The sequence below is a fragment of the Mus caroli genome, unplaced genomic scaffold (genome assembly GCF_978045245.1).
Source record: "Mus caroli unplaced genomic scaffold, Mus_caroli_1 scaffold_3, whole genome shotgun sequence".
NCBI lineage: Eukaryota > Metazoa > Chordata > Mammalia > Rodentia > Muridae > Mus > Mus caroli.
Window position 1 is genome coordinate 4661517 of NW_028227258.1, and position 491170 is coordinate 5152686.

At 40.7% G+C, this 491170-nt stretch overlaps 4 protein-coding genes, 1 long non-coding RNA gene and 1 pseudogene across 6 annotated transcripts; 2 read left to right on the forward strand and 4 right to left on the reverse strand.

Annotated features, from left to right (window-relative positions):
* Positions 1–64183: 64183 nt before the first annotated feature.
* Positions 64184–65871, reverse strand: LOC147005425 (phosphoglycerate kinase 1 pseudogene; annotated as a pseudogene).
* Positions 65872–73834: 7963 nt separating this feature from the next.
* Positions 73835–160208, reverse strand: Lrriq3 (leucine rich repeats and IQ motif containing 3). Of its 2 annotated transcripts, XM_021158005.2 has the most exons (8): positions 159982–160208; positions 153623–153871; positions 151252–151575; positions 137726–137859; positions 124715–124877; positions 103054–103183; positions 79656–80382; positions 73838–74443 (listed from the first exon to the last, which is right to left on the reverse strand). In XM_021158005.2, the coding sequence occupies exons 2-8, from the start codon at positions 153869–153871 to the stop codon at positions 74266–74268; spliced, it is 1905 nt and encodes a 634-aa protein (XP_021013664.1). In that variant the 5' UTR covers positions 159982–160208; the 3' UTR covers positions 73838–74265. The 2 variants fall into 2 exon arrangements, with proteins under 2 accessions (XP_085691497.1, XP_021013664.1); XM_085835371.1 differs by lacking the exon at positions 159982–160208 and having other exon boundaries at positions 73835–74443.
* Positions 160209–160291: 83 nt separating this feature from the next.
* Positions 160292–471827, forward strand: Tnni3k (TNNI3 interacting kinase). The gene is given in 27 exon segments (XM_085835372.1): positions 160292–160364; positions 162090–162257; positions 163477–163569; positions 198595–198703; positions 212641–212726; positions 213739–213836; positions 220585–220695; positions 273255–273353; positions 282524–282662; positions 290076–290220; positions 290294–290398; positions 294403–294497; positions 295092–295241; positions 311361–311447; positions 311968–312024; positions 312942–313034; positions 313128–313185; positions 313282–313476; positions 314205–314309; positions 371668–371720; positions 372018–372070; positions 374800–374932; positions 391220–391329; positions 426196–426255; positions 430846–431015; positions 465368–465447; positions 471375–471827. Coding segments are annotated over 27 exon segments (2787 nt in total). The 5' UTR covers positions 160292–160306; the 3' UTR covers positions 471452–471827.
* Positions 163479–168779, forward strand: Fpgt (fucose-1-phosphate guanylyltransferase). Its single transcript, XM_021157701.2, has 2 exons — positions 163479–163569; positions 165637–168779. Exon 2 carries the CDS (start codon positions 165720–165722, stop codon positions 167088–167090), a length of 1371 nt encoding a protein of 456 aa, XP_021013360.2. The 5' UTR covers positions 163479–163569; positions 165637–165719; the 3' UTR covers positions 167091–168779.
* Positions 395892–407306, reverse strand: Lrrc53 (leucine rich repeat containing 53). Its single transcript, XM_029475142.1, is given in 7 exon segments — positions 395892–397993; positions 400774–401289; positions 403264–403420; positions 403422–403492; positions 403875–404450; positions 406781–406894; positions 407258–407306. Coding segments are annotated over 7 exon segments (3585 nt in total).
* Positions 471828–474869: 3042 nt separating the features above from the next.
* On the reverse strand, positions 474870–485246 carry LOC110291717 (uncharacterized). Its single transcript, XR_002377600.2, has 3 exons — positions 485185–485246; positions 481904–482010; positions 474870–475304 (listed from the first exon to the last, which is right to left on the reverse strand). It is a non-coding gene; the product is annotated as an uncharacterized LOC110291717 (long non-coding RNA).
* Between the last annotated feature and the right edge of the window lie 5924 nt (positions 485247–491170).

The following is a 491170-nucleotide window of genomic DNA, read 5'->3' on the forward strand; positions in this document are numbered from 1 at the left end:
CACTGGGACATCGGGCCTTCACAATGCCAAGGGCCTCTCCTCTCATTGATGTCCCACAAGGCCATCCTCTGCTACATATGTGGCTGAAGCCTTGAATCCCTCCTTGTGTATTCTTTGATTGGGGGTTTAGTCCCTGGGAACTCTGGGGTTACTGGATTATTCATATTGTTGTTCCTCCTATGGGGCTTTAAAACCATTCAGCTACTTGGGTCATTTCTCTAACTCCTCCATTAGAGACACTGTGAAACAGTACAATAGATGGCTGTGAGACTCCACTTCTATATTTGTCAGGCAATGGCAGACCCTCTCAGGAAACAGCTATATCAGGCTCCTGTCAGCAAGCACTTATTGGCATCTACAATAGTGTCTGGGTTTGATGGATACCCAGGTGGGACAGTCACTGTTTGACCATTTCTTCAGTTCCTGCTCCAAATTTTGTCTCTGTATCTCTACCCATTGAGTATTTTGATGCACCTTCTAAGAAGGACCAAAGTATCCACAATGTGGTCTTACTTCTTCTTGAGCTTCATGTGGTCTGTAAATTGTATCTTGGGTATGTTGAGCTTCTGGGCTAATATCCACTTATCAGTGAATACACATCATGTGTGTTCTTTTGTGATTGGGTTACATCACTCAGGATATTTTCTAATTCCATCCATTTGCCTAAGAACTTCATGAATTCATTGTTTTTAATAGCTGAGTAGTACTCCATTGTGTAAATGTACCACATTTTCTGTATTCATTTCTTATTTGAAGAACATCTGAATTCTTTCCAGATTCTGTCTATTATAAATAAGGCTGCTATGAACATAGTAGAGCATGTGTCCTTATTATATGTTGGAGCATCTTCTGGGTAAATGCCCACGAGTGGAATGGCTGGGTCCTCAGGTAATACAATCTCCAATTTTCTGAGGAACCGCCAGTCTGATTTCCAGAGTGGTTGTCCCAGCTTCAATCACACCAGCAATAGAGGAGTGTTCCTCTTTCTCCACATCCTCACCAGCATCTGCTGTCACCTGAGTTTTTGATCTTAGCCATTCTGAATGGTGTGAGGTATAATCTTGGGCTTGTTTTGATTTGCATTCCCTGGATGACTAAGGATGTTGAACATTTCTTTACGTGCTTCTCAGCCATTCTGTATTCCTCATTTGACAATTCTTTGTTTACCTCTGTACCCCATTTTTAATAGGGTTATTTGGTTCTCTGGATTTTCACTTCTTGAGTTCTTTATATGTATTAGATACTAACTAGGCCCCTATCAGATGTAGGGCTGGTAAAGATCTTTTACCAATCTGTTGGTTACAGTTTGGTCCTTTGCCATACAGAAGCTTTGCAATTTTATGAGGTCCCATTTGTCCACTGATTCTTGATCTTATAGCACAAGCTATTGCTGTTCTGTTCAGGAATTTTCCCCCTTTAACCATGTACTCAAAGCTCTTCCCAAATTTCTTTTCTATTAGTTTTAATAATAGTTTTTTAATTTAATAAAAATTCTTTTCTATTAGTTTCAGTGTATCTGGTTTTATGTGGAGTTCCTTGATCCACTTAGACTTGAGCTTTGTACAAGGAGAAAAGAATGGGTCAATTATCATCCTTCTACATGCTAACTGCCAATTGAGCCAACACCATTTGTTGAAAATGCTGTCCTCTTTCCCCTGGAAGGTTTTAGTCCTTTGTCAAAGATCAAGTGAGCATAGCTGTGTGGGTTCATTTCTGGGTCTTCAGTTCTATTCCACTGATCTACCTGTCTGTCACTGTACCAGTACCATGAAGTTTTTATCACAATTGCTCTTTAGTATAGCTTAACATCAGCGATGGTGTATCTACCAGAGGTTCTTTTATTGTTGAGAATAGTTTTTGCTGTCATAAGTCATTTGTTATTCCAGAGCTATGAGTTTTCCTCTTAGGACTTCTTTCATTTTGTCCCATAAGTTTGGATATGTTGTTGCTTCATTTTCACCATACTCTAACAAGTCTTTCATTTCTTTTTTATTTCTTCCTTGATCAAGTTAGATGTGATCAAGGAGTAGAGTGTTGTTCAGCTTCCACGTGTATGTGGGCTTTCCATTATTTATGTTGTTATTGAAGATCAGCCTTAGTCCTTGGTGATTGGATAGGATGCATGGGATTGTAGAAAGATTTTTGTATCTGTTGAGGCCTGCTTTGTGACTGATTATATGGTTAATTTTGGAGAAGGTACCTTGGGGTGCTGAGAAAAATGTATATCCTTTTGTTTAAGGATAAAATGTTTTATAGATATCAGTTAAATACATTTGTTTCATAACTTCACTGTGTCTCGGTTTAGTTGCTGTTTCCAGGATCTGTCCATTGATGAGAGTTGGGTGTTGAAGTCTCCCACTATTATTGTGTGCAGTGAAATGTATATTTTGAGCTTTACTAAAGTTTCTTTAATGAATGTGGATTCCCTTGCATTTGGAGCATAGATGTTCAAAATTTAGAGTTCATATTGGTATAGTTTACCTGTGATGGTTATGAAGTGTCCCTCTTTATCTTTTTTGAAAACTTATGGTGAAAGTCTATTTTATTCAATATTAGAATGGCTACTCCAGCTTTTTTCTTGGGACCATTTGCTTACAAATATGTTTTCCAGCCTTTTACTCTGAGGTAGTGTCTGTCTTTGTCACTGAGGTGAGTTTCCTGTATGCAACAAAATGTTGGATCCTGTTTATGTAGCCAGTCTGTTAGTCTTGTTGGGGAATTGAGTCCATTGATATTAAGAAATATTAAGAAAAATTTATTTTTGCTTCCTGCTTTTTGGCATTAGATTTGGGGAAAGATATTCTGTAAATTTGGTTTTGTCATGAAATACCTTCGTCTCTGAATCTATGATAATTGAGAATTTTGCTGGGTATAGTAGCCTGGGCTGGCATTTGTGCTCTCTCGGGGTCTGTATGAGATCTGCCCTGGATCTCCTGGCTTTCATAGTCTCTGGGGAGAATTCAGGTATAATTCTGATAGGTCTGCTCTTCTGATAGGTCTGAGATGTTACTTGACCTTGTTCCTTACTGCTTTTAACATTCTTTGTTTTGTGCATTTGGTATTTTTATTATGATGTAATTAGAGGAATTTCTTTTCTATTCCAAATAATTTGGAGTTCTGTAGGCTTCTTGTATGTTCATGGGCATCTCTTTCTTTAGCTTGGGGAAGTTTTCTTCTATAATTTTGTTGAAGATATTTACTGGCTCTTTAAGTTGGAAATCTTCCTTCTCATCTATACCTTTTATCCTTAGGTTTGGTCTTCTTATTGTGTCCTAGATATCCTGGATATTTGGGTTAGTGTCTTTTTGCATTTCACATTTTCTGTGATTATTGTGTCAGTGTTTTCTATGGTATCTTCTGCACCTGAGATTCTTTCTCTGTCTTTTTTTTTTTAATATTTTTTTAGTACGTACTTTCCTCAATTACATTTCCAATGCTATCCCAAAAGTCCCCCATATCCTCCCCTCCACTCCCCTAACCACCCATTCCCACTTTTTGGCCCTGGCATTCCCCTGTACTGGGGCATATAAAGTTTGCAATTCTAATGGGCCTCTCTTTCCAGTGATGGCCAACTAGGCCATCTTTTGATACATATGCAACTAGAGTCAAGAGCTCCGGGGTACTGGTTAGTTCATAATGTTGTTGCACCTACAGGGTTGCAGATCTCTTTAGCTCCTTGGATACTTTCTCTAGCTCCTCCATTGGGGGCCCTGTGATCCATCCAATAGCTGACTGTAAGCATCCACTTATGTGTTTGCTAGGCCCTGGCCTAGTCTCACAAGAGACAGCTATATCAGGGTCCTTTCAGCAAATGTTTGCTAGTGTATGCAATGGTGTCATTGTTTGGAAGCTCATTATGGGATGGATCCCTGGATATGGCAGTCTCTAGATGGTCCATCATTTTGTCTCAGCTCCAAACTTTGTCTCTGTAACTCCTTCCATGGGTGATTGTTTCCAATTCTAAGAAGGGGCAAAGTGTCCCACTTTGGTCTTCGTTCTTCTTGAGTTTCATGTGTTTGACAAATCATCTCTTATATCTCCGGTATACTAAGTTTCTGGGCTAATGTCCACTTATCAGTGAGTAAATATCATTTGAGTTCTTTTGTGATTGTGTTACCTCACTCAGGAAAATGCCCTTCAGGTCCAATCATTTGCCTAGGAATTTCATAAATTCATTCTTTTTAATAGATGAGTAGTACTCCATTGTGTAAATGTACCACATTTTTTGTATCCATTCCTCTGTTGAGGGACATCTGGATTCTTTCCAGCTTCTGGCTATTATAAATAGCTACTATGAACATAGTGGAGCATGTGTCCTTCTTACTGGTTGGGACATCTTCTGGATATATGCCCAGGAGAGGTATTGCTGGATCCTCCAGTAGTACAATGTCCAATTTTCTAAGGAACCACCAGACTGATTTCCAGAGTGGTTGTACAAGCTTGCAATTCCACCAACAATGAAGGAGTGTTCCTCTTTCTCCACATTCTCCCCAGCATCTGCTGTCATCTGAATTTTTGATCTTAGCCATTCTGACTGGTGTGAGATGGAATCTCAGTGTTGTTTTGATTTGCATTTCTCTATTGATTAAGGATGCTGAGCATTTTTTTCAGGTGCTTCTCAGCCATTCAGTATTCCTCAGGTGAGAATTCTTTGTTTAGCTCTGAGCCCCATTTTTAATGGGGTTATTTGAATTTCTGGAGTCCACCTTCTTGAGTTCTTTATATATATCTGATTTAGGATAGGTAAAAATCCCTTCCCAATCTGTTGGTGGCCTTTTTGTCTTATTGATGGTGTCTTTTGCCTTGCAGAAGCTTTGCAGTTTCATGAGGTCCCATTTGTCAATTCTCGTTCTTACAGCACAAGCCATTGCTGTTCTATTCAGGAATTTTTCACCTGTGCCCATATCTTTGAGGCTTTTCCCCACTTTCTCCTCTATAAGTTTCAGTGTCTCTGGTTTATGTGGAGTTCCTTGATCCACTTAGATTTACTTTAGTGCAAGGAGATAGGAATGGATCAATTTGCATTCTTCTAAATGATAACCACCAGTTTGGCCAGCACCATTTGTTGAAAACGCTTTCTTTCTTCCACTAGATTGTTTTAGCTCCCTTGTCAAATATCAAGTGACCAAAGGTGTGTGGGTTCATTTCTGGGTCTTCAATTCTATTCCATTGGTCTACTTGTCTGTCACTATACCAGTACCATGCAGTTTTTATCACAATTGCTCTGTAGTAAAGCTTTAGGTCAGGCATGGTGATTACACCAGAGGTTCTTTTATCCTTGAGAAGAGTTTTTGCTATCCTAGGTTTTTTGTTATTCCAGGTCAATTTGCAGATTGCTCTTTTCTAATTCGTTGAAGAATTGATTTGGAATTTTGACGGGGATTGCATTGAATCTGTAGATTGCTTTTGGCAAGATGGCCATTTTTACAATGTTGATCCTGTCGATCCATTAGCATGGGAGATCTTTCCATATTCTGAGATCCTCTTTAATTTCTTTCTTTAGAGACTTGAAGTTTTTATCATACAGATCTTTCACTTCCTTAGTTAGAGTCACACCAAGCTATTTTATATTATTTGTGACTATTGAGAAGGGTGTTGTTTCCCTAATTTCTTTCTCAGGCTGTTTATTCTTTGTGTAGAGAAAGGCCATTGACTTGTTTGAGTTAATTTCATATCCAGCTACTTCACTGAAGCTGTTTATCAGGTCTAGGTGTTCTCTGGTAGAATTTTTAGGGTCACTTATATATTCTAGCATATCATCTGCAAAAAAGTGATATTTTGACATCATCTTTTCCAAATTGTATCCCCTTGATCTCCTTTTGTTGTCGAATTGCTCTGGCTAGGACTTCAAGTACTATGTTGAATAGGTAGGGAGAAAGTGGTCAGCCTTGTCTAGTCCCTGATTTTAGTGGAATTGCTTCCAGCTTCTCACCATTTACTTTGATGTTGGCTACTGGTTTGCTGTAGATTGCTTTTATCATGTTTAGGTATGGGTCTTCAATTCCTGATCTTTCCAAGACTTTTATCATGAATGCGTGTTGGGTCTTGTTGAATGCTTTTTTCTCATCTAAGGAGATGATCATGTGGTTTTTGTCTATGAGTTTGTTTATATAATGGATTGCGTTGATGGATTTCCATATATTAAACCATCCCTTCATCCCTGGAATAAAACTTACTTGATCAGGATGGATAATTGCTTTAATGTGTTCTTGGATTCGGTTAGCGAGAATTTTATTGAGTACTTTTGCATCGATATTCATAAGGGAAATTGGTCTGAAGTACTCTTTCTTTGTTGGGTCTTTCTGTGGTTTAGATATCAGAGTTATTGTGGCTTCATAGAATGAGTTGGGTAGAGTACCTTCTACTTCTATTTTGTGGAATTAGTTTTTGCAGAACTGGAATTAGATATTCTTTGAAGGTCTGATAGAATTCTGCACTAAATCCATCTGGCCCTGGGCTTTTTTTGGCTGGGAGACTATTAATGACTGCTTCTATTTCTTTAGGGGCTATGGGACTGTTTAGATCGTTAACTTGATTCTGATTTAACTTTTGTACCTGGTATCTCTCTAGAAATTTGTCCATTTCTTCCAGGTTTTCTGGTTTTGTTTAGTATAGCCTTTTATAGAAGGATCTGATGGTGTTTTGGATTTCTTCAGGATCTGTTATTATGTCTACCTTTTCATTTCTGATTTTGTTAATTAGGATGCTGTTCCCGTGCCCTCTAGTGAGTCTAGCTAAGGGTTTATCTATCTTGTTGGTTTTCTCAAACAACCAACTCCTCATTTGGTTAATTCTTTGAATAGTTCTCCTTGTTTCCACTTAGTTGATTTCACCCTGAGTTTGATTATTTCCTGCCGTCTACTCCTCTTGGGTGAATTTTCTTCCTTTTTTTCTAGAGCATTTAGATGTGTTGTCAAGCTGCTAGTGTGTGCTCTCTCTAGTTTCTTTTTGGAGGCACTCAGAGCTATGAGTTTCCCTCTTAGAAATGCTTTCATTGTGTCCCATAGGTTTTGGTATATTGTGGTTTCATATTCATTAAACTCTAAAAAGTCTTTAATTTCTTTCTTTATTCCTTCCTTGACCAAGGTATCATTGAGATGAGTGTTGTTCAGTTTCCACGTGAATGTTGGCTTTCCATTATTTATGTTGTTATTGAAGATCAGCCTCAGTTCATGGTGGTCTGATAGGATGCATGGGACAATTTCAGTATTTTTGTATCTGTTGAGGCCTGTTTTGTGACCAATTATATGGTCAATTTTGGAGAAGGTCCCGTGAGGTGCTGAGAAGAAGGTATATCCTTTTGTTTTCGGATAAAATGTTCTGTAGATATCTGTTAAGTCCATTTGTTTCATAACTTCTGTTAGTTTCACTGTGTCCCTGTTTAGTTTCTGTTTCCATGATCTGTCCATTGATGAAAGTGGTGTGTTGAAGTCTCTCACTATTATTGTATGAGGTGCAATGTGTGCTTTGAGCTTTACTAAAGTTTCTTTAATGAATGTGGCTGCTTTTGCATTGGAGCATAGATATTCAGAATTGGGAGTTCCTCTTGGAGGATTTTACCTTTGGTGAGTATGAAGTGTCCCTCCTTGTCTTTTTTTTTGATAACTTTTCGTTGGAAGTCGATTTTATTCGATATTAGAATGACTACTCCAGCTTGTTTCTTCAGACCATTTGCTTAGAAATTTGTTTTCTAGCCTTTCACTCTGAGTTAGTGTCTGTCTTTTTCCCTGAGATGGGTTTCCTGTAAGCAGCAGAATGTTGGGTCCTGTTTGTGTAGCCAGTCTGTTAGTCTATGTCTTTTTATTGGGGAATTGAGTCCATTGATATTAAGAGGTATTAAGGAAAAATAATTGTTGCTTCCTTTTATTTTTGTTGTTAGAGTTGGCATTCTGTTCTTGTGGCTGTCTTCTTTTTGGTTTGTTGAGGGATTACTTTCTTGCTTTTTCTAAGACGTGGTTTCCGTCCTTGTATTGTTTTTTTTTTTTGTTTGTTTTGTTTTTTTTTTTTTTTTTTTTCTGTTATTATCCTTTGAAGGGCTGGTTTCATGGAAAGATAATGTGTGAATTTGGTTTTGTCGTGGAATACTTTGGTTTCTCCATCTATGGTAATTGAGAGTTTGGCCGGGTAGAGTAGCCTGGGTTGGCATTTGTGTTCTCTTAGTGTCTGTATAACATCTGTCTTCTATGTCTTGATTTCTGTTTGTTATCCTTGCATCTATGGCTCCTGACTGCTTTTCTAGGTTTTCTATTTCCAGAGTTGTCTCCCTTTGTGGTTTCTTTATTGTTTCTACGTTTGTATATCCTGTATTATTTTGTTCAATTCTTTCACCTGTTTGGATGTGTTCTCCTGTATTTCTTTAAGGGAGTTATTTATGTCCTTCTTATAGTCCTCCATCATCATGATTAGACCTAACTCTAGATCCATATCTTGCTTTTCTGCTGTGATGGTGTATCCAGGAATTGCTATGGTAGGAGAGTTGGGTTCTAATGATGCTAAGTAGCCTCGGTTTCTGTTGCTTCTGTTCTTATGCTTGCATCCTGCCATATGGTTATCTCAAGTGCTCTCTGATCTTGATATATCTGATTGGAGCCTGTCTTTTCAGCAATCCCAGTTGTGTCAGAACTTCTCAAAGTCTAGCTTTCTTTTTGATCCTGTAATTCTGGGATCCTCTGATGCTGAGATTCTGGGTGTGTCATAGTTCTTGGCAGTCAAGCTTCCTCTTAGACCCTGAAATCCTGGAGTGACAAAACTCCTGGGATCCTGCCATGCTAAGATCCTAGGTATGTTAGAGTGCCTGGAAGTGGCACCTCCTCTTGGGACGATGGGCTTTGTCCACTGAGTTCAAAAGCAAGGTAGACCAGTGCTGGAAGGAACCCGAGCCACTGGTTATGCTGGGTTCCTGTGTCTGTGCTACAGCTGGCCCCAGGACCAGATGATGTGTTCCACTCACCAGTGATTCTAAGATCCTGGGCATGCTAGGATATCTGTTGGGAAGAGATTCCTCTGGGGACCATGAGACTGTCCACCAAGTTCGGGCCCTAGGTGCCCGGCACTCTGTCTCAGATATATTTGAAACTCTGTGCTGCATGTAGGATATTATGTCATAAGAATTTTGTGTGATTTTTAATCTCACAACTTTTTAAAAGATAAATTTCCACATTTAATTAGTAAGAAAAGTATTCAGACACTTGACTAATCTGCCAAGTTTATGGACTGAATGGGTCACATCCAGGTTTTTTATACACAAGATCCTGAGATCTTAACTGCTGGACTAATTCCTTCAGAGGAGTGGATGTGCTTTAAAGGGTTCACTTGAATTCACCACAGAGAAACAAAAGAAAAGCTGAAGATTGTGTAGGGTGAGTTTTCTCTTTGGGTTTAATTACAGATTATTTACATTTTAAATAAGCTACAGGGTCTGTGGAGGAAATACCTCAGTACATGGTGGATAGTAGAAGGAGAGCAAGAAAACACAACATGACAGTGTATACATAAAACTGAGGGAATGTTTGATACTTGGACTGTCATTAAGGCCAATCTTAAAACTTGAGGAGATTGACAGTTAAAAGCCCAAGTAAGAGGGCCAGAGAATTGGTTCAGTAGTCAAAGGTCTGTACTGTGCCTGGGAAGGACCTATTCTCAGTTTCTAACACCCATTTTGGAGAGCTTATAACTGCTGGTAGACTGTCCAGCCCTACTCACATGTGTATACACACACACTGAGAGAGAGAGAGAACTAAATAAAAGTAAATTCTAATCAATAGCTATGTAGCAAAGTTGTTGCTGAAATGTAAGCCACTTAACCTGTAATAATAAGCATCTCATACCCCATTTGGAGGCTGATGAAAGACCATGTGCTTTTCCAAGGCTTATGAAATAACAGGGCTCTGGTGTGTCTGGCCTGAGTTCAGACCCTCTGACTTCTACTTTCATTGTTTTTCTGCTTTCTTTCTTGAGCATGTTGTTGTTGTAGCTCTGACCTCTATAAAATCTAAGGGTCTTGAATTGTTTTCCATTCTACAACACAAAATAAAATATCTCCCAAAGGCTTTTGGTACATGATAAGAGTTATGTCATCATACTACAGAGAAAGCATATTTGAATTATGGAAAAGTTGATTCTTGTACTTTAAAGCTTGGGTAGTCTGTAGCCTGTATAAGCAGACTGAGTAGTCCTGAACCACCACACCTACAGGGGAAATGCTGTGACCTTTATGAGTCACTAGTCTCAACATCATTGCCCATTGACTACACAGCCTTGTAAAGACATCTTATTTATTACACAATTGATTCACTGTGCTCACAGTCAACTATAACTAATGACTGAATTAAAGTTGTCTATGTCATGTCACAGTCTCTTGTGCTTCCAGCACCGTACCACACTCAAGCAAACAAAAACCCTGGGGAAATCTGAACTAACAGCACTGCAGCAACGCCTTCATTCACACTGTGAGGGCAGAAACACAAGGCTACACATCCGTTTATTCAGAGGCTGGCTTCTGCTGCCCAGTGCTGGTTGCAGTCTTTAGAGTCAGTGTTTGCATGTATTTTGGGGGAAACAGAACTGGATCTATCTTATAGCTGATATGTTCCATAACAAATATCCATCTATTCACTCATGATTCAAACTTGTGTGGTAATTATCCAAAGGCAATGTTACTGAGGTGCACAATCCATATCTTTACATGTTTTATTACTTATCAGATAATGCAAAATACATATTTCAACATAAATGTCAATCTAATTATGGCAAAAAGCATAAGCATTGTAAGAGTACATTCATGAGTATATCATTACTCCCAAACAGAATATATTAATTTAAATCATGTTAGACAAAACAAAGGAGACTGGAGAAATAGATACACAAAAATATAATTCAAAATAATAACTTTCTATTGACACAGCTCACAACATAGCTCAATTTTGTTTTTTATCTTTAGTACTCCTAACAACCCTGAATTTATCAACAAGATCCTGGTATATTCCCATTTTTTAGTGATCTTACTTGAGCTGATGGAAACTATCCAAGTTCACACTTACTCCAATGCACTAAGTACAGACCCACTTTAAGAGCTAAGATATACAGTTCAATTGCTGAACTTTCTCAGCTTGCTATGAAACTTTGAATTCCTTGATAATTTTTGCAAAGGAAACACCTGCCTACTCATACATTCTACTCATGAACACACCCGAGTGAATCCATAGGCATTGTCAAATATTCCAGCAGAAGAGCTCCCATCAAAAAGATACTTTGACTGAAGGACATTTGTTTATGCAATAAATACTAAAGGTAAAATAATTCAACCACAACCAAGAACATATCAGATCTATCACTTCAGGTTCATATTATTTCTGAGCAAAAATATTCTCCTTCATATTTCATATGTTTGCATGGTATTCCAACAATGACCCCAAGGTGGAGGGTACCTGAATTCTCAAAACTATGTGAAATTAAATATATTATGCCTCATGAAATCTGTGCATTTGTGAGTAACTAGAAGAATTGGTCCCCCATCCAAGCAGAAGCAAAACCTGCCTTGGATGAACATAAACTCATTCACTAGGCTACACAGGATTAAGTGACTGGATTCTTTATCCTTTTGAGGGAAATAAGTGGCCCAGCTATTTAGTTCATATTTGTCTGTTCTTCTGTCATCCTATTTGATGTGTAATTTCAGCTAAAGAGTGATCCCTATCCTCTGAGGCAGACATACAAGTGTGCCTTTCCAGTGGATTGTGTCAGAGGACCCATAAAATAGATAGATAAAAAGAAAATTAGAGTCTGCACACTTGATTATCTGAAAGACAGAAGAAGAATGTCTATCACTCTGGCTGCGAAAGGGCAGTCCTTGGAGCCTGAAGTACACTATACAAGGACTCTGCATGAGTGGGCTAAAACCCAAGAATGCAAGAATGGTTTTGTCACATAAAGATACTCAACCAGGACAAGAATGGGCAGACATCTATCCCATAGCCCAGAGGGCAAAATCTGCTTCTGGAATAGGGAATGGTTCATAGTTTCTAATGCAATGAAAAATATGGTCCCCTCATAAGTTATGGACTTAAAGACTCTCTATTGAAGTGTACACACTACCTCCCTCAAAGGTGCAGGGTGAGCTATTCTTGACCTAGAAGTAACAGCAAAAGTATTTATCATATTTTATCAAGTGTTAGATGTTACTCAACAAAAACTGACAAAAGCTTTTACCTCTTAACTTCACTGCTCAGGAGGGAACTCAGTTCTTCTAAATCTTACCGTAAACATTCTAAGTCAGATGCCATTACACAATAATCCTCTTAAATACCTTTTATATTGAGGTCCCTATAGACTAACATTTTTCACTTTTCAGGGAAACATCACAGCAACACTCTGTGGAGTGTCTCACTTTTCCTCAATTTCCCATTTCCCATTCTCTTGACATTCTCCCTAAAGCTTGCTTCTTCCACTGTGCACACTCCAACAGGAATCCACATCATTAATTCTCATGGACTTGGATCTTGAGTGTCTGGTACTTCATGACACTTGCTTAAAGCAAACTGGCCTGAGAGAGGCCCTGTCATACTCATCATCTCTACAGCAATAGTAGTAACCATTGCCTCTATTTACCCTTCTGCCTCAACTCGGTCATGTGTGTTCTAACTTCAGGAATGTGATACTCTTCACCATGTATGAGCAACACAACCTGTGGCAGTGAACCAAGAACCAGTCATATGCTAGAAGATGTGCTAGATCATTATGATCAACTGATACTCACATTTCCTAAACCTGTTCTTGTCATTGTGTCATTAATGCATTTTAATTTTTAATAGAAAATCAGGGTTAGAAAATGAACTGAAAATCAGAAAATGATTTCATACAGCAAGTGTTCTGCCTTTTCATTTCTACTGCTTGAACCACAGTATCTCCGACTCTGCTAATTAAATGTGTATAATTATCCAGTCACACATAAGGGTGGAATTTACCTTGTGAATATCAAACATTGAAAAAGTCAACCTTTCAAACCCAAAGAAGAATATGAAATGGATTGCAGGGGAAATATTTATCTGATTTAAGAGAGTGATTTCAGTTCTCAGAAACGTTTTTTCCACATAGAAGTAATCAATAGTATAATTGTAATTCACTAACTTAAGCAATGTAAAACTGGTTCCTTAATGGATTATCATGTAATTCTTTGTTATCCTAGATTGGGTTACCTGGAAGCAATTAACTTTATTCTTAAAGGTGTAATTTTAATTATTTTAAGCTATCTTTCCATGTATTTCAAATATCCTCATTATTTTTGCCTGAAATCTACACAAATAACAGTATTTCATTTGGCAATAATTTGTTCATTCAATGAACACTTGTTAAACACTACTGCTTTTAAAACCTGTTCCACATGAAATCAATAGAGCAAAGAGCAGCAGCTGTTACCCATCACCTCAGGCAGCTTATACCCAGTCACCTCCACTGGGACACAGAGTGTAAATGGACAGGGAAACTCAGCAGTGAGGGTGAGGGTATTTAAGGCCTAGAGTATTTAAACTCATTTTTTTCTGAAAAAAATACCCCCCAAAAACTCTAAGAAAGACATAATATTAAAGATGATACTGTCATTCAAAATGTACGAAGAGAACTCTACACAGAGACAATAGAGGCCCAGAGCACTAGGCAGTGAACTGAGAAGAGAGGGCAATGAGACTGTGAGTTCAAAAACAATGAGGATTGGATCATGCAGAGACATATAGACTAAGAATCTGGGTTGCATTCTGAGAGTGGCTGAGTGTGACTGAAGGTTTTCTAAGCGAATAAGGAGCAGTAGGATGAAGAGCAGCGGGTGCTTTCAAGTGGATACATCATTTCAATGATCTATTACTCTGAAGAAACATGGTAACTGTCTTAAAACAGAACACATTTAATTGGGGTTGACTTACACTTTCAGAGGCTTAGTACATTATTATTCTAGTGGGAAGTATGGCAGCATATAGGCAGACTTGGTGCTGGAGATGTAGCTTAATAGTTCTATATCTGATCCACAAGCCACAGGAAGAGAGACACTCTGGGCCTGGTTTGGCTCAAACCTCCCCCCGCCCCCCACCCAGTGACATACTCCCATGAACAATGTCATAACTCCTAAACTTTCAAATAGCGCCACTCTCTGGTGACCAAGTAGTCAGATCTCTGAGCCTGTAGGGGGTATTCTCTTCACATGGGGTGAAGCATCAAAATCATACTAACTCTTGAATCAGCAAGCACAAGACTCATGCAAGCTCAAGCCAGACAAAAATCTCAGCATGGACAGAAGGGTGCTCATGAAGTCCTACCTCTAGCAGAGGAGCTACTGGCTATTGAAAGCTTCTGGGAAAGAAAATTTCTTTAAGAATGTAAACCTTGGCCCATACCTAAACATGATAAAAGCAATCTACAGCAAACAAGTAGCCAACATCAAAGTAAATGGTGAGAAGCTGGAAGCAATTCCACTAAAATCAGGGACTAGTCAAGGCTGCCCATTTTCTCCCTACCTATTCAACTTTGTACTTGAAGTCCTAGCCAGAGCAATTCAACAACAAAAGGAGATCAAGGGGATACAAATTGGAAAGGAAGAAGTCAAAATATCACTTTTTGCAGATGATATGATAGTATATATAAGTGACCCTAAAAATTCCACCAGAGAATTCCTAAGCCTGATAAACAGCTTCAGTGAAGTATCTGGATATAAAATTAAATCAAACAAGTCAAAGGCCTTCCTGTACACAAAGGATAAACAGGCAGAGGAAGAAATTAGGGAAATAACACCCTTCTCAATAGTCACAAACAATATAAAATACCTTGGCTTGACTCTAACTAAGGAGGTGAAAGATCTGTATGATAAGAACATCAAGTCTCTGAAGAAAGAAATTAAAGAAGAACTCAGAAAATGGAAAAATCTCCCATGCTCATGGATCGACAGGATCAATATAGTAAAAATAGCTATTTTGCCAAAAGCAATCTACAGATTCAATGCAATCCCCATCAAAATACCAACTCAATTCTTCAATGAATTAGAAAGGACAATCTGCAAATTCATCTGGAACAACAAAAAACCTAGGATAGCAAAAACTCTTCTCAAGGATAAAAGAACCTCTGGTGGAATCACCATGCCTGACATAAAGCTGTACTACAGAGCAATTGTGATAAAAACTGCATAGTACTGGTAAAGCGACAGACAAGTAGACCAATGGAATAGAATTGAAGACCCAGAAATGAACCCACACACCTATGGTCACTTAATCTTTGACAAGGGAACAAAAACCATCCAGTGGAAAAAAGACAGTATCTTCAACAAATGGTGCTGGCACAACTGGCGATTATCATGCAGAAGATTGCAAATTGATCCATTCCTATCTCTTTGTACTAAGGTCAAATCTAAGTGGATTAAGGAACTCCACAAAAAACCAGAAACACTGAAACATACTGAAATGAAAGTAGGGAAAACCCTCGAAGATATGGGTACAGGTGAAAAATTCCTGAATAGAACAGCAATGGCTTGTGCTGTAAGATCGAGAATCCACAAATGGGACCTAATAAAATTGCAAAGCTTCTGCAAGGCAAAAGACACAGTCAATAAGAGAAAAAGGCCACCAACAGATTGGGAAAAGATCTTTACCTATCCTAAATCAGATAGGGGACTAATATCCAATATATATAAAGAACTCAAGAAAGTAGACTCTAGAAAATCAAATAACCCCATTAAAAAATGGAGCTCAGAGCTAAACAAAGAATTCTCACCTGAGGAATACTGAATGTCTGAGAAGCACCTGAAAAAATGTTAATCATCCTTAATCATCAGGGAAATGCAAATCAAAACAACCCTGAGATTCCACCTCACACCAATCATAATGGCTAAGATCAAAAATTCAGGTGACAGCAGGTGCTGGAGAGCATGTGGAGAAGGAGGAACACTACTCCATTGTTGGTGGGATTGCAAGCTTGTACAACCACTCTGGAAATCAGCCTGGCGGTTCCTTAGAAAATTGGACATAATACTACGGGAGGATCCCGCAATACCTCTCCTTGGCATATACCCAGACGATGCTCCAACCGGTAAGAAGGACACATGCTCCACTATGTTCATAACAGCCTTTTTTATAATAGCCAGAAGCTGGAAAGAACCCAGATGCCCCTCAACAGAGGAATGGATACAGAAAATGTCATATATTTACACAATGGAGTACTACTCAGCTATTAAAGAGAATGAATTTATGAAATTCCTAGGCAAATGGATGGACCTGGAGGGCATCATCCTGAGTGAGGTAACCCAATCACAAAAGAACTCAAACAATATGTACTAACTGATAAGTGGTTATTAGCCCAGAAATTTAGAATACCCAAGATATAAGATACAATTTGCTAAACGCGTGAAACTCAAGAAGAACAAAGACCAAAGTGTGGACACTTTGCCCCTTCTTAGAATTGGGAATGAAACACCCATGGAAGGAGTTACAGAGACAAAGTTTAGAGCTGAGACGAAAAGATGGACCATCTAGAAACTGCCATATCCGGGGATCCATCCCATAATCAGCTTCCAAACGCTGACACCATTGCATACACTAGCAAGATTTTGCTAAAAGGACCCAGATATGGCTGTCTCTTGTGAGACTATACAGGGGCCTGGCAAACACAGAAGTGGATGCTCACAGTCAGCTATTGGATGGATCACAGGGCCCCCAATGGAGGAGCTAGTGAAAGTACTCAAGGAGCTGAAGGGATCTACAATCCTATAGGTGGAACAACAATATGAACTAACCAATACCCCCTCCCCCTGGAGCTTGTGTCTCTAGCTGCATATGTATCAAAAGATGGCCTACTAGGCCATCAGTGGAAAGAGAAGCCCATTGGTCGTGCAAACTTTATATGCCCCAATACAGGGGAACACCAGGGCCAAAAAGTGGGAGTGGGTGGGTAGGGGAGTAGGTGGGGGAGCGTCTGGGGGACTTTTGGGATAGCATTGCAAATGTAATTGAAATAAATACCCAATAAAAAATATGAAAATTTTAAAATATGAAAATATTTAAAAAAAAAAAAGAATGTAAGCCCTGGTGGGTCAATTGTTTTGCTGTGGAAGGCACATATGTATCAGCGGCACAAAATGAATTTGAAAAATTAAATAAGAAAAAAATAGAAAGCTAGATGAATAGGAAAGGGAGTAGTTATACTGGGAGATCTGAGGGAGAGTATTAAATATGCTGAGAAAAATTTCTATAAAATTCTCAAACACCCGATAAAAATGATAAACAAGTTTCAGAGACATCAAAGACAGAAAATTTAAAAAAAATAATTAATCAGGAAATATTATAACTAAAATATTTAGTATCATAGAAGCCAGAAGAAAAATGTTCAGAGAGAGTAATCTACTTTCCCAAATGTTAAAATCTACAAAAAATGAAGAAATAGTGATGGACATGGACTTTGGCAAAATGCCAGCTCTTGTACATCCTGCTGTGAATAGTCTCAGATGTTTCATGCCTCCCCAGATTAATAAACCAAGGACACACACAAATTCACCCTGAGTGTAGACTTGGTCTTCTTGGTGTTGCTTTAGTATCATATATAAGCTTCAAAGTTTACTGAATAGAAAGTCACCAGAAGTTTATCCAGAATTCACACCAACTCCTGTCTCTGTCCAAGGACAAAGGAAGGTTTGAACAAGGAAGGTGAAATCTGAGAGACCTTTGCAGACAGTCCTTGCCCACGTTCAGTAATGACTCAGCATTTATGTTTCTACAGACAGCAAGGTGATGCCCCCACAGGATCAACATGAGACTGGTCTTTGCATCTGTGACTTCTCAGAATCCAACTGTACATGACTTTATTCCCCACCAATTCTGCATTTCACTGACTTCAGCTGTGTGCAGAACCTCCATCCAATTCCTGCTCTACTCACAGTCAGCAGACACACCATAGTTTAAGGCCTCAGTCCCACAATAGTGCTCCTCTATCACATCTGGGCTTTCCAAAGTCCTGCAACCATAAATTCAAATTAGAAAGTTCACCCAGCCCCTTCCTATTTGGATGATTCTTTAGAACAAGTATTAGAACTTACTTAGTAAAACACTTTGTCCAGGATTGTCACTTTAATATAAAGGATACAAGTCAGAAATGGCTTATTAGAGTGAAAGATAAGGAGAGAAATGAAGGAAGATGTGCTCTTCTGGTCTGTCTAGAAACCACTCTGCCATTTTTCCAACCCTGGAAGTCATCATACCCTACTCTTAATAATAAATAGAGGTTACGTTATATAAGACAACCAGTGAAGTCATGAGTGGTTTAATTCACTCTGGACCTCTCTCTCATCTAAGAAAGGATAGGCCTAACACTGTAACTCTTCAGTCCCATGATGATTAACTAGAAATGAATCCCCATAAAGCTACTGGAGCACCAGCCCTCACCAAAAGGAGTCACTTGTAGGCAGTAAATTACAAAGGTTTTAGAGACTGTATGTCAGGACCTGAGGGGAAAAGTCAATACCTAGCATGGCACAAGATGCTGAAGTCTTTCTCTGCTTGTTTGCTAGGCAGTGTCCAGATGTTAAAGCAGAGAACCATCTTGAGTTTGGTTTTGTAATAAATATGGGATACTTCTAGTACCCTAAAACTAACCAGACCAGATACTGTTTAGACTCTAAGAACAGATGAGATCAGATTGCTATGGGTACTTTGCTTGTAGATTACATATGGAATGCCTATAAGAGTGAGGAGTTATTGAAACAGCTGGTTTGGGACCATGGATAAAATCCATTGGCAGTCAATTAGTTATTTATTCTTTTTTTATTATTAGGTATTTTATTTCATTTACATTTCCAATGCTATACCAAAAGTCCCCCACACACTCCCACACCCACTCCCTCACCCACCCACTCCCACCACTTGGCCCTGGCATTCCCCTGTACTGAGACATATAAGGTCTACACAACCAGTGGGACTCACTTTCCACTGATGGCTAACCAGGCCATCTTCTGATACATATGCAGCTAGAGACACGAGATGGGGGGGGGGGGTGCTGGTTAGTTCATATTGTTGTTCCACCTATAGGGTTTCAGATCCCCCCAGCTCCCTGGGTACTTCCTCCAGCTCCTCCATTGGGGAGCCTTTGATCCATCCAATAGCGGACTGTGAGCATCCACTTCTGTGTTTGCTAGGCCCCAGTATAGTGTCACAAGAGACAGCTATATCAGGGTCCTTTCAGTGAAATCTTGGTAGTATATGCAATGGTGTCAGCGTTTGGAAGCTGATTATGGGATGGATCCCCGAGTATGGCAGACTCTAGATGGTCTATCCTTTCGTCTCAGCTCCAAACTCTGTCTCTGTAGCTCCATCCATGGGTGCCTTGCTCCCAATTCCAAGAAGGGGCAAAGTATCCACACTTTGGTCTTCGTTCTTCCCGAGCTTTATGTGTTTCACAAATTGTATCTTATATCTTGGGTATTCTAAGTTTCTGGGATAATATCCACTTATCAGTGAGTACATATCATGTGAGTTCTTTTGTGATTGAGTTACCTCACTCAGGATGATGCCCTCCAGATCCATACATTTGCCTAGAAATTTCATAAATTCATTCTCTTTAATAGCTGAGTAGTATCCCATTGTGTAAATGTACCACATTTTTTGTATCCATTTCTCTGTTGAGGGGCATCTGGGTTCTTTGAAGCTTCTGGATATTATAAATAAGGCTGTTATGAACATAGGGGAGCATGTGTCCTTCTTGCCAGTTGGAGCATCTTCTGGATATATGCTCAGGAGAGGTATTGCGGGATCCTCCCGTAGTACTATGTCCAATTTTTTGAGGAACCACCAGACTGAATTTTTAGGTGTGTCAATTTTAGGTGTGTTGTCAAGCTGCTAATGTGCTCTCTCTAGTTTCTTTTTGGAGACACTCAGAGCTCTGAGTTTTCCTCTTATAAATGCTTTCATTGTGTGCCATAACTTTGGGTATGTTGTGACTTAATTTTCATTAAACTCTAAAAAGTCCTTAATTTCTTTCTTTATTCCTTCCTTGACCAAGGTATCATTGAGAAGAGTGTTGTTCAGTTTCCATGTGAATGTTGGCTTTCTATTATTTATGTTGTTATTGAAGATCAGCCTTAGTCCATAGTGATCTGATAGGATGAATTGGACAATTTCAATAATTTTTTATCTGTTGAGGCCTGGTTTGTGACAAATTATATGGTCAACTTTGGAGAAGGTTCCATGAGGTTCTGAGAAGAAGGTATATCCTTTTGTTTCAGGATAAAATGTTCTGTAGATATCTGTTAAATCCATTTGTTTCATAACTTCTGTTAGTTTCACTGTGTCCCTGTTTAGTTTCTGTTTCCACGATCTGTCCATTAATGAAAGTGGTGTGTTGAAGTCTCCCACTATTTTTGTGTGAGGTGCAATGTGTGCTTTGAGCTTTATTAAAGTTTCTTTCATGAATGTGGCTGTCCTTGTATTTGGAGCATAGATATTCAGAATTGAGAGTTCCTCTTGGAAGATTTTACCTTTGATGAGTATGAAGTTCCCTTCCTTGTCTTTTTTGATGACTTTGGGTTGGAAGTCGATTTTATTAGATATTAGAATGGCTACTCCAGCTTGTTTCTTCAGACCATTTGCTTGGAAAATTGTTTTCCAGCCTTTCACTCTGAGGTAGTGTCTGTCTTTTTCCCTAAGATGGGTTTCCTGTAAGCAGCATAATGTTGGGTCCTGTTTGTGTAGCCATTCTGATAGTCTATGTCTTTTTATTGGGGAGTTGAGTCCATTGATATTAAGAGATATTAAGGAAAAGTAATTGTTGCTTCCTATTATTTTTTTGTTAAAGTTGGCATTCTGTTCTTGTGGCTGTCTTTTTTTAGGTTTGTTGAAGGATTACTTTCTTGCTTTTACTAGGATGTCGTTTCCATCCTTGTATTGTTTTTTTTCCTGTTATTATCCTTTGAAGGGCTTCATTCCTGGAACGATGATGTGTGGATTTGGTTTTGTCGTGGAATACTTTGGTTTCTCCGTCTATGGCAATTGAAAGTTTGGCTGGGTATAGTTGCCTGGGCTGGCATTTGTGTTCTCTTAGTGTCTGTAAAACATCTGTTCAGGTTCTTCTGGCTTTCATGGTCTCTGGTGAAAAGTCTGGTGTAATTCTGATAGGCCTGCCTTTATATGTTACTTTACCTTTCTCCCTTACTGCTTTTAATATTCTATCTTTATTTAGTGCCTTTGTTGTTCTGATTATTATGTGTCGGGAGGAATTTCTTTTCTGGTCCATTCTATTTGGAGTTCTTTTAACTTCTTGTATGTTCATGGACATCTCTTTCTTTAGGTTTGGGAAGTTTTCTTCTATAACTTTGTTGAAGATATTTGCTGGTCCTTTAAATTGAAAATCTTCATTCTCATCTACTCTTATTATCAGTAGGTTTGGTCTTCTCACTGTGTCCTGGATTTCCTGGATGTTTTGAGTTTGGATCTTTTTGCATTTTGCATTTTCTTTTATTGTTGTGCCCATGTTCTTTATGGAATCTTCTGCACCTGAGATTCTCTCTTCCATCTCTTGTATTCTATTGCTGATGCTCGCATCTATGGTTCCAGATTTCTTTCCTAGGATTTCTATCTCCAGCGTTGCCTCACTTTGGGTTTTCTTTATTGTGTCCACTTCACTTTTTAGGTATAGTATGGTTTTGTTCATTTCCATCACCTGTTTGGATGTGTTTTCCTGTTTTTCTTTGAGGATTTGTAACTCTTTAACAGTGTTCTCCTGTATTTCTTTAATTGGGCTATTAAAGTCCTTCTTGATGTCCTCTACCATCATCATGAAATATGCCTTTAAATCCAGGTCTGTGTTGGGGTATTCAGGACTGGCTGAGGTGGGAGTACTGGGTTCTGATGATGGTGAGTGGTCTTGGTTTCTGTAAGTAAGATTTTTTTGTCTGCCTTTTGCCATCTGGTAATCTCTGGAGTCAGTTGTTATAGTTGTCTCTTGTTCCTTTTGTGATTCTGTTACCTTCTCCCAGCAGACCTGGGAGACTAGCTCTCTCCTGAGTTTCAGTGTTCAGAGTACTCTATGCAGGTAGGCTCTCTCCTCTTGCAGGGAAAGTGCACAGATATCTGTTGTTTGGACTTGCCTTCTGGCAGAAGATGAAGGCCCAAAACAGGGCCTCTCCCAGAAGCTGTTACCTTCTGTTGTCCACACTCTCACCTGTACAGACTATTCTTGGCAGGATCTGGGAACAAAGATGGCTTCCGCAGATGCTCCCGCAAAGCCCTCCCCGGGCAGGGTGGACACCTCTTCTCTGGAAGGGAAGGTGCCCAGATGTCTGGTCCCAGAAAAAGGGGTCTGCCACAGAAGCTCTGTGGCTCCTGCCTGTCCCAGAAGCTGTTAGCTTCTGTAGTCCACACTCTCACCTGTGCATGCTAGTATTGGCGGGAACCGGAAACGAAGATGGCTCTAGTTATTTATTCTATGAAAATGTCATATATAGAAGCCAATAAAAATAAACACTTAACCACTTATGGTCTCAGCACTCCAGTAGCTAAGGCAGGAAAATTTTCAAGAATTCAAGGCAAGCCTTGATTAGAAATTAAGACCTTTGTCTCTGTAACTCCTTCCATGGGTGATTGTTTCCAATTCTAAGAAGGGGCAAAGTGTCCACACTTTGGTCTTCGTTCTTCTTACAGGGGAACGCCAGGGCCAAAAAATGGGAATGGATGGGTAGGGAAGTGGGGGGGAGGGTGTGGGGGACTTTGGGGATAGCATTGGAAATGTAATTGAGGAAAATACGTAATAAAAAATATTAAAAAAAAAAACAAAAGAAAAAGGAAATTAAGACCTCGATTCAAACCAAAACAAACAAAAACCTAAGCACTATTCCATTAATGTTGTAAGTATGTAAACAGAGCAAATCCCCAGCCCTGTTGGTAGAGTATGGATCACAATGAAGGAGAGCAGGAGACCGTCAGCACATGTTACTTTCAAAGGCACCTGTAGAAAAAGAAATTAAAAAGAGCAAGTAATTAGACTACATGCCAGGATGTTAGAAGGCAGGGTGAAGTTACTTTAAAGACACATAGAAGGAAGCTACAAACAAATTCTATGGCTCTATTTTTGCTCTTCCTCAACACATGGATCTGTACACAGACTTATGGGAAGAATTGGGGTTATAATAAGGAAAGCCAAAAGGTAATTAGGAAAACAGAGGCATGGGTTGTTTGGTTATCTCATGAGCATGTCTTCCTGAATTTTGACAACTGTTCCTTGTGTAGTGGTCACAACAAAACAGATGAAAGATCATTCGATTTTCTGACTTCCACAAAGACTAATGGCTTACAAGAAGTTATTTTTAAAAATCATGTAAACGATATATTGTCTGCTAATCAATATGTGGAAATCAATGATCCCATGATGTCTCATGAAATTTGAGGGATGTAAGCTCCTCTGAGTTCTTTAAATGAGAAAGTTTGAATTACACGGATCAATAGACAACGATCCACACTGCCCTTTCTGGCAGGCAGTCTGGCTGGGCAGGAGGAAACATTCAAGAAAGAATGAGGTTCTGCATGTACTGGGTGGAATCACTTCCCCCTTTCAAGCCCAAAAAATGCTTAGCACATCTATCTGTTGGGACATGTCTCCTATTTGACTTGAAGTCAATTTTGGATTTGACTTTTGGCTGTTACCACACAGCCTGCCCTTTTGTAACAAGAATGTACCCCCGAATTACTCTTTGTCTGCCCAATAGCCAGGAAATATACATATTCAATTATATAAATATCAAATCCATTTAGCATTTCTGATGTTTCAGTTTTAACGGATAATCTTTGTGAATTGTTCAAAATTCAGAATAATAAACACATTGCACATTAATAGCCCGTAACTTTCCCTTCAGCCATTGCCTCCATACATTCCCTACACAAAGCCTTGTATTTAGCTGCTTTCTTGGCTATTCTGTCAGCAATTCTGCATGGAAACATATACAAATAACTGTCTCTAAACTCTTATTTCCTCCAGAAATTAAACAAAGATAAATAGTTTATGTGCTATTCTAATCCTGGCTTTCCCCCATCATTTTAAATGTGTCATTCTAGAACAGGTTCCAAAGAGAAACTTCCTATATCCTACAGTGTTATGGAGTACTCCATTGTATGATTATGTCTCTGTCACTGCAAGCTGCTGGTGTCAATAATTGTGTATTCTGGAACTGAAGAGCTATCTCAGTGCTATAGTGTTTCTCAGCCTCCATCTAGCCTGAGGTATACCCTCAGACTGCCTGATAATAACAATCATAATATTGTTCTTTGAGGTAGTTGGATAGCTATGATGAGCTCCAAGTCCTTTTCTTTATAGAAATTCCTGGCTTCTGTGTAAGGGATAAGACTCCACTCTTGTGGAATGCTACTCCTCTCCTTATATTACTTCATATGGCACAATTGGCCCAAACAAAAGAATTATGCTCTTAAAAGTCACTGGGTCATACCTGTCAAAAAAAAAAAAAAACATTCTAACAGGAGAAGGTCTTCCATGACAATTTTGGAAGATGAAAAGGATCATGAATGAGTTTTAATTGCTGGAAGCTCAGAGCCTTCAGGAAAATAGACACTTCAGATTATAACTACAAGAAAAAAAAAAAAACAAACACTATCATCAACCAGAAGGAGCTTAGCTGAGGACCTCAGACATTAGATGATAACACAGCCTAGCTGATATGCAGATTTCAGTCTTTGACATTCCAGCAGATGATAAAGTAGTGTCAGGACAGCCAACAGAAATCAGCATCAGTGGCACAATCCAGAAGAAACCACCAGGCCTCCCTCAAAGGGGCATAAGTCAGCAGGAGCAATCAGGACCAGTCAGGATCCCAGGAGAAGTTCTCTGCCATGCTCTCTTAAGGAAGTGAAGACCAGAAAATATAAAGACTTGAGACCAACGAAGCATTACAAAGCTAGCTATACAAGTATTTCATCACTATCCATTGAGTCCTATTTATAGCCTCTCCAAATATCAGTTGTCCTTCCACAGGTGTTGTCTCAGCAAACAATACTTGAGGCATCCTCATCACCTGAGTTCATGACATAACCAAAAACTTGCACTTTACTGGCATGTGTTTCCTGTATGTGTGTATGTGAGGAGTAAGCAGTAGAGGACAGAGGTCAAGAGAGAAAGTTCTTTCCCATCCCTGCTTGCACCAGCTCCACTTTCTAGATAGATCACTCACTTAGTTTGTCTTGCCTTGTGAGCTAGCTACTCCCCTTTTTTTTTTTTTTTTTAATAAGGACACATTACTTTCACTGTCTCCTTTCTAACTTTCCAGAAATGGGCGATTAGTACTTTTGAGTTATGAAAATGTGTGTAGGTGCCCTTTGGTGTCCAGAACAGGGTGCCAGATCCCCTGGGATCTGAATCTCCACAAAAGGTTTTGAGAAAGTGAACTCGGGTATTTTGCAGGAATAATTTGTGATTTGCCTGCTGAGCTATCTCAGCAGCCCTGTTCCCTTTCCATCTATACTTAACTCTAGTTAAGTAAGCTGTATGTTCATTGCTTCCAAGTAAGACTATAAAATCTTTCTAACTCTCGTTTCTTATAACTTAAATATCTCAAACTAAACTTTCCCAGACTCAGATATATTACAACTCTTAAATAATATGCTCAATTTAAAAATACAGAAAGCAATGTTTCTCAAATGGAAAGAAAAAGTAAAGACCTAATCATTGGACAAAAACAAAACAAACTTCAAAGTGTGGATGGTCAAGCTAGTTCAACATAAAAAAAGAAAGAGAAGATAGAAATGATTTTATGAGTCCTTGAGAACTCAATAAGTTTGACTTCTGAAGTAAACATTTGTTGAAATTAATTAAGATATTATATTATTTTTACAAAGAAAATAAACAAAAATTGCTGTGTGTTCTCTGAATGTTCTCTGTGAGTCTGAGAACAGAGAAGTCCGAGGGGTTAGCTTAGTAAGTGAGATTGGTTTATGGTACAGTGCAAGACTAAGAGTAAGCTTCCTATTCACACCTGGAAAATGGTAGGTGATTGTAGTACAAATCAAAAGGAACCTTGTGGTAGCTGTGGTTCCCTGAACAAGATCTGTACATGATCAAGTCAGAGAACATCCCAGCTTGGCTTGTGTAATATCTTAGGAAGCACCAACCTTAACTGAAAGATATTGCAGATTAAAGGTAGGTAAAGAATGTAGAGTCAGCTTTTGGGGGAGTGTCATCTTCCCAGAGGTTATGTTCTAGCATATGATCCTACACATAAACATACACATAAACAGCTGCATTTGAACTCAGTGGGTTAGAAACAAAATTAAAAAATCAAAAGCAAAAGGTCAGAGGATATGAAGCTAGGAGGGGTACATGAAGAGGTCTAGGAGAAGTTAGAAAGGATGAATATAATCAAAATATAATGCGTATGCATATTTTATTCCCAAAGCTAGATTAGTAAAATTTTAAAAAATTTGAAAAAAATATACTCTAAGAAAAAACAGCATTCTGTCCTAATGGTATACTAAACTGTCAGACTTATCTTGGTCCACAATTATGTCACTAAAAAGAGCAGCTGAGAAACTGATAGGAAAAAGTGAGCTTGTAGAGGCCTGCAGTCAAGAAAAACAAAGCTCACTGACAATGTCTAATCAAGCTAGACATAGCATCGCCATCACCAATTCGTGTCTTCCCTTTACTTGCTTCATGAGAAATATCCACTCCTCACAATTGTATTAATCTTGACCACAGTGTGGGCATTGTTCTGAAGAAGCCCTCTGTGATGGAACATGCAGGCCATCTCTGGAAGCCCTTCACCTTTCTACACTCCAGCTGGTAACATTTCCCTTCACTATAGATGCTTCTAATGGCTTAGAGTTTCTCTGAAATGTTAAATGATACAATTTTCTTAGGTGATATTTTTAAATTTTTCAAAATCGCTTTATAAAATGAACCCCAGGGAATCATAAGTTCATAGGGTCCAACCTAAGATGATTTAAATAGAACAGAGTCCCAAGGCAATTGAGAGAGAAATGATGGCTGAGAGACCTCCACCCTGTTGGAAGCAGCTGAATATGGGATCTCATAGTCTTACTTGGAAGAACATAAACAAAAGGACTATACATATTTCTCTTGGGTCTTTTAAAGCTAAGTAATTGTATGCTTTATTCTAACATCAAGATGAAGCTGCTAATTTTCTCTTGTTTTCAAAAAGTAGAAAATAACCTTTCTTTTGGTAGTTTACAGCCAGATGTATTTATTTGTTCCAAAGAGAATGAGTCATAAGAAGATGCCTAAAAGAGGACACAGAGAGTCACCCAAGCCTTGGGGAAAATCCCTGTGCCCCCCTACATTGCTTCATGTGTCTGAGCTTGTCTCCTTGTCTGAGATGTGAGGAAGCAAGTGTCCTCCACAGTTTCTGAAGATCGCATGAGGCATACATGCAATGCATATAGTTCTTAGACCAGTGCAGGGCCCCTCCAGGTTCTTCTTACTCCCTCCACAGACTCTCCAGCTCTATCATGTGACAACCAGAAAGGGAAAGACAGCACTTGAAGAGTCTCACATTGTCCAATAGCTGTTCATTCCCATCCCTACCTGTCTGAAATTGCAGAAGGATGGGCTAGTATCCTAGCAGAATTCCTTCCAGGTAAGCCTCTTTGTAGAGAAGTATATTAACTTTGTCATTGAACATGGCTTCCTCTGGCATATGTCCAGAACACAACAAGCGGCACTCTTATCTCAAGACATAGTGCCTTTCCCACATTACTGGGATAATCCAGTTTCCTGAACCTATATGATTAGGACCAGAACTTCCTGATGTCTTTGGCCTGGGGATCACTCACAGCTGTTTGCAGCCACTGTCAGTCTCAGTCCAAACTATGTCACAATAGACATTGCTGCTTCAGATTGTAAAATAAAACAAAGGCTAAGTATTCATAAAAAATAAAGTTTTAGTCAGCTCATTTACGAAGGCTTGGAAATTCAAGATAGCTTGGGACCTACCGGGCAAGACCCCTCTCCCTGGTACAAGCATCCTTCAGATCCCAAGGCTATACAAGGCATAAATGACAGCACTGAGCACTCCATCTTAGGCTTCTCTTCGTTCTTAGGAACCCACAGTCCCACAGGGTTACAATCTTACTAACATCTAATTTCCCTGTTTGTGTTATTCATAAATTCTTAGAAAATAAGTCAACAGCTTCCAATTTATAACACATATATTGTAAAAACTCATTCAATACTTTTAAAAACTATGAAACTAATACAGGAACAATTTGCTCTCTAGCAATTTTGACATTCAGTGAAATGACTTTAGTCATTTGCTGTGACTTTAGTACCTAGTCTGAATTGACACAAAATCCTAGGGTTACCTTTCAATTTTATGAAAGGTAATCTATGTGTATAGATAGCCAAGAGGTTATTGTGCATGCTTCCTGCCTTTAGAAATTGAGACTAATCACATGATGTCATCAGTCTTGATATCTCTAAGTCAAAGCAGGCAGGCATCCTTCTGAGAGTGCTTCACACTTCGAGGTTGAGATCATATCATTCTGTCTCTGTCTTTTCATGAGATAATTATTGAAAACTCATAAGTCACGTCTATGATATAGAATCTTCTGCACAAATGAATACCTGTTCCTCCTGAGAAACTAGTGAAAAACCCTTGGATTTTCAGAGCCCCCCTTTCCTGGTAGTCATGATCCTACTTTAGACTCTTTTTTTTTCATTATTATTCTTTTTCTCTATTAGATATTTTCTTCATTTGCATTCCAAATGCTATCCCCTTTCCTAGTTTCCTCTCGAAAAGTCCCCCATACCCTCCCCACACACTGCTCACCCACTCCTGCTTCCTGGCCCCGGCATTGCCCTGTACTGGGGCATATGATCTTCGCAAGACTAAAGGCCTCTCCACCCATTGATGGTCTACTAGACCATCCTCTGCTACATATGCAGCTAGAAACACAGCTCTGAGGGGTACTAGTTAGTTCATATTGTTGTTCCTCCTGTAGGGTTGCAGACACCTTTAGCTCCATAGGTACTTTCTCTAGCTTCCTCATTGGGGACCCTGTGTTCCATCAAATAGATGACTGTGAGCATCCACTTCTGTATTTGCCAGGCACTGGCATAGCCTCACAAGAGACAGCTATATCAGGGTATTGTCAGCAAAATCTTTCTGGCATATACAATAGTGTCTGGGTTTGGTAGTTGTTTATGGGACTCAAGAAGCAGGAAGACCAAAGTGTGGATACTTCTTTCCTAATTTAGACTCTTTTATGGCCTGGATAAGCTGAGAATTTTCAAAATCACACCAAGCTAATACCATTTCACTTAGTGGTTGGTCTTTCAGATTTCCATGTCCCCTAGATATGGAGCAAAGATTTCTCTTTGGTTATTATTTACTTGAAGGAAAGAATTCAGTCAAATGATACAGACACGAGAGCAGAATTTATTTCAAGAGGCAAATCAAATGGAAGTCATCAAGCAGAATGGAGCGGTACTTCCTGAAAATGGGGAGAACACAAGTGGGTTCTGCTTTTTGGATACTTTAGAAGTCAGTGTTTTTAAATAAGTGCTTATGGGATTAGTAGAATACTAACTAGACTAAGAACACTCCTTCCTTTTACATCATGTTGGATGGCATCTTCCACTTGAAACACATCTTCTCAGCAATTCTCTTGACAAGCCCGCAGTGTAGTCTGGAGGGGAGAATTTTACAAGCCACAATACAAATCATGCTATAATGTAGAGATTACAGACCTTGTTTTAGAGCTCATGTGTGATAGCTGGGACACTGACTCAGCTTCTGATACATAAGAAACAGCTAAAGTGAGGTTCAAGAATATCAAAACTCAAAGCAGCATTCTGTGTTAGGAGACACAGAAACCATTATGACTACAGTTCCCTTGATCAAGATTTTTCCCAGATCTACTGAGCTGGATTGGCCAACGTGTATAAATGTACCTATTAATCTAGGATATAGTGATTGCCCAAGTTCATAAACATTTAGTTCTCAGGGATTTGTGATGAGCATTGTACCTAAATTGTAAGAGTCTAGAAGGGCAGAAGGGCATGACTGTAGCATACAAGCATCTGACACGGAAGAAGGGATGAGTGGTCTCTAACCAGACATGGGATGAGAGGACAGGAAAGAAAAGGAAGAGGAGAGAGAAACAGAGAGACAGAGAAACAGATTGAACAAGGATTAAAAAGTACAAATTTTATAAGTATATTCTGTACTTCCCTCGTGGCCATCCTCAGCTAGTTTAAGCTTGTAGCACAGAGCATGATATCAGAGAGGGAAATCATGGTCAGGAGATGCATCTCACATCACAGCAGGGAGACAAATCTGATTATCCCATTGTCTTAGTCAGGATTTCTATTCCTGCACAAACATCATGACCAAGAAGCAAGTTGGGGAGGAAAGGGTTTATTCAGCTTACACTTCCATACTGCTGTTCATCACAAAGGAAGTCAGGACTGGAACTCAAGTAGGTCAGGAAGCAGGAGCTGATGCAGAGGCCATGGAGGAATGTTCCTTACTGGCTTGATTCCCCCGGCTTGCTCAGCCTGCTCTCTTTATAGAACCAAGATTACCAGCCCAGAGATGGTCCCACTCACAAGGGACCTTTTCCCCTTGATCACTAATTGAGAAAATGCCTTACAGTTGGATCTCATGGAGGCATTTCCTCAACTGAAGTTCCTTTTTCTGTGATAACTCCAGCTGTGTCAAGTTGACACAAAACTAGCCAGTACACCCATGTTGAGTTAATGTGAAGGGTTAGAAGGACAAGGAGTCAGATGCACCTCTAGCAAGGTGGCCACTACTAATTACCTCCTCAAATCAATAGATTCACTCTTGGTTAGCTTAGACCAAATGCTTCTCAATGATCAGACCCATTGATTGGACCAAGCCTTTCACTCTAGAACACTTTGGAGGTAGATTTCATATGTACACATGACATCTTATCACAGTAGTCATATGTGTTTATCTCTGTACTTCCTTTTAAAATTCTTATTGATGAACACTTATGAGCTTTTATGAAGAGCAACTAATAGCCCTTGGACACTTACCAGTTTTTTTTAGCATCTTTAATGAATGAACATTTGACAACAATTGATCTCTCTTTTCCTTCTTTCTTTTTTCTTTCCTTATTTCTATCTTCCTTCCTTCACTTCTTTCTTTTTCTCTCTCTCTCTCTCTCTTTCTTTCTCTCTTTCTTTCTTTAATCCTTCCCTCCTTTCTCTCTTTCTTTCTTTCTTCCTTTCTTTAAACCTTCCCATGTTTGTTTGTTTCTTTCTTCCTTCCTTTCTTTCTTTCTTTCTTTCTTTCTTTCTTTCTTTCTTTCTTTAATCCTTCCCATGTTTCTTTCTTTCTTTTTCTTTCTTTCTTTCTTTCTTTCTTTCTTTCTTTCTTTCTTTCTTTCTTTCTTCTTTTTTCTCTCTCATCTTTCTTTCTTTCTTTCTTCCTTTCTTCCTTTCTTCCTTCCTTTCTTTCTTTCTTCCTTTCTTTCTTTCTTTCTTTCTTTCTTTCTTTCTTTCTTTCTTTCTTTCTTTCTAGATAGCAATTGGTACTTTGTTTGGTGACTTTGATACTCCTGAGCACTCAAGTTAGTTTTTTTTCACAACCCCTTCTGGTAACTGGGACTACATCTGCCTTTTATTCAACACCTTACTGTTTTATTATTTTTTTTCCAATCACTAAAGTATCTTGCTGATTTCTAAATAATTTGAGTTGGGAAAAGTTCTTTTAATTATTTTAATATGGTTTAAGGTACTGTCCTAATTAATGTTTATAATTTGTTTCATTTAGTTTAAATACTTTAAAATATATGTTATAAAATGAAAATCATCTTTTTTTCTTTCTTTTTTTCCTATTTGTATCTTACCAGTATTGGCAAAGCCTTATGTCTGTATCTTAATTTTGTATGTTACACTGAGAACTGTCTTCAATTGTTTGTTAAATTCTGGGGCTATTTATATAAATTATGACATTTCATATAAATTATGAATACTAAATGTCTTCTTTTATCAGGAACTGTCAGGGACACCTCAAATTCTATGATGTAACTGGTGGTGGATCATGAGATCACATCCTTCTCAACAGTGATTGAAGCCTCCTTCCAGGAGGTATCTGAGAACTGAGTCCTCTCCCTAAAATGTGACAATCTTTCTGTTTGTATACTGCAATCCTTTGGAAGACTAATAAGTGTGAGCAAGGCATGGTGTCACATGTGTTTATTTCCAGAACTCAGAAGGCACAAAGAGTTGAATCTCTATGAGACCCATTGGCCTACATAGAAAGATCCATGACAACTGAGCTACATAGTAAGACCATGTCCAACAACAAGAACAACAGCAACAACAACAACAACAACAACAGCAACAGCAGCAGCAGGAGCAGCAACATGACAACTTACTTCTCTTTCATGAACAGGTTTCATGCCATTGAGTGTGACATTTTCCTATCAGAAGTCTACAACCCAAACCAGATCTGTACCTTCTTTACTTTCTTCTACAGAAAGTAGAAGAAAGTACTGTTACTTTCTTTAACAGTAAAGAACAGATGTTCTTTACTGTTCTCTACTAGGAGTCCACTGGACATACTATCCGCATATGAACATTCATCATAAGTTCTATCTCCATACAGCCCAACCTAAGACCCTTTGCAGTTTTGTAAATATTGCCCACTCAATATAATATGCATTAAATACTTTTGTAAATGTTGATTATACCATAATGCTGTGGTAAGGGATTTTAAATTTATTTTATCATGCTAAAAGATTCTAATTAGAACTTTATTTTAATTCCATTAAACCTACAAGTTTAGACAGACACATTTAAGAATATCCAGCCTTCTCATGCAGAAATATGGTCCTCAGCTTCATTTACTCAAGCCATATTTTATGTCCCTCAGTAAAATAGCTCATGCATTCCTTATTAAAGCTATCACTGCATGTTTCACATTGGGTGTTACTGTGGTGGTATTTTTAAATTATTACTATTGTCTATTCTCTGGTTTTCAGTTTTTTTCCCTGTGGAAGTGATAGACATTTGACTTTATGAATGATTACAAGGGTGCAATTAGTAAGAGCACTATATTTTCAGGTGTGTAGATGAATATTTTTTTTTTTAGCATCTCAAGAATTAGTAATTAAAAGTGAACATAGAACAGATGGAAATGCAACCAAGATCAACGCACAAGAATGCTTGAGTCTCTCTTCAAATGGAAAACGTAAAGGAAAAGGAAAGATGGTACTGCATGGATCATGAGATGAACAGGCATGGAAACTCTCTTCTGATGTCTAAAACGAAACAAAGGTCAAGAAGTTAGATGGTACGATAAAAGGTGAGGTAAAGGGGACCCTGCGGGTCCGGTGTTTCTTTGATGTTAACTAACTGGACATTGTTATATACAATAGCAAGTTTCTGAAAGCCAGTGTTTCCACCAATAACTTTATAGCACTTAATTTTATTGTACTTAATCTTAGGATCATGAAATCATAAATTGTTAGATATTTTTCTCATGTTTTCCTTATTTAAAAGATAAAATTGTTAAGCTCTAACTAGGATTTTCTGACATTTCATTTTCAACTAAAGGCATCAGAAATCTGGGTTATTTTATAGCATGTCTTTCACTTATGTCATGTCAAGTCAGTGATCTATATGCTTTTGTTTAGATGCTCAGAGACATCTGATAGACAATGAGTAGTCACTTAGTCATTGCATCTCTAGGTTGATTCCAATGCCCATGTGTAACTTGCCCCTACTTCTACTATTTGTATTAGACATAGCATAAAGTATAGCAATGAATTTCCCTTGTGTCTACTTTGATTTCACATTAACACAGTTCTCTGAGCCTGTATCCAATTCAGTAAATGTATTGGTGACTGATGTACAAAATTTTATTATGATATCATGTGTTTGTGTGTATGAGTGTATGTGTGTTATTGTTTTTTTTTAATTTGTTTTTTGTTTTTGTTTTGTGGGTTTTTTGTTTTTTTTTCTTTTTTCTTTCTTTCTTTCCTTTTTTTTTTTTTTTTTTGGACAGGATTCTCTGATCTATAGCTCAGAGTAGCCTCTAACTTACTCTCCAATAGTAGATGACCTTGAGTTTCTAATCTTGCTGTGCCTACTACAGGTTAATGTCATCAGGTCCTGATTTAATCCAGACCAGGAAAGCAGGCATAAATTTTAGGTAAGCTAGCCAAGTCCTCTATAAATTACCTGATGTGGGAGAGTTCAGCCCATTGCAGATCATGCCACCTGATATCACTTATTCTTGAGTTGTATAATAAAGCAGGCTGAGCAACATATGTGGACCCATGACCTCTGTTTCAGTTTCTGCCTCCATATTCCTGCCTTGAATTCCTGGTCTGAAGTCTTCAGATGATGGACTGTGATACAGACATGTAAGTGAAATAAACAACACTTTACCATGTGGCTTTGGACTTGCTGTTTTATTACAGCCCTAGATACCCCAACTAGGTCAGTGGCCATTAAGATAAGCTGGCAAATTCTAGAACCAGGCACTTTTGCCCTCTCTACAATTTCAAACCCAAGGGACATACTCAGGAGTTTTGATTAGACAAAAAAAAAAAAAAAAAAAAAAGATCACCCTTCTACTTTAAGCATTTTTTCCTCATTTGATGTCTCCAGCTATCCTGGGCTGATTCTGTTGTCTGCTCTGTGTTTCAAAGTACACTCTACATTCTCATCTAAGATAACTGTTCTCATTTTAACATGTTTATTTCTGCTTTTCTACCTCTCAGTGTATCTTGCGAATGATGGTGGAAGCTGAGGTTGTGTTCTTCTTTGTCTTACAGTATTTGGTTGTAGTAAGTATTCAAACTACAATGAAGTGAGAGAGGGAAGTGAGAAGTGTTACAAATTACTGACAATGCAAGTAGAAAAATTCATAATGTGGGACTCTGGGCCTAGTATTGTCTACAATCATTATATTACTTAGTTTCCAAGCAGTTGTTAATTCCTAAATTGAAGACCTGACTTCTGAACAATTTAATGAATTTTTCAAGATGAAAATGATAATGTTAGATGTGTCTTGTTTTCAGCCTGCAAAGGCTGGATTTCACTGAAGCATCATGCTTCAAAATGTACATGCTAAAACCAGACTGTTGGTGAAGAAGAGAAACCAATTAGGCACCATAGTGCATAGCAGAAAAAGATAGTATAATGTTGGGAGAATGGCTGGTGCCCGCACATACCAAGTCCTGCTTGACTGCCCCTTCCTTCCTCTGAGCCCCTTCCTTCCTCTCCATGAAACCACAGGCCCTTTACAAGCAGTAGATTGATAGATCATTTTGTTGTGAGATCAGATCTTAACAGTTTCCGTTTCCCACTGTTTAAATCCACAAGGCTTTTATTTTATTGTCATATTAAATTAGCCAGTTCTGCATCATGCTTCTAGGGAGCTAGAAAAATTCACCTTAATAAACTTTCATACACATCTGTGCATCTGAAATGTAGCAGTTTATAACACTTTCATCTCTAATTTCCAGGAACCGGAAACAACCTAAATGTCTATCAACTGAAGAATGGAAAAGGAAAATGTGGTAGATCTACACAGTGGATTACTACTCAACTATTAAAAGCAGAGATATCATGAATTTTGGAAGCAAATGGATGGAACTTGAAAGTATCATCTTGAGTGAGGTACATAGACCCCAAAGGACATGTATCATATGTACTCACTTATAAGAGGATATTAGCCATAAAATACAGGATACTCATACTCGATTCCACAGACCCAAAGAAGGTAAAGAAAACAGATACAAGTGAGCAAGCTTGAATTTAACTTAGAAGAGGGGAAATAAAATAGTCATAGGAGGTAGATGGAGGGAGGGAAATGGATGGAAGAGAGAATGAGGAAGAGATTGGGATGGAGTTCAGGATCAGGTGTGGAGAGAAACAGGGAAGACTGCCAGAAGGCCATGAGAATAAATAGAAATCTAAAACTAGAGGAGGTGGGGGGATGGAGGCATGTGAAGGATATTCCAGAGACTTGGCTTAGTCCCTTAAGAATCAATATGGATGACCTTAGCTGAAATGGGGATTTAGAACCTGAAGAGGCCACCTCCTATAGACAGACAGAAACCCCAGTGATGCAACAGGGATAACAACCCACCCACAACATTTTTCACTGTGGATTAATATTATCTACAAGAAATGCAGGGACAGAGGACAGAACAGAGACTGGGAGTATGAACAAGCAATAACCAACCCAACTTGAGATCCGTTCCATGGGCAAGTGTCAATCCCTGAAACTATTAATGATACTCTGTTGTGCTTGCAGACAGGAGATCAGCATGGCCTTCCTCTGAGAATCTCCACCCAGCAGCTGACTCAAACAGATACAGAGACTCATAGCCAGACATTGGATGGAGTTGAAGAGTTGGGGCAAGGATTAAGGACCATGAAGGATAACAATTCCATAGGAAGCCCAACAGAGTCTATTAACCTGGACCTTTGTAGGCTCTCAGAGACTGAAGCACCAACAAAAGAGCATTCATGGGCTGGACCTACCCATCCCCCACTTGCCCATATGTAGCAGATGTGCAGTTCCATCTTCATATGGATACTGAAAACTGAAATGGAAGCTATCCCTAAAGCTGTTGTCTGTCAGTGGGATATGTTCCTCTAGCTTGGTTGCCTTGTCTTACCTCAGTGGGAGAAGCACCTAGCCCTATGGGATTTGATGTGCAAGGATGGGGGTGGCGAATACCCAGTGGGGACCTCCACTCTCTCAGAGTGTAGAGTATGGGGGAGGGACTCTTGGAAAGGGGAACTGGACTGAGAGGGGGATATTGATCAGAATTTAAATTGAATAAGTAAAAAAAAAAAAAGAAAAAGAACTAAACAAATAGGGAAAAACAAAGAGAAAAATAAAGTAGTTAAGGAAGAAAGAAAAGAGAGAGAGAGAGAGAGAGAGAGAGAGAGAGAGAGAGAGAGAGAGAAATATATTTTGGCCAAACCAGCAGTGAAACATTAGGAAAATCTTCTCCTAACTCAGATATAGTTTAATCTGTATATACACTTTACTCTAATTCATTTTATATTCATTGAATAAATGCAGCAATGATGACAAAACTTAATTGTCTACTTTTGGCATTGTTACCTAGACAGTGTTAAACCATAGCCCTACAAAAATAACATGCCTTCATCTTTGTCTCTGGAAAAATTATAACAAAGAATAATACCCCAAAGTGAGTTGCTTAACATTCAGGATGCTCTTTCATTCCCCATGCTTTGTGTATGAACAGCTAGCCATTCTATCTGTCTCCTTTGAGCACTGAGAACAATATGTATCAGACAAAGTCTGATTACTTCTTTTCCTTTTAGGCCTCTTTGAACCATATTTAATGTGAGCCAGTGTGCTGCCTGGAACAGCATCCCAGAGAGCTGAATGGTCTCAGGGAAGATGCTGACTCATCTCAGGAATATGCTGACTCATCTCAGGGAAGATGCTGACTCACTATGCAGACTTTAGTCTTGCTTCTCTACCCATGGCATTTTAGCCATGCTGACCCTTTCTGTTAAGTCTCTAGATGCAACAAGGGTTCTGTTCTACCATTATAGCATTCCACTTATTCCACAAAAGCTATTGTATGTTCTGTTCCTAAGCCCATACTTTTTATTTGATAAGTTAAGAGATAAAAGAATAATCTGATTCGAAGAGAAGTCAAAGCATACTTACTTTTTTAGTAGAAAAGTGACCCTCCTCCCCCACATAATCTACCCATGTGAATTAAACATTTAGTATAGGCCTGGCTTACATTTCTTCTATTTGATCTCATTGACCATTTTTCTGATTCAATGAAATGAAAATATTTAGTAACATTCAAGTTAAATAAAGGGAGATGTTTAGAAGTGCTATCAAACAAAAGAAGGTCTAAGGTTTTGTCTGGGGATTTGGGGAACACTTCATGTTCCTGATTGTTGGGGAATATTATAATGCCGCCCATTCTTCCCATAAGATTGAATATGTAGTGCCATCTACTGGTAGGTATGACAAATTCAAAGGAAAACCAATGGCTTTCTCCTACTCCGTATTTGTTGGGAGGATGGTCTCCTCCAGGAACAGACCTTCAACAAATGTCATCCTTTCATCTTATATTTTCACACACACAAAAAAAAATGTTTCTAGTTAGCAAAATACTATCAAGTGTTTCAGGGTTAAATATCTGTATAAATCTGACTATTGTATAGTGTTAACTTAATTGTACAATTTAGTGTTTAACAGAATTTCAACACACACACACACACACAAGTAGTCTGTCCACAACAGGTACAGGGTCTTCTGGGAATTGGGGGGAAAGATACACCTGGGTGTCTCTTCCCAGGTCCACTAATAAAGCATCTAGTCTTCACTAGATCCCTAGTAGCAAGAATTTCCATTGCAAAGGACTGCTTAGCACAGTGAAATGAAACAGATGAGAAGAAATAAAAACTGAAACTAATGTGCATGAAAAATGAAACAAAGGAATGGGAGTTCTCATGATTGTCCTGGTTCCAGAATTATTTATCAGTTTTCAATCCTCAAATGGACTTCACTCTGCAATTAAAACATTTCAAATCACTGTAAGATAAATTTAAGCAGTTATGAAACAAATTATATTCCCATTTAAAAAAAAAGACAATTAGGAACAATACCCTCTAGCTATATGTTAATATTATACTTTTGTGCACATTGGAATTCATTTTTCTGTTTGACATCAGTGATGGGGCTTTCCAAAAGATTAATGACTTAGACAGTCACAACAGCCGCCTCTCTCAAGAGCCTACAGAGACAGGATGGGGAGGCAAGGCACACTGAGGAGATGAAGTAGAGACTGGTCAGCAGGGGAATCAAGCCTCATGCCCCTGTGAATGCACACACACATGCACATAATACTAATACAATGCCTTCAAGTATACAAATGTACACAATGTGTGCATATAGCTTGTGAAATCACATGCACACATGTGTTGAAGTTAAGTCCCAGCCTCATATTCCCAGAAATAAGACTCAGACTCAAAGTTATATTTACATATACCTTGCTCACATAGCTAAGTTCTGTTGTGACAAAAACATAACAAAAGATACCCATTTATTTTAACCTACATGTGCTACTAATCGTCCAGCTCCTCACCTCTTTGCAGACTCCTCTCCCTGCCTCTTCTCTCCCAGAACATCTTACCCCTATTTCCTGCCTAAAACATAGGCCATAGACATTTTAATTGACAGGTGAGGCATTCATACAATACAAAAGATAATATCTCTATACACATGAATGCACAAAATTTATATATATGCATATATTAAGCTTGTGAATACACATGAATACATACAGCTTCATACATATATGAACATAGCATATGCACATACATGTATTCACATAAATATACATGCACACATGTGCACGCTGTGAATGCACACACATGTATGCAGCATGTTACACACATGTATGAAAAGAAATGCATGTCCATGTGAACATACATGTAAAAACACACTCATACCACTTTGATAATGATCCTTCAATGTACAGTTAATAGGACACAGAAGACAGAATTTAATGTTTTTTCCCATCCTCCACAGGTTCTGGGATTCTGAAATCACATCTACAGGAAGACAGCTCTTTGCCTTAAGCAATTTCCTTTCATGTGCCAGATGCCTCTACCCTGAAAAGGAATGTAAATAGATGTGTGTGTGTGTGTGTGTGTGTGTGTGTGTGTGTATGTGTGTGTGTGGTGTGTATGTGTGGTGTGTGTGTGTGTGTGTGGTGTGTGTGTGTTTGTGTGTATGTGTGGTGTATATGTGTGGTATATGTGTGTGTGGTGTGTATGTGTGTGTGGTGTGTATGTGTGTGTGGTGTGTATGTGTGGTGTGTGTGGTGTGTGTGTGTTTGTGTGTGTGTGTGTGGTGTGTATGTGGTGTGTGTGTATGTGTGTGTGTGTGTGGTGTGTATGTGTGGTGTGTGTGTGTGTGTGGTGTGTGTGTGTGTGTGTGGTGTATATGTGTGGTATATGTGTGTGTGGTGTGTATGTGTGTGTGGTGTGTATGTGTGGTGTGTGTGTGGTGTGTGTGTGTTTGTGTGTGTGTGTGTGTGTGCACACGCGCACGCATGCATGTGCACTGCAGGACAAAGAACATAGTCCCCCTCTCATACACTGTGCTTGAGCTTTTCCCTGCATCCTTTGTCCAGCTGTCACTGTGGAGCTTTACATGCACCACAGCAGTGTCAGGGTGCACATTTTCCGGTTACTAGGTGCTAATTAGATAGAGAAATGACACTCACTAATAGTAAATGAAGTTGCTTGTATCTTCTTTTTTGTTTGTTTTTGTTTGTTTGTTTGTTTGTTTTTCGAGACAGGGTTTCTCTGTATAGTCCTGGCTGTCCTGGAACTCACTCTGTAGAGCAGGCTGGTCTGGAACTCAGAAGTCCGCCTGCCTCTGCCTCCCAAGTGCTGGGATTAAAGGTGTATGCCACCACTATCTTCTATAGCAATATTACTTATTTCTGTTCTGGATCAGTCAATTGGTGAAAATACATTGAGAGTCTGCACCTTAATGAGGAATTCATATTTCTTGTATTTCAGTGGTGTGTTTCTTATATTTTAAGGCAATTGTACTAAGTTATAATATTTATGGTAAAAATCAGGAAAACTGATATTTGGTACTTAGATTATTATTCTCTTAATTCTTAATAACAATTCTTGATATTGTGTATGTAATTTGATACTACCCTAGATAGGCTAAACTTTACAGGTGAAGGCTGAGGGTTTATTTAGCCACACCCTCTTCTGACCAGGTAGCAAGAAAGGTAAAGTGCTCCTCAGTCACCATGCTCTTCTCCTGGGAAGGCTGGAGAGAAGTGTGGTGTTTACAGTTCTTAGGACAACAGCAAAGGTGTACAAATTACAGGGGCTTGTGGGAAGGGGGATGTACCGAGAGTTAAAGTCTGGGAGGGTTTCAAGCTCTTATCATTTGTGGATTAAATAATCTAGATATTCAGTGAGAGTCATCCCCAAAATAATAGACATGTCATCAGGTGAAAACTCAAAGCCATAATGGCACATAACAACTTTTCAGTCACTGGAAGTTGCAGAAATGCACAGAAAACAATGCCTGGGACGTTGCTTGTGAGACAATGTGAAGTCTCTTATATTTCTGCTGGGGGATTGAAACTGTTGTATTAAGTCCTGGCAAATGTCATCGATATATACATAATCTGGATGTATGTAGACAGTATTTACAACCCACATTCTGCCTTGGCCTATTTAACAAAACAATGCACAGGACAACTCATGTCAGTTTTATTCAAATAGCACAAAAATAGAATTCCAACTCACTGAAGATCTCAAATGGAATCCACAGCTGATGGTATGAGCCTTTGACTTTAGCTACTCAGAAGACTTGGGTACCCCAAGTTCACTCCTGCCTAGAGCAGAGGGAATTGATTCTAGGATGAACAATCTAGTGAGACTCAGTATCAATTTTTAAATTAAAAGTTGCGAGACATGATAGCTCTATAGTAAGTTGCTGGCCTAGCACATGGATTCAACCACTAGGACAGGATTTTTTTTAAATGTTCAAATGTGTATTATTATAAAAATAAAAAAATATTGGAGTTGGGCTAGAATATTAAACCTTAATATTATAATTAATATAAAAATTCAACTTACGACAGAGAAATCTATGGTGAAAAAAGTCAATTTAGTTCTTGTCCATGCAAGAAAACACTAAATGAAGGCGGTTGGGGGAGTTTCATGGAGCACGGTCACCTCAGTCTGTACTCTGGCTAAATGGAAGTCAACATTCATAGGAAACACATACTCATAAAAGGGTATTAAATTGTGGGTTTAAGATACATGCACTTCCTTCCACGCTACATGTCATGGTTCAATAAAGTAATTAAGCCATAAGGATCCAGGAAGATAATTGCTCTCAGGGCAGCCTCACCTTCTTTAGGTCAGAAGCAGAATTAGAACAACTAGATGAGGCTTTTGGAGTAAGGATGCTGGGGCGATAGGACTTATCACAGATGTCAATATGGTTTAACAATAGCCTCTTGGTGATTACATCATGAAAGACACTTGAGAACAGAGATAATGGGTGCAGCGAGGAACCTTATTCAATGTAGGAGTCTTCAGAAAGGAACTCTAGAGAGCCATCAACTCAATACTCTGCTTTAGCAACCAGAATCCATTCAGCTCAGTTTCAAATATGCTTGATTCACATACACTGTGCAAACAATGAACAAGAACAGGCTGCATACTAACCGTAGATCCACCACATGCATAGGAAGGTGATGTGTCTGAGAAGCACCTGCCTCTCTTCCAGTTCTCTTTCTAGCAATCCCCCATGTGTTAAGTTGGATTGGCTTTCCGAAACCACCACAATCACATAGTGCTACACGTGGAATGACTTAGAAACAGGCAGGTTTTATGTTCTAATTGTCAAAGCTAGAAATCAAAACTCTAGTATGGGCATATCCATCCTCTGAAAGCTCAGACAAAGGTCTGCTCCAGGCCTCTCTCCTAGCTTCCTTTGATCCTTAGTTTGAGGTGACATAATTCCACAGGGAGGGTAACTATTTTTTTTAAGGACAGGATCATACTGAATTAGGACTCATTGTCTTTATAGACTACAATGAGTCTGTTTCCAACAGGGTCCTTTCTATTCACAAAAGTCTGGGCAGCAGGACTCCAGTATCACTGGCATCTTGTAATTTGATATAAGACACCAGATCCCCATGTCCTTACTACTGATATTGTATATTGTCCTTTTCACTTATCTGGACAAAATGCTCAACAATAATTTCCCTTTCTTAGGATTAAAAGAGGCTGGCAGTCATTTCAAGGATTACACAAAGTTTCTAGCAAATTCTCCCTCCTAATGTTAAGGATCTCAGGACTCTATATGTAAAGGCATTCTGTCACTGCAGATGAAGAAACCCTTTAAAAGGACACTCTTCACTTAGACATGGAGATGTGGAAATGGGAACACTAACTGCCATCAAGTACAGACCTCCATTATGGTCACAGCTATTGCCTACATTCCAGTCTTACCACCTTGTGCCTAGATCATTGAACAATTTCCTCCTAATGGGATTCCTGCCTCTACTCTTACCTCCTACAAATGCATTTTCCAGGATGCTCTACATCACCAGATTCCCCTTCAACAATGCTGTATCAGCTCAGAATGACCCTTGGAATAATGTCCCCATATTTTGGTAATGTCTTTCTAAATGCACCTTATTCTCTCTCTGGCCTTGTGGAAGTTTCCATGTCTTTGCTTCTGCTTAGAATTTTCTTTCAGAGTCATCCCAGAGTTGAGTCTTTAATTAGCCTTTGCATATTCTCTATGGGCTAGATTAGGTGTGAATTTCCACCTCCGTGGAGATCTGCTAAAGGACACAGTATTTAACTTTTCTTGTTACTTTTAGGGTTCTCTTGTTAGAGAAACACTCTTATATTTCCCTTGCTCCTCTCTAAATACCTGTAGGCACATTATGTATTCACCCACTGGGTTTTCAATACCTAGTGATATTCCTTACCTTCACATCATATTCAATAAAGACTTTATAATAGACAAACTGGTAAAATAACCAAAATACTCAGGAAAAAGATCCACTATTTGCTACCAGGATATTTTCCTATATACAGCTATACCCACACTGATTTTAGTGAATAGGATTCACTACTATTATATAATGGAATATTAAGGTAAAGTTTTAAAATAAATGTATGGTGAAACTGCATTAAGTTTCATCCAAATCTGGCTAGGCATTAACAAATCTTATATGTCAAAAGCTGATCCAAATGTCTCCATTAGGGCTTTGACTTTGAGTGCAGAAATGGGAGTCACAAAATAGAATGTGTGAACTATCATAGGCACTGTGAGATATTAAAATGCAGAAATGAAGCTCTTATTCACAAAACAGCACTGTTAAAACACACACACACACACACACACACACATGTATATAGTGAGACAGATTTGTTTTATTTTGTTTTATTCTTGAAAGCTAACTAGTATACTGGAGCCTGGGCATGAGCAGTTTCAGGATCTCTGTTGTAAAAGACAGAAAAGAAAGATCCTTTAATATAAAACATTTTCCTCTTCCCTTTAAAATGTTTTCTACATTCTAAGTTTGGATATGTATGTGTGTGTGTGTGTGTGTGTGTGTGTGTGTGTGTGTGTGTAAGCACATGCACTCTCATGCATGCATGCACATATGTATTCATAAAGTTACTAATTTGGCATAGTTTTACAAATAAAGTACCAATATTAAAGTAAATATTATGACCTAATATTTTGCTCCTCGTGGCTGTAAGCTCTGACACCTATCACATTCATGTACACTCAAGGTGTGAAGCACTCAAGGTGCTTCATGTAGGCCATTGACCTGAGCTCATTCTCTACTCTCCTAGCTCTGCAGAACATAGAGGAAGAAGTTGGAGACTTGGATTCTAGCTTATCTTATTAATTACTGATTACAAGAGTGTCTCTTAAGGACAGGCCACTTGAGCTTCAAGTCAAAAAGTAAGAGAGAAGAAAACATTTTCCTCTCAGAGTCACTCAGCTTTCTAGGGGGAAATATTACTTCCCATGCTCTCAGGGCACAGGGAGGAAAAGACCCCTTTCTTCCATTCTTTGGTATGAAATAATTAGTGTAGCACAGTTCTATGTTCTAATCAATCTGTATATAAATTTCACTAGATTCTGAAATAATTTTTTATGTATTTCCTCCTAAAGTGAAAGATAAGACAATCAGAAAATCCCTCCTTACATTTCAGTATTTATTTTAGATGTGGGATAACTTCTGATACAATGCATGAAAACAATTGAGTGATTCTCTTATCTATATTACCAACATCATAATTGAACCTGAGCTTGCTATTATGAAAATTCAGGAGATTTATCTGGACTCACTCTCATAGACGTATGCTAAGTTCATTATCAGTTACCTGAGAGCAGTCTAAAGTATAGTAAACAAACTCAGTTTAGAAACCACTTCCTGGTCCAGATTTCATCTACCAAACATATCAACTTAAGTATTAATGAGCCAAAAGTCACTAATGATACTAATCATCAATAATACTAACTATTAATACTTAAATGGAAATAAAGACTTTGAAAAATGACTTAGCCGCACTCGCAGGTCATAAAATATATTTTCATGAAGCAGGCAGGGTTTGAAGGTTGGACCACATTATGTTATTGAGTAAAATCTAATGATATTTTGTCCTTTCTTGGTATAAGCTATACATGCATAAAAATATAACATACTTTTAAGAATATTACGGTGTAAACAAGTAATAAAAAATATACTTTATGGAGCTGTGGAATTGTCAAGGAGCCATCTAGGAGAGGCTAAGACTAGCAGATGACTTTCCTGAGATGTCCACCATTTTGCATAGACTGTAATGAATTAGCTCTGGTGGCAATGCCCTAAGAAAATAATTCATTGATTCTTGCTATTGATATGCATTTCCTGTCATTATTAAATTAATATAACAATCCCTGGGTATTAGCCCACACTACTGTAGTGGTGCATTATAGACAAATAGACGAAGTCTTAATTCCTAATGATGATTCCATAAGATTTCCTAAATTTATACTAGTAATTTTAAGCCCTTTATAATAAGGGCTGAAATTAGAACAGTCTCTGATATGAAAACTGCAATGAGAACGCTACCAGTTTTTACATGTCACTAGTTAATTGGACTAGATAGAAAGCAGGTATTGATACAGATTTACAAGTTTTGAATACATTCCTTTCGGCTGTAAAACAATTAACTAAAGGTCATAAATTGGGAATGAATAGTTTATTGTAGTTCAAGGATAGGAGATGAAATATTGACTGAACTTATCTATATGAAACTTCAATGTTAACTTAGATCAAAGAATTATAGTTTTAAACTCCCATGAACCTGTGCAGATAGTGATATAGAAAGAGTGTCTACTTGGATAAGAAGTGTTAATGGAAATACATGTAAACACCTCTGTTCTATCTTCTTGTTCAATTTGTGATTCGAATTTATGCTTGAAATTGTTATAAACTTTTGGAATATCGTGCGATCTATTCTCCCAAAAAGGTGCCAAAAAACTAGGAAAGATGGCTTTAAGGAGGCAGGAGAATAGGATACAGAGATGAGATGAACAGATGAGGAGGGACAAAGAGGAGAGTGGAATTAAGTAGATGCAGAAGGTAGGAGAGAGGAGAACAGGGTAGAACCAAAATAAAGGCAGAAGAGACAGCAGAGATAACAAATTATGACCATGGTAAAGGATAAAAGAGACAAGATTAAGAGAGAAGGAGCTACAGAGAGAGCAGAATGCAGCAGGCAGGCTTTTGTACAATGAGATAGGTTTTTAAAGTTCATTTAGCAATAAAAGCATAGATGCTTTTCCTTTCTCTAGCAGTGAAGGTTGAAGCTTATCCAGAGTGAGAGAGTTCTTTCTGTGTTGTGGTTTCTCTATGAAGCTTGCTCATGAGGGCATTTACTTCACCCACCAAAAACATATGCATATGTAAGTATAGGGGTGTGAATGTTTGTGTGTGTGTGTGTGTAAGTAGCCAGGTATGGCAAGAATGTATGAATGTATGTATAAATACACATGTATGAATGAATGTATGTGTGTTTATACATATTTGCTTGGGTAAAAGTTTTTCCTTTTAGGACCGTGATTCTCTTCTCCTGGTTCAATAAATGTTAATTTCTCCAAACCTCCCTCCCACCTGGCCAGCCTGAGGCGAAGCTTCTGGGCAATAGAGAAAGGAGCCTTAGCAATAAATTCTCCACTGAATTCCCCGCTGCTATGTAGCATATGTTAATTGCCAGGAAATTATACAGTGAGTTTATAAAGTAGTAAGAGCTAAGTTTTCCAGCACAGAGAATTGTGAAGTGAGAGTTATGTTTTCTAGCACTTATCAAGCAGAGAATTATAAAGTAAGCAAGAGTTACGATTTTTAGTGCTAATCAAACACAGATACTTATAAATAATAGAGAGGTAAAGAGTTAAGTCCTCAGTGCTTAATGAAGCACAGAACTGTGGAGACCCGTGCCGCGAGCAATCGCCATTATAAGATGGCGGCTGGCCTCCACTGTGCCTAACTAGTAAACAAGCCTTGTACGCAGGTGCGAGAGTGAACTCACGCCTAGTCACTGCCCATCTCTGGGCGTAGTAATGGGGTGATGGGCGAGCCATGAATCAGGAGCTGACACGCCACATCAGGTGCTGAAACGCCATGGCCAAGGGCTATATAAGCAACGCCATTTTCTGGGGTCGGGGTCTTCCTTCCTGAAGAAGCAATAAAGCTTTTTGCTGCAGAAGATTCCAGTTGTCCAAGTGTGTTCTTGCCAGCGAGAATGATAGCTCGGGACACAGAACAGTAATAGATAAGATCTCCCAGCTTTTAATAAAGCACAGAACAGTGATAGTAAATAAAGAGTTAAGTTTTCAGTACTTAGTGAAGCATAGAGCAGTAGTAGGGTTAACAAACTAAAGAGACAGTATTTAATAAAGCACAGAGAGATAAAGATTTGTAAGGTAAAAATTAAGCACAGAGAGATAAAGAGAAAAGAACCCACAGAGAGTTTCAGAGAAAAGAATCCAGAAGTTGTCAGCCATAGAATAAGCCAGAGAGTGTTAAGTCTCCAGAAGCAACCAGCTAGTAGCATCCATCATAGTTAGAGAATTAAAGTAAAGAAACATCAATCTTTTGATCAGTGTGAATCTTACATGTGTGTCCACTTCAGATCCTTCCCCTAGTGCTAGGCAGGACCCTGGAATGGAATAAGAATTTACTTCATGTAACTGAAGAAGGAAAACATTGACCATGCATTTTCAGACATTTATGAAAGATTTCCTAAGTGGCTAAGGGTGCAGGGGAAGCTGGGGGTCAGTTAGAAGCTGTCCTTGTTGGTTTCAGGAATCCTCAGGGAAAATAGATTCCTAGTGATTACAGTTAATTAGTTAATTAACACTGAAAAGTCTATGCGAAAATAAAATTTTCATGAAAACAAAAACAAAAGCCAACAGTATTAGAAGCCCTATGTTCTGGGAATGTACAGTTTAAAGGTCACTGTTGGTCATTCAACACAACAAGCCCATACTAGTCATGTGTTAAGTGCAAAGCATCATCAAACTGTATAAACATCATACATATTGGATCTAACTGCACAGTGTTAATACCACTGAACAAGATTAAATGTCGTTACCCAAATTATTTGGTCAAATTAGGCAAGTGTTATTTTCTGTCAGACAGGACTATCATTAAACATGGGAGAATGCAGAGTTTATGTAGAAGAAAAAAACCTGCAAAAGTAGGGGTTGTTATGTGTTGGGGACTTGGCTAAATATCTCAAAATGATTTGGCAAATTATCTAATCTTGTCAGGGTGCATACAAGTTATTAGTCACCATATTCCATATGGTGGGAGCATGTCAAATCCCAGAACCAGGTTGAATCATGGCGAACTTGAATTTTACATCAAACAGTAATGAACTTGTACTGACCACATAACAAAATGGCTTTTATCCTTAAGATAAGTCAGGCTGGTCCATTACTCCCACCTTGTCTTATGTGTCCAGTTCAAACCCTTGATAGGATGCTGTCATTTATGTCTGTTGTGTGGAATGATAATGCCAGTGGAGGACAGTATCTTAGCTTTTTTTTTATGTGATGGGACACAATATTTGTATCATGTTTAAGGTCTCTGTAATTACATCTGATGGTTAGTATAGAAAGAATATTTTTTTTCTAAAGCCATCCTTTTGTTTTACATAGAGCAGGTTACTTATCACATTGTAGAACTCTTTTAGGTAATGAATCTACCTGTTGGTATTTCTTGGTCTATTGAGTTTTTTAAAGTCCATTTTGACAATCACAGAGCTTAGTATGCCAATAAGCTGTGTCCATATGTGTGTGTGTATGTGTGTGTGTGTGTGTGTGTGTGTGTATACGTGCATGTGAATGTTTGGATAGGGGTGGAGGTGTATAGGACTGAGAGAGAGGAGGGGGAAGGACAGGGAGTTTCTGTGGTTCTAACATTCCAGCCTTTGTTGATGGTAACTATTTGCTGATGAAATCAGGCTGCCATTTGCCATTTTTAGACCCCTGGAAGGATGGAATGATAGACAAAGACTGGAAGGGGATTAGGGCAGTGGGATATTCATCAGAAACATCTGGTTTGCTGACCCACCTGATGAGACAGTGAGCAATCACATCTGTTAGATTGGTTCACATTAGTTTTCAACAAGTTCAGGGCTTTTGGGTTTTGTAGGACTAGTTGGGGCTGGCACGGTATACATTACCTTAAGATCAGTTTGTAGTTTACAGCTGATCTCTGGCTGGTGTCCAGTTCCACCAGCCAAGTGGAACTTGGCCAAGCCAGATATAGACTAGGGACAGAACGTAAGAAAATAAAGGAAACTATTTTATTTGGAGCTTCTAGGCCCACTGTCCTAGTAACTGTGGCAGGGAAGGTGTCCCAAGGCCAGAGGGAAAATAGATCCCACCTTCAGGAATAGGCAGGTATGGAAGCTTGGGCAATTGGTTACCCAGTTTACTTATCTGGAGTCCTTTTGATCTGTGAGAGATGAATTCAAGTCTTACAACTCCCTCAATTTCCTGAAGCTTACATGAATTATTTTAGTTTACAAAAACAGTTAAAAGATGTTGATACATTAGCATTGCCATTGCTTGCAATCTGTGCTGAAATCCTCATTATAGAAAAGGAGCTAGCAGGTGTCTCTAAGACAGCTGGAGGAGACTTACGGTTTTGAGTCTTAGCAAAAGCTATGGCTTTGGCCTAAAATCATGAATATTTTTTTTATCCAAAGGCTAAAATTGGACAGGGATTCTTTTTAGCACTATAAGAAGCCCCCTCAAGTCTATATTTGGAGGACAATCAAAGGCAATGTAAAATCTTGAGCTTGTGAGTGACAGTAGCACTCAGTGCTTTATTAGCATCTCAGAACTCTACTCATCAATGCTAAAGCTTCGAAATGTTGAAATCTTAGTATAACAGAAGAAGAGAGTAACCTGTATTTATATGTTCAAGTATTTTCTTAAAACTTTATAATACATTTAAATTTTTATATCCTCAGGCCTTTATAACTGTATTTACATTAGAGTATTTTCTTACACAATTAGAACTTAGATAAATTTTAAACGTTTTTATTTAAGTGTTTACTATGAGACATGGGCAGTTGATTCCTGAGAGCAGTCCTTGCAAGTCAGGTTCCTTTAAATACTAGAAGTTACATCTGAGATATGTTTATCCTTTAACATGAAGCCTGTTAGTAAAGCAAACCTATTTGTGAGTTTCCTTTCTCACCAGGAGACCCAAGAGCTTTAGGAAGAGCAGGCCTTATGAAAAGAATTCACCAGGCAGCTGCCATTATACTGATAAAGCTGTGTTAGCCATCAATGCCATCGGAGATCTGAGAAGGATAAATTTTAGCAGAACATATACTCCAAATAGACAGACTTGTTACCTAGATGGTTAACCTGGGCTATAGCAGTAGCTCCTTTTGGGGGCAGAGGTCAGCCTTCATTTGTCACACAGAACAGCTCTGAGCACAGGCTATGAGCTGCCAGATTCAGAAAGTCTAAGAGATTTTGCTGTAGAGAAGGAACCCTGAGAAAAATGACCACACTGAGGCAAAATTTGGAAGTTAACCCTACAGCATCTATAGTTGGGGCAGAGCCTTGGCAGAAGGCAAAGGCATAGGGCAGGTCCTCTCAGTGGTTAGTGTCACCACAATCCAGGTCTGTGCCTCATCTGTCTTATTTGGAAGGCTGCCTCCAGGAGTTGCATCTCTGTCAATCACAGGAAAGTTTTTCCATTAAACTTTTTAAATGCCATATTCAGCAGATCTCTCAAAAGTTTTGAGAGCCAGCTATTAAGTACTTTTATAGATGAATTTAAATAGTTGCTGCTTTATTTGCTTTAAACTTAACTCTGAACACATACATAGGCTAAACAAACCTTTCCCCTGTAAATATATTACGTTTGAAACTGTGACTATCAACCCACAAGTCTGTTTTATTTTTTTTTAATTTTATTGGTTATTTTAGTTATTTACATTTCAAATGTTATCCCACTTCCCAGTTTCCCCTCCACAAGCCCCCTATCCTTATCCTTCCTCCCCTGCCTCTATGAGGGTGATCCCCCATCTGCCCACTCACTCCTACCTCAGGGACCTAGTGTTCCCCTATCCTGGGTCATCAAGCCTCCACATGACCAAGGGGCTCCCCTACCAATGATGGCAGATAAGGCAATCCTTTGCTACATATCCGGCTGGAACCATGGGTACACCTTGTGCACTCTTTGGTTGGTGGTTTAGTCCCTGGGAACTTTGGGGGATCTGGTTGGTTGGTATTGTTCTTCCTATGAGGTTGCAAGTCTTAATTATTATTTTTTTAAACAGTTACAAAACACTAGTAGCTTTTTAAGATTAGGGTTTAAACTTAGTTCTAAACTGAATACCATTTTTATTAGAGCTTAGAAACACTGACATTGTAGTTGGGGTTTAGACTGGGTGTGCTGTAGGTCCTGTAGAATTTAACAGGAAACACAGCAGCCACTGATCCTCCACCTTCATCCAGAAGCAGGAGCCACTCCTTAGCATTTGCATAGTTTGCTGCCAATAACCAGCATAGCAAAGACTTTGCATAGCAAAGTCTCTGGACTTTAATATTATCACACAGTTCTGCAGAGACAGCACCAGGCTTCTGCACATCACCAGACTCAGCATCCTTGTTTCGAGGAAATGCAGACTTAAAGATGCCAAGTTTACTCTGAATTCCCTGTGGCACGAGCACTTTGAAACCTTCATATCTCTCTCAGTTTGTTTTATTTTGTCGTTTATCCACCATCTTCCTACTATTTTGCTTTGGACCTCTTTTTAGCCATTTTCATCTAGACCTTTAGTTTAGCAGTCTGCTTCCATGAGGACTTGGCTCTTCTGGTGATGAAAATCACATGCATATTTATAGATATCAAAGGCTACCTAGAAATCATTTCATGTAACATTCTAGCAGTGCCTGTCATCAAAACGTCTCCTTTTTGCATGAAAATAGCAAACAGGAAGTGATCCATGATTCAGGGGGAGAAACTTGCTAAGGCAAAGTGGCAGACTTCAGATGGCACTGTGTTTTACCAAAAATGGCAACATCTTAAGTTTTTGTGTGTATAGATGTGAACACACACACACACACACTTTATGTATATATGCTTTATATAAGATATATATGTATATGTGTGAATATGTATAATATATGTGGTGGTCCTTGTTAGTGACTGTCAGGTTGACTTCAAAATCTGTAGCCCCAAGGCAAGAGGTAACCTGGGCTGTGTTTGTTTGTTTGTCATTAGACTGCTTCTTCTTATCTCCTCTTACCTGGCCTTGCTTTTAGTTAGGGGAAGATCTAACAGCACTAGAAAAACTTTGTTCTGACCTTAAAACAAAATGGCTTTGCCTCTAAGATGAAGTCAAGCTGGTTTATCAATAACTCTATGCTTTTTGATAGTGATATCACAGAATTAAAATACATCACTCTTTTCAAAATACCTATTACATGAAGTGAGAAGTTTCTACCTGATAAGTTTAGGAACAACAAAAAAAAAATCAATTGCAATCAAAACACTTACTTGATAACTTGATTTAAACTTGTCTGATGACAAGGCAATATTCTAAGTGTTTTCCCAGGAGTACGCAAAGATCACAAAGTCTTAATATACCAGTCTCCATACTGGTCACCTAACACCCATCTTTATAATTCATCTTCAGAAACTAGATCCTAAAATAATATGGTTTAAAAAAATGTCCTGAGGCACCCTGGAGAGGTTAGGGACTCAGATGATGATACAGATACTAATCCTATTCTAAGAGTGTGAAGCCTGGAATTTTCTCTTCCTAGCAGCCTCCATTTTATCTTTTGATTCAATAGGTTAAATTAAAATCACCTTTTGTACTTCACTTAGAATGGAATCATGAGAACATGCCAGCTTTATTTGCTGGTCATTACATAGTTAGAAATCCTGAGCATCATAAATCTGATCACTGCACAATTGATGACACTTCAATTATTAGATCATAAAAGCATTTTCTGTGATTTGGTCAAGCTTTTATATAAACACTTTCTTTTCAGAAGCAATATTGAGCCTTTGTAAGTAAAGGCTATGGCCATCCCCCTTATCATAACAATAACATTGACTATTGCATGCTTGTTGACATGCCCATCATGCATGATGTCTTTGCTTTTCCAAAGAGCCTACAAGAAATGTAACCGTCAAACCACAGTGAGGACGCTCAGTCAACTAACAGCTTTCAAACTATTTTTTAAATTTAATTTTATTATTTTTCTATTTTACTTATTCACTTTACATCCCACTCACTGAACCCCCCTCCTGGTCAACCCCTCCCACATACTTTCCCCTTCCCTTTCTCCTCTGGGCCAGTGGGGGCCCCTTGGTATCAGCCCCACCATGGTACTTCAAGTTTCTAAGAGACTAGGCACTTCCTCTCACTCTGAGGCTAGACAAGGCAGCCCAGCTAGTAGAATATATCACACTTATAGGCAACAGCTTTTGAGATATATCTCCCCAATCCCCTGCCCAAATTAAAAAGTACAGAACACCCAGGATTCAAGAATACAAACCACAGAACTCAAGAAGGTTAACAAGCTAAAAGGCCCAATTGAGAATGCTTCAATCCCACTTGGGAGAAAAGGGAGGGAGGGACCTGGAGGAGAGGGGAAGATGGTAGAATGACCAGGTACTAGGGGGAACCTCAGTGAGAAAAAATTCCCCTAATCCTTGAGAGACTTGATGCCCCAGAGAGTGAGGAGGTCTGATGAGGTGGAGATGGGGATGGGGAGGGGGGTGAGGAGGAATGGGATGAGGAGGGCAGATTGGGAGGGGGATAACGACTGGACTATAAATGAACAATTAAAGAATAATAATAATTTTAAAAATGAAAAAAAAAAAAACTCTCCCAACCAAACCAAAAGGCCCAGGGCCATATGTTTTTGGTGAAGAATTCTAGTGGACTTTCCAAGAAGACCTAATTCCAATACTCTTCAAACTATTCTACAAAATAAAAACAGAATGAACACTGCCAAACTCATTCTATGAGGTCACAGTGACGCTGAAACATAAACTACACAAAGACTCAACATAAAAAGAGAACTTCATACTGATTTCTCTTATGAACAGTGATACAAAAATACTCAATAAAATACTCACTATCCGAATCCAGGAAAACATCAAAGAATTCATCCATCAAGAACAAGTGGGCTTCATTCAAGGGATACAGGGATGATTCAATATACGAAAATCTGTTAATGTAATCCAACAAACTGTAATATCAACAAACTGAAAGAAAAAAAATCACATGATTACCTCATTAGATGCTGATAAGCCTTTGATAAAATCCAAAATCTATTTTAAAGTGAGTGTATTTCCACACTCAAGTATAGTACAGAAAAGTTGGCAGAAAATGCCTGATTTGTGGATATGATCATATCTAATATGCTGCTCTCTGGGAGTGAATAGAAGTTAATCTTCAAAGCATTAAAGAAAAGCTTTCAATTAAAATATGAGTAGCCAAGTTCAGGGGTTGGAGGAAAGAGTTTTGTCAAAGAGGAAGGAGTCGAATGTTGTTTTCTGGATTATCGCCTTCAAAGCTAGAGTTAAACCTCATCTCTGCTCCTTCCACCACTGTGCACTTGCCATGAATGTCCTGTGAGTGCTAAGATCTGCACATGCTCTTTGATTTTGTGTTGCAGTAGATTTTAAAGTGGGAAAATATTAAATGCCAACTTAAGAATCATTTCAAAGCCTCTTTATAAGTGGGTCCATGCATATTTGATAACATACTGGAAAGTTAGGATAATTTCTTTTCTCATTTCATCTGATTAAATGGACTTATTTTATTGTGATGTTTATCACTTTCATTATAATGCTGAATCTTATTTATCAGTTGCCTTAGAATGAGAGATGCCTGGGAAATCAGGAAACTCTGCCCTGCATGTACCTGTATGTCATTTCCATTAGATTGTAAGGATTATGACATAATCAAAGATTTGATCCACCAAAAGATTCCAATTTAAATAAACTCTTGAGAGGTGATGGTACTATAGAACTTAAGACCTAGGGCAGGTCATTGGGAACAAGCATTTGAAAACCATTTTTTTTCCTCTGGGCTCTCTGTGGTTCCTGGTCTTGTTGCATTGAGAGTTTTACACAAGAAGGCTTGCCTCTGCGAAAACCCACTGTAGTAAATTTAGAAGACCTCAAATTGAGTTTTGTCAAATCTTGAACTAAAATAAATCTGTTTCTCTGAGGTATTTTGGCTTCTTAGCATAAAAATGACTAATGTATTCTATTTCCTCTTTTAAGAATTACTGGTCTCCCAGGTTAATGAAGATGTCCTGAGATTTAAATTAACCACACAGTTCATGACACAGATTGGACAAACAATCATAAAAATTATCCCAAATTTACTCAATGAAGAAACAAAGTGATATTCCATGGATGCTACAAGACACTATAATAGTGAAGGATATATTTGGTTTTTCTTATGATTAGCAGCTTAAAGTTCCTACCATTTTCTTTCCTTACTTCTGTGGCTTTCAAACTACTTGAATTTACCTATAGAAAATACTTTGTGCATCATGAAACTCACTGTATTGCCGGTTTCCATTTCCAATGCCCTCACATTTAGAAATGGGTGTTCTGTGGACACTCAGCTAGTTACACAAAGCACTCAAAACAAACATGACTCCCCTGGACAGGGAAGAAAACAACTCATGCCAAACAAATCCTTACCTAAGTCATATAGAGTTACTTTTCACAGTCAAATTGCTGAGGCTTTTAGCTTTAAAAAAAAAAAGTATCTCTATGACCTTCTGAGATAAAAATGTCCATGTGTATGTTTTTAACCTCAAGAAGAACAAGGTCATCTAAAAAATATCTGTGTGATAATTTCTAACCCAATATTTAGCTAAGGTTAAGTGGGAACAATACAAATTATTTTTATGGTATTTAACTCCTACCTCTTCACACTAAAGTTCATACACCTTACTTCATGTTATGTGCTTCTTTATGTCTTCTTTATACTTGACCAAGTCCTTTATAATACAGAAAATATTTTCTTCTCTATTTGTTTCTAATTCCTACCTGGCAATACTTGCTAATGATCCCATTAATCACCCTTCAATTGTATGTGCTATCTCAGGTGGCCCTCTGCATCTTTGGAAGGAAAGGCAATAGATACTATTCTGTAGCCCTCGATAATGATGGAGTATGCTAATGAATTCTGTGTGACACGTACTCTCAGAAGCATGTGGTGTACTAGAGAAACACATTATAAATGTCCAAGGTCAAATGCCAAACTTAATTTTCATAGTAAAGAATCTGTTCACAGGTGCTCACTGTAATGCTGTTGCTGACATTAGGAAAACCACTTTAGTCTGCACAAGGAAAGCAGTGGTTTCACAGGATGCCTATTGGCCAGTACAGGAGGCTTACATTGGTCTCACGTACTTTCAGATTTACTCTGGATCTAGTTTTACTTCTGTTGCTCTAATAAAATACCTTTACAACAACAATTAAATTAACGAAAAGTTACAGGACATCACTTCTGGGAAGTCATATCACATCCACAGTCAAAAGTAGAGAAAAATGAGTGTATACATGCTCACCTGCTTGCCTGCTTCTGCTCAACTGGATAGATAAATAGATTAGATAGATAGATAGATAGATAGATAGATAGATAGATAGATAGATAGATAGATAGATAGATAGATAGAGAGATAGATGATAGAAGATAGATAGATAGATGATAGATAGATAGATAGATAGATAGATAGATAGATAGATAGATAGATAGATAGATAGATAGATAGATGATAGATAGATAGAGATATGATATGATATGATATGATATGATATGATATGATGTCAACAGTGAGCTGTGTATTCCCACATCTGTTAACAAAGACAATCCTCCACAGATGTGCCTATGATCCGACCCAATATAGACAATCCTTCCTTGGAACTATCTCCCAAGATGGTTCTAGGTTGTTTTGACAATTGAGGTGAATCATCATACTTACAGGTTCTACATTAGGTAAGTGATTTTTAGAAAACTGTGTGGCAAATGGAAAGATATACTATCAATGGAGAGAACACAAAATATTTTTACTTCGAAGTCTTATGGTTTTTCCATGTCCTTTGCACACACTAAAGCTTCTTTAGTTCGCAGCCTACCTCTCCCTTTCTGTCTACTCTCCATCTATTCCATGACTTCAGCAAATGAATACTATCTGCTAGTTTTTCCCTGACATGTATGCCATGTGTACATGTGTACACCCACATGTGAAGATCTAGATGCTCTCTGCTAGTTTTTCTCTGACATATGAGTCTTGTGTACATGTGTATACCCACATGTAAAGATATGGCACAACCTTGGATGTTGTCTCTCTGGCAACATCCACATATTCATTATAGGCGTGGAACTTACCAGCTTGGCCATTTGGCCAGCAAAACTCAAGAAAAGTCTGTGTCCCATCTCCCAGTGCTGAGATTTCAAGTAGTGCCACCACAAACAAAATCTATTTAGCAGAATGTTAGGAACTAAACTCAGGTCTTGTACTGCCACAGCAAGAAATTGATCAACTGAGCGAACTCCACTATCTCTGCACTATTGTAAAAGCAAAAATAGCCTCAAATTTCTCCCAAACAGGCATATAGCTTTCTGAGATGCACCCTGACACCTCTGCTCTCCTGCATGGCTGTAGTATTCAGAAACAGGATTTTCTTTGACCTTTAGGCATTTTTTCTATCAAATTCTCACACACTCTATAAATCATAAATTTTAATAGCAAAACTCCCTTATTCCAAAAACCTCTTACCAATCAGAGAATGATTTACCTATCTCCTCTTACTTGTATAATTGCAGCTGATTTTTAATAAACAATTCAAAAGAGAAGAACCAAGTGCTCAGTGTGTCCAGGCATCTCTTCCAGACCAGTGGCCTGCTACTTTCATTTCTATGACTTCCTCTTAATATCACGAAGTCTGGCAGAATGATGGCTCGTGTTTCTTCTTTTTCTCAGATGGCTTTTGGTATCTGAGCAGGTCACTGTGTGGTTCCATATAAATTTCAGAATCCTTTTGCTGATTCTTCCAAAAGAAATATTGATGTTTGAATCGAGGTTTTATTGAACTTAGGTAGGGTAGACGTTTTAACAATATCGATTAATCAAATCGACAAGCAAGAGTTGTCTTTCTGTTCTGTTTTGTTTTCCTTTCACTCTGTTGCTGCTGTATATCATGGTGCATGCAAGTCACAAGAAAAGTCTCCTAAAGCAGGCATGGAAGCATGCACTGCAGTTTTTAAAATGTATGAATGTGGGAATAAACTATATACTTTTAGATGATGGCAAAGGAGCAGTGGGATCTAGGATTCTACCTCAACAACTACTGTGGATGATAGGACCCTGCAGAGCCAGGGGAGAGTGGCACACTGCATTGATTAAACATGAGAGGTATGGACCCCACTTCTAACTAGATACAACAATTCTAGGAGTTACTTGGAATATGTTGTGGGTTTGCATCAACTGCCATTTATCATTTCATGGGCATGTTTAATCTGACCACTTTTCTTTCTAATTTATTTCATAGGAAAAAGAAGAGCTGGTGCCTTATAATGCTTTGACTTCTATTGCTTATATACAGAGGGGCTCAGAAAGTATTCATTTCCTTCTTAAAAAATGGGTGGGCTGATTGCAATGGATTAACTTAATACTTATTGAGAAAAGTGGGATAGTGGTCACTTAGGAAGGCCTTGCAGAAATTTTATAGGTAAGAATAAAAATGAAGATGCAGAGTGCATACATGAAAATCCTATGTCCTATTCATCCTATCATGTCCTGTTCAACCCATCATCAGATGTGTAGCAGTCTAGAGACTACTATTTACATCCTAGCACAATCTTACATCTTATTCAACCTTTGTTTTAACCCAACCTGCTTTCACAACACGTAGTAGGTATTGGGCAAATGTATTTCTTAATAATGTTTTCCAGGAAAGTCAGAAATTTTCAGCTTACAAAACAAGTTTGGCTGTGGTGTGCATATTGGAAACCATCTACATGAGACAAAGATGGGCTTTGCCATTTTACTGTCCAACAATCACGAGATTGTGTTTGCTGTTCTTGTGATATATTTGTAGCTGGATCCTCTCCCTTTATATACGAGCAGTTCTGTCTCCATCTGCCAGTCATGCCATATGGAGGAGAAGCAGAGATACAAAGAAATTAATGAACCAAAAGTATATAAGAAAATCAAATCTGTTGAGATGCCCTTTCCAAAGAACGATCGTTTCATACTGTGTAAGTATGAACATTCTGGAGACGAGGGAGGGGAAGAGAGGGAGGGGAAAGGAAAGAAGAAAGAAAGGGGGGGAAGGAAGGTAAGAGGGAGGGAGGGAGGGAAGGAAGGAAGGAAGGAAGGAAGGAAGGAAGGAAGGAAGGAAGGAAGGAAGGAAGGAAGGAAGGAAGGAAGGAAGGCAGGCAAGGCTGATGGTTAGGAGATAAAATTGTTAATGATTTGTAATTCATCCATTTCAGAAAACACACAGCATCAACTTCTTAGTGTCCATGGTAACACTATGATAGAAGGACATTACCTCTTTCTGACGACTAGGATAAAATTAACCACACTGGGGATTGTGTAGAACATTAGTAGAAATAGAATCCCAAGGCTCTTATCTCCTAATGATGGGCTTGGGCATCATAGAAATAAGGTGATCTCTCTCTTCAAAGAAAAGGTAATCTGGAGAACAAAGGCTGTCACTTGTCATTTACAAGGAGAAGAGAAAGGAAAACTCAGGAGAGTAATACTTCTCATTCTGGCAAGACTGTGGAACAACACAAAATGGATAGGAGCAGATATCAACCACTTAAAGTTAAACAACAGCAGTTTCTCTGTGTTTTCACCAAACAAGCTATTTTATACAATCCAACATTACCAAGAAATTGATAGAAATACCTTCACTTAAAATGTTAATAATTTGTAAGATTGTATCAGTACTGATATTATAAATACATATACATATAGTAGGAAAATATGCTTGAAAAACTAAGAAAAACAGTTGCTTTTAAAATCTTTTATTTATATTTTTCCAATTTTTATTAGATATTTTCTTAATTTACATTTAAAATGCTATCCCTAAAGTCCCCTATAACCTCCCCGACACCTGCTCCCAAACCCACCCACTCCCACTTCTTGGCCCTGGTGTTCCCCTGTACTGGGGCATATAAAGTTTGCAAGAACAAGGGGCCTCTCTTCCCAAGGTTAGCCAACTAGGCCATCTTCTGCTACATATGCAGCGAGAGACACAAGCTCTGGGGGTACTAGTTAGTTCATATTGTTGTTCCACCTATAGGGTTGTAGACCCCTTCAGCTCCTTGGGTACTTTCTCTAGCTCCTCCATTGGGGGCCCTGTGTTCCATCCAATAAACAATTCAATGTAAGCATCCACTTCTGTATTTGCCAGGCACTGGCATAGCCTCAGAAGAGACAGCTGTATCAGGGGTTAGGATTCTTATGTCACCAAAAACAAGTATTAGTAAAAAATCATGGAGACCCTTTCATTAGAATTTGATATATAAATTTTATGTGCTTGAAGTCACAAATTAATTTTTAGTTCCTATTTGTTCAATGTTCATATTCAGCACCTTTCTCAAAACAGATATGTGGATCTGTAATTGTCACATAAGTGTTGCCTGGTCTCAACCTGAGTTTTAATTCATTCAATTTCTCAAGCTCAATATTTATTTGTTGGATAAAAAAAAAATCAAAGTTCAAAGAAGAGTTAGATTAGGTTCCTCAATTTGGATTCTCTGAACGTCTGCAAAGACCTGCTATGATAGTACTTTATTTATGAGGATCTAGTAAGTTGAATTTGAGAAAGGACCAGAGAGCAAGATGCTGATCTGCGTTGCACTGCAGGCCTCTTGCTTGATGCTTCAGGAGTCACTGTCCTGGTTTCTGTCTCTAATAAGAGTGGGAATCGCCGTGATCATTTTTTGCATCGTTTAGTTATTTGACCAAGAGATATTCCAAAGTTCGGGTTATGCCTAAACCACTATACAGCTGACATTGATCTTCAATTGTTGTCTGTACATATGAAACATTTGAAATTGTTCCCTTTGCATGATTAGTCAAAGAGAATGTTTGAGTATCTCTGAACCAGGGGTATATTTGCTTACTCTTGCACCCCCTAGGACAGTTTTCACAGACCTTCCGTGTTAGGTAAAGAAACACTGTGGAAGTTCTGGCTGAAGAGCTTAAGCACACTGAGAGTATGTCACTTAAGTGTCAAATCATTGAAAGGCCATTTGATTTTCTCCACTCTCCCTTCTTGCCTTCTGCCATAGCAGTACTGTAGGCCATGTAGGACAGACACTGAAACCACTAAACAGTCATACTGAAAGTAGAATATGAATTAAAATTGGCTATCATAAAGAAAAGAAATAGCAATAGATGATAATAAGATTGTGAACTAGGTAGCCTCTATAGAAATCAGAATTAAAGTGTAGCCGGTATATGCTACTGTGTCAGGTCTTCTTTCTTTCATTCTTCTCCATCCTTTATCTAACCTTTCAACCCCGTAACATTAGACAGGGTAGAAAAATGGATAAAAAGAAAAGGGCACATTATCATTAGACTTCTACTGATTAGGGGTGTTGAGTTTCTTGAAGCAAGTTTGATCTTCACTGTCAGGATATCTAGTTTTTACTTCTTTGTGCATACTACATTAAAAAAAATGCAATTAGCAAGAACCAGCAGCAACCAACCAACAACCAACAACCCATCCCACCTCCCATAGCCATAGCATTACATACCCTTTGGAAAGTCCCCAGAGTTCCCAACACTGCACAAGCACAGAAACTATCAGGTACTGGCAAAATTATGTCCCTGCAAGAGCAAGAGACAAATCATAGTCAGCTTCTGTAAACAATCGGACACAGCTTCATATCCTGTATCAGGGACTAAAATGAAAACATATTCTTATAATTTTTTGTGTTTTTAAAGAAACTAAAATGCCAAAATTATCGCTACATAAAGGTGTATTAATGAAAGTTGGACATAGCATTATGATGTGCCCCAGACCAAAACATATATATGTCATACCCAAGATATATGGCCATTTATAGAGAGAAATTAAATCACAGAATCTGCAACAAAACCAGTGCAACTGGAAATTATTATAAAATAAGTTTATCTCTGAAAGCAATATTTTAATGCTAAAATTGTGAAGATTATATCTACTCCTAGATATATGGTGATGGACAAAAAAATCTTACTATGTTCTAATGCATCTCCCTCCTTTATTCTGTTCTGTGTTCCCAGATATCACAATATTTTGATTCTGTTTCTTCCTTCAGATAATTATATCTCATTTATATATGTTCCTTAAGATATCTTTCTTCCCCCCTCTTTTTATCCCCATCTCTCTCTTTCTCCTTTTATGTAAGTGTGTGTGTGTGTGTTAGATATCTGGGAACACAGAAGACAGTAAGAGAGGGGACTGTATTAGAACAAAGTAAGATTTTCCTCCATCAGTATATATGTATACACACACACACACACACACACACACATATATATATATATATATATATATATATATATATATATATACACATACATATGCATTATATATGAAAACTCTACAATGAAATCCATTACTTTGTAAACTGACCTAAAATTTTAATTAACAAAAAATTAGTGCAGCATATTATACTTATATTTGAGCATTACTTAACCTATTTCAGACTGCTAACCACATATGAAATTGAAAGTATGGCAGAAGTGGTGATGTGAAGCCAGTGATAGTAGTATGTTACCAGAGATATTTCTTTATCTCTGGGGTTGATAAATACCTCAGCAGGTAAAGATTATTGAGGCCAAGCATCATGACGTAAGTTTCTTACCTGGAACACAGAGAGAACTGACTTCTACAAGTTGTCTTCTGACCTTCACACTCTTGCTAGAAAATGCACATCCACAAATAAGTAAACAAAGTTTTAAAAAGGTTAAATTATTTTATCATTTCTATAACTGCAATGCTTAGTTTTATTTGTCAGCCTGATCCAAAAAAAAAAAAAATGGAAAGAGAGTCTCAATGAGAAATTGTTTGCATTTGATTTGTTTGTGTACCTATCTCAGGAGGATGGTTGTAATTAATATGAGAAAATGTGACCACTGTGGGCATCACCATTCCCTAATAAGAAAGTACTAAACTGCATAAATGTACAATAATCCATCTGAGTGCAAGCACAGAAACAGGTGAACATCCATGCACTGATTACTTTCTGCCTTTCTCTGCAGAAATGCTGTGACTAGTGTTCTTAGATATTTTTCTTTGATCACAACCCCAATTATGGACCGTAATCTGGAATTATAACCTAGTAAAACGCTTTCTCTTCTAAATTGCTTTAGTCAGATAATTTTGCCACAGCAACAGAAATTAAACTACAATATTAGAGAGCACTGGTCATTTCAGAGACATTGCTCATCATTTGATTGTAGCCCTGTAGTCTTGCCTAGTCAGTGACTGCTTCTCTCCATGAGAAACACAGAAGATACCTCAGCCCTTCCTGTTCTCCTCTTTAGTAGACCCTAGGTCTTCTGTTTAAACGGACATATTAGTAATGAATATGATAAGTGTGAAGCTTTAGCAGCTCTCACCTTTATGGGCCCCTTCGTTGGACTTGTACCTAACTTTACTTTTGTATTTCTATGTATTTTTCCTGAAGAAGGGAATCTTCAGGAATTGAAGAAGTTCCGAATCCTTTTTCAGTCTTGGCTAGCTCAAGCTGTTCTCCTGGGGTGTATTCTTGTTCCATTTTTATCAGTTGTTTGTCTTGCTCTGCAAATATCAAATAGCCCCTCTCCCAGCATGGAGAGTAGGCCTCTATGTTATAATACATGAGAGATGATGCTTGTGCCTGAGAGATTACATCATTCCTTTTCCTATCATCAGTCCAATTTTGCCTGTGTGTATTTATATAAATATAAAGCACCTACCAGTACCTCAATACTCCTTTCCACATAGGGAATGCACATTTCAGACAGGTGTCTTAGTCACTGTTCTATTGCTCTGATGGAACATCATGACCAAGGCAACTCTTTTTTTTTTTTTTCCATTTCAGTGGACATCTTTATTGTTTAATAGATCATCAACTTCTGCAGACTTACAGCTGGGATTTCATCAGATTGCCATGCTGAGTCATGAACAGTGAGTGACGAAGCTAACCAGAGGCTACATATGTCAGAGAGAGAGCTCAGCCTTTAAAGCTCACTTCCTTTCTCAGGCAGAATATAAATAGACGCCCTCTACAATGCACAATGGTTTTAGTCACTAAGGAATTTAAATGGGATCTTGAAGAACACAGACAAATCCTGATGCAGTAAAGACGAGCTGAGATGCTGTGCAACTGTTTAAGGGTTCCTGGTGCCGCATCTCAGCCACTAGCTGAATCTTGCGCTAACACCAAAAGGAGATGCGGAAAACACTAGGTTGACTTAGGGGCTGTGCACAGGAACCAAAGGCAGGAAAGAAAATACTAAACATTGCTGAGAGCATCCACCCCAGGAAGGACTTTACCTTCCAGAAGCTCTAGACTGGCACCGCCCCCAGTGCTCACATGGCTGACTTTATCCTCTGTGTTCCATTTGGCACAGCAAGTGGCAGTGTCTCCACCACCTATGATGGTGATGCAACCCCTAGAAGTGGCTTTCACCACCTCATCCATGAGTGACTTGGTTCCCCTGGCAAAGGCTTCCCATTCAAATACCCCAACAGGACCATTCCAAACAATCTGCTTAGCTCGGGCCACGGCCTCGGCATATTTCTTGCTGCTCTCAGTACCACAGTCCAAGCCCATCCAGCCAGCAGGTATACCAGAGGCCAAAGTAGCTTGGCCAGTCTTGGCATTCTCATCAAATTTGTCAGCAGTGACAAAGTCAACAGGCAAGGTAATCTTCACACCATTTTTCTCAGCTTTGGACATGAGACCTTTGACAATCTTGGCTCCTTCATCATACAGAGATGTGCCAATCTCCATGTTGTTGAGCACCTTAAGAAAGTTAAAGGCCATTCCACCACCAATGATCATCTCATTGACTTTGTCTAGCATATTATTGATCAGCTGGATCTTGTCTGCAACTTTAGCTCCTCCCAAGATAGCCAGGAAGGGTCGCTCTGGACTCTCCAAAGCCTTGGCAAAGTAGTTCAGTTCCTTCTTCATCAAAAATCCACCAGCCTTCTGTGGCAGATTCACACCCACCATGGAGCTATGGGCTCGGTGTGCAGTCCCAAAATCATCATTGACATAGACATCTCCTAGTTTGGACAGTGAGGCTCGGAAAGCATCAATTTTGGCCGGCTCAGCTTTAACCTTGTTCCCAGAAGCATCTTTTCCCTTCCCTTCTTCCTCTACATGAAAGCGGAGGTTCTCCAGCAGGATGACAGTCCCAGCAGCTGGGTTGGCACAGGCATTCTCGACTTCTGGGCCCACACAATCCTTCAAGAACAGAACATCCTTGCCCAGCAGAGATTTGAGTTCAGCAGCAACTGGCTCTAAGGAGTACTTGTCAGGCATGGGAACACCATCAGGCCGGCCCAGATGGCTCATAAGGACAACCGACTTGGCTCCATTGTCCAAGCAGAATTTGATGCTTGGAACAGCAGCCTTGATCCTTTGGTTATTTGTTATCTGGTTGTTCTTCATAGGAACGTTGAAGTCCACCCTCATCACGACCCGCTTCCCCTTCACGTCCAGCTTGTCCAAAGTCAGCTTGTTGGAAAGTGACATTTTGGCAACACCGTGAGGTTAAGAGGCCCGGAGATGAGGAAGAGCCAAGGCAACTGTTATAAAGGATTTAAGTGAGGGCTTTCTTATGGTCGATGAGCCTTTAGAGGATATTCTCATGAAAACCACCTCAAACAACATTCATCATAATGGACACATTTATGAGTTATCAGTACAAGATGAAAAGGGTAATGTCCAGAGACACAGACCATCAGTACAGCTCTGCTCATGATGTCTCACACTGTGTTAAGCACATTAGTCACAGCTGTTTAACTTGCATATAAGGGTCTTTGAAGCTACAGCTCTGGGTCTCCTCAAATGGAAGAAAGATGGTACCTGGTTCTCTCTTGGCCAAATCCATCTCTTAGTGGAGAGATGCTGTGGTGCTTTGCCTGATAGCTGGGAAGCAGGGGAAGCAAAGGAGGAGAAACGGGAGAGAGAGAGAGAAAGAGAGAGAGGGAGAGAGAGAGAGAGAGAGAGAGAGAGAGAGAGAGAGAGAGCAGTTAACTGCTGTGCATGCAGGGAGAGTGGGAGTGCCCTTTCCAACATGATGATAAAGTGCTTCATTCCTTACTTAGCTCTCATAATCACTCTTCTTTCTTATCTAAGAAACCACATTTTCACAAGTAAAATTGTAAAAGAAAAGGCAGTTTTTAGGTTTAGATTTCTTTCTTCATATATGTGGGAAAGGAAGAAAGTGGGTGTTTTTTCTTCTATAAATGGGGCTTTTAAGCCAAAAGTTGGTGCTACAGATACATAAATGAAATAGTTCGTTCAAACCAGTGTACTCAGGGGCATTTTCATCTAAAGGTCTTATGGCAAAGAGTGGGTTTTTTGTCTTGGTTTTGCCAATCTAAAGAATATAATCTTCAACCTGTTGTCGATACAGGGAAAAATATTATCATAGAAGAGTAACATTTTGCTATTGAAACTGTTGCAAGGGCTAAGTAGTGTATAGTGTAATTAAGTATAATAATTAAATGTAATTAGAAGTAATCCTCTTTCTTAACTAAAGGCAATTAACACAAATACATAGGAACCATAGTTAACTGGGTGAAAAAAGTATTTAATCAAATTGTAATTCCAAATAAGCACAACACAGAAACAGTAAGAAAATGCAATCAAACCAGCCTCTGTGCTGCCAGACCCAATCAAAGCATACACAAGGATAATAAAACAGAAGCAGAGGACAGTGGAAGCTGCCATTGACAGTCCTAAGTAGACAAATAGGGATCAGTGAGAAACATCAGGAAAGGTATACGAAGGCATGAAACGTGACAAGGAAAGGCTATACAGAGCAGCGAAAACAGACAAACAAACAAAGAACAGGACTGGAGAATAAGGCTAACAAAGAGTTGAAGTTGAACAGGGTATTAGGGATTACCCACAAAATAAGTTCTGAGAGGAAAAGGCAGTTATATCTTGTTGAGTGTTGATTTTGGGGCCATGTGAGACATAAAAGTGCCGTGTTCAATGTGTGAGGTTAGAAATACAACAGCAGGGGCTGCAACGATGTCCAAATAGTAAGTGTGCTCACGATGCACTCATGGGAATGAGAGTTCATGGAAATCATGAGGTGAGGATCTAACATGCTGAAAGTTCAGGACATGCCTGTAACCCCAGGTTTGAGGAGAAGAAAGACAGGCAAATCACAAGGGGTCCGCAGGATTCAGTGAGGAAAGAAACTAAAGGCCAGGTTCAGAGAGAGCCTTCCTGGTTCTGAGACTAGAAGTAGGGTGAAAGAAGATACCCAACATGCAAACCATGTACTGACACACACAGAAAATCAATAGCTTTCGAAAAGAGTTTTCAGAAGCCCAGAAAATATGCTGGTAATGTTTTTATCATGAATGAATGTTGTTTTTTTTTTTTTTTAAATCCTCCTATTCCATGAACCTGGAAACCTAAAGAGCAAAGAGAAGGTCACTGTACAAGGATGAGTGACCAGTATGCTTTTGCACCTATATAACAATGCACCACACACCTTATGGCATGAAAACATGATTTGATTCCTCAGCCTTGGAGACCAAGAAGTCCAAAGGCAAATGCAGCCAGACTATGTGTCTGGTGAAGGCTTATGTCCAGACTTGGATAGCTTATGGCAGTAGTCAACCGTAGAACTACTCTTATAAGAGAGTGTATCTCATTCATGAGATTCTCTCCTTCTTTGTCCATCACCTTTCAAGACTCCAACCTAAACTCCATCACTTTGGAGATTGGCTCTCAGCATGACTTGTGTTTGGGAGTGGGGGTGGAGGGTGTAAAGTGGACTCACATGATATTTCGCTGAGGCAAGACCCATGGGAAGGCACAAGATGTTTTGAGAAAATATAAATAGGACCCAACAGACAGTGACAGGGGCACTTGCACAGCTAGCTTTGCAATACTTCATTGGTCTTGCACATTCATTTCACTGACCTTTACTTCCTTGAGAAAGGCACAGTGAAGAATTCTGGCATCCAGGCTGGTCCTGATCGCTCCCACTGATTCGTTCTGATTTGGTGGAGGCCTGGCATTTTCTGCTGGATCTTGCCACTGCTGCTTAGTATACCCTGACACCACTGAACTGATTCCAGACAGAGGGAAACTGAAATTGCCCCACAGCACTTCTAAACAGGTCGACATCCCCTTGTCCTACTTACCATCTTTTCTCCCCTACCTTTGTATGGTAGGATAGAAGGGGGTCAAAGCATTAGAAAACCCTTGTTCAAAGTAGGTTTTCAAAAATCTAAGCCTTAGCAGCATTCATGGAGAGAACAACTCACATCAATACATGAAGATGGAGGACTGAGAGATAGAGCAGAAGGTAAAAGCACTGCTGTCCTTCCAAAGGACCTGTTCAGTTTTGAGCACAAAGATCAGGCACCCTACAACTATCTCTAATTCCGTTCCATGGGATCTCACACTGTCTTCTGGTAGTAGTGTGAACCAGCCATCACACGGCATATAGTCACACAGCATGTGCATCAATGTAAATAAAATAGATCCTTAAAACTGTAAGAAAATTTAGGACTTTCATAAAGCACAGCATGTGGTGTCCTAGAAACCATAGTTGAAAAGATGTCGTTGTTTCTAGAATGTGACTAATGGTAGGTTTCCCATGCCTTGTGTCTCCTCACCATGCACATATAGGCAACAATACCTGGCCTTAGTGAGTTAAAAAGTAAATAAAAGAATAAAATGAGAAGGGAGGTGATATTGGAACAACGAACAGGGGGAGTTTTTCAAGGAATGGGAAGGGTATATATAATCGAGATGCACTGTATACAAACAAAGAATTTTAAAGAAAAATTTAAAAAATAATTTTTAAAGTAGAATAGGGGACTGGAGAGATAGCTTAGTGGTTAAGAACACTGTTGCTCTAAGATCTGAATTTATTTCTTAATACCCACATAGTATTTTATAACCATCCATAATATTCTAGTTCCAGGACCCATACCCACTTCTGACCTCTACATATACCAGGTATTGAAATGGTGCGCACACAGACACACCCGTAGGCCAAACATACATTCTCATAAATAAATACAAATGAAGAAAAATAATAAACATGAGAAATTTAGTAGCATCATGTGCTTCTAGAAATTCCATATAAATAAGGCAAAGTCACTGGTAACTTTGTTGAAGCTATTTTCAAAACCTGCAGTGCAATATGAGGAGACAGAACTCTGAGTATATGGGATTGATAGACATCATTAGAGAGGAAGTGATTTTAAATAAGATTTGAATGGCTTGAGAATGCATGCATTTAGCAAAGAGATCATAAATAGCTGAAAGAAAAGCTGGGGTAGATAGATGAATTCACCAAAATGAGAAGGTTGATTTGATTATTTCAATGCTCACATTCATCCTAAAGAGGATGCTCTCAGTAAGAAGCAAATAAGGAATATTCTGGTATCGAGACACTGCTTAACGAGGATGGGAATAGGAAGACAGTAATATACATTCCCTAAGCATAAAGGTCTTATAGCCTAACTAAGGTGATTAAGCAAATAGACAGATGTCTAGAATGAAGGATTGGGTAAGATACATGCCATATGGCTGAGTGTTCAATGTTTCATGGCTGACCTTTAATCTAATTTGCCTCTAGATTAGCAGACTTTGATGCATTGCCTGCTATTACCCTCCAATGGAAGGGTCATGGCAGAGAAAATGGTCCATGGTAAGAGACAACACAAAGTTCACTCTGTTGCTCCAGTTGTGCACAGTGGGTGAGTTATTGGCATTGCCAAAACCTCCAGGATAGATACTCTGTGATAGCCACTTGGCAAGTGACAAAAGCAAGCATCCAGTGTGAGCATCAGGGAAACTCTTCCCTCTGTTCATGGATGACTATGTGGTAGCTGGAACTCGAGAAAGTCAAATTATGCTGACTTGACGTGACTGATCTTATAGAACAGAAATCTGTGATGAAATTATTTGATCTCTCTGATTGTTATTATTGTTGTTGTTATGAGATGGTCCACTGCTCAAAATAAGATTTCTTCAGTGGTGTGTCTCAAAACAAGTGACATTCAGGTTAAACAATGGGGACAATCTGAGGCAAAGATAATCTGACAAAGGCCACCTACACACTCCTAATGCTGATAGTCTCTACTCCCTCAGAGAAGTGTCTCTGTCCTATGTCAACATTTTTTTACATGAGTCAAAACATACACATTTGCCTTTCCTAGGGCAATTGATTGTCTTCTTAGTTCCTGAAAGACAGACAATGGAGGCACTGTAGATGCATAGGAATGAATTAACATAATAACTTCAATAGCCTAGGAAAAGAAATGCTCAGTTAACAAATAAGACCACAGGAAGTGAAAGAGCTTCTGTAAATTAAAGCACACCAACATATTTGCAAAGTGGTAGTCTACAAAATGGAGAAAGAAAGATTTTTGACAATTATACATACATGTATAATTATACAATTATATACAGTATACATATAGTTATATACAACATACATGTACATGTGAATTAAACAATTTTATGTATATATATATAAAGAATATTAGTATCTAAAACATATAAACAACTGAAAAAAGCTGCACATCAAGGAAGTTAATAATCCAAATTTAAAATGGTATATAAAACTATGAGTTTTCAAAAGATGAAATTTAATGGCTGAGGAAAAACTTTTTTTCTTTTCAATGTTTTTTATTAGATATTTTCTTTATTTACATTCCAAGTGTTATCCCTTTCCTGGTTTCCCCTCATAAAGCCTACTATACCCTCCTCCCTCCCCTTGCTCACCAACCCACCCACTCCTGATTCCTGGCCCTGGCATAGAACACTGGAGCATAGAACCTTCACAGGACCAAGGGCCTCTCCTTCCATTGATGACCAAGTAGGCCATCCTCTGCTACATATGAGGTTGGAGCCATGAGTCCCACCAACACTTTGGTTGGTGTTTTAGTTCCTGGGAGCTCTGGGGGTACTGGTTAGTTCATATTGTTATTCCTCCTATGGGGCTGCTAATCCCTTCAGCTCCTTGGTTCCTTTCTCTAACTCCTTCATTGGGGACCCTGTGCTCCGTCCAATGGTAGGTAGGCTCCAAGCATACACCTCTGTATTTGTTAGGCACTGGCAGAGCCTTTCAGGAGGCAGCTATATCAGGCTCCTGTCAGTAAGCACTTATTGGCATCCACAAAAGTATTTGTTGATTGTAAATGGGATGGGAAACTTTTTAAAAAAACGTTCAATATCGTTAGGTGTCTGAGAAATGCAAACATGCAAACTAACACTACTTTGAGATTTATTCTTTTAAGAATGTTACCTATATTTTTTAAAGTATTTCATGTGGGCACACACATGTAGTATGGTGTGTATGTGTTTGTGTGTATGTGTGTGTGTGTGTGTATGTGTGAACTCCTAACCATTAAGTAGAGTTGTCTCTGACTCTCTTGTCTGCACTTCTGACCCCATTCCTCTTACTGTGTTATCTAATCCAGCCTTGATTTGATCATTGTGCCTGGTCTTATTGCATCTTGTTATGCTGTGTTATTATCACTAGGAGACCTCCTGCTGTTTTCTGAAGAAAAATTGAGGAACAGTATATCTAGGGGAGATATGGGCATGTACAGGGGAATTAGAAGGCAGACAAATTGAGATTAGGATGTATTGTATGAGAGAAGAATTTTTAAAATTACTTGTTAGTTCCCACCCAAATGTAATTAACAAGTGCCAATTAGTATAATACACTCCAAGCAAATCAGGAGCACAAAGACTTTCCAAGTAGTGGATCAGTGGCCCTTAACTTGTCTTAACAACTGGGCAAATACAGATAAAATCATGAAAGATCCACCCACAGGCACACTGGATAGCACATATCACTTACAACTTAAATGTATGATTGAATCATTGAAAGGGAGGCTGGGATGGAAACTCCAGAAATAAGGAAACAGCACTGGATAAAAGCTAGCCATTCTACTATATTGACTTTTGGATGGCAGAACTGATGGGATAAAATATCTAATAATTAGAAAAGGAAGTCAGTTATCCTCTAAGCTTGTATAACAGGAGGCCACATAAACTGTCACATATGTATGATGCTGGGAGGTACTGGAGGCTCACAGTGGGGGAGTAAAAAAGAATGGTGTAAAACAGAAAGGACTTTAATTTTAATATGTACTTTAAAATCTTTTCAGGCCTCAAATGAAGGACATTATGTTTAAATTTTTGGAAATATGGAAGACATCATTACTAGAGATACGACATAGGACACAGATTTGAGATACTTCAAAATGTGAACAGTGAGGAATAATGAGATCAAACTTAAGGCAGCACATAATGAGAGCACATACATACAGAAAAAGCATTCTGGCCTAGAGAGTAGAATATTCTTTGCCTGTTAGCTAAGAGTTGAGTAGAAGTGGTCAAGAATTTCTTGGCTGTATGTTATGAGATAAAAATTTTAAAATACAGGGTGGGAGAAGAGAAAAATACATAGTCAATATCAATACCAAATGAATAAATTGTTCTTCATACATCCCATGAGTGAGCATTTCTGTGTTTGTTGAGTATGTACAGAGTGCTTACAGACTTAACAAATGCTCCTGTGAGTGGAGCAGCACACTCACCTGTACCTCGATGGACTGGCATTCAGGAAGTGCTCACTATGTCAGAACACCATGCTGTCTGATATACCTTTCTTTCCACGTCTAAATCTTCAAATAGCATGAACTGCTATAGATTACTATTTTGATAAATGTATGAAACATATATATAACATTCAAAAGTGAATGGAAAACAGGAGTGACAGACATTTGATCATTTACCCACTTGCTGTGAAAGAATGATCTGTGTGGCTTTCTGTAGTCTGCTCTCTACAGAATGATTAAAAATACCAAATGAATTGCTTGTTACTCATCTGCTAATTAGCAGGACAGTGGAACTAGTTTTGTGGACTTAAATAGATAGCTAGCATTTTTGGAAAGCAATACTCACATTTGATAACAGTCCAGCATTGAAGCACACTTGAAGAATTGCATTTGTAGAACACTTCATCTTTATAAAATTATAATAGACTGATAAAATCAGAGAGCACCTGAAATACTACTGCTTTTAAAGTCTATGCCTATAGCTGGTAGAAATTAAGAGTTTTGAATGGTACCCCACCCAGTGATGTCACAATGAGTTTATTGAGTTTATTGTCCTAGATGGTGAAAGGATACTAAACAAGATATATTTACTTTTAATGTTTCCTGTTTTTCAAATATTCTACCACTAATGTGAAACACTTAAGTGGAATTTCTGTATAGTTTGTGATTGCCATGATATACTTTCATATATTTTCCTTTTGTTTCTTTTCTTTCTTTCCCATGCTTATATCTCTGCTAAAAGGACAAACACATCAAAAGTAAACACAGTAGTATCTTCAAGGATGATGGTAGAATGTTCTATTTCCATAATATGTCTTTTAATTTTTATTAATATAAGTAGCTGATACAGTGGTGAAGGTTTTATTTTGAAAACAAAACATTTAAAAATTATTTTAATAAGATAAATAGGATATATATTTCAATATATGAACTTTGGTAATTAAAGTTTTCACTGCATATAATATTTTAATAAAGTTTGGCAATAAGGTAAAAAATTACCAGAGAATATTGAAAGTAGCTTTACAACTTGTCATTGTTAGAGCAATGAAAATCTGCAGTCTTTGAAAGAGTTTTCTATGAGGAACTCATACAGCTTTGAGACCCTCTTGGGCACATAGATACATAGTTACCGTTCATGGGTGCAAAATCAACAGGATTTGCATTGTAGTCAGTACCAGAAACATCTGGGGATATCTTCTCTCTGATCCTGAACCTAGCTATCCTAGATCTGTCTTGTGGAGAGCATGTCTTCCCAGTATGACCTTGAGATCCCTTAAGTAAAAATAGTGGTCACAATTTACAACTATCATCAGATGTGATCTGGCATTGCTTCATTTTTCCTCCTTTTGTGAGACTTAGAGGTATAAAATGTCTTAATATATTCAACTTTTGCTTTAGCCTCCTCAAGTCTTTCATGGCCTTTTTGTAAGATGAGTGTATCAATAACAAATTTCTCTTCACAGTGCCTTTTCTGGATTTCTTCCACCCTACAAGGCAAAAAGAAAAGTCAAATAAGATCATTTTAGTTTACAAAAGCCATACAAGCTGGGGTGTATAGATGAAACTGGATGCTTTCTAAACAGACATTCATAAGCAGAAGAAGGACAAAGCTTAGTTCACATAATATTACTACATTGCTAAATAATATTCAATGTATATCATGCTAATATTTATGAGAAGTTTTCATTGCAAAAATCTGAGACTCCTCCAACAATTCTACTTCCATGTCAGACTTCTTGGAACTTAAGAGAAAAAAAGTCCCATTTACGTAGGCTGCTCAGCCAATGATATTTTTGTTACAGCAACTCCACTAGAGGAATACATATTCTAAATTAGAGAGACCTAGATCAGATTACCATACCACACCCAGAGAATGTCCTAACAAGGAAGACACATTATTCATCAATACTCACTCATTCATTCATTCATTCACTCATTGTTAAAGCATAAAAGTATCTCTACATGCTTCAAACTGAAAGGAAAGTAGAAGAATATCATCAGTGAAAGTGCACAGGCATAAGAGAAAGATGCAGTGAGTACTTGCATCAAATACTTAGCTAAAACAAGAAACCAGTTATGGAACGAGACAATGTAAGATAAGAAGTGAAGGAAATGTTAATAATGAAGCCCATAAAATAAGGAGAGAGAGAAAAAATTTTCAATTTTCAAAAGAATTTTCAAACATAAAATAACCCAGAGACTTCAAATATATATACACATTTCCAGGCAAAGAATTATGGACAGATCATTTTGTCTAAACCATTTCAGATACCATGAATGGTTAAAACTGAGGCAGAAAGACCAGTATATCAAAAAGTGTTCTGAGAAGTGACATTATTCTTTCTCTGCTCAGTTCAATTTTGGCAAAATTCCCCAGTCTGATCCATGAAGCACTATATCTCTTCATATGTATAATCAGAAATCTTGACTCAGAGGGTGAATATAAAAATTGAGTAATAAGCTTTCAACTTAATAACTGGATTTTGGATACATTTTTAAAAAATTCTCTCTCCCTCATTTTCTAGTCTTTGAGAACTAGATAGTCTAACTTATAGTGTTCATTGAGTAGAAGACAAAATGAGTTACACATTGTAAATTCTTTGAAGATGCACTGGTCTTCCTTTAATGAGTCCCTTTACTGAATAGTTAATGGAAAACATAAGAAAAAACATCAGATGGAAAGAGGTTACAGTTCTCGTTGGAGACACTCATTCTCAGGGCTTTCACGTGATCACTTCCAGGGAGTTGGATATGAAGAGAACCTGTTAATGGTTCTTGGAGCAAGACAGGTTTGACAGACATTCTTTTGGTGTGTAAAATCCATCTATGAAATTTAAGGGATGCAATTTTGGATGCAGTATTTATGTTTTCTTCGTCATCATGAAGGGGACAATACAGCTTAGAAGTTTAGTATGAAATAATTGAACAGGACAGAATATGCAGCACAAGGGCAGAGCTTCTGACTGGCATAAGCTCTGCTTCAAACTCCAGTGCTGGGGGAAAAAACAAAACAAAACAATACAAAAAACAAAGACATGCGTACCATTGGACAATTACTCAGTTGACATTAGCTACTCTGTTCTCTGTAGGCTTAGAGTTTACAAAACTTACTTTATTTGGGGTTCTTATATGCTTCAAACTCCCTTCTAGCCTACCTACCAGAGTAGAGGAGAAAGAAGGTTAATAGACAAGGGAGTTGTGGATCTGTTTAGTAGTAATTCTTTGGAGCAATTCCACTCTTTGCTGTCAGGATACCAGCAGTCCAGTACAATAGCAAACAAGTCAGTACAAGCTGCTCAGTCCAACAGAAATAGCAAGGCTCTGCCAAATCAGCACAGGCCAGCAGAAGTGGCCAGAATCAGCCAGAATACCACGAGTTCTTTGGCACATTTCTCTATACAAAGTGAGAATTAGCAAAACCAGCAAAGAAGGGAGACCAGTGAAGAGAAGATAAGACCAGTGAAGAAGTAAAGCATTGTACAGCACTGTAATGCAAGACCCTCCTCTGACTGATTGTGGGGTTTTACTTATATTCTATTACTTGCCCCTTCAAGTGTCTGTTTTCAGCAAAACATTACATGCCCTCTCATATGACAGAGTCCAGGAAAACATCATGTGACATCACTAACTTGTTAAAGAAACCGGATGTTTCCAGGTCAGTTCTCAATTTAGAACACAGATAATGCTCATAGATGCTCATGCAGCTGAGTAGAAATCAAAGCAAAACATTCTTTCAACATACACAGAAAAGCAACGCGGAAGTTAAAAGTACCGTGCTGAAATCATCACGTAAAAGGTAAAGGTCACTAGCTATGGGCAAACTTGACTATTTAAAAGAATCAATGAACGATCAATACATGTGAGTCAATTGTACTTGGACATGTCGGGATCCAATAATTGGAAAGGAAAGTCAATTATACTGATCATAAAAGTAAAACCAACAGTTATGGATATTTAAGAAATGCTATAGCATGTCTATAACTAAAATGATGTCTCTGCATTGAAAAGCCAAAGTGATTACTTAGGCCCATTTGTATAACCCAAGATAACCCTTTTAATGTGGATTAACTAACTAAGGATACTTTTACAAGTCCCTTCCACCAGCAGGTACAACAGCATGGCCACTTAGCATTGCCACCTCTCTGAGGACTAGAGCCCGGTCACCATCTTCTATGTTCAATCCTTCTAACAGACTTTTGTATATCAAATACAATGTCGCTGATAATAAAGCAGGCTGAAACTAAAGGGAATTGTACCATGTTCAAGAATTTGAAGATATTACACTTCCAGTTTTTCTCAAACTAAGATACACATTTCATACAATCGCAATTTTCTATACCAGTAACATTCATAGTAGGAAATAACATTGACTTTAAACAAGAAAAGTAGAGTTTTGCCCTGAAGTACAAGACACAGAATCTACACCACCTATAACTTAATGTATATGGTGGTGAGAAGAAGTTTAATCTATAGTAAATAGAATACAGGGAACTTGAGAATGCAGTGGTGCTTGTATCTGAAGCTTTACATTTGATGCTGTCTTGAAGCTGCTTTTGTAGGTTGTAGGAGAAAGAGTGAGCAACTGAAGTTGGGTTTATAACAGCCATAGTGTGATGTCATCTAGCTGGAAAATTAGGTGATGGAGATGGCTGAAATGCCTATAGGCAGGAACTGGCAGTAAAGGACAGTTGGCTTTGTGAAGACAAGCACAGAGAAGGACTATAGAGATACAAGACAGAATGCACAGAACAATCTGAGGAACATGGATCCTACAGTGGACAGGAAATGTACAAGGTAGACATGAGGCAGATGAGTGTTACCACAGAGTTTAAGCATGCATGTACTGAAGGCAAAGGAATAAAAGAGTTGATAGATTTTGGCCACAAATAAATAACAAAAGATTAATTGCTCAGAGACAGAGCAGTCTCTAGTGAATAGAGGTCCTTTATGTGTATATGAGGACAAGTTATTGGAGCCCTAACATGTTCTTGTCCTGTAAACAGGGTAGCTGTCTATATCAATTTGGAGGATATAAATATACAAGATGCTGTTTGGAGTACAGCTTTATAAGTAGGGATAAAAAGACCACAATGGACACTGCAACATGAATGCAGAATGTCCTCTGAGAGCTCAGGTGCTTCAGCATTGGTCCCAACTATGGACCTTTGCTTCATTTGGCTTGTGCATTTGCTTTGGTCATATTGCTCTTTTGTTTTGTGTGTGTGTGTGTGTGTGTGTGTGTGTGTGTGTGTGTGTGTGTGAGAGAGAGAGAGAGAGAGAGAGAGAGTTGGCTAGGGAGGTGGCAAGGTTTGGGGAGGAGCTGGAAGAAGAAATAACCTAATCAAAATATGTTGTATGAAAAGAAATTAAACTTTAAAAACTAGAAAACTATGAAATAGCAAAAATTCAACGGTTAAAAAGTGAAAATGCCTTTGGAGCTAGTTACTATAGGGTGGATAACAATATATGATTTCCCCCCTATGGTGCATTCTTTGCATTATACATGGAGAGTGTAGAGACAACAGGTAGAGGCGCAGAGGAAATGGTCATCTACGTGCCATGTTCGTGAATATACTGATAGAAGCTTCTCACTCCATGGATAACATAAAGTATTGAAATTCTTCCCATAATACAGATGATTATGATTATTTAGCCTCCTTCAAACTGTAGGCATGCCATGCCCTAGCAGAGTGCATATCTTAGGAAAATAAAATACTAAGAGTAAAGTCTGAAGGATAAGTTAATACAAAGTTGGATGTGAAGTGGAAAGCTCTCTATGAGAAGTCCTGTTGTTATGGCAAGAGGTTAAAACTACACTGGAAACTTTAGTGTAAGAGGACTCTGGGCTAAAACAAAATATATTGCCTAAAACATCATTCAGAGATCAAATATCATTCTATGAATAATGGCAAAGAACCCACGTCAGTCAGAATTATATGAGCAGGACTATTAAGGGAAATCGATACAATTCTGTAGACATAGTGCTTGCCTAGCATATAGGAAGTTCTGGCTTCAACCCTAGCACCACATGAACTTGGCATGGTGACACATTCCTGAAATTCCAGCCCTCTTGAGGTGGAGGCAGGAGAGTTAGAAGTGCAAGGTCACTCTCTTCTACACAGAACCTGAAGCCAGCCTGAGCTATTTGTGGCCCTGTCTCAAACAAATGAATAGAATTAGTTAAGATTTCCAGGGTGATAAATGGAAATGAGTTCAGGAAAGCCTGGAGTAGAAATAGAGGTTGGGGTGAGAGGGGTCGTGTGAACTCTCTGGGTGAGAGGGGTGTGAACTCTCTGGGTGAGAGAGGTCATGTGAACTCTTTGAGACTATGCTACTTTAAATCAGAAGAGACAAAGAATAACAAAGATGTCTCTATCCCAGATTTTCTTTAGAAATCCAAAGAGGAGAAGCCCCCAAGCTGTGTAAGAGGGAGCTGGATCATGTTCCCAGCACTGGCCAGAGGTGGGGCAGCAGTGGCTGACTGTGCAACTGTAACTCAGCAGGTTTTCCTGGGTAATGCTAAGAGAGGGGGGAGTTCTTTTGATTCTCAATTCTTGGTAAGGACTCAGCACATAATTGTCACCCTTTAGTTTGCTTGTGTTTTCCAAAGTATGAAGTATCAAGGACAGAACTCAGCGCTGGCTTTATAAATCACTGTAGACCGAGTGAGGGCTTGTTCTGCGTGAGACATGAACTTACCTTAGTTTCTTCATTTCCATCAACAAATCCTGTTTATATTTTTGTTCCTCCCATTTCTCAATAACATCTAAGTGCTTTGCTTTTTTTTCAGACATGTTTTTCTTCAGTCTTTCAACTTGGGTGATTCCTTTGAGCAGAATGGACCTCTCGTTGTTGAGGGAAATAACTAAAGACTGGTCTGCAGCATTTAGTTTTTTTTCAGCTAGAAACATAAATTTCCGCTCTCTAACTTTTTCCAGGTAGGCGAGTCTCTCCCTCCAAATTTGCTGTAAGCCTTTCTGGATTGTCTCATTATCCTTTTCCATTATTTTCCTTGTCATATAAATTTTCTTATTTAACTTTTCTCTAATGTTGACACCAGCTCTTTCCTGGGTAACTTGTGCTGCAACCATGGCTGCAAATTTTCTTGCTTCTTCCTCGTGCTGTTTTTGTTCTGAGTAATATTTATCAACATCATCAAACATGTGGAGCTTCATGCCAGCCCTCTGTGTGGCTAGAAACTCTCTCCTTTTCTTTAGCTTCCATAGAGTCTCTCTTTTAACTGGTGGCCTTTGACGAGTGGCAGGAAACGGCTGTAGGTATTCTGGGAAATAGTCCCATTTCATCTCCTTCAGCATTGCCCCATACTTGAGTGATCTGGAGGAATACAGAGGGATCTTCATGGCAGATATCCTAAACTCAGTGTCCACTTCCTCGTCCTCAGACTCAGCTTTCATCGCCTTCTGACCTGTATCAGAGGAGACAGACAGACAGCATAAGAGCTGACCTTATTTTCACTTCAAATACACTGGAAGCTACATCAAACACATTGTGAGGAGCTTAATAACTTCAAGCACATTTCTCCATGTTCCACCTTCAGATATGAGAAAGAAAACCACCATTACAGCCTTGTTCCATGTAAATGTGCCTCCTATAATTTGCTGTTCCTTGTATCCTTTCTTGTGAGAACTTGACTTGCACAGCCTCACTATTACCATTCTCTTGCATGTGGTACTTAGACATAGTACTTATTACTAAGAAGATGGTCTCAGACATGGTTTTATGTGCTTGAAACATAATTTTATATACTCAGTGATATGTTTCATGCAGTTAGACATCATTTTTATATACTTATACACAGAAATGTATATACAGTTTACTAAAAAGAAAACCATGAGAAAACAGGTCCCGAGTCAGGCAGCACCTATCATCATTGGGCACCCAGAGTGATCTGTTCTGTGCTGTGAGCAGATGAATTCATTACAGTTTATAATTTGCCAATTTGGAGACGGTCTGGAATGGTCAGTGCTCTATTGTTGTTGTTGGCTGCACCATTTTTTTACAATCATTCTCCTGATCAGTTGTTAGTTTCGTGAACTTGCTAAGTTTGTGAGTTGAGGGATCTTGGGCTGGAAACTTTAGAGCAAATATTACAACTTAACAGGGTTCTGTGTTTTCCAACAGTGTTGCAATTAGTTACATTGTGTTTCTAACTACAGTGAAAACTTGTAGCTGCCATCAAAGACACAAAAATAAAAAGACACAAGGTGCAGCTTCTTTGCCACTGCCTATCAGGATAAGCTGGATCTCACTACTACACAAAAACGCACTGTCTCATCTTATTCAAGGCTTTTAGAGAACACATTTCTCCTCTGCTGTCTTCTCATTTCCGTTCTATCCCTTTACACACAAAAGGATAAAACATCCCATCTCATGGTGGAGCTGTGGGACAAAAGAGTCTCTGGTAATTGACCAGCAGCTGCAACACTAATCACACACAAGAGCTGTCCAGTTAGGACTCTGATGAAGCCAGAAATAAATGGAAATCATGCATGGAACCATATCCATTTCTAGGCTATTGGTTAGGACAACAAGTCTGACAAATACAATGGTAATATCCCATTGTTCCCATATGTACTCTTTATAAACCTATTGATGAACAAGAACAAATAGACATAAAATACACTCACAAGTCTCAGGAAAGAAAAGGGTTCCTGCATGAGACTGCCTCCACGGCTTCAGCATGCAGCTCTGTGACTCTATTTAGTGATTTGTTTAATTAGATATTTTCTTTATTTATGTTTCAAATGTTATCCCCTTTCCTGGTTTCCCCTCCCAAAAACCCCCTCTCTGCTCTGCCCTCCCCCTGCTCACCAACCCACCCACTCCTGCTTCCTGGTCCTGGCATTCCTCTATACTGGGGCATAGAGCATTCATAGAACCAAGGGCCTCTCCTCCCATTAATGACCAACTAGGCCATCCTCTGCTACATATGCAGCTGGAGCCACCATATGTTTTCTTTGGTGGGTGGTTCAGTCCCAGGAAACTCTGGGGATGCTGGTTAGTTCATCTTGTTGTTCCTCCTATGGGGCTGCAAACCCCTTCAGCTCCTGTGGTCCTTTCTCTAGCTCTTTCCTTGGGGACCCTATTTGGTGAATTTTAAAATCACTCCTATTGGAGGATTCCTTTAGAGCCTTTAAGTTAAAGTGCTCAAACAGATGGTGGTAGGGTCATAGAAACAAATTTGGCTGTAACAAAGAGCAGGATGCAAAGAGCAACAGATGAGAGGTATATAGAAAAATGACAGGGATTTTAACTAAAGGCCCAAAGAGTATCCTCATGATGAGATCAAGCTATGTGTACTATAAAAAAAATAAATTAAACACAACAATTCAAATGCAATATTTGACAATACAGACACAAATGATCCAAAAGTAAATATGAAAAATGGAAAATGCAAGATAGTGAAATCCCTGTTGGTGATGACAGAGCCACATCCCACTGTCTACTTGAATAGACCAGGAGTTCATCTGTACCTGGGACCCCTCTGCACAAATACACAGCAGTTCTTCTGTACCTGGGACCCCTCTGCACACACACAGCAGTCCTTCTGTACCTGGGACCCCTCTACACACACACAGCAGTCCTTCTGTACCTGGGACCCCTCTGCACACACACAGCAGTCCTTCTGCACCTGGTACCCCTGTGCACACACACACAGCAGTCCTTCTGTACCTGGGACCCCTCTGCACACACACAGCAGTCCTTCTGCACCTGGTACCCCTGTGCACACACACACAGCAGTCCTTCTGTACCTGGGACCCCTCTGCACACACACACAGCAGTCCTTCTGCACCTGGTACCCCTGTGCACACACACACAGCAGTCCTTCTGTACTTGGGACCCCTCAGCACACACACAGCAGTCCTTCTGTACTTGGGACCCCTGTGCACACACACAGCAGTCTGTCTGAACCTGGGACCCCTCTGCACACAAACAGTAGTTCGTCTGTACCCGGGAGCCCTCTGCACACACACAGCAGTTCGTCTGTACCCGGGAACCCTCTGCACACACACAGCAGTTCGTCTGTACCCAGGAACCCTCTGCACACACACAGCAGTTCATCTGTACCCGGGACCCCTCTGCACACACACAGCAGTCCTTCTGTACCCGGGACCCCTCTGCACACACACAGCAGTTCATCTGTACCCGGGACCCCTCTGCACACACACAGCAGTCCTTCTGTACCCGGGACCCCTCTGCACACACACAGCAGTCCTTCTGCACCTGGTACCCCTGTGCACACACACACAGCAGTCCTTCTGTACCTGGGACCCCTCTGCACACACACACAGCAGTCCTTCTGCACCTGGTACCCCTGTGCACACACACACAGCAGTCCTTCTGTACTTGGGACCCCTCAGCACACACACAGCAGTCCTTCTGTACTTGGGACCCCTGTGCACACACACAGCAGTCTGTCTGAACCTGGGACCCCTCTGCACACAAACAGTAGTTCGTCTGTACCCGGGAGCCCTCTGCACACACACAGCAGTTCGTCTGTACCCGGGACCCCTCTGCACACACACAGCAGTTCGTCTGTACCCAGGAACCCTCTGCACACACACAGCAGTTCATCTGTACCCGGGACCCCTCTGCACACACACAGCAGTCCTTCTGTACCCGGGACCCCTCTGCACACACACAGCAGTTCATCTGTACCCGGGACCCCTCTGCACACACACAGCAGTCCTTCTGTACCCGGGACCCCTCTGCACACACACAGCAATTCGTCTGTACCCGGGACCCCTCTGCACACACACAGCAGTTCGTCTGTACCCGGGACCCCTCTGCACACACACAGCAGTCCTTCTGTACCCGGGACTCCTCTGCACACACACAGCAATTCGTCTGTACCCGGGACCCCTCTGCACACACACAGTAGTTCGTCTGTACCCGGGAGCCCTCTGAAGCAACACAGCCTTGCTCCAGAACCCACTCAAAACTTTCCATTAATATTCCTTACCAAAATTCTGTTTGTTTGTTTGTTTTTTCATACCTTTTGTACAAGAGAAAACAACCTTTAGTATTTCTTCATGGGCAGAATGAAGGATGGTGTTAACTTTTAGCTGTGGCTCACATGCCTTGGAAAGAAGCTGCAGTATAAAGAGCTCTCACTATACATACAAAGACCATATTCACCCATCACCAGCCTTTCATGTTTTGTGCAGAATGCTGTTTCCTCTACTATCCAGACTCTTTTCATTCTTAAATGATTTTTCTTATAGCGTTTCTCTATAATGAATAAGTAAGATTAATCCTTAAAATCTTGTATCAGGGCGAGTGAGGTGGGGGTGGGTGAGTGAGTGAGGAGAAGTGGGGGTGGGGGCGAAGCACCCTCTCAGAGATGAAGGGGAATAGGGTAAAGAACTCTTGGAGGCAGACCAGGAAGGAGGACAACATTTGGAATGTAAATAAATAAAACAATTTTAAATCAATCTTATGATAGTTCCTTCTTCATGTAGTTGGTCTCACGCTACTAATGCCCAAGCACAGGTGATAGAGCAGATACAGCATTGCTTAGGGGGTGCATCTTCTTTGATTCCAACTCCACCCTCGTACTGTATACATAAATAACCTCAGAGCATTGTGTTGCTTCAGCAATGCTCAGAATGGAGAGGCAGATTTGATCCTCAAGAGTAAAGTCACGCCGGGCGTGGTGGCGCACGCCTTTAATCCCAGCACTCGGGAGGCAGAGGCAGGCGGATTTCTGAGTTCGAGGCCAGCCTGGTCTACAAAGTGAGTGCCAGGACAGCCAGGGCTACACAGAGAAACCCTGTCTCGAAAAAACCAAAAAAAAAAAAAAAAAAAAAAAAGAGTAAAGTCACTCGAACAACTTAAAGCCTTGAACATGGAGTCAGGTTGACTAGGTCTAAACCCTACTGCTACCACTGTGAGCTCTAGGAATGTTTTTAATTCACTGGTTTCTGTGCTTGGATACAACAATGTGTAATTTATATAGCTAATTCTTTTATACCTACTCATGTGAATCTCTTGAGTACTTGCTTCTGTTGTGAAAATATGCAAGAGTTCATCCCAATTTTTATTGTGTTGCTTTCTGTCACTGAATTATATGAATCTCTTGTCAATTTTATATATCATCCCTTACCCTATATACAATGCACAAATATTTTATCCCATTCTATAAGGGCTATTTTGTCTTCTTTTTGTTTCCTTATACAGCAAATTATTGATTTTATATAGTCTCGATAATTTAACATTTCTTACCTGTGTTTCAGGTATGTATAAAAATAAAGTATTAGTAAGATGCATGTCAAGAATCATGCCTCCATGTTTACTCCACAAATGATAGTGTTTCAAATAATTAAGTTGCAGATTGTGAAATGTATTAAAGAGTGCTCTTTGAAAAAAAATTAGAGTGCAGATATCCAGCTTTTCTAACATTATTGATGATTAAGCCTGTTTATTCTTTGCTAATTGTTTCAGTATCATTGTCATTTCTTGGCACACACAGCTTTATTTTCTTAGTTTCTTGTCCTCTGACTTGGGTTCGTGTCTGTTTTGGTGACAATAGAGTTTTAAGAGTTGTTATGATTCTAAATACAGTTGTTTTACTTAGAGAAAATTTTTGTTTTATATTAAGAATCCAAAGTCCTCCTGCAAGATATAGAAGACCATAAAGTTTAATCATAACTGAATATTGTATTTAGGAATAGCTTTAACCAAAGGTAACATTACCAGAAGTAATCTCAAGTGTCTGATATTGGCCTTATTGTCCTGCTCCCATTTTCTGATAACTCACATGAGACAAGTTATCTTATGGATTTATGCTGTGACTTTCCCATGTCTCAACTCTGTTAATGGCATTGGGAGTTGCCACTGGACCTCAGTGAAAGCATAATGATGGAGATGACAATCTTTATGTTTAGCACAGGAGATTTTCCATGGACAGGAATACAAGCTGAAGCAGGTGAGAGGTTCCTTTGGTGATTTCCATGATTCCTCTACACTATAGACAAGTCAACAATGGTAATCACCATCATTGTGTACATACAAGTTGAAATCTGTGGAATAGATTGGTGGTAACACACATAGCAGCTTCTCTATGGTCTAGAGTGACTTGATGCCAAATAAAATATTTTGATATCATCACTGTTCAGAAATACACTTTAACAGCAAAATTTCTTCTGAACAACAATATCAGTTTACATGCCAATGTCCAGCTAGAGGACTCTCAGAGTCCTGTGCCTAGACAAAGAAGTATGGGCAGTAAATCTCTGTTGAGAAAGGAAGAATTAGACTCTCTCTGTCTTGAGTTCCCTAATTGTTTATCCAGTACAAAGTGGTCAGCCCTGAAATGATATACATACAAAAAAGAGATGCAGCAGGCAGAGTGTGTGTGTGTGTGTGTGTGTGTGTGTGTGTGTGTGTGTGTGTGTGTGTAATGATAATAAAAGAATCCATCAATTTGAGTGAGAGACAATTGGGAAACACAGAAAATGGGAGGGACTGGAGACAAGGGAAGGTACAAAATTAAGTGATTATATTTTAATTAAAATTACATTGAAGAAAAATATTTTAATAATATTAGATTTCAAATTAATGTTCTATTTTTGAATTAATGTAATGTTAATAAATATACTCCAATGAAAATGGCCTAAAGGTTACCTGTCTCTCTATGTGAAGGGAACAATAGCAGCGGTGGCACAACCTTTGGATATGAAGGGCACTGACGTAAAATAATGTGAACTGTCATGTTATGGTTCAAAGAAGCAGAGGAGAAGATGACATTAGCACATTTTTGTTCTGTGTGTCAGACTCAGCCTGAGTGCAGGGAAATGCCTAGGGATACAATGGTGCACATTTTCTAGACACTACTTGACATGGCTTTTGAAAGAGCCTTTTATCCAGGTTATTGCATTATGAAAAATATGGCTCACATAATTTAATTTAACACTCTTTATTCATATAGTATTTTTTAATTTAGAGAAAAAAAAACTGGCATTTGAAATGCAGACTTAGAAATAATAGCTACTTTGGTGATTTAAATAATAGTCCTAAAACTGCACAAAACCCAGGTATTAGGGTAATTTCTAGCTATTTTGAGACAACACAAGAGGGCAAAATACTACGATGGAAATTAAAGTGCATCCATTGGTGTCCCCAAAACTGTATTTTTCATGTACCATTTTTCCTTTAACATACATGAATAATTTTCCTATCCTTTGGCTATAGCTATAATCTTTAACAAAATGTGATTTTTGACTAAGTAACTAAAATGGGAAACTTCCCTGTGCATAAGTTATGCCTGATTATTGTTGTTTTTGCTGTTGTTGTTGATGATGATGATGACGATGGTGATGATTCTATTGAAACCTCATAAACAAGCACAGATTTGCCCATTAAGCTCTCCTAGGGTAAAATGAGGGCCAAGAAGGGATGCTGTCCCTGCCAAGGAGTCAAGAGGCTCAGGCATCAAGGAAGGAACACTTAAAGCCCTCTAGACCTGAAAATAGGAACCAGACATTATCAAGAACCCTTTTCTAGCTCATCACATTCCTTTACCCCTAAAAAGGCTCATGACTCAAATATGATGGAAAAATGTTCATTTCTTAGGGATTTTTTTTGTTAATAAGAAGCCTAAAGAAGTACCCATAAAACAAAATAATGAACTGTTCTGTAACACTGTTAGGATGGGTAATGGGGAGCATTGAGCTAAGTACTGGCATATTACTCACTCAGATCTGAGAATCTGAAGTCATTCTTTACTTTTAAAGAAGAAATTTAGGCCTAGCTGACAAATTGGCTCCTCCCCCTAGAATCTAAAAAGTGCCTAAAATGCAATGAAGGGTTAGACAGACCTGACCTCCTCCCTCCTGTTGGATATTCAGTCAGAATATGCAAGTAGACTGGCAGCATTTTGAACAGCCTTGGTTTTTGGAGTTTGTGATATCCAGGAGGGTTGTACTCTCTTCTTAAACAAATCCCTTCAAGTAACATTTATAGACACACCTCAGAGGCTCAATGAATCAAGTTAAGTGTTAGAAGCTGGACAGAGCCTTCAAAGAACAAATATATTCACAGTCTCTTAAAATATCTGGGTTTCTTAATTGCTACCTATAATTACCTATTTTTGCTACCTATATTACAGCTAATTATTCTCTTTCTCCTGAGTGATTTATTTCTATTAACTTTCATAGTAATTCAGTCTGTTGTATTCATTGTTCCTTTATTTATTTTTTTTCAAGATGGAGCTTGTATATTTAAATTTATGTGGGCACTTTTACAGTCTTTTGTAGGCTCTGTACCGGCAGGTAGCTGGGAGAAGAAAAGCCCAGACCCACTGTGTATCTCTGGGGCTGAGCAGGATGGTAGGAGTCTGTGACTCGAGAAAAACCACACCAAGCCTAGAGTCTGGTCAAAGCAGGACCTGCCTTTAATGTGGCAGCAATTTGCTTATATAGACAGGACAAGGAGGTGGGATAGAAGTATGGGGTGAGATGATGTTTGGGGTGGTGTGAGATGACAAGAGGTGTGGGGTGATCTCACAGGGTCTATAAGAAATTGATACATCAGCTGTAGCTAGGCAGAGGCAGTCTCATTCAGGTCAATAGGTCATGCTGAGTCATTCTAAAGCAAATGACAGGTCTCAAAAATAGAGCCAGGTGCAGGTTTCCAAATAGGGCCCAAAAGTCTTTGTTTTCAGGTCTCAATTTCAGTGGTCTACTAATGTAAATGACACAAACTTCCTTCCTGTGGTAGCCCCTCAAAATGCCATTTAATCTCACTGAAGAACTGAACAGTATCTAGCTTCCTAAGATTATTTTGATTGCATATACTAATTTTCATGTGCACCTTAAAGTCCATATATTAGCAGGTGCATGTATAATTTGTACACAGGTTACAACCATGACATTCCTACTCAACTTTTTCTAGTTCCTACTTCTTGTATTTTCTGTAAATTAGCTTTTCTTCTTATTTGAGAATTGTTTTGTTTTATTAGATTATACCTATCTCTAACCCAAAACTATCTTCTGTGAACTGTTTATGTGAAACTTAGATAACAAATATCCACATACAAATGCATGAAAAAGTATATGAAAAATTGAAATTTTTTTAAAAATTGAAATTTTTGTGTTTCAGGTGTATTTTTAACAAAGGAGGTGAGTGATCTCTTAATACATGGATTGTTTCTTGTCTCAAGAATTTTCTCAGGCTGGAGAGATGGCTTACTGCTCTTCCAGAGGTCCTGAGTTCAATTCCCAGCAACCACAGAGTGGCTCTCCACCATCTGTAATTGTGATCAGATGCCCTCTACTGATGTGTCTGAAGACAGAGACAGTGTACATACGTACATGAAATAAATAAATAAATAAATAAATAAATAAATAAATAAATCTTTTAAAAAAAAAGATTTTTTTCTTTTTTAAAAAAGAAACTTCTCTTGAAGCAGGGAAGACAGGTATATGTGAAAGTTCAAATAAGAATCAGTGCCCTGAGGAAGATGAGTACTGAATGTTAAAGGAGTCTATTGGGTGGACAAGGAAGATATTTTAAGGAAAACTGACTTAAGACATAAGAATAAGAAGGAAAAAGAGAACAACCAGGGCAGGCTGGGTTGAATATTCCAGAAGAAATGACAAACTATATGTGATGGTTTGTGTATCCTTGGACCAGAGAGTGGCACCATCTGAAGGTGTGGCCTTGTTGGAATAGGTGTGACCTGGTTAGAATGGGTGTGTCACTGTGGGTGTGGGCATAAGATCCTCACCCTAGTTGCCTGGAAGTCAGTCTTCTACTAGCAGTCTTTGGATGAAGACATAGAACTCTCAGCTCCTCCTGCGCCATGCCTGCCTGGATACTGCCATGCTCCCACCTTGATGATAATGGACTGAACTTCTGAACCTATAAGCCAGACCCAATTAAATCTTGTTTTTAAAAGACTTGCCTTGGTCATGGTGTCTGTTCACAGCAGTAAAACTCTAACTAAGACACTATACAAAGGTCAGGAGGCAGGGCATTGCTAAACACACCCCAGTGAGCAAAACGTAACTGCTTGTAGTTGTAACCAGAGAGATGAAGTAAGGTCAGATGCTGTGTAGCATTGTAGGTCACAGCAAAGGGTGAGCTGTGCAGCTTTGTAAGCATAGGAGATGTGTGGTATGTGGCATTTTACTATGAAGATAATAGATTTGAACATGGACCACAAGAGTATGAGAGGGTGACTGGATAAGAGACCAAATGGTTCCATCCATCTGGGATGATACACAATAACGCTACAGAATGATACAAAACACATGGAATGCTTCATATGAAATGCCAGAGAGATTGCTGTTGGATTACATAACATCAGAAAAAAATAAGTTATCAAAAATTACTAATAGTAGGTAGACTGCATAAATCGGTGGGCAGTGATAATGTTGGGAAAGGAAAACCTGCAGAAAAAAATGTACTTGGTAAACCACATTAAAAATGTGGACCACGTGGCTGTTCTCACCGTGTACAGTATCTGTACATAAGCATATGCACAGGAGTTCTACCAATTCAAAATCACAACCAAAGCCATTTCCTCAGTGCGTATTTAAAGTTGCTATTAATACAATTTCAAAGTGTTCTCTTCTTACAATAAGTGGGTCTCCTTGAGCCAACATAAATCATTTCTATATAGAGAATTATCAACAAAACATGAAGTCAGGAGGTAGCAGCCCACTAGAAGAGACCAGCTGGCCTACAAGCTTCAGACCACAGAGGAATCGTCAATGAGACATTCCCAACACCAGAAACAAAACATTAAACCCTCTGGGTACTGACAACATCAAACAGAGGCTGAAGCACAAGCCATTCTTTCTCAGTTTCCACAGGCTATTTCTGGAATAGTGTTGCACATGATTTTACTTTGCAATAGAGCATTTACAAAAACTCATTCCTAAGTCAACTGTTATATTTCAGCTATAGCTGTACTAACACCAGGGCCAAGAAGTGGGAGTGAGGGGGGAGGGGAGTGGGGGGGGGGGGCATGGGGGACTTTTGGGATCGCATTTGAAATGTAAAATACGAAAATATCTAATTTTTTTTTAAAAAAAGAAAAAAAGAGAATCAAACAACTGGATACTACTGTACCTAGTTTTTTTTGTTGTTTGTTTGTTTGTTTGTTTTGTCATCTCACTAGTTTTTGGGTCACTGGAGCCCCGGGATAAAGAATTCTGTGTCATTTGCCACTGACTGACCTCATTTGATACTTCTGAATGCATTACAGGTTTATGATCCATTTGTGATATGCCAACTGGTCTCACCTTATTTCAAACCAATGTAATTATGACATGACCCTTCACAAAAGGATGTGAAGTGGTTGCTACTATTGGAGAACTCTCCTGACTTCTCAGCACAGAGACATGGCCTTAAACAGTGAGCAGAGTTTATAGCATTACAATAAGGGGAGGGGGGTAAAGAATGAAGTAAGTGAGGATGGGTGAAGGAATAAGATGAAGGAACCAGGCAACCAGGCGTGCCAACTTCTCTCATGTACTGGGTTTCTTTCTGTTCTGTGAAGTGTGAAAATGTAATCAATGGTACTGGCCCACACCTGCCACTTTCTGCTTTGTTTCTTACAGCACAGTGGAGTGTCTGTGTTTCCTTCCTTGTACCCACACTTACAGCTGCTTCCACCACTGTGATTGGCTGCTGTTAGTGGCAAGCATACAGCAGCACCCAAAGCTCACACTCTGTGTGCTTTCAAATGGTTTATATGTGATTTTACTTTGGAGATATCTAATCTATTGTAAAAATTAACTACTGAACTATCACAACACACATGGGAGCCTGAGTTAGAGGTGTGGCAGCTTGATTCTGGTATTAGAAAGTTACACTTGAATTTGATACCTTTGTGGTACTTTTCTGTAAAGATGTATCCTCACTGTCTTGGTGCTCATAAACACACACACACACACACACACACACACACACACACACACATCACATGCATCACTGAGGTCACTATCTATTTCACAGCAGTTTGATAGATGTGGTGACTCTGAATTTGCAGTATTATCCTTTATTTTTTAATTATTTATCAATTACATCCCAATATCAGCCCCCTTCTCCTCCCAGTCTCCCCTCAGACATCCTCTGCCTCAGTCTCCCCCTCAGACATCCTCTCCTTCCCCACCCCTCACCTTTGACTCTAAGAAGGGGGGGGGGCTCCCCTGGATATCACCACACCCTGGCACATCAAGTTACTGTAAGACTAGGCACATCCTCTTCCACTGAGGCCAGACAAGGCAGCCTAGTTAGGAGAACAGGATCCACCAAAAGGCAATAGCTTTATGGACAGCCCCTGCCCCAGTTGTTGGGGGACCTGCATGTATACCTAGCTGCACATCTTCTACAAATGTGTAGGGGACCAAGGTCCAGTCCATGCTTGCTCTTTGGTTGATGGTTCAGTCTCTGGAAGACTCAAAGTGTCCAAGTTATTTGACTCTGCTGGTTATTCTGTGGAGCCCCCGTCCTCTGAAGGTTCCTCAATCCTTCCTGAAACTCTTCCATAAGTCTTCCTGAGCTCCATCTAATGTTTGGCTGAGGGTCTCTACCTCTGTTTCCATCAGCTGCTGGGTGGAGACTCTCAGAGAACAGATTTACTATCTAGAAGCATAGCAGAGCATCATTAATTGTGTTAGGGATTGGTTCTTGTCCATGGGATAGGTCTTAATTTGGGCCAGTTATTGGTTGGCCATTTCCTCCATCTCTGCTCCATCTTTGTTTCTGTACTTCTCATAAGCAGGACACTTTTTGGAACAGAAGTTTTTTAGGTGAAATAGTGTCCTTATTCCTCCACTTAGGGGCCCTGCTTTAGTTTCTTTATACATCAAAGATGTTTTGGGAATGTGGACTTTGTTGCATACTATAAAGGGATTTTAGAATCACTGCTTCTACTTCTAAAAATTTATACTATTCATTAGGCTTTTGGCAGGACTGAGCACATGGCTAGATTGCCATGTACACTTGAAGATGCTTCACGGCCATGTGTAAAAGTCTGAGTTATCATCATCATGTTATCTCTTCTACCTTTGTTTTCCTTATGTTTGCTTTTCACAATTTTGAGGGCATACTTTTAGAATACTTGTCTTTATTTATTGTATATTCCCAAAGTGTTGACATTGACTATCAGTAAATATACCTCTTTATTCCTAGCAACACTTTTTTCAACTTGTTTGGGAGACTACTAATATAGTCACTTGATCCCCAATAACTGTTTTTTACTTAGAATTTCTTCATATCAGGATAGTCACATGGCATATGAAATTCTAAAACTCAAGTGTACTTGGTTTCAAAAACAGATACGGAATGTTTTTAGCCAATCTGGCATCTTTGCCTTTTCAGGCTATCAATTCATGTTAAATTTTATTTCAATGTAAATTTTCTTTCTTTTATGCCTCATATTCTTTTTCCTTATTTTCTTCCCTTATTGCATTTGGTTTATGTTAAGTGAATATTTTATAGCACTATTTTAAGACTTCCAGTGATTTCTAACTTACGTGCCACATATTTGTTATGCTATGATAAAGTGTAATAAATGTTGCCCAAGTCAATTTCATACGCATGTCTACTACATTATTCTAATATGTATAACTTCATTACCCACTTTCCTACAATTACAAATATCATGTATAGTTTTATATATGTCTAAACAAGTTAAAAACCACCCTATGCATTTTATAATGACTACTTTATGTAATAACTTTAGCAAATGCTAAAAGGAAGACCTACACAATTGGAGCTTGCTATGTTAGCTTTATTACTACTAAAGACTCTATTGGTGTTAGTTCACATCTACCTCCCTTCACCTCTTCACTCCAGCAATGCATTACTCTGCCTTCTTCCTCCATGTCTTTTTACTGGAGAATTGAGTCCATTGATGTTGAGAGATATTAGAGACCAATGATGGTTTCTGTTACTTTTGTTGTTAGTGGTGGTAGCAGGTTTGTGGAATTCTCTTCTTTTGAGATTGTTGTGAGATGATTAATTTCTTGGTTTTCCTTGAGTGTAGGTACCCTCCTTGTATTAGAGTTTTCCTTCTAGTATCCTCTGTAGGGCTGAATTAGTAGAAAGATATTGTTTAAATTTGGCTTTGTCATAGAATATTTTGGTTTCTGCATCTATGGTGATTGAGAGTTTTGCTGTGTATAGTAGCCTAGTATGGCATTTGTGTTCTCTTACAGTCTGTATGACATCTGCCCAGGACCTCACATCATGCTTTGTTTGCCTCATTTGTGTGTGTGTGTGTATGTGTGTGTGTGTGTGAGAGAGAGAGAGAGACAGACAGACAGACAGACAGACAGACAGACAGAGAATCACATCTAGCAATGCATAGTCTATTATAAATTTGAACTGTTTTCAGGTTGTTTGTTTGAAATAAAATAATAAACTCATATGTGTTGAAAAAGTAATGCACCACAGCGATAATCCAGTAGCTCACTGTGCTTTCCGGAAGCGATTCACATACTTTAGTAACAATCCATTGACTAGAGCTAAAATGTAAGTTTCTAACCAAATTCCACAAAAGCTGAGACATCCATAAGAAGGAAAATTTTTAAGCATAAACCCATAACCACTTGTTACCAACAACCTATTGTTTCCTTTGTCCAAACATTCGACACACTGATGAAAGAAAACTAAGCATGCAACAGAATTTTAGTTTGTAAGCCTCATCTCCCAATAAGGTATGAATAACATTTTAGTGTAAAGAGATACACCAAAAGTCCTATTCTTCTGTAATTTGTCCCATCTAACCCTCACATATGGTGACTATAAAAAATAAGAACAGGGAAATCTCAGGTACTAGAGGGCAGCACAATAGACTGGGGTGTCTAGCATAAGCTGGGTGTGATTCTCAGATGGGTAAGTGTGACTGCCTCCTGGGCAAGTAGCTCATCAAGCCTTCTCTGAGTCCTGTCTGAGCTTCTGAGGCTTCTGCTTTATCAAACCCCCTAGCTACACCTACATGGGACTTGGGGATGGAGGACTTCAGGTGGAAGCAACAACAGCCTCCTTTCTGTGCTTGTGTATGCTGAAAAATACAAACTCCGGTTTTAAGTCTTGAATTAGAATTAAATTATCTGCTGAAACCATTCCTTGTAACTGTAATACTGATATGTCTTATTCTACCAGTTCTTGATGCATAGGTATTCTACTAGTTCCTGTTGAGGCGTATCTAGTGTTTCAGACCTATGTTCTTCATCATCACCTTACTGCCTTCAAAAATCTCTAGGAAATGAAAAGAAATTACTGAGTTTATCCCAGAACAGTAGGCCAGAAGTCCACACACTCAATTTAAATTCTTATCTTTGCCACTACTTCCAACTGTGCTTGGTGTAGAAGATTTATTACACAATGCTTTAACACTTAAGTGATAGGAAATAGCTTTCCTCAGCGTATAAGGCCTTGAAATCTCCATCCTCAAACTTTACTCCCAAGCCACAGGCTCTCCTATGCTGGTCTTTACTCCATAGAGTGAACGGCCAATACAGTCAAGAAACAAACTTAGTTTTCTGACTTGTTCCTTGCAGCTTAAAAATAGTTGGCATTTCATGTATTACAGGAAAATATTTTACATTCAAAACAAATGCTCGCCCTCTTTCTAGCCAATGGCAGCAGCTTACTCATTTGTATCGACTGACTCTACAGATGTGACTGTATCTCAGAGTTTGTGTATGATGCTAATGTCTCTATTTACCAGAATGATTCATCCCATGTCCCATTTCAGACAAACCCAAAAATTGATATAGCTCAGTACAATGAAGCTGATGTATATTTAAGAACCCACATGGGTCAGGAGGCCTTCACAGTTATCCAAGTGGAACACATGTCCTCTGAGCCTTACAAAGAAACCAATAGAATAATCTCTATTATTGTTTTTCACTCTGAAGGGATGAGCTCCACTTTTGCTCACAGTCCAGAGGAGAGATTGCTCATATAATTTTCATCTAACTTTGCAGGAGGTTGGCAATATGAGCTATGTGGCAATGTTGCTTAGTTACAAAATAATTCCAAATATAGCCAATTTGATTTCTATGTGATTCTATCCCCCTTTGTTGTTGCCAGTAACAGTAATAATGAAGAAATTTGAATTATTATATAGAAGTAAAATGATCGAAACACAGTATTGTTTGTTTTAGTGTTAAACCGAAAAGAAATAAATTGGTTTTATGTGTACCTGCACTCTACTTGTTCACCTGAAGTGGCTTAATTCATATTATTTTAGATCCTAGTGTTCATCATTCAAGCAAACAAGTAAGGAAGAGAGACTATTAAAATCATATCAAAGCAAGCAGGATGAAATTAGGAAGGTATGATAGATGCATTTGTAGGAAAAAAAGATGGAGGCATAAAATGGAAAAAAAAAATCCTTAAAGTCTTCATTTCAGAATCTAAGTAGATATGTAAGAACACAAAGGATATAATGGAGGGAAATAATAGGAGACTGGACTACTGCGATCACAGGCACTTTGTCAAGATGACCTCCAAATAATTAGCCCTATGAACTTATACTCTGAATAGAAAATGTTCTCAGAAATAGCATTTATTCAACAGCTGGTGCTTCCTACCAGAGTTTGACTTCTTTGCAGTTGCCTAGGACAAGCAGCTAGTGCTCAGGAATGAGGAAAAATTTCATTCACCCCCAGTTCTAATGAGGGATTGACGTGTACTGGCATTTCAGACACTTCAGGCCCTGTAATATCAGATGGCTGTGCCCTTTCAGCACCAAGACATGGTCCTAGCATCTAATTTCTAATATTAAACACACTCTTGTGAATAGATTACAACATGCAATGTTCAGTATAATACTAACTTGAATGAAATATGAAATGTTTACCAGCCACAATGAAATACAATACTACCTGCAAATTTTGACTTATAATGACATATCATTTTCAAAATAAAAAAACAAATTATTTGGTTAGAGTACATTAGAATTAAAATTATTAAATTATTATTATGAATCTAAGGTAAGGAAGATAGTTGCAGAAAATCACTAGTACCTAAATACTTTGCAAATACAAGCATCTTGCATATTATTTACAACAAAACTCAGTGGCACTTTGGTCTCAAATATACTGAACTAACTAGTATATTCTGTATATTCAATGATCTATATGAAATGACACAAAGCATATCCTAATTACAGTACCAAGAGGAGTGTGGAGGGAGGTACTCACTTCATATTTTGCAGTATTCCCACAAAACAAGCAGTTTGACAAGCTCTGCACCTTGTTCCTTGATTTAACACTATTGGTTAAATAAACTTGGCTACAACCCATTACTGGAGAGATTAGAGGTAGGTGGATTTGGAGTGACCTGGTTGAGTGAGAGAGACTTGAAGAGGAAGAGCAAGTACAAGAGGAAAGAGGCAGCCAGCATGAGGGGAGCTGAATGATGAGCACATGGCCAGAAGAAACAACAAGTATCTAGGGTACGCCATTAGGGAAGTAGCCAGTCTAGCAGTTAGAAGACTTGATTAGGTGTTATAGCCCCAGTAATTTTCAAAGTCAAATAAAATAACCACAGTCAGAGTCTCATTTATTTGTAAGCTACTAAGGAAAAGGCTTAAATAGGCTATAATACAGGGAAAAGGCAAGTATTGAGAATGGTTTCATGTCTCCCTTTATATTAATTGCAACTTCTCTTCATCAGGGTTCTTAGCTTAGTTATCAGATGAATAAAGTTCATTACTGAGTTAAATTTATTCTTTTTTTTTAAAGATTTTATTTATTTATTATATGTAAGTACACTGTAGCTGACTTCAGACACTCCAGATGAGGGAGTCAGATCTCGTTAAGGATGGTTGTGAGCCACCATGTGGTTGCTGGGATTTGAACTCCGGACCTTCAGAAGAGCAGTCGGGTGCTCTTACCCACTGAGCCATCTCACCAGCCCCGAGTTAAATTTATTCTTATCAAATTTATGCATATATGTATTTTTGTAAGGAAAGTTAAAAATTGTTTAAAAAATTTAAAAACCTCAATATAAAATAAAATAAGAGATCAATACTATGAAGACTTTACCTGAATACATATTATTTATGCACACAAACTGATGAAAGAGTTGAAGGCATAACTTAGTGGTAGAATATACACAAGTAACAAGGCCTTGTTTTCAGTTCCCAGTGTCTCACATGCACAAACAAACCAAAAGCATCACACAAAATAATATAATGAAATCACAGCTTATTTGTTAATATTGGAAATTCTTTTATCTGGAAAAAGTGTATATACATATATTTATATTATATATCTTTGTATGTCTCTATCTGTGAGTGTATCCCCACATATATTCCCACATATATATGTATATATTATTATATATTATATATCATATGTATTGTGTGTGACATGTTTTTATATAGTACACCAATGTAAAATGTAAATTTCTTTCCAAGCACCATACATATTATGTTTGTCAGTGATCGATAGAGGAACAGAACTTATCGAATGAATATAAATTAAGAGAGTAATTAGTAAATGGAGTAATTAGGTTGTCTTATTGTCTGTGTAGACCAACAATAATTTTCTTGTATTGGGAAGATGGAGAACATAGTAGTTAGTAGTTTCTCAGTCCATCAGGCTAGTTGCCTCAGCAGCACCAGTCTAGAATTGAAGACCTGGAGAATTCCTGGGCAACTGTTGGTCTACATTGGAAGCCTGAATGGGCACAAGTACTAATATAAATTAAACACATTGCAGCAACAGTAGAAATAAACTTGTCAGTCAGAATAAAGATATACAGAAAAAAAAAAAAACCAAATAAACAAAGATTTATTCCATAAGGCTGTCTTCCAACTTCAAATAATCTGATTTTAAAAATCCAATGTCTTGTCTTCTGCTTCATTACAGTTCCAATAATACTGACACCTAAAATTAATCCACAAACATATGTTCTCCAAAAGAGTGTCCTTCAATGTGATGTGTGTAGGCATTGTTTTCTACATTTCAATGAAATATTGGCAAATACTGCATTATTAACTTGCTGGACATTATAAAGCAGATGGACCTTACAAATATTTACAGAACATTTCACCAAAAACAAAAGAATATACTTTCAGTTCAGCAATTCACACAACAATTTTTAAAATAGAAGAGATACTCAGACACAAAGCAAGTCTCAACACATATAAGAAAACTGAAATAAGCCCTGAATCCTATGGGACTGAAATAAATTAAAGCTGAATATCAGGAACAACAGAGAGCTTACAAACTCAGGGAAACTAAACTTGCTACTGAATTAAAAATTATCAAAACAACACCTTCTAACTTTGCATCTCTGCTGGAACCACTGGCAAAGTGCCATTCCTGTCCCCCAAACTCCACAATATTCCTAGAAGGTCTGCCCTAACCTAGGTCTCAAAGGAGGTCGGTTCCAGTCTGAGACACACAGGCCAGTTAACACCAGAGATGACAATATGGCAAAAGGCAACCACAAGAACATGAGTAACAGAAGTCAAATTAATTTAGTACCATCAGAACCCAGCTCTCCTACCACAGCCTGAATAACCTATCACACCAGAAGAGAAAGACTCTGACCTAAAATACCATCTCAAAAAGATGATAGAGATCTTTAAGGAGGATATAAAAACTTCCTTTAAAAATACAAGAAAATACAGGCAAACAGGTAGAAGCCCTTAAGGAGAAAACAAATTAATTCCTTGAAGAAATACAGGAAAATACAATCAAACAGATGAAGGAATTGAACAAAACGGTCCAACACCTAAGAAGAGAAATATAAATAATAAAGAATTCACAAATGGAAGCAACCCTAAGATGGAAACCCTAGGAAATAGATCAAAAGGTACAGATGCAAGCATCACCAACAGAATGCAAGATATGGAAGAGAGAATCTCAGATGTAGAAGAGACATAGAAAACATTGACTCAACAGTCAAAGAAAATGCAAAATGCAAAAAGCTCTTTATCATCTGGGCCATTTTGCCAGAGTAGAAAGACAAGATTCAAGTACAAATGTTTCTAGAAACAATTTGGAATGCACATTCAAAAAGATGTCAGAAGATGGAAAGGTATCCCATGCTCATGGATCAGAAGGACTAACATAGTTAAATGGTTATCTTACCAAAATAAATCTACAGATTCAATGCAACTTGATATGGCAAAAACAATTCTCAACAATAAAAGAACTTCTGGAGGAATCACCATCCCTAACCCCAAGCCGTACTCCAGAACAATTGTGATTAAAACCATATGATATTAGTACAAAGACAGACATGCTAATTAATGAGATAGAATTGAAGATCCAGAAATAAACCCATGCACCAATGGTCAGGTGATATTTGAGAAAGAACAAAAACCACACACTGAAAAAAAAAAAAAAAAAAAGAAAGCATGTTGAACAAATGATGCTGGTCTACCTAGAGGTCTGCATGTAGAACAATGCAAATTAGTCCATATTTATCACCTTGCACAAAGCTCAAGTCCAAGTGGATCAAGGACCTCAACAGAAAACCAGATACACTGAATCTAATAGGAGAGAAAGTGGGAAAGAGCATCGAAGGCATTAACACAGGAGAAATTTTTCTGAACAGAACACCAATGGCTCAGGATCTAAGATAAACAATTAACACATGGAACCTCATGAAACTGGACAGCTTCTGTAAGGTAAAAGACAATCTCAATAGGACAAAATGGCAACGTGCAGATTGGGGAAAGATCTTCACTAAACCTACATTAGATAAAGGGTTAATATTCAAAATATATAGAGAACTCAAAAAAAAATAGACTCCAAAGAACAAAATAACCCAATTTAAAAATAGGATACATAAATAAACAGAGAATTTTCAACAGAGGAATCACGAATGGCCAAGAAGCACCTAGAGAAATGGTCAATATCCTTAGTCATCAGATAAATGCAAATCAAAACAATCCTGAGATTCCACCTTACACCACTAAGAATAGGTAAGAAAAAACAAAACAAAACAAAACAAAACAAAACAAAACAAAACCCTCAAGTGACAGCACATGCTGCCTAGGATATGGAGAAAGAACACTCCTCCATTGCTTGTGGGATTGCAACTGGTACCACTACTTTGGAAATCAATCTGGCCATTCCTCAGATTATTGGAAATCGTTCTACCTGGAGATTCAGTTATACCGCTCCTGGCTATATACCCAAAGCATGATCTACCATATGACAAGGACACTTGCTTCACTATGTTTATAGCAGCCTTATTCCTAATAGCCAGAAACTAGAAACAACCCAGACATCCCTCAACAGAAGACTGAATACAGAAAATATGGTTCATTTGTACAATAGAATACTATTTTCAGCTATTAAAAATAAGAACATCATGAATTATGCAGGCAAATGAATGTAACTAGAAAATATCATCCTGAGTTAGGTAACCATCCCCAAAAGGGCATAAATGGTATGTATATATTCACTGATAAATGGATATTAGCCAAACAGCACAGAAAACCCATGCATGACACAACCCATAGACTATAAGAAGTTTAAGAAGAAGGAAAGCCCAATTGAGGATGTTTTGATCCCATGTAGAAGGGGGAACAAAATAATCGTGGGGGCAGAGAGAGAGAGGGACCTGGATAGGAGAGGGGAAGGGGATGGGAAAACAGAGGCAGGATCAGGTATAGGGGAGACAGAAGAGAAGCCCAGATGTCCAGGAGAATGAATCTAAATATGCAGCTTCTAGGGGTGGGGTCTCAGGAACCTCTAGAATGTCCTAGGGACCTGGGATGTGAGAGGATTCCAGGACTCGGTGGGGATATCCTTTGCAGAAATGCCCAAAAAGGGGAGATGAAACCTGAAGAAACCACACCCAGTATATAGACAGGATCCCCAGTGGAGGGATGGGGTCACTAACCCACCTTCAAAACTTTTGACCCACAGTTGTTCCTGTCTAAAAGAAATGCAGGGACAAAAATGGAGCAAAGAGTGAAGGAAAGGCTATCCAGTGACCAGCCCAACTTGGGATCCATATCATGTGTGGGCCCCAAACCCTTACAGTATTACTGATGCTATATTGTGATTGCAGACAGGAGCATAACATGTTTGTTCTCTGAGAGGTTCTACCAGCAGCTGTTTGTGACAGATGGACAGACAGGCAACCACTGAACTGAGATAAGGGACCCCTATGGTTCCCCTATGGGAAAGGACTGAAGGATCTGAAGAGTATGGCCACCACATAGGCATTCCAACAGTGTAACCCAGACACCTGTGAGCTCCCAGAGACTAAGCCACAAACCAAAGAGCATACATGTGCTGCTCTGTGGTCCCTGGCACCTATGGAGCAGAGGACTTCCTTGGCTCAACTCATTAGGAGAGGATATACCTAATCCTGTAGAGATTTGATGCCCCAAGGAAGAGGAATGACAGGAGGAGCATCTTCTCAGAAACAAAGGGGAGGGGGAATGTGGTGAAGAATTCTAGGAGTGAAGATCACAAAGGTGGGGTATCACCATTTGAAATGTAAATAAATAAAATAATAAAAAATTGTCAAGACAAAATGTATGAAAAATAATCAAAGGCTTTTTAGAACAACACACACATACACAAACACAAACAATGGGGTAGTTAAAACAATCTTATATAATAAATGAAACTGCTGGAAGTAACGGTTGTAACTCTAAATATGACAATATATGTTAAATATAAATGTTACAATGAAATATTGTAAAGAAGGAGAATTACTGCCAGGCATAGTGGTGCATGACTTTAATCCCAGCACTCAGGAGGCAGAGGCAGGCAGATTTCTGAGTTTGAGGCCAACCTGGTCTACAGAGTGAGTTCCAGGACAGCCAGGGCTACACAGAGAAACCCTGTCTCAAAAAACCAAAAATAAATAAATAAATATATAAATAAATAAAATAAAATAAAAAGAAGAAGAAGAAGGAGGAGGGAGAGGGGAGGGGGAGAGGGAGGGGGAGGAGGAGGAAGAGGAGGAAGAGGAGGAGGAGGAGGAGGAGGAGAATTACTGAGATAATATAGTAGAAAATTACTCAAACCTCAATGTGTATTTTAGAGTCCAGTGTCTGTAGTTCCAAATCACTGTGCTTGGTTTGTTGTTGCTATTTTTTCCTCTCATATCAAAACATACCAACCTTTATGAATGTGATGTCTTGGTTGTTTTGATTTTCCATCAATATATTTTGTTTTCAATTCATATGAAAGACAGGAAATGTGTTTTCCATACTCAGTAGAATATTTAAAATCAGCAGGAGAATATCTCATCTGTGAAGACAAATAAAGGCATTTGTGGGTCTTGTTTCTTGTTGCTGTGATAAAACACTTTGACAAATGCAATGGAATATAAAAAAAGAGTTTGCCTCTCAACTCCAGGTTACAGTCCACCAATGACCTGTGGGAAGTCAATGCAGCAGGCACTTGAAGCAACTAGTTAGAGTCAAAGGCAAACTGCATAGAATTAATACATAAATGACATGCTGAGTTAACTTTCTCCATTTGTATTATAGCTCAAAATCTTCTTCCTTTGGAATGGCACCACCTACAGTGGGTTTGTTTTCGTACTTCAGCTAGTTAAGATAACCCAAATACACACATTCACAGGCCAAGGTAATCTATAAAATCTCAGTGAAAATCTTCGAAGCTGATTCTAGATTATGTCAAGTTGATAATAAAAACTAACCAAATCAGTGATATCAAATATTTCAGGGTTTCAAGGAGTCTTCTCATATGTAATGCAGTAGTATGACATTTATATTTAAAACTCTGTAAGACAACTAACATTAAGAAAGAATTTATAAGCTCCATTGTTTATTGCTTTGTTAAGCAGCCTGATAAGAACAGTCAATGATAGCAACAGTCAGTGAGAGAAACAATCAGTGATAGGAAAAGTCAGTGATAGGAACAGTCAGTGGTAGGAACAATCAATAGCTGGAACAATGATAGCAACAGTCATAGCAACAGTCAGTGGTAGGAACAGTTAGTGAAAGGAACAGTCAGTGGTAGGAACAATCAATGTTTGGAACAATGATAGCAAAAGTCATAGCAACAGTCAGTGCTAGGAACAGTGGTAGGAACAATCAGTGCTAGGAACAATTAGTGATAAGAACAGTCTGTGATAGAAACAGTGGGTAGTAGAAAAAGATTCAGTGATAAGAACATTCAGTGATAATGAGACAGTGACAGAAACAGTCAGTGATAGCAGTGGTCAGTGGTAGGAACAGTCAGTGGTAGCAACAGTCAGTGGTAGGAACAGTCATTGATAGGAACAGTCAATGCTAAAAACAGTCAGTGATAAGACCAGTCTATGCTAAGATCAGTCAGAAGTAAGAACAGTCAGTGATAGGTATAGTCAGTGATCAGAACAGTCAGTGATAGCAACAGTCAGCAATAGCAACAGTCAGTGATAGCAATAGTCATGTGTAAGAACAGTGAGAGATAGCAACAGTCAGTGATAGGAACACTCAGTGAAAGGACAGACACCAAAGTGGTAAGGACAGACAGAGGTAGGAACAGTCAGTGGTAGTAACAGACAGTTGTAGGACTTGTCAGTAATAGAAACATTCAGTGATAGGTATTGTCAGTGGTAGGAACAGTGAGTAATAGGAGCAATTAGTGAAAGGAACAGTCAGTCGTAGGAACAGTCAGTGATAACAACAATCCATGATGTAAACAGTCAGTGATACCTTGGGAAAATTTTATAAAGGCAGTGGAAAGAAGAGGCCCTATCCATAAATAACAGATGCAACATGTTTTGTCAGAAAGCCTGAGGAAGTTTCTGAGAAAGAAAGGGATGGACACACCATTACCTTACAGAACACTTAATGTGCCGCAGATAGGAAAATAGACTGTAATATAAGGATAGACCTTGGAATGGGGTCAGAATACATTTTAGTATATGTGGGAGCACAATGGAGCACTGATGAGAAAGAAGCTTCCTGGGGAGCAGGTGTAGACTGTGTCCTAATTAGTGAGGTGCTGACACACTCCATTAGCTTCTTCTCTTCACAGATCCAGCAGGCCACCTAGGACCCAGAATCAGGGAAAAGCCTTTGTCATTGCTTCACTCTATCTGCATGGCTTTCCATTCTGGAATATGGCATCCACATTCATCTCACAAAGTTGGAGATCAGAAAATGAGAGGGTACAGACCTTGTTTCTAAATTAATATCCTAAATTCTAAATTAATATCCTAAATTCTAAATTAACCACAAAGGTTAATTTAGAAACTTCCATTAAGATTTCATTGGCTTTCCACTTATTCAGAGGAACATATGAGAACTGGAGCCAGAGGGAAAAGTCCAGGGGTAGGGATAGAGGCATGGCTAGAAAAAAATTGGCATACTGGTAAAAAACAACAACAAAAAAAAACATATTAGTGAATCATTAATATATGAATACTGTGTTTTATAAAATCTGTTACATTTATTTATTGAAGAAATACTGTTTTATCAAAATTGTTACATTTATTTATTATTTATTGTTTACTTGTGTGTGTGTGTGGGGGGGGTAATACATGTATACCATGGTACATATGTAAAAGTCATATATGGAGAGAGTTGGTTTTCTCTTCCACCATATGGGTCACAGAAAATCAAACTCAAGTTGTCATGCTCACTGACCAGCATCTTTTCTTTTAACTTACTGAGCATATGTGCCCAAGCATATATTACATTATCAATTGTCAGAATGGTATGCCTTCTCTGATAAGATACACTATTTTATGAAGGTCTGTGGATTCATTTTCAGATACCTCCGTGTCATTAATTTTAAGTTTGTTATGGAAAACTTACATAGTACTTATAATCCACTGTTGTTTTATGCACTTTACAGATCCTTGCCATCATTTAATACCCAGAACAGATAACAGTTGTGCTCTTTTACTGTGAAAGCCTCATAATTACCTTCACTCAATAGAATAAAGCTGTATCTTTGCCCCAGATCACTCAGGACTCATTCCCTGTTTGGATGGATGGTTCTAACTTCATCTAAACCGTAAGTCAGTTAAGTTTCTGATAAAGATTAGGGTGGAAAAGCCATTATGCTTCTGTTATACTTTGACATTGCCCCTCACCCCAATATTTAGTTTTCTGCCACACATTCTAATCCAGGCAATACAGGCATTGGTAGTTAAATCTGTTTTTTCTGTTGGGTGTGGTAGAGCATGCCTGTAATTGTATAGGTAGAAGTGGGGAGATCAGAACTTCCCTGCACTATGAGGTGAGCTTAAGGAAACACTTAGACTCTCAGTCTTTATACATCTCTATGTGATCTTCTCTGGTTTAGCGTTCTCTTCTGTGTTCTCTGACTGAAGTGTATCTATTTGTCCTCAGCAGTGACGGAACCTTCGGTGCTCATCCGGCTGGTGTTCTGCACTTTCTCCTCCAGTTCTCCGCAGTGACGAGTTTTTGACTTATCATTCTAAGACCATTCATTTTCATTACCTCCATGATGAAAACCACTCCTTTTTGCTAGGAATGCAGATAAACAGGGCACTTTCAGCTCAGGGACTTCCTGTTTCCTAAGACTGACAGCATATACCTTCTTAGTCATAACATCAACATGTAGTAGCAAAACATGGCATGGTTTTAGATAAAGATGCTTCTATTGGGACTTAAATTCAGTTCAATTGAAACAATTAGACCAAAACAATTGTGTAGACTGCTACTTTTCAATTAATTCCATGATGGTAATTTGTAAACACAAATACTTCTTCTATAAATCATCTTCCTGCTAGTGTTCCATATTAATACCCTCTTACATTAACACATATGTGCAACTGACTGCATGCTAGAAATACCACAAAATAGAGGCCAGCAGTGTTAGGGAATCACAGGCCCAGGACACTACATACTATTGCTTAGTTATAAAGAGAAATGATATCAACCATTATTTACAAAGTTTTTTATTTTTTCTTTTACATTCCTTTTTTTTTTTCAATCTGTCTTCTTAGTATCTCTCTCTAAGAGACCAGTTCTATTTTCAGCCTTGGTCAGAGAAGCTCCTTTTTGTTCACTGAGGTATGACTAATGAAGAGATTCACTACTGAATGATATTTTTGTACACTATGTATTCAAATGCTGATGTCTGTTTCTAGAAATCTAGTTGCAGTCCAGATTTGGTATTATTATTATGAAGCATCTCCTGCCAGTATTTTGTAAAACATTGTTTTCTAGCACTTTCTAATTACTCATTAAGGAGATGAACAGACAATAGATGGACAAGAGAGGAAAAAATAGGTCTTTGGTGCAGGGGTTAGGGCGGGGGTCCTTGGGAGATAACCAAGCTGTTGCCATCAGGACATGGATAAAGAAAAAGGGCAGGCCTTAGATAGCAGGTAATGAGCCGCATGGCCGAGAAGTAGGCTAGTCCAGCACTGTCAGGTTAGAATTGCTCAGAATCTGCCCAGCAATTGTACCTAAAGCTTTTAACAAATATAAATATCTCCATGCCATTATTCAGAGCAAAGGCTGGCATACAATGGCCTAACTTTTACAATTCACAACTGGTCAAACTGCGTGTAAGAAAAGACTGTTGAGCACTGAACCATAAACAGAGCATCTATATTACTCTATGAAAGACACAGGGAACATCATGGATGAGGGGTATGAGAAATAGAAGAGCCAGATGTTAGGGCGGAGTGCTATGGAACTGGGTATTTTGAACATGGCAAAGTCACTGAACTCATGAACAACCTCGTCCAATACCTGTAGAAGTTTGGATGCATCACATGCATGGAGATGATGGCTGGTAAGACCCTAACCCTTGCTGGGAGACTCTGCACAGGTAATGAGTGCTGCTGTTGTGGCCACTGACAATCTGCTTATGCTTCATTAAATAGGCTGCACTGATGCTCATTCAGGAAACAATCATTAAATTTAGTGATGACTGGTTGAGAAGAAATAGAGCTTCATTAGAAAACAGGAGGCCTGAAAGAGAGTGACAGGGAGTGCAAAGTGTCCTGAGTCAATAAAAGAGGGCAACAGGGATGGAAAGTGTCCTAAGGCAACACAGAAGCATATAATAGTGCCAAAGAATAACACAAAGAGATCATGTTAAATTCCTTTTGAACATAAAATGGTCCAACTTTTCTTCTAGAAATTATACTTTATCCATTAGAAAATGAGTTTCCTAGCAATCTTGCTTTACTGTAGTTATTAAATTCTATTAGCCAAGAGTAAGAAAACAAAAATTATATTTGTTAGATATTAGAAATATAGTCTCAATTGTAAATTATATGTTTTCACAATATATGTATTTAGACATATAAATCCAAATAAAGAAGGTATAGTTAAGGAGGACATATATAATATATAGGCGACATATATAAAATCACATATAAATATTTACTAAATTATCCAATTTATCCTCCTTCATGATTCACTTGTCTCTCATCATTTAAGATCACTGAGACTTTCCTAAGACAAAAATGCATGAAGAAAAGCTCATGTGTTACACTAAGATAAATCCATAAGAAGATCATCGAATAATCAATTATCCAATAACTAAACTAGTGCTGTCAAAAGCAGAAATGGCTTCCTGTTATATGTAAAAAGAGAAAGAGTGAATGTAAGCCACCCACACACTGATCGTTGAGCTCATGGAGAAGAAAATTTATCAAAATACTGGCGATATATAATAGAGACCTTGTTTTCACCAACACAAAGTATAATCTATATTCAAAGTACTTTTGAATACCAGGCACTTGTACACAGTGACTTTAGAAAATATGTATGGCTATTTGTTCAGGGAATATTATTAGTTGATGTTAAGTTAAATAAATCAGAAATGCATTCATTTAATGGAGCCAGAGCTAACTCTGGCTTAGATGTGAAGGCACCATATCTGGCTGTTTGTGGAAAGACAGTATAATTTGGTAGAGATCTGAGTAACTGAGCTCCCAAGTGGCTAAGAGTAATGATTAGTGGGACAGTATCATCAAGGGTCTGTTCTAATGCTATGAGTTATTTCTCTCTCACCCCAGTGTTTATCAATACTTATATGCAAGCTTTGAATGAAAATATAAAAACCTGTTCATTCCGTTTCTTGATGAACAACTCCACTTAACAGCAACCAGAAATATTGGTTGTTGTTAACAGACTGGTTAACAGTACTATTAAGAGACTGAAGTCTTTGGGATAGTTGTATAGAGGATGTTATATTGCAGTTGGACAAATTAAGTTAAATCGCTATCATTAAATTTAATCAATTAAATTACATTAAATAACTTGAGTACATGGGTGATAAAGACAAAAGCTCCCAGGCATGGTTGGGAAGCACCTGCAGGAGAGTGTGCTAGAATCTCTTCTAGAGTGAGGGAATTGTTCTAACATTCTTTTCCCTACTGAAGCACTCCATCAGATCTTGGAAACACAGTTTCACATGACTACAGATCTCCTAGAGCATCAAATGGAGTCTACCAACTATGCACTCTACAGATGACAGACTAACATAGAGAGAAAGCATACTCTGGGTAACTCAGTTCTGTGCAATTCCAGGCAAAGAAAAAGTAACAGAATAATTCAGGTTTCAAGTTTCTCTGATAGTTTTCACTCTGAAGTTCAAACAAAGCTTAAAATTTCCATGCTAACCTTTCCCTAAAACTCCATGCCTAACCCTGTAGCAAATCTTTGCTCTCTTTTCTCTTGGATACACTATAAATACATCTGTGTATTCCTGCTGTCCTCCTTTGAGCCTAAATCTAGAATCATCCCTTTCCAGTCCAAACCAAACCCTTGTATGTCATTAACAAGATACATTTATATTGATCAAAATACATTTTTGTGTGGTTTTAAATGCCCTGATGGCTGTTTTGGTTGCTAACTTTTTGCTGTGAACTACATAAACTCAGAAAAATATAACCTGTGACCATATCAACAAACTCATCTCATCTCTGGCTGTGGTTCAGTGAACACCTGCCACACTGGATTTCATTTAGCCTCATAAACACATCCCAAACAAAACAAGCTATTACATGGCTCAGGGCATTGTGCACAGGGCTCTATTTCCAGAACTGTGCATGGCTAGCTTCCTATGCTTTAAGCATTCACTAAAAATACTTTCTCCTTAGAAAAACTTCTGTCACAGTCTTATGAGAAGCTCTCTCTGCCCTACCCAGCAGACTCCACTCAGTATTCTATGCACACTGTATCAACCACTTATCACAGTGCTTACTTACTAAACTTTCCACGAAAATCTGGTCCTTAGGAAGGACTTCATTTACAATATTTCCTTGGAGTTGTGAATGGCCCTGAAAGTCAGAACATATCCAAATCTTTTGATAAGTATGCCCTGAGTAGTGATCCAAACAACAAGCCAACGAGCCAACAAACAGCCATGTGAGAGTGGAGAGTTTGTGGAGCTTCAGCTATCACTTCATGTGATAGATAATGGAGCTCCTCCACTCTTAAGGGAGAATCTAATAACCAGAATTAAGCTTTAAAGAAATTATAGTTTATATTTTATATAGCACCTAAAACTTGCAATATTACTGTCACTTATCTTGGAGTTATTTCATACCTCATACTACTGTGTGACTGTGTGAGATTTTCACTCAGCAACTCTTTATAACTACCACACCGTCTTCTAAGCTCTTTCTCCTGTATACCAACTCTGGCATGGAATTTTCTAGAATATCTGCAACTTTACTCATTCCTGATTTTGCCACATCCTTACAATGGATAAATATAAGCCTCTGGAAGGAATTAGTATGTCTTTTCTCAGTCACCACCTTGAACTTCTGGTGGCTACACATCATTATACGTTATACATTATACAGGAAGAGGCAATAAAAAAGAAAATCCTCTCTCATTCGGGACTCAGTTGAGATACTAACAGATGATCTGTAAAAGGCACAGAAAGGGAGCCCACAGTCACACAGCATAAGCAATCGTAGCAAGGAATACAACCTTGTGGTATCACTAAACACCAGACCACTTAACTGAGGATAAACTGAAGTTTTGAGATTTACGAAGTGAATCCATACTTGGTTGCAAAACCATGCTAGACGGTTATGGCAGGCAGGTCTTCCTTTGGAGACAATGATTTACTGTCCTGAAACAGTGACAAGTGGGTTTCAGTGATAGCATGCCTTTCTTCTCTCTTGACCCACATTTAAATACTTTACAGTAAATTCATATTTCTTAGATTCAAGCCACATTTTTAACCTTTTGATTGTTTTTCCAGCCTGTGAATTATTTTGGCTTCTGTTTCCACATTTTATGCAATGGAATCAATGGGTTTCTATTTGACAAGAGATCATAGCATTTGATCTAAGAAGTTCATGGTACAGTCAGTACTCTTTTATATCACCAACATGCTGTACTGGAGTAAAGGAGTTTGTGCTGCAGATCACCCTAGAAACATGTTCAGAGTCACAGTTGATCCACAGTCCTTGGTGTCTTATCTTCTGCTTGGTTTTCTCCTTCATGACTTCCAAATTGGTTTCCAGATCCCAATGTGTGAACCCAGACAAAAGAGCTTTTAGATGCCACTCAAAAGATCTAACTTTTGGACTACCCAAAACATTTAATCAAGTTTATCCTAATGAACACTCTTGGCTCTGTTGTTCAGATTCACACTCTTATTGAAAAAACAGAAAGCTGCACACCAGGGAGCTTGTGTACTGTGGGTAGCAAACACATACATTATCAGGGCTCTCAGAAGCAGTCTGCAAGAATATACATCTGTCCTCAGGGATCTTAATTGCAGGCTGGTATTTGCAGTCAGCTTTCAAGAGTAAGTGCTGATTCCCAGAACTAGACAGAGAGAAGGGGTGTCATTCCAAATACACTTTTAGGAGTAATGACTGTAGTTTGAGATGCTAACCTTTAAATAATGGCAAGTTTAAACATTACTTCATGAACTGCTACTACCTTGCATTTGATGCCAATATTGCTTGGTCTGAAAGAGGATTCAGCCAGACAGTACCCTAAGGCAATGAAGACAATGCACAAAAGGTGACCCATATAAGCACAAGAGGCAAAGTACATATAGGAAGTACATAACTCTTCTGTACAAAATGGAATACAACAAAAATAGCCATGGAAAATGAAGGTGATAGATATGTTTATTGCAAATGTCCAGTTTTAGAGCATATAAAAATTCATTGTAGAAATGACACATTTGCTTGGCTCAAGATTGTTTGTTCTATTTTAGGGTCCATCATAAGCAACACCAGAGGCACTGACAAATCCAGCATTGAGCTCTCTTTTTTGTCATACAGTGAGTGCTTAGCAGTGGAGTTTGGGAACCTAATAACACACTGCAAACTTCCACAAGAGTTTAAACTTTTACTTCACAGTGAGGGAAATGAATGTTTAGGCTAGGCTCCAGTTATGTCAACAACAAGAACACTGCCTACAGCTTCTACAGTTCAGTGTAAACTCCATTCTGTCTGAAGTCACAGTGTAGCTGATACAACTTTCTTTATAAACTCTCCACCTACTCACATCGACAATATGTCAGCCAATCTCCAACGTTGTTTACATAAATATAATATTGTTGTCCAATGAAATGATGCAAAACTATCACTGGAGGGCAGAAGAGATGGGTCAGTAGGCAAAGCATTTACTGACCATGTGTGAGAACCAGAGCCCTTGGAGAGGAGTGTGATAATGTACACCTATGATCCAAGACCTGCCATGCTAAGAGAAAAGACGCAGATGGGGAAAACCCTCACGATGCTTCCTGTCTAGCTAGCCTGGCAAACAAAGCAGTGAACAACAAAGCAACCCTGTCTCAAAACCAGGGTGGGAGTCAAGCATCAACATCTAAGACCAGCACACACCAAGAATCATCAATGAAGGTCTAGCAAGATGGAAGTAAATTAATAAATTCCCCTGGTGGTCAACTGCAAAAAGACAAGATGGTGAAGAGACAGCTCCATGGCTAAGAGTGTGTGTGGATTGCTTTTGTAGGGTGCCCAAGTGTGATTCAAGCACCCACATTAGGTAACTACTCTAGAGATAGGTTACAACGCTACCTCTAAAAGAACTGATGCATTTTCTGTACTCTCAAGTAGCTTCACTTATATGTCCACCCATCACACAAGCACACACTCCCATATAGACAAATAATGAGGGGTGAGTGGATCATGCCACAAGACAGAAGAACTGCTGAGGGTGAGTGATCCTAGGCCCTGAGAACATTAGAATTGAGAATGGAGAAGCAGAGCGATTCCCTGCCAACCTGTACCGGCTCTGGAACACATAACAATATGCCACTCCTCCGTGTTTATATAGTCCGTGTTCACATGGAATAAAGCGAACAAGTGATTTTACCAAGGATCATCTGAGAGTGGCTCTTTTAGTGAGTTATAACACTCGGGGAAGAGTTCCCTCTCCTTAAGCACTCATTGTTGGACCTTGGACCCAATTGGAAGGCAGGACTCATGCCACTGCCAACCATGCCACTGCTGCTGCTGTAGAGGGACCTGGGCTACCTGTCCTGTGCAGGTCACCCAGACCTCCTTGCTTGTCGTTAAGAGCTGTAACACTTTTAGTTTTTCTGGCATGACTGAGATCCATAGAACCTATTCATCACAGGTCCGCGTTATCCATTGGGTGGATAGAGGATGACACACATATGTTCACATATAATTAAAAAAATCAACAACAAAAAAAAAATCCTGACAAACTAAAACAAATAACTACATGTTACCAAGGCTTGATTTTCAGTAAATACAAAAGCAGAGCAAATTAACAGGATTATAAAGACTAAATTACTCATGAAAAGAATCTCATAAATGACCAGGGCCAGATGGCTTCACTGTTGATTTCTATCAACTACTGAAAGAACTATCACCATGGCTTAAGTTATTTCTACATTCAGAGGAGTATGTAATGCATGCAAATGTATTCAAAGGGCCAGCAATACCCAGGCATTAGAAAAGATAGGGAAACAAGTAGAAAATATAAACTATTACCAATATCCTTTGTAGACACATATGCAAAAACTCCGGAAAGATATTAGAAACCTGAATCCAAAAGTACATTAAGATGCAATGGCCAGTCACTATGCAAATAGACAAGCAGGACACAGCACAGCAGGATAAGAGACAGAAAATGGGAACATCTCAACAGATGGAGAAAAATCAGTCTATAAAATTTAACAGGTTTTGTGTTGTTTTTTTTTTTTTAAATGAACCTATCAGACACAGAAAAATCATATCTAAATGTTATGGGGCCACCTATAATAAACCAACTGTTAAGCTTATACAAAATGGCCAGGAAAGGCCAGATCCCTCTAAACTTTGAACTAAGTCAAGGTGTCATACTTCAAAGAAACACGGATGTGCTTGCTGGGGAAATGAGCACAGGAATTGGGCAGGAGGGGTCAAGGCAAATCCAGGTTTCTGCATTGCAGCTGAGACGGAGTGCAACTCTGGGAACAGACTGTTAATACTTTTTTTCTTTTTTACATTGCAAGGTTACATAAAAACAATTTTTTGTCTTAATTTTTTTTATTTTTTTACGTTCCATATTCCATTCCACATCTCCCATCCACTCTTCCACTGTTACACATCCCACACCTCCTGCCCATCCCACCCTATACCCCACCTGACCTCTAAACTCCCTGGGACCTCCAGTCTCTTGAGGGTTAGGTGCATCATCTCTGATTGAACACAGACCTGGAAGTCCTCTACTCTGTGTGTATTGGGGGCCTCATATCAGGTCTGTTTGGTGGTTCAGTGTTTGAGAGATCTCAGGGGTCCAGATTAATTGAGACTGCTGGTCCTCCTACAGGATTGCCCTTCTCAGCTTCTTTCAGCCTTCCCTAATTCAATAACAGGCAGGAGTCAGCTGCTTCTGTCCATTGGTTGGGTGCAAACATCTGCATCTGACTCTTTTAGCTGCTTGTTGGATCTTGAGGAGGGCAGTCATGATAGGTCCCTGTTCGTGAGCGCTTCATAGCCTCAGTAATAGTGTCAGGCCTTGAGACCTCCCCTTGAGCTAGATCCCTCTTTGGACCTGTTGCTGGACATTCTTTTCCTCAGGCTCCTCTCCATTTCCATTCCTGTAATTCTTTCAGACAGGAACAATTTCTAAAAAGTATAGAAAGTATCTTGAACACATTTCTTCTCAAACCCCACTACCCAACCCACTACATTAAGTCCCTTGGTTCCTTATGGTTTGGCTTCCACGTTTAGGTTATCTGTACCTTCATAATTGTAGTATGTCTACAGTTCAGACAGAACCCAGAAATTATAGAAAATATGAAATATGCATCTTTCTGTGAGTGATATAACTTGTGTCTTTAGTTGCATCCATTTTTAGGTAAATGACTTCATTATTTCATCACCTTCAACTAGAAAGAGAAAAACATTCTCTTATTCCTGTGATCCAGGTTGGATCCACATCCTTTCTGCTCTGAATAGTGCTTCGATAAATACAGATGGGCAGACATCTCTGTGATCTATTGACTTTGCATCTTTGGATAAAGGCCCAAGAGGGACAGAGCTGAGTCATGTGTTAGAACTGTTTGTGCTTTGGGGAGTATTCTCCATATAGCCAGCCAGTACATAAAAGCATTACATACAACTAATATTTTGGCAAATGCAAATTTAAACATCAATGAAATGACAACTCACCTCAATACAAATGTCTATGTGTTGTAGACTCAAACAGCTAGTGCTGACCAAGACATGAGAGTAAGGAATATAAGTTAGTGTAAATACTATGCAAGGTAGCATGTACTTTCCTTAATAGGTTTACCAAACCAGGTGTAACAGGGTATTATCCCCCAAGGTTCTCATTCCTACTCATTCACAGTGTCAGATATTCTCCCCACCTCAGATGCTTGTTTGTGTGGCTGCTTGTTTTTGGAGACAGGATCGCTGGATACACATTAGGCTGACTTCCAACTTGGAGTCCCTCATACTATCCTCTCCCTATGTTGGTACTGCAGCTGTGTGTAACCTCACAGGTTTATAAGTAGAAAAAAATGGAAATGGTACCAGTATTTATCAACTAGTGAGTGGATTAGAAATATGTTAGAAATGTTTGAGGACAAAAATTAGCCAATTACCATAATTTGTGACAAGGGTGGAGATAGAGATAATTATGTAGAAGCTGGGTATAGAAAGATAGCTATCTATGACCTCTCTCACTGGCTGACTGTCAAATCCATCTCCTAGCAGCTGAGTAGAACGGTGTCTCCTGGCAGCTGTGTGGAGTGGTGAAGAAGGGGGAATCCATGGATATTGAGCTGTGCTTAGGAGCATTCCTGGTGTGCTGGTGCATTAAGGCAATAATGTACTGCACATATTTTCTCCATAAAGAAGAGGTATAGCTTCCTTGATTCAAGTACTGTATAAGGTATACTAATGGAAACATCATTAAAATGTATTTCAAAAACTTTTAACTACCAATTAAAATAAATTCAATTATTTAAAAGTTAATTTTCAGTTGTCAGTTCATTTGCTTTACAAAAAGCAAATGGCCCTATTTTATGTTTGTCTGCATTACTACACATGTATATTTTACAAATCAAAGACTGAATGTAACAAAGTATTACTTTAGGAACATTCTCAGGCTTTCTTGGGGAAATAGTCTCAGCAAAACCTACACTTAGATGTCAAGTCTGAATACTGCCTTACATAAACTACAAAGCAGCAGGGAACCCAACATTAACATAGTTTCTCCAAGGATAAACTCCACAAATGTGCTTCCTGGAAACACACTGAGGCATAGACACAAGTCGGGCAAAGGAACGCTATGGCACGGGCTTCTTTTCACCAAGAGCACAACACACAGAAACAGCCAATGCCTTCTACCTTAAACCAATAAAAATATGTTGTAAGTAAGTTAGGTAAGGAATGATCCTTTTATTGGTTTTTGTTGTTTGTTTTATTAGAATAGCATGGAAGCTTGAACTTTTACTTTCTGTCTTTTCAAGGTAGTATATTTATGATGATGCATTTCCTTCAGATTAGGACTGGTGGCACTAGCTCTCTTAGATGAAGAGTAACGTCATGACAAATTTAACTCAAGATTCAGTTTGTTAAAATATTTTGTCCTAGATGTACTACTAGATGAAGTTCTCTTTTCCACCTCACACTTATCTTCTATGTACAGCTGACATCCCTAGCGTCCATTCAGAGGCGAGTTCTCATTGCTGTTGTCCAGGGAATGAAGTGCGTGATTCCTTTGTATTGATGAAAGGTGAGAACAGACATCCAGCCCACTTCAGTGAAAATTGACCCATAATTTTGTTTTATCCTGAAGAAAAATACAGTGATAAAGTTTAAAGATGGAAAACATAGAGCTAACCTCATTGGATGTGACAATATCTAGCAAACATTCTACTCAGTCTGGAAGTCAATTGTCAGTGCCTCTGCTTTCCAGAGCTCTTGAATTCTAGTAATCTAGTAATCATTGTTCCCGCGAGGGAGAGAAACCAAAACTGTGAATTTTGACACTTCAACAAAGATCAAGGATATATCAGGAAGAAACTTTGGAACCCTCTCTTCCGGTTGTACTGCTCATGAAGGTTTCTGTGTAATGAAATAGATACATCTTTATTTAATAGTTTAATACATATGCTTACTCATCATGTAGAGGCTACATACCACTTTCCAAACAAAAGCAGCAGTGTGGAGAAATAGTACAAATATTAATGCCATTTCAACGGGTACTTTTCAGAAGGCACTGACCTGCTATGTTTCCAGGTGGTGACCATGGCAAACTGAGCCAGATCACTGCTCCAATAACACATTTCTTATTCCTAATCACAGGGCAAAGGAATCTGATATGAAAACTATCTACCAAAGAATCTGTTGTAGGATACTTACTCTCACAGTAGCATTCAGGATTAATTTTTAGAAATCCACAATGTCTCTGGGCCATGAGGTATATATCAAAACTATATGAATACAGCTTGAATTATGCTTCTGCTTTTAAATGTAACAGTTTTTTAGTAGACTCAGTAGGTTCTATCTAAATATATTTGTATACACACACATAACAAATAAAATCAAATATATTCAGAGAGATTCTGTTTGAAAGTGGGGTAATGGGAGAAATTTGAGGTAGAGTAACCGGTGGTACCCAGAGAAAGGAAGGGGAGGAGGGAACTAAGAGACAAAGTTTGGAGCTAAGACGAAAGGATGGGCCATCCAGAGACTGCCCCACCTGGGGGTACATCCCATAATCAGCCACCAAACTCAGACATTATTACATACGCCAGCAAGATTTTGCTGAAAGGACCCTAATCTATCTGTCTCATGTGAGGCTTTGCCAGTGCCTGGCAAATACAGAAGTGGATGCCCACAGTCATCTATAGGATGGAACACAGGGCCCCCAATGTAGGAGCTAGAGAAAATACCCAAGGAGCTGAAGGGGTCTGCAACCCTATAGGTGGAACAACAATATGAACTAACCAGTACCCCCAGAGCTCATGTCTCCAGCTGCATGTGTAGCAGAAGATGGCCTAGTCAGCCATCATTGGGAAGAGAGGCCCCTTGGTCTAGCAAACTTTAAATGCCCCAGTACAGGGGAATGCCAGGGCCAAGAAGTGGGAGTCAGTGGGTAGGGAAGCGGGGGTGGGGAGGGTATAGGGGACTTTTGGTATAGCATTTGAAATGTAAATGAAGAAAATATCTAATAAATAAATTTTTAAAAATTTACAAAGAAATTTTAAAAATAAAAATTTTATAGTTTGGAGTACATGTTTTTTTAATATCTCTTATAAATATATCAGTGTAGTAGGTAACTGGGTGAACAAAAGAACTGTGTCATAAAATCTGACATACTGTAGCTTAAAATCATAAAGACATTAATTTCAAAGGTATCTTTGAAGGAGATACGGTTTAAATGATTATAAAAGACAAACAAGCGGTAGAAATCTAAACAATGTATTTTTTTAAGCAGACACACGTGTTTCTTTTCACAGTAAAAAAAGCTGTACTAAAGAGGGTGAGTCTTTCTGGGGATCACGTCGGGGGATGAGTGAAAGCTGAAGGATGGAGGGAAGCAGGGAAGGGGGTGTAATCTGGGAGTTCTCACAGAAGCAGACACACAGAAGGAAAGGATATGGTGGTGATGGCTCTGTAGCTCAGAACTTGATTTAAGGGGAAGAAGCATTGTGTGTGTGTGTTTAGTAGAGAGCATGTTTGGTGATCATCATCTAAAACAGTAGACGGGAGCACAATGGAGAGAAGTGGAGAAGGAAGGCACACTGAGGCCTTGTACGTCATGAACAAGAGAGCACAGTCTCAGTGAATAAACAACGGATCTTTAGGGGCAAAGGTCAAATGTCAATCCTAAAAATCTTAACTCTAATGTGAAAACCTTTTACCATGTGGTGGTATGCCTCTCATGAGGGAAACAGGAATGGCAGTAATATGACCTTCCTACATGATGGGGACATAGCTCAGGGTTCAGAGAGTTCATCCTGCATGTATGGAATGTGGTGTTCAATTCCAATCACCGAATGGACTGAGCCTAGTGGTGTTTGTCTGCAATCCCAGAGCTACAGAAGTGAAGGCAGGAGGATCTGAAATTTAAGATCAGCCTTGGCCACATAACAAGTCTGGAGCAAGCCTGGGAAAAGATCTAGTCTCTAGTCATCAACAATAAAACAAAGCCAGTCAAAAGTAATACATACACACCATACATACGTGCATGCATGCATACACACACACACACACACACAGGGTCTTCTTCCCCATGCTTGTGCCCCTCCCACAACCTGCCCTGCCCCCAACTCCAGGACTATGGCCATAGATAAACCCAGACCTAAACCTTAAAGCTCAGTAAGAATTTGCCATTGATAGCAGATAAATGAAAACTGACAACAGTTAGGTTTTAATCTCATTCTGACCCTTCCTTATCCCTTTCTTCCTTGGTAAACTTTCCTAATTTATGAACACAGAGTTTGGGCACATTCAAGAGCTTGCATGGCATATGCTAGCTTCCCATCAGAGCCTGTTCCATGTAAAATGTATATATTAATGAGGTGGATGTGCTTGTTTATTTTTAGACAAAGAATTAAATCTTGGCTGAATATTAGATCCTGCAGGGCTCAGAAAGGTTTTCAGAGCTGATTGATATTTTGATTTCATAGTCACCAGTCCTAAGGGTGCTGCTTCACACAGAAACACTAGATAACGCCAGACATCTCTCTACTTACGGTCATTTCAGCCTGTGTTAGAAACTGTTTTAATTCTAAGTCAAATTTAATTAACAATGTGTTTTTGAAACTCAAGTGGGCAACTCACATAGCATTTTTCTTATCAAACAATCTAATGGTGGTCACTCCAAAACTACTGATTTGATATGTGCTAAGGATTGGAAGATTGAGGACAGAAAAATAGTAAAAGTATTTATGTTCTGTATTCTAAAAGGACGGGAAACCTTCCTGGCACACTGACAATCATATGACATGATAGGCTGGACTCTGAACAAAGGAACCTCAAGCAGCATTCCTCGGCACCCCTCACGCAGTCAGTGGCTTGTACAGTACAAAACTTATGTTGTGCTCAGAACTGAGGCTGCAGTGAAGCATGCCAAAGGAAAAGGCAGGAGGCACCTGAGACATCACAGACACACTGTGGGCTTAATTTTGCATTACTTTGTGCCATTACATACCATTCTATTCATTCTATTCAGGATCTTTTCACTACTGGATAATATCCCATGCCACCTGTCTGTGTTCAGAAAAGGGGCATGGTCCACAGTTTGAGAATTTGGAACCTACATAGCCTCAAGATAGTCTCTTGAGATAGTCTCCCCTGTTGAATGAAGATCAAGGAGTCCAGTCACCAAACCCACAAGTCATAAACTGCTTGCTACATTGAATCTTCCAGGCTCAAGGTCTCCTACATGTGTAATGACTCCATGATGAGGGTATTGCTGCCATGTGTTAAGATATTACTCATGCATGACTAGAAAGACCTAGCAGACATTCCCTCCATAATCCATGGGTTCTGAAATCAACCCCCTTTCTGCTTCTAACCATGCTTTTGAATAGGACATGGCCAGATACAAGAGAGTTACTGAAGCACAGTGAAAACAGGTCACATTATGCAAGCCCAAGCATCAACTGTAATCATTTTATTCAAAGTGAAGGTCCTCTCTGTGTTTCAAACCCATAGGTCCATAGTGACCAACTCCTCAGAGCATACAGCAAACCTAGAAGTGTTTGCTCATCTTATTGGCCCTGGGAAAGGACTCATATTTTATAAATCAGAAGTGTGGTCCATCACACATCAGGGTACATAGCACATTTACTCTGACAGTTCTAAGACCATGGCTACTGGTGCTACCTAGAGCCACCTGTACTTGCCACAATGGACCTAAGGACACTGTCTCTGTATCCCATGCTGGTGATACTGAATCAGTTGCTTCCTCACTTTAACATTAGGGCTGGACTCTCTAGCCTTAAGAAACAGAGGTATAAAGTATGTGCCCTCTGTATAGTCATTCAACCCCCTGAATAGACTGCTTCATTTTACACATCACAGACACTGTTGGTCAAAGATAGTAACTCACACAGAGATGAAGCTTTCATCCATCCGTCTAAATTCCATTCTAGATTCCATCTAAGTGAAATACTCAGTTACTACTAACACTATTCTGAGCATGGAAAAAACGAACAGCACACCACATGGACAACATGTCCTCAGGAAGCTTCCAAACAGCACACGTTCTCTAGACACGGATCTCAATGGGAACAAAATCTGCAAGTATATTTAAAGATAAAATCATTATCTTAATTCACTGAGATGTAACAATGCAGAGAATAAGACAAAACAGATAATTCACTATATGCATGAGAAACACAAACCATTAAACAAGCAATCAGAAATGGCAGAACTAAGCCTGGGGTGGGGGTGGCAGACCTACAACAGAGAACTTCTAGCAAATACCAGAACAAACAGAGTTGATTATACTTAGACAAGACTTCTGAATTAGCTGTGCTAGATGAAAAGGAAAATGTCCGATAGAGATACAGGACACTGCCATGTAAACATTTGCATTGCGGGACTTTGAGAAGGAGAAGTCAGGATGAAATCAGTGGGCACTGAATGAAATTAAGAACCGAACCCTCAGATATCTTCAGTAGGATGTGCATCTCCTAAAACTCCAATGATTTACCATTATGTTTGTATGTATGTACTATGTTTGTAGTATGTAATTCTGAGAATGGGGACTCCTCTCTGTCTCCACACACCATGGAACAAATGTTAGTTACTATAGTAGTAAAAAGAAAACTACATGTCACCAAGAAAATATCCAGATAGCAAGTGAGCATTTATAAGCATGGTGAGCCATGTGTGTCACTCAGGTGAGTCATGTGCGTCACTCAGGGATAATAAAGTAGGGCAGGTGCAGTTTTACATTATTTGCAGATCACCCTTCTGGTTTCAGAACTAGAGAAAATGAAGACAAAGTGATGGGTATTCCACTTTTCTTTTTTTTAAATTTATTTTTACTAGATGTTTTCTTTATTTACAACGCAAATTTTATCCCCTTTCCTCATTTCCCCTCCGAACCCCCCCAACCCATCCCCTCTTCCCCTGCTCACTAACCCACCCACCTCCCACTTCTCTACACTGGGGCATCGAGCCTTCACAAGAACAAGGACCTCTCCTCTCACTGATGTCCCACAAAGCTACCTATGTGGCTGGAGACATGGGTATTCCACGTTTCATGGATTGAGGCTATGCTTCGAATCCTGAGATGGATCACATGACCAGGATGCTCAGCAAGAGAGAAAAACAGCTCTCAGATCTAAGGGTTCTGCTTGTGTGTGTGTTTTGTTTTTCTCCTCAAGGGCTCAGCAGGAAGCTTCTTGCCATCATGTGACTACTCAGCAGGGACTAACAGACTTAACAGACACTGGATCGTCTTAAAGAAGTTGGAGTGGCATGGGGGAGGGTATGGGGGACTTTTGGGATAGCATTGGAAATATAAATGAAGAAAATACCTAATAAATAAATAGATAAATAAATAAATAAACAAACAAATAAATAGAAAGAAGTTGATGCTTTGAGGCAAGAAGGGTGTCCATGAAAACTAGGAGAGAAGATGTTGCCCTCACCCCTGCTGAATCTGACCACTCTCACCCGATAGGTATACTTTTCTTTTCCATCATATTACCTCTGAAATGCCGACTTAAAAAAAAAAATCAAGAGACCATGTCTGCAAATAATGGTGTGATCATCTAAGAATCAATTTTACTTACCTTACTGTTATTTTACAAGGTCAAACCCTCAGTGAGGAACGGCTGTATTAACTAGTACATCTTGTGAATAAATTTTCTCAGTAACCTCTGAGAAAAAACAGAATTGGCTGTGCCAAAGAGTATTTTAAAATAGTCTTACATGTTCCCCCCAAATTCCCTAATATTATTATTCAAATCTCCCCCAAATTAAATCAGAATGGTAAGAGTCTCCTTCAACCTAGCTCTAACTGCCTCATTGTAAACCTGCTTTGTGTTGCCCCATGAGCAACCACAGCCACATCCACAGCAGCAGGTCAGGGGAAAGAAAGCATGGGGAGAGCTGTTCCCACCCTCACCCCTGCATCAGACCCAGGCTCTTAGGCTTTTCTTCTGACTTCTGAGTTCCGGTTCTGTGTGTCACACACTGTCTTTCCACAAACCCTAGATGCTTACTTTGCATTTCCTTCCAGAATGTAATATACACACCCTCTTCTGTCCCGTTCCACTCTTTGGGGTACCAAAAACAGGAACAATTTTAAATCAGTCTGGTCAGAAAATTTTCATCCTAAAGAGGACCAAATTTAGACACCTACTGCTTCATTGAATTACTAAATCCTGAATTGCATTCTGCTTAACCACCTGACTTTTTTTGATGGCATTTACAAAAGTGAATTCCCTGGAACCTGTGTTTGCGGCCTCACTCCTTTTCCCAGTTCCTAACCTATGTTTTCATTTCTTATTGCTTAGATCCTGGCTTCTCAGTTTCACTCTGAAAAAACTTTCATCACTGAATTTGTAATAAGCTAAGTTCCAAGGCAGAACAAACTAACTGGATAGGAAAGTGGTACAATAAAGTATAAAATCTTATGTCAAATTGCCATTTTGGCCACAAAGAGATTGAAGGACAATTCTAAATAGAACAAATAATTCCATATAACTGAAACTAACAAAAGTAATTACCAGTATTTTAAGAAACTGAGATGAGCTTGTATGATGGACTGTGAACAGGAGACTATAAACAATGGCAAAGCATGAGACAATGTACACATTTATTTACTAGGAAAGAATGGGCCTTATGAGTAATGACTAGCAAAATTATTAAAATATGAAAGAAATTTAAAGCATTCTTTATATTTTAGCAAAAAGTCATTAACAGACAGAATTCAGAGAAGTGACACTGATTTTTCAGGAGAAACATGGTTAGGGTAGAGAACAGGGCTCAGCAAAAACCAAGTTAGGTTCTTTCTCTTCACAGTTTCTGTTCTCAAAACAATTTCTGGATTATCCAAAGACTTTAGATAAATGTTACACTGTACATAAAATTAAAATTACTAATCGTTAATAACTTATATATAAAATGTCTTTACATTTCACAACTAGGATGTTTTATGAGACTCTTAACTCATTGTAATTAAACAAGAGGAACACATAGGTTGGCACTGTAACTATTACAGAGTGAGCATGGTGCTAAAGCACCATATAATACTATTCTCTGATATCCACAGATTCTAAAGTAGGATCTTAGTGACATAATGAGAATTATTTAGTGAGACTGAAGATATTGTATTAATATTACATAAATTACAACCCTTCTGTTGTAAATGGTATGTCAAAATAACTAATTATACTTACTTGTTTCCAGTGTGCGACCTTCCCTTTTATGTTACATTCAGGCTTGATAAAGAAGAAATCCTCCAAGTATTTGTCTTCATCACTTCTGCCTATGCAGATCAATTTTGTTTCAAGCACCCTAATCATTTTGCCGTGGTAATGCTTTTTATGTTTAAAATAGGGGCTAAATATAAGGAATGAGAAAACAACTATTAATGGTTTTGTTTTTCATATTGAAAAGGTGAAAACTACTTACAAATTAACTGTATCTTAGCAATCATAGTGAGAGTCCAGTGTACCATTTGGTTTAGCCGATTGTCATTCAAGAACTGAGAATATGCCATCAACATTCAGATATATATATTCCTTGGTGAGAAAACTGAGGAATAAATGAATGACAGCCTAAAAATAGTCCCTCCTGACACCCCACTCAGGGATGTTGATGCCAGTGGAGGGACTGCCAGGTTTGGGTTAGCAACAGGCAGCCCGTGGTGGATTACCACTGGGCAGCCAGTGGTGGGAGGCTATGTCTGCTTATATTATGTTTCCTAAGGAAACATATAGACATAAACCAAGCCAATCTCGTACAAATGAGTTGCTAGGCACCAACAATACCCATCCCATGTGACAAAAAAACAAAACAAAACAAAACAAAAAAACAAAAAAAAAAAAACATCATTTGTTAAGATGATAAATCAACTGGAAAATTTATCCTTAGTAATGCCAGAAGCAAAACAGTCCAAACAATGCAGCATTCCTATGTCATAAATGGGCTCCATTTAATACTCCATTCTTGATTCTACCAATTTTTTAGGTATAAGAAGACCCATAAAGTCAACAAAACTGGGACCATGTGGCTCACTGAGCAGGGCCCACCAACCAGTGAGCATGCAGGAGCTGGAACTAGACCCCCTACACCGTTGTTGCAAGTGTGCAGATTGAACTTCATGTGGGTTCGTTGGATCCCCTTCCTAGACTGCCTGATTGGGCCTCAAAGGGAAAGAATGTGCCTAGCCAGGACTAGATGCCCCAGGGTAGAGTGCTACCAAAGTGGGGGGTGGGGAGTCATAGGGATGTAAAGGGGATAAAAATAAATATAAAAAACAAAAAGATACAATAAAACTTTGAATAGCTCAGGATAGCAGTTGACCTCTCTAGAGGGACAGTTCTGCTTTGCAAAGCTGCTGCATCTTCTTCCACATCTATCCAGCCCATGGTGAAAGGAGTATATGAAACCAAGCAGAACAGAGTAAGCACTTGAGCATGCTAAGCAGCTGCATTCCTTCCTGGGGCTCCATCTTCAAATGCAGCTAGATGAACATGTTTATCCAGGAGAGAAACTTGTGATGTAATCTCTCATGATCAGCCAGTTGTCACACGTTTAAAAAAATGGATATTCATAGAACAGGTATAGTTTTGTATAAGCCCAAAATATTTTGTGAGAAGAGAAATATTTGCATCTCATGAAGCCTATGTTACCTAAATAAAGACAAACAAATAAGTATATTAATAAGGCCGAGGACATCATAGTGAGAGACTGAGAACAGAATTCTGTCCAGAGAAACAAGTCAGGGCACGAGACCAGGCAGAGGCTTCCTGAGAGAGTACCACCCTTGGCCTGTGGAATCACCAAAGGCAAGCCACTAAGTTTGAAAAGCATTCTGCAGCTCTGAGCAGAGGCCATGATGGTTAGTCAACTTCTGGAACAAAGATATACTGGTCCGAAAGAAACCCTGTAACTAGTGAAAATTCAAAGGTAATGAGCTACAAGAATTCTCAAAGGGCACAAGTCAAAAGAAAAGGGCATTTACTTAAGAAAATCCAAGTCTGGAATGTAAGGACAAGTAGTAGTCAAGCCACCACCTGTGTTGTTCCCAAAGCAGTTCCATGAGAGACAAGTCCAACTGAGTGGCAAAGACCTCCAACACTGGCTACCTCTCCCACCAGGATCCACAACAGGGCTTCACACCAAGATGAGAAAGGTTCGGCCCCAAAGAAAGAAAGGCTATATGGGCTAAACCTATCTCAGGAGCATGAGATGCAGAACAAGAAAACACTGACTGACACTCCTCAGAGACACATAGGCTGGTGCTGCCATGCCAGCTGAGGTGGCAGGCAGCGCTCAGGGACCTGATTTGGGAGAAAGCTGTCCTTTCACCTCATGTCCCTTCTCGAGGCAAAGGTTCAAAGGTTTCCCCAGGGATGGTATCCGAGCAGAACATAAAATCACAAAGCTGACTTGATCTTGCAAAGTAACTTGACTGGACAGACTGCAACACTAGCTAAAGCAGTCTAAACAACAACAACAAAAGAGATTCAAGAGATTCAAAAGACGTTCAAGTCCACAGCTGCTGTAGAAAACTGGAAGGCTGTGGCTCTGAGCCACTAAACATAGGCTGGTTGCTGTAGGAAAGAAAAGTGTTCATGGTTCAGGGGAACTATACACTAGCTAAAACAGTCTAAACAACAACAACAAAAAAGATTCAGTAAACAAATCCTGTATGTGGCATAGCACCTTAACATGTTACAGAGTACACTTTAAAATATCCTGATAAGTAAGAAAAGGACATTCTGAAAAGGAGCAGGCAACACAGCCAACTTGGGAAAGAGCCAAGTAACATTAGCATTTCTAGGGGAGTTGGTGTCTGTAGTTATAAGGAGAGTGCTTTTTAAATAGTTTAGTAAGGCGAAATGTGAAAAAAATTCCATTATCAAAAAAGTAAAGTAACAACATGTTACTATAGTGGGTCAAGAATGTATCTGCACTGAGATAAGTGTTATGATAAAGGCTCCCCAAAAAACTAGGGAAGAAGGAACATGCTTCAACATAATGGCTACTGTGTGCCAAGCCAGCAACAGCACCATGCCACATGAGGTGAAAGTCAAACATCTCCAATAAGATGCTTACATATTTTCAATGTATAGTACTATTGCATTTAGGATAAATCTTTAATGAGAATAATCTTAAATCAAAGTGACTTATACATCCTATTAATTGTAATATTGTCACTTCAACCTGCCATGTCATTTACAAACTACTGATATGTCACTAAGAGTGTTCACTACACTGGGTATTAATGAGAAAAGACTTGGTTTCGTAGTCAGTTACTATTTATTCACTCATTCTCCCCAATGGGGCCTTTTGACTGGTAAGGTGAACTTTTTTTCTTTTCATTTAAGCAATGGGGGCCTTAAACTTGATGGATCAATAATATTCTACCTGTGTCTTCCTGACCTGGGTCTAAATTCCTCAGAGTAATAACAACAGCTGCTCACTTGCTAGGACACATACTTTTAGTTTCTAAGGTACTGTATTTAATGCAGAAGAAATATTTGCAGTTATACTTAGCATAAGGACTCTTATGCATTTAAACATTACAGTTGAGGAAAGGTAAATTGATTAATTTTCTGCCAAAATACAAATTGTTGGTATTCTGTCTAGACTCCACCCCCACAATTACCTAGCAGCAGCCAGGTATGCTCCTCAGTTACCTGAAAACAGCCAGGTAAGCCTGGCCCACTATAAAAGGGGCTGCTTGACCCCTCCTCTCTCTTACTCTTGCCTCTCTCTTGCCTCTTACTCCCTTGCTCTCCCTCTGTCCCCATTCCTTTCTTCCCTCTCCTTTCTGCCCTTCTCTGCCTCTACTACCCTCTCAACTCCCCTCCCCATGTCCTTAATAAACTATATTCTATACTTCATGGCTTAAAGCAATTCTCAGGTTCATCTCAGAGGACAGCAACACAGAACAGAAAGCAGCAAAATAATCATACCCCATAGGGGTGGCAATGGTGTCCTGTCCGTGTCAAAGGTCATCTCTTATCACCATTTTAGCATTTATATCAAGGTTGAGCAATTACATTTTCTACAAATCAAGGGAACAAACGAATGTGTACACAGACATGTTAATCTAATCAGATCTCTGACACTATAACCAGTGCTTGAGATAATAAACTTTAAGTTTACTAAGCTAATGCTGCAATATAGATAGGGGCACAATAGGATGCTAAGGAATGATATAAGATGAAGAGGATAATGCATGCATAAGGTGGACAGAGCACCTAAAGTGGGACTCACCAAGAAAACCCACTTAGAAGACAGACTGCTTCTAGCTCACAATGCCAAAGGTTTCTACCCTTCACCAGGGGGCATTGTTGCTTTGGACCATTGTTGACTTGAAGCTGAGCATCATGGTGGGGCAGCATGTTGGGAACAGGTTGCTCACCTTGGTGGGTGGTAAGCAAAGTGCAAGAAAGAATTTAAGTCCTCCCAGCTCTTGTTTTGTGACTGTTTCCTCTGAATTGAGACATTCATTCCTGCAGGGGGAAGATGCACAAGCCAACTTTCCAGAAGTTCATAGAACTCCAGAAATAGAAAGTTGAGAAGGTTAAGACTTACCAGGTTCTACATGGAAGATCCACAAGCACTAAAGAATAGCTGAATAAGAGACATCTCTGGGGTGAATGAAAGTGGTTGTACATCTGGTTCCATACCAGAGCTCCAGGCCCATGGCTTTCATGAGATGTCCCCCAGGCTGGGGTGGGATGTTCTGTGGTGCATATGCTTTTGAGTGTCTCCTTCTCCTGCACCCATACTTCTATAAGTAACCCCAACAGATGCACTATGATGCCAGACTTCAGAGGACTCTTTCATTGCTCTGTCAGTGGTACCTCTCTGCTATGAACAGACAGTTGCTTACAGCTATCCAAAGAACAGCACACAACATACCCCATCATCAGAATACCAACACCAACATCTCCACCACCTCCCCCCGCTGAAGATGGGCTCCCTTCACTCAGCTCCTCCTCTTCAGCTTCTATCATCTACTGTCAGCTGAAGGCAAAGCCTCAACACATGAACCCCTGGAGGACATTCCAGGTGTACTCTAGTAGTGCCCAGTTCTCACTCAAGACGCCAAACCAGCCTGCCTGTGCTGATAACATGACCTACGCTAACCTGAACTGGATTTACACTGTACAGATCAGCCTGAAACCTGTATTAGTGAACATTTTTAACTCTGATGGAAGCAAGACTTTGGGGGATGGATATTCTTATCAATTTTCCTGAAAGCTAAGTCATAAGTCACATAACCTATCTTTTGCAAATTCAATGTCTTCTTCCTGAATTTATGCTTTCTAGAGCAGTGGTTCTCTACCTTTCTGATGCTATGACCCTTTAAGATAGTTCCTCATGTTTTCTACAGTTCCTCATTCATAAAATGGTCTCAGGCAACCCCTGTGAAATGGTCATTAGACACCCCCACACACAAGGAGTCTGTAACTGCATAGTAAGAACTGTTCTATAGAATAATCTAAAACCATAAGAAAAAAGTCTCACTGTCTTCAGGGACTCTAATACTTGTCTGTCTTTTTGGTGTCACTACAATAGAAGGCCTCAACCTGGTTAACTTATGGAGAACAGGGATTTTCCTAATAGTCCTAAAAGCAAGGAAGTCCTACACTAACTGTACCTCTAGGGAGGGCCTTGTTAGAAATACAGCACATAGGATGGGCAAGGCATGTTCTTGCTTTGATGATGATGCAATGCAATAGCACATGCTATATGAGCACAGCATTACAAAGTTACCAGAAGAGGGTACCTCCTCTGATGAGCTGCACACCCCTCTAGGCCTGATGCATCACTTTTAAAGTTCTTCAAAAGCCACAGCTAAGATACAGTCGATGTAGTTAAATTTCTGAATTATATTTGAATTGAATATCGAGGTGTAGGATGCTGCCCTATGCAGATGAAACAAGTATTTGTAAGATACCATCACCCTGGCATAAAATTTTGACTCATGAATATTGATCTTCTAGGATCTATTCAGTGGTAGCAGAAAAAGAAGTTTAAATACATATTTAAGTGTTATATATATATATATATATATATATATATATATACAGAAGATAAAGTATTTAGAACTGCTTAATACTAATAAAAGGTAAGAGGCAGATTTTATCTGATGCATGCATTCTCCAATGCTGTCTACACTTCTCACTGAGTTTTAGAGATAGCTTGGGCAGTCCTAAATCTTTTTTGTCTCAAGCTCCCATGTCATGAGATTACAAATTTGAGGTATACGTTCTTTATGTACTCTTAATCCTTTGTGTGATGAGTAACTGGCAGAACTTTCCTTTCCCATTCTGCACTCTACCTCCTCATTCTATGGCCCACTCCCTTTAGGGTTTGAACCTGATAGTATCCTATATGTAGGTTTTTGCTCTTATTTCCAGGGTTATTGGAGTCCTATTCTATTCCTTGCTTATATCTGTATCCTGAAGTATTTTGAATAATAATTTGTTTTAGAACCATGCATTGATTCATTTTTCCAATGATCCATTTTATATCATGAAACTAATTCATCCTTGTGTTTACTCTGTAGGTACTGTTCAGTAGTTTAGTTGTGAGTCTCAGTTCCTATCTTTCCTAACACAGACTATGTAGTAGATGACAGCCATGCCACGGGTTGCTCAGATCAACTTGTGAGCTCATTGAGAGATACAAAGCTGAGATCCCAACTTTTGTTTCTTTGGAATGTCCATGTTTGCCCCAAGATTTTTCCATGTCAATGACCAAGCCCATGGAAGACAAGGTTGACAGCCTATTTCTGCCTGATACAGGATAACTGTACTGTACAAAGGCAAGCAAGGATCCTCAGATAACATTGTCAACAGTCTTTAGTTAGACTGCCACCTGAACTTCTTTACATCATATGCTGTTTTGTCTGTTTCCTCGCAGGTATCAGATTCATTGAGTGGCAGCCTCTGAATGCATTCCTCTTCCTCACTTTGTATGTGAAATGCATTTCTCCAGGGCCTGTTGAAAAGGCTATCTCACATGTTTGTGCTTCAAAGACAAACCATAAAATGAGTGCAATTAATGTGTTAATTTTAATTTTTTCCAATTCTTAACTACTTATATATCTAAGTATCATTAACTTTTAGATTACAGCTTTGGGCTTGCAAGCTCACATTGTGACATAAGGAAAAAATATTTTATTTGCACATTTCACTTCTGTGGGAATATTTATTTCTCTCATCAAGGTACACTGACTTAGTACACTGTGCTACACAGGTGACTAGAATTGGCATTCCCACGCATTGATGACCTCGGGACATGAGTTTATTATTTAAATTCTGAGTGATAATGAATGCATTTGTTGCTTAATACCGAAGTAAAAAACATCATTTTTGTTATGGGGTGTATTTTGTGTTGGTTTTTGTTTGTGAGTGGTGTTTCTTTTTATTGTTATATTGAGGCATGGAATATTGGTTACCATTCAACTACTGTGTAACCAGGGCTGGCTGTAAATTCCTGATTTTCTTCTCCATACCACTTAAGTGCTTAGATTACAGGCAAGCACCACCATACCTGGCTTTTATGTGGTGCTGGTGATCAAGCCCAGGGTTCTGTGTATGCCAGGCAAGCACTCTACCAACTGAGCTGTATCCTCAGAACAGAGAATCAACTTTTAATTCAGTTTACTGAACTTTAACTTCAAAGGGGTGCTGAATTATATCAGGTAATTTTGCTGAGACACTGAGATGGTCTTCCTGTACTTACTACCTTAGAAACTACTGCATTAGTGAGACCTTAGGTGTTTTGGGCTGGACTAAAGGTCTTAGCTTCAAGCTTGAAGGAATACTCATTTCTGAGCTTGTTCTAAAGGCAGAATACAGTTACTTGTTTAAGACTGAATGCTCCATATTCAGGTTGGCTTTTGTCAGGAGTGATTCCCAGCTAGTGATGACTGCTTGCGCTTTTTGTGGGTACACTTTCCCATAATTCATAGCTAGCAGAAGATAAAGTTATTCTTGAGCTTCAAATTTCCTGATGTGTCCTATCATTACCTAAGGAAAATGCTCTTCAAATCTTCATGTGATTGGGTTGGTACCACTCAGATACACAATCTAAGAGAGAGAGAGAGAGAGAGAGAGAGAGAGAGAGAGAGAGAGAGAGAGAGAGAGAGAGAGAGAGAAAGTTAAGGAAGGGGTGTGGAGGTCACATGTGTCACCTGGGAAGTCTTGGCCTGTGCGAAATAAGGATAAGAAGATGGGACCTTTAAACCGTAGACACAAAAAGTTCAGTTTGCACAGGGATCAGCTGATATTGCGATGGACAGATCAGAAATGGTGTGTCTCCTTCACTATATTTCTATTAAGCTAAGCTTGTATTCCTGGGATGAACTTATATTGCTTATAGGTTGTTTCACCTTGTATGCACTACTGAACCTAATGCTCTATTATCTCAAGGTTTTCGCATCTGCATTCTAGACTGACTGGCCTACAGTTCCCATTCCTATAGGATTATCATGCAATTTTGTGACCATTCAAAGCAACAACAAGCAACATTGTATTCCTTTGCTCTCTAAGCTTTGGAAAATAACATGACTATTAAAGTCATCTAGTCGTGCATCCTCTGTAGTATTTCTAATATATACTGAATGACTTTGATCCTATTTGGTGCTTTTATGCCTTCTTTGATTAATTTGGAAATTGAGGCTTTTTTAAAGCAACTCATATATTTCTCACAAGATAGTGTCAAGAAGTTACAATGTTGTAAGAGCGTATTGTATTTTGTGTCTGCTGTCCTAACCCCTTTATTTATCTGGCCATCTTTTATTTCTTTGCTCTCTGTGCCTTGTTTTTCTTATAGGAGTATTATCAATTTATTGCTCTTTTTAAAATAACCAATTCTATACTATTGATTTTTATATACATCTTCTTATTGTTCATTGTATATTTACATTCCATTTTTTTAGTTTCCTATATCTTCATTACCTCTACTTATATTCTTATTGAATGCAGTTTCTGTTTCCCTTAATTAGAGAGATGCTTAACCTTCAATATATCAGTTTTCTTCTTTCTATACATACAATCAAGCAAACAACACATTAAGTATGATTTTTGTCTTTTCTTTCCATGTATTTTTTAGCAGAACTCATTGGCAGGGGCCAATTCCCTCTCCCCCTTTCACCTTGAGTATCAGAAGCCAAGTTTCCCATCTGTGGGACACAAGCTTTTACTATGCCTTTCTGCTAGAGTACTGCTACGATGAGCTCCTATGGAGGCTGGTTGGCCTCACTGCCATGACATAGTATGAACATGGATCATGTTCTCATGGTTCAAATTGGCTCTAACTTATTTTTCTCACTTCACACAGGACAGGAAGACTCTCCAGTTGTCCTACTGGACCTTTTATCCACATTCTCTTCATGATCACTTTAGGTTAGAGGGGAAATGGTGCTTTGCAAATAAAATCATGGCTGTTTGTAACAGGTGACCTTCCATAGACTGTTGGAGAGGTTTTACCAACTCACATGAGGACTTGGAAAGCAGAATTTCCCTGGACATTGATGGAACACATCACAGACTGAATCTTGGCTGCCTGTCAGTCATTGGGAAGAGCTATAATGGCTGGATCTTTGAGGATCATAAGTGACTATGGCTTTGGAACGCAGATAGAATGTGAAGTAACAGTTATGATATTGGGGTCATTATTATTGTTTGGAGCCACGGATCTCAACTTCTTTGACTATAAACTTCAACAGAAAATAATCAAGATAAAATGTATGCCTCTGCTCATCACAGTTGAGGGAGACTTTATTATATATAAATTAGTAAAGCAAATAATTGATCAAATGCATTATTTGTTCTTTGGAAGCACATCAAGTTGTATCACGCTTTCAAAAATTATAAAGTAATGATTATAGGGTCTCCTAATTTACTCCTACTATCAATACAATATACTGTCTTCTTAACACATTACTATATGTGCATAAATACATTTCATCATATTTACTTGGATGCAGAGCAAGTCTCAAACTTATTAATAATAAAAAACAATGATCTCAACTAAAATCTAATTAACTAAAACCTAGCATTTAAAACGCTCTCTACATATGGCCCTGTCTGTCAATGGAAATTGTGATCACAAAGGACAAACTATAATGGCATAGTCTTTTCTAAATAAGGCAACCTTTAATTTTCTAAAACTGTGTCATTCTGAAACTATACCTGAGTCTTTTACCTGGTTTATACACAAGAAATGTTCAACCACCTGAAATCAGCTATTTGAATTAACCTATAAACTCTGGCTATGCTTAAATATCAGTTTCCTTAAGTGTTAGTCTCATAACTATGAGATAGTTTAAGTATAAAAAGTTATTTTCTGAAAACATAAAATATGAATATGGTGGTTTAAAAAAAAGGGTACCTGTAGGACTCTGGAGCATACATAGGTGAGACAGTTGGAAGAACTCAGACAAATGATGAAGAGAAAGAAAGCAGAAATACACTCCCCGAGGTCCTTAATTGCTGACCACACACTCAATGCAAGAGACAGAGTACAGGGGATTGATCAGAGGAAGGACCCAAGGAAAGAACCAAAGATAAGATGGGAGCCATCATATTGAGGCAGGTCCACAGCAGAAAGGGGGCAGCGAGACCCAAGTCACAAGGCCCTGCAGGACAGACATGGTTTTAGACAGTTCAACATAACAGAGGGAATGGTTTCAGGGCTGGAAGCATAAAGGTTCTCCTTAAGGTTCAGGAAAATGAGTTTTCTCTTAAATGAGCAAAATAAAAGAAAAAAAAAATCCAATGCCATTCAGATCCATACAAAATAAAGGATAAGCAGAAAAATGGAGGATAATTGCATTACTCTCAGCAATGAGAGCAAGACACAGAAAAGCCTAGTTAGAAAAAAGTAAAATAAAGAGCAACCCATTGCTACAAAGTAAACTATAAGATAGCATGAAATTGCACAGGATTCAAAAAAGCAATACTTGCTGAAATTCAGCAAATGTAGAAATGAGGACAGAGTGCAGAAAAGGAATTGGCACTTTAAAGCCCATTCAGACCAAATGTGAAGGGTACGATTGCCAGCAAACACAACAGAAAATGCTCCAGTAAAAAATATACAAAAGTAAAATATTCATAAATCTAATGAGATAAAATCGCTAAGCAAGGAGCCCATATCACGCTGATAAACTGAATAACTCTTATGCAGCATTCTTCATACATGTGTAGGCTCCCTGACGACCCTGTGGAGGATGATGTGTACACTATAATTCTGAGAGTGCTTATGTATTCTGTAGGGTTAAACTGGCGCATGAAATCATTGCAAAGTTGATAATCATAATTCTCCTGGAGAAAGAGAAGGACAGTGCTCAGTGAAGGCAGTGAAGAACCTGAGGTGACAGACTAGCACATGAAGTCATTATGGAAAGAACCATCCATTTTATGCTGAGCCTCCTGACATGGCTTAGGAGCCAGGATCCCCAACTGTCACAAAGCACATCTGCTTCCTATTTTTTACTTTACAAATGTCATTCATTTCTGAAAGGATTGGAGGTCTTTGGGGATATTCCATGACAAGTGTGAAAAGACAACCAGAAGGTACATGGGACTCAGAACATGTGAAACAGAAGAGCGCTGTTCAGACACGGCAGATTTACTGTAGTGCTTCTCTTCATAGCCATCTCTCCTCATGAGCTGCACACTGATTAACATCCATGTGGGGTATAAGTCTCTGCCCATTTGCTAAGATTAAACACAGACTTCCCTTCACCCCACACACCAGGAAAACTTCCACTTGTAAGCATACAATATTCTGGCTTTAGTGTGCATATGGGCTTTCAGGGAAGTGTATGGTACTGGGGCTTTTCAATAGAAAAGAATCATGGGAAATGCAAATATCTTCATGGCTGGAGACATTTCCAGGGACTAACATCCTGGGATGAAGTGCCACTTCTCCTGTGGCTGCTCATTCTACTGCATTTCCTCCTCTGTGTGCTCTCTCCCATAGAAACTCTCCAACAGAGTTTTCTGGTCCCAGATCTCACTATATCTTCATTTATTAATGTGTTCATCAATTCCATGAACATTTTTGAACACTCAATGGTGCAAGGACTGTTTTGTTCTAGATGCACAGAGCAGAAAACAGGCACTGAGTCTGTCTCATGGAGTTTCCAGTCCTGTCTCAATGCAGACAGTAACGATGATGCCTGCAGTGTGATGTGCTGTGTGGGTAAGAACAGAGGCGTGTGATTAAGACATTGCTCCTAGGCAAATTCAGAAGCACTGGAGGATGCGGAGTTGGAGAAAAAACTGATTAGAGCTCCACTCTGAAGAGGGTATCCTGTGTGCTGCAGAAGCAGGAGGGAAGAAGGAATGAGAAAGCCAAGGCACATTTTTTACAGAGCTGGATAATGCAGACAGCTCCAGAGAACAATGGGAAAGGTGTTTTAATGCAGCAGCTAATGAAAAAGTAGCAGCTACTTCTTCTAAGGGCCAGTATGCTATTCATTACCTCAATTCCTACAAGCCTATCCATAAGCACTGCCATTAGCCTGACTCTTTACCATTTTACAGATGAAGAAGTTCTGCCTTGAAGCAGTTAAGTGATGTGCCTAATGGAACAAATCTTTAAAATAGAGACACCACATCAGTTTGACCTGAGCCACAGAACAGTTTGTTTATAGCTGACTCTTTCCCACAAAACTCAAACTCTGCCTTCGCATGCTGGGACTGTGGGCACTTCCAGAATAAAGGAATTTTATCCCATGTCACATCAGTATCAGAAGGTGCCTCAACTCTGAGACCAAAAATATAATCCTAATGACATTATCTAAAGATCCCAATAAAATCTAAATTCCTCTTATATTCTCAAGGTATATATGGCTTCCATTACCATGATGTAGCCATATATAGAAGTGCATACATCTATTCTATCATATAAAGGCATCAAATTCTGATTATGCAAGCATCTATAAATGCAAGCATCTATAAATACAAGCATCAAATACTGATTATGTAACATAATATGGCATTTTCCTTACAATCAAGTTATGCATTGTGTATGTTTGTGTGTGTATGTGTGTGTGTGTGTGTGTGTGTGTGTGTGTGTGTGTGTGTGTGTGTGTGTATTGAGAACACAGGACACAAAAAGTGCAAATTATTAGAGAACTTACCTCTTACCCTTGATATTTTACATCATTTCAACATTCAAATGGTAAATATAAGGAAACATACCTTAAATGTTTCCTAACTATGAAACCACGTATCCATCTTTGGATAATCAACACTGGTGAATTATGAGCCAGAATTTCATTAATTCTTGAAATTATATGTTTGATAGTTTTTATTTCATCTTCATAGGTGGTACCCTGTATGAAGAAATTTTATCAAGTAATTTTTATCTTTCATTAAAGCATTCCCAGAGATATCTAAATAAATTAATAAAACATTCGGGAAACTCTCATCAGCATACTAGTTAAACAGTAAATATACTTTAGTATTGATTAAAATATAAACATTGTTATTTTCAAATAATTTTAATTTTCTGCACAATATGCAAGATACTTGATAGCATCCTCCCCAGTCTGGAAACAGTCCTCAGACTGTCACCTTAGCAATCTTCCTCTCATTGGTATTGGTAAGAACTGGTGCCTCATTAAACTTGAGGGTGGCTTGTTCTGTGTACTGTAAAGAAGGGGCTGCCTGTGCAATTCCTGAAAGTGGCTCAACTTCTCTGAGCTGTGCAGCACAGCTATGCTTTTAGACTAGTTAGAAATATAGTCACTTTTACTAATGTACATTAGAAATAAAATATTTACATTGCTTTACGGCATTGTTGGGTGACACTGTTCCTAAGGAGGTGTGAACAAATGCCTACCCAAACTGGAGAGAAACCTCAAATGTCCAACTGAGGAAACCAATGACTTTACTGGGGCTATTTACAGGGGTGTGGATACGAGCTAACTTACAGAAACAGAGGTAAATCTAAGCAACCTGCATCATCAGCACTACATCCCAGCATGAGTGATAGATTCCAAAAGCTAGAAGCATGAAGCTCGTGTGATGATATTTAGGCAGCTGAACAGATCAGAGCATGTCTTCCAGGTAGCTCTGCTGGTCTGTGTCACTTCAGGCACTGTGACTGGTAGATGCTCCTCGCTGCTGACATAACTTTGGGGAAGGCTAGACTTGTGAATCTGGTGGGTTTCAGGGACTTCCTGAGTTTTATTGTGCTTCCCTTTAAAACACAATGAGCCTTAAGCAGCTCCCAAGAAGAAAACTCTTAGATAATAGACCTAATCCTAAAAGCTATCAGTCCTGAAGCATTCAAAATCCATTTTTCTAAGCTTTATCTTTCTAGAAGCCACTCACCCCAATCAGAAAGCATTGGGGATTTCTGAATTCATTAATGTCATCAGGTTTTTTTTTTTTAATTTGAGCAGTTTACTTTCTTCCAAAACTAGTAAAAATAGATGAAAATAAAAAGCCACTCTTAAGTGATCCATAAATTAGTTCCTACCCCTCCCTCTGAGCCACCACACATGGTCTTGTTGAAGCAGAGATTTCACAGTACCCATCTGAGCACACAGCATTTGTGTGTTCTATGGTTCTCCGACCCCACTGAAGGGCAGCATCACATTGCTTAGCATACAATGTTTATTCTTCATCATCTAGAGATCTCCTCACTGTTCCGTCTCACCTAGAATTACTCTCCAAATAACTACTCTAAGTCTGCCAAAAAGTGTTCTTCTTAACCCCTGTGTAATTGCTATGAATCAAATTTCAAAGTTTTCTACAGATAATCTTAGTACTTGCATGTGGTTGAGCTACTATTTCAAGGTCTTAGTCTTTTGGAGTCAGCTCCTTCTTTTTGATGTCGCTCTGATCATAGTCTCCTTCTGAGACAGCACCATACCATCACTCCTCCATTACACAGAGTCTCGAGCTTTGCCTAACCCCAGAGTCTTAGTTGGGTTTACTATTGAGATCTTATAATACCACCTGCTTACACCCTCATATCAGCTTATCATCGAAGTCAGGCTAAGAATTCAAACAGGACAGGAACCAGGAGGCAGGAGCTGGTGCTGAGGACAAGGAGGAGTGCTGCATGCTGGCTTGTTCCTCCAGGTACTCAATCTGCTTTCTTCTAGAAACCAGGACTCCCTACCTAGGGACAGCCTAATCCACAGTGTACTGGGCCCTCCCACATCAAATGCTAATTATGACTACAGGCTGTTTTTACAGAGCCATTTTCACAACTAAGGCCCCCTCTTATCTAGCGAGTTGACACAAAACTAGCTAGCAAACCCAACAATCACAAAATGGCTCATTGCAGCAAAGCACTCTTTCTCTGCCCACTGCTTTATACAAATTTCCTGGATCCCCCTTGTGTTTACCTTAGACTTGATCCAGATTATCCAAATTCCACAATTTACCTACTGATAACCTGCTGAATTGTTTAGTTCCCCTGATCTATTATAACAAGATGTTTTTGAGCCAAATGTTTTCTTTCTTCGCTCTGTTCATATGAACTTTGGACTACCCTTGATTTCAGTCATGATATAGTCCCTAAGAGTGCTGCTTGAGGGAGTCTCAGAATGGGACATTCTTCCATCCACTGTCAGCCCACTCTTACCTCACCTTCTTATGCTAAACTCTAAATCCAAACCCTCTGTGAACCCCTCAGTCCTTTGCAAAGCATAAAAGGTCACCACCTCCTATGCACCACAACAATCCTCTCTAGGACCGCAACCCCTTTCCAACAAACAGATCTTCTAACCAAATCCCAAATTTGTTTGCAATCAGACAAGCTTTTATCATAATGCAGTTACACTAGTCTGTCTTCACTAACACAGCTGAATAATCCTTCAGTTTACATAGACAGACACTGGTAAATCTCCTGGTTATCAATGACACTTGGGCGTCAAATGGCTGCATCCTTACTAAGTAATCTGTATCTTTGGCCTGCAAGTTTGATTGAAAATTGCCAAACAGTTTTTTCTTGTCCCACTCAATTTTCTCTTTCATCTCACCTGCCTCACTGTCTTTGCCCTGACCCCTGTACTTTTGTAACTCCCTACTGACCTATTTACTTCGTTTAAAGATGTGTGTGAATGTATGGCATGCATGTCTGTGATCATGAATGCATGTTCATGTGTTTGAAGGTCAGAGTAAACATTGGGTGTTGGTCCTCAACTTCAACCTTGTTTTGAGGCTATCTCTTTGCGTTGTTCACTACTGCGTGTACCACACCAGTTGGCACATGAGCTTCCAGGGACTCTGCTGCCTCTGCCTCTCATCTCAACATAGGTGCACAAGGATTGCAGTCATGCACGCACGACTGACAGGCTTTTAGGTTTGTTATGGAGGTTAAAACTCAGGATATCATGTTTTATAAAAAGCACTTTATCCACAAAGTGAGCTCCCCAGCCCTCTCTTCCTTTTTGAAACAAGAGTCTCTGTATAACCCAAGGTAGCCATAAATTTCTCAGCCTCTTACCCCTACCTCCTGAATGCAGAGACTACAGCCATGAGGCACTGGGACCCACTCTATATCTCAATTCTTTCAATGAGCTGAGATGGTATTGTAATCTACTTCTATTATTCTTCTCAGTCTGAACCATGGTTCTTCTACAGACTTCAGACAGCTAAGGGATTCTTTTTATTTATTAATTTTTCACTTCCTTGCTAACTTCTGATGATCATCTTCATTGCTACATCTTTCTGCCTTATATATGCAAATTATCCTCACAACCACACTTCCTGTCAGGAATTACCTCTTAAATTACAGCCTATAAAACGAACTTCCACTTCCACTTCTCCACTTATATATCCAAAGCTGAGCCCATTATCCCCCTTCTTCGGCCAATGCACACTTCATTCTGTGCTGTCTTTAAGGACATTAAAAGCATTCTTCATCGTGTCAATTAAGTTAATATTTCATCCCTTCCCATCCAGGGATTCTAAAGGATCTCTGCTCTAGACTCTCTGCCAATGAATCAAATCAGACTTTATAAGCTAATGAGCAAACTTTGGTAATAACTGTTCTCTTCTACCCTACCACTCTGATGGAAAAATAATAATAATTGAGAACCATTAAACTAGGATGGCTCTGGTACTTTGAATTCCCAAGAGAATAAAGCAAAGTCCATCATAAACAATAAAAATTAACTAGAAACTGCCATCAGAATCAGCCACCTAGCCTCTAACTGGGACCTTCTCACTTCTATCAAAATAGTTTTGTCTTGTTTCCGTAACCACTTCATACAATGGTTCTCTTTCCCCAGACAGCGTGCTGGCTGCCTGCACTCTGATGCTTCTCTGATATGCGAATCAGGAAATGTTTATACAAACTCATTAAATTTTAAATGTGTAAGTCTTTTGTCTTCTTTTATAAAGTCATTTTCTGCAGAACACAGAATGACGCCTCTGGAATGTAAAACTCTTAAATATTTCCCTAGGATTTTACAAGATAAATTCCTGTCTCCTTGTCTTACATTTAATATTTTACTACTGTGTTGTTGACATGCTCAAACATGTCCTCTAACCTCTAACAACACTAAACCACTTTTTGCCACTCCAATTTGTCAACCTCTTTCAACACCTCTGTGTCTACAAATGCCTCCTCCTGTCTCAATTGCTCAGTAACAATGCTGACACTTCTATTTGCCCAGAGATTTCTTACATTACTAAAGGCACCTTCGGTACAAATACTTATGCTTTCCTTTTATTTTTAACCAGAATTGAATGTTTGAATATTTTTTAATTTCATAGACTTTGCTCAGTATTCATGATATTTTCCATCATTTTCCCCTCTTATACCCTTCACTCCCTTCTTCTCATTGCTCTTCCATCTGAGACAGTCTTCCTCTGTAGACCAGACTAGTCTGTACCTCACTATGGAGCCGTGTGATTGGAATTCATAGACTTCCTAGTACTAGCCTCTATGTATAAGCAATCAGAACTAGCTTGTACAGTCTTCCTTCATTGCATTTATTGAGTTTGCATTAATTTCTCTGTACCATTTTGATCTGTGTATAGGTGTCCTAGGTTTTGACTCTATTTTATATTTTCTTTTCTTCCTCAATATTTTCACAAAGTAACCAAGTTACACAGAAGCTTCCCAAAGTCTGTGGACAATTACCTTGCAAAATGTCAACAATAATGTCATGGGGGACTTATCCAAACACCCAAGCCCTTTGATATCTAAGCAAGTGGAATCATTCTTTTTCCAAAGAAAAGCCATGTGTTGCCTCTATTGTTGGAGCTCTGGCTGTATAAATGCTGGATGACTAGAATACTAAGCCCAACTCTTACTGGCTCTTAGACCTGGGCTAAGTAACTTCTCTATCCATTTCTGTGGTACTGCCTCACTGCGCTGTTGGACAAGTGTTTGGAGTAGTACTTCAATCACTGCCACCATCCAAACAAGGTGACCTCCTAAGCAGACTTTTTAAAATTTCTGAACACAGTATTATATTTATCACAGAATTAATAGGAAATGGGGCACTGAGTAAGCAGTTTACTCAGTGAGATCATGTAAGCTCTGAAATGAAAACATTAGCTAAAAAGATGATTATTTAGTCTAATTAAAGGAATTGTAATAAAATCTGGACAAAGAACATATACTTTAAAGCATAAAAATCAAAAATCAATAAGATGCGTGACACAATGATAATCAAGTGTTTTTTCTTAATAGAATGCAGAGCTGTAGAGGTTACTGTTAATGCTGGCATAAAGTATAGAGAAGCGTTTCAAGAGAGAATAACAAGGCTCTGTCATATGACTCAGATGCAATCTACTTTACATGTTGACAATAGGAAAGCTTTAAAAGCTAATTCTAAAAGTGATTGCTATTCAAATGGCATAACATTCTAAGATGGAATCATTTTCAACCAATTTCTTATTCTAAGTAGTTTCTGTAGTTACTTAAAATTTTTATTCTATGTGTGCATCTGGTCTATAAGGTCTGTCATTTCTTTTTCTATTTGTGAGGTTTTTTATGAGAATTTCCTAATATTGCTCATTGCTCCTTGGGATATTTGAAAAAAATAAAACATAATAATATAATCATGTGTTGTTTCAAATAAACTAAAGCCACGCCTATTTTATAATTTTTTGCCTTTGAAAGACAAATTCTGTTTTAATTAGTATATTCAAAACACAAAATGGTGTGAATATATGTGAATTCTCTACATCACAAGAAAGACTTTTGTAGCATGTTAAATTAGTATTTCTAAAGTTCTCTTGGTGACCACTTTGATACTGGAGGGCTCTGCTAAGTTGAGCACTGTAGAATTAGGAAAGAGAACAAAAATAACATCATTCACAGAGGGTACAGAATAAAGAGGAACATGGACTGTGGTGGGCTACAGGAATTTTGTTCTCTATTCATGATTTGCTTTCATACACATAGCTAACACAGCATCCCCAGATGCCCATCTAGGTTGGTACAGACATATCATCACATTGTAAGGGCGAATCAGTTTGTTGAACCATTCCCACACTGAGAATATCTGGTAATTTCCATTAGGGAGGTTGCTGTGGCTTTGAGCGTGGCTTGTCTTTAAGAATCCATGCATTTATGGTTTTGTTCCTAGCATAGCATAGGAGGTGAAGGTTAAGAGCTGGTACCTAGCAGGAAGGATCTTCAAATCTTTGCACTGATCACTGAAGGGACAGAGTAGCTCTAAGCAGATCACTCCAAAGCCTGAGTCTGGCCTTACCCAGGCCTCTCCCCTTTTCATTTTGAGTGTAACCTTCCTGTCTATATGGGTTCCGCCATTTAGCATAACGTGGAGTTCCCATAGCTTCCAGGACTGTGAGTTTAATGTTGCAGGTGTTTTGTTATCATGGTGAACATCTTATACAGAGTCACTGTGAAGAAACTGCACAAAACATTCATTAAGCATTTATTTTTTGCAAAAAACAGAGGAAAATCTCTACCTTCTCCCATGTTTGAGAATGAAAGTACCACTGCAGAAGGAATCAGGGTCTGGTCTAAGAATCTCAACTCTTTTTTTCCTAGACTCACTTTGTAGATCAGGCTGGCCTCAAACTCACAGAGATCCGCCTGCCTCTGCCTCCCAAGTGCTGGGAGTAAAGGTGTGTGCAACTACCACTCAGCTAGTTATCAGTTCTTACTCCTAATAAAAGGCTCATTAAACCTGTCACACCCATCACAGTGGGGACTCTAGAGGCAGGATAATTTTAAAGGACAAGACTATGATTTTCTCAAAGACTGTACTGCTTACATACCTAAAGACTTTTCTCAAATCAGATCATTGAGTTCCTGGCAGACCTAAACCATTGCTCCAGTGGCTGTGATTTCTTTAATGTGCATAAGCTATAAGTCTAGGAAATGCTCATGCTATGATGATTATATAAGCACACAGAGTTTATGAGATATGGACACAGGGATACTTCCTCTTAAATTTCCAAGGATGTCCCAGTCAACCTAGATGAGGCTTGATCTGGAAGAGACTCTGGATTTTGGATTTGGGGTTAATTTTTGAACTATTGAATTGAAATAAATGTATTTTCATATAAAGGCATAATGAAGGGTGGAAGTAAATGTTATGGCTTGAGTATATCTTCCAGATTCCCCGTGCTAGAAACAATTCCCACATTTGTATGTTATTGTCCTGCAAAAGACAACGGTTTGGGCCATAGGTGGATTCTGAGTGCTCTGCATCATGAAGTGGATTAACTGCTTACAGAGGGAGCAGCTTTGTTACAAAGCTAAGCTCTCTTTGCCCCCTCTTGCTCTGTGATGTGCTCTGTCACAAACCTTTAAGGAGTGGATTTTTGTGGTTTTTCTTGGTTCATGTTGAGTGAGTGTAAATTTTACTATAGTTTCATTTTGTAGCTGGCATATAAAAATAACTGAATTTCACATATTTATCGATTATCTTACTAACAAGTTATAAGATATTGTGTGCATTCCTGGTGATGATGTAAGCAAAGTAGATCTCTGTGACCATTTTGCCATAAACCTGTTTCTTTTCTTTGCTATAATACTGACCAGTAGTATTATGTTAATAATAAAAATGGACTTCCTTGGATTCCAAATTAGACCAGCTTTGAAAATTAAAAAACTCTCATCTCTAAAGAACAAAAACTTACAAACAGACAAACAAACAGAGGACAATGCAATTATTACTGGATAACTACATGGATATACTTATATATTCACTGCTCTTTACTTTGAGAATAAAAATAATGGATTTTAAATCCTTATCATTCTTGTCCTTATCATCTGTGAAATGATTAGCTGCCTTCCAAGATATAGCATCTCTTCTTTGCCATTAATAGAAGGTTGATTTCTGTTTAACAAGAAAATGTGTCTACTTAAAAATATTTCTCTTTGGGTGGGGCCTGCACCTCACATGGGCAGCATGGTAGAGCTGTCCCTGGTGGAGGGAGTGCAGGTGAGCCAGGTGAGGCTGAGAGCACAGGAGAGCTAAATAGCTAACCCTGCCTCTTCACTAGCTGGATCAGCTGGGAGAGCTGACCCTGCACCTACCCTGGTCAACACAGCTGGCCTTAATAGTGAAGGCAAGGGTGTGAGAGCAGAGTAAACAGCAGAGCTGCTCCTGTCCCTCATAGGCTGTAGCACTTGAGAAGGAGGACCCTGTGCCTTGAATGGGCAGTACAGTAGAGCTGGCTCTGAAGGCATGGGTGTGTCAATGTGCGTGAGAGCAGGAAAGCTGACCCTGCCTCTGGTCAATGAGGCATTGCGATTCCTAGCCAGAGCAGTGCTACAGAGCTGTGCCTGGTGTTATGTTTAAGGGAGAGCTGGTCTGCTAACAGGCACAGTTACCATTTAAGTCTAGATCCACAGTTCTAATTTGGCCCACCCCCAAATTTCTATCATCTGAGAAAGGTTGACATGAATGAAAAGGCCAGTCCTGCTGATTCAAAGCTGCAGGATCTCAATGACACAAGGCAACAACAGGGAAGAGTCCCGGTGAGGATCCTATATCAAAGATGCCACAGAAGGCAGAGACCTCAAACCAGACCAATGACTCACTGCAATGATCATTTGCAAATGAAGATGTGTGGATACTGTGGGACACATTGAGACATACAACTTCCACAATGAGATGTTCTTATATGCTGTGTGTGTGTGTGTGTGTGTCTATTTGTGGAAGATTTGCAAGAGTGAATAACAGATATGAGGGTACAGGCAGATAAGCAGGACTGGGATGCATGATGTGAATGAAACTCACAAAGAATCAATAAAAAAAATACACTCCTTCCTCTACATGCCCTCTGGCAATGATCACTCCTCCCTCTACATGCCCTCTGGTAATGGTCACTCCTCCCTCTACATCCCCTCTAGCAATGGTCACTCCTCCCTCTACATGCCCTCTGGTAATGGTCACTCCTCCCCCCCCCTACATGCCCTCTGGTAATGGTCACTCCTCCCCCCCCCCACATGCCCTCTGGCAATGGTCACTTCACCCCCTACATGCCCTCTGCTAATGGTCACTCCTCCCCCTACATGCCCTCTGGCAATGGTCACTCCACCCCTTCCATGCCCTCTGGTAAAGGCAGCCCCTGGAGCCCTTACCCTTAGAGCCTGCAGAATTCAATCAGGTAGGAATTTGCAGGAGCTGCTGCTTTCCTAACACCGAGCTGGCAGTCTTAGCAGATCTGAGCTTTTGCATCTCATCCTGTCACTCTTGCTCAGTACATGGCTGGACATAAAGACATTCATTGCACTTCACAGGAAATGGATAATATCAAAAGCCAACAACATGGGAGCTAGAGTAGATAATTCTTTCACTCACTCCATGAGTAACTAGATAGAATCATTTCCCATGCCTGAATTCTTTGTTACATTATAAAAATTAAAATTCTTGGTTAACTGGCTTATTATTGTGGGAAAACAAAATGCAAGCCTAAGAGTGATGTATTGGTTCTTTAGCCAGATAACTTCTGTATTTACATAGACTAGATAGGCAAATGTAAATAGATGATAGACAAATGGGATAGATGGATAGATAATAGATGATTGATACATAAATATATACATACATCATAGACTCATAGATACATAGACAGGATAAATAGGAGATAGGTACATATAACAACATACAGGCAGTTGATAGGCAGACAGATAGATAGATAGTAGATAGATGGCATATCCATGGATGTAGAGATAGATGATGATGGTAATGATGATGATGATAATAGAGAGATATAGGTAGATAGCAAGGTAGGAATGTAGGTAGGTAAGTAGATAGATAGATAGAGATAGAGATAAAATATAAAGATAAATAATTTCAGATTTCTAAAAGTACTTTGATCTCACATAATAAAGAGCCCATTTTATGCCTTCATGATGAAATACTTTGCAATTTACCAAAAGATGAGTTTAGAATTCACTTTGTAGCACAATTAAAGGTAAGTAAGACCTATCTCTTTCATTAGGTTAGGGTAAACACTACTGGATTACTTTCTTTGTCACACACATAGACTCCTTTCCTCTGCACACTCATGCTCTACTCATTTAGAAACTCGTAACTCTTGAACGTAGGTGGATTCCAATAAGGTACATTGTTCCTAGCTTTCATATTACTCTATATTCATTATATAACAATGATATGCTCTGAAATACATATTTATACACTACTCAGTAAACATCTCCACAGATGCATACACAATTTTCCTCGAGTGTATTCTGCCGCCTTTCCATGATCAGCTAGTTATAAAGAACACTGTCTATGGCAGCACTGTCCACTCATGGGCAGAGCTCAGGCCACTGCTTGACATATCTCATTCCACTGGATCCACACAGTTTAGGTCGCCTTCTTCTGCATCTGAAGCTCAGGGCTTGCTCCAGGTGTGCTGTCTTTGAGCACTTTTGTCGCTTCTACAGTTTTTTTTTCCTTTGATGATTCCAGGAAATCTGATTATTATACCTCCATCTTCCCTTCCCATTAGGTCCCTCCTCCCAGTAAGACCCACACTATTCACAACTTTATGTTCTCTTGCTTTACTTTGCATTGCACTGGTTCCAACAGAGTCATCTGTGTGACTATGAAGTTAAGATTTTCCCACAGAGCCTGTGGTGTGTTAGTGAACCCAAGAACTCTCTATCTCTATTGACTGCAATAGTAGTCAATAGGGAGGGGAGACCCTATTAATCTTACCCTGATACATTATTGACTGCAATATGCTTTTTTTCAACTACTGCCATTATTTCTTAAATTTTAATCTTCTCTGTTCAGTCAAAGCATTTCCCTCCATGCATCCTGTTGAATACAATTGAGGCTTGACCTTTTGTCTGTGTAGTTTTGGGGAAGGCATTCTATAGTGGCAATCACACCGCACACTGCCCTTTGATTCCTGACACCTGTAAGCTGGGGGTGGATTCTCAACCTGAAAAAAAAAACTCTTCACACTCATCTGCTTTGCAATACAATCTCAGCACACATTTTTCTATCCTATGGAAATGTTTTAAATGTTATTTTAAAAAATTACTTTTCCCTAAGGCAAGTGATAGTAAGTGCTGTGTGTCTGTTTTCTGCTCACCTTCCAAGATCAATTCTTTCTACCCTCACTAGTTCCAGTGCAGTCTACATACAAAATGAGAATATGCTTCAAGGGCCTCCTGTTACCTCAGGCTTTATTGATCTCCCTGTTGTTCTCAGAGTGTTTAGCTTCAACTATGACTTCTAAGCAAATGGCCCAGAATACTCTCTCCAAATTTCAGCTCTTCATTTCCAAGCATATATGATCTCTCCCAATCAAAATATAAAGCAAAAACAAAATGAGTCAGGGTCAAATTTGTATTTCCATCGAAGGATTACATATAGCCATTTTATTTTATGCCAGTCACTCAGCTTCAACATATTAGAAATCCGTTTCCTTAATTCTCTTCCTACATTCTAGTATTAAAAGACCATTAAATCGCTGTCCTATTGTGTGTGATATGTTGGCTGAAGAACCCTGAAAAATGAAACAGACTTGTATCACAGATCCTAATCCTCACAGTGCTGTTTTCTTCTCTAAAGGCAAAGCCGTTCCATGAGCAGATGCTGAGAATTGAATAGATCTTTTCAGAAAATTCTTCCCATCTATTAGAGTTGAGGAGCCTAACTTTCCAAGCTGTTCATCTTCTTATTTCCTTCCTTTTACCTTCCTTCCCTTTCCCCATCCTTTTTCCCTCTCCAGAAAAGAGTAGCTTTTCTTTAACAAACTTTGGTAATGGCATTGAGGTACAGAACACACAGTACGAGGGATGGTTATATCTGCTGCAGTACACGTGTGGTGCGTCTCACTCTATGAGGTACAGAACACACAGTACGAGGGATGGTTATATCTGCTGCAGTACACGTGTGGTGCGTCTCACTCTATGAGGTACAGAACACACAGTACGAGGGATGGTTATATCTGCTGCAGTACACGTGTGGTGCGTCTCACTCTATAAGAAGCTTAAGCTCCTCATCTCTGCTGTCCCCTCCTGACTTTTCATTACCTTCTGGAAGTAACCTCAGCCATTCTGGCCATCCTCAAAGACATCACAAACACTGCCACCACAGTGCAGAACCTAAGTGATGTTTTACCTTAAGAATGCAGGTAAAGACACTAGGCTTAAATGCTACCTCACTATTTTTTTTTTAACAATTATTACAAAACAGTTACCAAATCCCAAAACTTATTCAACTAACATTGCAAAAACATGTTCATATAATATTTAAGAACTATAGGCAGCTACAACACAACCTTGCAGCTTGGCATTCAGCCTTCTCAGTAATGGTGGCCATATGCCCTCACAGCTTGGTCACTGTCCACATTAATTCCTTTTTTTCCTCAGATTCCCTCTATAAAAGTAGCCATGTAACACATAATTACTCTTGGTCAATGGCAGTTTGCTATGAAGGTCTCACTAAGTCATCAGCTCACTGTGTCCGACTGACAATCTGTATAAGAGAGTTTAGTGGTGTTTTGACAGTGATGGAGTCATTAGTCGTCCAACAAAATACACTTCACTGCTGCTGATATGGGCTCACACTCATGCATACCACATGCAGTGTATAGTTGTGTGGACTCACACTTATGTAGATCACATGCACTGTACAGTTGATGTAGAATGTATACCACATGCACCACTGTAGAGTTAATGTGGATCACACTCATGTATTCCACATTTGAAAACACTTCTCTGCAAAACCATGTTTAGACTTTATCCTGGGATTAATTAATTATATTTTCTAACAGCTGTAGTGTTCAGTCTTCCTTCCTACTCTTATCAGCTATAAACTCAAGTGCTATAATGAGTCCTTATCTTATAAATCTCTCTAATAATGTGTAACCTCAGGTTACAAGTTTTCCTAAGAACTTTTGATATTTCATGTCAAAAATGCTTGGTTATGCCAATATCACTAATTCAATTAAATTTCACATAATTATTTAGCATCCTACCAATAATAATATAAATTATATCTTATGCCATTTCAAAAATAATGAATATTTCCCATAAGAATCAACATATATCAAAATAAATATCTTTCAGCTAAAAATGTATTTAAACACTACTTGATCTTAAGATTGACATGTTTGTGTAAGAAGTATACAAGCTTTTATAAATTACCAGCTATAAAGTCATTGCTAATATTTTCACCAGTTAATATTTTATAAAAGATACAGAGCAAAATTATTAAACAGATTATATATTTAAGTATAGAATTGTGAGCCAAACTTTTATGTCTATGAACTGATTTTGAAGGAAGCACCATTGAGTGGGTTACCTTTATCAATGCCTGGTAAAGGTTAAAGAATAGACTGGGGCTGAACGTTTTAAATCTCTCTGGAAGACGCCAGTTCTGAATGATTTCTTCATCGGATATCACGTGATGGTCCAGAGCTTTTAGAGGCCAGATACTGTTGACAAGAACATGTCTGTAGCCTTTCTTCAGGCTCACTGGGCAGTCAAACATGGTCAGCCCTATGAGGCTTACACAGCCAGACAATACACAGATGTTCTTCAGTTTGGAAAATCCATTGTCATGAAGATAGAGGAGTTTTAGGTTCTTGAGTCCACTCCAAAATTTTTTATCTGGAAGAATCTTTATCTGAAACAGTATTTAAAATATGCATTGTTCATTAAAACTCCATAGAAAAAATGGTAAAACATTTAATATAATCTAAAATCCAGTGTTTTGTAAATTACGTGTGCCTAGTAAGTAACCAAAACCAGAATTTCCAAACCTCCAAAAGATGGCTGCAAACACATGATGGAAAGGGAATAAACTACAATTAGTAGTGTAATAGATGTACGGATGCACGCACACGTATGTGTAGATAGAGATCTTTTAGTGAAAAGTCCTTAGTACAATTCCAAATGAGGCTCTTCACATAAAGTTTAAGAACTCAGACTTATTATTCATATAGACTGTACACTTAAGATGTAAACTATGGGACTGGAGACATGGCTCTGTGATTGGGAATTCCTGCTACTCTTCCAGAAGACCCAGAACACACACTGGCCAATGTACAACTCCCAGTGACTACAGGGAATCCACCACACCTTCCGGCCCCCATGAACACCTGCACTCACATACACAGACACAGACACACAAACATACAGGTTAATAGAGACAAAATAAATCTGTAAAATAACGTTAGAAAAAGTGAAGCACAGTCTAGGAGAAGGCTCTGTGTCAGGAGTGCTCACTGCTGCTACAATACTTGGGCTCAGTTCCCAGAACCCAAGTGTGTGTGTGTGTGTGTGTGTGTGTGTGTGCACGCGCGAGCGGGAGGGGGGAGGGGGGAGGGCACAACCATATAACCTCAGCTACAGAGAATCCACTGGATAATTACACAAGTGACGTGGATACAGAGAGACTCTCTACATCCATAATTTAAGGTGAATCAAATCACAATATATGCACAAGTGCTTTTACATAATTTCATTTAAAACTTTCGGATTACATGTTATGTTTTTCTTCTATGCACCTTATATTGTATGTACTTTTAAGCATCTCTTTATATTTTCAGCAGACAGGAAGTGTGGTGGTTTGTAAGAGAGGCTTTTTGTTTTATTGTGTTTTATTGCTTTGGTCCAGTGTTTCTTCACTGTGATGCTCTATATATGCCCAACCCAGGGAGTGTCACTATTAGAAGGTATGGCCCTGTTGGAGTAGGTGTGGCCTTGTTGGATTAGGTGTGTCACTGTGGATGTGGGCTTTAAGACTGTCCTCCTAGCTGCCTGGAAGCCAATATTCTGCTAGCAGACTTCAAATGAAAATATAGAACTCTCAGCTCCTCCTGTACCATGCCTGGCCAGACCCTGCCATGCTCATTCCTTCATAATAATGGACTAAACCTTGTAACCCATAAGCCAGCCCCAATTAAATATTGTCCTTTTAAGAGTTGCCTTGGTCATAATGTCTGTTCAGAGCAGTAAAATCCTAAGACACTCACTATACTCCCTCTCCTTCCTTTCCTCCCTCTCCTCCATTTTGAAATGCTAATGTATATCCTGTGCCATCATGTGTTGTGATTTTTTTTTTTATTTTGATTTTACAGAAGGATTACAGTTGAGAAATTGCATGAGTCTCAGAAGAGACTTTCAACTTTGGACTGTTCAGCAGGATTGAGACTGTGATTGACTATGGGACTTTTATAGTTGGGTTAGTGATACAGTTACAAGCCAGTGGGGGACAGGGAGTTGAATGTGATGGGTTAACAGCAAATGCCTCTTATAGGCCCATAGGGAGTGGCACTATTACGAATTGTGGCCTTGTTGGAGTAGATTTGGCTTTGTTGAAGTAGGTATGCCACTAAGAAATGGGCGTTAAGGTTTCAGACGCTCAAGTCGTGCCTGGTGTGGCTCACTATCACTTCCTGTTGCCTGATGATCTGAATGTAGAATGCTCAGCTCCCTTCCCAGCACCATGCCTACCCTGCTTCCCGATATGATGATAACTGATTCAACCTCTGAACTGTAAGCCAGCTCCAATTAAAAGTTTTCCTTTATAAAACATGCTCATGGTCATAGTGTCTCTTCACAGCAAAAGAAATCCTCTTATACCTAGAAATAGAAAACTAATAAGGTAGAAAGAGAGTTTAGATTTACAGTGTAAGTTCATTGGCATACAGACAGTAGTTGATGCTTACCTGGTTTCCATGGAGATCAAGTTTGATGAGCTTTTTGCAGCTCTGCAGTGGCTGAATGTCAGTAAGGAAGTTGTTAGAGAAGATGCACACTCTCAGAGAGATGCAGGTCTGTAGGTTCTCCATGGACTTCAGATGAAGGCCATTATACTTCACAAATACAAAATCTTTCTGATCTTCTATTATATTTTCATTATAGTGACTCCATTCCTCATGGCTGGTAAGCTCTTTTGTGATTGTTCCATGAAACATCTAGGAAAGATGGAAATTTATATTTAAGGAGGTAGGGGAAACAGAACTGAAGCCCTGAGGGCCAGCAGAAAGAATGGGAACAGGAAACCTCAGGAGGTAGGAGGTGGCAGGACCCTTTAAAACATACCAGAGAGCAGGGAGGTCAAAGACTCTCAGGCCTTAAAGTGAGGAAGCTTAGATGAAATGCCGTACAGTGGGGAGAGGGAACTTGTAAAGCCCAACTCCAGTAGAAAGAAAGTGCATCAAGTAGAGAGATGGGGTTGTCATCCCACAGTCAAAAATTCTGACGCAGAATTGTTCCTGTCTGAAAGAACTGCAGGAACAAAAATAGAGAAGAGCCTGAGGAAGAGGAGGTTCAGTGACAGGCCCAAATTGGGATCCAGCTCCAGGCCTGAAGGCCTGACACTATTACTGATGCTATGGTGTGCTCACAAAAAGAGGCCTACCATGACTGCCCTCTGAAAGACTCAACAAGAAGCTGAAAAAGTCAGATGCAGATATTTGCACCCAATCAATGAATGGAAGCTGGTGACCCCTGTGGTTGAATTATGGAAAATCTGGAAAAAAGTTGAGGAGGAGGGCAACCCTGTAGGAAGACCAGCAGTCATAACTAACCTGGATCCTCAAGATCTCTCAGACACTGGACCACCAACCAGACAGCATACACCAGCTGAACTGAGGCCCCCAACACATATTCAGCAGATGACTGCTGAGTCTGGACTCAGTCAGAGAAGATGCACCTAACTCTGGAGAGATTTGAGGCCACAGGGAGTGGGGAGCTCTGGTGTGGTGGGAGCATCTTCTTGGAGATGTGGGGAGAGGTGTGGATGTGAAAACAGGAGTGGGATTTAAGAAAGAAAGAAAGAAAGAAAGAAAGAAAGAAAGAAAGAAAGAAAGAAAGAAAGAAAGAAAAGAAGGAAGAAAGGAAGGAAGGAAGAAAGAAATACAGACAGACTCTGAAGGCTGAAAAAGTGGCCCAGAAGTTCACATCACTTGCTCCTGTCCCAGAAGACCAGCACCAACATGGCAGCTCAAACTGCCTGTAACTCCAGCTCCAGGGCGTCTGATACCCTCTTTGTGATCTCTAAGCATAGCCACATGCACATGCCATATACACATGGTCAAAAACATACACAGATACACAAATTTTTAAGATATAAATATTTCAAATGATTGCTTTCAAGTTTTAAAAATCCACCTAAAAATAAAATATATTTTCTAAGATATGGTGATAATTTAAAAATGGGTAAAATAATTTAAATAAAAACAGTATTTAATTTTCTTAAAACTTCTATTCCACTATTTCTTAAATATCTAACACTGAAAAATACCACTGTCCTTGCCAATATATTAATCAGTAAAAGACAAAATATTACTTTCCACCCAACAGAGAACATACAATTTATAAAATAATCATTTCTAGATAAGACATCAAACAAGGGATAAAAAAAAAAGTACAGCTAAGTGTAGCATATACCTCATTGCTCCACTTAAAGTCAATGTTTAATGAAAAGTACTACAAAGAGCTCATAAGTTGATAAAAGTTCAATCTTTGTGGGGAAGGCCTGAAAAGCACAGTCACAGGAGGTACAGGCATAGTGAAGGCCCCCACACAGACTAAAGAAAGGCAGCCATCTTTAAAATCTGCCTTTAATGCTCTACTTGTCCAAAAACTAGTATTAAGGGTTATAAAAACTTTAGAGTTTGAATTTAAAACTTTTATATTCATGTTTATTATGTAATATTTTATGGTACCTTCTATATCCATGAATTTTCCCTCACTATGGGGTAATTGCAGACTTCATAGAAGGTAGTTAAACAATGTCTTTCGGAGAATTCATAAGCATAAATGCTCTCTCTACCTGTTAGAACAACCAGTTTCTATTTACAGCAGATAAACAAAATCTACACAATCCAGATGAAAATAAATGTGAAAATTCAAGGGGACAGATGCTTTAATGTCATGGCCTAACACTATAATCCTCAGACTGTAATGTCACCTAATGAAATATGGTCTCTGATCTATTGTACCAGGGTCACACAGAAAAAGGGACAGGGTCTTTTAATCAGGAAATGTATGGCTATTCTGACAGAGAGTAGCCCAAATTACAAATAAATTACCCTCCCAAATTTAAAGCCACAGACCTAGGACTGACACATCCCGTTCTGTAGACCCTGAAACGCAGGCTGCACCCACACTGTATCTCACTTACTTTAAGCACATGGCTATGGAATCCTCTCCTTGAGTTTTCCTGCCAATGACTTAGGTTTTTTTTCCATTTTCATGTAAAGTTTTGTTTACTTTCGATGATAAGGACTTACAAACAGGCAATTATGGCATGTTTCAGAATAGAAAATATGGCTCATTTGGAGTCAGTACCTGTTCCACAAGGCATTTTAGAGTAAGACTCATACAATAAATGTGTCATTTTACTATGATCGTGTGCTTAATTTTAAATATTTTCATACAATATACTTTGATCATTTCTTCCCTCTACCAACACACTTCCAGTACTCCACCAACTTTATCTTCCCTCAAAACAAACAAACAAACAAACAAAACAACAACAATCACCCAAACAAAGACACTGGTGTAGGAAAACCTGTCCCAGGTGACATTCATTCTCTAGGACACATCTCCTAATCTTCCTAAAAAGTCTCTCAGCCCCTCTATCTTGAGACCAAGCATTCAAATATATGCACCTATGGGAGACATCATCATCCAGGCCATCACACTGCTGGAAGGCACTATGCTTGCTTCCAGAGGAGAGACATTATCAAGATCACATATAGGTATAAACCCTGTGAGCTACAATAGTGGCCTTACTGCAAGGAGCGAACAAGTGTGATAATGGCCCAAATGTTACAGTAGTAACCAATTACTGTAAATCGGATTTAAGGTCCTCTCCATAACTTGAAACCCATACCTGACCCTGTTAAGAAAGCCAAGAACCTGAGACTATATAGGTCATGGGTACTAGGGTAAAACGTAATATTATTAGTCTGCTAAATAAATATAGCAATAAAATGACTCAGAATGATGTATTACTATACCCATAGAAGAGTGCTTCATCCAACCCTCATTAGACAAGCTTCCTCTTGCATTAGATGATAACTAATTCAGGGACCTAAACTTAGACATGTAGCTTGTGAGACACTTTGGAACACTCTGCCATAACTAGCATATCTTTATCTCATCTCTCCTGCAAAGGGTGTTTTCTGTTGTTTTAGGTCAACAGAAGAATTTAGAGGTATAGAATTTAGAGGTTTTTCTTATAATGATTCAACTTCAAAGTTCTCCATTATTAAATTAGTATTATGAAGTAATATGTATTTGTTATAGTGAAGAGCCCAGCAGAGATCTACAGGTTACTACTTCTCACAACAAGGCCCACACTTGTCATTGCTATTATGTGGTCTTCACTCACTATGGATAAACATCAAGGACCCTACTTTTGGATCATATCTGTGCTTTATCTTGTCATGGACGGCTTGTCTTTAAAAACACTATTTTGTGTTTCCATCAGCAACAAGCTGAAAAATTATTCCTTTACATTCTTACTAGTATTTGGTGTATTGGTATTTTAAATCATGGCCTGTCTGGTAGCTATATAGGGGTACCTAAATTTTTGAATTTAAAATTCCTACATATATCTGATGCTGTGTTTTGGTTTTGCCATCTGAGTATGTCCTCCAATGAGGTACTTCCTTCTTTAGCTTTTTTGACCATTTTTTTGGTTGGCTGTTTGCTTACTGTTGAGTTTGAGTGCCTTGTATTATTTTGGATACCAGTGTTTTACTAACTATGTTTTGCAATGCTTTCTCCAAGGCAGTCACATTACTGGTTATCTTCTTAATTCTCCTTTTTAATCCAACACACAAAATCATATTTTTACAAACATGTTTTATAAAACCAACATCCATCCTTATACAGCATCAAGATTCCATCTCTAATTAAAAGTGACATGCTTCACTGCATCATGTATAAATAATATATATAGAGAGATAGATAGGTAGGTAGATAGATAGATGTGTAGTTTTATATAGCCACATCACTGTACATGAAGCTTTCATCTGAAATTATTCATCATTCTGATTATTCCATCTCATTTACTTTAACTTTTAAACAATATAGATATTCAAAGAGCTTTATCTCTCTTCTTTTGTTAAAGTTCATTGGGTTTATTGTATGCTGCCAATATCCTCATGAGTGGGGCCATCTACTAAAGCATGGTTGACTTACCAGAGAGGCCACAGCCTTAAAGAAAATTGACTCAGCCTTTCCAAGCAGCTATGAATGGTCCATAGTCCCTCAGGTAGAAACAGGACTTATATAAGCTTTAACGACTGACCTAGTAAAATCCACTTACTGGTATACTAGTGAAAAGAATTTCATGAGGGGTAACCAACAACTTTCTGATTTGAATTTAAGAATTTAAGTCACCCTCCATAAATAGAGCCCATATCTAGCACCGCTATTAGAATCACAAATGTGTGGCCAGACAGGTCATGAAGCTCTACTGTAGAACCTACTACTACTACTAATCTGCCGAACAGACATAGCATATTAAACTAGCTCCCGCTTATCTATAGCTACACCCATAGTTTAGTGCATCTCTCAACCCTCATCAAAAAGGTTTCTTTCATTTTTTTTTGTTGTTGTTGTTGTTTTGTTTTTGTTTTTGTTTTTTTTGCAATATATGGCAACTAACACAGAGACTAATAACTGGTCAATGTGTAGAGAGTACACTAAGCAATGCTCAATTTCTGAAAAGTATATATATATATATATATATATATATATATATATATACACACACACACACACACACACACAGTGTAGGGATCACTGTCGAAGGGAGGGAGAAAGAGGGTAAGTGCCGGAGGAGGTGGAAACTGTTTTCTGGACACAGCAGGGCAGCTGCACTCATGAACTCACAGCAGCTATAACAGCACTCAAGGCCTGCCTAGCTCAAGACAGCACATTTCAGCATGCAATGGAAAGGTGGGCGTAAAGTACTATACGAGAAATTTAAATTTGGTTAATTTGTTTTCCACTTACGAATGTGTGGTACTCAAATATGTAGGCGTTTTTGACCTTTATTATTCCCTTTGGACCTCAACCTCCTTCTGTAGTTGAAAATAAATTCTCTCTCCATTCTGACAACTCACAAAATTGTCTAGCCAGCCCTGTCTTGATCTCCAGAACCACATACATGATGCACAGACACACAACAATTTCTACTATATTTGCACTTGTTTATTCTACATATCCAATATTATTACAGGTCTCCTCTTATGACTTCACTATGCTTCCCCATACATACCTTTCCTCAGCTCATTTAAATGTCATGTCATCCACTTTCAGCATCTTTTGGTAATTTCTCTCACAATCCACACTTATTTATTGGACAGGTGTTGTTGGTTAAGTGTTTCTATAATCTAAGCAATTTCTCCCCATCTTCCATTATTGCCTTTTAAATTTCCACCAAGTCTTTCCTGTTTGTGTTGCTTTAATAGACTCCAAATAAAGCTCTCTACTTATATTCTTGCCATACCCACCAACATACAGAATTAAATGCCGAGGTCAAGGCTTTAAGTGAAAAACTAAGCTTACTCAGAAACTTAAAAGTTCATAGGGAGCTGCTATGCAGAATTCTGAATTAGATTTTAATGAAGAGAAGCTTCTCAAGTCAAATTGTAGTGGTAAGATTTCTGGGTTTCAGACTGAAATGGCTTCCTCGAATATCGTTCCTCTCAATGTACTATGTGAAAGATTAAAGAGATTAACCTGTAGTACTGGATATAAACTTATGCACTCTACAAGAGAAACACATATAACCACTCTATGAAAGTGTATTAAGACTGACTCTTTCCAATATCTGGCACCTTTGGTTGAATCTCCTTGAAGCAAGTGAACAAACTGAGTGTGCAGTGCTGGCTAAAGGCTCTAGTTCAGTACTGGGCCTGGGAAGTTGGACAAGGGAAGGGTGCAGAGTGGTCTGGCCCACCAGAAAGCATCCCACAGAGCGGAGCCTCTCTCTGGTTCAGGGGCCTGGCCTCCCTGGGAGGCTTCTAACAGGAATAGGAGCTCGGTGCGGGCAGGTCACCTCAGCATCTGGGTGGTGGATCCACTAATGGTGGGCGGGTTGGTCTTCTCGGTCGCACCGCGGGCTGTCAAACGCGGTAAAGCAGGAACCCAGATCCCCGCACAGCCGGACCCCGCTAGGTGCCCGCCCATCTGCCCCACAGATCGTTGCCCGGGAAACGCCGCTTGCGCATGCTCACGCCATCCTAGCTTTCCAAGTCTCAGGTAGCTTCCAGGGCCGCGGTGACGTGGCGAGCACCACCGAGGCGGGGCGGGGCGGGGCGGGGCGGGACGGGGCGGGGTTTCGGAGTGCGCGTGCGTGCTAAGTGTGCTCCCGGAAGTCGGCCATGGCGTCTCTCCGCGAAGCCACCCTGCGGAAACTGCGCAGATTTTCTGAGCTGAGAGGTACCAAGGCGGAACTCAGTTCTCTGCCCCCCTGCACGGAGAGCGCCTTCCCAAGGACCCCGCGCAGCTTCCTGTCCGCTACCCCTTCCTGTCCTCTCCATCCTGGCCAGGCCAGCCAGACTTTTCCCTTCTCCTCCTCTCTGTGCAAACCTAAACTTAGATGTCAGGAAGGAGTAGTAAGAGAATTACCAACGGGAAGTAACACTGGCTTAACTCAGTGGTAGAAGTCCTTTTGCTTAGAGTCTGCAGTCGTCGTTACCTTGTTTCTTTTCTTTTCCCAAGCCCCCTGCTTAACTCCACTTTATTCCAATGTAAACCCCAATACGGAGGAAATCATGACCTTAAATTTGCTAATGTAAGTTTGGGGTACAGCTGTCTGGTAAAATTGATATTTATGAGTGTCTAAAATGTACGGAGTTATATTTGGATACCAGAATGATTGGAACTATTAAATCCTAGCTAACATCTCTGTCTCTCTCCTCTCCTTCCCTTTCCCCTTTCCCCTCCTTTCCTACCTATTCTCCCTTCTTATCTCAGTCCCTCCCTCCCTCCCTCTTTCTCTTTCCCCTCCCTCTCATTCTCTCTCAACTTGTTAAAAACCTTATTAATATTTTTGTTGATTAGAGGGTTCCACTGATTCCTGAAAGTGCAATTTGTCATTTAATGAGTTCATTGAGAAGTTTAGTCCTGGGGTTTGTGTTGTATTCTGATTGCTTATATAAAGTGTAGTTTGATCATCGTAAGTTAATAAAAAATATTAGAAGCTAGGACTGGTGTTGCAAGTCTGTACTGCCATCTACTTGAGAGGCTAAGGCAGTAGGAACGAGGTTCAAGACCTACCTGGATTGCACAGACAAATAGACTGTGATAATACATAGATAGATAGATAGATAGATAATAGGTAGATCGATCGGTCGTTTGGTAGATAGATAGAAAATAAATATGAGTTCAGAGCCAATCTGTCAAGTAGTGGAAGGGTCCATGATTCACTGAAGAATGAGTCACCAAAGAATGATGCCCCAGATTCAAACAGTATGTAAACACAAAAAGTATTCTGCAGAAGTCCAGCCTTCTGGGTCTCCCATTACCAAGATAGAGAGACCCTGAAGTGAACTCGAAGGCCCAATTTCAAGCACATTAGAGGAGTTCTGGGGTAGGTAGGCTTTGCCTTCCTCTATCTCTAGTCAAGTGCAGTAGTGAGAAAGGGGGAAGTATAGAATAGAACTTCAATCTGTAACTGAATGTGAACAATGACTTGCAATAGCTTTGAACCAGCCTGTCTCAACCCTCTCAAACGTAAGATACTAAATTAATTAGATAGATAAATGAAGGATTATGAGCATAGCTCAGTGATAGAGCTGGCATGCATAGGACTCTGTGGTTATTTCCCAGTACCACAAAAGAAAAGGAAAGAAAAAAATGATAAGCAACAATAACAAAAGACCACATTCCTAAACAAAAACATGGAAGGAGTGGATCCTTGAGTTGAAATTTCTCAGCCAGCGACATTAAGGGCCCTGATTCACAAAACTTGCTTTTAGAGGGTAATGTTTGCTTGTTTGTTTTGTTGGTTGGTTGGTTGGTTGGTTGATTGGCTGGTTGTATCCCCTTCTTAGTTTGGAAGATGGTAATGATTATCCTTTGTTAGCCCCTGTTTTGAAATAGGCAAACTTGTAAGTGAGATGACTGATAATATTAAAAGGTTTCTTGCTATTTTTCCAATAGGCAAACCCGTGGCAGCTGGAGAATTCTGGGATGTGGTTGCAATAACAGCAGCTGATGAAAAGCAGGAGCTTGCTTACAAGCAACAGTTGTCAGAGAAGCTGAAGAAAAAGGAATTGCCTCTTGGAGTTCAATACCATGTTTTTCCGGATCCTGCTGGGACCAAAATTGGTACACATTTCATGGGGGTGTTTATAAAGGATTCTGAGAAAAATAATAATTGAAAGATAATTTTTCTTTGTTTATAGTTTATAAACTGTTTATCTCTATACATGGCCTTTAAAAACTTTAAGATCTGAAACTTAACTTTTAAAATGATAAAAGTCCAAATAAAGGTTCTGAGCCCCTGTGACTTACAGAGAAACTTGTCCAGAACATTATTTTAAAGATTTTTTTTTTTTTGCCTCAGTACAATTTATACTGGAATTTGCTGGAAGTTCTCTTAAGATCTTTCCCAACTGAGCAACTGAGTCATTTCATGAAGTAGTTTGATGGAGACAACAAATCAGGAAGCTGATGTATATACTTGGCCTCTGAGGACCAAGTTATGGGAAACAGACAAACAAGGACCACTTACTTACAGTGTCGTAGAATATTTACTTAAACCCTGGAGAATTCAACTTTGTCATCATTGCAAATATGTCAATTACATGTCACCTTTGAGTCCTTAAGGAGAGAACTGCAAAGGATTTCTTCTACTTTTGTATTGTTATTCATTAAAAGAAGGCCAACATTCATCTCTCATTTACTTATTTACTTCCTGTGTTTAGACTGTAAATAGGAAGATTTTATAAAAATGTATCACTAAACCTGTGGCTCATGTGATAAGTAAAGCTGAAGCCTCTTCGTGCCAGGACAAGATACGTGTGCACAGCCCTGGCGTTCCTCTCAGTTTCCACTCCCGGTTTACTCCTCACAGGAAGAAGGTTAGCACCTGTATGATGTCTCTTCTATAGAGGAGAATTAGGTATACAGGATGTTAGCAGTGTTTAAAATATTTTGTACAACCAGGTTCTTACAATAAAAAAAAAAAAAACAAAAAAACCAAAACCCTCCAACTACTGTGTTAACAGGGTTGTGTCATGTGGAAGAAGCCATTGGACAAGTTGTATGTTGGCAAGTGCATATCAATTTACAGTCTCCAGTCTCAGGTCCTGTACCTTATCACTTCTATCATGACATTGAGACATTGTGAGCTTTACTCTCTGTGTTTCCTGATTAGCTGTTTGTTTGCTTAGTTACTGTAACTGATCACTTCTTCTGACAGTAACGTCAATCTGTCTACCTCCTATTGACACGTCTTAATTCACGTCTTCAAAATTGTAACATTACTTATATAAAAATATTCGTAGTTTTATCTGAAACAATATGCTTTTGAATTGTTTTTAAGGAAATGGAGGATCAACACTTTCTTCCCTTCAGTGTTTGGAGAGCCTCTGTGGAGATAAATGGAATTCTTTGAAGGTCCTGTTAATCCACTCTGGTAACTTAATGTCTACTTATTCACATTTGCCCTTGAGCTTTCTACCTTTGACACCATAGAGACTTTGTCCCCCTTGCAAATGATCTCTCTTATATTGTATTTTGTCTTAAAATTCATTGATGGTATTTTACTTGAGAAATAAATACTCATTTTTTTCTTTTGTTATGTGCAGTTTGTAAATAATAGGATTTTCACAAAATTTATTGTTAACATAGATTATTACATCATCAACTTCTATGAATGTTTTATTTCACTTTTGTTTTGCCAATAGAAAATTATTTTTGATAAAATTCATGAAAATGTGACCATTTCTCAGGAACCTTGAGGGGATTTTTGTTGTTGAGGAAAATGGATGATGATGTTGACCCTTTTGTCAAAACTTCTGCCTTGCAGTTACTTCTGCCTTGCAGTTTTGTCTGATTTTTAAGAGCAAAAAAGCTACAATGATTAACAGTTTTAAAAACAAAAGAAAAGGTGACAAAATATGTAAAAGCAAATAGAACATTTCAAATGAGAAAAGTCAGAAAGACAGTGTTAGAAGTTTAAATTAATATATATAATTATATGAACATTTTGGTTTCATAGAAACTTCTGTTGTTTATATTCCAGTGAGCTGAAAATTTTACCAAGGCTTAGCATTAGCCTTGGGACATATAATTGAGAATGGTCATATTTGTAGCTTTAAAGATGCTTTCTAATTCTGTGTTGCATACACAGTAATATGACTCTTTGTACAGATGACATGAACAAAATACATCTAAGTCCTGCTTTCAAGAAAAATTAACAATATAGAACAATTCATTGTCTTATAGAGTAAAAGTTTTTATTATGAGTTTAATAAAACTAATTAGACTTAGAAAATAACTAGCAATACATATAGTGAGCCCTCTGGATCCTGGCATTCCATCCACCTCTGGAGATTCAGGCAACCGTGGACAGAAAGTATTTGAGAGGAAATAAAAATGTCTCTATACTAAATATGTACCTTTTAAAAAAAAATTCCTGGAATATCTCTACATAACTACTGTTTATATAAACATGATATTGTATTAGATGGCATAAATATATTTTCCAGTAAAGCATTGTGGGCTACATGCAAATACCATGCCATTTCAGGGCAGGGAAGTCAGTTCCCTCAGATTTTGGTGTCTACCTGGAGTTGTGTCTCCATGGATGTGAGGAATAGCTGAAGATAATTCTTTTAGTGAAAACTAATATTTTCTGGTCTTTAGAAAAAAGAAACAATGAAAATTATTTTCTCTCAGATCTTGAAAAATATATTTTGTACAAAAGTACTTTAAATGTGTTACTGATTTCATGATGCCCCAGAGGACTTTAGTAAATCCCCAGGTGGAGCTGAAAGATGCCGCTATCAGCATGAAGCATGCTACAGCAGACTTTATCCCAATACACAAGTCTGCATTGCACTATACACCTTTCTCTACACTAAAAGGATTTAAGACAGGTAATGTGTTTGATAGAACATGTTTCAGGAATCAGGACATTATGGGGTTCATTTTGGAAGGGAAAAGCCAATTTAAATGAAAAAGTGGTATAATTTTTAAAAAATATACTGAAGTAAATTTGACTTTACTTTCTCTAAGTATATTTTGTAAGTTGAAGACAATACCTCATGAAATGGATGTATAACAGAGAGGTACATTTTGAAACTGTTAAACCGTTCTAGTCTTTTACACCATTTTCTATGAAGTACATTTCTAATACATAAGTTTAACCATGCTTGGAATGCCTTGTCAGAAATGTACATGAAAAATCAAGTTTTAGATATGGTCATTTTGTTGGTTATACAATTGTTTCTGAACACTGGCTAGCCAGGCTCTGTGTCTTCAAATCATTTCCTGACCTAGAGTCTTTAAAATTGCATTGCAACTTAAGATTGCTATAAGAGAAACACTTTTTGATTTTTTTAAGTCTAGATTTAATAATTCTACTCTGAATTTTGATTAAATACTTAGTATTAAATATCTTCAGATATTATACCTGGTGCTACCAGATTTTGAAAATCTCCTAAAGAACATATTTCTAAATACTTTGCAACTTTTACAGGTGGCTACAGTCAACGCCTTCCCAATGCAAGTGCTTTAGGAAAGATCTTCACAGCCTTACCACTTGGTGAACCCATTTACCAGATGTTGGAGTTAAAACTAGCCATGTACGTGGATTTCCCCTCAAACATGAGGCCTGGAGTCTTGGTCACCTGTGCAGATGATATCGAACTCTACAGTGTTGGGGGCTGTGAGTACATTGCCTTTGACCAGCCTGGCTTTACTGCCTTAGCCCATCCGTCTAGTCTCGCTGTAGGCACTACTCATGGAGTATTTGTCTTGCACTCTGACAGTTCCTTACAACATCGTGACCTTGAGTACAGGCAATGCTACCGTTTCCTCCACAAGCCCACCATTGAAAACATGCACCGCTTTAATGCTGTGCATAGACAAGGAAGCTTTGGTCAACAGGACTTGTCTGGAGGTGACACTGCCTCTCTTCCATTGCACAATGAGTATGTCTACACAGATAGCCTGTTTTACATGGATCACAAATCAGCCAAAACGTTACTTGATTTCTATAAAAGTGAAGGCCCACTGAACTGTGAAATAGATGCCTATGGAGACTTTCTTCAGGCACTGGGGCCTGGAGCAACTGCAGAGTACACCAGGAACACATCTCATGTCACTAAAGAAGAGTCCCAGTTGTTGGACATGAGGCAGAAAATATTCCACCTCCTCAAGGGAACACCACTGAATGTTGTTGTTCTTAATAACTCCAGATTTTATCACATTGGAACACTGCAAGAGTATCTGCTTCATTTCACCTCTGATAGTGCATTAAAGTCAGAGCTGGGCTTACAGTCCATAGCTTTCAGTGTCTCTCCAAGTGTTCCTCAGTGCTCCAGTGGAACAGCCTGTGTCATTCACAGTATAGTGGATTCAGGATGCTGCGTGGCCCCTGGCTCAGTGGTAGAGTATTCTAGATTGGGGCCTGAGGTGTCCATCGGGGAAAACTGCATTATCAGCAGTTCTGTCATAGCAAAAACTGTTGTGCCAGCATATTCTTTTTTGTGTTCTTTAAGTGTGAAGATAAATGGACACTTACAATATTCTACTATGGTGTTTGGCATGCAAGACAACTTGAAGAACAGTGTTAAAACACTGGAAGACATAAAGGCACTTCAGTTCTTTGGAGTCTGTTTTCTGTCTTGTTTAGACATTTGGAATCTTAAAGCTACAGAGAAACTATTCTCTGGAAATAAGATGAATCTGAGCCTGTGGACTGCACGCATTTTCCCTGTCTGTTCGTCTCTGAGTGAGTCGGTTACAGCATCCCTTGGGATGTTAAGCGCTGTAAGGAACCATTCACCATTCAACCTAAGTGACTTTAACCTTCTGTCCATCCAGGAAATGCTTGTCTACAAAGATGTACAAGACATGCTAGCTTATAGGGAACACATTTTCCTAGAAATTAGTTCAAATAAAAATCAATCTGATTTAGAGAAATCTTGAATATATTTTGCCCATGAACAAAATTGCAAATACACACATTTCCTATAGACCTCTGACATTTTTGTTTGTTTTAATAAAGTAATATAATAAAAATTATGTTAATATAACTGTTGTAGCTTGGTAATGAGAATGGTACAACTGACCACTTCTGCTAGAAGTATGTTCCAGGACAAAAGTCAGGAAAGATATGCTGTTTTAGATGTTTACACCATCTTAAAATTTTGCTCTTTGGTAAAGATCCATTTATGGGACACTGTTTCATTCACAAAATAAATACTTCTGTTTTATAGGATGATTTTCTAAACATGCCTTTAAAGCTTTTCTATCTTCTTTTGAAATCTGGACCAATAAAGTTCTAGGTGATATTGAGGATTGTATTACTCAAATTCTCATAGTGAGACAACACGTAACAAAATATTGTTATAAATCCTTAGAAGAAATGTCATTATTTGAGATTTTCTTTCAGGACTTTGTTCTAGTTTTATTTTATGTACATAAATGTGTTACCTGCATGTATGCATGTGCACCACATGCTTGTGGCATCCATAAAGGCTAGAACAGCTGTTCTCAACATGTGGGTTGTGACCTTTTGTGGGCTCAAACAAACCTTTGAGGGATAACCTAAGTCCATTGGAAAACAAAATATTTACATTATGATTCATAACAGTAGGAAAATTAGAGTTAAGTAGCAACAAAAATAATTTTATATTTGGGGTCACTACAGCACGAGTGTATTTAAAGGATGGTAGCATCAGGAAGGTTAAAAACCTCCGGTCTAGAAGAAGGCATTGGGTCTCTTGGAACTAGAGTTACAGATGGTTAGAACCTCCATGTTGCTTCTGTAAGTCAACCTCCTTAGTCCTATGAAAGTGCTATATAATGATGTTTGTGCCTCACTGGTCTTGCCAAAATGATATAAAAGTATGTATGTATGATTTTGTTTTTATACACTAGAACATGTGTTGCCATATCTTATAAACTATGTCTACTGGTGTATTACAGTGGTAGATATGTACACACAGAACTCAGTTGTCTGCTCAGGAGGTGGTAGGCATAGTTGAGAGCCAGTGCTCACTCGCTATGGACCTTACTTAATCTTCTCCTAGTTAATCCTTCTCCAAATCTCTTAACTTGACAGTGGACATTTACCTTGCATCATTGGTGGTAGTGATGCTGTGAACAAACAATTGGCCCAAAGAGAGGAAATTCCAATAGGCAATCTGAAGAACTCCTCAGATCGTAAACGACTGCAAGGAAGTGAAATGGGTGGGATTCCTGGTTATGCCTACCTATTCTGAAATAAACACATTAGTGGAATGTCCTCAGGTTGAACTGTAATAGAGGTACATCATATCATACTTGTGTTTAAAATACCTAAAGTACATTGTAATATCTGCTGTGGCAACTTCTATGTAAGTTTTCATAAAAATATATGATAAACAAGATATCTGTCAAAACTCCTTTATATTATTTATATAAGAATATTTGTCTTTTTGAGGTACTAGACAATAAGGCAAAGTATGTATGATACTATTTGACAATTATTGGTTAAGTTACTGATATTTCAATGGATGTTAAATGTTATTAAATACTCAAGACTAATTTAAAGTCCTATCAACGGTGAGAATTATGATTTCATGTTCCAAGAAAAAAAATATCATTAATAAAGAATACCATCACTTCCCTGTATAGTTGAAATTTTTGTGTTTTTTATAGATCTCTTATAGTTGCATTTAGACAAAAAGTTTTATTGCTCTGTGCATATATACCTAAAGGAACAAATAACATACAATGTACAGATATAATCAAGACATTTCAATATTTTAGAGCCAAGCTCTTACTTTCCTGAAATACTCAGAAATCAACTTATATTTATTGGTGACTTCACAAGTATTGACAAGGCTGCACTGTACGTTTTTTTATTCTTGAGAATTCCATACATGTATACAATGAATATAATCCTACCCATCCATCATCCCCCCAACTTTCCCATATACCCTCAACGTGTGTCCCTCACAGTTTCATGTCTTTTTGTTTTAATAATTTACTAAGTCCAGTTACTGCTTATCCTGTATACATGGCTGAAGGGCCATCCACTGGAACACATCTGTCAGTAGTCATATCCTCAAAAGAAGAATACTTCTCCTTCCTCTAGAAGCTCTTAATTCCAGTTAACTTCCTGAAAAGAAGTGGGTCCTAGATATTGTCTATTTTCTCTGAGAGATTTTGCCTATCTTGATCTTGTGCAAGAAATCCCAAGTGCTGTGAGCACATGAAAGTGACAGCCATGTCATGATTAAAAGACCACATTTCTCTCCCATCGTTATGCTCTTATATTTCCACAGCCTCTTCTTGAATGCTTCTCAGCCTTGGTGGGAAGGAGTTGATATAAATGTCCAGTTTAGGCATGAGTACTTGTCCTTTTGTTCTCAGCACCTTGAACAGGTACGCATCTCCTTCCTGCTTATCAGTATGACAGCAAAACAGTATTACATTCTGGTTTTCCTCCCAATGGTTTATATACATGAAAATTTCTGATTGCGTTATTCTATGTAATAAAAAGGCAAGTTACAACAGTCTGGTTGGAGAGCACCAGTTCTGCTCCTGGAAAAGTTATCTTTTATCTTCATGTGCAAAAAAGAAATAACCAAACTTAGTATGTGGCCAATTTGACAGTAGTTTGGCTGACCACCATTTTGAGCCATGGCAGAATTTAAGGAACGAAATAATAAAATCTGCAGATTCCACACTGCATTGATATTGCAAAATTAGAGGTGGAGGAGGAGGATACTTGTGAAGAATAACTAGCACTATCCATGTGTTGAGCCATGCTGACACCCATGCCTAAAGATGCCAGTCAAAAGGCATCATCATACACGTAGTAGCTAATACTGTTTCCTTTAGGCTGTTTAAGTCAATGGTCTTAACAATGGTCAACGGTTTGGAAGCCACCGTGTGTAATGATCTCTGAGTCATTCAACATGAATATTGCCATTCACAGCACCTTTCCAATTGCAGTAGCCTGCTGCAATCACTCTTTTCATGTCTTTCTTGGCCATGTGTCCTGTGATTATTCTTCAACTGTAATTTGGTGCAGTTCTTAGGCAATCTAATGTCATGTCTTTGGGTTTTTTTTTTTTTTTTGCTTTTGTTTTTGCTTTAAAATAAGCCATGAATTCCAGTTTGTGCTGCTCCTGTGTACATGGTGTTGGGCCATCCACTAGAACACACCCCAGGGGCTGTGCTCTTCTGTACTTTTAGAATCTGTGTTCCTGATCTGCTTTTTGAATCTCCAAACTCTTTCAAAGCTTTCAGAATCTTCACTGCAAGGAATATCTTGTGAATTAGTAGCATATGTACAGGAGAGAGAGAGAGACAGAGAGAGAGAGAGACAGAGACAGAGACAGAGAGAGAGACAGAGAGACAGAGACAGAGAGACAGAGAGACAGAGAGAGAGAATGAGAATTACCCACAGCATCCACTTTAGAATGTATGGGTGGTTCTGGTTAGTTTTAATTTATTCTCTCATCCAGGAAATAGTTAAAGATTTAAATCTTGAGGCATTTTTTTAAAAAATCACAACTATGTTGAATCAACTGCTCATTTTATTTGCTGGTGGAGAATGCAATGCATCTCAGTGAAGTTTTATACAACTGGTTTTCTTCCTATTGCTTGTAGCATTGGGTTTTGGAAATGTAAATTATAGCCACAAATATGGTGTTTTTCAGAGGGGTTTCAAAGTAGTGGTAGTAAAAACTCAGAAGCTACAAAATATGATTATGTTCATTAGTAGCATGATTACAATTTCCAGTGCACTGCCATACTGGTAAAGTCATAAATTACAAATTTTCTAATTGCACATATCTACAACAAACTTTATTATAGTTTAGGAAGAAATTATGATTGGTTAAAGTTGGTCAAACTTCTAATGAACTCAAATCTAGTTCAATGAAGAACTTTTAGCAGAAGCTGCCCTTTGAATAAGGAGGGAGAAAAACAGCTTTAGTGATATTTTTCCTCCCTTTTAACAACTGATGCCCAACACACACACACACACACACAATGCCTTAAGTACAACAAAAGAAGTACCAACTTGTGAAGAGCTATGCAGGCTTCTTCCCCCTCTCTGCACTTGTGCTGTGACATGAGAACAGTTATGCAGGCTTCTTCACCCTCTCTGCACTTGTGCTATGACATGAGAACAGTTATGCAGGCTTCTTCCCCCTGTCTCTGGACTGTGAAATGCTATGCAAGCCTGAGGACTTGAGTTTGATCCTCTGAACCCATGGAGGAAGAAGAGCACTGACCCCCACAAGTTGTTCTCTGACCTCTACACATGATGTAACACCCACATAACTGCAGACACCACACACACACACACACACACACACACACACACACACACTCCCTAATAAATGATCTGTAACAAAATCAGACATGCCATTTCCTCAGGATACATTCATTTGTATATTTTTCCACATTTTGAAGTTGTCTACTAGCTAACATAATATATCTAATATCAAATTTAAGATTTAGATAAGCACTTGTCTGCACTTTCTCGCTGGAAAAAAATCAAATAGAAAAAAATAAATATAAAGCTATATTCTGTGTAATACTAATTTCAACAAGCTTTTCAGTTTATATAAATGACCCAAACATCTACAGAATTGCTCAAGGCAAAAATCCCAGGATTCACCCATGACTACCGTACATTCTTTCAGCTATTTCATATAGTTTTTCAGGCAGTCTATGTTGAAGTCACTACCAAAACCCAGCCTCTTTTCTCTATTACTGAGCTGTGATCATTACCAACTATAATTATACAGTGCTTTTTAGAAATGGTATTATCCCTTCAACACAATAATAATAAACTTATTGAGCTTTTATAATTGCGCATGAAGACAAAGTTATAGAGATTACAAAAGGAAATATTGTAAAACCTGGGCATTGAGGTTTTTTTTTTTTTTGGTTTTTCGAGACAGGGTTTCTCTGTGTAGCCCTGGCTGTCCTGGCACTCACTTTGTAGACCAGGCTGGCCTCGAACTCAGAAATCCACCTGCCTCTGCCTCCCGAGTGCTGGGATTAAAGGCGTGCGTCACCACGCCCAGCTTGAGTTGTTTAAATATTAAGGCCTATGTAAAATGTTAAGGCCTGGGTAACAGTATAAGGAAACTTTCTCATGTTTCTGCTGATACTAGGAAACTTTCTAATGCCAAGATTGATTGCATATTCTGTTATGTTCTGTGCCCTTGGTAACCAATCATGATGATAGAAGTCAGTAGAACTGTTTTTTTATAGTTACTCACAATAAGCTTAGACCCAAACTAACCACCCAACAGCACTTCCTGGACCATTTACGGTATAGCTGCACCTGGGATGGATCCCAACATAAGAGACACCTGCACCAACATAAGAAACTATTTGGAATAGGACTTCCATTTTGAGTAGTGGTCAAGTAAAGTTTAAGTTCCCAAGACCTCCCTGGGAACTGACATCCAACTTGGCAAAAAGAGACATGTATGTGGGTAATTGGCACCCTGGTTGGCAACTTAAGACATGAATGTTAGACAAGTCCTATCCAGGAAGCCAAGTTAGAATATGAATATTAGACAGGGCAAGTCCCCTGTCACAGTTGACCACCCTAACCAATGGGAGCAGGAAAGAGTACAACAGAGAAATGTTCCTCAGGAAGTCCCCTATCCCTAAAGCTTGATTGGTGGAATAACTTGGTTCAGATGTTTGTGGACCTGGCCCTGGTCAATTTGTCCTGGGGCATATGTTCAATAAATTGGTCTTTTTTTTTTTTTACTTTATTGAATAATTTCTTTATTTACATTTCAAATGTAAATTCTCCTTTCCTGATTTCCCCTCTGAAAACTCCTTCCCCCTCTCCCCTCCCCTTCCCCCTGCTCACCAAAGCACCCATTCTTGCTTCCTGGCCCTGGAATTTCTCTACACTGGGGCATCATGCCTTCCCAGGACCAAGGGCCTCTCCTCCCATTGATGTCCAACTAGACCTCCTCTGCTACATATGTAGCTGGAGTCATGAGTCCCACCATGTGTACTCTTTGGTTGGTGATTTAGTCCCTGGGAGCCCTAGGGCGGGGTATTGGTTAGTTCATATTATTGTTCCTCCTATGGGGCTGCAAACCCCTTCAACTTCTTGCATCTTCTCTCTAGATCCTTTATTGGGTACCCTGTGCTCAGTCCCAAGGATAGCTGTGAGCATCCACTTCTATATTTGTCAGGCAATGGCAGAGCCTCTCAGGAAGCAGGTATATGAGGCTCCTGTCAGCAAACACTTGTTGACATCCACAATAGTGTCTGGGTTTGGTGATTGTATATGGAATGGATGGGGCAGTCTCTGGATGGTCATTCCTTCAGTCTCTGCTCCACACTTTGTCTCTGTAACTCCTTCCATGGGTATCTTGTTCCCCCTTCTAAGAAGGATCGAAGTATCCACACTTTGGTCTTCCTGCTTCTTGAGTTTCATGTGATTTGTGAATTGTATCTTGGGTATTCTGAGCTTCTGGGCTATTATCCACTTATCAGTGAATGCATATGATGTGTATTATTTTGTGATTGGGTTACCTCACTCAGGATTATACCCTTCAGATCCATCCATTTGCCTAATAATTTCATAAATTCATTGTTATTAATAGCTGAGTAGTATTCCATTGTGTAAATGTACCACATTTTCTGTATCCATTCCACTGTTGAGGGGCATCTGGTTTCTTTCCAGGTTCTTGCTATTATAAATAAGGCTGCTGTGAACATACTGGAGCATGTGTCCTTATTACATGTTGGAGCATCTTTTGGATATATGCCCAGGAGTAATATAGCTAGATCTGAGGAACCGCCAAGCTGATTTCCAGAGTGGTTGTGCCTGCTTGCAATCCCACCAACAATGGAGGAGTATTCCTCTTTTTCCTCATCCTCACCAGCATCTGCTGTCACCTGAGTTTTTGATTTTAGCAATTCAGACTGGTGTGAGGTGGAATCTCAGGGTTGTTTTGACTTGCATTTCCTTGATGACTAAGGATATTGAACATTTTTTTAGGTGCTCAATAAATTCTTGTCTGACTGAGATTGGTGTTCATGTGGATTGTGAGATAATTTCTAGACCCCAACAGTTAAGGAACAGTACCTTAGACAATACTAAATTCCAGGAATATAGAGGAATTTTAGCACAGCAATATGGATAATCACATACAAAGTCCTTCTAGGCCTGTGTAATTCTGCTAGAATGCAGACATGCCACACACCATTAATCTGTCTGGCTGAAATAGAGACACACCGTTAGTACATACTTTTAGTCCAAAACCATGATGTCTAATTGAGGGATAGACAACCTGATGAATCAGAGAAAAGTTTGACAGAATGAGTCAGAGATAGGATGTGTTCAACTCTCAGGAGAACAGCTACGTAAGAGCAGCAGAGAGAGCTAGTGGAGTTCAGTTGAGTGGAATTCCGTTCAGTTCTGTACACTTAGTATAGTTCAGACAGTTGAGCTCAGTTGAGAGCAGCTGAGTTTGGCACAGTCACTTGAGAGTTGGTTGAGATCAGTTGGGACTCAGTGTAGTGAGTGCAGTGCAGTGGAGTTGAGTTCAGTGCAGGTCAGCAAGAGGCAGTTGAAGCCAGAGAATAAGAAGCTGACAGAAGATTAGAATGAATTGTCTGCCAGTTATTTCGATATCAAGCAGAGAAATTCAGTGAGAAAGTAAGAGAAGCAAGACCTCATCTTGACAAAAGAACCTTTACTGCCTATGTATGTGTGGTGGCCAGCAGTAGCCAACTGCCACTCTGTAACTGCCACTCTGCAAAGGTTTCCCACAGCCTCCCAGATACAAAATGTTACAGCGTGACTTCAGAGAGGCTACAACTTCTGAAATTGGTTCTACAGACCTGCTGCTTTCTACCATGTCTTCTTATCAAAATGGACTTTTAACCTTTGCAATCATAAGTCTCAATGTACTCTTCTATAAATTGTCTGTCATTTTTTGTATTAGTAACAGTAAAGTAATTAACACAGCCCACCCTTACACAACCACAGTTATTCTGAACTTCTCTGAGCTTCCTAGTGCTGTCCTTGATCATCACATAGGCTATCATTATGCATTTGTCTTAACTGCTTGCTTATCCTCCTCCTCTTCTTTCTTCTTTCTTCTTTCTTCTTTCTTCTTTCTTCTTCTTCTTCTTCTTCTTCTTCTTCTTCTTCTTCTTCTTCTTCTTCTTCTTCTTCTTCTTCTTCTTCTTCTTCTTCTCTTTCTTTCTTTCTTCTTCTTTCTTCTTTCTTCTTCTTCTTTCTTCTTCTTCTTTCTTCTTCTTCTTTTCTTCTTCTTCTTCTTCTTTCTTCTTCTTTCTTCTTCTTCTTCTTCTTCTTTCTTCTTCTTTTCTTCTTCTTCTTCTTTCTTCTTCTTCTTCTTCTTCTTCTTCTTCTTTCTTCTTTCTTCTTTCTTCTTATCTTCTTCTTCTTCTTCTTCTTCTTCTTCTTTCTTCTTTCTTCTTATCTTCTTCTTCTTCTTCTTCTTCTTCTTCTTCTTCTTCTTCTTCTTCTTCTTCTTCTTCTTCTTCTTCTTCTTCTTCTTCTTCTTCACATCTAGTATCATTCTCCAGGTGACTCCAGGGTAGGACATACTGCTGAATATATACTAAAGTCATTAGTCATCCACTGAAGTCTCTACAAGTAGATTCCTCCTCACCATGTTTCCTTAGTATCACAGAAATGCAACAACAGTCCCCTGTGTTTGGATTTATATAACCACTATCACCTTAAGACATTTGCTCTTAAATGTACATGCTAACATTTTTCATATCTATATTTATAGGTATCAATATATAAGTCAGTTTTAATATATAATGTTATGAACTATGAATATGAACAATTGTATTTCATTTATTCCCAAGGATTTCATTTATTTCTAGTAATTTCTCACAAGCAGAATGAAGAAGCCAGTTTTATGTTTGTCCTAGATTCTATAAGGAAAATCAATGGTATTTCTAGGAGTAGAATTTGTTGAATTCTAGGATAAAGAATTTTGAGTCTCCTTATGCTATCTTGCATGAAATTCATTATGTAGACCAGACTGACCTTGAAGCTAAAGAGATCTGCCTCCTGCTCTACCATAAGTAATAGAATTAAGGCTGTATGCCATTATGCCTGACTCCTGAAATAACTTGAACATAAGGAATACTCAAGCAATGTGTCTGGAGGGCAATTCTCCAAACTTTTTCTAAGAGGCTCTTGTTTTCTGTAAAGCATAGAAATATATGATCACTACAGGCCAGGATTCCTGCAAAGTTGTGTCTGGAATGTATTTGTCACTACTAGAAAGCAACACAGTTCTTACGGAATTCCCTCAGAATTAACACCACACACACTATTGAGTAGGACCGCCCAAAGAGAAGTGAAGTTGGAAAAACAGTCCTGCTTTGCAGGTCACAGGAGGGAGCTGTGCTACAAGACTGAACCATAGAGTTCAGGATTCATATGGCACACCACTATTAGGAACCATGGGGAAGGGGTACAGTAGTGAGGGAACTCTTTGTAGCTGAGGCTCTCTGGTCAGGGCTCACAGCTGAAGCTCATCTTTCCATAGCACTGCAGTAGCTAAGATCATTTTCACTATAGAATCATAAGGGTGCCATGTCAGTGTCTACCCAGAGCTCATCACCATTCCGCAACTGTTTCATGTGGAGCTACTAAAAGTGCCTGTTCTTACAATAACAGCTGAACAGTGATGACTCACAGTAATCATATAATACTGTCCCCATGATAGTGGACTTGGTCTGCAGTAACAGAGAAGGACTTACACACACTTCAGTAAGTGTGTCAATCACTGACTTAGAGAAGCAATATTTTATAACACTGTCGCAAATCTACACGACAATCCCTAGTTCCAGATTTCATGCCCGCCTAGCTGAAAAAGCTAAAATATTCATAAATTCACATGAAGCCAGATGGCTTCCCACTAAAGATGCAATTTGAATGATCTCTTTACATTATTTATTTGAAGAAGTGCACAAAATACACCATCATCATGGTACAGACTGCTAATAAGTTTGTTGAAGAAAGGAACCAAGGAATAACAGGTGTCCAATGATAACTGTAATTTAAACTGAACCTTGATATCACATGTATCTGCGAATTACAGTAAAATCAGTGTAGTTATTTTTATTAGTCACTGAAATACTCAGAATATAAAAATAAACTGTTTGAGAGAGACAAGATTTTAACTTTTCAATCAGATTTTTTTAATTTTATATAAGTTTCTCATAATTAAAATTAAATTTTATTTTTAAATAGTTTAATTTGGTCTCCAAAATTTCACATGTATAAAAACCCATTATTGTTGGGTTGACCGTTTTGGAGAATGTACTTTTTTTTTTCCGTTGCAGGCTGAAATTACACATGGAATCTGAAGCAAACATGTGATTTCCTCACTGGAGTTAGCTCTGTGGATGTGTTCTAGTAAAGCAGAATGGTCATTTCTGTCTTTAACTCGAAAGTTTTGTTTTTGTGTGTGTGTGCGCACATGTGTGTTTGGTAAGCCGTGAACAATTCCAGGAACATCCATCGTGGACCTCCTGTAAGCCCAGTCTCACCTTTAGCCTGGAGCTCACTAGCTAACACCAGGCTGTCTGGCTAGCAGACCCCAGGGGTTCTGCTGTTTCCACCTTCCCAGTGATGAGAATCTGAGATTATAAAAGGCCTCTGCTTGAAGCTTTTATATATCAGTGCTGGGGATCAGCCTCAGGTGTTTATGCATTTTAGGAGCACATATTACTGCCTGAGCCATCCAGAAGTGCCATATACAGCTTCTGTGGCCCCTTTAGATTTTCCCCACATACATATGCATACATATACATCACATATATACACAACTATTCCATGTACACACACACACACACACCACATCTTAACGTCCCTTTAAACCTTGTGATTATGCTCTTTAAGCTCTCACCCTTTCTTACTCTCCTTTCTAGCCCTGTCCCTTCTCTTCCCCTCTTTCTCTATGTGGCCATGGTCAGCCTCTCTCTTTCTACCTTCTCTCTTTCTCTCTGCCTTTCTACAATAAAGCTCTAAAACCATTAAAAAAAAAAACAAAAACAAAAACAAAAAACCCCCAAAATTAAAAAAACAAACTTGTGATTATCCACCGCTGTGTTATAAACTTCTCTGGAGAGTTCTGTGGTCAAAATTCAGCTTTACTCTGGTTCTGCTACTCATCTTATGGCATCATTTCTCAGATGTCTAGTTGTTCATTCAGGGTCATTGTCCTTGGTGAATCATATTCCAGAAGTTCTATGTGGCCTGAGATACATGAACTGGCTCTCAATTTTTTGTATATGCTTCTGGCTGGAAACTGGAGAGGCATGGCTCCTTGCTAACAACCTTAGACTACTTCAATCCTTATATTCGTGTTCACCCATCAAGTACTTCAAACCTGGGGGAAATCTGTAATGACTGTAATTATACCAATGGTTTTTTAGAACCCTTGATTTACTTTCTCTCTCTTTATCTGTCTCTATACCAAGGCTGCTTGCTCCATAGCACATTTTGATTGAAATAAAGGATAACAGGCTAACTTCTGGGTGATCTCTGCTTGAGACATATTCTTCAGGAGCTCAATTGAATATGTAAAAATTGTCCTCTGAGAATCCACTAACCAAGAGTTTTATGCAATCTCTGATTTCTCAGAATGGAAGTCCTAAATTATTTTTGGGAAACCCCTAGAACAAACACCTAGTCCATATTCTAAAAACATTCCTGAATCCATATTCCACACACATTCCTGATTTTGAGTTTATCCTATAGTGGTTTGTATATCAAACCTGACTGTTTTAGGGTTTGTTTGGTTTTTTTTTTTCTGTGACCAGGATTAGTTTTATAGTTTACATAGTGGGGAAAATTCCATTCTAATTATTTTCAACATCCAGCTATTGTTTTGTTGACTAGTTAGTTATTATGTACCCTACTGATGGAATAATTTTGTTCATAGAGAGTATTTTGAAAACACAGATTGTGTCACTGACTGATAGATTTATAGGAGTATTATGATCATGTAATGCAATGACCTAAAATATTTGAAGGGAATAAATAGAAGGGTCAAGGCTGGAAAGATGGCTTCATGGTTAAGAATGTTGACTGCTCTTCCAGAGGCCCTGAGTTCAATTCCCAGCAACCACTTGGTGGTCCACAACCATCTGTAATGGGATCTGATGCCTTCTTCTGGTGTGTCTGAAGAGAGTGACAGTGAACTCATATATATAAAATAAATAAATCCTAAGGAAAAAGAAAAAGAAAAGGGTCAAAGTAAATCTGTAGTCCCCACGCCCAGGCCATGTAGATTTAAATGTACCACAGATTAGACAGCCCATCTGCCTGATGTCTGGGGATAGAGATAAACCACTTTAAATCTTTTCCAGAGGAAGTCAAAGCAGAATATAAAGACAAAATTTGTGTTCAAAGTATAGGTTTTTTTTTAGTAAAAATGAATTTATACATTTTTTCAAAAGCAAGGTCATATAAAATAGATAAATCAGATAGACACTGATATAGACTCTGACTTCAAAAATCAAATACATTTCACATATTATCTGTCAGTCTTTGATAGACACAGGGATATTTCATCATTCTTCCACATTCTTGATAAGACAGAAAAATAATCCACCAACTGTTGCTAGAAATACACAATAAAGTAAGGGGTAGCAGCGGAATAGTCAGCCAGAATCACTTAGCCAAGGCTGCCTCATTCAGAAGATCCCACAGAACTGACCTAAAGGAAAGATAAAAGTCGATCTCATTTTGTCTTGAGGTGGGAAGATGAAATTGAGAGGGTAGCTTTGGATCACTATAAACTGCATATTGGACTATGTAGAATTGAATGTAGACAGGCTTAGAAAAAATTCACAAAATCATAACAAGCATCGGCTAGATTCTTGAATATTTACTCTGACCTGAAATTTAAATTTCAAACTTTAATTTTCAAAGGTGTATTTTATATTCTCACTTAAGAACGATGTTTAAGAAATGTTTCGTTTAAACGTAGAGATCACCTCTGGTCTTTACAAGAGTTTATCATGCATATGGAGCTAAAGGTTGTAGGGGGAGATTTTTCTATGCAGATGACTCTTTTGATTCGGATATGGAACTGCAGGGCTACTGTTGTGTCCGTCTATGTTTTTGTAGTTAGCTTCTCCACAAAAACTTCTTCTGTCATGACTCTTAGAATTAACATCTCAGTAATCAAAGTATTTAAATGAACTTGTATTTGATAGTGTATCAAATATTAGCTAAAAATAATGAGTGACTTCAAAGTTTTTCAGTGACTATAAATGAAATATAATCCTTCTAGCTAAGCAAGAGGTCCAGCAGAGAAAAGTGTACAAACTGGACAACCATCTAGTTTTGTCACTAGCATCACATGAACTCACTACCACCTGCATGAGCATCACATGAGCTCGCTACCACCCACATGAGCATCACATGAGCTCACTACCTCCCACATGAGCATCACATGAGCTCACTACCACCCACATGAGCATCACATGAGCTCACTACCACCCACATGAGCATCACATGAGCTCACTACCACCCACATGAGCATCACATGAGCTCACTACCATCCACATGAGCATCACATGAGATCACTACCTCCCACATGAGCATCACATGAGCTCGCTACCACCCACATGAGCATCACATGAGCTCACTACCATCCACATGAGCATCATATGAGCTTACTACAGCCCACATGAGCATCACCATGAGCTCGCTACCATCCACATGAGCATCACATGAGCTCACTACCATCCACATGAGCATCATATGAGCTTACTACAGCCCACATGAGCATCTCTGTGAGTTCACTACCATCCACGTGAGACTCCAAGTCAAGAGAAATAAACTTTGACTGGACCAGGTGATACGTTAAGGTGATTCCATCAAAGTCACCCAATGATATTTTTAAAAATGAAAGAAAAAATTTATTCCAAATGTGTAAAAACATGCTGTCTATCACTTATGCTGTCTAGGAACTTCTAATGAGATTGTTTAAAGTAAATCTAAAAACCATGTACAAGAAACCCTGTGACCTAAATCAATATATCATGAACAATATGGTTATTCCTAATAAAAATGTTCTCTACCATGATAATGAGATACCTCAAAAATAATCCTAACAGATTTAAGAAAGAGAACACTTAATTACATTTTCTCCTTTCAAAATTATGATGCCTGTCTTTAAAAACCACTCATCTTCCTCAATGTACCAGAAATTTACATGTAATTTACATGTCCCACATATTCATCAAAAACTGGCTTCTGTTCTCCCAGTCCTTCTCCCCCCATAGCCACAATCTTTTTGGCTCTTATGGGATGGTTTCATGGTTTCTCCTCTTAAAACTTATTACCTTTTATGTTCGTATTTCACCCCATTGCTGCCACTTCATGTATAATTCCTCTGTCATTTGGTATTTATGACTTCGCCTAACGTAGCCTCATCAATTTTTACTCTCAAGAAAAAAAAAAATCCAAGATGAAATTTAAATTGCCTTGGTCCCCTCAGTTTTGTTTAATTTGTTTTACTGTGCACAGCAATAATGGAGATTTTAATGAACATCGTCTTAATAATTTCTCTGAATCCTCTGAAGTGGTATAATGATCTAAATAGTGTCCAAGCTCTCAATTTATCATATGTTCAAGATTAAATGGGTTTTTTTAAATTATTTTTCCTCTAAGATTATTTAAAACTTCAGAAGCAACAAGACATATTTCTGTGATTCTGCTTCTATCACCAGCCCAGCTTAACTCCTCCCCTCTTTAAACGGCACAGCATGCACATTTTTCTCACAAGCCATCACTAACGACTCCAGAGGAAGTTAGATGCTCAACCACACTATGTTCTGCTGAAGCTCTGCTGGCCATGACTGTGCCTTACATCTCTTCTGGGCAAACTGCACAAAGCACCTTCTCGGGAAGTTTGCTTTGTTTATTCTTCATTCGGTTCATTCTGAATACAAAGATTCTAATATGGATGAACAATGTTAGGATCTGAGGGTGCTAGTGACACAGCTCTGCAGGTAAAGGTGCTTGTGATACAAACCTGACAACCCGAGTTTTAACCCTCAGAACACACAAAAATCTGGATTTGAAAAAAGCCAGTGGCTGGCCCCACCCCTCACTGGATACAGCGAGATAGGGAAAGCTAAACCCACATCTCACCCAGGCACCACAGTGGAGCTGGCCCTGGCAGCAGGGCTTTGGGACAGCTGACCCTGCAATTGCTCTGTTGTGGGGTGACACACATGGAGAGGTGATGCCCACCCCTCACACACACCTTTGACAATCAGGAAACCTGCTCACAGAGTCATGAGATTGGGAGACCTACACCTGTCCCTCACCAGCTGCAGCACTCAGGAGAGTAGGCCCTGTACCTCACCTAGACAGCATGGCAGAGGTGACTCTAGTCAAGGGGAAGCAAAAGCCTGTCCCCAGGGCAGAGTGATGGAGAACTTGCTCTACCACTCATCTGGCATGAGGTATCATGGGTACAGGGGTGATTCCTGCACCCTTCACCATATCTAATAGCTGACCCTGAGGTCATGAGATCAGCAGAGCTAGCTATGCCCCTTCACTGGGCTGTAGAACTCAGGAGAGGGGACCCTGCACCTCACCTGGCATACAGTGGAACTGGCCCTCATGGCAAAGTTTCAAGTGAGCTGGTCACAAGGGTGTGAGAATGGGAGAGCTGGCTAAGTCCCTCACAGGATGAAGGACTTGGAGGATTGGGCCCTGAACCTAGAATTGAATTAAGAATAAACAAAGCAAAGTTTCCAAAAAAGGCGGGAAGGAGGGGCATGAAATATGTAGCTTCCATGATGAAGTATTTTCTATGCTATCTTTTGATTGATTGTTTGCTCAGTTGTGTGCTTTTTATGGGGCAAGGGAGGTGTTGCAGCATGAAGGGCAGAAATGAAGGGACTAGGAGATGAGTAGGAATTGGGTATGTGGTATGGAACTCACAAAGAATTAATAAGAAAGTTTAAAAGAAATGAAAAAACGAAAGAAAGAAGCCAGTTGCAAAGCTCATGGTCCAGTTAGTTTGGAGCTCTGATCAGCAAGAATGGACTGTGAGCTAGCCTGGACACATAATACAGCAGCAGTCCTGACTCAAGGCAGTGGGAGATGAAAACTGACTCCTGACATTTGTTCTCTCACTTCCAAGCCAAAGACATGGCATGAAGAGAGGTGCACGCTCACAGGCATACATGCATATGAACACAATAAATAGGTGGTAAGTAGAATGATAATAGTTAAAATTTCAAGTTGCATAAAAGGCCTGTGACAAGCCTTCACCACTAAAGATGCTTGCTAGCAAGGCTGACTGTCTGAGTGTGATTCCCAGGCTCCATATGGTGACGGAGAGAACCAACTCCCAAGGTCATTGTCTTAGAGTTTCATTGTTTTGAAGAAACACCATGACTAAGGCAACTCTTATTAAAAATAAAACATACAAAAAACAATAAACAAACAAACAACAACAAAATCATTTAGCTGGGGCTTGCTTACAGTTTCAGAGGCTTAGTTCGCTATCAGCAAAATGGGAAATGTGGCAGCATCCAGGCAGACATGGTGCTGGAGAAGGATCTAAGAGTTCAACATCTTGATCTGCAGGAAACAGAAGGGCACTGTGTGCCACACTGGGCATAGCTTGAACATAGGATACCTTAAAGCCTGGTCCCACAGTGGCACACTTTCTCCAATAAGGCCACAACTCTTAGTACTGTTCCTTCCTATGGGTCAAACATTCAAACCTATGAGTCTTTGGAGACTATATGTATTCAAACCACAGCATTCCACTCCCTGGCTCCCATAGGCTTGTAGCCATAACGTTATACAAAATATAGTTGGTCCAACCGCAAAAGTCCACATACTTTTTCACAGTCTCAACAAATTTTAAAAGTCCAAAGTTCAGCCTCTTTTGAGATACAAACAATCTGTTAATTGTAACTCCCTATAAAATCAAAATTAAAACCTATTACATACTTACAGTGTATAGTGGCACAGGATATGCATGCATTACTGTTCACGAAGGAAACAGAGTGAGGAAATCGTGGACCAAGCCAAAACTGAAAATCAGCTGGGCAAACTCCAAACTCCGAATCACCATGTCTGATGTCAAAATGTTTGGTGGATCTCCATCTCCTTTCAGCTTTGTAGACTGACCTTGAATTCAGTATGACTTAGTCTCCTGAGTGCTAGGATTAAAGGCCTGTACCACTATTCATGTCCTAAGCTTTTTTTTTTTTTTAAATTCTTTTTCACAAGATGGAAGCTTATCTGGGTAAGATCTTTCTCTGAGGTCACCACTTCCTTAATTCCATTTAATATCTTTAATCTGTTTATCTTCTTGAACTCAAGATTTAGGTCCAATCTACTTCCCTGTGGCCCCTGCAATTTTGAACCATAAATTTTGTATTTTTCCCTTTTTAGCTTCCTCCATTTTATCACAATTATCTTGATAAGAGTGATCCACATGATCCATAGTCTATGCTAGGCTATTTTGATATTTCTTTTGGCAATGCAGCTAGTCTAAATCTCTTCACCTTACCCTCAGGCAGACTCTTTAGACAAGGGCAAAACCACTCACATTCTTTACCAAAATATCACAAGAACTATCTCTAAGCAACATATTAAAATTCTTTTCCTGTGAAACCTCTTGAGCGAGCCCCCCACAGCTGAAATCACCCTAAATGCCATCTTCCATATCCTTGCAAGGAAGGCCCATTATACTCTTTTTTAAACATTGTACTGTTTACCTAATCCAAAGTTCCAAAATCCACATTTCTCTACATGAGAACATTGTTAGAACTATAGCTTCAATACCCCACTCTTGGTACTAATGTCTGTCTTAGTTGGAGAAGGAGCTGAGAGTTTTACATCCTGATCCACAGGCAACAGAAGGGAACTGTGTCCCACACTGGGCACAGCTTGAGCTTAGGAGACCTTAAAACTCATGCCCATAGAAACACACTTCCTCCAACAAAGCCACACCTCCTAATAGTGCTATTCCCTATTCAAACACATGAATCTATGGGGTCATTTCTATTTAAACCACTGCAGTCATCCTTTGACCTCTACATACATGCTGTAGTACACAGATAACATAGCTCATACATACCCACACACATGCAGACATAAAACACATGAGCATACCCACACACAATCAAATTAAATTTTAAAAGAACTCAGGAGGTGGCTCAGTGGTTTTGAGAATATTGCTTTTGCAGAGGACCCAAATTATGTTACAACTACCTAGAACTCCAGCTTCAGGGGGTTCAATACCACCATTCTGCTCACATACCTACATATCAACACACATGTACATCTAACTGTGTTTTTAAAATTATCAAAAGTATGTTATAATTAATCATTAGGGCACATTCATAAAAGAAACTCTACTAAAGCTCAAAGCACACATTACACCCTACACAATAAGAGAAGGAGACTTCAACACCCCACTCTCAACAATGGACAGATTATGGAAACAGAAACTAAACAGAGACAAAGTGGCACTAACAGAAGTCATGAACCAAATGGACCTAATACATATTTATAGAACATTTCATCTTAAAGCAAAAGAATATACGTTCTTCTCAGCACCTCATGGAACCTTCTCCAAAACTGACCGTATAATTAGTAACAAAACAGGTCTAACAGATACAAGAAGATTGAAATAATCCCATGCACCCTATCAGATCACCACGGATTAAGGCTGGTTTTAAATTCCAACAAAAACAATGGAATGCACACATATGCATGGAAGCTGAACAATGTTCTATTCAATGATAACTTGGTCAGGGAAGAAATAAAGAAAAAAATTAAAGACTTTTTAGAATTTAATGAAAATTAAGACATATCATAACAAAACTTATGGGGCACAATGAAAGCAGTGGTAAGAGAAAATAATCATAGCTCTAAGTGCCTCCAAAAAGAAACTGGAGAGAGCTTACACTAGCAGCTTAATAGTATACCTGAAAGCTCTAGAACAAAAAGAAGCAAATACATCAAAGAGGAGTAGACAGTAGATGGCAGGAAATAATCAAAATCAGGGCTGAAATCAACCAAATAGAAACAAAAAGAACTATACAAAGAATCAACAAAACCAGGAGCTGGTTCTTTGTAAAAATCAACAAGATAGATAAACCCTTAGCCAAAGTTATCAAAGGGCACAGAGACAGTATCCAAATTAACAAAATCAGAAATGAAGAGGGAGACATAACAGCAGAATCTGTGGAAATTAAAAAAAATCATCAGTTCCTACTATAAAAAAGTTTATACTCAACAAAATTGGAAAATCTGGATGAAATGGACAATTTCTAGATACACACCAGGTGACAAAGTTAGAACAAGATCAGATAAACCATTTAAACAGTACCATAGCCCCTAAAGAAATAGAGGCAGTAATTAATAATCTCCCAACCAAAAAAATCCCAGGAACAGATGGGTGTAGTGGAGAATTCTATCAGACCTTTAAAGAAGTCTTAATACCAATATTCTTCAAACTATTCCACAAAATGACACAGAAGAAACAATACCCAATTCATTCTATGTAGCCATAATTATGCTTATACCTAAACCACACAAAAACCAAACAAAGAAAGAGAACATCAGACCAATCTCTCTTATGAACATTGATACAAAAATACTCAATAAAATCTGAATACAAGAACACATCAAAATGATCATTCAACATGATCAAGTAGGTTTCATCCCAGGGATGTAGGGATGGTTCAATATACAAAAATCTATCCACATAATCCACTACATAAACAAACTCAAAGAGAAAAACCACATGATCATTGCATTAAATGCTGAAAAAGCACTTGACAAAATTCAGCATCCCTTCATGTTAAAAGTCTTGGAAAGGTCAGGAATTCAAGGCCCATACCTAAACATGGTAAAAGCAATACACAGCAAACCAGTAACCAACATCAAAATAAATGGAGAGAAACTTGATACAATCCTACTAAAATTAGGGACAGACAAGGCTGCCCGCTTTCTCCCTATCTATTCAATATAGTGAAGAACTAAAAATATCACTATTTGCAGATGATATGATTGTACACTTAAGTGATCCCCTGAGGCCTTGTCCAAGGAGTAAAAAGAAAACAAATCATTCCTGAAAGCTTCCCTTTGTGAAGTTGCAGAGACTGGCCATAGTGTATTGTGTCAGGAGTGCATTAACCAGTTCAGACTCTCAGGAAGAAATGAGTTCTATATGTAGTTCAAAGAGAAGTACGCCTCTGAAGGATCCACATATAAGTGCTGTGCTTGTCCAATGGATACTTCAAGAATCATGACCAGTTAGGTTCAGAGAGATAATTTCTTCTGTGGATTCATATGTAAAATAGCAGAATATGGAGAGTGAACTATTTATATAGTCAAGTCCTAGGCTTGTGTTTAGGAGACACTGCCTGTCAGACAGAAAATGTTATAACACAGTTAGCAAGTAGAACCAAGTCAGTCCTGTTCTACAGTCACTGAGTAATGGATGCTGGAACTGTCTTTTCATGTCTTGCTCCTCAGGAAGGTGACATTAAATGTTAAGCTTTGTGCTGTGGGGAGGAGGGAGACACTAAGGCACAGCAGGAGAGATAAGTCATGAAGAACAAAAGGACAATTTGCCCAAAGTTGTTTGTAGCATTGGTCAGGAAACCCAGGAATGGTGAAATACATACTGCATCCTGAAATAGCAGCATGACTTTCCTCAGTAGCAAATATAGTGGAAAGGAACACTCTTAGCATTCCAGAAAGAGATAAGTATGATAGAGGTCCACTCTCTCACTCAGTGCTAACTTGAGTCTTTTCATTAAAAAAAAAGGCTATAGTAACTATGGATTGTCATTTATAATATGCTTTAGAAGAGTAATGTTATAACTAAAACACATGCAAATTTTTCAGAAATTCTGATTAAGCATGTAAATATTTGCTCTATCATGTCTCCTAAGCATTGACTTTAGAGCTGAGAGTCTCGGGAAGTTCTATGTCCATGAACTGTCCTGTTGACTCCCTGAACCAAATTCAGTCACCTGCTAATGGGGTAGTGGTTAAATTGCACCATACCAGTCTGATAAACCAAATTTCTCATTGTTTAATCTCACTCAGGGTTTATGGGAACGTGGATGTAGTATTTCCACCATTAGCTCCTGAGACTAGCTGCACAGGTGATGTATAAAATGGAAGAAGTAAGAAAAGTGAGCATCCTGCTCTGAGGGCACCGAGCCTCTGGGTAAGGCTGATGACATTTCTGCCCTGTCAACTGGAGGGAACAAATGCAAATGGCCTGGTAGTCATGGCTCCCAGCTTTCCATGCAGGAGATTCCCAAGAGGTGGGACAAGGTAGTGGTGGAAGAGACTGCCTCTTCTTGAATGCACTGAGCAGACCATCACTGGGAAACACCCAGCACAGCAACCAATGAAACCACACACTTGCCATTTTCATGATGCTCTCCTGTCTCAGGGCTGGAAACATATGAAAAGGTAGGTATGGGATTCCCACAATCTTAGAACTGCCACAGGTGACTACCCTGAACATTTGAGGACTTAGGACACTTCAGCAGATCTATCAGTCTATGATTCTCCCTAACACTGGTGTCTCATGTTTGAAAGAACATGGGGCAAGTTATTAAATCAGACCCCTGCAAGCCTTCCAAAATGTTCATATAAATGATCTATGCAGTACATAGCATATTAGCTACATGTCCACATATTTCTCAGCAACCATGTTATGTGGAGAATCTTTCTGAGCCTTGAAATGATTTGTTGTTCCTGAATCTTCTTAGTTTTCTTTGAGCTTTGAGGCACAGCCTTGGATGGATAATTGGTAACTGAAAAAAAGAACTCAAAGTAGAATTAATTTACTTTGTTTCTATCTTTTGATTGTTCTAAGAGAGGATCTACAGGCATGGAAATAATTGCCCAAAACAGTGTTAGTCACTTATTGTACTGTAGTTATTATGTTCTTAGCAAGTGAACTTTTAGGAAGGGAAAAGGAAGACTTAAGAGGGGAGAGTTGTGAAATTCATATTATTGTGAAAGAAAGTGCAGTTCCTGGAGAGATTGACCCTGGTTGGAGCCAGGCTTCAGAACCTGTTGGGCATTGGGCTATACACAGTCTGGTCTCCAGTCGAGCTGAGGTCTGAACCACAAGACCCAGTGGTGATAAATCACCTAAATGGGATGGAAGGAGTTCTCTCATGTCTCCTGGAACTCAGGCTCCTGTTGAAGTTACTGCCTCCACAGCCCCCACAGGAGAAGCATGGCTCTTAGTCACATAGACAATGTCCCAAGCTTCTGACCTTCAGGCTAGTCTCCTCCCAAGTTACCTAGGAATAGTAAAGATAGCAGCATACCATAAGAGGGGCTGCTTGGCCCCACCTTGTTCTCCTACTGCTCTTACTCCCCTTACACTTACTCTCCTTTCTCCTCTCCTCTCCTCTCCTCTCCTCTCCTCTCCTCTCCTCTCCTCTCCTCTCCTCTCCTCTCCTCTCCTCTCCTCTCCTCTCCTCTCCTCTCCTCTCCTCTCCTCTCCTCTCCTCTCCTCTCCTTTCCCTCTCTTCCTCCCTCTTACTCTCTCTTTCTTACTCTCTAGCCTTTCCTCTTTCTCTCTCTCTCTCCCACTTTCCTCCTCTTGGCTATGGTTGGTCTCTCTCTCTCTCTCTCTCTCTCTCTCTCTCTCTCTCTCTCTTACCTTCTCTCTTTCTCCCTGCCTTTCTATAATAAAGCTCTAAAACCATAGACTATCTCTGTTCATCAAGGCCCCCTGCACATACTCTCTCGCCTGTGTGGGAACCTCTCTCCCTCAGCCCTCTCTCCCATAACCCCAGGGCTACAGGGTGTCACCCCACATCTGCCTGCCCAGAGCATAGGAGGAACTCTGGCCAAACGCAGGTAATCCTCCCTTCCCCCCACTTCCCCTGCCCCCTTTTAGTTCCCACAAGAACTTGTGCCTTCTCCTCTCTAGTCCTGTGTTCCTGTTGCCAGATGATTAATTGTTGCATCTGCCTGGTATTGTGGGCCATCATAGCTCTCTGGAGGAACATGGGCACAGTGCATGTTTACTAAGTACATGACTCAATGGACTGATAGCTGAGAAGTATGACCCCGGCACAAATAGGACCCTTGCACAGCTGAATTTAAATTCTTCATAAACTTTGCTTCATGTTCATCCACCAAGAAACATGGTGTTCTTCTTGCCTTATGTTAATATGTTCCCCCAGTTATGGAAAAACAATGACTATGTGGAATACAACAGCAACATCTCCACACACTGGTGCCTTGGTGAGGAGATTCTCAGGTCCTCTCTATTTTGAAAATTAATCTATCACCTTAACAATGACTATACATGAAGGCAACTGTAGGTGCAGATACTCTACAGAAAGGATACAATTGGTGAATAAGAGCCATGTGGATTATACATATTTATTATTTTATAATGAAATAAGTCAAATTGTATAAACTAAGTTTGGGTCTCCTAGGTGATGATCAATTTATGGAACTCACTATGTAGACCTGGTTGACCTTGAACTCACAGATATCTTCCTGCCTCTGCCTCCTGAGTACTTGGTGTGGGCCACCACATCTAATACCAATTTCACTTTCAGGTGACTGTGCATCAATTGAGACTAATTCTTACAAACACAGTGTTTGTCAACTGGACATCTTTATGCTTATACAAAATAAAGAGAAAGAAAAGTCACTATAAACGATTAGAAGTTCTTGTTTCTTATCTTTGAGGCAACTGTTGTCTTACCTGCAACCAAATGAACACATCAAGCACCTGGGCCTCTCTGACACTGGAAATAGATTAATAAGCGCTCACACAAGAAAGAATGATCTAGGTTTTTAACTCTAAATTAACTCATATTTTAAATGTTATGGAAAAAGTGTTCCAGTTACACCAGATTTGTTTCATAGAATACATGTTTTTATAATTTCTCTATTGAAACGATAAAGGTAAGAGAAGTGCCAAGGTTAATATTTGTCATTTCATCTTGAAAGCATCCTTTTAAATATGTATGAAGAAAGCAGTATAAAATATAAATAGCAGATGCATAAGAGGAGATCAGGATAAATAAATCATATGAACTCAAAATGAAGGAATTGGGGAAGAATGTAAATGGGCTCATAGGGGTGTTAGAGCTGCTCTGCTTCGTTGCAGACAAATAAGGTGGGGGGCGGGGTGTTAGTGCCAGCAGCACTTGAAGCTCAGTCAAAATGGGAGAGTTGAGAAAATACGACGCTAACTAAACCCGTGTGGAATTTTATGCTGAAAGAACAAGTGAGCGTGAGAGGAAATGCTAGTAATCATACATTGCCTCTTGTTTCCTTGTGTTCTGAACTGTCCATTTCGACTCAGTCTCATTAGCAAAGTGTGTCTTTACATCTTCCTGGTTAATTACATAAGGTGTGTGTGTGTGTGTATGTGTGTGTGTACACGCACGAGCATGCGCACATGTGTGTATATATATGGGTATGCTTCAGTGTATGATTGTGTGTATATGTGTGTATGTGTGTATGTGTATATGAATATGGGTATGTTTGTGTGTATGCATGTATGTCTATATAAGGGTGTGATGGGTGTGTTTCTGTGTGTATGTGTATGTATATGAATGTGCTTATGTCTGAGCATATATGTGTATATGTGTGTATGTATATGGGTGTGTGTATGTGTGTGTGTGTGTATGGGCTTGCTTGCTTGTGTGTTTATGTGTATGGGTGTGCTTATATGTATGTATATGTGGGTATGTATGTATGTATATATATGGGTGTGTTTGTGTGTATGTATGTGTCTATATATGGGTGTGTTTGTATGTGTGTATGTGCATGTGTGTATGTATATGGATGTGCTTCTGTCTGAGTATATATATGTGTATGTATATGGGTGTGTTTGTGTGTATGTGTGTGTATGTGGGTGTGTTTGTGTGTATATATACATTTGTTTAAGTGTGTGTATTTGTATATACATATGGGTATATATGTGTGTGTTTGTGTGTGCATGTGCTTCTCTGTGTGTACAGGGACAGATCCTTGCCTCTGTGCACATGGGGATATCAAAGGACAATCATGTGAGCTGATTCTGGTTCCCCCATATTGTTTCACACAGTGCACTCAGGTCCTCAGACTCTAGAGCAAGCACCTTCACCTGCTGTGCCACCTCTCCTGTCCACAAACTCTAATTCTTGAAGCCAAGTTTATGTGTATCATTTTTCTTAATTTTTAAGATTGGTAAATGTTTTTGATATAGTGGTTTTCTTCTAAGAAAAGTTGAGTCATAATGTAAGTTCATATTTACTCTTTCCCATCATGATTTTCCTCATCCTGAATTCCTGTCTTTGTAGCTCATTTGTTATCACTAACGGACCATTAGTCACGGAGTGTTTGTATGTAATGATTAGCCAGTGTCCGTACTTAGCATGGCTTTTTCATACAGAGTCAATGTGGTGGTGTGTGTATCTTCCCCATTAGTGTCATTAAGGTTCTGCCCCTCCCTCAAGCACTCAGCTGTTCCAAGTTCCCATCTCTCAGTCTTCCTCTTTTCCACAAAAACTTGTTTATCTATAAAGTTGCCTTTTCCAGAATGCCATGGCCTTTGACTGCTGGACTTTGTAGTTGTATTCTTTCACTGAATACTATGCATGTAAATCCCTCCCCCGCCACAGACACACAAACTAGACATGAACTTCCAACCCTAACCTTGAAACTATCTGGAGTTGATATCTGCCTGCAAAGGCAAGATGAGTTTTCTCTACTGTAGTTTCACTGGGTGCAAAAAGCACACTTCAGGGCTGGCCCATGACCACCAGTGGACAGCCGACAGAAAGTGAACTCAGTGGTCTTTTCGCTGATTTGTTTTCTCATAGGTCTTTGTTTAAGCATGTTCTGTCTTAATAATCTTTCACTTGTATACTATGCTTTCTGGTTTTGTGGTCTTACTGGTTCTTGTACTTTCTCTTTGGTGTTTTTTGTTGTTGTTGTTGTTTGCTTTATTTTTCTGTTTACCTGTATGTTTGAGAAAGGGGAGAGGGAGAAGAAGAAGGAGGAGGAGGAGGAGGTCTGGAGTTAGGTGTGTGGGGAGGAGAGAGCAATCTGGGAAAAATTCAGGGATGGGGAACTGATCAGAATATTGCATTAAAAAGTATTAAGTATTAAGGGAAGAGGGGTTTGTTCTGGTCCATGGTTTCAGAGGGCAATGTAGACCACAGGTGGGGGAGGGTTCATGACTGACTATGTGATGGGGCAGCAGCTTGCCCTGCATGTATAGTCTAGAACCAGAAAGGAAGGGGAACTGAGGAAGAGAGGGAGAGAGAGGGAGAGAGAGGGAGAGAGAGAGAGAAAGAGAGAGAGAGAGAGAGAGAGAGAGAGAGAGAGAGAGAGAGAGAATGAGAGAGAGGCTTGTGCTTACTCTGTTTGCTGTCTCCTTTTTAGTCAGTTCAGGATCCTAGCACACAGGGTGATGCCATGCTCATTCAGGATGGGTTCTTCCCTCCTTACTTAAACCTAATTGGAAGCACTGTCATAGACACATCTCCTCCCAGTGATTTTAAATCCTGTCAGATAAACAGAGACAGCTAATAGTCCGCATTAGAATAGCACCTGTCTATTACCGAGTCATGTTCTACTTGATAAATGTACATGTTTATCCACTCATACATGAAATACAAGTAGGATGATACCTAAGTCTTGACCATACAGCCCATTTCTCTGCTTCCCAGGGATGCCACTGTGCATAGCTCTTACATCTGCTTCCGAGGACACTGGATATCGATATGCAGGAGAGTTAAAATAAACTCCTTCCTTCCTTCTGCCTTAAGAAACCAATTTGAAATAGATCAAGAATCTGAAAAGCATTCATTGTGCTAGAGGACACATAGGACCCATTCTTCAATGCACTGTCTAGACAAAGATTTTCTGAATCATACTCCAGTACTTCAGCAAACCACAGCATACAGGATTGCACTAATTTGCAAATGTTATGCCAAAATACATTTAACAGAATAAAAGGATAGCCTACAGAGTAGGAGAAAATGTTTACCATCTGACAGGTTGCTATTCAAGTGTATAAAGAATTCAAAATATTGGCCCCTAAACACAAATAATTCAGTCAATAAAATGGGCAAAGAAATTTTGAACCAACAGTTCTCAAAAGAGCTAGCCAGTGAATAATATGGAGACTGTCCAACATGCTTAGCAGTCAGAATGCAAACAAGACTAACACCCAGATTCCATTTCACACCAGCCAGGATAGCGAGCATCAAGATGATACCAACAAAGGCTGGTTTCAAGGAAAAGGTAATACTTTGCTGCTGTGAGTGAGGACCTCTTTCACCTATTATTACTGGATATTTACCTAAAAGACTCAATTCAGTCAATGACAGAGGATCTGCACACCCATTTTTATGGTGACACTATGCATAAGGGCCAAGCTACAGAACCTGCCTAACTCTGCACGGGCAGGTACATGAACAGAGAAAAATGCCTTATGTGTGAATGGTGGAGTTTTCCCAAGGATAAGTAACGAAGTTGTGTCTTTTGCAGAAACGTAGATTTACCTGGAGAAAATTATATTAAAAAATTAATTCATTCTGAGAAAGAGGGTAATGGGGGAAGTGACCAAAATGTATGACATATTTACCTGAAAACTCAAATTCTTATGAAGCAGATGCTTACGAGTCCATATTATTCCTACTTAGGTAGGAATAATCAACTGCAATGGTCATGGTGTGTGTGTGTGTGTGTGTGTGTGTGTGTGTGTGTGTGTGTGTGCGCACGCGTGTGTGAGCCCTGTCCTTTTGTGCAATAAATTGTGGGGCTCAGAGCTAAACAAAGAATTCTCACCTGAGGAATACCGAATGGCTGAGAAACACCTGAAAAAATGTTCAACATCCTTAATCATCAGAGAAATGCAAATCAAAACAACCCTGAGATTCCACCTCACATCAGTCAGAATGGCTAAGATCAAAAATTCAGGTGACAGCAGATGCTGGCGAGGATGTGGAGAAAGAGGAATACTCCTCCATTGTTGGTGGGATTGCAAGCTTGTACAACCACTCTGGAAATCAGTCTGGTGGTTCCTCAGAAAATTGGACATAGTACTACCGGAGGATCCCGCAATACCTCTCCTGGGCATATATCCAGAAGATGTCCCAACCGGTAAGAAGGACACATGCTCCACTATGTTCATAGCAGCCTTATTTATAATAGCCAGAAGCTGGAAAGAACCCAGATGCCCCTCAACAGAGGAATGGATACAAAACTGTGGTACATTTACACAATGGAGTACTACTCAGCTATTAAAAAGAATGAATTTATGAAATTCCTAGGCAAATGGTTGGACCTGGAGGGCATCATCCTGAATGAGGTAACACAATCACAAAAGAACTCAAATGATATGTACTCACTAATAAGTGGATATTAGCCCACAAACTTAGTATACCTGAGATATAAGAGACAATTTGTAAAACACATGAAACTGAAGAAGAACGAAGACCAAAGTGTGAACACTTTGCCCCTTCTTAGAATTGGAAACAATCACCCATGCAAGGAGTTACAGAGACAGTTTGGAGCTGAGACAAAAGGATGGACCATCTAGACACTGCCATATCCAGGGATCCATCCCATAATTAGCCTCCAAACGATGACACCATTGCATACACTAGCAAGATTTTGCTGAAAGGACCCTGATATAGCTGTCTCTTATGAGACTAGGCCGGGGCCTAGCAAACACAGAAGTGGATGCTCACAGTCAGCTATTGGATGGATCACAGGGCCCCCAATGGAGGAGCTAGAGAAAGTATCCAAGGAGCTATAGAGATCTGCAACCCTGTAGGTGCAACAACATCATGAACTAACCAGTACCCCGGAGCTCTTGTCTCTAGCTGCATATGTATCAAAAGATGGCCTAGTAGGCCATCACTGGAAAGAGAGGCCCATTGGACATGCAAACTTTATATGCCCCAGTACAGGGGAACGCCAGGGCCAAAAAGTGGGAATGGGTGGGTAGGGAAGTGGGGGGGGAGGGTTTGGGGAACTTTTGGGATAACATTGGAAATGTAATTGAGGAAAATACGTAATAAAATAAATTTAAAAAAAGAATTAATAAAATAATAAAACAAGTATCGAAGAAAATAACCACTATTTCTGATAACTACTGACATTATCATTTCCTGTGCACTAATATACTAACTCCCAAATTGTAATACAAATCATATGCACGCATGTTATAGCTCCCTGGAGGATCATTCCTGAGGAAGGCATAGTATGTGGTTTAAGACTGAGAAATACTAATGAAGTCAGTTTCCTGAGCTGGTGAATCAGAGAACAGCTTGTCTGAGGGAAGCGAGGCTCTCAAAACAGAGAGAATTGGGGTTTCACCATGCTTAGAACAAGCTGCATGGGGGTCACACATTACTGGGAACTAGCTGGCATAATCAACGGTGTCTAGCTTTCAAAGGAGAAAACTGAAGAACTACAGATCAAAGTGACCAGAGGACCCTGCACTATATAAACTCTACATATCTGTGACAGGCCTTAATGACAAGAAGAGAGTCCTAACCACTAAGAGTAGACACAGGTACAAAGCCAGGTACTGAGTCCGACTTATTTCATCAGTAGGGCAGCCCTTCCCCCGGGGACCTTTCCTTTAGCTTGCTAAGGCAGGGCATGAGGATTCCTTAACTCACCTAAGCATTTGTTTAAGAAGAGTCATTTGAATATTTGGCCATAGTAAATGTGAAACCAACACCTGCTACATTAAAGCTAAGTGTGACTTTCAAGATTGGAATTTACAGCTCTCATACACAGTAAGATCACCTAGAAGAAATATATAGAAAATAACCAATATATTTCCTATGTTATTTCCATTTACTTTCCATCCCACACTGGGTTCATTTATTTCAGTGCAAATGTGCGTGGAAAAAAAGCAACAGCGTGAAGTAAATGGAAGGTGTGTGGAATAACTCAGGACACAGCACATCAGAAATAACGGCAATCTCAGACGTCAGTGTCGAATGGTTCAGAATCAACTTTGGGCTCCACTCCCTGTTTGGAACTGACATAAAAAAAATCATGATTCTGTTTATTGCCCACGAATGTGTAAGAAAGCAATGTTGAAATGTTTTCCTGATCACTGTTGTTCTTATGATAAATTGGTATTTATAAAGCTCTATGTCTTTTTTCTTGTCTGTGACTTAGGTAGGAATAATCAACTGCAATGGTCATGGTGTGTGTGTGTGTGTGTGTGTGTGTGTGTGTGTGTGTGTGTGTGTGTGTGTGCATGCGTATGTGTGATCCCTAGTCCCTGCAAATACACAAGCAGGTCTCAACGCAGTGCTGGTTGATAGGAATTTCTGTTTCTTCACATGGACAACCTCTACTGTTTCCCAGGTGCCAAAGATGCTGAACACTGGCTGGCTGGCTGGAGTCTCTTTCAGTGGAGCTCAGAATCACCAGTCACTTTCCATGTACACTCACTGAGGAACTGGCCTACCCAGAGGGCATGTGTGGGTGAACAGGCAATCCACTGATGGAAGCCAATAGCACAACTGAAATGCTTGCTGTTTACCTTTCACACAGCTCCCTTAAAACAAACCCAGCCACTACATGATCAGTGCACCTTTGAAGGCACACTCTGCTTTGCTCTCTGACGTCCTTGCATGACATTCCATTCAGCACTTGGCTTATTTTTAGAAATACTATCAACATATTTTCAACTGGTCTGTTTCAGCACTAGAACTTGGAATCCTACATCGTGAAGGGCAGCACAGGAGAAAAGCAGACTTCTTTAAAATGGGGAATTACAAATCCAGACCGACACAGACTTGCTCTGGTAACTCTTCTGATTTTCACCATGTTCCGCTAACATTTCTTGCTTTCTTACATGCAACACAACTCACCACTAAGAGTGGATGTGTTTTAAATCACTGAGATGTGTGCCGATCTGAATGCAGAGAATATTAAGTGTTGAGTTTATTTGAACTTACTCCTTTTCCCTGAAAGAGTTCTAAAGGAAAACAGAGAACTTCTTGTTAAAAAATATTGGTTTAGTCCTTTTGTATAATATGATAGAAAGTTTGAAGAACTATTGAATATAGAAATTTTAGAATTATATCTTAAGTAGCTAGTATTTAAAAGCAAAAAACACTGTCTAGCAATGAAGTTGCTGCAATTAGAATGCAATAAAATCAATAAGATAAGTCAAATATATTCTTTTATGTAAATATATTGTACAATATCAAATGGGTTCTTAATTACTACAATCCCAAAGTGATTGCATTATAAACATAAACATCTGCATTAAACCCACAATCAGTCATTTTAAATTAAGTATTGTAGAATTGAGAATAAAAAACAGGGTTTTGATTACTTGTGTGCTATGATCTCTGTCTACATTTTGCAAAATGCAATTATGAATCAATCCTATTTGTTTTTCTTTTCCAGATGAATGGAAGAAGAAAGTTAGTGAATCGTATACTATTATAATAGAAAGGCTGGAAGATGACCTGCAGATCAAAGAAAATGAATTTCAAGAACTAAGGCACATCTTTGGGTAAAGTCAGAGTTTTTACTTTTTAAAATACATGTCTCCATATTTTGATTTTAGGTATCATGTGTGTGCAAGCATAAAGCCTTAGCAATAAATGGGCTAAGTCTTGGGTATAACCAGACTAAACTTTAGAGTGCCAAGTTGTCTGTTAATATGAATTCATGTGACTCCCAAAATGGAAAGATCACACCTCCCTCACTAAACTATAACCTAGATTCTGTTCTCCCAAAAGTTGAGGGAGAAGAACTTGGAGAATAGACAACTGGACACAAGCTGTCACTATTCCAAGTAACCTACTCTGGAATTAATCACTAAATTATTTAGGCTGTGCCACTAACAAACACTATTGCTTATTTGCCAGGTTTGCTGATACTAGACCTGAGTCTCCTTGAGGAATAAGACAAGTTTTACCAACCCTCTCAGTCTGTAGATATTGGAGGCCTTCTCCAGGAAGGCTGAGTATAATTCCTTTGCTCAGGGAGTGAATATAATTCCCTTCCTCTGTATACATTGAAGGCTGTCTTACAGTGGGACAGAAAATCATTTTACTCTCATTCTTGTAATATGTGTGATATCAGCTTCTGCTTCATTATACAAAGAACAACAACAACAAACAACAAAAACATCCTGGACTGGGACAGCATCACAATCCTGTAAGGCATACAATGTTTAGGCAAGAGGGGCAGGAACCCAATTTGTAGCAAAAACCTCCTAGAGAATTTGAATCTGATGCCGAGAAACTAGGCATGTTTCAATGCAACAACCTTTCCAACTGTCTTAGCTTTACCAGTGTTACGATGAAACTTCACATCCAAGGCATCTTGTGGAGGGAAGGGCTTATCTCACTCATGGTTTCATATCACATTTCATCATTAAAAGCAGTGAGGGCAGAAACTCAAGTAGGGTTAGGAACCTGGAGGCAGGAGCTGGTGCAGATACCAGGGAGGGGTGCTGGTTACAGACTTGCTCAGCCTGCTTTCTTATACAACCCAGGACCACCTTCTCAATGGTAGCACTATCCAAAATGACCTGGGCCCTCCACCCATAAATCTCTCATTAAGAAAAAATGTCATACAGCAGTAGTTCTCAACCTGTAGGTTGCAATTCCTTTGGAGATGGAACTATTCTTTCACAGAGTCAACCTAAGACCATTGGAAAACACAGACATTTACATTATGATTCATAACGGGCACAAAATTGCAGTTATGAAATAGCATGAAAATGGTTTTATGGCTTGGGGTCACCATAACATACAGAGCTGTATTAAAGGGACTCAACATTAGGAAAGTTGAAAACCATTGCCTCACAGGCTTCTCTACAGCACATTCTTACTGAGGCATTTTCTCAACTGAGGCTCCCTCCTCTCCAGTGACTCTAGCTTGTATCAAGTCCACATAAAACAAGCCAGCACACCAACCAAGAAGTTAGACATTGGCCAGTTGTCCATGTCTGTTTCAGCTCTCATTCACATAGTGAACTCCTAACATAAAACATCCTGGATTTTACATAGAAAAAAAAAGGAGTTTAGGCATACCCAAATGCCATGTTCCTCAAAAGTAAGTGCACAAATACAACATGCCTGGAAAACAGTCACCAATTGCCCTTAGTTCATCGGAACTTCACCAACAGAACAACAGGGTTTCTAAGGTCTCCACAAGCAGGCTGGGATAAGAGGCTGCTGGGGCATCACTGACCACACAGTACCACATCATGCTCGGGTGCGAGGAAGCATCTGAAATTCTCTCACTGTGTGACAGGCAATTTGTAATAGCAAATTCATATCCATCTTTTGTTTCATCAGAGAAGGAAGATGGTAAAAGAACTTCGTCAGTCATAAGTCATTCACTCCTTATGGATTCCAATATGTGTACTAACTAAAATGGGATCAAATTGGAAGAATCTTTCACCTTTATGAACTCTAAGAAATCATTTAATTTAGATAAGTAAGTATTTTGATTATAGTAAGGCTAGCCTGCAAAAACAATGTATATCCTGTTTTACTTAACAAATGGACTTGAAGATTTTTCTCATGCTGTATCAATAACCAGCTATTTTTACCACTCCTGTTGTAGATGCTTTAAATAAACAACAACAACAAAAACTTGTCCACCAAGTGATATAATTGTGATCTTTTGACTAATTAGTACTAAACGCGAGACCCAGAGGCAAGTGTATCGCCTCATATATTACATAAAGACAAATTCATCCTAGTTTTGTGGTAGATATTATTAATTTTGGTAAATAGTAACTGAGTAACAAGACATTGCAACCTGTGAGATCCCATGTAGAGCAAATGCTGGAATGTGACTGCCAAGATTTGCCTGACTCACAGACAAAGAGAGCTGCCTCTAGTACTGCTAATATCCAGTGTGTTTCAGGGAGAATCTCACTTACATGAGCAACTTTGCCAGTATATAGACACTTTATGTTTGCTAACTTGGAGGAAAAAAGAAAACCAGATGATTTTTAATGATTAAAAATGAGGTTTAGAGGCAGCCAGTGTGATGACTCAGCAAGTAGAGGTGAATGATTCCAAGCTTGAAGACCAGAGTTCAAGCCAAAAACCCAGATAATGGAAGAAGAAAACCAACTCTTAGTGTTTTCTATGACCTCCAGAATCACAATGTGGTATGTGCACACCTACATAAGCATGTGTGAGTGCGCAGACACACACACACACACACACACACACAAACATACACATGAATGCATAAATAGTAAATAAGTGCAATCTTCAAAAGTAAGATTTAGGTATTGATTATTCACTAATTTTGAAAAGTATTTGAGATAAAAATCCATATTTAATTAAAGGAATCTAGCAGAAACAGATAAAAGCCATGGGAAGTCTAGGAGAAATAAATAGAGAAAGTGACTTAATTAATTGCCTAAGCTGGACAAGGAATTATCTCAGCATAAGGGTTTTGGAGCTACCTACACATGGCTAATGTAGATTTCTGTGCAGTTTGCATGTCCTAGATATGTTTCTTGATATGAGTGGGCCTCATTTGAAATGAGGTAAATGTAATTACCCCACGGTATAGTTGGAAAGTGGTGAAAATTAAACACTAGGTAGAGGATTCAGGGCATCCTGTGTGTGGAATCATTGTGACTGATGTATTACATAAGACATCATTAAAGATGGAGGACTTCATTGTGGAGTAGTAAGAACAAACTTGTAAATTTGTAAAGATTAGATTGCTAAAATAAAATTGTTACTGAGAGAATATTTTCAAAATTTAAAATATATAATGTTATAACAACTTTTTAAAATTTTTTTAGTTATATAATTCATTTACATTCCAAATGTTATCCCCCCTTCCCAGTTTTCCCACCACAAACACCCATCCCCTGCCCCCTCCCCCTGCCTCTATGAGGGTGCTCCCCCACCTGCCCAAGCACTCCTGCCTCAGAACCCTAGCTTTCCCCTACCTTGGATCACTGAGCCTCCCCATGACCAAGGGGCTCCCCTCCCAGTGATGCCTGCTAAGGTAATCCTCTGCTACATATCCACCTGGAGCCATGGGTCCCTCCATGTGTACTCTTGGGTTGGTGATTTAGTTCCTGGGAGCTTTGAGGTGTCTCGTTGGTTGATACTGTTGTTCTTCCTATGGGGTTGGAAACCCCTTCAGCTCCTTCAGTCCTTGTCCTAACTTCTCCATTGGAGTCCCTGCACTCAGTCCAATGTTTGGCTGCATACATCCTCTTCTGTATTGGCCAGGCTCTAACAAAGCCTCTCAGGGGACAACTATACCAGGCTCCTGCCAGTAAGCACTTCTTGCTGTCAGCAATAGTGTCTGGGTTTAGTGTCTATACATGGGATGGATCCCTAGGTAGGGCAGTCTCTAGATGGTCTTTCCTTCAGTCTCTGCTCCATTCTTTGTCCCTGAATTTCATTTTGACAGGAGGAATTCTGGATTAATATTTTTGAGGTGGGTGAGCGGCCCCATCCCTCAACTGGGTGCAGTGCCTATCCACTGGATATGTTTCTCCATAGGTTCTCACTCCCCTTTGTTGGGTATTTGGGCTAATGTCCTTCCTGTTGGATCCAAAGAAATTCTTGGGTCCCTGGCATCTGGGACTTTCTAGTGGCGGCCACCAGTTCCCCATCCCCCACTGCTACACATCTACTTTCAAAGTCCTGACCCTTTGTAATTCTTCCCCATTTTCTCCCTTACTATACTGGCCTCCCTTTTCCTTCCCCCTCCTCTCTTCATCCAAGATCCCTCTCTCCCTCTACTTCCCAGAGATTATTCTCTTCCCCCTATGGAGTAGGACTATGGCATCCACACTCTGGTGTGATCTTCACTCTTCTTGGGTTTCATATGGTCTGTGAGTTGTATCATGAGTATTCCAAGCTTCTTTTTAGCTAATACCCACTAATCAGTGAGTGCATACCATGTGTATTCTTTTGTGACTGGGTCACCTCACTCAGGATGATATTTTCAAGTTCTATCCATTTGCCTGAGAATTTCATGAAGTCATTGTTTTTAATAGCTGAACAACTTCTAATGCTAACAAATTTTTAAATATAGTTTTTGTATATTATGAGTATCAGAAGGCTCTTCAAAATCGATGGTAAATTTCTTGAGAATAACATCCATATCTTTTGAACAGGGTATCCAGTGGCCTTGTGCTGATGGTGAGGACATCTGTTTACAGGACTGTCCTGTTAGTCTGAGGAATAGCATAAGACTGTAGAAAGGATTGGGAAGACATGTTGTCTTGCTTAGCATTGAGCATCTGCTAATGTTCTTGATTCAATGGGTCCATCTCTTATCAGAGGATCACAATTGTAAGGATAACTTCCAAGAATCTACACACAGTGTTCAGATGATGTTGCAATGAGAACCCTTTGCCTAGAGTGAAGTAGGATCCATGATGAATTGGCAGAAATTCAGTATCTGGTGCAGCCCATGGAGTCAGGACAGCCACAGACAATGGAGAATGAGCCCGGAGCTGTCCGATTCTGTTCCTTCAAACAGCTCCATCTGGAAAGTCAATTGTTTTCAGGGCTGAGTTCTGAGAACTTCTCTTTGGATTAAAATGATGGATGGCAGGGGAAAGAAAGGAAGCTGTGCTGAGAATATAAATTGTCTCAACTGGTGACTTATTCAACAAAGTGTTCAGGGTTGTTGGAGAAATCAGATGTGCTATTATAGAAAAATCACCTCTGAGAACCTCAGTGATGGATACATAGTGTCTTCATGCCTCAACCTTAATCGGGGTTAGTGTAACATGGAGTTATGCTGTGACAAACAGCTATACCAGGTGCCTGGGAGTGTGCCTTTCTCTAAGGATGCAGATTGCAGGAATGGGAGGGCCCCTGTCCATAGATGTACAATTAGCACAGTCATGGGCAGAGTTCTTTGTTCAGTCTGTGCTCACTTGTCTGTCTCCTGAAAGATTTGTTTATGACATTATCAGTAGGTGCTGGTCTTATTCATCTAGAGAATGTAAACTATACAACGAGCCACCACCATATCTGCTCACGCACATACTATCCATGGTTTTAACTAGAGTGTAGAAAAGACATAAGGCACCAAAGCTAATTCAGTTTGTGTCTGTGGCCATGAGACTTTGATGTGGGAGATGAAGGGGATGGAAATGGGACATTCTCTCCTCTGATTCAAGTTCAAGTTCACTTATGGCTTTGGACATGTGTTGAAGTCATGAATAGAAGGCAGAAACGAGATGAAAACAGAAGCCAGAAGGATGGAAGGGCAGAGTGGTACATTCATGTACAATGTATTTCCTCTGCTGTCTTCTAATCTCCACAGTTATCAGTTCAATACTGACTTCTTTACAATGCCTTCCATTTATCTGTGGGCCAGACTCCCCTCTTGTCTATGTGATCACTAATTGTGCCTCTCCACCTTGTGTGGGTTTTCTATATTTGTATTTATAAATAACACTAGTATGTAAGCTCTAAGATGATAAACAAACTGCCAAGTCAGTGCTCACCACATACTGGCCATGCCACTAAGGTAAATTTTTCCTCGTAGATTCTATCCTCTGGGGAGTCTGGAGACTTTTATTAAGGCCAGCAAAATAAATGAACTTGCAGAGAGCAGACACTGAATGTTTGGAAGTGCAATCCTAAGCAAAATTCCTGGTTTAACTTAAAATGGGGATACAATCTTTTTAACAAGTTAAATCCTAAATTTCAGCCACAGTTCTCATTTCCCATCAATGTCCAGTCAAATGTTTCTGTTTTTATAAACACAACTAAAATATTTAAGATCTTGAAGCAACCACTCCTCAGGAAAACCTGTTTTCTCTCCTGTCAACTCTTCTAAAGGAGCTGCATGCATCACTTTCCCTGACAACTGGGCATCACTTGTGTGTCCTAATGCCTGGGACTCAATTTATTCTCTAATTCCTTCTTGCATTTTTTATCACCTGCTATGCCCCTCACCAACAATACATTCTAATGAGTTCATAGTGCTTGCTGGGTCCTGGATGAAATTCCTAATTAAGATGAAGTCACACTCATGAATACTTTTCTAATAGTAAATTATTTCCTTAATTATTAAAAGCGGGTCGTTCTGTACCTAAAGGTTACTTTCTGCCTTGAAGCGTAATGAACTCTTTTCTTAGCCTTTAACTTTTAGCCATAACTGTGTGCTGCTACGTGATCCAATTAAACTTCTCGTCCACGACCTCGTTCTCTCAGAGGACATCTGACACAACCACAAGTGGGAAATTATTAAAGTGAAATGTTTGAGAAGTTGGCCAGTATGGTATCCTGATGTACAAACTATTGAACAGAGCAGATAAAAGTTCATTCGTCTTCTCAAAAGCAGAGAAAATGCAAGAAGAGAGGAGAGAAGATGACTGTGCAAAAGATCTGTGGTGGATTGAGTGGAAATGGCCCCCAGAGGCTCAAAGAGAGTGGCACTATTAGGAGGTGTGGCCTCTTTGGAGTAGTTGTGACCTTGTTGGAGGTAGTATGTCACTGAGGATGGGCTTTGACATTTCAAATGCTCAAACCAGGCCCCGTGTCTTTTTCTTCCTGATGCCTGAGAATCCAGATGTAGAACTCTGAGCTACTTCTCCAGCTCCATGTCTGCCTGGATGCTGCCATGCTTCCTGCCATGATAATGAACTAAACATCTGAACTGTAAGGTAGCCCCAATTAAATGCTTTACTTTATAAGAGATGTCATGATTGTGGACTCTCTTCACAGCAATAAAAATCCTAACTAAGACAGAACTGGGGTATGGCTGTAATACCATTTCACTCTTTGGAACATTGGACTAGAAAAGCAATTGGACACCTAAAGTAGGGCTTGGTGGTTGTACTCTAGGAGCTGGGAAGACTCCCAGCTCCAGTGTTGAGGGTGATTTGTACTGTGGGGACCTGGCTCAAGAGGCAACAAAGAAGCAGATTAATATGTAGCCTAGAGATCATTTGGTAAAGAATGTGGCTATACTCTCTTTGTCAAAAACATCTTCCTGAGGTCAAATTGAGAAAGTATAGATTAATGGATTTGGCAGAGGAGATTTTCAGACAGTCTGGTACGGACTCTGTTGCTTGGTTATTAGTGGCCAAGCTTGTGCAGATCAATAATGAAAAGGTGTCAGATGAGCAAGTAAGAAAATGAAGCATACAGATTGAGGGCAAAAGAGGCACCAGGAAGTGCAAACAGATTAAAAAAAAAAAGCATAATGCTAAGTGCAATAAAGGGAGTGTGGACCTCATACCAACACCCCACTAGCTAAACTTCCAACTTGTACAAAGGAATTGATTAAAGAAAAACTTAGGGACATGCATGGTGGTAGATACCTTCAATCCTCAGAAGGCAGATGCTGGCAAATCTCCAAGTTCCAGGCCAGCCTGACATATAGAATGAGTTCAAGAACAGACAAGTTTAGGCAATGAAGGAAATCATTTAAAACAGGAAGATGATGAAAATGAACTTGAACAAGGAGGACATATTCCAGCCTCAGCAGGCACCAGAGCTTTGCAGCACCAGACAAGTGGCTGTATCTTTATAATCAGGATACAAGAAAATAGTTGTGCAATCTTCTTCCAAGACTAAGAAAAGCTGCTGGGGCAGGGCATGTGTCAGGGGTGTCCTTAGAGAGGCCATTGTGTAAAGCTGTCAAAGAGAAACCAGGATTGCCTTGGAGACCCAAAACCCTGGAGATGCCAGAGTCCTGGGATAGCTGCTGAGGAAAGCTGCTAACAGAGAGTGGAACCAACCCAGGAGAAAGAAGTGAGTTGCAGTCAACAAAGGTGAAAGGAGTTAGAGATCTGAACAGTGCTTTGACATCACACATGGAGATGAGGAGTGTGGCCTCTGCCCTGCTGGTTGTCAGTCTCTGCCCTGCTGGTTGTCAGTCTCTGCCCTGCTGTCTGTCTGTCTTGCTTTGGTTTGGAATTTTCTCCCTGAGCTCCCTTCCTCCCTGTTGGAAGGGGAATGCATATCCTGTGCCACTGTATGTGAAGTATGCGAGCCACTTCTTCATTTTCCTTCATAGGGGTTCAGATTTAAGAGAGAGCCATGAGTCTCAGAAGAAACTTTGACATTTGGACCTTTAAACAGTGTAGAGATTATAATAGACTGGATGGGGACTTTTAAAGTTGAACTTAATGCAGTTTTGTATTATGGTATAGACATAAATCTATGGGGCCCAGAGAGTAGAATGTGGTGGTTTGATTGAAAATGGATGCACCCCCTCCAATAGGCTCAATAGGAAGGTTTCAGATGCCCAAGCCAATCCCACTATCACTCACTCTTCCTGTTGGCCAAGAATACAGATGCAGAACTCTAAGTTATCGCTCTAGTACCATGTCTGCTTGCATAGATGCTATGTTTCCTGCCATGACTATAACGAACTAAAACCTGACTGTAAACAATTCCCAATTAAATGTTTCCTTAAAGAATTTCTTCATAGCAATAAGTGCCCTGACTAAGACACTATCTTCTTATTGTGTTTCACATGGCTGGCTATTCCTTCTCATACAGTGCTTTGCAGAGTCTCATGGAGCAGTGAAACAGAAATTACCAACCTGATCATTTCCAACAAGTATCCAATGAATAGCCACAAGCATGTTTGCTGTATAGCTTCTATGTGGGAACCCCATACTTACAATAAGAATTAATTTCACTCACTCCTTTCTCTCACCTCTATTTATGGAAACTGAATTCCCATCTTGAGTGGTCCTTTATTCTGTTTCTCTTATTATCTGTTTTAGAAGTGTTCGTTGATTGTGACTATTTCAGAGAAGGTTGAAGCTGACTCTAAACATAAGCCATTACTGCTGTAGATAACAGGTGGTGGGAAGTAAACATTAGATAATTCAGATAGTAAGCTTGGTGTAACGTTTTGTGGGGTTTCGATGGGTTAGACATTGTAGGCCTCTTACTAGCAGCCGTTAACAGTATGATTTTTGATAAAGCATTGATTTAGGCTAATTTTAACTTCACTACTTAGCTTTGTTTTTGAGAAAGATAGGAAGGAGGATATTAGAGATAGTGTCTTCTGGAAGGAGAAAGAGGGAGGAGGGGAAGAGGAGGAAATAGTGGGAACCTTCGAAGTAACAAGCTATGACAGATAACAAGGTGTGGAGAGGGCAGAGAGCCCTGAGCAGGAGGAGGAGAGGGGAGGGAGAGGAGAAGAAGAAGGGGAGACAGAAAGGGGATGGGGAAGGGGAGTGGGAGTAAGAGAGGGAGAGGCAGAGGGGAGAGGGAGAGAGAGGGAGGTCGCCTCAGTCAATAAGCACAGAACTTGAGAAGCAAACCTGAATCATCATGAATTTGGTTTCCAGTCTCTCTGTTTTAGTCAGTGTTTGTGTTTGTTTTGATTCTGTTTTGTTTATTATTGGCACAAACCCTACCCAAACATTTCAGACAATACTTTGGGTATGTTTGGAAGAATTCATGGCTCCCCAAGGATTCTGAAAAACCTTAAGAGATGTCTTTCACTCTTCCTCAGTAGGGTCATCTTACAAGGCTCAGAATACTTATGTAACAGCTAAATTTCACAACTGGCAGTGGTTCTGAAAGCTGTGAGAGGAGTGTGGCTGGCCCAGAGAGGTTTTCAGGAGGTGCATAGAAGGTGTCTTTCCTCCCACTGACCTCATCGTCTCCCTTGTAATTCCTTGCACTGTGCTTTCTCACTGAAAAAAAAAAAATTCCCTTGAACTCTTTGTACCCAATCACTTTCAAAATTCAATAGCATCATTATCAGCTCACATATGTCTATTTCATGCCAAAATAGACTAAAACTGAGACAGAAAAATTTGTTTGATAAGTCACTGGCATTTGAAAATTACAATTTACCTGAAATAGCCTTGCAACATTTCAAATTTCATATTAAAGTTTAAGCTGACTTTAAGGTTCTCTTGCCAGTAACATTGGCACCCTGTTAAAACTTCTCCTGACTTAAAAACACACAGAAAGAAAGCATCTTAAAGGGTGTTTCTATTGTTGTGATAAACACTGGCCAAAAGGGATTTGGAGAATAAAGAGTTTATTTGCCTTAAATATCCTTGATGGCAGATCAAGACCAAGGTTGGAACTCAAAGCAGGAACCTGGAGGCAGGAACTGAAGCAGAACCCATGGAAGAGTGCTGCTTACTGCTTTGCTCATTCTGGCTTGATCAGCTTGCTTTCTTATATAACTCAAGACCACCTGTACACAAGTGGCACCACCCACATTGTGTTAGGTGCTCCCATATCCATCATTAATCAAGAAAATGCCCTACATCCCTGCCCACAGACAATTTGAGAGAATCATTTCTCAGCTGGCATTTCTTTTCCCAAAATAACTCTTGTATCAGTCTAACAAAAGTATCTAACCAGGACACAATGCAAGTGAAATGGAAGTGTTTAAAATTAGCAAAAGAAGAGACACACAAAGATTCTCAGAAACTATGTAAACTTAACACATTCTGCCTGGGGCTGGCTTCTAAGCAGTATAATGCAGCAAGGTCTTGCCTGAGTCAAGGATATTAGGTCAGACACCAAAGGAAGCTTTAAGTGGCCACTAAAGAAGCTGAATATAACCCAGGATAACAAAGTTCCAACTCTCCCCAGTCATTGAGCTGTATTAGTCACTGGGCCTTGCGGTCTCTTCGGAAGGCATGTCTTAGGAAGGCAGGACTTCAGGTTACAATCTGCTCAAGACTTTACATTGCACAAGTCCTTGCTTTGCAAACAAGGAAGACTGGATTCTCTGTCCTCAAAAAGTATGCAGGAAATGTGTCCAGTTCCTGGTAGAAAGTGTTCCTCTGGGCTGAGAAGACAGGCTTTCTTAAGTATCATTTACCCTGAAAATGACATCATAGGGCATGAATAGTGCTGTTGGGTGGCTGAAGGGGGCCTCTGTTAATGGACAGAACTACATAACTGACATGAACTCCAGGAACAGCAAGGGATGGGATTTCTTTTGACCTAACCACCTGAGCTTAACTTAAGTGAGAATACTGAGAGAAGAGCCAGCTTTGGAGTATGTAGGTAAAAGTTAACTTCCATTTTATATTGTTAAGGTTGTAGATGATCAATAGTCCTGGAAAAATGGCTAGAGGGTATTGTCAGTGCTTACCACCAAGCTTGACACTCTGCCTCCATCCATGGGACCCACAAGCTGTTAAATAGGGACTTGTGGCTTCATGTTGTCCTCTGGCTTCTGTGAGCAAAAGTTCAGGAAGTACTGCACCACTCACTGAAACATCTGCTGACTAGATCCTCAGTGAGATGGAGAAGTTGGAATGTTTTAAGCCCAGAGAAAAATTACTTTGGAGCATCTTTAGTTCCATTAAAAAGCCATTTATTGCCCTCTTCTTTATGTGACCAAACATCTCTGTGATCATTAGGTAAATCTTCTGGGACATAAGAACAGATCTCTAGTGTCCAACCTACCAACCAAGAAAGGAGTAGGAATGTTGTCAGATAGCATCTGAGCAACCCACCTACCACCCCTCCCAGGCATGTCAGCCACCCATCTAATGCTGTGAGCCACGTATCACAACCAGTAATGGTGTAACTCACATATCTAATGCTGTGAGCCACCCATCACCCATGCTGCAACTCCCTCACCTAGTGCTGTATTTTACCACCTACTATTTCTGTCAATGTATTTGAAAAGTGCCTTGAGTTATAGTTTTTCTTCTTTTCCTATCAAACCTTTATTGAATCGCTACCATGTTGTAGCAAGGAATTTGGGGTAAACTAAATCTTGTTTCCAGCTTGTTTTACTCACCTTCAGCTCCAGTGAATTCAATTGACCAGTAGCTTCCACCAATCCAAAAGCTCAGAATATCATCAGACGTAGCTGGCACCTGTGGCAGGTTTCCCCACCTCTCTGTATCCTGCTGTCCCTGCCAAGGTGTTTGTAAATGAAATGACTTGTGGTGTGGTGCTTAGTGCTTAACAGCACACATTGCTCTTACTGAGGAACCAAAATTCACTTTTCAGTTCATCAGTCAGCCTTTGGCCACCTGAAACTACAGGTCCAGGGCATCTGAGCTCTGTTTCTGTGCTCAAGTGTTCATACCCAAACATGGAAACACAAAACGCAAATTTTAAAAAGTAAAACTAAATATCTTATGAAATGATTTGACCTGTGACTTGTTTCGTTGTAAGACTGTGAAAGTTCCCATACGACTTCCACTTTGGAATATGGAATGTAGAGTGACCTGAGCCTTCATCCCCAGCCTGTGCAGGTTCAACTTGGCTCATAATAAACTATCTCTCATTCCCTCTGAGTGAGGACAAAGGTATGTGGTCTGAATGCTTTTCTAGTGTGGGCAGCTAAGCCTGTTTTGTTCAGGGGAAGAATATCCCTATGTCTATGAAAACAGACCACAGGGCTTAGAGTTGCTAATTAAAGCCTTTCTTGGGGCCTCTCAAGGCCCCTGGATTTAGAAGCCTGCTCTTTTTAGCAGCACCCTGGAGAATAGAACTTTTTCTATTTCAAAATTCCAATAGCCTTTGAAGTTCTTAACTGGAAGCCTTGATGCAAATGGCCAGAATTTATTGAGCCTTTCAAGTGTAAGTACTTTAAAGGAGAAAGGGATCCATTCACCCCACACCAGAGACCAGACATCCCTCCAGAGCTGCTGAGATTAGAATAGGCTGGAGACCCCTTGAGGCTGACCTGGAGGCCAAGGACATGATCCCCTTTCTCCTGAATAATGTCCTGGGAGTGCCAAGGACCTGAAGAGGTCAAAAAATTTAGTTCTAACTTCCTGTTGAAAGGCTGCCTGTGGCTCCCAGGGCCCTCTTGTGGGCAAAGGCTTTGATAGAACAAAAGCAAGAAATTCATTAATGCCACCATTCCTCTGCTCACCAGCAGCCATATCTTTGGTGATCTGAGGCAGCTGACCCAGCCAGAGTGCAAGGGATCCTGGCCTCAGGCAGGAATTGTCATACATTTGGGTTACATTCCTTTCTCCACGCTCTTATCAAACACAACACAATGCCCCCTTTCCCTGTATCTCCCAACTTCCCTCCTTCCTCCCCGCCCTCCCTCTTTTCTTCCTTTTGTGAATATCATAATTTGTCTATGAATATAATACAAAGGTTTGAATGTGAATTAAAATAATTTGACCTTTAGTTATTTATTTTCTTTATAAGGGGTTTGGACAAAACCTAGATTATATATTTATTTAATTATATATTATAATGATAACATATTATATATAATATGTATTATGTAATTATATATTATAAAAACTAGATTTTATACTTATTTAAATTATATTGAAAAACAGTGCATGTTCGAATCTTTACTGTAACTTGAGTCATTCAACTATTAATATTATCTTCACCAAATTTTACTTCTCCACATGGAGGATTCAAAAATGCTTCTTCCAGGAGCAAAGACATAGAGCAAAATGAAGTTCTGAATTTATAGAACAGCAACTGCTTCTCAAACAAAGGCAACACAGTAAGAGGTGAATTTCTGATCACCTGCCCCCTGCTTTTTCAGCTCTGAGGAAGCCTTCAGTGAAGTCAGTTTAAATTACCGCACAGAGCGTGGCCTGTCCCTGCTGCACCTCTGCTGCGTCTGTGGCGGTAAGTGCCTGGACCCTGTTCAAGCCAGAGTTATGCCTGTGAGGTAGGGACATGAGATGTTGGTGGCCAGAAGGAAGACCCTATCAGACTCAACTTCTCTTAGGTTTGCTCCTAAGAGTCTGCTCACATTCACAGGAGTGGACCCCGGTAGATCCTTGCTCTGTATCTCTGAATTTCTATTTATTTTATTTTCTTTCTTTTTTTTTTTTTTTCTTGGTTTTTCGAGACAGGGTTTCTCTGTATAGCCCTGGCTATCCTGGATCTCCCTTTGTAGACCAGGCTGGCCTTGAACTCAGAAATCCACCTGCCTCTGCCTCCCGAGTGCTGGGATTAAAGGTGTGTGCCACTATGCCCAGCTCTATTTTCTTTTCTAAACCAAGTAACTCAGTTAGCTTGGATATCAACAAGTGCTTTTTAATACAGTGAGTTGGGAATAGAGTTTAATGGAAGAATCTTGAGAGCACTCCCTGATGTGATCAGACAGTCGATTACCTCTAAGAAACAAGTGTATATAAAGAGAAAAAAAAAATGTTAAACATAGAATCTGACAAGGAAGATTGCTCAAAGTGAACAAGAATTTCATTCTGCTTGTACTTCATTTGATTTCAAAGGGATCCCAACTTATGACAGCTCCCAGCATACAGAAGCAGCTCAATAAAGTTAATGAATTGTCAAATGGGGAGTTGGTATTTATTCACTGATCAAGCTGAGCAAAGCTTTGTGGATGTTACCAATGGGCTAACGCTGCCTCAACTTTCCAGACCTCTCGGAACAGGCTCAGCTTCATAGCCCCTTCTTCCTAATGGGAGCTGGCTGCCCAGCCTCCTCCAGAGCCACCTCATCGGAGTGGGTTTTACTGCTGCTGATCCTCTGTAGGATCCCATGTGGGCTTGAGTAGTGGGCAGACATTGTTCACAAGTCCGAAAGGCATTTATCCTTAAATCAGAGGAAGATAATGAAATACTTTAGATAGCCCCTGCAACGACCAATCAGTCTTCATATTTCTTTCTAGGCAACAAGTCGCATATCCGTGCCCTTATGTTAAAAGGGCTCCGTCCATCCAGACTGACAAGAAACGGCTTTCCGGCTCTGCACTTGGCTGTTTACAAGGTCTGATCTCTTCATTCCTATACATACTTTGTTAGGGTCAAGGACAACATTTGTCCTGATTTTTACTCCACCCCTACCCCACAGAACTGGTATTTAAAAAGATGGGTACTTTGGAATATTTGGTGTTAGAAGTGACTCTCAAGACTGTTATACACATACATTCATATAACATATAAATAATATGATACTCTAACCACAGTGACTTTCCCGCAGCCAACCACTCTGACTGAGTTCAGATGTTGACTGTGCATTATCTCCTTCGTCACTAAAGAAATCCATAAGACTCAAATGTTAGTACATTGAATATTGGCTTATTTTCCATCTCATGTAAGTCTCTGACAGTTTTACTACATCCCTGTATGCAGGCCTGGAAAGAAGCAGCTGTTGACTTGTCAAAGACCCTCTGTACTTGCAGACACCTTACAAGTTTACACTGTGGGGAGAGGGCCACGTTCCCAGTGTGTTATTTTCCTTTCTAGTGATGTGATTAAATATTCCGACAAAAGCAATACAGGGGAGAAAGGGTATTTGGCTCATAAATTCAGGTTACAGTTCACCACTGCAGGGAGATTATGGTGGCAGGAACCTGAAGGAGCTGATTACATTGCCTCCCCAGTCAAGAACAGAAAGCATGCTTGTGCTCAGATCGATTTCAGTATCTCCTTCTGATGACAGGGAATGGTGACACCCACAGTGGGCAGGCAGGTCTTCCCACTCCATTCATCGTGGTCAGGACAGTTCCTAGCACAGACTAACATGGGCAAGCAATTTTCATTGGGACTCCACATGGGACATTTCTACATCATGCTGACTCCACAAGCAAAACTTGCTATCGCTCATGATGCAGATTTTATTTCCCTCGGTTTATCCTGCAGATATCTTACAGCTGCTCTGTGCATCGCCAGCCAGTGCCTGGTCATTGCCAATGGCTTGCTCAGAACCGGCATCTCAGTGTTAAGTTCTCTTTACTATCTGCTACTCATTCTGTGAAACTCAAACACCGGCAGCTTCGGGATACTGTCTGACAAGCATTTACCCTGAAAGGTAGAGGAGGAGGAGTAGTGCAGCTGCAAAAGATAGAGAGGTGCTGCTTGACAGTGGGGGTGCTCTGTGAGACGCTGGACTCCATCTCGGTCTGGAGTTCTTTCCTATCATGACGCCCGTGCTGAGAGTCACTGTGACACCACCACACAGGAGCTTTCTGAATGCTGTGGCGTCATGGTATTTGTGCAGTGCGTTGCACCCACCCCTGTTCATGGAAACTACATCTCCGTCCTTAGAATCTCTGCTCTGTCTCTTGTGTCATCTGCTGTGGAAAGGGCCCTGACTGCCACCTTCTTCAAAACAGTTGAAAGGTAGGTGCTTAGGAAACAAAGTAGACAAACCTCCCTTCACAGCATCCAGAGAAACCCTGGTCCTTGACAGATGTAAAAGCAGGCAAAGTCACCAGTGCCATTTAAACACAAAGCTCCGGTAAAATCCACGTGCTTACCAGGAGCCGACATCAGCTGATTAACACCTGTCTGCAATGAGCTGGGTCAGAGGAAAGTATACATTTAGCCAGCACAGGCAAATGTGCACTCCCACGCAGGTATTTTCAGGCAACAGTTAGAAGAGCACTGCTTCACCCCGTTCCCACATATCTCTGTTTTCCTAATTTTCCTGCTAACATATATTTTAGTTCTTTTTCTCATCGCACGGTTATTAGATAGTTTAAATCAACACAAACTGAACCTCCTTAAGCCCTCTCGAGCTCCCAGATTTTATTGCACTCAATCTTGGATTCCAATTTAAACTTTATATTATCTTTTATTGCAGCATTCCTAGTTTCTGGGTTATTTGTGTGTTTTGCACGTTGCTCTGTGAACTCTCAACATCAGAACTGAGGATTTTCCTTTGAGCCTTCTCCACATAGAATCAAGAAAGGGTCCTGGGTGAATAGCATCCAGAGTCCGGGACTTATCAAGTATTTCATTATCTTGATGTGGCTCGGCCTCAGGAGTGCCAGCAGCGGCCCAGAAGCTAAACTAGGGGTGCTCATCTGTGAACTCTCAAGACTTTCTGGCGACCTCTACATGTTCAAAAAACCCCACCTGATCTTTCCCTCTGCCCCCCAGTTTTCTCATCTCCAAAGCAGAGTTGGGGAGTGGGGTGGGGGGTGGGGTGAAATGTAGGCGTAGCTCCCTACTTCTGAGCATGCATGCCCAGGGTGCTGAGGCTTATCCCTAGTGTCCCTTCCTCCCGTAAAAGAAAAGCTGGAGTAAACATAATTATCTGCTTTGTTAGGTGACTTGGGAGATTTTAGTAGCAAAATAACTATTACAAGGACAATGCTAATAAAATTAACCACTATTGTGCAATTTAATTTAAAAAAACAATTTTTAGACATTTGTATATCATCTATTTTACACAGAAAATAAAATAAAATGGGTCTGTCATTTGGTTCGTAACAGTAAAAGGGTTGAGAATTACATCAAAAGTCTTAGTTTATACATAGATTTCTGCTCACGCTTTATTAAGAGTAAAATTCTCTTATGCAAGTATTTGCTCACACACGCATTGAGCGAAACAACCAGTTGATACCATAGAAAATATGCTCTTTGGAAATACATCCATATGCAAATATTTGACAAATTGACTTCAGATATGGCTTGATTGCAAATTTGACTTGCAAAACACTTAGGATAAGGGAAAGCAGCAGTGTGCCCCTGCTCTCTCCTCCTACTGGCAACTGGAAGTATGACATGGAGACAGATCCTGTCTCACAAAGAAACACAAACAAAGCCATTAAGCCTTTGTCATTTTGTAAGCTTGGATTCCTTGAAACTTGGTCGTTTTGTTTGTTTGTTTGTTTGTTTGTTTGTTTGTTTGTTTAAAAGCATTACTTTGGCTCGGTTAGCTGAATTGGGAGTCTTTGTGTGCAAAGCTCTAAAAGGGAACTGAAGCTTGTTCCCTGAATCCTTCTCTAGAGTTCTGCCTATCCAGTCTTCATATTTCAAGACTGTATGCTTCTAAAATGATATTCGGATGTTGGAGGGGAACACTGAGCCTTAATACGGTTCAGAAGAGGTCACCTGGGAGCTCAAATGAACAGAAGACTGAAGTAGACCATCCATCCAATTTAGCCCCAAACCTGCCTCACATGCAATGCACAGGAAATTCATGATTCACCTACCTACATGGCATGTCTTTGTGGAAGCTGATGTAGAAAGGTGATTTATTAATTCCATTCTGTACATTTCTCCTAAGATCTCATCTCAAATCATATGTTACATATTTATTATGTAATACATACATATTATGTGTATATAATAAATATACATGTTTGCTACAAAGTAGAAGGAGATGGAGGGATGGCCCTGTGTCTTTTCTACAAAACCAGATCTTATAGAGACCTCTGAGGCTTCCTCTGTGGGTCGTGAGCTCCAAGACTTCCTCTGTGGGTGATGATGATCTCCGAGGCTTCCTCTGCTGGTCGTGAGCTCCAAGACTTCCTCTGTGGGTCGTAAACTCCGAGGCTTCCTCTGTGGGTGATGAGCTCTGAGGGCTTCCTCTGTGGGTCGTAAACTCCGAGGCTTCCTCTGTGGGTGATGAACTCCAAGGCTTCCTCTGTGGGTCGTGAGCTCCGAGGGCTTCCTCTGTGGGTCGTGAGCTTGGTGACTGCTACATTTCCCAGCCCAATCCTTTCTGCCTCCTCAGCATATACAGTTGATTAACAGCTTGAGAGTTTTGTTTCATCATCCTGGATACAGACTCCAGAGCAAGTGCCCCACAGTTTCCAAAGGCTGTTCTCATACCGGAACTATTTAGCATTAAATCCATTGGCACTGTGGATTAACCAGGCCTGTGGTGAAGCTGTATTCTGTGCATGGTCAAGCATTCTGGGGCAGTCCCATCTTCCTTTCTGAATACGGACCTAGTCACTGCCCTCATTACCAGTTTTGACAACGAAAAGCACAGTACAATCCCAAGATGAGAATTAAGACCCAATGATTTAGAGGAGAGATTAAAAGATTCATTAACTTAAATTGATTTTTTAATCCAAGTTGTCTTTCTATTTGTACAAATGACTTGACTAAGGATTGCATTTTTCCCAAATGGGAATTTGTCAAGAAAGTAATAAAAGATTCTTTAAAGAAGGAGGAAAAAAGAATCTAAGAAAAAAAAAATCCCATTTGGGAGGAGACATTTTAAACCAAAATTTCCAAGTAATGATGACTTTTGAAAACAGTGTTAATAATAGGCCCTTGTGTTAATTAAACATTTATGCTCATAAATTGATATAATAATTAATTTACAAACAGCATCATCTCTCAGTCCTTATATCAGACAGCTTTACTTCCTGGAGTACCTTCTTTTCCAAGCCTGAGTTAGCTGAGCCTCCAAAGCAGTCTTCCATGATCACGATATGAATGCTCAGTTCATTTCCAGACTTTTTCCATCTAAGGGCTCACAGTTTCCATGGTTAAGGAACAAGATAAATGATAAATAAATGAAAGTTAGATAATAAGGCAAATAATGATGGGACCCACACTGAGACTTGGTGCTTCAGTGAAGGGAACACTTCCCTGTTCAGCCCCAGTTCAGATATCTTTTTATGCAAGTCTCATTACAGTCCACCACAACATAAGAAGGAGTTGGGACTCAGGAACTAGGGGTAGCTTGGTTTGTTAAGAAAATCATATTGTTCACAGCTGGTAGACCTAAGTTCAACTCCCAGCCCTGGCTCAATCTAAACTTATGAAGGAGGCTCACTTTATGATCCAGAATGCCCACGGGGATCGTTGAGAAGCAGAGTCTGAGGATGGAAAGCTTCAGGAAAATTCAAGTGACAACTTCTGAGGTAAAAGGCAGAACCAGGATTAGGAGGAGATAGATCATCGTATAGACCTGATCAGACCTGCACTAGGCTGCGCAGAGCAGACTGAACCATGGCAGAGTGCTGACTGGCCCTCTTCAGCACTATAGCATATCCCAGAAGATTAGTGATCAGTAAGTGAAGGCACGTGATAGGAAATTAGCTTACACTTGATCCAGGTGTGGTATCTTCTGAGTGGAGAAAGAGAGAGGTGGTTGGTTTGTTAGTTGGTTGGTTGGTTGGTTGGGGTGGGGGTGACAAAGAAAGAGTTAATGTGTCCCAGTTGGTTTTTTGTCTAATTAACACAATTTAAGGTCATTTGGATAGAGGGAACCACCGCTAGAGAATTGCTTTCATTGGATTGGCCTGCAGCTGTGTCTTTGAGGAATTGTCTTGATTGGTGATTGATGTGAGAAGGCCTAGCCCATTGTTGGGCAGTTGGTCTGAGGGAGTATAAGGAAGATAGCTGAGTGAGTTACAAGCAACATTTGGTCATGGTTCCTGCTCCCAGGTCCCTGCCTCGAGTTCCTGTGTGGGTTCCCTCAAAGACTGACTGTGACTCGGAAGAACAAAATGAAACAAACTCCCTCCTCCCCAGTTATTTTGGTCATGACAACAGAAAAGCAAATCGGAAGACTATGCTGGACTCTCCATGGTATTTAACTTTCTTGGTAGATCAGGTGGATAGAAGGAAAGATTCACTGCATGATTCTGAAGATCTTTGCCTAAGTTTTAAACTCTTAAGTTACTTTTTCTAAACCTTCATATGTATATATGATGATGTTAAAAAATTCACTTAATTAGTAAGCAGTGGAATTTTATTTATATTATTGAGTTTTGAAATTACATGTTTTAGTTCATAGGTGATCAATCTTACAAAGATTCCTCTTTCCTCACACTTCATGTATCCATACACCAAGTATTATAGACACTGAGATTAAGTATTTATTTATTTATTTATGACTCATTTATTTATTGAGACAGAGACTGGCCTCAGCCTTCTAACTTCTGGCATTACACGCATGCACCGCCAGACCTTCTTTAAGTTTTTAATAGAGGGTGAAGCAGAGAGAACTTTATGTTTCTACCAATATCTGGGGGTTTGTGAGTACACAAGCTATCACATCACCCGTTCATGTTCTGAACCATGTTAGACAATGCTGAGTTATGTGTATATCCCATAATGCCATTGTATTAGAAAGAAGAATTATATAATTACCACAGAAGTCCAGTGAGTTGTGGTCTATTCTGTGTTCATTATATTTTCATCTTAGGAGAAATCATTCATCTCCATTCTCAAGAGAAAAAGATACTTCCATTTTACACTCTTCCTGGAAGCTCTTGACCTCCTTGGGGTTGATGTTAGTTATTAAGAAGTCATGTTTGGGCTGGAGAGTTGGCTCAGAGGTTAAGAGTACTGACTGCACTTCCAGAGGTCCTGAGTTCAATTCCCAGCAACCAGATGGTGGCTCACAACCATCTTTCATGGGATCTGATGCTCTCTTCTGGTGTGTGTCTGAAGATGGCTATGGGGTACTCATATAAATAATAATAAATAAATAATATTTACAAAAAAAAGAAGTCATGTTCGCAGGCTTTACACTTGGAAGGTTGATACTGTTGAGTGACCTTGCCATGGATAAGTACTCTTTCTACCTTTCCTGGTTATGTGGCAAGGGCCGATGGGTGCTACTCCATTCTACCATTTGATCCGATGTCTCAGCCACCTGAGCTGTACTGCTTGCTGATGCAAGCTTTTCTCAGAAGTCGAACTTAAGACTTTCTTTGAACACCCAAGCCTCATATAACCAGGAAATCAACAGCATCCTGTGCACAGCCTCACCATCTGCTGTGAGTGGAAAAAAACACTCACGTTGTATCTCATTACAGGATAGCCTGGAACTTATCACTTCACTGTTGCATAGCGGAGCAGATGTTCAGCAAGCAGGATATGGCGGCCTCACAGCCCTCCACATCGCTGCAATAGCTGGGCACCCAGAGGTGAGTCTTGCTTCCCTCAAGTCAGAAGAAAAAAATGTTACCCGCCTTTTCTAATTGAATGCTATTGTGTGAGACACTGGATTTTCAGATCCTAGAACTGATTCTGTTTTTCTAATTGCTGGACACACTCATTTACTCTGACAGTAAAATTTGCTATGCAAATGATTTTATATGTAAGTGATTTTATACTGAGTTCCATGCATTATGTAACAATGCACTGAAGCATCAATTAATATAAAAATGTCTGGATATAAGAGGTGCTGTGCTGTTATTGAGAGCAAATGCTTTTCATTCAGGCAGTGTGGCTGCCACAGCTTTCTCTTCTTTCTTTGAAGAAGTTACTGACTCTCATGCCCTGCTTTCTTTATTTGGAAAACAGTAATAGAAGGATTAGACTGTAACTCAGTGGTAGATTATTGCCTGACACATGCAAGATTCTGGCTTCAACTGTTATAAAATAACTATAGGTTTATTACAGTGTTTAATTAAAGTTTCCACACAAAACACTCTGAAGGTTGCTTCCTACAGAGTGAGAAGAGATGCAAGTCTGTTCTCTAGTCTTTCCATTTACATATCACTTGAAAAAAAACATTTACTAAGTACAAATATACTTCATACACTATTCTGAGTGCTGGGATGGCAGGGCCAAGACAATAGACAACATCTCTGTTTCTGTGGAGCACAGTTACAAACAAGAGTCGGACAATGAAGAAAAGAATCTGTGTTGCCAGTGAGTACGATAGAGCACTGGAATAAGTACAACTATGGAGAAGTGGGTATCACTTACGTGAGCTCTAAGTCAGAGCCTCTGAAGGACCATGATCCTGAACCAAGGCCTAAGTGAAGTAAGACAGATCTGAGAGCGGAAGCTCACAGGATGGAGACCTAGAGCTCACACCATGGCCTGAGTGAAGTGAGACAGATCTGAGAGCAGAATCATACAGGATGGAGACCTAGAGCTCACAAAGGCCCAGACACCATGGGAGCTACAGTAATCACAGGCAGTAGCGGGTGGGTGCGGATGCTGGATGCATCATCAGCAAGATAAAGTCCTGAGAATGTACTTGATCATGTCCTGACTTTATCAAATATTATCAAGTATTACATTTTAAACAGACCACTGTGAAAACATGTGGCTAACTTGAGTGGTTTTTATTGTCCCTGCTAAATTAGGTAGCACACCAGGTCTCCTGAGAGAAACTTTCTTACAGTTACAGAGCTGTTGATTACAGATTCTGTCTGGAATTCTGGTCATCGGATTCAAAGTCCCACCACTTTCATATTCTACTAAGACGCACCCGCTTACGAAACGCATTAGAGTAATAAGGAGCAGCTTTCCACCTCCTCATTAAATAGTTATTTTTGAAATTTTTCATATCCAGAATCCAAGTGTACCTTTCCTCATCAATACACAATCTCTCAAACAAATGTGAACAGAGACACAAATAAAGCCATCTGTAAAATCTATGAGATACATTTGAGCTATGTTTCCTAATGATGCCACTCCTCAGGTCCTTACTGGTAACAGTATCACGTTGAGAACAAAAGGTTTTCCTTTATTTCATTGTTTCTCATTACTACAAAATTTTACTCACTACAAAATTAATATAGATATCCAGAGACATTGTTGTAAATGTATAGCATCAGTTTGCACTGTTTATGGGGAAAGACAAAAATCTCAGTAAAACAACATAAAAAGGGTTTTCTTCTTTCCTATTGAAAGTATAAAATCTCAACTAGAACCATAAACATTAAGAAATCCTAGTAGAAGAACTGGTGAATGGCTGCTGCACTCCTCTGAAGAATGTTCAATCTTTAGTGAGCTGATGTATATGCAAGTGATGTTTAGCAGGCTAGTCTCTTCAACTTCTTCCGATGGCCCTGTTTTCTTGGGCTGTGAATTAGAGACAGATAGATCATTGATTTCACCTGCTCAGGGCAAACTCTACTGAAACAATTCAGGTAGGTCTCTACTAGTACTAATTTCTTAGTGTGCCACCCAATTTCCCTCCCTACCCAGCTTAACGACTCCATAGCCAGTACCAGCTGAACATGAAATGGGTTTGGTCTCAGCATCCTTGTTCTCTTCTTACATAGCATACTAATTAAGTTATTGGTCAGATAAGAAAAGTAATGCGGTGAAATGCTGTCTGCCCCCCCCCAAAAGCAAAAACAAAACACAAAAACAAAAAAAATCAACCTAAATCACTATATTAATTGTAGATGTTTGAGATGAAGAAATGGCTCAGCAGCTAAGCACTGAGAGCTGAGTTTTATTCTCAGCAGCCACACCAGACAGCTCACAACCACCATCTGCAACTCCAGCTCCAGGCCACTGGACACATGTACCACATACACAGACACACATGAATAAAAATAAAAGGTATACATTTTAAAAATGTAAAGTTTCATGGCTCATTTGCTTCAGAACTAACAGTTGCAGTGAATATATTCAATATATTCTGTTCTCAGTCTGAATGGGAAAGAGGCCGCTACTCCAGCCAGTTTCCAGTGGAATTCTGCAGCGTCCATGGAGCAGCCTCTTCTAAAGTGTGGTTTCCCTTCCTAAGGCATTAGTTAGCAAAAAATCAGCTTTGGTTTGGAAGCATTATATGGGAAATTCTAGAAATGATTCTCAAGGTTAGACTAAGTTTATTACATCATGTTGTTGTAACTGATCTATCTTATTCTCTATCTATGCACTGAGCTTAGCTTATAAAGTAAAGCAAACTTCATCATAGGCACGGGCATCTAGGAAAGCAATGTGTATCAACTTCAGTACTGCTGATGGGAATCACAGAACTCACATTCAGTGAATCAGGGAGACTACTGTTTACAGCTGCCAATGAACTAATGGAGAACACTGTATTGCATCCACTGTATGGTTTTTAACCTGTGGGTGCAGGAATGGAAGTTGAGATCATAACAATGGCAGGGAGTTGGATTATGCTGGAGGGCTGAAAGGAAAGAATTAACTCAGAGAGGACAACTGAATAAGAGGAAAGATTAATAAGGGTCCCTGCTGTGGGAGAAAGCAAGAAGAGAGTGCTGTCCCAGCACCTAGGAAAGCCAATGGGGTGAAGCTTTGGGCATGGAATGCTGCTGAGTGCCATAGGGAAGCATGTAAACTTTCCTTAACTAAGCCAAGTGCAGGTGCATACCCACTGCTTTATTTAACTCTGGTGGTACAGGCAGGGCAATGCCAGGGAGTGAGGGGGAGCTGCCTTGTGATAGAAGTGAAGGCCTTTGTCACCCACATCTTCTGTGAAACAGTGCATGATGCTGACTTCTTCAACAGGTCTCCACACACCAAATCCAAACCCTCCGTTAGTGTCTCTAGTGTGTTTGTCCTTCTGCAATCATAAATTCTGTTAAACAATTTTACAATGAAATTTCCATTGGTGTAGGCAGCTGTCTACTTCAATAATGGAAGATCACTCGGGCTACAGGTTCAAGGTATGCAGAATGGAAGCAGAGGCTCAGATGAGAATTTACTAGGCTGTAAGAAGGAGGAAAACATAGGCTGTATTTGGATCCAATATTTCTCTGATTTATCTATCTATCAACTCATATGCATACATTGATTTGTAAAAGGCCCAAACAATCAATAAACATGCATTGAACCCTTTCTCTTTGGGTACACATATACACATATATCATACAATCTCTTGACCATGGAACACTGGAGATGCTTAGGCTCGCTCTTCCTCTGTTGTTGACATAATGTACTGTTTGCTCTCCTCTCTGAATAACTAATGTTAAGCCCACTTTCTACAGTGAAGAGACTAAGGATTAGAAAGTTGACTTATAGCCACTATGTAGGGCATTCAGATAACGAGGAAATTTATCATATGAGACTCTACCCTGGTCACTGTTAAACCACAGCTCTAATCTTTTTTTTTTTTGTATACGTTTTAAAAAATTAATTAATTACTTTATTTTTATACTCCATATTTTATTTCCCCCATCCACCCTCCAACTGTTCCACATCCCATACCTCCTCCCCAATCCCCCTGTCTCCACATAGATGTTCCAACCCCCTATCCTGCCTGACCTCTAAACTCCCTGGGGACTTCAGTCTCTTGAGGGTTAGGCACATCATCTCTGAATGAACACAGACCCGGAAGTCCCCTAGTGTATGTGTGTTGGGGGCCTCCTATCAGCTGGTGTATGCTGTCTGTTTGGTGGTCCAGTGTTTGAGAGATCTCAGGGGTCCAGATTAATTTAAAGTGCTGTTCCTCCTACAGGATTGCCCTTCTTGTTAGCTTCTTTCAGCCTTCCCTAATTCAACAACAGCTCTAATCTAATATTAAGGAAAATAATTTATTCTGGAGCCATTTTGAATGACCATGGCCCACAAACAGAGATGTAGGTTACCCCAAATCCGACATTCCAATAAAGAAACAGTTACATGAAGTTTTCATAGTTTTAGAGAACAAAGAAAGGCAATTTTTAAACACAATTATGGGTATACCAAAGAAGCACATGCACTGAGATTGTGGGAGCTATTCTACAGCCCTGGGATGCTATCTGATGACACTCTTAGGACTCTACTAAGTTAATAGCTTCTAAGACAGCATTTCTGAACCTATGGGTTGTGACTCCTTTGTGGATTGAACAACCCTTTCATAGAGGTACTTAAGACCATTGTAAAACAAAGATATTTACATTATGACTCATAACAGGAGCAAAATTATAGTTACAAAGAAGCAACAAGAATAATTTATGGTTGGGGTCACCACAATATGAGGAGCAGTATTAAAGGGTCACAGCATTAGGAAGGTTGAAAACCACTGAACTAAGAGGTTTTTAGAAGACGTTAGTCCATAGAGAGAATGGGGCAAGCAATGGTTATTCCAGAAGGCTAAAACTAGCCCAAGATATGGTAATTTCTCTGAACCTACAGAATTTAAATCTCTCCACAGTTGTTCCATTAATAACTGTAGACACAGACGTTTTCCAGGAGTTTTTGGAGACAGTCAAACATAGCTTTTTCTTTCAGAAATTTTAATTCACAACACCCAATGTCAAAGCCACAATTTCATAAATAATGACATGGTATTTCATAATGACTCAGACTAAAGCAGGGCTTATCTTCACAATACACAAACAATTCAGACAACCACAAATACAGTATAGGAGTCACTACCTGAGCTAGTAAAGCATCATTGACTGACTCAGAGAACTTCCCTTGGTCTTTACTGTCTGAGGGCGAGGACCTAGTGAGAAATAATATACACATAAACAGACACAGACACACACAGGGATACACACAGACACAGATGCATATGGACACAGACACACAGAGAGTCACAGACAAAGATGTACACAGACACACAGACACAGTCCTAGTCACAGATGCACACAGATACAGACACACAGACACATGCACACATATGCAGAAATACACATGGATACACACAAAGATACAACAGATAAACATAGTACACACAGATGCACACATATATACAAATGTACACTCAGAGCTACACAGAGACATACAGACAGACAGACACACACCCACAGATATACAGATACAGACACATAACAGACACATACAGACACATGCTCACATACACAAAAACACACATGAATACACATAGAGACACACGGATAAACATAGAACACACGCAGATGCACACATATATATGGCACACAGACAAACAGATACACAGACACACAGACACGCACCAAACACATCGGCTGCTCTGTGCCTAAATACGTAGATCTGTGGAACACTGCCAAACCTGTTTCCCCACAGTTCATTCTGCAGCTGCCAGTACACCATCAGCATTTGTAGGTTCCTTTGCAGTAGCAAAGGAAAAGCAGATAGCAGCCAGGATGCCTATGCAATGTGGAGAGGGGATAGGTATACATACTGAGAGAGTATGGGCAGGTGAGGCAACACTGAAGGTATTCTGCCCTGCTGATTCCCCGTTCAGCTTGTAAACACTTACCCAAGCATGGCTCAGAATCGCTTCCAGTTATTTTGGAATTTATTTCTGTTTTCACTGAAATGCAGTTGATGGTTTTTCAATCTATTCTTAACTAAATCATCTCAGTGTTTCAGTAGAGAGTTCTGTTTACCAAAAAAGCTTGCAAGGCTCACCACATTATTTCCTTTGTAATGGCTTTAGTTTTCTCCCCAGAGGCACAGACAAGAGAATGCTTAAATTACAATGTGTGTCTGCCTCTCTATCTTGCTCATATGCTCTCTTCTTTTCTCTGATGAATTAATAACGTAGTAGAACCATAGATGCCTCCAGTATCTTGTGAACTTTATTTGAAATCCAAACAAATCACAACAAAACAAAACAATTAAGAATTTACACACTGAGGTGATGCTTGTCAGGTTTGAACTAGAGGCTGATGGGCCTCTTCAGTAGCCTCTCTTCTACAAGCCTCACAGTCCAGGAGAGCAGTGACCACCTGCATGTTCACTTGCTGCAAGGAAGCTCCCAGACTCACCTGCCACCCAGGAATGAGAGAAAGGTTGACTACAAACAATACTGTGGAACCTCCTCCTTCTGGGGCCTATAAGAAGGAACCTCCTCCTTCTGGACCCCAACTTCACCTCATAACACTGACCTCTCTTCTGAGCCCCCAGGATGCTCTGTTAACACAGCATTAACAACAACCAATTACATCTCAAAACCTTTTACTTTAAAGGACATTCTGCCTCAATGTTCCCTTGAATCTCAACCCAAGACCTTTCAATAACCTTGTCCCAAGTATATAGACTTAAGTCTCCTTCAGTCCTCCTCCTCCTCCTCTTCCTCCTCCTCCCCACTCCTCTTCCTCTTCCTTTGTCAGGCAAAACAAACAAAGAAGGCCAAAACACAGAGGAATCCAGCAAAGTCATCTGAGATGATAAAATTAGTAAATGGGAAAGCTGTGCTCTCAAGGAGGCAGGTGTCCTTTTCTCAGTCCAAATATGTTTCTGTCTTCTCACTTGATAAGAATGGAAGCCTGAAGCATGATAAATGGAGGTTTACCATGTCAGGAAAACAGTGTGCAGGTCGGCATCTTCACAAAAAAGGTACAATGGCATCCTGGTGCTTCTCCAAGGCTGTGATACATCTCTGACTCTGCATTACAGATCTAACAAGTCTATTGTGAGAAAACACAGTACACAAGCCATTGTTGCTTTAGCATGGTCACAGAGCTGGTCAGACATCTTCACAATCTAATTTCAGAACATGATTTGCCCTCTAGAAGCAGTCTATGCCTCTCAGCAGTCAATTTGTCCTACTGATCCTCCCAGACTGGGCACTCCCAGAACATTCAAATTCATGAGACACTGCCCTAGAATTTATTAGGATCAATAAAATGTAAAATAAACATCTGACCGAATGAACAGTTGGAAAGGAGACCTCTAGTCGCCAAACCACAGCATTAGAAAGTTGGTGTATTCAAGGACCTATTGCTTGATTTGCAGGAGGGACTTTCTCACTGTGGTTATGGTCACACCTCTGTGCAATTGCCTCTGTGACTTCTGTCTCTGTTGCCTCATCTTCTAAGAACAATAATCAGTGGATTAAAGCTCACCTAACAATTAAATCTCACTAATAATCACATTTAGGCACAATTATGTGCTTAATGTACAGTTTTAAATTCAGTTACATTTTAAAGTACCAGAGGCAAATGCTTCAAGAAACAAGTTTGAGGTAACCATGGTTCATCCCACAGCAAGCACGCATCTCAAATACCAACCTCTGTCTTACATGGGGCATATGAGAGGAGTTTAAGTCATCAGTATTTCTTACACAGATGTCAGGATATTCCCAGATATTGTTATTTCATGGAGTGCTGTTATCGACTGGCAATTCTCTCACAAAATTTTTCAGATTAAGAAATATACCCTAAGCCAGGCGGTGGTGGCACATGCCTTTAATCCCAGCACTTGGGAGGCAGAGGCAGGTGGATTGCTGAGTTCAAGGCCAACCTTGGTCTACAAAGTGAGTTTCAGGACAGCCAGGGCTATACAGAGAAACCCTGTCTTGAAAAGCAAAAAAAAAAAAAAAAAAAAAAAAAAAAAAAAAAAAAAAGAAAGAAAGAAACAAGGAAGGAAGGAAGGAAGAAAGAAAGATATCCTAAATTTCTCCATGAATTTGAACACTCAGGGCTACAGTAATTCAGATAGAGACTAGTGTGGGCAATGTGCTCTAGTCCAGCATACAAGTTATTCCCATAAACCAGAATTAATTGCACATACTTTCATGTGTGCTTTGAGCCACTCACTCGGGGTGAAGCTGACATCCATGTATCATGTGGTTAGTTTATAAAGCTAAACCTTTATTAAACCCACAGCCTTACATCGCTAAGATCCAATTTAGGATCACTACATCTTCAATGGCATTCAAAAGTGGTTTTCTCATAAGTTGAAACCAGAAAGTCTGTGTTCCCAACTACTGTGTTGCATGTTGCAGGGGCTTCTTTTACTAAAGGCAGAGGCCATGACTCCCTGCCTAGGCTTTTGGTTTGGAGACTGAGACAGAATAATATGTCATAGCTCATAATCAGCTTATTTTACACTCCCATAGGCAACGCTTCAAGCACGTATCGTTTGTAAGACACGAAAAGAGAAAGCCCTAGCACCACTCAGACCTTTGACATAGCCTGCATGAGCTGCTATTAGACAGTAAGTATTGCTTTGGGCATGAGATCGAGAGAAGGACACAAGCCAGAAAAGCTTTATGGGCTAATAAAAATGTAAATTAGATGCTAATCAGCTTTCTACCCTGGAATGTGACGAAAGAGGCATTACCTGAGAAATTAGATTCGAAGATTATTTCTAATCAAATCAACCCAAAATGAGACAGCCTTTGTAACCAGTTAATGTCTTGTGCAAATCTGCTTTTCTCCCAGTTTTTCTAAGTGCTAATATTGATTCAAGCATTCTCAGTTCTCTATACATTCTACAAGCACATACATAATACATACACACCTATCTCATGGACTTGTATACATATACATACATACATACATGCACACATACACATACATACACACACAGTGTGTGAGATATCAACTAAGTGGAAATAATCCTTGCTATACCTTCTAACTGTTGTTGGATACTGTCATGCCACTGAATGTCTTACATCTAGGATTTCAACAGTTCCTTACAAATCAAGGTCTCTACATATTTGTCAAGTCACTTTACTAGAATACCAGAATTTTTTGTTTTGGGGGTTTAGAAACTAGCGTTCTTCCCCTTGATCTTGAAACTCTGGAGAGATTGATATTTAGCCCCCATCTGTGGCTGCACAGTGACCTGTGGGCACACAGTGTGACCTGTAAATGCACAGTGAGTACTGTCCCACTTCTATCAGGAATTACTCAACCTGAGATAGTTTACAGGAAGTCTGTGATGAAACACTAGGGCCTCCTAAGAATATCACATGACTTGTTCTCTGTAGCTCCCTCTGGGGAATCTCTGACATCCTTCAGAGGCATGCTGGGATTGAGATGGAAGAGTAGGAGTCTAGAGCCCTGTGACTGGTTCTCCATTGTTACTTCTAGCAGCATCTCTCTTCTAATGTGTTCCTCAGAAGCATGTGTTACCACTACTTCCTGGTGTTTGTTCTTGCACAATTGTGTATCAGATGAGTATATATGTGTCACAAAACAGGCATGCTCTACAGAAGGAGCCCACAACTCTGGAGCTGCTTTGAGAAGCAGTTCTGTGGGACTTTATAGCATATGAAAAGTTGTTACTTTTCCTTCTCCCCATGCCTTCAAGGTTGCTGTACTCTAACTCTTTTAGGTCTAAACCAAACAGTCCAAAATTGGTATATTTCCACACTCTGAACTCATCAATGTAAGACCCTCCTGAAAAGATATAAATTGAGCTATCCAGAAGATTAGGTAAAATTTAGCAAAATGAAGGTAATGATTGGAAACATTTCCCAGAACTGCCTTGAATGTTCCATTTTCTCTGCTTTCACAACATTAGTGTGCAGCAATACCCTGGTTTGTCAGGCCTGTGTACAACATGCTTACACTGCATTGAGTCCTACCACCACCACCACCCTGAAAATGTTCAGGTTTTATCAAACAAGATGTTGGGAAAGACACTTCCTGCCTGATAGAACCTTGCCAGCTCCATCTCCCTGAATGAATGATCCAGAGTCTCTTCCTGTGAAGGCAGAAGCCATCATTCCACAAGACATGCTGTGACAGAAACTAACAGTTCCCATTTTAATGTACTCTACTTTTATCATAATATAGTCTCTATGCTTTGCCTTATGAGTTTCCCCAAAGCCAAAGTGAAAAGCTGGATTCATCACACCACTAAGTCTCTCTACCCTGAAGTATCTCTGTCTTCTAATCAACAAGAGCACTTTATGCACTTTTCTGCTATCATTTAAGATGACCTGCCTCCGAAGCATGGCTTGACTTGGTCATTTATTACATATGTTTTTGAGCATATTAATAACACGGTTATAAAATCTTCATAGACCTCACAGTCACATGGAACATGTTTTGTGTGTATTTAGATTGTTGTTTTTCGTTTTTCTTTCTGGAACAGGGCCCATGCTAGGTAGCTCAGGCCAGCCTTAAACCTATGACCTTTCTATACTATCTCAGCCTCCTCGGTGCTGGGATTACAGGCATCTACCTCTCTGCCTTGATTTACAGTCAATTTTCATTAAGTGTTTGCTAACTGACTAGACTTATGAATTCAAATGTGTTTCAGAAATTATATAATATGAGGAAAATTACTTGTCTCTTCCTCAAAGGCAGAATACATAGATTATAATGACACTGTTCATGAAGAACTGAGGGTGTGAAATCACAAGACATTTTCATAAATGCCTTCATACATATTAATCTTTAAAAAACCACAAAAATTCAAGTGAGTATCACAGCATGTACAAAGACAGTACTCAGGTGACATTCATAATGGAACAATGGGAATCCCATATGTTCATTCCCTCACACAAATATCAACTTGAACAATCATTCATACAAGAAAATACCTTCTCAAAATCTTAGGACTCCAGGAGGAATGCCAGCACATCAGAGTAGATTGGTGAAATAAAAGAAAGAGCACTGAAGAAGTTAGGAAGGACAATTGCACATAGTGGGCAGAGTTATCCCACCCCAAAGCCCAGGCCCAGTTAGTACAACATAGATAGCCCATGTCTAAGTGTCCCCCATTATAGAGCAGGGCATCAGGCCTGCTCATGTAGACCAAAGCTCTAATCCTATACCAGTGGACATGAGTTTCAGACTTGTCCCTAGAAACAAGACACAATATGGACACTTGAGGACCCAGTCACCAAGTCCATCTACCCATTGACCTAAAAAGTAGTTGCCCATCTAAAACCTACAGAAATCCTCTCTGTGATCTCACAAGAATCATTGGACAAGATGACTGGCAAAGGGCTTCACTCATGTAAATCAATCTAAATTCTAGAAGAGATTCTATTTCTACAAATGCACAAGTATCAACACAAAGTCACAAGGACCACAGATATTGGAAAAGCAACAAGGTCTCCAGAAACTAAAGAAATTAACATCTGCACAGTCCCTGACAAAGACTTCAAAGCAATCGCCTTAAACTCTGTGAATCACAGCAAAAGAGAGATAATGATTAAAGTGAGAACAGTGAGATAATGATTAAAGTCAAACTATAAAATGTTCAGCCCAGATAACCTAGAGCCAAATAGAAAGAGCCTTGTTTGTAAGGCTCCAGCTCTGTTCCTCTGGAATGCCACTGGAGATGCCACTGAGGAGGCCACAGGAAACACAGGAACTGAAACAAGTAAGCGTGCAGAGCCCCAGCACCTGATGTGTGTGAGCAGAGTCTTTAAGTTCAAAGACAAGTCATCTGGAACCACCAAAACAGAGGGATTAAAAAAAAAAGGAAAAGAATGAACAGAAAAATGAAAACGAGAAGAAAACCTAGAGACCTTTAACAGTCCTATGGCATACATGCAAGCTTGAATTGCAGAAGTTCAAAAGGAAAGAGGAAGATTAAAAACAGCCTATTTGCATAAAGCAGGGCAGAAAACTTTCTAATCTGAAGAGGAAAAACAGTATCTCTATCCAGGAAAGCATGTTAAACAGTCAGAGATGCACCTTCTTAGAATTGGGAACAAAACACCCATGGAAGGAGTTACAGAGACAAAGTTCGTAGCTGTGATGAAAGGATGGACCATTTAGAGACTGCCGTATCCAGGGATCCATCCCATAATCAGCTTCTAAACGCTGACACCATTGCATACACTAGCAAGATTTTGCTGAAAGGACCCAAATATAGCTGTCTCTTGTGAGACGATGCTGGGGCCTAGCAAACACAGGAGTGGATGTTCACAGTCAGCTATTGGATGTATCACAGGGCTCCCAATGGAGAAGCTAGAGAAAGTACCCAAGGAGCTAAAGGGATCTGCAACCCTATTGTTGGAACAACATGATGTACTAACCAGAACCCCGGAGCTCTTGTCTCTAGCTGCATATGTATCGAAAGATGGCCTAGTCGGCCATCAATGGAAAGAGAGGCCCATTGGACTTGCAAACTTTACATGCCCCAATATAGGGGAATGCCAGGGCCAAAAGAATGGGAATGGGTGGGTAGGGAAGTGGGGGGCGCTATGGGGGACTTTTGGGATAGCATTGGAAATGTAATTGAGGAAAATATGTAATAAAAATATTAAAAATCAAAAAAAAAGAAAAAAAAGAAAAAGTATCTGGTACTTTAAAAAAAAAAAAAAACAGTCAGAGATGCTAACTCAGATGATTTATCACCAAATGCTCAGCAATCAAGAGGAAGAATGCTGACAGCCCTGACAGGAAAGCAGTGTCCCCTAGACAGGCAGCAGTCACAGATAATGCAACCTAAACAAGGGCTCCTCAATCACACCAGAGGGAAAGACAACTCCACCAATGCACAGCACTGAGAAAACCATGTAGTCACACGAAGAGGAATAGAGCTGGAGCCTTACAAACAAGGGACTGGAGATGCCACTGAGGAGTTAAGAGCATTCTGCTTCCTCCACCCAAGTCAGGTGAAGGTTCATAACCAGGTAATGCTGGCTCCAGGGGAATCAGCACCACACCTTGGGCCTCTGCTGGCACCTGAATTTCTGTGCACATACCAGAATGCAGATATGCCCACCTACACATAATTAAAAATAATAAAATAAATCCTGAAGAACTGGGCAGTGGTGGCAGACACCTTTGACCCCAGCACTGAAGCAGATGCAGACTAATCTCTGAATTTAAGGCCAGCCTGGTCTACAGAGCCAGTTTCAGGACAGCCAGAGCAATATAGAGAAACCTTGCCTTGAAAAACCAAAAGAATGAAAACAAAACAAACACATGCCCACTCAAATAGTAAAAATCAATTCAAAATAGACAAGACTTAAACTTTAAGCCCCAGAACTGAAAAATTGCTAGAGAAAAAAAAAAACACAGTTAAAATTTAGAAATTTCAATCACACCTATTTAAATTAGTCAAGAAAAAGAAGACATTCTTTGGCACAGGAGAAGATACTTACAAGCTATATATCTGATGAGAAGCTAATATCCAAAATTCACTCAATCAACTCCTCAAAGGGCCTATAGATACACCAATTTAAAAATTAGCCAAAGACTCAAATAGTTATCTTTTAAAAGAAGAAATATAGATGTGTACATGTGTGAAACCAATGGCAAGTATACAAATTAGTTCAATTCTGATGTATATATTCAGAGTATATATAATATATATACATGTATATATATGTGTATATATATATAATATATGAGTTAATAAAACTCTAAAGTATGTTTTAAAGAGCAAATGAGAAGGCATATTCAGTAATTAGGAAAAGATATAGGGCTGAAGGAGCAAGTGAGAAGCTCTCAAGTGCATTTCTCCACATGCAATGTTTAAGATCACAGCAAAATCTTTTTTATACATATGTGAAAATAGACACCCAAAGAAGTTGAACAGTTAAATGAAGGTCTTTGGAGTAAAGAAATAGTAAATGGATGTAGAAAATTCCAACTTTTAAAACTGACTTTTTAGAGTCTTCTAAAGATTTAATGTATGGCCTAGGAATGCCCTAAAATTCTGTTTAAAATCTGCCTCACTCCCTCTCCTCCTCTAATGTGCATTTGACCTGTTTAAAATAGGAGATGGAAATTTGACTTCATCTAATGATAGACTTTTTTCCCCTGAAAATCCAGAGGAGGGTTTGAATTCCTTGACCTCAAATGCCAGAAGTCTGCCATACCGTGGGGGCATCATTTATCTCGGAGGTCTGCACACATCTCTCTGTGGCTTGGCAGAATTTTTCTCACTTCCATTCGAATCAATAATCTTGTCTGTAGTCTAACATGATGACATTTCTCTCTGGTACAACATTCTGTTCTGGATTTTTAGGGCAAGGTGCCCATGCAGCCGCCTTCCTAGCAGCCTGGACCTATTACACACGACCACAGCACATAGGGATCTTGAGATCATGTATACGTGTTCTAATCTTCAATAACTCCACATTTATAGAAAGACATTAAAGCAATCTAATCTCTCTGGAAACTTTATCTTTTCACCTAACTTTGCTCAGCTAAACATACAACCCTCAGATTAATGATACTGAGAATGCTGTGGCTGTGCTGGCCAGGGAGAGTCACTGATCTAGAAAAGAGGGCACACCATAAAAAATGATGATAACACAACCTTCTGAAAATCTAGATGCTAGCTCTGAAATTATAGAAGATCACAGTGAGAGCCCACAGATTTTCTTTTAAGCCTCATTTCTTGTTTCCCTTCTAATAACTCTCTGAGCTCCTGATACACAAGAGCAGGGCAGGGCAGGGGGTGTTATGGCACATTCTCTCTTGACTGTTTCCCATTTTACATTTCTTATCTTCCTGGTGTAGTTGACTTCTGACTCTGAAATCAATGACAGCAATATTTCAAGTTAAACATTACTAATATACTGGTACTGGGTTTTAGTTAGTTACAGGTGTGAGGTGAAGTCAGAGAGACTTAAAATACATTGTGACCTAAACCAGGCAAAAAAACTAGCAGTTTCCTTAGCAGTAAAGGTTGAATCCTTTTTTTTTTTTTTTTCTTTTAACCTCCTTACATGAATCAATATGCTTTAGCCAATATGATCCCAAGGAAAACAAAAGTTGCTGGAGATTTCCTACACTGGCTGCAAATAACATTACAAGCCCAGTAACAAAACCAGCATGCCACAGTCATGTGGGCCAGTGGAGCAAAATAGAGGACTCGGCCCATGTAGTTATAGACGCCTGACTTGTGACAAAGTTGTCTAAAGCTCAGCTGGAAAAGATGGCCTCTTTTAACAAATAGTGCTGACAAAACCAGCTTCCACATGTAGAAGGATGAAATGAATCCCCAGTCTCTTTCATTCTAAATGAAAAAGTCATTCAGAATTGATCTAAGACTTAATTCAAGTCCAGGAACTCTGAAAGTGCTCAAGAAAAAAAAAAAAAAAAAAAGAACTTCAAGCTACAGGAGCAGGCAAGGACTTTCCTACAAGGAATATAACACATCAGGAAATAAAACCAACAATTGACAGGTGGGATTACATAAAATTAAAAAAGTTTCTGTGCAACAAAAGAAATTGCTGAGGGAAAGGGCAGCCTACAGGGCAAGAGGGAATCTGCTAGCTACACATCTGACAGAGGACTAATATCTAGACCATTGGAAGAACTTTAAAGATTAAAAAAAAAAAAAACAAACAAACAAAAAACAAGCAACCCTGCTGATAAATGCACTCATAAAACAAACTAACAGTTCTCAAGAGATGAAATACAAACCACCAACAAACACGTGAAGCCGTCCTCAACTGCAGTACTAGTCACAGAAATGCAAATTTAGATATTGAGATTCTCATCTCACCCCAGTCCAAATGGCAGTCATTAAGAAAAATAAGAGGAGGTCAGAGCAATGGTTCAGAAAATCCTTGCTGATTTTCCAGACACCAGACACCAGACACCAGGCACCAGAGTTTGCTGACCAGCACCCACATCAGTCAGCTCACAATCTCCTGCAAAACCAGATCCTCGACGACCTGATAACCTTTCATGCCTCTGAGGGCACCCCCACGTGTTGCTAGTGGTATGGCCTGCAGCTCAGAAGACTATTCATGCTCACACACAACAGAACAGTTTCTAGTTTCCATATGATTTCTTTCTTCTTTGCCACTTGGACCCTGTACTTTGATACTGCTGCATCACCAAATGTTCTGGGAGTCACTAGATATCCTTTTCTCCCCCCACCCCCTCTACAACTGATTTCTAATGTGACTCTGCTAGTGTCAGAGAGTCAAGCTTCCATTTTGTAGACACTAAACTTCAGGATGGCTTGCTTCTGGGCTCAGCCTATGGTCAGTGTGACAGATGTCCCTCCAAGGTTCTGTACTTACCACCAAGGACCATTTTGCTGACCACAGTGATCAGGTATGGGTCCATGCATTTCTTCTGTCTGCCAATGAGACAGCTGCTTTAGACACACACACACCCACACACATACACACTGCAGGAGTGGAGGTCTGCATCTCCTTTCATTTTTCAATGCTGTGTTTTTATCTGGGTTCACATTAATGAAGTGGGCACAATGTGTTACAGAAGTGTTGCGCCTTTACAGTGATATTTGGTCTCATTTATTATAAAATGTTCCTCTTGATTGCTAGTGGCCCTCACCTAAATGTCTCCTTCCTCTCCCAGCAGGGTCATGACACGTTAGACATTTCTGTTTAATACTTTTGTTCCCACATTTCCATGTGTTATTTATGGTACATCTCTTGAATGTTGTACAGATTAGTAAAGTTAAACTTTTTATTTGATTTTGTTGATATGTTTGAGCTTAAAATACTGTTTCACTATTTGATTTTAAATGTTCCATGCATTCAATTCTTACCTTTGATGTCTTCTATAGTAACAAATACTAATAATGAAGGGGGCCGTTAACGTACCCGGAGATCATGCTGTACACTCTTCACCCATTAGAAACATGGTACGAATGACCTCTTATAGCATACTCAAATTTGCCAAATCCAAACTGTGAAATTGCTAACAACTTGTTATATCTTATCTTTAAATTTTATTATCACATCTTAATTCTTTAACACCCCATGGAAGGAGTTACAAAGACAAAGTTTGGAGCTGAGACGAAAGGATGGACCATCTAGAGTCTGCCATACCCGGTGTTCCATCCCATAATTAGCCTCCAAACGCTGACACCATTGTATACACTAGCAAGATTTTGTGGAAAGGACCCTTATATAACTGACTCTTGTGAGACTATGCCAGGGCCTAACAAACACAGAAGTGGATGCTCACAGCTATTGGATGGATCACAGGGCCCCCAATGGAGAAGCTAGAGAAAGTACCCAAGGATCTCAAGGGATCTGCAACCCTATAGGTGGAACAGCAATATGAACTAACCAGTACCCCCCCCCGCCCCCGCCCTGAGCTCATGTCTCTAGCTGCATATGTATCAGAAGATGGCCTAGTCGCCCATCATTGGAAAGAGAGGTCCCCTGGTGTTACAAACTTTATATACCTCAGTACAGGGGAACACCAGGGCCAAGAAGTGGGAGTGGGGAAGGGAGTGGGGAGGGGGTATGGGCGACTTTTGGGAAAGCATTGGAAATGTAAGTGAAGAAAACACCTAATAAGTGAAACAAATAAAAAAATTTAAAAATGCTTCAAGCTATTACTTTTTTCAAAAATATCAGTGTTCTTTTGGCTACATTTGTTCTCAACCTCTTCCATTTGGTCCTATGTCTCTATGGTTCTTTGATTTTTTTGTTTGTTTGGTTTGGTTTGGTTTTTTGTTAGACTTTTTTTTCAATTTTTTTTCCTTTTTTTTTTTTTTGTTTTTTGTTATTGGTTTTTTTTTTTGTTGTTTTGTTTTTTTGAGACAGGGTTTCTCTGTATACCCCTGGTTGTCCTGGAACTCACTTTTTAGACCAGGCTGGCCTCGAACTCAGAAATCTGCCTACCTCTGCTTCCCCAGTGCTGGGATTAAAGGCGTGCACCACCACACCCGGGTCTTTTCAATTTTTTATTAGATATTTTCTTCATTTACATTTCAGATGCTATCCTGAAAGTCCCCTGCCCTGCTCCTCTACCCACCCACTCCCACTTCTTAGCCCTGGCATTCCCCTGTACTGGGGCATATAAAGTTTGTAAGACCAAGGGGCCTCTCTTCCCAATGATGGCTGACTAGGCCATCTTCTGATACATATGCAGCTAGAGATATGAGCTCTGGGGGTACTGGTTAGTTTATATTGCTGTTCCACCTATAGGGTTGCAGACCCCTTCAGCTCCTTGGGTACTTTCTCTAGCTCCTCCATTGGGGGCCTTGTGTTCCATCCAATAGCTGACTGTGAACATCCACTTCTGTATTTGCAAGGCACTGGTATAGCCTCACAGGAGACAGCTATATCAGAGTCCTTTCAGCAAAATCCTGCTGGCATATGCAATAGTGTCTGGGTTTGGTGGCTGATTATGGGATGGATCCCCAGGTGGGGTAGTTTCTGGATGGTCCTTTCATCTTAGCTCCAAACTTTGTCTTTGTAACTCCTTCCATGGGTTTTCTGTTCCCTATTCTAAGGAGGAATGATGTATCCACACGTTTGTCTTCCTTCTTTTTGACTTTTTTGTGCTTTGCAAATTGTATCTTGAGTATTCTAAGTTTCTTGGCTAATATCCACTTATCAGTGAGTGCATATCAAGTGAGTTCAGAAGAAGTTCCAACCAGTAAGAAGGACACATGCTCCACTATGTTCATAGAAGCCTTATTTATAATAGCTAGAAGCTGGAAAGAACCCAGATATCCCTCAACAGAGGAATGGATACAGAAAAAATGTGATACATTTACACAATGGAGTACTACTCAGCTATTAAAATCAATGAAATTATTAGGCAAATGGATGTATATGGAGGACATCATCCTGAGTGAGGTAACCCAATCACAAAAGAACCCTATGGTTCTTTGTAATCATTTTGTGTCTCTCTGAAGAATTTCCTCTAATACATTCTTAAACATTTTTTCTCCGAGGCTCTGTGTTGAAGAGTACTTGCTGTTCTTGCAAAAGATCTCCATTTTGTTCCCAAAACCCTCACTGAGGGATCCAATGCCCTTGTCAACTTCCATGGGCACAAAAATATACACTTGATGGATATATATATATATATATATATATATATATATATATATACATTCAAGCAAAGTGCTCATACACACACACACACACACACACACACACACATGCCCTGGACCTAACTGATCCAAGCTGAGCCCCTCACCTGTACTCATTGTATGGTGGATGAATGTGCTACCCATGCTGTTTCCCACGGTCCCTATAGGGAACCCAGATCCCTGTAGCGATATTGTTTAGGGAGGAAGCCTATAACTCTAGTTAGGTCACATAGAGGCATCATCGTGGTGTAACAAGATAGATCCCTACCTGAGTCTGATATGCTGGTCTCCCAAGACCCAGGTGTGTGTAGGGGAAGGTGGAGGTGTGGTGTGTGTGATTCTCTTTATCCTTTCATCTATGGATGGACAGCTAGGTTGCTTCATATAGTAACTATTGTTCACAATGCTACCCTAGACATGGAGCACAGAATGTTTTCAATATATTACTTTCATTTATTTTGGATTGGATTTTCTCACAACAAGCCTGGGTAGTCATATTTATTTTATGAAGTGTCAGGGGGCTACAACTGTTTGTATTTCAATAAATAAGTTAGAAGTTTCATGGCCTTTTATGACCTTGAGAGCTACAACCCCCCCCCCCCTGCCACTGAACTCTATTAATCAAGCCAATCAAAGCTGCTTGGTTTCAAAGGGAGGAGAAATTTTCTCTACTTCTCAGTAGTGTCAAACACGTTGTGACCGTATTTTAAAAGTCTCTATTGTCTGTTGTTTAACTATAAATTACTTACTCCCCAAGGGAAATACACTTACTCATCCAAGAGCCTATGCTGATGCAGGTTCTTGTCCGGCCCATGAAAGGTGAGGACCACAGAGTATCCATCACCCCTGATGTCCTGTCTCAGTCTGATTCCAAGTTTATTAAAGAGACAAGCTGCCTGCCTCTAACCCACACAGCACACAGGGCAGAACAGGCACAGAAAACCACAATGGGTTGCTTATTTTAAAGGCAGAAACCCAACTCTGCTGGCGCTCAGACTCTAATATCCCAGTCAGGAAGAACAACTAGAACTGAGGACAACTAGAAGAAAGGTTTCTTGATCACTTCAAATATTTTAGATAAGGATTATAGAATCATCAACTGTTCATCCTTGTATGTGAATGTATGTGCAATTTAAGTAAATATACTTGCACTACTGAAGGTTGTAATTGTGCATAATTGCACTGCTGCAGACTGACCTTGTGCATGCTTGCACTGCTGCAGACTGGCCTTGTGCATGTTTGTGCTACTGCAAACTGTCCTTGTGCATGCTTGCACTATTACAGCCTGGCCTTGTGCATGTTTACAGACTGGCATTGTGCATGCCTGAGCTACTGCAAATTGTCATTGTGCATGCTTGCACTACTGTATGCTGGCATTGTGTATATTTGCACTACTGCAGGTTGCCTTGGTGTATGATTGCACTAAGGTGGTCTTTTGGTTTGCACGCTTGTACTACTATACGCTAGTGGTGTGCATGCTTGCAATACTTCAGGCTGGTACTTAAACAGTTTCTTCTCTTTCAGCTTTTGAGATTAAATCATCTATATTTTGTAGGTATCATAAATCAAAGGTAGGTCAGATTCTAGACATCTGATTAAACCATCTTGTTCCAATGTTTTTCTCTTCCTTCATATCCCTGAGTTATTTTATAATTTTGCGTTTTCCAAGTTTGGTACACAAAATGGAGTTATTTCGTTATGTTGACGCTGCTTGTCTGTATTTTATGAGTGTGAGCATATGTTTAGTAAACCACCCCGACGGTCATCAAAACAGTAGAACTTGGTGACGAATCAGAGTCCATTTCAGCTGCTTTCATCTCAGTTCTGAAGGAATCAGAACATGTCTATCCCTGTTTATAAAAGGGCATCAATGTTTCTTCTAATAGTGTCATAAGTAAGGCAGGCATTGACAGATTTACTGTTGATATGTGTTTAATTTAAACGTGTTTTGGAATATAGGATAAGTGGTGAAAGTAAGCTGCCAGCCCTGAGAGATGAATGGCCTGAGACGCCACAGCACATCACTCATTTTAAATTAAGACATGATATTATTCTTTCTGAATTATATCAGAAGTGGAAGGAGACAGAGTGAGGTCCTGCTCTTCAGGCAGGAAATAAAGCAAGAAAAAAACTCTCCTATATCATGAATTTAATGAAATATGTCAATTTCTTGCCACTATAAGCATAGCATCCCTGGTCTGCAGTGTGCTGGCAGTGGGGCCATCCATGTTTCCTACCCATGCTGACTGCTTCTTGCATCTTTACGATAGAATGCAGAGGTTTGCTTTTACTTACATGATTTATCAATATATACGCATAATTCTCCTCCTTGCTATTGCATCCTGTTGTTAACATGAGTCCAATCTCTTGTAAACTTGAATATCAAGTAGACATTAGCAATCTGGTAAAACATTTCCTGTTAGATTTGCTCACAGCACATTCTCTTTGACCAGTCTAGTATGGAATAAAATTTTCTGCATATTATGTTACTTGGAAGTTATTTCTCAAGCATGTCAGCATGCCAGGGATTTTCTGAGCAGTTTTTATTGAGTTTTTATTTCTTTTATTGTCCTCGTGTTATATTTGGGGAAATAATGTCACCCTGCTGGACATGGGCCATTCAAAGTGGAGAAAAGAGCGCATTAACATCTTGAGGCATCGTTGCAGAGGGATGATGTAGGCAGGGCAGTGTGGTTTGACTCTAAGGCTGAACTTATCATACCAGATGACATTGGCTGTCAGAGGGCAAGCAGCATGGATTCTTCAGACAGTTCTCCATCTGATGAACAAGGAGGAACCTGTTGTTTGCTATATCATATTAACTGAAATGGAATTATGTACTGATATTGACATTACAATAAATACATTAAGAATTAGGTGGGAGAGAACTCCTAAGCCTGATAAACAGCTTCGGTGAAGTAGCTGGATATAAAATTAACTCAAACAAATCAATGGCCTTTCTCTACACAAAGAATAAACAGGCTGAGAAAGAAATTAGGGAAACAACACCCTTCTCAATAGTCACAAATAATATTAAATATCTTGGCGTGACTCTAACTAAGGAAGTGAAAGATCTCTATGATAAGAACTTCAAGTCTCTGAAGAAAGAAATTAAAGAAGATCTCAGAAGATGGAAAGATCTCCCATGCTCATGGATTGGCAGGATCAACATTGTAAAAATGGCTATCTTGCCAAAAGCAATCTACAGATTCAATGAATCCCCATCAAAATTCCAAATCAATTCTTCAACGAATTAGAAAATGCAATCTGCAAATACATCTGGAATAACAAAAAACCTAGGATAGCAAAAAACTCTTCTCAAGGATAAAAGAACCTCTGGTGAAATCACCATGCCGGACCTAAAGCTCTACTACAGAGCAATTGTGATAAAAACTGCATGGTACTGGTATAGTGACAGACAAATAGACCAATGGAATAGAATTGAAGACCCAGAAATGAACCCACACACCTACGGTCACTTGATCTTCGACAGGGGAGCTAAAAACATCCAGTGGAAGAAAGACAGCATTTTCAACAAATGGTGCTGGCACAACTGGTTGTTAACATGTAGAAGAATGCGAATCGATCCATTCCTATCTCCTTGTATTAAGGTCAAGTCTAAGTGGATCAAGGAACTTCACATAAAACCAGAGACACTGAAACTTATAGAGGAGAAAGTGGGGAAAAGCCTTGAAGATATGGGCACAGGGGAAAAATTCCTGAATAGAACAGTAATGGCTTGTGCTGTAAGATCGAGAATTGACAAGTGGGACCTCATGAAACTACAAAGCTTCTGCAAGGCTAAAGACACCATCAATAAGACAAAAAAACCACCAACAGATTGGGAAAGGATCTTCACCTATCCTAAATCAGATAAGGGACTAATATCCAATATATATAAAGAACTCAAGAAGGTGGACTCCAGAAAGTCAAATAACCCCATTAAAAAATGGGGCTCAGAACTGAACAAAGAATTCTCACCTGAGGAATACCGAATGGCAGAGAAGCACCTGAAAAAATGTTCAACATCCTTAATCATCAGGGAAATGCAAATCAAAACAACCCTGAGATTCCACCTCACACCAGTCAGAATGGCTAAGATCAAAAATTCAGGTGACAGCAGATGCTGGCGAGGATGTGGAGAAAGAGGAACACTCCTCCATTGTTGGTGGGATTACAAGCTTGTACAACCACTCTGGAAATCAGTCTGGCGGTTCCTCAGAAAATTGGACATAGTACTACCGGAGGATCCAGCAATACCTCTCCTGGGCATATATCCAGAAGATGGCCCAACCGGTAAAAAGGACACATGCTCCACTATGTTCATAGCAGCCCTATTTATAATAGCCAGAAGCTGGAAAGAACCCAGATGTCCCTCAACAGAGGAATGGATACAGAAATTATGGTACATTTACACAATGGAGTACTACTCAGCTATTAAAAAGAATGAATTTATGAAATTCCTAGCCAAATGGATGGACCTGGAGGGCATCATCTTGAGTGAACTAACACAATCACAAAAGAACTCACACAATATGTATTCACTGATAAGTGGATATTAGCCCAAAACTTAGGATACCCAAGATATAAGATACAATGTGCTAAACGCATGAAACTCAAGAAGAATGAAGACCAAAGTGTGGACACTGTGCACCTTCTTAGAATTGGGAACAAAACACCCATGGAAGGAGTTACAGAGACAAAGTTCGTAGCTGTGATGAAAGGATGGACCATTTAGAGACTGCCGTATCCAGGGATGCATCCCATAATCAGCTTCTAAACGCTGACACCATTGCATACACTAGCAAGATTTTGCTGAAAGGACCCAAATATAGCTGTCTCTTGTGAGACGATGCCGGGGCCTAGCAAACACAGGAGTGGATGTTCACAGTCAGCTATTGGATGTATCACAGGGCTCCCAATGGAGAAGCTAGAGAAAGTACCCAAGGAGCTAAAGGGATCTGCAACCCTATTGTTAGAACAACATGATGTACTAACCAGAACCCTGGAGCTCTTGTCTCTAGCTGCATATGTATCGAAAGATGGCCTAGTCGGCCATCAATGGAAAGAGAGGCTCATTGGACTTGCAAACTTTATATGCCCCAATATAGGGGAATGCCAGGGCCAAAAGAATGGGAATGGGTGGGTAGGGAAGTGGGGGGCGCTATGGGGGACTTTTGGGATAGCATTGGAAATGTAATTGAGGAAAATATGTAATAAAAATATTAAAAATTAAAAAAAAAAGAATTAGGTGGGATGTATGTAAAAATTCCATACCTTTCCCTTCATAATCATTTACAACCCTTTTTCATTCCATGATTTGGGATTTTATACATTTGTGTCCTTTTTGGATTTTTTTCACAGTATGACTACACTTTATTTCTAGCAACTTTGAACACAAATGGAATGTGTTATAAAAAACGAGAAACAGAACTTTTAAGCAATGTACTGGGTATCTGGGCACATAGTTAGGAAGACAAATATTTTCTGAAGAACCTCCAAATGGGGAGAGATGCAAGAGAATGGGGTTGGGGAGCATGAGAGATTTGTTAATGTGAGGAACTGACTTCAAATATGTTAAATGCCCACTGAACGAGCATTTAATGGTAGGTCAGAATCTCAGCTTTCTATGAGATTAAACACTGCTCTGGCTCGACACCAGCTCAGCCTACTTACTGTTCCCAGCTGAGTGGTCTTATGGGACTTCCATTTCTACATTAAGGACAAGGTTGGAAGGGTAAAAATGATTTTGCACAGGGAGACATGAGCACCCAGATTTCAAGCACAAAATCTTTTTTTTAAATTAAGATTTATTTATTTTATATATGTGAATATACTGTCGCTGTGTTCAGACACACCAGAAGAGGGCCTCAGATCACATTGCATATGGTTGTGAGCTACCATGTGGTTGCTGGGAATTGAACTCAAGACCTCTAGAAGAGCACTCAGTGTTCTTAACTGCTGAGCCATCTAGCAAGCCCCAATCTTCTTCTTCTTTTTCTTATTAGATACTTTCTTTATATACATTTCAAATGCTATCCCGAAAATTCCCTATACCCTCCCCCTGCCCTGCTCCCCTACCTACCCACTCCCACTTCTTGGCCCTGGCATTCCCCTGTACTGGGGCATATAAAGTTTGCAATACCAAGGGGCCTCTCTTCCCAGTGATGACCGACGAGGCTGTCTTCTGCTACATATACTGCTAGAGACACAAGCTCTAGGGGTACTGGTTAGTTCATATTGTTGTCCCACCTTTAGGGTTGCAGACCCCTTTCAGCTCCTTGGGTGCTTTCTCTAGCTCCTCCATTAGGGGCCCTGTGTTCCACCTTATAGATGACTGTGAGCATCCACTTCTGTATTTGCCAGGCACTGGCATAGCCTCATACAAGAAAGCTATACCAGGGTCCCTTCAGCAAAATCTTGCTGGCATATGCAATAGTGTCTGGGTTTGATGGCTGATTATGGGATGGATCCCCAGGTGGGGTAGTCTCTGGATGGTCCATCCTTTCGTCTTAGCTCCAAACTTTGTCTCTCTAGCTCCTTTCATGGGTATTTTGTTCCCTATTCTAAGGAGGGATGAAGTATTCACCCATTGGTCTTCCCTCTTCGTGATTTTTTCCGGTGTTTTGCAAATTGTATCTTGGGTGTTCTGTTTCTGGGCTAATATCCACTTATCAGTGAGTGCATATCTAATGACTTCTTTTGTGATTGGGTTATCTCACTAAGGATGATATCCTTCAGATAATCCATTTATCCAAGAATTTCATAAATCCATTGTTTTTAATAGCTGAGTAGTACTCCATTGTATAAATGTACCACATTTTCTGTATCCATTCTTCTGTTGAGGGACATCTGGTTTCTTTCCAGCTTCTGTCTATTATAAGTAAGGCTGCTATAAACATAGTGGAGCATGTGCTCTTATTACCAGTTGGAACTTCTTCTGGGTATATGCCCAGGAGAGGTATTGCTGGATCTTCTGGTAGTATTATGTCCAATTTTCTGAGGAACCTCCAGAATGACTTTCAGAGTGGTTGTACCAGCTTGCAATCCCACCAGCAATGGAGGAGTGTTCCTCTTTCTCCACATCCACCCCAGCATCTGCTGTCACCTGAATTTTTGATCTTAGCTATTCTGACTGGTGTGAGGTGGAATCTCAAGGATGTTTTGATTTGCATTTCCCTGATGATTAAGGATTTTGCATTTTTCAGGTGCTTCTCAGCCATTTGGTATTCCTAAATTGAGAATTCTTTGCTTAGCTCTGTACCCCATTTTAATGGGGTTATTTGATTTTCTGGAGTCCAGAATCTTGAGCTCTTTGTATATATTGGATATTAGACCCCTATCAGATTTAGGATTGGTAAAAATCCTTTCCCAATCTGTTGGTGGCCTTTTTGTCTCATTGACAGTGTCTTTTGCCTTACAGAAGCTTTGCAATTTTATGAAGTCACATTTGACAATTCTTGATCTTACAGGACAAGCCACTGTTGTTCTATTTAGGAATTTTTCCCCTGTGCCCATATCTTTGAGGCTTTGCCCCACTTTCTCCTCTATTAATTTCAGTGTCTTTGTTTTTATGTGGAGGTCTTTGATCCACTTAGACTTGACCTTTGTACAAGGAGATAAGAATGGATCAATTCGCACTCTTCTACATGATAACTGCCAGTTCTGCCAGCACCATTTGTTGAGAATGCTGTCTTTTTTCCACTGGATGGTTTTAGCTCCCTTGTCAAAGATCAAGTGACCATAGGCATGTGGGTTCATTTCTGGGTCTTCAATTCTATTCCATTGATCTACCTGTCTGTCACTGTACCAGAACCATGCAGTTTCTATCACAATTCCTCTGTAGTACAGCTTGAGGTCAGGCATGCTGATTCCACCAGAGGTTCTTTTATTGTTGAGAATAGCTTTTGCTATCCTAGGTTTTTTTGTGATTCCAGATGAATTTGCAAATTGCCCTTTCTAACTTGGTAAAGAATTGAGTTGGAATTTTAATGGGGATTGCATTGAATCTGTAGATTGCTTTCAGCAGGATAGCTATTTTGACCATATTAATCCTGCCAATCCATGAGCATGGGAGATCTTTCCATCTTCTGAGATCTTCAATTTCTTTCTTCAGAGATTTGAAGTTCTTATCATATAGGTCTTTGACTTCCTTAGTTAGAGTCACATGAAGGTATTTTATATTATTTGTGACTATTGTGAAAGGTGTTGTTTCCCTAATTTCTTTCTCAGCCTGTTTATCCTGTGTGTATAGAAAGGCCATTGATTTGTTTGAGTTAATTTTATATCCAGTTACTGCACTGAAGCTATTTATCAGGTTTAGGAGTTCTCTGGTGAAATTTTTGGGGTTGCTTATATATACTATCATATAATCTGCAAATAGTGATAGTTTGACTTCTTCCTTCCCAATTTGTATCCCCTTGATCTCCTTTCATTGTCAAATTCTCCAGCCCCAATCTTAATAAACGCTGCTCTTGCCCTGGTGTGCCATAGTGTGATTCTCAAGCTCCCTGCCTGGTTCTAGCTATTCCTTGACTTTGTGTTTGTTTCATAGATGCCCATATAATGTAGAAAAACTAGCTACAAGTGTCAATTTTTTATTGAGGCAAATTAATTCAGATCTAAACCCCAATTCTGCATGTTCTATTGTGCCACCCTGGCAGGATGGCAAGTCCATTGCTTTCTCATCTAATGTAAATATCTTTGTCTTTGACTCTGTTGTTCTAAGTACTGCATATAACTAAAGGGCCCAGAGCCATGAGAGATATCAATCCACATAGCTTCAGAATACATACCTTCAGAAATGTGTGTGTGTATGTGTGTGTGTGTGTGTGTGTGTGTGTGTGTGTGTGTGTGTAAGGAAATACATCAGAAACTGAGGTGGAAATCTGATACCCATTCCCTTGTCTGTGGTAAGAAAAGGTAGAGACAGGTGCATCATGGGAACAGGACAATGGAAAGAAGATGGAGAATAGCCTATGAGTGGTCTAGCTGTCTGATGGTCAGCTTCAACAATGATGATTCTTAGGGAAGCTCAAAGAGGTACTGTCAGAGACTGAGTCAGGATAAAAGTACTCCAGACTGGAAGCAATCAAGCACAGGTTCCTAAGAGTCAGTGTTCACTGAATCGAGGTTTGAGGATGAACAAGTATGAAGAGAACAAAGCATGGATGAAAGTGGCTTGTCCCAGCCAGTCCTTGCAAGTTCTAAATTTGGAGCGACTCCCAAGGGACTTCCAACATGCAATGAAGCAGCCGAGATTTTATACATGGGACTTTACTGCCCAGCAGATGTTGGCTGTGCTCTAAAGAGGTCACGGGACTGGACCAGGCAGCCACCTTCAAACAGACCCGGTGCAGAGAAAGCAGAGAAAGGTAGGACTTTGCTGCCTGGTGCTGCTCAGAAGTGCTCTCAGCAGTAGTCCTCCCAGCAGAGTGAGGAATAACTCCTTCAAACACAGAGCTCCTTCTCCAGGGTTACAAGTGAGACTCCTTTGAGTATTTGAAAAGAAAGATTAAAAATGGAGAACCTGTACATGAGTTCAATATTTTAGCTGAGCATATACCTACACACAGTTGTAGAGTTAAGAGATTTTCTTTCAATAGAAGTGTCTAGATGACAGTGTTCCTTTGTTTCTTAAGCAACAGTCATGACATCAGCTCAGATAATTGTTTTGTTGTTGTTGCTGAATTAAGCAAACGTACAAAGCTATCTGGTCCCATGATCTCCATGGCTGTCTTCTCAGTCTTCCATCTCCCAGGTGTTTTGATTTACTTGCATCTTAGAGCAAGAGCCACTGCTATTTTCTGCCCACGCTTCAGTTGCTTCCATTAACACTCAGAAATAAATTAATAAGGTGCCCAGCATCTCACACGTAGGATTCCTCTTAGATGTATTTAGAATCTTTTTATAGCTTAGTCTTTCTAGGAAAATATGATTTCCCTATGTCAAGAACTGTGTGATGTGCTCATCTGTTTATTTGTCTGATTTAATATAACCATTCCTTAAAAGTCAAATCAGATCAGAGAACATGGTGTCCAAGAAATTGCTGACAGCGGAAAAGCTTCTGTGAGGCAGAGGTCAGACTAGGTTTTGCTGAGCCAACAGCCAGTCCATTGGGACAAGGCCAGCTCCCCCTGTATCACAGGTATGAGGCTTGCAATGTGCCTCTGAGGGAGTGGCTTCAAATGGCATGATTGGAGACCTGCCCCTTCCTGTCCCTCTCACAGCAACCGGAGTGACAGTTTCTTTTACTCTGTGCTTTTCTCTTTTACACGGCAAATAGCCACCTCAGATTGCTGCCCTTAACTACTTACAGCGTAAACGGGGTTGGATGTCACAACCTGGGGTCACCCAGTTCCTGGGGAAGCTTAGTCGCTCCAGATAGGGGCATTCTGCTTCATTTTAAGAACATTCATTTTTTTAATTTTTTATTTTTAATGTTTTAGAACCTCCAAGAGCAAGAATCATTGCCTTTAAACTATGCTCTGTGCCAACCTCAGAGCTGATGAACATTTGAAAATAGAACTTTTTTAATCATTACTGTTGCTTCAGAACTGGGAGACAATTTAGGAGCTAGAGTGAGTTACGCTAATAAGTTTGCCATTCTCATAGTCATACAAATTAATTCAGAACTTGCTGGCTTCTAGCTGTCAGGGAGAAAAAAAAAATCTGTCATGCAATGGAGGCTCCTAAAACTGATTATTGCTTAATTAGCTTCCTCCTTATTGAAAAAAAAATCATTAGTCCAATTATAAGTTCCCCCGGTTCTAGTGAACTGGTATTTTTGTTTTTCAAATGAAGATAGCTAGGGATATATTAACGTATAACAGTATGAAATCTGAAACTTTACAAAAACTATGTGCAAGCTTTTTATTTCACAGTGAGCTCACAGGGTATGTTTTATGAAGCCATCAAGAACAAATAACAGCGTTCACTGTAATTGGGAAACGTCCTTCACTAGACCCCCCTAGAGCATTTTCAACCTGGAGGACATGGCAGAGCCTCCACTTCTGGTCTCTATGCTGAGTCTCTTCTCTGAGTGCACTGGATTCGGTACACAGAAATTCCTTTCCTTATTCTATCGAGAAACAGAGGTATCTTGTGAAGACAGTGCTCCAACATTGGGGTTTAGTTGTAATTAACACAGACTAGGAATCTTTGTATTATACTTCTCTGATTTTCTAAAATTAATAGCATTTAAGTTTGACAGCCTCTGAGCTCTCTTTATACTTGGCTCCATTTAGAATCTCTGAGATCAGCTCCTGGGTCTTTGCATAGATAAGTAGTGTTTTAAGGCATGCCTAATATTAGAGTTAGACATCCTACACTATGAACTGTGTGTGTTGATGTGCTAAACTGTTTTTGTTGGGTCTTTGTTTTGTTTTGGTTTTGTGATTGTGTTTTAAATTTGTGATGTGCATGGCAATCAGAGGGAAGAGGAGGAATGTTAAAATCCAGGAAAACCAGGAGCCAGCATCTCTGAGTATGGAGCCCAGGGTCAGTACCCACCACTCCAGATGACAGCAGTTAGAGCTCAGGACAAATGGCTGCAAGTGCTTCTTGCTTCCCAGTGGCATTCTGTCTTTTGTCTGGGATGTTTAGTGTGGGCCAGTGTTTGCCCATAGCAGTGCATGCACGCAGGATGTAGGGCACTTCACAGAAAATGTGAAGAGAACTGCAAATGAATTAAGACAAAAAAGTAAACATGGAGAATGACTGTTGAAACTATTTAGGCTTTATTATTTTTTTTTTTATCTAGTCCATTTCACTGGGAGACACAGGGGTCTTGCACTTTAAAATTCAAACAAATTTATGTCAGAAAAAAATGGACATGGTGACTCATGTATATAGTACCAGAATTTAGAAAGGTAAGAAGGAGGATGGTAAGTTCTGTGCTAACTTAGATTATAAAATGAAGCTCTCTCTCTCTCTCTCCCTGTCTATATATATATATATGTATATATGTATGTATATATATATATTATATATGTGTGTGTGTATGTGTGTATGTATAAATGTGTGTGTGTATATACATCTATGTTTGTATGTATAAAATGTATGAGTACTTGCACAAAAGTATGTACATATTTGCATATATACATGTATATGTCCATATATACATATGCAAGAGAGAAAGAAATTTACTTAGTAGAGAAAAATTGGAAAAATAATGTCGATTCCTGATTATTCAGACTATTCTTTTTGCCAAAAGTTTCCAAGGTTAACCTTAAAAAGTCTTTTCTGAACTTCTGCCTTCATCGTCAGGCTTAGAAAAAGGAAGACCCTGAGGTCTGGTCCTTCCACTAGTTACTGATAAAGCTCCACATGGAGGTGATATTAAAGTGAGAGTCAGGGATATTTGTGAGTTTCCCAGATGCCCACTACTGTTTTTTTCATTGCTCTCAGTTCCTTCACTCCTGTTTCTTTCTTTTTTAAAAAAAATTTATTAGATATTTTCTTCATTTACATTTCAAATGCTATCCTGAAAGTCCCCTATACCCTCCCTCCACCATGCTTGCCAACCCACCCACTCCCACTTACTGGCCCTGGCATTCCCCTGTACTGGGGCATATGATCTTCAGAAGACAAAGGGCCTCTCCTCCCATTGATGGTCGCCTGGGCCAGCCTCTGCTACATATGCAACTAGAGATACAGTTCTGGGGAGTACTGGTTAGTTCATATTGTTGATCCTTCTATAGGGTTGCCGACCTCTTTAGCTCCTTGGGTATTTTCTCTAGCTCCTACTTTAGGGGCCCTGTGTTCCATCCAATAAATGACTGTGAGCATCAACTTCTGTGTTTGCCAGGCACTGGCATAGCCTCACAAGAGATAGCTATATCACGGTCCTGTAGGCAAAATCTTGCTGACATATGCAATAGTGTATGGGTTCGGTGGCTGTATATGGGATGGATCCCCGGGTAGGGCAGTCTCTGGATGGTCCTTTCTTCCATCTCAGCTCTGAACTTTGTCTTTGTAACTCCTTTCATGGGTATTTTGTTCCCCATTTTAGGAAGGAATGAAGTATCGACCCTTTGGTCTTCCTTCTTCTTGAGGTTCATGTGTTTTGCAAATTGTACCTTGAGTATTCTAAATTTCTGGGTTAATATCAACTTATCAGTGAGTTCATATCACGTGTTTTCTTTTGTGATTGGATTACCTCACTCAGGATGATATCCTTCAGATCCATCCATTTGCCTAAGAATTTCATAAATTCATTGTTTTTAATTGCTGAGTAGTACTCCATTGTGTAAATGTACCACATTTTCTGTATCCATTCCTCTGTTGAGGGACATCTGGGTTCTTTCCAGCTTCTGGTTATTATAAATAAGGCTACTATGAACATAGTGGAGCATGTATCCTTATTATAAGTTGGAACATCTGGATATATGCCCAGGAGTGGTATTGCTGGGTGGAAAGATCTCCCATGCTCATGGATTGGCAGGATTAACGTAGTCAAAATGGCTATCCAGCCGAAAGCAATTTACAGATTCAATGCAATCCCCATCAAAATTCCAACTCAATTCTTCACCATGTTAGAAAGGGCAATTTGCAAATTCATCTGGAATAACAAAAAACCTAGGATAGCAAAAACTATTCTCAACAATTAAAGAACCTCTGGGAATCATCATGCATGACTCCAAGCTGTACTACAGAGCAATTGTGATAGAACCTGCATGGTACTGGTACAGCAACAGACAGGTAGATCAATGGCTTAGAATTGAAGACCCAGAAATGAACCCACATGCCTATGGTCACTTGATCTTTGACAAAGGAGCTAAAACCACCCAGTGGAAAAAAATACAGCACTTTCAACAAATGGTGCTGGCACAACTGGCGGTTATCATGTGGAAGAATATGAATTGATCCATTCTTATCTCCTTGTAAGAAGCTCAAGTCTAAGTGGATCAAGGAACTCCACATAAACCAGAGACACTGAAATTTATAGAGGAGAAAGTGGGGGAAAGCCTTGAAGATATGGGCACAGGGGAAAAACTCCTGAACAGAGCAACAATGGCTTGTGCTGTAAGATTGAGAATCAACAAATGGGACTTCATAAAACTGCAAAGCTTCTGTAAGGCAAAAGACACTGTCAATGAGACAAAAAGGCCACCAACAGATTGGGAGAGGATCTTTACCAATCCTAAATCAGATAGGGGTCTAATAGTCAATATATACAAAGAACTCAAGAAGTTAGACTCCAGAAAGTCAGATAACACTATTTAAAAAATGGGGTACAGAACTAAACAAAGACTTCTCAACTGAGGAATACCTAAGGGCTGAGAAGCACCTGAAAAAATGTTCAACATCCTTAATCATCAGAGAAATGCAAATCAAAACAACCCTGAGATTCCACCTCACACCAGTCAGAATGGCTAAGATCAAAAATTCAGGTGACAGCAGATGCTGGCAAGGATGTGGAGAAAGAGGAACACTCCTCCATTGTTGGTGGGATTGCAAGCTGGTACAACCACTCTGGAGATCAGTCTGGAGGTTCCTCAGAAAATTGAACCCCCCTGTGTTTTAACCTCTGCATTTTTATCTCTACCTTCTAGGCCATGTGCCCTCTCCTAAGAAGGCTGCTTTGGGGCCAACTTGGATTAGTTAGTCAGTATTAAATAGCTTCCACTATATCCTACCCTTTCTCTTCCTGTGAAAGGTTGTACTTCTTTGTGAGTCACACTAAACAGTGTGTTTTAGTCACTGAACAAGAATTATAGCTATTCAAAATAGAGTGTGGCATTTTTTTGCAGTATTTTTAAAATATCACAATTTTGGAAATTCTGAGAATTATTGACAAAGTTAATTTATTGTCCTTAAATCAAAGAACAACATACCAGGAATTTGAAATCCCAGAGAAACTTGCTTTTTTCCACTCTAAATTAGAACTTTAAATGTATCATTGTTGATGAATAAATATATTTTACTTTTAAAAATCCAAAGAAACCATTAAAAGTTAAGAAAAAAGAGAAATAATTTCAAGACAGGATACTAAATCAAGCCCAGATCACCACAGACAGGAGGTGTGAAGCTCAGATCCCAGGAGACATGGGCTCTATGTCTCTGTGATCCTCTCCAGGGCAGGAGAGCACCCGTTAAACCATCTCAGTGGAACATCACGTGTTGGCTAGTTTTAAGTCAACTTGACATAAGTTAACATAGTTTGCCATATGCGAGTTCAATTGAGAAAATGCCCCCATAAAATTGGGTTAGCCTGTAAGCCATTTTCTTAATTAGTGACCAAAGGGGTAGAACCAAGACCGTTGTGGGTGGGGCCATTGCTGGCTGGGTGGTCCTGGAGTCTATAAGAATGCAGGCTGAGCAAGCCATTGGGAGCAAGCCAGGAAGCAGCACCCCTTCTGGTTTCTGCATCAGCACCTATCTCCTGATTCTTGCTTAGCCTGAGTTTCTGCCCTTTTAAGGCTTGACTGCTTTTAAGAATGAGCTGTGATATGGAACTGTGAATGAAATAAACTCTGTCCTCCCCAAGGGTGGTATTTCATCACAGCAAGAATAATGCTAAGACAATGCCCAAGGCTGTATTGAGAGGTGAGATAATATGATCATTAATTATTCATCTTGTTACATATAAAAAAGAAAAACTAAAATTTTAACTTAACATAGGAAGGAGCTATTTTAGCTCACAAGTTGAGTGTGCAGTTGATCCTGACTCTGTGGCATGAGAAGTCTGAGGCACCTAGTTACTACACCCCTAGGAAGGAAGCAGAGATTTATTCTGGTACATAGATTAATTTCTAATTTTTACTCAGTCTAGGGGCCCCAGCCCATGGGATGGAACCACCTACATTTAACTTGAGTCTTCCTTCTCAGTGTTTCTATGACACAAGTTGTTTCTATACTGATTTCAAATGAGAAGATTAACCAAAACAATATATAAATTAAAGTAGATAGTAATTGGCAAAATAATTTGATTAGACTTTGGAGGAAAATAAATGCTTAGTTATATGAAGTAGTCACACTTCATCTGTCATTATTTTTTTTCCTAGAAATCAGCAAAATGACTTTGGATAGTGGTAGGTTTTGTTTGTTTGTTTGTTTTTTCTTTTTTCTTTTTGTATTTTTTTTTAACCAGAGATGTAGACCTATGGAAGGATAAACCATTGACTAAGTTTTAAATCTCCATCTCACTTACAGTTTATTGTGTCCTGAAAGAAGTGCATTAGGCCTCCGGGAATGCTGGACAAAAACATGAGGAATGAGGGTATCACTGGGGAATGGCAGCAGCTTGAAGCCTTTGCACCATATAAACACATGATTTATATACAAATTGTTTAGGAAAAAAATCAGGGTTTGTTCTCAGTTAGTCCTGGGAATCTGCTGGACAGTGAAGCTCTTCCTTTCTCCAAGAAAAGGTCTCTTCAGAGGAGAAACAATCAGGAGGGTCAGCCATCATTACTCTATTTTAAACTCTTAATGCTACCACAAAGAAAGAATAATCCAAATTTCAGCCCAGTAAATAATCACTAGAGAAGAAACTAAATTGTATCAACTGTAAAATGCATCATTGAAAAAATGTATCATTGTAAAATGTATCAAGTTTTGCCAAGCAATTGCTGTACATCATTACTGTTTGGGCTCCTCTACCTCTCATGCCATGCTGGTGTGCTGTGGTGCTGGAGGTCAGAAAACTGGACTGGGGTCAGACCTAGTGAACTCTTTAGACATGGTTCTTTCCATGTATGGATGACAAATGTAACTGAGATTTCTTCTTTTTTTTTTTTTAATTAAAAATTTGAGAAAACAAGTTCGCTTGCCCCAATATTATTGCTTTCCCAGAGGCAGATTACAGCTCTGACTATAAATAGACTTCTATTATCAAGTTTTATTTCCCAAGGGACAGGAAAATTCATCACTTGTTCTCTCTTGTGTGCATTTAGATTTTGGCAATATGTAAACCTTGAGACTCTGTGCCCACTGTTTAGACTTCACAAAGCTAACCTTGATGTTCTAGAAGGTTTTTTTTTTTTCTATTCTACAAATTTTATTCAGAGAAATTTATACCAAAGAATTGCGAAAGTTGGTCAGAAGCAGCAAATAATGTCAGTGAGATTTATTGCAGATCCACAAGGACGTGGGGCAGTTGTAGAAACTGAAAGAATTATAAATTATACTTTTAGACATTGGTTGCTCACCCTTCCCTTTACCAGATTACTAAACAAATGTCTATTGAACAGCTAATAGGTTGCAAGGTCTTTTCTTGACTCATCGCAGCTGATTCAAGGTTTAAAAAAGAATGCCAACTTGCAGAGCTTCTCCTAGAGGAAAACACACCCATTGAAGTAAACACAAAACAAAATCTCCATGGTGGCAAAATGACTGTCACCCTCTGGCTGTGCCTGGAAATCCTGCCTTGTTGTCTCTTTGTTCTTCCTGCTTTAGTCTGTGGTGACATATCACAGAACATGGAAGCACACGCTCCTGCCCTGCTCAGAACAAATGTGCTCACTTTGTTCTTACCTTAATTATATCTCTTGATCCCAGTCCAACTGTGCCAGTTATGGTCCTGCCTATGGAGCCTTTGGAGTGTTTCTGGCTTCTATAGTTCCTTAGAAATGGGTTTGATGCAGGACCTAATGGTGGCATGGAGGATAATCAGAACATTCAATTGTCCAGTGATACGTGAGTAACTGGAAGGATATACACACAGTCTTTAAGTAATGAGAACATTTTCTCAACCTAATAGAGCCATAAGCTCTCCTACACAAGGAACTAGATACACTCAGAACAGGAGAGGCAGAATGAAATCCAGGTATTAGAACATGGTCACTAAACTGCTCGAGGAGGTATTAAGGAGAAAAATTATAAAAGCATGCATGTACTGAGGGATTAAAGCAATGGCTCCAGCAAAGTCCCTGTCTAAGTGCATGCAAAAAAGGAGAGAGAACACAAGTTTCAAAAGAGAGAAGTTAGTTAAGGATGCATCATTTAGAATTCTCTTCCCAGTGATATATCTCCTAAGCATAATGAAGTGAAGTTCTCGTCAATCAAATACGATTGTGATCCAAGGATCTGAATGAACATTTTATATGAGGAGATGATGGAGGAGTGCACAACGGGACAAACAGATGTGAAAGATGTGGACCACTGCCTCCATTGAGATGTGGACCACTGCCTCCATTGGCTAAAGTCCCCAGTGCTCTTCCCTTTCAAGGGGTGACCCTTCCTTTCTCTGCTTCACCCACCTATTGGTTAATAGGTTATCAAAGACACTCAAGTGCTCTTCTATAATGTTTGTCATTTACATTATCTAAAATATTTTAACTTTACGTATTATGGTTTTCATCTCTGTAAGTTGTACATTGCTCTGTATCATATGTGGTAGTTTGAATATGCTGGCCTGGGAAGTGGCACTATTAGGGGGTGTGGCCTTGTTAGAGGAAGTGTGTCACTATGGGCATGGGCTTTATGACCCCCATCTTTGCTGCCTGTAAGCCAGTCTTCTGTTTGCTTTTGGAATAAAATGTTGGGCTCTTAGCTCCTTTTACACCTTACCTGCCTGGATACTGCCATGCTCCTGCCTTGGTGTTAATGGATTGAAACTTTGAACCTGAACAGCCCCAATTAAATGTTTTTCTTATAGGAGTTGTCTTGGTCATGGTGTCTGTTCACACCAATAGAACCCTAAGACATTATATGTTCATAAATATTCTGAGCTGTCTTACCCCAAAGAATGATTTAAGTATCTATTGTATAATCTTTTATTATCCCTTTTGGAGGTCCTGACAGTTCTCAGTTCTGGGTAAGACTTGGTTGTTTATTTCTTTCACTGAATGTCTTGCTTTACTGCTTCTGCACCCCTAGGATTCCTGACTAGATCCTAAACACTGCGAATACTATGAAACTGTGTGCAGGATATTTTGAATTCCCATAGATATAAACTATGAGTATTGTCAAAATCCTTACTGAGTCACAGACTTGTGACTCTTTTATACTTTTATACTTTATGCTTTCAGGCCTAGCTTTTAAGAATTAGTTGGCATGATTGAAGCAGACCTCAGGTGACACTTACCATCACTTACTGTAGCTATCTCTGCTGAATACTTCGGCTAACTCCCATCATCATAAGAGTTTCCATCCTGAGTGTCAGAAGCAGCCTTGCCATTTTTACCTGTTACATTCTGGGCAATGTTATCATTATCCTTCTCCATGGTCCTCATCCTAGTCAGTAGTTCTCAAGGGCATCTTCTGCGTGTCCAGGGATTTCTTCCTTTGCAGAACTTTTGTAGAGGAATTTTACCCTGGCAATGAGACTGCTTTGGCAAGAGAGCACATCCAGAGATCTGCTAGGTCTATGTGATCAGGCAGGAATGGCATACCTTTAATCCCTCCGGCTGGAATATAGCCATTCCCCTTAGTATGCTCCTTTAAGGTAAAATTAATTTCTAGAAGAAAGCAGTCATGGCTAGAAGTGACATCTAATTGAAGGGCAAACAATGTGACAAATCAGAGAAGGATTTGACAGGATTTGTCAGAGAAAAGCATAGGAAAGAGAAGCTACTTAAGAGCAGTTCAAGGAGGGAGAGAGTCAGTTGGGAGTCAGGGCAGTGAGTGAAGTGCAGTAGAAATGAGTTCTTTAGTGAATTCATACAGATCAGTGCAGGTCAATAGAGGCAGCTGAAGCCAGAGGATAAGAATGGGCCAGAAGATTAGCACAACCTCCCAGAGTTAGTTTGAGGCCAAGCAGAGCAACTCAGTGACAAGCTGAGAGAAGCCAGATTGATTCAGTCAGCTTGGAAAGAAGTTTGTGCCAGAACAGCTGAATTGATCCAGTCAGACAGAGTTCAAAAAGAACTAGATAGGGTGAACTTATTCAGCAGTAAGCCTCTGAGCTGACAATGACGTCAAGCAAATGTAATTTACATCTACAACTTCTCTTCTCTCTGGTACTCTGAATGATGAACTCAAATCCTCTATCCATCCTGGCTGTTCTCTCCTTTGAACTAAGTTCCCTTTCATCTCAGGGAATTGGCCACCAAGCATCTGAGTGTTCCCTTGGTTTGCCACAGCTTGGAACTTCTGGACAGTGCCTGGGCTGATTGCAGGGAACCTTAAGTGTTCTTCCTCAGTAGACTTTGTCGTTCAGTGTTGATGTTCAACCAGATTTATCGAGTCATCAAACCTTTGAGCTGTTTATGGTTATAGTAGAAATTGTACCAAAACTTTAAGATACTTATATTAGGGATCATACTATTACTACCTGTGACTACATTAGAAATTGCAGAAACATTTTGTGAGTTATAAAATAACATTTATTATCTTTGTGGATGCTTACGTTTCAGATTAGTACACTGTTTTATGCTACTATAGAGCAACAGCAGCAACAAAAGACCTGAAAGCAACACTGCAGTAGGAATACAAGTTTTCTTATTTTAAGTAATATAGAATCACCTCAGAACTCACCATAATCCTGTGATCAAACTATATTTTGTGCATAGGTTTATCAAGCTCTCTGAATGTCTTCCAAATGCCATAGGGACCAGGGAGTCAGATGATACACACAAGGAATCACTGCCACGAGCTGGAGCACTGTTAACTCAGAAAAATAGAATTGCCACTGTAGCTGCTCTCAGGCTCTTCCCTGCTTCTGAGAGGAGAAAATGGTACTAATGGATAAGGTCGTTTGTGCCCAAGTTCTATCATGTGCTAACCATGTGGTAAGATTAGAAGACCAAGATTGAGTTCCAGCCATGAGTATATTTTATCCTTTTCTGAAGCAAAACCTGGTTTTGAGCTTCATTTCACTCTCAGTGGGTTTTCATTTCTACCGCCGGAATTTTGGTGAACAGGGCTTGGAATGGCTAGTGAGTGAATTACTAGTATGCCTTTGGTCCTGTATCAGATCTCTGGCTGGCACAGGGAAGGCGTTATTGTAACAGATTCTTACTCTAAAATGCACATGATCCATATGTGGTTCTAGAATATGTCAAACAGCAGAGCTTTGGGTGGCTAAAGCTAAAACTGTGGATATACTGATCTCCCTGTGCCATTTACTCTGATGTATTTGTAGATAACACTCTCAACATTATTGTTAAATAAGGAACCTGTAAGGAACAATGGATGACTAACATCTGTTGTCCTACAGAAAATTAATGTGGGCATCCTGCAGTTCATCAGGTAGTCAGGTTTCTGGTGTTAATTAAGGAGGAAGCTGAGAAAAGGAATTACTGGGTGTTCTAGCTGTGTGCTTTCAATTGTACTGGCCTGAAACCTCAGTGTTCATGTCATCTCTTTTGTTTTTAAATGCAGCTGCTAGAATTCATTAATTACTGCTATAATTTCTCGGGAGGATTCATACCACTCTGTCTTGTCTGAGGGTTGCACTCTTTCTGTGCCCTTCAGTTGAGTCACCTGCAGAATGTAATTATGAAGCCTCAAGCCAAGGTACACCACCTTTGTTTTCCAAACACTTCTCCAAATGTGCTTCCTCTGAGAAGACAAAGGAATGGGACAGTTGGTTTGAAGAAAAGTCCAGAGAAAATTGCTTGTCAGGTATCAATTCCTCTACCATGAGATGTCCCGGCTGCATGTCAAGGAGTGTGGGCCATTCGTGGGAAGGACTATAACTCTTACGGCAATTTCCAGGTCTTAGCAATTGCAATACAGTGGGAACTATGGGGCCTTTTCTCATTAAAACAGATCACGGCTTTTGAAATGTATAGGACACTATGTGTTCCTATGTGTATAATAAAGCCTGGGGTATAAGCCAGAAATTTAAAAATAGGAGTCCCACATGAAGAAGTGATCAGAAAGGCCTCAGGGAGCCAATAGCACAGCACCACAATGGCTGGGGGCGGGGGTGCAGAAGGCGTGGGCCCTCCACTTACAGGCCTTCTGTAGGCTCTCTTTGGAGCAACTCATTTGGCCCCATTTATTCCCTAGCTTGTACTTCTTGTTCCTTTTCAAGGTCCCTTCCTCTCACACTTTTAACCAGAAATATCTCAGGTATATCTCTTCTTATTCTGGTGTAATTACATTTTAGATTATCTCCTTTGATTCTGGTACTTGTCAGCATATCAATCAATAGGTTTCATCAGGTCACCATTGTGCATAGGATTGTACCCCATCATATTCACTTTGCCAAAACCCTCTTTGTCCCTTCACCCCTATTGCTAGTCCAGGGGAAGAGAGAGAGAGAGAGAGAGAGAGAGAGAGAGAGAGAGAGAGAGAGAGAGAGAGAGAGAGAGAGAGGGGAGAGAGAAGAGAGGAGAGAGAGAGAAGAGAGGAGAGAGAGAGAAGAGAGGAGAGAGGAGAGAGAGAAGAGAGAGAAGGGAAAGAAGAGAGAGAAGGGGGAGAGAGAGAGAAGAGAGAGAGAGAGAGAGAGAAGAGAGAGAGAGAGAGAGAGAGAGAGAGAGAATCTCACTGCCATGAAAGCATAACACAGGAATATTTAGTTTTTATACCATACTGCTCTTAGAATGAGTTGAATGTGGGTCAGCCTCAGCCTCACTGCTCTGATCCATGTGATGCCTCAGGTTCTAGTCATCACATTTCTCCATGTGTTCTCATCACATTACAGTGACAATTGACACTGTATTAGCATATTTAGTAAAGTTTATTTAGCATAAACACACAAAACACATATGCACACATATAAGTACAAACACACAAATACACACAGAACTGTGTTCTTAAGATTTACTTTCACAACTTAAAATGGTGATTTCTTTAATTTCATTGATAATAATTATTTGTGAAATAATCTTCTTAATCTTAAAACTAAATTTAATCTTACTATGGGTGATAAGGAAATCTCACAGAAAGAGAACCATACTTCTATGACAGCCTGGAGAAATGATTTTCCATTTGGGTTTTCTAGACAAAGGCTTAATTAGAGCTGTACCAGAGTTTCAAATTCTATTACAGAAATGGTCATCAATGACCTAAGTGGAAAACTCCATAGAATGTAGATCATGGCTTTCTGACCATTCTCATTCATGACCTGTTTTTACCCAAGAAGTTTTTATGCAAGCCTAGGCATATAGTAACAGAAAACATGCATATAAGTAAAACATATATTCATAATAAATTATGAAGAAATATATTTCAAAATCATTATTTGACATACATATGACTTTGCCATTAATTGAAGGCAAGCAAGTTTGCATACTAATGAAGTAAAATGTGCTTGCTTGTCTAACATGATATGATTGAGAGAGATGATTTGATGCTTTTGTACTGAAAGTGATAGGTAAATAGTAAAAGTCCTGTCTGTCATTAAAGTTATGATTCTAGTGTATACACAGCAAGACATTGCAAAGAGCAGCATGTACTGGCCTCAACTTGATCTGAGAAATCCCAGTGTTCATTACTGCTGTGTGGTGATAGCATACACATGCAAAGAGCACGTGTGCTTAGTGTGCAAGCTCTAGAAAACTTGTATGTTACAGGCAAACCCTGACACAACACCATATATTCAGATGTTTGCTTTTGACTGAGGCTGTGCTGTGTAACCCTGTGCTATGTCACCTCACAGGTGTCTGCTTGAACAACTATTGCTTGTTGACATTTTTTCTTGTCTTTCCCATCCCCAGCTTTACCATTCCTGACTATGCTTCCCACCACTTTTTTCACTATATTTAGATATTATAATTAGAGATTATAAATATCTGTCTTAGTCAGGCCTCTACTGCTGCAACAAAGCACCATGGTCAAAAAGAGAGTTGGAAGTGGAAGAGGGTATTCATCTTACACTTGCACATCACTGTTCTCCAGCAATGGAAGTCAGGAAAGAAACTCAAGCAGGGAAGGAACCTGGAAGCAGAACCTACTCAGAGGCCATATATATATCACTATATTATTTCCACCAAAATTTATTCTCCAGTTCAATGCCAGCAATGGCTAAACTCATTCTATGATCTCCCTATTAATGTGACCATAATTTCTAACCTTTTCTTTATGGAGTTCCAGAGATGTGGCTATGGACTTTGTACTGGCTAGATTTGTGTGTCAACTTGATACAAGCTAGAGTCATCAGAAAAGAGGCTCAGTTGAGGAAATGCCTCCATGGAATGCAGCTGGAAGGCCTTTCTCAATTAGTGATTGATGTGTGAGGGCCCAGCCCATTGTGGTTGGGGCCATCCCTAGGCTGGTGGTCCTGAATTCTATAGAAAAATCATGCTGAGCAAGTCAGGGGAAGCAAGTCAGTAATCAGCACCTTCCATGGCCCTGACTAAGACATACATTTATATTATCCTTTTTCCTTTCTTCTATTTTCTTCTTTTTCCTCTCCTCTCCCCTCTTTTCCTCCTCTTCTCTTCTTTAACCAGTGAAATTGGGGCCTTGGGTATGATACACAAGCACTCTACCACTGAGCTGTATCCCAAGCCTGATAATATTCTTTTAATGAAATATTTCTTTATGTGAGCTATGGATTTCTCATAAGAAACATGCTCATATATGCAGGCCTCTTGCAGCTTTCATCTACCTATGGCCAGTTTCTTCGAAGTAAGGTCAGCCATGTATGAACAATGAATGGGTCAAATCTGTTGTGAGGTATAGAGTGCTACTCACATAGGATTCTGAGCTAGGTTCCCAGTGGTGGATTTCGAGTAAGACTCATGTCACTGGGTGTCTTGTGACTAGACAGATATTATAAGAAACAATCTGCTGCTCAGGCCATGAGGGGTTGAGACACCAGAGAACCATGTGAAGCAGTTTGCACTTAGCTGTTCTTTGGGGAGGCAAGACCTTCAGGCAAGACTGTCTATCAGCAGGTATCTGATCTCCTTCTAGGACCTGGGGATAGTTGGAATTTTAGAAACTGTAAACCTGATAAACAACTTGAGAAAAGTCGCTGGATATAAAATTAACTCAAACAAATCAGTGGCCTTCCTCTACACAAAAGGATAAACAGGCTGAGAAAGAAATTAGGAAAACAACACCCTTCACAACAGTCACAAATAATATAAAATATCTTGAGGTGACTCTAACTAAGCAAGTGAAAGATCTACATGATAAGAATTTCAAGTCTCTGAAGAAAGAAATCTAAGAAGATCTCAGAAGATGGAAAGATCTCCCATGCTCATGGATTGGCTGGAGTAATATACTAAAAATGGCCATCTTGCAGAAAGCAATCTACAGTTTCAATTCTTCACAAAATTAGAAAGAAAAATTTGTCCAATTATGTCCAATTACATCCAATATACACATGGAATGCACTCACTAGTAAGTGTATATTAGCCCAGATGTTTGGGATACCCACAATACAATTCACAAACATGAAACTCAAGAAGCAGGAAGACCAAAGTGTGGATACTTTGATCCTTCTTAGAAGGGGGAACAAATTACTCATGGAAAGAGTTACAGAGACAAAGTGTGGAGCAGAGACTGAAGAAATGACCCAGAGACCATCCCACCTGGGGATTTATCCCATATACAGTTATGAAATCCAGACACTTTTGTGGATGCCAACAAGTGCTTTCCTGTTATAGCTGTCTCCTGACAGGCTCAACCAGTGCCTGACAAATACAGAGGTGGATGCTCTCAGTCTACCATTGGACTGAGCACAGGGTTCCCAAAGAAGGAGCTAGAAAAGTTACCCAAGGGGCTGAAGGCCTTTGCAGCCCCATAGGAGGAACAACCATATGAACCAACCAGTATCCCCAGAGCTCCCACGGAATAAACCACCAACCAAAGAGTACACAAGGTGGGACTCATGACTCCAGCTGCATATGTAGCAGAGGATGGCCTAGTCGGTCATCAATGGGAGGAGGGGCCCTTGGTCCTGTGCAGGCTCTATGCCCCAGCATTGGGGAATGCCAGGGCCAGGAAATGGGAGTGGGTGGGTGGGTGAGCATGGGGAGGGGGGAAGGGATAGCAAGTTTTTGGAGGGGAAACCAGGAAAGGGGATAACATATGAAATGTAAATAAAGAAAATATCTAATAAAAAGTAATAATAAATGATTTTTTGAAACAAACAAACAAAGATGTAAGTAAAGTGTATCTGTTGTGGATAGCCCTGGCATAGCTTGTATTTTGTACTAATTCTGATTTCCCAGGAGGGGCTGTAGATGAGGTGTGAATCACATACACAGGTGACTTCCTGTGAATCTTCTTTCCACCTTAACTTGTAAAAATAAAGGCTAGATTGGGCAGTGGAAAGGAAGGTGGAGCTGAAAAGTTTGAGGGAGAAGGAGGAAAGGAGAGAATGGAGAGAGAACAGAGAGAGAAGGGAGGAAGATGGAGGGAGAGGAAGATGATCCAGATTCTGCATGGTTTTAAATAGCCACGGGTATATGAATATCATGTAAGGGAAGGATAATTACAGGACAGTTTGTCTTATCTAGGTGGGCAATTTATATATGTATCAATTGGCTCTGAGTAAATTGTGTGGACATCTTGTGAACTGAGAATTTACTGATATATAAATCTGACTGATTAATTATAAGCTTCTAGAGTTTTGATTTTACAGGGTTACTGGGATTTGGAACCTCTGACCACAGTGGGTGGATGGTTGGGAATGTGAGCAAAATCTGCAGCAAGAGAAATGTGAAATATGCGGTCACTGCTTAGGGCTAGCCATAAAGGCAGCAGGGTTGCCTGGTTCCAAGAGTAGCCGGGTATATCGTGGGATGGTCTTACTTTTGTAAAATATTTCCCACAGCATGTATCTGTAGCATGACAAGTTCAAACCTGCTCTAAGTGCATCCCAAGGATCCCTACAGCCATACAAGACAGAAAGCATCCTGTCCTGGAATGGCAATTACTCCTTTGATGTAATTTTCCAGGGAACTCTCTCCAAAGTGTCAAATTCCAAGACCAGATTTCTGTGTTCTGAGGATTGAGTCAGAGGTAAGAACTCATTAACGACTCTCAAAAATTTTAGGAGAGCAAGTGATAATTTGAAGGTGTAGTGATTAAAACTGTCACTAAATATTAGAACTAGACAAAGAAGGAATCAACCAACAGCTATGGTAACGTTTGAAATCAGTTTGAACTACTGAGGCATAGACTTTGAAACACATTTTCTCCTGAAAGCTTTGCAGGTATGGATTTTCCATCCGAGATCCAGTTCCTGATTCTTTTTTTCTCTCAGTAGAAATGGTCAGATACACACCACAAAGCTGTGGCTATTTACTAACTACAAGTTTTAAGTAAATCGCAGTTCTGAGCATGAGTTTGAAGAGAACTTTAAAGAAGTAACTGAAAATGAACTAGCACTTAAATAAGAAAGTCATAACTACAAATACAGATATTCATAGGTGTAAGACACCAGGTTGTGTTTTTGGTCATTGCAGCTGAGACAAATTGGCATTTTCTATAACCAAGAGTTTACCTTGTTCTTTTTCTCCTCCGTGGAGCATCTATTTCTTCTTAGTGTTATATCTTCCTGCCTTCATCCCTGCCACCTGACTACCATAAAAGAGAAGATAAAATAGTAGCTGAATGGATTCTATCATGAAGAAGCAGAATGTGTGAGTGCACGTTTAATCCACAAGCCAAAGAAGAGGCTCGCTAGGACCTCTGCAGGGATAACACGGAAAACAAACATCTACAGAGGAGAATTTATATCATGATTGTTCCACTCTCAAAATATAGAGTCCTAGCCCAATTTCTGTGATAATAAACTAGCTACTTAATGCAAAGCACTTTATGGTCCTTCTCTTTCTGTTACTTGAAGGTCCACTTACCAGTTTACACTCTAATTATATCTCTGCAGACTATACAAAATTAACCTAATACAACTTACAGACTGAAAGTATCTATAGACAGGCTGTTCAGGGGTCATAAGATAACACCTGTTTCCAGTTTACTATTTGATATAAAATTTTATTATGACATTTTTAGGAAAAATGTTAAGACAGTATTCTTCCAAGAAGTTTGAAATAGCAGAATAACTCTGTAATTACTTTTCTGTTTCTGTTAGCTAGGAAGGCCTTGAAATTGTGGTGATCTCTCTGCTTCATACTTCTGAGTGTGTGTGTGTAGGGGGTAGCATATAACATTAGACTGAGATAGCCCAGAAAAAAATCTTTATGAGATAAAGTATGTAATATTTTAAAGCCCAGTTATAAGTTCCATCGTGAATAAAATGCTTGGGAATTGCTGAAGATTGTCCTGAAATAAAAGTTTACTAGGCATTTAATGAACTGCATTGTTCAACATTCTTAATATACAAGCAGGTTGTCATTGTCTACATTTAAATCCCCCTCCCATATATGATTAAATCCCCTTATACATGATAGCAGGTATATCTTCCCTTTTTCTCTTTGATTAGAAATAGAGCCAACGACTACATTTGTCATACCTGCAGATATCTTGCACAGTAGCAAATAGAATGTAGTGAATATGGGACTCTTTGTACTAAGAAGAGGATGAAGTAGGCTTTTGAATGTTTCCTACTCTGGGTAGAAGACTCATAGGTAAAATGACTATATAGCTCTTTCTTTAAATGTCTATATTGTGTTGACCTGACTAGGAGATATTTGCACACCAAATATTCCTTATTCCCATGAGTTCTAGCAAAGAGTCTTCCTGGAATGACACTGAACATTGATTGTAATGTTGAATAATTTTATATTCTTGAAAACCCAGGATTCCCACATACGGTGCTCTCAATAGTTAAGTATTTCCTTACATTTAAAAATAGCTATTAAAAACCCACAGTTCAGTAAGGACTCCATGTGGTTTCATTAAAGCTTAGATTTTGACAGGTTCTCAGAAGGCCAGTATTTCATAATTAATGGATACTCGGCCCAAGGTCGACCTTCTCAGTGCCTGGATGAGTGCAAACTTGGTAGGGAAGAAATCTGCTTTTGACTATTTATCTTTCTAGAAGGAAAGTAAATTATGGGACCATGTCCAAGAAATTGGCTCTGTGTGTTAATATTTTAAAGTCATTTTACAGTAAAAAGATCATAGGATCCATTTTGTTTTATTCTATATTTAAAATTACAGAAATTTAAAAAGCCTCATCTCCATGCCTGCCTAACAGCCTTGCATGAGTTTCTGAGGTTGGACTTTCAATCACTGGAAGACTCAGACAGCAGACTCTTCATATTAATGACTCTGGCATTCATTTCCAACCTGATCTACAGAACCTTACAGACAGGCATCTTCTTCCACCTGGGTTGAGTCATTTGCTAATGAGATCCTGCTGACAGAGGCAGCCAAAAGGAACTACAATTTGAAGTCAGGCAGATGTAGATTTGTGTTCTTCCTCTCCTTCATAGAGGCAGGTTGACCATAAGTATGTCACATGATCACCCAAGGTTCCATTTTCTTCATTTCAAAATGTGAGAGCAGTGACTGTCTTTCTGTTTGGAGGTAAAAATGTATCAGATGCTAAGATCCATTGGAAAAGACTATAAGTGAGGCATTATTAGAAGTAAAACTCAATGCACACACTGGTTCTACTATCACCAACATAAAATGTCTAAACACTAAAGCTCAGTTCTGAAAACATCTACAAAGTGAAGCACCTGCTTATATTTTTGTCCTGCACAGAATTTCAGATTTCCCTACACAGCTTAGTCCCCTTCAAGTATGAATCGCAGAATGAGTTTTTTTTTTTTTTTTTTTTTTTGGTTTTTCGAGACAGGGTTTCTCTGTGTAGCCCTGGCTGTCCTGGCACTCACTTTGTAGACCAGGCTGGCCTCGAACTCAGAAATCCGCCTGCCTCTGCCTCCCGAGTGCTGGGATTAAAGGCGTGCGCCACCACGCCCGGCTTGCAGAATGAGTTTTAATCTGACAGTGAACATGTAAACTATGGCGGCACAGGAGTCATCTATGTCACCACTAACCAGGAACCCTGAGACAGAAAGTGGCCATGGTTGTTTTGATTTGCATTTCCCTGATGACTAACAATATGGAACATTTCTTTAGGTGATTCTTGGTCATTCAATCTTCCTCAGTTGAGGATAATTTGTTTAGCTCTGTACCCTATTTTTAATTATAAATGTTTTATAGATATTTTCTTTATTTACATTTCAAATGTTACCTCTTTTCCTTGATTCCCCTCCGAAAACCCCACTATCTAATCACCCTCCCCCCTCCCCCCCCCCCCCCGCTCACTAAACCACCCACTCCTGCTTAACTGTCCTGACATTCATACCCCTACACTGGGGCTTTGAGACTTCACATGACCAAGGGCCTCTCCTCTCAATGATGTCCCACAAGGCAATTCTCTGCTACATGTGCAGCTAGAGCCAGGGGTCCTTCCATGTATTGATGGTTGGTGGTTTAGTCCCTGGGAGCTCTGGGGGTACTGGTTGGTTCATATTGTTGTTCTTGCTATGGGGCTGCAAACCCGTTCAGCTCCTTGGGTCTTTTCTATAGCTCCTCCATTGTGAACCCTGTGCTCAGTCCAAAGGATGGCTGTGGGCATCCACTTCTGTATCTGTCAGGCAAGGGCAGAGAATCTCAGGAGAGACAGCTATATCAGGCTCTAGTCATCAAACACCTGTTGATTCAACCCTGTGGTTCCACCTCACACCCATCAGAATGTCTAAGATCAAAAACTCAGATGACAGCAGATGCTGATGAGGATCTGCTGACGTGGAGAAAAAGGAACAGTTCTCCATTGTTGGTGGGATTTCAAGCTGGTACAAACTCTGGAAATTGGTTTGTCAGTTCCTCAGAATGTTGGACATAGTACTACCTGAGGACCCAGATATACCACTCCTGGACATATACCCAGAAGATGCTCCACAATGTAATAAGGATGCATGCGCCACTATGTTCATAGCAGCCTTATTTATAATAGCCAGAAGCTGGAAAGAACCCAGATATCTCCCTCAAGAGAGGAATGGATACAGAAAATGTGGTACAATTACACAATGGAGTACTACTCAGCTATTAAAAACAATGAATTCATGAAATTCTTAGGCAAATGGATGCATCTGGAGCATATCATCCTGAGTTAGGTAACACAATCATAAAAGAACACACATGACATGCACTCACTGATAAGTGGATATTAGCCTAGAAATTCAGAATACCTAAGCTACAATTCACAGACCACATGAATATCAAGAAGAAGGAAGATCAAAGTGTGGATGCTTTGGTCCTTCTTAGAAGGGGGAACAAAATACTCACTAGAGGAAATACAGAGACAAAGTATGGAACAAAGCCTGAAGGAAAGGTCATCAGGAGACTGACTCACCTGGGGATTCATCCCATGTACAGTCACTAAACCCAGACACTATTGTGGATGCCAAGAAGTGTTGGCTGACAGGAGTCTGATATAGCTGTCTTCTGAGAGGCTCTGCCAGAGCCTGACAAATGCAGAGGCGGATGCACACAGCCGACCACTGGACTGAGCACAGGGTCCCCAATGAAGGAGATAGAGAAAGTGCATAAGGAGCTGAAGGGGTTTGCAGCTCCACAGGAGGAACAACAATATCAACTAACTAGACAACCCCCCAGAGCTTCCAAGTACTAAACCACCAACCAAATTGTACACATGGAGCAACCCATTGCTTCAAACGCATCTGCAGCAGAGGATAGCCTTGTTGAGCATCAGTGGGAGAAGAGGCCCTTGGTCCTATGAAGCCTTGATGCCCCAGTGTAGGGGAATGCTAGGGTGGTAAGGTGGGAGTACGGGGTGGGGAATCACCCTCATAGAAGCTGGGGGAGGGGGATAGGAGAGGGGTTTCTGGAATTGAAACTGGGAATGGGGATAACATTTGAAATGTAAATAAATAAAATATCCAATAAAATGGTAGCCAAGGACAATGTTACCCCCAATGTTCATACAATGAATAAATAAATGAATGAGCTCCTTAGAGACCCCAAGCAAACTTGGACAAGGCAGAGTCATCTCATTCCTGACACTGACCTGATCTATGACCCTCAGCAATTTCTAGATTCCTCCATTTCTCAATGGCTTCCATGTTAAAATCTAAGACTTTTGACAAATGACCATGATCCACATATTTCTGAGGATAATGCACATAAGAAGCCTGTTTGTTGGGACAAAAATTGAATTAGGAACCAAGCTCTCTCAACCCTCCAGATCAAGATCCAGTTTCCCCTCTAATAGACTCTTGAAAGTTTTCTCAAGTGTGTATCAGCTAAAGACTAGTTTTACATTAGAAAAGTTTTCATTAAAACTAAATATAATTTAAGGAATTTATGCAACACTGTCCAAAGCAGAAAATATCTGAAGTCAGTCTCTGTTGAAAAAGACCTGAAGAGTCATCAGACTTGATCTTTAAAGAGAGCAGAACACAGCACTCTAAAGTAACCTACTTGGGTTCATCAAGTAATGACAGAGAAAATGGAGAAGAAATGAACAAGAACAACTCTGTTCTCTACTTGTTTGCCTATAAGGAAGACAGACATTTATAATCATCTCATTTCTCCCTTCTCTACAAGTGTGAGCAACAGTTAGCACCCACTCTTATTAACAAAGAGAAGATTAATATGTGGTAGTAACATTTGTATCATTATGACAAAATACCCAAGCAAGCAAGAAAGAAACCAAAAAAATCAAAACCAACAAAGCAAAACAAAAACAGAACAAGACTAACATACAAGCATAAAGGAAGGAAGGGTGGTTTATGGTTTACTGTTCATTTGAGCTCTTGATTTCTACGTGTTAAGTATATTACTTTTAAAGAGCTACATGATTAGACAGGATTTTATGGTGGCCAAAGTGTGTGGAAGATGAATGTTTATGTCAGCATCAACCAGGACAAAGAAAACAAGACAGAAAGTGATGCTTCCATCACTTTCATTTATCCTTACCTCATAAGTTTACAAAGCCTCCCCAAACAGTATCACCTTCTACAGATTAGCCTTGCAATCATGAGCTCATGTAGAACGTGTGCGTACAGACATAGCACAAGAGAACCTCCAAAATGAACCTTGCCTAGACAGAGAAGAAATAGATTCATCCAAGCATGTGGCAACAAAGAGAAGGACACTGAGGAAACCTTGTAAGTGGCACTTTAGCTGGGTTTAAACCTCTGGAGATAGGACTGAGGGCAACGTGAAAACAGAGCAAAGAAAGGAAACTGGAAGTTGTTTCATTATACAGAATAGAGGTTTTGGAGGCATGCTAGAAAGTGGGTCAGAAAATCGAATTATTTTCGGCCAAGCATGATGACTTAAATTTAATGCCTAGGTCCTACATTGTAGAAGTTGTTCTTGGACCTACCTGTGTATTCTGTGGCATACACACTCATGCACACACACACACACACACACACACAAAACAACACAAACAAGTGATACCATTAGACTGAGGAGGAGCTTAAATGTCATATGAAAGTGCTGGAGTTTGTTCTCCAGGCAAAGTCAAGAAGGAAAGGATGTAGACAGGAGAATGTGTTTCTGAATGGACTTCCTGTTCAGGAGCTGTTCATGGTGCTGACTGGCTACCCTCTGAGAGGTCGCAAATAACAAACACCTCTTTCTCATCTAGGCTGTGGAACTGCTGCTGCAGCATGGAGCCAATGTGAACGTTCAAGATGCAGTCTTCTTCACCCCACTGCACATCGCAGCCTTCTACGGGCACGAGCAGGTAGGTATGAAGTGGGAGCTTCAATATCATGTAATATGCTCATCAGCTCCATCCATGGGAGCTAGTAGATCCTATAAACACTGCATGATTATGTCATTCATTGTTACTGTCTTATTGTAGAAAGGAGGCATTAGTGTGTGCATTGGTGGTTTGCAGCAATGGAAATCAGCCAGTCTGAGTTTGGGGGAAAAAAAATCTTTCCCAGGTTTACGGCTATCTGTAGCTTATATAGTACTTCTAATCTCCATTTCTTAATGGAAAAATATTTATGATTTGAACTTTCCAGGGATGCCTTTACAAAGAAATAGAGTTGCTTCGGAGATATGTAGCCAGAGACACTCTAGGTGCTAGTGGAGTAGGCACAAGACATGTTACAAAGGCCCTTCCAGAAGCTCCCTGAAACAGGCATCTTTAAGAAACCTTATTTCGAGTCTGCACAGGCAAGAGTGTGGACTACAGAAGCTAACAGCTTCTAGGACAGGAGGGAGCCACAGAGCTTCTGAGGCAGACCCCGTTTTGGGCTGCAGACATCTGGGCACCTTCCCTGCCAGAGGAGAGGTGTCCACCCCACCTGGGAGGGCTTTGCCGGAGCATCGGTGGGAGCAATCTTGGTTCCCTGATCCCACCGAGATTAGTCTGCACAGATGAGAGTGTGAACTACAAAAGCTAACAGCTTCTGGGATAGGCAGGAGCCACAGAGCTTCTGTGGCAGACCCCGTTTGGGGCTCCAGACATCCAGACACCTTCCCTGCCAGAGGAGAGGTGTCCAATCTGTCCAGGAGGGCTTTGCCAGAGCACCTGAGGGAGCCATCTTGGTTCCTGGATCCCACCGAGACTAGTCTGCAGAGGTGAGAGTGTGGACTACAGAAGCTAACAGCTTCTGGGACAGACCCTGTTTCAGACCTTCATCTTCTGCCAGGAGGCAAGTCCGAACGCCATATATCTGTGCACCTTCTCTGCAAGAAAATGCAAAATGCAAAATGATCCTAACTCAAAACATGCAGGAAATCCAGGACACAATGAGAAGACCAAACATACTGATAATAGGAGTAGATGAGAATGAAGATTTTCAACTTGAAGGACCAGCAAATATCTTCAACAAAATTATAGAAGAAAACTTCCCAAACCTAAAGAAAGAGATGCCCATGAACATACAAGAAGCCTACAGAACTCCAAATAGACTGGACCAGAAAAGAAGTTCCTCCCGACACATAATAATGAGGACAACAAATACACTAAATAAAGATAGATATTAAAAGCAGTAAGGGGAAAAGGTCAACTAACATATAAAGACAGGCCTATCAGAATTACACCAGATTTTTCACCAGAGACTATGAAAGCCAGAAGAGCCTGGACAGATGTTATACAGACACTAAGAGAACACAAATGCCAGCCCAAGCTACTATACTCGGCCAAACTCTCAATTACCATAGATGGAGAAACCAAAGTATTCCACGACAAAACCAAATTCACACATTATCTTTCCACGAATCCAGCTCTTCAAAGGATAATCACAGAAAAGAAAAAAAAAAAAAAAAAACAATATAAGGACGGAAACCACGTCCTAGAAAAAGCAAGAAAGTAATCCTTCAACAACCTAAAAGATGACAGTCACAAGAACAAAATGCCAACTTTACCAACAAAAATAATAGGAAGCAACAATTACTTTTCCTTAATATCTCTTAATATCAATGGACTCAACTCCCCAATAAAAAGACATAGACTAACAGACTGGCTACACAAACAGGACCCAACATTCTGCTGCTTACAGGAAAACTATCACAGGGAAAAAGACAGACACTACCTCAGAATGAAAGGCTAGAAAACAATTTTCCAAGAAAAAGGTGCGAAGAAACTGCTGGAGTAGCCATTCTAATATCTAATAAAATCGACTTCCAACCCAAAGTCATCAAAAAAGACAACGAGGGGCACTTCATACTAATCAAAGTTAAAATCTTCCAGGAGGAACTCTCAATTCTGAATATCTATGCTCCAAATACAAGGGCAGCCACATTCATTAAAGAAACATTACTAAAGATCAAAGCACACATTGCACCTCACACAATAAAGGTGGGAGACTTCAACACACCACTTTCATGAATGAACAGATCATGGAAACAAAAACTAAACAGGGACACAGTGAAACTAACAGAAGTGATGAAACAAATGGATTTAACAGATATCTACAGAACATTTTATCCTAAAACAAAGGATCTTCTCAACACCTCATGGTACCTTCTCCAAAACTGATCATATAATTAGTCACAAAACAGGCCTCAACAGATACAAAAATATTGAAATTGTCCCATGCATCCTACCAGATCACCATGGACTAGAGCTGATCTTCAATAACAACATAAATAAAAGAAAGCCAACATTCACATGGAAACTGAACAACACTCTTCTCAATGATACCTTGGTCAAGGAAGGAATAAAGAAAGAAATTAAGGACTTTTTAGAGTTTAATGAAAATGAAGCCACAACATACCCAAACTTATGGGACACAATGAAAGCATTTTTAAGAGCATTTGAGTGCCTCCTAAAAGAAACTAGAGAGAGCACACACTAGCAGTTGACAACACTCCTAAAAGCTCTAGAACAAAAGGAAGCAAATTCACCCAAGAGGAGTAGATGGCAGGAAATAATCAATGTCCAGGGCAAAATCAACCAAGTGGACACAAGAAGAACTACTCAAAGAATCAACCAAATGAGGAGCTGATTCTTTGAGAAAAACAACAAGATAGATAAACCCTTAGCCAGACTCACTAAAGGGCACAGGAACAGCATCCTAATTAACAAAATCAGAAATGAAAAGGGAGACATAACCAGAGATCCTGAAGAAATCCAAAATACCATAAGATCCTTCTAGAAAAGGCTATACTCAACAAAACTGGAGAACCTGGATGAAATGGACAAATTTCTAGACAGATACCAGGTACCAAAGTTAAATCAGGATCAGTTAATTATCTAAACAGCCCTATATCCCCTAAGGAAATAGAAGCAGTCATTAATAGTCTCCCAACCAAAAAAAAAAAAAAGCCCAGGACCAGATGGGTTTAGTGCGGAGTTCTTTCAGACCTTCAGAGAAGATATAATTCCAGTACTTCACAAACTATTCCACAAAATAGAAGATGAAGGTACTCTACCCAACTCATTCTATGAAGACACAATTACTCTGATACCTAAACCACAGAATGACCCAACAAAGATAGAGAACTTCAGACCAATTTCCCTTATGAATATCAATTCAAAATACTCAATAAAATTCTCGCTACCCGAATCCAAAAACACATCAAAACAATCATCCATCCTGACCAAGCAGGTTTCATTCAACGTAATCCATTATATAAACAAACTCAAAGACAAAAACCACATGATCATCTTGTTAGATGTGGAGAAACCATTTGACAAAATCCAACGCCCATTCATGATAAAAGTCTTGGAAAGATCAGGAGGTGAAGGCCCATACCTAAACATGATAAAAACAATCTACAGCAAACCAGTAGCCAACATCAAAGTAAATTGTGAGAACCTGGAAGCAATCCCACTAAAATCAGTGAATAGACAAGGCTGCCCACTTTCTCCCTACATACTCAACGTTGTACTTGAAGTCCTAGCCAGAGCAATTAGACAACAAAAGGAGATCAAGCGGATACAAATTGGAAAGGAAGAAGTCAAAATATCACTTTTTGCAGATGATATGATAGTATATATAAGTGACCCTAAAAATTCCACCAAAGAACTCCTAAACCTGATAAACCGCTTTGGTGAAGTAGCTGGATATAAAACTAACTCAAACAAGTCAGTGGCCTTTCTCTACACAAAGGATAAACAGGCTGAGAAAGAAATTAGGGAAACAACACCCTTCTCAATAGTCACAAATAATATATCTTGGCATGACTCTAACTAAGGAAGTGAAAGATCTGTATGATAAGAACTTCAAGTCTCTGAAGAAAGAAATTAAAGAAGATCTCAGAAGATGGAAAGATCTCCCATGCTCATGGATTGGCAGGATCAATATAGTAAAAGTGGCTATCTTGCCAAAAGCAATCTACAGATTCAATGCAATCCCCATCAAAATTCCAACTCAATTCTTCAACGAATTAGAAAGGGCAATCTCCAAATTCATCTGGAACAACAAAAAACCTAGGATAGCAAAAACTCTTCTCAAGGATAAAAGAACCTCTGGTGGAATCACCATGCCTGACCTAAAGATGTACTACAGAGCAATTGTGATTAAAAACTGCATGGTACTGGTATAGCGACAGACAAGTAGACCAATGGAATAGAATTGAAGACCCAGAAATGAACCCACACACCTATGGTCACTTGATCTTTAACAAGAGAGCTAAAACCATCCAGTGGAAAAAAGACAGCATTTTCAGCAAATGGTGCTGGCACAAGTGGTGGTTATCATATAGAAGATATGGGCACAGGGGGAAAATTCCTGAATAGAACAGCAATGGCTTGTGCTGTAAGATTGAGAATCAACAAATGGGACCTCATAAAATTGCAAAGCTTCTGTATGGCAAAATACACCGTCATTAAGACAAAAAGGTTGACAACAGATTGGGAAAGAATCTTTACCTATCCTAAATCAGATAGGGGAATAATATCCAATATATATATATATATATAAAGAACTCAAAAAGGTGGACTCCAGAAAATCAAATAACCCCATTAAAAATGGGGCTCAGAGCTAAACAAAGAATTCGCACCTGAGGAATATTGAATGGCTGAGAAGCACCTGAAAAAATGTTCAACATCGCTAATCATCAGGGAAATGCAAATCAAAACAACCCTGAGATTCCACCTCACACCAGTCAGAATGGCTAAGATCAAAAATTCAGGTGACAGTAAATTCTGGGGAGGATGTGGAGAAAGAGGAATGCTCCTCCATTGTTGGTGGGATTGCAAGTTTGTACTACCACTCTGGAAATCAGTCTGGCGGTTCCTCAGAAATTTGGACACAGAGCTACTGGAGGATCCCACAATACCCCTCCTGGGCATATATCCAGAAGATGTTCCAACCAGTAAGAAGGACTCATGCTCCACTATGTTCATAGCAGCCTTATTTATAATAGCCAGAAGCTGGGAAGAACCCAGATGTCCCTCAACAGAAGAATGGATACAGAAGATGTGGTACATTTACACAATAGAGTACTACTCAGCTCTTAAAAAGAATGAATTTATGAAATTTCTAGGCAAATGGATGGACCTGGAGGGCATCATCCTGAGTGAGGTACCCCAATCACAAAATAAACTCACATGATATGTACTCACTGATAAATGGATATTAGCTCAGAAACTTAAAATACCCAAGATATAAGATACAATTTGTGAAACACATGAAACTCAAGAAGAACAAAGACCAAAGTGTGCATACTTTGCCCCTTCTTAGAATTGAGAACAAAACACCCATGGAAGGAGTTACAGAGACAAAGTTTGGAGCTGAGACGAAAGGATGGACCATCTAGAGACTGCCATACCCGAGGAACCATCCCATAATCAGCCTCCAAACGCTGAAACCACTGCATATACTAGCAAGATTTTGCTGAAAGGACCCTGATATAGCTGTCTCTTGTGAGACAATGCCAGGGTCTAGCAAACACAGAAGTGAATGCTCACAGTCAGCTATTGGATGGATCACAGGGCCCCCAATGGCGAAGATAGAGAAAGTACTCAAGGAGCTGGGGGGGGGGGTCTGCAACCCTATAGGTGGAACAACAATATGAACTAACCGGTACCCCCCGGAGCTCCTGTCTCTAGCTGCATATGTATCAGAAGTTAGCCTAGTTGGCCATCAGTGGAAACAGAGGCCCATTGGTCATGCAAATTTTATATGCCTCAGTATAGGGGAACACCAGGGCCAAGAAGTGTGAGTGGGTGGGTGGGGGAGTGGGGGTGTGGGGGGGGACTTTTAGGATAGCATTGAAAATTTAAATGAAATAAATACCTAATTTTAAAAAAGAAAAAAATAAAAGAAACCTTATTTCCCTTTCCTGCTCTAAGGGATGTTGGCGGCTGGAAAGGCCTCCTGGAACTTATGTTGCCTCTGGCTCTGAGCCTGTGACTTGCAAGGACCCTGATATAACTGTCTCGTGTGAGGCTATGCCAGTGCCTGGCAAATACAGAAGTGGATGCTCACAGTTATCTATTGGATGGAACACAGGGCCCCCAATGGAGAAGCTAGAGAAAGTACCTAAGGAGCTAAAGGGGTCTGCAACCCTATAGGTGGAACAAAAATATGAACTAACCAGTACCCCCAGAACTTTTGTCTCTAGCTGCATCATTGGGAGGAGAGGCCCTTGGTCTTGTGAAGATTATATGCCCCAGTACAGAGGAATTCCAGGGCCAGAAAGAGGGAGTAGGTGGGTTGGGGAGCAAGTGGGGGGAGGGAGTGCATAGGGTACTGCAGGATAGCATTTGAAATGTAAATAAAGAAAATATCTAATAATTTTTTTAAAAAGAGGAACTTGAGGTTGTCATCGGGCTCAGAGTTTTCAGCAGAGTCTCAGGTTTGCTGTCATGCCTGATGCTTATCCAGGGTCTGTCTCTATAGAGGGAAAGGAAATGAGAGCATGCTGTGGGAAAAAAACCACACACATACAAATAAAAACAAAACAGGAGGAGGGGTCAAAGTCACCTGGAGAAGGTCTGAGAATGCCAGCATGTCCCAGTACCTTTGCAAAAGGGGACTTCCAACCATGGGGGAGCACCACTCCTCAGAAAATCTAACGTAGGTGTCATTTGTCCCTAGTTCCCAACACTCCATTCAAAGCCTAACAGGGCTGGTAACATGCCAGTCAGGGCAGAGAACAGAACTGGAGTGTGTACCGGGGCTCATCAGCCTGTAACCCTGTGCTTTCTCTGCTAGACCACAAGCCTATTTCTCAGTGACCCCATGCAGAGAGCCATCAAACCCAAGCAATTTAACTAAACAGTTAAATCTGAATTCAAAGCAATGTGTTCCAACTTCAAAGTACATTGATTTTCCATCTCTGCATAGCGAAAGACAAACAATACCTGTGCTGATTTCAAACACTGCCCCTTAGCTATTTTGGAAAAAAAAAAAAAACATTAAAAGAACCAAAAACCAAACAAACCAAAAACACAAAAGTAACTACATAACCATGTAAAACAGTACTTTTTGTGTGTGATCTTGATCCTCGGTTGGCTTTCCACAGCTGTCATGTCACAGTGCTCCCTCAGGGTCCATCTGTAACTTCCTGTGGTCTGTGCTAATCTGGTCACCATATCTTTGTGTCCCTGTGAGCTGGCATTTGTATGCACACTCTTGTGTCTGTGAAGCACAACCCACCGATTATGAAACTTGGCAATCCACTGATGTGCTACTGAGTGTACACAGGTTCCTGGAGAGCCAGGCACTGGTCATAGTACATGTGCAGGCTCCAAAAGTCTGGTGATGGGAAAACTCCATATTTCCTGGAGTTAGGCAGGAGCAGGAGGTGTGGAGTGCATGCTGTTTGCAAAGTCATCTACTTGGCTGATTGACCTCACAACCAACAGAGAGATAAAGAGCCGCTCTACATGTTGGTGAAGAGCTAAATTTGTTTGCTTTCCATAAAAATATAGCCACAGCCATACAAATTATGCTAAAATGTGGATGGCCCTTTTATGATAAGGGACTCGATTTCTGAGTGAAGGCAGTGAACCAGTAATTTATGGAAACTGTTGTCATTTGCTAAAATATGCTGACGAGGAGAGTGGCAAATTCAGCCCCGTGCTTCCTGTTTCTTGTCTTATCCACTTAATTTTAAGTGGAGGATGAGGTGCTTCTAGCAAGCACAGTATTTCCTAAATATGAAATAATAGCACTTAATAGACAATCGAGTTCCTGGAGAGTTTAAATCTGTTATAAACTCACAGAGGTATCACGAGTGGGCAGATCTGCTTACGTGGCAAGGTTCTGAGGGTCAGGAACTTAAGTGTGGATCTGTCCACTAGCCACCAGAGGGGTAAAATGCACACATTTCTCGTTCGTTCGTGCTGCCATTGCTATAGGTAGATGTTAAGGGCTAAGTACTGTTCTCTGCTCACTTACAAAATCCTCACAGCATCTCCAGGAGATAGAGCCATTACTGTTTCCACTTTAGCATAAAGAAACTGAGGTCTGAAAACATTAGCTCATTGGATGTGTGACATGGCTAAGACAATGGAACTGGGCCCAGAGTCCCTGCTCTGCTTGGTACACTCAAGAGGAAGCCCTTTTCCCATCTGCTACTCAGAGAATATGTAGTTGAGAACTTATATTAAATATCTTTTGTATTATTCTGCTATACGTCAGCCATTGTGTGTTGGCACAGTAAATATTTTGCCTCTGGTCCTCACCACAACCTGTGAGTTAAGTCTGACCATGGTTTCTACTTTATGTCAAAGACACTTGGGGTAAAATTAATAAAATTGGTTAGGAGTGTGTAGCTCATTAAAAACACACTTGTCTAGAAATTGTGAGGTTCGGGGCTCCAAACCCAGCTCTGCAAACATCAGAAAGAAGTTAGTTAACCGTTCATCTCAAAAGCCCAGAGCCTAAGTAGGTCAGATTATGATTTTGTCCCTATCCTGTCTCCTAGGTCTTAACTCTCAGTCACTGTGTGACTCTTTCCTGGTTACTTTTAAGTGTCAACTTGGCACACTCTGGGATCACCTGGGAAGGGAGTCTCAATAAGAGATAGTCTACAAAAACAACTTTTTGTTTTTGTGGCCCTGTCTGTGGAAGATTGTCTTGGCTGTTAATTGAAATGTAAAATTGCCACTGTGGGTGGTACCATTCCTTAGGGAGGAGCCCGAATGAAATTGCTTAACTGTTGGACTTCTTTTCAATGATGTAATCAATTCTTTTCTGCTTTTCATGAGCTGGGCTAGAATTTTCTGGGTTTCTTTGAATGAGAGTAACCCAAGAGATAGGTGAGGTGCATTAGGCAGTCAAGAGTTCTACACTGTATTTTGGGTTTGAGGGCAGGTCAAGACAGGGTTTAATCTGTCAAGGGCTTACCATGTTCTCACTCTGTAGTTGAAGATGACCTTAAACTCCTGATCCTTCAAACTCTACCTCCCGCTCCATTAGTTGCTGATGTTGTAGGCATGCACCACCAGACAACACACTTGTTTTTTTTCCCATACTAAATTCAAATGGTGGGCTCCTCTAGGTAACCAGTGTCCTTTTGAAGTTTGGAGCTGATGTCAATGTAAGCGGTGAAGTTGGAGACAGGCCTCTGCACCTGGCCTCCGCAAAAGGGTTCTTCAACATTGTGAAACTCCTGGTAGAAGAAGGGAACAAAGCCGACGGTAAGGCTGCACCTGATTCCTCTGTGTCACATTTGCAGTGCCTTTCTCTTCTTATGTAGGAGACAAGCCAAAGCTGGCTGCCCCTGCAGATGTGTGCTAACATGTCTCACAAATCACAATTCTAAATCAAATATATGTCTACGTATTAAACTCAAATGAGAATGTTTCTTTATACCCTTCAGTTCAGTTTCTCCCGCACAGATCACCCTGGGAAGAAATGTTCCAGACGGATTGATCCTATCTGTTGCTATTCACATGGCTTTTCGCTTAGTGGAAGTATAATTTACATATGGGAAACTCAGAAAATAGCCATTAACTCTAAAGTAACTCATCTTCTAGGTTCTCCTGCCCCAGATCACTTCGTCTCTTCTCAAACTCAGCAAAATGGTTTGTTCCGTTCTATGCTTTGTTTTTATTTTGTGTGTGCATGTGTGAAGTGTATGTATCTTGTGTGTGTTTAGGTCCTCACAGCCATGTATAGACTCTAGGGATCCATCTGGTGTCTTGTTCTATTACTCTGTCAGAGTCCCTTGATACCTAGTCTCTGAAATTAGAGGACAGCTAGCAGCTAGAACACAACAGCAGTCCTCCCATCTCTGCCTCCAATGACAGAGTGATTACCAGTACTCTCAAGCAATACCCAGTTTTTTACACAAGTGCTGTATATTTGAACTCAGGTCAAGCTTTGCCTAGAAGTTCTTTTACTCCAGTTACCACCTCCCAACTCCAAACTTTCCAGATTAATTTTTTCATTTACTTACATTACTACGGCAAGCAGAGTCTTATCTTTTAAACTGCAATAGGTTCCAAATATCCCACCATTATGATTTCTAGCTTCTTCCTAGCTGTAATTCAGTGTTTCCCCCATTTTGCTACAATGTAAGTCCTTTGGGTGACAGATGCACTTATCTCTCTTGGATACATATGTAAATATGAAATTTCTAGACCAAAGGGCATGCATATGCTAACTATGTAGATACTCCCAGGCATTTCTTCTGTCTTCCAATTGTACCAATGTACTCCACCCCTTCCCTACAGCCTTCCCAACAACTGATAATCTACTGTTATACTAAAATTTGATAGGCACAAAGGCTAAGGGTCATCAATTTAGTCTTTTTTATTTTAATTTTTAAATTTATTTAATTATCAAATAAATATTGGAAAATTGCTTGAAAGTAGCATTAAAGAAGACAACATTCTCCTAGACTTTTATATTTGACACAGATTCACCGAGAGCTACATCTGGTCATAAAATCCTCTCAGGCATATGCAGCCTCCTCCCACTGCCCCCCTAGAGATCTAATTAAATGCCGATCAGTGATAGCTGCTGCCTTTTGTACCAAAAAGGATGCACGGCTCCAAAAGGACACGGTTGTCAGGACCACAGAGCTGCCAGCTCCTCCGGTCTAAAATTCAGATTGGTAATCACTTACTTAAGCTAATCAATGCTTTTATCCAGTGGTGATGAAGCCCAGTGACTCATAGACATCCCAGCAAGAGGCTGGAACAGCTTGCAGTTCATGTCAGCCTCTTCATTTTGTAGAAGTTGAAGAACTCCTTTCACATTGTCTTCTATAGGCCATCATACTACAACTTGGGTGTCTACATAATACTATTACCACACACAGCATGCACGATCAGAACAAAAGAAAGGTGTGGACCTCACTTAAGTCTTGAGCAGTCACTCATTCCTTCAGTTAGGCAAGGCTGAGGCACATCTGTAGGAAGCCCGGCAATATGTTCACATTTATGAAATTACTTTGCTCTTCCAGAGAACTGGAAGTGCATTTTCTCTTCCCTCTCTTTATCCACACCAGCCTCAGCTTTTTATTTTCCTGCACAACTCCAAAACCTAGTAGTGTCAAATGGGTGCTGCTTATAATCAGCACATCTCCAGGATCAAAAGACTCTTCTGCAAAAGACATCGAAATTCATGCAGCCCCATCCTCCTTTGTATACCTTGGCTTCACAGGATAATTTCTAGTGCTTTCTTTCTGACTCGAACAAGTACTACATTCTTCCTACTCAATCATTATTAAAAAAAAAACCAGCATGACTCAAACACTTAAGTATTCTTATTTCTTTCCAGTACACTTGATATGAAGCCCACTTTGCACACCAGTGGGTTGCAGAAAACACAGCATACCCTGACCCATGTGACAGATGGCACAAGACCCACCATCAGTGAACTCACCTTTTCAAAAACTCTCAAGATGATTTGCTACAACTCTAGACCTTTCTCATGGCAAATGAACATAAGAGGAAGATTAAATGAATGGCCCCAGAAGATGGACAATTTTCAGCTTAGTATTTACACTATGTTTCCATGGAAATGGAATGCCATTTGAGAATATATTCAGGTTTACAAAATTGCCAAAATGTAATTCAGAAGGCAGGCTCTTCAGTTCAGTGCATTTAAGGAGTGTGCCTATTCAGTCAGGTGTTTCAAGTCTCTACTCTGCTTCAGTGTGGCTCTTGGGGCAGGAGAGAGAAAAGAATAAATCCTCATGTCAAGAGGTTAAAGATGCTCAGATGGTCCTTAAAACTTATCCTTTTTGACAAAGTTGAAAAATGGAAACTTTTTAATTCAACATTCATTAGCATTTGCTAACTCATTGTTAAACACTGAAGTTCTTTAATATAAGGCCCCTTTTAACATGCCACAGGCTACTGCAGAACTCTCTAAATATCTATCAAGATGGGGGCTGGGAAGAAGGTTCAGTAACTAAAAGCATGCACTGCCCACTCGGAGGACCTGAGCACAACTGCTGGCACCCAATTAGAGGGCTCCAAACACTTGCCATTCTTCTACCCTCCCACTGGTGAGCACCTGTAATTGGATATGAACATACACACATGCACAGAAACACATCCAACCCGTATACAAATCCACCAGAGGTACATACATGCACAACTAAGAGGAAAAATCATTCTAAAAGAGCCTATAAGATCATGGTCAGGATGACTGCTTTATTTTAAACATATGCCATTGAAATAATTATGCAGATTTGTGACGGGACATTTATTTAGTAAGCATGTGTAATTTATTTTAAACAGTGGATAGTCTTTTCCGTCATTGCTGACTTGATCTCGAAGTTTGGTTTTATGGTAATGTCAGGAATCAGAAATAAGGAAGAGGGAGTTCCATATCCAACCATCCAACAGTCTTTCAAAAACCACTGGTAGGCAATCATTCTCTTTAAAAATGGAAGTGACTGTGAAATGTTTTCCTGATAATGAAGTGCATGTATTCCTTTGAAGGACTCTTTTATTTAAATACATTGGTTAGAGTTTTTACTTGCTTTGCTGGGGATTGAGCCTCAGTGCTTTGCCCATGCTAAATAAACTGCCTATTGCTAAGAAATAACTCATCATTTTGGTGACAAGTATTCATGAAGTTACCTTGCTGACAGGAGCTAGAGAGAGTACCCAAGGAGCTGAGGGGATCTGCAACCCTATGGGTGGAACAGCAATATGAACTAACCAGTGCCCCCCGGAGCTCGCGTCTCTAGCTGCATATGTATCAGAGGATGGCCTTGCCGGCCATCAGTGGAAAGAGAGGCCCATTGGTCGTGCAGACTTTATATGCCTCAGTGCAGGGGAACACCAGGGCCGGGAAGTGGGAGTGGGTGGGTGGGGAGTTAGTGGGGGAGAGGGTGGGGGACTTTTAGGATAGCACTGGAGATGTGAATGAAGAAAGCACCGAATTAAAAAAAAAGAAAAGAAAAATAAAGAAAAGAAAAATATTGAACTCATTCTACAGTTCAGGCTGGTCTTGAAGCTCTCATCTTCCTATGTTGGATCCATCTGGGATCAGAGAACCTACCTGCACTGCCAGGCCTGGCTTTAGTAAAAGATAAAATATTGATAAATATCATCATATCTCAGTGTTCCTGGATAATGTAAAAATTTTTATATTTTAGTCTCTGTAAATCAGTCCAAGAGAAAGAAAAATATCTCACAATGACCATGGCAAAGCTGTGTGAACCCTATGTCTGATGCCATCTCCCTTCAGTGTATAGTGGAAGGCAGAATGCCTGCAGCACAGGGAGGAGAGTTTATCAGCTAGGGAAACCTTGAAGTTCACTTGTTTCTGATGAAGAGGAATAGCAATGGGAGAGGTGACGATGGCCGGTCGGCTCTCCATAGTGGCCACAGGACTGTGCCACTATTCCTTGAAAGCTTCAGTGGAAACTTGGGAACCTTGGAAGAAACTCCTAATTCCATGGGCTCTAGCATGTACCCATGTCATTGACTCTACCAGGTTTCTCACAGAACATGAGAAATAAATTAAATAGACAAGCAGATCAAAACCAAGCAGGATTGTCTTCCGGAGTAAGGGTGTTCTTCTGAGGCATTGCTCACAGGTTTTCAGGAGAATTTGGGGGCTATAGCTGAAGATTATCTGTTTACTTAAGACCTTACAGGGTAATTAATGAGAGGGGCTGTCAACAAATGCAGCCGCTAGCAAGTGAATCCATCATCATTAACTGCTACCTGATGGTGTGTCACCAGTCCGAATATGCTACATGTGCTTTTGAGTCTATGGTCTTCCCTAACTTTCCCTAGAGATTGTTCATCATTTAACAATGTTTCCCCTGTTCCTTCTGCTTGTAAAAACACATCAAATAATAAGTGACTTCGGAAAGAAAAATCATAATAAAGCAAATGTGTCTAGAACAGCTGATCCAATTATTTTCTTCCCCAGATATTGAATTACCGTCAGACCTAGAATTGAGCAGTTGGTGTTCAGTTATTATTAAGCCTGTCTTGCAACTAGACTTAATGTTCTTAGAAGATATATTTTTATGTATTTATAGTTTATTGGTTTTAACACAAAGACTTGTAAGGGAAATTAGGAAATAGGTAGAATGAACTTCATTAAATGTGTGTGCATAAAAAATATCACTCTAAATGCATTACGAACATAAGGTTCATGAATGTTTTCTGTTTGTTTCCAATAATGGCTCTGTTATAGCCATGACTGATAAAGTATTAGTATCTTAACACTGATACAGTGATAGATGGTTGGTGACTATTTAAAAAGTGAGACTACAGTCAGATCCAAAGCTAATTAATAAGGATGAAAGGATGAAAGGACAGTGTTAAAAGGCTGTTGTCCTGATTAGTGCCCACTGTAAACTAGATACAACCTAGACACGCTTTGGTAGAAAGACCCTCAATCAAAGAGTTGCTTTTATCAGACTGGCCCCTAGACATGGCTTTGAGAGAACATCATAATTAATGATTGATAGGAGGACCCAGTGCACAACATGCAGCACCAGCCCTGAGACATTAGTCCTGGGCTGTCAGAGAGCTAGCTGAAAGTGATCCATGATTGAGCCAGTAAGTTCCATCCTCCCATGGTTTCTTGTTCATTTCCTATTTGAGTTCCTGTCCTAAGTTCCCTCTGTGGTGGATTATGACTGGAAAAGATAAAACAAACGAGCCCTTTGCTTCCCAGACGACTTTTTTCCTGTTGTTTTCTGAAAGGAGAATAAATAGATGTGAGGTAGCTTTTGAGTCTGAACAGAGCAGAGGAGTCAGGCTCAGAGCTCTCCCAGGAAAGAACCATCTCCAACTCACAACCCTAAAGGTGTCCCATAGAGACATGATGCCAGCAACGCCAGACACATGCAGACATTGGGATTCTACAAAGGGCCAGCCAGGACCCTGATCCTGTGGCTGGAATCACTACCAGGAGAGACTGGATAACATTACTGTCACTAGTGACCATATTGCCAGGACTATGTTCTGTACTCCTATGTCATGAGCTCCAAAGTCGGGTGTATCTTATATTCTTCAAAACCCTCTTTAACAAGTGTACTTAAATGTCTTAACCTCCCTTCTAGCCCACAAGAGGTAGTGGAAAGTAAAGGCTAGTAGGGAAAAGGAGGATATGGACCTGATTAGAAATAGTTATTTGAGGTGAATCTAGTCTGCATTGTCAGAATATCAGCAGTTCAGTACACATGAATCAGCAGTGTTAGCTCAATCCGCTTGCAAACACCACTCATGAATCAGCAATGGCAGTTTGATCCAGAAGAAACTGGGAGGTTCTGCCAATTAGATGGAGTCCACAGAAGCAGCAAGAAGCTGCCTGAAAACGACTAGAAATTCTTTGTTGCATTTCTCTCTGTAAAGTCTTGAGTGGCAAGGTGAACCAATACCACATAGTATCATCCACTGTTTGTTAGGTTATTTTTATACCCTATCCAAACATCACGTGTTTTCTTAAGTATCCTCTCAGGCAAAACATCACAAGCCCTTTTTCCAGGTAGCTTCCAGAAAAACACCATATACCTGTTCTTTGCAAGCATCCTTCCATGTGTCTGCTTCAACAAAAACATCGTTTAATAAGGCAATTTCCAGAATAATATCACATGACACAAAGAAATTTCCACTTCAGCCAGGGTCTAATATGCAGAGGACTGAAAGGTGTCATAGATGGGGGATGCCCAATCTGAATAAGTGTGGAGAATGGAGGGTCTCTGCTGAGAATTGTCCAAGAGCAGCACAGATAACTTCTTCAGGCTCACCTTCGCCTGTCTGGAGCTTCCAAATGGTCCTTTTCCTGTCTGTTAGAACCTAACATTTAAGGAGTGCTAGAGAATATTTTCCAATCTCTGTGTTAGTATGTCATCTCAATTCACATATTCAGGTTCCACACAGAATCTTCAGATACTTATAAAGCTGTATGGTTAAGAGAAAAAGACAGAGATCCAGTTAAGCATCCTCCTCTGAAATGCTTCTCTATTAGTATAAAATAGTGCCAAGTTTCTCAGCTGAGGGGTACAGCACCTCCTGTACAGCGCCCTAAACTTTCAGATGACTGGCTGTCACCTCCACCCACTGAATCAGCATGACTGGGTTTAGTGATCTAGATGAGATTTGCATATTGGGCATGGAATGTACAGAAGCTTATGTTGAGGAGGCCAGAGAACAACATATAAGAGTCAGTTTTTTTTTTTTCCTTTTACCATGTGGAGCCTGGGGAGAGAACTCAGTTCCACAGGTTTAGCAGCAAAGGTCTATGTCCACTGACCTTCTCAACAGTCAAGGACTTTTCAAAGTTTAATTGAACATCAGTCAGATGAAAAAGGGAGTCAGTTTGGAATGGATACTTATGGGAAAGAGACCAAAATGACTACACCACTGCAAGACAAATTTGATTAGCTGTAGTCCATAGAATTACGAGCACTAAAAAAAAGCCTGCTTGATATGATAATAGACAATAAAATAGAAGTTTAACTTTTCACATTGGTTGCACTTAAGCTTCCTCTATTATAAACAGTAACTGGCAATTTCCAAGAGTATCTTGGGCATGTAGGCAAAGCACACGACAGTATACATATGAAGGGTAAGAAAGAATGGATTCCAGATGACATATCTGTGCTTTTTTATCAATGGCAGTGAACGCTCAGGACAATGAAGACCATGTCCCTCTACATTTCTGTTCTCGATTTGGACACCACAATATAGTGACCTACTTGCTCCAGAGTGACTTGGAGGTTCAGCCTCATGTCATTAACATCTATGGTGACACTCCTTTGCACCTGTGAGTATGCCTTAGCATTTATCATGTCCAACTCATGTCCTTTTGCTTATTAAAGTATCTTCTTCCCATCCAGGGCATGCTACAATGGAAATTTTGAAGTTGCCAAGGAAATTGTCCACGTAACAGGAACTGAAAGTCTGACTAAGGAAAACATCTTCAGCGAGACAGCTTTTCACAGGTAGAGAATATCTCTTTGTGCCAGACACTGAGTTTGGCTGACACCACTCAGCACCCCAAGTCATGTATACAAAGCCATAACAAACAGTGACAGATGTTGAAGTCAGAAAGTGAGCACACAGGTAGGGCAGAAGAAAAGCCTGGCTGGGCACAGAAAGGCAATGTTGAAGCAGGTGCTTCCATCAGCAAATGGATCTGTCTCCAGATGCTGCTTTTCTGGCTGGAGCCACAAAGACATGGACTGATGTTGCCAAGGCAACAGGCCTATCAACATCTGTAAGCATATTGCTACTCACTCTCTGAAAAGCTGCCATGAGGAGCTGTATGCTCTCTCTGACAAGAATCTCATTACTAGGATTCATCAACATCAAATGCGACACTTTCTCCCTCACTTTCTTAAACCTTATGTGCAAATGTGTCTACCCAAGATATCCATCTGCCAGCTGCTAAAAGCCTAGTTAGGATGGTATTGGGATACCCAGGATGTAGCTCTTTTCTTGGAATCCATAAAAACCTTTTCCAGTATGCTTAGCGAAGTGCCCTGAAAGATCAGCTGGGATTGGGAAAGATGCACCCCATGAATGAAGCAAGGGGCTGCTGATCCGGGAGCCACAGCAGCTCCTAAGCTTTCTAGGAGGAAGTAGGTGCTTCACAACATTAGGAGCCCTTGCTTGGAAAGGGTTGTTATTTTGCTACAAAAATAATTTGAACTTAATAAACTTTGACTAGCTTAGACATCACATATTTCTCAGCTAATTTGCAACTTCTAAAAACCATACTCCAGGCTGATCTGTTGTCTGTGTATTGTTTGGTTTGCATTGGCGAATAATAGAAAAGTAAAAGACTCTTTGATCCTAAAGTAACATTAACCCTGCACTTCTATATCAGGCATCAAACCTTCAGATATAATATGGGTTTGCAGGGTGGCTTGTTTTTTTAACAATCAAATCCATTACAAAGAAAGGAAAGTTAAGGAAACTACCACCTAGGGAGGAATCAGAGACCATACTCCAGGTTATTGTGTACATTATCACATTTAACTTCAGAAATCTTTTGAAATTGAAGCAAATCTAATTATCTATTAACTACTTCCCTTGTTGCTATGGCCAAATAAAAAGCTCACATGGAGCAACAAGCAGGGAGGTTCTATTCTGTCTCACAGTCTGAGGAGACACAGTACGGCAAGGTATGAATGGCATGATAGCTGGAGACTGGGCAGCTGTTTGCCTTACATGGGCAGCCAGGCATCAGAGGTGAGGGCTACCACGCTGCTAGCACCTCCTTTCCCTTTCTGTGTTTAGTCTAGGACACTGCACATGGGACACTGCCACCTACATTCAGGAGAGGTTAAACCTCTCTGGGAAAATACTCACAGGCACGTGCAAAGGTGTAACTCACTTACACCCCAAGGATTTATTCATACAGTCAGGTCTACAATATAACATAACCATGATAGAATGTGTGTGTGTGTGTGTGTGTGTGTGTGTGTATGTGTGTGTGCATGCATATGTGTGTATGTGCATGTGTGCATGCATATGTGTGTATGTGCATGTGTGCATGCATATGTGTATATATGTATGTGTGTGTATCCACACACATGGATAAGCATATACACATGCATATATGTATGTATACATATGAACACATACATCTATACATACATGCATACATATATACACACATGTACATATCTAGGTATAGTCACATAAACACACACATGTATATACCAATATATGTTTTTGACCTGCCAAGTCCTATAACTAGTTGTTTTGAAAGTACTAATAAAGCAACTTGGACAATGAACTATATTTAATGGGTAACATTGCAGTTCAACTTCCAATGTAAATAGTTGAAGGTGATAAGGAACCATTTTACCAAGATAGTGATGATTATCGATTTATTAACCCGGTGAGTCATTCAAGGAAGACTTACTGCAGACCTGCCCTCTGTTGATGGAAGTAGAAACATTAACACACTAGGATCACTTATCTCCTTACAGAAGCCCTTCTGTGAAGTGTGAAGGTGACCAGAAGTGTGTCCACCAGCACACACACTGCTATGTGTGCCATCCTACTGACACCAGGAAGAAGTGGGCAATTATTTGTCACACAGGGCAGTTTCATTAAGAATGGCTTCCTCAAGGCCATCCCAGGAGGAAGAAGTAGTGAGATGCAGGAGACTGCCTCTACTAGAACTGAGTCCCTGCTCTCTTCCTCTAGCCACGGTTGGATGGGTGCTGATCCATATGCTATATGAGGAAGCCTCAGCTTCCTAGGGTTTTGGAGGATTGCAAGAGTGACCATTTTCTGTAGAGGCCAATTGCAGGAGAGGGGGGGCATTTCTGACACTTGCTTGTTCAAAACAAAAGCCAATTATCATTGCTTAATCTTTATTTTCTTCCTGACTCAATTTAAAATTAGTCAGATTAGACTGGATCCAAAATTAACCCTGGATGTGGGGATGTATCTAGAAGAGCTTAGCAGCGGGGAAGGGGAGACAGTCTTGAAAGTGAGTGGCAGTTTCCAGGTCTATAAAATGCACAAGGGAAGAAAACTAGTGGAGCCAGCCTGTCTCCCTTTACTTCCTGACGGCAGCCCTGGCTGATCTGCTGCCCCAGGTTCTGCTGCTTGCCTTCCCTGCATAACAAACTCTTCTCTCTTTAACTGTGAGCCAAAAAGAGCCCTTGCTCCTGTAAGTTGCTCCTGCCCCAGCTACAAGGCAGGTATCCCACGGGCCACATGTCTGCCTTACACAAACCCTTCCCCCATGGATCTCAGCTTTCGCAGGAAACACATGAAGTCAAAATTCCATCTAAGTAGTTCAAAGATGTTAAATTCATCTATAAAAATATTAATTGTTTGGGGTCCTTAAATATGCCAGTGTTACTTCCACCTGGGAAGAGCTGATCATGAGCATGCTCCACGGGGTGTGTGTGTTACAGATCCATAGCATGAAATTTCAACAGCATGACACAAGTAGAGAGGATAAAATAAAACCTCAGGCTCAGAGTCCCGATCATACTCCAGATCCCTGGAGGAGGTGTAAGCATGCTCCCTGAACAGGGACAACCTGGAGCACCTACTCTCTGGCGAGCACCAACTCTCTGGTCACAGAAGCCTTTGACAGATCTGGGTCATTTTCCTGGGGATTAATTTCAGACTGTTACCTCAATTTGACAAAAGTTTGTCTGTAATACACATTTGATTGTCTTGCACGGATCTGCTAGGTTAAAGGTGAACTGACAACAATGAGAACACTTGCTCAAAATACTAATAATTTCATACAAATCTTTGTTTGCTCCAGATGTTTAATGTGTGGTTCTGTTGCCCTTGGTAAGCAGCACTCACAGGAGCCCTGTTACCTCCTCTCAGCTCCTTTTCTCTCCCCCCCCCTTCCTTCTGTCTCTGTCTATGACTGTCTCTGCCTCTCTGCTTCTGTTTCTCTGTGTGTTTAACTCTCTCTGTCTGTCTGTCTCTGTCTCTCTGTCTGTCTCTGTCTCTCTGTCTGTCTCTGTCTCTCTGTCTTTCTCTGTCTCTCTCTGTCTATCTCTGTCTCTGTCGCTGTCTCTGTCTCTCTCTCTGGATTGTCCTGGATTCATTAATTTGTATTAATTAATTTGTATCATTTCTTATGGTTCCCATAAGGACACATCCTGGGCAATCTAAACAACAGCAATACACCATTTCACATTTTCAGATATACAATATACTGACAACTTTGGTCTCCTGTACAAATGCTCCTTTTAGATTGAAGATTATCACCATTCCTCTGCTTTCCTGTATTCAGCCTTCTGCCTGTGTCATCTTTACCCCAAGTTCCATTTCCCATAAAGTCATCAACCAGATTGGGTTAGGATCTACTGTAATGACCCTACTGCATTTCCACTATGTCTTAGAAGGCAATATTTCTAAATAGAGTCTATAGTAGAATTCTGGGATATAGGACTTCTGTGGAGACATGACTCAGCATATAGGAAGCTCTCTTCCTTATTTTCTGCTTCTACAGTGCTTGTACCTATGGCAAGAACATTGACCTGGTCAAATTCCTTCTTGATCAGAATGCTGTGAACATTAACCATCGAGGAAGAGATGGGCACACAGGTAAGACTGCTGGGAACATCATGTCTACCCGTGACTGTCAGTTCTCAAAACCGGTGTTGAGCCTAGAGGCTGATAATGGTCAGGCCCCAGTGGATGCGGTGTTTTTATCAATTAGAATCATCTAGAATTAATGGTAAATGGCAATATTAAAAAGCAATTGAGTTTCCCCAGGGACTGTCCAGTCTCCCTGTTGTGTTCAAACCTGCATACAATCTTTGCACCCTGTGTTCCCTCCATCACAGTAGGTTGATGATCATGGCATTTATCTGCCCTTGGTGTGGTGCTCAAGAAAAATACTCATTGAAGTCTTTATTACTATCTTTGTAAAGGCAATATTTGTTCTTGATAATTATTGTAGAAAGAGGAATGAAAAATTAAAACACACCAAGTTAATATAGTCAGTATGGAAGGTGGTCCAGACTAGAGTCCCTCTATTGCTGAATATATTACCTGTTTTCTCAGTAATAAGATTAACTCTTCATTGCACTGCAATTAGGGATTTGTATCTCTGCAAACAACCCTGTTTGTGGGGTGACTCTTTTGACATCAAAGCGTCTTTTCTTCTTTTCCTCCTTTTGTTCTTTTCCATCACAGGATTACACTCTGCTTGCTACCATGGCCACATCCGCCTGGTTCAGTTCCTACTGGATAATGGTGCAGATATGAATCTAGTTGCTTGTGATCCCAGCAGGTCTAGTGGTGAAAAAGATGAGCAGACATGTTTGATGTGGGCTTATGAGAAAGGTATGTTTTTAATCATCGCATCTCTGCAGCGACACAGTGAACCATGTGCATAGATTATGTCAATGCATCAGTAATTTCTGTGCTTATATGACATGAACCCTTCCACTTCCTCTGTAAATTGTGTGTAAGGCTCTGGGGACTTGAATCAGAATCCAGCAGGCCATTATTAGAGAAAGCAACTTTTGGACTGTAAATGAGCCGATTCATTCTTAGCATTGATGCTGAAAAAGGACTGGGCTGCTTTAATTCTAAGCTCTAGATAAACAAGACAGAGATAAGTGACCATAGCAGAGTGGTTTAGAGTTGGTTTTTATATCTTAAAGAAAATGTTGATCTATGTTATATATGTATGTATTATATATGTGTGTGCATATGTATATTCATGTGTATATGCATTTGTGTATTATATATATGTATTTATGTATGTATGTGTGTATATGTATATATGTATTTCGTGTGTATGTACTTATGTATTATATATATGTACTATGTGTGTATATGTGTGTATACATATGTATTTATATGTATATGCATTTATGTATTATATATATTATGTGTGTATTTATGTGTGAAGGTATGTGTGTATATGTATATGTGTTTATGTGTGTATGTATTTATGTATTATATATATGTATTATGTGTGAATGCATGTATATATATATATTTATATGTATATATATTTATGTATTATATATATGTATGTGTGTATGTATGTGTGTATATATGTATTTCTGTGTGTATGTATTTATATATTATACATATATATGTATTTCTGTGTTTATGTATGTATATGAAAGAGAGAACATTTGTCAGTTTAAACTCTGCTAAGGATTTCTGTGTTATAAAACAAGGGAGATATGACACAAAACACACAGGTTTCACTTTAAAAGGAATAAGAGAGAGTTTATTCCAGAGCTAAATTGAGCAACCATGACCCAAAAACACAGATTTAGGTTATTGAAATATGATAGTCTAATATGTTAATAGTTTTGTGAAGATTTTATAGCTACAGAACAAAATAAAGTCATAAACTATGACATTTTCAAATAAATTGATGAAAACATCAGATATACATGTCATGTAAGGACGTCTCTAAGTGTCCAATGGGATGTGATGCCATCCCTGACTTTTGGTTTGGTGGAACCCAAAGGGCTGTTGGCATACACTAAAAGAGTTTACCTAATAGGCATGATAATTTTGTGTCATGCACAGTGGTGGGCAGTAAATAGTGTGAGATCTATCTTGGAGTGTGGTTGATAAACCCAGTGATACTCCATTATAGAAAACCCATTTCCCCTTTGCTGCAATGTATCAATTGTAAATAGCTTCTTGCTTAGGGGTAGAACCCTGTGTCTACTTCCTCTTCTATGTTCTGAGACCTGCCTGGCTTGAATCACAGGTCTTGTGTGAGCTGCGATAATCTCTGAATTCATATGTGTGTCAATTCTTTTCCTTGGAATCACCCCTCATTTCTCTGCTTTACACTCTTTCTACCCCCCAACCCCTTGATGAATAGGTCCCAGAGATGTGAGGCAAGGGATTTGATAAATACATTCCATTCCGTACTCAATTCTCTCATGCTCTGTACAATATCCAGTTCGTGGATGCGTCTTAATTTCAATCTACTGCCTCAAGAAGCTTCAGTGATGTGCACTGAATCCATGATGTGCATCAATCCATGTGTGTAGCAGTATGCTATTAGAAACTGTTGTATTACCATGTCTCTTGAGCCAAATAACAGTAGTGGGGTTTCCCTGAGCCCATGACCCATCTAGTATCAGATTCCTGGTCACTTAAGCAGTGTCAGATATGGGTTCCATGTCACAGAATGGGTCTTAAATCTAATCAAAAAGTGAATGATCACTCCTATAACATTTGTACCACTACTGAGCCAGTATATCTTGCAGGCAGGTCACAGGGTTTATAGGTGGGTGAATTGGTGATTAGCTTTCTTCTCCAGTAGAGCACCTTATACCAGGAAAGCCAGTCAGAAATATGAAGCTTCTAGTTGGGTGATAACTTGATTTCCTCAGGTTGTATGACATGAGTCAGCACTCTCTTCACCCATCTGGCCTTCCCATGCCATGAAAAATAACCAATAATCTTGGCAATACACTGTGGTAGTATCCAACGGCTCAACAAAATATAACAAGTTTCTGGCACTTGAGGTTTTACTTGGTGGCATGAGACGTGAATTTGATGATTTCATTTAGACCCCTTCCATATATGTAGATAATTTAGAAAGCTTCTATAGCAGTAGGCTTCCATATAATTTTCCTAATGGCCTTTAGCTTTCCTTGTCCTTCCCTGGGTTCTCTCCTTTGCACAGCTCTTCCATCACCTTCCCAATTTTATCCTCTAATCCAGTTTCCTCTTTGAAATTTAAGATATTTAAAGTATATGTAAAATAAGTTTCTCATTTTCTTTTAAGTGTGAGAATCCTTAAAGATTGCACTGGCACACAAAATTACCAAGCGGTAGGCTATCTCAGCTACAAAGTTGATCTAGAAGGTTTTGTGCCTGAATAGGGTGAAGTCCATTAAGGAGAAGAGAGATGGAGTTTGAAGGATGAAATGCGGAACTACTGTAAGCTTAGATACAGAGAGACAGAAAAATACACAAGCCTGAAGTTCGCTAGTGAAAAAAAAAAAATGATGTGGGATTCCTTTTATACAGGAGAGTCAGTAAAATAGTGGTGAAACAGCAAACACTTTATATCCTTACACAAGCTGCATCCACATAGCTAAACAGATTCCTACACCCACCCAGAAGCCAATGAAAACCTTTCACAGCACCCAAGCCCCAGAAACACTCCTGATAATCTCTTCTAATCCCTTCCCCCAAGGAGCTGCCACAGCTTCCTTCACTGACTAATGGACTTGTGTTGTGGTATATGTCACTGTATCTAGTTCCTGTTGTCCAACAACTTGTGAGATCAACCCTTCTCTCTGCAGGCAACTGCAGGCCGCAATTCATATGGCTGCTTAGTGGAAGGTTTTGAGGCAGTATCACAACTCATTCCACTTATTCTTCTGTCCACGGGCATTTGGACACATTTCCGTTTAGAGCTTTCAGAACTCACTTGTGAGTGTATAGCATGTCCCTTGATGGATATGCATGCACCTCCATAAGATACCAAAGCTTTCTACTTCTTGTTAAAAAGCTCCAAGTAACTCCATCTTTAAGTGCCAGTAGAGAAATCTCCCACAGTTTAAAGCTTGGAAGACCTCACTAGGTTCTTTTTGCTCTGCACAGCAAATTTGTTCATGCATGCTCAGACAGCCCTTTCTCAAGGGCTGTGATCGTCAGTGAAGCAGCCTTTACCCAGCATTCATATCGAGGAAGCAGCTCTGAAGTTGCTGCTGCAGCTAGCTCTTCACAGAACCTCGCTTTCCTTGCCTTTAGTTGATTGAGAGTGATAGTATAACTCTGGCTTTATTTATTTTATTTTCTGTTGGAATCCACTCCTCACAAAACAATGAATTACGGTGCTGCCTCCTTAGCAACGGACAGCAGAAACCCTGTAGTTCAGAGGGTCTGCCCACTCATTTCTCTAGCCCTGGTCTCCATCTCTTATCTCTGTTTGTCCAACTGATTCTCCAGGCACCAGCATGGATTTCCATAATTACTGTGAACTTTAACAAGCTGAATGTTAGTGCCCAGGAGACAGATGGATGGCTTGCATATGTTCGGAGGCAAAGCGAATCAGACCATTGTTGCTACCATTCTCTGGCATCATTTTCGTGCACTCTGGGAAGACTGACACAGCCTTGTTATTACTGTCAGTGGGAAGAAGTTTCTGTTTGTTTTCAATAAAGATATGCTATCATTTGTCCCTTGGAGAAGGGATCTCCAAGTTAATTGATAGCTTTAGAAATGGACTCTTCCATGCGCAAATGAAGAGGAAGTTGAAGAAACAGTGAGGTCCATGCAGAGTTCTCTCTACAGAGCAGGATAGATGTCATTCAGAATGTACCTGCCTTACCCCAGGAAAGAGAAGCTAGACAGGGACTTCACAGATGGGGTCTCTTTGTTTGAAAGGACACTTATATTAGTTAGGGAAGTCTGACCAAAGGAATTTAAGAATATGGCCCAACACAAAACCCCAACTTACTTCAAATACCATGAGAGATTATTTTGTGATGCTTCTGTCACTCAGTTGTACAATTCCCAAGCATGGACTTTGTGGATGACAACATCATGTGGCAATGACAAGGCCCTGAGCACCCTGGCTATATCATCTAAGACTACCCTCAGACTAGAACAGCGTAGTTCATCCTTCTCAATGCCATATGTGTCTTAATGGCCCTAAAGCACACATTTTAGCTTACCCCAGCTAAATTTTAGCCAACCTTCACTTCACTATTCTGATATAGTAACTTCAGAAGTGCTTTAAGGGTCTAGAATAGTAAGTTGTACTTTTTGAATATTCCCTGAAAAGTTGACTCACCCTGGTTTTATAGGACCATGCAGGATGAATGTTGTCTACTTACACGAACCTTTTAACACACGGAGACAAAAATTAATCTTGGGAAGATGTTGCCTGCTCACCTCAGTTCTGCACTGAAGTCTACTGTTTGAGAACTAGCCATATTTAGCTAGATTGCAACAAGCCCCAATTTTACAGTATTTAGAGTGTTCCTCCAGCTTTCCCTACAATTCCGACTGAAAGTGAAGGAAAGGATCCAGTCTCTCTTGGATTCACTCTGTCCTTTCCCTGGGGCACAAAGGACTTATGTGAATCAATTTTAAATTGTCCTGAAGAAGTAGCTAGCAGCCTGGTTATGTTCAAATCCTCTGCCCTAAGAAGCAGTATGGAAAAACCATTGTAAAGATCTGCACATAGACTTACACGATCATTAAAGATGAAACTGCTAAATGAAAAGATCACAGGCAATTAGAATTGAACCCATAGCTCAGTGGCTTGTCTGGCAGTTAGATTTGAAAGGCTGCCTTGGACAAAGGAGAGCACTCTTTTATGTCAGGCTGTTCAGGGTCAGAAAATAACCCAAACTAGAAACAGAACTAAAAACTCCTGATTTGCTTCAGCGCTGACACCAGTTAAAGTAATTTACAAAAGCTTCTACCCCAATATTTAATTACCCACAATGCAATATTTATATGTAGCAGAGGTGCCATAATTTACAGTGACAGGAAGCTGGGGTTGGAGAATTAGGAGTAAGTGAGCAAAACAATAAAACTTGAGGCTCTTGTCCTGAGATACATGCTTTGTTTATTCTTTCTGACAAGGGGAGCTGGACATGAATTATTTATACTAAGTGTGCTATCACGTCCTCTCTAACTGAGTAATGAAATTTCATAGTCATGATTTCCTATAGATTGTAGCCCATAAAAAGTAGCTGAGGGATGAAGGTGAGGAGGAATAGAGGGAAGAAGTGGTAGATTCATGAACCATTCTGGAAACTTTCACTGATGTGTCCTGAAGTCCTCAGATAGCTTCCTTGCTGAATTCTAAGGCAGCTGGAGAGCAGGTGTGTGGTTGGTGAGCCTGGGGTGGCATGCTAGAGTGGACCAGGAGCAATGGGGAGGAAAAGGAAGAGCTGATAAAAACCTGACATGGAATTTTAAACCTGTGTGGATTTCTATACTCACTACCCTTTACATATTTAGTTATTCTTTGAAATATAAGTAATAATACTAACCATCATTTAAGTGGACAGATTTTATTCTTACTATAGCTATTATATACAAATATTTTCTGGAGTATAGCTACTATAAGTATTGGGTTATATTTAAACTGGGGAGACAAAAGCTCACATTTGTCATATCTATGTAGTGTATATTTGTATAAATGTATGATCCAACAACCAAAGCAATCTACTTCCCATCATTTGGTTCATTGAGGAAGAGGTTTATTCTGTTGCCTAGACTACCCTGGAACTCAATTTCTACTCCAGACCAGCCTAGAACTCAAAGCAGTCCTCTCAACAGCAGCTTGCGAAGTCTTGGATCCAGGGATGAGCCACCATGTCTTGCCTACAGAGGCCTTGAAATAGGGGCTGTCTTTCCACTATGAAGACTTTGGGAGTTATCTGCTAAGTCATGCCTGTCTGAGACGCACAGCTGTTCACAGAGAGTAGATAGAATTCTGCTTCACTGCAGAGGTCAGACATTTGCCTACACAGTGGAAAATGAGGCTGTGTGAAGCACACATGCCACCTCATTACCAAATGAGCACAAGAATATCTCCCAATATCTCTCTGCTTTATCCTAAAACCTAAGACGACCAATGAGCATTGACTTTACCAAATCCTGACAGGAGCTGAGAACGAGACATGTTTAGAACATGATCGATCCTGGATGCAAATAGTCTTTCATCATTTGCAGTATGCTTTAATATATATGAAATAATCATATATAGTATGTGAGAAGGCCTTTGATGCCTCTACTGAGGGGGTTTCAGTCCCTGGCGATCCCATTATACAAAACTTAAGAGTAGAAAAGCAATTGCCAGGTCATGAGACTACTCATTTTTTTTTTTTTGTTGCTCAGAGCATACTACTAACATTAAAACATCAAGACTAAAGCAAAAGTTGATAATCCCTATTTAAAATTTCATTAAAATAATTTGAAAATATGATTCTGATCCATGTGGCTGTGTGACAGTAATGAAATCTCTTTGTGCATGTTAATCCTCTTGACCGTGGCAGGGCTTTCAAGCCTTGTTAAGGAAGACCTTTGCTCAGATTCCTACCGATTCCAGAGGACCACACTAATAGGTGACCACTCACATGAGTGTGAGATCAATGTGAGACCATCAGCCTCATCAATACGCTCCTACTGTGCATCCCTCATGCATTCTGCTACCTGATGACACCATCCACAGTGTCATTTACACACACACACACACACACATATGTGTGTTTGTGTGTATGTGTGTGTGTGTATCTTTGACCTTTTCCCCCTCACCTTCTTACCCCAGCACACAGACCATTTGAATAAAAGTCCCCTCAATCCACTTCAGTATATTTTGAGTCTATCCTTTCCTCTTTATTTTTACCACCACTGTGTTACTTCAAACCCTTCTGATATCTTGCCTGATTCATCTTAACACCTTGTTAACTCATTTTTCTCTTAATATCACTTACGCCTACTTCTCTAGTTATAGTCTGCTTTCAGCACACAGCCACCTACAGGAAAAAGTCCTGCTTGATATCATGCCCCATGCATTTCCTGCTTCTCAACCATTGTGGGCAGTTACTTTTGTCATAAGAGTGACATGTCAACCATCGACACATACCAGTTTGAATGTTTTGTTTTGTCACATATATATCTGTTTTCCATTTCATCCTAAAACACCTTATCCTTACTAACTGCAAACTTTTGTATAAAAAGTTTGGGGGCTGTCTTTGTCTTCCAGAAACTTTAATCTCAGTGACTGATGCCTAACAGAAGTTCAGGGCATGCTTGTTGAAATGAAACCAGTAAAGAACGAGCCATCAGGCATGACAATCTATTCCAGGGACCAGTACAGGGCATCTTGTGAACAATGTTTTCAGGAATACTAATTATGGTTATCCTGTTGACTCTGAAGCTATGTCTATAAGAGGGATATCTGACTTAACTTCTGAGTCTCTGTCAATTTTCAGCTTTCATTTTTAACACACCACATCCTGGAGTCCTCTGAGAGGGAAGTCTCAACTGAGGAATTGCCTGGGTCAAATTGACCTGTGTGCATAGCCCACTGTGACCAGCTATGGCCTAAGAAGTAAAAGTCAAGCAAACTTCTGTTCTACATGACTTTTCAATGGAGTGATTTATCACAGCAACAGAAAAGACACTAGGAGAGAAATTGGTGCCAGGCGTGGGGTGGTGCTTGGTGGACCAATCTGTTTTATTTAAGGACTGTGGAAGTATTTGTATTCTGTACTGGGAGAACCACTGGGTGTTTAAAGATCAGCGAGCTACTTCCATTAGAGCTTGGAGGATAAGAATGCTGAGAGAAATACAAACAGGGAATGCCTTGCTAGTGAGTTTTATAGGAAAATCAGAGCAGAAATCAGGAGGCAGAAGCCACAGGACACTTGTGGAGCTTGCTCTCTGCCTTGCTTCCAGGTTCTTGCTTAGCTAGCTTTCTTGTGCAGCCCAGAAACACTGCAGTAAGAGTGGTGCTGTTCATGGTGATCTGGGTCCTGCTGCATCACTGATAATCTAGGCGATTCTTCGCAGACATGCCCATAAACCAATCTGAGTTAGACTCCTCAGTTAATGCTTTCCTCATATACAACCCTAAGCTATGTAAAGTTAACAAAGCCAACTAAGACAGACCTCCTAGTCACGTAAATAAGCAGAAGACTCTTGCAGAACACCCCCCCCCCAGGTTCCCATTTCAATACACTGGAACGGCATGTTACCCTGGCCAGGATCTTTTCCTCTCTTGGCTTAGTTAACTCACCTTACCTTTCAAGTTCAGCTTGTAGCCCTTCCCTAGCTGGACCACACAGGTCATGGTGGGACATTGCTGAGATGTCAACTCAGCATCTTCTATTTTCCCACCTAAAGCTTGGCTGAATAAAATTAAAATAATGTATATGGTGTAAACAAGGCATGCAATTATTTCACTTTGCTGCTAAATAACATTGCTGTAAAAGTGAGGACCAGCTTGATTTCAATAATGAATGTATTATACCTTTTAATTTATCCCTTCATCAGAAATACATTGGCAGCTAGTCAGTGGGTGCTGTGCCAAGAACTGAGGTGAAGCCATGAGAAATACAGGTAGTATCTTCATGCCTGATTAAGGTCATAGTTCTAGTATGAGGAGACAGACCAACCACCACCACCACCCCCCAAAAGAAAGAGGGAAATAATGAGATAATTGCTGTCAATAAAGTCAGGTGAAATGGGTAATGAGTAATGTGTTTATGGACATTATCTAATACTGAACAGTCAGAGAGGCTTCAGTGGGAGGAATGAGGAGCTGGCTTCTGAAAGGTGCTTGATCAATGGTCAAGTGAGAGAAAAAGCAAAGAGATGCAGTGAGAGGGAAGGAATAGAGGAAGGAGAGTGGGGTGTCTTAGTGGTCACAATCTCACAGCAAGTGCTTATGCTTGCCAATCTCTACTAGTGCTGAAGGGTGAGTGGCATTTTCATCTTGTGATGCAGGAGCAAGTGAAAGGGCAGATTGGTCTCAAAGCAGAGCTGTGTTATCAGAAGACACAGTGAGTTGGGGATTCTTTTCACCTTTGGTCTTATCGACAGTGTAGAGTCAAGACCCTCTACAGGTAACAAAGCTGTGGAAAGGCAGACTTCAGAAATGACCATCTAACTCCACTTCTCAGAGCCTCCAGGAAATGAGATTTTGTATGAAAAGAAGTGCACAGAGACATTGGACTTAACCTCACACATGTCATTGTTGGAAGTCATGTTCCTCTGAGTCAGTTGCTCTGGTACAGAGCTGTGGTTGTACCTTGACTCATCTGGGCAACCGAAGCATAAGAAGTCAGTAAAAATTCCCTGAATTTGGGGTGAGAGGTGGCTGGATGGGTGGTGCTTGCCATGTAAACATGGTGATTTGCATGCAATTCTCAGAATCCCCTTTAAAATGGCATGCATAGCCATGTGCACCTGTGACCCCAGCATCAGACAAGTGGTTCACTAGGGCTTGCTGCCCAAACCAAGGGTGCTGAGCATACCTGGAAACTGATAGACTTTACTTGGTGAGCTCCAGGGACATGAGCAACCCTGAATTGAAAAACCAAGGAAAGTGTCTAAGGAATGAGAGACAACCTTTGGTGCATTTGGACACTCACACAGACACACACACACACACACACACGTGCACACATGCATGCACACATACACACACACTTACTTTCCTGACTAATGGAGTCAAATTCCCATGTCTCTTGTAGTCCTGGAACACAAAAGGTCTCAATCTCAGACTCCAGGTGGTGTAGCCATCACTACCCTCACTCAGCTGACCTCCATGTCTACTCTTGAACTAACTCTCAGGCAAGGAGAAGCATTGTCCATTGCCTCTAGGTTGAAATGGCAAGGATACAGAGATGCTATGAAAGCTAAATTTTCTTCCTCAAGAGTCATGAAGACCCAGCTAGGTCTAAGACCATGATACATTACTGTGCTTTCACCCTAACATCTCTGGAGACTGGCTTACAGCCTCACAGACCTAGAAAGTGGCATAACTCTTCAACAGAGTAAAAGTAGAAAGTCAAACTTGCCAAGCCCCCTGCTACAGACACTGAAGCTCTGAACATGCAGACTGCTGTTATAATTGAGTTGGTAACACAGCAACCTGACATCTGTTTAGGATACCTGAATGTACACACTAAATTCTTAGCTATAGGAGAACATTTTATTTAACCGGTGGAAGCTTGGTTATGTCTGTGCGTGTTGGCTGTGAGTATCTGCCTGTCCACTGTCAGAGCCTTGGCTTCATGAGTCAATTGATGACACTCCGAGGTAAATGCTCCTGCTTCTCTCCCCATGACCAGGCTTGGGACCAAGCCCTGCGGCTTGTGCATCCTTCCTTTCCTGTTGCCCTGCGGCTTGTCAGAGAGCTTCCAGCAAAGGATCCTCTCCTACACTCGTGCCTTCAGAACTGTCAGCAGGAGGAAGGAGATGAGGCAGAGCAGAAGGAGCCTCTTGGCACCTCCCTGGCAGCCTCTCGCTTATCACCAGCCAGAACTCAGGCACTCATTAGGCTCTAGATAGAAATTATTCCAAAGAAAATGCCAGAAAATCGTGCCACCATACTGGCAGGAAATTAAAACTACTCAGAGCAAGTGGAGCCAAGAGAGCTTTTACAATGAGAGGAACATGAAGAGTGTGATCAGCTGCTCTCTCAGGCAGTCAGGATTCATAATGCTGATCCTGATCCACTAAGGGAGCACCCATACTGCACCCTGATCCACTAGGGGAGCACTCATACTGCATCCTGATCCACTGGGGGAGCACTCCTACTGCACCCTGATCTTCTGGGGTAGCACCTATACTGCATCCTGGTCCACTGGGGGAGCATCCATACTGAATCCTGATCCAATGTGGGAGCACTCATACTGCATTCTGATCCACTGAGGGAGAACCCATACTGCATCCTGATCTACTGGGGGAGCACTCATCCTGCATCCTGATCTACTGGGGGAGCACTCATACTGCATCCTGATCTACTGGGGGAGCACTCATACTGCATTCTGATCCACTGAGGGAGAACCCATACTGCATCCTGATCTACTGGGGAAGCACTCATACTGCATCCTGATCTACTGGGGAAGCACTCATACTGCATCCTGATCCACTGGGGGAGCACCCATACTGCATCCTGATCTACTGGGGAAGCACTCATACTGCATCCTGATCCACTGGGGGAGCACTCCTACTGCACCCTGATCTTCTGGGGGAGTACCCATACTGCATCCTGATCTACTGGGAGAGCACTCATACTGCATCCTGATCCACTGGGGGAGCACCCATACTGCATCCTGATCTACTGGGGAAGCACTCATACTGCATCCTGATCCACTGGGGGAGCACTCCTACTGCACCCTGATCTTCTGGGGGAGTACCCATACTGCATCCTGATCTACTGGGGGAGCACTCATCCTGCATCCTGGTCTACTCGGGGAGCACCCATACTGCATCCTGATCTACTGGGGAAGCACTCATACTGCATCCTGATCCACTGGGGGAGCACTCATACTGCATCCTGATCTACTGGGGGAGCACCCATACTGCACCCTGATCCACTAGGGGAGCACTCATACTGCATCCTGATCCACTGGGGGAGCACCCATACTGCATCCTGATCTACTGGGGAAGCACTCATACTGCATCCTGATCCACTGGGGGAGCACTCCTACTGCACCCTGATCTTCTGGGGGAGTACCCATACTGCATCCTGATCTACTGGGGGAGCACTCATCCTGCATCCTGATCTACTGGGGAAGCACTCATACTGCATCCTGATCCACTGGGGGAGTACCCATACTACATCCTGATCTACTGGGGGAGCACTCATCCTGCATCCTGATCTACTGGGGGAGCACTCATCCTGCATCCTGATCTACTGGGGGAGCACTCATCCTGCATCCTGATCTACTGGGGAAGCACTCATACTGCATCCTGATCCACTGGGGGAGTACCCATACTACATCCTGATCTACTGGGGGAGCACTCATCCTGCATCCTGATCTACTGGGGGAGCACTCATCCTGCATCCTGATCTACTGGGGGAGCACTCATCCTGCATCCTGATCTACTGGGGAAGCACTCATACTGCATCCTGATCCACTGGGGGAGTACCCATACTACATCCTGATCTACTGGGGGAGCACTCATCCTGCATCCTGATCTACTGGGGGAGCACTCATCCTGCATCCTGATCTACTGGGGGAGCACTCATCCTGCATCCTGATCTACTGGGGGAGCACTCATCCTGCATCCTGATCTACTGGGGAAGCACTCATACTGCATCCTGATCCACTGGGGGAGTACCCATACTACATCCTGATCTACTGGGGGAGCACTCATCCTGCATCCTGATCTACTGGGGGAGCACTCATACTGCATCCTGATCCACTGGGGGAGTACCCATACTACATCCTGATCTACTGGGAGAGCACCCATACTACATCCTGATCCACTGAGATTCTCCCCCAGTGAATCAGGATAGTCCTATTTACATCAGCAAAGTGAGATCACAGAGGGGCCCAGAATGATGGGGAGGACAAAGCTGTGAAGTAGGCTCTATTGTGTCTGGATAAATTCTGAGGTATGGTTTGAGGGAGTATCTCCTAAGAGAAACAGAAATAATAATAAAAAAAAGATTCTGGTTTGGCTTTCCTATTTTTATTTTTTTGGATCCAAGTATGTAACAATAAAGTTCTTAAAAGAAAGGTTTTTAAATGCCTGGAGGATCATGGAGTCAAGTTCACACTTTGAAAATGGAATTTAGTAAGAGACAGTTGAAAAGGTGATTTATTTCCAAAGATTTTGTCTTAGTTACTGTTCCATTGCTGCGAAGAGACACCAAGACAAAGGCAACTTTTAAAGGAAAGCATTTAATTGGGGGCTTGCTTGCAATCTCATCGGTTTACTCTGTAAGCATCATGGTAGGGAATGTTGCCATGGGCCGGCTGGCATGGTGCTGGAGCAGAAGCTGAGGGATCACAAGTGATTGGAAAGTCATAGGCAAAGAGTGAGACTTCGTCTGGCAAAGGCCTTTTAAATCTCAAATCCTAGTGGCACACATCCTCCTGCAAGGCCACACCTACTAATCCTGCTGAAACACTTCCACTAACTATGGACCAAGCATTCAAACGTAAGCCTATGGGGGCCGTTCTCCTTTAAACTACCACAGGAAGTCCTTCTTACACCCTGAAGCTAAAGGAATGATACACAGAAAGGGACACTTGAGCTGCTGGGCACTGCAGCTCACAAACTGCATCATCTGCAGAGAACCATGGGAAGCAAGAAAATGACCCAGATGACGGGTGGATGCAGTGCAAAGGAGTGCAAAGGAGAATGCGGCTTATTATTAGACACCTTTAAAAGAAATTTGTCTTCTTTTATCCCACTGAGCCACTGACTCACAATGAGGTGTTGTTGGAGGTTGGGATGAGTTGAGGAATGAAGAGTTGAAGAAGGTCTTGTGATCTATTGGGGGATAGAGTCAGAGAGGAAAGGCAGACCACAGCAGGTTTCTAGCTACAGAGCTGACAATGAAACTGAGGATCGTGGCCCTCATTAGCAACAGGACAGGCATGGGTCTTCCCTTCAGCCTACTTGGTACCCTGTGAGGAGTGGTTCTTGGGTTATCAGAGGGGTGCCTGCTGAACTGAGGTCAGAGATACAGTGAGAAATGGGGTGGTGGAGGTTGGGGGGAATGTTCTGTGGGATGCACAGCAGATGTAGGTGTGAGGGGGAAGGCTACAGCTGATGTTATGATGAAATGCTAGGGACCAGACTGTAGGACTGGGTATAGGAGAAGAGCAGTGGGCAGCCTTCCTGGCTTTCTGGCAAGCTGTTTTTGTTTTTGTTTTTTTTTTCTCCTTTTTAATTAAAGTAAGGCATATCCTTCCATTCCTGGGAACTGGTGGTTTTGAAATGACCTACATTGATCCTGTCTTTGTAAGCTCTACATAGGTGGTGTCTTAAGTCTCATCAGCAACACCAAGGCACTCATTAGAAAGCCATCATGAAGGTCCTCCCACATAGCTTTTCATACATAGACTCTGGGAAATCTATGCTCACTTCATGTGCTGAGTGACACTTTCTGATAGCCTGGGGCACCCCTTTTACCCAGGGTTCTTATCTCCCCTTCCCTGCCAGGATGCACCACCCTCATCTTCATCAGCCCTGCTTCACCCATGCCTTCTTTAGGTTGTTAATAGGTCAAGTTATGCTTGTTCCAAACTCAGAACTTTTAGGTTATGTACTACCCCTTCCTATCAGATTCTCATCAGAAGTTGTTCTGTTGGCCAACATCATTCAGGCTTTATGGTATGGTTCTGGTCACACAAAATCCAAGCTAACAAGCTGGGCATGGTGGTGCACGTCTTTAATCCCAGCACTCGGGAGGCAGAGGCAGGCGATTTCTGAGTCTGAGGCAAGCCTGGTCTACAAAGTGAGTTCCAGGACAGCCAGGGCTATACAGAGAAACCCTGTATCAAAACAACAACAACAACAAAAAAAAAGTCCAAGCTAACTGGTTATAACTAGAGCTTGTCCCCATAATTTTGACACAGTCTACATCCATGATTAGGAAAAACAGAAATCATTATTTACAAAATCTAAAGACAATAAAATGTAGAATCTAGTCATTTACTTCTAGAAAGTTGATATATAGATTTTCTCACAGAATTCATTATTCATGTACACAATATTTTTTAAGGAATCTGGAGGTAGATTGTTCCCTTTGTGAAAATGTCTTATGTTAGTAAATCTAGTGTTGACTTCTCCATTCTTCATTCATGAAAGCACTATTCAGTGGGCTCCTTTAAAGGGAAAATTTGACTAAATGAGCTCTACTGTGGGCATTCTACATGTAAACGGGCATGTGCAAAGCCAGTCTAAATTTAAGGTATTTGTGATAGGAAAACATTTATGCTTTTCTGTTTCTATAGTTGGCCACATTTACAGTGGGTTCAGCTGCATTTCACGGGGCTCTGGGCAAGATCTATAAGGTCCACTGTTTGCCTCTTTTACAAATTAGCTTCAGTAGATTATTTTCATAGTGAAAGCATACAATAGTGTCAAGGTTTAATTCTATTGAAAATCAATGGCTTTCTCTGAAAAGCATTTAACATTTTTCATCTTTTGCAAGAATAATTTGTGGCACAGCTAATAAGCTCAGAATGCTAGTGGTAGTAGTTTAAAATGAGACATGTCTCTCAACCTTGTGACATTCCAGGACTGGTAACAAGGTTGAGGGAGCAGCTTACCACCCTCTTCCACCTCAGAGCCCTGGGCTTCAGCTGGCAACTGGAAGAGTAACAGCTCCCTGTGTCTTAAAGCATAGACATGTTAATGTCATTGCCCCTGTGTTCCCAGTAAATATGCCACAAAGCCACACTGGAAGAGAAGACGCATAAAGAAGTGTCCCAGGGTAGGCATCCATTCCCAGTGACAGAGTCATTGTGAAGGAGGACTACAGATATCTATGTACACCCTGCTGTCTCCACCATAGAAACCTATGTTATTATCTCAATTCTGTGTTACTGGGATTGCCAACCAAGTACCAAGTCTACTCACTGTGGGTGCCCCATTCTCTCAGATACCATGTGTGTCTTTCAGACACTTAACCATGTCCTGGCCATATATACTCACACCACTTCATATCTGGTCAATCAAAAGTTTCTCATGATTAATTCCTATAATTATTTGCTCAATTACCTTATAATCCTCTTACAAGCATAATCATAGTCACATGTGTATTGTATCCCTGCTACCCACTACAGTATATTAGGATACTCTGGGCTGGTTACTTGAATGAAAGAAACACTAAATCCACATTATAATGTATTGTCTCCTTGGATATAGCCTATGTTATAAATTTTATCCAGTGGGTTTAGGGAGGGAGCCAGGATTTGTTGACTAAATCAAGTCAAAAGTATTCATCCCTTTTGTCTTTTTATGAAGGACATGATGCCATTGTTACACTCCTGAAGCACTATAAGAGACCCCAGGATGAGCTGCCATGTAACGAATATTCTCAGCCTGGAGGAGGTACCTCTTTGCTATTCTGTTTTTATTGCTGCACAAGCTTGAGTTCAATGGTAAATGTGTGTTGCTGTTATTGTCCCTCTGGGATGAGGAAGGAGGATAGAGCCAAGGGATGAGGTTCATTTGTGAAAGTTTATACCTGGGTGATGCTACACAAAGAATGGCCACCACAATCCACCGTAATATAAATATTCAAGCTTTGCATTCCTTGGAATGAATGGGCATGAGGTACAAGGCTCAGAAGGCCTAAGAAAGCAAAGAACAGTTATTTCCTATGTCAGCAATTTACTAAGACAAGGAAAGTATACCCATAGCCAGATACAAATTAAAGCAGGTACGTCTGCTGGAGTCTTCTAGAACAGAATTAGGACCTCTTTATGTAGATTATAGAAAAACATATGCACTGCAGCCTCCTGTGCAGAAGGAGATAGGAACCTTAAGCTGGTTTGTGTTTATCATGTTGAACTTTAAGGAGAAATAAATGATTGCTGCCTTCAACTCTACTGTGTAACTTGATTTCTAGATGGCTCCTATGTGTCTGTCCCATCCCCCTTGGGGAAGATTAAAAGCATGACAAAAGGTACCTGTAAGTGGGATGGTTGTTGTTTTATCGCTGAAGATGATTATTGCCTAAATACCACAGACATATATTTTGCTTTATTATGTTTTGAGTGGTGGCTACCTCAGCATCATAAGCTATGCTGATGGAGACCTTTCTTCTCAGAGTCAGCCTTGCCCTCATGCCCCTTAGTCCACAGTTGTCACAACAGGGGATCACTGATGCATACTGAAGAGAGCTCAGACTCACAGTGGACTATTTACATATATTTGGAACAAAATACAAACTATAAATATTAATATTTTTAGAATTGGAAAATCATTTGCTTTAGAAAATATTCAAATTAATAAATTACTATTTTTTAAATCTCTCAAAGAAGTGACCCTTGTTTACTTTTTTGAATGCATGCCACTGTTTGTTGAAATTAACATCACTAGATAAGGAATGTATTAAACACAAGTCCATGAAAAATTAATATTTAACCACTTGGAATCTGTAGTTTTAAAAGTACTTTTTAGTGTGGAATATGTCCTTAGACTTCTTCCTCTGCTTATCACTTGCTGCTTAATGAGCAGCCCCTAAAGACCCAGTTTACCAATAGATATTTGACTTCCTTACTGATGGAGGCCGAAGAAATGGAAACTCCATTTCTCAGACAATGAGGCAAACCATATTGGAGCATAGCTGTGTCTCTAGCCATGTTAACTGAAGGTCAGATGACAAATAAGGTCAGCCCTGACCAGAGAGATTGTGCTGCTAAGCCAGAAGGCCACCATTCTAGTAATGCAAGCCCAGACCACATGTGCAAAGGTCTTAGGATCTCCAAGTGATCAGTTACAGTTGGTATGAGGCACCTTTGGTAGAGCATGTCCATTGTGTATTTATAGCCATGTGTTCACATCCTGTACCCAAAATAAAAAGGCAATTATTGTTCGCAGAGAAGGCAGATGTTCTCCTCCTGAGGGCTGAATTACCCTCCCGTTTCCATCTGCAGCTCTCTGAAATTGAATTCCATGAGATTATCGGCTCAGGTAAGCAAAGAAACCAGATCCCTGTTACATTTTAACAACCTCAGACTCACAGTCAACTGTAAACATTTATCAACTTCTCTTAAATAATTTTAGGTTCTTTTGGGAAAGTCTATAAAGGGCGATGCAGAAATAAAATAGTGGCAATCAAACGGTAAGTAAGCAGATGAAGCACGTCATCAGCTGGAAAGAACAGGGGCTGGGCCCCTGAAAACTCATTGACAAGAACGTGTCCTCACTCCTGTCCTAGATACTGAGCCAACACCTACTGCTCCAAGTCAGACGTGGATATGTTTTGCCGAGAAGTGTCCATCCTCTGCCAGCTCAATCACCCCTGCGTGGTTCAGTTTGTGGGTGCCTGCCTGGATGACCCCAGCCAGTTTGCCATTGTCACACAATACATTTCAGGAGGCTCTCTGTTCTCCCTGCTTCATGAACAGAAGAGGTATGGGCTGTGGTCCACACTCACCTTGGACTCAGCATGTGAACCACCTTTATCTCATGCCTAGGGACTTCCCGTCAGGGACCCTGTTGCCTGCTGACGTGTCTAAGTGCTAACAAGAATGGCATTTTAAACACGGCTGATGATTTATGGCTAATTATTATATTTCCAGAAATGATATACTTAAGTGATATTTTTAAACAGTAAGTCAAGGGTAACAAATTTGAGGAATGTGAAGCCAGCTGAGGCTTATAAATAGATTAACCTTGACACATCCACATGGTATTGCACAAAAGCTCAGAACATAGTAATCATCAAGGGTTGTAGTACTGATGAGAGAAAGATTTTAAAAAGAATGTTCTTGCCCAGGTTGGACCTGAATTCATGTCTTAGATCTCTGTGGACAGAAACTATGGGGTGGTTTCACTCAGTGGCTCCAGAACATTCCATTTCTGTTATTATCATGGATTTTTGTATGACACAAATAAATTTAAAAATAAAGTAAGTATATTTTTAAACAACACGTCATATATCTGAGTTGACATTTAGTTAAGCAATTCCCAAATATGGAAAAAGGTATTCCAGACTGAACATTTAACTCCATCTTCAATGTTAATAAAAAGTTAGATAGAATTACACAGAATAAAACATCACGGGATGTTTTCCTTTGAGGGACATTCTGAGTGTTGGCTTCAACCACTTTTTTCCATTCAATCTCTTTTCTATTCTAGAATTCTTGACTTGCAGTCTAAATTAATCATTGCAGTAGATGTTGCCAAGGGCATGGAGTACCTGCACAGCTTGACCCAGCCAATCATACACCGAGACCTGAACAGGTAAGAGGCTTTCCTAAACGATGAACTTATAACTCTGCCGCTCACGAGGACACAGTGAGGACATGTCTTAGATTTATCTCAGATCAGAGTTTTCTCTATGAACACTGTGGAAAGGGAACAGGCCACTGCCATGGTCTCACAGAGATACAAAGCTATGTAACTGCCTCTCAGGGACTGTGGAAATCTAAGGAAAATTCCAGAAAAGATATTGTGTATAGAATAGGGCAATTTTTTCTTTCTTTTTTTTTTGTTTTTTTTTTGTTTTTTGAGACAGGGTTTCTCTGTGTAGCCCTGGCTGTCCTGGAACTCACTTTGTAGACCAGGCTGGCCTTGAACTCAGAAATCCGCCTGCCTCTGCCTCCCAAGTGCTGGGATTAAAGGCATGCGCCACCACGCCCGGCAGAATAGGGCAATTAATAATGTTTTCATCAAGGACAGACTGTTGCTTGCCAAAGATGATTTCATGCTTTGCTGATGTAATAAATACTCTGAGCCGGGTGTGGTGGTGCACGCCTTTAATCCCAGCACTCGGGAGGCAGAGGAAGGTGGATTTCTGAGTTTGAGGCCAGCCTGGTCTACAAAGTGAGTTCTAGGACAGCCAGGGCTATACGGAGAAACCCTGTCTCAAAAAACAAAACAACGACAAAACAAACAAACAAACAAACAAACAAACAAACAAACAAACAAAAAACCTCTAGGCTGCCAATCAGACAGAAACCCATAACCTGTAGTTAGTTATCTATAGTACTCAGGACTTAAGATAGTTAACAAATATGCTACAGATTTACTTACCTAATGCATTGCACTTTCTACCATTATGTTATTATTTTCTCATTTGGTTTATAAAAGTATTTATTGTAAAAGAATACAGCATGTCATGTTGTCAGTGCCTCTTATGTCTTGTATCATCTGTGTCTCTTGGTTCCATCATCAGGCCACATATATGATCTAACCAATCCCACCTAGATTTGTGCATGTCCATACACTGTGACAAAAGTCTCCTGAACACATTGGCAGAAAGTGCCTGCTGTTAGGGCAAGCATGTGACTGGGATTCTCAGACTAATGGTTAGGTCATCAGGTAGCTTCAGTTACTATGTAAGATGTCCTTCTGTCTCATACAAAACCAGAGATTGGATAATCTTTTTTTTTAAATATTTTTATTAGGTATTTTCCTCATTTACATTTCCAATGCTATCCCAAAAGTCCCCCATACCCTCCCCCCACTCCCCTACCCACCCATTTCCACTTCTTGGACCTGGCATTCCCCTGTACTGAAACATCTAAAGTTTGCAAGACCAATGGGCCTCTCTTTCCAATGATGGCCGACTAGGCCATCTTCTGATACATACGCACCTAGAGACACGAGGGGATCCATCCCATAATCAGCCTCCAAATGCTGACACCATTGCATACATTAGCAAGATTTTGCTGAAAGGACCCAGATATAGCTGTCTCTTGTGAGACTATGTCGGGGCCTAGCAAACACAGAAGTGGATGCTCACAGTCAGCTATTGGATGGATCACAGGGCCTCCAATGGAGGAGCTAGAGAAAGCACCCAAGGAGCTAAAGGGGTCTGCAACCCTATAGGTGGAACAACAAGATTGGATGATCTTAGCTGACATGCTCTTTTGTGCTGCCATCTTTATATTTATGTATATTCAGACAAACCAGAACAGGACACTCACCTAGTTTTCATGCAAAAGGTTTTCATGCTGAATAGAGCCTGAAACAAATATAGAATCAAAGTTCTCCACAGAGCTGGGACCCCATGGGATTTCAGTGTTTGTCTTAAACTGTGAAAACTTTAAGTCTTATATCAAGGCCAGTGTGTAAAGTAGATCAGTTTCATCTGAAAACTAAATGTGGGTGTGGAAAACTCATTTCCCACTCTGAAGAGTGAAACCTAAGGCCACTCTTGTCTGCTGTACGGACAAGCAGTCACTGCTCTAGTCCTTGCCAATACCTCCCACCTCTTGACTGTGAATAAGAGTCAGCTAAGTCCCAGATGTCATATAAAAGATTTAATTATTAAGGAATTACTTTATTTACTCAATCAACTACTACATGGGTGTGCACTATGCTTACAGATGATTGCATATGGTACATTTCCATGTGCAAAATGAAACTTATACATGCTCCACTCTCCAACTTCCCAGGAGATTTCACATCATAACAGAGAAGAGAAATGTCTATCCAAATGTATTTTAAGCAAGTTAAATATACTTAACAGCAAGTTCTATGAAAAAATAAGTAGTGAAATTTTCTATAAAATTCTAGAAAAAAAATGTTATATCAGTCCAGAGGGGCTTAGAGACAGCACCAAGGATGAACCAAAAATGAAGTCAGATGAATGAATCTGAAGGGACATCCCAAGGGTAGGAAGAGAGTAATCCAATAGAGATCAAAAAGTTAAACACACACACACACTAGCATGCACACACACACACACACATTTGTGAAGTGTGAGGCTGAATACTTGGAAAGAAGTATGGAAAAATGGAACCAAAAGAAATTAATTAGAACGTGCTGGACAAGGAAGGGTGGTTAGATGCTTTCTTATAAGCAAGAAGGTACCCTGGGGACAGGGTGTGTGTGTGTGTGTTCTGCAAACCTGAGGTCATCTTATGGAAAGACCATCCTATGCCTGATAGATTCTCAACAAGGACCTAGTCAAAAGACAGATGAGAGAGTGACTGCAGAATCTAGGCAAAAAGTTAATTAGAAACAGTGACATAAAGTGCCAGGAAAGACAAAGACTTGAAAACAGGTGAGAGAAAACCATCTAAGTAGAGCTGGTAGACTCTAACATTGGAAGTAAATCATATGGGAAGTTACCTACAGTCCCTTAGTTTTCTTTGCCTTTTCAAGACATTTAGGCCAATAAACATATTTATTAATTGAGCTTTACTAACAAAGTTAAGGGAAAAGATTTCAATGTCAAGCTATCCCAGAAAGAACTGGGGACTTAGTGCATGGAGAAGATCACTTTCCATTCTTGGCGACTTCTATGGAGATGGAGAGATGGTTTCTAGGAGAGATGGCTGCCAGTTTTCTCTAGCCATGTCTTCCTCTCCAGTATACATTCTATCATCTTGTTGATAAGTGTAAATTGTTACCATCGGTTACTCAGCAGGACTGGGAATATAAATATTGATTACATATGAAAATAAAACATTTAATGTATAAGAGAAACAAGCTTATTTTATCTGAGTATAATCAAACCAATGTGCTTAAATTTTCCAAAACTGTTCAAATTTTATGAAGCAAGCATAGCCACCTACCTAGATTTGCAAACCCTTTTCTGCTTATCTTCAACCTAGTAACAACCTCAAAATTTTCACTCACATTTCTCAAGATAGGACATTGTACATGGCTCAAAGGCACATGCTTAGTACACCATGGAGGACTTACTACCATTTATTTACATAAACAATATGTCATAATATACGGAAGCTACTAAGTCTCCACTTTGGGTAGGGACATGACTATAACAGTACTTCAAATCAACAGAAGTAATTGTTGCCTCTGAGACTTCGTGCTCCTGTCAGCTAACCTAGGCCTAGTCCTGGAAGCATCTAAACTCCATACAATCTAATCTAGGTATAGAATGTTTCCAGCCTCTGAAATTACCACTGAATATTCTCACCCTTTCTTGTTCTTTGTGGTCTCTTCTTGGCTGGTCAATTCAGCTGTTCTGGCTCAAAACTTCTCTTCAAGCTGACTGATTCAATCTGGCTTCTCTCTGCTTCTTCTGAATTGCTCTGCTTGGCTGCTAACTCTGCCAATATGTTCTAATCTTATAGCTCCTTCTCATTTTCTGGCTCACTATCTTCACCTTTGTACAGCTCATTCTCTCTCTGCAGCCTGTACTCTGTATAATAGTCCCAGTAAAAACTACCGTCTCTCCCTATATCCCTCTCTCTTCTCATAAAAGTTAGAAATATCCTATTCTGTCAAATTGTTCTCTGATTCATCACTTTGTCTGCCACTCAATTAGATACCACTTTCAAACATGGGTGCTTACTTCTACAAACTATCTTTAGCATCATTGTTTGGTATTAAAGGAATGTACTAAAGGAGTGGTACTAAGGACCAAAGCTATGTGTTAAGTGCTGAGCAACACCACAATAAGAAACAGATTTTTTTTCCAGGAAATAACACAATCTTGGGGCGTCACAACATGATCAAATATCCTCCAACACATGACTGAGGACCAAAATGGCTCAAAAGCAGCTGTTAAGAGAATTCAAGCAAATAAAACATCACATTGAAGTGGAAAGCTTACTAAGGATGCAAAGCTAGAAGAACAGGCCTGAGTCTTTTCTATGAACACACACTTTGCATTTCCTCAGTACTCAGAAAGTCTCCCTGGAGCAAGCAGGGAGAGTTTAGATACCAGTTGCCATCACACCAATATGATTGTTGGTTGCTTATGGTTTTATAACAGAGGGTTTTACCCCACAGCTCAAGATGTCACAGGGCTTCAGGGATAGAGAGAGCCTGCTCTCTTTCCTCATCTCCTGAGATCAGAACCTTGTATCCATATGTGGAAATTTCTCAAGCAATGTAGTTTTAGAGAAGTTCTCAGGGCATTTGTAAATATGCCGTTGTAGTAAAACATAAAAGGGTTGAGGGTAGTTTATATAGTCATGGCTACTTCTGGGTATTGTCTTGTGGAAATTCTGAATGCCTTTCATACAGTGAGGAGGCTACTAGAGATGGCTGGTCAACCTACAGAAAGGGGACACTTCTATATTGGGGATGGTCACTTGTTAGTTTAGCAAAAGGTAAAACAAACAAACTTATTTTTCTCTTGGCAAGAAAGACTTCTCTGTGGCTTTTTGTTATAATACCCTGAGCATTAATTTCAGTGCTCAATGAATACTAAGGAGAAGGGTCACCTGCAGCGAATGGGAGGGTTCTGCTAAAAGGAGGCCGTGCTTGTGCAGAATCTGTAGTATTAATCATCTCCATCATGCAGAAAACAAACTGGGCAAAGAGACCAATCTAGAGTCAGCTTCTTGCCACAGTCTTCACACTGCATTTTAATGGAAGATGAAGTCCTTCCAGAGACAGAGAGGGAAGGCTCGGTGATGGTGATACCTGTCACAATTAGCTTTAATTATCAACCGACACCACTTGAAATCAACTGGGAAGAATCTTAATGAGGGATTGTCTGCATTCTTTGGCCTGTGGGCATATCTCTGGGGATTGTCTTAGTTAATTGATATGGGAAGATGGAGGCCACTATGGGTGGCCCATAGAGTTTAAATATTTTTAAACTACTCACAGTTTTTATTCAGGAACGCTCTAATTTCTTAAGGAATGACTTAGACCCAGTTTATGTATTTACTTCATGAAGTTGGTACTTAAGGTCACAGTTACAGCTAATGGCTTTAAAAAACTTTGTGTTTAAAACTAACCAGGTATCTATTCTCTTAGGCAAGCGTATTTCTAAACTGTTGGAAAATTGTGCCATCACTGCAAGTGGATGTTCTTCTCCCCTGATGAGTGCACTGTAACACTCTGCAGCACCATAAGGAATGAATAGTAGCAAGCGCTTCACAGTGGCCATAGGAATACATACACACACACACACACACACACACACACACACACATTTTATATACTATCAAGTAATACATGAATATGTATCTTTTTCTAAATACCATATTTATTTCCTTATATAAGAAGTAGATTATAAAAACACTCTGTTAGGCCTGATATGGTGGTGAATGCATGCAATCTCAGGTCCTGGTGGATACTGTAGGATTATAAATTAGAGATCTGGATGGAATAGTTTGAGGCTAGCTTTGGCTGCATATTGAGACTCAATACAAAGCACAATAAAACAAAACAAACCCTTCCTGTCTAGTTCACACAAGTGTTTCTTTTTATAATGCAAAATTGAGTAGCCTGTAGTATAATTCTGAGAAGGACTCTGCTGGAATTTTGAGAGCCATCTTGTTCCACTAAATATAAAAGAAAATAATTACAGATAATTTAAAAACAGAAAACTTTTTGGTGATGAGTGACAGATAATTTCAAAAGACAAACCTGATAAGGGCTAAATGGATTTTAATTTTGAAGGTGACACTTAAACAAATCAGCATAGATTTTTAGGCAATAACAAAGAAAAATGGAGAAAATTTTAATAGTTGTTTTTAACTTGACATGTGTACTTGCCTTTCAATTGAGTACAAAATACCAAACTGCAATTAAAAACACAGCAGTCAAGTGAAGAAATTTATTACTTTTCTAATTATCCATCAGGCATGGGCCCTGTTCACAGGGATGTAGTCTGCATGACTGTTTACTACTACACATGGTGGTGATGCAGAAGGATCTTAGCGATCAATGGTCAATACTGTCTTGAGAACTCTAATGCCCATGTGCAGGCCAAACACATGATTAAGCTGCAGTGTCTCTGAAGACCCAGAAACCTGTGGACACTTGTGAAATCATCAGCTCTGGTTTCGTGTCTGTCTAGTTTAAATCCATCATCACAAGACAACAAGTGCTTAAAAGCTGGTTCTACATTTCCGCAACTATCATAATATCATTTGTTTTTATGGCTGAATAAAATTCCATTGCATATAAGTAACGTACTTCATCCATTCATCTTGAAGTTCAATTATTAGTTAGGTACAAAACATAAAAATGGCTTTGGGAAAGTAGGGACATATGTTCCTGGGCCAGAACATGATCCAAATACATGACTGGTTATGTGCAAGAACATGAGCTACACCGTTCAGCTAAAGCACTCGTCTGCACTCGTTGGTATCCCACACCAGTCAAAACGCATGCACACCCCCTTTTACCTTTAAGAAAGAATATTTAAACACAAGCTCTGACTTCAGCACACAGAGCACTTTGCTGTGTCACCCATAGCAGAAGGGCACCTCAACGATTAAGAATGACAAGTTACTCTATCCTCCGTGTGAACCTGCTCAGGTGTTGCTGTCTGGCCTCCGACATGCATTTCTGACTTGGAAGTTTGGCTCTTTGTCCTCGGCTCCCATAACTTGCGGGAGGAGCCATTTTCTTCTGACTCTTTAGTTCCTATCCATTACCTAAACAGAAATTCTCCATCCACCTCATTTTGACTTTCTCTGTGTGGACACTCCAGCCCCTCCACAGTCCTCACTGCCTAGTTTCCAGACGCTGATTATGTCATAAGCACGCTCAGCATACTTCCTCTGGTTTAAGCTTCCCCAAATGGGAACAACTGCGCAGCCTGATTCTGTTTCCCTTCTCCGGTGCCATAAGGCTATGAGGCCTGAGTAGTTAGTTCTCTGTGCGTCCACAGAAATAACTAAAATGTCCTCAGAGAGCCACTTAAAATCTCTCCTCTCTTACCTGTTAGAACGACTCATTTAATTTTTCACTGCATCCACTGGTCCTAAAAGTGGTTGTCTTATGCAATACCTCATTAAGCAACCTCCCTTCGATACTAAGCTCCTTCATATCTGAGGGTCCGAACTAGAATCAGCAGCACACATCTGTTATCCCACCGGTGTTATAGAACAGACCTCCCGCAAGCCATCTCCTGTGTTGAGTACCATCAGAACCTTCAGCTCAGCCACCCCACACCTGGAGGCGGGTTCTAAGACACCTGTGAATCCTGCATCTTTAACTGAGCATGGAAAGTTCCAAGCGGGAGTGCTGTAAAAATCCATGTTCAGTGTTGGTTTTCTTTTTTTTTTTTCCTTTTTTTTTTTTAAATTTTAATATTTTTATTACATATTTTCCTCAATTACATTTCCAATGCTATCCCAAAAGTCCCCCGTACCCTCCCCCCCACCACTTCCCTACCCACCCATTCCCATTTTTTTGGCCCTGGCGTTCCCCTGTATTGGGGCATATAAAGTTTGTGTGTCCGATGGGCCTCTCTTTCCAGTGATGACGGACTAAGCCATCTTTTGATACATATGCAGCTAGAGTCAAGAGCTCCGGGGTACTGGTTAGTTTATAATGTTGTTCCACCTATAGGGTTGCAGATCCCTTTAGCTCCTTGGGTACTTTCTCTAGCTCCTCCATTGGGAGCCCTGTGATCCATCCACTAGCTGACTGTGAGCATCCACTTCTGTGTTTGCTAGGCCCCGGCATAGTCTCACAAGAGACAGCTATATCTAGGTCCTTTCAGCAAAATCTTGCTAGTGTATGCACTGGTGTCAGCATTTGGAAGCTGATTATGGGGTGGATCCCTGGATATGGCAGTCTCTAGATGGTCCATCCTTTCGTCACATCTCCAAACTTTGTCTCTAACTCCTTCCATGGGTGTTTTGTTCCCAATTCTAAGAAGGGGCACAGTGTCCACACTTTGGTCTTCATTCTTCTTGAGTTTCATGCGTTTAGCAAATTGTATCTTATATCTTAAACTTAGGATACCCAAGATATAAGATACAATTTGCTAAAAGCAGTGTTGGTTTTCTAAGGGATTTGTTTTGTTTTTGTTTTTGTTTTGTCATTTTCCTTAACACAACAGAGCTACCCCTGAGCCAATCACATCCAAGCCAGGGCAGCCTGCTGTTTCACTGGCTTGGAACTCTCTTCCCTTCCCTCACCCAGGAGCTGAGTGTGGAGGGGTAGGAAGGGTGCCTCTCTCTGCCAGTGCTTCCCCGAGGCTGCTGCGAGCTCACTGACCTCTAATTTGCTAGAGCTGCTGGTTCCCTACTTGGCTGTCTTCCATTCTCCAGAGACCCTGCCTGTATAAAGGAGGCTTTTGAAAATGTCAACAAAACCTTCTCTCTGTCTGGCCTCATTTCTCTCTGCTCTGGTTTCTTAGGAGACTCGGCGGATACCCCCTCAGTGTCTTGTCGATTTCCTGAGCAGCTAACCTTTCCGTAATGATATTAATGCTGCCGCCACCGGCATCTCTGCCTTTCCCACTCCTCCGTTTCCAACCCCAGCTTGCTGAAATGCATTAATGTTGGATTCTTACAATTCTAAAGTTTCAGTACAATGTGTGAAAGGACCCAGAGTCAGAAATAATCGTTAAAAGCGGGGATTAAGCTTGATAACTTGATAATTCTCTCCTACTGGTTATATTTCTAGCAGCTACTATATAGCATGAATTTGACACATAAAACATACAGTGCATTGATACCATTTTAAATGCTTTCTATTTATAAATATTCAATCAGCCTGGGGAGAAAGCCACTTGCCAGGCACATACACTGTCTTTGCCTTTAGCTATAGTTGATCATGTATGGTGGTCTGCTAGCTGTGGGTATCTTGCCTTTGAAAGTTCAGAGGACAGGGGAGCTGAGAGCCCAGATGTTGAAGCCAGTCAGTACACATGTGAATAATCTCCCCTCCTGTAATCTTCTCTAACCTGTTTCAATGGAACTTTCCTTAGCAAGAACTCTCAGAGAACAATTATACCTGACTTCTTGGATTTAAATGAGAGAATACATTAGCAATCATCATCTTTCTGAAAGAATATTTTACTATTCAATAAGGTTTTTAAAATTACTATACTTAAATTTTGTACAAGAGGGTTGAGCCTGCTACAGTGCATCTGCAGTTATCAGAGTAGAATTTGAAGGACTTGGTCTGTTCTCTTTCTACCATGTGTGTCCTGGGAATCAAACTTAGGTCATTAGGCTTGGTGGCAGACACTCGAACCCACTGAGCCATCTCTCCAGTACAACCTAATATTTGCCAGTGTCACCTGTGCTTCTGATGGTCTGTCATTTTGATCATATTCCCTTGTTTTTGCTTAGCATGCTGTAGATGAGTGAACTCTCACATAAGACTCTGAGGAATGCCTGGCTTGCATATAGATATTTTCTGCAAAGAGTGGGGGAAGGTTGCAGACACATCCCACCTTCACAGATATCTGCAATCCCCTTGTACATCAAGCATCCGTCAGCAATTCCATTGCGTAGACTCCTGGCTGGGGCAGAATCTGACTTAAAGTTGTCTCCTCAGTGTCTCTCCACAAGACTCATTCACACAGTGATGGGGATTCTTATCTTGTCCTTACTCAGCAGCTGAGTGACAACCCTCATGATGCAAAAGAGCCATCAGCAGCACATCCTGGCAGTCAGAAAGTCTAAGATGTGTTTTCATGGGGACTATGTGAGGTGTCTGCGTTCTTACGCAGTTTTCCTTCCCAGAGGCCAACCAGCTCACCCAGCAGTACAGCTCAGCCAGCATCCAGATTATTGTCAAGATGAATATTCGGCACTTGTTTAACAGTGACAGGAAAGAGTAATTCTACCCAGTCACAGCTTCCTGGTCCCGAGAGACAGCTAACTTTGTTCTTCCTCCCTGCATGGTTTCCCGTTGTTACATCACTTCACTTCTCTCTGATTCGAGTTCCTCTTGAGCAAAATGGAGACAGTGGAGTCTATTTGTTGTGTTGAGCAGTAGAGTCAGATCACAAATACACTGGAGAAAGTTCCCACAAAAGAACTTTGTTTTTAAGTGTCAATTCCAAAAGCACAGAAAGGTCTCATCTCAAAGAGATAAAAGATAGTTTACTGTGGAACCCAGATCTTAATGGCCATCGCCTAGGAACACAGATTTTTCAGCTCTCCAATTTAATGATTGAAGTGGTAACAGATTCATGACATTTTTATAGTAACAAGACAAAGTTGTAAATCACGATGTTTTTTTAAGGCATTGGTGGAGGCAGAAGTCTAGGTACTTACAGCCAAAGGGAGATGTCTTTGCCATTATCCTCGGGTATTGGAACATCCTGGCCTCCAGTTAGTGGAAGCTAAATCTGCCTGTATACTACTAAATGTATTTTACATTGTGGTCATGAATTGCATGAATTCCCTCTCCAGTGGGGATAGAAATCCTATGTCTCAATTCTTAGAGTAGCAGACAGCTTTCATTAGTCCATTCAGTGCAAACGGTCAGGGATCTTGGGTGACCCCTTTCTTTAAGATTGGAGCCCATTTTAATAGACTTCTGCTGTCTGTGGTCTCAGGAAGGTTTGGCCTCCGGAGGTCTCCAGACTCGCTATGGTTTTTGAAGGAAACTAATGATCACAGACATCTTCTGACGCTTCCACTTTCTTTAATTTCTCTTTTCTCACTTCATATAAAGAATAAGAATGATACACTGAGCCTCCTGTTGGGACGTGGGTGGCCTTGAGGGCAGACATTTCCCACTGAACTCTTATTAACCTTGATAAAGTTTCTTTTGTATCCTAAATATGAGGCTAATGAGCTGTTAATTGCCAAACTTCCTCAGCTCTGCAGAACCAGAGAGAAACACTAAGAATTTCCTGTACCTTCCACGTTCTGTCTCTTCCGCTTTGCTACATCTCTATGAAAACATACCAGGCCTAGATCTCACCCTAGGCCATGTGTTCCCCCAGTGCCTCCTCCAGGCATGCCTCCCACAGGCTACCACATCTCTCATGCAGATGTTGATTTCGGGTTAACATCCCTCAGTCAGCTAAAAATCACTCTAAACTCCAGTGCTTGCCCTACTGGACAAGACTTTCTCTATCAGGGTAGGTGCTGTGAAAGTTGTACGATTTTATCCCCAGTGCCTTAGTAGACATTCATTTAATATTTGTCAAGTGCAGGAAGAAATTAATTATAAAAAACCCAAAGGCTATAAGAATAATATCCAATCTAGTTAAATATTCCTAATTTTGAGGGGGTCTTCTAAACAGAAAATGGCTGAAAGGCTTATAGGGATATTAACAAAATTACTAAGACAATAAAGTTTGTGACATGCTAAGTGTGTTATCCAGGTTGTATAGGCATGCACTCCAAAACATTGTATAAATTGATATTTCATCCCATTTAACCAGAGCAACCATGACTGTATGCAACAGTTTATCTCTCCACATGGACCTTACTTTGGAGAATTCAGAGCAGGCATGAGGATGTAATTCTTGCTCAATATAAATGTGGTATTTCATGATTTGAAAGTTGCTTAGTTAGTTAGTTACCTAGTTTCTGAATTACTATTTCTATTGCATAAATCACTAGTCTGAATATTTTTGTATTAAGGATAATTATATGCCTATTAGTCACTAGCTATCTTTCCTCAAAATAAAATAAGGTTGAATTAAAGAAGCAGGTAAAAGTGAAAAACAAAATAATAATTAGTTCCAGTGATCTGATTTCTAATTTCCTCAGGCAAAAAGTTAGTCAGACAAACTTATTGTGTAGTATGGACATTGCTCAAGGCTGTCTGTTAATTCATAAGCCAAAACAAGGCCCTGAAACCCTAGCGATTTTCAGTCAATGCTGACCGTGTAGACTTGAGCCAGCACTAGCTTTTTCTAAGTCAATTGATTTTTCTTCTCATAGGCAACATATTTATTCCCTAACCTGAAGCATTTCCATGCCTGACTGGAATATTTTTGCATGCAATTAATGTTTTCATTTGACTTTCAATGAGGACTCAAAACAGTTTGGCTTGTCACAGTCAAATTATTTAAATATTCCTGTGAAAAGAGTGTGGGAACCCAAATCAGATTCGTGGAACCTGCAGAAACAGTGGCAGGGCTCTGTGCACTTGTTATGTTCTTATGTCTAAATTCATCATTTCAGAATGTTTTTATGGTGATGCTCGGTTTCCTAAGCAAAATGAATTATTGAATGTCTTTAATGGAATTTTTTTAATTTTTTTACTGACTCAGGAGTGACTCTCCAAGAAGCATTTTTGCTTCTTTATAAAATATGCCTGTTGTTTCAACAGCACAAGTATATGACACCTTCTGCTCACAGGGGGAAAAATGTTCATTTCTCAGTCATTCTTTACTCTTCCTAATTGAGCAGAATTATCTAAATTATAGACATAAGTATGGCCACAATTCTCTGACTAAATTCTACTTCAGACATATGAAACAAATTACCTAGAATAGGATACATAGTGCATACATTTTGCATACATACATAGAAATATGCATACAGATGTATATATACACATGCATACACTCATGCACACATATATATGTATACATACATGTGCATATGTTTGCTACAGTCTTTTAGAATAAACCCTAGGCACATGCTAAGCAAAAACTCAGGCACTGTGCTGAGCACACAGCCTCAATTGAGCTTGAGAGGCTACAGATTAGACTATAATGGACAAGATGAATGGTTTGCTAGGCTTGAAGGCTGAGAACTGAATGCGTTGCAAGGGGGTCAGGGAATCTTTCTGGGTTTGAAATGGTGCTATCTGGCTTGAGACTGGAATTCTAATGTTTTCACAAGATTACATATATGCTTAAATTCATCAAATAGCCTTTAAATAGATGGAGTCCCCCCTCTCACTTCTAAAATGAGTAAAAAATAAATTGTCGAATGCAGGTATAGAATCAAGAAGAGCAAACTCTCTTAAGCAAGATACACAAAGTTGCAGGACTTGGAAGTATCCCAATCAAGAACAAAACGTATTTTATCTTCACATTATGTTAAGAAGGAGGAAGAGTCATTCTTATTAAGAGACAGTCTTATTATGGATGTCAAAATAAATTCCAGCTAAAGAAAAATAAACATAGCTAATGGGAGAAACAAAGTTTTCTTCAAAAGCTATCCCTGAATCCACACCCAGCACACACTGAGGTCAAGGTAGTCGTCTAACGATGGTAATGCTTGATGTCAAGACTGTGAACAGAGCCAGGAATGAAGAGCATGCAATTCCTTGAAAACTGCATTTGCCCTCTGTCCATTCTCACAGGCTCTGATATGATATGTTGATAGTTAGTGCCAGCTCCTGATGATTATCCAGTATATACAATGACCAGCAAAATGCATAGTTTTCTGTGCCACAACAAAAACTGATGGAAAAACATGTGATCTCATAACTCTTACTAGTTAATAAATATAAGGTTTGAGAAGGAGAAGAGGATGTGTCCACAGAGGATTCCATTCATTAAGTATGTGATGTTCAGTGTGCTGCTCTAAATGGCTAAAGAGATTTACTTTGTTACACTGATGAGAGAAGATATCTGCAAGTTCTAATAAAAACTGATACAACAAATCGTTTATAATCTAGACTATCAAAGTGAGGACCAATAGACAATATAACTCAGGCTGGTGCAAGAAACACCTTAGAAAGTGAAAGTCTGTCCATCAAATAATCTTTGTGGAGAATACTTCCATTTCCACCCTGGTCTAAGGGCTGTTAAACCCAAAATAGGGAAGTTTAATGGGACAATTCAAAATTAGTTCACAGAAGAAAATTAGCTACAAAATAAACACAATGAGGGCTAAGGAGATGCTTGCTCAATGGGTAAAGTGCTTGCCCTAAATGCCTGAGGATCTGAGTTCAATTCCCAGGTCCCATGTGAAAAAGATGAGTATGGATAAACACACTTGTAGTCCCATGGTTGGAGAGACAGAAAAGTACATCCATGAGGCTCTCTGGTAATCCAGGCTGGCCAAATTGGTGAATTCAAAGTTCTGTGATCTCTCATAAAACAAATAAACAAAACAACATTGGCATAGCTTCTGAGAAACTCAGGATTGTGGAGCAACATGTTTGTTTATTCTGTAATTAGTCAGAATATACCATGTGCCAGCGCCTCTGTTGCCACTGCAGACACTCAGGATGCAAAACAGGTTTTGTCTCTATGGGGGATACAGTCTTTGAAGGCTGATAATTTTAACAAAGAACATGCTGAAGCATTGTGGGAATAGATTAACATGAGCAAATATGGAGTCTCTGGTACGATTCCATGAGGGACAAGAGCCAAGACTGGCCTGAGATGCTGCCAGTGGGAGTGTTTTCCAGGTAGAGTCCATCAGGTTGCTGAAGATAGAACTCAGCCCCATCAGAGAAGACCAAGAAGACCTGGAGAGGTGCGGAGAAGAGCCTGGGGAAACAGTGCCTAGAGAATTGAGAAGTGAGAGGAGATGCTTACTATGCTAATAACAAGGGGGAACTTGCCTAGAATGAAGACCAAAACAATATCCTCTGTACCTGTGAGAACAAGAAAATACCCACAGGACTCAACTAGAGGTTCCTAATGAATGTTTAGAACCTCATAGTCAAAGCTTGCCCTTAGAAAGTGCCCATTAAACTCCATCTTAAATGCTTTTTGCTGTGATTACAACTCATGCAGTACAGTTGGCCCGTTTGCTTGCTTCTGAAGAAATAGCCATTGCCACATCCATGTGCTTTACAGTTGCTAGGTGACAGTGCTGGTTTGGAACATAGGCAAACCAACTGAAGCTTTGGGGTCGTCAAGGGTGTTGGTAAGAAGAACAGTGGACCCAGCCAATAGAATGTTTACAGGAAGTCTCAAAGTCCTAGGCAACTACTAGAGGAGGTTGCAACTGGATTGCTGCATATTGAACTGGATATGCAAGATGGGGTGCTGGATCCCACGTGGCTTGTGGACTGCTCTAGTAGAGAAGAAATTGATTCTATAGGATAGAACTCAACCATGCATGCGATGTCCTTTCAGTTAATTTGGGAACTGGCTGCAGGAACGTGCAGAGAGTGGATTGCTTGCACCCAGGACCTGACGGTACACTGTCATCTCTGAATCCGAGTTGTCTACGGTCAGCAGAATGTGTCCATTCTCCACCTACCAGAGGTGTTCTGGAGCAACCATCTACCTGTGGAGCTTTAGATGCCTCAGTCAGTACCTGTCAATCTCTTGCTGGGATGGACTCCTTGCAAATAAGGACAATCCTCTCTTTCAGGATAACTCATTTGACTGACTTCCTGCTTTCCATACCTTCCCACATCAGATCTCTTAGTTTCTATTTTCTGAGACTTTCAAATAAATGTGAGTTGACTTCTTGGCCTAGAACTAACCACATGAAGTGCATGCTTTTCCCATTTTATCACTTTGGAAACAAATGTCTGGCTTTCAGAGGAGCTTCTTCAGTATAATGTTTAATTTGAAGCTTTAATTTTGCAAAGCTTGGGAGCACAATTAAGGATTAGATAATACACACTGTCTTCTGGAACTAAATAAACTGGTTACAGCTAGAGTTCGGTGAGTATTCTGTGCTTAGACACAGACCTTCTGTAGCTATGGAACGAATAGTCCTTACAGAGACAGTAAATAAATAGTAGGCACAGCTCTCATCACACCGATTATCTGCAAACAATGAGCAATGGGGAACACAGACACAGGTGAAAGGGAGTGGGCACTGGCTTGATATTTCCTTTATTCTCATAATTGCAAGACAATTTTCTTCAATTACATTGGAGATGATATCAGGGATAATTAAAACTGTGGGGAGAGAAAGGAATAATGGGTTAGATGGGCACTGAGAGGGACAAAGGCTTAAAAGAAAAACCAAATTATTTACAAGCATCGTCTCTGAATCAAGATAACAGAACATTTTAGTGAAAATAAAAGCCAGCCTTTACACAGACCCGCTGTGTCCATCAAGAAAGTAGCTTTGCATGTGATGGGACTCAGAGAGAATGGCTGCCGCACAGGTGGCTAGTAGGTAACATGGAAATGGGAGGTTTTGTCTCTTAGATCATGTCTAAGAAGACTGGCTAAAACAAGTCAACTAGGACATTTTTACAAAACCTCCATCTCTATGCCTTTTAAAATAATGGATAAGATAAATAATAACAAAGTTGTTTTATTCAGTATTTGTATTACGTTTCTGTCATGCTGATGAAATGCCATAGCCAAGGCGGCTTATAAAAGGAAGGTTTTACCTGCGCTAGAGTCAGAACATCATGGTAGGGAATCAGGGCAGCCAGTGTCGGGCGTGACAAGCACAAAGCTGGGAGCCAATATCTTCAAACACAACCAGAAAGCAAAGAGAACGAGCTGGAGGTGGTTATGAGGCTGTAAGCGGAAAACGGTCACCTCTACTGACATATATGAGCCTCCCCAAATATCACCACCAGTGAGGCACCAAATGTTCAAATCTCTGAGCATTCTTACTCAAACCATCAAAGTGCTGTCTTATCAGGCTGAGCAGTAAGAAGGAAGCAGGCCAGAGTTAAATGTGGCCTTTAGTCAAAGGTTGGTCCAGTCTTTGTAAATCAATAGCATCATATAACTTGAAATAATGATTTCAAAGTAAAGTAAAAACTTCCTGGAAATCTGATGACATGATGAGCTGCTTCCTCTCTGTGTTCCATAGCAGCTTCAAAGTCCAAATTCTATGCTGAGGGTTTTGCTTCATGTTAAGTTATATTGAGGTGGCAGTTCTCCTGTGTGGGCATCTCCTGTTTTCCCAGTGTGGTGTAGTCTTGGGTGGAAGTCAGTTGGCTGTAGTAACGTTAGCTTATTTCTGTGGCCTTTGTTCTATGCTATCGATCTCCATGTCTGTTTATATGCCAATGCCATGCCTTTTCAGGTATGATGACTCTGTAATATTTCTTGAAATTAAGTGTTGTAATGCCTCTAGTTTTATTCTTTTGACTCAAGACTTCTTTGGCTATTTTGATGTTTTTATAGCTCTGTATGGATTTTAGATTATTTTTACAGTTCACTTAAGAACATTGATGGTATTTTGATGGGCATGGCAAGGAGTCTTTAAATTGATTTGGGTACTTTAGTAACAATTTTTCCAACCCAAGCTACATTGGTGTCCTTCTCAATGTGTCTCACAAGCGTACAGAAGCCTCTTACTTCCATGGTCAGGTTCATTCTTTGGTATTCACCTTTTTAGCTCTGATTTTTTTTTCCTTGACAGGTTTACTGATGAAGTCCAGGAACGCTACTAATGTTCCATGTGTTGAATTGTATGCGGCCAGTTTACTGAATTCATCAGATCTAGTTATCTTTCCATGGGGATCTTTGTTTCCTTGTTCATAGAGTTACTTCATTTGCAAACAGGGATAATTGGAGTCCTCGCTTGCTATTTATATTTCTTTTATTTGTTTTTCCATTCTTAACTCTGCTGGCTAAATTTTCTGTACAGAACTGAATAGCAGAAGTGGTGGGGAGCATTGTTGTTTCATTCCGGGCCTTACAAGAAATACCCACAGGCCTTCACCATCTCATATAAAGTTGATTGTGGGTTTCTCATAAATGGACCTCATTTGGATAGCCATTATAGATAACAGTACAGTCGGGCTTCAGAAAACTAAAAATAGATCTACCACATCATTCAGATTCCCTAGTTCTAGACAGGCAGGAGAAATTAATACTATTATTAATTAATAATTATGAGATACTTAAGATATATCAGTATCCATATGTCCATTGCATAATTATTTAAACGAGCTGAGCTATGTAATCAGTCTAGCTACCTATCAACAAATGAATAAAGAAAGAATCCTATGCATACAACATAGCATTGTTCTTTTATAAAGAAAGATGGACCTGGAAGTCATCATCTGAGGGAAATAAGTGAAAAGACAGAAAGAAAACTCGGTCTTTGCTCTGTGTCTCAGCACATAGAAGCTAAAACTAACAACCAGAAAGAGAAAGTGAGATTTCTAGAGATGAAGCATGGAAATGGTGGTCAGATTTAATTGGTGTACACCATGCTCATGTATGGAAATATCACACTTAACGTCATTAATTTCTACATTAATCTATGGTGATAAAGCGTTTACAACTCAGGTCAATAGGCAGACTCAATAGGATCCTTTTCAGTATACTGCAGTCCATGCATGATTCTCCAGGGTAGCTAGCCTACCATGACAGTGTTTTCACTGGCTGGAATCACCCTTTAGATACCTGTTGCCATTTTGATCATCATTGTCTAGCAGTAGTCCACCCCCATCAGGGACTTAGCAATTATACTCTGAACAAAAATAAAGGCAAAAGAGACTTTCAAAGGCAGCACAATCAATACATGCTTATTGGAAACAAATGGAGAGTCAGATGCATGTGCCTTTAGGATTGATGTCCTCAGGAAAACTGTTGGACTCTGAGGGTGCATCCAGTCAGAGGATGTATAGTTCCAAACAGATCAAAATTCAATCAATAATTTAATGCATGTTCTTATTATAGTATCGTTACATACGTTTGAGAAAAGAAGAATGTAAATATATATAAAACTCATATATATTTAATCTGCAATCTGTGAAGAGCCGAATGTGTCAAGATGTTGTAATTAGATGCACTTTTCAAGCTGTAACTGGCAGAAATGCACTCACCATGGTTGAAGCAAAACAAGAAATTGTTTCCATTTACCATGACTCAGAAATTTAAAGTAAATGCCATGGAAGTTCAGCAAGACCTGGAATTCCATATCACTGCGTGGAGCTTGCTGTCAGCCCTCAGCTTTCTTACCTCATCTCTTTACTGCCATTGGCTACACTCCCAAGTCCCACCATGCAGCTGCTTTTATAATAGAACCAGGTCTTCAGTTTACACACAAACAGCACATGCCCTGCAAATATCTGTAACTCACTGGCATGGCTGTGGTGCATTCCTAAGTCAATCCTCAACTACGAGCATCCCAACAATTTATGAACCACTGTGGGATCTTAAGTCTACCTGAATCTCATGAACTACCAATATGGAGAGAAACTAGCAAAGGAAAAATAATGATCAGTGTGTGCTTGGGAAACAGACAAAAACAACTGCTACAACCCAGGCAATAACTCCAGCAGTACCTAAGAAATCATAGCAGGCAGATTGGACATGCTCCAGGAAAGACAGGGTTACAGAGATATTTCTTTGGCACAGTGGGTTATTCACACTTTAGTAAGAATTAATTGTGAATTTCCTAAGTTCTGTGGGAGAAGATTCCCATCTAATAAAGATGGAGGACTTGTCCATATGAAGCCCTGATCCTACAAGAAGACAGAACTGGCCAATAATGACCTAGGTGCAGTGAAGGTGCACAGAATGTTTGTGCTGGAAATGGGGTGTGGTCCACGGGCACAGTGATATGATGGTTGGGACTTTAAGCAATAAGAATGCATAACTTGCTCTTTAAGCCCTCACCTTTCTTACTCTCTGGCCCTCCTTCTCTCTTTCCCCTCCCCCCTCTCTTCACATGGCCATGGCCTCCCTCTCTCTCTCTCTCTCTCTCTCTCTCTCTCTCTCTCTCTCTCTCTCTCTCTCTCTCTCTCTCTCTCTCTCTCTCTCTCTCTCCCCTCTCTTTCTCCCTGCCTTTCTACAATAAAGCTCTAAACCCATAAAAAAAGAATGCTTAGCTAGAAAACTAAAGCCAAATACAATATCACAGACTGAAATAGCACAGCCAATCACATGATGATGTAGAACACACAAATTCTCCCTGATGAGCTGGGTAGAAGGATCAGGAGGGCAGGAGGAGACAGATGCCACAGGCAGTAGCACTGCTGGGCTGAGGAAATTCTCTGTGGAGATTTAGGGAAGGATCCTGACTGACATCCCAGACTACTCCAACAACTGTTCTTGAGAGCCATAAGCAGGAGATGAGTCAATTAAACAGAGTGGAGTGATTCACTGGTGCCTCTTGGTGAGAGAAAGAATGGGCAGAAATTTAGCTCTCCACATAGACTTCTTAGGGAGCCGAGATCTGGACAATTTCGATTTCCTGACTCATCAAGAGTGAAGAGGAGGAGGACACCTTGGTAATTCTCAGGGATTTTAATGTCTAAGAGGAAGCAGCTTTGATCTCCTTTAGTGAAGGAATCAGTAAGTTTGGAATTTCTAAATTCAACATTTACTTTTCCCCTAACCCCTGGCAGTTGACAAAGGTAATACTTAAACACAGAGTTTGAGTCCGTCTCACTGAGAGCAAGTGAGCACAGCTTGCATGGGAATCTTCTTCCACGTAGAATGGTGTGAATGGGGCAATAGATATCCCTGTGTAAATCATTTCAATTGTATGTGTACACACACACACACACACACACAAACACAGAGAGACAGACAGACAGACAGACAGACAGACAGATAGACAGACAGAGACAAAGTCAGAGAGACAGAGAACACTAAATATAATTTTCATGTACTAACAAGCTTTTTATTTTGTAGTGAACTAAAGAAAATATTTCTAAATATATTCATAACCCAAAGTAAGATGTTTTAAATTTTTTTACTTACTGTTTTTTATACTCTACTCTATGCCTCAGACCATTGTGATTCATACGGGTGTTGGTGCTTTAACAACACTGTAGGTGGAAAGGTATGCACTCATCTGGTTTTGATTCAAAAGGAAATACATAAACATCTCCTCAATTGTTTAGTGACTCCTACCCTTCAGTTACAGGGTAGCCAAGCACTCTGTTCTCCAGGTGAATTAGAAAATCATGTTTAATGAGCTGGGGACTGGGGTGGGGCATGTGTTCAGACTGCTCATTTCCACAAAGGTCCTGGAGTGGCAATTGCTCAAATACAGTTCTTTTGTTGGGAGGTTGAAAGATAATAACTGCTAACACAGAAAGAGTGACTAAGGAAATAAGGAGTCAGATATGACCAAAATTGTCTTTCCCATGTAAATTGAAACAATAAAATCCTATGCAATTATTTCAGAACCTTTCTTAGGTAGCTTTTGTAGTAAATTCTTCAATAGGAGCCTCTGTTCCTGACAGGGTTTTGATCAAAGACACTGCACCTAGTACAGTTCCATTATTAATATTTCTACCTTAGATGGTACCATGAGATAAATACAGACTTAGTTCTGTAGATTGAAAACTGAATAATAGGCTTAAATTTGAATCACTTGGAGGTCTCATCTTTATATTCTGTGATTTATTTTTTGTTTGCAGTAACTAAATGCACCCTGTATAAAGAATTCTCCAAGTGCAATTAATCTAAATAGCACAGAATCAAGTGGACTGACTCACTGTATCAACAGGCACCAATCATGACTTCTGCATTTCCAAGTAGATCCATATGCAAAAAACTGTTTAATACATTTCCTTTCAGATGGTGGAGGGGGGGTCTCAGCAATTACACAAAGTGGAACTCAAAAGGCACAGTTCAAACCATCTTAACATGACAACACTATACTTTGGGTTCAAGTGTATATATGGCAAACAGCGCAAGATCTGGTTCTGAATTTTTTTTTTTAGTTCTAAAATAACATGTGTTTCTGTTCTGCACAGCTGTGAAACTTTGATCACCTCATCACTAACTTAATTAGACACTTGAACACAAAGTGGCCTTCGAGTTGTTCAGCCTACAGATTCAAACAGATAGTAAGTTATTATTGGTACTGTGCTAGCTTCTGATGCTAAAACATCCATGTGAACAAGGTGAAAGTAAGATGGTGGGTAAATATCTTTTGCGATGACAGATATTTGGATTTTTCATCCCTGCGTGAATCCCTGGAAGCACTCGCACAGAGTGGGAATTCTGCTTCCTCCTCAAGCCCTCTCATATGCAGACAGTGAGAAGCATCACTGACAGACTTGGCTGAGCTCCATGCTAATCACATTCCCATGGATAATGAGGAGTAGTTGAGTTTGAAGCTCGCTATACCCCTTTTGCTGCAGGGTGCCTGTGTTCTATGCTCATTACCATTTGAGTGAGGAACAGAATCTTCTCCTGTCTTCTTTATGTCCTATTTAGTAATACGCTCTATTAAAAGCCTGGCTCCCACCCCAGTGCCATTCCACTCATGCTACAGTGACTGCTTCTGGCCTCTGAAGTTAAGATATACACAGAGAAATGGAGAAAGACTGTATGTCTCACCCAAGAGCAAGGCAGTAAAGATCTCATTACCTCGGCTGAGGCTATGTCAGGATGCATACTTCTAAGAGCCAGGCTAGCTCTCCAGATTCATCACTGCTATACAGTTTCATAGCTTAACATTCTGTTGCTCATTTGGTTGCTGTGTCTAATTACCAAGACTGCTGTGCATATGTCTAATTTCAGGTTTTTTTCAGGATGTCTTCATAGTTGTCCTTAACTGTCAACTTGACATGCCTAGAGTCATATGAGAAGGAAGTCTCAATTGTTCAGATCAGATTAGACTTTGGGGATATTTGTGGAGATTGTCTTAGTTGTTCGTTGATGTGAGGGGGCTCCGCCCACTGTGGGCAGCACCACCTGGAGGTGGTCCTACAATGAATAAGAAAGCCAGCTGAGCATGAGCCTTTGAGCAAGCTAGCTAGAAATATTATTCTATGGTTTCTATCTTGCTATCCAGCTAGGGTCCTCACCCTGACTTCCCTCAATGACAGGCCATGACCTGGAGGTATATATAAGCTATGTGAATCCCTTTCTCTACGTGAAGCAAGACCTAGTGGGAGTCACCCTGGTCACTGGTGTGCTTTCATAACAGATTCAGTAACCCCCTTCTCTCGTCTGCACGTGTGAGCACTTTGCTCTGACATGTTTTACCTCATTACGTGCTTCCCCCTACGAACTGAACCAATTTAGTCACACTCCGTTTCTACCTATGGAACCCAAACCTAAATCAACCGTTTCCCTTCATCATTAACTTGCTTCATATAGTTTGTGACAGTAACTCGACGCTAACCAGTGCATCCAAGCCCTTTCTGACTGACAGTTAGTGATGGCCCTATACGTAGGAGCTTTCTCTCTACTCTGTCTATGAAATGCAACTCTGAGCTGACAAAGCACTTTGGAACCCCCTCATGCTTACATGTTCTCTGGCTTTTTCTGTCACTTCTGTAACATGCCTGTCTTAAAAGACTGTGTCCCTAGTCACAGCTGCATATACTTTGTTTCTGTTTCCAGTGTCTGCTGGACATTTTCAAAGGTTCTTGTAAGCATTGGAAATGTAACTGAGGAAAATATGTAATAAAAATATTAAAAATTAAAAAAAAGAAAATACCTAATATAAATAAATAAATAAATAAATAAATAAATAAATAAAAGAGTATAGATGATCTTTAGCAAGTTGACCTGCCTCCCAAGAATCATGTTAAGTCCTTTCCTGTACTAAACAGAACCCAATGCTGATTGGTCAAGCATGAATAGTTGGACAGTACTAATTTAAAGGATAAATGAAAAAAACACATTTGGTTCAAATAATTCTTGACCAGTGAATTGAGTAGTGGGATTTTGTGTGAGTTAATTCTGACAGAATATGGAAACCCAGGTTCCTAATCACATCAGTAAAGGCCCTTTCTACTCTTATAGAAACTGGCACCAAAACACCAAACCTACATGACTATTGATACTCAATTTCTTATTTTAAAGTTGTAGATCTAGAATCTTCCAAGTGACACTTGCTAATTTCTCTTAAATCAAACAGCTACTTAGTGATAACTGAGCAGAGAACCCACCCTACCCAGCACTCAGGCCCAGCCCACTACTCTTTACACCTCTCTATGTGACTATAGAAATTGTGGTGATAAAATAGTTTGGTCTCTTGAGAAATAGAAATGTATATTAAATTTTAACCGAATTTTAAAATTCTACTTTAAATCAGTATTGCATCATAGATTTCACGTTGTACCATAATTCTTTCATCAGCTTTGTTTCAACTACCTTCTGTTATTTCTCTATAAGCTCATCAGCTGCAGAATTAAACCATGGAAGACCAGAAATATAAACCTGGCATCGCTGAAGAGAATAAAAGGGGAAAATCCTGGCATTCCTTCAAGATCCAGTAGTGTAATGGGAAGATGATGAGCTAGCTGTCAGAAGCCAGTGGGGATCTTGAATTGAGATTTATTCTTTGAAGGCCTAACTGTTCTCTTATGGTGCTCTCAAAAATCAGGAGTGTTTTATGAGTGAGCACAGCCTGAGACCGGCTTTGAATGATCTCACTGAGTTTCAAACGGACTGATTCTCTTTAGTGTACGGTCTTGTCCTGTGGCGATTAAGACACTTTTGAAAAGAAAAGATTTTTCTCCTTGACAAATGGCAGTTATTGCGGAAAGGATTTCTGTCCGTGTAGTTGTGCCGTGAGATGTACACTGCATGCTAAGTTTTAGGGCTGGAAAAGTACAACTAACTGCCCGTGCTTCAATTCCGTACCATAAAATTGAAGTTGCCGGCAAATGCATGCCATCTGCCACGCTTTCACCCCCGGGCACTTGTGATCTTCATATGTCATAGCATATTATATTTGAAGATTTTTTTTTCCCATGAAAGATAATAGTGTGACTGTTCCATTAGGTATAAGCATGGCTTTCACGTCTGAACAGGTGAGGTACTATTTAAATGCTAATTATCACCATTTCAAAGCATTTGGAATGCAACTAAGTGTGGACACCCTGGTAAAAATCCTTTTATCTTAAAGAGAGGGTAATAACCTGGGTGAAAATCTTTGGCTTATGTGGACATCAACCAGAGAACATCCTCAATAAATAGTCACGGTAGAAATGCAGCCAAAGGAGGTTATACAAGTAGGTCGAATAGAGAACAAATGCACCGTAGGCATTGAAGAAAGATTCCCCATCATGCACATGCACACTTCCTCTCTCAAAATAAAAAAATCTGGCAGTTCTGCTATGAATATTCCTTACAATCCATTATCTTTGCCCTAAAGAAAAATAGTGTACAATGAAATCAATCACTTCCCTCTAGAAACCAAAAAGTAGCTATGGTGCTTGGATGAGGAATGTCCCAGATAGGCTCATGAATCTGAGCATGCGTTCCCTAGTTGATGACACTATTTGGGATGGCTGTGAAGTTTTAAGATGTGGAGCCTTGATGTGGAAGGAATTTGATGACTTATAGCTGTGCCTCACTTCCAGTTCAGGCTCTCAGCATTCCTCCATGTGGCTGAGATGTGACCTCTCTCAGTTTCCTGATTGATCTAGCTGCCTGCTGCTGTGTCTCTCTCTCACTGCTATGGAAGTATCTCCAGGTTATTTCAGGTCATGATATGTTACCACAGCTACTGAAAAGCCATTAACACAATAGGTAAAGAACAGAAGCAAATAGTTATTCAAAAGTTGGAATGTGAAAGAAGGAATTGAAGACGAAATAGAAATGACGTTGTTAGATAATCTTTATTGTCAGTGTGGCAGCAAACCAACCTGGAAACATACTTATGAGGCTGTTTCCAGGGTCAACAGGAAAAGCTCAGCCTGCAAATGGCTGACACCAGCTCCTGAGGTAGACTCTTGGGCTGTATAAATATGGCAAAATGAGTTGTGTAAATAGGAGATGATAAGAAACCACCATTCATTCTCTGCTTCCTGACTGTAGACATGATGTGACCTGATGTCTTGTGTGCCTAACACTATGTCTTCCCTGAACCCCTAAGATCTAGGCTCAAATCAACCCTTCCTCCCTTTGGGTGTTTCCCAAGGCACTTAGTAATGGCAGTGAGAAAAAAACAATACAGAGGTGGATTTGAGTCTGGCCTAGAATGATGGGCCAGATTCAGATGGTCATGAATCCTCTCTTCTCCCAGGACCCCCTCACACAGATCCACCCCTCATTTCCCCCTCCACTTGTCCTCCGAGGGGAGGAGTCCCCATCCGGGGTGTCATACCACCCTGGCTCATCAAGTCACTGAAGAATTAGGCCCATCCTTTCCTCCTTAGGCCAGACAAAGCTGATCAGTTAGGTAAGCAGGATTCACAGACAGGCAACAGATTCAGGGACAACCCCTTCTCCAGTTGATGGGGCACCTGCATGAAGTCCAAGCTGCACATCTGCTATATATATGAAGGGGTGGGGCGAGAAGAGCTAGATCCTAGATCCAGCCCATGCTCCCTCTTTGGCTGGTTGTTCAGTCTCTGGGAGTCCCCAAGGCTCCAGGCTAGTTGAATCTGTTGGTCCTCTTGTGGTATTCTTATCCTCTTAGGGGTCCCTCAATCTCTCCCATAACTTTTCTATGAGATACCTTGAGCCCCATCTAATATTTCGCTGTGGGTCTCTGTATCTGCTTCCATTGGATAATGGGTGAAACCTCTCCAAGAACAGTTATGCTAGGCTCCTGTCAATATCAACTGTATTTTTCCTTCTGGGAAAGATTCAACAATTCTCCCTTTCCCCATACCACCCCACCCCACCTTGTTATTTGGCTTCTTTGAGACTTTTTGGCTAATATCCACTTATAAGTGAGTACATACCATACAAGTCCTTTTGGGTCTGGGTTACCACACTCAGGATATTTTCTAGTTTCAGCCATTTGCCTGCAAGATTCATGATGTCCTTGTTTTAATAGCTGATTAGTATTCCATTTTGTAAATGAACCACATTTCTTTATCCATTCTTCAGTTGAGGGATATCTAGGTTGTTTCCATTTCCTGGTTATTATAAATAGAACAGCTATGAACATAGTAGAGCATGTGTCCTTATGATATGGTGGAATATCTTTTGGTATATGCCCAGGAGTAATATAGCTGGGTCTTGAGGCAGAACTATTCCAAATTTCCTGACAAACTGTCAAATTGATTTCCAGAGTAGTTGTACAAGTTTGCACTCCCACCAGCAATGGAAGAGTATTCTCCTTTCTCCACATTGTCACCAGTATATGATGTCCCTTGAGTTTTGGGTCTTAGCCATTCTGATGAGTGTTAGGTGGATCTCAGAGTCATTTTGATTTGCATTTCCCTGAGGACTAACAAGGCTGAACATTTCTTTGCTTCTTGGCCATTATAGATTCCTCTGTTGAGAATTCTTTGTTTAGCCCTGTACCCTATTTTTTTTAATTGGGTTATTTAGCTTGTCAGTGTCTAGATTCTTGATTTCTCTATATATTTTGAATATTAGCTCTGTCAGATGTAGGGTTGGTAAAGATCTTTTCCCAATCTGTAGGCTGCTGTTTTGTGCTATTGACTGTGTGCTTAACAATTGAAGGTTTTCGGTTTCACGAGGTCCCATGTGTTAACTGTTAATGTTAGTGTCTGAGGAATTGGTACTCTGTCCAGGAAGTTGTCTCCTGTACCAATGAGTTCAAGGCTATCCCGCACTTTCTGTTCTATTAGTTTTAGTGCATTTGGTTTTACTTTGAGGTATTTGATCCATTTGGACTTGGGTTGTGTGCCATGTGATAAATATGGATCTATTTGCACTCTTCTACATGGAAACATCCAGTTAGACCAGCACCAATTGCTGAAGATGCTCTCCCTTTTCCATTGTATGCTTTTGGCTTTTTTTTCTTTTGTCCAATACCAAGTGTCCAAAGGTGTGTGGATTTATTTCTGGGTCTTTAATTCAATTCCATCGATCAACCTGTCTGTTTCTATACCATTACCATGCAGTTTTTATTACCATTGCTCTGTAGTATAACTTTAAGTCAGGGATGGTGATACATCCAGAAGTTATTTTATTGTTCATGATTCTTTGGTATATTCTGGGTTTTCTGTTTTTCCATATGAAGTTGAGAACTGTTCTTTCAAGATCTATAAAGAGTTGTGTTGTAATTTTGATGGGAATCATATTAAATCTAGAGATTGCTTTTGGTAAATGGCCATTTTCACTGTGTTAATCCTACCTATCTATGAGTATGCAAGATCTTTCTATCTCTTGATATCTTCTTTAGTTACTTTCTTCAAAGACCTAAAGTTCTTGTCATACAAGCCTTCCTTGTTTGTAGTTACTTGCTTAGTTAGGGTTATATCAAGATATTTTATATTATTGTGGCTACTGTGAATGGTGTAGTCTCAATACTTTCTTTCTTAACCTGTTTATAATTTATATAAATGAGGACTAATGATTTCTTTGAGTTACTTTTGTATCCAACCACTTTGCTAAGGGTATTTATAAATTGTAGGAGTTCTCTGGTAGAATTTTGGGGTCATTTATATGCATGTATGTGTATATATAATATCATATCATCTGCAAACAGCCATACTTTGACTTCTTCCATCCCAATTTGTATTCCCTTGAAGTTCATTTATTTTATTGCTCTAGCTAGAACTTCAAATACTATACTGAAGACATAAAGAGAAAGTGTGCAGCTTTGTCTCATTCCTGATTGGAGTAGAATTGCTTTAAATTTCTCTCCATTTAATTTAATATTGGCTATTGGCTAATGGTGTATATTGTCTTTTTTGTTTTCAGGTATGTGCCCTGTATTCCTGATTTCTCTAAGACTTTTTAAATGAAGGGGTGTTAAATTTTGCCAAAGACTTTTTTAACATCTAATGGAAAGATCGTGTAGTTTTGTTTTTTCAGTTTGTTTATATGGTGGATTACACTGATAGATATTTGTATATTGAACCACTCTTATACCCCTGGGATGAGGCCTACTTGATGATATTGGATAATGTCTTTGATGTGTTCTTGAATTTTGTTTGCTAGGATTTTATTACTCAATAAAAATTTTGCACCACTCTTCATGAGGGAAATTGGTCTGAAATTCTCTTTCTTTGTTGAATGTTTGTGTGGTTTAGCTATCTGAGTGACTGTGGCCTAAAAGAATGAGTTTGGTAATGTTTATTCTGTTTCTATTTTGTGGAATAGTTTGAAGAGTGTTGGTATTAGTTCTTCTTTGAAAGTCTGGTAGACTTCTGCACTAAAACCATCTAGTCCTGGTCTTTTTTGGTTGGGAAACATTTAATGACTGCTTCTGTTTCCTTATGAGCTGTAGAACTATTTAGTTTGTTTGCCTGATCTTGATTTAATTTTTGATAAGTGGAATCTATCAAGAAAATCATCTAATTCATTTTTGGAGTACAGGCTTTTAAAGTGAGACCTAGTGATTCTTTGGATTTCCTCTGTATCTGTTGTTATGTCTGCCTTCTCATTTCTAATTTTTGTTAAATTGGATATTGTCTTTCTGCCTTTTAGTTAGTTTGGCTAAGGGTTTTTCTGACTTGTTGATTTTCTTAACGAATCAGCTAGTGGTTTTATTGATTCTTTGACTTGTTCTCTTTGTTTATAATTTATTTATTTCAGCCCTGAGTTTGACCATTTTCCACCATTTACTCCTCTTGGGTGTGCTTGTTTCTTTTTGTTCTAGAGCTTTCAGGTGTACTTTTAAGTTGCTAATCTCTCCGGTTTCTTTTTGAAGGTCTTAGTGTCTGAACTTTCCTGTAAGCACTGCTTTCATGTGTCTCGTGAGTTTGGGTATGTTGTGCCTTCATTTTCATTGAATTCCCCAAAGTCTTTCATTTCTTTCTTTATTTCTTCTTTGACTCAGTGGTCATTGAATAGAGAATTGTTCAGTTTCCATGAGTTTGTAGGCTTTCTGTTGTGTTGAAGTCCAGCTTTAATGTGATACCGTGGTGGTCTGAGAAGGTGCAAAGGGTTATTTGAAAAGAGTTATTGAGGCTTTGTGTCCTATTATATGACCAATTTTGGAGAAGATTTTGTGAGGTAGGAGAAGGTATAATCTTTTGTGTTTGGGTGAAATATTCTATAGAGATATGTTAGGTCTATTTGAAACATAAACTCTGTAAGTATTATTACCTCTGTGTTTAGTTTCTGTCTTGATGACCTTTCAATTGGTGACAATGGGATGTTGAAGTTTCCCATTATTAATGTGCAGAGTTTGATATGTGATTTAAGCTTTAGTAATGTTTGTTTTACAAATGTACGGGCCATGACATTTGGGGCATAGATATTTAGAATTGAGACATCCTCTTGGTAGAGTTTTTTCTTTGATGAGTATGAAATCTTCACCCATCTCTTTTGATTACTTGTAGCAGGAAATCGATTTTATTAGCTATAAGAATGGTTACTCCAGCTTGTTTCTTGGGTCTCTTTGTTTGGAAAACCTTTTTCTAGCCTTTTACTCTGAAATAATATCTATCTCTTTTGCTGAGATGTGTTTCTGGTATTCAGCATGATGAATCCTGTATTCACATCCATTCTGTTAGCCTGTGTCTTTTTGTTGGGAGAATTGAGTTCACTGATGTTGAGAAATATTGATGAACAGTGATTATTATTCCTTATTATTTTGATTATGGTGGTGGTGGTGGTGATGGTGGTGGTGGTGGTGTGTGTTTGTGTGTGTGTTCTTTTGATTCTTATGGGGTGAAAATATTTATTATGTTTTCTTGAATGTAGTTAGCATCATTGGGTTGGAGTGTTCCTTCTAGTATCCTCTGTAGGGTTGATGGAAAGATAGTGTTTAAATTTGGTTTTGTCAAGGAATGTCTTGGTTTCTCTATTCATGATAATTGAAAGTTCTGCTGGGTATCAGTAGTCTGGACTGACATCTGTTGTCTCTTAGGGTCTGCAACACCTCTACCTAGGCCCTCCGCCTTTAGAGTCTCAAACAAGAAGTCTGGTATAATTCTGGTACATCTGGTCTTTTTCCCTTGCTGCTTTTAATATTCTTTCTTTGTTCTGTACATTTAATGTTTTGATTATTATGTGACAGGGGTGATTTTCTCTTCTGGTTCAATCTATTTGGTGTTCTGTAAGGTTCTTGTATGCTTATAGACATCTCTTTAGGTTAGGGAAATTTTCTTCTATGATTTTGTTGAAGATGTTTTCTGGGCTTTTGAGCTGGCTCTCTAATTCTGTTATTCCTATTATTCTTAGGATTGGTCTTTTCATAGTGTCCCAGATTCCGTGGATATTTGTGTTGTGAACTTTTCAGATTTTGCATTTTCTTTTACTGATGTATAAATCTCAACCGTATCTTTTATGCCTGAGGGTGTGTCTTCCATCTCTTGTATTCTGTTGTTGATCCTTGTGTTGGTAGTTCCTGTTCCCATTTCTAGTTTTTCCATCTCCAGGAGAGCCTCAGTTTATGTTTTCTTTATTACTTCTTTTCTAATTTCAGTTCTTGGACTATTTTCATATCCTTCACCTGTTTGATTGTGTTTTCCTGTATTACTTTATATTTATTCATTTCCTCTTTCAAGTCCTCTACTTGTTTGAATGTACTTTTCTGTGTTTCTTTAAGAGAATTATTCATTTCCTCCTTACAGGTCTCTATCATCTTCCGAAGATTAGATTAAGGTCATTTTCTTGTGATTCAGGTGTGTTAGGATATTAAGGGCTTGCTGTAGTAGGAGAGCTGGGTTCTGGTAGTTCTATATTGCCCTGAATTTTGTTGATTGTCTTTTTATGCTGTCCTTTAGGCATCTGTTTTTTCCTGGTTGCAGGTTGAATGATCCTGATGCCAGCACAATGCCTCAGGATGGCAGGGGGAGCCATAAGCCAGAGAGTGTAAGTCAGGGAACCAGACTTTACTGAATGTACCTCAGATGTACGGGACTGGCAGGAGATTGCTGGGGCAGTGTTCCAAGCTGATTGTTCTTGCTCTCTCACACACATACTCACAGGCCTCCAGGTGAAGTGGGGAACTCTTGTAGTCCTGAACAGCTCCCCTGGACAAAGGACAAGCCCAGAGCCAAACAACAAAGGTCAGGGGACCCCACACAACACACCTCTGCTGGCTGTGCCTCAGGTGAACCTAATTGGCAAGGGATTGGTGGAGCAGTGTTCTAAGTTGGTTGTTCTTTGGGACCCCTGAAGGCTTCCATGAGCCTATGGTCATGTCTTGTTCTTTGTGTCTATGCTGTGCCCAGTAATTCTGCAAATTGATCTCTTGGATTTAATTAAAATCTCATTAATTCAACTTTGGCAGTCTCTCCTTCTGAGTTCTAGACTGCCTCGCCCAACTACCTAGTTGACACATTTGCTTTGCTCATATGTCATAGGTTACAGTGTCACTGTGACCAAAGTGCTGACAGAACAGCTTCTAGAATAGAGGGGATATTTCCTCTATTGCCTTTTAGAATATAGGGGATATTGCCTCAGCTTTACAGGGAGATCTATCCGTTAGATCAGTGAAGGCATAGTAGCAGGAACTCTATGTATAGGAGCCAGAACATGGAAAGACTTCTCACATCATGAGAGAGCAGAAATAGATAGACAAGGTAGGAACCAATGCTGGAGTGACCTTAATAGGTCTTGCCTTATTGGCCTGCTTCTGCCACAGAGGCCACACCCCCTAAAAACTCTACACTAACAGAATTAGCAACTAAAGAACTGTGGTTCTAGCATAGACTGAAGAGGCCACTTCAGATCCAAATGAGCATAGATATGTAAAAGCTTGTTCCATGTATGTATGTATGTATGTATGTATGCATGCATGTATGCATGCATTCATGCATGCAAAAGGTACTTCCAACTCAGAGCATCCAGCATCAGGCCTGAAGCCAGAGTAATGTTCTCCCTGGGGCTTTGCTTCTCAGAACTTGCCACCATTACCCCAGTACACCCAGAAACCTTAGTTTTATTCTGCATAAGAGATCTCTATCTTTTGAGCCACAGGCAGGGACATGAAAACATGAAAAAAGTTAGTTTTTAACTCACTGTGGCTACCAAGTTCTTCTCTATTCTCATTCAATAGCTATTCCTTGTTGAATCTATCAGTATGTATCTTTAGTGATTGAATGTTTTCATTAATTATTTTGTGAATTATGTCTCTCCTTCATTTCTTCAGTTCTCTACCTTGAATTCTGTGAAACTATTCCAACATACACAGAGTATGACATGATCCTCTGTAAATAATGTATTGCTCCCCACTGCTGATAGCAGGGACTCAGGCCCTCTGGTTATCCATATCTTTGTGAAATATGTTCTAGTCTTTACTTGGGGACTGGGACAGTAACTTAAGTTAGCTGAAGGCACATCAGTAGACATGTCACAGACAGCAGAGATGTGTTAACCATTTGTTCACTGGGATTTTCCATTCAGAATGCTGTTACCCTCTGAATGAGCCCAAAATAGAACAAAGCAAAGAGGTGGCATGAGGAACTAAAGATCCGTGGCAGAAACAACACTCATGCCAACTGAGCAGTTCTCAAAGATTCTGCACTATTCTTTGGTTGTAGTCATCTTAATCCTCCATCCACATCTTTCCCCTCACAGATAGAGTATAAGTTCTTAATTGGTCAAGAAATCAAAGGTAGATAACCTAGAAAAATAATCACTATGAACAGAGGGCAGTTTAACACTGGTGTTATGAGAGTCAGGTTAGGTTAACAAATGCTGCCTTGGTGAGTGGAAGGGTCAGTAACATTTATTCTCTGTGAGGTGCCATTTACTTTAACATTTGCTGAGTGTTTAGCATGTCAGGTTCTATAGGGGCAGTGAAAGAACAAAGACAGGCTCTTCTGAAAGCATGCACTGGGCAAGTGGCTCTGCTGGCTATGTGCATATTGTTTACATCGGCATAAAGCACTAGATCTTAGCACTGACTCAGCAGAAGTTGTGGCTATTGAAATTCTAGCCTCTTCCATTTCCAGTCACCCAGTGCATTCCACACACAGAGTGTGCTGCATGTCTCACCTCTAGCGATCCTAAGCAATGTCAAGGAAACAGAGGGTTCTGAAATAGAGATAATGATGTAGTTAGACTTAGGCAATGCAGTATCCCTGAATTTAGACTACAAACACAGCAAGACTGGAGGGTGATGGCCTAGCAAGTGCAAAGCCTTGGTCAATCCCAGGACTGAGAAATGTTCAAGAATGTTACAAAGTCTGATCTGGTAATGTTCAAGACGGTAAAACATTTGTGGTGTCAAGTATATGCATTAGTGCACTTTCAAGAAAATTTGAAAAAAAATTAACCATTCTGCCTAATTTAAATACAAGCAAATAGTACATTTATTCTAGACTCCAGTGTCCCATGTGGTGTTTTATTTATCAAAGCACTTTAGTATTTAGTGTTATTGCCTAAAACTGTCCAGGACATCTTCAAAGAGAATAGAAACGATTGTGTAAAGTGAGACTCTCCTGTAGATTTTAGTGACACCAGTGACAATCAGCTGCGTGGCGGTGGCAGTGGCGGTGGCAGTGGTGGGCAGCCTGCCTTTCATGTGTTTTAGCTCCGTGTGGTAGCAGGTGGCCTGCATCAGGATGCTTTCCTCTGTGCAGGCCTTCAGATACAGGCACCCTGTGGCTTTCACAGGGAGCTCACAGCTCCACCTCTCCCAATGCTGTTTGATATGGGGTGGTGAAATGGAGCATTCTAGAGCTTTCGCCTCATCAAAATCCACGACAAGCATTACTGGATCATCAAGTGCACGGAGTAATGATTTTTATAATTGGGCCGTATGCTTATTGGTGCTGTACTCGGAGAAACTGAATTAATCACACATTAAAGTCTTTTGAAATTTACACTTGAAAATATTTTGACCATAAGTAATAACCTATTGTGTTTTTATAACAATAATTTCCATGATACAAGAAGAAACATATGATGTGCTTTCTCTAAATTTTGTACTTTGACATTGTCATGTAGAGTACAGTAAAGTAGCATCTCATTTTAAATTAGGATTTACCAGTCAAGGAGACAGCTCGGGGGGGGGGGGGGCAAAAGCACTTTGCTGGCAAATATAACTGAGGTCACTTCTCTGGGACCCATATAACGAACTTCCACAGTGTCCTCCACATGCACACTGTGACCTAGGCACCCCTCGCCACACCTATAAATCAATAAAGAAGTGTAATAAAATTTTAATGGAATAAAATAAAAGAGGACTGGAGATGACTTGGGGGTTAAAGCACTTCCTGCTCTTACAAACAACCTGGATTTGATTTTGGGCACCCAGATGCAGCGGCTCACTCCAGTTCCGGAGGATCTGCCCCCCTCTTCTGGCCTCTTTGGGTACTGCATGAACCTGATGTTCAGGCACACAAGCGTGCATAAAACCAAGTGCTTGTTGAAGGACAAGCTCTTATCTCTAGGTTGTATGAAGCATCTAAGCCGAACGACACATTTGTCATCATGAAACAAACAAGCGCATTGGTTGATACAGAAGCAATCGATCTCTCAGACGCTCCATGGACTCTTAATGCCTGTCCAAAACTGGATCAGGTTTCTCTGTCTCCATCACATACTTCCTGATTTAAACCACTCTGTCTTTCACGTGGACAGTCAGAGTAACTCCCCAATCCATCTCCCTGTCACTCCTTTGACTCTTTCTAATCACTTATTCTAACATGAACAAATCAATTTAAAAAAAAAAAAAACAACTTACTATTTTTTTAAGCCAGACACCGCTGCTCCCGTGCTCAAAATTTCTGCTATTTTTCTTTTTCTTTTTGTTCTTTGATAATTTTTTATTAGATATTTTCTTCATTTACATTTCAAATGCTATCCCAAAAGTCCCCTATACCCTCCCCGGCCCTGCTCCCCTACCCACCCACTCCCACTTCTTGGTCCTGGCTTTCCCCTGTACTGGGGCATTTAAAGTTTGCTAGACCAAGGGGCCTTTCTTCCCAATGATGGCCAAGCTCTGGGGGTACTGGTTAATTCAGATGTCCCTCAACAAAGGGATGGATACAGAAAATGTGGTACATTTACACAATGGAGTACTACTCAGCTATTAAAAACAATGAATTTATGAAATTCTTGGGCAAATGAATGTATCTGGAGGATATATATCATCCTGCGTGAGGTAACCCAATCACAAAAGAACTCACATGATATGTACTCACTAATAAGTGGATATTAACCCAGAAACCTAGAATACCCAAGATACAACTTCCAAAACACAAGAAAATCAAGAAGGAAGACCAACGAGTGGATACTTCATTCCTCCCTAGAATACGGAATAAAATATCCATGGAAGGAGTTGCAGAGGCAAAGTTTGGAGCTAAGACGAAAGGATGGATTATCCAGAGACTTCCCTGCCCAGGGGTCCATCCCATAATCAGCTACCAAACACAGACACTATTGCATACTCCAGCAAGATTTTGCTGAATGTACCCTGATATAGCTGTCTCCTGTGAGGCTTTGCCAATGCCTGGCAAATACAGAAGTGGATGCTCACAGTCATCTATAGGATGGAAGACAGGGCCCCCAATATAGGAGCTAGAGAAAGTACCCAAGAGCTGAAGGGGTCTGCAACCCTATAGGTGGAACAACAATCTGCTATTTTTCTAAGTCGCTTGCAGTAAAGGTTGCGAAACAGTTTCCTCAGCACCCACATTAGCTGGTCCTCTCTCAGGCTGGCCAGGAGGGACCTGCGATCCTTCTGCTTCACCCTCCTCCAGGCACATGGCGTCCTTTCTACTGTGCACACATTAGGCCTCCATAGTGGCTCTTGTTGCTCCATAAAACTCCCTTCCCCCTCCATTCATTTCCCTGCCTATTCTTTCTTTGTGTCCTCACACAAAGGACAGCCATGTCAGGCTGTGGAATAACGCTGACCCCCTATGGCTTTTCATCTTCTCTCCCTACTTTGCTCAGTTTCTCTGTTCATGCTTTAGGGCCCTTTGACACCATGCACTAATTATTAGCTATTGTCATTTGATATGACATTGTGATGATCTCTCTTGGAGTGGAGACAGGTGCTGAAGCCCTAGCCTAGGGAAACTGTTGTCTTCTGACATTCTTTCTTCCTCTCTTGCTTCTCAATACTCTCTCTACCTTTCCCTTCTACACCATTGTGTTATTCAGCCTCCACTACTGGAGCAATCACTTGAGGTAAGTCAGCTCACGGCGAAGGATTATTCTGGCTCTCAGTTTGAAGGACCTAAGGCTAGAAGTCATTGCACTTGGACTTCTGGTGTGGGTGTGGGGTGTCTGCATGTCACTTCCAGAGCATGAAGCAGGTTGAAGCCATACACTCTCTGCCTGACACATGAAAGCAAGAAAGTAGAGGAGCCATGAATGCCACAGTTCCACAGTTGCCCCTACAAGAATGCCCCAGGGTGACCTACAGCCTAAATGTTTCATACTCTACCTGTCGGGTATGTCTTCACTATATGAGACTTTGATAGACTTTCAAATCTGAACTGTGATATCTCTCACCATGTTTTTAATCACCGCCCCCACCAGTGTCCCACAAATGTCCAATCTGATTTCTTCTACTTTACAGAGGATGACATACCATTTTGTCTTCAAGTAGTTCAACAAAACAATGGGTGAGACAGAGACAGAGAGATGGAGAGAGACACAGAGAGAAAGACAGAGAGAGGCACAGAGACAGACAGAGACACAGAGAGACAGTGTGTGTGTGTGTGTGTGTGTAAAGATGATGGAAGAAGAGAGAAAAGATGGGGGAAGGAAAGGAAGAGGAGCATAAATATCTCAAAACATTAATTGATAAATCTGGTGGAATACTACAAGGTATTTATGTATTATTCTTTGAAAGTTTTTAAATGCTTTAAAAGTCTCCAAAGTAAAACCTTCAGTGTAGAATAAAATTAAAACACAAAAAAAACTATCAGGAAAAAAAATACACACACAACAGGCTACGTATGTGTCAAGAGTCAGCTGTTCCACTCAGTCTCCGACATCTTAGGGAGGCATTTTGTTTGTGCCACACTGAGCCCAGCCCAACTCTCACTCCCCTGAAAATATCGCCTTCCCCTTACTTCTGACTGCAGGGTCAGGGTGGTGTAAGCAGGCATAATGAGATGTCTCCTGTGCAGCCTCCCGGTGCCTTTCAAAGGTCCCTGACTGTGCTACTGATCCAGCCATCTCAGGCAGCCATTCTAGTCCATGAGTCAAGGCACCAGAAGAGCAAGGGAACATGAGTGAACCAAGAGGCCTTGTTCTGGTGTGGATCCAGACCAGCCCCTGGAATTCCACCCCCAGGACTCCAGAGAATATGAGGCAAACTCCCACACAGCTTGAGACATTGCTATTTACTGTCTTGAATTTATTTAGGGAGTTTCACTCAATCTTCTTTCTCCTTTGCGGTAATTTATTTTAGAGTTCTCGGTGCTAACATGAATCTTCAGTAACTTCCTTGAAGAGATATTGGATTCCAGGGGTGTTTTCAGGAAAAGCTTTTATAGTACAGTGTACATTACCTATCTTTATTTGAATGTTAAATGTTATAAAACTGGCAATTTTTCAAAGCAAAGAGCATTGCTCATAGCCTAAAAATATAAACAGAAGTGTACGTTTCATGGCTTGAGTTAATCTGTCATTGAAATAGGGTCCAGTACTAAGGATTTGCCTGCCATCCTGTCATGGTTTATATAGAATTAGTCCTCCAAAGGCTCACATGTTTGGACACTTGGTCCCAGCTAGTGGCATTATTAGAGAAGGTTTGCAACCTTAGAAGGCATAGGTTGCAGGGACTGGGGTCTTAGAACCTGTAGCATGGCTTTATTTTCTATCCAGGCTGCTGACATGGCATGAGCCAGCTGCCTCACACCTGTTAACACAGCTGTGTGGTCACCCACTTCACACTGTTAACACAGCTGTGTGGTCACCCACTTCACACTGTTAACATAGCTGTGGGGTCACCCACTTCACACTGTTAACACAGCTGTGTGGTCACCCACTTCATACTATTAACACAGCTGTGTGGTAACCCACTTCACACTGTTAACACAGCTGTGGGGTCACCCACTTCACACTGTTAACACAGCAGTGTGGTCACTCACTTCACACTGTTAACACAGCTGTGTGATCACCCACTTCACACTGTTAACACAGCTGTGGGGTCACCCACTTCACACTGTTAACACAGCAGTGTGGTCACCCACTTCACACTGTTAACACAGCTGTGTGGTCACCCACTTCACACTGTTAACACAGCAGTGTGGTCACCCACTTCACACTGTTAACACAGCTGTGTGGTCACCCACTTCACACTGTTAACACAGCTGTGTGGTCACCCACTTCATACTGTTAACACAGCAGTGTGGTCACCCACTTCACACTGTTAACACAGCTGTGTGGTCACCCACTTCATACTATTAACACAGCTGTGTGGTCACCCACTTCACACTGTTAACACAGCTGTGTGGTCACCCACTTCACACCTGTTAACACAGCAGTGTGGTCACCCACTTCACACTGTTAACACAGCTGTGTGGTCACCCACTTCATACTATTAACACAGCTGTGTGGTCACCCACTTCACACTGTTAACACAGCTGTGTGGTCACCCACTTCACACCTGTTAACACAGCTGTGTGGTCACCCACTTCACACCTGTTAACACAGCTGTGTGGTCACTCACTTCACACCTGTTAACACAGCTGTGTGGTCACCCACTTCACACTGTTAACACAGCTGTGTGGTCACCCACTTCATACTATTAACACAGCTGTGTGGTCACCCACTTCACACTGTTAACACAGCTGTGTGGTCACCCACTTCATACTGTTAACACAGCTGTGTGGTCACCCACTTCACACTGTTAACACAGCTGTGTGGTCACCCACTTCACACCTGTTAACACAGCTGTGTGGTCACCCACTTCACACCTGTTAACACAGCTGTGTGGTCACTCACTTCACACTGTTAACACAGCTGTGTGGTCACCCACTTCACACTGTTAACACAGCTGTGTGGTCACCCACTTCACACTGTTAACACAGCAGTGTGGTCACCCACTTCACACTGTTAACACAGCTGTGTGGTCACCCACTTCACACCTGTTGACACAGCTGTGTGGTCACCCACTTCACACCTGTTGACACAGCTGTGGGGTCACCCACTTCACACCTGTTGACACAGCGGTGTAGTCACTCCTGCAACTATTCCCTCCCTACTATTATGGGCTGTTTCTCCTAAACCACAAAAGTCACAAAGTCAGAGTAAACCCTTCCTCCTTTACATTGCTCTGTCAGATATTTCGTCATAGTCACAGAAAGTTGCTAGTATACATGTCTCCCAACCAAAGTAAATAAAATAAAATAAAATGCAATTCCTTCTTTTCTATTCTTACAGACACTTTAGCTTTCCAGAAAATCACCAGCAATGCCTTATTGTTTAATTCAGTTCTTGCCTGGTGCTTACAGGCCATCTTTAATCCTTGTCCTGTCTTAGAATTTCTTAGGGAGAGTTTAGCTGTGATGACTGCTTGTGCTCAGTCAGAAGGGGGCGTTTGGGGGACTTCCTGTAGTCTCTTCTTGTCTCTGCAGCTGCCTTACAACACGTGCTTGTGTTACAATGGATCCTTAGCATGTCCCAACAAATACATGTTCTGTCCCTACGGCTGCTACCACAAGTTCTGTAACCTCTAGGGCTTAAAACAGGAGGGTACCTGTCATGGTTAATTTTTTAAATATAAAGTATTTTTATTAATTCTTTGAGAATTTTATCCATTACATTTATATGACGAATTTTTGTTGCATTCACCCCATTGCCTTTCTCCAAGTCTTTCATGATCCCCTGCACCTCCCTCCCACATTTTCCTTCACAATCCACTGAGTCCAATTGTTGTTGCCTCTCTTCACCTCAGTGCCAGTCCACTCACGGGAGCATGGTCAACCTATGAGGAGCAACACCTCTGGAGGAAGCTGAGTCTCCCTCCCCACAGCAAAGCTCCTCAGCTGGGCGTGGAGACTCCCCATGCATGCTGGGATGTAGACTGAGTTGATCCTGTGCAGGTCTTATGTAGGAATCCTTGGCTGCTGTGGATTCTCATTGCTGTGCTACTGGGCTCTCCAGAAGACACTTGCATAGCGAGTCTCCCAAAAGTGCTGCTCTTCAGTCTCTCTGCTTCCTCTTCTGAGATGTTTCCTGAGTGTGTTAGTGTGTGTTTGTGTGTGTGTGTGTGTGTGTGTGTGTGTGTGTGTGTGTGTGGCAGTGTGTGTGTGTGGCAGTGTGTGTGTGTGTGGCAGTGTGTGTGTCTGTATGTGTGTGCCTGTGTGTGTGTGTGTATGTGTGTGCCTGTGTGTGTGTGTGTGTGTGTGTGTGAGAGAGAGAGAGAGAGAGAGAGAGAGAGAGAGAGAGAGAGAGATTCCATTTATTCTGAACCTTCCTCAGGTACTTGTTCTCCGTGCTTTGACTGGTTTTGAGTCTCTATATCGACCACTCACTGCCCATTTTAAAAATGAGCTGCTCTGACAAAGACTGGGAACTTCACTAATCTCTATGTTTAGAAATACATATTTAGAAGGCAGTTTGATACTGTTTCTATTTAGCAAAGTTCTGGTAGTTCTGTTACTCGCCTTCTCCAGTGTCTGGTAGCTTTAGTCTTATTTCTCTACCTACATCTTTCCTAACCTCCCCAACTCTGTGTCCTCCTTCTGTCCCTCATAGAAAAGTTTGTCACTGGCTTTAAATAGATACCTGGAGATGACTGCATACTGAAGATAACTGTATGACTGCATACATTCATGGAGATCTTTATCAAAATAACAGATCACTCAAGGTAGCAGCTCCTTAACTATCCTATGCTCCACACTACTCATGCTTTGATTGCTTCATTTCTCTCAATGATGAGTATATTCCTAACGTGTGCTATTTTAAAGTAGTGCAAATCACTATTCTATGGTGACTTTTTGGCTGCATATGTCATTCTCTAATACTTCAAAATGGAATATGTTTCTGTCTCTAATTTGCCTCGTTGGTATGTGGGTGAGATAGTACAACTCATTGTGATTTAGATTGAGGTTTTCTTTCTTCAGTAAGAAACCTTTGGCAGACTATTCATGAAGTAGCATATTAAACATAAAAAATAAGAAAAGCAAAATATTGATTCATATACTCCCTATGCACACATTTCTGGAGTGAACATTGGACTGATAATTAAAGTGATTAAGGCAGGCGCATGTTCTTGAGGAGGTCACACCGTAGAAGAGCATGGCTAATGTAAACTGTGATCTCTCACATGCGCAGTTGAAAGGTATCAACAGAGAGGCTTCTTAGTTACTTTCTTATTTCTGTAACAAGTTGCTGTGACTAAGGCAACTTGTAAAGGAACGAATTTAATTGGGCTTACAGTTCCAGAGGGTTAGCGTGTAGGATGGTGGAGAGAAGGCATAGCAAATGTGGCTACAGCAGCAGCTGAGAGTTCACATCTTGATCTACAAGCAAGAGACAGAAAGCACATGAGAATGAAAGAAAATGTTTCAAATCCCCAAACCTACCCTCAGTGACCTTCACAAAACCCACACCTCCATCTCAGTCAGTGTTTCATGGCTGTGAGGAGAAGACAGCTCTTATAAAGGAAAGCATTTAATTGGGGCTTGCTTAAAGTTTCAGAGGTTTAGATCATTGTTATGGTGGGGAACATGAAGGCAGACACAGTGGTGGAGAAGTAACTGAGATCTACATGCAGCAGAAAAGGGGAGAGTCTGGGCTTAGAATAGATTTTGAAACCCTAAAGCACAAATCTAGTGACACACTGCCTCCAACAAGGCCACACCTCCTAAGCCTTTCAAATAATCTTACTTCCTGGCAACCCAATATTAAAGTCTATGAGCCTGTGGGGGCTATTCTCATTCATACTACCACACCTCCTGATTCTTTCCAAATGGTTCCACCAACTGCGGACCAAGTATTCAAACACATGAGTCCATAAGAACATTCTCATTTAGGACACCACAATCAGGAAAGGTAAAATGGAGAGGTGTTTAGGACAAGCAATGAAAGGAAGAAGCTAAGGGAGAGATGCACTTCAGCTATTTTCTGTAGACTGGAAAAATGGGTGGACAGAGTGTGCACAAGTCTGGTAGAAAGTAGAGCTCTCTACAGCTGGAGGTCAGCATCATGTAGACTAGGCCTATATACTTATTTGGAGGCATAAAACCTCAATAATGTTCTGTTTAAATCTATGCACTATAAAATGTTCAGGACCTTTCGTGGAATCCACCTTAGGCATCTAATTGCTCAAACAAAAGGCAGAAATCAATTCTGAGGGTTCTGGAAGGGATCCTGGGGTAAGATGCTGGCGTCCCTTTCTTGCCTACCATGTCTTCTTTGACATTCACTTTGCCAAAAATACAGGAAAGACCTGGGAGAGTTGCACATGAGTCTTTTAGCCCCCTTTCACCTTGTAAAGATCTCAGAGCCCTCAACATTAACACACAAGAATATGTCAGCCACAGGGTGACTTCACAAGGACAGAACACCTCAGGCAGCCTCCAGAATATTAGATCATGCTATAAAGAATCTTCAGTAAATTTCAGTGGCCAATTGTAAGGGAATGTCAGCGTTGGGATAGCATCAACATGTGTCAGTTACAGAAACTGCTGTGATACACATCAGAAACATGTATATCTACAGGGTAATGTGAAGGTTAGCAATACGTCCTTTCCCAGTCATTAGAAGCAATTATTTGCCTTCAAAACTTCATCCTGAGTCCAGTTCTCAGGACTCAGGTCTGATGACTCAAAACTGCTTACAATTCAATTTCCAATGGAATCCACACCCTCTTCTGACCTTTGCAAGTGACTTTCTTCTTAAGCAGATATACACACAAATTATTAAAAATAAATTAAATTTTTAAAACTTATTTTGCTTGTTTGAAAATAATTCCATATATTGGGGGTGTGAAATAAACACTTGCATACTGTAGCGCACAAGTAGGTGTCATAAGACAACTACTAGGAGTCAGTTTTTTCCTCCTAGGATGTAGGTCCTAGGTCTGAACTCGTAATAAGCCTTGGCAGCAGTGGCCTTTACATGCTGGGCCATCTCACCAGCTCTGTTTGCTTTTTATTTTCTTGAATAAAGTTTACTTCTGTCTGTAGTGAGCTAGTTACTTATTTGCTTGCGTGTGGAAGAGCAGTTGCTAGGACTTTCTTCTTAAGAGTGTCTGTGACATTTAAGGGTTCTGCCATCTGCCGTGCCCTACAGCATTGTACACAGAGGCAGAGTAGACAGCATGCAAGGCATCATCAGCCTGGGGTCCCTGGAAGTTTCCGTAGTTAAATCTTTAAGTGCTTAAAGACTTGATTCCACCATTGAGGTACTTCTAGCAGAGTGTGGAGCATGGTGTGAGGCGCACAGCATCTGTAATTCCTGGAGCTTCAGCATGTTCAGGCTGAGGCTTCATGTTCAGTCCTTGCAAGGACCTGACAAGGTGAGAGGAATTGAGTAACGTCCTGAGAAATGAGTGAATTGAGGCAAAATTGTTTCTCAAAATATTCATTGATAGAATTGGACCACAGCTGGCATCTCGGTCTTCTCAATCTTCTTCCCTTCCTAGCACAGGACCAAGAATCACAATTTAAAACAGAAAGAATGCAAGCTTCAGAGTTTAGATGCTAGAAGTTTGAGGGTCCCTGGAGGCTCCACCCACCAACACTCTTACAGGGAATGCCTTGTCAGACACCTGGGTGATCAGTGCTCCAGGCTTCCAGCCATGCTGAGGAGATCTTGGAAAGTGGGAAAAGAAACAAAAACCTTTGTCCTGTGAGCAGCGCTTTCCAATGGAGCGGGTGCAGCCCCTTCATAAGAACTCAGCTCTTCTCAAGAAAGAGCTGTTCAAACAGGAAAGGGAGGCAGTGCCTGAACCCTGTGGAGATTCAGTTAGTGCTGGGAACTATGAAGTGCAGGCACACTTGCTGAAAGACTCAACCTCTTAAGGTGATTTCCCGAACACTGTTCTCTGCTCCCTGCATAAGGTTGTTTAAGCATTCCCCTTCTGTGTACAAGACACAGGCATGCGCTCACTTTTCTTACCATTCCATGAAGACTCCCCCACTGTTTTCTTGGCTTGTCATCCCTAGTCTGTTTATGAGAAACCAACTACTTAATTTTCCAGTGATGATGTCATTCCCACTGTTTATCACCTTATGAAGGAAACACTATGTATCAGACTTGACCTTGATACATTTTTGTTCACCAGGATTATTTCATTTAATCTTTAACTGAAACTGTCCATGTTATAGAAGAAAAAATTGAAACATGACACATTAATTTCTTTTCCAAAATCCTTGGCCTTTTGACATTCCTCTGTTGAGAATTCTGTGTTTAGCTCTGTACTCCATTTTTCATTGGGTTATTTCATTTTATGGAGTCTTGAGTTCTTTATATATTTTGTATACTAGCCCTCTATCAGATGTAAGGTTAGTGAAGATCTTTTCCTAATCTGTAGGTTGCTGTTTTGTCCTATTGACAGTGTCCTTTGCCTTACAGAAGCCTTTCAGTTTCATGAGGTCCCAGTTATCAATAGTTGATCTTAGAGCCTGAGCCATTGGTGTTCTGTTCAGGAACTTTTCCCCTGTGCCAATGCATTCAAGACTTTTCCCACTTTCTCTTCTATTAGGTTCAGTGTATCCAGTTTTTTGTTGAGGTCCCTGATGCACTTGGACTTGAGTTTTGTGCAAGTCAAAACAAACAACAACAACAAAACCACAAGTAAATAGAGCTGACCTTTGAACCCAAGTATTCTACGTCCAGTTCCATCATGCATGTCTCCACTAAAATCACTGTTCAGTGTGAGCATTCATGAATTAGCACAGCAGATTAGGCCATTTTCTTTTCTTACTTCATTTAAAACCACCCCATGTGAACCAGTGAACGCATATATGAAGGAAAGCAAATGAATTTGGAAGAAGCCAACTCAATGGGAATTGTGCTTGGAAATGTGACCCCTTCAGCAAGTGTGTGACCTTAAACAAAGCATTTTCAGCTTTTCAGCATCAGTTCTTCAGCTGTCTCTAGAAGTATTAACACCAGGTGTAAATTGTCATAGAAAGTCTGGAGACTGACACAGCAGGAAGAGCCCTGCTCTTACAGAGGACCTGGGTTCCCCTGTACCCACATAGAGACTTACAATCATCTGTAACACCAGGGCCAGGAGTTCAGAGTCCTGTTCTGACCTCCATATGTGTCTGCATTTATGTAGTGCACATAGGCCACACCTCCTCCTGAATGGGAATGATCTGTAATGTGCTCTACAAATGGAAAAATTCTAACTCACCTATAAAAGGGGAAACATTACCTTCTACTGAGTTGGAGAAGGCACAGCGAACACAAGAGACAGAGAAGACTGTGTCCTATAAACATAATTTATAGGGTATAAGGACATGTTGTGAGGGGCTTAAAGAAGAGAATCAGGCATGGTCCTGTGTTGTGATTTTGTGACTGGATTTGTGCTGATATAAGACACTAAGAGGTCAGGAAGAACAGTTTACCCATGTTCTGTGGTACGACTGAAATGCCAGGAGGACTTGGTGACAACTGTTCACCAGAAGTGTTTAAGGGGCAGATGGGAAAGGTGAGACGGTAGTGGGAGGAAGAGAGAGTGGTTTGCAAACAATGCCAAAGCAAAAAAGCCTGCAGTAATATTGTAAATGCTTCCTGAGCTACTGCAGTTTGTCTAATGCTTGGATATAAAAGACACAAAGTGGCTTACACATGTTTTAATGTGCATGGGAAACAGACTATGTTATAAGCCATACTCTGTTTGCATGCTTATCCTATATACAGCCTACAAACAAAAACAAGTACAAAACAAAATTATCTGAGAAGAGAACATATAATAATTGTTGAATGTAAGACTGAACACTGTAGCATACATTCAATTCAGTCCTGACAGGAACTACATTATTTGAGTAATTTTTAAAAGCAGGCTGACTCTCTGCTTGGTCCTGAGGCAGAGCTTAGAATTAGCTGGTCAGGAAAGACAAGGAGGTCTGGCTAATATAGGACAGCAGATTATTCCAGAGACGGAGTGGAGAGTGTTTAACTCATTTCCTTATCTTTACTGGAAAAATGATTTTCTGGAAAGCTGTCTCCTGCACAGTGTACAGTCATAGACTAAACCTAAATTACTAAGTACTCTTCCAATATTTGCTGGAGAAATCTTGACCACAGGAAAGCACACAGATAAGGCTAAAGGGGAGAAATTAAGGTTTTAAATCCTAGAGACTTCGAATGGTAAATGTGAATATTAATAGAAAATATGAAACAACCATGTAGTCTGAATAACATCAGAATTCCATTCTAAAAAGTTTGGGAATAGCTGCCCGAGCATGTAAGCCCCACATAAGAAGTCTCTGGCTCTCTCACTCCTTCTAACCTGTATTCCTTCAGTACAGGAACAAACTTTGTTACAGGCATGGTGGAGTATGTCTGTTATGCCAGCTCTTGAGAAGCAGGGGCCAGCAGATCAGGAGTTTATGTTTATCTTCATCTGCATAGTAAATCTGAGGTCTTCTTGAGTTAAATAAGATCATTTCTCACCACCCCTCAAAAATAAAGTTAAATTAATTTACTGGTCACCAGTAACTCCCCTGTCTCATGCATCTAGCCTCTGGTATCTTATAGCCTTACTGGTAGTAAAAGACATGATGTGAAAGTCAGGAAGAGAATCAAATGCTGAGCAGAGTCCTGAAAAATGAGAATATTTATTTAGAGAGAAAGATAGAAGCAAATTCCACTTGTAGGAGGCAGGCTGAGCAAAGGGAAGAAGAAATCAAGAAAGAGCCTGTCTTATTCTGCAAGCAGTCATACACTCTGGCTCTCAGCCATCACAGCCCTTCCCTGACATCCCTGGGACTAATACCTCTGCCCCACCCCCAACAGAATGCCTAATGTCTGTAAGGAAGTCTGCAGTACATCTTCCCGACAGCCACGGAGACACTGAGTGGCTCAGGGAGTCTTTAAAAAATAGATTTGTCCATTCCTTTTGAATTTTCAAAGTGCCCTTGACGGAAAGCCTGTGAGACTAAGTGCATTTTTAACCCACATTCCTGTAGAAATGAGAGCATTAAGCCTCCCTGTGTTTGCTGAGTAGGGATGTAGGGACTGTGGGTGAAGCAACCAGGTCAAGTACTCCAATAAGCAAACCGTTTTCTCTCCCAAATACTAATCCCTGTTCCTAAAGAGCCACATACAAATTCCCCTGAAACCAATAACTTCTTTTAAAACCACTTATTTGTTGGGCCTTCTGAGAGGTGAGGGGTGCTCTTTGGAGGGCAAGCTATATAGGCACAAAGCCTCTGCTGGCCAGAGATAGCATATCTTTGCCTGTGCGCTTACGGTGACTTGCTCAAGCCCAAGGCTGCTTTACTGCCAAGAGCAGGTGATTGAGTATGTTGATAAAGTCCAGCTGTTTCCCAAGTGCTAATTCTATGCACTGCCATCGTCTGCTTAATGCAGGTACGGTGTTGTCATGATGGGGTCTCCCAGGGTCCTAGGGGTGGGTTCTATTTCTTGCCTGAATACTCAGGCAAGAGCGGCAGGGGTTCAGCATAAATCCAGATTTTATTAAAGTAAGCTCTCACATACAGCAAAACACAAGGAGACAGGGGGAAGGAATCTGGACCAATAATGTGAGTTTATCTTACAGAGCCCAAACTTTCATATGTGTATGGGGTAAATTGACATTTTGGGTAAATTGGAGTATTGTCTGAGGCTAAATCCCCTCAGAATTGGCCAGTTTGGGCTACAGAGAATATCAAATAATCCAGACAAAGAAGAAGGTGGCTGATTCCTACCACAGGAGGCTACCTCCAATGGGAGGTTTGAAAGTGTCCCTACCCTAACTCTTCCCTCTGCCAGGGAGAATAACGGAAAGCTGGCCGTGTTAATGTTTAAGAGAAAGATGCACTGATCTACTTAAAGCCTCTTTCCCCTATCTGCCTGCCTTCTGGGATCTGTCTGGTTCCTACTCTCTTGGATATACTGACTTCAGGATTTGGGGGATCCTCAGCAGAAAATGTGGTAGACATAATATCAATAGTATCTACCACTCCACACTTATGTGGTTTCTCTTCTCAAGGAGAGGATGTCTGCCATTTCCTTCCTTTGACCTTTCGCCCCACTCATCACTCCCCTATTCCTACTTGGGGCAGAATTTTAATATCACAGAGAGACATTTTTATGCCCTAGTGCCAAGTGAGTGCCCAGAAAATCCTTGGCAAATTGGTGCCTTGGATCTGGATTTTTAGCTATGGATGAGAAGATTCTTTCAACAAGAGGAAGCATGAGGTTGGCTTCTGAATATCTGTGTCTCCTCTTAGCATGGGGTGGAGGCACATGGGGTCTGTGGGGCTCAGGAAACAGCAGTGAGTGGCTGAGCAGGGGGAAGGTCAGTTGCTATGTCAGAGGCCTATGGAAAAGATATCCAAATGTTTCCTTTATAGAATAAAAACCATCTAAGAAGCTCCCAGGAGCCCCCTCTTCTAGCCTCATTGTGTTTCTGTGATAAAGCAACACAGGGGAAGAAAATATTCACTTGGCTCTGATTTTCAGGCCACAGTCCATTGCTGAAGTAAGTCAGGGCAGGAACCTGAAGGTAGACAAGCTTGCTATTTCATGAAATGTTACTTCTAGTCAGGGAACTCCCTCACAGCCGAGAAGGACAGCAGGAATTGGGTACGGAGGGTGCTGTTTAATGGATTTTGTGAGCTCATGATTCATTGTTGTTGTTGTTGTTGTTGTTTTGTTTGGTACAACCCAGTACCAACTGCCTAGGGAATGGAGCCACCTACAGTGGGTTGGCCATTGTACATCAATTAGTAATCAAGACACTCTCTCAGACAAGACCATAGGCCAATCTGAACTATAAATTCCCTCAAATGAGACTCCCTTTTGAGATGACTCTCACCTGTGCCAAGCTGTCAGTTAAAGCTAAGTAGGACACTGTCCAGTTCTATAAGGACGTTTGCAGCATGTGTCACATGCACGTCTGAGTCACTTCTACTGCCGAGACCTTGCTGCGGTTGGTTTTCCTGTCCAGGTGTTTTTCTGGAACACGTGGGCTCTCTCCTCACACTTGGAGCTGTGCTTCTCTGGGAAAGTTGATGCCTTTGCTGTTTCTATAACTAAGATTTCAGAAAGAGAACAAGGAAATTATTCTTGTCACAGTGGGAAATCACACTTAGAAGTTTCTTTAGTTATTTTGGGATAGTAACTTTCTTGTATTAATCAGACTAACTACTCGTTTCTTTTACATAAACAGATATTTGGCATTTTCTTCATTCTTCAGTTTTGACCCACATGCTTTGTGCAAAAAGATTCTCCCATAGTGGCTGCCTGTGGCTCCCAAAGTTAGGTTTCCTAGCCCCCCTACTTGAAATCAGAAGTTCCTGTTCAGGCATGGTCCAATGAACTGAAGAGTGCTAAATACTATCAAGTAGATACAGGCTTCTAACTTCTTCCTCTCTGCCTCAATTTCAGATTGAAGTAGGAGGAGCCCTGTGAGATAAACTCTCAGCTGTCACTTGTGGAATTCCCTATCTGTCACTTCAGCATCCAAGAATGTTCCATTTTGTACTTTTAGTACCTAAACGTCCCCATAAGACTAATCTCTATTAAAACGGCCAAGAACTAATTCCATTTGTTCAAAGATGAGACTAATCGCTTGAGGATTCTAGACCATTTATCCCCAGACTCTCCCAACAGGGGCACATGTGGGTGCTTAGGTGATCTCGGTGAATACATCCCCCCCCTTCCCCTCTTGCATTTCACGTTCGGAGCAAATGCTGAGTGAAGAGGATGTGCTTTTTCATATTACCCTCAATAAGCAGTTTGAAGCATGATACAGATCTCATAATCTATATCTTCAATCCCAGTGGCATTGGGACAAATCCAGAGGCTTTGGGGTAAGCTTTCAAATATACTTCTACCGACAGACGGAAGTTAGTTTTAGGAGGAGAAGGGGCTCTGCAATCCTTTGCATTTATTGGAGTGTTTCGTTTCCATGGTTTCCAGGAGTTGAGTGAAATTAGGCTTTTGGTGTTTAGAAGTTCATGATTCTGGGCTTTAGGAAAGCTGCCTCTCTCTCACCTAGATTATGTTCAGACCTGGGCATTGCTATCCCCAACTTGCTGTGGACTGTCAGACTGAAAAAAAAAAAAAACTGTTCTGCAAACCTTTGGGAAACAACAGTCAGTCAGTCAGCTTGAAGCAGACTGAGTCGGTTCTACCCTAACAACATATTGTAGAATGACATCCTACGAAAGGGTAGAATTCTAGGTTTAAAGGACTGATATGAAGACCTAAACTCTGGTTCTCTGGAGATGGAGAAGAACTAGGGACTGTGGTAAAATACCTAACGGGTATTTATCAGAAATACCATGGGCTTTACTTAGATTGCAAAAGATTAACAAAGAATTGTTTGGACACAGTTGGAGTCCTGGGGTATGGAGGTAGAAATCCTGGGGTACTTTTTGGACACAGAAAGAGCCTCTCGCTAAATAATAGTGAGCTCCAAGAAACAAATAAAGAGGAACTCAAGAGTAATGGAGTTGCCTAAGTTTATGCCAAAAATTGAAGGCATAAAGAGGTCAAAGTGAAACCATAAAAGAACATATGTGTAGCTACCAAGGACTGAATAATTTTTACAAAAGGAACAAAAGTACAAAGCACATAGTTGTGAATGGTGTTCATATCAAAGACTTAGTCGGTGTGCTGCCACTACATTTGAGTCACTGGAAGAGGTTCAGGATATTTGAGTCTTGTCTGAGATGACATTCAGTGTGACAGGACCAACGCTCAGCTCAGTAGGGAACAGTGTAATGGACTGCTGAAGGTCACTGAGGTGGGACTCCCCAGTGAGAAGCCTGTACTTGGAAGAGACCCAGCCATCTCCAGGCACTGCAGGCAGGAGAGGTGTGGCGGGTGGCAGATCCAGGACTACTCCTCGGCTTAGGGTGTGAAGGATGGCTTGTCAGGAGCATGTGTTTGTAAACTAATGATTTTCACAGTGTGATAAGATTGAAGGAAGCCTGACTGCTTCCAGTGACCTAACCCTTGGAATGCTTCCAGGCACCGTTTGCCAGTTCTTTAATCATGAGTTAATCACCTTCAGGGATACCTCAGAAAGCCTGCCTGCAGCACATCTGGGAAGCTCTGCACTGTTGTTACAGTTACTCACTGGGGCAGTCATCTCTCCAAATAAGGACACTGAAGGTTGCCTGTGGTATCCTTAACCATTGTTTGTGAGACCAACTGACACAGGCAATTGCATGGCTTTGGAATTCAGAAAAATAACCTAAATTGATATTTATGCATATTAATGGCCTCTTCCTAAAGCTCTTCGTGGTAGTAGAGGGAGAGTAGCAGATACCTTGTTCCTTCTAAGACCAACCATGAACTTCAGTCCAGACCGAGGAGGAAATCAGAATTGGGAAATAGCCCAATAATCAAGCCAGTCTGATTAATAGTGACAATTAGCATTGGGCTACAGCACAGAACCAGCTGATTATGAATCATTTGAGCACTTGAGGTAACTTTTCAATACAGGCAATTAAAATGAAAAGACTCCTGATCCTCACATAATGGCTTCATTAAATTAATTTTGTGCTAAGATTGGAGAAATTTTTCCTTTATGGAAAAGAATCCAGTGAAATTTAGCTTCTATTCAGTCTTAGCAAAGAGAAAAACCCTTTAAAATCTCTCTCTCTCTCTCTCTCTCTCTCTCTCTCTCTCTCTCTCTCTCTCTCTCTCTCTCTCTCTCTCTCTCTCCCCACACACACACACACACACACACACACACACAGAGGTTTGAGAAAGCCATGAAGGCCAGAACCATGAATTCTGCCCTCTCAGTTTAGCAGGATGAAGTAAACCTCGCCCTGGGTTATCCTGTCCTTTGTAAAGTGCATGCCTTGTGAGGTTAAAAGAGATTTGGAGGAGTCACGGGGAGGAAAAGGCATTTCAAAGACCCAAGTATTCTGATATGTAAACAATTGACTCAAGTCATTTGCTTCATGGTTAAAGACAAAGCAGTCCCCAGTGCAGTAGCCAAGCACCTGGAGGAACAAAGGTCTTCTGGGTGAGGTGAAGCCACACTTTCAGTTAAACAGAAACAGCTTTGCAAAGTCACAGTGCAGATGGAAGGCAAGGCTCTCTAGACCTAAAGGGGGAGTGAGAATTATCCCGTAGTAAAATTGGTTCTACTTTAAGTGCCACTGAGCACAGCCTTCAGCTAGCACTCATGAGGCCTTATCCTGGACAAAGTGCCTCCCGGGTGATCTACAGGGGCAGGGGAGGCCCAGAAGTCCCAGAATTGTTTTTATCCCACAGCTTCTGGTGATGCTGATAGCTCTGAGACCCTAACACCAGGTTAGCTAGCTTCCCAGGTCTTGTTTGTAGCAAGTGCTTTCCCCTTATCTGCATATTCCTTGCAGAGCCTTGATTATCAGCACAGCACTGGGGAGGAAGAGGAAGGTTGGTCTTGGCCTGCTGACTCATACTGGTACAAAGACACACGAGGTTGGTTTCCACCGACTCTTCACCTCATTATTGAAGATGGGTATTTGGTTGTCTCCCTCAGGGTCTGGTTGACTCTGAAAACTGAGGTTTTATAAGTGGAGGTTCCATCTCTTGGCAGCAGGAATTCACAGTGTCTGATTTAGTCCCTCTGTGTCTGTTTGTCACTTGCAGTGAAGATTTTCTAATGCAGGCTCCAGTGTGACTATGGAGAACAGATAGGCGCTCGCTCGCCCACAGGAGCGCTTACCCACTTCACACTCTATTGCCTTCTTCTCTAACATATCTGATTCCTTCAGTGTTCACACTGCTGAAAGCTTACCGTTTATTGTGCCTTTCACATGAGGTCAACTTCATTACTGACAGTGATGACAACTCTGAGGCTCTGGCTGGCTTCAGAACTCAGCACACACTCTTCTCTGGGCATGCTCAAGCCTCAGGCGAGTGTTACTGGCCATTCAAAAGGCCTTCTGATCATCACAATTCAATACTACTTTTATGAAAGTATCTCATTCTTTTCTAGTATTGTGCTGGGTGAAGTGTGGTAGGGGAAGGCTGTCTAAGGGCCAGGATTGAACCCATTCCCTGATGACCCTATAGCATCTTCACTGTGCTGTTTTGCAGATTTTTCTAGTGTTCTTTGGTTTAGTAAATCTACTTTTATAATCACACACACACACACACACACACACACACACATATACACACACACACACACACCTCTTGACTTTGCCAAGATCTTTGCAGGATTTGATTTCCCCTTTTCTCAGTCTCTTCTTGCTTGTTATACCTACAGTTTGGTCCCAACCTCAACCTGCCTGTTTCACAGCTGGAAGTATTCCAGCACATGACAGTCTCGGTACATATTTGTGGATATAATAGCTGACTGACCTTCAAAGCCTTCTTGGAAGCTAATCCAGTTCTTAACCTATGCTATTTTGGGGGGAAACATTCATCTTCATTTTCGCTAGCAGATTATAAATCCTGTGAAAATGAAATCCATAGCATGTACACTTTGCATCTTCTAGAATGGCATGCTAACAGGAAGCAAGTAAATACCATGCTTCAGAGAAAAGCACATAGGCACAACTCATAAACTGTGAACTCACTGACCACCTACTGTTACTCAAGGACTGTTCTAATATCTGAGATGTTCTAACATCTAACATAAAGAAAATGAACTCTAGGTTCACATTCGACAGCTCTCTGGCCTGTGCTGGTATACCAGAATTCTGAGCTTTCTACCCCTTCTGTATGAACTAAGGTAGATCATCCCTAATGTCTGTATACCTCATCATTCTCTGAATCTTAAACATTCATCTGTAGACTGATGAGTGGTATTTAGCAAGCACTGAGTTATTCCAGGATATGACCTTTACTCTATCACACCATGGTTGTCACTGTAGTAATAGGATCTATCTTTAGTGTCACTTAATCTGCAAAACAGCACAGTGAAGAAGCTAGAGGGTCATCAGGGAATGGGTTCAATCCTGGCCCTCGGTTAACCTTCCACTACCATGCTTCACCCAGCACAATTGAGGCCAAATCCATCTCTGGGCATCCTGAAAGCTGAGCCTGGTATTATTGACCAGGTGCTACATTTCTTTCATAAAAGACTATATTTTAATCCTAGCTGGTGTAATCATTCTTGGTAACATATATTTATATGAGTTTAGAACAAATGAATTGTTATGTAAGGATCCAGTGCTCTAGAGCCATGGGTTTGTTTCTGCAGCACTGCCTTGAGGCTTATATTGGAGAAGTATGCAAAGGTTCCCTGGTCTCTACAGGTAGCTACCTAGATTAACTCCATTTGCGAAACTATCCAGGAAACTTAGTGCTCTTAAAGACAAGGCTTCAAGCCGCGTGTGGTGGTGCATGCCTTTAATCCCAGTACTCGGGAGGCAGAGGCAGGCGGATTTCTGAGTTCGAGGCCAGCCTGGTCTACAAAGTGAATTCCAGGACAGCCAGGGCTACACAGGGAAACCCTGTCTCAAACAAACAAACAAACAAACAAACAAACAAACAGACAGACAGACAGACAAGGCTTCAGTTGCTCATCTTGCTTACTAACTGGAATTAACAAGGAAACAATTAGTAGCAGGGGTTAGCCATGATTTTACTGTGTCTGGTGGAACTTTGCTCGACATATATTTAAGTGTTATGGGTAGATTTTGACACCCACACTCCCTTGACAGGATGTGGGCTGTGCAGCTCTTTGGATGAGCCTTGTGTCTCTGTGTGATGTCTGTGTGTGATCTTCCTATTGGTCTGAGATTTTTTGGTTATAACAGCACTGTCCTCATCATGCCTACCAATTTGTAATTAGGTGCTAAAAATTGTATCTCATCTCTTCCTGTTTTGACATTCTCAATATTCCTATACTCTAGCATCTCACTTTGGACACACATTAAACGTTAGCATTTACAAGGTATATTAGGTCTATTTTCCTAGTTCATTCGCAATGCAAAAAGGTTTTCCCACGTAATGTTCTTGCAAAGCCAAGTGGCATCAGGAAGCAACACATAAATCAGTGAAGATAATCCTGTTCCTGCCGAGCACCAAAACCAAGAATGCAAACTCTTGACTTGGAAAGGCCTCCTCCATGAGCCAAACACAGACTCAAAATTAGGTAGATATGCCAAAATCCCCAAGGTTTAGTCCTTGTCCAGATCTTGGTTAGTCAGACATCTTAATGAAACTTCATATGTGTAGCCTTCCTGGCATTTTTAGGAAGTACAGCTTTCATGTTTTACAATCTGTCTATTTCCTCTTCTGCTACGGCCCCTGAGCCTTAATGTAGAACACACTGTAGGCATATCAGTTGGGTTGAGCACCACATAGTATGTAATTAAAAATTAAAAGGCAAGTACAGTCCTCAACATCAGAGTGTGTCACTGAATGTGTCTACATAAGTTGTTCTACAAGACCGTGCTGTGTAGGAGAGGGATGACCTCCCCCCCCCCAGACTGCCCGAACTTTGACCTACCTCACAAAATGGAACTCTTCCAGTACTATGCAGACAAGATTATCAAAACCTCAAATGCACATATTTACAAAGTACCATGCTATGCTGGTGTCTATATTTATTCGTGGACATCTAATTTGTACATAGAAATGATGACAACAACCAAACTGGTTGGTTGACATTGTCCTCCCTTGGTTCCCCTCTTCTCTTGTGCTAAGATCATTTCTGACATTCCCTCATGGTCTTCCTGATCCTCTAGATTTCTGGGCTAGAAGAGTAGTTTTGGAGGCTTACTAGCTTTTTAAACTGTAGTTTTTTAAACTGTAGTTTAGCTGATACCATTTAACGGACCTCAGTTGTATTCCATGAATTAAAATTATACCCATATATAAAAAATACACACACACAAGTATTTAGTGAGAGGGCAGTTGGGGGTATCTACATACACAGGTCACAAGACACGGATGAAGGCCAGAGGATAACATGCAAGGCTTAATTATGTGCTTCTCTTACTTATGTGCTTCTCTCATGTGGATCTCAAGGATCTCAGGTGACTATTCAGGTGACTATTCTTGATGGCATACCCACTTGGTGCCTCTCTTTGAAAGATCCATGCTTTGGATGCAGCCAGTTAATTCCATGCCTTGCCTACCCAGAGCCGCACTTTCAAACAAGACTCTGTGAGCTGGAGGACTTCATCAACAAACAAGGCCTGTTGACCAGCTTAGAGGGTTTGTTGAAGTAGAAAATCTTCACACTGTCGATGGGAGCTAGAACATGACCACATTTTGTAAATCCCTTTTCTGGATCAACAAAACCCAAGAGCAATAGAGTTAGTACATTTCCCCACTGTGGTAACAAATGACTACCTGAGAGGCAAGCTAGTCACCACTCAATACAACTTACACAGTCTTCTTCTCTCCTAGTCACAATATTCTTCTCTATGAGGACGGCCATGCTGTGGTGGCAGATTTTGGAGGTAAGAATTCCAGAAGCATTCACCCAAACAGCATCCTTTTCTCATTCCTGTTGTGTGCAATAATCTGGAAACACATTTCACATCTTTGGTGTTTCTGTTATTTAAATTTCAGGTTGACCTTACACTTTGAAAGCCTGCCATGTGCACTTTTTTTTTTCTTCTTTCCTATCAAAACTGAAAAGGGCATAGTGAGAATTTGAACAATGCACAGGCTTCCTGGGTTTTCAATGTTGCTCTGATCTTGGAGCAAAGCCTGGGGACACTTTCTTTAATGTGGACTTTTCTCTCCCTCTTTAGAATCAAGATTTCTGCAGTCCCTGGATGAAGACAACATGACAAAGCAGCCAGGGGTTTGTGAATCTCTCACTCTCTCATTCTTGTTAAAAATTAAAATATGGAAACTCAGCATGGGAGGAAGGAAAGAGGGAGAAGCCTTAGCCAGGAAATGTCTTTGTCTAGGTGGAAGGATAAAGTTTTAGGGTTTTATTTTCAGGAAACCCAAAAATAGTTATTTGAGGGGTCTCTACTTAGAAAATGTGGTAGGTAAACATCTCAGCAAACATACTCCAAATGTATCCTATGAGCACCGGATTGGCACAGGTCATTGGCTGCCACAGGTAAGGCACACGTGGAAGGGCATGCTAACACGTACAAAGCTGTATGTCCTAACACCAACGACCCAGCAGCAGCCATGAACCCAGCATTCCTTAACTATCCTCAGGCATGGATCCCATCATTTATGGAAAAAGCCAGACAGAGGAGCAGGTATCTCTAAACCCAGTGCTGGAGAGGTGGAGGCAGGAGGATCCCCAAGGCTCACTGGCCAGCTCCAGAGTCTGTAGGAGGCTCTGCCTCAGCAGATAAGGTTCAGATAACTGAGACAGACACTGACAACAGCCCCTGAGCACACGCATAGCCACTAAGCCAGCCCTTGTCCATATCTGGCTAGTCCTTTGAAAGAACACTGAACACATGAGCAAACGAACATGGCAGGGTGAGTTATTAATAAAAATTAAAGCAGTAAAAATAAGTAGAGAATACACTATTTCCACAGACATGGGAGTGGAGTAGGTCCACAGACAGGGGAGTGGAGTGCAGTGTTTTGTAAGAGGGCTAATGGGAAGAACAGTCCTCATAACTGGTGGGCACTGGAGGCGAAGATAACTGTGGGTCCAGGGGCTCTGAAACAGGAGGGCTCTTGAAGTGTTCAAATCTGCTATGTGAAGTAGGTGAGGGAGAGTGAAGGAAGTTATAATGGGGTGAGGGGAGGAAGGATTGTGTCCTTTTGGGGAGGGATATACAAACTGCATCTAAGCCCTGAGGCAAAGGGGAATCTTGATCAAGGGATCACAGCCCTGACTGCACTGAATTAAATAATCTTAGATAAAAAAGAAGAAAGACAGAAAGACAGAAAGACAGAAAGACAGACAGACAGACAGACAGACAGACAGACAGACAGACAGGAAGAAAGAAAGAAAGAAAGAAAGGAAGGAAGGAAGGAAGGAAGGAAGGAAGGAAGGAAGGAAGAAAGAAAGAAAGAAAGAAAGAAAGAAAGAAAGAAAGAAAGAAAGAAAGAAAGAAAGAAAGAAAGAAAGAAAGAAAGAAAGAAGAAAGAAAGAGAGAGAGAGAAAGAGAGAGGAATGCCTAAATGTGACAGCTAAAAGCTGTGACTGCATAGGCCTAGGTGGATGTTGATACCTGCATCTTGTCATTCTCACAGATGAGTTCCCAGTGTAGACCACTGATACCCTCTGACTAAGGCATTTCTCATGGGTAGAATTAAACTGAATCTCACCCTCAACCAGCAACATTAATTATTTTGCTTTGCAGCATAGCTTACAACCATAGCACACTGCTAAAATTATTCTGGGTGTTGTTTTCTTTCTCACTAGTTAACAGGCCATATCTAAGTTCCTTAATTATTTTTATTTTGTACTCTCCCTTTTCTCATCAAACACAAGCACTAACAGCCCACTCCAAGATGCTCGCTGCAACGGCACATGTCTCATCTCTGTGAACTGAGGTTCTTTGGGCCACCAAAGCCCATGCAAGTGAACCATGTATAACAAGCCAGGGATAACGGTGTTCTGGGGTTAATTCTACCTGATTCCTAAGGCAGAATAGTCAGAAGACTATCAGAGGTAGTCCTACACACAGGGCTTTCCTAGGGAGAGTTAAAGAATACTGCTTCCTAATTTGCCCATAGGAAACATATTGGGAAAGTCCCCTGATAGGGCACAGAGCTGGGAAACCTCAAAGCTGAAACTCTGAGCTGGAAGAAATTGCCTAGTCAGTGGTAGAGTCAGCGTTGCAACTGTCATTTCATGAGGCAGAATCTGATCCTGTGAACTGCAAAGAAACCAAGTTTATATATTTGTACTTCTAATCATGAATATGAACAATGTAGCTCACACTATCATATACATGAGGCCCAGGAGTAGGGTGATTTGCACCATATTTATTATCTTGCTTCCTGAAATATTGCAAACACTGAATTAATAAAATTTACATCAGTATAAACACAGGAAAGCCCAAATCCTTGATCTTACCAGGGAGAAATCCCCATTGCAGGAATACTGGGTAACTTCTCCATGGCTCCCTCTGTCCTCTATACTGAGGACACAGTTATGGATCTAATTTAGTCACTCAATTAATAGGAGTACAGAGACTGAAACAGAGGATGGTGCCTCCCACAGTGTGACTCAGGCCAAGGGAATAAGGGGATGGCTCTTTTGGTGGTCTATTCTGAAGCCTGCAGGCACCTAGTGCAAAAATGGCAGTTGGGAGCATGAAAGAGAATGAACTAAGCTACCACTGTGACACAGTTATTTGTCATTAATGTTGGAGGTTTCTTGTAGATTATAGATTTTATGATATTTCAACCATGTTATGTTTTCTTGAGAAATGAATGTGCCATAGCACATGAAGTTGTGCTATGGCCATTGCACTGGTGAAGATCAAGGCTGCAGTAACTTCCTGCTCATGCTGTCTGAGATCACTGGAGAACCTTCTCTAGTGCAGACTCAGAAGCCAGCTCCGCTGGGTGTTTCTGAGTCCTGGTTGCCTTTTGTCTGTGCAGAACCTGCGCTGGATGGCCCCCGAGGTGTTCACACAGTGCACGCGCTATACCATCAAGGCTGATGTCTTCAGTTACGCCCTGTGTCTGTGGGAGCTCCTCACTGGAGAAATTCCATTTGCTCATCTGAAGCCAGGTAGGACCACTGCACTAGAGCAGCTCTGGTTCCCTAGTTCTATGGGATTGACAGAAACTGTGCACCACATCCCTCCCACCAAAGATAATTATTCTTCGTGGGTGGCAAGAGAACTTGTTCTGCTTGAAGGAAAGCATCCCATTCACAAAATGCAATGGCCTCACCTTGGATTTAAACATAAGTGTGTACCTAATTGTGCAGGATGTTACATTCAGGTTTAGGGCTCTGATTTATCTATTCCTAGTAAAACAATCAAATAACAGTTGCCCTGAGTACAGACAGACAGGTGAGGTGTTTGCTCTCTGAGCTTAGATTTTAGAAGTCTTTTAAATGTACCTTGGGATAAGTCTGTGTCAGTGCAGAAATAACCTGTCAAGGCTGAAAACACATTTCCTAATAATTTTGCATTAGGTGTGACTACATTCTAAAAATCAATCTTTTGAGTGAACCTAATTATCACTGATGGTATAAATTATACTCCATTTACATGTAAAATGTGGAAAAGAGAAATTTAATCGGAAGTAAAGTGCGCACATAACAGACTCAAGTCCAACTGTGCTTGAACATGAGTATGCAGGTACATGCTCAGAGGCTAGAAGAGAACACTGCGTGACCCCATCTTCCACCTTCTGCCTATCCCTGTGATGGGATCTATCTCTGAACTTGGGCTTGCGTCTTGACTTGGCTAGAAACAAGCCAGCTCCCACAATCCTTCTTTCTCTACCTTTCAAGCAGCAGGTGCTGGACTTGGACTTATTTTGGGGGTGCTGGACTTGTTATAGGGGTGCTGAACTTGTTCTGGGGATGCTGGAATTATTCTGGAAGTGCTGGACATTTTAGTTACAGGGGTGCTTAACTTGTTACAGGGGTACCAGGATCTGAATTCCGGGCCTCATGATGGAAGAGCTAGGGCTCTTAACTGCTGAGCCATTTTTCCTGACCCTCCCCCCAATCAATTTTATTTGCATATCTTACTATGATCAGTGCTCGCCTGTCTTCTCACACTGGATCTGAAGACATTTAAAGGCCCTGTGTCAGCAGAGCTAAACCTGGTTCAGGTACAGCTTTGGAGTAAAATTTGACATGAGTCTGATGGCCAGCTGTGATGGTCACCCTGTAGTAACACACCACAGGGGAAAATCAAAAGACTTTAACCAAGATCACCATCTGTATCAGTGTTGGTGGATAGAGGGAGTTCCCACCCCTAACACTCTTTTTATAGAATTTATTCCCTAGATTGTCACAGTGCTTTCCATGAATTAGAGTCCTTGGTTGTGTCTTGTGAGTCAACTGATGACATAACAGCCCCTTGCTCTCTTAGGAGGTCAGAACTGGACCAACAACGCTCTTTGGGGGCCATAGTTATGATTTGTGGATACCCTGTTGCCTGAGTGTGCATCTTATAAAGACATCTGAATATTTGACTATTTGAATCTAATTCCAGGTACATGTGGTATCCTCCTTTAATAGAGACCTGCCTGCCTTTTCCTAATGCTACATATTAGTCCATTCATCTGGTGCTGCTAATTTCTATCTTGGAAATATCTACCATTTACCATCCTCCATCACCTGTGTAGTTCAAACCATAACATTTCATTTAAATTGCTGCTTTAAATTAAATTGTGTCCTTGAAGTCAACCTGATTGAGACCTAACAGAAAAAATGCCTTTTTAGGTAAACAGTCAATGAATTTTAGTAACTATTTATAGTAGTACAACCACAATCCCTTCAGGTACAGCACCTTCACACACTCTAGAATATCAAGTGACACTTTCTTGAAGCAATGCCCTTCCCCCAGCTCAGCCTGCCATCGAAAGCCTGATTTCTGTGTCTACTTCTCCAAGAATGTCACAGAAAGAGGGTCGCATCGCCCTGTTTATCAGTAACCCATTCTTCCTCACATCTGTGTAATAAATTTGATGGTGCAAAGGTCAGCTGGTAACCTTTTAGTGACTCTTGTTTAGGGCTGTGGTGAAAGGACTTACCAAAACTGTTCGGGGCCCTTATACTTACTGATATGTCTTTTATCCATTTGTTCAAATATAAGAGACTGACTCCTGGGACTAGTAATAGACTTTCCATGTTCTGTCTACAATTAACACACCAGTAGAGCCTGCCAATGCAAGCTTAAATACATACCATATTAGCCTCTCAAGCTAATCTCAACATTACTAACACTATTCGATAATTACTGGCTTTGATAACCCATTGATATGTACATCTGACATCACTGCTCTTTTTTTCCTGGAGTATTTTCATATTGCCTTAGTATTTAGTTTTAAGAGTGACTTGACCCTAGACAGAATCTAACGTGTGGTGACAATGACATCCCTCTCCTCTGTGATCTGCTCAGCAGCACCTGTGGGAAAAGACCACAGATTTGTCAGTTCAAGAAAATCCCACTTATCAAACTTTTATATCATTTTAATGTCTTATCTAAAATATCCACAGACATATTTTCTATTTCTATGGCATGTTATACAAATATCTGACAGGCTTAGGTTTTGTAGCTACAAGATCTGCTTGGCATTTTTATGGTTTACGTGTGAGATGAATTTGCTTTTTTTTTTTTTTTTGCTTAGTTGTTTTTCATAAATACCAGTGTTCAGTTGTTTCAGGATGATTTGTTGAGTAACTACAATTTTTCAATAAAAGACCTTAGTACTTTGTCAAGAATCAATCAAGATTCTGTATCTCGGCCATCATTGGGAGGAGAGGCCCTTGGTCTTGCAAAGATCATAGGCCCCAGTACAGGGGAACGCAAGGGCCAGGAAGCAGGACTGGGTGCATTGGGGAGCAGGGTGGTGGGAGGGTATAGGGGGCTTTCGGGATAGCATTTGAAATGTAAATGAAAAAAATATCTAATAAAAATTGTTTAAAAAGAAACAAAACAAAAACTCTGTCTCTACGCATTTGACACGTTTGCATCTCTGCCCCTGGTTCACATGCATACCCCTGCCACTCTGTTCATGCTGCCACGCCCAGTCAGCATTAGACTTCAAACTTTGTAAACATTGCTTTAGTTACATAGGTTACTCTTAGTTTCGGTGTTCATTTTAGAATTCACACTGTAAAAAGAAGCTTGAAGAGTGAAGTCCCCTGTGTTTGGTACTTAGACTCCATGCACTCTAATTCTGGGTAAACCTATGTTTCAATCATAGTGTTCTCAGAAAACTCTGTCTCTCCCTTTACTTATATCTACTTAAATTTCTTTCAAGGAACTTGTAGGGTTATACAAACCTTACCCAATATATTGATACAACTATGAAGTTTTTCTTTTCACATGCCATTTGCTATTTTTTTTGTTGTTTAATTTCTTTAAAATTTCATACTTAAGTACTATATCATATAATTCCCACCCTCACCCCCTCTTTCAACTCCTTCAATGTCCTCAAATTCGTGACTATTTATTCTTTAATTACTATTACATATACATACATGTACATATACATATATGTATACAACCTACTTAGACTTAGCCTATCTAGTAATGCTCATATGAACTTGTAATTAGAGATGACAACATGAGGTCAGATAGCCTATCAAGGGGCTTGGTCCTAGAGGAGATGGATTCTTCCTCCTCAGCATCCATTGATTGTCTGTATCTCCTCATCTAGAGTTGGGTCCTTGTGAGAGTTTTTCCACATTCATCCTTTCTTCTCACATCTCTCCCTCTGTCCATAATTCTTCTACTCTTACTTTCTTTTTGCAATCAGTTGTTATTTTTAACACAATTTTCTAGTTATCTGAAATGCAGCCACTTACCTTCATCTCTACTACACAGTGTAATCCTAATTTTTACATGCAGAATATACCACAGTATTTGGATTAGTTGGGTTGTTGCTGTTATTTTTTATATGTTTGTTGTTTGATTGGTTGTTGTTTGATTTGTTATTGGTTAGTTTTGCTATTATTTGTTGGTTGTTTGTTTGGTTGTTTGTTTGGTTGGTTATTAGTTACTGGTTAGTTGATTGTTGGCTAGTTGGGTTTTGGTTGGTGTTCAGTTGTTTTGCTGTTATTTATTGGTTAGTTGGTTGGTTATTGGTTGGTTATTGGTTATTGGTTGGTTTGTTGGTTGATGTTTAGTTGTTGTTTATTGGTTTGTTGGTTGGTTTTTGGTTGGTTAGTTATTGGTGGATTTTTGTTTGGTTGCTTGGTTGTTGATAAACAACTGGTTAGTTGTTTATTGTTTGTTGTTTATTTGTTAATTAACTGCATCATTGGTTGATCATTGGTTGGTTGGATGGAATGCTGCCCTGTGTCATCAATCATTTTGTCACCAATCCTTAGTTAAGCATTCTAATTTGCTTGATTTTTGTTGTATGCTTACATGGAATTCCTCCTGGATGTTTATCCCATGTTCTCACAACAACAAAGCCATCATAAATTCGTGTCTACATATGTCAAACAGCCCCATAAAAAGAATCTCCAAATACCCTTAGCCATCAAGAAAATTCTACAGAGGGGATGTCCCAATTCTGGTTAGCATGGCTTTATCAAAAATACAAAAAGTAAAAAAAATGCTGTTGAAGATCTAGGGGAAAGGTAGCTTGAAAACCTTTTCAAAAGGAATATAAATTATTACAGCCATTGTGGAAGTGCATTAATAAAAAATAGAGCCATGATATTAACCTGTGTTCCCTGCATGGGCATATATCTAAGAGGAACTAAATTAGCATGCTAAAGAAAAATCAGCATCCTGTGCTATGGCAGCAACATTCACAATGCTGAGATATGGAGCTAGCTCCAGTGTTCAGATAAATAGTTAAAGGACGTGTGATTACCTACTCACAGAGTGAAATATTATTTACTGATAAAGAAGGATGAAATACTGTCATCCCAGCAAAATGGATGGAACTAGAGGGCATCATGTCCAGTGAAATAAGGCAGATTTAGGAAGGCAGGAGGGAAGAGGAGCAAAGGAAATTGAATAATGAGAATGGAAGCAGAAGGAATAAGTTGTGGTTTTCCAAAGCACACCAAGTGACTATCACTCACAATAAGCTATTGCATATTTTATGAGAGATCCCTAAAGGCTGTAAACATGAAGAAGTTTTAAGGAGAGGGAAGTGAGTGCTAGCTAGTTCAGTTAGGGCATGGTCCTGTGTGTGCAAGTGTTTCCAACCACATGTAATTAATGTGCACAATTAATACATGTTAATACAAGATGATTAACATGTATTAATTGCATATATTTCCAACCATACCATTTCATTATATGCACAATTAATACATGTTAATCAAGAAGTCAATACACACAGTAAACCAGGCAGTAGAAGCCTCTTAGAACTTTCCATGCTTCCCTTGTCAGTCTTCCTCTTACCACATCCTTCCTTTAGCCACTGGTCCTCACTCCCCCCTGCTTCCCTTTCCCATGTACCTGGGATGTATCAGTTCCTTCTCTGGATCACTTTCCCCAAATTTGTTCACACTGACACCCTGTACTCTTTGGTCTTTCTTAGCTTAACAATAAGTTCTTCTCAACAATGCTCTCTAATGCTCTAACATCAAGTTAGGTGTACTGTGATGCACCTCGTATTAACACAATTGTTGTATTTATTGTAGGATGCTCCTTAGTCTTGTCATTTTCTCTCTTGTATAGACTTTATGAATTCTGAAATGATTAATTCAAGGACACTACCTCCAGAAATACTTACTCTTCTTTAGAACAATAATATTAATTAATATAAAAATTACAGGTCTTGTCTAAGTCCAACCTGTTTCTAATGTTCCAGAGATTAAAATGGATAGTACTTTATTGGAAATAGAATTTGTTTGTGACAGATGCTGAATTTATAAGAGAGTGTGACAAAGCATCAAAAAACAACACTCTGATATCAACATAGTGGTTAGGCAATCTAGCATATGCTCAGCAATGATTGATATAAATCATCAGGCTAAGTATTATCAGCCACCTACACTAAGTAACACATTCCTTTCTGCAGCTTGGAGAGGCTGACCAATAACATCCTTCCCTAGTATGCAGCTGCTGACACCCTGGAGAGATACAGGAGTCAAACTCCAATATTAGCATAGACTCTGTGTGGCAGATGTCATACACAGGAATTCAAAACTCAGGGGAGTTTCTTTCAAAAGCACATGTTCAAATTAAGCTTCTAATCCCACTGTTAATAAGGATTGGAAACCCATCACTTCCAGCACCTGGAGGCAGGGGACAAAACAACACATTCCTCTAGGGCCACAGGACATGTGTACATGCATGTGTAGAGGGTGTATGGCCGTGGAACTATGTGCTCAGGCCCCAAGAACAATCAATCTGGATGTTGCCAGATCTTGCTGAGTGTTGGCCAGCGGAAGTGTGTTTGCTCAGTTGTCAGAGGTTTGGATTTTAGTTTGTTTATGTCTATAAATCTCCAAGATTTCAGCTTGGTTATTTCTTTGGATATCAAAGTTTGTCTGTTTCTTTAGATATCGAAAGGTTTTAAATGCCCGTACCACTTTAGTTTTCTAAAAGCAAGCACTTCTCCGTTGATGCTGCAGGAGAGAGGAGGAATCCCCACTGTCAGATGTCTTGCGACCTTAGACAAGTTGAGGGTTGAAACAGTGTCAACAGTAGTCAGTGTTCACAGAACATTCCCTAATGTCATTATTTCCAAGTGCTTGCTTCCTTGTGAGCCAGGAACTTGTAAGCATGAGGAAACAAAGAGAAACCTTGTGTTTCTGAAACTACTGACAGTGAAAGAATACCAGTAGACTAGGCTAGGGAGAAGAGCAAATGACCACACCAGTAATTTTGTGCCCATAAATAAATAAATAAATAAATAAATAAATAAATAAATAATGCCTGAACGAAAATGTAGGGAGGAAGATTTATTTCAGCTCATGGTTTGGAGGATTATAGGCTGCCATATTGGGGAAGACATGGACAATTGCCTCTCTACATGCATCCTGGGAACAACATGGGCAGTGGCTCAATGTGCATAATGAGGAAGACATGAGCAATGGCACACACACACACACAAAATGAAAGGCACAGGCATTAGTGACTCTGCACACACACAAGAGGGAAGGCATGGGCAGTGGATCAGTGTTGGGCAGCAAGAGTTATGTGTCAGAGCTTGTTTCTTTGGTTAAAGACCAAGAGTACAGAGCAAGGCCACAGAACCAGACCAGGCTATATTTGAAAGTACAATCAATGACCTGCTTATCCTAGTTCCCTCAGCTACACTCTTTATCCCAAAGGTCTCAGGGCCTCCATGAGTGTACTACCCACTGGAGAACAAGCTGCAAAACATGAGCCAATGAGGGATACTTCAGATTCAAATGATAGCATTCACAGGACTAAGGATGAATTGAAGGGTTTTCCCAACCAGACTGATAGTAGAAAAGAGTCAGAAGTATTCTGAGATCATATCCCATCTGGAGTCTATATTTCAAAATTGCTTCTCATCCAATAAATAAGCAGTTGAAAGGGTGAGCAGGTACTTCAGCAGAAATCAGTATCAACAAGGTCTAGAAAAACCTATCAGCAATTAAGTAGGAAGGAAACAGGATATATAAAACAGTGGATGCAAAACTCACACGAAGTAAAACTGGAACCAGATGGTGAAGTCAAGTAACTCAGGTTCTCTATAGACATTGAGTCAGCAGGAGATGTCCATAGATAGGGAGAAGAAAAGAAAAGTGAAAAAGTGGATAGCTCATAGCTGTGTGTGTGTGTGTGTGAGAGAGAGAGAGAGAGAGAGAGAGAGAGAGAGAGAGAGAGAGAGAGAGAGAGAAAGAGAGAGAGAGAGAGATGATGATGATGATAATGATGTATAGATGAATGATAGATATTAGCAGAAAGACAGACAAACAGACAGATATGAGAGATGGTTGATAGTTTATTGGTTGATTGATAGGTGGTATAAGATAAGTTATTGCTAGGAGATAGATTGATAATAGACATAAAATATATTTGTTGTGGGACTTTGGTCACAAGATTTTGAATTCTATGAAGCCCTGCAGTCTGCCATCTGCCATCTAAGCATGTGATTCAATATGACTGTAAAGTGCTAAGAAGCACTAGGGTGACTTTGCACCTACCAGAGCATGGTTGTCTAGGAACCCAGGTCCTGATGTCAAAGGGCAGGAAAGCACAAATATCTGCATTTCATAATTCACCTGCCTCCTCTGCCTCCTCACTTTCTTGGGCCCCCAGCAGATTGGATGGCACCTGCCTGAACTAAGAGTGAGTCCTCTTTGCTGCCTCTATTTGTCACCATGCTAGTCTCATCTAGAAACACTTTGACATGCCCAGATAAAGCATTTGTATTCTATCTGCCATCCCTTGAGAAAGCCAAGTTTGTACTGCCATAAGAGACTTTAGAGTGTTCTTTATTCTTAGTTGGCAAAACATGAGTTAGAGTTCAGAACAGGAGACCAGAGAAGGACATAGAAATGTGGAACATTCTAACTAGAATGGTGGCCTGGGTAGAAATGGGAAGGTTGGTTTGGGAGAAGTGAGCAAAAACTTTCCAATAAATTGAAGTTGTAATACATGGGGAAGTGAAAGACGAAGGTGTCTGATGGATACAGGAAAAGAACAGACCTGTGAGAAGAGACACTATTAAAAAAAAGAAAGAGCCAAGCTGTCATGCCAAGCAGATCCAGCTGAGCATAATCCAGTTCCCCGGCTAGTATGAGCTTCCCTGGATGTGATTCAGAGAAAGAAATCGACACCTGCTTCCTGGATTTGATTTCTCTTCTGGGTTTATATCCTCTAATACATCAGTAGTGACAAAAGGATGCCAGATTGGTTAATCCAATAATATATACTTTACCCAACCCTATGTGTAGTCCCCAGCTACCCAGACATGTATATCATCCTGAAATCTGTTTGAATCCAAAAGCGAGTCTCTTGTTTTTCTTTCATCTTCCTTTTTCCTCAATGGTGCCAGCTGGTTCTCAGGGAAATGCAACTGTGTCCTGGGTTCCTTGATGCCGAGCTCTCACTAAGTCTGGGAGGCATCAGCACATTAAGAGCATCTGACAGTTTATTGTAGCCAGGTTTCATGGGAGAGGCTTCACATTAGAAGTTTAATTTAGAGTCATGAACTGAAAATCCCAGAACCAAAATCAGTCTGCAAGTCTTGTGGGGCATCTACACATGGCCTTTAAAAGAGTGAATGGCAGGGTACTTAGAGACTTGGTTATACGACAGGATGTTTACGTGTAGTCATCAAGTTCCCTATTCCTTTGAAAATACTGCTTAATTGTCCTCTCCCTACATGATCTGGATCTTAACATGCCCTAAATAGGTTGGATACCACACTGACGTAGGTACAAGTAGCAGGGAAACTGAGCAGGTTGAGTCCCGTGTTTGCTGAGGCAATCCTTATCAGTTTATCACTGAAGTGAGGTGAGCCAGCTAGTCATTTCTTGAACCCCGGGGAGAATTGCGTTTGGTCCGGTAGATGCAGATCTCTGTCAGATGGTAGCTAATGCCAATGCTCTGGAGCTCCAGTGTGCTGATGGAGATTGCATGGGGAGCAAACAATGATACTGCTTACTCTATTCCTGACCATTCTAAGGAGAACAGGATGTGGTTTTAAAAATTAAGGCATGCTTAGTACCCTCCAGGACTGCACAGTCTCAGGACGCCACCGATGCTGCTCACTCGGGAGGCGTGTTGCTGAAAAGCACAACTTTAACAGAGTGGACTTTAGCTCTTCTGGTGATTGCAGAACACTATTGCCTTGACCGTAATAACCTGGGCCATTAGAAACTATGGCATGCAATCAGCTGCACTTTAAAGAACACATGCACACAATAGAAATTTAACAATGTTTTCTAAACTTTATCTCAGTCAATACTTACTGACAGATGTTTTCACTATTTCACTTTATCTGCTTCCCCCACCTTGTGTGTGTGTGTGTATGAGTGTGTGAGTGTGTGTGTGTGTGTGTGTGTGTGTGTGTGTGTGTTACGTACCCATGCATGGAGGCCAGAAAAGGACATCAGTGTCTTCCTCCATCATTCTCCATCTTGTTTTTGAGACAGGGTCTTTCTCACTGAAACTAAAGCTCAACATTTTGACTAGATTTCATGACAAGCAAGTTGTGAGATCTGCCTGGCCCTGTTCCACCCAACACAGGGGTTGTAAGCATGTGTTGTTTACATGCTAAGCCATGCATAGATTATACATGGGTGCTGGGGATTTGACCTCAAGTCCATGAATGTTCCCAGAAAGTGTTTCTTCCCATAGAGCCCCTACTGCATAGCTTTTTACTCTCATTACAACAGGAATAATTGTTTAATTTTTACAAAATAAGACAGTGAGGGATCACACTCGGAGTTCAGAACCCAGTACACAATTATGCATCAATAAGAACTAGAGGATCCATTTTATAATGAAAAGTTTCAATGCCACTTTTACCTCAGGGCCATATTGCATATGAGCTGATGTAGACAAGGCTGTTGGTAGCCTTAGTGTTCGCAATAACTCACTGTAACATTTGTCTTTTTATTTGTACCCAAAGACAACCTTAACAAGACCTCAGACCCCTGATGGTCTAAATAAAGCAATAAATAATCCATGGTGTTCTAACATCTAACCTTCTGGGTTCAGATTAAAATGGATCGTTTGACCTCTTAGATTTGTTGTGAAGAGGAACAGAGGCTAGCTAACACTTAGCAGGGGCGACATCATGCTGATGTGTGTCAGTGAGAACTAAGTCCTGCATTGCAGGGTTTGTTAGGACAAACATGGATGTCACATTATAGTGAGGGCACACACAAGGCCCTGAGCTCATAATTGTCACCATCAAACTGGCTCTCCCACACTGAATCGAAAGCTTAGCAAACTTATTACTTGCTGAGCAAAATAGCTTAATTGGCTCTCCCAGGGAGTTTAGAACAATGCCAGCCATAGTTAGGCCTCCAGTTCTCCTGTGAAGGGCATTCCCTCATGGTCACGATGTTTGCAAAAGCCTTCACCAAAGGCGTTGGATAAAACATTATTGGGCGAGTTTGCCACAAGGTCTTAACAATTCACTTGACTATATTGTAATTTAATAGCCCACTGGACATAATATTCATCCACAATGCCTCTGGATGCTAGGCTTTCTTCTGATGCTTAATATTGAGTTTAATACTCATTAACACTAATCCATCCCTCACACATTCAACAGATGTTTATGGAGTCCTATAACACTGAGTCCAGTAAATACTTCTGGTCAAATATCATTCTGACTCCTCACATGGCTATCTATTCAGCCTGCTCCATTTTAATATTTGTTTTTGCCAGTTACTGTACTATGCATTACTGGTAGAACCAGGAAGAGATGTAGTCTCTCACTTCAGAAAGTTTGTAAGCGCCACGAAGAGGCAGCTAAGTAACCAGGCAATGGAGTGTGGCTCGGTAGGTGGTGTTGTCCTGTGAGGTGCTGCAGGGGTGTTTGGGAAGGATCCAAGACAGAGTCCATCTATGCCAACCTCCAGAACAACACAGCCCACAAAGGAGAAGCAGGTGGATGAGAAAAGCCATACTATAGAACTTAAAACCCAAACACGAAAACGTTGGCAAAAGTAGTGATTCATTTCTTAATGACTCATTCACTTACCACATTTTATTGAAAATAATGATACCAGGTTTACACTTAGACTGTAGGCCTACAGCGTATCCAATGCCTTCATACTTTTAATTTACTATTACTGTGTGTTTTGTGTGGGTACAATTGGTTAGCACTGGCATGCATGTTGGGGACAGAACAGAACTTAGAATCAGTTTGTCTTTCCATTGTGGGTTTTGTTTTGTTTTGTTTTGTTTTGTTTTGTTTGATGGAACTCAAGTCACCAGGCTTGTGTGACAAGAGCTTTTATCAGCTGAGTGATCTCAACAGCCCCCTGAGTACCTTTTGCTATAGGCGTTTGGGAGGAGGGTTGTCACCCACTGTATGTGACCTGTTTTCAGAGATGACAACTGATGAACTATATTCATGACATCTCTTGAGAAGGTGTTGATAGACACAGAACAATTTGAGTTCTTGGCAGAAGAGACTCTTGGGGCTGAGTTACAATATTATGTTAAAGTCTCATTAATCAGAATAATGTGTGTAGGGAAAAAACTATGTGGAAGTATAGTGCCAATCAATATGGAGACCACTGAGCATAGCTATTTTCACTTAAAACTGTTCATTGAAAATAACCAAACTCCAAATTCAGTTCCTCGGTCACATTTTCATAATGTAAGTACCCAGGACAGTTACACAATGTAAGTTACACACTGACAGTTCAGAAGACCATCATCTCAGAGATGCAGCTAGGTCTGGAGGCAGCTCTATACAGTTCAGAAGGGCACCTCATTGCTGCAGAGAGGTCTGGGGGCAGCTAGACGCAGTCGAATAGCATCATGTACTCAGGATAAAACTTTAAACATAATTGAACAATGAATTTTTTCTTGTTTTAAATATGGACTTACTTTCTTTAAATGGCAAAGTGCCTTTTTAAAAAAAAAGCAGAAACCAACATTTTCACAAATCATTTAACATATTTTCTGTAAGAATCAGAGAAAAGACTTGATGCATGGGTTGAGAGTCCTGTCCCTGGATCTGAGTATCAGGAAATTTCCTAGCTTTCAGAGCAGCCTGCCACAGGCAAAACTGACCAACCATCTAAAAGTGGCAACTTGCAGTTCCCCCACTTCCCTGGAGCTACAGGAGAGCCCCACATTTAAGTAGAGGTGATAAAGAGAACCCTCATGACTAAGAGTAGAGCAGAGGAGACTCCAAAGGCTCGCAGTCTGCTTTGAACAACGAAGAATGAAAAATCACTCACCAAAATGGACTTTTCAGACATGCTACCAAGAAGCAGATAAATTACTCTCATGTTTGATCTCACAACATGAAAGAGCTTTGACAGAGATGCTGGGGACAGGCATCAATTTAACCCTTTCTGAGGACAGTCCGTCTCCACTCACTAGGAGACCTGTTGTAATTGAACACACTCACTGGACTGATTTCTGTGCATGTCCTGGAGCTGAATCAGCACTAACCAGTCATCACGTAATAGTACAGTCATAAGATTAGTGAAAGCAAGCATTTGTCTCTTTGGTAATTCTGGATTACTTAATTCTTAGGGAAACTAAAAATAGTTCAGAATAACCCATGAAGGGATTCCACTCCTATATTGGTGAGCCAAGAAAGATGCTTTAATAAATAAGAATACAGTCTAAACAACAAGGAACCATACAGCTGCTTTTTGAAAAGAACTCTTTTTCTGATGCAGTGGTGGTAACAACATCTTTCCACTTCCTAGTAAGAGCATCTGTTAATAGAGATGCTCAGGGAAACAGCTTCACTAATATGAGCTGGTTGAAAGTATTCATGTCATTTGATAGGTTATTTTCACCCCTTAATATACCATAAATGTCTCACCTATAATATACAGAAATTCCCATTAAAAAATACTCTTTGAAGAATTTCAAATAACCTAAAATTGAGAAGTGATTAAGTAAATCACAGTAAATGCAGTCATTAAAATGTGTTAACACATAGTTTTAATAACATGGAAAATGCTTAATTGCTTAATGTTTTAATTTATGAAAAAAAGAACTCCATAATCATATGTCAACATAGGCTCAATCATGGATGGAAAAGAGAGATTCTCAAAATATTTTAACACATATTTTGACAAATATCATTCACCTGTAAATGATTTTTCCAGACTCATAGCAAAGAATCAGACAATCACTTTCTGTAATTGATCTCAGACCCTAAAAAGGCATCAGAAGAGATGACTCTGCTCAGCTCAACTCGTTTTATGGATAGAATAGTCTTTTTCTCAATAATAATATTTTACATTTTCTAATTCCCTTATTTTTTCAATTCCTACAAAGAATGAGTAATTTTACAATTGGTCCAACTAGGTCTTAATTCAGAATAACCCAAAAAAGCAATAAATTTAATTTACTTTGAATGTAACGTCACTGGATCTGCTGAGATGAGAAGGATAAACAGAATTTAGCAGATGTGGATTTTGGTACTGCAGGAAGTGCTGTTGAGAATTATAGCAGTAGGGATATGAAACCTGAAGTGGCCACCACCTGTAGTCAGGCAGGACCTCCACACCCCGTGAAGAGATAAGGACACCAACCTATCCACAAAACTTTCAATCCACAATTCATCCACGATACAAGAAATACAGGGACAAAGATGGAACAGAAATGGAGGGAACCAGCCAGCCAATAACTGACCCATCCGATGAGCAAGCACCAATCCCTGATACTATCAGTGATGCTCTGTTATGCTTGAAGACAGGAGCCTAGCATGGCTATCTTCTGAAAGGCTCCACCCAGCAGCTGACTGAGACAGATGCAGAGGTCCAGAGTCAAACACTGGACAGAGATTAGAGAGTTGGAGAAAGGATCAAGGGTTCAGAGGGGATGGGAACTCAACAGGAAGACAGAGCCAAGTAAACTTGGGGGACTCTCAGAGACTGAACCACCAACCAAAAAGCACATGGGGGAGGACCTAGCCGTCCTGTGCACATATGTAGCAGATGTGCAGTTTGGTCTCCCTGTAGGTCCCAAAATAACTGGAGCAGAGGCTGTTCCCAAAGCTGATACCTGTCTGTTGAATCTGTTCCCCAGCAGGGATGCCTTGTGTGGTCTCAGTGGGAAAGGATGTACCTAGCCACTCAGATACTTGATATGCCAGGGTTGAGTCATACCCAGACAGGGCCTCTTCCCTCTCAGAGAAGATGGGGAGGGGGCTGGGGAAAGGAGCTGTGTGAGGAGGGGTATCAGGAGGAGGGAAGGCAGTGATCAGGATGTAAAGTAAATAAATAAATTAATGGGAGAGAGAGAGAGAGAGATTGAGATCCCAAAGCCAGTAAGATACAAGCCAATGCTACTTCACCACACTTCACTACATACTAGAGCCAGGATATAGTGTAATCTGAAAGTCTCTCCTTCATTTTTAACCATTAGAGAATAATGTGTTATTTGCCTTTTTCATTATCATGTTTATTGAAAAAGGGGGAACTCTGGAACAAAAGCTTATGCCAATTGTGGGTTATTTTTTTAAATGTCAATAATTACAAACTCATCCCAGGCTCAGACACTAGTACCTGCTTTAAATGATTGTCCAAAATACTTGAGTTTATATCTTTATCTACCATGATACTCTGATAAAAAAAAAAAAACACTTTAAAAATCCATGTACTTACCTTTCAGGGGATGTAGAAATCAGTGATTAAAAATAGGAGTTGGTGAGATGGCTCAACGGGAAAGGTCCTGAGTTCAAATCCCTGAAACCACATGGTAGCTCACAACTACCCGTAATAATATCTGATGCCCTCTTCTGGTGCATCTGAAGACAGCTACAGTGTACTTATACATAATAATAAATAAATCTTTGGGGGAAACAACAGAGAAACCCTGTCTCAAAAAACAAAAAAAAAAAAAGAAAAGAAACAAACAAACAAAACAAACAAAAACAAAAACAAAAATTCTTTAAAAAAAAAAAAGCCACAGAGAAATACAAAGCAATCAGGAATTACAGTGCCATGCTGCAAGATCTGAGAGGAACATGAACATGACCTGGAAGGCTGTGCTCCCAGACAGGACTGGAGGATTTCAACGATGAACAGCTCCAGTGTGATCGTGGGTGTGCGCTATCCTCTCCCAGTTAACCAACAAGTACTTCTGAAGAATTAAAATTCAAAATCTCAATGGATATGTTTCTCAATGTTTCTAAAGCAATACAGATCCCTTCTTATCTCTCCAGTCCAGCGATAATCCATGCACTGTAACCTAAGTGCACTAACCTTGCATGTATAACATGGTAAGGTCTTGAAAATTGTTGTTACAACTCATTTGTTTATGTGAACAAATGTTTGAGTGAGCATGTGATGGAGCACCTGTGAAAGTCAGGGGACAACTTGCAGGAGTCAGTTCTCTCTTTCCACCATGTAGGACTGAAGAATCAAACACAGATTAGTGGCAAACATCGTTACCCACTGAACCATCTTGCTGGCCGGACACTGTGGAGTTTCCTCCAGTCTGTCCTCCAGCCTCTTTTCTGTAGTGTGTCTATCTGCATACGTAAAACATCCTGAACTACTTGGTCCTTTGTTCCTCTATAATACTCTTTCTGCTCACTGCATAGACTCAACTGCCCAATAGACAGGAAATAATAAAAATAAACTTAGTACAAACTGTCTAGTCTTCTTTATAGGTAAGGGAGGAAGTCAGCCCAGAGGTCCTGACAAATCCCATGCACTTTGCCTTTAAATGTCTCTCTCGGTCTTTCTGGAATAAGTAAGATTTACAACTTTATGTTGCAGCCGCTGCAGCAGCAGATATGGCGTACCACCACATCAGACCTCCCATCGGCTACTCCATCCCCAAGCCAATCTCATCTCTGCTGATGCGGGGCTGGAATGCATGTCCCGAAGTGAGTGAGTTTGTTTCTTCTTATAAAATGTGTGCTGTTTCACAGCCTGTTACACAGTGTGACTGAAACATCTATATCCAGTATGAGTTAGAGCAGACCAATGGGAAGGCTGACCCACAGTCTGTGCTTCAGTCTCTAATGGCCCCGGGAAGCTCAATGTCTTTGTTGTCCCTCTCTAGTTTTGAAATGTTGCTCACAGCTGGTTAGTCAAAGAGAGACTTATGTTTGAGAGGTGACACACAGCCCTATCCCTGCTGCAGTTTGGTTGGCTATGGTTGAGTCACACTGATGAAGCAAACTTGCAGGAGACCCCAGAAAATGAGGTCTTCAGCAGCAACCTGAATCCAGCAACAGCAGCCACTATTGCTATGTTCTCTGGGTACTCATAGGTTGACAAGTGAATCTGCATTGTCTCACACACACTGGGAGACAGCAGTGCCTGAGGTGGTCTCTACTATGGCAGTCTCTCATTTTGCTCAGATCTAGTCATGACATCACAGGTCCAAGGAGTAGAAGGCAGCGACCTAGGTTCTGAGCTCCTTGTCTACGAATGCCCAAAGATTCTGACTGTTAACACCAGCAAATGTGCTCTTGTCTTTTCTTCCACAGCCTTGATGGTTCAGTCTTCCTAAACACTTTAACTCTCCCCAACAAGGAAGTAGACAAAGTGAAGCTGTTCCTATTTCAGAAAGTAACCCCAAAAAATAGATCTGATAAATATATAAGACATCTGAAAGAAAAAAGTATGATTTGGCCAATTTTTTTTTATTTTGTTTTTGTTGCTTTTGTTTTTTGTTGAAGGCAACACCCAAATCAAGTGATTGCCCAACCCACTATGTTCGTAGAACCTTTCAGAGGAAAGCTGAATGTTCTCCCAGGGTGAAGTTTGAGTATTTCATAGGATAACCTCTTCTTCTGGCCACTCAATCTGCTGTGCGTTTTGATGAATTTAGAAATTTCTCATAACTGGCAGGTTAACACCATAATAGCAGAGTTTGTTTTGTTTGTTTGGTCTGGTTTTGTTCATTTGCGTAACCCCAGAACTCAGAACCACACTTTGTAAGTGCTCAGAAAGGTAATATCTGTAGAGTAAATGAACGAATGCTTCTTGTCGGCACCTCAAATTCCATGCCTAGATTTTGGTTATCTGGAAAGTTTTATACAAAAATTGCATGACTTAAAATACTCTGAGGAGGGTTCTTGCAATGTGACCCCTTGGATTTTATCAGTACAGCACATAGGCTGGCTCTAGTTTCAGGCAGAAAGATAGACAAAGTGTCATTAAACAGGGGAGCTGCCAAGCATCTAGTGACATCGAGCTTTCACTCAAGTGGGTCTGGCCTCGGTCCTGGCATCCAATGATGTTCTGCTCTTTCTATTGTCTTTACAATGCCTGCAAAGGTCCTTACCATATCAGCAGGGTGTTTGAAAAGGGGATAGCAGCAAGAGACCAACACTCTGGTTTTTCTTCAACAATTAGTTTATTAAGTCTCTACTGCTAAATCCTGTGGTGTTGTCCATGGACCTGAGGGCTTTAACCATTATGTAGTGATTAAATAAATAAACATTAATAAATTTAGGACTATGAGCCAAGACAAAGGAAGAATCTATGAAAATGCAAAGGAAATCAACTCCAGAAAGCTGAGGACAGAGAGAGTGTGAGTCCTTGAAGTTGTCCCGAAAATGACAATTGGGCTAAAATCAAAAATCCAAAGACTGGCATTCACTGATCGGGTGAGAGAATGAATTCATGCATGCTGAGAGAAAACATGTACATCTATTGTGAGCAAAGAGATGAAGGGTTTGCTGGTTTTGATAACACTGAAGTCAGTGACAGGTTAAACCTCTAGAGCAGATAGCATTTGATAAAGAGATCTTTAGATATAAACAACTAACATTATGTTATTTTGCCCATTGCTTCATGTCCACATTCAATTTTTGAGAATTTCAGACATTCGTACTATATTAACATCATTTACTCTCCCCCTTGCACCTCTGAAACTCCTACCTAGTCACCCCCAGACTCCCTCTCAAAATTCATGACACAGTCCAAGTCCCCAAAGTCTGTGGTACTGGCTTAAGTGTCTACACCGACTAAAGGCATTTCCAGACAGTAACAGAAACATAAGCATGCTTTGTTGTTTTGTTTTGTTTTTTAAACAGTGCCTGTGTAATCAAGACTGGCCTGGAATTTGCAATGGAGACCAGACTGACTTTGGCAAATAATGTCAACCTTTGCAGCTGCAATATGAATTTATACAAGAAATTATAGATGATTTTAATCCTACCACTAAAGTAGTAAAAATTATATAATGAATTTTTTTCTTAGAAATATATTTGCTAGGTATGAAGGGGTTCCCATTTTTTACTGAAATTGTTGCGTGTAACTCTGTCCATGAAGTAACCTCTGGGTTATCTTTGACTGTTGGGCAGCACGTTATTCACTTCACCCTCATGTCTGCGCAAAAGTAGAGATTCTCCAGCCCCATCCTCCAGCTCAGAATGAGCATCCCTGGGTTCAGCCTGAAACTATGCTTCCCATAAGCACCCTAGCAGCATGTGCCCGGTAGAGACAGATCTGAAGCATGAAAGCAAAAGCAAAGGTTCTGAGGTCAGAACAACCTCCAGGGGCTGCTGGCACTGTGATCCAGTTGATTATAACAAGCACTTGTGCAGTTGCCATGGGGACTCAGAGACTAACAGAAACCCACGATCTGTTGCAAATGAAGCAGCCTAAGAAAGAGGTGACGAGGTGCAGGGGGCCATCTCTGCTGCCTTCTGAGAGGCAGCAATGAGGAAGAGGAGGTTTTACCCCTGCAGCTGTAATGCTGGTTGCAGTGGCAAGGAGAGAGAACAAGGCTGGGGGCCCTTCATTACAGAGCCAGAACTTTTGAGATATTAGGGAAAATGAAAGATGGGTATAGAAAAAAAAAATCATCGCCCCATCCCCCTCTCCAAGAGAGCTGTCAGTCAGAACAGAAGAGACTGACAGCAGTTAGGTGTTCCTCTCACCTCAAAGGTGTTTCCACGATGAACTGGTATCAGGAGAGGAAGGAGGCACGGGTGTGTGATAACAGAGTGAAGCCCAGGCAGAGCGGGTAAATGAGAACAGATAGGACAAGAACTGAGCCAGAGATGTCTGATTCTTGGCAAGACAGAGGAAGGGGGTGAAAGGCTCTCAAAATGAGAATGTTTCATCACTGGCTGTCAGATCCACATAGGAAATAGAAATGCAGTAGGTTTACACAGTGTTTGCAATGTCTGAACAGCCCCTTAAGCTCATTTCATATTATAAATATCTAATATAGCTAAAAGGAAGAGAGGCCAGGACAGATACAAAGATGGGACAGAGAACATTTGTTTCTGCTTAATCTCCTCCCTACCCACAGTACACAATGTGTACTATAGTATTCTACTCTGTGAATACATAGGCTAAACATCTTACTTGGGTATCAGTAATAAATTGCCTGAGCAGACCTATTTTCAGGTAAATGTGACTTTCAATGATTAAGAGCACCATGGCTCAATTGGTCAATTTAAATTGATCAATGATTCAATGATCAATTTAGCACCATGGCTGCTAAATCCAGTATTCACGAGCACATTTGGTTCCTCTGTGCAAGGCGGGAATGCTCTCAGCAAACAGCAGTGGCAAACTCAGCTGGAGAGACCAAACCTCCAAAGAGTCGCAATAATGGTTATTTGGTTTTCAAAGACTTATATTAATAACAACTGGCAATAAAGCTCATTAAAATTCCTTTTGTTCTTGAGCCACTGTGTTGCTTCTGAAACCTGTTTGCCCTTCTGAAAGGAAGGAAGCTGAGCTTGCCCTCTTCTGGACTGAGAGGGTTTTTCAAATTTTACAGTTGGCCTGGAAATCCTCAATTATTTCCCCTTAGAGAAATAGCAGGGTTTTTAAGACTTCTACTTAAGATCTAAGAAAATTATCGACAAAGCGATTACAAATGGGTAAAATTTACCACTCTGCAGTACAATTAACAAACACGGCTGAATTTTCATTACACCATAATTAAGAAAACAGATCAGGCGCACATGAATCTGTGCTCATCAGTGCAGAAAGCAAGGTTGTAATAGCACTAATTGAGACGTGCATAACAATTTCCATAAAATAAACGTCACATGCAAAATGTTCTCTTCATGTTGAACGTTTCATTTCTTTGAGACTTTTTAAGTCTTTGGTTGATTTTCCAGGACTAGGCAAAAGTTCTCATCATTCCATTCCTTGAAGGAACCTATTCATTCAACTACAGGGAACATAATCCAGGCTCCATCTTCAATTTCTGTGCTATAGCTGACTATGAATTCTTATCTCACTGGGAATGAAGAATTACAGAGAAACTATTCCGTGAATGATATGTGTTCCGTGTCCACAGAGTCTAGGGATATTTTTGATCTGCCAAGAAGATAGCCTAAGCAAGAAATGGATGTGATGCAAGTTGCTGTTTCTGACTCTCTACTTCTAAAAGTGGTGGGCAAGAGTCTCCAGTAAATGATGTGTCTAATGAGGTTCTCAAGAAGGGTTTTCAGCTCCATTTTCACTGTTAGGAATTAGAGGCAGCCTGTTCTGCCTCGGAATGAATGACATTTAACTCCTGTGAGAGGTAAGGAGTTCCTGGTGTCCCCCCTGAACTAGCAGCTCTCCTGTATTCCCTGTCATCTCTATCTGGTTGACTATCTCCAGGGTATCTGCAATGAGGCTCAAGGTTGTGAGTTTGAGGATCCATCTCAGTCTGTAGCATACTGGTTTCAACTTTACGCAAGTCTTTAGTGGAAATAGTCTCCTTGTCAGAGCTGGGATAACACAACACAAGTTTCTCCTTCCCTGAACCTTCCAGTGTCTGCTGCCTTTCCTCTGCAGGGCCCATTTGTGTTGCCCAACTTGCTGTCTGGGGATTTGCATCTCTCTCCTGGAGTGTTTGTCTCTGTTCTCCCACCCCTGCCTGCATCCCTGCTGGTTCGCCACTGTTATCTCCCTGTGATAGGATGTTTGTGTCTGTTCCTCTCCAGTTACAGTTGTCCTGGTGTGGGAGACAGTGTGGCATCATGAATGGCAGGTTATTATAGGGTTGTATCCAGGCAGTGGGAGAGGATACATGATCCTCCGTGTGAGAAATCTTGTTTCCTACATCAATCTCTTTCCCACCCATAATATAATTTTCCACTCCTCCATTGAATACGTTGAATGTGTTCGTTAATGGTTTACCCTCACTTGCACACTGTTCATGGCCTGATTTTTGCTCCTCCTGTTGTAAAGCTCGATTCTCATCCAAAATGTGATCTTTCAAGAAGGTATCAATCACCTGGTCTCCAAGGGACAAAGTAAACTGATTTAATCCATTGATCTTTAATTTGTCCTGGTCTGTGTGTTGAGTGGACACCATTACTGCTTGGTCAATAACCCCCCTGGAGTGTTGAGATCGTAAAACACTATTCTCTCCATTTCCCAAACAGGCTGGGGAGGGGCTGAGAACTTCTCCTTGTGGACAAGTGACATTTTCCATTTGTTCAGATGAGATAAGAGGAGGTGAACGCTGGTGCTCAGGAACCCTGATTGAGGCCTGAGGCACCATTAATAAGCTCCCATTAGGAGTGTGGCCCATTGGGCAGCATCTGCCCTGCTCAGAACCTCGACTGTCTACAGACAAGCTGTCGGCTCTGAAGGTGCCATTTCTTTCCCGATAAGGGGTCTGATCTAGGGTGTGTTCCAGTGGCTCCTTTGAACAAGGGAGCTTAGCATGGCCGTTCCTCTCTGGCAGCTGAGAACTGACCAAAGACACAGATTTTGCTTTGACTTTTCTCTCAGAAGTTCTGGCTGGTTTCTGGGGAGGTAACCTTGCTGGTTGATGTCTCTTGGTGGGTTCTGATGTGGATTCCTCCGGGTGGACCCGAGTTTTTCCAAAGGGGTGCAGGTCTACCTTTATCCTTACATTCTGTCCCTTCACTTTCTCCCTCAGATGGGAGGCTTTGAGTCTCTTCTTTTTCAGAGCCTGTTGCTCTGGAAGCTTTTCTCTTGTTTCTTTGACCTCTTCCATGCTGGTACAGTTTTTTAAATCCAAGGAAGCCGTGTGTTGGCTTTCACTGTCTTGCTCTCTCCAGGAGACCGGTGTTTCTGCTGACATCACCAGCCCTTTTGCCCTAACTGAATCAAGGTCCTGGAATTTAACCCTCTTTGTAGAATTTGCCTTCTTGATTTTTGCTGCCAGCCTTGACTTGTCTTTGTTCCCCTGACTCCTGAGGAATTTTTCTATTGCTCTGTTGATTTGAATTTGCTGCTTCTCAGATTCTGTGTGCTCTCTTCTATCTGGCTTCTTCTCCCTCATAAAATCTTGAAATGCATCCCAGAACATGTATTTGCAGGTAAAGGAAGTATTGGAATGAGAATGTGTAGGTTTGCTCCTCTTTAAAGGGTCCTGATGATGGTCATATCCCACTCTATGTCTGTGGGCAATCCTGCCTACAACACGTTCCCCTGGCTCCTGTTGCTTGGAGGATGAACTGGTGATGAAAAATCTCTGTGCAGCATTGTCTCCTTTTCCTATTGGAGGCTGCCATGATTCGTTTGTTAAGTGCTTCCCAAGACTCACTCTTGCCAAGGTTGGGACAGATGTCACATGTCTGCTTCTAAATGTGTCACTGCTCATATCTGTTGAACAATAAATGCAGGAATTTACCACTAGTCACACTTAGTATCCAAAACAACTAGAGGTCTATGAACCTTATGCAAGTCGTAAAATGACTCTTTTAATTGTAATAATTCCTGAGTATTTCCTAACTTTCTGCTGATAGGAAAGAGGACCCTTGACTATTTGCTGTGTTTGAAACCGTGTTCTTCCTAGCCACTTCTCAGTCAGCTGTGATGCTGACTTAGAAACTGTACCATTAGGATTGTAAATGACATATGTGCTCATACTTAGATTCCATCATGTTTATGTTAGCTTTAAAGATGACTGACATCTGAATCCTTTCCAAATGGCACAATAGGTTTTTCTTATTCATTTCCCATTTTGAAAATGGAAACACAAATTTGGAAGAATATAGACAAAATATTAGGCAATGTTCAGGCCTCAAGCAGAGTAACCTAGACAACAAAAAAGAATACCTGTTGCCTTAACGAAGGCAGAAGGCCATAATGAAATGTCCACTAAAGATTTCTTAATAAGTGGGTAATTTGGGATATTGCCTGGTGGCAATATCTACCTGTGACTTTAAAATAGTATAGATAATATGTACTATTAATACTACACATTTAACAATATCAACAACAACCTAATATCAGTTTGCGTATAGGAACAACTAGACAGTGTGATAAATATTACATATTTGTTAGCACATTTGATATTAACAAGAACCATGGTCTATTGTAGAAGTTCTGCCATCTTAGGACATTTAAGAGGAAGGAAATACATTTGGGTATTTGTTATTTTTCCACAGTTCCTCCTCAGGACTCAGATCAGTCTATCTCATTCTTATCTGCAATGAGTAGAATTATGTCTCACCAGCCTGCTTTCTCTTATTTCATGAAATAGTTTAATTTAGAAAGGGAAAAAAAAGGAAGAATTCCCATTTATTAGGCAAAGGAAGAGGTGAGCCAAGCCCAAGCTAGAATGTCACCATACCCTAAGGCATACTTGTGGGCTACTTTGAGAAAGCTGCTGGTGAGGAAAGGGCCAATGTGCATGTGTAAGTATCCTGGGGAAGAGTTGGTGGTCTTCATCAGATTCTCAGAAGTTCTAGAAACTGAAGGCAAACAGCAAGAACTACTCAACTAGGTGATTTCTTGCACTTTCTCTACCCAGAGAAGTCTGTTCTGAAGTCCCATGTTACAGGGACTTGAACTTGTCTCCAAAACCAAGTATGGTCTTGGCTGCCTTCCTGAATTCTTCTCCACCTCCAAACCCCTCCCCCAGGATGTTGAAGAACTTCAGGTGTTTCCCCAATGCCGTCATTGATGCGACAAACCAAGAAGCCAGTGCTACCAAGAGTTAACTAGCCATGTCCTCTTGTGTATATAAGTCCCCTACAGACAGAACAAGTAAGGCTTTAGGTTCCTCTGAAAGCCAAAAGGAAATGAAAAAGCTAAGCCTTGATTTCTTATAAAGTAAAACCAATCTTTTCTGTCTTCTGTGGAAGCTGTTTTTTCTTGGCCATCTTTTTCTGGAGTCAAACCCTCAGCCCCAAGGAACCAGCAAGAAATACACTCAGATAAACTCACATCCTGCCTTATGCCACATAGGAAATAAAATATAGTTACATTCTTATCCTGTGGTGCCTGAATCCAGCCTTAGGGCCAGATCTCCACAGAAAGTGTATCACATGATTCCGCTGTCATTCATTTTCCACAGAAAATCCTGCTTCCTCCAAACCAGTTGAAATAAGTGGCAGAGCCTGGGTCCTGAGCAGCCGTGTAAGTGCGAGTGTGCACTGCATGGCATGAGAGCATTGCCCCAGAATTCAGGTAGGAAAGGAAGCTGCTTGATTCATTGCCTTCGCAGAAGTATTGGCATTGCCTGTAGCCAGCAGGTTGGTGCCATGGCCAGGTCCACTGGGCTCCCAACATGAGACAATGAATTAAGCCCTGACTTTCCCAGAACTGAGAAGTTATAATGCTTGACAGCTCAGCAAGCAAAGTGTGTTTCTTGACATTGTTTCCAAAATGAATCACTAGCGTTAGGAGGCCATTCTTCTCAAATGCCATGCTCCAGGAAGGCTGTTTACTGCAAATTGGCGTCAGAGCTCAGAGGATGCTGGGATGAAAGCTGGTACGCACGTTCTTAGAAATCTCAGCAATATTGCTATTGAGGCTTCTCTTTCCTTTTTAAAGCACCCTTAAGAATTGGGTCTCAACATTCACTTTTCAGGGAGGAGAGGCAACATAGATAGCTCATCCAGATGCACATATAAAACATTCAGACAGAAAGACTCACACTCACTACAGACACAGGCAGCACACTCTCACAGAGACATTTACTGGCACACAGACTCACAGACACATACACAGATACTCATACATGCACATGTGTGCATTTACACAGGCACACACATATGCTTGGACATGCACATATGTGTGTTTATTCATACAAGTAGGTTCTCAGACGTGCACATGTGCATGTTTATACACACTGCACATACACACAGGTTCTCAGACAAACACATGTGAATGTTTACACACACCTATACACACAAATTATTGGACATACATATGTGCATGTTTATATATCCACAGGTTCTCAGAATTTCACCTGTGTGTTTATATATATCATTCTCTCTCTCTCTCTCTCTCTCTTCCTCCCTCCCTCCCTTCTTCCCTCCCTCCCTCCCAGTACCTTTATATCTTCAAAAAAGGAAGAAACAGACTAAACAGACTACAGTGAATTTTATAGCACTTCTCTAAGCACAGTGGGGTTTTCTAACAGACAAGCTCACCTATTGTTCTTGTTCCATGCTGTGGCAGGATTTGAGACTGGATTTCTCCATGTTTCTGGTTGTTTGGCTTTTCAGCTGTCTTTGGACAACATCTTGTCACCAAGTCTGCATCATAAAGAGCTTTCTTGTTCCCAGGAGGCCCCAAGCATCCTGCCTGTAGCAGCTCATCGTCCAGGCAAGAGTGAGCACTGTGTGCCCCATGGTCTCTCCCTTTCAGCTTTCTGACTGATACATCCAGGGCTGTGGACTTGGAGGCCAGCATTGCTTGATGGCTGTTTTCCTGTCTAAGTGGTGTTTCCTTTCTGGAGCCCACATCGGACATGACCTCTGTCTCATTTTCTCGAGTTAAGTGGCAGTTACAGTACCCCACGGCACGGCCATTTCTTGCTTCCTGAGCACACAGGGATTCATGGAGGGTTCGGCAACAAAGGTTTTTGGATGTGCGTTCATTTGCTCTGCCTTGTTGGAGTTTCCAGTTAAATATGATTAACCCTGCACATGTAAGGCCAATGGCTCCTGTGGCATTAAAAAAAAAAAAAAAAAAAAAAAAAAAAAAAAAGAACAATTAGGAGAACACCGTGGGAGACACGTGGTGCTCACACGTGTGAAGACACAGAAGGCATCTATCATCTATCACACAGGAAAACCATCAAGCCAGACAATAGCTGTTTTAATTGACTTTATTCTACTGTGCAGTTTGTATATGAAGAATTCCAGGGTCAGAGACGTGAATGCCTGGGTAAGAGTGCTGTTTGCACAAACTTTGGTACCTGAGATCAAATCCTCACCATTTGAGAGAAAAGCTGGGTGTGGTCACATGTGCTCTGTAACACCAGAGCTATGGAAGGCAGAGCCAGAAAGATCACTGTGGTTTGCTGGCTGCCATCTTAGCTCCAGGTTCAGTGAGAGGCCATCGCAAGGGAAAAGGTAGAAGCTGATAGAGAAGTACACCCCACACCCTTCTCTAGCCACCATGTGAACACAGCTGTATGAATACTTGTACACACGACATGCTACACCATACCAGACACATACACACGTGATGCCTGTGTTGCCTGTTTAATGCCTGAACCTCTCAGTCCACTTTGAACCCCATGACCTAAACTTGGCTGTGCAGCTGCCTGAGTTTTCTCTGGAAAATCTGTTAATTATTCTGGGCTCTCAGATTCTGGATACATTCGGGGGGAGGATCTGTTGCTGTTGTAACACTTCTGCCATTTGTGGGAAATTATGTCTTGGCATTTTAGATTACCAATGTTGTTACACAAATGTTAGAGGACAATCACAAGACATAGACAGACAGACAGACAGACAGACAGACAGACAGACAGACAGACAGAATTTGAAGCACACAAACAAATATACAAACAGACAGAGAAATGTGTGAGCTCATGTACACACACAATCAAAAACACAACACAGAGAAACAGACACATACACAACCCTCATTATCCTGTGTATATTTGTCACCATGCACTGAGATCATTTTAAAACACACAGAGAGATCAATAACTCAAGAAATTTCGACTAATGGCCATACTGTGTACCATTCATCTGGCAAGATATGATACTCAATGCATTTTTAAATTCCATTACTCTTAAAAATTGAGTTATATCTATCCCTTTCTTGATATGGGCCAAGTATGTGAAAGAGAAGATACAAGTCCTCCAAGAATTCAAAGCCCTCCGGCAACAAGGCACAGTGCCTGTTCTAAGTCATGAGTATGGTCAGAGGGGAGGCAGAGTTCAATCTGCATCATATACTGACTGGCTCAGTGACTATGCTCTACAGGCCCAGTGTGTGTGGTTTTTACGTTTCTCCTGCTGATACTGGCTCATGGTTCTGAAAAAGCCCACTGGCGATTTTTTTTAATACACACACACACGCACACATGGTTAGCTTGCCATGGACACTCACAAACAGCACAAACAGGTCAGAAGACAGTGAAAAAGTTATGTGACTTCCCTATGTGGTCCCTGCAGACAGAATCCAGGCCATTGGCTTGGAAGTAAATGTCTTTACCCACTGAGCCATCTCTCATATCCCCACTGGTGACTTTTACAAGAAGGAAAAGTACACAGATATGGATGCCCAAGTGCTTACAGCTCACCGTGTCTTTAAACGTTTTCCTTGAGTCGTAGATAAATATCCCAGTTGTGTGTGGAAAGCGGTTACTGAAACAGAGTATCCCTGTGTTGCAGTCATGGTAACAAGAAGTGTTTGTAACAAGAAGAGTTCATCTTTCCAAATTATTATACGAGTTACACTGGGACCGTAGTCCTTCATTCTCGGGTTCCTATCTCTTGTCTTACACTGCTCTTCTGAAATGGGAAGTGCTGGCAACCTGTGCTAGGTCTGCGGGCACCTTTACACCATTCACCTCTCCCTTCCACAATCCTCCCGCTCTCCCAGCTGCTGTGGAGACGACTCATATGCTCTAAGAAAACACATTCAAGGGTGGAAAGAAGAGGCCTCTTTCCCAGGTGTACCTGCAAAGCCAAGCACAGTGATGAGAGCCACATCCTGCCCTGGGAGGAGAGGACGCCTGTCCTTTAGAGCCAAAGTGATGTTATGACCCTTAGAGTCACAGTTGGTCTCAAACAGTCTCTGCATGTTCTTCGCAGTGGCCACAGGTGAGAGGGAACCCCTCACAGTTTAGGTTCTTGGTATTATGAAGGGTGTGAGCTGGAGACTTCACAAAGTTTCTTAAAAAGCCATCTATAAGATGGAACACAGGGCCCCCAATGGAGAAGCTAGAGAAAGCACCCAAGGAGTTGAAGGGGTCTGCAACCCTATATGTGAAACAACAATGTGAATTAACCAGTACTCCCAGAGCTCATGTCTCTAGCTGCATATGTAGCAGAAGATGGCCTAGTCAGCCATCATTGGGAAAAGAGGCCCCTTGGTATTGCAAACTTTATATGCCCCAGTACAAGGGAATGTCAGGGCCAAGAAGCAGGAGTGGGTGGGTAGGGGAGCAGGGCGGGGGGGAGGGTATAGGGAACTTTCGGGATAGCATTTGAAATTTGAAATGTATATATAAAAAATATCTAAATAAAAAAAGAGAAAAAAGAAAAAAGAAAGAAAGAAAAAAAGCCGCCTAGCTGGTAAAGATCACAGGTGCAGCTCCAGCGGTTCTGCTCCAAGCTCAGGCAGCTCAACTGCTTCAGTGGGGTAAATGTATCTGGCATGTGAGCCAACCTGTTTCTAGAAAGATCCACTTCCTGCATTTGGGGCAGGAGCTGGAAGGCATCCTTCTCAATGAAGGAAGTGAAACTGTTAGACAAGTCCAGATGTCTGAGTCTGTGGAGGTTCACGCCTTTACAAGAACTCCATGTGAGATTGGTGATCTGATTTCCATCCAGCAAGAGTCATCTCAGGGCCTTGGTATTCCGGAACCAGGCTGCTCTCAGGCTGCGGAGGGCATTATGGCTCAGCACTAGGACCTGCAGGCTTTGCAGCTTGCTGAAGGTGTCTGACAGAGAAGAACTGGGGATGTGGTTGTGGCCCATAGACAAGGTCCAAAGTTTGGTGAGGCCTTGCAGGGAGCCTTCCTGAATTCCATTTTGGCTCAGTGAGAGTAGAGCTAAGTTAACCAGGAGAGTCAAATTGGTATGCTTTACTGAAGAGAGGTCTCTATCTGTAAGGATTAGAACCCTGGTGGTCTCGGGAGCTGCTGTGGGGAAGAAAACACAAGCTTTAGGCACATACATGCACAGGGTGGAGAAGAGAGGGAGTCTTGACACTTGGGTGGGAAAAACAAAATGAGAACAATTACAAGTTTGTCCAAAGCTGGCTGTAAGAAGCTGGGTCTTACCTCCCTCTGTCTGTGGAACATGATGTTGAAGGGACATAAGCCCACAAGCTCTTCGGTATGTGGAGTTAATTGGTTTGGGGACTCACCCACACTGATGTTGTTTTGAAGGTGGCCTTTCAGGCTTCCTTAGAGATTGAGTTCTGATAGGGGCCAACTCTACTATCCCTCTAGACCTCTACTCCAACCCCTGACCTGATTTGGTAAGGCTCCCTAATAAGACTTGTGTCAGCGATGGATATTTCGGCTAGAAAATCAATTAATTTTTCTTTCCAATCTCTCCAACCTAAAGGTGTTAGCTGGGGTGGGGACGGAGGGAACTTAGTTCCTCCCTTCCTTCCGTCCTTCCTTCCCTCCTTCCCTCCTTCCTTCCTTCCTTCCTTCCTTCCTTCCTTCCTTCCTTCCTTTCTCTCTTTCTTCCTTCTTTCCTTCCTTCCTTTGTTTTTCCTTCTTTTGCTCCAGGCTAAAGTTGTCAACTTAGTCAGATCTAAATTCTCTCCAGACAACTGGAGGGTCTGTCAGCAGGGTTCTCATTAAGTAGAGGCCATCTTGGCCTCCTGTCTGATATCTGTTCCCTCCAATGAAGTCTTTCCTGTGATGACAGGTGGTACTCAGGGCTTCCAACTGTTAAATCCCTTCCCATAATCACCTCTGAGCCTTAGCTGCTCTGTCCTCAGAAACCAAAGCATTTTAACTCAATAAAGATGCATTGTAATCAGGAGTTATTGTAACACGTCTTTATCATGCTAAAGTCATTTTGACTGCAGATGACAGTATCATGAGAATGAAAGAGCCCATTGTACCCTGGAGGTCTGAAGGTGATATTAGAGCAACCAGCCATGGAGGAAGCAAATTCCAGTTCTCCTGGGAAATTCAGGATGCATGGTTGAAACAAAGGGATAAAAATATAAAAGACAGAGGAAGCTCCTAGTGCCTTCCCTTGGAATAATCCCTTCCCTCCTGACAGCACACACAAGCTTAAGTCAGGGCACTTTCTAAAGCACATATTATTGATCATTTAAATTCTATTCATTCTGGCCAGTTTGGCATTTCTTGCTCTCGAGTCTAATAAGTTCAGGGGAGTTTAGTGTTTGTTGGGTGCCCAGTGCCTTGGGATTTGCAGACTCTCACTGAGAAAGCTCTGGTTTCTCTATGTCTCATCTGCAAGGAGACACCACAGCTACCCTGTACCTTTCTGACTCTGTATTCATTAAGTCTAGCCCCACAGGGACAGCATCCTGTGTATAAGGGAACATGGAAGAGCAGCCATGCAGAGGGGACACCAACTCTGCCACCCACACACACCACGGAAGCCTACTCTTGGGATAGAATCACATTGTTCCTGCTTTCAGTGCTGGTCAGGAACAGAGCACACTGCATGACTACCATGAAACTCTCCCTTCAGACGGGATGAGTGTCTACTTCTGAGTTCCCAGCGAGCTCTGAGATTTCAGAAATGAAAGAAATTACCTTCCTCACTCTGTCTGTGTGCAGGCTCATTTTTGAGAATTTTCCACTGACAGAGCTTATAGCTTGTTTATCCCTTCCGTGAATATCAGGATGTAAATCACATTCTCCTCAAATCTGTTAATAAGGTGTCTTATTAAATTGTTGACTTAAGCAAGCAATATGTAATGAATACAGGCAGCAGTTCTTGTTAGCATTTCTACAGCTCATTTACTGCCGATAAAGAGAGAGAGAGAGAGAGAGAGAGAGAGAGAGAGAGAGAGAGAGAGAGAGAGAGAGAGAGAGAGGGTGGGGGGAGAGAGAGAGGACTTTCAAACTGAGATGGGCTTTGATAATGATCGGGTTTGCTAGTATGTTGGTTAATCTTACAAATGCTGAACAATTGCAGCTGAGGACTCAGAATCATTTACATTTCCTTCAGTTGATGGTAAGGCTCAAATCTACACAATGCATGGACTGAAAAAAGTTAATAATCAAAATTCTCCTTTTCTCCTTTTCGTATTTAAGTAACTTCGTGGGGTGCAGATATTCTTTTGTAATAAAAGCATCTCAGTTAGCACTGAAGATATTGACCTGTCATTGGTTGTGACAATGAGGGACAGAAAATAAAAGGTTACAAGCCCCCTAGTTGCTTTAGGCCTGCTCTTTGGGAGGGGCCTCTTTCTGGATGATGTCAGGGCAGACAGTGCACAGCACATTGATTGGTGCAGGTGGGAGCTTATTACTTACTATGTAGGTTAGCTGGTGGCACAGGGTTACATCTTGCATGCATACCACAGAGGACACAGGGCAGGCTGCTGTCACTTGCAATATGAAGGCAAGGGCTAAGTGCCATCCACCTGAGAAGAGAGTAGAGTGCAAGAATCATGAGAATGTGGCGTCCAGAAGCAGGCTCTGTCGGTCGCTTGGGATTTTAGCTTTTCAATGGTGGTTGCTTCTCAAGGAGTACCATGGTGTCCTTGAAAGAGCGAGAAGCTCTTGTAAAGTGAACTGTTAACACATTTAATCATAAACCCAAGAACACACACTCAGAACCCTCCATTAGTAGGTAACTAAACAGCTCTGGTTCTTGGCAGAACACTTTTGAGTTCGCAGCATGTTTGGACAAAATATCATCTTTTTTTTTAATTTTGCATATTCTTTGAAGCTTAAGAAGTGAAGGTGGTTGATACTTCCAATCACACAGATAGAAGGAGAGATACCAAGTCTTTTAAGCTGGTTGTGACATGTGTCTCCAATGCTGAAGTCCATCTCAGGCTCCCAATCTCACATACCTGGAAGGGAACCAACTCCTTTCCCATAGACCTAGGTGTCCCACTAAGGAGACCAAGACTGTAGCTCTGCCTAGTATTAAAGTCAGCTGTGGTATTGACCAACGGTGGCACTTTTCTTGAATCACTTTTTTCTTAATTTTTGCTTTTCCTGTATGAAATACAACAACTACTAGAACCACCCATGACAACAACCTGTCAACCATACAGAGTTAGATGAGATTCTCTAAGAACAATAAATGTTCAAGTTGACCATGATGCTGCCTTTCCAAGCCTCCCCCGGGAAACTAGTACCATTTCAGTTCAAAGGGGTCTCTTAAAAGGAGTTCTTGGTGGAAAGAGAGGGAGAGAGAGAGAGACAGACAGAGACAGAGAGAGGGAGGAATAACAAACATAACCTTGTTACACAAACATAAATATGTTATATAAACTTCATGTAATGAAGTTTTTGAGAAAAAAATAAAATATATAGTTATTAATTCAATTATTGGTTCAGTGAGGATTTTAGTAAATATTTCAGATTCAAGGCCCAGATTACCACCTTTATACTTTGGGGAGAAAGATTTAGGTGGAGCTCTGCCTCATCCTGTATACCTTCTATGCAGTCACACAAGCAGCAACCAAGAAAGCATGAGGATAGATATAAGATCATCTGACAGTGAGTGATGCTATGGTGTAAATGCAACCATAAAAGGAGTTAGAGAGCCTGAGCCCCAGAGCCTAATAGGCAGGCAGGAAGAGTAACTGATAAAGCACCATTTAAATATAAAGCATGAAAGACACAGATACAGGAAGTCCTGCTGGGAAGAAAAACAAGTGCAAACTCCCTAAGGGTAGAGTGGACTTCATACTATGGGTGGAGTGAGCATTATGAATTCAGTTAGTGGTTTAATAAGAGTTTTTTAGTGACCGGAGTAGCTAGGGCGCAGAGTCGGCTGGCACCCGCCAGCTACCCACAACACCGGCCACCAGAAGTCTTAAGACTTCTGGTGAGTGGAACACAGCGTCTGCTCCAATCCAATCGCGCGGGACCTGAGACTGCATTAGTTAGGGAAGCAGAAAACCTGGCCTGAGTAGAGGCACAAGCCCCCACCAGCACCAGGGTAGCTAGGGCGCAGAGTCGGCTGACACCCGCCAGCTACCCACAACACCTGCCACAGGAGCTTAAGACTTCAGGTGATCCGGCCACCCTCCTGACCATAGGACAGGTCTCCGCCCGAGAGCCCTTTGCCTCAGGATCAGCAGACGCCATCTTGGTTCCGGGACTCTGCCGAACTTAGGAACTTCATCTGCACAGGTGAGAGTGTGCACCACAGAAGTTGACAGCTTCTGGGGCAGGCAGGAGTCACAGAGCCTCTGAGGCAGCACCCTTTTCGGGCTCAAGACATCCGGCCACCCTCCCGTCCAGAGGAAAGGTGTCTGCCTGGCCTGGGAGCCCTTGGCCTCAGGATCTGCGGAAGCCATCTTGGTTCTGGGACTCCACCGAACTTAGGAACTTAGTCTGCATAGGTGAGAGTGTGCACCACAGAACCTGACAGCTTGTGGGACAGGCAGGAGCCACAGAGCCTTTGAGGCAGCACCCTTTTTGGGCCCTAGACATCTGGCCACCCTCCAGGCCAGAGGACAGGTGTCAACCCGGCCCGGGAGCCCTTTGCCTCAGGATCGGCGGTAGCCATCTTGGCTCCAGGACTCCGCTGAATTTAGTCTGCACAGGTGAGAGTGTGCACCACAGAAGCTGACAGCTTCTGGGACAGGCTGGAGCCACAGAGATACTGAGGCAGCACCCTTTTCAGGCCCCAGACATCCGGCCACCTTCCTGGCTAGGGGAGAGGTGTCCACCCGGCCCGGGAGGCTTTTGCCTCTAGATTGGTGGTAGCCATCTTGGTTCCGGGACTCCACCGAACATAGTCTGCACAGGTGAGAGTGTGCACCACACAAGCTGACAGCTTCTGTGACCCACCAAAGCAACACAGCTTCAGGGAAAGGTCCTGTTTTGGGCCTTCATCTTCGGCCAGGAGGAGGTCCAAACACCAGATATCTGTGCACCTTCCCTGTAAGAGGAGAGCTTGCCTGCAGAGAGTGCTCTGACCACTGAAACTCAGAGGAGAGAGACTGTCTTCCAGGTCTGCTGATAGAGGCTAACAGAATCACCAGAAGAACAATCTCTAAACAGAGACAACTATAACAACTACCTCCAGAGATTACCAGATGGCGAAAGGTAAACATAATAATCTTACTAACAGAAACCAAGACCACTCACCATCATCAGAACCCAGCACTCCCACTTTGCCCAGTCCAGAGCACCCCAACACACCGGAAAAGCTAGACCCGGATCTAAAAGCATATCTCATGATGATGGTAGAGGACATCAAGAAGGACTTTAATAACACACTTAAAGAAATACAGGAGAACACTGCTAAACAGGTAGAAGACATTAAAGAGGAAGCACAAATGTCCCTTAAAGAATTGCAGGAGAACACTGCTAAACAGGTAGAAGACATTAAAGAGGAAGCACAAAAATCCCTTAAAGAATTGCAGGAAAACCAGACCAACCAGGTGATGGAATTGAATAAAAACATCCAAGACCTAAAAAAGGGAAGTAGACACAATAAAGAAAATCCAAATTAAGGCAACGCTGGAGATAGAAACCCTAGGAAAGAAATCTGGAACCATAGATGCCAGCATCAGCAACAGAATACAAGAGATGGAAGAGAGAATCTCAGGTGCAGAAGACTCCATAGAGAGCATCGGAACAACAATCAAAGAAAATACAAAATCCGAAAAGATTCTAACTCAAAACATCCAGGAAATCCAGGACACAATGAGAAGACCAAACCTACGGATAATAGGAGTGGATGAGAATGAAGATTTTCAACTCAAAGAACCGGCAAATATCTTCAACAAAATTATAGAAGAAAACTTCCCAAACCTAAAGAAAGAGATGCCCATGATCATACAAGAAGGCTACAGAACTCCAAATAGACTGGACCAGAAAAGAAATACCTCCCGACACATAATAATCAGAACAACAAATGCTCTAAACAAAGATAGAATACTAAAAGCAGTAAGAGAAAAAGTTCAAGTAACATATAAAGGCAAGCCTATCAGAATTACACCAGATTTTTCACCAGAGACTATGAAAGCCAGAAGGACCTGGACAGATGTTATAAAGAAACTAAGAGAACACAAATTTCAGCCCAGGCTACTATACCCAGCCAAACTCTCAATGGTGAAATCAAAGTTTTTCACGACAAAACCAAATTCACACATTATCTTTCCACAAATCCAGCCTTCAAAGGATAATAAAAGAAAAAAACCAATACAAGGATGGAAACCACGTCCTAGAAAAAGTAAAAAGGTAATCCCTCAACAAACCTAAAAGAAGACAGCCACAAGAACAGAATGCCAACTCTAACAACAAAAATAACAGGAAGCAACAATTACTTTTCCTTAATATCTCTTAATATCAATGGACTCAACTCCCCAATAAAAAGACATAGACTAACAGACTGGCTACACAAACAGGACCCAACATTTTGCTGCTTATAGGAAACCCATCTCAGGGAAACAGACAGACTCTACCTCAGTATGAAAGGCTGGAAAACAATTTTCCAAGCAAATGATAGGAAGAAACAAGCTGGAGTAGCCATCCTAATATCTAATAAAATTGACTTCCAACCCAAAGTCATCAAAAAAGACAAGGAAAGGCACTTCATACTCATCAAAGGAAAAATCCTCCAAGAGGAACTATCAATTCTGAATATCTATGCTCCAAATACAAGGGCAGCCACATTCATTAAAGATACTTTAGTAAAGCTCAAAGCACACATTGCACCTCACACAATAATAGTGGGAGACTTCAAAACACCACTTTCACCAATGGACAGATCATGAAAGCAGAAACTAAACAGGGACACAGTGAAAATAACAGAGGTTATGAAACAAATGGATCTCACAGATATCTACAGAACATTTTATCCTAAAACAAAAGGATACACCTTCTTCTCAGCACCCCATGGTACCTTCTCCAAAATTGTCCACATAAATGGTCACAAAACAAGCCTCAACATATACAAAAATATTGAAATTGTCCCATGCATCCTATCAGATCACCATGGACTAAGGCTGATCTTCAACAACAAAATTAATAATAGAAAGCCAACACACACGTAGAAACTAAACAACACTCTTCTCAATGATACCTTGGTCAAGGAAGGAATAAAGAAAGAAATAAAGGACTCTTTGGAGTTTAATGAAAATGAAGCCACAACATACCCAAACTTATGGGACACAATGAAAGCATTTCTAAGAGGAAAATTCATAGCTCTGAGTGACTCCAAAAAGAAACTAGAGAGAGCAAACATTAGCAGAATGACAACACAACTTAAAGCTCAAGAACAAAAAGAAGCAAATTCACCCAAGAGGAGTAGACAGCAGGAAATAATCAAACTCAGGGGTGAAATCAACCAAGTGGAAACAAGAAGAACTATTCAAAGAATCAACCAATCAAGGAGCTGGTTCTTTGAGAAAATCAATAAGATAGATAAACCCTTAGCCAGACACACTAGAGGGCACAGGGAAAGTATTCTAATTAACAAAATCAGAAATGAAAAGGGAGACCTAACAACAAATCCTGAAGAAATCCAAAACACCATCAGATCCTTCTACGGAAGGCTATACTCAACAAAACTGGAGAACCTGGATGAAATAGACAAGTTTCTAGACAGATACCAGGTACCAAAGTTAAATCAAGCTCAGGTTAATGATCTAAACAGTCCCATATCCCCTAAAGAAATAGAAGCAGTCATTAATAGTCTCCCAACTAAAAAAAGCCCAGGACCAGATGGGTTTAGTGCAGAGTTCTATCAGACCTTCAAAGAAGATCTAATCCCAGTTCTTCACAAACTATTCTACAAAATAGAAACAGAAGGTACTCTACCCAACTCATTCTATGAAGCCACAATTACACTGATACCTAAACCACAAAAAGACCCAACAAAGATAGAGAACTTCAGACCAATTTCCCTTATGAATATCGATGCAAAATTCCTCAATAAAGTTCTCGATAACCGAATCCAAGAACACATCAAAACAATCATCCACCCTGACCAAGTAGGTTTCATCCCAGGGATGCAAGGATGGTTCAATATATGGAAATCCATCAACATAATTCAGTATATAAACAAACTCAAAGACAAAAACCACATGATCATCTTGTTAGATGCTGAGAAAGCATTTGACAAAATCCAACACCCATTCATGATAAAAGCCTTGGAAAGATCAAGAATTCAAGGCCCATACCTAAACACGATAAAAGCAATCTACAGCAAACCAGTAGCCAACATCAAAGTAAATGGTGAGAAGCTGGAAGAAATCCCACTAAAATCAGGGACTAGACAAGGCTGCCCACTCTCTCCCTACCTATTTAACATTGTACTTGAAGTCCTAGCCAGAACAATTAGACAACAAAAGGAGATCAAGTGGATACAAATTGTAAAAGATGAAGTCAAAATACTTTTTGCAGATGATATGATAGTATATATAAGTGACCCTAAAAATTCCACCAGAGAACTCCTAAGCCTGATAAACAGCTTCAATGAATTAGCTGGATATAAAATTAACTCAAGCAAGTCAATGGCCTTTCTGTACACAAAGGGTAAACAGGCTGAGAAAGAAATTAGGGAAACAACACCCTTCTCAATAGTCACAAACAATATAAAATACCTTGGCGTGACTCTAACTAAGGAAGTGAAAGATCTGTATGACAAGAACTTCAAGTCTCTGAAGAAAGAAATTAAAGAAGATCTCAGAAGATGGAAAGATCTCCCATGCTCATGGATTGGCAGGATCAATATTGTAAAAATGGCTATCTTGCCAAAAGCAATCTACAGATTCAATGCAATCCCCATCAAAATTCCAACTCAATTCTTCAAGGAATTAGAAAGAGCAATCTGCCAATTCATCTGGAACAACAAAAAAACCTAGGATAGCAAAAACTCTTCTCAAGGATAAAAGAACCTCTGGTGGAATCACCATGCCTGACCTAAAGCTGTACTACAGAGCAATTGTGATAAAAACTGCATGGTCCTGGTATAACGACAGACAAGTAGACCAATAGAACAGAATTGAAGACCCAGAGATGAACCCACACACCTATGGTCACTTGATCTTTGATAAGGGAGCAAAAACCATCCAGTGTAAAAAAAGTCAGCATTTTCAACAAATGGTGCTGGCACAACTGGCTGTTATCATGTAGAAGATTGTGAATTGATCCATTTCTCTTCCCTTGTACTAAGGTCAAATCTAATTGGATTAAAGAACTCCACATAAAACCAGAGACACTGAAACTTTTAGAGGAGAAAGTATGGAAAAGCCTCGAAGATATGGGTACAGGGGAAAAATTCCTGAATAGAACAGCAATGGCTTGTGCTGCAAGATCGAGAATCTATAAATGGAACCTCATAAAATTGCAAAGCAAAACACACGGTCAATAAGACAAAAAGACCACCAACAGATTGGGAAAGGATCTTTACCTATCCTAAATCAGATAGGGGACTAATATCCAATATATATAAAGAACTCAAGAAGGTGGACCCCAGAAAATCAAATAACCCCATTAAAAAATGGGGCTCAGAACTGAACAAAGAATTCTCACCTAAGGAATACCAAATGGCAGAGAAGCACCTGAAAAAATGTTCAACATCCTTAATCATCAGGGAAATGCTAATCAAAACAACCCTGAGATTCCACCTCACACCAGTCAGAATGGCTAAGATCAAAAATTCAGGTGACAGCAGATGCTGGCGAGGATGTGGAGAAAGAGGAACACTCCTCCATTGTTGGTGGGATTGCAAGCTTGTACAACCACTCTGGAAATCAGTTTGGCAGTTCCTCAGAAAATTGGACATAATACTACCAGAGAATCCAGCAATACCTCTCCTGGGCATATATCCAGAAGATGTTCCAACCGGTAAGAAGGACACATGCTCCACTATGTTCATAGCAGCCTTATTTATAATAGCCAGAAGCTGGAAAGAACCCAGATGCCCCTCAACAGAGGAATGGATACAGAAAATGTGGTACATTTACACAATGGAGTACTACTCCGCTATTAAAAGGAATGAATTTATAGAAATTCCGACCCTAATGGATGGACCTGGAGGGCATCATCCTGAGTCAGGTAACACAATCACAAAGGAACTCACAGAATATGTACTCACTGATAAGTGGATATTAGCCCAAAAACTTAGGATACCAAAGATATAAGATACAATTTGGTTTTTTTTTAATTTTTAATATTTTTATTACATATTTTCCTCAATTACATTTCCAATGCTATCCCAAAAGTCCCCCATAGCGCCCCCCACTTCCCTACCCACCCATTCCCATTCTTTTGGCCCTGGCATTCCCCTATATTGGGGCATATAAAGTTTGCAAGTCCAATGGGCCTCTCTTTCCATTGATGGCCAACTAGGCCATCTTTCGATACATATGCAGCTAGAGACAAGAGCTCCGGGGTTCTGGTTAGTACATCATGTTGTTCCAACAATAGGGTTGCAGATCCCTTTAGCTCCTTGGGTACTTTCTCTAGATTCTCCATTGGGAGCCCTGTGATACATCCAATAGCTGACTGTGAACATCCACTCCTGTGTTTGCTAGGCCCCGGCATCGTCTCACAAGAGACAGCTATATTTGGGTCCTTTCAGCAAAATCTTGCTAGTGTATGCAATGGTGTCAGCGTTTAGAAGCTGATTATGGGACGGATCCCTGGATACAGCAGTCTCTAAATGGTCCATCCTTTCATCACAGCTAGGAACTTTGTCTCTGTAACTCCTTCCCTGGGTGTTTTGTTCCCAATTCTAAGAAGGTGCACAGTGTCCACACTTTGGTCTTCATTCTTCTTGAGTTTCATGCGTTTAGCAAATTGTATCTTATATCTTGGGTATCCTAAGTTTTGGGCTAATATCCACTTATCAGTGAATACATATTGTGTGAGTTCTTTTGTGATTGTGTTACTTCACACAAGATGATGCCCTCCAGGTCCATCCATTTGGCTAGGAATTTCATACATTCATTCTTTTTAATAGCTGAGTAGTACTCCATTGTGTAAATGTACCATAATTTCTGTATCCATTCCTCTGTTGAGGGACATCTGGGTTCTTTCCAGCTTCTGGCTATTATAAATAAGGCTGCTATGAACATAGTGGAGCATGTGTCCTTTTACTGGTTGGGACATCTTCTGGATATATGCCCAGGAGAGGTATTGCTGGATCCTCCTGTAGTACTATGTCCAATTTTCTGAGGAACCGCCAGACTGATTTCCAGAGTGGTTGTACAAGCTTGCAATCCCACCAACAATGGAGGAGTGTTCCTCTTTCTCCACATCCTCGCCAGCATCTGCTGTCACCTGAATTTTTGATCTTAGCCATTCTGACTGGTGTGAGGTGGAATCTCAGGGTTGTTTTGATTTGCATTTCCCTGATGATTAAGGATGTTGAACATTTTTTCAGGAGCTTCTCTGCCATTCGGTATTCCTCAGGTGAGAATTCTTTGTTCAGTTCTGAGCCCCAATTTTTAATGGGGTTATTTGACTTTCTGGAGTCCACCTTCTTGAGTTCTTTATATATATTGGATATTAGTCCCTTATCTGATTTAGGATAGGTGAAGATCCTTTCCCAATCTGTTGGTGGTTTTTTTGTCTTATTGATGGTGTCTTTAGCCTTGCAGAAGCTTTGTAGTTTCATGAGGTCCCACTTGTCAATTCTCCATCTTACAGCACAAGCCATTACTCTTCTATTCAGGAATTTTTCCCCTGTGCCCATATCTTCAAGGCATTTCCCCACTTTCTCCTCTATAAGTTTCAGTGTCTCTGGTTTTATGTGAAGTTCCTTGATCCACTAAGACTTGACCTTAGTACAAGGAGATAGGAATGGATCGATTCACATTCTTCTACATGTTAACAACCAGTTGTGCCAGCACCATTTGTTGAAAATGCTGTCTTTCTTCCACTGGATGTTTTTAGCTCCCTTGTCGAAGATCAAGTGACCGTAGGTGTGTGGGTTCATTTCTGGGTCTTCAATTCTATTCCATTGGTCTATTTGTCTGTCACTATACCAGTACCATGCAGTTTTTATCACAATTGCTCTGTAGTAGAGCTTTAGGTCCCTCATGGTGATTCCACCAGAGGTTCTTTTATCCTTGAGAAGAGTTTTTGCTATCCTAGGTTTTTTGTTATTCCAGATGAATTTGCAGATTGCACTTTCTAATTCGTTGAAGAATTGATATGGAATTTTGATGGGGATTGCATTGAATTTGTAGATTGCTTTTGGCAAAATAGCCATTTTTACAATGTTGATCCTGCCAATCCATGAGCATGGGAGATCTTTCCATCTTCTGAGATCTTCTTTAATTTCTTTCTTCAGAGACTTGAAGATTTTATTATACAGATCTTTCACTTCCTTACTTAGAGTCACGCCAAGATATTTTATATTATTTGTGACTATTGAGAAGGGTGTTGTTTCCCTAATTTTTTTTTAAATTTATTTTATGTATATGAGTACAGTATAGCTGTCTTCAGACACACCAGAAGAGGGCATTGGATCCCATTACAGATGGTTGTGAGCCACCATGTGGTTGCTGAGAATTGAACTCAGAACCTCTGGAAGAGCAGTCAGTGCTCTGAACTGCTGAGCCATCTCTCCAGCCCGTTTCCCTAATTTCTTACTCAGCCTGTTTATTCTTTGTGTAGAGAAAGGCCATTGATTTGTTTGAGTTAATTTTATATCCAGCTACTTCACCGAAGCTGTTTATCAGGCTTAGGAGTTCTCTGGTGAAATTTTTAGGGTCACTTATATATACTATCATATCATCTGCAAAGAGTGATATTTTGACTTCATCTTTTCCAATTTGTATCCCTTTGATCTCCTTTTGTTGTCGAATTGCTCTGGCTAGGACTTCAAGTACAATGTTGAATAGGTATGGAGAAAGTGGACAGCCTTGTCTAGTCCCTGATTTTAGAGGGATTGCTTCAAGCTTCTCACCATTTACTTTGATGTTGGCTACTGGTTTGCTGTAGATTGGTTTTATCATGTTTAGGTATGGGCCTTGAATTCCTGATCTTTCCAAGACTTTTATCATGAATGGGTGTTGGATCTTGTCAAATGCTTTTTCCGCATCTAACGAGATAATCATGTGGTTTTTGTCTTTGAGTTTGTTTATATACTGTATTACGTTGATGGATTTCCGTATATTGAACCATCCCTGCATCCCTGGGATGAAACCTACTTGGTCAGGGTGGATGATTGTTTTGATGTGTTCTTGGATTCGGTTAGCAAGAACTTTATTGAGGATTTTTGCATCAATATTCATAAGGGATATTGGTCTGAAGTTTTCTGTCTTTGTTGGGTCTTTTTGTGGTTTAGGTATCAGAGTAATTGTGGCTTCATAGAATGAGTTGGGTAGAGTACCTTCTGTTTCTATTTTGTGGAATAGTTTGTGAAGAACTGGGATTAGATCTTCTTTGAAGGTCTGATAGAACTCTGCACTAAACCCATCTGGTCCTGGGCTTTTTTTAGTTGGGAGACTATTAATGACTGCTTCTATTTCTTTGGGGGATATAGGGCTGTTTAGATCATTAACCTGATCTTGATTCAACTTTGGTACCTGGTATCTGTCTAGGAACTTCTCCATTTCATCCAGGTTCTCCAGTTTTGTTGAGTATAGCCTTTGGTAGAAGGATCTGATGGTGTTTTGGATGTCTTCAGGATCTGTTGTTATGTCTCCTTTTTCATTTCTGATTTTGTTAATTAGGATGCTTTCCCTGTGCCCTCTAGTGAGTCTGGCTAAGGGTTTATCTATCTTGTTGATTTTCTCAAAGAACCAGCTCCTTGATTGGTTGATTCTTTGAATAGTTCTTCTTGTTTCCACTTGGTTGATTTCGCCCCTGAGTTTGATTATTTCCTGCTGTCTACTCCTCTTGGGTGAATTTGCTTCCTTTTGTTCTAGTGCTTTTAGGTATGTTGTCAAGCTGCTAATGTGTGCTCTCTCTAGTTTCCTTTTGGAGGCACTCAGAGCTATGAGTTTTCCTCTTAGAAATGCTTTCATTGCGTCCCATAAGTTTGGGTATGTTGTGGCTTCATTTTCATTGAACTCTAAAAAGTCCTTAATTTCTTTCTTTATTCCTTCCTTGATCAAGGTATCATTGAGAAGAGTGTTGTTCAGTTTCCACGTGAAGGTTGGCTTTCTATTATTTATTTTGTTATTGAAGATCAGCCTTAGTCCATGGTGATCTGATAGGATGCATGGGACAATTTCAATATTTTTGTATCTGTTGAGGCCTGTTTTGTGACCAATTATGTGGTCAATTTTGGAGAAGGTACCATGAGGTGCTGAGAAGAAGGTATATCCTTTTGTTTTAGGATAGAATGTTCTGTAGATATCTTCCAGATCCATTTGATTCATAATTTCTCTTAGTTTCTCTGTGTCCCTGTTTAGTTTCTGTTTCCATGATCTGTCCATTGGTGAAAGTGGTGTGTTGAAGTCTCCCACTATTATTGTATGAGGTGCAATGTGTGCTTTGAGATTTACTAAAGTTTCTTTAATGAATGTGGCTGCCTTTGTATTTGGTGCATAGATATTCAGGATTGATAGTTCCTCTTGGAGGATTTTACCTTTGATGAGTATGAAGTGTCCCTCCCTGACTTTTTTAATGACTTTGGGTTGGAAGTCAATCTTATCAGATATTAGAATGGCCACTCCAGCTTTTTTCTTCATACCATTTGCTTGGAAAATTGTTTTCCAGCCTTTCCTTCTGAGGTAGTGTCTATCTTTTTCTCTGAGATGAGTTTCCTGTAAGCAGCAAAATGTTGGGTCTTGTTTGTGTAGCCAGTTTGTTAGTCTATGTCTTTTTATCGGGGAGTTGAGTCCATTGATATTAAGAGATATTAAGGAAAAGTAATTGTTGTTTCCTGTTATTTTTGTTGTTAAAGTTGGCATTCTGTTCTTGTGGCTGTCTTCTTTTAGGTTTGTTGAGGGATTACCTTCTTGTTGTTTCTAGGGCATGGTTCCTGTCCTTGTATTGGTTTTTTTCGTTTTTATCCTTTGAAGGGCTGGATTCGTGGAGAGATAATGTGTGAATTTGGTTTTGTCGTGGAATACTTTGGTTTCTCCATCTATGTTAATTGAGAGTTTGGCTGGGTATAGTAGCCTGGGCTGGAATTTGTGTTCTTTTAGTGTCTGTATAATATCTGTCCAGGATCTTCTGGCTTTCATAGTCTCTGGTGAAAAATCTGGTGTAATTCTGATAGGCTTGCCTTTATATGTTACTTGGCCTTTTTCTCTTACTGCTTTTAGTATTCTATCTTTATTTAGAGCATTTGTTGTTCTGATTATTATGTGTCGGGAGGTATTTCTTTTCTGGTCCAGTCTATTTGGAGTTCTGTAGGCTTCTTGTATGTTCATGGGCATCTCTTTCTTTAGATTTGGGAAGTTTTCTTCTATAATTTTGTTGAAGATGTTTGCTGGTCCTTTGAGTTGAAAATCTTCATTCTCATCCACTCCTATTATCCGTAGGTTTGGTCTTCTCATTGTGTCCTGTATTTCTTGGATGTTTTGAGTTAGGATATTTTTGCATTTTACATTTTCCTTGATTGTTGTGCCGATGTTCTCTATGGAGTCTTCTGCACCTGAGATTCTCTCTTCCATCTCTTGTATTCTGTTGCTGATGCTCGTATCTATGGTTCCAGATTTCTTTCCTAGGGTTTCTATCTCCAGTGTTGCTTCATTTTGGGCTTTCTTTATTGTGTCTACTTCCCTTTTTAGGTCTAGTATGGTTTTGTTCATTTCTATCATCTGTTTGGATGTGTTTTCCTGTTTTTCATTAAGGACTTCTACTTGTTTGATTAGGTTATCCTGTTTTTCTTTAATGATTTGTAACTCTTTAGCAGTGTTCTCCTGCAATTCTTTAAGGGATTTTTGTGCTTCCTCTTTACTGTCTTCTACCTGTTTACCAGTGTTCCTTAGTATTTCTTTAAGTGTTTTATTAAAGTCTTTCTTGAAGTCCTCTACCATCATCAGGAGATATGCTTTTAGATCCGTGTCTAGCTTTTCCGGTGTGTTGGGGTGCCCTGGACTGGGCGAAGTGGGAGTGCTGGGTTCTGATGATGGTGAGTGGTCTTGGTTTCTGTTAGTAAGATTATTACGTTTACCTTTCGCCATCTGGTAATCTCTGGGGTTAGTTGTTGTTGTTGTTGTCACTGTTTAAAGATTGGAGCAGAAGCTGTGTTCCACTCACCAGCAGTCTCAAAATCCTGTGGTGGGGGTCGTGGGTAGCTGGCGGGTGTCAGCCGACCCTGTGCTCTAGCTACCCCGGTGCTGATCCAGCCTGATGAGGCCTGTGGCCCTACTCAGGCCGGTTTCTGCTTCCCTAACTAATGCAGTCTCAGGTCCCGCGCGCAATTGGATTGGAGCAGAAGCTGTGTTCCACTCACCAGAAGTCTTAAGATCCTGTGGCGGGTGTTGTGGGTAGCTGGCGAGTGTCAGCCGACCCTGCGCCCTAGCTACCCCTGATACAATTTGTTAAACACATGAAACTCAAGAAGAACGAAGACCAAAGTGTGGACACTGTGACCCTTCTTAGAATTGGGAACAAAACACCCATGGAAAGAGTTACAGAGATAAAGTTTGGAGCTGTGACGAAAAGATGGACCATCTAAAGACTGCCATATCCAGGGATCCATCCCATAATCAGCTTCCAAACGCTGACACCATTGCATACACTAGCAAGATTTTGCTGAAAGGTCCCAGATATAGCTGTCCCTTGTGAGACAATGCTGGGGCCTAGCAAACACAGAAGTGGATGCTCACAGTCAGCTATTGGATGGATCACAGGGCCCCCAATGGAGGAGCTAGAGAAAGTACCCAAGGATCTAAAGGAATCTGCAACCCTATAGGTGGAACAACATTATGAACTAACCAGTGCCCCAGAGCTCTTGACTCTAGCTGCATATGTATCAAAAGATGGCCTAGCCAGCCATCACTGGAAAGAGAGGCCCATTGGACTTGCAAACTTTATATGCCCCAGTACAGGGGAATGCCGGGGCCAAAATGTGGGAGTGGGTGGGTAGGGGAGTGTGTGTGTGGGGGAGTGTATTGGGGACTTTTTGGATAGCATTGGAAATGTAAATGAGGAAAATATCTAATAAAAATATTAATTCTAAAAAAAAAGAAATACGAATAAAGGAAGGTTGGCAAGTTGGAAAAAAAATAAAATAGCTTTGATTCTGAAAAAAAAAAAAAAAAAGAGTTTTTTAGTGACATTTTCCAATTCAAGTCCCTGATCATGGCCCTTACACGTTGGGGATGGAGATGTATGTAGAGCCCTGCCTCTTCAAGTGTACGGACTGTGCACTGGCACAAAGCAATGAACAACTGAATGTGAAGATTGATGATTCATGTGGATGAGAGGCACGGCGTGTCACAGGCGAGGGGTGTGTTGGACTGCACAGGTTGAATGCACCAGATGGATGTGGTAAGCTGTACACAGGTTGGGTGTGGCCGGATGGGAATCTGTAGGAGGAAGAGTAGGTCAGGGATCACCCGACAGGTTGCTCTGTGTCTTGGGGAAGACTGCTGAGGACATGGCTTTTCACTTATGCCAATGAGATGGGCTGTGATTACAAGCTTTCACGAGAAGCACTGCTTCATCTGAGGTGCATGCTCACATGATTACCTTGTCTGCTGCTGTCTGGATCATGCTTTTAGAAAGCTGCACTAAGAGAAGAATATTTTAGTAAAGTCAGCAGGACAAGATGTGGCTCTGACAGCAGAGAGATAGGTTGAGGATGAAATTTTTATTTTAATGATATAATTTGACTTGACAAAAGTGAACTCAAACCTATCCAGGAGACAATGATCAATCTACAAGAATAAATAAGACACTGCTCACCTTCAAAATACCTTGTAGCTAGAGGTATTCATATGGATTCACCCAGTTCTGAGAGAGACTAAAATGAATCTAGCAAAAGATGGAGAGCTATTTTATGGAATCACTTACATTCCAAAAGGATGTGTTTTATTAGTTGGAGCTGCAGAGTGTGAAGGTTTTCTCTTAGGCAGACAATTCTACTGTGAGATAATATTCAGAACAAGGCCTTATGATCCATAAATGTGACCTCACTAGGCAACAGAGAATATAGCCTGTGTGTATGTGGTTCAGGGCTTAGGTAGTTCACACAGGATCCTGGAGTCACCTCCCCTAGCATCCCTTTGATTTTGACTGCCTGCTTGTGACAAGCAGGGTTCCAGTATGACCCATGAGATCCTTGCCCATTATACATGTATGTATCACCCCTCTGCAGGGGAATGCACAGAACATGTAGAGACAAGGAGCTGTTCTATCTCTGGTTTTCTTCTGTCTTATCCTAGAGGAAGGTTGTCCTGTGGGGACTATCCTCTCAGGTATAACACAGAGGAATCAGTCAGAGACATGAGCCCATGCTGGCAAGGAGAAAACCACACATCCAGTTTGTGAGCTACCTACATCGAGCACCTTGATTTCAGTGTGATGAGACTCAAGAAAGAGCCAATTAATCTGTGCTGGGCTCATGACCCATAGAAACAACAAGGTAAAACAATGTCTAAAACATACAGTTTGCTAGAGACTCCTAAATCTGGGGTCATTTGTTATACAGTAATGGGCCTTTTATTGCAATGGTTCTGAATTCTGGCCTCTTAATTCTGATTACTCAAACTATAGGAATTTGAATTTCTGTGATGCATTTGGGATATCTAGCCTCAGAATAAATGTTATTACTAAAAAGAGAACAAAGGTTAAGACTTCCTTTGTGTCCTTGACTTGTGGTTCTACATGGTTTGCTCCAGGATCTTCTTTAAAATTTCCCCGTGCTTGCAATGATTATCAGTGGGCAGGTTGATCATGGAGGCTGTAGATTAACTTTGAAGGAGAATCTTTATAACTTCACAGTACACTAGATGCAAACACAGGAAAGAAAGAAGTCACAGGTCGTCTGTGGCTTAGGATCTTAGTAAGTAAACACTGTTGTTATTAACTGAACCAGAAAGGTTAGAGTTCACGTTGTGCTCCATTTTGGCCCTGATTTGGGCCTTGAGGACAATCTGAGCCTGGCTCGAGTTTTGAGAACTTTCTCAGTCACTTCCTTATCAGGGTGACTCAGCAAGACCTGTTTGGCCCTGCCTCTGCCCTGTCATTGCTGACATAGAGCTTTGCCATTGGCCCTGTCAGTCACTCCATATGCTCTGTCACCCTTCCCCAGCTCCTACATCATCTTACCCCACCAAAAATCTCCCTCCCTATGTTCCAAACATAGAGGCTGATGCCATAAAGTTGAGTTCCTGCTTTGACAAGACTCCTGGCTCGGTGTGTTTCTTTTGAGCTGTGGACACTCGCCATCCTGCTCAGCCCCAGAGAGGCCCAGGAGGGACATGGACCACTCTCCTCTCTCCTGGTCCTATGGGCAAGGAGCTGGCAAGTTCATAGCTGGAGAGAAGTGAACCAGAGGTAGAGAGCTGGCACCTGTTTATAGACAAGAGGCTGAGAGGCTGAGTTTATAAACAAACTGACTCAAAATAAAATCATTCTGGGACAACTGAAAATGTAGAGGGAAGGAAGAAAACCAAAGAGCCAATGGCAGAGACAGGGAAAGGTTCAGAGTCAACCAAAAAGACATCTTAGGGACAAAGGAGTGTGCTTAATGCCATGAAAAGTAAGAGGAACAATGAAATATAATATTGAGCTGACCAAAGAGGAGGTATTTGTTCTCCTCTCAAGGAAGATGTTGGCAGAGAAAGTGTGATTGGTGTGAAGGTGTGGGGGTGTTCAAAGACAGAAGGATTAGTCAACTTTTAGGGCATCTTGTGGGTAAAAGTGAGCAAGCCGATGATGAGCAGGGTGGATCCTTGAGCGTCCACATACTAGTTTTATTTTGTTGCTGATTTTTAAATGGGGAAAAACATTGTGCATCTGTAGGCCAGTGGGATGAACACTGTCAAGTAAAGCACACAGTGGAGAGAATTGCTGGCAGAACACGCACACACACCACAGAACACACACATACGGGACAGAGCTAGCTGCAGGTAAAGGTAGGCAAGTCCATCTATCCTCGGGAACAAAAGGGATGAAGGCTATGTGTGGGGAGGAACAGGTGAGTAGAGCGATGCCATCCTGGGAACTACAGAACTAGAAGAGTTTGCACGATGTGACAAAGCATAGGCCAGACTTAAGAGGCTTGCTCAGCAGTGCAAGAGGCCAGCTGCGGTGAATGAGGTCTTAAGATGAGGCTGGCGTCATTTTGAGGAGAATTCAAAGACAAGAAAGGATAAGGAAATTGGGCTTTGTGGGTGAGAATGGTAACAGGAGTGACCAACCAACCGTGGTGAAATATAAGACAAAGAAAGGGATGAGTAAAGCTGGTAAGATACAGGAAGTGGAGAGTTAGATGATGCTATGGTGCCTGAGGACCTATGGAAAGTGTCTCAATGAGAAGGCTTTGTTTTTCCTGATAAGACGACTCGGGAGAACCAGGTATTCAGAGTGTTAGAACTAAAATTCTACAAGTGAGGCACACAAAGGAAGAGACTTGGCATAGACTGAGTAATGTCGGAGGAGGATGGGGAACACGGAAGAACCTCATAGACCTGTTTATGAGACTCGGATAGGACCCAAGAGAGAGTGCCCATGTCAACGGAGAGGGAAAACTCACTAGGGAGAAGGAGACAAGGGGCCTGTAGGCCAGGGTGCTAGGACTTTCAATATGTACAGTAAAGGAACTGAGCATGCAGAGCCTGACTGTAAACCAGTCGTTAAAACACCAAAGAACAGACTGTGTGGAAGAGGTGATAACATGGTGTGCTAAAGGGAGAAACCCTTACAGGCAGCAGCAAGGAAGACACAGCTGCTCACCCACCAACTCAGAGGAGCAGGACTGAGCTCTCCAGCGACGCTCCCATTTGTGCAGGCTCCGGAGCCAACAGTGTCCTCGGGGGAGGAATAGATAGAGAGGGAGAAATTGTTCTGCTACGGTTCTAAATTAGCTGGCTGCTGAGCCCGCACGTTCAATGGGCCTCTCCCCCTCCTGGCAGTGAAACTTTCATAAAAGGAGACGTGGCAGGGTGCAGAGTCCTTAGTATCTGACACAAGGAAACATATTATTTCTTTAAAAGAGACCAACGTTTTCCAAGATTTCAAGAATTTTTTCCTGTATTTCCTCATTTATTTTTATATCCCCTGTGACTTGAACAAGGCTTGAAATATACAACGGACACAATAACCACTTAACCAAACTTATATGGCATTGCAGTTCCTAATAACCAATATCTTCGGTGGCAAGTTTTGAAGCTAAAGCTCTAAATCTGAAAGTAGGGCAGAGTTGAGAGGTCCTTAGTCTGGCCTTGGCTGTCAATAAGAGATGTCATTCCAGAATTGAAGCTGACTACAAAGTGAGGGCCAGGGGTTCTTCCTGGGATGCCCACACCACACTGTAAGGCATCGAGTTGGTTAACAGTTCTCAGCATTCACTTTTATTCTTCTGTTTTGAAGAAGAAACCCTGTCATTTAAAAACATGCAAAGCTAATTAAAGATTTTCCACTATTTCATTATCTGAATGTAGTTCCAAATTCTGAGTTAAAACTCTTATCACAGAAAGACTCAACATCCCTCCATGAACAGTAAATGAACATTCAATTAGCCCTTCAATACAAGTGCATTTTAAATAAAAATATACTTTATTGCTAATCTCATTCTTTACAAATGCAAATACTCAATTTCTCAAACCCAAAGCGTTTCCTTTCTTTTATTCTTAAGGGAGAAAAATAGTCCTTTCTTGTTTTACAGGGAAGACCCGAGTTCTCTGAAGTCGTTAGGAAACTGGAGGAGTGCCTGTGTAACGTGGAGGTAAGAGTCTCACCCTCTGAAGCATCTATGTAGAAGCTCACAACTGCCAAGACATCACAGGTACATGAGGGTCAGACTTGGTCTTAGAAGCTCTGACATGCCAATTACATATACAAATGAAATGAAACAATTCAAGCTGGGTCAATGGGAAGAAGGGTCCAGCAACACCTGCACACAGACACAAAGAAGTCCAGGTTTAACCACAAGTCAAGAAGTATCCACAACTAAACAGTCCCGGGCATGGTAAGGTCCTGGCTGTCATCCCTGTGAGGTTCCTGGGTAATTTCTTAAAGTACATTTCCTCAAGGGTTTGGTAGACAAAGGAAATGGTATGAGAGTCTCTACAATATCCCTGCTAGGGAGGTTACAAAGGCAGTCAGGGAACTAAGTGACATGGCGCTTGAAGACAAGAACTGACTGTGTACTGCATTGCTACGTAGCTGACCAATGATGCCCCTAGGAAAAGCAGACTGCTGCTTCTCTAGGGGCAGAAGCAAATTCATATCAAATTTTGGTGGTTACAAAAATAATCAGGCCAGAGAATGTTTGCAGTCATGCCAAGCTTAAAAATCGGTAAGTTTTAAAAAATGAAAAGATTAAAAGAATGGGGGCTGGAGAAGAGTATCTAAGAGTGTCTATGACTCTATCAGAGACCTAGAATCTAGATCCCAACACCTGTGTCTGGCAGTTCACAATTTTCCATAATTCTTGGCCTCTATGGGCACACACACACATACACACACACACCACCACACAGTGTGTGTGTACATGGGAGTGTCTATTTATTTATTTATTACAAATAAATAAATAAAACAAATATTTAAGATTTGTAAGTATAAGAAGCATATTGGAAGGTAAATATTTAATCTTTTTTTTTCTACAAATTTGTACAGAAGCAGTGAGCCTGCTAGAAAGCTATTGTCCATTTGTGTTCAATACAGAAGAAAGACACTATCTGAAAAAATGCACAAATCCACTGGAAGGCAGAGCCTTTACAGGACACCAAGTGATTGATGCTGAAAATCAGGCTAATGGGAAAAATTACCTTAACATCAAGGAGATGTTTGCTTTAATTTTCTCAATAATTGCCTTAATTTGCTATATGCCTGATCATGAAATAGCATTTAAAAATAGGCAAAGGAGCTAAAACAGGAGCACCCATCCAGAAATAATATCTTTCAAACGCACGGGAAAATATAGGGACCACACACAAGACTGTGGTCCATACGCATGCAGAGGGAAGGGGCAGAGGCCATGAGCCTGCACAACAAATCAGAAAGAGAATCCTTCAGAAACATTTCCTTCCTACAACAAATCCCATCTCGGCATTCCTGAAACCCACTCTATTGGGAAATACTTCCAGGCTTGCAGGCCCCAGTCATTCTGTCTGCTTCTTCACAGAAACTTCTGGAGAGGAAGCCTTTCACTAAAAGGGGGCATTCTTCTGACTTAAATCCTCCCCTCCCTTCCTTTTGGTATGGAAAGTTACGGATATGGGGAGATTAGCTGCTCCTTGGTGTGAGACTTGAGGACTGACTCCTGATAAGGGCATCTTCTAGAGGTCTTGGCTGTTACAAGACACCTTCAGGTCTGAGCTCCAAGAATCCTCCCATGTCACTCACAGACTTTAACCAGACAAGGCTGTTCCTATCCTGGGACAGGATTAGATGGGGATAGGAAGTACCCCATGTGCTGGCTAGTCTTATGTCAATTGGATACACAAACTAGAGTCACTGAAAGAAACCTAAATTGAGAACATTCCTCCAGAAGATCTAGCTGTAAGTCATTTTCTTAATTAGTGATTGATGGGAGAGAGGGGTCAAGCCCATTGTGAGTGGTGCCATCCCTGGGCTGCTTGTCCTACCATCTACATAAAGCAGGCAGGGTGAGCAAGGCAGGAGTAGCTAGCCAGTAAGCAGCACCCCTCTGTGGCCTCGGCATCAGTTTCTGCCTCCAAGTTTCTGCCCTGATTTCCCTCAATAATAAACAGAATATGGAAGTCCAAGCCAAATATACTCTTTCCTTCTTAACTTACTATTTAGTCATAGTGTTTGACTGCAGCAATAGAGACCCTCACTAAGACAAGTTGGAACAAGAAGTGGCACATTGCTGTGACAGACCTGACCATGTTTTGGGGGAGGATTGTGGAAGAATGTTGGCTCTTTGGACTAGAAAAGATGTTGAGTATAAAGAGCTCAGTGAGATGTTCTATGGGAGTTCAGAAAAGAGAAAGAGAATCCCACATTGAGGTACTTATATTGGTGGGGTTTGATATTGCTTTAATTATATTGTGCCTGTGCCCTGGTTCTTCCTTCTTGAAGAAGGTACTTAGTTTAATTTCAATTTTTAAAGGAACCCAATATTGAAAGACTTTGAACTTTTAAAAGGGATTTTTGGATTTTTAGAGAGATTGGATTTTTTTTAAGTGACTGAAATGTTACCGTGTTTGAATTACTAAAGACTGTGGGACTTTTAAAGTTATTCACATTTTTAATGTAAGGTTGTTGGGATAAATAAGAAAGGAAAGGTATGGCTTAGTAGTTATTTGTGTGTCAGGTTGTCATGGGATCAGCTGTGGTGGCTATTCTTATGGCAACTTGACACACAGACTTTTCAGTATTATCTGAAAAGAGGAAACCTACACTGAGAAAATGTCTCCATAAGATCCAGCTGTAGGGCATTTCCTTTACTAGTGATTGATGGGGGAGGGCCCGGCCCATTGTCAGTAGTTCCACTCCTGGACTGCTAGTCCTGGGTTCTATAAGAAAACAGGCTGAGCATCGAGGAGTAGCAAGCCAGTAAGAAGCACTCATTCATGGATGGCCTTTGAGTCATCTCCTGCCTCCAGATTTTTTCCAGGTTTGAGTTGCTGTTCTGACTTCCTTCCATGATGAACAACAATATGGAAGTGTGATCCAAATAAACCCTTTCCTCTCCAACTGGCTTTTTGGTCACTGAGCTGCATTGCAGGTATAGAAACCGTAAATAAGGCAACCCAGAAACAGGGATGATAGATGGAAGGATCTGGCAAACAAGCTTGTTTTGTCACACTAATCAAGACTTCTGGGACACTCTCACCTAAGAAGAGAAGACAAAGCACCTATATGCAAAGAGAGTTCATTGGATGGGTTACACTAATTAATGAGCCAGGCTCTGGGATCTCATATGGCTCTGTCCTCCCCGCTATCCAATTTCTTAGTCAGCCTGACACCAAGGTCAAGGGAGACCTGCTGGTCACACTGGTGATGTGACAATGTTTGAGAGGGTCAGAAAACATTTGAAGGCAAGAATCTATAATATCTTGGAAAATGAAATGACACCACGTGATGAACAAGAATAATTCTGAAAGGAATAACACACTGTTCTTCCCAAAGCCATAGAAACAATAGTAAAAGGATGAACAGGAGACATGGTCTCGAGGTCACATTGTTAGTGCTATAATAAGCTCAGAGGCAGATATAGCATGAGGAGGCTCTCCTATTGCAGAACAAAAGGTCTGACCATTCCTGCTCTGAGATGACCAAATAAAAAAGGACCCAATTGAACTCTAGGTCATTAAAAGAATAATGAAAACTGAAACTAGCATTGTAGTGAAGAGCAATCAGAAGGCTGAATAAGTTAAAATCCTATATTATGAGGAGCATTTGGAGAAACCAAGGATTTTTACCAAAAGTATGAGAAGATCCCATCAGGGTGAGCCCACAGGTTGCTTTCAAAAATCCAAAGGACTGCCAGTTAGCAAAGAGATTGATTTTGTTCTCTTGGGAAAAAAACACTTGCTAGATATTAAACCATGCTTCATCTTACAAAATGGATCTATTCTTACAAAAGTCAATATGATGGTTACTGTTGTCTCCTTGGTAAGATCTAAAGTCACCTGGGAAATGGATACCTGTGCACACCTGTGCCTGATTGTGTTGGTTGTCTTATGTTAATTGCTATGGGAGGATCCATTTTAACACTGGATGACACCATTCCTGGACTGAGATCCTAGTCTGTATAAAGTGGAGAGAATGATCTGAGCAGAATGTGTTATCCCTCTGTTCCCTGCCCATGGATGCAATCTCAGAGCTGCTTCAAGCTCATGCTGCCCTGAATTCCCCACCAAGATGGACTGTATCTTGAACTGTGAGCTAAAACAAACCTTTCTTCTCGCTTAAGTTGCTTTTGTCAGAGTATTTTATCAGAGCAACAAGAAAAGAAGCTAAGATGGTGTATAAATTTGTTTTACTTCAGGGAAATATTTCAGCTGCAATTGAAAGGATCTCTGCCATGAGTGAATCTTATCACCTTAATGAGGAATGTGGTTGTCGATCTTTTGACCATGAAATGAGAATCATCTGAATAACGTTTTGTTCATTTAACTTGGGTTTACTGTGTTTGGGGAAGATACGAATAAGAATAACACCAGCTTCAAAATAGAAATGGGAGAAAAAGTAGATGAAGCTGAGCAGATCTCACAGCCAGAGGTTGAGGGGAGGAGAAGAAGCAAGTGTAGATGAAGGTGAACTAGGAGCCATCAAAAGAAAGCTGCAGTTCAGTTGCCTGTTGGAGTTAGTAAACAAGGCCTTCCATGCCGTCCCCATGCAGCTCATGTCTCCCGCATCAAGTAACAGCAGTGGCTCTCTGTCACCTTCCTCTTCTTCTGATTGCCTACTGAGCCGAGGAGGGCCTGGTCGGAGCCATGTGGCAGCTTTACGGAGTCGTTTTGAATTGGAATACGCCCTAAATGCAAGGTCCTACACTGGGTGGCCTCAAAGGTAAGTGTGGATGTCAGCAAGGGTCTTGCTGTAAATTCAGACTTCGGTGCCAGATCTGGACAGTCACCTACATGATGCTGTCTGGTGGAGCCTGAACATCCCTCTGGAAAACACTGGCCAAGAGTTTAGATTCCATTTTCATTATACTGTGAACAAAAACCTAAACTTTCATCCTTGGCTAGTTTAGGTTCTTCTGCAAGTTGTCAGTAACAGCAGAGCTCTGGCACCAGAGAGACATCTGCTAAGATCTAAAGTGATGAAGCATTATAAATTATTGAATATATTTTAGGGTGGTCTTGTGGAATTCAAGGAAGAATTCCACAGATCAGCCTGGAGTCAGTTCTGGTAATGGAGACCAGACATTCAGAGCAGCACCCATCTTCCTATCTCAACAATTCCACTCCTGGATATAGCCCACAAAACTGAAAGCAGACATACGAACAATCCCCATACACATGTGTTGATGGAAATCTTGTTCATAATGGCCATGAATGGAAACAACTCAAGTGTCTGCCAAAAGATGGATAGACAGCATGTTAGAGGTACCATGTACTACAGAGTTATTCAGCTATAAAAAGGGGTGCTATTTCAGCAGTGAGCAGTGGACAGAGACAGGCTGACCCATTGCACAGAATCCAGATCTGCTACTGTAGCCGAGTCCAAGAATTCGCCACTCAGAAACTGACACAGAGCAAGAGGCACAGCATCATGTGGGGCAAGGGGAATTGGATGGAAGAGCTTGGCTTCTTGACACAGTAGGGAGACAACCGCACAGCCTGGTGTGGGTCTTAAAGCAGCTTCCTTGCATTTTCTCAGCGGCGTCTTCTCCACTCGCTGTCCTTTGTGGTGTAGGACTATGGCTTCTTTTCCTTCCTGCATATTTCTCTGAACATCTTAGTCCCTGTTTACAGTGTCAGTGAACAGAAGGTCAGTTTGTTTATTGCCCCAACCCTAGCAAACAGAGTCTTAATTATTTGAGATCCATGATATAGATAAATGCTCTATCTATATCATGATATAGATAATGCTGAAGCACTTATTGAAAATGTACAAGGAGCCCAGAGAAGAATAGTGTCATTTTATGCATTGCTACATTCAACTATCTTGCAGTTTGGCTGACATAGGGGTGTTAAGTAAAAAGTATTTGTACAGCAGATAAAAAATGGAAATGGAATAAATTGGCTTGATATATGGTAATCATTATGAATTTACAGTGGAGTCAGTGAACAGGCTCTGACTATTCCTTCCAATGTTCTATTCAAATATCTGCCACCATGGAACACCTGTGAAATGCAGGACACTCTTTTAAATGCTGTCTAAATAGTTGTGTAATTAAGCTTTGAGAGGCAGACCTTTCCGTTATTTAAGATGAAGAATGGACTCAGAAAGTATAAGCAATTCTCCTGAGAGATCAAGTAGGTGGCCCGGCTGGATTCCCATGGGGGCCTCTGCTGTGCTTTCTAAATTCCCCCGGCACAGGAGGCAGCAGGATCCAGAAGCTCATTGTGTTTTGCCAATGCTGTGTTTTCTGGACTTGTCCCAGTTTGTTCTGGAAGATGATCAAGGAATGGATTCAAGCATTCCTCACAATCCTGCATTTTCAGCTTGTTTTCTAAAGGCTGTAGAAGGGAGTCAGTCCTTAAAGTGAAAGAGCCCAAGGATGTAGGAACTGGGGCTACCTGCCTAGAGTGGTTCCCAACTTTGCATGTTAAAATCATCTGGGAAACTCAGAAAGGACCAGTGTCCAGGGCCAATGAGAGCTCATCATGGTGACACCTTGAAGGTTGTGAGTAACTGCAACACAGCAAAGCAGGTAAAACTGAAAGAAAGACATGGTGCTAACCTGCTGGTCTCTCTGTGGGAGGAGATTCAAGTTCTGGCACAAGTGGAAGAGACCTTGCCAATATCCGATTTTGACCAAGGATGCTCTAAAGGATGAGTATTTGTGCCACTTCAGTCTCTGGGCCTGTGAGCACTGAGCCTCAAAGCTAACTTACCCAATTACACAGGAAAGTGTAATTTTGCATGGGTGCCACCATGACTTTGAAAAATGTGGGCAAGGCTTCGGCTGTGCTTCCCCACTAATGTAGAGACTTGGGCTCCTCAACCATGCTGTGGTGTCAACATCCAGAAGATTGAAATTTAAAAACTCTTGGCTTAGTATAGGTTTCCGTTGTTTGTATGTATACTTATCTTTAGTTATGGTTAACATTTTTTTCCTATATAAAAGAATTTTTCAAGGTAGAAAGTTGTCAGGTATTTCCTCCATGAAAAAGAGGAAATAGCTAATTCAGTACAAAAATCACAAATTGAGTAAAATCTGAGATTAAGGAAACCATTCTTGAAGTTCTGCGTCTTTTAAAATATTTTGTGTCCAGATATATTTAGAAACTCGGCATGTGGCACTTCTCCTCCCACAGGGTCTGAAATCTCCCATCTTGTGCATGGATTACATCATGTTAAATTTAGAAATGACAAAGTGATGAACAACCTTTCAGATGCGAAAACCAATTAGGGTTTGCGTGGGGCTCAGCTCTGAGAATAGTGTGTGACCCAGTTAGCTGTCCAGGAGAAGACACTGGGGATGTAGGATTCAAAGCTCTGAAACAGACACCCTTGGGATCAATCGCTAGCAATACAAGGACTCCTCTAAATAGCTTGCCTAGTGCCCTGGGAACATATTTCAACCTATACAATGTGAATGTAATGTACAAAATTCTCGATTCACACTTCATTTTCCTGGAATTATGGAACTGTGTGCTATGGTAGCTCAATGAATTGAAGACATAGGTCGGGTCCTCCACTCTAATCTTCCCTTCTGTTTGTCTATCTATAGAACTTTCTTTACCTTAACCTTTCCCCTGGTCAACTCATAGCTACTTTCACAATCCTCCCCAGGCTTTAAATGACCCTAAATTTTGTTCCTTGTCTCCACTCCATGTATACCTTTTATGTAGTCCTTAGTGCCAGCACTCGCTCTCTCTCTCTCTCTCTCTCTCTTTCTCTCTCTCTCTCTCTCTCTCTCTCTCTCTCTCTCTCTCTCTCTCTCTCACACACACACACACACACACACACACACACACACACACACACACACACACACACGTAGGGTAGTAGAGAAACAGAACCTCAGTCCATACATCCAACTCTGACCTCTTTCAGCATTTCCTTCTTTAACTTCTCTCCTGCCCCACCTCTCCATGCACCTCCTGCCCTCTGCCAGCTTGAGTTTCTTCATGTAGTGCTTTGAAACCATCAGCAATTCTCTATCACCTCCAACAGAGGGAGGAATTTTATCCTGGATACTAATGCTATTAGCAAAATTACGTTTTTATCCTGCATCCCAGTGGTTTTGAACTGAGGGGTCTCATTCTCCTCATGTGTACACTTTAGATTACAAAACTTATGTGAAGAATTTATTGTAGTCTCAATGACTAAAGATACCACTAACTCCTTAGGCCAAAATGCTGGAATGTTTGGGATAATCTTACAAACTTCAAATTGACTCTTCACAAAATGCCCTGAAAAGATACACTGTAGATGTTCTAGAATAGATAGGATGCCCTATTGACACACAATGCTTAATCTGTCAGCCACTGCCCTCTGCCTGATTGGTTTTTATTGCCCACTCCTCATTCTTGTCAAAGCATGAATCAGCCACCCATACCTATTTCAGCAATCTTCATCATTGCAGCTTGAAGATGCCCTCCTTGAGGCTACCCCTCCCTGCCTGTGTTGCGCAGATGGCCACAGCCTGCCACCTTGTGCCATGATGGGTGCTTCTACCATTTCACCATCTCACTGTGTGCCTCAATCCCATTATGTCATAAATACTTTGAGATCAGACAATTCCTTTTTTCTGATCTTATTCTGATGTTCACAATATCTCATTTAAAACTTAACTCTATGGGGAACATATTAAACATTTTTTTATTTGTAACAAATTAAAACTATCCAGAATTGGGCTATGGATACCGTGGCCTCTGCTTTTCTGTCACAGTCAAGTCTGTTTTTGTCTAAAACATAAAAAGCACTAGGTGTTCCAGCATTTTCTCTACTCTGTACCCTCTGTCTCAGTCAATCAGATGCTGAGAAAAAGGTCCCTGACAAAAGTGACATAATCTATTCTGTCTTCCAGTTCCAGAGGGATATTGTGGTGGGGAAGCCATGACAGCAGGCAGAGTAGGCATAGCGGCAGGAGGCTGGCTGCTCAAATTGCATCCATACTCAGAAACTACAGCTATACAATAAATACAGGCTTAACACCTGCCTCCAGTGACTCAGTTTCTCCAGCAAGGCTCCACCTCCTAAAGTTCTCACAATCTTCCCAAACAGTGCCACCACCTGGGGACCACATGTTCAAACATGTGAGCCTGGGAAGGGGCCTTCTTTCTGACAAGCAGCAATACTGTCCTATTAGGACAGTATCACTACCAGTTGCCACTTCTAATGTGAGAGGGGAACCTGCTGTAAGAACAGACAGGGTGTGGTTGACTACAAACTGGCCATTCTCTTCTCCTCTCTCTCTTTTCAGCTAAGAAAAGACATCCCCCTCCCCAAATGACCCACGGCAGCTATTTTTTCCTAACCTTAAGGCTCTTCAATTTACATAGGTCCAGTTTAGGTGTCTTCTATTCCTTTGATATTTTTTTCTATCCATGTCCAAGCCAATGATCTTACTTCTTAAGAGGTAATGATGGTATTAGGAGTCCTGCTACCTGCTAAGACCAGTTCCGTCTTTGTTACTCCCTTCTTCTTTTAGCTGTTACTATTCCCCATTAATTTTATAAACAGTTTATATTTTTTTTCTACCACAAAAAAAAAGAGTTTTTATAAACCCATAGACTCACATGGGAAGATCTGATGTCGTTACCGTAGTGAGTCTTCTTCACTACCCACTTAGTAATTCTTTTGCATTTATGTAGATGAACTTTCATATAATCCACAAAGAGTTTATCATGATCTCCAGATCTCCCACTGTGTAGTTGCAGGGAGCGAACCTGGGTCATCTTGAAAAGCAGTATGGACTTTCACCACTGGCACCTTTTAGTTTTGCCATAGATTTTAAGATTCCACGTTTAGATATTGCTCTGTGAAGCTGTGATCTCTTTATACCTAGCCAGAGTTACCTTTTTCATTATCATGGCTCTGACCTGTCACCTCTCTCTCCTAGTCCTGGTTTTTCTCTCTTCAAATGCATTTTAAAATTTTCCTTCAGCCTAATAGAGATATAAATCCAGATCAATGAAGATTCTTCTCTCTCTCTCTCTCTGTCTCCCTCCCTCCCTCCCTCCCTCCCTCCCTCCCCTCTCCCTCTCTCTCTCCTCTGTGGGTGCAGGAGTTCATTTCCTTGCACATTTAAAATTCTGTTGCACACACTGGCAGGTTCCCTATGAATATTAACATTTTACCTGTGAATCTTATTATCCATGTTTTGTTCACAGTTTTCGCTTCCTAACTGATCTGAAAGTCTTTCCTGGGTTTTTGTATCTTACTCCAGTGATACTGGGCATGGTGCACTTTTATTACCCTTACCTGATATTTGCTGGCTTCCCAAAGCCACAGTTTGGTAGATTTCAGAACTTCTGTATGATTCACAGCCTCTAGGTAGCCTTGTTCTACCTTAACCTTATGCTCTTTGGAAAACTTCACTAGCTGCATATCACCTAGTGTATTTAAAGTGTCTAATCAGAACATCCATGCCAATAGTGTATGAATGTACACCGAGACGTGTGTGCTAGCAAAGTGTGTAGCTACAAAGGTCTGTGAGTAAAGCAGTGTGTTTATGTGTGTCCTGGTGGGGAAGGCACACTTCCACCTTTTACATCTCTGCTACAGATTAGGTAACTTCTTTTGCATTTATCTTATTAATTCTCTGATTCTCTTTGTTTTGCTGTCTGTTTCCAACTCAATTTCTTCCTGACTTCTTTCCTTTGTATTTGTTGTTGTTTGAAACTTCTTCAGGCCAGTTTTGAAAGTCTCTTTGCCTTCCATATAAGCTTACCTTTTCCTTTAAAACATTTATGTTATGATTTCCACTAGGTTTCCCATCTTCGGTCTTTAAGCTCTGATCACATGGCTGTTCCTATGGATTCTTGCCTTTCCTGCTGCCCTGTCCCTTCTTCTTAGTTCTTGGTTCCCTTATGAGCTTATATTCCGTGGGCCTGTAAAGCCATGGAAAGAATGTATGTATGTATGTATATACCATGGGCTAGACTTCTTTTTATTTTCTTTACATGTTATCTGTTGCTCAGTTTGAAGTGGGCACTCATGTCTGACATCTCTTGCGTAGAGCAGATTTTATTTTTCCCATTTTCTTAAACTTGGTTATCTCTTTAAGATTGTTAAACATTTTAAATGTTTTTATTTTTTATGTGCATGTGTATGTACATCTTTTTGAGTATTTAACATGTATGAGCAGGTTCCTGAAGAAGCCAAAAAAACAAAAACAAAAATGAACAAACAAAAAACCAACAGGCATTGGGACCCTGGAGCTAGAGTTAAAGTTGCCTATAAGCTGCTCAACCTGGGTGCTGGGAATTTAGTTCAAGCCCTCTGGAAGAGCAATATTGCTGAGCCATTTCTCTAGCTCCAAGACTGTAGCTTTTTAAAGGTGTTTATCACCTGACCTCCTACTTTGTTTGGGTTAATGTATCTGCCACACACACTGCCTTCTAAAGTTCTACTTAAAGGCCAACAATAAACTTCATGACACGTATATCTGTGTGGAATGAGGGCCTAAGCCAATCACTTGATTTTTGTTCACACCTACCTAGATTATAAGCATATTGCGTTCATAAGCATCTCTCCTCTTTTTATACTGTGTTCCTTAGGAGAGTGTCCAGCATAAGTATAAATGCCTATTATAGCATGGGCAAGTGAGCATTGCAAGCTGCCATCAAGATAATGCTATCTAATTCTAATATCAATGTTTCGAAGTAATGCTCCCTGAACGCTCCCACTCTTTAAGGAAAGCAAATTGAAATGGGCAGTTTTAAATAATGGATACAAAACTACTAAACGGTGGAAAATATAAGTTCATGATTGAACCCAGGCCTATCTGGCAGTGATTCTACTGTGTGTTAAGACTAAACTTCAACCTTGCTAGCTTGAAGCACAGGGTTTCTCTGTGTAGTCCTAGATGTCCTGGAACTCACTCTGTAGACCAGGCTGGCCTCGAACTCAGAAACCCACCTGCCTCTGCCTCCCAAGTGCTAGGATTAAAGGTGTGTGCCACTGCTGCCAGCTTTGAAATTCTTGTAAGATGCAGATGGACCAGGAGACCCCACGAGGAGCTGTCCGCGGTGCTGAACGGTCTCCCACCGAAGAGTGACAAATTCAATACAGCCTTAGACACCAGGTCTACATCTCTTCTGCTCACAGAGAAATTCTCCTACTGACACTGGCCACCTTGCTTCATTTTACCTCCTAGGGACAGATTGTAATCAGCTGCCTATAGACCCAAAGCTCCACACACCAGGACTAACTCAGCCCTCACCATTGTCTTCAATCATTTCCCTCCAAATCAGCCACCGTGGATACCTGGAAAGGCAGCAAGCTCTAATCAGAACATATAACAAGAGTTACTTCCTTCTAGGAATTTTACAACCAGAAGTGCACACATGAGCCAGTTTAGAAGATAACTCTACTGTAATGCAATTTCTTTAGGTTTCGTCAAGCTATATTCCTTTCCATATTGATTAAGTGTGTTCTGCATTATAGCAATCAGTTTGCAGAACTCACAACCTCTGGACTTAACTCAACAACAATATTGAGGCTGACACTCAGTGCAAGAAAAACAAACAAACAAACAAACAAACAAACAAAACGACTTGCTAGTAATGAGGAAATGGAGTCACTGTCCTCTCTCATTCATAGATACAATGTGGGTTCAGTACCTAAACCTGACGTTACACACAAATCACTATGAGGTTCACAAATCTGAGAAAATGATTTTTAAAAAGATGGCATCATTGGTTTTCCAACGTAGTTATTAGCTTACTCCAAGATGGCTGATTGAATGCATAGCTAATGAGTTTTTTATCAAAGCTCACTGCTTATTTAAGCATCTCATTAGCACCTTTCCCGTCCTTCGGCCAGGCCCTCTGTGCTGAGAGGAAGGACTGTCTGTATGTGCCTCTGTTAAGCCCCTTTGTCACTATGGTATAATGAGGAGAGTAAGATGTCACTTGCCTAAATCTAGGGGCCAGGCAATTTTTCCCAGATATTTGTCATCTCTGGAGTATATAATTTTTATGACCCTCACTTGCTCAAGGTCATTCACTCAGCTCATTAAGGGTCTGAAGTGAAAAAAATATAATGGCGAGGAAGAGAAGCCAGAATCTAAGCAGGTGCCAGCATATCTGTCAGCTGCCCCTTTTATCTTTTTTCTTTTTAAGTTCAAATATTTTTTCAGTTGTCCATGAATTTTCCTAATTAATAGAAGCAGAAAAGCTTTTGGTGTTCATGGGGTGTGGGGCTAAGAAGGAAGCCTATAGCCATGGGTGCTAGTGTTGTCTGGGTTTGGGTTACCTCCTTGCTATGAGCCTGGTGTCATATAAAGTACATGAAAGATGGGAGCTGGTTCAGCAATGTGAGGATCTGAAGTGTATCCTCAGAGTTCATGTAAAACCAGAAGCTACAGTGTATATCTGCAAGACCTGGGCTCCTAGGACAGTAAGTGGAGACAGGAGAATCTCGCTACGTGGGCAGGCCAGCCAGCCTGCTACCTGCAACTGCTAACTGCAGACAACAAAGGACACTGTCTCAAGCAAAGTATAAATGGGAAACCAAAATCGAGGCTGTCCTCTGACCTCCACATAGTCACCATGGTACATGCACAATGCCATCTCTACACACAAAGACACACACAGAGAAAGACATACACAAAAGCGCACCCAAGGGCACACACGCACAAAACAAAAGTTAAAGGAAGTAGATGTTAAAATTATTTCCATGAAGGTTCAAAAATCTAGAATATTCATCGGTATTGCAAAAGCCACTTAATATTTTTTTATAAAAATTCTTTATTCAGCACAGCCCCTGGTATCACACCTGTAAAGCAACACAGTGGCATTTGCCAACAATTCCCAGATTCGGAAGTGAAATAAAGATCCCACTGTGCCAAGGGCTGCCCTCAGACCTCAGGGATTCTGCTTTCTTATCATTCCACAGAATCAGTGGGAGGAGGGGGGGGGGGCTGCAGGACTCCCTCCCCTGGTGAGAACCCTAAACAGCACTGTTAGCCTCGCTTATAAGTTGGCTTGCTCACTGGCGCCATCTGGCCCTCAGTGGTGGCGCTGCAGGGAGTGCAGCAGCGAGAGATTGGAGAAATCCCCCCTAACAAAGGCATACAGCGTCAAAGTTAAGGAGTGAGGAAAAAATGTCAATCTGTCCCTGACTTTTAAAAGCCGCCCTTAGATTGAAACAACCTTTCTCTCTCTGTGAAAAATGTCAAAGAAAGAATATCAAACAAAATATTCTGTTCAGAAGAAGTGCTGGGAGAATGGGAAATTAATGAAAGGGGAGATAGAAGAAAACCCTGTGCCTGTGTAAAATCGGTACTTCTTAAAGAGAAAGATTTAAGGACCAGGATTTATGCCACATATAAGGCATTGCATGAGACTGAGAAAGACTGAGAAAGTGACATATTTAGGTTACAACGGCTCAGTCGAGCAAGCGAGGGAAGATGTCTTCCTCAGCTGGGCGGCTCTGCCACCATTCTTCAGCTCTTCCTGTCCCATGGCAAGCTTGTTAGCAGCCTGAAAGGGCCTCCCTGGTAACCCGAAGGGCCTGTTCCTCCTGATGCATTTTGTAATACTAATTAACTAATTCCCAGCCACATAAAGGGAACCTGCGAAGATTCACCAGAGGCAAACTGCTAAGCAAATGATGACAGACTTCTCCATTTTCAATTAGACGGAGTGGCATATTGTGACAGCAACAAGTGGACCGGGCTTTCTAATGACAAGGGTTCTGTGAGGGTTCCATTCCTGGAAATGAAAAGGAAGCCTGGGCCACGTGTCTACCCTTGTGCACATCAAAGCAAAATTCTGCCTTTGGTTCTGTTTGTGTGCCACTGAATGTAAGATTTAATCCGAAATGCCGCCTTTTGAGACTGCTTCTGTTCTCTGGAAATGTCTGACAGGACGCGGCACAGGGACCAGAGAGAACAGCCAGCCTAATTAAACCGGTACAGGTAGCACTGTGCTCAGCCACTGCAGCCCTGACTCCAGCCAGCCCCACCCTGCAGCAACCGACTCCACTGTTTGTGTTACAGATCTCTTGCTCACATGGCAACTGTTGCTATGTTTGCAGTAATAAGTGGGTGATGCTAGTGTCTCAGTAATGACTGTGATACAAGAGCCATGATTTCCAAATGGGTTTTTGAAGCTGCTCACACAATGGCACTGCACAGAGTGACAGCTTTAATTTTCATAGATTCTCTTTCTTTTCACCTTTAGTATCTTCTGTATGGACCGAATCTAACCCCCGTAGAATAGCAAGAGTGACAGCTCTCTTCCTTTGGCTCACTGATATTTAAAAAGGATGTTTGTTATTCTAAAGGGGCATTGTTTCTTACTATCTCTTTAGAATCTATGGCATTCAGTATTTCTTGTACTTAAGTAACAGCAATTAAAGCTATCAGAAAACATTATGGGCCCAGGAAGAAAGCCGCTCCTGTATTAACTACAGGAGAGAGAACAGAATCTGCTATTAATATCTATGACATTAGCTGGATGCCCACATTAATGAGCAGATGTTTGAAGAGCCTCAATCTCAAATAAGTCTGAAAAATTCATGAGTGGGTATTTTCCATGCTGCAGATTCTCTTTCACAAAGACAGTGAGCAGATGAAATCTGTTTTGTTTCCTGATCATGATGAAGTACTTACTTCCCAGTAAGTGTTGTAGCACTGCTCCTTCAGCAGAGGTGGGCATTATCTCAGCTCTGGGGAAAATATCTAGAGTGTGTAGCATATCATTGCTATGCCCACTGATAATAATATCAAACTAGCCAAACCATGGAAGAAGATACATTGTGTACTCTGATCATTAGCCACCTTGGTTGAGACATTGTGAATTTTTTCTAGGCTAGTTATAACACTGCCAACCACAGCTCTTCCACGTGGCAGAACCATCAACCTTCAATCACTATTCCCCAAATGAGCAGGCTGAAGCCAGAAAGGATGAACAACCTGCTGGAGGCTTTACAGCTAGTGAACAGCAGGGCCATGATCTGAGCCTGGATCCAGCTGACTCTAAAGTGTGTGCTTTTCACTCCTTGCTGAGGAATTGTGGCAAAGAGGGGCTGTTCTCATACTACTCCCAGACATGACCACAAAACCCCTCCCTGTGTGGGGTTTCAGGTTTCAGGACCCACCTCCATACTGAGGCAAGTGAGTATGCACTAGGTTCTCACTGTGTGGCCCCAGGCAGCAGCTTCCGCATCTGTGGTAATCAGTTGGAAAGACTGACAGGCCCAAGGAGACAAGCTAGCCTCAGTCTGCTCTCTAACAAGCATCATACAGGTATGTGCCCGAGAATGTGCATCAAGATCGAAGGCATGCCACTGCAGTCTCTAATGTATCAAGATGCCCCTCGCCTCCATCTCTCCCCATAGCTTACTTCCTGCAAGTTGTAAAGCCTCCACTTAGAAGCAGTTCCAGCCCCAGGTGTCCATGAGACTAAAAGTGTGGCTGCCTCCTTTGCAGAGGCTGTTTCTATATTAATTCACTGACACATCCTTGTGACGTGTGTCTGCAATACCAATGGATACAGTCCATGACAGGAAAGAAATCACTGATGCCTGTGGCATAGGCCTTTACCTAATTCCTGCAGGTGTGCCTGCTGAAACGAGAGTCCAGTATAAAAACAGAAAAGATTTCAGAGGCTCAGAAAGCAATCCCTGAGTACACTGATTTCAAGCAAATGTTTCTCTTCTGTTACATTGATTATTATACAGGGCAACCGGCACATGGCAAAACAAACTACAGAAATATGAGACCAACAGGGATGCTGTCTATTGCTGTCTTTCCCCATCACACATTATGAATGGAAAGTGTGGCTATAGGGTAGTTACTGCCAACTCAGTTTCAGTTTTATGAAAAATTCTTGTTGCTTCTGCATCAGAATGGCAACTTTCCTTTTTAAAATGTGGATACTTCTTAGTTTAGTGACAGCTTAACAAGTGCACATAATTAGTAAGGGCAATTAATTAATGCCTACCTTTATGTTTTAAAATACATTAAAACAAAAATGGAAAGATTAGGAAATGGCGGGGCAGCAGGGGGCTCTAGAATATACCAAAGACCTGGGTGGTAAGAAATGCTCAGGACTCAAAGGGAGGGACCTTAGAAGAAATGCCCAATAGTAGGGAGAGGTAACTTGTAGAAAGACAGGACATCAAGTGGAGGGATGGAGTTGCCATCCCATAGTCAAAAACTCCAACCCAGAATTCTTCCTGTCTAAAAGAACTGCAGGAACATAATTGGAAAAGAGACTGAGGGAAAGGAAGTCCAGTGACTGGCCCAAATTGGGTTCCATCTCAAGGGGAGGCTCCAAGGTCTGACACTATTACTGATGCTGTGATGTGCTTACAGACAGGAGCCTAGCATGACTGCCCTTGAGAGGCCCAACAAGCAGATGACTAAGACAGATGCAGATATTTACAACCAACCAGTAGACTGATATCAGGGATCCCTGTGGTTAGGGAAAGGCTAGGAGAAGTTAAGGAGTAGGGCGACCCCATAGGAAGACCTGCAGTCTCAACTAACCTGGACCCCTGAGATCTTTCAGACACTGAGCCACCAACCAGGCAGCATACGCTAGCTGGTCCAAGACCCCTGACACATATACAGCAGAGGACCAGGGGTTGGGCCTCAGTGAGAGAAGACCCACCTAATCTTCAAGAGACATATTACTCACTATTAAGTTGGACTAGCACCTTTATGTTTAAAACTTTCATGCATCCATCTTCTGTGTGTGTGTGTGTGTCTGTGTGTGTATATGTGTACATGCATACATGTACATGTGTATGCATGTGTGTGCATGTGTGTGCATGTGTGCATGTAAATGTGTGCATGTCTGAATGCATATGTATATGTCAATGGGTATGTGTTTGCATATACATGCACATGTATGCAAGTCTGTCTTTGCTTGTGTCTGTCTTTCTGTATGTGTGAGTGTATGAGTATGTGTCTGTGTGTGAGTGTGTGTATACATGTGTGAGGACAAGAACATGTATGAGGAAGTCTGAAGACATTTGTGGCAGTCACTTCTCTCCTACCATGTGACACTGAACTCAGGTTGTCAGGCTTAGTGATAACGTCTTCACCCCCTGAGCCATTTCTGAGGCACAAGCCAACACCTTCCACTGTAGTTTGTTCAAAACTACAATGAGATCCATTTATATACATTTGGTTAAATAAACAAAAGGAATTACAAAGTTAACAGATTTTGATCATTTATCACAAATATATGCTGATCCACACACACACACACACAAATACAGAGCATTATCTACCAAACACCCCTGGTGTTTTAATGGACTGGTCTTGATAATCTAAATATAGTCCCTTATTTTATATGCTCTGTGTATGACTCATATTTTTCTCATTGAAATAATTAGTTTATTATTATTATGATTGCTTGTAGATGGGAAATGCCACACACACATATGTATTTCCTTACTACTCTAAGACTTTCTTCTCCACGTTCCAGTGCCCTCTGTATGATGGCTGCATGGATGCATGGGCATTTATGTTTAGCACTTTCAAGCTCCTGCTAACTGCTACGTTAGTTCCACAGCAGACACTGGAAATGCCATGGTACCTGAGACATCCTCCAGTCCTAGGGAGACTCGTGGTTTACTGAGGGTGTCAGAGAAGCAAAGAGAAGAGACACGCTGAAACAAGAATCTGATCCTCTCTACCAGTCTAGGAAGGTTAGGGAGAATTAACAAGAGAGGCTGGAGCATTGGGTCAAGGCACCTAGGCAGGAAGCCTTGAGATGTGATTGGAGAAGTGTAGAGCTGGTAGAGAGAGGGCGTGGACCATGGGAGGAGCTGTAGGAGGAGCCGTGGGAGGAGCTGGGGCAGGAGCCCTAGGAGGAACTACAGGAGAGGTTGTGGGAGGAGCCAAAATGGAACTACAGGAGGAGCCAGGGGAAGGGTTAACTTAAGCAGAGGTTTAAATAGAGCAGACCATGCTGCTTTCTACCCAGGAACAAATAGAAAGATAAGAGCTGCTTCCTGCATCCTGCTTCCCTTCTGTTCCCTAAGACCTCACTCTACCCAGGCAAGGAACAAGCACCCATCTGGATGTGACCAAATACAACAAACAACGCTCATCATTGCTCTATGGCATGAGCCAAAGCTCTGGTGACACTTCGTGAATGATCACGTTTTCTCTATAGCTGTGTTAAGATCAGTCCTCATAAATTACAGGTGGGTGTGAGTAATGAAATGCAAGTGACATGTAAGGTACTTGGGTATAGCTGATAGCTACCTTGAACACGACATTATCCCCTGGAATTGAGGGAGCCCGGTGACTCTTGGTCCATCGTCTATGTAGTATTGATAAAAACTGCCTGTTGATAAATATTCCCTTTGAAATTTCAAGGTAAAGGAAATAAAAGGTGCAGCCACCATTTGAAAGAAAGAAAGAAAGAAAGAAAGAAAGAAAGAAAGAAAGAAAGAAAGAAAGAAAGAAAGAGGGAGGGAGGGAGGGAGGGAGGGAGGGAGGGAGGGGGAGGGAGGGAGGGAGGGAGGGAGGGAGGGAGGGAGGAAGGAAGGAAGGAAGGAAGGAAGAAAGAAAGAAAGAAAGAAAGAAAGAAAGAAAGAAAGAAAGAAAGAAAGAAAGAAAGAAAAAGAAAGGAAGGAAGGAAGAAAGGAAGAAAGGAAGGAAGAAAGAAAGAAAGACCTTCCCCAGTTTTTACAGCCTGTTATTTGCTGATTTCCACAGTGGAAGGTGCATGATGAATCAGGGACCTACAGAAATCGCTGTCCAGCACTTTAGCCATATGTCTGCTTCCCAGCATCTCTCGCCCATACAGTCCATCTGCCTTCATCCTTTAGTGCCTAAAATAACACCTGTCAGATGGCAGCTTCTCATCCAGGGCTCACTGAATGCAGGAACGAGCGAGCACCTGCCGCTCACAGCACAACCTCTGTGCAGCTTACCTCGCTGGGAACAGTTCCCTCCTATGGCCTTCATCAAGGTGTATGTTCCCTGCAGTGTGCCTGGCCCCACGAGAACTTCCCACCAAAGTTTCTAACCTCAGAGTGGGGGTGGTGAGTACCTCAAGCAGCCTCTCTGCCTCTGACACAGGTAAAGTGCTTACCGCAGGAAAACCAAGATGCGTTTTGCCACCTCACTAAGATTCCTCATGACACATGAAGAAATCACAGTTGGTACTTTAAAGTTGTTGCTAGCTTTTGGACAAATCCTTCATCAAAGAGTTTTTGTTGTGGGAATCAACAGAAAGCTGCGCTGGCTCTGTGTGCACTGACAAATCTGACAGGCGTGAGATCACAGCAGAGGTGCCTGGGAGGAGGAGCTGCTTGATTGTGAATGCAGGGCCTTCCGATTTGCTCACTCCTTGAGCTGTCACCCTAGGACTCAAATACACTAAGGCCGCATCATTGTTCTCAGTGAATAAAACCCTTTAATCCAGAGAAATAACCACCCAGTCTAGAGCAAGTGCATGCACGATGGAGGCAGGACACTGGCCATTGCTGAGAGCCAACGGATGCTCCTCTGCACATGGGCACAACGAGACCATCCTCACAGTTCCCCACCTGTGTGGTGAGCCATGCGTTCTGCATCTGTCATCTTTTCCTCCCCTCCTCCCTTTCTCTCTCCAGATCTAAGCAAGCCTGCTTTTATCCAGTGCCGTTGTTACTACACCCAGGATGGTTCGCTATTTAACTTCCTGTCAGTTGCCTAACGGATGGAGTCATCCTTTTGTCTCAGAGGCTCCTGTTTAGGGTTTGAAGAGCTAGATTGATGAGCATTACCAGAGAGAAATATTTTTTGAAAAGTAAGCGGAGCTGGTGACATATTACTTCAGAGTTTAGTGAAATTCAGCAAATCTAATTCTACGATCCTGTCAAATGCTCATGTAAAGGACACCTGAAAGCTTATTTCAGATGCATCTGTAAAGACTTCAGGAGCCGCAGACACATCTGCAAAAGCAGGAAGAGTCTCTGACTGACAGCCATTGTTTTATGAAGCAAGTAAATAATCCTCTAGCAAGTAATTAAATAAAGTTATCTTGGTGCAGCAGTGCCCGCCTGCTCTCCCTGGGAAAGGCTGCCAGGCAGTTCATGACAACCGTGTTTTCTCAAAGGTTTCTGGACATTTACATAGACAGACTCACCCAGACACAGCAGAATAGCAGCTTTCTGCATGAGTCATGGAGCAGAGTGCATTTATGACCAGATTATTTTAGTCCTTGTTTATTTTTGCCACCAAGGATGAGATACCAGCTAATAAATGTATTCATTCTGACCGAACGGCCAGGGGCAAATGCTTTAAAGCCTTTCCTTAACGCTCTGCATTTGTCAGAGGTTCATAAGCTGACACACTGGAAGGACCCCATGGCACTTGCAAGCAGTTACTGGTTGTATTTGGACCTGTGCTGAAGTGCTTGCTGTGGAGAGAGTGAACTGATGAACAGGAGGAGCACCAACAGAAGGGCTCATCCTAATAGAGCCACCGCCCTTCTCTTTTCTGTCCATCAGTCATCAGAAATGGAAATCCTGTGTAGATCTGGGCCTTAGTGAAGTTTACACACACTGCAGTCAAATATTCTCAGCTACCTGCCAGGGACATGTTCTATCGTCTATCTATCTTATCTATCTTATCTATCTATCTATCTATCTATCTATCTATCTATCTATCTATCTATCTATCTATCACCTATTAATCTATCCATCATCTATCAATCATCTATCATCTGACTATCATGTTTATCATCTATCTGTCATCTATCACCTGTCTATTATGTATCTATCACCTACCTATCTATGTATGTACCTATCTATCTTTCTTTCCATCTATCATCTATATATCTGTGTGTTGTATGCAACTATGTGTCTATATGTCTACCTATCTGTATATCTCTCTCTCTGTGTCACTCTCTCCAGTGGAAAAGATCAAATCCAGGGCCCTAAACATGCTAGACAAGCACTCTACAACTGAGCCTCGTTCCTTTCTAAGGTTGGAAAGCAGGTCAGAACAGTTAGGAAATAGACCCTAGGTGGTAGAGAGGTAAGTCAAGGGTAACCCTGTCTGTCTAAATCCAGAGCTGTCTTTTCAGGACAGTATAAAAAATTCTGTTTGTAACTTGAGTGAGAAAGTAATTAGTAATGGTGGGTGGTGTACCCTGTTACAAATGAAACAGTCTACCCAAACTAGGCATGGTGTATCCTCTATCTCCACTGTGAACACTACACTTCTCCAGTGCTAGGGACTCTACATTCATATGGTCAGTTGCCCCTTGACCTTTCCCTGGCCAGTTAAGGCAACTTACTTACAGAACTATTCAGGCTCGTTCAAAGTGGCCTTACTCATGGTTAGCATTGTCTGCATATTTGAAGTGGCCCTATTCAAAGCCAGTATGTTCTACCTACATGAAGAGATATTCAGGATCACTATATTCTGCTATATAAAGTGGCCATATTGCCAGTTCTCCAAAATAGAATTGCTTGTAAGTCTACAATAGATACCCTTTCTTCATAAACCTCCGTCAAAATTCAACGAGAGGCCAAGAAGATGATGTTGGCTGCATGTGTCCCCATGAGTAGCAAGAAAACACGATAGCCATTCAAAGACACAACCACAATTGTCTCAGTTCTTTATGGTGGAAATTATTAATAGCCTGCCTCCCCCTCTGCCCCTCATCTGGCAGGCATTACTCATTATCTGTCATAGAAATAGTTTTCCATACCTGTGGGTAATTTTTAATATGTCCTCTATCTGCAGGTATAATTCCTTTTAAGGGGGTTAATAACATTAATCCCATTTTACAGATGGGAATAAAAGATCTGAATTAACCTACTTTCCCAGGTCAGAAAGTAAGTCAAGGCCTCATTAACTTCCATTAGAATTTTCACACAATCCAATTCACACAGAGCTTCTTCCCCCAGGATGCTTAATTACTGTCAAGAATTTTCTGGCATCTACTCCTCACTGACACACATCAAGCACTTGAGCTCACAGGTGAACAAGACACAATGCTAGGGGCACAGGCATGTCCAGGAAGTGGCAAGAGGGTCTGCAGAACAAGCTACAAGAATGGGCTTAAGTGTAAGGACGGGGTCAGTAAGGAGAGTTAGCAGTGTGGGCTATGGGTCAGACTCTGTAGACATAGGCTTTCTGATCATCTGTTCCTCCAGGTTCGCCGGGTTCAATTCCCAGTGGCAACAATGAGCCCTGTTTCACTTATCTAGATGAATCATAAACTTATTCAGGGTGTGTGAAGAGAATTTGAGAGTAGGCTATGACGTGAGAAATTCACATTTGAAATTCAGTTATCTGGAGCTAGAGGTCATGGTTTGTGACAGAGGTAGTAGCTGTCAAAATAAGAAGGGAGTGGAATCTCCCAGAGGCCTCTTGTGGCACAGATTATTGGACCTACCACCTGAGTCTCAGGCCTGGCAGGATGAAGGCTGTAGAACTTGCATTTACAGCCTGCTCACAGGGGATGGAGGCTGTTCATCCAGAAACTACTCCCTGAGAACCAGGAACCAAAGCAACACTATGCATTAAGATCTGACTCATTGGCATAGGTTCAAGCGGGAGCTGAATTAGGTGCAGTGCTGGATGAAGGAGATGAGTCTGGCAGAAACATGTGTAGGTCCTGAGGAAAGATGGCTAACCTAGCAGTGCCTAGCTAGTTCAACAAGAACCAGAAAGAAAATGTACCTTGGGGGATATTGGAGCACTGTGACTAAGAGAGGTAAAAGGAGCTGCTGAATGTCAGGCTTGTGGTTATAGAGACTAGAAGAATGATTAAGCATGAATAGATCTCTACATCTCAGGTATTTCTATCCGCGCTGTTTCTACACCTTCTCCCCACCGTCAGCCTTGCCGCATTCACTCTGATTTTGTTTTATGTTGTTTTGCTGGATTTTTAGTCTCACGTAGCCCAGGCTGTTCTCAAGTCTCCTATACAGGCAAGGGTTACTCTAAACCGAGAGTCTCTTGCTTATACCTCCCAAGTGCTGGGATGACCAATGTAGAGCATGCCTTGTCCTGCTCAAGGAACAAGGAACTCAGGCTCTCACAATTGCAAAGCAAGCCTTTACCAATGGAGCCATCCCCACAGTTTCCCACGTGCTACCATCTCTACAATCCCTTCTTCCCTTCCCCTGTTCCTTCTTTTGCCTAAAAAGTTATTGCTGAAATTCAAGTGTTTTTAAGGCCAAAGGATCAGCAGGATGGACCCAGTATCTGTCCTCACAGTGTGAGTAGGCCATTTCAGAAAAGCATGATGAATTTTATAATAACAGAGCAGAAGCACTGCTGAAGGAATAGATGGCTACTGAGTGAGTCTATGTCTTTGGCTCTTTCTGCTTGAATGTGAAGTGCTTTGATCTCAGAGAATAAGTAAGAATTTCTTTAAAATCCATGCTAGCCTATTCATAATGCCATTTCTGATATGAATAATAACTCCTCCAAAGCCCTAGGTCTGTATCCAGCCGTTGTTAATCTTCCAAGCAGGTGGCTGATACCCTCATAGAACAAAAATAAAATAAAATGAAGGACATATGTATATCAATATCCGCCAGTAATCGAAGACCGCAAATAATTACCATCAGCCTCATTCCCTACCCTTCTCCCTGCAAATCTCCCACGCTGAGATTTGCTGGCCAGTATTTGTTCCTTTTTTTATGAAATCTGTTTCAAGCTCTATTGGAAACTTGATATAGCAGGTGAAGCATTCAGGCCCATGATGAATCAGAGCCAGACACAAATAGATGGCTGGGGACTCAAGAGCTTCAAAGAGAGACAGTCAGGGTGGTTCTGTGCTTGGATCTGCTGCCTCCGCTTGTAGAAGCCAGAATCCAAAGGCGGCAGCTGCTGCAAGCCTGCATAAACAAAGGAAGGAAACTCAGGCCTAGCGTTCCTATGGGAACATGCTACAGCTCCGATTACCAGTCCCCAGATACCACTTCCTTTCACATCCGGGTCTCACATGAAAAGACACTGAGAGGTACGCTTCCAGAGAGGTGGCTGGGGATGTCTGCAGTAGGAGATTTGTGACTTCTCCCTCCACTGTGTATAGATGCATCTTGGAGTGGCTGCATCTCATAGAGTTGCCTGATAGGATCAGCACCATCCACTTCCTATTGGGGTATTGATGGCCCAAGTCTACACTGAAGTTATTCTCCCAGATGCTGAAACAGTGCTCATTTTGCATAAGCCCGTGGCTTTGGGAGAAACTGACTGAAGAGGGAAGGTAGGACTAAGCTCAGACACATCAAATACAAGCCTGCACCATGCAGAGATTGTGAAAACCCACATCCAGAGGTTCAGATGTCTGATTTCCAGACTAGACTCTGAAGACACAGATTAATCATGATTACAAGGATCCCAGGCCTCCCCTACCACCCTTCACAAGGCTTCCTATAGCCTAGCAAACCATAGAGCCTCTCAACAGTGGATCACACTGGAGTTTCCCTCCTGTCTCAACTTAAGACAGGTAATCTCAGGCACGTGGCATGATCCATCCTCGCCACAGTTCCCTCATGGTAAAAATGATTTTAAATACAACACCCTGCCCCATTTCTGCTGGGAAAATTAAGGAATACTAGGTGGAATCAATGTTATGATTTCAAACCGCCTCACACATCATACTTGATCGTATTTGAAGTGTTCGTGAATCCTAAGTATGCACAAAGGCAAGGAGTTCTGCATGTGACTTCTGGGATACATGAGAAATTGCACAAGCCATGGTTCGTTGCAAAGGTCTGGATGAGGTGTGCCTGCTGCATTCAACCAATAAATGTGCCCAAATGGCTCTTAGTGGCAGCAGCCTCATCATGACCATCATGCTTGACCACACATAACTGTGTAGTTTTGTATCCCCCAAGCCTCTAGTGATTTCCTCTACATGAGACATCTTTAAAATACACATTTAAATTTTACATTTGCAGAGCGTCTGTGAAGTGGTGACAGTAATGTCATATTGATGATTACATCTATTGTGATTGTTCCTGCCTGCTTGTGCTAGTTTGGGCAAAACAAGGAAAGAAAGTCCCTGTGGACCTCAGGAGTAGACAGGCCCTTGCTCTATTACTGACTGCTAGAAGACCTTCTGATCCTTATCTCCAAGGACTCCAACTTGCTCTGATAGATGACTGGCTTTTCTGGGTTTGGACCTATCTTTTCTTTTTCAAAAATAATGCAAGAAAATGTGTTAGCAAATGACAACAAAATAGCCCCTGAATGTTGCTCATAAAAGATTTCCACTTGTTTTAGTTTTGTGGCTATGACTATTCCTTAATTCATCTATGTAGCAATAATAATAATAATAATAATAATAATAATAATAACACAACTTATCTAGGGCTTATAATTCCAGGATACTCATGTAACATCAAATATATGAGTCATTGAGCCCCCTACAAAGATTTAATTACAGTATTGAGTGGAATGACGTAAGTTTTAAAATAAATTCTGTGGGTCCTAGGTACAGCTGCATTGGTAGAGTGAGGCTTGTCATGCACAGCACCAAGATTTGATTCTCAGCACCAGAATCCCCAGCCTGGCATGCACCACAATAAATTAGGCGTGTTAATGCAAGGCTGCAACTCCAGCCTTGAGAGGTAGGGGCAGGAAGATCCGGAGTTCAGGTCATCCTTATTTACATAAGGAGTTGGGATCCAGCCTGACATGCCTATGACACTGTCTCAGAAACAGAAAAAGATAAATCTTGACAAGTGAATGAATTAATGAATTGCATAGTATTCTGATACAATGGTAGGAGTAAGAGAGTAGAGAAAGGACTGTGGCTTGTGATTATAGGTAGTGTGGCTGGGAAGACAGCCTGAAGATAGCTGATATTTACAGAGCACCTTGTATGTGTTATGCTATAACCCATGGAAGGTGTGTTATGGTGATGTTTGATGAACACACTCTGTGTCAGGCTTTCTTCTGAGCTCTTTGAATTTATCTCCTCTAGTATAATTTTCACCAAGACAGGTGATCTTATTGTTCTTGTGGTGTGGAGGAGAACAGTGATGTCTGGGAAGGTACCCCATAGACTGTGGAGTTGGTGGAACTGAAAACCCAGTTCAGTCCGAATTGGCACAGTAATCCTAATCTCCTGTTTGACCTACACACAGAAATTATGCTGAGAGAGGAGGCAGGAGAAATGACCAGAAGCTCAGTGCGCCTGAAGTCATTTTGTAAGCATGTGAGCTCCATGCTAGGACCCAAACACCAGGTATGCAGGTGTAGTTGCTGCTCTGAAGGGGTAGGCTTCCTGCTGTGCAAAATATCAAGGCTTCACTATGAAAGTTGCCATCACGATCAAGCTGTGCAAAAGCCACTAAGCACTTCTTGCCAAACCTAGTTATGTTCCCACCAACACAGAAGGCTGGAGCAGTGGTGTATCAACAGGAAATGTCAAGCCCTGGGTTGCCCAGGATCCAAAGAGATGTCACAGAACATCAAACAGGATGGGATTATCAACCCTACACGTCTGCAGAGAACATCAGGAGGACAAGGAGCCTGGCAATACCGTGCTACTCTGTTATCCAGGATCTGACAGCACAGAATGCACAGAGGGAAGAGCAAAGTTCTGCTAGCGTGCGGTAAGGCAGCAGGGCCCAGTGGTTTGGTGTACGTTCACTTAAAACAAAAACAAAAACATACAATGCTTGTAATTTTTAACCTCCCTTAGGGTGTTTCAAATGATTTGTGAAGATCAATGTTCCTCTTGTTCAAAGAGTTTAGGGAGTTTCAAGCCCTTCTCGTTCAGACTGGCCTGTCATAAAGAACAAAGAAACATGGAATTTCTTGCAGAGATCAGAACTTACACAAAGGAACCCAGGGAAATAAACCCAACAAAGACGGATTTCAACTTCCCTCCATCCAGAAGTGAGAGAGATGGACGACTCTGTGCGTGCTTAGCTACTTGCTGGTTTTATCTTTCATTGATAAAATTGGCTTTATGACTTTTATTTATGTATATGTGCAACCGCCCATGGTCTAAAGAAATGGCTGACAGGCTTGGGCTCATATGGCCCTGAGATCAAATTCAAGTTCTATCGCTCATACGCTATAACTCCTTAGAAAATTAGTTAGGCTCGCTAAACATCATCTTTCTCTGTGTAGGGCTGTGGTGGCTTGTGCTCACTGCCAGCTCAATTGGTCAAAATGAGATGCTGGGTGACCATAAAACCCTAAGGAAATATAGTCAATGGGGACAAAAGGAAACACAGAGGCCCTCAGACAGGAAGCCAGGGCAGTAGAGGATAAAATAGTGAACATACAGACACAGAAAGAGAGTGGTACAGAGGAGAGGTAGGCAGAGGCTCAACTAAGGAGATCTTGTCTTCCAGGATGACTGTTGAGTGGTAAAGCAATCAACCACCAGGGATTTTCACCAACAACCTTGCATTGGCTACTTACTAACTTTAAAATAATAATAATAATAATAATCATTGTTACTTTTCTCTCTCTTGTCTCCCCTTCTCTTCACTTCCACTCTTGAGCCTTTTGATGGGGCTGGGCCAGGTCAGCTTCCTCATTAGCAGAGAAGGAAGAGACCTCGAGGATGGTGAGAGAGGTGTCTGCTACTGCCTGGCACACGTAAGACAGAGTTCCCACGTGACACTGAGACTTCTCAGCCAAGGTGCTGGAGCCTAAGTGTGCTGAAGGAGCCACTCTGTAGAGAGAATGCTGACATGGAAATCAGGGCCCAGCTCTGGGCAGGGCATACATGAGAGAAGCAGTGGGAGAAGTGGGCACACACTGGGTATCAGAGCCCAAGAAGGGGATCAGGATAGGAATGCAAGACAACAGGCAGTGGTGGGTCTCCATAGCCTGAGGAGAGATCTGCACAGCCACATGTACCACATGGGGATGTTTGAGCATGAGTGTGGGAAAGAGGATGTGTAAGGGCAGAGCTGGCATGGAAGCTCAGGGAAAAGAGCCTTGCAGTGCCTCGGGGCATAGCTCCATGTTGGGATCTGAGGAGAGTGGGGAGGAATCCACTTAGTGCAGGCCAGGGGACACCAGATCCTAGAAACAAGGAAAGCACCTACATGAGTGTGGGGTATAAGAGCCCAAGGGGGGCGGGAGGCAATGCAGGTGTGTGCAGAAGAAGAGAAGGGTGTGTGCACTTGGCAGCATCGACCAGACGACCAAATGCACAGATGCTGTTGGCAGCCTGGTTCTGAGAATGAAAGGATAAATGTGGAAAAGAAGAGAACTGGAATGGTGGGATGTGAGATGCAAGTGGAAATGGAGATGCCCACTATGACCGTGGGAAGGACACATTCCAAATATCTTCACATGCGTGTTCCTTCACACTGTCTGCTAGAACTGCCTACTAAGGAGAGAGGGCTGGAAACCTGTTGCTTCACTCATGTGGAGCCAACACCAGGACCTGGCCTTATAAATTCTACCACGGGAAAGAAACAAGGGCTTAGAGAAATGACAGATTTCAGGGCTGAGACTTAGAAATTGTTCTGGAGCCAGAGCAATCAAAGAAAAACAACTACTAAATGTAACATATAAATCAAGTCAGATTCTCTTGAGATAGGGACTATTAACAAGATAAGCAGCAAAACCTGAATGAGGGCTGAGACTGCATTCTACAGACAGTTTGGGAGCCAATTCCTAAAACTTAATTCTTGGTTGTTGATGAACTATCTGATTGCCACCTTACTGTTACATTGTTCAGGAAAGGAAAAAAAATCACTAAACTGTTGCTGCAGCCTCTCCTTATCCTTGAGATTGCAGACACTAAGTATCCCCGGTAAACAGAACAAACAGAACACCTAGGTCTTTCCATACATTCCTACCATGCCCTATCCTCAGATGACCCAGATGACCCTGTGCTCCCTGACCCAGAACTCTCTCTGCCCTTTCCATTTTGGTAGGAAGAGCGCACTTCAGGGTACACCTGCATTTCCCTTCCCCAGCTGTTAGAGTCCACATGTAACACATTCATGTCTGTGTCTTTAGGATGTAGCCCAAGCCCTGCCATTGTGCTTTGCTGGGTATTAGCCATGGGTGTGTGTGGCTGGGAGTACACTGGCTTCTAGAGCCAATAGTTTATGAAGCAGAAGTAGCAAGTGATTTAGCTGCTACTTGGTTGAGTGTGAATTAATACTATGTAACTAAAGCATGACTTACTCCTTCCCAGCCTCAGTTTCTTCGCATGTCAAGGGACTCGCTAGGTCACGTTAATGCTGTCTGTAAGGCATCTGGCAGTGACATGTAACCAGTTGACATTCAACAATGTCAGTTTCCCCTTTGTACTTAAGACTCCAACCTACCACAGACAGCGAGGAGTGGGGCATCCTGGGTCAGATTCCTGACTCCTCTATAATATTGATATCTGAATCTGGAAAGGTCTGAAGAGCTCACTTCACATCTCAAGATCCCACGTTGCTTCTTGGAAAATAAGTCCTAGAAAAATGGGGCAGGGGTGGGGGTGGCTTTCGATTTCTGTGCTTGCTGAGGCCTCTGAGGTATAAAATATAATTTTTCCTTTTCTTTTTTGAAATAACAGTGAGTGCAGGAGGTGGGCTTGGAAGCGTTTGCCTTCAAAGAAGTTATCCTTTCAAGAATATTCCTCACTTCAGCAGTTATGGCCTGCCCTGCTTATGTGGTGCTTTGCAGCTCTAACTCAGTCATACCTGCTAAAATTTTGAGATAAACTGAGTGGTTTGGGGGGGCATCGCTGTTGAGCACACTAGTGATTCACTGGCTGTCAAGGTTTTAGTACATACCTTAAGCAGCACTTTCCTTAGTCATAAATCGTTGGCTAATTACTTTTTCCTTTTAAAACGGGGGAGCTGAGTGGGGCCTTGGACATTTGCCTACCGGCTCAAGCAGAGCCCTGACCTGGTTGCTTGCCAAGCCTTTCTGGGATTTCATAGGCTGGGGTGATCTGCCACTGAAAGAAAATTGATGGGTCTGATTTTCCTGCAAGAGAGATTTTGCACTGATCATCGGCTCCGTAAAGATTTCAGCTATTGCCCGTTCTATATAATGGCAGCAATAAATTTGTTTTAATTTGGGACATTCTTAAGCGCAGAATTTGTATATTGACAAATACAAAACAATGCTGTGCAAACAGCCAGGATAAAGTCTTGGATAATAAACAATGTGATTTTAGTAGATAAATTAACCCATAAAAGTATAATTAGACTGTTTCCAAGTGAGGCCGAGGTGCTTGTGATTCTGATAGAAACGCTGCCTTTCCCTTTGTGCGAGAGAGAAAATATGAGCTGCAGGAAAGACGCCACGGAGCAGAGCAAGGCGTTTATCCCTCACGGTAGATCCACTTTAAATAGAACAATTTGTTTCCAGCTAAAGGCCAAAAGGTCCAGCCAACCCACTCAGCCTTTTCCATGGCCAGCACTGATGTTGCAGTACAAACACCTTTATTAGCATTTCAGCTGCAGTTTCTCTGCCTTTTCCTTGACTCAGTTCTTTAGATGGGTGTCAACCAACTAAAATTCTGATAGAATTTATCTATGTGGGCTTCATTTTCAATGAAAGAAATGTCTCCCTACATGGATATATTCCCCTTGGAGAAGCACACAAGGGTCTGCCTGGCCAGGATGTTTATACTAATAGCCTTACATAGGAGCATGGTTTTGACAGATGGCAAAAAGATCCAATAAACCACAAAACAACATTTGCAAAGCTGCAAGGCCCTGGATGGCATTGTCTTATTTGAAGTCCAAATTTCTAATTCTTCCAGAATTCAGGTAGCCCGAGGACATTGTTAGCTCATAAAAGCTAATTGGACCAATTACAATGGAAGAATATTTTGCCCAGAGTGTTTAATCACACCAGTCACCTAATGATTTTTCTTGTTGCTCAATGTAGCTAGCTAGGGCTGTTTACAGGAAGATGAATCCATGTATGCAGCTTACAACATTGCCCAAAGCAGTGGGGAGTCGATCATAATGCTGAATTTTAAAAGATGTGTGTGTGTGTGTGTGTGTGTGTTTAGGTGTATATGTGTGTATTTATGTGAATGTATGTGGTGTGTGCATGTTTGTATGTATGTCTATGTATGTGTGCATGTGTGTATGTATGTATATGTGTTTTGTATATAAATGAATATGTATGGGCATACCTTATTTTTAACATCTCTGCAGGGAGACAGTCACACAAGTGTGGCCATTAAAAAGGAACAGTGTTCAGAAAGTCAAGCAAAGTAAGACATGAGGAAGATGATCCTGTGAGAACCAAGGATGTTTATAATGAGGAATTTAGTGTTCATTTTTACGCACCATATTTCAGTGAGTTCCCAAATGATTAAATAGTGTGGTATATGATGCAGTTAAACAGACTGTAGTTTACTGAGAAAAGTTGGGTTTGAAGATTAGAAGGCATTTTGTTTGAGCTCTCCTTCAGCCTCTTGCCAACCCTGAATGTTGGTGCCCAGCATCTGAACACTATGAGTTGGACTCCCTATCACCACAGTGTAGAGATAAAGTCTGTACTTTCTCTGATGTCATGGGGGCTTTTAGCAAAATGTTACACACTAAGCAACAAAAAGTGTGTGCAGTCTGCAGACCTCAGTAAGCATAGGCAATTGCTGTCATCATTATATCTCTGTGGTTGGACTTAAGTGTTCTGCGGCTTTTATTCCATTCTTACATTAAAGTCATGGACAACAGTATACATTAACCATAACTCATTAAACCACAGTCCCAATGCTGCAGGTGTCACCCAAGAAAGAAGGTAATGAAGACAGAAGGGTTTCTTTTGGGGGCCTATTTGGAATGTCACACAGACAGAAGCACTTAGGGCTCTAAGAAATATTTGGGGAATCCAAAAGAGCCCGGAGCCGAACCTGTGATTCATTTTCCAAACCAGAAAGCAATTGGCAGGCCGTGGTCTGGAAACAACAGCTCTATCTGATTTGGAGGCTCTAAATGGGACCATTTGGACTCACTGTGACACTGTGACACTTACCATGACACCGGCTCATGCTCCAAATCCAGGGAGATGGCAGGAGAGATTCCCAGTCTGTTCAGACAATATTTTCCTTATTTTTTCTTGGACATTGCTTAAGAAACATCTTTTCGGATAAAGACTGTCACTGTTGGTTTTAGGAGACTCCCCACACACACACACTCACCTCTCAAGCACTGTAGCATGAATACTCACAAAATGACCTATACAACCCTTGGTGAAGCCTTTCTGACTTCCCCAGAGCCAGCCTTACACAGCCAGTCTATCAGCCCCAGTGATGGCTTTCTGTGAAATGCCTTCTGCAACACTCTGCTCAGTTTCATCTTGGTGGCATTGTGACTCTTCCTCAGAAATGAGGCACTAAAGGAGATGACCCTCTCAATCAGATAGCATGGCTCAAATGGACTATCCATAAAAAGGCTACAAATACCACACTCTATGTATATCCAGGAACAGTATGGTGTATGTGTGTGTGTGTGTGTGTGTGTGTATGAGTGTGTGAATGTGTATATGAGTGTGTGTGATAGAATGTGTGTGCATATAAGTGTGTATGTATATATATATAGTATGTACATAATGTGTGTGTGAGTGTATATGACAGAGAGAGATTGTGTGTGTAAGAGACTGTGAGAATGTGTATGTGTGTGGCTGTATGTGATAGAATGTTAGTGTGTGAATATAAGTATGTATGTATGTAGTATGTGTACATATGTGTGTGTGCGTGAGAGATTGTGTGTAAATGTGAATGTGTATTGTGTTAGTGTGTGTGACAGAATGTGAGTGTGTGAATATAAGTGTGTATGTATGTATTATGTGTGCATATGTGTGTGAGTGTGTATGGGAGAGAGAGACATAGTGTGTGTGTGATAGAATGTGAGAGTGTGTATATAAGTGTGTATGTATGTAGTATGTGTGTGTACGTGTGTGTGTATGGGAGAGAGAGAGATTGTGTGTGTGTGTGTGTGTGTGTGTGTGTGTGTGTGTGTGTGTGTGTGTGTGTGTAAATAAGATACTCATCCCTGGGTGAGAGTCAGATCAGAGCCCTCAGATAAGAAAGATCAAGATCTGCCTAAATGGAAGTTGGCATCTCACTCAACTTTGTAATATGCTAGGTTCTTATCAGTTCATGCCATCCATGAATCTCTTCTGGAAACACAAGGAACAGAGTAACCAGAGACATTGCCTTCTATGACTTCCAGAGACATCTTTGTACCTGACTACAATAGCTGCCCCAGCTTTGGCTCTCACATATCCTTGGAGAGGGTGATTATAACCCTTTGGGAACTGCTCAATTTGTTTTCAGACTTTTGACTTAATTATTAACAATGCTTAAGGCTCAGCCTAACCCTGTAGTCACCACAAGGGGCTAATGTAGACCCTGTTGCTTCTGAGTGTCCAGCCACATGTCCTTTGACACGAGCCACATGTCCTTTGACCCCTTTCCACTGGCCAAGCAGGAATGAGATTCTGCCTAGCATCTGCTAGAAGCTGAAGTGTGTTCCATCCTGATGGCCTCCCCCTACTCAATCCTAACCACAAAGCAGAGCTATGTAAATTCCAGCTCTTACTCAACTTTGATGGCCTCTAGTAATGTAAGTAGTTTCAAATGGGGTATAGAAACTCTGTCCTGTCTCTCTAAAACATTGCTTAGGACAATGTCCATTCACCCAGAGGCTGAGGCAGTAGGTTCTCTAGCAGCCTCAGGTGAAGAAGCAGGGGGACTTGCCAGGAAGTCCTCTATCTTCACATACTCCTCTGTGATCCATAGCTCTGTGGCCTTACGTATCTCTTGATTTTTTTCAGTTGATAACTTTTGTATGATGTACTTGTCTTTCACATCAATGGCTGCATTCATTTCAGCCAACAGCACTAGCTGTGCCTGTGCAAGCTGCAGAATCCATGGGGACTGTTTAGTTCAAAGTGAAAAGCTGTTCAGTACTATCATGTATTGTATAAGTTCATACAAAACAGCTATAAAACCATCTTGTTCTTATCTTACAAAAGAAAAATTTACCTTACACTCACAAAATATGCATATAGGATTTCCTTGTCACATACACACCCATACACATACACTTACATAAACATATACCCATACATATACATACCCATCACATACCCACATCCATACATAAACATATACCTATACCCATACATACATATATGCATCTACGTACCCATATAGCCATATGCTTACCCTTACCCATACTCAGACATATACATATACTCATATATATATACATATATATATACTCATATATATACCCATACATACATATATATATGTATATATATATACCCATACATATACATGTACCCATATGCATACCCATACATACACGTACACACACACACACACATAAACACACAGTCATTCTTTTAGAATAAGAAGGCTTCCTAGTTTCCATAATGATTGAGTAATGTCCATCATTCAGACACTTGCAAAGTGGAAACAGAGGGTCTAGATTCAAAGTTATGCTCAGTGAGTCAGAGCCCAGCACAGGCTACCTGAGCTCAGAATACAAACAAAATAGAAACAGAAGCCAATGGAACTCGCAGAAGCCAGGGTGTGCCTTACCTGCGATGAGCTCACAGACACAGGCATTGGCTTTGTGGTCGCTGCATCGCTGGACCGGCCATGTTTTTGTAGTCACTACCTCAGCCAAGTCCTGATACCCAAATTAAACTGAAAGCCTGTGAAACCTTGCTGAAGGTCGAGGGTGCATGGGTGTGAAGAGCTAGCTTCGTTGATCAGGGTCTAGTTTCTTCTTTTGTTTGGCCTGAGTATGATTGGCTTCCATCTGTCTGTCATCTGAGAAGAGAGTCCAATGCCAGTGGGTGTGACATCTCCTAGGGAAGGTTAAGTTCCCTGGCATGAACTGCATTCAGACACTGAACACCCAGGGCATCCTGGAGATAGGCTTTTATTCACAGGAAATCAGATAGCCATTTGGTGATAAAGTATTTATTCCCCATTACTGTCTTGTTGCCAAGACTACTGCACAAAGCCCGTTGCTTAAATGGTGCTACAGTCTCAACAAGACCACATTCACATACTGAAACAAGAAATTAAAATTTAGAAAGTAAATCAACAGTCTGTAGCCAGAATTGTGTGCTGTTTACTGTTTACTGTTGATTGAGGTGACTCTGTCATACTTTGAATCAATAGAATTCTCTCTTCAATCATTCCCTTCCTCCGAGAAACCTTCTTTGCAGCTTAAGGAAAAGGAACCTAGCGATGCTGTTATTTTTAAGGCAGTTACGTATGAGCTGATGCTAGCTTTCAGAACTCTGACTTCTCTAAAGCTACGACTTTGAAGCACTTGATTTTATTTAACACTTGATTTCATTTTGATGGTAAAATCTGAAGAAGCCACTGAGAGTCCAACAATATTGAACAGGATCTTGGTCCCATTCTATGTAGCTGAGTTCAATAGTATACAAATACAGGCAATTTTACATCAGAGCAGAATCACAGCAGCACTGTGATTACAGCGTGGAGTACTGAAGGTGTGGGAGAGGCAGAGGCCATCTCCAGGGGTCTTCACAGGGCAGACTGACCTGGAAGGATACCAACCACAAGCAATTTTTACTGACTATTTCCTAAACTCTAGCACGGAAGAGCTTTTAATTCTCACAGTAAACCCCCTAATTCAAGCCTTCTCTGCCTCCCGCTTTGCAGATGCATGACCTAGTCATAAGACAGTTATTGTCACAGAGTAACCAGCAAAAGACACATAATGCTACTCTAGCAGTCCAGCTTAGAATTCCCATCCCTAGGCATAACATATAGAATGCCCTCTCCTAGCTATAACATATAGAATGCTCACTCCTAGCCATTACATACAGAAGTCTCATACTAAACTATAGGATATAGAATGCTCATCCCTTACCATAGCATATAGAATGTCCACTCCTAGTCGTAACAAAGAATGCCCATCTCTAACCATACATATTGAATGTCCATCCCTAGCCACAATATGTAGAATGTCCATTCCCTGCTATAACATATAGAATGTTCACTCCTAGGCATAACATATAGAATGCCCATCCCTAGTCTAAACATATAGAATGCCCACTCTCAGCCATAACACACCCTGCTTCCTCTCAGGGGCAAATGAGACGCCAAATACACATGCAAGCAGGGCGAGCAGTTTAGCCACAGTCATGAGGAACAGAATTCTTGGGACTGTTTCAAAAATCTAATGTCAGTTACTATGGCCAAACTTGTGTTGATGTGGTGCCAGGGGGCCTTGTGAAGAACAGTAGACTCTAAGACTCAAAGAAAGCAAATACAGATGCGTGGAATGCTCAGCCTCTGACCTGTGGGACCCAGGGCAAGTGGGAGCAGGCTGAGCTAAGGATTTTGCTACAGATGTGCCGAGTGGAGTAAGGATTGAGTGGCACGCATCATTTAAGAATTCAATCATTTATTCAATTCTTCAACACTATTGGCTGGGTTCCTTCTATGTGCCAAGGTGACTCTGAGAGTTGAGGGAATGGCAGGGAATAAGAAATTATTTATTGTATTTATTTATTTATGTATTTATGTATTTATTTATTTATTTATTTATTTATTGTTTAATATTATTTAAATATTTATTAATTATTTATTGTACATTAAGATAGAATTGTCAGTGTATACATAAGCAGATAGCAAACAAGTTCCAAAATAAATGATGCCATCATGAAATGGAATGACCACACCAGAAGACAGGCTACTTTGCAATAGCCATCAGAGGAGAAGAGGCTGAGAAAGCAGCGAATGAAATGAAGTTTTCGTGACAGAGGAGCCTGCCATGGGGGAAGGCAAGGCAGATGTTCTGCAAATAAGGATCTGGGTCCTATGGAAGGAGTGCTGGAGGGCAAGTCAGCAATGTGGAGGCTCCAAGTTGGAGCAAGAAGGGCTTGAAGGTCAGAGGCTTCTATGGAGAGCAGCAGAATATGTTGGAGAGGAGGCAGAATCTGCTGAAGGCAGCAGAGCATTTTCACTGTGTCCCAGATGAACTAGGAACCCACTGGGAGGTTTAAGCAGGCAGATGTCTTAACCTGCTTTATATTTTGAAATGAACACCATGGAAAATATGAGAAGAACGTATCGCTCTGTGACAGGGGTGAAAGCCAAGAGACCAATTAGGAGAAGAACTGCCTAAGTCCTGAGCAAAGAGATTCCCTTAATAGACTCGAGATGGGTCGAGCTGGCAGTGTTTGGAGCCAAGCTGAAGAAGCCTTGACTGCAGCGCAGACTGTGGAAGATATTCCAGACTCTGGCTGACATTGGTGTCAGGGACCAAAGCCAAGGAGGTGGCTGGGGATCAGGGCTAGGGAAGGGTGGTTCTGGGCTCCTCAGAGCAGCTCTTCTGAGATTGCAGCTGTGTGGTATGTGCAAGGGCTGGCAGAGGTGATAAGTTGGGGATAGGGGGCGGGGTTGTCTGTACAATCCAGTTGTGAGATCAGTAACTGGGAAGGAAGTCACCTCTTAAACAAACCCAAGTAGAAATTGGGGGAAAGAGGAGGACCAGGGAAATGCATACCTGAGAAACAGATATGTGCAGGCTGTGGGAAGTAGAGTTCTAGATGAATCACATGCCCAGCCTCTGGAGGCCCTTTCCTGGCATTCTGTTGTCTGACTGTGAATTAAGATGGTGGTGCTGCACTGATGCAGAATTAATTAAACTACCGGATGCAAGTGTCCCCACTTACTATCTCAGCCCTGTGGAGGTCCCATTCCATAGAGTGTCCAGAGTATGTCACGTTTATGTAGACCTACTAAGACATTAATGTTCTCAGCTGCCTTTAAGTCAAGATTTAAATATGTGTCACATCTAGGCTCCATACTTTTTGTTTATATCCAACCACTAAAAAAAAACATGCTGAAAATGTTGGGGTCATCTCTTATTGTACAAATATAAAAACTGAGCCTCAGGTAGAGTGTATCCCCAGGTTACACGCTGGCAACCATAGCCAATGAGGAAGAGAACAAGACTCTGCACTTAGTTCTAACTCAGCCCAACAGTTCTGAGCTCATCCTAAACAAGATGTTATAAAGCCGAATCTCGTTGACCTCTCGTTGACATTTCTTGGGATCTATGCTGGGTGACTGAATTTTATGTTTTATGACATTTCATGAGCCCAGCACCCCATATAAAGCTGTGTCTCATTTGTTTTCTAGTGTTGGGACACACACTAATCCAGGCCTGTCTTTGGAGGAAATGAACAGAGGTGCCCAGTATTCAGCTGTTGACAAATATGGTAAGTAACAGACATCAAGGAAATCACTCCTGGGAGGGTGGTGCTCACTCGTGTTGGTAGTGAGGGAGACATTTTTGTATTTGATAATAACCAGAAATGATAGGTAATTTTAAAATGTTATGTAGACTCTAACTCTGATCTTGAAGTCTTTATAACTCTACAGTTATATTCAAGCTTAATAAAGTGTGTCAGACTCTGTGTGAATGTGAGTGTACATGATGTATGTGTGAGAGAATGTGTATGCGTGTGTGTAAGGATGCACAAGTGAAAGTATTGCATGTGAATGTGAGTTCAAGGGTACATGCATGTGTGTATAAGCAGAATGCACAGAATGTACATGAGCGTACGTCTGCATGGGAGTGTACACTGTTTGGAGAGACTGTAAGTGAGTGCAAATCTGTGTTTCATGAAGTCCTAAGAAGATACAAGGTCTTTGTGTAATAATCTCTGGCCCTCCTGGCACTGTAAGTCCTTTACCAGGAAGTTCTCACAGTTGCATGCCCTTGGGAGGGTTATTCACATGAGCTGAGCACAACAGAGTTTAAAGCAACCCATCCCTCCACCCCTTCAAACAGCTGGCAGGGAGGCACAGGAGAGCAGCCTGGGCCAGCCTCACAGGAATGCTCCACGGCAAATTAACACAGCTCTTTGAAATAATTAAAATTTGATTCTGGCCCCTGGAAACCAAGGGAAACACAGAAGCCTTTAACATCAACTGCATTAGGATGTTTGGATAAATTGGGAATTCCTGTAGATAAATATGACATAGTTAACATTTCCTCCTAGAAATATCATATCATCTAACCTTAAATACCACCATCTAAGGGTAGGGCCATGATGTCCTTTATTAGCCTTTAAGTCTGAGAGGATCTATATTAGCTTAAATATTAGTCCAATGATGCACTGTTTCGTGGCCACTTCGTTTTAATGCATGGAAGACTGAACACATCAGTTAAACGCAGCAGCAGATTTGTTTCTAGAGCTATGTTTCAGGAAAGATGGAACTGCCTTCTCTGATTTCAGTGGCTCTACACCATAGAGCACCTACATTACAGGACCCATGCTCTTTGTCCATAACCATGGAAAACCTTGAAGAAACAAAGGGTGTTTACCCCTGATTAGATGTAAGACAGTGAGCACTGGCCATCTTGAGAAACTTAGAGGAAAGGGTTCTGTTCTCCTAGTGTGTGTTAGCATGCAGACCGGTTCCTGCCACTAGCTTTGCAGAGTAGTTGGTAAGTCCAGGATCCTTCTTTCAATAGATAATACTATGTTTTTTCAGTGCTTCACAGCAGCATACAGGGAAGCCTGTGTGCCCTGGGACTGGTAGGAAAGCTTTCCGTGATGGGTTCAACGTGAAGCTGCTCTTTACCCCAAAGATAATTAAAAAAAAAAAAAACTTTTAACAAGTTTTAACAAGTTTTTTTTCACCAAATTTATTTTATTTTATGTGTGCCTTGTTTGCATGCATGTCTATGTACTACATGCAAGTTGGTGCCATGAAGATCAGAACAGGGCATCAGATCCCCTGGAACTGGAGTTTCAGATGTTGTAAACCACTGTGTGGGCACTGGGAACTGAACCTGGGTCACCTGCAAGAGTAGCCAGCTCTCTTACCTGCTAGGCATCTCTCCATCCTCCTGAAGATTTCTTCTTAAAGGCCCAGAGAGCCAGCCAATATTTCAGAATGGATGTAAGACAGGTACATGTCCCTACTCTGAGCTGAGGACTGTTGGCAGTTGGTGAGTCCTGGTAGGTTGGCCATGCTCAGAGAATTCCCCCAAAATGAAGCAGAATAATACTATAGTAATAATGTAAATGTCTGCTTTTCCTCAACATCTCTGTACCAGGCCCAGGTGAATGCATTAGGGTGTTTGGATGGAGTGAGAATTCTTATAAAAAAGAATATATATTTTCTTATATTTTTACTTCCTCCTAAAAATAGCTGTTTGCACACCTGACATTACCCTTTTCTTTCTTTTCTATTTTGATTGTATTTTTTCAGTTTTCTTGTTTCAGGCAGTATTTCTCTATGTATTAGCCTCAAACTCACAGAAATCTTCCATTTCCCAGACTGGCTTTACTTGCATTCCCTACAATAGCAACCTTGTGAACTTTCTTCTTTTAGGTGATTTTTAATGAGAATTTCAAGGGCATTTACAATGTATTGGGATCATATTTATCCCCACTCTCCCTATGCAGATTCTTGCTTCCCCTGTACACACCCTGCTGCTGACTTCAGATCTTTTATTAGTAACATCACGAACCCCTTTAGTGTAGACCATATGTGAAGGGATACAGGGCCATCCATTGGAGGAGCATGGCCAACCTACCAGGACTTACCAACTGCCAATTGTCCTCAGCTCAGAGTAGAGAGTTACATACCTGTCTCCCATCCATTCCGAAATATTGACTGCCTTGACCTCACGCAGGCCCTGTGTGGGTTACCATAGCTACCGTGAGTTCATGTTTGCTGTGCTGGCTAGTTTTATGTCAACTTGAAGTAAGCTAGAGTCATTGGAGAGGAGAGACCCTCAATTGAGAAAATACCTCCATAAGATCAGGCTGTAGGCATTTTCTTAATTAATGATTAATGGGGACGGGCCCAGCCCACTGTCAGTGTTGCCATTCCTGGGCTAATGGTCCTAGGTGCTATAAAAACACAGACTGAGCAAGCCAGTAAGCAGCACCCCTCTATGCCCTCTGCATCAGCTCTTGCCTCTATGTCACTGCCGTGTTTTAGTTCCTGTCCTGACTTCCTTTGATGATTAACAGTGATTTGGAAGTGTAAGCCAAATCAACCCTCACCTCCTTGACTTGTTTTCGGTCATGCTGTTTTATCACCACAGTAGGAACCCTAACTAAGCAAACCAACCACCATGGACGTTCCCTGCCCAGCGGACACTGCCCTGCTGAACTCCTTTGTTTGCACTGTTTGAGCCCTTTCCCATGCTTCTCTCTGAGCCAGGATCCATAGGTTGATCTGTTTGTTCAATCGGCAGAAGTAGAGTATGGAGGTAAAACTGAACATAGAGCTCCTCACACTTAACTCCAGACTGCTCCCCGTAAGTGGTAAAACACAGAGATGTATTCAGTCTCTTCCTGGACTCCGCAGTCAAATTCTAGCTGAGCTGATCTTCAGCTTACTAAGGATCCAAGCCTTATGTGTCTGCCTTGAACCTGGCAAAGGGACATCGGTGTGAAACACTCACCTCAGGGACCTGCTGACTTGGTCACTCATCCCTGAAGGATGAGTGACATCCACTACCCCCTGTGGGAGCCATACTAACTGTCGGGTTTTCACTGGAGTCAGTGCAGTAAGAAGTGAAACCATGTATCCACGGCGCGCTTAGTAAAGCCCTGTTGAAGTCCAGAGTGACACTGCAGTTCATCTGGCAAAAGAAATGTTTTTACACTACAGTACTGATTCTGCTTTAGTGACCACCAGTTCAGTGAAGTAACCCAGTCACAAAAGAACACACATGGTATACACTCGCTGATAAGTGGATATTAGGCAAAAAGCTTGAATAGCCACGATACAATTCACAGACCATATAAAGCTCAAAAAGAAGGAAGACCAAAGAATGGATGCTTCAGTCCTACTTAGAAGGGGGAACAAAATAATCATGGGACGTAGAGGGTAGGAGGAACTTTGGAGGAAGAGAGGAGGGGGAGGGGAAAAGGGGGCAGGACCCTGTATGGGAAGACATGGGGTGGAGAACGGTCAGGAAATTCAACAGAGGTATGAAGCAATGGGGCATGGGAAACTGAGGGAGCCACCAGAAAGTTCCAAAAGCCAGGAAATCAAGAAGCTCCCAGGACCCAACCGGGATTAGATTAGCTGAAATATCCAGCAAAGGGGAGAGAAAACCTGTAGAGATCATATCCAGAGTTTAGGCACTGCCCACGATTGAGGGATGGGGCCACCCACCCATCTCAAAAATTTTTAACCCGGAATTGCTCCTGTCTAAAGGAAATACAGAGACAAAGAATGGAACAGAGACTGAAGGAAAGGCCATACAGAGACTGCCCCACCTGGGGCAGATCCATCCCATCTGCAGACACCAAACCCAGACACTATTGTGGATGCCAAGAAGTACTTGCTGACAGGAGCCTGGTATAGCTGTCTCCTGAGAGGCTCTGATAGAGCCTGACCAATACAGATATGGATGCTCACAGCCAACCATTGGACTGAGCATAGGGACCACAATGGAAGAGTTAGGGGAAAGACTGAAGAAGGTGAAGGAGGTTGCAACCCCATAGGAAAACAACAATATAAAGCAACCAGACCCCCCCCCCAGAGTTCTCAGAGACTAAACCACCAACCAAAGAGTACACATGGAGGGACCAATGGCTCCAGATGCATATGTAGCAGAGGATGGCCTTATCTGGCATCAATGGGAGGGGAGGCCTTTGGTCCTGTCTCCACAGTAGGATTCCCCAGTGTAGGAGAATGCTAGAGTGGTGAGGCAGGAGTGTGTGGGTGGGTGGGGGAGCACCCTCATAGGAACAGGGGGAGGAGTATGGAATAGAATATTTGCAGATGGTAAACAGAGAAAGGGGATAACATTTGAAATGTAAATAAATAAAATATCCAATAAAATGAAAAACAAAACAAAAAAGTTTTAGTGATGTGGGTCAGCTTGCTCACATATAATATACCTTGCAATGCACACATTCAGGCACATAGGCGTTCACACACTTGCAGGTACAACATGCACATACACACACGTGCACGTACAACACATGTGCACATGTTCGACACATGCATACACATGCATACAAACATGTCTATGTACACACACACGTGCACATGTTCAATACATACACACACATGCATATAAACATGTATGCATATGCACATGGGTGCACATACACACATACACATGAGCAGACTCACTCACATGCACTTACAGGCATGTGTACACACATTGGCCCTCAGTGCTGACCTGGTCCAATCCTGACAGAGGAAATAATCCAAGCCCATGCTCAGCAGTGTCTCCATGCAGGAGGGTTTCTGATGGCATGCTATCTAAGAGAGTTTGACAGATTTTTTTTTTCTTTTGAAAGTGAGTATGTCCAAAATTCCTGCATGTGGCTACATGGCTTAAAGGTAACACCAATGTCTGTGTTGGCTCAGATAATTGAACTTTCAATGGGGACTAAACAGGCAGCAACTACTGATAATCCACCCAAAAATTTTTTTTAAACCCGTGTGTGTTTCTGTACCAGAGCGGAGAGAGAGCGGCTCCCTGCTCTCACTCCCTGCCTTACTCTAGAACTAAGAGGTCCATTCGTGGAGATCCCCGGGCTGTTGTACCAAGTACCACTGATATTCAGACCTAAGGACTTAACAGGCACTTAAAATTAAGCAGCTAGGGAAACAATGAGGCAACCTTCTCCAGGCTGCTATCCTTTTCCCATAAGCACCATCTCTACCTTCCCTCTCAGCCCATCCTTTCCTTCAGCCCCTGGTGTTGCCTGCCACTTGTGTCAGGCACATGACGGCTTTGTAATAGGCACTAACTATTCTCCCATCTACTAAGACGAAGAAAAATTTAAGCTGACAGATGTCCCAAAGACAGCAAACATTGGAGCCATAATGCGTCTGCCTGGCATGAAACTCGTTCTTAGCCATCACGGCACCTTCCTTCTAGAAACGTGTCCTGCTTTCCTGTAAACCCAGCATACTAACCACCAACCAGCATGTTCAAAGCAGACATGAGTCATGGGTATCCATCTGGCATCAACTCCATGCTTCCATTTTAAATCTTAGCATCCCCAAGGACTCTGATCCAGCCTTCATTCCCAGGGATCTGGAAGGACAGTCTGGTAGCTGTGTGCAGCACTGGATTCCGCTGGTTACAAAAGCAGGGAGATGTGCTGGAAGGTCAATAAGTAACAACTGAACTTCTTTTCTGATGCAGGCTACGTGTCTGATCCCATGAGCCCCATGCACCTCCACTCCCGCCGGAACAGTGGCAGCTTTGAGGACGGCAACTGACAGGTCTGACATACACCTAAGGGGAGTTTTCCCATCAGACTGACAGCAGTGATTTTATCCATGGCAGGCTCACTTCCAATTATAACGCTCTGCCCTCTGAGGTCTCTTCAAATCGACTTGCTTATTCTGCGCTCATGTAATTCCCTTCTACGGGGTAGGCTTTCAATTGCTCAGAGCATGAAGTACCAAGGAGCAGATACAGACCGTGCATGAGGAATTGTTCTTAGTTTGATATTTAAAGTCCTTAATTGCCTGGGGGTGGGGTTCAAGTCTGTGTAGATGGCTGGGCTGATCCTGATGTATTCCTAGATGGAACTATGTGGGCTTGTGTTTGAGCATCTCTGGTTAGGTTTCTTAAAATATGTTCACTGTCTTAACTCCTGTTACCTCTGTTGTTAATTCTGTGATTAAAGACTCTCAGGTGGTCTAGAACATGGGTTCAGATGTATGTGCCTCTTATTCTAACAGGGATTCCACTGAACGGACCTCTTTTCAGACAGACTTATTAAAGCATGAAGCATGTGGTTAGCTAGCCTGCTTCCTTTCTCTTGACTGGGCTTTCTTTACCTGAGCAGCCCCTTAGTGTTAGTAACAAGATGTCATTAATGGCATCTGTTATGAAATCAACACACTAACGCCAGACTAGAATTTCATACAGGCATGAAGTATCAGCTACCTTCAAGAAATGAGAGGTCTGGGATGGAGAGATGGCTCAGTGGGTAAAGGCAATTTGCTCAAGCCTAAAAACCTGCATTGATCCTCAGGAACCACACGTCAGAAGAGAGAAGCAACCAACTCTTGCAAGCTGTCCTCTGATCGCCTTACTCCAGCTCTGGCATGTGTGTACACATGCACACACTCAATAAATGTCTTAGCCAGGGTTTCTATTCCTGCACAAATATCATGACCAAGAAGCAAGTTGGGGAGGAAAGGGTTTATTCAGCTTACACTTCCATAGTGCTGTTCATCACCAAGGGAAGTCAGGACTGGAACTCAAGCAGGTCGGAAAGCAGGAGCTGATGCAGAAGCCATGGAGGGATGTTCTTTACTGGCTTGCTTGCTCTGGCTTGCTTAGCCTGTTCTCCTGTAGAGCCCAAGACTACCAGCCCAGGGATGGTCCCACCCACAAGGGGCCCTTCCTCCTTGATCACTAATTGAGAAAATGCCCCAGAGCTGGATCTCATGGAGGCATTTCCCCAACTGAAGCTCCTTTCTCTGTGATAATTCCAGCTTGTGTCAAGTTGACACACAAAACCAGCCAGGACAATAAATTTTTAAAAAATTAAAAAATTAAATTATAGATCTGCCCTCCATGCCTGTAGTTAAAGCCACGGTGACAGGAATGGCCCCACCACATAAAGGTGCTCTGCTATTAAGAGAGAGACTTGGACACAAGACACTGGAAATGTTGGAATTCTAATGGTAGTTACTGCTTTGGGCCACAGCAAGAGAAATAAAATTGGCCAAGAAAAAAAAAAGGCATATTCTAAATCAAAGTGTGTTTCAAGCTTCACACTGCTTCTGTGTTCCCAGACAGGACAATTCTCTGTTGGGCACTGTGCTTGACACTGCTATGTGCTTACAGGTTGCTGTTAGTCTAGGACACCTCCTATGAGAGTTAACTCCTTGTGTAAATTTGACTAATTAATCATATGTCCAGACACCCAGTTAAACAGTAACTCTGGGTGTGTCTGTGAAGGTGATCCAGAAAGAACAATATCTGAGGCACCCTACAAGGTGGCCTGCCCCAGGTGTCTGCCCAGCATCATGCAGTCTACCAGGTCCTGTGTAGGGCTGGGGATGGGAATCTCTCTCCCTGGGCACACATTGGAATCTGCACCCTGGGCTCTCAAGCTCTCAGGCCTTTGATCTGCACATCCAGCTATTTGCTACCAGCAGGACACCAGATCTTGGAACGTTTCAACTTCTGCTATTATATGAACAGATACTACTTAAGACATATATACATATATTTCCTACATACAGGCGCGCACACACACACACACACACACATATATATGTATGTATATATATAATATACAAATATATGTATGCATTGGATACTGAAGGATGACTATCATTTATCACTTATGAATCACTTATTATCAATATTCAAGTATCTATCACCTATCACATATCTCATCATCTATTATCTATATATCCATCTATTCATCACATATCATCTAATTAGCTATTCATCTATACAACTGTCATCTGCCTGTCCTTCTGCTAACCCTCTGTCATCTATCTACCCACATATGTATCTATTGTGTACCTCTCTTTGGTTGTCCTTCTCTAGAGACCCACTAGCTGATACAACTATTTCTAGTCACAACATCTGAAACTGTCTCCAGGCAACATACACGTATACATGCCAGCACATAGGCAGAGGTGGGTAATAGAGATAGGACCATCAGTTCAAGACTAGCCTGGACAATATAGCAAGACGCTATTAAAAAAGAGAAGTCTCTTTATATTTCTCAATGTGCCCTGGAGGGCATAGCATTCTATTGAACAAATTGGGGGTTGGAGCTTGCCACTGGGGAACATCTCTCAGGAGTATTTCTTCCCCCTGAGCTAATGCGGGCTCAGATAAGTCTTCTTGCATAGGTGTGCAGGTTGACCCATGGGTATCTCAGCAGGCTCTGCTTCCCTACTGCTGTTTGAAATTATATTTCCAGAGAGCAATTTCCATCAAGAAAACAGCAATCCCACCTCTAAAATACCTCGGATTGTCTTTTTCTGTGACCCATGGTTGCAAAACCTCTAGTCCCCATGAGCTCCAATTGGCTTACGGATAACTCGGTGAAAGTCCAAGGGTATAAATTAAAACCCCGGTGTTTCCAGTCGTTTTGATCCCTTTTAAGCCAACGGCCTTTTCATACTCCTACTTGATTATTCCGGAGTGACAGGTACTGAATCTCACCAAGCATGTTCTCAAGAGGCTTTGTAAGAACAGAGCCAAAGAAGCACAGGTGACTGCTTGAGCATAAACTGGACAAAGATGCAGGTGGGGCATGGGCCCTGACTAGGGAGCACCTGTCTTCGCAAGTCCTTGCTGGGGCTAGTCTAGTCAGCAAGCCAAGAGCCAACCCAAGCTCCTCTGGGGCCTAATCTTTAATGATGTAACTAGAATGAATAAGGAGGACTGAGAGACTGATCTTAATCCAGTGTATGGACCAGCAATGCATTGATCAGAATCATGGACACTGCTGGGCTGGAGTGGGGGAGATGAAGTAGGAGTGTGTGTGCCTCCACAGATCCCCCTGGAGATGTCTTTAGTCGTGAGGAGTGTTGCCTTCTCCTGAATGCCCCTCTTTTTGCAGGGGATTGTCTAGAACAGACCCCAGCTCCTTTTTTTGTCTGCCCTGGGCCAACTCTTCTCCCCCCCCCCCCACACTGCCTGTCCTATGCCCCTGCTTTCCTCTGCTCTTGTCAAGTGTCTGCAAATAATGAGGCTAATTCGTCTTGATTCCTGAGAAGGAGAAACCTTTCCACGGAGCCATCCTGTGGCTCACAAACCCTCTTCATTACCACACCCTTAATGGAGCCTGAGGCTCATCTTAAAGTGTGTCAGAAACATAAAATTTTTCGGATATTTTTTTTTCTTTCTTGCTGAAAAGTGTCTCCCTAATTGCCTCCCTCTTCTGCTTGTAAAAAAAAAAAATGGACTTCTTAGTTCGTGTTTCTGTATGCTTAGCACATTAGATATTTTTCCATGTGCATGCAGCCTTAGCTCACTCCGAAGATGTTCCATTAATTATAATTGTGAGCCATATTACAGCAACGACATGGAGAGCCATTCCAGCAGCCTGAGTATTCGGGTTAAATTATTTCCAAAGCTGACATTTCCCTAGGAAAGAGAAAAGTGGGAGCTGTTTGTAAGAAGAAAGGTTAACACTACGCAATTCATCTAAAATCAAGAGTTTCTCTGTTTTCTCTTCTTAACTCTTTCCCTTCTTTCCTTTCCCCCCTTTCTGGCTTTCCTCTCCCCCTCGCTCATTTCCTCCTCTTTTTCCTCCCTTCTAGTTTTCTCTCTCCTCCCTCCACTTCTTCCTTAGCTTCTCCCTCAGTCTCCCCCTTTCTCCTCTTAAACAATAAACACCAGCTCTAGAGTCACCTGAACCTTTGGCAATAGGGGTATGATGGTGGGTGAGCCACTTTTTAGCCTTGTTAGTCTCAGGTTTATGATTCCCAGATAATGACTCTGAGGTTTACTCTTTACTGTTCCTGAGAGGATCTCAAGCTACCTAGTATGTGATTAGTTCTGAGGTGGTACTAGCAGATGCCATCAGCTCTGACTATTGTTCTATGGCCAAGCACAGAGGCACTAAAGGTAAGTGTGAGAAAGAATAGCATTGTCTCCTCCTTGTAGAAAAACGATCAATGTCTGTAATAATATCCCTTCACCATAAAAAGTGAGCTACAGAGACTATATCTCTGAAGCAAACAGAACCAATGTCTAGTGCCCCACCCCAGTAGTAATGAGTGATTCTAGATCTGACATAATATCGGAAAAGATTCCAGTCATTTCCAAACACAGAAAACAAATAATCCCTCATAGAGGATGATGGTAAAGGAAGAGAGAGCGCATGTCCCTGGACAGATGCCTGTGAGGAAACAGAAATGTATTTTCATGTTTTTAAATGTGTTAACTGACTTCATTTTCTACAGTCCTGGAAAGAATAATTTTGAGAATTCATGTTTGGAAAAGCAGAGCTGTGAATTCAAACCTCCTAGGAGAGAGCTCAACTTCAGGTCGTGTGTGAGAGTACATTTGTACAAGTGAGCACAAAGACACACATGCCATGGCACTAGTGTGGGGGATCAGAGGACAATCTGGGGAATCAGTCTTCATCTTCCACCTTGTTTGAGACAAGGGCTCCTTGTTGCTCGCCACTGCATGTACCAAATTAGATAGCCAGCTTGTGTCTGCATAGTCTCCTGTCACAGACTTCCGTCTTAACAGATGCACACTGGAATCAATGATATGTGGATATGTGGATTCTAGGGATTGGATTCAGGTCTTCATACTTGGCAAATGCTTTATGCATTAAGCCATCTCTCCTGTCCCTGTTCCACTGTGATGTCGTGAAAGGCAGAGCTAGCTCCTGCTCACAGAGCTGGCTCCTGCTCACAGCCCAGAGCTGTGGCAAGAGTGGGCATTGTTACCTCTTTAAAGCCCAAGGAAAAACGGGGAGTGAACACAGAAGTTTCAGAGACCAAAAAAATACATCTTTCCTAATTGCTGTGGCTTATCCTTATAAAGTAAAACAAATAAGAAATTTGCTTTCTCTGTTACAGTTGCAGAAGACGTGGTCTGGCATAACAAGCCATGTTATTTTCTAGGCAGAATGAGAGAGAAATGGCTGAGGGAGACAAGCCCCTGAGCATGATGAGCAGCAACAAAGTCAGGAGGCAAAGCCTGCACTTAGGCAGCCAAGCACCTTCACCTTCTGTCTCCTCATTAGCTCTGGGAGGCAGCACAGGGATCTAGTGCAGGCTTTCCCACTGGGACTGGAATGCTTTATCTCTTCCTACTTGTCTGCTACTTAGTTACTCAAGCGTGCAGACTGGATATCTCCCCTGATCAATTCGAGCACCAAGAGGGCAAACGTGAGCCATCTGACATTTACAATCCCCTCACTGGGTCTCTGCTCTACTCGGCTGCAGCAGTAGCCCACAGTGGTCCAGGACAGTCAGCTCAATTAGCACTGTGCAGAGCCTGATTGAGAAGCAGAGTTCCTCTCTCCTCAGACACCCTCCCTTTATGAGGCTAACTAGAAATAAAAAGAGCAGGGGTTACATGTTTCTTCCTGAGCCAGAGATTCAAGACCCCACAGCAAGCTGGCCCAGAGGCAGGCTGCTAATTAAATTAGGCCCCTTGCATTAAACCCTGCCACAGGTGCTGAGCCTTCTTGATGGGAACACATTGCAGAAGCATTCCGAGCTTAGCTTTATGTGTGATTAGAGGCCTGAAAAGGATATGATCTCAGGTGTCAGTTTTTTAAGCACTGGTTCCTATGCAGAAGAAAGGCATCTCTGCCATCTTTAAGGGGAGACTTCAGCTTATTAATTTCAAAAAACTACATCTCTTCTTTTTTCCTAGTGAATCAGAAAAGAGTAAGATTGAAACAATAAATCAAGAAAGGGTAACAGGGGAAATAATGATTTGAATATTAGTTAACTTTAAGAGTTTTTCGTTTGTTTGTTTAAATTCATGGTCTTAATACCATTTCAAAAGCAGGTCTCAGCAGAAAATATCAGCTGCTTTTAATAATTATGTATTTATTCATTTATGTATTTATCTAGTAATATTGTGTGGGCATGGGCATATATATACATATATGTGTGTGTGTGTGTGTGTATATATATATATATATATATATATATATATATATATGCATACCACAGTACACAATTGGAGATCAAAGAAAACTTAGACGTCAATTATTGTCTCTGTCATGTGGGCTCAGTCAGGTTCATAGGCTGTCAGCAGAAATCTCACATGCAGTTTTTACTCTGGAGCCTACATCTGGATAACTGGGGGACTTAGAGCACCCCCAGAGTTATGGCATCAAGTTGTGAATGAAAATTCCTGAAAAGAATCGCCCCTTCCACTGGACCTTCTAAGGGCAACTGACTGATTGGACCCTCAGTGATGTGAAGCAGTTGGAATATTAAAGTCCGGGACCAAACTAACTGTCCTGCACCATCTTTACCCTCTTTAGTAGCTATTTCTTGGGCTGCTCGGCGCCTGCCCAATATCTTTTTGACCACTAGGTAAACCCCAAGGGATATACAAATAGACACAACCAAAGGAAGGCTCAAGGACTGGACTACCAGAGAGTAGTTGGCACCTATGGCAGTTTTCCTTGCATTGCTACATCCTCTGTATTTAAGGTTTCCACCAGTATAATGGAAAAGTACATTGAAATACAATGTATTTTTGTTCTGTTGCAATAAAGCTTTACAAACTGTTATCACTTAGAACATGAAATTTGTGCTAACCTGTAGCTGTGCTTCCAGGCTGTAGTTACTCACATTCCTTCCAAAATGAACTGTATCTTTCACTTTGACATGAACGTTGTTGTTCTGCATCTACAAAGCCCCGGAGCAGGGGCCAGGGCAAATTACCAGAAGCTGACACTGCTGATCCCAGGACCACAGCAACAGACACAGGCACAGCACACAGGACATGAACTTAATTACACTGGTGTGCAAAGAGCCAGAGGTGCTGTGTGACCTGTTTGGCCCTAGGCTCTTAGCCTTCGGATCATCAGAGACCCCAGATGAAATTGGAGGTTCTCATTCTTACCTCCCAGGGAGGCCCAAGGGAGCAATGACACTTGGTACACACTGCCTAGCACAGTGCCCTTCCTGTGACAGCTGCTTTAATTGCTCTGCTTGCTATAGCACTGCTGGGAGAAGGGCCATGGACGCCTAAGGGACTGATCATTTGCGAATGCAAATGAGATGGTTGCAGCTTGGGAAGATGGAGGTATTGGTAATGTGAGCCCTGAATTGCATAGTCTGGCAATAGATGCTATTAATGCAAAGCACATGAAAGTAACACAAAAGCCCTACTTTATCTGCACACAATGAGGACCAGATTCACCATGTTGTTTGACAACTAGTATTAGACATCTCATAAGTGCTGTGGTGGGCAAGCATCCTCAGCTTGACTAGGTTTAGAATCGCCATGGATCACACTTCTGGGTGTGTCTAGGAGGGAATTTCCAGAAAAGGTTAACCTAGGAAACTAAACCTGCCCTGTGGGCAGCAGCAGCCGAGGCTGTGGATTCTGCGTACAAAGAAGAAAACAAGCTGAACATCAGCATTTGCCCCTCTCTGCTTCCTGGCTGTGGATGCAATGACCTGCTACCTAACACTGTTATTACTATAGACCCTTATAGTAATAGGCTGTACCATCATCCCCATGACCCCCTCACCATTGATAGGCTGTGCTTTCATCTCCATAATCCCCTCACCATGATAGGCTGTGCTCTCAAACTGTGGACCAAAGTAAACTCTTATTCCTTAAATTGCTACTTTTCAAGCATTTTGTCATAGCAATGGAGAAGTATGTAGTACTCTGGGTCACCTCAGATCTTCACATCCCACAATGCCCTTGGCCCTTAAAGAATCCGCCTTCACCACAACCAAGCTAACATGACACAACCTGTCCACACCTCACCTGGTGGCAAGTCTTGTCCTTATTCCCTTGGTCACTGAATATTCCTGCTGCTCCACATCTTACAGGCCATGGAAATGGCCTATACAGTAAACCACTGCCCACAAGAAGATGGAAGCCAGGTAATGGGTCTCCTCTCTTCTCCACAGCACCCAATGTGTGCTCACTCACTCCTAAAGCCTCTTTGAAGAGAAACTGAGAAGGAGATGTCTGGACCTCAGGCTGCTGCTAAGCTAAGCTACAGGAGGGCTGGGGGAGCTTTCCTCATGCATTTGGAAGCCACAATTGAACTTCAGCACTGAGGTCAGGTTTCTTGGTGACAACAAAGAGAGGCAGTATGCAAATAGATTAGATTTGGGGCATGAATTCCCTTTTAGTGTAATGCTTTTTATGGGATGAAGAAAGTGAGTGAGCTGGACTGCAGCTCCATTTGGATGAGCTAACCAAGGAACGAACGAGCAGGCTCAGTCCTGAGCAAGACTGGGAACATCTGTGCCCCTGATGCTTTTGGACCCCCTGCATTTACTGTTTCAGCCCCTTAAGTATGCTAACGAGGACAGTAAATAGACACCTCTGAGGAAGGGCAGGAACCCCAAAACACCCTAGGAATGTCCTTGCTGGAGCCAAGAACTCAGAAAAGAGTTCTGCCCGCTTGGTTCTTTCTTTCCCTTGTCTGGAAGCCACAGGTGAGGGTGAAACTGAGAGGTTCCAAAACCCCAAATGGCTCAGCTAACTGGATTGCTCAGCTTGGCTCCTCCCAGTGCTTACTCCCAGCTTCTGCCATAAGGCCTTTGTAAAGCTCTCTGACTTTCAGCTTGATGATAGCCCAGCCCTGAGAATTCATTCCTGCTATCTCCTCTTCTCTTCTCTTCTCTTCTCTTCTCTTCTCTTCTCTTCTCTTCTCTTCTCTTCTCTTCTCTTCTCTTCTCTTCTCTTCTCTTCTCTCTTCTCTCTTCTCTCTTCTCTCTCTCTCTCTCTCTCTCTCTCTCCCCCCCCGCTCCCACTCTCTCTCTCTCTCTCTCTCTCTCACACACACACACATCCCTACCTACAAATTTATAATAAACTTCTCTCTAAAGCACACCATGTGTGGTTCATGAGTTTCATTTTTCAGATTTGACCATGAGCATCTGGCTACTCTAACACTTAAGTTAAAAAGCCCAACTAAGAGCTTAGAAAGGCTCCATCACTCTCAAAGACACCTCCAGATTTTCCGCATATCATTGCCATGATATATAGAACATTAGACTTGACCATGCCCTATACAAGCTCTGGTCACTGACAAACCTAGGATGCAGGTGATAAGCACTTTCTGTGCACTGCGTTCCACACATAGATGACTTTTCTTCCTGTTTTCATGATGTCTTTTATTCTACTAATCAGAGTGCTGCATGCTGTCTCACCAGACTATCTGTGCTCAGACTTCACATCATCACTGTATCCTTCATCTCTAGCAGCTCCTCCAGTGTTGCTCTGCAGGTGGGAAGGAATCCTCCACCCGCCCTTCTGAAGTTTTCTCGTTTGCATGAAAATGAGGGACTTCATGACTCTGTCAGGAGAAGCCAGTCCTCCCCAAAGTTCCTTCCCTGGAACACCTCTTCTTTTTATAGTACTTCTTACCTTTCACAGGGTTGATGTATGCAATACACTTTCAATATTCCTGCCTTTAACCCTTTATCATCATCAAGCATGAGGTTCATGAATCTTAAATACCAGCCCAGGAGAGCAAGAAATAAACCCTCAAGCAAGGCCTACCCACCCTCCAAGCCATGGTTCTTTCTGTACCAAGAACAAAGGGCCACTAGATTGGTAAACTTCCACATTAGAGGCGAATGATGGCATGGCAGGCATCTGATGTTGTCCTCTGCTTTGCAGAATCCAAAACTGATAATTAAAGTTTTCTCCTGGGTCAGGGAAACTGGAGATGTGGCTCAGAGGAGAAAGGGCTTATCACTTAGATGTGTGTACTGGAGTGTACAGAATGCACAAAAGCAGGTATGGTAGCATCCTCTAAACCAAGCATTCAGGAGGCAGAGTGAGGGCATCCCCTGAGAAGGTGGTTACCTAAACAAGCTGAAATTGGCAAGCTCTGGGCGAAGTGAGAGATTCTGCCTCAATAAACAAAGAGAGACACCAAGGACAACATCTGTTATCAACTTCCGACCTCTTCACACACCTGTATCCACATAAGTATGAGCACATGCACACACACTCACACACGCGCGCACACACACTCACCACACTACATATGCACTTACATGTGTCGAAAGAAGGTTTCTTGGTGTGTCCACATAGTCACTGAAAATCTTCTATGTCTTGGAAAATGGAATTAATGCACTCTTTGGACAAGTTCAGCTGGTCAAATCTATGCAAAGCAAGCACATTTTTAAAATTCCAGTAATTAAAATAATTGGCTGGCTGCAGAGACTGTCCCTGTTAATTGGTCTCCACTGAAGAAACATTAAGCTTTAGGGAAAATACATGTTTAATGGGAGTAATAAGTTATTAATACAAACGGAAAATTCGGCAGAATGTGCAATAGCAGGTACTGGATGCTTGGAGATGCTAGTGGAGGCTAAATTAGCTTGTTGCTTTCCCCTACTCTACCCATTAAGCTGTTAACTGATTTAAAATATTAATACAACTCAAGAATCATAGGGAAAAGCTTCATCGTGGGCAATTTTTCCTGTCAAATATCAGTGCTATATTATGTGTGATTAATCATGATATAAACACACCATGCAATTAATCAGAGCTACCTTGACCAGACAGCAAGAGCTTGCAAACCTTCATGAGTTCTTTTCTGTGAAAACGGCAACCCTTCTTTAATCGCATACAATTTGATGTAAACTGCTTTACAGCCTTGAAAGTCCTGATTCCTCATCATTTGTAGACCCCATGATGTTCTCTTTTCCTACCACATTAACTTACCTTTTTTATTTGTAAAACATTAAAAACTGCAAAAATAACACCATTAGTTTTAAAGTAGCTATATTGTCTGGGTCTCCAACAAGAAGATGACAGGTTCTCTTCATACTTGCAGGAGCTGCCTGCCACACTGCTGGATGGAAAAGGGATCTTATCACAGAGCAAACAGCTTGTAAATGAACGTTTGCTGTCACATTAAACTTCATCCCACAAAGCCCCTGGAGAGCTTGAATAAGTCATGCGTGTGCTGTGTCGTGCCTGTGTTTTTAGCCAGGTTCCCTGTCCCTCTTTATCTCTTTTTGAAGGTCTAGGTAGAGACTTGTGACCTTTCCTTCCCATTCTCTTTCCTCTCTGCTGTTTGTTCTCAACCTGTGAGTAGCAACCCCTATCATGGGACCACTTAAGGCCATCAGAAAGCAGTTGCAAAATCAGTTACGGAGCTGCAGTATAAACAATTTTATAGTTGGGGGAAGGGGTGATTGCCACACAAGGAAATGTAGACAATGTTATGTTAGGGGTTGCCACATGAGGAAGTGTCTACAATGTTATGGTTGGGGTTACTGCCACATGAGGTAGTGTCTACAATGTTGAGTTAGAGGTCACCATAACATGAGGACGTGTATATAATGTTACAATTGGAGTCACCACCACATGAGAAGGTGTCTACAATGTTATGATTGGGGCCAGCAGCACATGAGGAAATGTCTACAATATTATGTTTGGGGTCAGCACATGAGGAAGTGTCTACAATGTTATGGTTGGGGTTACTGCCACATGAGGAAGTGTCTACAATGTTATGGTTGGGGTCAACACCACATGAGAAAGTGTTTTAAAGAATCACCATTTGGGAATGTGAGAACCACTGTTCTACACTACACAAGTTCCCACTCTAATGTTCTTTTTGTAAAGTTTTACTTGAATAATAATTGTCAGGAATTGTTATTTGACAAAGTCCTGGTATTCCTCACCTAGTTTCCCTCAATGTAACATCTTTTCGATTAGCTTTAGTAGAACAGAAATAAGGAAATTGACACCAATCCAGGCCCCCTGAGAGGTAACTGGGCTATAGGGATTTCAGCCCCTCTGCTAAAGTTTATGAAAGTAGCAACATATCAGACAGCCCCTTCTCTTCCCCCTCGCCAAGATAAACTGGGGACTTGTTCTTCACAAGACACCGGACTTGCTGAATCCTTGATCTTGGATGCCCCAGTCTCCTAACATCAAAGAAATAGAAGTACATTGGCATAATTAACAAATCTAAGACTTTTGTTACAACAGCACAAAGACAGCCCTTATCTTAGAGGAGCCAAGAGTCCATAAACCTATCTCATTTTAACAAAGGCAACAGATGAGGTATAATAAAAACAGGGGTGGAAGAAAAATGGTTTCTCAGTCTGGAATACTTATTTTCTTTGCTCTCTAAAGTTTCAAACAACTTAAATGTTTCCTTGACCCATCTGTGAACTCTTCCTTGAAGTTGAAATAAGAGAAGAGATGGCACTAACAGGAGCATCACTTTTTAAATGCCACTAAAAGGAGAATTACTGTGTTAAATGCCAATAACAAGACCATTGAGATGTTAAAATCTCTTCACAACCATTTTAAGACAATTGTGTTAAACTCTCATTTAAGATTCAGTTTTTCATTCCTTCTCCACTACCAACATTTTTATGATCAAAAATCTCCCTCTTGGAAAAGTTGAATTTATGAATATTTTGTGCTTAAAAATACTTGAAAATTTATTGATTCTCTTAGTTTTCAAGTAAGTGATGTTATTAAAATAAGGATTATATTAAAGGCTTGCTTTTTTTAGAAAATAAAGAATTCAAGTAGAATATGGGAAAGACTGCATGAGTCAGCTGTAATGTGGATAAACAGAAAGGGAAAATCAAGGTTGTGCTGAAGGCAGGTGGAAGTTGGCATTGAAACTGGATATTAAGCTTTGAGCCCACAGTGACAGAAAGGTTTATTAAGTATTGCACTATAAAGGACAGCATCATCCACAGACTAAGCTTAATTCACTTCACTCACACATCTAAGAAGCAACAGAGAACAGAAGCAGCAGAAATAATAAACTATACAGGCAGATTATGGTCAGGACACCAGACACTAGAAGAACCGATTTTATAATGGCCTGCTTTAGTGGTAACTACAATAATTAAAGAAACACTTTAGATAAAACGACAAGAGGTAGAAAACTTTAACACGCAACAGAAGACCATCAAACATGCAGAGGCAACCTGGGCATGGTGACTGACACTTGCAGTCATCCCCTCACTCTTGATGCTGAGCCAGGATGATGGCCAGGGAAGTTTAAGACTAGCCTGGGCTAGACAGTGAGCTTCAGTCAGTCTGAACTGCAGAAGAGACCACTGCTCAACTGAAACCAAGAAACAAACATCCTAACAACAACCAACTGAAAGAAGTGGCCTGGGATGGAAGACTACAGTACAGTTTAATACACGAAGATAAACCCCATGAAAACAAAGCCCACTGGCTCCACTGACCCCAAAATTACCCATCTACAAACAAAGCACAAAAATGTTGGCAGATAGCACTGAAGAAATTACACAGGACCCAACATCTAGAAGCAAAAGGTAGAAAGAACAACCTTAGCAAGTGTAGGCAGCCGGGCGCCTAAAAGATGGCGCCGGCCTCCGATACACCATCGCCATAAACAAGGCCATTGCGCAGGCGCTAGTCCGAATCCGGCGCCAACCCCTCCCAAGCGGGTGCATACAAATCAAAGTGCCAGCAGACTGACCAATCCCAGGAGGACACATAACTCTCCCCAGTGCTGGGGTGTATATAAGGAGTCCTCCCTGGGTTTCTGAAGGTTCCCGTAGCAGCGAGGTGTTCCTGAAATAAAAAAGGCTGTTGAGAAGAATCCGACCCTGTTGCGTTTTTTTCTTGCTGGATGAGGTGAGCGCAACACACAAGGGTCTTGGTTCATCTGGGGTCAGGCATGAAAAGGTCTGCATCGTCTTTGCCCCTAGAGTTTGTGTCAAGAGCATAGTGCAAGGTGTGAGTGTGTGTGTGCAAGAGTGTGATTATCTCTGTGTGTGCATGTATGGGTGAGAATCTGTGAGTATGTGTGACAATGTGAGTGGGTTTATGAATATGTGTGTGTGTGGTTGTGTGTCTGTGTGTGTTTATATGAGAGTTGGGAGTGTATGGGTACATTTCTGGGTGAATGTGTGTGTGAGTGTGTCTGTGTGTGTGTGTGAATGTGTCTTGATGTGAATATGTGTGTATATGAGTGTGTGTGTGTGTGTGTGTGTATGAGAAACAGAAAAAGAGAGAGGGAGGGAGGGAGGGAGGGAAGGAGGGAGGGAGAGAGAGAGAGAGTGAGAGAGAGGGAGAGAGAGAGTGTGTGTGTGTAGTGTGTGTACACAGGTCAGCCTACACTAAGGCAGAACTTTGCTGATGTCTGCTCTGCATGGCACCATTTTCCATCTAGGCTGTCCTAGCTCCAGGTCTTGAATGTTACCTTATCAGTTTGTGCTTTACCGTTTATAAAAGTGAATAAATAGAGATAACTCTGTCATAGCTTATTAAGGCCTAATAAGTAAAATTGTTCCTGAATAAACCCAAAGCAAGCAACAGTCAAAAAATTGTAGGTTCAAGTTGGCTGTGTCGATTTAAAGGTGCTTATGAAATCGCATCTTCAATCTACTGTACCATCTCACTGGTCATTCAGATTCTAAATCAGTGGTGCAAAGCCTTGGGGACACAGAGCAACAGGTGGTGAAAAGTTTGGTTTTGTTTATTTTCTAAGATCTGATGCCCAGTGCATGCTACCAGAGATTTTAAATATGGGGGTGGGGATCATAGAAGACTTTTTTTTCTTTTTTGTGTTTTATTAATTGCTTTATTTTTACACTACATATTTTATTTCCCCCCACTATCCACCCTCTGACTGTTCCACATTTCAAACTTCCTCCCCACCTACCTGTCTCCACTTAGATGTCCCCACCCCTCATCCCACCTGACCTCTAAACTCCCTGGGGTCTCGAGTCTCTTGAGGGTTAGGTGCTTCATCTCGGAATGAACACAGACCTGGCAGTCCTCTACTCTATGTGTGTTGGGGGCCTTATATCAGCTGGTGTATGCTGCATGATTGGTAGTCCAATGTTAGAAAGATCTTGGGTGTTCAGATTAATTGAGACTGCTGGCCCTCCTACAGAATTGCCCTTCTCCTCAACTTCTTTCAGCCTTCCCTAATTCAACCACAGGGGTCAGCTGCTTCTGTCCATTGGTTGGATACAAATAACTGCATCAGACTCTTTCAGCTGCTTGTTGGGTCTTTCGGAGGGCAGTCATGATAGATCCCTTTTTGGGAGCACTCCATAGCCTCAGTGATAGTGTCAGGCCTTGGGACCTCCCCTTGAGCTGGATCTCACTTTGGGCCCGTCGCTGGACCTTCTTTTCCAAGAAGGCACTACACAAAAACCTTCATGGTCCACTCATTGATTTGGCAGCAACTATCACTTTAACACTATGGAGACAAAAATATTTTAAGAATGTAGAGTCTTTGGCAAGTCACTCAGTAATGATCAGCAGGCCAAGAGACATGGGAACCATATAAAATATATGGTTGGAGTATTAAGGGGGCACCAGGAAGTGAAATGGGGCTGAATCCTATGTTCACGGATATTAACTTGAATTACAGGAGTAGTGACCTTGGGACAAGATCCACCCAGCTAAATTTAGGTCGAGGCATGGTAGTACAAGCCTTTAATTCCAGGAGGCAAAGACAAGCAGATCTCATGAGTTCAAGGTCAGCCTAGATGACGTTCTAGGTGAAAAAAAAACAAAAAACAAAAAACAAAAAAAACTTAAATCGAGGCTTGGTGGACCACACCTTTAATCCCATTGTTTGAGAGACAAACATGCAGATCTCTTGAGCTGTGTTTATAGGAGTTTCCATTGTCCTGGTGTCTATTCACGGCTGTAAAACCCTAACTAAGATAACATCTAAATTTGTTCACATTTAAATAGGAATGGTAGAAATGGTTTCAAACATTATAAAGTAGAACCTTGTATGATAATATGCTCATGGCTCTGTTCTTCATGTAGTCATGGCATCAAGGTCCCATAGCAATTCGATATCAGTTTCACCTATGCAATGGGTACTTTGGGGTTCCACTGTGAAGTCCTCCTCAGAGTGAACACATTTGGTCCCTTGCTGCCTGGGCTGGGGGTGAGATATGAATTCCTTTATGGGTGCTGCTTTCAACTGCAAGAAGTACCTAACCAAGACTGAAGAGGGACTGGACTGTGGTGGAAAACAAGAGTCCTGTCCCTTCCACAACACCATTGCTGCCCTGTGGCTCCCCTAAGTGGCTGTGAGGTGTGCAGCTATAGCAGCAGCTGTGCCACACCCCAGCTTTTCTTTTAGTCTACAGTGTTGTTGTCAAAGCCTGTCCCAACAAACACACAAACACTGAAGCACTTCCTGGGGACCCTGAGCTCAGACATCTCTTGTCAAAGGAACACGTCTAAGCTTTGCTTTAGCATTAGGAAAATATTGTATCTTTCCTTTAAACTTATATTTCCACCCCACTCTGCAAACAGAATCTTGTGCTCTGAGTATCTCTCTCTATTCTGGTTTTTTAATGCTCTTCTTGACACATTTCTCTGCCACTAAACTAATATATATGTTAAATTTTAATTTTAAAAAAAAATCCCTACAACCACGAAACTTTTTGTATTAAATTTCTTCTAGATTAAGCACCATTGGAATTATTAGAAGTTCACATTTGATCAAGATCACATGCATCATAAATTTTAATAAACATCACACATAAAAGCTTCAAAGTTTTATCTCTGAGAATGAGTGACTTATATTTTTAATTAGTTTATGTGACTGTGAATAAACATTATTGACTGCTAGAATGAGAGTACTCAGCATAGGCTTTATCCATGTGGTGTTTTATTTTTATAGATGTAAAAACATAACATTTATGCATATCACATAATAAGTGGAAGGATATGCTGGAGCTTGTAGCATCGTTCAGGAACGTACTTCATAGAAACTCCCCGTAGCTAATTTAACTAAATTCACTGGAAAATAAACTACTACAAAGCATTTCTTAATACAGTGTCAGCTGAAGGTTCAGTCTGGTCCTCAATTAGTTTTGTGGGAAGAAAATAGCTGCAACTCTTCCAGAAGGTTCTGTTAATCATTCATTGAAGCGAGTCCTTCAGTGCATGTCATTTCAGCTTTGTCTAAACTGGGTCATTCGATGACCAGCAAACCACAGTAAAATAGAAAGTGTAAAGTGTAAGACTCTGCCTCTGTGGTCAAGGAAGTATAATGGATGACCTTGACCACAGGCTGGCCCTGAGGTCATTCTAAAACAACGAGGTCCAGCCTTGGCAATAAACCAAGAAAAGAACCATCTCCCCTCAGGGAGTGTTTTCACAACAGCTTGGAGGTATCTCTGTTACCACAGTACCCAGACTTCTGATAACCTAGGAGGTTTCTCCCGCCATATATATGAGTCCTTACTACACCTTTAATTGTGAGTATGCACTAAATAAAGACCAGGAGACATCTGCGAAGCAGATAGCCTGACAGCAGGTTGTCTCTTAGAATTTCTCTGTATCTCCTTTTCGTTTTAAAAATGGGTATACTTCCATATTGCAAATTACCGTAAGGGTCACACAGATGGATAAAGAATCTTAACGGTCTGGAAGAAATTATAAAAAGAGAAAAGAAAAAAGAAAAAAAAATGTGATTATCAACTACCCTCACCTTCATCTCTTAACCTGAGTCCTGGTTATTGTGGTGGGGGCATGGTTATCCCGTCATTGGGTGCATCTGGAGAATGAAAATTGCACAAAGGAAGAAGACAGGGAAGGGTTAGGTGGGGTAGTTAGGAAGTGATTCTTAAGGAGTTCCAGCTTTATTTATTCCATTCTCTCGTGCCTCTTCTGTAAGCCATGGTGACAGAGAATTTCTTTTTCATGACATAATTGAGTGTAGAGAAGGACTGAAGGAAATATTACCCGAGGTCACAGCAACGTCTCCGGAGCATCCTTGAGCCTGTTCAAATATTTTACCCACTAAATACATTCCTTAGAGATTTTCTCTTCTTTGTTCAAACAATCATTTTCCAAGGGCACGAACAGTGGCAAATTATTGATCATAAGGAGGGCAGAGAACTCACCTATGCTGTAAATTTACCTCAGTGAAGTTTATAAAGTGACGGGAATGGCTTTCTTCAAAATTCAATCGAAAAGCCCAATTCTTCCTAAGTTTCCTTGGCAGTCTATCATCTCCTGAACCATGTAAAACTCCTTGTTCTTTGGTGAACACTGGATGAAAACACCACACACACACACACATACACACACACACACACACACACACACACACACACTGTTAGCAAATGTATTAGTAAGATATTTTCTCCTTCAACGAAACATGTGGAGACCAACACTTAGTGTCCTAGTCTAGAATCTTCCTAGACATAGTGTCTGGTATTTCCAAAGCTAGTCTAAGGTAGAAGCTATGTGACCTGAGCTTGACCGTAACTTCAGACAGGCACTTAACTACACTGACCTCCGTTTATGCTTGTCGATAAAGTGGTGAGAATAACTCTCCTCTCTGGCATTATCCCAGGAATCTAGGAGATGCAGATGAAAGCAGGCAGTCTGCAAACCCATACACTTAAAAGTATAGCCCAATAAGGCTGCCCTTGTTTATCTGTTCTTGTCATTCAAATTCTACAAGAAAATAACACAAACCATCTTAAAAGTCAACTCTTCTTTGTCAAGCCTGCAAATGTATTGTTTTTAAATAATGAATAAACTATGGGGAAGAAATCAGTTTTGCTCAGCATAATTTTATTGGTGTAATATTTGCAGAGATAAAATTTACTCAATCAAAACATCACAACACTGAATTTCACAGTGAAGCCCACATGCAGATTGTAGAGCTACACTACAGGCTGGGCTGATGGAAGGTGTTAAGTATAAAAATAATCCAATGCAATTTCCATATAACACATCGCACAAAACTCTCTTTTCAAAGTGATTAAGGAGTTTCCAATCTTTCTCATCAGTCCTGTGTTTAAACTGCTCTGTGGCAGAGGGGCAACACCAGGGGCAAATCGTGTAGAAGGCACAGGAATGTGGGTAACACGGGGAACCACATGTGGAGCAGATGATATTGTCACAAACACAGAGCATGGGACAGGGAGGCTGTGGTTGGATTCCGTCGACTTGTTCTTCAGTGGGGAGACAGAAGTCTTCCAAATACACTGCACACAACCATACTGAAGTGAGCTGAAGGGCGGCTTCATCATTTTTATGGTGACTGTCATCTCCTTCAGATGACCACACAGGAGGACATGTGGATCAGAAAAGGCATGGAGACAAAGATGAACTTGACAATACACCTGTGATTTGCTTTGCAACCAAGATGAGATTTGTTGTAACCAATGACCTACCTCAGCAGTGTTTAGGCTGTAGAACACTTTAGAATCACCTCCAGGGTTTCCTATAACAGCAGTTTCTAGTCCACCCTCCCCAAACTCTATGCAGTTTCTAATTATGACAAGAAGCAGGCGGTAAGCTTGATGTATTGG

What these genes read in the sequence shown, in the direction of transcription:
- Lrriq3 (XM_085835371.1), bottom strand. Translation starts at nt 153,871, where the DNA reads ATGTTTCATGGAACAATCACAAAAGAGCTTACCAGCCATGAGGAATGG. An exon ending in TTGATCTCCATGGAAACCAG is followed by an intron (nt 151,576 to 153,622) that starts GTAAGCATCAAC and finishes ATACTGTTTCAG; the next exon opens with ATAAAGATTCTTCCAGATAA. An exon ending in TTTACCAGGCATTGATAAAG is followed by an intron (nt 137,860 to 151,251) that starts GTAACCCACTCA and finishes TTCTTCATACAG; the next exon opens with GGTACCACCTATGAAGATGA.
- Fpgt (XM_021157701.2), top strand. Translation starts at nt 165,720, where the DNA reads ATGTTGGAGTTAAAACTAGCCATGTACGTGGATTTCCCCTCAAACATG.